Source organism: Dermochelys coriacea, chromosome 6 (assembly GCF_009764565.3).
Source record: "Dermochelys coriacea isolate rDerCor1 chromosome 6, rDerCor1.pri.v4, whole genome shotgun sequence".
Classification (NCBI taxonomy): Eukaryota; Metazoa; Chordata; order Testudines; family Dermochelyidae; genus Dermochelys; species Dermochelys coriacea.
The window spans coordinates 78434852-78864473 of NC_050073.1; the positions used below are offsets into that span (position 1 = coordinate 78434852).

Genomic DNA, 429622 nt, shown 5'->3' on the forward strand with positions numbered 1-429622 from the left:
TAGTGCAATCTCTCTTTTGTGAAAGTGCAATTTACAAATATAGATTTTTTTTCTGTTTCGTAACTGCACTCTAAAACAAAACAATGTAAAACTTTAGAACCTACAAGTCCACTCAGTCCTACTTCTTATTCAGCCAGTCGCTAACACAAACAAGTTTGTTTACATTTACAGGAGATAATGCTGCCCGCTTCAAATTTACAAAGTCACCTGAAAATGAAAACAGGCATTCGCGTGGCAATTTTGTAGCCAGACTTGCAAGGTATTTACCAGCCAGATGTGCTAAACATTCATATTTCCCTCATACTTCGGCCACCATTCCAGAGGACATGCTTCCATGCTGATGATGCTCATTAAAAGAAAATGTGTTGTTTAAATTTGTGACTGAACTCCTTGGGGAGAATTGTATGTCTCTGGCTCTGTTTTATCCACAGTCTGCTATTTATTTCGTGTTATAACAGTCTCGGATGATGACCCAGCATATGTTGTTCATTTTAAGAACACTTTCACTGCAGATTTGACAAAATGCAAAGAAGGTACCAATGTGAGATTTCTAAAGATAGCTACAGCACTCGACCCAAGATTTAAGAATCTGAAGTGCCTTCCAAAATCTGAGAAGGATGAGGCATGGAGCATGCTTTCAGAAATCTAGAAGGACCAACACTCCAATGTGGAAACTACAGAACCCGAACCACCAAAAATGAAAATCAACCTTCTGCTGGTGGCATCTGATTAAGATGATGAAAATTAACATGCATTGGTCCGCACTGCTTTGGATTGTTACCGAGCAAAACCCATCATCAGCATGGACGCATGTACTCTGGAATGGTGGTTGAAGCATGAAGGGACATATGAATCTTTAGCACATCTGGCACATAAATATCTTCTGACACCGCTACAACAGTCCCATGCAAACGCCTGTTCTCACTTTCAGGTGACATTGTAAACAAGAAGCGAGCAGCGTTATCTCCTGTAAATGTAAACAAATTTGTTTGAGCGATTGGCTGAACAAGAAGTAGGACTGAGTGGACTTGTAGGCTCTAAAGTTTTCCATCATTTTATTTTTAATGCAGTTACTTTTTGTACATAATTGATTTTGTACATAAGTTCGTACATTTTAAATTCAACTTTCCTGATAAAGATTGCACTACTGTACTTGTATTAGGTGAATTGAAAAATACTATTTCATTTGTGTTTTACAAAGCAAATATTTGTAATATAAAATGAGTACTGTACACTTTGTATTCTGCTGTAATTGAAATCAATGTATTTGAAAATGTAGAAAACACCCAAAAATATTTAAATAAATGGTATTCTGTTATTAACAGTGATTAATCAAGATTAATTTTTTTAATTGCTTGACAACCCTAGTAAAAAATGTTTCATTTTAGCATTTTTTAACAACACCCTTCAGTTTCACTGAATGTCCCCTTTTTCGTGTGTTATGAGAGAGGATGAATCGAAAATACCAATTTACTGTCTCTAGGCCATTCATTGTTTTGTATAATTTTAGGATGTCCCTTCTGGAAGGTAAGCAGTTCCACTCTTTTCAGTCTCTTGTCATATGGGCGCTTTCCCATGCTTCTAATCATTCTTATAAGATTCATGATCTCTTGGGTGCCTACTTACTTCCCATCTGCCATCTACAGAAGCCTTCATCATAGGCACAAGCTTATTTCATTTTTCCCACAAATATCCTCAGGGTTTATAGTGTGCCTTTGTTCCATCTTTTGCTTTGCCAGGTAGTCCTGTTTTTCCTTGTTTGTAAGTAGCCCCAGCTACAAGTCTCTGATGTGGTCCTTTGTGTCTGTGCACGGTCTTTGCTAATCAGTTTTTCAGAAGCCTTCATTGCAGTTCATTTGGCTGTTTAAGATTCTGAAAATGTTTACAGCTGTTAACCTGCCCATTCATCTGCCTGCCCAGTCAAAATTTCAGCATGAAACTGGCAGAATCCCTGGTCCTCTTAACTCACATTTATCTTTTTTGCATGATCATTAAATATGTAACTGTTTTTATTGGGCATTGTAGCAGAAACTGTTTCAAATGTAACTTCTTCATGAACACTAAAACAAAATCACATTACAGCTCTTACTGCTTTGCAAGTCTAAAATTGAAATACATTATAATTATAGCACTTTATGATGGATGCTGCTTCAGATGATTTTTTTTTAATGCAAATTTCTCAGGTGGACTTAACCATAGAGTACACAGGGGAGTTAATTAAAGCAGCCCTGTAATGGCTGGATTAATATTGCCACTTCCCCAAAATAGTATACCTCTACAGGAGGTGACTCTCAGCCTGCCCTATTTAGAGAAATGAATGCTCTCTGACCAAATCAGTACAGTTTGAGAGGAGGAAATTTCTTCAAATGAAATAATTACACAACATACCAAAAGGAAGGTTCTAACTTCCTGAAAAAGTGGAATTAAAGGAGGCAACTATCTCACGTGTGTGTTGTGTGTGCACACATATATTTAAATATTTTTATTTAAGAACTGTGAGATTCTGTGATTCATTGCTTTAATGATTGGAATATTTCAGGGTGCTTCTTCCCACAACCTTTGAATTTTTCAACTACCTTCTTTTGTAACATTAATTTTGTTCAAAGGGAAATCCTTTTCTGATACCAGTGAATTCTTAGAAATCCCCACACAAGTAATGCATTTCATCTACTCCTTAAAACATGAGTACAAAGTAATACAAGAAAACAAATGCATCATTTAGTGCCATTTTATCCATAGAAAATATTGGAAATAAAAATCAACATATGCACTCTTTCATTATCTCAACTCAGCAGTCTGTCTAGTACAGGGGCAGGCAAACTTTTTGGCCTGAGGGCCACATCGGGTTTTGGAAATCGTATGGAGGGCCGGTTAGGGGAGGCTGTGCCCCCACTCCCTATCTGCCCCCCCCTTACTTCTTGCCTCCTGACGGGCCCCCCCAGGACTCCTGCCCCATCCACACACACCCTGTCCCCTGATCACCCCCGGAACCCCTGCACCTGACTGCCCCCCATCGCCCCATCCAGCCCCCCCTCCTTCCTGACTGCCCCTCTGGGACACCTGCCCCCATTCAACCGCTCCCCACCCTCTGACTGCTCCAACTCCATCCACACCCCCAGCCCCTGACCACCACCCCAAACTCCCCTGCCCTCTAGCCAACCCCCCCTGCTCCCTGCCCCCTTACTGCACAGCACAGAGCACCAGTGGCTGGCAGTGCTACAGCCACCGGCCGCCCAGAGCAGTGTAGTGTAGTAAATTGCTCTCTGTAACTGCTACGCGTAGCACATTCCTACGCGGAGCAGTTTAATACACTACACTGGCAGCATGGCACACTGAGTCTGGGGGAGGAGGAACAACGGGGGAGAGCCCAGGGACTAGCCTCCTGGACCAGGAGCTCAGGGGCCGGGCAGGAGGGTTCCATGGGCCGGATGTGGCCCACGAGCTGTAGTTTGCCCACCTCTGGTCTAGTACCTGTAACTACTGGCACTCCCCATCTTAAAAAAAACTCTTGTTTCATTCCAATTCTTATACTAACTACCTAGTGAGGGATAGCTCAGTGGTTTGAGCACTGGCCTGCTAAACCCAGGGTTGTGAGCTCAATCCTTGAGGGGACCACTTAGGGATCTGGGGCAAAAATTGGGGATTGGTCCTGCTTTGAGCAGGGGGTTGGATTAGATGACCTCCTGAGGCCCTTCCAACCCTGATATTCTATGATTCTACTTAGGCATCTATAGTATATGAGAACCAGTAGTGCATAGAGCCACATGACTAACATCTGTTACGTATATCTCATCCTTGCTCTCATTCTCTATCCAGGGGGGAAATTGCATGTGCAGGTTTTGTTTGTTAGTTTGTTTTTAATAAATTATATCTATACTGTACTATGTGTTTATACTAGTGAAGATTAGTGAAAATGAGGCCAAAGTAGTACATCTGGCACTTGGAATGGAAGGGAGTGAGTTTGAGGTAGTTCTTAATTCCTGTGGGAGTTTGTTCCAAAATCTTGGGCCAGCCTTTAAGAAAGCTCCATTTCCTGCACGGGTGAGCTTTGCCCTTCTGATGGAATACTTTAGTGCTTGAGAAGCAATGTTGTTGACCACATATTTCATCCCAGCTCTTTTGGCAATTTCTTAGATATCCTGGGCCAAGTCATTGAGCACCTTGGGGAAAAAAGGACCAACATCTTGAATTGACACACTATAAGAAGACAGGTTTCAGAGTAGCAGCCGTGTTAGTCTGTATTCGCAAAAAGAAAAGGAGTACTTGTGGCACCTTAGAGACTAACAAATTTATTAGAGCATAAGCTTTCGTGAGCTACAGCTCACTTCATCGGATGCATTTGGTGGAAAAAACAGGAGAGATTTATATACACACACACAGAGAACATGAAACAATGGGTTTATCATACACACTGTAAGGAGAGTGATCACTTAAGATAAGCCATCACCCACAGCAGGGGGGGGAAAGGAGGAAAACCTTCCATGGTGACAAGCAGGTAGGCTAATTCCAGCAGTTAACAAGAATATCAGAGGAACGGTGGGGGGTGGGGTGGGGGGGAGAAATACCATGGGGAAATAGTTTTACTTTGTGTAATGACTCATCCATTCCCAGTCTCTATTCAAGCCTAAGTTAATTGTATCAAGTTTGCAAATTAATTCCAATTCAGCAGTCTCTCGTTGGAGTCTGTTTCTGAAGCTTTTTTGTTGAAGTATAGCCACTCTTAGGTCTGTGATCGAGTGACCGGAGAGATTGAAGTGTTCTCCAACTGGTTTTTGAATGTTATAATTCTTGATGTCTGATTTGTGTCCATTCATTCTTTTACGTAGAGACTGTCCAGTTTGGCCAATGTACATGGCAGAGGGGCATTGCTGGCACATGATGGCATATATCACATTGGTAGATGCGCAGGTGAACGAGCCTCTGATAGTGTGGCTGATGTGATTAGGCCCTATGATGGTATCCCCTGAATAGATATGTGGACAGAGTTGGCAACGGGCTTTGTTGCAAGGATAGGTTCCTGGGTTAGTGGTTCTGTTGTGTGGTGTGTGGTTGCTGGTGAGTATTTGCTTCAGATTGGGGGGCTGTCTGTAAGCAAGGACTGGTCTATCTCCCAAGATCTGAGAGAGCGATGGCTCGTCCTTCAGGATAGGTTGTAGATCCTTGATGATGCGTTGGGTACCCATCGCAGTGCCGCTGATTTGAAGGTACCCGCATGGCCCCACAGTATGCCAACATTTTTATGGCTGACTTAGAACAACGCTTCCTCAGCTCTCGTCCCCTAATGCCCCTACTCTACTTGCGCTACATTGATGACATCTTCATCATCTGGACCCATGGAAAAGAAGCTCTTGAGGAATTCCACCATGATTTCAACAATTTCCATCCCACCATCAACCTCAGCCTGGACTAGTCCACACAAGAGATCCACTTCCTGGACACTACGGTGCTAATAAGCGATGGTCACATAAACACCACCCTATATCGGAAACCTACTGACCGCTATTCCTACCTACATGCCTCTAGCTTTCATCCAGATCATACCACTCGATCCATTGTCTACAGCCAAGCGCTACGATATAACCGCATTTGCTCCAACCCCTCAGACAGAGACAAACACCTACAAGATCTCTATCATGCATTCCTACAACTACAATACCCACCTGCTGAAGTGAAGAAACAGATTGACAGAGCCAGAAGAGTACCCAGAAGTCACCTACTACAGGACAGGCCCAACAAAGAAAACAACAGAACGCCACTAGCCATCACCTTCAGCCCCCAACTAAAACCTCTCCAACGCATCATCAAGGATCTACAACCTATCCTGAAAGACGAGCCATCGCTCTCTCAGATCTTGGGAGATAGACCAGTCCTTGCTTACAGACAGCCCCCCAATCTGAAGCAAATACTCACCAGCAACCACACACCACACAACAGAACCACTAACCCAGGAACCTATCCTTGCAACAAAGCCCGTTGCCAACTCTGTCCACATATCTATTCAGAGGATACCATCATAGGGCCTAATCACATCAGCCACACTATCAGAGGCTCGTTCACCTGCGCATCTACCAATGTGATATATGCCATCATGTGCCAGCAATGCCCCTCTGCCATGTACATTGGCCAAACTGGACAGTCTCTACGTAAAAGAATGAATGGACACAAATCAGACATCAAGAATTATAACATTCAAAAACCAGTTGGAGAACACTTCAATCTCTCCGGTCACTCGATCACAGACCTAAGAGTGGCTATACTTCAACAAAAAAGCTTCAAAAACAGACTCCAACGAGAGACTGCTGAATTGGAATTAATTTGCAAACTGGATACAATTAACTTAGGCTTGAATAGAGACTGGGAATGGATGAGTCATTACACAAAGTAAAACTATTTCCCCATGGTATTTCTCCCGCCCACCCCACCCCCCACTGTTCCTCTGATATTCTTGTTAACTGCTGGAATTAGCCTACCTGCTTGTCACCATGGAAGGTTTTCCTCCTTTCCCCCCCCTGCTGTGGGTGATGGCTTATCTTAAGTGATCACTCTCCTTACAGTGTGTATGATAAACCCATTGTTTCATGTTCTCTGTGTGTGTGTATATAAATCTCTCCTGTTTTTTCCACCAAATGCATCCGATGAAGTGAGCTGTAGCTCACGAAAGCTTATGCTCTAATAAATTTGTTAGTCTCTAAGGTGCCACAAGTACTCCTTTTCTTTTTATAAGAAGACAGTGTAATGAACAGAGGATAACTCGGGCTCATTGTAGCCCAGATTGCTGAGGATATGTGCTTTTGCATCCAACAGTAATGGGATAGCTGAGGGCTTCATGCAGAAGTAGATGTGGTTGTGTTCAAGCCAGGACATGTATAATTGAGCCTGGGTGATGTGGTTGACAAAGAGCATTATCCGTGAATGCTGTTATGTGAGCACTTAGCATCAGCAAGGAATCCAGGAATACTCCTAAACTGTGGACTGAACTGACTAATAGTGGGTGTGTATCTTCAGAGGACACTGCACTGTGACTGCAAAATGCCTTCCATTGTCAAGCAGCACAAACTCTGCTGTTTGCTTGGGTTCAGCGTCAAATGTATGGTCTTCAATCTGGTTAGGACTGTTTTGAATTTTAATATGTGCCAGGTGGCTTTTCTTATTGATTTCAACGTTTGTTCAATATTTAAAGCACAGTTTAGGCAGTTTTAGTTCCATTTCACATGTTCTGGAGTTAAGTATTGCTCCATGTGTGATTCATATTGTCATTTTTTTTCTGGTTAACTTGGGTTAACCAAGCTTTCACAACCAAATTTACCATTCCTTATAATTACCACCCCTTTTTGCAGGCCAAATTGAGTCTGGTTACCCTCTGTTACACCTCTTCAAGTCCTTTTCACAGTACAGTGACTAGTACTATATAAAGCATTATAGTTGTGCTTCCACTTGTTACATCCACTGCTCTAATACCTTTTTATCTCTGTGCAACCTTATAAATTCTGATTTCTCTTTAGTTGCTCACTGGGATTAATAGAAATCAACCATATGGGATATCTTATTGTTGTGTCATTTGTTCTCTCTCCTTAACTTGTTTCTCTCACTCGTAAAAAAAAAATAATAATAATAATAATAATAATAATAATAATTAAAACAACATTTAAAAAGGGAGAATGTTTGTTTAAATCTTTAGACATGGGACACATTGTCAAAAATTCAGTAAAATTCATTTGCTATCTTCCAAGCATCTAGAGGCGCCTTAAAGCTTTGCTGTATCTACTTTGTCATTTGCTGCTTGAGGAGTGCATATATTTTATTATTAAATAAAGCTTTAATATATTTCTAAATGTATAGTTCCCCCACAACACACACAGTTTGATTTTCATGTTTGATACATTCCATACCTCATATTTTGTGTCAGCATCAAAACAAAGTACAGTAGAGTCTCAGAATTACAAACACGTCAGGAATGGAGGTCATTCATAACTCTGAAATGTTCATGACTGAACAAAATGTTATGGTTCTTTCAAAAGTTTACAACTGAACATTGACTTAATACAGCTTTCAATCTTTACTATGCAGAAGAAAAATGCAGCTTTTAACCATCTTAAATGAAACAAGCACAGAAACAGTTTCCTTACCTTGTCAAATCTTTTTTAAACTTTCCCTTTATATTTTTTTTAGTAGTTTAACACAGTGCTGTTCAGTATTTGCTTTTTGTTTGTTTGTTTTTGTGACTGTTGCTGCCTGATTGTGTACTTCCAGTTCCAAAGGACCGGTCAATTCGTAACACTGGTGTTCATGACACTGAGATTCTACTGTATTTCACTGGGGTATTTCTTTGTGAAAATTTCTACAGTATTCAATGGTCCTTTCTACCATCACTGGAATATTACATGTTCCTGTTAAGTGGCCCTTCTCCAAAAGAGATCAGTAGTAGAAAAGGAATGCAAGAGATCATGCAGGAAAACCTTTAGCAGGACTGTCTCCTCTGTCATTCTAGGGGCCATTGAGGTTAAGAGAAAGCACAAGCCCCTTGGCAAAGTCAGTCAGTTTTCATCCAGTGACCTTGTCCTTTACAGTCTCAAAGCCCTTTATGTAAAAGACAGATTTGGGCCATGTGTGGATCAGACTCTGAGACTTTAAACCAAGTATCCCAGCACTTCTGATGCTGCTAACTATACTGATACTGAGTGGCAGCTGAGGCTCAGTAGATGGTAGAGCACCGTCTTACCTCCTTGCTCAGCTTTCTTTTTTGCACTTCCCACATAGTTGCTGCTGTTATCTTACTAAAGAAGTAAGTATCCTATTCTTGCTAAAGAAGAGTCAAAGAAGATCTGTGAGACACTTGTTTAAAAGAAAGAGAGAGAAATAGTTGCATCTACTACTGTGTTTTCTGAATCAGAACTTTCCAGAAGGTGAGGGAGTGGTGCTGATGGATAGCTCCAGCTTATTGCATAGTAACAAGTCTGGTTTTGCTGTCTCAGAGGATTGGGAAACCATCATTGGGGTTTACTTGCTCACGCTAGGTAAGTGAAAAGTAAATTCAGGCTGTGTTTCAAATTTTATTTTCTGTTCTTTGCTCTGAAGAGAGATGTGCAGTCGGCTCATCATGAGTGTGGAAAATCGGAATACCTGTGCCTTCTCCAGGGTAAAGTTGAATCTTATGTATGTTTAGAAGTTGCAGTTACTTAAAAACAAAAGAAATGGACTTTACTTACCATAATGCATGTATATTTGTTATTCAAAGACTAATTCACAGTTTGACACTGATAGTTTATTTACTTTTTGTTGCTGCTGCTGCAGCTGTTGTACTTTGTTGAAGATATTTCGGGTTAATTTATCATTATAAAAATCCGGCTAAAAATAAATGAGAAGTTGGTAGCTTTCAGAAAGAGTCTAGATTTCAAACATGAATTGAATAATGTAAAATGGAAACTGGAATTGGGATAGGGTGAGAAATGAAAAGTGAAGACCAGTTCTCTACATACATGCTCTTCATAGCATAGTACTACACCATCCTAAGGAATTCACAACGATACAATCAACATTTCTTTCCTTCTCTTAGAATTAGAAGATGTCAACTCCAGGGATTGTTCCACATTATTTGTAACAATCTGAGTAGATTATCAAAAACATCTGCTCTTTTTTGTCCAAAATACAAACCGCAAACCTACAACGCTGTTAGTAGGAAAGATCTTTGTTTATTGTTATAGATATGAATCAAATATTTTTGATACTGAAAGCCCTACTACTAAAGCTGAATTAAGTAGTTTTTACATTCTGTTTCAATTATATATAATAAATTATAGCTATGTGCATGAATGGTTTCATAAAATAGCAAACACAAACCTACTTTAATTCATGAAGTGAGTGAAAATCACAGCAAATTTAACAGGATTTTGAGACTATGAATAATACACAGGACAACTCCCTGTCTCCTTCATGCATATACTGAATGAAGAAATCTATTCGTAGTCTTTAGACATACATTTTTTATCAAATTAGTTTACTTTTATTTTTTAACTTCACGTGGTCTATAATAGTGAACTGGAATTGTAGGATTATTTTCTAACTCGTGAAAAAAATATTTTCACATCTGGAATATGTGTGAAGCCATTTTTTCCATCATGCCTCCCCCGGGCCAAATATGACTGAGTTGGACTCAAAATAACCTTGAGAAGGCCTTTTAGAATCTTAATTAACTTTGACAAGCCCTGTTTTGATTCTGGAGACTCTCTACATATAATTTATGTTCCCTAGAGCTGCTTCTACCTAGTCTAGCCATGTTTACTTTAACTGTAGTCTGTTTTCATGACCAAGGTTTGTTGAGATATTAATATGGCTTCACTGTCTTCCTTAAACAGAGTCACACTGGGGACAACTCTAAAGAAGTTTATTAATTTTTGAAGTCCAAAACTGGAACAGTTTTGACAGACACTTGATCGGGTTTGGGAGAATCATACTTTGGCCATTATTCTTGCATACACTTTGCAAGCAACAGCAAACTGACAATTTCCAGTTTATGGAAGCCAGTATCTTCTGCAAAAATACATAATACATGCCTAAAGATTTGGATTTTAACTGCCAGCTGATAATGAGGCAAGACTAAAAATATACCTTTCCTAAAACCCCAACAGTTTCAGACACGGCTGGTATATGGGCCATCAGAAATCATGTGGGGTTACCCATTATTTCTGGACTGCAAAGAGCTGAGAAGCTGACCCCCTTTTCTCAGATAAACAACAACCTCTCAAAGTTGCAATATATTTTGAGATTCTCATGGAAGTGCATTCCAGGTGTTGAGCAGTAGCAATTCTGGGTGTGGGCAGAGTGTAAAAACCTGTTCTGTGTATTCAAAAGCCCAATTAATTTTGGTCAAACTTCTAGAAACCCTTTTTTCTTTGTATTTTGGGAGAGTGACTGTCCCTTCTAGATGTTTCAGCCTGATGGAAAGGCTTCTTGAGCTGTTTCTAGATTCCTCATAAATTGATTAAGGTGGCTTCGATTCTTTCATTAATGTTAGATATGTGGAAAGCTCATTCGGGATATTTTGCATTGCTGAGTCTCCAGGTAGTTCCAGGTTATGGAAAGCCCATTAAGTACTGGAAACTCCTCTCTGAGTATTTCATTGTTACAAAAGAGCTGTTTTAGTAGCAATGATTTCTCTGCCCCAAAACAGCAGAAATCAGAAATACAATGGCAGTTTTCTGATTTTTTTTCTGTTCCTTAATTCCAGGGCAAGGTCTGATCAACTGCTATTTTATTTGTGAACCTGAAAAACAGGCTATTTTGTGAAATGTCCAATGTAATATAAACTATTCAGATCTGTTCCAGCTTCATTCAAAAACATTCTTATGAAAATATGTTATGTACAATGATCACATGTATTACTGGTGAGATGTGTGCACTGGAAAATCCTGACAGGACAGCGATTTAGGGAGATTATCCCAGTCTCTCCATATTCAGTCAACTTGTCTTTTGAATTTTCATCACAAATTGTGAATTAATTAGGAGATTATTTGCAATTAAAGTTTAGTTTTACTAATGGCAACCACCTGAGGCTCTCCGTGCTCTTGTCGGACTTCTGAGAATTCCTCCCATTATTGCTCAATTTATTTGTCTAACCTCTTCTGTCATAGCCATCATCCTGTAGTTCAAAATTGATGGGGCTCCAAGACCGTGTCAGTCAATGCCACAACTTAAGGAATGTGGCGAGCCAATGGCATGACCCATTTTGTCCTGCAAAAGAGGAAGTGCAAAATACCAATTAATATTTTTCTTTCAAATTGTTCTCCAGTTGTCCTACAGCACTGACTTTTAATTGCATAGGTTGGCTTTCTTGGCTTGGCAACGGAGGGGTGATCTTCATCATGTACAATCAACGACATTCCCTGGACCCTCAGGACTATCTCACCTTCAATCTTGCTGTCTCAGATGCAGGCATTTCCCTCTTCGGCTATTCAAGGGGCATTCTAGAGCTGTTTAATGTTCTTAGAGATGATGGTTTTCTAATCACTTCAGTATGGACATGCAAGGTAACTGCATTATTTACAATTCCAGATTCTTAATCTTTTTCTGAATACTTAGACCCTAACTTAGTAACAGGAGAATGTACAGATGCCTGTGACATTGGGTTTGTTTTAGTCTTTCCCCTGCAAAAAAAAAAAAAAAAGTAATCAATTGCTGTCCTTAACTAAGTTGTTTCTGTGCATGCAAGATCAAACACAGCCTAGAATTGAAAGTGTGAATAAATATTAAAAAGAACTCTTTCAAAATACTTAGTAGAAACATATTCAATATTAATAAATGTCATGTTTTTTTGATGGTCTCTACCTTTGAGGTATGCCCTTTATACCAAGAGTTTGGATTTTTTTTCTCCTTCTCTCCACTCTTTCCTTGTCAGGTGGATGGATTTATAATATTCTTTTTTGGTCTAATCAGTATTAATACTCTGACAGCCATCAGTGTCATCAGATACATTAAAGGATGCCAGTTTCACCAAGGTATGTCTGCTTTCTTTGCCAAACATCAAATCACTACCTCAAAGGTATTTTATTAAATGTGTTGACCATATTATATACTTGAAATCTTTAAAATCAAGCCTAAGAATTAGATTGAAAAATATACAAACAGTTGTCTTTTTTACTTTACTAAAACTCATGTTTCCAGTATAATTAGGGAATTGTGAATACAATACTAAGCTTTGTTCTTCTATGAAAATCTAAATATTTTTCCCACTCCCAAAAAACACTTTTTATAGGACCTATGGTAGCAACTGATATATTAAGGTGGCCTAACACTTCCCATTAAAAAAAAATTTCAAACCACTTTTAAGAGCTCTTGTGCCTCTGTTTTGAAACAGGAATCCGAAATTTACCAGGGAGATAGTTCTGGTGTCAGAGACTTCTTGCTGTGTCTATGAAAATCTGTTCAAATTTGGCCAAGTTATAAGTTGTTAAAAATCTTCATTTACCTAAGATTAATACAATTTATTGTAGGCTTGCTGCTGAAATCACTGAACAGTCCCTACACTACACTCCCCCCCCCCCAGTGGTACTGAGCATGCTCCCCAGTGTCTCCCTGAATCATTCTGAAGCAGCTCCCCTGAGCTGAAACTCCAGATGGGGGACACACAATATTCCTCCAACCCTGAGCTGGGAGTCACCATCCCATGAGTTCTTGACTCACCTCTTCTACTGACCAGTTTTACTAATTCTGTGTCTGTCAGAATCCTTATTTATTTAGCAAGGTCTCCTACTCCAGTGCAAGGTTATACAAGCTGTCACTAAAAAGAATCCAGGTCTCTAATATATCCTATACAAGTCTTATCAAGTTTGCTGCATGTCTGCAGTATACTTGGTGTCTGTAAAATGGGGCTACTCATTCAGTCCATTGTGTGTTATGTTGTTCTCCTAGTGGCTTGTTTTCCTGAAAAAGCTCAGTCTTTTGCAGAGCTGGCTGGTTTAACAAGAAGTAGGGCCCAAACATCAGGAAAGCAACACAAGGTTCATAAAACCTCCAAAAAGTGGATCCAGAGTGCTTCTCCCTTCTCTATGCTATACAGAAAACAGCCCTTACTTTCTAATTACAGGAAAGGCAAAACTCTGTCTGTTGTAACATTCCTTTTTCACCTCAAGGAGGCTTCATTTGTTTGGTGGTGCCTATGGTGGTTTTCCATTGATAGTTTTGGGAGGGAGCAAAGCTGGTCAGTTGAGTCTTGCATTAGCTCGCTACCTAATTAGGGAGGAGTGACAACTCCCTCTTGCTTACATGGGCAATCCCCTAGGCCGGGGTGGGCAAACTTTTTGGCCCTAGGGCCACATCTGGGAATAGAAATTGTATGGCGAGCCATGAATGCTCACAAAATTCAGGTTGGAGAAGGGGGTGTAGGCTCTGGTTGGGGATGTGGTCTCTGGGCTGGGGCCAGAAATGAAGAGTTCAGGGTGCGGGAGAGGGCTCCAGGCGGGGGGGGGGAGGGGGAGCAGAGGTGAGGGTTCCGGCTAGGGGTGCAGCTGGAGATGAGGAGTTTGGGATGTAGGAGGGTGCTCCGGGTTGGGACTCGAGTTCAGAGGGCAGGGGCAGGGGGTTGGGGTGCAGGCTTCGGCTGGGACTGCGGGCGCTGGGGATGAGGGGTTTGGGCTGCAGGAGGAGGATCAGGGCTGGGATTGAGGGGGTCAGAGGGCAGGAGGAGGATCGGGGTGCAGGCTTCAGGCAGCGCTTACCTCCAGCAGCTTCTGGAAGCAGTAGCATGTCCCTTCTCTGGCTTCTATGCAGAAGCGCAGCCAAGTGGCTCAGCATACTGCCCCATCCGCAGACACCACCCCTGCAGTTCCCATTGGCTGCAGTTCCTGGCACTTGGGGCAGGAACAGAGTGCAGAGCGGAGTCCCCTGGCTGACCCTATGCATAAGATCTGAGCAGGAGTGGGGGGTGCATGCTGTTGCTTCCAGGAGTTGCCCCCAACCCTGCTCCCTTGCTGGAGCTGGGCCATGCCACTGCTTCTGGGAGCCATGTGGAGTGGCCCCCGACCCTGCTCTCCAGAAGGAGTTCGGAGTGCGGCAAGCCCCAGACCCCATTCCCCAGCAGGAGCTCGGGGTTGGATTAAAATGGCTGGCAGGCTGGATCCAGCCCGCAGGCTGTAGTTTACCTACCCCTACCCTAGGTACATCAACTCCTGGTCATGAATTTCTACTCCAAGTCCATAAAGCATACTTTCAAAGTAAACACATTATTCCTTCAATGTTAGCTATACACACATCTTGAAAAGATTTGAGTCTTGAGAAATAATGAGCTTTCTATAGACACCTCATATGATATCCCTTATGGATAAATACCCTGCAAGATATGTGTTTGTCAGTTCTGAGGTGAGACCTGTTCACAAAGAACAGAGGACCCATTGCCAAGGTGTGTCTATGTCACACAGGGTTACCAAGGAAAGCACACAAGAGAACAGATGGAGACATAAAACTAGGAGAAAGATGTAAAGTTTTTAGGAAAAGGTGTGAGGGAGGAACATTACATGATCATCCATTACCAAAGGAGGTAATGAAAAAGAGGACTCATTCTTTCAAATAGAATCAAGCAGTTTTCTGATACTTTTCTGCCAGGGTTAGAAGCCTGAGTTCCTCCTCATCACCACCACAAGAAGGTTCCTATTCAATATATGACAAAGACAGTATGTCCTTCATTTTCAAAAGAAAAGGGTCCCCAAGTGGTCAATGATACTGATAACACCTGGAAATGAAGCCAAATCACTCTTTTGTCAAGCAAGTTCCCAGAAAATTTCTCCTAAATGCTATGCTGGCATGAGTTAAAATTACCTGGTTGCTACCAGCCAACCTCACCACCTAACATGTATACCAGATTTAAATACATCAAAAGGTACTGTTGCCTAGTGGGCTAATTTGCCTTTGTCATATTCACTGCTACTGTAGCCAAGCTTGCCTTTATTATATTTACTGCTTTGCATTATATTTAGCAGTAATGCAAGAAACTTACAGGCCTGTATCCTGTAAGACATTAACTTCAGCAAGTTAACATAAGGCTTGAGGCCTATGAAATTTGAACAGATAAACGGCCCAACGAAAAACCCCAGATATTTGGGGAGCCAAAACCAGAGTTTAAGGGGAAATTCTGACCACAGGTACATGAGATACATCTAAGGGTAGCCTGCTTACTTCCCAATATATCTTTTCTTATACTTTCCTTATTTTCTTATGGGTTTGATTATTTGTTTTATTATAATAGATTTATAGGTTTACATTAGAGTATATTTTGGCTGTAACACAAGAGGCCTGCAAACCACATCCTGTATCCTCATATCCACATCCTGTAGAGCTAAGGCAAAGTTATCATACATATGTTTGGGATTTTTCACCTAGATACATGGTAATGAGCTAAAGCATAAGATCCATGTGTGGCTGCAACCTTGAACATAGAGGATGCGTTAAAGCAGGTTGGCATAGGGGCTTTCCTAAGTGCATACCCTTTTAAGCTTAACAGGTATACCACATCTTGGAACTTGGAAAGAATCGAAATAACCAATTAGGACAAAAATAACAAGTATGATACCTAATCACAAAAGGGCCATGGTGACAAACTGACATATATGATAATAAGTTGAGATCATTGATATACTAACCTATAGGAAAAAGACACTCCAACATTAGTAAGGTAAGGACATGGAAAAGGGAGAAAATCCCCTATTGACTATGCATCAAACATAGCAGCGTTAGTGTAACATATTAGAAAAGCGGCATCCCAGCCTAGGGGTGGTAGGAGAGAGAGAGATGTAGTCTTTGGGAGGTGCCAGAATGACAGGTATGGGTGGTGATGGGGAAGATGATGACTAACATTTCAGGTTGTGCTACAAGAGATGGTGGGAGTATATGGGTGTGCAGATGTATATTCTGTAGTGTATCTATCTACCTTACTGACTTGGGGTGTTTGTGCTAAATGTATTAATAAACTACATTTGTAAATATAAAAGAGTTCGTATAGTGTGTGTGTTGCAACTGTGCACATCAGGGTTCCCAACTATCTCGGGGGAAGAACCTGGTAATCCTCAAAGTGATAACTGGGGATTCTTAAGTAATCAATATAATTAATATGTATTCTACAGATCAGGCAATAGTATTTAGAAGTAAATCTTTGCAAGTTCTGTCAGAAAATTCCTTTTTACTTATTTATTTGTAAAGCAAAGGAAACACAAATATTTTTAAATATTTATTGTAAATTTACCCCCACATTAAGCCCTCTTTATACTGTCAAAGCAATGTAGAGGGGCTTCAGCGTCAATGGGAATATGGATCTAAGTTCCCTCTAAACTGAGCGGCCGTGTGGCCATGCAGCAGTCTATAAGAGCCACACAAGTGCACAGTGGGGAGAGGTGCCTCTCTCCTGACCCCAGCCCTTGCCAGAACTGCCATGGCTGGGGAGAGGCGCCTCTTCCCTGGCCCCGCCAGAACTGTCGCAGCCTCTCTCCCTGCTGCAGCCTTGGGGCAGCCTGCACCCCAAACCCCTCATCCCCATCCCCACCCCAGAGCCCACACTCCCACCCCTCTGCATCCCAAACTTCTTCCCTCCCGCCCTGAGCCCCCTCCCACACTCTAAACCCCTCGGCCCCACTCCTGCCACACGTCACCTCCATTATGGTGCACATAACAAAATTCATTCTGTAAATGGATGTAAAAAATTAGAGGGAACATTGATCTGAACTATTGTATTTACAAAAAAGGCGGTAACAGTATTTCATTAATGGAACTGCTCTTTTTCATATAATCTCTTAAGTGAAGAAATATTTCCTTCAGCTCTTAACATTTGTTAGATTGCACAATTTAATATACCTATTTTCTTACAACATTAATTTTTTTAAACATTTTCTCTTCTAAAATTCAGGTGTAGCTGCAAACAATCTTTCTTGTTAATCTATTTTGGAGATCAAATTTGTTATCTTTATCTTTTACTTACAGCTCACAAAATTGATAGAAAAAATATTACATTAACCATGATTGTGATATGGGCAACTGCTCTTTTCTGGGCCAGTGCACCACTTCTAGGGTGGGGTAGCTATACAGGTGAGTGTTCATTTCTATAGAATTACCTATATGGAGAAAAATCTTATCCAGCATATGTGTCCATTAAAAACAGTAGTAATCATTGTGCAATTCTTCAGAATATTACTGGACAATGTGAGAGTGAGTAACTTAGATAATACTGAAACCAATAGTTACTTTATTTACTGAATGCCACATTCCTTTGATAGTTGAGTAATGCGATTGATGAATGGCAAAACAAGGAATTAATATACATTTCTGTACAAAGTATTCTATACATAAAGTCAGAAGTGTCTGAAAGTCTGAATCTCATTTGCAATAAGTCCCCTCTAGAACACTCTGGTAGTTTAAACTTAATTTATACCCACTTTAAGGCCTTGTTACGCTGCTAGAGTGGAGTAAATACAGCCTTCATGTAAATGAGAATTTTGTTTACAAACAATTTGTCAATTGTAGAAAATAACATTTTCTGTACATCTTAAATGAGGAATCAATTTTGTTTTAAATAGGTGATAACTATAGAAGTGATGAGAAATGCAGATTTTTCTTGTATAAACCTCTCTAAAGACTTTGTAAAGTGCACATCAGTTAATACAATCCATAACTGCTTCAGATAAAGAGATTTGGTCATACTTAATCTGTTCAATTTTTCCAGACCACAAATATGGAACATGCGAAATAGACTGGATCAAGGCAACATTTTCTGTTGTATATAAGTCCTATGTGATTGGAGTCTTTATATTTGGCTTCTTTATTCCTGTCTCCATCATGGTTTTCTGTTACATGTCCATAATAAAGACTGTTAAATCAAGTCACAAGACCACAAGAGGTAAAAAAATTAGCCAAAGGCAGCGGCTCATGAAACGAAATATTACACAGGTAATGGACAATTCTTTGCCTACAATATAACGGGTTATATACATATATTTAATTTAATTCTTGGAACAAATGCTAGATTTGAGAGAAAAGATAACGAAAATCCCTTTAGTTATCCCTGAAACAGGCACACCACCGATATTGCAAAATTTCCCCCATGTTTCCTTACCAATGTACCCTAAGGATTTTAGAGATGAGAGGACAGTTTGGTCTCATTGCTCATTCCATCTTCAGCCATCCTCCTGAGCCTGTCAACAAGGATATTAATGAGCACCAGTTGTGATGTGGAGTCCTGTCTGTGACCTGAATTGAAACCCACCACTTCATTTCATCTAGACTATTGAAGCCCCCTGGTCCCCACTGACTCAGGTCAGTTTTGAACTGGTGACCTACAGGAAAGGTGGCTTATTACTAAACCCACTAACCAATCTGATCCCTTATATTTGTAATGTTTGTAAATGACACAAATGAAATCGGGTCTTCCTTATCTTGTATATTAAAAAATATATACACTTGGACTGAGTTTGAGATGGAAATAGAAGAAAGATTTGTTGAAAATCTCTGGGTAAGGATAAAAGGGGTAAAAACCGAGGGTGATGTCATGGTAGGGGTCTACTACAGTCCACTTCACCAGGAAGAAGAGGTGGATGATGCTTTTTTAAAACAACGAACAAAATCATCCCAAGCACAGGACTTGGCGGTGATGAGGGACTTCAACTACCCAGATGTCTGTTGGGGAAATAATACAGCAAGGCACAAATTATCCTATACGTACTTGGATTGTATTGGAGACCATTTTTTATTTCAGAAGGTGGAACTACTAGGGCAGAGGCTGTTTTAGATTTGATTTTAACAAATAGGGAGGAACTGATTGAGAATTTAAAAGTGCAAGGCAGCTTAGGTGAAATTGATCATGGAATGGTAGAGTTCATGATTCGAAGGAATGGCAGGAGAGAAAAGAGCACAATAAAGATAATGGATTTCAAGAAGGCAGACTTAAGCAAACTCAGTGAGTTGGTAGGTAAGATCCCATCGGAAACAAGTGAGTGGGGGGAAAAGTTCAAGAGCGCTGGCAGTTTTTCAAAGACATTATTAAGGGCACAAGAGCAGACTATGCCACTGCATAAAATATAAGAATTATAGCAAGAGACCACTCTGGCTTAATCAGGAAATCTTCAATTATCTGAAACTCAAAAAGTGTCCTACAAAAAGTGGAAACTAGGTCAAATTACAAAGGATGAATATAAACAAATAACAGAGGTATATAGGGTCAAAATTAGAAAGGCCGAAGCACAAAACGAGATTAAACTAGCTAGAGATACAAAGGGTAGCAAGAAAATATTCTACAAATACATTAGAAGCAAGAAGTCGACCAAGGACAGGTAGGCCCATTACTAAATGAAGGGGGGAAACCAATAACAGAAAATAGGGAAATGGCAGATGTGCTAAATGACTTTTTTGTATCAGTTTTTCACCAAAAATGTTAGTGGTAATTGGACATTTACCATAGGGAATGCCAGTGAAAATGAGGTAAGATCAGAGGCTAAAATAGGGAAAGAACAAGTTAAAAATTACTTAGACAAGATAGATGTCTTAAAGTCACTATGGCCTGATTAAATACATCCTAGAATACTCAAGGAGCTGATTGGGGAGATATCTGAGCCATTAGCAATTATCTTCGAAAAGTCATGGAAGATGGGAGAGATTCCAGAAGACTGGAAAAGGGCAAATATAGTGCCAATCTATAAAAAGGGAAATAAGGACAACTCGGAGAATTACAGACCAGTCAGCTTAACTTCAGTACCTGGAAAGATAATGGAGCAAATAATTAAGCAATCAATTTGCAAACACCTAGAAGGTAATAATATAAGTAACAGCATGGATTTGTCAAGAACAAATCATTCAGATTAACCTATTATCTTTCTTTGACAGTGTAATATGCCTTGTGGATAGGGGGAAAGCAGTAGATGTGGTATATTTTGACTTTACTAAGGCTTTTGATACTCTCTCGCATGACCGTCTGATAAATAAACTATGGAAATACAACCAAATGGAGCTACTATAAGGTGGCTGCATAACGATTGGGAAACCATTCCCAAGAGTAGTTATCAGTAGTTCCCAGTCAAGCTGGAAGGGCATATCTAGTGGGGTACGTCAGAGATCAGTCCTGAGTCCAGTTCTGTTCAATAACTTCATCAATGGTTTACGTAATAGCATAGAGAGGACACTTATAAAGTTTGCAGACAATACTAAGCCTGGAAGAGTTGCAAGTGCTTTGGAGGATAGGATTAAAATTCAAAATGATCTGGAGAAATGGTCTGAAATAAATAGGATGAAATTCAATAAGGACAAATGCAAAGTACTCCACTTAGGAAGGAACAATCAGTTGCACACATACAAAATGAGAAATGACTGCCTAGGAAGGAGTACTGCAGAAAGGATTCTAGGGGTCATAATAGATTACAAGCAAAAAAAGCAAACATCATTCTGGGCCATATTAGCAGGAGGGTTGTAAGCAAGGCATGAGAAGTAATTCTTTCACTCTACTTTGCACTGATTAGGTCTCAACTGGAGTATTGTGTCTAGTTTTGGGTGCCCATTTCAGGAAAGATGTGGACAAATTGGAGAAAGTCTGGAGAAGAGCAACAAAAATGATTAAAAATTTAGGAAACAAGACCTATGAGGGAAGATACAAAAAACTGAGTTTGTTTAGTCTGGAGAAGAGAAGACTGAGAGGAGACATGACAATAGTTTTCAAGTACATAAAAGGTGGTTACAAGTAGGAGGGAGAAAAATTGTTAACTTCTGAGGATAGGACAAGAAGCGATGGGCTTAAATTGCAGCAAAGGGGTTTAGATTGGACATTAGGAAAAACTTCCTAACTGTATTCAGCCTAACTTTTCCTTCACTGAAGTGTGATGCCATTATTCCTATTGTTTGGACCCTTCAACAACCCTATCCATAGTAAATCCCTTGAACCATGAGCTATCATGGTCTTAATGTTCTTCAAATACTTTCAAATGATTATATTCCTCTCCCTCCTCTATCCTGAATCATAATTTTACCCTTAATGTGCTTACTGTAGTTTGGTTATCGTAGCTAAGTTGGCTTTGATCGAGCTTGCTAAAATAATAGGAGCAGTGAAGCCATGGCAGCATGGATAACAACATGGGCTAGATGACTGAGTATCTCCCCAAAGTCCTGGGTGGGGTTATACAGCCTATGCTTCTGCAGTTTCACTGCTGCTATTTGAGCTAGCTAGATCAAAGCTAGCTTGGGTATAGCTACGTATGCTGCACTCACATCTCGGATGTCAGCATAGCCATACCCTGAAATGCAGGGAACAATCCTTTAACTGCATGAGGATAAACTGGATGGTTTAATATGTCTCTAATCTCTGATTCCCTATATGAAGGACAGCCATTATCTCTTCTTTTGATCTATTCTATGATTAAGGCTGCGAGTTTGTCACAGAAGTCACAGCTGGTGTGGCTGGCGCTGGGGCTCCCGGAGCAGTTCAGGCAGCCCCCTGGGCCAGTCGCACTGGGTCAGTCTCGGATCACTGCCCCTCTCCTGCAGCAGCAGGAGGAGTTTGGGTGGGGAGTTGGAGGGGGGTGTGTGGAAGGGGTAGCACTTACCTTGAGGGGGCTCCCCAGAAGCAACAACATGTCCTTCCCTCAGCTCCTAGCTCCACACGCTGCCTCTGCCCACAGGCACTGCCCCCCACAGCTCCCGTTAGCCGTTGTTCCTGGCCAATGGGAGTTGCAGGGCTGGCAGTGCGTGGCACGGAGCGAGGAGCTTAGGGAGGGACATGCCACTGCTTCCAAGAAGCCGGGTAGGGAGCCTACCCACCCCCCTCACCCCCATAGCACCGCCTGGGTCCCGGATGGCTCACACCTGCAGTGCCCCTGGGACCACCCCTTTGAACACTCACAGTGCCCCCCAGACTACCCCCACAATGCCTGCAACCACCACGCACCTTGGGCACCCCCCAAGCACTTGTGGCACCCCCCAGGCCATCTCCCAAGCATGCACAGTCATCCCCCCAACCCAGTCCCCGTGAGCACTACCAATTTAGTCAGGGGTAAAGTACAAGTTGTGGACAGGTCACATGAATTTTTGTTTACTGCCTGTGACCTGTCCATGACTTTTAGTAAAAATACCCATGACTAAAATGTAGCCTTAACTATGATCTATTCTTTTCTTAAGATACTACACAGAGTGTTTCCAACAGGAAATAGGAACCAGCCAGATAGTCCAGCGGGTAGGTGCAGCTACAGAAGCAGACAAAGCAGGGATAGTTGCACTGGTTGGAGGGATTAAAATGGTCTCCTTAGGGTCCTCCCTTCTCCCAGCACCACCTTGGACCCAGAACTGTTCAAGGGAGATCTCGCACACGCTTTGTGGGCACCAGGATCCAGCTGGTGCCTCCCTGACTCCGGATGACCTTGAGGAAAAAGTGCAGCGGAACCAGCCAGAGACTCCAATGGATAGGAGCAGAAGCAGCCAAAGCAGGGACTTCTGGTCATTCAGAGAACTGTCTATAGTTTTAACTAGACTTTTTCTGCCCTGTGCTGATTGGCTGTTTCGCCAACCATCCCCCTCCCTCCCAGTCTCTTCATGTCACCATCATTCCACAGCTGCCCCTTGCTACCTTCTTCTCCCCTGCCCTGTCCCACCTCCCTTCCCCTATCCCTTCACTTTTCTTTCTATTTAGCTTATTCCCTCCTAACTAAACCCACCTATCCTCACCATACCTTCCAAAATAATAATAATAATCATCAAACTAGATATCAGTGAAGACAAGGAGAAAGGGTAGGGAAAAAATTCTGGACCTCTGATACTGGTGTGACTATTAGAATAAGGAAAGCCTCCATCTGGGCCATGTTTTAGATACTATGATGCTGACCACACTAAAAATCTATAAATCAACCAGATGCCGTGTACATTTTAAATTAAATTTAGTTTCTTTGATGCAAAGTACTGTTTTTACGAATGGAAATTTCTAGCCTTCCCAACCAGTCCCTGAAAATCTGTGTATTTCTGGTTTAAATTGGACGTTTCAATGTTTTTTGTACTTGATTAAAGATTTGCTCTTCTCTTATAACCACCATATTGCATGTTCATGTATCTCCTGAAACATTCCTTAAATGACAGCACAATTTGCTGGCCGTACAACATTACTGGCAACAACAAAAGATCTCCACTGTAAAATTTTGTTCTACTATTTCCACTCCTGTAGAATAGATCATTTTGATTATGAAATATAGTACATATAAACGAAATATCTTGTACATTTGAGTATTCACATTGGCCTATTAAAATCAATGTACTTTATAAGAGTGTCAATGGTGTTCTATCTAACTGATGCATACAGTGCAAATTATTCTGATGGAAGCTTTTCTTTATTCACTGGCGTTAACACTTAAATTGTCCTCCTTTTCCAAACCCATTTTCCAGCAATCAGAATATGAATGAATGACCAAAATTATAGTCCCAGTGTGTTTGAAGGAGACCTAGACACTCTTCCATAGCTTCTTAATTGATTCTATTTATCTGCAAGAAAGTGAGGAAGAATTTTCCTTTAATTTTGGGAGATAAAGGCTAGAGCTTTGTGAAAATGACTTTTGGGTGAGTAGCTCTTTTAGTAGTTACAAAATGCAGATGCTCTTCCAAAAGCTAAAGTAGTTCTAGAATCACGTCATTAGAAATGTGGTGTTTACAATTTTGATGCTCTCATGTTATTTTTCCTTCTCAGGTGTCGTTTGTAATTTGTTTTGCCTTTTTCCTGGCATGGTCTCCTTATGCAGTAATCTCTATGTGGTCAGCATGTGGGTTTCAAGTGCCAGCGCTCACCAATGTCCTAGCCAGCCTTTTTGCCAAATCTGCCAGTTTTTACAACCCACTCATCTACATGGGAATGAGCTCTAAATTCCGTAAGGATGTCAGAAACCTTTTCCAGTGTCTCAACCGAGACAAGGATTCAGTCCTACAAATGCCAGTACAGATGTTCAATCAAAGAAATGAGGCAGCTGTCCTCCTGAAACCATGGAGAGAGTTTGTGTCCAGAGTTCCTGAGGGTGAAACGCCAGGTTTAGACATGGATTCAGTGCCCAGAGACAATCCTTTGGCACAGGAGAACCCTGCATTTTGTTCTCATGTTTCTAATCAACTTACCACTTTTGGAGTAAAAACAATTCAAAGGAAACAAAGTGGATCTGGCTGATTTTGATCTGGAGAAGGTGAAATAGGGACTATTTTTTTTTTATCTGAAGATTAGATTGCCACAGCAAACAACCTTTGTCTCTTGTCCTCATCAGTCTGCTAATATTTTACAGATGTTTACAAATGTTCTCATGTACAATTTCCCAATGACTATAAAAAGCATAGCAAAACTGAGAATTGGTTCATGGAGATTAGTTTTTGCCTATTTTCTCTTTTTAAATTAGCACATTACTAAAATGAAGGTATTTGTTTATTTCTGACAAATTGTGCATATCAATGTATGCATCCTGTATATGGACCCCCAACTCTATTTCTATTTTACTCTATTTTCCTATATGGCTTGATTACATACTGGTCCAAAATCCAGGCTCTTATTGTATACAGTCTAAGGCTTTGTTTACACTTACCAGGGGTTCAACGCGCAGCGATCAATGCATCAATGGTCGATTTAGCAGGTCTAGTGAAGACCCGCTAAATTTACCGCAGATCACTCTCCCGTCGACTCCTGTGCTCCACCTGAACGAGAGACAAAAGGGGAGTCTACGGGAGAGCGTTTCCAGTCGACATTGCGTAGTGAGGACCCCGTGGTAAGTAGATCTAAGTACGTCGACTGCAGCTACATTATTCACATAGCTGAAGTTGCATAACTTATATTGATCTCCCCCTATAGTGTAGCCAAGGCCTAAGACTAGTGCTAAAGAAGCCCAGCTATGCTAGTGACCAGTGACAGTTCCAGTATCGCCCAAACTGCCACGGCTCTACGCACGCTGGGTACCTCTCCACAAGAGGGAGATTTTCAGTGGAATAAAGCATATTTCACTAGCCTCACAGGTCAGGGACATTCCATCTTAGGTATTTTGTTACCTGGCGCACAACAAGAATTTTCCTAAGGAGGAGGCCCAGAGCTTTCCCTCCACAGCCCTGCATGCAACCCCATATACGCCTCCCTCCATCACCTCTGCACACAGACCTGTGCTCTCTGCCCTTCACCCAGCCCTGTGGTCTCCCCATCCTGCGCCCAGCCCTGAGCTCTTACCCAAAGAGGCAGACAGGCTGAAGAGCACCATCCCTACGATGGGCCAAGTAGTTTTGCAAGCCCCAGACCCTCACCTCTTCCTGCATTTCTACTTTTCCAGGAAGTACCAAAAGCCTGGATCCTATCCTCCCCCCCTCCTGGGGACTACAGTTCCCTGGTGCCCCTTCTTTGCTTCTCCCTAGAAATGGTGGTGTCTGGTGCCCATGGGTGACAGAAGGACTGCAAAGGAGGGGGCCAAACAGGAACACAGGGTTGTAATGCCACTTAGCGTCATGATGGAGGGGCAGCTGGGCCAAATTTCCAGCTCCAGTCAGGGGCCAAAAGGGGAGGTTGGACCCTCTGCGCCCCATCCTCGTTGCACCCCTACTTGCTATTTTAAATATGTCAAAGCTAATCTGAGTTTCCACTTTTGGACAAGTAAGCTTTTAGCCCTAACATTGCAAAGATAAAGTAATTTATATTGAAAGTGTAAACCAACTGCTTGGGTTGAAAGTTTGTCATTAAGTTTTCCTAAAAACTTCCACCTGTTGCAGGCATCCCTGCCTTGGCTTTTGGGATCCATGATACACACACAAGGGCCATGATCACTCTGATTATTATTTGGAGAAGAACATGAGAGCAATTTCACAGACTAATTAATTGAGCTACCTTCTCTGCTACTGTACAGCCAATTTGTGCCCCTCTGGTGGTGGTGGGTTGGGGAGCAGCACATTAGTATGAGAGGCAATTTGGCTTGGAATGCACCACTTATTTTATTACTTATTGAGAGAGATGGGCGAGGGTTGTGGGGAGACAATAGGCTACGGGGGAGCCAAAGGGAAGAGAGAGAAGCAGTAGTAGTGGAGGTGGGGAGGAAACAAGTGCGGATAGAGTGTACCATGGGGAACTGCAAGAGCATGGACAACAGCAAACAGGTTATAGAAAGAAAAGGAGATGCTTTTTTTTCCCGGGAGAAGAGACAATATTAGACACAGGCAGAAATGAAGGGGTGAGAACTGGGATAGAGATTATTAGAGTTTTCAGATGAAGGAAATAAAAATAATGGCTGATGAAATGCATTCCCATATTTGTTAGTTTGAATTTCTGTTGTAGTGAGGTTTTCATTTTGCATGCAGATAATCTTGTTGTGTAGCCACTGTAGAGTTTGCCATTGTTGGCACAAACAGCAGGTAAATGACTGATGTGTCACTAAAATTACAATATCCTTCATGGGAGAACCTTTCTCCTATGATATGAGAAAAAGACCCTCTTCTACTGGAATTAAGCACAGGCTATTTAACAAGCCTTTTAAAAAAGAAGAAAAAAAACCCATACCCTCATCCTAGAACAATGCGTCTACTATACGCTTGTTTTTCAGCAGATGTTTTGAGATGACATTGAACAGCTTAGTAGCTGGGTGTTCTGCTCTAAAGATCATGCTGTGAATTGTTTCAGAACAGAGCTATTTTGGCTACACTGGTTAAATTATCCTTTTTTAAATATACTTCAGAACTTAAAATATGTAGCTGAAGACTTTTTTGTTTAAGGAAAAACAAGGTAACCTCCGAAAGCAAAACATGCTTCATTTCTACAGACTGAACAAAGAGTGCTAGCCTTATCTGTTTTTCATACGTTGGTCTGCAGCCTTAGTGAACTAATGTATTTCACTTAAATTCAAAACCAACATTGCTAGGACACAGAATAAAAGCTTTTGCTTTACGAAAATATTTTTGCAACAATCAGGTGTCTGAATGAGCTTCCTGTAGGACTTGCTTTCATGAGATGAATGATGATGATGTGAACTGTAGGTGACCCCTCGATAGAATTCATTTTAAACAGGCCTGTGCTAACACAGTGGCATGTCCATAATGCGGAAATCTGCTTTATCTGTGTATATTGAAGAAGAATTCAGTTAATCCAATGGCTTCATTTGAGTGATTGCTCATGTGTATTCCACAATAGGAGTGCATGCTCGCCACGTGCACTGGTGCCAGAAGTTTTTCCTCTAGCGGTACCCGTAGGGGAGAAATGCCCCACGTGACCCCTGGAGTGGCGCCTGCCTGGCGTGGTATAAGGGGAGCTCCGCGCTCCCACCACCCTCAGTTCCTTCTTGCTGCCAGTGAAGGTGCATTGAAACTACTCTGCTCCACCTTTGCTGTCGTTCTTCCCCAGAACTGTTCGTTCAGTGTTAGTACCTGTAGTTAGTTAGCTGTTTAGTTAGTCAGTGAACCCAGGCCAGGGCATGCCCCGCATCCCGGGATTTAAGTTGCGTGGCTCTTGTAGGCGTTCTATGCCAAGAAGTGACCAGCACGCAGACTGTTTGCACTGTTCAGGAGAAACCCATATCAGTGAAAGGTGCAAGATTTGCAAGTCATTTAAGCCTCCGACCAAAAGAGAAAGGGACATTAGGCTCCAGGCCATCCTGATGGAGTTTGCACTGACCCTGACTCCAGCACGCCGCTCCGAACTGGTACCCAGCACTGCAGCATCAGTACGCGGCCACCCTTTGGTGCCATTGACCAATTGGCACCACTTCCTGTCCACAGGGCACACCAAGAGGGCCAGAAAGACTCCCTCTTCTCAGGTTTCAGAGTAGCAGCCGTGTTAGTCTGTATCCGCAAAAAGAAAAGGAGGACTTGTGGCACCTTAGAGACTAACAAATTTATTTGAGCATAAACTTTCGCAATGAAGTGAGCTGTAGCTCACGAAAGCTTATGCTCAAATAAATTTGTTAGTCTCTAAGGTGCCACAAGTACTCCTTTTCTTTTTCCCTCTCCTCAGCAGCAGTGAGGGAAGTCTGGGACAGAAGCTAGGCCCATGCTGGGCAGTCCTCAATCCCCACTGGGCCCCAGGCCTCCAACTCATTTTGAGCAGAGTAGCCTGGCCCCTTCGGAACAGGCCTCTCCAGATATCCAGGTGCCATCCACGCCTGAAGCCCTCCAGGCAGCCTGGGACGTTATGTCCATCCCGGTGCCCGGAGCGCCACCAATGTTGGCCCCACATTTCAGAGGCAAGCTGCCTCTGGGATCTCCGCAGTCGCCACTGGCCCGGTACCGGTCTCAGTCGAGGGAACATTCCTGACGCCATTCACCACCCAGTGACCATTGGAGGCAGAGTCCATGTGGATCACCCTCGACGCCAACCAGACTGGCCTCTCTCAGCACTGCTCGTCCTCAAAGAGCGAATATTGACGGGACCGTGGCAGGCGTAGCCAGCAGTCCTCGTCTCGGAGGGAGTACCGCAGTCAGTCACAGCACAGTCATCGACTCCATTCCCGCTCAAACTCCCACTCCAAGTCTCCGCCAAGACATCGCAGCCCCGGGCGTCGATCACCAGTGTCTCGCCATTGCGGGTCCACCCGTCGAGGCCGTTCACAAAGCAGCTGTTACTGTCAGTACCAGTCCTCCATGTCAAGATCACGGTCCCGTGGCCAACATAGATCCTGACAATGCCGCTCTTCCCGGTCCAGAGACAGCAGCAGATCTTACGCCAGCCCGGCCTCCATTCGAGCCATCCTTCAATGGGCCAGGCCAGCAACCCGAACAGCCGACCCCGCCAGTGCCACAGAAGGTGCAGTGGCACCGAGCATCATGGCCAGCCTAATGGTACCAGTGGGCACCGTGGCTTCCGGCACAGCCCCTGGTGGGAGCTTGCTTGGTGGCTAAAGCTTTGGAAGCACCGTCGGCCTCCCTCTCCAGACCCCTGAGAAAGGAGTCGGTGGGATATACGTCCTCAGCACTGTGCCCGGAGTCAAACCAGGTGGTGGATCCTCCGGTGCTGGCCGATACCCAGGGCACCACAGCAGCCTCCTCGCCCCGCCTGGAGGAGGTGATTGCGGCCCCGCCCCTCCCCACCCCGCAGTAGGACTTCAGGGCCCACCAAGAACTCTTAAAGAAGGTGATAGCAAGCTTCCAACTCCAGGCAGAGGAGATGGAGGAGCCCTCAGACTTCCTGTTTAACACGCTGTCCCCATCAGCACCGGGTAGGGTGGCCTTGCCCCTCCATGAAGGGGTGGTTAAGAGTTCAAATGCCCTGTGGCAAACACAGGCCTTGTTGGCCCCCATCTTTAAGCAGGTGGAATGCAAGTACTTTGTACCCACTAAAGGGCATAAGTACTTGTATATCCACCCAGCTCCCAACTCCCTAATGATCAAGTTGGTCAAGCACAGGGAACGGCAGGGTCAGCCTGCCCCGACCCCAAAGAACTAAGTCTCTCAGAGACTGGACACTTTTTCAGAAGGAAAATGTATTAGTCTTCGAGCTTCGTTACGAGTGGCAAACCATCAGGCTCTCCTGGGCTGGTATGAATTCAATCTGTGGGGCTCCCTGCCCAAGTTTGAGGACTCCCTCCAGGAGCACAATAGGAAGGAGTTCACGGCGCTAGTGAAGGAAGGGGCAGCAGCTGCTGGGGCAGCAGCTGCTAGGGCATCCCTGCAGGCAGCCTCGGATGCTGCGGACATGGCCACACAATCCATGGCCTCCATGGTGTCTATGAGACGGGTGTCATGGCTCCTGCTCTCTGGGCTGTCCAGCGAGGCTCAGTCTTTCATGCAGGATCTCCCGTTTGACAGGAAAGCTTTGTTTGTGGCAGAAACAGATACAAGGCTGCACGGCATGAAAGACTCCTGCATGACCCTACAGACTCTGGGCCTCTATGTCCTGGCCTCGATGGGCGCACCCGCGATGGTGAGATGCCAGCGAAAACCTAAGTTCAAGCCGCAGCATATTCCCGCCCAGGCCGCCCTCCTGAAGTATGAGACCACCCATAAGAAGCAGTGGGACTATAAGAGACGCCCGCAGAGGCAGTCTCTGCCTGCCCCCCAGCCTGGGTCCTCCAAGGGCAAGCAGGCACGGAAAGGGCGCTTTTGACAGGACGCTCAGGGGCACCCTGCTAGTCCTCCTCAGGGATCCACCCCCAATAAATCTCCCCTTCTCCAACTGGTTTCCACGTGTGCTTTCTTCCCAGAATGGTCGCGGCTAACCTCAATACCATCTCCCGCAGTTACACCCTCCAGTTTACTTCCTCCCCGCCCAACCACCCCCACCCCTCTTGGGGGACCCCTCGCACGAAGCTCTGCTTAAGCAGGAGGTGGGGCAGCTCCTAGGACTAGGAGCTATAGAGGCGGTGCCCGAGGAGTTCATAGGCAAGGGATATTACTCCCGTTATTTCCTTATCCCGAAGGCCAAAGTGGGGCTCAGGCCCATCCTGGACCTGCAAGGTCTGAACCAGTACATGGTGAAACTCACGTTCTGCATGGTTTCCGTGGCCTCCAGCATCCCCTCCCTGGATTCCGGGGACTGGTTCACTGCCCTTGATCTGTAGGATGTGTACTTCCACATCCACATATTCGAGGAGCACAGGCGCTTCCTCCGTTTCATGGTGAGACAGAATCATTACTAGTTCACGGTCCTCCCGTTTGGTCTGTCCACTGCCCCCACGGTGTTCACAAAATGCATGTTGGTGGTAGCAGCCTATCTCAGATGGCAAGGGGTCTAGATATTTCCCTATCTGGACAATTGGCTTGTCAAGGAAACATCCCGGTTGCAGGTGAGGGATCACGTGGCACTCCTCCTGTCCCCGTGCACCGCCTTGGGCCAGTTGGTAAACAACACCAAGTCCACTTAGTCCCGGCCCAACCTATAGAGTTTATTGGGGCACTCCTGGATGCAGCACTGGCCAGGGCCTCTCTCTCACCAGACAGATTAGAGACCCTGAAAGATCTCATTGACTCAGTCACAAGGTTCCCGGTGACAAAAGCAGGGTTTGCCTGCAGCTCTTGGGTCACATGTCGGCGTGCATGTACGTGGTCTGTCACGCCAGACTCAGGATGAGGCCCCTCCAGGTCTGGTTGGCTTCAAAGTTCTCCCAGGCCACAGACAGGATGGACAAGGTCCTCACCATGCGAGACTCTGTGATCACCTCCCTATGGTGGTGGTCCACCCCAAACAACATGCTTCAAATGGTCCCGTTCAGGGACAGGGCCCAATCGTTGGAGCTGGTGTCCGGTATGTCGGACCTGGTTGGGGGGCCCATGTGGGGAACTTTCAGACCCAAGGCCTCTGGTCAGCTCAAGATCTGATCCTCCACATAAACATCAAGGAGCTCAGGGCAGTGCAGCTGGCGTGTATGGCCTTCTGCTTGCACCTGGAGGGCAAGATAGTCAGGGTCCACACGGACAACACAGCCTTGATGTTCTCTATCAACAGGCAAAGTGGGGCCCAAGCCTCTGCCCTCTGCCATGAAGCCCTCAGGCTGTGGGACTTCTGTATAGACCACAACATCCATCTGCAGGCCTTCCACCTACCGGGCGCCTGGAACGAGAGGGCAGATTGCTTGAGCAGGGACTTTTTCCTCACAAGAGGAGTGGCCCCTCCACCCAGAAGTGGCCCACCGGCTCTTCTGAAGGTGGGAAACTCCTCAGGTGGACCTATTCGCGACTCAGCAGAACTGGCAATGCCCCCGGTTCTGCTCCAAGGGAGGCCTGGGGAGATGCGCTATCTCCGATGCCTTTCTCCTGTCCTGGTCAGGCCGGCTTCCCTACGCCTTTTCCCCGTTCCCTCTAATCAGCAGGGTCCTGGAGAAAATAAAGACGGACAAGGCCCGGGTCCTCCCGATTGCCCTAGGATGGCCCAGACAGCATTGCTACTGGGCTGTCATGGGCCTGGCTGTAGCTACGCCATGGCTGTTGCCACTCTGCCTGGACCTCCTCTCTCAGGACCAGGACCGCCTCCTCCATCCCAACCTAGCGGCTCTTCACCTCACAGCATGGCTGCTCAGTGGTTAGGTGGAGAGGAAAGGACATGCTCAGAACAGGTTCAGCACGTCGTCCTCAAAATAGATGGCCCTCCACTCGCGTGCTTATTTGGCGAAGTGGTCCCAGTTCTCTCGGTGGAAGGTGGACAGGAGTGTCTCCCCTGTGGCCACCCCAATCCAGCTTATTCTTGATTCCCTCCTCCACTTGAGGGCCCAGGGCCTGGCGTCCTCGTCAGTCAAGATACACCTGGCAACCATATCGGCCTTCCATCTGCTAGTGCAAGGGCGCACGGTATTTTCCCATGCTATGACTGGCCGGTTCTTTAAGCGTTTAAACAGTCTTTTTCCATATTCTAGACCACCGGTCCCACAGTGGGACCTAAATCTGGTGTTGGCTCATCTCACGGAGCCCCCGTTTGAACCACTGGCCACGTGCTCCTGGTCTCACCTCTCATGGAAGTCGGCCTTCCTGGTTGCAATCATGTCAGCCAGGCGAGTCTCGGAGCTCAGGGCCCTGACATCCGAGCCGCCATACACAGTCTTCTATAAGGACAAGGTCCAGCTCCACCCACACCCCGCGTTTCTCCAGAAGGTGATATCTGCCTACCACATGGGTCAGGACATTTTTCTACCAGTCCTCTGCCCCAATCCTCACACGTCCAGTGAGGAGTGCCATCTCCACACGCTCGATGTGCGGCGGGCTCTGGCTTTCTACCTCGAGCGGACCAAGCTGTTCAGAAAGTTCTCACAACTCTTCATCACCTCAGCTGAGCGCGCGAGGGGCCAGCCAATTTCCACTCAGCGGCTTTTCAATTGGATCACTTCGTGCATCTGCTCCTGTTATGAGCTGGCAGGTGTCCCTCTGCCACCCATTGTGAGGGCACACTTGACTTGGGTGCAGGCCTCATCAGCTGCCTTCGTGGCCCATGTTCCCATCCAGGACATTTGTAGGGCCACCACATGGTCTTTGGTTCACATGTTCACCTCGCACTATGCGATCGTCCCCCAAACCACAGATGACACTGGATTTGGCAGGGTTGTCCTCTGTCCTGGGAACTTGTGAACTCCTATCCACCTCCAACAGATATAGCTTGGAATCACCTACTGTGGAATACACATGAGCAATCACTCGAAGAAGAAAAGACAGTTACTTTTTTTCCGTAACTGGTGTTCTTCGAGATGTGTTGCTCATGTCTATTCCACGTCCCGCCCTACTTCCCCTCAGTCAGAGTTGTCTGACAAGAAGGAACTGAAGGTGGTGGTGGGGGGCACACAGCTCCCCTTATACCGCACCAGGCAGGTGCCACTCCAGGGGTTGCGGGGGGTGCTCCCCCCCATGGGTACTGCTAGGGGAAAAACTTCCAGCACCAGTGCACGTGACAAGCATGCATACCTATTGTGGAATAGACATGAGCAACACATCTTGAAGAACACCAGTTATGGAAAAGGTAACTCTCTTTTCCCGTGTGAAGCCTGAACAAATGGGCTTTGCCTGGGGGAAATACAGATGGGGTATGCTCAATCTGGCTCCAGGCCACAGGGCACTTGTGTGGCCATTACTACAATCCGTAGTCTGTAGAAGTATCTGCAGCTTTTTCCACCTCCCCCAACACCTTACAGGTGGGCAGTAACACCATGCAGTTCAGAGACCCCAGGCCATCCTAACTGCAGTGCTGCCAAGACCTCATGTGCGGTTTTTCCACAACCTGTCCTGCTCTCTATGCAGCAGAGCTGAAGTGTTTCTACTGATTGTGACTCATCACAGCTCAAAATGAAAGGAGAGGAAGAGGATTTTTACTCCCTAGTGCTTCTACACAACTAATGTTTTTGAAGGGTGAAACCAAACAACTTATTTGGAATCTCAACCCAGGCTAAGCAGCAGTTGGTTTATAAATATTCAAATGCATATTCTGTATAATATTTAAAATGCACGTATCTAGTTACTAAAAATTGGTTAAGACTAGAGATACAGGTTTGTTTGCATTTTTTTTGTCCCTGGTAAAAAAGAGACCTTTCAAGCTTATCCTGAATGCATCCAATGAAGTAAGCTGTAGGTCACGAAAGCTTATGCTCAAATAAATTTGTTAGTCTCTAAGGTGCCACAAGTCCTCCTTTTCTTTTTAACTCAAAGACTGACACCTACAGTGATGGCTTTACACATGGTTCTGCAGTCAAAGCAGGTTACATTTTTGGCCTACTAACCTTAATAATGTAACATCTTTAAAACTATGTAAATCTCATGTCTGTTTTGCATTTCTTTTCATCATCACTTAGTAATGCAGTTTCAGTGTTCTAAATGTTTGCAAGGAAAACTCAAAGCATTTGCAGATGGCTTGGTTGTTTTAATAAAAATGTGTATATCTATGCATACACTGGATATTATGGGTGGAATTTTCAAAAATGCTCACCATTGGCTCACCTCTGCTCCCATTGAAGTTAATGAAACATAGGAAATAGGAACTGCCATATTCAATCAGACCAGTGATTCATCTAGACCAGTAGATTGGCTCCAGTAGCCAGTCCATGATGCTTTGGAGGAAGGCACAAGAAATGTCACAGGATAACCTGCCCCTACAACAAAATTCCTGCTAACCCACAATAGTTAGAGGCGAGATTAATTCTTGAAGCATGAAGGTTTTATAACCCTCCCTACAACAATTTCTTTTTTTTTTAAGCATTTACTACTCTGGATGTCCTTGTTCTGTAGATGAATGTCCAATTATTTTTCAGATGCCAATTGTGGAGTTTTACAATTGATTTCAATGGGAGCAGAGTTAGGCCATAGTTATACAGTGAGTTACAATGCAGCAAACTGGGCTGTGAATCTATAGTCCGCCAGCTTGCCCAGCAGTAACATCCCATGTGGACACTGCTACAGCTCAGTGAAAGTCCCAGAGTGCATCTTCGTATGCTGTACACGAAAGCGTAGTATGTAAGCTGTACCCAGTAAGTCTCAGTGAGCTGTAGTAGTGTCCACACAGGATGTTAGTTCACACCGAGCTGGTGCGCTGTCGATCCACATCTTGGCTTGCTGTGCTGTAACTCTCTATGTAGTCGCTTATAAGCCAATACTAAGTACCTTTGAAAAATCCCACTTCATGTAATGTGGGTGCACAGGGTGAGATGTTGACCCTCACTCTGGCCCCTTTATGCTGAGTAAAAGAAATAGCACAGAATAAAGGGGCTCAAAATCCCATTATGCATCATCCAGCACACAGGCAAAGTATACCAATTTGAGTGTCCACAGTAAGGGTTTGCACTGATTTAACTACATCAGTTTAGAAATCAATTTCGTTAAACAGGGGCAACTTCTATACAAAGATAATGCCTTTGAGGCAAGATTTTTAAAGAAGCCTAAGGAAGTTGAAAGCCTAAATTTTTTAGGCTCCTTTGAAAATCCCAGCCCACAGTAACAGAGTGTCTGCTGTTGGCCTTCAGGTCGTACTGGACATGTGTAGAAGACCACAGTGGTGGAAAGGAAGCTAATTCAATCCCAGAGAGAATGTAATGTCTTTAAAATTAAAAAAACAAAACAAAATACTATGACCCCATGTATAAACTTATTACCTATTATCTGCTGCTGTAGCTTTTGCACCTAATTTGGTTACCTTTATTTTCTGACATCTAGGAAATTAAATTTAAAAAACAGGTTAAAACAAAGCCTCTGTTAGTACTGAGGGTGTCCACCCTTTGCTTATGAATTTGCTCTAGGCAGGCCACCCCACCACATTCTCATTTTCTGCCCTAATTCCTTCCCTCTCAGCTTGTTTTCTAGTTAACTTTTTTTTTTCCTCACAGATTTAATTTCTCACTTACAAATCTTTAGTCGGCACTCATCAAAAATGGATCCACCAGTTTAAAACAGGGAGGAAATCTTGTTTCCTTCAAATCACAGTACAAACGCAGAAGCAGAATAAAATAATAATCCTAAAAAATGAATGTAATGTCTATTTAAAAAATAATATACATTTGTTATCATATGAGTCACCGCTCTGCCCTAATCACAGGTATCCTTCTAGGAGGAGTTCTCCTGATTTCAGGGAGTAGAGTATGCTAGTATCAACAGCCATACCAGGGAATATTTTGACTTGATCCATCAGAAGAATCTTAAAAAAATTTATAACATGAAATTTACAAACAGAAACTATCAATTGTGGCAATAGCCTTTTAAAATAGGCTCTCGCCCTTTGAATACATGGTGTAAACATACATAAATAAGGGTTTTTATACTGATCTGAGACATTACGGGATCCCTTTTGTTTATCTGGGGTTTTTTAATGTTGTTTGGAAAAGAGATCATCTTATTTGTTTTGGAGCCAAGAGTTTCTGCTCCACATTAGAGGACTTGGCTGCACATTTCATTGGGTAAACTTATGCACTCTTGGTATTGTACATATAAATGGGCTCCACTGTAATTAGAACATGTGGGGCCACCACCTGAATCATACATTTCCAGGATGAAATGTGGTATTTGTGAGTGATAGGAGGCCAAACTGCTTTGTTACCAATATTGGGGGGGGGGGGGCGCTTAACCACAACTTTTGTAGGAAAATAAATACATTGATTCACAGCCAAAAAGGAAAAACCTGAATGAAGCTGGAGTTAAGGAGAGAATATCTGAGAGCTTTTCACTTTTCTCAAAACCGACAAATATTAGAATGCCATAAAATTAAAAGTTAAGGTTACACTTATATACCCAAACACTAGAACACAGGCAAGTGAACAGTTCAGATCACACAAGCTGCTTGCTCCCTTGCCGACCTTTCACATAATTGCCTCCTGGATCAGCCTTCTCCACATGTAGTTCTCTCCCTACACCACCTCCATACACAGTGTGGTTGTCTTTCTGACATTTCCTCCATTGTGGACTGCACAAGATTTAGAGTTCAGATGTTAAACTGTGTGACCTGTTAGTCCAGTTCCAAACTAAAAGGGTTACTGAAATTCCTGTTTGCAATAAGAATAGGAACATGTGACTGGAGATGACCAAATTTATCTTAAGTCTGAATTTATTCAACTTTTGCTGATGGATGAATGTTGAACAACTTGTTTCGTTGAGCTATTGTATTTCCTAGTAGCTATTGCTATAGGGATTTTATATCAAATGTTCCATAAATTGGTGACATAATGTCATCTTAAAACCTTTCAAGACCACGCCAATGTCCTCAAAGTTGTGTGAGGAATTTTGATATTATGGGGGGTTCACAGACCAATGAGCTCTGATATGCAAAACACAGACTATTATTTAAATTGCTGGCTTAAATGTGACTGGCTTTAATGATAATCTAATTCAAATATGATTGAACCAAGCTTCATTGCTCCAAATTAGCAGCACCTGATTTATCCTAAGACCTTGAAGGGAGGTGCTGCAAGGCAGAGCAAGAGAAATTCATAAACCGTAAGGCCAAGACGTATTACCTTTCTTGTCAACAAACCACCTGAGGGAAGACCAACATTCCAGAAGCTCCAAAATAGATCAACTTGGGGCCAGGAAGTCACAACATCAAAAACTGGGCCACCCCAGCCTTTGACCAGTCTCTCCCTGCACCTGAAGAAGGCCCATTGACAAGAAGCACAATGCCAGCAGAACATCACTTTGTGGTTCCTTGACTGCACTTCCAGTTTCTACATCACAGGCATCCAGAAGACTATGAGAGCTGAAGAGTTGCAAACCCTTTATTTTCTTAGGCTATGTATGCACCACAGCTTATGGCAGTTTAAGTTTGTTGCTCAGCGGTGTGAATAAGCCACCCCCAAGTGACATAAATTACACCGACCTAAGTGTCGTGGACATAGCTACCTGCCACTCATGGGGGCTGGAGTAATTAAGTTGATGGGAGATCTCTCTCCCACCGGCTTAAAGAGGCTGCACTAACAGCGCTACAGCAGCGCAGTTGCATCAGTTCAGTTGCACCACTGTAAGCGCTGCAGTGTAACCAAAGCTTTACTGTTCCTTTTCCCCTTCTCTTGTCTTAGGTTTTTTTATTAACTGGGAGATAACCCAGCCTTTTTACTGAGTACCAGAGTGTGGTGTGTCCATGTCATGTGGAAGGTGCCAGAAAGAAATGTTCCTGAGGTTTAAACAGCCTTAAGTATTGTTTCATAAAGATATTAATTAAGTGGGTTCTGTGTCTAAAAGTCCTGAGAGATTGTCATCTACAATTCCTGGTAAATAAGAGTTGTCAAACTTCAGCTTATCAAGAGTGTTCTACTAAAATCTGTATTGTAATATCTCTGTTGGGGGAAGACTGGAGAGAGCCATCACGTAAGAATTAAAATCTAAGAAGGAAGCTTTATACTTTGTTCTGAGATGGTGCTTCAGACATTAAATAATAATTTGGTTTCAGTATTAAGATACTTAACCATTCATATAATAGATTTGATTGATTAATAAAATTCTTTAGTTGGGATTTATAATCAGCCAGCCATCTTTTCAAATGGCTTAGAACATATAAAGGGAGATGCTCTAGGAACCATTTTGTTGTGTGGTGTTCATACTGTTCCCTGGCTACCATGCATTTACTAATGGCACTTCCTGATCATGTCACTCCCTCACTTTTATTCCCTGCAAAATTCAAACACATGGATCAATTGGATAATGATCTGATCCTGCTGCTCATTATTGCATGACTAATGTTTATGCAGTGGCGTAGGCTCTTGACAAGATGCTGGGTGGAATGTGTTCAGCATTTTCTGACACATCAGAAATGTTGGACTTCGCAAATCAATGAGAATTCATTCATGTCACAAATGTTGAATGCTGGTATTGACATGGTATGCCCTTTAGTTGCCTGTCACTTCTGTTGCAGGAGAACCAGCACAGTGTGGAGGGATCACATTGACTTGGAAACCTTGACCAACAGTGGGTTCATAACTTTGGGATGAGGAAACAGATCTTCATGAAGCTATGAGAAGCACTTGCTCCAACTCTCCAGTGGCAGGACACTTGATTCACAAAAGCCCTACTGATTCAGAAGCAGATTGCTATTGCCCTGTGGAAGCTGTAGGTGCAGGACAAACCACTTTAGGTCTGTGGCAGTGCAGGTGTTTGAGGCAATCAACACTGTGGTTTACTCATGGGTGGTTAGCAAATGAAATGTTCCAGAAATAATTGCTGTTTTTTAGAGATTGGGGTTTCTGTATTGTGCAAGAGTTGTTACTGGCACTCACGTCCCAATGGTTTGCCCACCAAAAGGGCCAAGTGAGTATGTGAAACAAAAAGATTACCATTCCATCATTCTGCAAGGCTTACTGAACCACAGAGGCAGATTCAGGTATACTAATGTGGGGAACACTGGAAAGGTTCATGATGCTGGTATATGGAGGAGAACAGAATGTACTTAAAGGAAGGGAAGAAGGAACTTATACCTCAGAAACAATGTTGCTTGGTATGATGTAGCTGTGACAATTGTTATTTTAGGGAATCCTGCATTCTCACTCCTGCGTTGGCTTACAAAACCATACCCCAACATCAATGGTCCTGGGAAAAGGGCATTCCATTTAAAACTAAATAGCTGCAGAATGGTTGTGGGATGCGAGTTTGATAGGTTGAAGGCTTGTTGGTGCTACATACACACCCATCTTGATGCTAAGGTGGCAAATGCAGTTCATATGATTGTCATCTGATGCGCATTGCACAACATTTGTGAGGGTGAAGGGGAAAAAAAGAAAAGAAACTATTTCCATCCCAAGTCGGCTGAGGACACATCTGGTTTGGAAATGCTGTTCAGCCAGCCAGATCCCACCCACATGAATACAAGTCCTAGCAGTCCAGGGAAATGAAGGATGTCATAAGTGCACACTTCATGCAAAAGGAGATCTGACCCATGACTCCCCCCCCTTACCTCCACCAGAAAATCCTGCCCCTGTGCCTGCCTGATGGTGAAATGGACAGGGAAGGAGAGCTACACCACAACTTTCTTAGGTGTCCTGAAAGTCCAGCTCAGCACAAGTCTTCACCTCAGACAACTGGAAGGGGACACAGCACTGCATTTTCTACAACTGGCACTGGACCCATTCCCCCCACCTCCCAACTTTAGCAGCATGTTTCTTTATGGGGATAGGCCAGAGAGCAGAGACAGCCACTAATTTTGGAAAGTTTCCAGGTACCAAGGAAAGCTCTAAACGCCTTTCCTAAACACAACTGGAAAGGGACATTGCACAGTTTTTTCCTTCTTCTCTCCCCATTCCCCCAACTTACTCCTCCTAGCTCTCTGCGGGGAGAAGGCAGAGACCAGGGACAGACACTGTTAGGCTATGTTTACACTACAGACTGTCGGCTAACTTATGTCACTCAGGGATGTGAATAAACCATACACCCCCGAGCAATATACGTTACACCCACATAAGCGCTTGTGTGCACAGCGCTAGGTTGGTGGGAGAACCTCTTCCCGCCCCCCTCACCCTTCCTAACATAGCTTCTGCCACTCAAGGAGGCAGTTTTATTGTATTTTACTGTTGGCATAGAACAATGCTGATGTATACCTCCCAGTCAGTGATAGGCACCCAGGTGTACACAGCAGGCTGAGCATCTGCTCTCAGCGCTGGATCCATTGTCACCTGTATTGATCTGTCAAGTGTGCCGCTGAAAGTTGTTCTGCTGTGCTCAGTGTAGCATGCTACTACCAGTGAAAACAGCAAGCAGGGAGACCCTTAGAGATTATGTAAGGGTCTGGAAGATAAGGGTTCAGGGCATTGAGGGACTGTGGGTAGAGGATTATTGAAACTTGAGACCTGGTACTCACCCCTTGCTGCACACTGGCATAGATACAGGGCTGTGCCACAGATGCCATATGTGCTTACCCACACAGGCATGCCAGCTTGCTTGCCCTCTATTCACCTTGAGACACATGCATCAGAGGGGTTCAGTATGCATAATGGGGAGGGGTGATGGCAAAAAAAAAATCACACATAGGCAAGTGTACAGTTGGTAGTGCAGCTGTACACCAAGTGTAACTAGAATAGGGCAAATATCACAAATAACTATTCACAAACGCTCAAATTAAAAACCATCAGCATCACTTCTGTGATATCTGTGAGCCCCTATTATTCAGTTTTGACAAATATTTAGACTCAGGACATGCTGTATCTGCAACTGCATTCCTGACAGAAGTGTTCAATGGCTATCTTGAAAGCTCTTTGTGGGTGTCATCCAATCAGGAAGCAGAAATAAGAGCACATGACATAGTTAGGAGATAAGAGGCACAATAAGTAGTCCATTGCAAATAGTGGAGGCACCAAGTCCACTGGAAGCAATAGTGGTAGAAAAGAGCAAAAAAAAATGGCAGAAGAATTTTGAATAAAAAAATTCATATAAATCAGTGTCTGGTTAATTCACAAATAGAATGAGTGACTACATTCACTGAATAAAATTGGTCACTGAAACTAGGTTGTCCAGTTCTAAGTGGAACTTTAACTTTGAATGGCCAGTCTCTCTAACAATTGCTGTTTTAAAGAAAACCACAGAGATAGCGCTCTTAAGATTTTTTTCCCCTTAAAAAGAAAAGGAGTACTTGTGGCACCTTAGAGACTAACAAATTTATTAGAGCATAAGCTTTCGTGAGCTACAGCTCACTTCACGAAAGCTTATGCTCTAATAAATTCGTTAGTCTCTGAGGTGCCACAAGTACTCCTTTTCTTTTTGCGAATACAGACTAATACGGCTGCTACTATGAAACTTTTCCCCTTAAGTAACTGTCTAAGGGCCTTTTGCCCCCACCCCAGGAATTTATTCAGTTTTAAAAAAATGTTTAGGTATAGTGCAGTGCCAGGAAACACTGTAGCCTGAAGGCTGCTGAAGGATACATTAAACTGCTCATCATATCTCTCCCCAGATAACAACCTCCTTCCTGATCCCCAAAGTGGACCCTCTGATCTTCACCTGGCTCCTTACCTCCCACTCTTCTCATCACAAGGAGAGTGCTATGTGGGATGGGTAATTGAAGTGCGTTTATTTGAGGAGCCATCACTATATGACCAATGGATATACTGACCTTGTTTGTGAGCTCTTAGAGCCCATAAGTACATGGAAACTGCTTTTAGCAACTCAATAATTCCACCAACAACTACTTAACTATTGCCCAGTCAAAATCACCAGTACTTGCCAAGACCAACAGAATAAATCAATGTATCAATTTGGAGCGTCTATGCAGGGCTGTTTTGGAATTATGGTGAGCCAAATTCTACTTCTCTCTCCTTTTTCTTATCATGTATGTTAACTTGCAGAATATGTTTGCAGTTATAATCACAATGTACCTTACTTATATTTATGTAACCCCTTTTGAAGTTTATCACCTCCTGGAATGCTGGACTGAGCCTCTAGGGGACCTACCCTAAGGCTCCAACAATAGAAGGATCCCTTCAACTCCATGTCAGGGTCATCCTCCCGCCTCATCATAGCCTGATAGGTACCAAAAATTTCCCTTGGAGGACCATTGGTACCAAGACTGGCATCTGTTGGGCAGTCAGGACACAGGCTCTTGGCCAAGTGCCTACAGGCCACCAGTGCCTTACCCGTGTGCCCGGTGGCTTCCTGGGAATCCTTGGTACACTCCTCAGTCTCTAAGTTCCTGCTCTTTCACCCACTCCAGGGCAAGATCATTGGTGCCAACGGTGGCTCCAGATCCCAGAGTACCTCAGCTGCAAGCAATCATTGAGCCTGTTTCCTCTGGACCTACAGGGTTATCCTGACCATACCCTGTAGTGCAATAACAGGACGCAGCATTGGCACAGCAAACCACCTCTTCATCCTCTCTGGATGACTCTACCATGCTGAAATCTTCCTCTCCCTCAATGCCCTAGGAGTTTAAGGCATATCAGGACCTCCTGAGGAATGTGGCCACTACCTTGGGCATCCAGGCAGAATTCCTGCAGGAAAAGATGCATAAACTGATGGATATTCTCCAATCAATTCCAAGGAGAGCATCCCCCTGGATAAATTAGGCTCTCTTGGAGCCTGCACGGGCCCCCTGGAAAACTCCAGCTTCAATGTTTCCCACTGCAAACCATTCAGAGAAATGGTACTTCATTCCCATATAGGGTTTTGAGGGTTTCTACTCTGCAGCAAATGGCAGGGAAGGTATAAATCCACACCTAAAGACAAAAAGTCCAAGAGATTGGACTTGATGGGGAGAAACATTTATACCTCCTCTTCCTGCAGATGTGCATTGTGAACCAGTAGGCAATACTCTCTAAGTATGACTGTTAATTGGGCAGCGATGTCCAAGTTTGTGGACAAGTTGCCAGAAGCCTCCAGGGAAGAGTTTGAGGTATTCATTGTAGAAGACTGTATGGTGGCCAAGGCCTCATTGCAGTCTGCTCTGTTTGTGGTGGATGCCACAGCCAGAATTATGCCATTAGCTGTGACCATGAGACTGCAGAATATGGACATTGCACCAGAGATACAGCAGATCAGTGAGGACTTACATTTTGATGGGGTTTGTTTTCAGAAAAAAATTCTGCACTCTTTTAAGACTCCCAAGCTACTTTCCGTTCTTTGTGAATATGCACTCCGGCCATGAAGAGACACCACTATTGTGGTCAGCAGCAATACTGCTTGCAGTGTTTCTTCAGATAGTCCCCCTTTTCTGTAAAGTAGCAGAACTGCTCCTGGGAGGACCACAGGAGAAGGTCCTCTGGTTCTGGTTTTAATCATCTGGCTCCCACACACACACGAATGCACACCCCTGCCTCTCTCTCCCCTGATATCCAGCAAGTGCCCATTTTGACTTGTGTCCAGAGAAATGATCTAGTGGTGACCTCTTCTACTCCATCCCTTTAGCGAGAGATTTTTTACACTGAACATTCTAGGATACCCGCAGCATCCTGACTGAAGTCTTCAGAAAAACCTTGGAATGGGTTTAACTATTGTAAAATTACAATTCTCTTAATTGGACATACAAAGAGTGTTGACAGCCTTGGGACACATTAGTTTGCATAAAATAGTAATTAGAACCTTAATCTTCAAACTAATTAAGTAGAAATTAATGTTAGTTTAAATTTAGAAAATCCGACAGCAACATGGCTGGCCAAAATGGAAGATATAGGGATGATGTAGTGGAAGATTCCATCCCTGAAAGATACTGAGTGGCATAGTGGAAAATGCCATTAACTGATAGGGAATAACTCAGCAGGATCTTCTAAAATCCAAGATGGCACTAGAGGTGGTGTTTTCCTACCTAAATATAGGCATGACATCATAAGGGTGAGGCTGTCCTACCTAAAATAGGTATGACAACATAGGGAAGGGGCTGGAAAGCTGGAAGCTGATTGGCTGAGCCTGAGCACACAACCAGTATATAAAGCTGACAGCTAGCAGGCTGAACTTGCCGTGGGCTTGGGAGCCTTAAGAAGAGTAAGACACGTGAGGAGAAGAACTGAATGTTCTGAAGAACAGCTACCTGCAAGAAGCAGCAGCAGCAGCAGCAGCAGCATTTTAAAGTCACCATGGCAATGGCTTCCTGAGCAGCCCAGCCAGCAGCAGCAGTAACTGGGCAGACCCCAGCCTCAACGACCACAGCCATCACCAACTCAGCATCATTAACAGAGCAAAAGGACCAATAGACGAATCAGAGGGAGTTTGATTGAGAGAGTGCAAGTCTGATTTTTTCTTCCTATTTATTGTTAAAGAGCATATGGGTTTTGCCTGTCAATAAAGCTGGATGCCTGTGTGTGAGTGAGATCTCCCCTACCCATTCTGTAACAGCCTGATCAGACCTCACAGGATTTTAATGTCAATATTAAAATAAATAGCTAATGTATTAAATGTTAAGTATCAATGTTAATAAGTAATTGTTTTAAATTGTGAATGTGCCTGTGCGCATGCATGCATATATATACACAGAGAGAGAGAGAGAGGCCAAGCATGTTACACTGTAAACAATTCAGGACAATGTGTGCCAGGAAGTTCTTTTCACTCAATCCCCAGTGAGCAGGACTATAGTCACTGATGGATTTGGGGAGCGCATCTGGGATCAATGAAAGCTCAAGGCCTGTGATCAGAACAGCAAGCTTTTCTGCATATCAATGTCTTGGCGCTTCCTGCCATCTACAATGCCTGTCAGACTTTTGAAGAGCACATCAGGGACTCAGCGGTTCTCATACTCACTGACAATACCATGGAGAGCACATTCCAACTTGCTGTGTCAGGAGCAATCAGGCTCTGGCAGTTTTGCATTGGGGAAAACATTATCCCTGTGGCCAATAACTTACCTGGGATCCACAATCACATGGTGGATCACCCCAGAAGAAACTTCTCCCTTAATCACAAGTGGTCTGTGAAACTCAGCATCCTATAGTCCATTTTTGCAGTTTGGGGCATCCTGATGATTGACCTGTTCACCATGAGAGATAACAAGAAATGCCAGCTGGGATCATAGACTGAGCTCATTGACAAATAATTTTCAACTGACCTCTATCATATCCCTCCTTAGTCATCTCTTTCCCAAGCTGAACAGACCCAACAAAGGAAGTATTGGACTGGGAGAGGGATCCTGACTGAAAGGAGTTCAGCCAGTAAGATTGCTGAAACATGTGGTAAGAAAGACTTTGCTTTGAATTTACTCAGGCAACATCTACACTTCAAAATTAAGTTGATTTAAGTTAGGTCAATCTACAGCCACCACAATAATTAAATCAGCTCTTTGTGTCAATACTTGGCTCTGTCAGCAGTGCACTCTCTCACCAGGAGCACTTGCACTAATTATTGTGGGGCACTGACAGCCAGAGCCCGCCACCCTGGGGATGACAGCCAGAACTGTCAGCCCTGGGGCAGTGGTGCTCCGGGTGTTAGCACTGAACTTGTTTGCTAGGACTGAAGTTAGGCTTACCTGCCAGGATTGCCTCTGGAGCCCCCCTCCCACCCCCCCTTTTTTTTTTAAATCGACATTATATTAGGTTTCCCCTAGTCATCTGGTACAGAGACTAATTTAAGTGATAGGTTACATGCCACAATTATTCATTCTGCAATTTCATATCTGAGATTCTTCAGAACTCTTGGCTGATTACTGTTTAATTTTATTGATTTGTTCCAAAACCTCCTCTATAGACCCTCAAGCGGAGACAGTTCCTCAGAATTGTCACCTAAAAAGAACGGCTCTGGTGAGAGAATCCCCCTCATGTCCTCTGTAGTAAAGACTGATGCAAAGAATTTAGCTTCAACACAATGGCTTGTCTTACTTGAGTGCTCCTTTAGTACCTCGATCATCCAGTAGCCCCACTGATTGCTTGGCAGACATCCTGCTTCTGATGCTCTTTAAAAAAAAAATGTTGCCCTTAGTTTTTTAGTCTTTTGCTAATTGCTCTTCAAATTCTTTTTTGGCCTGCCTAATTATACTTTTACACTTGATTTGCCCGTTTGTGTTCCTTTCTATTTTTCTTGGTAGAATTTGACATTGAATTTTAAATGATACCTTTTTGCCTCTAACCACCTCTTTTATTCTGTTTAGTCATGGTCACTTTTTGGGGGGGGTCCTCTTACTGTTTTTTTTTATTTGGGGTATACATTTAATTTGAGCTTCTGCTATGGTGTTTTTTAAAAGTGTCCATGCAGCTTGCAGGCATTTCATTCTTGTGACGGTTCCTTTTAATTTTCATTTAACTAGCTTCCTCATTTTTGTGTAGTTTCCCTTTTTGAAGTTAAATGCTATTGGGATGGGCTTCTTTGATTTTTCCCCTCCCCCAGCCTTGCACAAGGATGTTAAGTTTAATTACATTATTACAGAGAGGTTCAGCTATATTCACCTCTTGAACCAGATTCTGTGTGCCACTTAGGACTAAATCAAGAATTGCCTCTCCCCTTGTGGGTTCCCAGACTAGCCACTCCAACAAGCAGTCATTAATGATGTCAAAAAATTTTATCTCTGCATCCCATCCTGAGGTGACATGTACCAGTCAATATGGGAATAGCTGAAATCCACCATTATTGAGTTTTCTATTTTTGTAGCCTCTCTAATCTCCTTGAGCACAACCACCATCACCACCCTGGTCGGTAGTATATTCCTATTGTTATGCTCTTATTATTTGAGTATGGAATTTCTATCCAGAGAGATTCTATGGTAGTTTGATTCATTTAAGATTTTTACTGCATTGGACTCCATGCGGTCTTTCACAGCCAAGTGGAAGTGGTTCGCGATATGGTCATTAGCCTGGGGAGTCCAACCAAAACTAGCTTTCATTCAAGACATCTTGGAGTACCTGTTACACCTTCAGTCTTCTGGTCTTGCACTAGGTTCATTGAGAGTCCACTTGGCAGCGATTTTGATATTTCAACTGCCCATCCAGTGTTTTCAAACTCTGAAGCACTGAAGTTTTTGAAAGGAGTCGCTTTCAAGAAAGTTAGAGAGCCAATTCCTTTGTGGGGACCTTAATAGTGTCTTAGTGTCTCTTAGAGGGATAAGTTGTGGGCTTTAATGATACAATGATCCTTGCATGCAATTTTCTAAAGACAAAGTAACCTTGCCACCAAACTCTAGGTTTTTCTCCAAAGTGGTTTCCCAGTTTCTCTTGAACCAAACTATCTGCTGCATTCAACCCTAGAGGGTAAATCTCTTCACAAGTTGGATGTCAGGTGATGTTTAGCTTTATTCTGGATAGGACCAAACCTTTCCATTCCTCATCTTGTTTGTTTGTTTTCATATGCGGACCAAATGAAGGGTCAAGCAGTCTCTTCACAGACTGTCTCCAGATGGATAGCATCTGTATCATGACAGCATATAAAGTAGCCCTGGCTACACCTCCTCAAAGGGTGCAAGCTAATTCCATGAGAGCCCAGGTGATGATGGTATTTCTAAGTGACATTCCTATATTGGACATTTGCAGGACTGCCACTTGGTCCTCTGTACATACTTTTACAAACCACTGTGCCATTACTGCTGCATCCAGGTCAGATGCAAACTTTCGGAAGGCAATCCTGCAGTCTTTGTTTAAATGGACTCCAAACCACACGTCCTCTGAATAATGTCCGTGAGCCCTCAGTAGACTACACAGCTGAATCTACTTGAAGAAGAAAAAATGGTCACCTACCTCTAACTGTTGTTCTTTGAGATGTGATGCAGATGTGTATTCCGGATCCACCTTCCATCCCCTTTGCAGTGAGGTCTGTATTTCTGATTTTTGGTGGGAGGGGTTCAGAGTGGCGCTGCCCTTATATGGGCAGGGGAAGGGCTAGGCTGCAAGGTGTGAGTGCCACCCCACGGTACTGCTAGGTAAAGTTCTCTGGCTCCAGCACACTGCGTGCATGTACACCTAATACACTTCTACAATCACATCTCCAAGACCAACGGTTACAGCTAGGTAACCATTTTTCTGATCCAGCAAACACTTATCTGTATGCTTAACTTTGCCTGCTTGAGCAGCACTACTGAAGTCAATGGAACTACTTAACGCATAAATGTTTGTAGGCTCTTGGTCTGATAGTATAACTTTCTTTAAATCTCACCTAACTTTTTTCATTTCCTATTTGTGAGGTTGTTAATTTTAAGGGCCAAATTCTGTCCAGTGCAATTTCATTGCTTTCAAGGTGGCTTCATGGATATAAATGAGGGCAGAATATAATCCAGAATTTCCCCATTTTTTTTTCCAAATAGACTGTGCTACTACTATCTTCCAACATCACCAGTTAAAGTACTATCCTCTTCCCCCTGGTTCCTGGTAGCTGCTTCAGTCTGGCTTTTCCAGATTGATTTAACTTCATAAATAGACAACATTAATCAGAACAACAACAATAAGGGTGAAGAAAATGAATAAAAATATAATTTTTAAAAGTTATTTTAGATTAACCCTGTGCAGACATTGAAGCTGGAAAAAGAAGAATTAGCAGAGGGGCTGCCTGAAATATGTACATGCTGACTCTGAATAGGCTCAGCCCACCAGCAACTCTCTAAGGTGCCACAAGTACTCCTTTTCTTTTTCCTAAATCTTAATACATGTTGCATTCTTTATTGCTTTTCTTGGCAGATCATAAGAGTATACAGCAGCCTAGGATGTCACTCAGTAATATAGATGCACACCTTATTAGTATTTAGGTATCGGCAGTCCACTCAAGGGTTTTTCAAAAGAGAAAGCAGAGACCTTGGAACTACATAACAAACCCCAGAAAACTTCAGGTCAAACGTAGAGGGTTTCCAAGGAGCTGTATACTATACCATTATCACCTGTGCTTTCCAGTATTTTCCCCTGTTCCAAACCCCTTTATAAAAAACCAACCACCTCTAATATACTCTCCCACATATACTCACATCCTGCTAACCAAGTCAGTTTTAGCAACAAGCTGTACTTTATCACAAATTTAATACACTGAGTACAATAAAAGGTGGCTTGGGTGACCAGGTTCAGCTGTACAGACAGTGATGCTAGCAAAAAGAAAAGGAGTACCCGTGGCACCTTAGAGACTAACAAATTTATTAGAGCATAAGCTTTCGTGAGCTACAGCTCACTTCATCGGATGCATTTGGTGGAAAAAGCAGAGGAGAGATTTATATATACACACACACACACAGAGAACATGAAACAATGGGTTTATCATACACACTGTAAGGAGAGTGATCACTTAAGATAAGCCATCACCAGCAGCGGGGGGGGGCGGGGGGGGAGGAGGAAAACCTTTCATGGTGACAAGCAAGGTAGGCTAATTCCAGCAGTTAACAAGAATATCAGAGGAACAGTGGGGGGTGGGGTGGGAGGGAGAAATACCATGGGGAAATAGTTTTACTTTGTGTAATGACTCATCCATTCCCAGTCTCTATTCAAGCCTAAGTTAATTGTATCCAGTTTGCAAATTAATTCCAATCCAGCAGTCTCTCGTTGGAGTCTGGTTTTTGAAGCTTTTTTGTTGAAGTATAGCCACTCTTAGGTCTGTGATCAAGTGACCAGAGAGATTGAAGTGTTCTCCAACTGGTTTTTGAATGTTATAATTCTTGACGTCTGATTTGTGTCCATTCATTCCTTTACGTAGAGACTGTCCAGTTTGGCCAATGTACATGGCAGAGGGGCATTGCTGGCACATGATGGCATATATCACATCGGTAGATGCGCAGGTGAACGAGCCTCTGATAGTGTGGCTGATGTGATTAGGCCCTATGATGGTATCCCCTGAATAGATATGTGGACAGAGTTGGCAACGGGCTTTGTTGCAAGGATAGGTTCCTGGGTTAGTGGTTCTGTTGTGTGGTGTGTGGTTGCTGGTGAGTATTTGCTTCAGATTGGGGGGGCTGTCTGTAAGCAAGGACTGGTCTGTCTCCCAAGATCTGTGAGAGTGATGGGTCGTCCTTCAGGATAGGTTGTAGATCCTTGATGATGCGTTGGAGAGGTTTTAGTTGGGGCTGAAGGTGATGGCTAGTGGCGTTCTGTTGTTTTCTTTGTTGGGCCTGTCCTGTAGTAGGTGACTTCTGGGTACTCTTCTGGCTCTGTCAATCTGTTTCTTTATTTCAGCAGGTGGGTATTGTAGTTGTAGGAATGCATGATAGAGATCTTGTAGGTGTTTGTCTCTGTCTGAGGGGTTGGAGCAAATGCGGTTATATCGTAGCGCTTGGCTGTAGACAATGGATCGAGTGGTATGATCTGGATGAAAGCTAGAGGCATATAGGTAGGAATAGCGGTCAGTAGGTTTCCGATATAGGGTGGTGTTTATGTGACCATCGCTTATTAGCACCGTAGTGTCCAGGAAGTGGATCTCTTGTGTGGACTGGTCCAGGCTGAGGTTGATGGTGGGATGGAAATTGTTGAAATCATGGTGGAATTCCTCAAGAGCTTCTTTTCCATGGGTCCAGATGATGAAGATGTCATCAATGTAGCGCAAGTAGAGTAGGGGCATTAGGGGACGAGAGCTGAGGAAGCGTTGTTCTAAGTCAGCCATAAAAATGTTGGCATACTGTGGGGCCATGCGGGTACCCATCGCAGTGCCGCTGATTTGAAGGTATACATTGTCACCAAATGTGAAATAGTTATGGGTCAGGACAAAGTCACAAAGTTCAGCCACCAGGTTAGCCGTGACAGTATCGGGGATACTGTTCCTGACGACTTGTAGCCCATCTTTGTGTGGAATGTTGGTGTAGAGGGCTTCTACATCCATAGTGGCTAGGATGGTGTTTTTAGGAAGATCACCAATGGACTGTAGTTTCCTCAGGAAGTCAGTGGTGTCTCGAAGATAGCTGGGAGTGCTGGTAACGAAGGGCCTGAGGAGGGAGTCTACATAGCCAGACAATCCTGCTGTCAGGGTGCCAATGCCTGAGATGATGGGGCATCCAGGATTTCCATGTTTATGGATCTTGGGTAGCAGATAGAATACCACAGGTCGGGGCTCCAGGGGTGTGTCTGTGCGGATTTGTTCTTGTGCTTTTTCAGGGAGTTTCTTGAGCAAATGCTGTAGTTTCTTTTGGTAACTCTCAGTGGGATCAGAGGGTAATGGCTTGTAGAAAGTGGTGTTGGAGAGCTGCCTAGTAGCCTCTTGTTCATACTCCAACCTATTCATGATGACGACAGCACCTCCTTTGTCAGCCTTTTTGATTATGATGTCAGAGTTGTTTCTGAGGCTGTGGATGGCACTGTGTTCTGCATGGCTGAGGTTATGGGGTAAGCAATGCTGCTTTTCCACAATTTCAGCTCGTGCACGTCGGCGGAAGCAGTCTATGTAGAAATCCAGCCTGCTGTTTCGACCTTCAGGAGGAGTCCACCCAGAATCCTTCTTTTTGTAGTGTTGGCAGGAAGGTCTCTGTGGGTTAATATGTTGGTCAGAGGTGTGTTGGAAATATTCCTTGAGTCTGAGATGTCGAAAATAGGATTCTAGGTCACCACAGAACTGTATCATGTTCGTGGGGGTGGAGGGGCAAAAGGAGAGGCCCCGAGATAGGACAGATTCTTCTGCTGGGCTAAGAGTATAGTTGGATAGATTAACAATATTGCTGGGTGGGTTACGGGAACCATTGTTGTGGCCCCTTGTGGCATATAGTAGTTTAGACATGGAAATCCTGGATGCCCCATCATCTCAGGCATTGGCACCCTGACAGCAGGATTGTCTGGCTATGTAGACTCCCTCCTCAGGCCCTTCGTTACCAGCACTCCCAGCTATCTTCGAGACACCACTGACTTCCTGAGGAAACTACACTCCATTGGTGATCTTCCTAAAAACACCATCCTAGCCACTATGGATGTAGAAGCCCTCTACACCAACATTCCACACAAAGATGGGCTACAAGCCGTCAGGAACAGTATCCCCGATACTGTCACGGCTAACCTGGTGGCTGAACTTTGTGACTTTGTCCTGACCCATAACTATTTCACATTTGGTGACAATGTATACCTTCAAATCAGCGGCACTGCGATGGGTACCCGCATGGCCCCACAGTATGCCAACATTTTTATGGCTGACTTAGAACAACGCTTCCTCAGCTCTCGTCCCCTAATGCCCCTACTCTACTTGTGCTACATTGATGACATCTTCATCATCTGGACCCATGGAAAAGAAGCTCTTGAGGAATTCCACCATGATTTCAACAATTTCCATCCCACCATCAACCTCAGCCTGGACCAGTCCACACAAGAGATCCACTTCCTGGACACTACGGTGCTAATAAGCGATGGTCACATAAACACCACCCTATATCGGAAACCTACTGACCACTATTCCTACCTATATGCCTCTAGCTTTCATCCAGATCATACCACTCGATCCATTGTCTACAGCCAAGCGCTACGATATAACCGCATTTGCTCCAACCCCTCAGACAGAGACAAACACCTACAAGATCTCTATCATGCATTCCTACAACTACAATACCCACCTGCTGAAGTAAAGAAACAGATTGACAGAGCCAGAAGAGTACCCAGAAGTCACCTACTACAGGACAGGCCCAACAAAGAAAACAACAGAACGCCACTAGCCATCACCTTCAGCCCCAACTAAAACCTCTCCAACGCATCATCAAGGATCTACAACCTATCCTGAAGGACGACCCATCACTCTCACAGATCTTGGGAGACAGACCAGTCCTTGCTTACAGACAGCCCCCCCAATCTGAAGCAAATACTCACCAGCAACCACACACCACACAACAGAACCACTAACCCAGGAACCTATCCTTGCAACAAAGCCCGTTGCCAACTCTGTCCACATATCTATTCAGGGGATACCATCATAGGGCCTAATCACATCAGCCACACTATCAGAGGCTCGTTCACCTGCGCATCTACCGATGTGATATATGCCATCATGTGCCAGCAATGCCCCTCTGCCATGTACATTGGCCAAACTGGACAGTCTCTACGTAAAGGAATGAATGGACACAAATCAGACGTCAAGAATTATAACATTCAAAAACCAGTTGGAGAACACTTCAATCTCTCTGGTCACTCGATCACAGACCTAAGAGTGGCTATACTTCAACAAAAAAGCTTCAAAAACAGACTCCAACGAGAGACTGCTGAATTGGAATTAATTTGCAAACTGGATACAATTAACTTAGGCTTGAATAGAGACTGGGAATGGATGAGTCATTACACAAAGTAAAACTATTTCCCCATGGTATTTCTCCCTCCCACCCCACCCCCCACTGTTCCTCGGATATTCTTGTTAACTGCTGGAATTAGCCTACCTTGCTTGTCACCATGAAAGGTTTTCCTCCTTCCCCCCCCCCCCCCCGCTGCTGGTGATGGCTTATCTTAAGTGATCACTCTCCTTACAGTGTGTATGATAAACCCATTGTTTCATGTTCTCTGTGTGTGTGTGTGTGTATATAAATCTCTCCTCTGCTTTTTCCACCAAATGCATCCGATGAAGTGAGCTGTAGCTCACGAAAGCCTATGCTCTAATAAATTTGTTAGTCTCTAAGGTGCCACGGGTACTCCTTTTCTTTTTGCGAATACAGACTAACACGGCTGCTACTCTGAAACCTGTCATGATGCTAGCAGGCACTTTTCAAGTTATTAAATCCCTATCAGTTCCCGCCAGCAACAATAAATTCCCAATACTTCAAACCTCTCCTTGACACAATCCTCCTAATCACAAAATTCATCTGTAGGCTCTTGCCCTATCAGCAGTAATCTTACTTCTTGGTGTGTCTGGCTGGTTTTTGCAATGGTTGCAAATAGGCATCACATTAGTTAAGGCTGCAAATCAGCTTCCATTATCACCTTCTGTTTCAAACTACCAACTTTCTGAAAAGTTCACCAATGGGGCTGAAATTTCCTATACTTTATCTCTATTCAGAGGTTAATATTTTTGGAAAGGCTCAGTGAAATCTCTTCGGCTATTTTTTCATTGTGAAAAGATGTAAACTGAATTTATTCCATAGCAAATGAATTGTTCTTTTTATTTTTAAATGGCATGGGAGTAGGAATCATGCAAAATGACTAACCCTTGTCTATAACGAGTAGCATTTGCTCTGGGCAGTTTGAAAAAAATTTGGCTAGTTGTAGTATTAGTTGTATAACTAAGAAGGGCTAGATTGTTCCTCTTAATCCCAGCACCTATGTTGGGTGTAGTGCAGAGCTGTACTGCCATATCGGGAGGCATCATATTCCAGAGAGATAGAACACCCTCCACATTTCCCTGGAGCAGTGGGGGGGGGGGAGGGTAATCTATGACATCGCTTTAAAAGATGCAACACACTCAAAGTGCATGGAGGTGTAGCCATGGCTCTGCCTTCTCCCTGCTCCCTTTCTTGTGCGTAGTAGGTCTTGTGCTGACTTGAGTGCTGGTGCCACAATTCTGGATCACAAGTATATGAGCCACACAAGAAGGGTGGGATGCCCCTTGCTCCCTCCCTTTCTCCTGCCCCAGTTTAACTGCGCAGCTGGTTACAGGGGGCTATAATCTAGCCCTAATTTAATTTACTGTTGTCTTAAATTCCCCCCCTTGCTTCTCCTCAAACACACTTGAAATTCTCCACTAATTTTAGGTAAATTTTGCTGGCCTGGGAAACTTAACAAGGAACGCACAGATTGTGTGCTAGGTAGATTTTTCCAGAATTGTCCCAGTTAATAAAAGTCCTTTAATCTTCAGAATAACATAGGACTGTTTCTTGGATCCTTCCACAGCTCCTGTCCACAAGTGGAAGGAGCCCATTTTCAGTATCTCTCTCTTTCCAACAATGATCTGTATTCAGTTTCATTTCACCATTCCTTGGACTTCTTGCTGAGAAACCTGGGCTAAATTATACAGCCTTTTTTTCTTTCAGGGAGACTGATACAGTCCTCAGCTGCTGCTTCCAGCTAATGGTCACACAGAGCTCTAAACCACTGCTAGAAATTAAGTTTTGTGTAAATGAATATTCCATGCAAAAAGCTATATTAACCCTTTGTGCTGGGATTCACTACATTAACGAAAGGTTAAAATACTCTGCATGCCACTGAAGTCAATTTACAGTAGCTGAGGATCTGCCCTGTCCTTGCTAAGCAACCTAGAGAAGCTTCTGTGCAGACCTCCCACCAGCTGCAGCTCATCTCTTGTATAATTTCATAGCTGGAAACAGAACCCTGATATTCTGACCTCAGTTGTGTAGTTTAGCTTCCTCACTCCTCTGTATAAATATCAACATTTGCCCTGGTTGTGCTATGAATATAATGAAACCCGGACTTTTTCAATTCTGGCAAATCAATCATTTAAGCTCTTGGTTTGTATCTATCACCAAACTACCACATATGTGGCAGCTGATGTTGCATGATATGTTTTCCAAATTGTGTCCAATTTTTGTAGTAGAATATGTCTATACTGTGGTTGAACAGCCTCTTAGTAGCATACTACAAACTTTCAAGCATTATTTCTTTCCACGTCCCAGGCAACATGATGGGAGAATTTCACTTAAATGTAGCATTGCTCCGCCAAGTCTTTCCCCCTAGCTGTTGGGCGAAGCGCTGGCATTTTGGCAAACAAAGGTCAGATTAATAACGAGAGGGCAACTGTGTATGAATCTGTCTCCATTTATCAAGACTCAGAGGAGAAGTGCTCATGGATATTTTTTTTAACTGAAAATAGGTTGCAAAAATCTTCAAAGAAGTTGAGAAACTGAAGTAATTTTTTTTTATTTTAAGTTTTTAATTGGATTTTATATAAGCAAGCCAACGAAGTGCATATGTAGCTCTTCCAAAAAATGAACTGAAGGGGGAAAGAAAGGAAGATGCAAAGAAGAAAGGAGGGTGAGAGGATTTAGTGACAGAAGAGCACATAAGGTTAAAGTGTGATGCTGGGGTTTACAATATAATGAATCATTACCATCCATACTGAGGAATAAAGAAAATCTGCTTTCAAATAGAATCAGTTAAATATTTGATATGCACTCCTTTCCAAGGAAGCCAGATCATAAAATTCACACATCCAGTACACTATGGGTAGGGACATTGAAGTCTTCCATCTCTGTAGGCTCCAGGGAGGCATGGAGAAGCCAGTGTTCTTGATAGTCCTTGAGATGTAGAGGGTTGCCCACCATATCAATAACTGTGGAGTGAATGAGACACTTGGAAAATGAGGGAAATCCTAGAAAACATTTCCCAAAATCCTTTATGTATGCAGTATTTCCACAGCACATTCATCAGTGTGCCTCCTGGAATCTGACAGTAACACCTGGCACTGATGTCTTTAATGGTCTTACACATTCTTGTTGGAGGCCAATGGAGATGGTATTTTGTGTTGTATAAAGTCGGGGGGGGGGGGCTCACAGGAACGAAGATTTCCATGTGTTTTGAATGCATCTTTATAGTAGACTCCAACTGAGTGCAAAACGTGTCCCTGGTTTGACCATTCCTGGTCACAAGGTCTCCTTCTTGGGGTAGGTCTTATCACATTCTGGTGACATCTTAAGCAAGACATGGGTATTCATAGGTTTCAGAGTAGCAGCCGTGTTAGTCTGTATTCGCAAAAAGAAAAGGAGTACTTGTGGCACCTTAGAGACTAACAAATTTATTAGAGCATAAGCTTTCGTGAGCTACAGCTCACTTCATCGGATGCTGAGCTGTAGCTCACGAAAGCTTATGCTCTAATAAATTTGTTAGTCTCTAAGGTGCCACAAGTACTCCTTTTCTTTTTATGGGTATTCATGAGTCCCTTTTTCCTCTCTAAAATCAAAAGTACTATTTTACTTTTAATAGTAAAACCAAACATAGATCATAGAGTGTATGAGACTGTAAACTTTAGGTCTCTGCCCCATATTGTTTTGAAAGGCTGGTCTATGAGGAATTCATAAAGCTGCTTAAACAATTTAAAGTTGAGTTCTTGGGCACCCAATAACATTACTATAAAGTGTATTTAATGAATGCGACTAATGCTATATAAATCAATAAATTATATAATGGGATTAGGTAAGATCTCTTTAAAGAGAACAAGAACTCTTTCATCAGACAAAAAGTCTGTTTTAAAGACAAAATTGTTCCATTTACAGGCTGGGAGAAGAAGAGCTCAACCCAATTGTAAACACTTTCCAGCTGCTCTTCCTAGTTAATTATGCATTACCTTACTTAAACAAACAGGCAGAATCTTTTCAGAAGCCTCATATTAGCATTTAAAACAAACCACCAACTAATTCATATTTGAACTGCATTTCAACAAGTTTGTCTTGTGTGACCAGAAACCCTACTCCTCAGCTGAACTATTCCTACATTACAGTGTAGCTTTCTTCTAAGCTGCTCACAGGAACCAAGATTTCCATGTGTTTTGAATGCATCTTTATAGTAGACTCCAACTGAGTGCAAAACATGTCCCTGGCTTGTAACCATTCCTGGTCACAAGGTCTCCTTCTTGGGGTAGGTCTTATCACATTCTGGTGACATCTTAAGCAAGACATGGGTATTCATAAAAAGAAAAGGAGTACTTGTGGCACCTTAGAGACTAACAAATTTATTAGAGCATAAGCTTTCGTGAGCTACAGCTCACTTCATCGGATGCATTTGGTGGAAAAAACAGAGGGGAGATTTATATACACACACAGAGAACATGAAACAATGGGTTTATCATACACACTGTAAGGAGAGTGATCACTTAAGATAAGCCATCACCAGCAGCAGGGGGGGAAGGAGGAAAACCTTTCATGGTGACAAGCAAGGTCAGAGACTGGGAATGGATGAGTCATTACACAAAGTAAAACTATTTCCCCATGGTATTTCTCCCTCCCACCCCACCCCCCACTGTTCCTCAGATATTCTTGTTAACTGCTGGAATTAGCCTACCTTGCTTGTCACCATGAAAGGTTTTCCTCCTTTCCCCCCCCTGCTGCTGGTGATGGCTTATCTTAAGTGATCATTCTCCTTACAGTGTGTATGATAAACCCATTGTTTCATGTTCTCTGTGTGTGTATATAAATCTCCCCTTTGTTTTTTCCACCAAATGCATCCGATGAAGTGAGCTGTAGCTCACAAAAGCTTATGCTCTAATAAATTTGTTAGTCTCTAAGGTGCCACAAGTACTCCTTTTCTTTTTGCAAATACAGACTAACACAGCTGCTACTCTGAAACCTGTGGGTATTCATGAGTCCCTTTTTCCTCTCTAAAATCAACAGAATCTGTCCTTTACTCACTATCTTCACTGCTAAAGCTCTTGGTCATCTCTCACCTTTTCCTCTCCATCTTCCAGTGTACCCGAAACACTGACACTAACATCATTTTCTTCATTCTTTGCTCTTAAACCTCTTACTGGATTCCTATTTACTGCATGCAATTCAAGCTCCTCAACATTACCTCCAAGGCGCTAAATAATATTTCCCCTCACTTATCTCAGCTTTCTACCTCTCTCAGTCCCTTAATTTCTCCCAGTCCTTTTACCCCATCTCTCTCTTCCACTCTTGGCGTTGTACCTTCATGCTGCCCCTTACGTTTGAAACATTCTCCCTTTCCTTGTTTGCAAATGACCCCTCTCCTTCAAGTCCCTCACTCTACAGTCATGACTGACATAGCAAAAATGAGTGACTTGAATCTAATGACAGGTTTCAGAGTAGCAGCTGTGTTAGTCTGTATTCGCAAAAAGAAAAGGAGTACTTGTAGCACCTTAGAGACTAACAAATTTATTAGAGCATAAGCTTTCGTGAGCTACAGCTCACTTCATCGGATGCATTTGGTGGAAAAACCAAATGCATCCGATGAAGTGAGCTGTAGCTCACAAAAGCTTATGCTCTAATAAATTTGTTAGTCTCTAAGGTGCCACAAGTACTCCTTTTCTTTTTTTGAATCTAATGGTTACTGGAGTTAAATACTAACATGAGAAATGGAGATTCTAATGGTACTGGAGGCTTTGTTTTATGCTTATTCATAAAATACCAAGCAGCTGCACTGTAACTGTTGTGTCTTCAGGTGCCACCCATCTTATACTGTGTTTTGTGTACAATTATGGTAATAACAGTGAGCGGGCTAATGGATGAGTACAAAGGACACACTGATGAAGGAAAGGTATGACACCCTGTCATTTCAAGGAAGCTTCTACAGAAAGGAGTGCTGCTATTCAAAAGATTAATCTATGAAGTTTAGTTTTGTAGCCAATACAAAACAATGATAATATATGAATGTGCTATTCGTTCACATATTTATTCTGAAATCTTGAATACACATTTTCCTATTCACTGCCCAGACCCTTTCTGGGTTCAGGTTAGCAGAGGGTTGGTTTATATATAGAACCAGATTTTTTTATACCCTTACTCAGGATGAATAGTCCCTTACATCACTAGAAATCAATAGGGGTCACTTGTGAAGTTAAGGTACCACATCTCAAGCATAAGTGTATGGGAATCTGGCCCATAGCTATTTATGTGCATGCTTTCAAACATACTGTAGATTTTAGCCTGACTGTACTAACTATTTGTGGCATGGCTACATGCATGTGGATGTACCTTCAGTAACTGGAGTTAAAGTTGAAATTAAGCACCTGTAAAGTCAGCATAGTAGGAATAACTGCACGTGAATTTCTGTGGTCAGCAGTTAAGACACAATCCCACCCTGAAATATCTTGGTGTGACTTTACATCACATACCACCATCACCTCAAAAATACCCATGACAGAATAAAGATGCATGTAAATCTCATTCAGAAACTCAAAGGAATGACCTGGGGAGCTGCTGTAAAAACTCTACAGACTTCTTCACTGGCCCTTGTATACTCCAGGAGTGGTGGAAGCCCCCAAAAGTTTGGGGGAGCCACCAGGGCCTGAACACTGGCCCTGCCCCTTCTCCCCAAGGTCCCACCCTCACACCTCCCATTCCCCCCGAAGCCCTGCTCCCACACCGCATCTTTCCCCGAAGCCCCGCTCTCCCCTCTCCACCCCCTCCCCGTTGTCACTCGCCCTTACAGCAAGTAAAAAGTGATGGGCCTCCCCCATCTTTCCCCAAAGCCCCGCTCCCCCCTCTCCATCCCCTCCCCGTTGTCACTCGCCCTTACAGCAAGTAAAAAGTGATAGGTGTCCCCCATTCCAGTGGCCTCGGTATACTCTATTACAGAATACACCTCAGAATACTACAGGATCACCTGTCTGGACACATAGCTTCCATACAACACTTGTCATTTCTCAATAACAGTGTGCAGATCATTACAAGCATAGTAAAATCAACCCCACAACCATACTGGTGCACAGCCACCCAAACTCTCCAAAACATGCAAATCCCTTGGGAGTTCCATCGTATTCAAGGGAACAAGGATCTTCCAATACGTGAAGACCTAAATAACATACCAAGACTCAGACTCAAATCCTGGAAACCTTTCTGGCTTGCAGCACAAGTACTCAAAGACTTGGGATTTCCCCCATAATATCAATGACAAGCAAGGTGGAAGGATGCCAAAGTCCTGAATAAATAGCTCCTTAAAGACCCTGCTGAAGACCACAATGACTTTTCACTCCCATGGAAAATATGGTCCATTTTGAACCACATCTGCACCTTACATGGTAGATGCCCCTACTTCATAAATGGGGATTGAGACACAATCCTATGTGTGACTTCAGTAATGGACTTCTCATCAATCAATGTCCCAAATGATCATATACTGGAGGAATCTCTGCCATCCACTTCGCATCACCTGTAGCGGTCAAATGGACCATCAGCCTAGACCTGGACATATAACACTGCTGTTTTTAAGACACATGAAACGAGAAGTGCGGGGAACTTATAATCAACATGCTAAGCTAATGGGCCAGGCTGTCAGGCCCCTGCATAATAAACATTACATCAAACGCACACAGAAGGCTAGTTATGTGTCACTACATTAAGCCTCGTTCTTCACTTCACATTTCTTGCCTTTCCTCCGTGATTTAGCAAAATGCTTAAGCACGTGCTAACTTGAAGCCAGACCATAGTCCTATTGGAGTCAATGGGACTACTCCTGTGCTTAAAGTTAGGCATGTGCTTAAGCGCTTTGTAGAATCAGAGCCTTAACTACTCTTTCTGGATACATTTATAAATTGCAATGATGCCTTAACCAACATCTGATCTGGTCAGAAATGAAAAGGGGACCATTGATGGGTGATATTAACCAACTTAACGGAACAATTCCTTGATGTTTTTAACAGCATGAAACCCTCAAGATTCAGTAATGATCCCTAGAAAATTAGCGTGCCGGCATCAGAGTAGTGAGGATCCCATAACAGACACAAAACACTACTCTTAAGAAAACCTCCACACTGTCCTGGGTGATTCAAACCTGTGCCAGAGCTGAAATTGTTGTAAGAAGCTCTGGCAGCAGTCTTAACTGGGCAAGACCCTGGGAACAGAATACCTCAGGGTCAGGCCAATGTAATTTGCTGCATTATTAATAAAAGGCCTGATGGGATTGGGATCAAGACCTAAAGGTGTACTTTAAACTACAAAATTGTAATATAAATAGTTAATGAGAGGATGATGACTTTTCCAGTTTCTGGCTTTCTAAAAGGTTGGTATCACTGTATTTTGATCTATGAATACCCCACTCTCACCCCAGATTTGGCCCTGGAGGCCCTCCTTCAGTTTTGGCTCTCCTACTCAGTTGTTCCCCTTCTGCCCTCTGCAGATGGACCTTCTGGGAAAGTAGATCGGATCTTCGCATGGACTTTGGATTTACCTGATATGACATCCCAGCTATTGGGACACAACATTTCATCTAAACTGCTCTGCTTAGCTGTTTGCCGTCTCTGATAACAGGCAGTTTCCCAGTCCTTACCCCAAACCATAAGGTAATGATGAGAGTACAGAAATTAAAATTTCAGTCTAAATGGAAATACAAATTAAAATTTTGTAAAACTATTGAGCAGGGCATGTTATATGTTTATAGCCAATCCTATTGCGTCTTATAGCTAAACTTAATTCCATACTGCACATGCAAAACAGTGATATTTTAACTAAACAATAACTCTTAGTGGCAGGTTTTTTTTTTCCAAAGAGGCAAGAGATCCTCCCTCATTGAGAGCCAGCAGATATTTCCATCTTTTAAAGTTCATAGTTTAGGCTATCCATGTACAAATGGGGAGGGGTGCACCTTCAGCTGCTTTTAAAGCCATATTAATGTCATACCTTGATAACTTTAAAACACCCACATGAATTTCATTCATTCATTTAAAAAATTATCCTTCCAGATTTCCAGCATTCAAATATAGAAAGTTTCAAATCAAAAGAAGAATATTTTGAGATAGATATAAGTATATGTGAAGCCATGGGAAGGTACAGAAAGAAATCTACATGTAGCCTTAACAAAAGCAAATGCTACCGTGGAGACTTGTTCTTTCAACAGCAGACTAACTGCTGAGCCCAGATGCACTATCAACATTCCACTACAGAAGTCCTCGGAGGAGGGACAAGAAAAATGCAGTTCATATAACAAGCTCTCTTGTTAGAGAGAAATGATAGAAAAAAGTGTAGGGCAAAATATCCATTGACTTCTGTGAAGTTATGCTGTAGCATTATATAATTAAACTTCTAGATTAAATATATTGAAATGGGGAGAAGCAGGGTTGAACAGAAAAGCATATGTCTGAGAAAGGGGATGGAGGGAGTGGTCATCAGGTCCCCTGCAATGAGAACAGCATCAGTATACTGTATATGCTTAATTGTCATGGTATTAAGGGCCTTCTAGTATTCTGGGGGCCAGCTTTTAGGTGTTTAAAAAAAATCCAATATATTCTCTCTTTTTGAGTACTACAAGATGCCTATATCACAGCCCCTGGGATGTAACCATAACCTTTCAATCCCAGTGAACTGCAAACAAGAGAGATTTTGTTTATATGGTAGAAAAATGTTCTGTCAAAGGGGAACTCATATTACCCCTAAGAATAGTGCTTTTGTGCTCCCTCATAGATAGCTAGATATACTGCTTCTGCTGCCCATGTGTTTTTCTGATGTATAAAAAAAGAAAGATACTTTAATCTCATATTTTTTTTAAATCATAGTGTAAATAAAGCTAAATGAAGGCTCAAATTAAAATGTATCTATGACAAATTTAAAAAAAAAAAGAAAAACAGGATCTAATTAAGTGTAGCAAAAAAGCTATTCCCATACCACATAATAGGGATCCCTATTAATAAATGCTGTTACTAAACTTGCTCTTTATGGAAGAAGAAAAGGAGTACTTGTGGCACCTTAGAGACTAACAAATTTATTAGAGCATAAGCTTTCGTGAGCTACAGCTCACTTCATCGGATGCACGAAAGCTTATGCTCTAATAAATTTGTTAGTCTCTAAGGTGCCACAAGTACTCCTTTTCTTTTTGCGAATACAGACTAACACGGCTGCTACTCTGAAACCTGTCTTTATGGAAGGTTTTCTGAAGTTCAGAGTTTCTCCAAAGTAATTAGCAAGGTTGAAATCAGAATATTTTAGTTGGACTCAGTGTCTGGTGCTGGTTTGAACAGAAAAATACGCTGTTAAAGATATCTGTTTTTAAGCTGCAGTGTTTTATAACTGTGGTTGCTGGCTATTCATTTTTGTATATGTGTTGACAGATTATTTTTGCAGAGATAATTTGCATTGCAACTGTGTCATAACAATGGCAATATCATAGAACTATTTTTGATCAAGCTGATAATTCTCTTAACTCACCACTTTTCACTGGCTTTTTCTCTGTTCAAACATTATTTGAAACGTTTCTATTATTTTCTACCTAAAAGTCTGGGTAAAACAATTTGAATTCAGCAGTTAGCTTGCATTTGCCTTGAAAAAAATTAGAAAAATTCCCCAGCGTTGCTCTAGCAGCTGTAGCTGTGCTGTGGTGTATTGGAAATGGTATTTAAAATGACAAGCGATCATGTTAAGTGTGAAGGATTTTCTGGTTCTGCTTGCAAGTGGCAGGGAGCTCTGAGGAATTTGTGTGATCTGAGTCATCTGAGCCAGTCTAGAGAAAGGTAGGTGCATTGGACCTTTCTGTTTTTATGAAGCAGCCTGCTTTCTCTCTCTCTGCTTTGGGATTCTTATGTGTTATCATTGTGAATTCTAAGAAATAAAGTATTGTTACATTGCAATCTTCCAGCAAGAGTATTTATCTAACTTCTCTGTATGTATGCCATGAACATAACAGTTGTGCTATGGGAGACCTGTCAGCAGCGTTTTTACCACAGAATCAGCTATCACTGCTTAGAGCAGGTCTAAGTGACCTATAATAAAAATACCAGCAGATGATCTATGCTAGTAGTCACTCCATTGGTAGCACTTGTGGAGCTGCACGCGAGTGACTGTGGAAGGTTTTCATAAAATCAGCAGAGTAGACAAGGCTTCATAGCGCAGGTATATTATACAGCTATGGATGCATGACTATACAGTTACACACACACACACACACCCCAGCTATTCAGTTAGCTGCACTCTGGTTGTGGGTTGTGATTTGCATCAGCTTTCTATAGTTATTCTCAGTAACTGTACACAGTACATGACTCCCAGTATTTTGACTGGCCAATAAAAGTATTTGCATAACTGTTCAGTTGCTTCTTAATGACTATTTAGTGAACGCACAAGTGCCTGCATTCACTCTGGTTATTGTAATTTCTCTGCTCTGATTGGGTCCTCGACTCAGAATTATGACACTGCTTGACACAGTTGCCACCTCAGTTTCCCACTCTATTCAGCTGAATTTCAATACTAAAAATGTCAGTAAAATATAAATAACGTGAGGGTACGTCCTGTTGATTCAAAAATAACTATATTACATGGGATTAAAAGCATTCACCATCAGCCTTGGAATTTTCTTCCAATAGATACTGTAATAGTAGCCAAGTGGCAGGAATATAACCTTTTGTAATCCTTGTCATACGAGTGACCAGGAAATAAAAACCAGTCTTTTTACAAATCACGCTTTATTACAAGTATCTCATCCTCCAGTCTCCAAGTTTATTCAGCCCTGGATCTGGTTATTGCTTTGCACAGAGGAAGCATACTCAAGTTATGATTATAATATATTCTGTGAAATCCACATTTACAAGAGATAGAATCCAAATTCCACCCTCATTTACACTGGTGTAGTTCCATTGATTTCAACCCCATTGTGCATGGATGTCAGCAGAATAAAGCCCAAGCCATACAGAAAGGAATTTAAACACACAAGGCCAGATCTTCAGCTGGTGTAGATCAGCAGAATGCCATTGAAGTCAATGGAGCTACCCCAATTTACACAAGCTGAGGATTGGACACACAGAGTTAATTTGGGATACATAAAAATAAAATAAGAGCTTTAGTAAAAGTACTGGAAATGCTAGTCTTATTTACTTTTGATAACACTAAAAAATAATGGATCTGATTAATAACTGCTGAATTACAATGGAAACTCTGTTGAAGTGGTCTTGACACCCACATTAACCCCACATGCATTTTGCATGCTTAAGGTTTTCACAGTAAGGGCCACATTTGCAAAAACAGCCTTTCCTGTGTTGGGTTTTGTGTGCAACCATTTGCACGTGTAAACTGAGTAGTTAGACATATAGCTACTCCGTTAACTTGCACCATTCTCAGCTACATTCTAAGTACCCGCAACTCTGCTTGCAGTGGTGGGAGTTACACGAGCTCAGAAGGTGTAAATTCCCTCTGGAGTAGGCCAGCACTAGGACTATGCACCAAGTCTAATTTTTAATCCCTATTGTTAGTTATTACAGCTTTTCATTTATAACAGATGTTTGTAACAGATGTTTGCAATCAGTATTCTGTTTATGGTAATTTAGTCTGCCTGAATACTTCAGGTTAAATGAGTCAGTAGAGAAGGACACAGATTGCAATCTGGCTGTTTAATATGTGCATTTAAATAAGATGCTTATGCTTCTGTTTTGTGTTTTTGTCTAACAGTTTGTATTCGTACTTCAGTTTCTAAATCTCTCTGGCTGCACTTTTGTTCTGAGACAGCCAGGGTTGGGGGTGGGCATTGTTTTGTTATTTTGTGCATCCATAGTAAGCCAAGTGCATTAGGGTTTCATGTCCTCACATACCCTTGCAAGCTTTCTGTTCCCAAACTGCATATCTGTGACATATCATGAGAGAAAACATTGCAGTAGGATTTCCAATTCTAATACTATAAAAATGCTCTGTCTTGTGATACTTCAGTGAGATGAGACACACCAGAGATTTCTAACATAAGAGGAGAATTATTTCAAAGCACATTCAGTTTGGGTTTGTTAATTTAAAAACAAAAACAAATAAAACACTAGATCTAAGTGAACAGAGCTCTTAACAGAGAATTTCCCTTGTGCTAAGTTAATTTATTTTTTTCCCTGAATCGCAAAGTTATTGAACTATGTATATAGGTGTCTATCAATATAACAAGGAGTCTGGTGGCACCTTAAAGACTAACAGATTTATTTGAGCATAAGCTTTCATGGGTAAAAACCTCACTCCTTCAGATGCATGGAGTGAAAGTTACAGATGCAGACAAATATACTGACACATGAAGAGAAGGGAGTTACCTCACAAGTGGAGAACCAGTGCTGACAGTGCCAATTTTATCAGGGTGGATGTAGTCCACTCCCAACAACAGATGAGGAGGTGTCAATTCCAGGAGAGGCAAAGCTGCTTCTGTAATGAGCCAACCACTCCCAGTCCCTATTCAAGCCCAAATTAATGATGTTAATTTAGCAGAACTAAAATTCATTTGCATTCTCTTTGAAGTCCGTTTCTGAAGTTTTTTTGTTCAAGTATAGCTACTTTCAAATCGGTTATAGAATGTCCAGGAAGATTGAAGTGTTCTCCCACTGGCTTTTGTGTGTTACCATTCCTGATGTCCGATTTGTGTCCATTTATTCTTTTACGTAGGGACTGTCTGGTTTGGCCAATGTACATGTCAGAGGGGCATTGCTGGCACATGGTGGCATATATAACATTAGTAGACATGCAGATGAATGAGCCTCTGATGGTGTGGCTGATGCGGTTGAGTCCTCTGATGGTGTCGCTAGAGTAGATATGGGGACAGAGTAGGCAATGAGGTTTGCTACAGGGATTGGTTCCTGGATTAGTGTTTCTGTGGTGTGTAGTTGCTGGTGAGTATTTGCTTCAGGTTGGGGGGCGGTCTGTAAGCAAGGACTGGCCTGTCTCCCAAGGTCTGTGAAAGTGAGGGATCGTTTTCCAGGATAGGTTTCTTTATCTGGTGGTGATGGGCACTATCAGGACAGGATCATCTTCCTAACAGCCCAATACTACCTTATTTCAGTGTGGCTGGTTTGGGATGTGAGGATGTGACCATACACTTCCTAGTTTAAGGCTGCCTCTGCTATTTAGCCAAAGGCCTTAGCCTAAGAACAAGGCCTCAGACTATACTGATGAGAGAAGGCCCATATACAGGCGGACTGTGATTTTGATTCTTTGTTTTATACCTTTATAATTAGCTAAGTGATAAAAATACACTTAAGTTCTTAAAGTATAGGCCTTTACAGGCAGGCCTGAATATCTATATTCTAACACCCTCCCTTGTGTTAAAGTTTAATACAGTTAACTATTCTATTTAAGATCTATCAGACAGCAAGACTACAGCTCATTCTCCCATACCTATGTTATCTCTGCAGTACTAACATGACTAAAAAACAGTTTACACCATGTTTTTCTGACTGCAGTCAGCAGACTCTGAACACAAAGACAACTGGGTAGTGATGACATTCATTGGAGCAATTTCTTCCAATCTTCCAATGCCAGATAATGACACCAAATGTACTTGGTTCCAATGTCAATAATGTAGTGACTGCCAGTGCAAGTGCCCATGTGTCCAGGGATGGTATCACTCAACAGTAGAGTGTGAATTATAGAGAGGAAATGTTAGTACATTTGAGATAAAAGAAAACATATATACACACCCAAAAGAGCTTGCACTGAAGAGATGTGTTGAGTGACCATAATGCTGAAAGGCAAGAGATCTATTCTACATATTTTCTTTTCTTTTCAGCTGTTGGCCAAACACCCCATGCAGACAGCCTGTCCACTGAAAGAGCAAGGATTTTACTATGGGAGCTTCCACACACAGAAAAAGTATCAATGTTAGCTATTGGATTTTGCAACGCTTTATACTCTTCGAATGTGGCACGTTGGATTTAAATGTTGTTGACCATTACCTGTACCAGGATTTGGGATTATGCCCAGTCCTGACATTTTGCTATGATTCTATGATCAGTTAAGTAATGAGACCGAGGTTCTGTCTGCCCACCTCTGCTGGTAACTTCTGGCTGGACAGCACTGGATCCCATAACACTTTTGAGAAGAGGAAGGCAGGGGCCTCAAAGGATAAAATCTTATTTGGCATAAAAGACTTAGCAGCAGTCTTAAACCCAAACACTATCCCCTCATTCCATCCTCCTCTCTCTGCCATCTTTCTTGGCTCCTTCACACTGTGCCTCCTTCTTCCATCTATTCTTTTCTCCTTCTGTCCCTTCCTGATTGACCCCCAAGCCTCTCCTTTCTGGTGCTCCTAATTCCAACTAGCCCTTTCTCCCCACCAGGCATATACACATTCACTGCACTTCAATCTCTTACAGAGAAGCCTAAATTTTTCCTATCCTTCCCTAGGTCAGTGGTACCTAGATGTACCACGACCTCAGACTCCTCCCCAGCACTTACACAAGTCTATCTAGATGTCTCGAGAGATCCGCAACCTTTGTGCCAGGCAGGCAAGTCACCATGTAGTTCTCCCAGTCATTGCAAACCCAGCTATGTTTCTAATGATCAAACTGCCCATTACTAGTACCTGTCTCTTCCTAATAACTGGAGTTCCCTCCCCTGGAGAGGTATCCTCAGTGTAAGAGGATACCACACCATCATCTGGAAGGAGGGTCCCAACTATGAGATCATTTTCCTCTGCTCCAGCTGAATGTTCTTCTTCCTGAGACTTTCATCCTCCTCAACAGCACAGGGTTGGGAGACCATTCTACTGTGTCCCAGAAAGTCTCATTTGTGTGTCTCCCTTAGCTCCTCCAGTTCAGCTACTCTGGTCTCCAAAGCTCCTACAGGGTTTCTGAGGGCCAGGAGCTCCTTGCATTGAATGCACACATATGCCACCTGCCCATAGGGCAGGTAATCATACATGCTGCATTGGGGCCAATAAACTGGATAGCCCCCACTCTGTTGCTGGACTTCTCCCGGCATTCTCTTTTTACTCCTGCTGCTGATTCCTTTGTTGATGTTTTGTTTTTATCATGGGGTGGTTTTGGCTTTAAGTTTAAAGAACATTAAGTATATCTAGCCTCCCCCCGCCCCCCCCCCCCACTCTCTCTAAACTCCCTCGCAAAACTCCCGTTAGCTGTTCCTGTTCCCTAGCTCCTCTGGTCACTTAGGAGCAGACTTTTTAAAGCCCTGGTCTTCCTGAGGAGTCCCACCCCCGGTTAACACATGCATGCATATGCATTTGTTTGAGTGTCTCACAGTTTACCATAAAAAGAAAAGGAGTACTTGTGGCACCTTAGAGACTAACAAATTTATTAGAGCATAAGCTTTCATGAGCTACAGCTCACTTCATTGGATGCAGTTTACCATGTTTCCCTACCCAGCCATTGGATCACTGGGTGTTTACTTGTTGCTTCTGAAACTTTGGGATACCTATTATGTTAATGACTCTATGAAACCACACTGTATTCTGTTCTAAATATTGTGACACAGCCACTGTTACTTGTGTTTCCTAAAGAAAAAACACTATTCTTCATAGCTTTAACTTACACATGTCCCTAGCCACTCCTGCTCTGATTTGCTAAGTCCCATGTCATTCTTTGAACTCCAATGCCCTTGAATGATCAAGGTCAGAAAAGAGATCTACAGGGTCTGAAAGCTACATTGAGAAATGTTTTAAACTATAATAAATATTTTGATCCCTATGAAAAATTCTTCAACAATAAAGAAATAAAAGGTTAATACTTGAGAGGGAAAAGGGAACCCTGGACAAGAGACAGCTGTAGCACAGTATGTTTACTGTGACTGGGGGTTCTTTTGTTGTGTTTTTGGAGTTGCTTTTTTTGCTTCGTTTTTTTGCCCACTATCAGGCACTTTTTCCTCTGGAAAATGAAGGAAAAAACAAGAGAATTAGATATAGCTCTGTACATTCCAGCTGTGATGGAGCTCAATCCCCTCTTGGTCAAAGGGTTGCTTCACTTAGTGTTATTTTATTTCCAAGAACAAGTATTCACTGTCTCTAAGCTGTGCTGATTTATCAATAAGTGCTGGCATCAATAGGACATTTCTCTTTTGGAGGCAAGGATGCAATATGCATCCTAATTTAAAGCCAGATCCTGCAAGCGTTACTCACACTGAGTAACACTTGCTCACACAAGCGGTGAGATGACTCACATCATTACTGCTACTCAATGTGAGTAAGCAAAAGGGCCAGAGTTTGTAATCCTAATAGCCACTTCATTTATTAAAACTAATATTTGAGATCTAATGTGTGTTTCATATAATTGGAATACATTTCAAAACCCCTAATGCATTATTAAAACCTTATTCTGTAATACAATATTCACTGATAGCAGCTTAAATCTACTTGTATGTTTAGCCTAGCAAACTTTTTACAGCACATTTGGCTAAATGCTTCTTGGGGGAATATGCTCTCTATCTCGGTTGCATTTAAAGTGACACTCATGTTAAAAAGAAAAAACACATTTTTAAAAACCAAATCCCCTTGGCTATGTTACTAATATACTTTTGATTAGGAAATCTGGATTTAAAAAAAAAAGTTACTTGTTGGTTCTTATTAACTAGCACAATGCTGCAACATTTGTGTTACAAAGGAATGTGTGTTTGCGATCTATTTGTCGGTGGTCTTTTAAAAAGAGCTTCCCCTGGTATTTTAAAAGATATTTCATGGATGCCTTTAGTTCTACAAAAGCTTACCACCACCAGATCCCTGGTTTTGGTCAACATTGACCTTACAACAGATTTTACAGCCCTCACTTGAGTACAGCTCTCATTGTTTATAATGGGACTTCTGTCTATAAAAAAAAAATCTGTAGCACAGCTAGCCCAATAGTGGCCATTTAAGAAATTGCATTCAGTATGATCTTTTTAACAGGTTTATACTTTTGCATTAAAAAAAAAATTTAGCAGTTTTGATCTTTTAACACTGTGGTTTCCTGGAATACATTTTGTTATTGACCAGTGAACTTGTATCTTATCCACAATATTCCTATTTCTGGTCAAATTGGTGCAGAGCAAATGTTTTTAAACTTTTGTTAAAAAAATTGTTTCATTTATAAAGATCAGAAAAATGAGAATTTACAAAATATAACAAGTCTTCCTGGCAGGAGGTACCTGCAATCAATCAAGAGTGGGTCATACAGATTCTGCAGGAGTACTCTGTGACAAACAGCAAATTTGAACATGAAGTATTGTTCCTGGGAAGAAATTTGACAAAGCTGTAGCGGAGATCACATCATTACAATGAGATCAACTGTTAATAAAGGCTGATGCCCTTAGAAATCCAAATCCATGGGGAAAATGCAAGACTGCTGAGCCTGCCACTGGCTGCTGAAAAAGAGGAAAATTGGGCCCTACAGATGTTAAATGTAGATTAATCCATTTATATTAAACAGTCCTATTGCCTACTCAGAAAAGCCTTGGGACCCTTTACTCACTCAAAATTCTCATTGATGTCAGGACCGGGATCTCTTTGAGTAATGAAGAATTTTCAAGTAATTAATATGCAAGTCAAGAATGAAAATAGAATGAAATATTTATTTTATTTACAAAAAAAAAAAAAAACGAACAACGAGAACATTCTTTCCAGGACACTCAGCAAAAAAGTGTTTTGTTATTTTTAGGAGGATGCTACAGTAACTGCCAAAGTCAGGAGAATAGAAGCAGCGATTCTCTTTCACATAAAATACTCTAGCAAGAGACACAGCTCTAGGATGAGCAGATAGCCACAAAAATTACTGGTGAAAGCACAAAGCATGTCAAATGAATTAGTAACAAGCAGACTTGGAGATACAAAATCTAAAGGACTCGTGTATACCTTTGTCAAGGTTCCTTCCCCACTCTGAACTCTAGGGTACAGATGTGGGGACTCGCATGAAAGACCCTCTTTCTTATTAACCTAAGCTTATTCTTACCAGCTTAGGTTAAAAACTTCCAAGGTACAAACTTTGCCTTATCCTTGAACAGCATGCTGCCACCACCAAGTGTTTTAAACAAAGAAGAGGGAAAGAGGTCACTTGGAGACATCTTCCCCCAAAATATCCCCCCCAAGCCTTACATACACCATTTCCTGGAGAGGCTTGAGAATAATAGCCTAACCAATTTGTTACAAAGTCATCAAAGATCCAAAGCCCTGGATTTTGGAACAATGGAAAAAAAAATCAGGTTCTTAAAAGAAGGATTTTATTAAAAAAGGTAAAAAACTCTGTAAAATCAGGATGGAATATACTTGACAGAGTATTCAGATTCAAAAACACAGAGGATCCCCCTCTGGGCAAAACCTTAAAGTTACAGAAAACAGGAATAAACCTCTCTTAACACAGGGAAAATTCACATAAAACAAGAGGTAAACTAATCCTCCTTGCCTGGCTTACCTACACTGGTTGCAATATTGGAGACTTGGATTAGGATGGGTTGGAGAAGATGGATTTCTGTCTGGCCTCTCTCAGTCCCAAGAGAGAACAAACACGTAAACAAAGAGCACAAACAAAAGCCTTCTCTTCCCCCCGCCCCCAAAGATTTTAAGGTATCTTGTTCCGTTATTGGTCCTTTGGGTCAGGTGCCAGCCAGGTTCGCTGAGTTTCTTAACTCTTTACAGGTAACAGGATGTTGCCTCTGGCCAGGAGGGATTTTATAGTACTGTATACAGAATACAATGGTTACCCTTCCCTTTATATTTAGGACACCTTGAGTTAAAAGCAATTTGCTTTCATTAATTTTCTTTTAGTTGGTAATTTATAAAATCAGTTTTATTTTCCTGTCTACATAAGTGTATCATAATGGTGCTAGAAGCTAAAAATGCAGGATTTTTAGAAGTGTACTCTGACACTTCAGTCTTTGAGCAATATGAACAAGTGAAATACAGAATAGCTTTTCCTTAATAAATGGTTGATAGTCTGATGCTGAAAATGGAGTTAGTGACTATTGCAGGTGGACTTGCGTTATTTTTGTTGGGTGTGTATGGTTTGCCATTTATTTTCTCATAGTGCACTGATTTTATATTATGTAAACAAAGTATAATAGTATTAGATAACACACCAAATATTTTAAAAATCCCACTTCATTCTATTCTCTGTCCTAGTGGTATCACTCAGGAGCAATCACTTAACTGGAGTGAATGGAATTAATCCAGGTGTGAGTAGAATTTTGCTAGCTATCTTTGTAGTATAATGAAATCTTATCAGCAGGGGTCCAACTCTTTGGACGAGAACCTGTATTTGGTGCTTGTATTCTTACATCAGGCACTCCAGAACCCTCAGTATTTGGCCCTTTTCATTTGCTGCTTAACCTTTATGTACTTCAAACTTTATAAGTATCTTTTATACTTTTTAAACTACTGGCTACTTATGATTAAAACTGCGTTTCTGAAAATATTTTGTTGTTTCTCATTTTTAAATACTCTTCTAGAGGTTTTAAAATATAATTTCTCTGTTTTTGTCTATTTGACAAACATTATTTCACCCATGTGAAAAATGCAGCTCAAAATTAAATGAAGAAAATCAATATGGCTGTGTTTTCTTTACTTGTGCATCAGAATCACCTGTAATGGCAGCGTCGTTCTTATTCAGATAGGACTTCAGGATCAGCAGAGATTGCATAAAACCTCAAGCCAGTGTTCTTGTGTAGTTACTATTTTGAAAAAAAAAAAAAAAAAGCCAATACCATGAAACCTAGAAATAAAGGAGTAAGACAGGAATAGTGAACATTTTCCATATTTCAGAATAAAAATTTAGACTCCACATGCCACTTCCACTAATTATAAGAATTTTAAATAAGGCAAAAGTTGGCCTAAACTGTCTGGCAATGTTTCAGCAAGAATGACCCTGTTGCAGTTGTCCAAACTGAAAAACAGAAGCAACTTTCTCCTTCTTGATTTAGCGATCTGACATAAATTGGAGTGTCAGAAGAGGGATATAAAAAAAAAAAAATCAGTGAAATAGAGTTCTTAAGAACAGGAATGAGAATGAAAACAGACAATCTTACGGCCCAATCCTACAAACCCTTCCTCATATGGAGCCAGCTCCTACTCCCATGGAAATCAATGTTAGAACTCCCATCTACAAGTAGTTCTAACTCATGAATTGTCATAACTCATGTTTTTGTCAGCACATTTTTCCAATAGCTCAGCTCTTGAGTTAACCAGATAGTTCCTAATCTTGCAGAAAGCAATGATTCATCTTGGGTACATTTAATTAAAAACTTCTTTAATTTCTGGATATCTGTGGTAAAGAGCCATAACAGCATCTGCTCTTGCCAACCACCTGGTTGAAGAAAGGTAAGCACAATTTTTCCTTCCACCAAAAAACATTGTTTAACTTCAATAGTAGCAAGTGGATGCTGACAGAAAAAGGTGTCTGTCTTGATCAAAGTCAAACTACGTACATAAAACCCACAGTACAACATTGTTCAGTGCAAGCAGAGATGACCCATACCTGTCAACCGTTGCGGGGGCGGGGCAGAGTGATGGCAACGGCTTCAGCAGATGTTAATGAGCACACTCAGTCAGTGAGCATGCTCAGTACAAGCCAAGAAGCAATTCGGTGGAGGGCACATGACCCTGCATGCCCCCTGACACGTATTGCCTCTGTGTGCAGTGATTTGCCACATTTAGTAATCACTAGTCTGAAGCACTTAGGACCTAATCCAATGCCCATTGAACTCAGTGGAAGTCTTTCCATGGACTTCAGTGGATTTTGGATTGGACCTTTAGTCAGACACTTTATCATACTTCAGCCATACTTGGAGACAACAATATTTTCCACTCACTTTTGAAGCATTGCGAGCATGTTGACTAATGAATTTCTCTTTTATATTGATGCCCATATTTTCAAGTGTGTCCAAGTCTCCCATGTGTGGGCTGTTGTGTAAGAATCCAAGAAATCTCTTAATGGGCTGTCCATCAGATGACTAACACACTTTAACTGGTTTCAGAGTAGCAGCCGTGTTAGTCTGTATTCGCAAAAAGAAAAGCAGTACTTGTGGCACCTTAGAGACTAACAAATTTATTAGAGCATAAGCTTTCGTGAGCTACAGCTCACAATGTTAGAGAGGTCAAGTGTCACTATTGATAACTGGGGCTGAAAGGGTGGAAATATTCTATTTTAGACATGAAACAAACATTTTTATCTCATTTTTTAAAAGAATTGTTATTGAAGGCCTGGGCCTGGTGGATCTATGCATTAATCTTATATCACCCACCCAATTTTAAGTGATTAATTTTTTCACCCTGAACACCCAGCATTTTTATTTATTTATATATATATATATATATATATATATATATACACACACACACATAAAATGAATCATCCCCCTTTAGATAGCCAGCCACTGAAACTTGGGAATTGTTACTAACTTTTATTCCTCTTAGACACTCAGTTCCCATTTGTAGAAGCATCTGTGGGCTTCTTTCCCCACTACCCCTGCTCAGGAATTGGCATAATCTCTTCATTGTGGACCTAATTCTCAGTTAGACCTCTTTATGCTGCCAGAGCAGTCCTTACTGTAACTGAGAGTCATACCCAGTGATTTAATATGGAGTTCAGAAGTATAATACACTAATGCATCTACCCATCCAAGTTTTTAAGGTTGTTGATCATTGTGGCATCCAAGAGCCAAGATAGTCATTTATTATTAAATGGACTGCAGTAGCATCTAGGATCCCCAGACCTGTACCATGACATGTGCTAGGCATGGTACAAGTACAGAAGAAAGACAGTCCTTGCTCTGAAGAACTTACAAGGCAAGTATAAGACAAGATGCAACAAATGTTGGGGGAGCATAAGTGTTTCTTTGTGGAAGAACTCCCACCTCTACCCCCAGAATCCAAACAAGGAAGCAAAAGTTTCCAAACTTAGTAGTAACAAAAAAGTTTGCAGTTAATAGAGAAAAGATTAATTCTATTGATACTATTAATCAAAAACACAAATGGCAGAGTCAACAGCTGAGGGTGACTTTGAAATTAAGAAAAATGAATAAGGGGGCCACACTTACAGTTGTCTCTGACCCAGAGAAAACAAATGTTGTAGTGTAGATGGACCTAGCAATGGCTTTGTAAACGTGCGGCCCAAGACTCGAGCTGGTTATGGAGACACAGCAAGGACCCAGCTACACTGAAACCATGTTGTAACCAGTTTCCCTTAGTGGGTTGTAGGTATAGGGTAAAAAGGGGGCAGGGTTATTAATTCAGAGCCAAAACCTGCCCAAACATACAGGAATGGAGCTAGCAGTCTAAAACTTATATATATATAGCAGCCAATCCATTATCTCCCCTCTTTTGTAAGCCAAGAGATAGTATCCTTACACCACTCTACATAATATAATAATTCACACTGCAGGTGAGTAAGAAATAGAGAGCTAAGTTTGATAATGAGAAGCCTGAGGAAAGACAAAACAGCCTGTCAATATGCCACAAGAAAACCTGTTTCTTGGAAACAAAAAGGAACTCATGAAGGGCTGCCCTAGACAACCTTGAAAATATCTCCCTTTGTTTTTCCCAAAACTTAACAGTCTCTAAACATCTTACTACTCTAGGCAAACACCTGTTTGGCCTACAGAGCAGAATTATCCGATTCAATGGGGTGCACCTAACCATTTGGTCTGCATGACCATTCAATCCTTGGCCTCTGTGCAGTTTTGAGAAGACCTGTCAACTCACCTACAGGTTTGGCCTGTGATATCTGCGTGTTCTCTCAGCCATGGCTGACCTTCAGACATCCACAATTGACGCAGAGCTGACCAGTGACTCAGATTAAAGATAGATTTCTGAATCCTTCCACCTTCAGGGCACCCTTCGCTCTGCCTCCTGCTGGGAGTCCCGAATCTATATGCCTGTGGGGGAGCTAAAGTCTTGTTTTAGGCTGATTTAAGCAGAACTAAAGAAGCCCCATCAAGTGCTGTGCTCATATTCACTTATACATAGAGCCAGGAGCCCTGGGCCAAAGCAGAGGGCTTAGCAGAAGGTAGATCTCTCAAATGCTGCCCGCTTTCCACAGCTCCTCATCCTAATCCACCAAAAAAAGATGATTTATTTCCTTCAGAGGAGGGAAGGATCAAGCAATTTCCCTTAAATTACCCCATCCCGTGTATATATATTTGAAATGTAGATGCTGGATTTTTGCATTGTTTCCAGCACGGATGCCAGGTATTTGTGGATTTATTCAGTATGTCCTGCCCTTTCTTTTCTTTTCTTTTCTTCTTTTTTCTTAAAAGAAAAAAAAATGTGCTGGCAGATATGCCTTATGCTATAAAGTGTATTGGAATAATTGTTAATGTGGGAAATAGATGGGTTAAGAAATTAGTAACAAGGAAGAAAAATACACATTTTATGTGTAACATCTCCTCATTTTTGCTGAGGAGTGGTGGCAGCTTAAGAATAGAGAGGCTTAAGGCCTGATCCAAAGCCCAGTGAAGTCAATGGAAAGACTCCTATTGATTTCAGTCAGCTCTGGACTGAGCACCAAGTGATTTGCTCTTGAACTAACTTGGGGTACAAATCAAACTCAAGCATACAAATCAGTCACTCAGAAAACAAAATACAAGTCTTTTGGAAAATAGCTCCACAATAGCTAAGGTTATGCAGTGAGTAGTCAGTGACAGAGGCAGGGACAGAACCCATATTTTCTGACACAATCTTGTACTCTAACTGTTACAGTAAAGATGCTTGACCATTTCTCAGTGAGATTATAAACTCTTCTGTGCCAGGACAGTGTCCTTTTATAAGATTGTACAGCATCAAGCACAATGGGGCTCTGATCCTGACTGGAGTCTCTGAGTACTACCATAATCCAATAGTCAATAAGAATGTTATACAAACAAATTTTTAAAGCTTTTTCCTGCTTAAACTCTTTCAAAGATATTCTCTGTTGCAGTCCAAATTCTTTTCCTTTATTAGAACTAAAGAAATCATTTATCTAATATTTTATTCAAAATTTTCAGTTGATAAATTATTCATATAGTTTCCCCCCTAATCGGGCAGTTCTTTAGGTGATTAAAAAATATTCAGCAAATAAACTATTCTTGATATTCTCCCCCTTAACAAGGATTGGGGCCTGTCTTACAGCACCCTCTTCCAGCCAAACCCAGGCTTGCTCTTGCTAAGCCAGTGCCCACCCTGGGAGAATTCTGCCTGGAATCTTCTCACAGGTTCCAGGGAAGGTAGCTTCCAGCAGTTAGTTGTTATGGTTTCTTTTCTTTTTTTTCCCCAAGTCTCCTCAACACAACAAGATCAAAACTTTTCCAAGTCTACCCCTCAGACTTGTAAGTTCATCACCCCAAAAGGCCCTGGTGCTTACCTCAGAGCCTTTGTGATAATAGCATTTCCCATAGTCTCCCTTCTGTTCATTTGTTTCTTAGAGCAGCAGTTACTTCAGCCTCTGGGAGGTATTACAGCTCACTCTGCCACTTTCTGCTCCTCCTTTTATGAGCATCAGCCAGTTAAGCTGCAGGTCTTTACCCAGGTGCAGCAGTTGGGGCTAATCAGCCAGCCAGCTCTGACCTCAATGGGACGGTATCCCTTGTACCTTCACACCCCTCAATAATTAACTGTTCCCAAATAAGATTTCATTATTTTGTTATATTGACAATAAATAGTCTGTCCTAAATTTTCAAAAGTGACTAGTGATTTGGGCTGCCTCAATTTTTGGGTTGCTCAACTTCTAGATACCTGAAATGGGCCTGATTTTTTAGAAGTGCTGAGAACTTGCCCTCCAAAAATCTGGATCCTTCAAGATGTCTCAAGTTGAGCACCAAAAAATTGAGGCACCCAAAGTCAATAGTCATTTCTGAAAACATAAGCCTATAGTAATCCCAAACCTTTCTCCTTGCCTCAGATGGCCTGAGCAATGATTGTGTTAACTACCATGTACTTTACTGAAGTACCATTATGGATCTTAGCATGTCATCCATCTTTTCATCTTGTTTCTTAGCTATCTTCACTTGTTCTGGTTGCCCCATATTTCTCTTTTTCAGGAGTGAAGATAAAAGATAGCTATCCAAATTCTAAGCTAGTGCTTGCTATACGGGATTTCCTTTCCACAGTCCCACTCTATAACTAAAGGTTAAACTAAGTAAATATCCATCATTCTAGCTGTCCTTTTATAACTTTTGCCAGAATACGCATGAGTGGGTGGGTGGTCCACTGCATTATCCTCAGAATGTGCAGATGACCATTAGCAGAGGAAGTGGAAGGAACAACATGTTCACCAGTAGCAGAGCCAGAAATAGCAGACGCTGTATATTCAAGAACACCAATAGGACTGGAGGCAGGTTCTGCCAGGGCACTTTCTATTCAAAACAGCCTGCCGCAACATTTATAGGAGCAGGGAATATTGTATATTAATCACCTGAAGCTACACGCTTACCTAAGATTTTGCTAAGCCCTTAAAACAGGAGGCACTACCTAAAAATTGATTGTAGAGATAGACCTTCAGACTATCGGTGGCAGCTGCCGGAAAAGAATTTTAAATGGTTGGAAATCATGATTTATTTCACAAAGCACAACTGTGCTCCAAAATACTGGCCTCCCAGCACCAATGAATAAAAAATAACTTCCACAGATTGGCAGTTCACCCTTTCTTACAGCACGATTCCCATCCAAAATGAAACAGAGAAGCAAGTGTGCTGCAGCAGGAAGTGTGCTGGCCTTGTCTTTTCTAATTATTTACCAGTTCTCTACATTTGCATGAAAAATGCTTTCAAATAGTTGTAAAAACTACAGTGTTATTTTTGTTATAAAATCTATATATTTTCTAAAAAATCATAAACAATGACTAAGGTGGTCAAAAGTGACCTGTGATTTGGTGTGCCTCAGGTTTTTGGGGGATCACCTGAAAATGCCTTAAAAGGATTGATTTTCAAAAAGTGCAAGCACTAATTCTCTGTAAATCCGGCCCCTTCAAGGTGTTTCCAGTTGGGCGTCTAAAAAATGAGGCACTCAAAATAAATAGCCTTCTTCTGAAAAATCTTTATATTTTTCATTTTATCCTTGTAAAATCACTTACATAAATGAGATTAGTCTATTTTCTATGAATCTGTCCTTTCTCTGCTTGTTTGTCCTTGTTACTACAGCAAAATACATCAATTATATCTTAATACAATAATAATATTTAGCTCTTTTCATCTGTAGCTCTTAAAGGAAGACAAATATCATTATCTAGGGAAACTGAGACTCAGCGAGGTTAAATAACTTCCCAAAGCCACTGAGTCAGCAGAGGCAGGGATTGGAATAAAACCCAGCTTTCTTAATGCCCACATCACTGCCCTATTCACTCGGTCATAGTGAGTATGTCTACACTACAATTAAAAACCTATGGCTGGCCTGTGCTACCTGATTTGTGTTCACAGGGTTTGGGCTAAGAGGCTGTTTAATTACTTTGTAGACTTCAGGCTCAGGCTGGACAATGGGCTCTGGGAACCTGTGGGGGGGGGCATCGACATACCCAGTGTCTTCTATCATTCTCTTTAATAGAAGGATACATACATTGGTATTAGTATCATCCTGCTGCTGTTTTGCTAATTAATAGTTGATACTCAAATAGTTCTTTCAACATAGTACAAAATACTTTGTTATTGATATACAACCCAGAATGAACTGTAGGCATTTGATGGCCAGTTTTGGTTAAGAAAATTAAAATGCTGAAGAATACACAGAAGATTGGATCATATGACAATATGCAGTAATGTTTTTACAAACAGTTGTACTGTGCAAGATATTTTCTGAATCAATATTTTCATTTTTCTCTGAGTAGCCATGTTTATGTTTAGAATTATACTAACATGCCAAAATATTTCAAGCACAAAACAGCATGAATGCTTTGCAAACAAGACATTAAAGCACCCAGGACAACCATATGAATTAGCAAATTAGGCTGGCTGGTGACAAATTGTGTACATCTTATTCTAAATATTGTGAGAGAACACACAAGTGAATCAGTCTGTACAATCTTCATGCACTACCAATAGGCAGTCAGGAGCTTCCAAGTGCTGCTTAGGTAACACTTGACGAGTTTCTAAAGACAGGCTCACATTGGTGCCACAATTTCAAAAAGGACAGGAAGAGACATGATTTATGGGGAAGAAAGGCTGAGATTGTATTAAACACACAGACAAAGGTGCAGTCAGTCCTTGCTTTGCTAAATTCAGTGGCTTCTCGAACGAGGGCTCCAATGCAGGTTGCTAGTGCCCTCAGAGGACCCACCAAATGACTTATCCCTGCTGGGGCATCATGGGAGTCCGTATAGCCTCTCTTTAGGTGCCTCTCTTTGGGGATACAATCTGGGGTGATGGCACAGCTCTGTTCTTGCTGATTCTTAGTCATTTTGGCCCCATCCCACAGGTATGACCACAATCCGTGCAGCTGCTGGAGCCTTAACTGCTTCCCTCATGCTTCCAGCCTCCTGGCTCCGAAAGGTCTGGACTCCCCGAAAAAGATGTGTTAAAGCTAAAGACTAAAGATGACATTTAAAGGTCAGCATTGATCATTTCATTGCTGATCATTTTAGTGGATGGAATAGGTAGGGAATGAGTGGGACTGAAACTCCAAGAGGTAGGATTATTGCTGCAGGTAAAGAAATGCAGAGAGAAGAGGAGAGACACAAAGTCAGGAAAGAGGGAGAAAAATAGAGAAAAGAGAATGGGAAAGAAAAGCAGCAAAGTGCATGAATAGAGGTGGGAGACCTTATTTTCTGAGTGAAAGAAACTGAATGGAATAAAAATTAAAGTTTAGTTAATAAAGGCCTTATAGATAAAGCCCAGATAAAAAAGGATGCTTCTGCAGTTGGGTTTGCGCCCCACTCAGGTAAAACCCTAATGCAATAGAAACTGTTCAGTTAAACCAAAAATTGAGGACAGTAGGGGCAGATGGAGCTCAATTGCTTGCTGCGTATTGTCAAGCGTACAATAATCCAAATATATCCACCCACAAATACAGCAGGTGAGTGTGAATTGGATATATTCTATGAGCAGATGCTGTCAGCCCCAGGGTGGGATGAGGGGCTCCAGCTGACAGCCCCAGAGTGAGGGGGTGCTCCTGCTGTCAATGCCCACAATGCCCCAGACAGTTAAGTTGGTGGAAGCGCTCCTGGTGAGGATGCACATCCCCAACAGAAGGAGCATAGTGTGGACATGAAACATTGCTTTAATTACTGCAGTGGCTGTATAGTGACATACTTAATTTTGTAGTGTGGACATGAGTGTAACCAAGGGACAGGTGTCTGTGAATCTGCAGAAAGTCTGGAATAATTGCTCAGAGAGATACTCAGAGGTCAGTGATGACCACAGTGTAAATGTCAACATTGTTAAATATTTCATTTTTTATGTGGGAACAGATAGGGAGGATCACAGATCTGCACAATTTACTGAGCGGGCTTCTCAACGGGTAAATTTGGGAGATACCACCAATTCCCTCCTTCCATTAAGAAAAACACAAGCTGAAGGAGCCTAACGGAGCCCATGGACATAGTGAAGCCTCATCTAGGGAAGCCAAGATCAAGGATTCCAGTAGAGCTCAGAGTGAACACATGATCACATTTTGAACATTTACACAGCCTAGTCAGCAGTATCTGATTTTGGTGACTCACATAGGAGGAGCTTATTTTGTGGGTGGAACTTTGTAGAGTACCGCCTCTTCCTCCCACCCCCATCTGATTCCGGACTGCAATCTTGGAAACACAGAAATATGTTTATGGAGTGATCAGAGCAGATGGCAGAGATAGTCCCATGTTTTGACAGTCAATACACACAATTCCAATTTAACAACTGACAGCAGAGTTGAACAAATAATTAATGATGAATCATTTATCTGATAATATTTTCCTTTTTTTTTTCTATTTGCAAAATGTCAGTCAACAGATTGTCGTTTTTTCAGCTATATTTGTTATTCAGAATTATTTAATGTATTTCACAAAACTCAATTATTTTGCAAATTTGTTATTCAGAATCCAGAATTCGATAGGTGTTGATTAGATTTATCACAAAAGAACCATGCTGCCATTTCTGTTCACTGACTGGATAAGTGTTCGCAAAAAGAAAAGGAGTACTTGTGGCACCTTAGAGACTAACAAATTTATTAGAGCATAAGCTTTCGTGAGCTACAGCTCACTTCACTTACAATCAATTTGCTGCTACAAACGCTCGTGGAAAACCAATTACTATTTTAATTTCTGTGAGTACTCACATGTGCAATGTTAAATTTCACTTACCAGGAACAATTGCGCTAATAACAGTCAACCACATGGGTGTTTATAGACAGCAACCGCTAAAGGAGCAGGAACGTGTCTGAAGTGATTAAAAAAAAACCCTCGTACAAATATCCCTGAAAATATGCTTACAGACTAATATTCATTCCTCCATATATAAGTAATAGGATCATCCCAAAGAGCGATAGTATCTGTGGTGCCCAACCGTCCTGCATCACCCGCATTTCACAAAGAATACTCAGAGCAGAACAAATGCAAAACAGATTATAAGGAAAATTTACGGTTTTGTACATATTTTCAGTAGGGGTGGGGGGGAAACGACTATCCAGTCAACACGCATGGTTCATGTGTGCTTGGGTTCACCATAGCTGTTCATCGGTGGGGATGAAGTAACTAGCTGTATATCAATGATTTAAACCAAAATCGGATTCGATTTTCAACAAATCTAAACGCAAACAGCAATTTTAGGGACCACTTAGTCTAATTAGGTTCAAATTAATTCAGCGTATGTGGCGGTATGGTATACAGGATTTGTTGGCATGAGTAGACATCTGTGCCAGATTCTATTGTAAACGCAAATAAGCCACTTAGAACCGGGCGGGTGCCACGCCATTGCAGATCTGACGGGGCTTTTGCCTTGTGGATTTAAGGAGACCGGCTGCAGCAGTTCATTTTCCGCCAGGCTACACCCTCCACGCTGCTATTATACATATAGGTGCTGGACCTAGGGGTGCTGCTGCACCCCCTGGCTTGAAATGATTTCCATTATATACAGGGTTTGCAGTTTGGGTCAATGATCGTACAAAGAGCTAGGGAAAAAACGTACCATTTTCTTATGAAAAGACAAAGAGCCCCCGTCATTTCTTTATCCACCTAAAATACCTCCTATTCAGAACAAAATGTGACGAGGTAGCCGAAAGCCCAGCCGACTGACATTTGCTTAAAACGTTATGTTACCAAAGATTTACCTGGAACGTCCAAATAACCAGATAAAATGACGTGTAAGGGAAAGGAACAACAGCTCACCTAAACCTTTAAAAATCATACAGACAGAGGCTTGAGAGGCGGTTGCAGGGGGCAAAGGTATCTGTACAGTGTAACAAACTGAAAAGGGTCAGTAGACTCGTGTGTGTGTGTGTGTGTGATTCCAATTCACTCGCAGACTATTAAAGAATTTGACATCCGCAGAGCTCCGAACCTGGTCTGACTACAAGAATCAATTCAAACACTTTAAGCCTGTTCTGCCGCGATTTTGCCCTGGAAGAGAAGAGATCTGCAGAAAATGCCCAGCAGGCTGTGGGCTGCGTATTGCTAAGTGTCAGGCGTGAGTGGAACTCTGCTGATGGGAGAACGGTGTCTCCACGGAGCCAGAGTCACACCCAAGTGGGCACATGGCAACCCAAAAGCTACAGGACGGGAATCAGCTGAGTAACCCAGCGGCTTTGTCTTGGAGACTCCTGTGCCCAAAGGCAAATGTCCACCCCTTCCATCAACGGGAGAGAAGGGGAGGCGAGCTCCCTCTGCCCAGCAATGAGCTGTCTTTGCACAAGGTGCAGCTCACAGCGCTAGTCCACCAGCCGGTAAGGAGCTGTCTTAAATTAAATTAAATTAAATTAAATTAAATTAAATTAAACCTTTAAAAATCATACAGTCTACTGTATCAGACAATCATACTGTCTAGGAACTTGTACCCGATCCCCCAAGGTTTGGCCCGGATGGGCGGCAGGGCCATCGACCCTGTGGGTGCAGAGCAGAGCTCCCCGGGCCAAGTTCCGGTGAGTCTCACTTGGCCCGGTGTGACTCCGGAATCACTCCACAGCCGGCTAGGTTTACACGGGTGCCGGGGAATCCGTTCCGACCGGCTTGCCGGGCCAGGAGAAGGGGCCCTGGCGGCGCCCCGCGCATCTGCTTGCTGCTGCCCTCTGGCAGTTTAGCGGCGAGGCCGCCAGCCGGGCGCTCGCTCCCTCCCCGCAGGGTCGCCCGCCCAGGCCACCCAGGCAGCGCGGGGCTGCCCAGTGCTCATGCGCTCGTGGAAGGGTATAAAGCGCGCGCGGGGCTCGCGGCGCTGTCCCAGGCACCAGCCGCAGCGCCGCCAGTCAGTCCGGCCGGCCCCGCGCTGCAGCTCCCGAGGGGTGGGTTGTCTTCCCCCGGCTCCACCGCCCCCGGCTCTGCCTCGGGCCCCGCCGGGAGCTCCCGGGGCTGGTCCCCAGGGCTCCGTGCCTGGGCCGAGCCCCGCGCAGGTGCCGCCGCTCCACCGGCCGGCCCGGCGCCAGAGTCACCCCGGAGGCCTGGCCGCCGGCGCCCCTGACTCCTGCTGACCGCACACCGGGCCCCCCGGGGTGGGGGGCGCCTTGTTAACCCTGCCGCTGCCGAGCGTTGCGCTAAAGTTCTCCTCCCTCTCCCCAGGTGCCCCAGGGCGCGGCCGCCATGTCTCCTGTGCTGATGCTGCTAGGTGGGTAGCGCCTTCGCCTTCCCCCGGGCACCGCCCCCCGCCTCCCGCCCCCGCGCGGCGATCCGCTCCGAACCCCAGCGGCCAGGCGCGCCCTGCACCCGGTTACAGGGCTCGGCCCGGGGGCCGCTACTGAACCGCTCCGTGTCTCTGATTACAGGTGGCTTCCTGCTGGCCAGCCCGGTGCGGGCAAGCGACGGCTCGGGTGAGTTGATATTCTCCGTTATTTCTCAAAGACTCCGTTGTTTACATAGGACCCTTCATGAGCCTCCAACTGATGGTGCCTCTAAAGAGGGTCGCTGCAGGGCGGAGCCAGTTCGACGCATTAGCAATCGTCTCCCTACACAACCCCGGACGTACGTTTCCTGCGCAGGGCTTCACTTACGGGAGCTCCGCAATTGCTAAATATAAACGTGCGCTTGGTTTTTCCGAGTGAACAGGATTTTTTTTATTTAGATTTGTTTAAAGCGTCCAATAGTGGCGCGTTCAAGCATCTCTGTAACCGTTTTCATAGTCACACACCCAGTGCAAGTTAAACCAAGTACAAAAGAAGAATATCTTGTGAGTGTAGTATCCTTTTCTGTCTCCCCTGAAAATGCCTTACTGTAACTGTGATAGGGAAATAATTCTTTGTGTATGGGTTACAGGGAATTGGTTTATGCTGTGAGTCTAAGGTAAGAAATGACTGAACACACAGTAGCCTTTTCTCTTTTTTATATAAAGACTAGCACCAAAGTGTGGTTGCTTTTCACATAGGATTAGCAGATTCTGTTAAACACACAAATATTCAGACTAAAATCATATTGATGGGATCACATCTCAGAGCTCATAAGACTATTTGTTTGTTGAATCTAGATGCTAGCTGCCTCTCTTGGGTTACTGAGCCCCTGCTAGCTGCTCCCCAGTTAAGGCTGCAGCAGCATTTCTGTTCAAAACTGTATTTTCAAAGTGCTCTGAAATACACATGTATAAATTGAAGGAAGAAAACAATGCTGTTTCCAGATGGGATGGGATGGGATGCAGCACCAGCCTTTCCTTCCCTGCATACTCTCTCCGGTTGTGAAAAAGAATTTTGTGATGGGGTAACTGTTAACTAATACTTCCTTGTGAACTTATATTATCCTCCCGCCTTCTAGCCAAAAAATAAAATAAACAAAACAAATCTTGAAAATGGGATTATCCAGATACAGTGATGCACAAGAAAAATATTTATTTTATTTTCATTATTTTATTCTTTAGTACCTATAGTAGGTTACGTGTTTAACAGACAAGATACCTGGTCCAAAAAGCTAATAAACTAAACAGATCAAACATGGGAGATAGGATACATCAAAAAATAAAATGATTGAGCAGTGTTGTATAGAATGTTTGTTTGTTGGTTCCATATTATTTTGACATAATTCTTTGAGGGAAGAACATAGGTTTGTAGCTATATGACAAGACTTGTCTTTTAAAAGTGAGAAGCATAGAAGGAGATGGAGAGGGTTGGTATTTCCAGTTTTTTAAAAAAAAAATCACTACAGGATAGGTTCAAAAACTTTCAGGAGGCAAAGGTATCAAACTTCTCTATAGTGTAACAAATTGAACGGTAAATGTAGTAGTGTATGGATATGAGAGAGTGAGAAACACTCACAGAACTTAAAAAGAATTTGCTATCAGACAACCTCCAAACATGTTATGACTATAAGAATCAATGCAAGAACTTTAAGTCTGTTCTGCCATGATTTTACCCTGGAAGGGAAAAGACATACAGAAAGTGCCCAACACACTGTGGGCAGCATATTGACAAGTGTCACAGATGAGTGAAACTCCGCTGTTGGGAGAACGGTGACTCCATGAAGCCGGAGTCATACCCAAGTGGACACATGGCAGTAGAAAAACTAAAGAAGACAAATCAGTTGAGCAACTAAGGAGTGCAACCACTGTCTTGGGGACCATGTTGCCAAATGAAAGTCTCTCCGTTCCTTCCATCAATGGGAGAGAAGCGAGGGCAAAAGAAAGGAGCATGAATCCCTCCTGTCTAGCAATGAATTTCTGAAAGCAGAGCACCATCCTGACCGCAAATGGTGAGTGACTTCAAATTTGTATGTATAATATAAGAATTTCATTTGCTATTTTTGTTTGTTTGTTTGTTTTAACTTTTGGCAAACTCTTTAATGTTAATATGATGGCCTGATGTCCAATTGCTAGATACAAATCTTTACTGAGGACCTCCTAACTAGGCAGCAATGCAGAAACTAAATCAGGATCAATTTTGCCCTGCAAATTCTTTTGCAGGTACATTTAAAGAGAGGGAATAGCTTGCGACACTGGCAGGGAACAATAGAAGAACTCTTTAGGATCCTTCCTAAACGGGATAAAGTCCTGTAAATTAAAGGTATCTGTCAAAGTAACTAAAGAGGTATTAAAGGGACACTGGCAATTTAATTTATGCCCTTGCTTAGGTTTTCTTTAAATGGTTTTCCATAAGAAATTTGTATTCATTTAAAAAAATGAAAATAAGTTTAAAAAAATATTTCCCCACCCAGACTCACTCAACATGACATTAGCGCATCTGAGGTTTGGGGCAACATTTTCAAAAAACCACCTATATCCCATTTTCAAAAGTGACTTATGAACCTAAGTCTCACTGAAAGTCAAAAGGATTTAGGCTCCCAAATCACTTAGGTGCTTCCAAAATTTTTTACTCTTGATCCTACTTCCATTTAAATCCATAAGAATATTTCAGATTATTTCAGTAGGAGCTGGATTAGGCTCTAGATGCCACAAATGAAACTGACCGTATCTGCCCAATCCTGGAAACACCTGTGTGTGCTGATAATTTGTTAGCTGGTCTTAGTTAACCCTAGACTGTTCAAAAGGAAACAAAACAGTATAAATGAAATGTCAAAAAAAAAAAAAACCCAGCCAACATAGCCATGACCAGCTAACATATTTTTAAACCCAGTTATCCTTATCTATGCTCAGGGCAAAATTGTGTTTAACATTGTATTAATATATACCTGTTAGTTAACACATTTTCCAACATGATACATATTCCCAGTATAGACAAGACCGGTGGGACTATTTATCTGTGTAATTTAAACACACACTTGTTTGAAGGCTCACGGCAGAAGAGGAAAGTGAATACTTCAGTTTCACTGTCCAAGCAGTACAAAAATGTCAAAAGGAAAAAACCAGCATAAGCAGTGACATGACTCAAAGCTATTTTACTCTTTATAATCCCTGGCTTTATAATAGTTTACAATGAAACTATTCTTTAAATATATTGGGACAGATTCTGCTCTCTCCTATACCCAAGCAACACAGGGCAACATAACCCAACATTTGGTTGTGGCTTTTACCTTTATAAGACTCCCTTTTAAATGTTTAGTGACTCTTGCTTGAAAACTGTGAAAGTTATTCATTTTTTGCAGTAATAAGTTGCAGAACTGTATAGTGAAAAGATGGTAATTTAGGAAAGTAAAGTATTGGATAGACTTTAACGTCAGAAGGGACCATTATGATCATCTAGTCTGACCTCCTGCATAATGCAGGCCACAGAATCTTACCTGCCCACTCCTGCAATAAACCTCTCATCTATGTCTGAGCTATTGAAGTTCTCAAATCATGGTTTAAAGACTTCAAGGTGCAGAGAATCCTCCAGCAAGTGACCCGTGCCCCATGCAGCAGGGGAAGGCAAAAAACCCCAGGGCCTCTGCCAGTCTGCCCTGGAGGAAAATTCCTTCCTGACCCCAAATATGGCGATCAGCTGAACCCTGAGCATGTGGGCAAGTCTCATCAGCCAGATACCCAGGAAGGAATTCTCTGTGGTAACTCAGATCCCACCCCATCTAACATCCCATCACAGGCCATTGGGCCTACTGACCACTAATAGTCAAAGATCAATTAATTGCCAAAATCATGTTATCCCATCATACCATCTCCTCCATAAATTTATCAAGCTTAATCTGAAAGCCAGATAGGTCTATTGCCCCCACTGCTTCCCTTGGAAGGCTGTTCCAGAACTTCACTCCTCTAATGGTTAAAAACCTTCATCTAATTTCAAGTCTAAACTTCCGGATGGCCAGTTTATACCCATTTGTTCTTGTGTCCACATTGGTACTGAGCTTAAATAATTCCTCTCCCTCCCAAGTATTTATCCCTCTGATATATTTATAGAGAGCAATCATATCTCCCCTCAGCCTTCTTTTGGTTAGGCTAAACAAGCCAAGCTTTTTGAGTCTTCTTTCATAAGACAGGTTTTCCATTCCTCGGATCATCCTAGTAGCCCTTCTTTGTACCTGTTCCAGTTTGAATTCATCCTTCTTAAACATGGGAGACCAGAAACTGCACACAGTATTCCAGGTGAGGTCTCACCAGTGCCTTGTATAACGGTGCTAACACTCCTTATCTTTACTGGAAATACCTCGTCTGATGCATCCCACGACCACTTTAGCTTTTTTCACAACCATATCACATTGGCGGCTCATAATCATCCTGTGGTCATCCAATACTCCAAGGTCCTTCTCCTCCTCTGTTACTTCCAATTGATGTGTCCCCATTTTGTAACTAAAATTCTTGTTGTTAATCCCTAAATGCATGACTGTACACTTCTCACTATTAAATTTTATCCTATTACTCCAGTTTACAAGGTCATCCAGATCTTCCTGTATGATATTCCAGTCCTTCTCTGAATTAGCAATACCTCCCAGCTTTGTGTCATCCGCAAACTTTATTAGCACCACTTTTCTTGCTGAGGTCAGTAATAAAGAGTTTAAGATTGGTCACAAAACCGATCCCTGAGGAACTCCACTGGTAACCTCCCTCCAGCCTGACAGTTCACCTTTCAGTATGACCTGCTATAGTCTCCCCTTTAACCAGTTCCTTATCCGCCTTTCAATTTTCATATGGATCCCCATCTTTTCCAATTTAATAATTCCCCATGTGGGACCATATCAAACGCCTTACTAAAATCAAGGTAAATTAGATCCACTGCATTTCCTTTGTCTAAAAAATCTGTTCCTTTCTCAAAGAAGGAGGTCAGGTTGGTTTGGCATGATCTACCTTTTGTAAAACTGTGTTGTATTTTGTCCCAATTACCATTGACCTCAATGTCCTTAACTACTTTCTCCTTCAAATTTTTTTCCAAGACATTGCATACTACAGATATCAAACTAACAGGCCTGTAGTTACCCAGATCACTTTTTTTTTTTCCTTTCTTAAAAATAGGAACTATGTTAGCAATTCTCCAGTCATACGGTACAACCCCTGAGTTTACAGAATCATTAAAAATTCTTGCTAAGGGGCTTGCAATTTCATGTGCAAGAGCTATGGAATGTGTGAAGCGTCCTAGGGGTATCCAGGCATCTCACAACTGCCTGCCCTTAGCATGAAACAGCTATGTCTGTGCCTGCTGTGGGTCAGTTCTCTGACACCAGTGGCCTCTAGCAGCACAGGTACTGCCTTCCAGACCCCTGCAGGCCTTACTCCCTCTGTTCAGGCACAGACCCATGGCCGAATACTCAGTGTTCCCTGCAGCGTCCAGCCCCTTTTCCACTGAACACTCACAGGATTACCAGGTCTCCTGTTTCCAAAGGAACAGCGTACACCATCTTGTAACTCAGGACAGCACTTTGCTTAACACCACAGCACCTAGATATATTTATAGTGAAAACAGTAATATATTTATTATCAAAAATTAGAGATTCAAATAATAGTGAATAAGAATTTTGGAGACAAATGGTATAAAATATATATAAAAAACAAAATAACTCACTTTCTAAAGACTAAACTAGCAAGTTACTCTTTTATCTAAAGAAACTTAACTCACCCTAAATTCTACAGCATTTTCAACCAAGCCTGGCCTAAACCCCTCATTTATGAAACAATAGTGCTAACCTTTTTTCTTCCTCAGTGGAGGGTGTCTGTTCAGGCTCTGCCCCACCCAATATACTCAAGCAAACCTCCTATATGCACCTCAAGATAAAGTTCTCTATCTCCACTGTATTTCCCTTTCTGGCAGTTCTTTTTTACATCCTTCATTTATAGTCATTTCAGACTAGTGATAGGGGACCAGTTCTGAATGAAACAATACTCGGTCCACATGTAAACAGATAGATGGATAAACATCTCTTGTTTAAAAGATAATCTGTTTTTCACCTTTGCTGGTGACTAACACCTTGATGCAAACTTTAAGAACATATATTCTAAATATATGAGGACTGTCAATTAATCGCAGTTAACTCACAGAATTAACTCAAAAAAATTAATCACGATTAATCACAGTTTTAATCTCACTGTTAAAAAAGCAATGTCAATTAAAATTTATTGCATATTTTTGGATGTTTTTCTATATTTTCAAATATATTGATTTCAGTTACAACACAAAATACAAAGTGTACAGTGTACACTTTATATTTTTTTATTACAAATATTTGCACTGTAAAAATGATAAAGAAATAGTATTTTAGTTCACTTCATACACTACCTTAGTGCAATCTCTTTATTGTGAAAGTGCAGCTTACAAATGTAGATTTTTTTTGTTACATAACTGCACTAAAAAACAAAACAATGTAAAACTTTAGAGCCTACAAGTCCACACAGTCCTACTTCTTGTTCAGCTAATCACTAAGACAGACAAGTTTGTTTACATTTACAGGAGATAATTCTGCCCACTTCTTATTTACGTCTCCTGAAAGTGAGAACATTTGTTCTCATGGCACTTTTGTAGCCAGCATTGCAAGGTATTTACATGCCAGATATGCTAAACATTCGTATGCCCTCTCTTGCTTCGGCCACCATTCCAGAGGACATGCTTCCATGCTGATGACGCTCATTAAAAAAAATAATGCGTTAATTAAGTTTATGACCGAACTCCTTGGGGGAGAATTGTATATCTTCTGCTCTGTTTTACCCACATTCTGCCATATATTTCATATTATAGCAGTCTCAAGTGATGATCCAGCACACGTTGTTCGTTTTAAGAACACTTTCACTACAGATTTGACAAAACACAAAGAAGGTACCAATGTGAGATTTCTAAAGATAGCTACAGCATTCAACCCAAGGTTTAAGAATCTGAAGTGCCTTCCAAAATCTGAGAGGGATGAGGTGTGGAGCATGCTTTCAGAAGTCTTAAAAGAGCAACACTCTGATGTGGAAGCTACAGAACTCAAACCACCAAAAAAGAAAATCAACCTTTTGCTGGTGGCATCTGACTCAGATGATGAAAGTGAACATATGTTGGTCTGCACTGCTTTGAATAGTTATTGAGCAGAACCCCACATTAGCATGGACGCATGTCCTCTAGAATGGTGGTTGAAGCATGAAGGGACATATGAATCTTTAACGCATCTGGCACATAAATATCTTGTGACGCCGGCTACAACAGTGCCATGTGAACACCTGTTCTCACTTTCAGGTGACATTGTAAACAAGAAGTGGGCAGCATCATCTCCTGCAAATGTAAACAAACTTGCTTGTCTGAGTGAGTGACTGAACAAGAAGTAGGACTGAGTGGACTTGTAGGTTCTAAAGTTTTAGTGTTTTATTTTTGAATGCAGTTATTTTTTGTACATAATTCTACATTTGTAAGTTCAACTTTCATGATAAAGAGGAGATGTATCATCACTTGTCTGAGGTGAATTGAAAAATACTTCTGTTTTTTATAGCACAAATATTTGTAATCAAAAATAAAGTGAGTACTGTACACTTTGTGTTGTGTGTTGTAATTGAAATATATTTGAACATGTAGAAAATATGTAAAAATATTTAAATGGTATTCTGTTATTGTTTAACACTGCAATTAATTGTGATTAATCATGCAATTTTTGTAATCGCTTCACAGCCCTAATATATATACATAATTCTTTACATAGCATCTGTACAAACATTTCACAATGATGTTGATGTTGGGTGTGACACTTGCTTTCATTTGAGACCTCACATGGGATTCTTTGGTGAACCAGAATGCACATACCAGAATCAGGAGATTCCTCTAACCCTTCTGCATTCCCTTGCCAGTTGGCATTAAGAGGTCCTTGGGTCACAAAATGTTGAAACCTATGGCATGGTTATTTGATGGATGTCATAGGAGAGAAGACAGACTTCAACCCCTTTGTAATAGGTTCTCCCTTGTCTTTTGTAGGCCCAGCATTGAAGCAAGACATCCATCCTTATCTTTCTACATGGAACTTCCTCCATTAAATCATGTTTAAATCAGGAAGAAATACAATGCGTCTCTATACAATATTCTGAGGTGTTGTGTTTCTGTGAAGTATAGAGAGTGTGTGTAAGCCACTATAGAGTGGGAGTGTGATCATTTTCTTGGAGTTCTTAAAGCCCAATCCTTCATTCACTGTGCATGCCAAACACCACTGAGAGTCTATGGGCGTTTAGAAGGGGCAGAAATGGATCTGTAATGATAAATTGCAAGATAAGTTTTTCTCTTACAACATACTTAGATTTAGGGTCTAGGTTTTCAAATTCCCATCACAAAATATTTTCATGAAATTAAGGGAAAGTTCTATCAAGTTAATTCAGAAATAGAATGAGGATCAAGTGAAAAATATTTAGGGATGTAACTTATGGGTAACAAATGCTAATGAAAATAATTATCTACCACATCTGTTATTTGCAATTAAGCTAGGCACGGGTAAGTCAAACCACTGAATATTTAAAAGGACCTCTCTATGTTTCAGATGTTTTAATGCATTGAACAGGCTTTATCCTCAGTGTTGAATTTGGATGTGTACTTAAGAAGGTAAAAAGTTTAGCATCAGGCCAAAATTAAATTATTATTAATTATGCATATACCAAATTGCTGTACTGGAGAAGAACACTACAAACATAACAGTAATATTAATTGTAACATGGGGAGACTGGTGGAGGTCTACAAATGAACATTTAAAAGTAGAGGAAAACTTATTAGACCATACAAATATGGAGAGGGTGAGAGCATGAATCAAATCCAGCTCCCAGGTCTGTGGCTGCAGAGTTCTTCCTGGAAGCAGAACTGATGTAGGAACTGAACTAGGAAAGGAGTTGGGTTGTTTGGGGGAAGGCTATGCAAGAAATGCACACTATGTGCAGCTGAGAGAGAGATTGTGCAGCGGACCAGAGGCTCTTGACCCTTTGGCCCTTTTTCTGTTCCCAAAAACCACTACTGTGATGCATGTGTGGGGGTGTGGCATGTTATCTCAGCCACCAGAGCTGAGATACCCTGTGCAGTGGCTCTGTAGCTGCACAGCAGTCTGTGGAGAGGTGTCCCTTAGAGATACCCAGTGTACACCTCACTATTGGGGTTGAATACTAGGTTCCTGCATTTGTCCCTAAATTAGTCAGTGCACCAGGAGCCAGTTTAATTGCTTGCAAATATGAGTAATGTGAATTTCAGAAAGTCAATTAAAATCAGAGTACTGAATTTTCCATAGATTATGAAGGCACATGACAAATGAAAGAGGAACGCCAGGCAAGGGACTGTCAGGATACATCAGCATCGTGGCAACAGGCACCGTTACATAGCCATGAATTTATGAAGATTAAACCAATAAGATGTCACTAATTCCCTGAGATGAGTTTAAAATAACAAAATTTGAATCAAAAGGAAAATCTGTTTCTCTTACCAAAGGGACAGACTAGCTCTACAGCCTTGCACACAATGGGCTGGCACGAAGCAGAGAGTAGACTATATGGTACAGGCAGAGGAAAGGACCTTTAGGTTGCTATTTGTAGTGATGGGTACAGTGGCATCTTTACATAAGTGAGATCATTGGGGAAGGGAGACTGTGGGAACCCTATTTAATGATAATACAGGATTTTTATAAGCACTTTATGGGTTCAAAGTTACTTACAGACTCTAACTACTTAATCCCCACAACACTCCTTTGAGCCTGGTAAGTATTTGTCCTCATTTTATAGATGTAGAAACTGAGAATGAGAAGTTAATGGCCTGAATTTCAAAGGTACTTGATTTCAGTGGGAGTTGGGGATGTACTGCTCAGCACCTCTGACAAACAGGTAATCCCATGATTTATTATCCAGTCAGCAAGGGAAATGGGAATAGAGCTTTGGACTTCCAGACTTGTACTTAAACCATTATACCATGGCCCCTGCCTCATCTGCTCTTGGAAGTGTACACAGTTCCTATTGATATTAATGGGATTGGATAGGAGTATATTGTCGTGACTGTAACAAAAAAGGGGGAATATCTTAGCTTGAAGACGGTTCCTTACATAATTTATAGAAGAGGAGTTATACCCTCACTGCCAGTATGCTCTTGATTTTATTTTAGCCATTTGTTTTCCTGGAAATATTTAGTCAGATTTTTGGACCTGCTACTTCTTAATCTGAAAATCATATAAAACTATTTATAGAGATAAAATTGTTTCCTTTACATTAAAAAAAAAACACCCAGTCTGGATGAAACGTAACTTGTTTGTTCAAGTACAATTGCCTTACTTACTGGAAATATTTTGAGGTATGTGGCATGATGTTTCTGAATAATAATAACCTGTGGCTTAGGCTCTGACCCAATGTAAGTATTATATCTGAAAGCAAGTAGTACCCAGAATGTAGTTCAGAATTTAAGCGCTGTGGCTGTCACTTCCAGAGAATGAGTGCGCTAACAATATGCTTAGTTCTGTATAAGACACAAATTTTAAAAGTCCCTGTCCAACTATCCAAACAGAAAAGGTGTTTTGTTTTGTTTTTTAAACAATTTCACAAAGCTTAGAGGTCCTCATTTCACTCCTTCCTGCCCATTTTAAGTCTCATAATATGGGTTTAATTTTCAAAATATCAGATGCCAAGGCTCATCTGCAAAACCACATGCACAATTGTATGCCGATCTGGTACACACAATTACTGTGATTAAATGTGTAGTTTGATATTTGCACGCAGAAATATCCAGAAAGTTATCTCACAACTCCTGCATTTCTTTTCCTACCACTTCTTCTATTTTGAAAATAAGGCCCTTACTGGCAAATGCATTGATAAAAATCTAGAACACCACATTTATAAAACAATAAATGAGATAAAAATGTGACTTTTTGGCTGGTGTCACTGCCATACGGTATGTTCAATATGCTAATGAAAAACAGAATTGTTTGCTGTGATCCCAAGGTAAAGCACTTTTAGTGATAGTGTCACATGTGATCTTTGCTGCAAATATGAGTGATATGGGCAGGGTTGTTCCAGAGGGGGAGAAGGGGGAAGTTTGCCCCAGGACCTCCTATTTGAGAGGGCCCCAAAAGTGAGTAGTGTTGCAACCTGGTGCACCGGGTCACAGCAACACTCACTGAAATTTGGCCCAGCAGCCCCTCTGTCATGATGGCCAGGTCACAATGCTCAGAGTAGAGAGCCAGGCTCAGTCCCTCAGAACAGGAATCAAGCTGCTGCTGCTGCAGGGTGGACCCACGACTCTCAACCCAGGCCTCCTCTAAGGGTGAGGGGGCCTCAGTTACAGAGTTAGTCCCAGACCCCCCAAAACATCTGCAGCGCTAGGTATGTGAAGTTGGTGTAGAACTATTTTATATGCTCTAGGAAGTTACTGGGGAAGTTCAATGGCTTACAGGAGGTCAGACTACATGACTACAATAGCCCCTCTGGCCTTGAAATCTATTCAGATTCAATTAAGATGTTTTTGTCTTCATGGGGGTAGAATTTCTACATTTTAGGCCTAGAGGCTGAATAGCTGATGATACAGTAGTTAACAGAGAGGAAAAAAATCCGTTGCAAAGACATTAGGGGCAAGATTTGTTCTTAGAAGGTCACTAACGGTATTGAGTCAGGGGTCAGATTGTGAGGCAGAAGTGATGTTACCCTTGAAAAAAATCCCAAATTTGCCACACTCGCACAGTAGTTGGATGTGCTACATTGACTGGGGATAGAATAGTTAATGATGTTGCAAATTTAGTACCAAGTTCTCATGCAAAAATGTGTACACAGGAGTGACCCTACAGTTGTGTGCCGTTACCATGCGTATATTTGCCTATGATAAGTTATCTACAGTCATTGTATGACTAATTGCCAAATTCCCACATACAGTCACAGTAATTAACACAATGTACATGCAAGGTTTTCAGATTTTCAGTTTTAAAAACTTGCCCCTTATGTAACCATCATTATACTTCAGAATTAACATAATACAGCATATTGAGAGAAATGGAACAGTTCACACATTTTAGAAGTATCGGTTCTCTCTCTGAAGATGAATTATGACATAGGTTCATATTTGAAAAATGTCTTCACCAGTTCAAGAATTTACCAAGTAATATTTTTGGTTTTTAATAAAAAAATAAAATTTGCAGACATTGATGGAGATAAAAGAGAAGTGCTAATATGGCATACTGCCTCAACCAGACCCCCTACATCCAGTTAAGTCATTTGACTATCCATTTCTATTACGTCGAAATATCTTATAAAATAACTTGGCTTTCCTTTTGTATACTTACATAATGTAAAGTCTCTCTGGAAAATAGCTTTAGGTACTTGTGATATGCTCAGCTGTATTTGGGAATCTCAGAGTGAGAATATATTTGATGCAGGGAACTGTCTACAGTAACTGAAGTAATATATTGGATGTTGTGATTTCCTTTCAACTTTATTATTTAAATATTTAAGTAAAGTGTCTTGTAAATGCTCATCTTAATGATGGTTTATGGTGTATTTTAACTACTATACAAAATGTAATGTGCTGTCTGTTAAATAGTTATTGTTGCTAAAAAGAGAAAATAATATGCCGGAACTAACAATAGAAAAAGCAGAAGTAAGAGACAGCAATTTCCCATGGGACAAAGGCATGTGACTCACTGAGGTGCTTTTCAAAATCCCAGCCAAAGACAAACATGAAGTTTTTACTTTGCCAAGTTGCATTTTATCCATGTCTATGACCACGTGGTTGACTTGTTTTCACTGTGTCCTTTGTCATTAAGGATAATATTTTTTTAAGCGATTGACTAAAAGCAGCTTTATTTACTTGCACTAAGCTTTCTATACTGTCCATGAAGTCTAGGGTGACCAGATGTCCCGATTTTATAGGGACAGTCCCGATATTTGGAGCTTTTTCTTATATAGGTGCCAATTACCCCCCCCCCTCCCCCAGCCCTGTCCCAATTTTTCACACTTACTATCTGGTCACCCTAATGAAGACAAGCTCTGTGACCTTCCACCAACAGAAGTTGGTCCATTAAAATATATTACCTCACCCACCTTATCTCTCCTATACTCTCCATGGCAGTGGTTTACATGTCCTAGAAATAGGTAATATTGCAATAATAGATCTAATTCACTCTTGCTGGGGCAGACAGATGAATATCTAACCTCACTGCACTGGCCTCAATTTTTGTGATAGTCTTAATGGGATTGAAGTGAAGTGAAGTGAAGATGGTACCATTGTCACCTTCTCTTATGAATTCCATCTTGGATGGTGGCTTCAGCTTCTGCTGACAGCTTCTTAGGAGCTCTGTTGGTGGAGCTGTCCAGGGGATGGTCTGAGTCAACACATCCCAGACCCCCATTCCTTTCACGGACAGTGCTGGCCACTTTTAAGATTCACTGGCTCTTAGCAGTCTTCCTCGTGCCAATATGCCTCTTAGTAATAGAGAAAGCTGCTGCTGCTGCTGCTGCTTTGAACTGCTGTTGCCTTTCTCCTCCAATGCCCTCCAGCTTTCCACCATCATCTGTGTTGTCTACTGCTGAATGTAGTTCAGTGCTTGCAATCATTTCTTGTTGGTTCTTTTTCCAACAAGACTGTGAAACAAGTATGTGTAATCTTCCTTGTCATCGCCCATGATATATGCTGTGAGCAAATCCTGAAAGCCAGACTGCAGTACAAGACAATGCTGTAGCTTAATTTGAAATTAAAATGTGTGCTTTAAACTGAGATATGGTGGGTAGATTTAAAATGATCCTCCAGATTCATTTTAATAGGCTGTTCAAGCCTCAGAGCTCAAATTTTTCTTTTCCTCTTTAGCCCCCACTACCATCACATGCCTTACAAGGGGAGTTGATCTCAGAAAGGAGAGAGCAGATGTCCTCTGTCCAGCAGACTGCCCACTATGGCAGTTCTATGTCTTTGGGAATGTAGTTTATGCCTCCCTTTCCAGCATCTGTGGAGCTGCCATTCACAGGTAAGGTAGAAGACCACTAATCAAGATGACAAGGAAACATATTTTAGAAAGTAACTGTATTTTTCAGTTGTAACCTTTGGCTGCCATCCGAATTATAGATATTCCTGACAATTCTCAAAACACACCAACAGAATGTCATTAAAAGACTTCAGGTCAAATATAGCTTGGAGTAAGTGGCTGTAACTTTCATGAAATCTCTGGGACAAATTCAACAGTGATAAGGATAGAAAGGTGCTCTTAAAAGTAGAATAATTGCACTAGCCTGGCAACTGGTGCGCAATGAGTATAATTTATAGATATGGGAGGTAGAAGTGAAGAGACTAAAGCCTGAGAAGTTACTAGTTGGAATGTGTAAGATAAAGCAGGCTTCCTCTCTCTCCTACTTTCTTATGCCACACCATTCGAAACACTGCTCAATTCAAATTCAGCCCCTGTGTAAGATGACAGAACAATGATCAGGATGAATTTACTGCAGGCAGCGTACAAGCTCAGTGTTAATCGATATTACATTCATTTACCAATTACATTTGTTTTCATGACTTACAATTTATACTTGATGTGTAATTTACACCACCACTTATGTCACTGCAAAATTTTGCCCATGAATCTGGGTATTTGGATAGCAAGCAAGGGATTTTGAATATATTTTTAATTACTGTCACAATATGGGCCATCAGGTATTTAGTGCGGGTTAGAAACGTTTAAATATTTTAAATATAATTTTTAAAAGAAAATGTTTTCTTTTAAGGGTAATTAATTAGGGAATTAGGCAATGTGGCATGTTATGACCTTAAAACAAAATTACTCAAATTATGGTGTAGTTTTTGTTAACTGTGTAGCTCTTGGAGTTAAAACTTGGGGGATCATCTATGTTCTAAAGCTTTTAAGGAAGGATTTGTCCCACTGCATGTGATTAACAATGCTTGTAGCATAAATTTCAGTCAAAGATTCTGCAAGTACATAAAAAGTACTTATTTTGTTAAGTTTACAGGCAAACCAGCCTCCTACTCACTTCAGAAGAACAAGTAGTATTTGAATAGTAAAATTAATTACTTGTAGTCTAAGGGACCAGTCCTGCCCACAATTACCATTGAACAGAGTTTTACTGACTTCAGTGTGAGCACTCAAAGTAGTAACTACTACACTCAGAAGAAAGTTTGCTGGAACAGAGTTCTGAATTTTCCAGAGTCAAATTCTTGTTTTTTCGGATGATCCCAAATTATTGTGGTTATCCATACAGCAATATGTTCTTACCTGGAGTGAATAATGCTAATTAGAAATGTATTGGGCCTTGACTCCAATTATGCACTCACATACTGCAATGATTAGGCAAGTTAGAGTAACAGTAAAGTTCTTTTGCCTATTTCCAGTAATATGATTTTTGAAAGCAGCAGTTCTCAGAGGCCAAAAATATTGTGTGGATATAGGACTCTTTTCCCCCCCACAGCTTAATACACTTTATTTGTTTTTATCTGTATACTCTTTCTTCCCTAAGAATGAATTCTGAACATGTGGATCTTTGTCCCTCCTAGTAGCTGGTCTATAGAATATGTTAATATGTCTGCTACTTTTCCAGCTAAGCAATAAAGTCTTTAGCTCAGACTCATACTATTAGCCTTAGAGGTCTCAAGTTCAAACCCCACTGCTGGCAGCAGTAGTGTCAATTACATAAGCAGAAAACTTGATAAAAATTTGCGGCTGTCTCTATGCATCATAAAGGAGCAGATATAGGCACAAGCAAACTTGTTTATGCTTGGTTTTGCTGCACAGTGCCCTTCTTTAATGCTGCACATCTCAATCTATACATTCCATGTACCTAAAACTTTTTTTAAAAAAAAACCCTCCTCACTACATCTCATATTACATGCTAATGGCACTGGCATAGCTTCAGGAGAATCATCCAGCTTTAACCTTTGCTTTAAAAGGAAAAAAAAGAAAAAAACACCTAAACTAATTTTTTTTTTTAAGAAATTATTTCTCTGGTATTTTTGCTTACTCTTTTAGGGTAAAAACCGCTCCACCTATGTAAAGTATGAGCATGGGGAGGTTGTGCTGCAGAAATTCAAACTCCCACCACACTCCTAACCAGGGTTAGGCAATGGGCAATATACTACCCTCCACCCATGTACTGAACTCTTTTTGAAGTCTTAGTTTGTAGAGACATTTACTTGCTTGACAATAATATTGTGTATGTTTCTTGAAAGCTACCCAAATAGTTTGTATGCTTTTTAGTGAGTACAAATACAATACATACAGTACAGTACTTTAGATTTTAAAAATTTAATAGCACAAGGATGTGCTGGTAAAACTTTTAATGCAAGTTATTAAAGAACTGACTTCACAACCAAAAAAAAGAATTCTTCACAGTAAAACTGTATTTGAATAAAAAATAGGCCCACGTAACAGAGTTTAGATACAAATCTGGATTCAGGATTTGGAATTAACCCATCACTAATTCAGGGCTGGATTCTCCAATCCGTCCTCACATGAGTAGTCCCATTTACTTCAGTTGACTACTTGCTAGAGTAATACTATTTGTCTTGTTTAATGACTGTAGAATATGACCCCAAAGAATTCCCTATACTGTAACTGATGTGAGGTTTTGTGCCCATTTTGGTTATTGTATTAAATCCTTCCTTTCTTTTTAATATGCCTACTTACTGTTAAGATACAGAACATCACCAGCCTTTTCCTGACTAGACAATAAAAGGTATATCTCGGTCATGGTGAGTGGAAGGGAACCTACTGAGGATGATTATGCCTAGGCATGAGGAACTGAGTTAAAGCTACCCTTGGGACATTAATTGGATTAATAATCAGAAGGCAAAACTGAAGACCAGATCCTCAGCTGGGGTAATAGTGGCCTATGTGCCAAATTACACCAGCTGAGGATCTGGCCCAATATGTTAATTTTTAGATGGTATATGCTAAACACTTTAACTTTTAAAGCCTAGTCAGAGATGGGGCATGCCTCAAGTCTGACACTGGACTCCCATACTCCCATACTCCCAGTGTCACAAGAAATGTCACAATGTAACAAGTTAGCTATATTAGTCTTTAGGACACAGGCTAATCCCAAGGGGTATGAGAATTTCCTGAGTTGTGGTGTTCACTAGGAGAAAATTGGCAGAGAGTTTGTTTGGCCAGAGGAATGCACTTCTGAGCAGTTAGGTCTGTTCGAAAACTTTGGGCCACTGCCTGCTCCTGCTGGGTCTTTTTCCTAAGTCACGCCAGAAACAGAGTGCAGTGGAAGCAGGGACAACAGAACCTGTCGGGGTAGGGAGAAGCTGGCACTGAACCCAGAACAGCTATGGGTCAAAGATGGAGAATACAGGCAGGCCAGCAGCAACAAGCTGCAGTTGGAAAGGATGCCATTTCTTGTGGCCACAGGGGAGGAAGGAGATGGAAGAAGCTGCATTAGCAGCTAGAAGTCAGGGAGTAGAGAGAGAGAAAGATAGGAGCCAAGTTAATTCAGTTGTCACTGCTTGGGGTTCTGTTTTCATCCTTGGGTTCCATCAGAAATGACAGCTGTAATTAACTACTTACAAACACATTTTACTGTGTAGTCAGGGTGAAAAGTGCTTCTTATCATGGAAACTTTCAGGGCAAAATTCCCTTCTCAGAGATGTATCTTTATCCCCTCTCAGATCCTGACTTCTGTATTCTGCTCTGTCCCTGTATAGCACATGTAGATTTTCCATAAACCTCAACTGTAGAGCAAAATTATTAGCATCAAAATATGCTAGGAGAAGTTTGCCTTTAGATTTTTGGACTGAGTCAAATGAGTACACACGATTGTTAAGGGTGCGGCCTCAGCTCTGGGCTCCTTGATGTTTGTGTCTTTCCACTGAAATATTGACTCTGTAATTAAAAGGTAATATCGATTTGCTTTCATTTTGACATGTTTTTTCCTGTCCGTGCATCATTTCTATCCACTTGCATAGACTGTGTTTTGGCATCATCTTGTCCTTCCCTAGACAATTGCATCGATCTAAACATTACGTTTCTCTGACAATGCTAAGCCTAGTCAAGAGAACAGGCACTTAGCATCATCTCAAATAACTTTTTTTTTTTTTTTTTTTTTTTTAAAGTAAGTAGCTTATGCGCTGCTGAGGAGAGCTGTGTGGAGCTGCAGGGCTCCTCTTCACATGAAAAGCCTGGCAGGACCATCACGAATTCCAACGTGACTGAACATTTATCCAGAAGAAAACAATTTTTATGAGGCAAAAATCTGTGATTTCCCTTTTCTTTGAACTGTAGAACTGTTTTTGCTTACCACTGGCTGCTTCTGCAGGTGTTAATAGTTTGATTTGATTTATAAATGTATCTGAGAAAATGGCTTTTCTCAGATACATGTATAAAGGCCATCTCTACTATCTGGAGGAATAGTTTAGTAGTCTAATAATTTGGTTTGATATGCCAAGACCCTCTGGAAAGAGACATTCCAAAAATTTGAGAAGGTCAAGCTGGCTCTTCATCACCTTCCAAGATACGATAGGTAAATTGAATTCCATGCCTCTGAAGGGGAAGATGAGTCTTTAAAAACCTGGAGTCCTGTCTGCTTACCCAAGGCCTGGTCTAAAGTTAATTGAACTTATTGAGAGACTTCAGGGGGCTTTGGACTAGAGTTATACCTTCCATAATAGTGAAGTTTGTTTAGGTGTCCTGGACCAAAATCCCCCCTCCCACGCAATATTGCGCAGTGAGATATTGGATGGCCCCCTCTGTGTGTCTGCATGTCAATGATTTACCTGTAATTGTTTTGTTTGAGAGTGCTTTGGAATGAAAAACTGTCTAAATGTAAACCATGGTTATTACTAACAGTGCAGCTGGTCAAGAGAAAGGGCTGCCCACTTCTGTGGATTGTCACTGTCAGGCAATGATAGGACAACAGCAAAAAAAAATGTGGTGACCATTAGTTAACCAATAGTCAAAAATTACTTAGACAAGTTAGATGTCAAATCACCAGGGCCTGTTGAAATGCATCCTAGAATACTCAAGGAGCTGACTGAGGAGATATCTAAGCCATCAGCAATTATCTTTGAAAAGTCATGGAAGAGGGGAGACATTCTAGAAGACTGGAAAAAGGGCAAATATAGTGCCCATCTATAAAAAGGGAAATAAGGACAACGTGGGGAATTACAGACCAGTCAGCCTAACTTCTGTACCCGGAAAGATAAGGAGTAAATTAAGAAATCAATTTGCAAACACCTAGAAGATAATGAGGTGATAAGTAACAGTCAGCATAGATTTGCCAAGAACAAATCATGTCAAACCAACCTGATAGCTTTCTTTGACAGGGTAACAAGCCTTCTGGATGGGGGGAAGCGGTAGACATGGTATATCTTGACTTTAGTAAGGCTTTTGATACCATCTCGCATGACTTTCTCATAAACAAAGTAGGGAAATACAAGCTAGATGGAGCTACTAAAGGTGAGTGCATAAATGGTTGGGAAATTGTTCCCAGAGAGTAGTTATCAGTGGTTCACAGTCATGTTGGAAGGGCATATTCAGTGGGGTCCTGCAGGGATTGGTTCTGGATCTGGTTCTGTTCAATATCTTCATCAATGATTTAGATAATGGCATAAAAAGTACACTTATAAAGTTTACAGAAATACCAAGATGGGAGGGGTTGCAAGTGCTTTGGAGGATAGGATTAAAATTCAAAATGATCTGGACAAACTGGAGAAATGGTCTGAAATAAATAGGATGAAATTCAATAAGGACAAATGCAAAGCACTCCACTTAGGAGGGAACAATCAGTTGCACACATACAAAATTGGAAATGACTGCCTAGGAAGAGTACTGCGGAAAGGGATCTGGGGGTCATAGTGGATCACAAGCTAAATATGAGTCAACAGTGTAACACTGTTGCAAAAAAGGCAAACAGCATTCTGGGATGTATTTGCAGGAGTATTCTAAACAAGACATGAGAAGTAATTCTTTTGCTTTACTCCATGCTGATTAGGCCTCAACTGGAATATTGTGTCAAGTTCTGGGAACCACATTTCAGGAAAGATATGGAGATATTGGAGAAAGTCCAGAGAAGAGCAACAAAAATGAATACAGGTCTAGAAAACATGACCTATGAGGGAAAATAGAAAAAACTGAGTATTTAGTCTGGAGAAGAGAAAACAGAGGGGACATGATAACAGTTTTCAAGTACATAAAAGGTTGTTACAAGGAGAAGGGAGAAAAATTGTTGTTCTTAACTTCTGAGGATAGGACAAGAAGCAATGGGCTTAAATTGCAGCAAGGGGGTTTAGGTTGGACATTAGGAAAAACTTCCTAACTGTCAGAGTGGTTAAGCACTGGAATATATTGTTTAGGGAGGTTGTGGAATCTTCATCACTGGGGATTTTTAAGAGCAGGTTGGACAAACACCTGTCAGGGATGGTCTAGATAATACTTAGTCCCGCCCTGAGTGCAGGGGACTGGACTAGATGACCTCTCGAGGTCCCTTCCAGTTCTATGATTCTAATAGAATGAAAGGCATTCCTGGAAAATGTATAAAGTTCCAGTATAACCAAAACAGCCTTTGCATGCAAGGCATTGGTACCAGAGTAAAATACAGTGGTTCTGTAAAAATAAAAATCAGGTTTTGATAGCAAAAATTGTTTTTTTCATTTAGGCCCTTTTTCACTGATTAGCTCCCATATGGACCTTCTGTACAAGGTGAATTTCACCTTTAAAGGAAATCTTGAGCTATCATGAAAATGAACTTTCCAAATTCATTAACAAAGGAACAAAAATAGAGACGAGAAATATGGTTATTTCATTTCAGCTAATATCAAGTGTGCATTCTGCTTACACAACATCAACCTCAGCTTTGTCAATAATCTCAATGAGGTCCAAAATGGTGATCCCCAATAAAACATCCCAAACCAAAAGAAAAGAACTAATTTAACAAATTACAAATTAACTATTTACATATGCATGGTGTCTTCTGTCAGGACAATTTCGCATCCCCAACATAAAATAATTTTATTCCCACCTAAGTCTCTCCCTGGATTTTGTTTCAGTGTGCTCGAGACACGTTTGTTGTTTCTGTGGAACTTGCTGGCTGTGCAAAATTCCTGCCCATTCTGTTTGAGTGGGGGACTCATCACTCACAACTTTTCCAGCTTCAGCATCCAGTTACAGTCTCAGATGTGGGCAGTAGCCATGCTGAAATTCTATACCCCTTGATACTGCTTTAGGTGGTCCTTATGGATAACTTTGGGTTTAGTCCTGGGACCAAACTGCATCCTACACATCACTTTGTTTATTTGAGTTACTATTGTGAGGGTTCTGCCCAGCTGAGAGCTCCTACCCCTTTTTCTCCCAGGATTGTGGAACCAGACTGGCTTCCCCTCTTTTAAAAGTTTCCCCATCTGACCTCAGGTCACAGTCTTTTCATTTTATCAGCAGCTGTTCTCAAATTTTTTCCTAGCAAAGATGTGGACTTTTTCAGTTTTGGATTGTAGGGTTTCTGCATCATCCAAATGGTTGAAACCCTTTTGTTCCTCTTCAGAAGCTCCATACAAAATGTTTGCTGGGAGGGGGCCCAAACATGAGGGTGCTGTAATACACTTTGTACCCTCATTGACTGCTGTTCTATAAGCCATCAAAAGGAATGGGATATGCTAGTCCCAGTCCACTTGGTGCTGTTCTACAATGGTAGTTAGCTGAACCCCCAAAGTCCTGTTGAACCTTTTGACCATCTCATCAGACTGTGGATGTGCCGGGCTGGTGCAAGTTTTGTGAACCCCTAGAATCTTACAACCCTGTTGAAACTCTTTGGTTTCAAAGTTTCACCCTGATTTGTGTGCAGCTCACCCAGGATCCCAAATCTGGTGAAGAAATCATTCACAAGGACCTCTGCTACTGTCACAACCTTTTGATTTCTTATTGAGTAAGCCTCAGGCAATTTTGTATAGTAGTCCCATAGCTACCAGCAAATATCAATCGCCAGCCTCTATCACAGGACAAGGGCCCAAGAACATCAATGGCAATGCTCTACATTAATGCCCCCACAAGATATTGCTACAAGAGAGTACTCCTAGTTTTAGAGGAACCCTTCTTTGTAACACAAGGATCAGTTTTCCTGCACCAACTTACATCCTCCTTGTGTTCTCTAATAGAAATTCTCCCTTAGCTTAGCTAAAATTTTTGTAACCCCAAAATGTTCGGGAGTTTTGAGAGCATGACATAACCTCAGAACCACCTTTTCTAATGTATCTGGTACTACCAACTGGTATCTGGATCCATCACCCACTGGTTTCACCCCACTCCTATACAGTATTTAGTCCCTAAATTCCAAGCTTTCCCACTGTGACTAGAAAGCTTTGACTGTGGTGTTCACTACATTCCACAGTGGCGGCGTTTGCAAGGTGATTCTCCAGTCACACACTACTCTACTATCAGGATCCTCTGTTTAGGAAGTTTTGCACTGCTCTTGGTCTATTCCTGCAACCTCACCACATGCTTCAGTGGATGAATCAGAAACACGAGCACTTCTGTGAATTAGAAGAAGGGAGTCACACCCATTCCTTTGAGCAACTATTTCCTTGCTCTCCTTCTTAGGACAGGGTTTGCAGCAAGGCTGCATTAACAAGGCATCAGCATTAACATGCATATGGCCAGGGCTGTGTGCTATTGTGAAATCATAGCACTGCAGTTTCTCCAACCATCTGGCAAGCTGTCCCTCAGGATTTCTGAGCCTAAAGAGCCATTGCAGAAAAGCTTAGTCTATCCTGATCATAAACTTCCTCCCATACAAATAGTGATAAAAACGTTCTATAGATTTAACCACTGCCAGGAGTTCCTTTTCAGGTAGGGCAATAATTTCTCTCAGGAGAACGTAGACTTTTGCTACGATAAGCTCTCAAGTCCCTGGAGTTCTTGTGTCAATACTTCCGCCAAACCATAAGCACCAGCCTTTCTGTCCAATGAGTTTTGAAACACAAGTAGGCCAAGACAGGAGCAGTCAGTGGAGCCTTTTTCAACTCTGAAAACACACTCTGAAAAACACTCATCACACTCTGCTGACCACTGAAATTGTTTCCCTTTCTCACCCAACTTATCCCATCATTTTTGCAATACTGAACCTTTTCTAATAGCAGAGCTGTGCAAAACTGTGTACATCTATAAGTGTCTGGGAGTTGGCCAGCTCTGTACCACCTCAATTCTCTTTTGTCAGTGAAAATTCCCTCCCCACTAATTGTGTGCCCAAGCAGATTACCTTTATTGGAACATCTCACATTTCTTTGGCTTCAGTTTCAAACTGGCTGCCTTCAGCATCTCACAGACCTTTTGTAAATGGTTTGGTTCCTGTTCAAAGGTTTTACTATGCACCAGGATATCATGTAGGGATAACAGACAGGCTGTGAGGGACATGCCATGTACTACCCTCTCCATTAGCATTTCAAATATGTCTGGTGCACTGCACAAGACCAAAGCCATCACTTTATTTTGCCACAAGCCTTGTTCTCCTGTGAAAGCAATTCCCTCCCCCATCTTTTGGATCCATTTCTACTCACCAATACTCACTTTTAAGATCCAGTGTGGAAACCCAGGCTGAACCTGCTATAGCATGCATGGTACTATCTATTCATGGTAATGGATAAGAATCCTTTAAAGTGACTTCATTTAATTTTCTATAGTCCACCCAGAATCTGGTGCTGCCTTCCTTTTTCTTAACCAGAACTATGGGTGAACCCATAGCCAAAGGCTCAATAATGTCTTCCTGATACATTTCCTCAATGTCCTGTAGTGCCTCTTTCCTTTTTTTTTTTCTTTAAACTGGCAACCAGTGAAGTAGCTGTTTAATTGCTTGTATCAATCTAGTGCTAGATCAGTGCAGTACAACCTATACTTTTGTTGGACCGGGAGAACAACTCATGATTCCTAACCAGAAGTCTCTTAAACCATTCCACAGTTCCCTATTTAAGAATACAGCACTGTGCTGGAACAGGTTCAGTAGAAATTCTGGGAGCTCACCTTCACCCCATCCCCCTTATAGTTTTCTTCTTTACCTCTTTTGACCAGAGCCGTTGATTCTTCTTCAAGTTGTGTCCCTATGGGTGCTCCATGTCAGGTGTGCATGCGTTCCAGGCACCTTCGGTCTGAGATTATTAGGTAGCAATGTCCATCTGGCCTGCACATGTGCTTTACTCTGCCTTGTGCTTTGCACCATGGCTATATAGAGCTGCATGAGTGAAGCAGCCTCGGTTCCTTCTCAAACACCTCGGCCTGAGATGGAGTCTCAGCAGTGTCCATCCTTGCTTATCTCAGCTGTAAGGTTTTTTCCATAGCTTTACTTAGCTTAGTTGGTTATAATAGCGGTAGCTGGTAATAGTAAAATAATTTAAAAAAATTAAGGACCTTGTCCTTTCTGGGGTTTTTTTAATGCCTTTTAAAAAATGTTACTTTATACTTGTGAAGTATTTAATTGGCCTTGTGAAAAGACTGTCCTCTTTTATCCCAGAGGTGTGATCACCAATGCGGGAGGAATTGTAAGGGTACAGACCCTGCCAGGACAAGAGAACTACTCTGCCATATATGCCAATGGGATCCAGTCTCAGGTGCTCACTACATGGGCTTCATCTTTCTCAGTGGCTGGTAGGTGGATCCAGTATTTATTATTTAGTAACGTATATTTGCAATGTTAACAGAAATTTGTCCAGGCCTTTCAGTGGCCTGTGGCTATACAGCATGCTGTAGAAAAAATGACCGACTTTCTCTTTTTCTCGTTTTATCCTCCATTTTCTTATAATCGCCTTACCATGCTATTCCATTTGGACTATTCAGTCAATGATTGCTGCTGACTCTGATACATAAAGCAGACTTGAGTTACTTAAACCCAGATCCTCAAAGGTATGTAGGCACCTAACTCCCACTGTATTCAATTCCTATTGAGGATCTGGGCATCAGTACCCATTGACCAGTCTGTTACTGTTCTGAATGTGTACCAAATGCTACAGCCTTCATCCTAGGGATATGGCGCAAAAAGCAACCTAGCCAAAGGCATCCAGGAAAATTCCTATCCTCATTTTGTGAGAAACTGAATAAAGATAGGGGATTATGTAGGTCAGTAACACCACATTGTATGTTTTTTCATTTAGGGCCCTGTCTTGTCCAGTGCTCAACTCCCATAGGAGTTCTCTACCTCACAGGACCTTAGTTAGGTATAATGTGCTTAAGTGTCTCCTTTGAACCTCTACACTGCAGGTTCACATATCCTTAAAGAAAATTTTGTCTGTACGATCAGTTAACTGGCCTTTGGTGATCTACCTTAATCTTAAAGGATGGCCAGTCAAGTTTTTTCCTCCTTTACCATCCATCACACAGACAGATAAAACCTGGTCTTCTGTGAAACTTGTTCCTTGTCAGGATTTCAGTATATCCAGTAAATCTACCTGTAATGAGAGACTCAGCTATGTGTCTATTTTATCATGCCTGGTTAGGGCTTTCATTCTCTAAAGAGTATTGGAACGAGGAATTTTATAAAAGGGATTTTTGGCACGCAACAGAAGAAAGCTTCTGTAGTTTCTGGACTATTTTACAGGAGAATTAAATTTCTGTAGTGCTTCCAAACTGTTTACATAAATTCTACCTGCCAAGTCTATGAGACACTAGTAATTCCCATAAGGTGGCCACTACAAATTAAGGCCTTGATTCTGAGTGGTGCCGAGTGACATCAAATCCAGATGGCTTCAGTGGGAGCCATAGCTGTTTGAGTTTGTCTTTTACAAATTATAAAACATACCTGCCTTAGCTCACAGGCCATTATAAACTAGATGTGCTGTAATTTTTTACCAATTGTACATTTTTCAAATTTGATTACTTTTTAAACATCTGCAATGTAATTTGACTGCAGTGAGATGCAATTAATTCATCTTTTCAATATTATACAGGGACCAAGAGTGGAGCACTTGAAGCAGCTGGACGACCACTATCAACAGCACATCCCTCTAGAGGTTGGAAACATTTCTAATAGATCTTCCCAAGGGAAGCCTTCCACACTATATGAGAAACATACCCTCATGTGTGAATGACTGCCTGATAGGGAAAGACTCAGAATCAACTCATCTTTTGAATAAAGTTACATGTATCAGTACTTTTTACCCAATATATTTAACAGGCAATATCAGGTAGCATTTGTAATCTATGAGGCTGATTCCAATCTCAGTTATGCTGGTGTAAACTGGTAGAAACTTGAGTGAACACAGTGGCGTCATACAGATAATTCAAGAAGGAAACCTGTTGTGTGCTCAGAGGCTTTTTCATTTCCATCAAGTGATTGATATGAAAATGAAGAGAATGCATTCCTTTTTATAGAGGGAATTTGAGAGAGAGTTGTCTGTCTGATTCAGTATATTGGTGAAGTTTAAATCCTCAGACCATGGTGATGGGTGCACTGTCAAGGATAGACTGGAGAATTCTTGTCATTCATGCAGTTTTACTCAGTCTTGATCAGATCAGATATAGAAACACTGAAAAGGAAATAAATCAATACCAAGTCATCGTTATTACACATTGTATTCAAAGTCAAGATAATCCCATAATTGCTAGGTAGACAAAGCTATAGAAATGGTTTTCATTCTCCCAGGTTTGCCTGTGAGGAGGAACCACTGATGCTCACTACCACAGTTTTAAGATTGCCATAACTTTACCAGTATTTGAGCCTGTGTATTTCCAAAAAACAAAGATGAATATAAAAAAATTAAGTGCCTGCTTTACCCCCCCCCCCCAACAGATTTTACACTCAGCCGTGTGTTTGTAGTTCAGCTACTGCACTTCAAAGAACTAACAGCAGCATGATTTTGGTCAAAGTCAGGAAAATATGAAAAAATTCTGGCACAATATTGGAGTCGGAGTGGATACATTGGTAATGGACAGAGCCAGAAAAAAGATGGATGGTCTTGTGTGAATGCACTCTTGGGTGTAGCTAGAGGGTGTAATTCCTTGTCAGGATTTTCACTGGTCAAAGAATCAATCCTTGCTGTGAAGGCATCTAATCCCCAGTCCATCATGCCCCTCATGATAATTGTTAGAAGCATATATGCATAAAGGGTTTGATGAAAATCAATCTACAGATCAAAACAAAGTAAACTCTTTACCAAGCTGAGTTTCTAGCAACCACGAATCCCTCCTGGCTCCTAGAGCAACTCCTTTCTCTTCACTTCTTCCTTCATGGAAGCAGCAGTAACAATTTTCTGTTGTGCTGCAACTAAATATTGTTACTTCATGTTATCATAACTTGAGTCTTATATTCACAGACAAAGGACCTTGCTTTAAATTGTTTTTTGAAGAGATGAAGCAGTAACAATATTTTTCTCTGTCATTGTGAGTGACGAGTTAATAACATAGGGCCAGATTGTAGCTGGTCCTTCAGGACCATACAGGAGGGTGAGACAGTATAAGGTATACCTTACTCCAATGCACCAGCTACCCATGCTGTGGATGGAAGCACAAAGGGAGAAGCAGCTGCTGCAGGGGCACTACACCCCTCCTGCACCAGTTGGCAAGAAGGGATGGGGGAATGGACAGAGCCTTGGCTCCTCTTTCCTGCCCGCCCCCCCCCCCAGACATACTAACAAGTGTAATTGCACCAGCATCCTGGGGGAAGTGTGCTGCACCGCTATAGATCTGATGGAAGGTATATCTTTCCTGAAGGTAGGGAAAACTAGGAAGCACATGACTCCGAATCCTGTTTTGCTCCTAGGGCAGTATAGGTACACACTCTTCCATATAGGGGGCAAAGTTACAACTGGCCCCATATTAACATTTGGGTGATGGAATGCCACTATGGGCTACCAACCTGTCTAACATTCATGCCCTGCAAAGTTTTTCTTTTGAGAGCTTAACATTCTTTTTTAAACTATGTTCACAGTTGCCGCCTCTGGCGGAATCCGTCCTACATATTACTCTGTATTAAGACCTAACTCCTTCGGAGGTAGAGTGTCAAAGCATTTAGTTCTGCAAGAGAGACTATGAGTCTGGTTGTGGGGAGGAGAGCAGGTTATTCACTTGCTACTCTCCATTGGGAGTAGCCCTGATTCCTCTTCCCCCTGTCCACCTCAACCCCTAGCCAAGTAGCTGGTACATAAAGGGGAGTTGAGATACACCATGAAAAAAGGGGCAAAGAGTCCTGTGACACCTTATAGACTAACAGACGTATTGGAGCATAAGCTTTTGTGGGTGAATACCCACTTCGTTGGATGCATGTCATTCACGAAAGCTTATGCTCCAATACATCTGTTAGTCTATAAGGTGCCACAGGACACTCTGCCCCTTTTACAGATCCAGACTAACATGGCTACCTCTCTGATACATGAAAAAAGGATGGAGAAACTTCTCTCTCCCCCTGAGGGGAAATCGGGGCTGGAATCCCAAGGAGCATTCAGAAAATTATAAGGCTCATGTATGTGCCACCTCTTACACAGGACAGATGGCAAGGTTAGAACCTAGCTTTTAATGCCTTGACCTCTTCTAGCTTCAGTTTATGCTATTCAGCCTGTTGTTCCCTAAATAATCCTGCTGTTTCCTACATTCTAGATAAACGACTTAAGAAACTTCTTGAGAAAAAAGTTGGGAACAAAGGTAGGAATCCACATAGCTAACTCATGCAAAGAAAATTCCTGTTTATTTGACTTTCAATTAATCTAATTATCTTGGGTGTTCACAGACTGTAAAGCAGATATTGCTTTTCTGATTGATGGAAGCTACAATATTGGGCAGCGTAGATTTAATTTGCAGAAGAACTTTGTTGGGAAAGTAGCTGTGATGCTGGGAATTGGAACTGAAGGACCACATGTGGGAGTTGTGCAAGCCAGGTATCTACAACATTATAAGAAAACTCTAGAAACTGAGTTATTAAAATGAGAAAGCTGAAGCATATAAAAACATCCTATTCAGCAGACCTCTACTTGAGTAGTATAAGTTATAACATTCTGCTTAGGAACTGTTGTAGTTGAGACATCCAACTAAAATCAATTTATTTGGGGGGACTGGATGGTTTAGGACAGAGGTTTCTAAAGATTTTCCTAATGTGAACTACATTGTTAAGAGACAGCAAGTCTTACAGACATCTCCCTTTCTACAGATGATCCAGTAGTTTCCCCATGACAACAGGAGCAATATTAAGAAAGTATTACTTTTTTTTTTAATATGAGTTAGCAGTGGAAAACAAGTAGAGCCAGCACCATGGTACCAGGCAGGTCTATGCATACTACCAGCAAGTTCTCTCTGGACCACTCTTGGTCCACAGACCTCAGGTTGGATATACTTGGGCTAGGATAATGGTAGTGGGACACAGAGCCTTTCTTTTCCAAGTCCCTAGTTCATACCCAGCCCCAATAATGGTACATAGTGCATGACAGTTTGAACCACTTCTTGGTAGTTGTTTCATCTATATGAAGTACGTTGGTGATTTCAGTCCAGTTCTGATTGGACTGGTGTCCAGTACCATAAAAGCACAACTGGGACTAATTGACATCCACAATGAGAGATTGGGCATAGGGAGCAAACTATCCTCTCATCTCCAGCAATCATTCCTTTGTTAGTTTTGAGGTGAGTTGATGTGGAAGGATGAGAGAAGTTTGTCTTGCTGCGTGCCCTGTCCTTGATCTGAGGGGAGAGGACTTGGGCCTCCAGGGCTGCCAGCACCATTCACGGTCATGTAGCTCATCTTTTAAAAAAAAAAAAAAGATGATCTCAGCAAAGTGGGGATTCTAAAACTTGGCTATTTTTGATATTATGGTCAGTAATTTTTAATACCAAACAAAATAGAGTATCCTTGATCAGCTTATAGCAACTGATACTTCCAAACGTGTTAATGAAAATTGGGGAAAAAAAAAAAAAAAAAAAAAAAAAGAGAGACTTAACATTGGGTTGTATTTTGGCTTATAGCATAAAACTGTCAGGTGCCACAACGGCCAACCCAATAGCCTAATGCTTCCCCCCCCCCCCAAAAGCACCTCTCACAATTTTGTTTGCCCATTATCAGGATTTAAGTCCTGGGCAGCTGGTTATGTGAGGTGACTATTTTCCAAAGCCCAACCACTTTGGCAATTGCTTCTCGTCTAAAGGAAGTTTCTTCTAAACACGGAAATAGCTAGTGAATTAACAAGTGACATCTCTCCCACATCCTTCAACAAGAAGCCTGTATTAAATTATAGGTACCAATACAGTCAACAAGAAACAATAATAGGTATTGTGTGAATGTTGTGCAAAAAATATACTAAACATTATTAAAATAGACACTGAACAAAAGGATCCAAAAATTTCTGGGAGGGGATTGAATTTGATTTTCTCAAGATGATGATCAACTACCATGTCAGTTTTTCCAGTTCAGTTGAAAAGAAAATGTTGCAACATTACTTGCTGGCCACATTAGCAAAGACGACTTTGCTTCTTGGAGAATTATTATTGTTTGACTTCATCTATTTGTAATAATTTACCTTCCAAACCATGGGATTTGTCAGGAAATTTATAAATAGCCAAAACAACTGTTTGAACTGAAAGGCTTGGAGAAAGTCTTATGTAATGGGTGTATGGAATACTGAAGAGAGATTAAGACAGAGGGCCTGTGTCCTTCTCACTTAAAACAGGAACTCTCCTGGACTCAATGGAGTTACATCACTGCAAAATGGGATGAGAGGAGAATCAGTCCCAAAAAGTAGAGTAATTATCTAATGGGCAAACATGGCTATCTTGGGGCTACATCCCCCAGAGTGCTGAGCAACTGAAGTCAGCTGGAGTTGAGTACCTTGACGAATCAAGCCTTTTAATGAGAATGGATCATGGCAACTGCCCTCCAATGATCCTCGTATCTTTAAAAAAAAAAAAAAAAAAAAAAGGCAGCGTTAGGTCCTCATCCTGCACTGGGCTCCACTATGCAGATCCCACTCTGCATAGGCATAGGGGTCCATCTGATGCTGCATCAGGACCTTGACTTCATAACAATTGTCCTTTTCAACTGCAAATGAGAACAAATGTACTTCTTACAGTTCACATGACAACAAGTTTTTAATTTAGTGTTTTGTTTGCCCTAAATTAGGAGTCAGAGGATGAAATTCATTGCAATTAAAATTTTCCTTTTAAATAAAGAGTAATTAGCTAGCATACAAATTAAATTACTCTGAAACTATTTTCATTTAAAAGAAATTAAAATATATATATTTAGCAACTGTTTAAGATCCAAATTCAACAAGAAAAAAATTGGCCAAATTCATTTCTCACTTACTCCAATGTGACTCAAAAAGTAGTTCCATTTACAGAGGTATAATTGAGAGCAAAATTTGTCCCTATAACAGCATACAAAAATAGCTAATGAATACATTTTAAAATGAATGAAAATCATTCCCTTCTTACCTGCCAAGACCTCTGTTCTGAATTTGATTCCTTCTGCTGTCTTTGAGATAATCACAGATACTGCAAAGCATGAGGGTTCCTACTTGGTTTTAAGAATTAATATCATTAATTATTGCTGACAAAACTCAGAACCCGGGATTCTGCCCTTTAGCAGGTTAAAAGGCATTTCATTTCTATTTTAAGATTTGTCATGTATGTCTGTTTTTTAAACTGGTTACTTTATTTGTCACATAGTGAGCATCCAAAAACTGAATTTTATCTGAAAAACTTTACTGCGGCAAAAGATGTTTTGTTTGCCATAAAGGAAATTGGCTTCAGAGGAGGCAACTCCAATACGGGTAAGTACAAATCTGATCAGAGACCGGATAAGAACTAATTGTACGCAAGGAATGTTATTGTTGTCATTTTGTTTTGTATTAAAATGTTGGCCTGTCCTAAATTCAGTTTTTAGAAGATGAAGTTCCACATAACATTGCCCCACAATACAAATGTGATAGTAATTTCCACTGTTTAAACAGTCATGGATTTCTTCACAGGGAACAGCTTTGTTTCCTGAAACAAATATATATCATTTATAGTAGAATGACTTTCAGACTGCCTGGGGTAATCAGAGCATATCAAAAAAGTGTTTCTGGAGAGAAATGAAATACGATAAGAAGCAGAATATCTCAAATATATACACATTAAATCATGAAGCAAAGTGGAACAGTGCCCTCAGTTCAGTGGTGGTAGCAAGTCGGTACAGTCAGGTACACCATACCATTAAGACATTTATTGCCGGTACGCCATACCAGAAAGATATTTTCAAGAATGAATTGTAGAGCCCTGTGCAGATACAAATTTATAATCGTGGATGTGGATATCCACAGATACAAATTGGTATCCGCTGAATCGCAGGGCACTCCTGGGAACTGCAGCAGTGAAAAGAGCAGAACATGGGGCCGCCACTCCCAGGAGCCAGCAGCCTTCATTAGCAGCTCCTTTGGCACGGCTGTACTGCCTCCCAGCCTCACCCCCAGCCCTTCTACACAGCTGCATCTCCTGTCTGGGGTCTGCACAGCCCTGCCAGAGTACAGGTCTGGGGGCGGTACAGCCATGCTGGAGGAGCTGCCGGTGTTGGCTCTCAGGAGCATTGGCCCCATGTTCTGCTCCTTTCACCACTGCAGTTCCCGGGAGAGCCCTGTGGTTCAGCAGATACAATTTATAGCCACAGATATAAATTTATATCCACGCAGGGCTCTAGTCACAGAACATTTTTTGTGAGAGGGGGCGGGGTAGGAACCGTACCGGTAAGAGTTAAAATCTACTTCCACCACTGCCTGAGTTTCACCCTTCCACTTCAAGTGAGCTTCCTTGGAGTATCTATTTCCACAGGGCTGACTAGACCTACACGTAAAATTCCACTTACTTTTGGTCAGTTGGAAATTACTGTACTTTCTATTGATTTGTGAGTTACAGGCCACTCAAACTTCAGTGTTGCCTGGAATTCCCAGGAGAAAATTTTACTATTACACTGGGATAAATCCACAGTAACTTTATACATGGCAGTGGAGTAACTCCAGATTTACACCATACCAACAGAGAGGAATTTGTGCCTCAGTTTTCTAAGGTCCTTTTGAAAATTCTACGTTTTAGAAAGATCTAAGTCCTCCAACTAGGGTGGCCAGGTGTCCAGTTTACAACCAGAAAGTCCAGTCAAAAAGGGGACCTGATGGTGTCCAATCAGATCCGAACCACAAAGGGAGAGGGGAAAAGCAGTGAGTGACAGACGGAGGAGGAAACAGGAGCTAACAGGGGAGAAGGACCTCAGGGGGAAGGGGCAGGGCAGGAGCGGGGCCTCCAGGGAAGAGTTTGGGCCAGTGGTGAGGCCTATGGAGATGGGGGAGGGAGGGAGAAGAGAGCAGGGGCAGGTCCTCAGGGGGAATGGGAGATCCGGCACCCCTGCTGGCGTGTCCGTTTTTAAAAATATTACAAAGTTGGCAACCTTACCTCCAACCAGAGTAATGGAAATTATCTTGGAGCAAGAATAGGGATGTTTCTAGGTTGGTTTATTGTTTTGAAGGTCAGCGTACTCATGTTTCTGTGTTACTCTCCCAGTCAAGTTAGTGTGAAAAACAATTGAAAATGTTTTTAAAAATCCTTTAATTTATAATTCTGGCAATACAGCCAGGAAAGTTCTGCCTGATTAAACTTACAAATCCTAGAGATCTAATAAATCTTTCCACCAGATGTTTTTAAATTTCTCTGTAGAGAGGTGGCATGCCCAGTCTCTGGTGTTCCCCTCAGTTTGAACAGTCTTTACCCACTATAGAAAGGGTTAAATCCAGTACTACTCAACTGGTACATAAGACCATAAGAATGGCCATACTGGGTCAGACCAAAGGTCCATCCAGCCCAGTATCCTGTCTACCAACAGTGACCAATGCCAGGTGCCCCAGAGGCAGTGAACCTAACAGGTAATGATCAAGTGATCTCTCTCCTGCCATCCATCTCCACACTCTGACAAACAGAGGCTAGGGACACCGTTCCTTACCCATCCTGGCTAATAGCCATTAATGGACTTAACCGCCATGAATTTGTCCAGTTTTCTTTTAAACCCTGTTATAGTCCTAGCCTTCACAACCTCCTCAGGCAAGGAGTTCCACAGGTTGACTGTACGTTGAGTGAAGAACTCCCTTTTATTTGTTTTAAACCTGTTACCCATTAATTTCATTTGGTGGCCCCTTGTTCTTATATTATGAGAACAAGAAAATAACTTTTCCTTATTCACTTTCTCCACACAACTCATGATTTTATGTATCTCTATCATATCCCCCCTTAGTCTCCTCTTTTCCAAGCTGAAAAGTCCTAGCCTCTTTAATCTCTCCTCATATGGGACCCATTCCAAACCTCTAATCATTTTAGTTGCCTTCAGAACCTTTTCTAATGCCAGTATATCTTTTTTGAGATAAAGGGACCACATCTGTATGCAGTATTCAAGATGTGGGCATACCATGGTTTTATATAAGGGCAATAAGATATTCTCAGTCTTGTTCTCTATTCCTTTTTTAGTGATTCCTAACATCCCGTTTGCTTTTTTAACTGCCGCTGCACACTGCATGGACACCTTCAAAGAACTATCCACAATGACCCCAAGATCTTTCTCCTGATTAGTTGTAGCTAAATTAGTCCCCATCATATTGTATGTATAGTTGGGGTTATTTTTTCCAATGTGCATTACTTTACGTTTATCCACATTACATTTCATTTGCCATTTTGTTGCCCAATCACTTAGTTTTGTGAGATCTCTTTGAAGTTCTTCATAGTCTGCTTTAATCTTAACTATTTTGAGCAGTTTAGCATCATCTGCAAACTTTGCCATCTCACCGTTTACCCCTTTCTCCAGATCATTTATGAATCGGTTGAATAGGATTGGTCCTAGGACTGACCCTTAGGAACACCACTAGTTACCCTCTCCATTCTAAAAATTTACCATTTATTCCTACCCTTTGTTCCCTGTCTTTTAACCAATTCTTAATCCATGAAAGGATCTTCCCTCTTATCCCATGACAACTTAATTTACGTAAGAGCCTTTGGTGAGGGACCTTGTCAAAGGCTTTCTGGAAATCTAAAGTATACTATGTCCATTGGATCCCCTTGTCCATATATTTCTTGACCCCCTCAAAGAACTCTAATAATTAGTAATATATGATCTCCCTTTACAGAAACCATGCTGTCTTTTGTGCAACAATTTTGTTCTTCTATGTGTCTGACAATTTTATTCTTTACTATTGTTTCAACTAATTTGCCCGGTACTGACGTTAGACTTACTGGTCTGCCAGGATCCTCTCTAGAGCCCTTCTTAAATATTGGTGTTAATTAGCTATCTTCCAGTCACTGGGTACAGTAACTGATTTAAAGGAAAGGTTACAAACCATAGTTAATAGTTCCACAATTTCATATTTGAGTTCTTTCAGAACTCTTCGGTGAACGCCATCTGGTCCCTGTGACTTGTTACTGTTAAGTTTCTCAATTAATTCCAAAACTCCTCTAGCGACACTTCAATCTGTGACACTTCCTCAGATTTGTCATCTACAAAAGACAGCTCAGGTTTGGGAATCTCACTAACATCCTCAGCCGTGAAGACTGAAGCAAAGAATTCATTTAGTTTCTCCGCTATGACTATCGTCTTTATGTGCTCCTTTTGTATCTCGATCATCAAGGGGCCCCACTGGTTGTTTAGCTGGCTTCCTCCTTTTGATGTACTTAAAAAAAACATTTGTTTTGTTATTACCTTTTGAGTTCTTGGCTAGCTGTTCTTCAAACTCCTTTTTGGCTTTTCTTATTACATTTTTACATTTAATTTGGCAGTGTTTACGCTCCTTTCTATTTACCTCACTAGGATTTGACTTCCACCTGTTATAAGATGCCTTTTTATCTCTCTCTGCTTATTTTACACGGTTGTTAAGCCACAATGGCTCTTTTTTAGTTCTTTTACTGTGTTTTTTAATTTGAGGTATACATTTAAGTTGAGCCTCTATTATGGTTTTCACTCTAGTCACTATACTTTTTAATTTCTGTTTAACTAATCTCATTTTTGCATAGTTCTCCTTTCTGAAATTAAATGCCATAGTGTTGGGCTGTTGAAGTGTTCTTCCCACCACAGGAATGTTAAATGTTATTATATTATGACAGGTTTCAGAGTAGCAGCCATGTTAGTCTGTATTCGCAAAAAGAAAAGGAGTACTTGTGGCACCTTAGAGACTAACAAATTTATTTGAGCATAAGCTGAGCTCACGAAAACTTATGCTCAAATTTGTTAGTCTCTAAGGTGCCACAAGTACTCCTTTTATTACATTAAGGTCACTATTTCCAAGCAGTCCTGTTATAGTTACCTTTGGACCAGATCCTGCTCTCCACTCAAGACTAGATCGAGAGTTGCCTCTCCCCTTGTGGGTTTCTGTACCAGCTGCTCCAAGAAGGAGTCATTTAAAATATTAAGAAATTTTGTCTCTGGTACAGAAACCCAATTTCCCAATTGTGAAGTAGCTTCCTCAAATTCTCCTTTTCCTGTTCAAAACTAGGAAAAGCCTTGAAACACACAGCTCAGAGATTCTTCTCTCTGGAAAATGGAGTACGCAGAGGGATTCCTAAGATCGTCGTAGTTTTCATAGATGGCTGGCCCTCAGATGATATAGAAGAAGCTGGAATAGTGGCCAGAGAATTTGGCATTAATGTATTCATTGTGTCTGTAGCAAGACCCACAACTGAGGAACAGGGAATGGTTCAAGATGTTGGTTTTGTTGACAAGGTATGAGAGAATGTCCTCAATGTATTTGTAATTTACTCTTCACTCATGGGTATTACATATTTCAAATGATTAAGTTTCCTCCAGCCTGAACTCCAAATGAAAAAGTCATATATACGTAATAGAGTTTTAAAAGAGTTTGTCAGCCATCCTGTAGAATAAGTGAATTATATCCCCAGTATAGAATTCTAAAGTATGGTTTAGCACTCTGTGGGAAAAATGTCACTATTAAATTCTAAAGGTTTTTGCTATAATTTTTGTATAGCCCTCTTGGTTTTATACCATTAAATTATATGAGACTCCTCCATAAATGTTGAATAGGCCATTTAGAGCCAGGTTTTCTACTCATTTTTGTGGACATTGTTTTGCCTCCCATAATTTTATGCCCATCCTTGCTTGCTAACAAAAATAATAGTAACTAGATACTTACCTGATTTGTGATTTCATACAGACATCTGACTATATGTTTGTACCTACAATTAACAGTACATACAAAATTGTTTTTGCAAAATCAGAATCAATCACAGAAAATTAGGTAATTATACTTTGAAGCAAAATCTAGAACCCTCCATGCTTTACATACTTGTATGCCATTAAATTGTCTTTGTTCAACGTTTGAAATGTATAATTAGAACTTCCAACTTTTATCGTTCATCTTTTTAGGAATACTGCTAATTCTTAGAGAGGATCAGCACCTACAGCTCCCATTAATTTCAATTGGAGTTCCAGGTGGTCAGCATTTCAGGGAGGCTGGTGGGAGGAAATCAGACCCTAGTTTCCTATCAAACTATTAAATTAAATTATTTATATACACCTTTAATAGTACATTCAACAGAAATCTCTGTATGCATGTTTTGTTTTTAAACAGGCTGTCTGTCGAAATAATGGCTTCTTCTCTTACCATATACCCACCTGGTTTGGTACTACCAAATATGTAAAACCTCTTGTCCAAAAATTGTGTTCTCATGAGCAGATGCTGTGTAGCAAAACTTGCTACAACTCTGTCAATATAGCTTTTCTGATAGATGGCTCTAGCAGTGTTGGAGACAGCAACTTCCGCCTCATGCTTGAATTCATCAGTAATGTTGCCAAAGCCTTTGAGATCTCCGATATTGGTTCCAAAATTGCAGCTGTGCAGTTCACCTATGATCAGCGCATGGAGTTCAGCCTCACTGATTATGCCACAAAGGAGAAGGTTCTCTCTGCTGTGCGAGGCATTCGTTACATGAGTGGTGGTACCGCTACTGGTGATGCCATTTCTTTCACAACCAGAAACGTGTTTGGACCTGTGAAAGATGGACCCAACAAAAATTTCCTTGTTCTTTTGACTGATGGTCAGTCGTATGACGACATCAGAGGTCCTGCTGCAGCGGCACACAAAGCAGGTAAATGACAAACACAACAAAAGAAACTGGAGGTCAATATATCACACTCCTGTAGTGTTTTTCACTGGCCAGGGTGTGTGTGTGGGGGGGGTGGATGACAAAGAAGTTTGTAGACATTAATTCAATCTCATTTTACCCCCCGTGAGTTAGTGAAGTGTTGTTGCCCCTTTGGCCCAGTTAGCCACAATTCAGGACCTTGCAAAGGTTGGTTGCTAGGGTGAGAAATCAGTGATATGAGTTGGGTATATTCTTGTGCAATCTTGTTTATTTATAAAATAGGCACACAAAGGCTTGTTTCTCTAAACATAGTAGCAACACACAGCAGCAGGCAACTTCCTTACTCAGAAATCCGCAAGCTATCTGCATTAGCTCTGGCCAGCCACACAACCTATTGCCTTGGGCCATCACCTCCACTGTCTACAGCTGTTTTCAATACATGAAGGAGTTTGATTGCTCCTTCTGTACAACCCGAAAGAATACTGGCACACCTACTGACTGCCTTTGGATCCAAGAGCTCCCTGATGTCCCAGAGCTAGAAATAGAAACTAGATTTCCCCATTCCCTGTCCTCTGCTCTAAACACCAAACAACCCAACTCGTTTTAAATAATTTTATACGACACTAAGAAAATTATCTGAATCAGTTGACATTACAGTATATGAACCAAATAGCCTGTTTTCAGACTGGAAAATTTCTTGCACTCTACTCACCAAAACTACAGACGCAATGTATTGGTGCTTTTCTAGTCATTGCTCTTTAGCTATTTTTCTGTCTCATTATGTACGGTATAAATGTTGTAAATTTACATATGCAAGTAAAAGCAGGTTATTACAAATTCAAAATCTGAAAGAAAAAAAATACTGTCAGCTCAAACTCGAGGCCTGTATGGTATTAAACTAGACTACTACCATCATTTACTGGGGAGGAAAGTGGTTTGGCTAAAGAGCCTCCCTGAACTACTGTCACTTGAGAGAACCGACTGAGCACAGTAATGATTCAGTCTTATTGTTCAGAAAATTTTAATGATTAAATTGGTGTCTAGTACACAATAGATCAGACTTCCATTCCCTGTGTCCAATCAAAGTTTAACGATATCATTACTTCATTCATAGGCAGTATTATAAAATATCTAAAATGCTAGCCTTATAAGTTGCCCCATGATTCTTACTATAAACTTGTTTAAGTTTAAGCAAAAAACCTCTGGTTCCAAATATTTAGGATCCAGTGTTGCTCCTGCTGAAGTCTAGTGGAAAGAGTCCCATTGTCTCTGGCCAGCTGCATATACTGAAACACACTTTTGGGGGCGGAGGGATCAAAATTAATCCAGCAAATGTAAAGCTGGAGAGCTATTTTCCTTGTATCTATAAACTTCTTGGCCTTACATGTGGTCTCTTTTTATTATAACACTATAGGTATTACAGTCTTCTCTATTGGTATTGCTTGGGCACCATTGGATGATCTGAAAGACATGGCCTCTGAACCAAGAGAGTCTCACAATTTCTTCACAAGAGAGTTCACAGGATTGGAACAGATTGTTCCTGATGTTATTAGAGGCATTTGTAGAGATTTCTTGAACTCTCAACAGTAAAGGAAAGGCTGTTGGTCACTTTGTTGAAAGTGAATCAAAAAAGCTGGGAAGGTCTTTCTACAGTGCAAATATCCCATTCTTTCAATACACAGTCAAAGTCTTGGGATAAGATACAAAGAATCACACTCTGCTTTCTAAACTCAAATAAAAGCTTCCAGTGACATCATTTCAAGTTTTGCTTGATTAGGGACTGCAGAATTTTGCCAAAAGCAATTTTAAATGTATATTAACAGCCCTTGATTTATATTCTCTCCTCTGTTTTTTCCACCAAATGCATCCGATGAAGTGAGCTGTAGCTCACGAAAGCTTATGCTCTAATAAATTTGTTAGTCTCTAAGGTGCCACAAGTACTCCTTTTCTTTTTGCGAATACAGACTAACACGGCTGCTACTCTGAAACATTTAAAGGTTAAGCATATGTTACATTTAAGGTACCAGATATCAGCTGTATGTATATAGAGAAAATACAAGGCAACTTAGCTCTGACATTTGTAGGCTGTCATTTGCTGAATGTCTCCTCACACATGAAAATTAATATACTTTTAAATATCTAAAACCTTGTATACAATATATACAATTTAAGTTTCTTGAATTATTCCAAAAGGCGCTCTCACTATTGTGATGAAAAGACAAGATTGGGAACATGTAGTTTTCACAGAAATGTTTTCAGTGTTCCATTTGTGCAATAGCTACTTCAACTACTATTACAATGGGTGGTTTGTAAGAGGATTTGTGTCAGATTAAAGCAAAAGAGTCTTGTTCTATTGGATGAGAGCTTTCTACAGCAAATGACACTAATTTGGCAGGTAGATCTGGTTTCAAAAGAATACCTGGTCACTTTCACCAGCTCCCAAGGAGCAATCCTATCAGATGTTTAGGCCTAGATCTTCAAAGGTATTTAGACACCTAATTCCCATCAATTTCAAAATTCTCAGTAAATTCAATAGGCTTGATTTTCTCCACTGCCTTGCACATTGGGTAGTCATTTACATGTGGGAGTAAAATGCTACCATACTTTATTGAATAGTGTTTTACATTGACATTTTACACGTGCAAATGACGAGACAAAGTTCCAGGCAGGGCCATAGAAACTTCAGTTGGAACTGAGGGCATACAGACTGACATCCAAAATGAGCTCGGATCACTAACCTTAACTTGTCTATAGTAAGTTACTCAAACCATGTGGAGGGGAGGTAAGTAGGAAGAAAGACAGACAGAGGATATGATAGCCAGCAGGTGATAACTTTTAGAGCAATTCTTTATGAAGCCACTTGAAACAGATTTAAACCGTCATTGTTTTTAAAATATGAAAAATAGCTGTTGAAAATATCTTCCATTTGATTGTCTATATTTGCATCCATACATGTATGTGGTTAAAATTATTTAAAAATTAATTGTAAGGCATCTATCAAGCATCTGAAAAGTGAACAATACATTTTGACCCAAATATTTTTTTCTAACCTGGTTCCTAGGTAGTAAGCTTTTATTACCAAACCAGAGCACTTTCCTGTTCAACTATCAATCTGGGGTTTCTTTCATTTTTTTTTTATGCTCTTGGTTGTAAAATGCTAAACAGTTACAAATGATACAGAAGGGTTTTATCAGGCTTTTTGTAGTGTATATTTTTAGTAACTTATGACTGGCTATATATTACACTAAACATGAATGGCAAGGATGCCTTGTATTTTTCTATTAATTGTTATCCTTAATTTTGTATATGTTTATAGATGTACAGTATTCAGGTATTCCTGTATGAATCATCCAGGTATTCAAAGTAAAATATCAACATTGTGCAGACTATAAACATTTTAGCTCTCTTTTGATATGAAAATACACATACTGCAAGTAAACTTTTAGACTGAGATTGCAGCTAGATATTTTAATATTCAGCAATGCAAAAACCATTCTATGTTGAACCTCCATAATACATTTTGAATACATCAATAAAGCAAATTTAATAAAGAATCCAAATATCAGTATTGTTTTAAATTATTGAATTGCATTAAAAAACCCAAAAGTGAAAGGATACGAGTTACATCTGTCCATGATTGTTGAGTCTACTAATAGCAAAAGTTATAACAATGTTCCATGCTAAATATGATGGTAAATGTAAATAACCGAATACAAACACACTCACCAGTTAGTGAATTTACAAGTTCTGGGTGCACAATTTTTTTCTGTTTATTGCTGTTGAAGGGACAACCACAAAGCTTTTCACAGACACAGCCCTTGAACACAAAAACAGGTCAAGTTTGGATCTTTAAAACAATGAAATATTTAATTGTAAATGTCTAAAAAGGTACAAAACGTGGCCACAGTCACGCATATGACCACCTCCACCCTAGAAAAAATTTAGCCATTGTTCTAATGCTTGTGCAATTCCACAAGTGCTAGTAATTGTCTACACTAGTCCTCCTTCTGGGAGTGTGTTTATTGCTGTTGTCTATGCTTGTACTGAACAAGTCAAAACAAGAAGACATGATGTCAAAAATGCTTGTAGACTGGTGCTATCTAGCAGTGGGAGAGTTGCTAAACATTTAAGAATTGATGCAGCCAATGAGGACAGATTGCACTCCTGGTACAACCCCAATTACTGTTAGCTCAGGAACTAGTGTGCACAAAAATTCTTAACCCCAACTCACTAAAATGTACATGTAGGGCAAAAGTTGTGAGCAACTACTATATGCTGTAGGTGCAAAATGTGGGTAGAATTATTGCTTGACCAGGTGTGAGGTCAAAAGGGAAATGTCAGGGGGAAAGGGGGCTATTTCTGTGTATAAAATGCTCTGTCATAAGAGCATGTTGCAGCAATAGCAGAAACACAGTGAAGGCACCGTATTTTAACTGAACACTGGGGAGGTAGAATAGTATAGTGAATTAGCCAAGTATGTTGCTCTCACAGTTTTGGGGTCGTCTTCTGCTCTAAAAGCCTCTATCATAGTACATGTGCATGTAACTACTGTTAGATCTGTTCCTATGCAACTCCTTGTCATAGGACATACAAACTGTTCCCCCAGTGGAGACTATGCCCAGTTAGAAGTGACAATTTTTCAAGATCAGATGCTTCAATATCTACCTGAAGGACAGAAGGTAGACAACATATTCCAGGAGCTGCAGACAATGCAGTTGCCTGTGCTGACCAGGACTCTAAACATTAGGCACACAGGGTAAAATTTTCAAAAGCATCAAAGTGACTTAGGAGTCGAAGCCCTGTTTCCTGAAGTGTTGTAAACATTTAAGGCCAGCTTTTTAAAGATATTTAGGCACTAGTAGAATGTTCTAAATCAGCTAAGTGCCTAATTCCCATATGAGAATTAGGTGCCTAGGTCTCTGTAGCTTTAGGTGCCTCAATACCTTTAGAATACAGCCCATGGGAGCTTAACACTCATTCAAAGTCAATGGGACCAAGGTACATAAGTGACTTTGGAAAATGGGATGTGGGCTCCTAACTCACTTTGGCACATTTGAAATGTTTACACCCTATGCAGTCCCTTACAGCTCCTAAGAGTTGGACAAAATTAGGGACAATTAAGACTTCCCATTCCCCATGTTTTGCTCCCTATGAACAATCTGGTTCTCAGTCACATGAGTAGGAGACAGGACAGAAAAGTACTCAATTTCCCCCAGTTTTACAGCTGTAGATAGATGGTTATTGCTGCCAGATTTCCCTCTTCCCTTTCTGTTACATTTTGTTTCCTATGCTGCACACCTGTGCTAATTTCAAGGAAAAGAACAGTTGGGATGTACATATAGGCCAGATCCTGGGTTCCCCAGCCTCCCGAGAGAAGTCCCACCTGCACTGGGGCATCTTTGGATGGTGTGAAGTGGTTACAAGGAGGTCTGCTTCCCCCCTCCTTGCTGGTACAAGGGCAGGGTCTAGGAAAATGGCAAAGGCAGCCACCATAACGTACAGCAGTCTTCATAGTGATGCACTCAGGATCTGGGAACAACAAATGTAGCTCAAAACCAGCTTTTGTATCCCAACCACAACCTGAGTGTAATAAGTCCAGACCCCAGCATCATACCCATGTGTTATGGTTAGTGAAACTATTTCATACTGAACTGGCAAGGAGCAAAATAACCCTAAGTAATAGTCCTACTGTGACTAAGACACAAAAAGAGAAGGTTACTCACCCCAGGCAGTAACTGTAGTTCTTCAAGATGTGTCCCCCTATGGGCGTTCCACTTAGGTGCGTGAACGCCCCACACACCTTTGATCAGAGATTTTCATTAGTAGTATTCATTTGCCCATGTGGTGTGAGAAACTTTATCCTTCTAAAACATTGTGAAAGGAGGGTCTGCTATTAAGGCCCCAATCTCTCAGACTCTGTGGGTTGATGTAGTAGCCACTCTGACCAGGTGCCTGGATGGACCACACTGAGAATGTCACACTCTGCATAGATTGCGCAAGAAATAGGGCAGACAATCCCCAAAATTGGTAGTTTATATTCTATAAGAGAGCTACCAAACCAGTATCAAAAAAGCCTCTCTAGCACCCTAACAAGAAGCTAAACAGTCCCCTTTAGGCATTCCAACCCTTGGCTCCCTTCTAGACAACCAAGTTTAATATAGTGTGTCTAGTGAGAGGCAGAAAATGAAGGCAGGCATTTCTGACCACTCTGAGCTCCAACAGGTTGATATGAAGATTGGATTCTTGAGGTGGCCATCTGCCCTGCCCTGCCCATTGAGGTGCACCCCCCAACTAGCAGAGATGCATCTGTGGTTATGGTTACCATTGGCGTTGGTTGAAGGAAGGGTACCCTCTCCCCTATATTGTGATGAACCTTCTACAATTCTAGGGAGCACCTGACCTGTTGAGGAACTGACACCTGTTTTTCTAGGCTGTGATTGTTTGGCAAGTAAACTGATCTGAGGCACCTCTGGAAACAGTGAAGAAATAACCTTGCAAGATCTGTCACAGAAGTGCAAGCCACCATGTGACCTAGAATTTCAAGGACTCTGACAGGATTTGATAGTGTCATGAATCTGTCCATGGGGAGGAAGGTCCTGGATCTCAGAAACTGTATGTTCTGAATGGGAGTCAGTGTGGATGTTCTCACATTAAACTGAAGACCCAAGTCCAAGAACAGAGAAAGCACCTTCTGTGCGGCGGACAACACTTCTTGAGATGAGTGATTGTTCAGTGCCTGCCTTTCATGTTCAGTTGTCACTGAGGCACGGGAACACTATGATCACCTGACGATGCATGTATGCAGCCACCACCAATCGAACCTTTGAAAACATTCTTGGAGCCAAGGAGGAACCAAACAGGAGTACCTGATAATGAAAATGATCCCAGCCTATGATAAAATGCTGGAACATTCTGTGGGACAGGTATTGCTAATGGAAGTAGGAATCTTGAAGGTCAAGGATCAAAAAACAATCCCCTGAATCTAGAGAAGGAATTATAGCTGTCAATCAACATCTTGAACATTTGAGACCTCACAGATTTGTTTAGGAGTCTTCAATCTAAGATTGGTTTCCACCTCCTGCTTTTCTTCAGCATGAGGAAGTCTCTTCCCTGTGCTGAGCATTGACAAGCTCTATCGCTCCTAAAGGAAGAATTGAGTTTAGCTCCTGTCTTAGTAGGAACTTGTGAGAAGGGTCCCTGAAGAGGGATAGGAAGGGGAATGAGAAGAGAGGGAGGTCAAATGGATGGCATAGTCATTAAGCTATGCCATCCATTTGACCTCCCTCTCTACCATTTCCAGCACCCATTTATCCAAGGTGATATGCTCCCATACTTGCTGGAAATGGGAGAGCCAGTCCCCAGATTGGCGGGGGGGGGGGGGGGGGGCGGAAGAAGGGCAAACTGTTGTAGCTGAAAGGTTAAAGAGAGGGAGGAGGGTTCAAACCCTTGATCATACCATGAAAACTAGGAGATCTCTGGCAATTTCACAGAAAGAGGCTGAGACTCAGGCATGAGAATCCTACCCAGATAGTATTTTTAGAGACTGCTCCCTTAGGGAAGTACGCAACTCCCAGTGAAGCCAGAACTGGCTTCTAATATATATCAGTAATCTGAGTATTGAAAAATGTAAGTCAAGGGTAAGGTATTTTGTTCTGCAGTGGGTTGATAACCTGACTGATTTGCAATTTCTTCCAAAGATCACAAATGAAAAGACAACACAGGGTTGAGAAATTCAGTGAAGACTGTGGCAAAAGGTAGGAAAGAACTAAAATTTGACTAAGACAAAGAAACTTAATGTTAATCAGTTACTGCTCTAAACTCAGAGATTTCAAAGTGAACAAACTTTAGCAACAAAATGGTAGTTACACTAGCAACTCACAATTTGCTCAGAATGGAATACAAGGGGTTCCATTACCAACAACTAACCCAATTCACAAGTGAAGAACTTCAGGAATTCTCTGAGACCCTATCAAACAGGCAGACCATATCCTGAAAAAAACAAAAACAAAAACAAACCATAGCATAATAGAATGGCCAAGAGAAGTGATCAGATGGGAAAGCTAAATGTGACAATAAGGATATGCTGTAGTCCTGACAGATCTTAGAAATATATCAATAGTAGGACTGGCTTGTGCAGCACACATACTAGTGAGCACATGAACAAAAACTCCATTTCCAACAAGACTCCAGTTACCTCAAAACAAACATACATCACACTTACAAATACAACAATGAAATTTGACTATGACAGACATAAAACCACTGTTCAGACTTGAGAAAAGAAAGTTAATACCTTTATAGCAGATGCAGTCATATATTTTAGAAACAATTAAAGGTACAAGATAAATCTGAGATTTGAAATATCTTTGAGTTCCAGAGATATTGGTTTATACAGGAGAAATTAAAGGGGTGAAAGCTTAATTACACAAGGTACAGATGGAGGTAAAGGAGTAAAGGAGGTAAAGCAGAATCAGACCCAAAGTTGCCAAGTCCAAACACCCCTTACTGAAGCTAAAACCATCAAAACCTAGAGTGAGTTATGCTAGCAGTTGTGTCCTGAAAAACAAAAAAAAAGTAACACACAGACAGGACTGAATACATTATAATACTAATTAAGTGACATTTAGAAAGTATTTTAAATGCTTTAATCAATTACATATTACTTCAATTCTTCTGACACTTAACTTAGAAGTAGCCAAAACAAAGAAAGAAAAAGAAGGAAAGCCAGTAAGCTAGTTATAAAGATCAGTACAATGTATAGAAGTGTCTACATTGTTAGGTAATAATATAATTTCTAGACAATTTTGTATTTATGCTCAGTTGTATAACTTTAAACTGAATTTCCCAGAATAAAATTTGACAAGGTATTGTGATAAGGTATTGTGCAAAATAGCTAGGAGTTAAATTGTTTCAGCCTTTGTTCATATGGGCAGAATCTATCAGAAAATATATGTTCTGTTAAGGAATGTTATATACAAATTGTGTGTTAGTACAAAACAGTTCATGTCTCTACTACTTGTACTTTACTGTCTACTGACATGCAGAATGGTATTTTAATCAAACTAGGTAAGTATAGTAGGGTGATCCCAGAAAAGGTTAATGTAGCTCAGAAGGGCCTAAGTAACCTGATAGGTCACACTTGTAGAAAAGTTAGGCCTGATTGTCAAGCACAGATTGAAGATGGAGCACAGCTGAGCAGGAGCAGATGGGACTGGTATGAAGCCAGGAAGTGTGGACAGAATGAGGCAGCAGTATAGAAGGCTGCAGTCAACTTCTAGGATAAAAGAGGGAAAGAAGGAAAGATTGCGTGCGGCACTGGTAACACCAACACAAAAATATTTTCCACTTCGCCCGATACGTGGCCCTAGCGGAGGGCTTCCTGCTGCCTAGCAGGACCTGTCTTACTTGATCCGAGTACAGAAGCTCCAGGGAGGGTCAGCCACGAAGCTTCCAAGCTGCGAGGTGGACGAACTGTAGGTTGGGATGACAGAGGCGACTGTGGTCCTGAGTGAGTAGTTCAGGGAGAAGAGGCAATGTGATCGGTATGTCCACCGACAGCTCCAGCAGCGTGGTATACCAGTGCTGGCGAGGCCACGCTGGAGCTATCAGAATCACCTTTTCCCCCTCCCTGCAGACCTTGAGCAGGACTTTGTGCGTGAGAGGGAATGGAGGAAAAGTGTAGAGCAGGCAACCTCTCCAGGGTATCAGGAATAAGTTGGTGAGGGAGCCCAGGCTGCAATCCTGGAGGGAGCACAACAATGGGCACTTCTGCTGCATCAGGTGGTGAACAGGTCAACCTGGGGAAACCCTCACCTTTGGAAGATGGGGTGTATGACATGCAATTGGAGAGACCGCTCGTGAGTGTGGAAGGACCTGCTGAGGCGATCTGCCAATGTGTTCTGAATTCCTGGGAGAAAGAATGGAGTGGGCTCTGCAGAACTCCCACAGTCGAAGGGCCTCCTGGCATAGGGGGGAGGAACGGGCTCCCCCGGTTTGTGGATGTAAAACATGGCTGTGGTGTTGTCCATTAGAACAGCTATGCAGCGTCCTTGCTGTTGGGCCTGGAAGGCTTGGCAATCAAGGCGCACCGTCATTAGCTCCCCAATGTTGATATGGAGGGAGAGCTTGTTCCAAGACCATAGGCCCTGTGTCTGAAGGTTCCCCAGATGTGTCCCCCACCCCAGAGCCGGCACGTCCATAACCAGGGACAAGGAAGACCGGGGGCTGTGGAAGGAGACTCCTCCATACACTGCTTGGGGGTTGAGCCACCAGCAAAGGGAGGCAAGGACCTGTCCCAGCACTGCGACCACTGAATTCAAGTTGTTGTGCCATGGGCGGTAGACCAAGGCAAGCCATGCCTGCAATCGTCTGAGCCAGAGCCTGGCGTGCTGGATCATGTAAGTGCAAGACACCATGTGGCTGAGGAGACTTGTGCACCCTCTTACTGCTGAGGTTGGGAGTTACTGAAGGCTTTGAATGATGTCTGTGATAGCTTGGAATCAGGACTCCAGTAGGAGGGCCCGTGCCTTAATAAGTCTAACACTGCCCGAATGAATTCTATTCTCTGGGTTAGTTCCCAAGTCAACTTCCCCACCTTGAGGAGAAGACCCAGCCATTTGAACATACACCTGACCAGGCAGAGTTGGGACTGAACCTGTGCTCTGGTGCGGCCCCTGAGCAGCCAAATGTCAAGGAAGGGGTATACTTGCACTTGCCCTTGAAGGAGGAAGGCAGCCATGACCGACATATACTTGGTGAACACTCGGGGGGCTGCTGAGAGGCTGTATGGAAGGGCCGTGAACTGGTAATGTTGGTGGTTGACCACAAAGTGCAGGAAGCATCTGTGCATCAGATGAATCACTATATGGAAGTATGCGTCCTTCATGTCAAGGCAACATACCGGTCTCCTGGATCCAGGGAGAGGATAATGGCGCCTAGGGAGATCAAGCGGAACTTCAACTTTACCATGAATTTGTTGAGCCTACAAAGGTCCAGGATGGTCTGAGACCCTCTTTGGTCTTGGGGATTAGGAAGTATCGGGATTAGGAAGTATTGCCCCTTAGCTCCTGCTCTGGCTGCTTTTGTTGTCCTAGAGTTCAAAAGTAGCTAGAATGTAGTGTTGGATCTGGCCTTAACAGAGGGAGTCTTATCAATACTAAATTCAAGGTGCAATGCATATTCCCACAGTGGAGAGAGGGCACACTAATAATCAGGGTCTGGGACTGAAAAGGAGTTACAGGCCTGAAAGGTTATCACCACCAATGCAACTATACAATGTTTCTCTTCCAGGAATTATTTATCAATACAAAGGAAACTAGTTTAAAATAGTTACAGAAAAATAAGGAAATTTTAACTGGAGGCAAACCACACTACTACTGCTGTAAGAGTAAACATTAATAGTGAACACTTAACTTACTGCCTTTCAGCAGATTCTAAAGCACTGAAGTTAAGGTTAAGCACTGAGAGGGAGATTAAGTGACTTCTCCAAGGTATCAGATTAACTGTCAGTGTCAGGCACAGCCTCTTGCCCTGGCCATGACTAGACAATGCTGTTCCTCATATTTTTATATTAGCCAAACTTGTTACAATTACCTAATTCCCTAATCACCTTATCAAAACCAGAAATAAAATAATTGAGAGTGCAAATTGTATCTGGAGGGATTTGGGTGAAGCCCATCTTAGGGACTTTACAGAATCCTGGTAAACACAGGATGAACGGGTAAAGAGCTGTTACTGATTTAAAAATCAGCAATATGAACATCTGCTGATGACAATTATTTAGATGGGGCCAAATGCCTACTTTGGGCCACACTGTGGCCAGTGAAGCAAATACCAATGTGATCTATGTTTAAAAAAAATCTGAACTATTCATATACATTATCAGCATGTTCTGAGTTAGTTTCAGCTCAAGGAAGTGCACTCACTGTGCATCAATAGTAGAGGATACAAAATATGGAAAATATACCTCCATTCATCCTCATCTGGAAGCAGTGTTAATTGTAATCACCTTGTCTCAGCTCTTCCTTGGCTGTTTGTGCTATGAAGTTTGCTACATGGGTATATGATAGAGCATGATGTTGGATGAGAGTAAAAAACTCAATTTATTGTGGGGAAAAAAAAAAGAAAGACAATATGATAAGGTTCATATTTACATAGGCTGTATCAGACATTACTAGAGAAAGATTGTCCGATGAACTTTATCTCCAGTTCACTATCAAGTGGACAATCTCCTTTCCTAACTGGAAACACTTAACATCCCCATTAAACTGCATAGATTGTTTACATGGGAAGTATTTATTTTTAGCTGCCTTTTATGTGATACAACAGCTGGAAATAAGGAAGGCAGCCAAAATAATGTGACCAGACAGCTTTCCGTGGACCTCAGTTTAGGAACCAACTGCTGTTAGAAATGTACCTAAAACAAATGGATAGGCCAAGACAGCACTATGAATTTTGAAGTAAACAGATCTACTGTGAATAAAGGAGTACTTTCTACATAGCATATTGTTAGCCTATGGAATTGCATGTGCCACAAAGTATTACTGAGGAAAAATAAAAATATTTAAAAAGATAATAGCGATAAAGATAAGCTTCAAAAGATCCAAAACCAGATATTTTGTAAGACCACCACATGTTCATCAATGAAGATAAAATGACAAGAGTAGTCAATCCCCACACCTGACCGAGCATATGATTATCAGTAGCTTAAACAAGGAAGAAATTTCCCCCTATGATTTTACAAATGAAGGTGGCTGACTGCTTGATTGGGGTGTTTTTTTTGTTTTTTTTTTAAAAACACATTTCAAAGCATTTGATATTGGCCTCTCGGACACGATACTGGGCAATCTGGACCATTCATCTACTTAACACAGTTCCTATAATGAGCAGCAAGATGGGAAGTGATCTTGCAACACACAGGCATGCTGAGAGAATGGAAATAGATGTATTCTTTGAAACAGGAGCGGAAAGACATCTGATGCAGAAATGCCAGCAAGTCAGTCCTTTATGGTACACCCATTTCAAACCGGAGAGGATTTATTTTATTTTAGATTTTGTTTTTAATTAGTGTCTACTGCAACACACAGTGTCAACTTGTTCCATCGACAATGCCATAAACTGTTCTGTAATTTAAATAAACTGATAGCATTTTTAATATTAGGCACTGCAATCAATTAAACAACACAAAGTCTATACTAGAGGTAAGGTCATTATTCAGTAAATGGAGCCAAGATACATAATTTGATCCAACATAACGTTAAGACACTAAAAACACCATAACAACGAGATTCAACTTAAGAAAAACAGTTTTTTTTACCATTTCAATTTTAATACAATTAAAGAAAATGAGGTAAATGCTTATGCATGGCAATGTTTAATAAACAATCACATTTCATTTAAGCATTAAAATGCAGCAGTCTGGAAAAGCTGCCAGAAACAATGCTCAGCTTCAGAAAAGGTGATCATGAAATTATTTCCATTAAATTCAAATCACACTCTTGACTGTTCATTAGTTGAACATTTTAGACTGAAATGAACAAAAAAAAGTGCAAATTAGCTAATTTTTTTTTAAAAAGGAACTTAGTGTCCAAACAAGCAGTTACTGAAAGCCTCACCTTGATGATAATGGGCAAAGTTCTCCAATTTCTACACAATATAACTTACTGCACCATATTGCTCCTAAAAACAAAATTCATTTCAGAATGATTACTGTTTTGTGCCTTCCATGAGCACATCAGTTTTCCTTTTGTTTTTCATCCAATTTGCTTGACTTGAGATGGAGAGATCTACCTTCTTATTGCTAAATTGGATGGATCACATGGAACTACAGCTGTCACCACTTATAAGAACATTTTCCAAGGCCTCAAAGCATATTTATATCTGGGCAAGGCATAATTACAAAGAAAGTTACAGACCAAACGCAATGTTCATTTTGTATTTCCGTTCAGCTAATAAGTTTTCAGCAAACAGAGTTATCATGCAAATTGGCTCAATGTCAGCTTTAGTCTGCTTTTAACAGAAGCAGACTCTTCACTTTCAGTGCATCCTCCTTCACTGGAGGATGAACTTTATAAACATGAGTAGACCTCATTTTACAGAGTGAAACTGGGGCACAAAAATTTAGCTTATTCATCATGAGACAGTTGACAGAGTTGGGAATAAAACCTGGGTATCTATTTGACCCCAATCCCATGTTCATATCATTTCATCTCTTGAAATAACTGAAGAGCATGACGATTACAATTCCAAAAATGCTCTAAAAATGTACGAGAGTCATTTTCAAGTTATTCTCAGACAGAAAAACTATTAAAAATGCAGTACGAGTTTCACTCTTTGGAGACATGTTCTTATATGGGGTGTTGCTGCTGGTAAACTAAAAATTTGTTTATATCCCAACAAATATTACCAGTTTTCAAAAACAATGCAGTTTATTTAAACAGCATGAAAAGATGTAATTTCACTAAAATTTAGACATTTCTTAATTTAGTAATTTGCAGAATAAAGTGTCACCTTTAAACTGTGCAACACAAAATAACGTAGCCAACAGTAACATACAGGTACACCATTTAATATTTATTATATGCATTTTATATACATTATTTTTTCAACTGTTGTACTTTTGCTACGTGGTACAAACTTAAAAATTTTCTGATTCATAGTTTGTAAAACAGAAACCTTACAAAACTCATCAAAACCCGCAAACTGATCAGAAAAGTTTTGTGGAAGACTAGAAAAAATACTTTATTGTCTTAATCATGCATTACACAAACAAAATCTTTAGTTACACCATAAACTGAAGCACATTTGAAAAAAATAAAAGCAGGGAATAACTAGCCCAAACACTGCAGATTTATGAATCTTGATTCAACTACTTCTGTATTCTATTTGAAACGCAAATAAACATTTTTCACTCCAAAAGTTCTGAAACAAGATTGTTTTTCTGGAATCAACTTCACTCCAGATACTTAACCGGAAAAAAAAAATCTTGGATTGTAACTTTAAAAACTATGAAATGTCCCATTTTTAGTCTATTTTAGACTGTTCAAAGAGTGCCATAATAGATATACAGGGCCCTTTAACACATTACATAAAAGAATATAAAGACCAACAAAAAGTGAAATAAATAACAATAGGCCATGAGCAAGATGGGTAATCCTTGATAAATAATCTTGTAAATACAGTAAGATGTACAAAATATCACATAGTGATAGGATGCCAAGATTAATTTTTTTTAAGAGTTCACTGGGAGGGTATTACAACCCCTCTGTGTTTCGTTTAAACATACTTCTTTACAGTCTTTATATTTATGAAGACAGTTATGCGATGATGATGAATTAGCATCCTTAATGAAAGGACTTAGCTGAGCTGTATTAGGCAAAAGAAGGGAAGATTGTGGTTACACGGCAGCGGGTCAGTGAGATCTCTGTGTTTTAGGGTTCTATAATGCAGAAAAAATATCATCAATACAATCTTGAGCACTGTTGTGACAGGCTAAATATATAAAAAGACTTATAAAAACTAGAATTTTATCCAAACATTTTGTGCAACTAATGCTAAAATATTTTAAGTTAAATTTCCTTTTCTTTAAAGCAAAATAAAAGTTTAAAAGGGGATCTGTGGCATTCAACTGATAAACAGAAGATCACTAAGAGATGAAAAGAAAGCTACTCTTGGAGCTCACTTTCCCCCACAAGAGCACCACATTCCTAACCCTAAGGCAGCACACAGAGTCCAAAATAAAAGTCTTTTTTAAGATCAGACTCCACGTTTGCTTAAAGACACCTAAAGAAACAGACATATGCTCAGTTCATATTCAGTCCAGGCTACAAATACTGGTTTTCTTTTTTTAAAAAAAATACAGTAATTACAGTTAAATTAATAAGCCTGACATTATTCAAGATGCAGTGACTTTTCACCAACTTAAACCTGCCCCACAAACAGCCTTCGTCCAGGCAGATCAGATGTAGTGTCCTATTGGTAGCCGTTTCATTGATGGCAGTGATGCATTCCCTCTTTTCTTGTCCAAGCAGACCTGCTAGTGTGGTGCAGGTTTGTTTTGTTGTGTCACACAAATACTTTGGCAAGGGCATCAGCTCCTGCACTGGCTATATATGCTTTTGATGGATGAAAAGCTACGTCATAAATTGACTCATCCAACTTTTTCCTATGGGCTGTTATTTCTTGTACACAAGTCTTGCTGTCTAAATTCCATAATCTAATGGAACAGTCATGGCCTGTGTTAAAAAGAAAGATACAAAAAGTTAGGTTTTCATATCTTTAAATTTTATTAAAGCAAAATACGTAGGTAATACAGAAAGTTAAAACTTACTTCCAGACATCAAATAGATTCCATTGGGATCTACTGCTAGACTTGTGACAGCATCCAAGTGAGCAACCATAGAATGGATCATTTTACCTAAAAGAAAAATAAGAAGTATCAATTCCTGGGAATTGTCCTAATATTTTTTGACAGAATTATATTAAAGAATCAATTTAATATGAGGTACCAAACAACAATATAGATTTAAATAAAATATGTTAGAACCATACTGGAATTGACATTCATTTATATAGCTTTAAACTCTAACTACTTGTTATTAATATATTTTTTTTTAACAACTATGTGAAAGATGCTTCACAGCCTATATAGAGCATGGGGGTGGTCTTGGGTGACTTTCAGGCATATTCACAGTACAGACACCATATCTCTAAAATGTTTAGCACCTTCATTGGCAATCATAACAAGACCACCAAAGACTAAGTGGACATGGTGACAACTACACTGTTACACGTGTCCACAAGTCATCACTGAGGCCCATTGAAGAGCAGGATGAGGAAGATTGAGGAATTTCAGTTTCAATGTGATCACCATGACCTTTCATGACCACAACTTGTATACATGTATGTGTGCTAGAATTAAATGACTTTCGTTGTCACTGCAACTGCCGCAAAACAAAATATACAAGATGTAATTAGAGGTGGTTCAAATTTTTCACAAATGAGAACATTCTAGCAAAAACACAAGGAAAACATAGAGGGGCATTACGCTAGGTCTCCAGCTTCCAATTCAAGGCAGAGAGAATCAGCCCTGGGAATTTGGAAGGCATAAGGGGCTGGTTTTTTTTGGGAATGTTTTGATTTATGATTTTTTTTTTGGTAGTTATATACACACACACACACACACACACACACACACACACGTATGGGTAATGGGAACAAAAGGGAGGCAATGCACCACTCTGTTTTTAAAATAATGGCAAAGATATCAAAAGCTTGGTATAACCATTTGGAACATGTTTATTTAAACCCAAATACATACATCTTCACATATACATTAAGTTTTATAAATATGTGGTGGACAATGTGGAAGAGCAGACAGATGCTTTAAAGAACAGAAAGCTAGTACTCTAATAAACTCAAATTCATTAGACTAAGGCCAGAAGAGACTATCACGATCATCTGACCTCCTGCACATTGCAGGCCATAGAACTTCACCAACCCACTCCCGCAATAGGCCTGTAACCTCTGGCTGAGTTACCGAAGTTCTCAAATCTTGATTAGAAGATTTCAAGTTAGAGTATCCACCATTTATTCTAGTTCAAACAAGTAAGTGACCCAGGCCCCAAGCTGCAGAGAAAGGCAAAAAAAACCCCAAGTCTCTACCAATCTGACCCGGGGAACAACTCCTTCCTGACCCCAAATATGGCAAACAGTTAGACGCTGAGTACGTGGGGGAGACAGCGATTCTCAATCTTTTTGTTGCAGTATAGGAACATCTTGTGACATACCCTAGCACAGTTGCTGTCTCTACATTTTTCTATCCATTCTCTCATCTCATCTCCTTTTATAGAGTTTCCAGCTTGTAAAACAGATAAGTCATTAAGTCTAAAATGGGCCTCTAGCAGCCCCAATCACAACTCCTTGGCCACAATAAATTACTTCTTGTTCCAACAGGTCTGTAGGTAATGACCTTGATCTTTAACAGGAGAGAAACAGATGACAGGAGAGAAATAGATGACAGGTTTAATTTTTGGGGAGAGGCAGGGTATGGGAAAGAATAAGGCAAAGGGAATGGGGAGGCACTCTATAAAGTAGTACTTCAGAATGATGTAGAGGACAAATTACCCGTAGTAAATCAAAGCCCATGATGGCAAAGGGAAAATATTCTCTTACTACCTCAGATGTAGCTTCCTAATGCAATCCTGGGCTCTCCACTGCATTTCAACCATACTTGGAAAGAGTTTGGGTAGGTCTAGGCTGATATCTACTGGTTTATGAAAGGAGAAGTTACTTTATTGAAATGTGGATTTGTGATATTTAATAAGGGACATTTTTGGTCAAGAAAGACTGGCTTTTAGAAGCAGCTGCCAAGGTTCAGTGAAAAGTAGTAAAGCACTCCCTGAGAAGCTAGTACAGAAAGGGAATTCATCATATTCCCCAAAAACAACAAAGAAAAAACAGCCTTCCCCTGATGACTTAGTACTGGCACTCACTGGCTAAAGTGATAGGTCCCTTGTAAATAATTGAGAGAGCCTAACTACTCCTTCACACAGCCTCAGAATTGGTGACAAGCCCATGGGAATCTTGAATCATGTTGCTCAGGCCTATCTGCAAGGAGAGCTGTTTGGCTCTGCTGCAAGCTGAAGCACAGTTAGAAGCCCCAAGAGAGAAATGTAAGGGGACTGACTGGGACACAGGAGTGGCTAATCTGGAAGCTAACTGGCTTGCCTGTGAACCAAAAAGACCCCAGGTTGCCCTCCATCCCCGAGTTGCCGTGGTGCCCTGGGCCGTCCTCCACTCTGGAGCCTACCCCAACCTCCACCACCTGAGCAGCAGCAGTGCCCTGGGGCCCTTAGAGCACCTATTGTTTAGTCGGGGGTATTTATAGTATAAGTCATGGACAGGTCACGGGCCGTGAATTTTTGTTTATTGCCCATGACCTGTCCAGGACTTTTATTAAAAATACCCATGACTAAATCTTAGCCCTATGGAGGAGTATGCAAATATTTTGCTCATTTCCCCCCATCCCCACACACATTTCAGTTGAGAACTAATCCTTTAACAAGGCCTCAGATTTTCAGTCAGTTATGGATTTAACAAGATATGACTAAAATGCAAAATATGATGTTTCACTTATACCAAAGTAAGTATAGGCAGGATTATCTGATGAAGGTTATGAAGACAATATGGGAAAAGTGATATTTTCCTACTGTAAGGGGAATGTTCCTTTTATACTAACATGTAACAGTGGAACACAAAATTTATGCTATGATTCTGCAACAAGTAGTGTGTGGTAGGACCCTCCGATACCCACCCAGATTTATTTTAAACATTACTCAGCTTAATGCACTACGTTTTTAGTATCCTTACCCGTTTTATTGTCAAAAAACTTGATGTGTCTATCTTCATGAGCTGTAATTGTTACAGGAAGTGTAGGATGACTTACTACCCTGTTAATATGATTACTTGACTGCAAACCTGAAAAGATAGAAAGTTATAGCTAAAATATTTGATGGACAAATAATAAAAATACAGTCAGCAAATAATAATATTGCCCACGAGAACACCATATTTAAAAATAACCAGTGAACCAATAGCATATTAGATGGAACTTCAAGTGTCAGGAAAATTACTGAGACATTTTAGAACAAAATATGTAATGAAAGATAGAAATACATGCGATATGCTCTGGCTTTCCAGAGCAGGTACTAATCCACATGCACTCTAATCAGTGTATTATGTGATTGGGCTATATGTATGAAAGATACTTTAGAGAGGGTGAAGAGATTAGGTTTGCATTTCATGGTAGTAGTAATGGGGGTGGGGGAGAGGAGAGGGTCACGAAAAAGACAAGTTATGACTCCTAACCTACTAACTAGATTCTCTTTTCCTATGCACTACACAAATGTCTTATTTCTACTTAAATTACTTAATGGTACATACAATGTCTTTAAAATAGTCTATTCTATATATTGGTGTATCATTTGCCTTGTGAAAGGATACTTCTCTGAAGTTTTGGATTTCCTTTTTGATGTTTAGCTATTTAAATTTTTATCCTCAACCAAAGAGATATGTTCCTCCCTTTATATGGGCTTCTATCTTAGTATCAAGGCCAATATTACATAGACTATGGTTCTCTATAGTTTCTTTCATAATCTAGCTGTCTCAAAAAGTGCTTAATACTAGCCATTAAATACTGTCAGGGCAAAGACTAGACAAACTGAGCTGTTACATATGAAAAGCAGCACATTGCCCTCTCATGACACTAGATTTTCAACCTTATTTTACTGAGAAGGGGTTTAAATGCCGGCACCTACGACAGGGCATCACTGATGTTATACTGCACTCAGCACTGGATATGATCCTGGTGCTCAACCTCCTGGTCCAGAGGGCAGAGAGAGTGAGCAATTAAGACATACAGATTCTGTACACTACATTCAGAATTCTACACTCTCTCTTGTGTTAGAACCATATTGCCTGCACTTAACATATTCATGCATAATGCCTATGTAGTTATAACTCTGTTCCTTCATATTTAATTCAGGGAACTGGTTCTTGAAAGACTAGCTATATTTTTAGTTTTTTGGCAAGGTTCTGTCACTTTCAGCATCTCTGTAACCCTTTCTGAATTATCGCCATCCTTATCCTTCAGATCGTTCCAGATTCTCTCAAACCCTTTTTTACAAAGATGAAATTTTTTTCCTTTGCCAAGAAAGTTACTTTTCCTCATTTACTCCCCTATTTCTATGATTTGACATCTCCACATGACAATCAAAGAATAAGAAAAAGTCAGAATAGAATTAAAATGTGAAATTGTGCAATACAGAAAAAAAGAGGAACAAAGCTCTTGAAGCTTTTGAAAGAGCACACATCTAAACTGCATATATGAGACAAAACTAATTCATATTAGCTTACCAGAGTCTATCTGTGATGAGAGCATCACCAGTGATTGGGATGTTTCTAAATCATAAATGACTGTGCTGCCAGTGCTAAAAGATGTGACCATATGAGCAGGATCACAACCGATAAAGTCAACTGATGTAGGTATTCCATGCTCTAAGGAGGGGGAAAAAAAAAAAAAAAAAAAAAAGATTAGATAGGGAAATAAACCCTTCAGTTACCTTAAAGGCTTAAGAAGGTTTAAATGATCTTTCCTATTTTTCTTCTACAGTAATTACCAAAGAAACTTTTAGAGGTTTTTACAAAATGCTGCAAAAAGAAATAAAGCTACTTTAATTATCAGCAATAAAGACATTTTTAAAAGTAATATTGCCAAAACCAGCTAAGATTTGTGCAGAACTCATTCTACTTAAAGAGCTAGCATCTGAAGAGGAAGGATGGCAGGCTGTAGAAGGGAGTGAAGGCTTCACTTAAGAGGTTCATCACAGCTGCATTTCCTTGGAGTTCCAGGAGTTTTCCTTTAGTACTAGAAATACTGCAAATTGATATTTGGTTTGGGCAAACTGAGGAAACAAACTTATCCCCTTCCTATCACACAAATTTTTAAACAAAAATGCTTTAAAAAAAAACCCACCAAAAACGCAAACATCATACTCACCCTTTTCTCCATTGTAAGTGCAAATGCAGGGCAATTTTTCTGGTGGATTCCATAATCTAATAGTGCCATCTGCTGAGCAAGATAGTAAATGATTCTTTATACCACTATAAGCAAGACCCCAGACTGCATCTGTATGAGCAATTAATGTGCCAGCTAGAACGTTTGGCTCTGGAAAGGAAAAAAAAATTCAAAAGTTAAAGCTTTTTACTGAAGATGAGAAATACTAAACAACTCTGTTTTTACCTAGGTACAAAATAATTCCTATAGTAAACTCAAAAACCAGTTGGTATTTTCCAGTGACAGTGATTAATAGAATATAGATGATATAACCATGTAGCATCCTGTAGAAATCCGTAAGAGAAAATCTAACCAGTAACCAAAAAAAACCACCCACCCCAAAATAAAAGGGAGATTACAGAATTCTGAACTAAACTGCAATGAAAAACTAAAATTGGTCCAAAGCAGACACTTGTAATTTCATACATTGTCTCTGTTAATTTAGTTGTCAGTCAGCAGATGAGGTTGGAAACCTAATTTCAATCTCAGTCCTGTTCTATAAAATAAAATGGGCTAGTACAATGAATATTTTAGACAAATCAATGTAAATGTTTTCACGCATGTCCTTTATTGAAAGCATATTAATAATAATCATTTTCATAACATCTGTAATAATGATACGATTCACCTGGAACTCTGATGTACAAAAAGAATTACTATTTTAATAATAGTTCCATAGTTACAGAGCCAACCAAATGAAAAGTTAGGTAGCAGTAACTCATTGATCTGGATAGCAGGCACTTTCATCTTTAATCAATAGTATCATTAAAATTAATTTCCATGGCTGAAGGCACCTCAGCTGTTCACAATGACAAATGAGTAAAATGGAATTAAATGAATATAAGTTAGGACATTTTTCTTTTTTAAGATGACTGAAGAGGCTGGCCAGACACAGCCTGATGCTCTTCTCTGCTCCTGTGATGCTTCAAAGGGATGGCTAGTTATAGGGAGCAGAGAAGCTGAAATGGGCCTTGTTTGTAGCTGGGAGAGAGGGAGAAGAGAAGATCGGAGCTCTAGCAGCTGGTTTTCCCAAGCTCTCCCTTTTCACAAACCTGACAGCTCTAGGATTCCTGTGCCAGTCTCTTCATCAAAAAAAGACATGAAAGAACTCTTGGAGGCTTCCTTTCTGCTTTGGGGTGAGTGGCACCAAGAAAACATGTCCTTCCTTCCTCTTCCCCTCTCTCTCCAATATATTTTTATACTTCCTTCATATCAGGCTTTGGGCATGTCTGGCCCTGCGACGTTATTTATTTATTTATGAGGGAGCAGAAAAGGACAGGGAGGGAAGGAACAAAGTGAGGGGCAGGGATACAGTAATCTTTTAATGAAAAACATAATTCAGAAAGAAGCTAGAAAGATCTAACAAAACCTGCCTCTCCAGTTGGCACCCTTCTGACAAGCCTTTGGAAAAATTCACTCAGGGTTCCCAAAACAATGCTTCCATCCTAAATATAGGGCTGCTCACAGATGGACCCAGTTTTTTTCTGAGCTCCACACCAGTTAGGCTTGAGGAGTTTCATTAAGAGAGTGCCAGATCTTGCAGTCAGATGTTCAATAGATTATACCAATGATTCATGTATACACAGTATCAATAATGGAATGTCAGCATGAGCCTGTAGAGGTGATTCTGGATGATCAGATACCAATAAATCTGATGGTACCATGAATGAGGGAGCTGGAGAAATTAGTATTGATCTTGTAGCTGCATAACCTGGAGAAGGGATATTCACCTGCCCTGGGTGTAGGGCTGCTTGGGCCCCCCACCCAGGGAAGGTGAAAGGTCTGGCGCAGCTCCCCACAGCTGCCAGCACATCTCTCCCCAACCCAGTTCCAGCCAGAGAGGGAGGGCAGCTTGGACCCGCAGCCTTTCCACTGTAAGAGCTGGGCGGGCAGATGTGGCAGATATGCCACCTTCCCTGGGCAGGGGGCCAGAGCAGCCCCCGGGCAGCTCCACAGGTCTCCCCCAGCCCAGGCCAACAGAGCACAGTTGGGGAGCTGCGGTGGACCCTCCACCAGCCTGCGCTGCAGGGGGGAGAGGTTTGAGAGCAGTCCTGGCCATATCCCTGCCCCCAAGGCTCCCCACCTGGCTGAGGGCAGGTGGAGGGTCCGCACAGCTGCACGTGCGTCTCCCTGACCAGGGTCCAGCAGGGCGGATGCCTCGGAGCCTCAGCTCAGCCCCTAGTGTAGAGCCCTGCAAATCTGCGGATATCTGCATCCGCAGATAATTTTTGCAGATCGGATGCAGATACACATTTGTGTATCTGTGCAGGGCTCTAGTGATTTTCCCTTCTTTTCCTTTTAAGAATTCAGAAAATTAAAGTTATGTCCCTTTTCAGTTGAAAATCTTAGAACTGCAGCAGGATGACTACTCAGAGGGGGAACACTGGAAACAGACTGATCCGACAGACCAGGCTCTGTGTCAGGTGTCTGTGGTTTGAGCATTGGCCTTCTAAACCCAGGGTTGTGAGTTCAATCCTTGAGGGGACCATTTAGGGATCTGGGGCAAAAATTGGGGATTGGTCCTGCTTTGAGCAGGGGGTTGGACTAGATGACTTCCTGAAGTCCCTTCCAACCCTGATATTCTATTCTATATGATATTTAAAATATCCTATCACAAAGTCACTCAAGATAATTTTAAATGCTTGTTCATCAAAATGGTTTGTATTTTAATTTCCAACTTAATTTAATGCACCTTCTAGATTTTACACAAATCCTGTGTAAGATGACAAAAAGCACATCTGTAGCTTTTACCAACACCACCACCACCACAAAAGAAACAAAACCAAAACAAATTAAAGGCACATTTCCTGCTGTCTGGAAGGAAGGAAGAAAGAAAGAAAGGTAAATAGATCTTTAAGTACACTTGATAATTTTAATGACGGGTTTGGGAGAACTTAGTAAATAGTTTAAAAAGTTCTGTGCTTCGATACCACTTTCCATCCAAGGATCTGAAATCACTACACAAAAAGTGAGCAAGAATTACCCTGATTTTACAGGTGGAAAACAGACACATATTAAGCACTTGTCCAACTCAGAAAGCCTATCAATAGCTTTAGAACAAAAATAAGCTAAAATATGTACCGTACTCTGCTTTATCTGGGGACTAAAAATGATCAGAGAATGAGATAATATCTTTGTCATACTTATACATTTGACGTACAATATGCACACATCCCACCTTCAGAGTACACAACACAAATGATACATCTATATTGTAATCACTGAGTACGAGTGCAGCTCAAGTAGACATACCTGAGCTAGCTTTAATCTACTTACCTTGGATACCAGAACAGTGAAGCTACAGCAGTGCGTGCTTCAGCACAGGCTAGGCAAGCCTCAGAACCTCTTGTCCAGCTAGCCCACACTGAAGTGTGACCTATTACTACAGCTTCACTGATCCAGTACCTAAGATACCTGAGCCAGTTGTAATCTAGCTCTGTTTACTTGACCTGTTTACAGACATACCCAAAAGCACATTAATAAAGATTTGTTTGTAGTAATTCAGATAACCTGTGCCTTTTTTTTTTTAAATAAAAGCTCTTAATGAGCTTTCAGAACCACTTTAGAATCAAACAATAATAGTATTAGAAGTCTCTTCCACGTCTACATGCTGACAATCTTTCATTCTCAGAAGACACTTACCATATGTATCATAAGGATCCACATTAGGGCTAGGCATGTTCCACCACTGGATGGTTGCATCAATGCCACCACTAAAACACTGTTCTCCGTTAGAACTAATTGCCAATGACAATACAGGTCCACTGATGAAAAAAACAAAAAAACAACAAAAGTGGTTGAAGCTGGTGAAGAGAGCTAATAACTGATGACATCAAGAAAGCTGCAATGTTAATGTCTATTTTGTTTCAGTCTTCATTAAAAAGGTTAAGGGAGACCAGATACTCGGTTAACAACAACAAGGGGGAAGGAATGAAAGCCAAAAGAGGGAAACAGGTTAAAGAATATTTAGATGTATACAAGTCAACAGGGCCAGATGAAATTCATCCTATGGTACTTAAGGAACTAGGCTAAAGCAATCTTGGAACTGTTAGCAATTATCTTCAAGAACCTGTGGAGGCTGAGTGAGGTCCCAGAGGACTGCAGAAGGGCAAGCATAATACCAATCTTTTTAAAAAAAAAGGAACAAAGAGAGCCCAGGGAATTACTGACCAGTCAGCCTAACTTCAATACCAAATAAAATATTGGAACAAATTAAACAATTAATTTGCAAGCTCCCAAAGAATAACAGGTTTATAATAAATAGCCAGGATGGATGTGTCAAGAATAAACCATGCCAAACCAAACTAATTTCCTTCTTTGACAGGGTTACTGCCCTGGCAGATGGGGGAACAGTAGATGTGACAGATCTTAATTTAAGTGAAAAGAAAAGGAGTACTTGTGGCACCTTTGAGACTAACAAATTTATTTGAGCATAAGCTTTCGTGAGCTACAGCTCACGAAAGCTTATGCTCAAATAAATTTGTTAGTCTCAAAGGTGCCACAAGTACTCCTTTTCTTTTTGCGAATACAGACTAACACGGCTGCTACTCTAATTTAAGTGAGACATTTGACACTGTTCGAAATGACATTCTAATAAGCAAACTAAGGAAATGTTGTCTAGATGAAATTACTATAAGGTAGGTGGCACAACTGATTGAAATGCACAACTACAAAACAGGGAATAACTGGATACTTGGCAGTACTTCTGAAAATAATCTGGAGGTTATAGAGAATCACAAACTGAATACAAGTAAACAATGTGATGCAGTTGCAAAAAACTGCTAATATTATTTTGGGGTGCATTAACAGGTGGGTCATTAATGAGACACAGGAGATAACTGTTCCCGTCTACTCGGCAGTGGTGAGCCCTCGGCTGGCATACTGTGTCCAGTTTTGGGAACTACACTAAGAAAGATGTGGACAAATTGGAAAGAGTCGAAAGGAGAGTAACAGAAATGATAAAAGGTTAGAAAACCTGACCTATGAGAAAAGGTTAAAAAACCGGGACATGTTTAAGTTGTGAGAAAAGAAGACTGAGGAGGGACTTGATAACAGTCTTCAAATATATTAAAGACTGTTATAAAGATGGTTCATAGATTCATAGATACTAAGGTCAGAAGGGACCATTCTGATCATCTAGTCCGACCTCCTGCACAGCGCAGGCCACAGAATCTCACCCAACCACTCCTATGAAAAACCTCGCCTATGTCGGAGCTATTGAAGTCCTTAAATCATGGTTCAAAGACTTCAAGGAGCAGAGAAGTCTCCCTCAAGTCAACCATGCCCCATGCTACAGAGGAAGGCTGGACTTCTGCCCTGGAAGAAAATTCCTTCCTGACCTCAAATATGGCAATCAGCTAAACCCTGAGCATATGGGCGAGATTCACCAGCCAGATACTACAGAAAATTCTTTCCTGGGTAACTCAAATCCCATCCATCTAATATCCCATCTCAGGGGATTTGGCCTATTTACCCTGAATATTTAAAGATCAATTACTTACCAAAATCACATTATCCCATCATACCATCTCCTCCATAAACTTATTGAGTAGAATCTTAAAACCAGATAGATCTTTTGCCCCCACTGCTTCCCTTGGAAGGCTATTTCAAAACTTCACTCCTCCGATGGTTAAAACCTTCGTCTGATTTCAAGTCTAAACTTCCTGGTGGGCAGTTTATACCCATTTGTTCTTGTGTCCACATTGGTGCTGAGATTAAATAATTCCTCTCCCTCTCCTATATTTATCCCTCTGATATATTTATAGAGAGCAATCATATCTCCCCTCAACCTTCTTTTAGTTAGGCTAAACAAGCCAAGCTCCTTAAGTCTCCTTTCATAAGACAAGTTTTCCATTCCTCAGATCATCCTAGTAGCCCTTCTCTGTACCTGCTCCAGTTTGAATTCATCCTTTTTAAACATGGGAGACCAGAACTGCACACAGTATTCTAGGTGAGGTCTCACCAGTGCCTTATATAACGGTACTAAAACCTCCTTATCCCTACTGGAAATGCCTCTCCTGATGCATCCCAAAACCGCATTAGCTTTTTTCACAGCCATATCACATTGGCAGTTCATAGTCATCCTATGATCAACCAATACTCCAAGGTCCTTCTCCTCTTCTGTTACTTCTAATTGATGCGTCCCCAACTTATAACTAAAATTCTTGTTATTAATCCCTAAATGCATAACCTTACACTTCTCACTATTAAATTTCATCCTATTACTATTACTCCAGTTTACAAGGTCATCCAGATCCTCCTGTATAATATCCCGATCCTTCTCCGAATTGGCAATACCTCCCAGCTTTGTATCATCTGCAAACTTTATTAGCACACTCCCACTTTTTGTGCCAAGGTCAGTAATAAAAAGATTAAATAAGATTGGTCCCAAAACCGATCCCTGAGGAACTCCACTGGTAACCTCCCTCCAACCTGACAGTTCGCCTTTCAGTAGGACCCATTGCAGTCTCCCCTTTAACCAATTCCTTATCCACCTTTTGATGTTCATATTGATCCCCATCTTCTCCAATTTAACTAATAATTCCCCATGAGCCACGGTATCAAATGCCTTACTGAAATCTAGGTAAATTAGATCCACTGCATTTCCTTTATCTAAAAAAATCTGTTACTTTTTCAGAAAAGGAGATTAGGTTGGTTTGGCACGATCTACCTTTTGTAAAACCATGTTGTATTTTGTCCCATTTACCATTGACTTCAATGTCCTTAACTAATTTGTCCTTCAAAATTTTTTCCAGGACCTTGCATACTACAGATGTCAAACTAACTGGCCTGTAGTTACCCGGATCACTTTTTTTTCCTTTCTTAAAAATAGGAACTATACTAGCAATTCTCCAATCATTCGGTACTACTCCTGAGTTTACAGATACATTAAAAATTCTTGCTAATGGGCTTGCAATTTCAGGTGCCAATTCCTTTAATATTCTTGGATGAAGATTATCTGGGCCCCCCGATTTAGTCCCATTAAGCGGTTTCAGTTTTGTTTCTACCTCAGATATGGCAATATCTACCTCCATATCCTCATTCCCATTTATCATGCTACCATTATCCCCAAGATCCTCTTTAGCCTTATTAAAGACTGAGGCAAAGTATTTGTTTAGATATTGGGCCATGCCTAGATTATCTTTAACCTCCACTCCATCCTCAGTGTTAAGCGGCCCCACTTCTTCTTTCTTTGTTTTCTTCTTATGTATATGGCTATAGAACTTTTTACTTTTGGTTTTAATTCCCTTTGCAAGGTCCAACTCTACTCGACTTTTAGCCTGTCTCACTTTATCCCTACATGTTCTGACCTCAATTAGGTAGCTTTCCTTGCTGATCCCTCCCATCTTCCACTCCCTGTATGCTTTCTGCTTCTTCTTAATCACCTCTCTGAGATGTTTGCTCATCTTGGTCTACAACTCCTTCCTATGAATTTTTTCCCCTTTCTTGGGATACAGGCTTCCGATAGCTTCTGCAGTTTTGATTTAAAGTAATCCCAGGCCTCCTCTACCTTTAGATCCATAAATTCTTCAGTCCAATCCACTTCCCTAACTAATTTCCTTAATTTTTGAAAGTCAGCCCTTTTGAAATCAAAAACCCTAGTTGCAGATTTATTTTTGTTAATCCTTCCATTTAGTTTGAACTGAATTAGCTCATGATCACTTGAGCCAAGATTGTCCCCTACAACCATTTCTTCTATGAGGTCCTCGCTACTCACCAAAATTAAATCTAAAATGGCATCCCCTCTAGTCGGTTCAGCAACTACTTGATGAAGGAATCCATCAGCTGTCGCATCTAGGAAAATCTGAGCCCTATTATTACTAGCACTGGTCCTCCAGTCTGTATCTGGGAAGTTAAAGTCTCCCATGATCACGCAGTTTCCATTAGTATTTATTTTATTAAAGACATTAAAAAGGGCTCTATCCATATCCAAATTAGATCCCGGAGGTCTATAGCACACCCCAAGCACTATCGTAGGAGAGGCTTTACTAGTTTTCTTCCCCAATGTAATTTTTGCCCAGACGGACGCTGTCTTATCCATTGCATCGCTTCTTATTCTTTACATTCTACCTCATCATTGATATACAATGCTACTCCACCATCTTTACCTTTGTTTCTGTCTTTCCTAAACAGCACATACCCTTCAATACCTGTAGTCCAGTCATGACTACTATTCCACCATGTTTCTGTTATCCCTATAATATCTGGTTTCACTTCCTGCACCAGTAGCTCTAGTTCCTCCATTTTGTTACCTAGGCTCCTCGCATTCGTGTATAAACATCTCAATTTTTGCTGTTTGGCCTCGCTCACATTTTGTACCCTATTAGGCACAGTCATTCTACAGCCAGTATAACCTATTAGACTAGTATCCACACCGCCCTCACTCCTTATATACATTCTCCTACCCACAGCTATATCCTTTCTTACTTCGTCTTCTTCCCTCTCAATGTTAAAATCTGGCGTGGAGATTTCCTGGACATCTCCCATCCATCTCCCCCTAATTCCTAGTTTAAAGCTCTCTTTATCAGTTGTGCCAGCCTCGATCCTAGAAGTCTATTTCCTTCCCTACTCAGATGAAGTCCATCCCGAGAGAACTGTCCTCTGTCTGTGAATGCTTCCCAGTGGCCATACATCCCAAAGCCCTCCTTATAGCACCACTGCCTAAGCCATCTGTTGACAGTCAATCTTGTCACACCTTTGTTGCCCTTTGGTGATAAATTGTGTTCCATATCCATTGAAGGCAACTAGTAATGGATGTAATCTGCAGCAAGGGAGATTTAGGTTAGCTATTAGGAAAAACTTTCAAGTTATAAGGGTAGTTAAGTTCTGGAATAGGCTTCCAAGGGAGCTTGTGGAATCCCCATCTATGGAGGTTTTCAAGTATAGGTTGGACAAACACCTGTAACGATGCTCTAGGTTTACTTGGTGCTGCCTCAGTTCAAGGGGCTGAACTTGATGACTTCCAAAGGAGCCTTCCAGCCCTACATTTCTGTGATTCTCCGATCCTATATGGGAAAGTGTTGGCTGCCACCACCACACAGACCAGGGACACTGGGGTAGGAAGCTTCACTTCACTGCTTGGCAGAGTCCCCACCTGTCTCACCATTATGCTGGGAGGAAGAATCAACTTTATCTATTACAATCCTTCCAGGGCCAGGAAAGGGGGGGGGGCAGGGCCCTGCCTGCACACTGTGGCAAGAAATGAAGGCAGGAGCAGGGAGCTGGACCAACCCCATAAGACAGGAGCCACCACTGTGGGATGAGTGCAAGGTGAACTTGCTCTATAACACACCTCCTCCCCCTGGGGACAGAATGTGACCCTCCTACATGGGACCCCCAGTTTCAAAAAGTGCACCCATGATTTTACACATCTAAACCCATGATTTCTACTACATTTATCATGACTTTTCTGTGACTTTTGAGTCAAAAAATGCTATGACAAGTCTGAAGCCCTCTACAGAGTCTCTAGATTATTTCAGACACAGAAATGCTGCAGGACCCAAACACAAATGTAGTTTCAGTTTTAATTTTCGATTATCTTGTCCATCAGTTTAGGCCAGTGATCCCCAACCTTTCTGTGGGAATAGCACATTCCTATTCCCAGAAGACTGTGGCGGGCGACAGACACCCCGCCACTGAAATGCCACCGAGAAGTGGCAGCGGCAAGAAGTGTCACCGGCGAAATGCCGCCAAGAAACAGCAACGCTTCTCGGCAGCATTTTGGCAGGCGGTTCTTTGGTGGCAGCATTTCGGCAGCGCGGTGTCCTGCAGGCACACATAACTGCCCCGGTGGGAGCCATTGCTCTCGTGGGCACTGTGTTGGGGACCCCTGGTTTAGGCAATAACATTTATAATAGTGCAATAGGTTTATTGCATTTACTGTTCTGAGAAAGAAAAAAGTTCGCATCCATTATACCCACTTTTGAAGAGTAACTGACTGTCATAAAATAATAAAAATAAAATCCACAACCTATCTAGGAATCCCCCCAATTTTTTCTTCTTCTTCAAAAAGCCAAAACAAAAAACACAGAAGAGGGCATATACTGGAAACAATGACAACTATCCATAACAGTATGTCATCTACCTTTCTGTACAGATATTCAGGGGTTTTCAAACTTCACTGCACTGTGAGCTCCTTCTTGCAACAAAAATTACTACATGACCCCAGGAGGGGGGACTGAAGCCTGAGCCTCACTATCCAGTCCTGTCACTCACGGCTGAAGCCCTGGGGCTTCGGCTTTGGACCCCAGCAAGTCTAACGCCAGCCTGGCAACCCCATTAAAATGAGATTGTGACCTGCTCTAGAGTCCCGACCTACAGTTTGAGAACTGCTGAGATATATTATAGAGATTTGCAAGATCTCATCTGCTGAGTTCCTCAGAATGTTACTCCTGGGGCAATTCTGTGCGGGGGCAGAATTCATGTCATCTGCAGATTTCTCTGTTTCCCCACAGAAAAATGACTTGTTTGGGGAAGCAAAGGGAAGCTGAAAGTGCAATAACTTGCTTCTCCCTGGCAGCCTGAACAGTTGGCAGAGATGTCAATCATCACTGGAAGGCATGCGGGGGCTGAGCAGGCATAGAAGTGAGCAAACAAGAGACTCTGTTCCTCTGGCTTGCTATCGCGGCACACATGTCATGGAGGGTCAGGGCTTCAGGGTGTTTGGAAATAGACATGTCCCCTCAGGGAGAGCATAATGGAGCAGCGGGCCTGCTTAGTAGTTCTCTTTGTTGTTAGTGTACAGTTCCCATTCTTAGTGAATTCCCCCAGGAGCATAAAACAGGTGTAAAAGTTAAGGGTCCTTTATGCTGCCAGAGTTGTGTAAAGGAGCCTTATTATAAAGGAAAGAATGGCTTTATAAATGCTTATGATGCTTCAGTGATTAGAACTGGGATAAATTTTTGAACTGAAAAATTTTCCTATCGAAATGTGCTCCATGAACTGTTTACTACTGACCTTTCTGGAGATGATCAGTAGCCAATATAAATCGTGATTCTGATCCCCAACCCTCACTTACTCTTCAGTTGCCTGTGATGCAACACTGAGCATATGGCTGCATATATTTGTTGACTAATAACTAGAAATAAAGGGTCAAACCTAGCTACATTACTTTAGACAAAGGGGCTTTGGGGATTTTCTCCAATGCTCCCCAATTCCATTCTCCATCCACTGTATTGTAATTTAAATAAATTACCAAAATAATTGACGCTGGCATGAATATAATATGCAAAATACTGTGTGCAGAATTTTTTATTTTTTGACACAGAATTCCCCCAAGATTAAAATGTGCTTAAGCAATTATGACCCCTGCAATTCTCACAAGAACAATAGTACCTGTCAGACCTAACACAGGGCCAGGTCCTGGGGCTGCAGGCTTGCCTCCTTTGTGGGTTGGCATGGGATTAGGAGAGATTTATTTTACCACCCAAATTATTCTGTCAGAGGGAAGGAAAATCCATAAATATTTCTGGATGGGAAAGAAGGATATGCCACTGTGAGAAGCAGAAAAGTTTTCCACACCTTCCTCTCAGAACGTTACTTTGGACCTTGTAGTTGCTGGATGTAGGACCGGTTATTCTTGACTGCATGGACAGGATACAATCAACTGCCATACCCAAGAAAAAGGAATTTCACACCTCAGTGCATCAACACCATGCTAAGTTATTTTGTTCTGCCTTCCTCTAGTTTATTCTGTTGAGTCAGAAGCCAGGGTTAGTTGACTGAGTCCCAGTTAGCAGTGCAACAGTTCAGTGATCTGACAGTCATTTACCATCAGCATGGTTTTTATAAATGCTGGATCAGCTGCTTTAAGGAGCAGCTGACAGGTTGCACTAGCCTTATTTTGTTCAAGTGAGTTTATTGTCACAACTTGATGAACAAGAATCCCTTTTGGGGTAAACCAGTTTGCACTAGCCTCTCTTCCCAAAACTTGGATTGTGATATGCTGGGAAGTGGGAACAGGTCTCATGATGCACCTCAGATGAGACACCCATCCAAACACAAACATAGGTAAACTCAAGACCCATGGGAAAGTAGGTCTGGTTTGGCACTGCAGATCTTCTGGTTGAAGTCTTGATCAGGCTTTGATCTTAATCCATCTTGATTAATTCAACTCTCCGCCAACTGGAGTTCTTGGAATTTGCTTCACTCCCAACCTCTATCTTATTCAAAACTCTTGTGAAAACATTTGCCTTAACTAATACCTATGTCCAAACTAACCCAACCGAGATCCCTTTCATAAGCTCTTTGTTGCCTTTGGCACTGAATTTGTATCGGTCATTCTCACTTTCAAGGCCCTACGCAATTTAGATCCTTCCGATATCTATGCTTGGTCTCGTTTTGTTCTTCAACCAATCCACTCTCTGTACTTAACCCATGCCTGCCTTCGATATCCTTTTTCATGCAACTCCCTATATGTGAAGCTTCCTTCCTAAATCCATCTACTAAACCTCCACCCTCACCTCCTATGGTTCTTCTCAAAATCCACTTAAAGCAGACTTTACATATGTATAAAAAAACCTGGCAGTCTTCATTACAGCACAATTTCAGTGTCTTCTTCCACATCCTCTGTCCCTTCCCCTTAAGCCTTCTACATTTGTTACGCCCTGTTGTCGTCGTCATTCTTTTATCCTGACAGTGCGCTCCTCCAGACAGAGACAGTTTTTACTCACTTTATAAACAATTATGCACATCTTTGGCACCACGCATAAATAATGTTAATAAAACTGTGATCTTTAAGCCTAAACATTTTACTGAATCCATGGCAATGGCTGCTTCCGAAGTATTAACTGGCAAACACTCACATGTGGGCCCTAAACGTGTAGATAGGTTCTACATCTAAAGAGGCACTCCTGGAAAAAAAACAAAAAACAGAAAGGTGATTATATTAAACTATTAGTTAAATCATTACTATTAAATTGACTGTCATAAAAAAAGATTTGAGAGAGACAACAACATATACAACAAAACTTAAAAAAGAAAACCACCATATACTTGCTTTTTGGCAGGAACTGTTTTCTGTAAGTTCCAAAGTTTTAAAGTATGGTCCTCAGAGGCTGTAACCAGCACAGGCTCTACAGGATGAAAAGCTAATGTTCGCACTCCATCAAAATGGCTGCGTAGCGTATACTTAGGATTCCACGTCTTCCGAAAGGCATCTTTATTGGCTGGCAGCTAAAAACAAACAAACAAAAATTCTATGTAGTAACTTGACTAATCTTGTCTATAAAATTATATACTATATGTTATTGTTTGAAGACTGAAGTGTTTAGGACATGAATTTAAATAAGTACTATTTTGCCAGAGATACAAAAAATTCAAGCATCCATTGCTAGCTCTGAAGCACCAAACAAAATTTTGAGAGCTATATCAATAATACTGAGACAAAACCAAGGAGTCTGCAAAAATGGCACAGGAATTTAGTGAAGAAAGCCTATTTGCCAAATAGTTTCTAATTTCTGGCATGTTTTTAAAAGTTTACTAACAAGTGAGAAACAAAATATAAAATGCCACTGGACTAGTTTTCCAGTGAACCAGTATCCATCACAATTCATGTTTATAGGCCACAGAACTAAAGAGACAACCAATATTTGTGTACAAACCAACCAATGTAAAGATATTGGGATTTCATATAGTATCTGGAGGGAAATTATTTAATATCTCCTTTTTAGCTTTTATGATCCATCCTTCCAGAAAGGTATTCAGGATACCAAATCTCAGTACCATCTAAACCTGCAAGAGCAAGTATTTCTTCTGTTGCAAGTGTAGCTTTTTCCTCAGCTCTACATAGAAAAAGAACTCTATATAACCAATACAGGATCAATATTATTCCCAATCTTTCTAGGGCCACACAGACTAGAATACAACAATTATTACTGTTTAATATTGAGTTTAGTACTTTATGCATCAGTTTTGTATCTTGTAAAAAGCCATACCAGTTAAGAGACAAGAATACTTGTTGACTATGACAACAGTAGCAAGCAGTAAAAGCATCTTTTCTAAAAATCTTGAAAGGGACTCAATTAGATATTTTGAATTCCAACACAGTATTTTTGATGTCCTATGGGAAATGCACTTTTAAAATACAACTCAAATCTACTGTTATTAGAGCCTTCATTTTAAAATCTGAAAAATGACTTATTTTCTTAGTTTTCTCTTTTCCTCCTCAGTGAGATTTTCCTACCCCAAGAAAGTATCGCTGACATTTGCTGTATATAATTGTTGTCAGAGTGGATGATATATTGCCTATGTTATGCAGGCGATCAGATTAGATTATCAACCATCCCTTCTAATTTTAAGATCTATTCTATGAGAAAATTTAGCTGTAATTTCTGTCAGAGAATACTACAATGTCCAAGGTCACAAACAGGATTTTAATAAAAACCAAAACTACTTTTAGGGAAATAAATTTAAAAGGAAAAAAATTCAGAAGAACATGAGATTTTTCTGTTTTAAAACTTCAAATCCATTTTATACACTGCAGTTATCGCAATATAATGAATTATAATTTTGTTCAATTTTTTTAGATAATATGTTGGGGGGAAGGAATCGATCGAAGTTATGCAACTTCAGCTACGTGAATAACATAGCTGAAATCGACATACTTAGATCTACTCACCGCGGTATCTTCACTGCGATGAGTCGACTGCTGACGCTCCCCCGTCGACTCCGGCTGCGCCTCTTGCTCCAGTGGAGTACTGGAGTCGATGGGAGACCGCTCAGCGATCGATTTATCGCATCTAGACTAGACGCAATAAATCGACTCCCACTGGATCGATCATTGCCTGTTGTTCTTGCGGGTAATGTATACAAGCCCTTATTTATATAAAACACAATGCAACACTATTTAAGATATACCTCAACGTGTAAGGACTTGCCTGGATGGATGAACGCACACAAACTATCCCCTGTCCGCCCCCAAACCCAACATCAACATTACTAGCCAGTACAAATTTCATATTAAAAATGTTACCATGGACAGTAATTTTGTGCACAATGGAAAAAAATGTAGGACACTGCTGTATGATAAAATGAAGGAATATTCCACACATGTAAATCTAAAATTCACACTACAAAGATAAGCTACTATACACACACACACACACACACACACACACACACACTTTATACATAAAAATAGCAAACATCTAGAAATTTAAGTTATCAATGTATGGTTTTAGGTCCAACATTTTAGTGTTCCATTTCTGGGGCAATTCCCATTTTTGCTTAGAAGAATTCACCTAAACCTGTTTGAAAAACATGTTAAGTAAAAAACAAACAAAAAAGTTAAAATATGAATTACAAATTCATTAATTAAAAACTAATCATATTTAATTTTTATTTCACAAGCTGTTTTGCCAGTTTATGAGGTGTTTCTTTCTATAGGTTCTGAAAAATTGACCATCATTGATTATATTCAACTGTATAAGAAATTTTAAAATAAAATTTCACTTACATCATAACTATAGTCTGCATCATTTGTTACTGTCAAGTCTGCAAGGTCTCCAAGGCCCAGTACACTTAACAAAACATCATCAGAACCCATAATAAATGACTTGCCTCCTCCAGATGAAAACGTTATTGGCTCTGCTACAAAGAACAAAACAGTTTAAGTCTTGAGGAAAAACCTCAAATTTACAAGATGAAAAAACTGCATCAGTCATCACTTAAAGGCACAGCAGCGTATAAGAACTGAACTGTTATTAACTAGATATAAATCATGGTAAAATCTCCTCCTCCTAGTGGAAAAGAAAACATGAGCATATACATACATACATACGAAAATAATTCTTTAAGTCCTGGTCTACACTAGGGAGGGGGATCAATCTAAGTTACACAACTTCAGCTACATGCATAACGTAGCTGAAGTCAACGTACTTAGATCGACTTACCGTGGTGTTCCCCCGTAGACTCTGCCTGCGCCTCTCGTGGCAGTCGAGTACAGGAGTCTACGGGAGAGCACTCGGCGGTCGATTTATCGCATCTAGATTAGACACGATAAATTGATCCCTGGTGGATCGATCACTGCCCGCTGATCCAGCAGGTAGCGAAGACATACCCTAAATTTGAAGCTATTAAGGCAACAAACATTTACCTCCATGAGCAAGTATTTTTAGCACTCAGCCTATAATTCTCCACGAAGGACCTTCACTTCACAACATATATACAGACAGGGTTTTAAAACACAAGAACCTACAACATTTGCAATTACTAAGTTCTACATTTGATTGTATCCAAACATTGTTAATAAAGTTTAAAAATAGACAACTGATATTCATGTTAGCTAGCTGCATGTTCCTTAAAACATTTGAAGCTTTACACATTTTTCTTGTTGATTATCAATTAGTTCTAAACAATGCCGCTTTTGAACACGTGTTAATTTTCAATTCAGGCTTGAATCATCTTCTCCAGCATTCATTCACACTCTTTACCTCTTCAGCATTGGCTATGACTCCCCCCTGCATCTCCACAAAAAAAATTTGTTTGCAAGGTATTTGAATGAGGATTTACACACACAGCTTCTGGAAAAGAATTCTGCCTTACTGCAAGTTGGGTGGGTGGGGGTTGTTTTATTTTTTGATATTGCTTTCCAAAGAACATAATTAGGACACCTGATAAGGGAAAATATATTCCTGATTTAAACTTTCCAGGTAAAACTGCATGTATGCAAGAGAGCAAGCTATTTCTTCTGTTAATTTTGGGCCAAAACTACTTGACAATGTCCCTTAGTAGTTTTCATTTTTGCCAATATTTCATCCTGCATCCTAAAACAATCGGATTTATTTTCCCAAGGAAGTCATACTTCCAATAAGCAAAACGTCCTAAATTATTTTCAGGGTTTATGGATGTACAAGTTTACTTATTACAAGATGAAACATTCTTATTTTAGTCACCAACCCTAATTATACCAACTCTGAATTTCCCAATATTAATGTTCCAGCAGAAGTAGAGCAGTAAAGAACAGAAGGAAGTGATCCATTATGTTCTACATGAAACGTGCATTATGATGACATGACAAAAGGTCTACGGAGAAACACAACCTGCAAAATCTTCACTAAATGTAATAGGATTGTTCACTGAAGTCCATGTTTTGCCTGGCCCCTACAAACACACAAGGAATATAGGAGGGGAAAGGCAAAGGGCAAGTAAAAACCCTGAAGAGTCTTTCTCCCATTGCTGAGCCTGCACAAGAATTCAAAAATTCCAGTCCCCTAGTGTCCAGCGTCTGCTCCCTTACACTCCCCTTGGGGCAAAGTCGTGGCATCATGAATAGAACTGTTCAGTTACAACTCAAGTAGTAAGCTGCACCCCATAAGAGGTTGTAGTAAGAGGAACATATCCTCTCTGCACCTGGGAACTGTAGGCGATATCCTGCTTCCCAAATGTGTAATGCATCTCAGAGCAATCTTTGGGATAGTGTGCCTCTCACTATCAATTTCCCCACTGTATTTTCCACTGCATGCATCCAATGAAGTGAACTGTAGCTCATGAAAGCTTATGCTCAAATAAATTTGTTAGTCTCTAAGGTGCCACAAGTACTCCTTTTCTTTTCACTATCAAGAGAAATTCAGAACTCCCCACCTAAATCTACAGTAACTGTACTCAGACTCATCTGAAACTTCAAAAAGGTGAACAGAGTTTAGAAGTTGGAAGCTAATTTTCCAAAAGCAAAATTTTCGTTCTATCCTGAAATGCTGTTCCAAATTTCTCATTTTAAATTTGGGGCTTTTTTATTTAAGCAACATTCATGGTCAGAAGTTTTAATAAAAATAGATGGCAACCAAGTAATAAAAAACACACGAACATACAACTATCATCAAAACAGAGGTAAACAACTTTGAATAGCAAAAACATTTTTTTCATTGCAATGGACCTACCTGAAATATTCCAAGGAAAAAAAAAAAAAAAGGATAATTAACATTGATGAGCTACTGTTAAAGATTAAGGATTTTTAGGAATGAAGGTTACCAGAGTTATTTGCTCATGCAGTATAGAACTGTATGGTTATTATCCTCCTCCAATTTAAATACAAGTATGTTCTGGTGAAGTCACTTTCTATCGTATTCATACCAATGACAAGTTATGCTCTAGTATAATATTTCTTATGGCAGGGACTGAGTAAAAAGATGCACCAGCCATCCTAGCACTTAAACTTGTTAACATTGTGCATAAACAAATGAAATTCAGCCAATAGCCTACGGATTAAATATTGCACTATAAATACATAATCAGATGAGCTTAAAGCCCAATCACACAAACCTTCCCTCTTAGTCTATTCTTTAATCAAACATTTATCATCCAGAGGTTATTTATAATTATCACAACAGCAGCCAACATTACGTACTGTATATACAAATAAGCACTATCGGCCAATTAACACTATTATTTGCCTAAAAAAAGCAACCATTAAAAAAAAAAAAAAGTCTGCCCAGCTACTCATGTACCCAAAGAGAAGGCTTAGAAAGGCTTAGAATGCTCTGAGTAAGACCACAATGGAGGACAGCAGGACTGTACCAATGGACTAACCCTGTTTTCAGAAATTTAAGTGCACAATTATTAGAAGATGTAGCTGATTCAGAGTGGTTTTTAGTGGAAGACTGACAAATGTGTGTGCTACATTTTATGGTTTTTCCAAGCGTATAAGTCTATGACAAGTTTCAATTTGCATCAATGTAACTAGCTGTTTTGAGATAAAAACATTAAAATAGTCCAAATGCGATTGGAAATATTTTAAAACAGGATAATTGTTTATAATTTATCATCTTGTGAACCACGGGGAAAAAAACCCCACCTGTGCACAATCACACCCAAGCCTCTTTGTATCAGAGCTCACACACCAAAAGGTACCATGAAACCAATCTGAGCCTGAATAGCATTCTGGTTATTGGCATGCAAACTAAAGTGCCAAGCACTCCCTTTCTTTCAGAATTATGGTTTCCAATGTGACATTACAGTAAGTAGCCTCTTGTACTGCAGCAAAGGATTACACAGGCCATTTGTGTAACCAGAGACGTATTATGGCTTACTGCAACTCAACAGTTGAGCTAGTATGGCCTGGTAAGGAGGATTATAGTGAATGTCCTAAATCAAAACTGCTTGAAATAGTTAGATGAAATAAAATCACTGGGCAATATTACGCTGTTCAGATACAATTGTTATTTATGGCTCATTTCTTTTTTATTCATGATAATGAAATATGCTGTTCTCATTCAATTTATTAAAGCAGCAGAACATGGACAGAAGGAGCGCAATGAAGATTTTCATTTTGTTCTGGAGCTTCTACAAACGAGATGACTAACCTATCTACTACTATTGACTTCATACCATCTGGTGTAGACATAAATTATGAAATATTTGTTTAATATTGTCAAAGGACCACTAACAACAAGTTGAGAGAGAATTTAAGTTTTAAAACTCGTTTTTAAAAAGCCGCAGGATGGTAAGGAAAAAAATAAGACATGGGATTACTAGGATGTTCACACTACAGCTCTCACTGACAGAAGTATACGAAGAAAATCAAAACAAATTGATGGGCTGGAAAATATGCTCACATAACAAAATGGAAAACAGTGTGAAATGGCAAAGTTCTAGAGACACCTTTCAGAATGATTTGTGAACATACTGAGTGCAATTTTTAATCATCCAAAGCATTTGGTGGTATAACATTTCCCTGAGAAGACCCCTCACCCACCTCCACCCGTCCACCCAGATTCACGTGAACTAAGCAACAAAACATTTTAAAAAGGTGTGGAAGTATTGGTTTTTATGGTCCAACATTTTAACCAGATTACAGTCCTGTATTTTAGAATGAATCAATGTGTTCTAAAACACAAGAATAAAAATCCAAGCAAGAAACATGTCTTGCTTTATGATGGGTTCACAGTTGAGATTAGGCGTATGTAGTCCTCGCTCTAGAATACTGCGGAGTTTCTGGATAAAGATGCAATAGATGGCACCCCAAACAATGGAAACTATGGCCCCAAATGACTGAAAGAAATCTCTTTCCTCCAATTCTGATTTGCTCTCTTTCTTTCTTCCTAAACATTACTGAGTTTTGTAACTCATCTTGCTACAGCTATGAACTCCTCAATGTGACAGAATTACATCCTGTCCTAACAGCAGAGAGGAGTGCTGCATTCCTCTCTGCCTCATCTAGGTTTGGAGCAGGTAGTTTGACTACAGTGCAGGAAAGATGACCTATAGGCAGATCTGAGGGAATTGTAGGAGTTCAGAAATCCCAACAGGTATATATCCCGATACAACAAAAACCCTCTCATAAGGGAGTGAGGCTGTAAGCGATACAGACAGGGATTCACTGTCAGAGCACTCCATGCTTTTAGCAATACTGCATACTGCGATGTGGCCACAACTGTTGCAACAGGCACAGATACAAGTGGCACAGTATGACTGCAACCCACCAAAAAAGTTTTTACAGTGCACTATATGGGTAAGTCTTGCACTAGTGCAACATGAGTGTGTAGACAAGCCCTAAAAGACTATGTCCAAATTTTACTTTTAACAGATTACTGTGAAATAAAAGGACAACTTCTTACTTAAAGACAACTTCTTAAATAAAAGGACACTGGAAAAATATCTGGACACTGGAAACTGTGCTTGACTGACGCACAGTGACAGACTGATGTTTTTATATTGTTATAAATCTCACCACTTTTGGGGCAGTTATGACAACATTGGGGCTAGAAGCTACTCAAAGCCCTGAAGATTGGAATTTGCAATAAATACTTCAATACGTTTTGTGAGAAAGACAGATTATAATCTTAGTTTATAACACAACTGTGTGACCTTTGGCATGAGACTAACACTGAAGTAAGCAGCATTAGTACAAATGCTGTATTAATCTAAAAATAACTCAAGTTGTTAAAAAAAAATATAGATGCACAAAATCTTGTAACCAACCCCCTTCCAAGTGTTTAACTAGTTTAAGTCAATTTCCCAGTGCCTTTCTTGCAGGAGGTGGGATGAAAGTGATAGTTCAACAGCATCTGGAGCTAATGGTTGGTTAAGGAGAGGATAGATCAAAAGTAGCTAATTAATTTTAAAAAGTACTCTACCTTTATAAGTATTATTAATAATTTGAAGGTAGAGAGCCAAACTCATGCTTTGTCATTACTTCACTACTTTTAAATAATTATTTTTATCTCACCTTTTAATACAAATGGAGTATCAAACTTACAATCATCACTTTTTATACTAAGTTTTATAACGTAACATCCAGGTAAGATTACTTTAAAAAGGGATTCTGCAACAAGGGACTTAAGAGTTGGCAAAGTCAGAAACCAGGGAGTCGAACATAAAATTGAATAAAAGACAAAAAACACTTGACATGTAAAGTTCTAATTTTGATTTCTCTGAGACACAAAAGCTTTAAGTGGTAGTTGTGCAAAAAAATCAAACTTGTGTGAACAGACTTGTAAGCACTGTTGATGTCCTATTATTGACAACTGTAACAGCATTAAGTGTTTGAGGGGATAAGTGATAGCGTGTGTTTAAATTAAAACCTTCTAAAATATAATAAGTAGCTGAATTTTTTTGTACCTTCCTCTGCTCTTGAACCTTCATCAGTCATTCTAGAAGAGGGTGACCTAGATTGATTAATGATTCCTGAAGGGATGTGGGGTAGCTCATCATCGCCCAGATCTGCTATCATGTCTTGAAGTTTTGTCCTGTTGACCCCTGTAAATTAATGTCAGCAGCAAAGGTTCATTTGATTGCTACTGCTTGACTTGACAGCAGTCAATAAATCCAGTTTCCTAATTAAACAAGAAAGATTACTAATGGAACCTCCTTAAAGAATAAAGACATTGGTTATTATTTTTGGTTATGATGCTTTAACTGTTATATAGTGTTGTTTTGGAAATTTTGAAAACCAGTTAAACACAATCTGAAAACTATATTCAAGTGCTTTTGTCGACCTAGTCAAAAAATAGATTAGAACTGGCTTGTTCATGTGTAGTACAGCTTTATATTCTGCTGTGGAAAAGGAAGAACCCAGCACCTCAAGTCCCTATGAAAAACCAAATATGTTACAGTTATAGAGAGTAACCTTTAACAAAATACATCAGAACTAAATGTTTGCAGTATTAAACAATTTTAACTACACTACATGAATTAACACAGAAAAAATCTCAAGTACAAACAAAGTTACCTTACAAAGGAAAGAGGTAGAGATGACTTGTAACGGGGGTGCAACAAACAATTAACTTTCCCTGTTGGTTTTTAAAATAGTACTTAAAATTATTCTTTGAGCAAAATTTTTATTAAGCCCAATCATGATTAGTCAGGGCCACATTCAAAATAGACTAACATATGTCTACAATTAAGTTTCTAATTTTAAAAAGTCTGATTTGATATTGTCACTGGCATTTCTATCTGTAGAGAATATAGTGCTGATAAATATGTATGACCTTACATAGTACAGTTCTGCATTAAGGATGTGGGGTTGTTTTTTTTTTTTTAAACCTGCAACATTCATATCCAATATAAAGGTAAAGAAAAAAGCAAAAAATAATTTGCAAAAGAACAATTTTTCAAAGTTTCATCTTATGTTAGCCCATTTGAAAAGACATACAATGATATAAAGAAAAATGGACTTCTACCATAAAGTGTCAGACAAAAAGAAAACTAATAACTTTAAAGGTTCTACAAGCAGGACATTTCAGATAAAGTCATCTAGGATTAAAACTAGTCAACATATTCAGAAGCTTTTGTCTCTTATCAAAAGATGTTATTTATTTCTCCCTGCACAGATGTATATTCTCAACTGGATGTGCAGTCTGGCACTCACATGTCACTGTAACACAAGTTAGAAATACACTGATCTCTTCCCAGAACACCAAGCGATAGAGGGTGGCAAGCTGCACAGTGGGATAGTTAACCCCGGTGCACTGCTCTCTCTGTCGATGCAAGAGCATCAACCGTAGTGAATGCATTACACCATAAAAAAGGGCAGTGTGTGGATGTACAAAAAAGAGGTTTAATTACAGTGGTGGACAATCATTGACGTAACTTTGTAGCGTAGACATAGCCTTAGTTTTCAGTAGAACCAAAAATTATATCTTGGTGTGGTCACAGATGATAAACACTCTCCTGCTTTCAGTAGTATATGCAGGTAAAGATGCAATTTGCCCAAACCAGTGTTAAGTTGGGTTTAATTCTGCTGGAGACAAGTTTACCGATTTAACAACGAAATATAGTATTTTTATACAAGCTGAAAGACGTAGCTAAAGATAGCAAAAGGGGTAACAGGAAAGCTATGTTAGTTATAAGTAAATAGAGCTGCTTCAGTTAATCGCCCATACAATGCCAACTTTTTTTCTTTTTTTTTTTTGATCTAGTGTACAAACCTGGGAGCAATCCTTTCCTCAGCAGATTGTAGATGGGGCACAAGCATTGACAAATGTTTCAAAACTTAAGTATGGTACTGCTTGTACCCCCTTCAGTTTCAACTAATTCTGTTCAAGACGACAGACTAAAACAAAAACAGGAAAAGGGGAACTTTGTGCCACTGTTAAATGCATAACACAATACTACTCACAAACTAGCTTAAATTTTCTTCTTCCTTAACTCGTTTGCACAAATTCATGTTCTTATTGACATGCATGCAGTAACGCTGATGGTGATGGACAAGAAATTCTTAGTTAAGACGACAGAAAAACAGCCTTATCCGACCCAGTGCTCCATCTAGTCTTGGACAATAGAATGGTAAATCCCTTTAACTTTTTCCTCATTTGTAACTGAAAGTAACTGAGACAATGTGAGACAATGGAAGTGTGGAAACTTCAAAAGACTATTATAGCAAAACAAACCAGATGCCATAGGCATGGGGATTATTCACTAATGTTTGTTTGTATAAATGTTGTATGTATTTTTGCAAATTAGGGATTATATTCAGCTTCATGGGAAGGGTTACCAAAAACGTATTCCAGGAACTACAATGGGGGACAATTACTGCAAATCCCAGGACAGGTCAAAAACTCCAGACAACTACCCCCCTCCCCCTCCCCGGGGGGGAAGGGTAAGGGGGGGGAAGATTCAATATACTGGTTCAGACTAGGATCAACAGGCCCAGCAGACAAAGTAAGGGATTTTGGCATAAAGAGGCAGTGTGAATTAACTCAGACCCTCATTTTGATCTAAGAAAAAGACAGGATAGTGTTACAGAGGGCAAAGCCCTATTAGCAAATGTGAAGGACTGGACCCTGCTAGTGTCTCCATGTGGAAGACAGAACCTTGTAAGCTTAACAAGCATGCAGATTTTTTGTTTTAGGATTTTTTTTTTCCTGTTATACCTTTGTCCTAAAATAAGCATACTGTGCTTTGTGAAAGCTCACTGGTTACTGGTACGCACTGTCATTTTCCCTTGAGACAGAGAATTGCAGGAGCTGGACTAAGTCAGACCTACTGGAATAAACACTGTGAATTTCAGGGGCACTGCAAGCCTAAATCTCTGGTCACAGGTCCCCACTCCTAAGGATGATAGTTGGAGGCCTTATACCTAAAGGGGAATCCTTGATGAGACAATTGAGGGGGCAGAGGTGCAGTTAAACCCAGAACTGAGACAGTAGTATTTACCAACTCTGGGGGTGTTGGAACTCTAAATTCTTTATTTGCAAAGCACTTGAAGCTCCCCAGATGGAAGGTGGTAATAAAAGCTCACGAACATGTGTAGGTTATTCTAGATTGTACTACAACAAGCCTATGAAACCTGCCACACAAAAGGTGTTTAAGATGGAAGTGACTTGGTCAGGCTTCTCTGAATGTAAGCAAGCAGGCAAACATTGGTTGAATTCAGTCCAGTACTCTCATGCACAAGGTTCACATGCAAATGAGACTGGAAAAGTCTAGTCTCAAACTAATGAAGAGTCTGAAATAATTTGAGACATCTTCACTGGATAAAACTGCAAACTAAGAGTTTGCAAGTGTGATATCTAAATATGTCCAAGCTAAAAAAAAAAAAAAAAAAAAATACTGCTTCACCTTGAAAAAGGTGACAATGAAAAAAAATAAAACAGCTTATTAAGGCAATGAACGATTAATACGAAAATAAGATCACCTGAATTTTAGGAAAATGGTAAGAGGTAACCAAAGCCTACAACTCGTTAACTTGCTTTGTGAAAAGAATTGTTACTAGGAATTTAGTACCCTCCTTTAAATTTATGAAAAGCAGGGCTTCTGATTTGGTTGGTTTTAAGGGAATGAGCATCCACCAATTTACTTCAAACTAAACTAAGATCACATCACCCCCCGCCCCCCCCCCAAAAAAAAAGTAAATGAGAAAAAGACAAAAAGCCCAGATTCAGTGAGAAGAATATGGCCCTTTATCTGCTTTTCAGCTGAGATGTCAAAGTTATCATTTGTAAATATCTCAGGTCTAGGGCACAGGATAAGTCACAATTTAACCCCCACAGCTTTCATATAACTTGAAATCTGTCTCCACACTCTTATGAAGGTAATATCCTACAAGAAAAGGCTTTTTAGCTTAAGAAATAATGCTTTTTGCACTTTGTCTTTCCTATTCTTCCAATCAACAGGAAAACAGCGCATGGGAAAAAATGAGCCACAGGTGAGTATCCTGTCTCTGACAAACTTTGGGGGCATATAAACAGAAGGCAAAGAAAACACCCCAACATCCTGCATCTAAGTAGTAAACAGTGCGTTTACACTCATGAAAATGGGATCTCAGATAAGCTTGGCTGGAAATACTGAAAAGGACTCTACGTAAGTAACTTCTTTGGACAGGAGGTTAACCGTAGTCTCTAGAAGGCATGATTTTGTTTAATATATAAGCTTTTGTTTCCAGTATCCTTACTCTATCACTTAAAGCTTGATTTTTTAATAAACTAAACTTTGTTTTTCAGTATAAATATATTTAAGTGTTCTGATATTAAGCAAGGTGCTGATCCAGAGCTGAATCATATGAATCAGCTCAGGTGCTGATAGTGAACAGCGTTTGTTTAAATCTTCTTTTTTGAAATCCCATTATCTGCGGCTTTCATTCCTTCCTTTCCTTAGAATCATGAAATCTATCATTTCATGATCACGTTTACCAAAATTGCCTCCCACTTTCAGATTTGCTAAACAATTCCTCCCTGTTGATCAGAATCAAGTCTAAAATGGCCGTCCCCTTGGTTACTGTCTCCACTTTTCTAGAACAAAATGTTATCCCCAGTACATTCTTAGAATGTACTCGAAATTTTGTATTTTGCTGTTATTTTTCCAAGAGATGTCTGAATAGCTAAAAGAAAAAGAGGACTTGTAGCACCTTAGAGACGAACAAATTTATTTGAGCATAAGCTTTCGTGAGCTACAGCTCACTTCATTGGATGCATCCGATGAAGTGAGCTGTAGCTCACAAAAGCGTATGTTCAAATAAATTTGATAGTCTCTAAGGTGCCACAAGTCCTCCTTTTCTTTTCACAAATACACACTAACACAGCTACTACTCTGAAACCTGGATAGTTAAAGTTCACCATTACTACCAGATCTTGTGTTTTGGATATTTCCGCTATTTGTTCTAGAACTGCCTCATTCACTTCCTCGTCCTGATTTGGTGAACTAGAGTAGACCCCTACCATGTCATCATCCCCATGTTTTACCCCTTTTATCTTTACCCACAGACTCTCAGCTGGTCTTCCTCCCACCTCTTTCTGGACCTCAGAACAAGTGTACATTTTCTTGATGTATAAAGACAACTCCTCATCCCTTTTAACTCTGACTGTATTTTTTGAACAAGCAATTCCTCTCCCTCTAAACTAATATTCCAGTAATGAGACTTATCCCACCTAGTCTCTGTGATGCCAATTAAGTAATAATTTAGTTTATTTAGTAATTCTTCCCATTCTTCCTGTTTTATTCTCCAGACTCCTTGCATTTGTGTATAGACAGCTAAGATATTGAGCAGATTCCCCTCTTGTTGCTCCAAGAACCTTATTGTAATTTTCCATGTCGCACCCTAACAGTCCTCGCTTAAGTGACCTCGCGTAAGGTCATTGCTTTTTAAGACTTACCAGTGGGCTTTTGTCACCTTTCCCCTCTGAAACTAATTTAAAGTCCTCCTCACTACACTGCTCTTCCCCTTCTTGGTTAGGTGGACCCCGTGTCTTCCCAGCAGACATTCTTGGGGCTTAGAAAAGCTGCAGCCCCTTCCATGTTCCACAACAGTTAATATACCCCCACAGCAAAATGTATAATCCTCTGGTCTCTCTGTTTCTCTGAGTGACTCACTTCATGATCATGAGAAAGCACAATCTGATTGGGGTGGGGGTGGAGGGTGAGAGTGCACTTGTGCATTTAAAGCAAAACTTTAATCCAAGTACAAATTCAACAGCATTCAAAGCCTACCATTCAATCATTTTATACATAATCCAAATTTAAAAAAAGGTAACTACATCACATCAGTTCATTCTTTTCAGAAACCAAAAGATACCAGTGCGTTTATGAATGATATTGTCACTATGGGTTGTGCACAGCCTGAAAAAGAGTTCTGAAAGTTAAAAAGGGATCCAAATTACCAGGGACAAATTTTCAAAGGTAGACCTACTTTAGTACTCAAAAATAAATTTGAAAACCTATTTCCAAAATAGTTCATGGAAGCCTGGTAATTGCCCAACTGGTTGTTTACATGCTAAATGCAGGTGCACATTTCTGCATACCTGTTTACTTTTTAGTTTGGCCCCAGTTAGGTATACTTAACTATTTAAAAAAAAAAAAAGTTAAGTAACCTCTGACCCTGACAAAATTACACCTTATTACATGAACAAGTCCTTCAAAACTTTAAAAAACAAACATGCACAAACTAAATAATTAAGTGACATTAGAGCTCACACACAAAGCAGAATAGCATTACATATTTGAACAAGTAATTTAACATTTAAAGTAAATTAACATTTAAATAAAAAACCTTCCTTTATATTTAAAATCCATTAGCTCAAACTATTTAGCTTAACAAAGAGAAGGTGACTTGATTACAGTCTAAGTATCCACATGGGGAACAAATATTTAATAATGGGCTCTTCAAATTACCAGAAAAAGTTATAATACAATCCAATGGCTAGAAGCTGAAGCTAGATAAAAATAACACTGGAAATAAGGCATACATTTTTAATGGTGAGAGTAACCAGCCATTGGAACAATTTACCAGAGGTCATGGTGGATTCTCCATCACTGACATTTTTTAAGTCAAGATTGGATGTCTGTCTAAAAGATACGCTGTAGGAATTATTTTGGGGGAAGTTCTATGGGGGCAAGAGACATATCTGGCTTCAAGACTAAGCTTGATAAATTTATGGAGGGGATGGTATGATGGGATAGCCTAATTTTGGAAATTAACTGATCTTTGACTATTAGCAGTAAATATGCCCAATGGTCTGTGATGGGACATTAAATGGGGTGGAACCCGAGTTACTACAGAGAATTCTTTCCTGGGTGTCTGGCTGGTGAGTCTTACCCACATGCTTAGGGTTTAGCTGATCACCATATTTGAGGTCGGGAAGGAATTTTCCTCCAGGGCAGATTGGTAGAGGCTCTGGGTTTTTTTGCCTTCCTCTGCAGCGTGGGGCACTGGTCACTTGCTGGAGGATTCTCTGCACCTTGAAGTCTTTAAATCACGATTTGAGGACTTCAATAGTTCAGACATAGGTTAGGGGTTTGTTACAGGAGCGGGTGAGTGAAATTCTGTGGCCTGCGTTGTGCAAGAGATCAGACTAGACGATCATAACGGTCTCTTCTGATCTTAAAGTCTATGATTCTATACACAGTAGACCAGACATTGGTCCCTTCTGGCTTTGCAATCTATAAATCTATGAACATGTTAGAAAATAATGTAAAGTCTAATTTAAGTATATATTTATCACTTACACAGAACTTAAAAAGTGCTTCACAAAAATTTTTGAACTCGCATGTAAAATTACTTTGGACCAAATATACCTCTGAATTAAAATAGTGTAAAAACATTGCATTCAATGGAGTTACGCCCAAGTTAAACCAGTGCAACTCAAATACTAATGTAGCTCTTTGTCTATATAAGCTTTATATAACAAACTGAATTCTATACACTGTAGCATTATGTACCTCATTTTATAATTCATAATATTAAAATCTGGAATTCTAAAAACTTTACATATTTTTAAGTGGAAGCCTTATTCATCAGTCATTTCATCTGACAGAATTTACTCCTTTCTTCCTTCCTAACGGCAGTATTTTTCTTTAAAATGTCAGAGGATGTTAACTGAATGGAAGAATGAATGTCAACATCAAGGCACAAATGTATTGTGGAGTAAGCCACAAAAATGTTTGCTTTCCCTTACATTAAAGGCATCTTTTTCATTCTCGTGCTGTCTTCTAGCAGACAGACAAATATAGGCCCAACAATGTAACTGAATTGTGATTCAAAGCAATGTTCAAGAAAAAGCAATTCAAGAATCTTTTTCTTTTACAAATGGAGAAATTTAGCCTAATTTGTTAAAGTTCAGGAAAGGTGAGACAGCACTCCCAGAACCAATACTGTTCAAAATCTATCACTGTACTTAGATTTCAAGGTAGTTACCTCTCTTTTCCTATTTAACCTTAGATTATGTTTATAAGTGTTTTCACATTTCTATTCTTAGAAGTGGCACAAGGTATTTCTTGTATGATCAGATTTAGAAGGTAGAAAGTTAAAGTTGGTTGCCCCCATCATGGAAAACAAGACTTAATGCAAAAACAAAAACAGAATTTGCAGAAGAAAAAAAAACCCGTCCTCTAAATGGATAAAACGAATTGCATTTCAAGATTCAGAATCTGCACTTACTCTTTACCCCTTTCTTCCCCTTTCGTTCCTTCTTGTATTGTTCCTTCAGTTTACTTATTAGTCCCTGGTCTACATCCCAAACCTCAGCAGTTGGGGACAGGTCATCTTTGTCTACATGCAGCATATTATTAAAAGAAAAAGAATCAGCAGTTGGCAATGCAAGCTGTGGGTGATTGACTGTTATAGCTCAACATAATCATCAATAAAAAGTTCTTAGGTTATACTTGAAAATATTTTAAAGGTGCAGTCTCAGTTTTGTCAGTTACAGTTTACAAAGTATTAATCCCATTCTATACAGTTTTCACTAAACTATTTACTGTAATTATGTCTGAATATTATTTTATGCTAATTTTTGTTAGCAATGAGAAAATAATTTGAGTTTTTTCTTTAAATAGCTGTTCGTATTGAATAATTGACACTACTAAATACACAAAGGTATCTAATGTTACTTAAGATTACTGCATCTTTAGAAAGCCAGTATTAGGAATTATTCAGCAAGTTTTGAATAAGCAAATAAATATATTTCATGCTGTACAACTCATCAAAGTGCAAGCTGAGTATATCAGTGTCATTTTGTTCATTAAAAAAAACAAACATGCATCCTCTCACACTCTAATCCTACATGCACAAGATAGGGCTTTACCAATTAAAGGGCACGATGCATAAATGTTACCAGAAAGACACTCAATTTCACATACAACATTTTATATGTTTCAGAGTAGCAGCCATGTTAGTCTGTATTCGCAAAAAGAAAAGGAGTACTTGTGGCACCTTAGAGACTAACAAATTTATTAGAGCATAAGCTTTCGTGAGCTCCGACGAAGTGAGCTGTAGCTCACGAAAGCTTATGCTCTAATAAATTTGTTAGTCTCTAAGGTGCCACAAGTACTCCTTTTCTTTTTGCAAACATTTTATATGAAGGTTATTAAAGAACATTCACAAAAGGGAAGACAGTTTGACATCCTCATTCTGATCTTTAATTACAAAATAGTAGAAACCAAAGACTCCATTTTTTAAAGCTCATCATTTCTTTTTTGAAACAACACAGCAAATTTGTATCCGCTAAATAAAAGGAAACCCCTGCTATTGTTAAACATTCACAAATCCCTAGTTGGAAATCTGTGACTAGGGAAAGAAAAATTACTGCTAAGTTAATGTAATTTTGAAATAAGGACTTTTACATAAAGTAAAGCTGACAAAAAAATATGTAAAACAAAAAGCAAATGAACTTGGCCTGCGTTTTTCTTAAATCTTGTGTGTTCTCCTTGATTATTATTGAAGGTATTCTGGTTAAAACAATTTTCTCGCCCATAAAACCAAGCGGTTTGGAGGGGAGGAGCGCTAATTCTTGTAATTAATCATGTTTATGATAACAGTGTCTCCACAGAATGATTCTGATATCACAAATTCATCATCTCATTTCTGGGTTAGATCAATGTTCAAAAACAGCAGTACACAGTAGAGGTAGGGCAGAGTACTTGCTTAAAAGAAGTATCTTTAATAAATAATTTGTGTCACAAATTTTCAAACGTCTCCTCAACATTAAAGTATTCAAGTTACACATAAGACAGGGATAACATTTGGGGATTTGAAATTTAGGATTTTAAAAATATTTTTAAAAACCAAAGACCAGTAAATTGTTATTCGTTTTAAATACAACTAATTCCCTGTACTGTTTTTTGTAATCAAAATATTAAAGGCTAGCATTGAGATTGTGCAGAAAATCTTGACAGTTAAAGTAACTAGTTCATTAGTCAGTCCTGCTTTGACCAGAAAGGATAGTCTTTTGGTTAAGATACCAAATTTGGACTCATAAAATGTGGGTTCTGTTCGTGCCTCTGTCCAGATTTCCTTAGGTGGCAAGTTTAAACTCTGAGCCTCAGTTTATCTTATGTAAATAGAGAATAGTTCCTTATCTCACAGGGATGGGGTATATTCATGCATATACCTGTGGTATTTAGATATTATAGTGACATGCCCCTTAAGAATCTTATAAATACGTTTTGCACATTTACTTTCTCCATTTCTCTCTGATTGGACAAAACAAATGTTTGGTAGATTTTTATTATAATCTTATTTTCCTTATAGGAAATTAGCGGAAATATTTTAATCTGACACTCTCCATCCCTTTAAAGGCTGTGAAATTAATTTTTCTTCTTCTTTAATATTGTTTGAATTTTCTCATCTTTCATGGTTTTGAAAGTCAGCTGTTAGCAAAATTTGTTGAATGAAAGGGGGCTGCAAACTCCAGTATGCGATAACTAAAACTAAACACACAAATAAAGGAAACAATGTTTGCAAATATACAAGTATGTTCATGAAAAACTGCTACAGGGAGATTAAGCCAGTGGTTGGTTTTCAGAAGTCTCTTTGAGAAAGATATATCTTGAATAAAGCAGCCAATTTGTTGATCACATGTCAAAAGCTTATGGATCTCTGCAGTTAATCTATACTAAGAATTATAAAAATAATTTAAAAAGTTACTAAGAAAGTTAGTTAAAATGTCCACTCAAAACTGGAGTGACAGCAAAGCAAGACCTGATTGTAGGTCTGGAGACCTTCACACAGGAAACAAATTAGAAATCTGAGAAAGTAGTACAATAAAGAAATAAGTTTTATACATTAGAAATTAATTTACATCCATAGGGCATACAAACAACTGGATTTGTACATGTCCAACCAACAAAACAAAAAGAATAAAGGAAGGTATGAGGGTAACAAATTAAAGCAGCAAGGAGGACGGGGATAAAAGTGAAAATCAGCAAAAAAATTAAAGTTGCACAAAAACTAGGATGAGAGGGATAAAAGAGAAAAATGGAAATGAGCTTCCGTAAAAGTCAAGTTAAACTTCATAATTTGACCCATACGCAGAATATAACCTATAAATATAATGTATAATTAGCCTATTCTATATGCAAATGTAAGATGCTTAAAGGAAAAATAGGCAGAAGCATTTGTGCAAAGGAAAAGAATGATTTAAACAGGCAAAACTGAAATCTGCCTCAGATTGGTGCTGAAGCAGATTGTTTAGAAGAAATAGACAAGACAAAGGAAGAGATGGCATTGTTTTACATAATATTTGGGAGGGAAAAAAACATTGGAATCCCTAGGAGTCACTATGGACTCCCAACAGAATCACTGTGGATATTGGGGAGGCTTCAGGGACTATTATCTTAAAAAAAAAAAGGTCTAATAAGGTGTTGCAAGGTATTTATAAGACAAAAAAGGTAAATATGTTTGTGGTAGTTTATAGTCATAGACTGTACTAAAGTGGGACCCCATTTGGAATACTGTATCCAATTCTGATATGCCATGAGGAATTTAACCTTTATGACCTTTAACCTTTGTGCAAAATAAAACTAAGTACAAATCTCGAATATTTTAAACCACAAAAGAAAATGTATGTTTATTCAATCCCAAGAGCTCAGGATTTAAACAATCCTCAATGATTCCAGTTAAATAAAAAGGAAATGCATTTAATCCAAAAACAGCAGATACATGTTTTTGGATTAAAGGGAAGAGTAAAGTTATAATCCTTATATAACGTTATGGGCAAAAACACTACAAAAATGGAGTACCAAATTAGAGTATCTTTAAAATACAGCACCAGTTAACGACAGAAACAGTGCACCAGTCACAAGACTAATAAAATGTCTGAGATAAAAAAATCTGTAGTACGAAGGGGTAGCAAAGGTTCCATAATGTACAACATAATCCAATCATTTGGGACTAAGGTACATCATGTCAAAAAGTTAAAATGCTACATTCCAAGAAATTACACAGAATACCGACAATGTGCACTTGATGTTTGGTCTTTAGTTTTGTGCTGCAAAGGATCTGTTTTATCTTAGTATAAAATAATTCAAATGTACAACTACGTATTGATGTAAAACTTCAGACCATCAAGTTGGAATATCAGTTCAATACCTAGACAGACTACAGAAATTCAACAGTTTTAAGATTACTTCATATAAAGACATTTTATTTTCTCCTGCTTAAAATAATGAGGGGTTTAGATAGCTTGTCTCCTCAAGCAGCAACAATGCAGAATGCCCACCAAGAAGTAAAGCACTTAGACCAATAAGATGAAATAAAATTCTAAATCTACCACTAAGGAGGTTAAGGAAATAAATCTGGTAAGTTAATTGTTGTGTTTTGTTCTTTTAAAAATACAGTGAATTTTAGAGTTTATGAAAAGAGAAGAACACACTAAAAGAATGGCACATTAGACAAGTATTCTGTAAACTATCCCAAGCAGCCCCTATACTATTATGCCAAAATTCTGCAATCTCTACCTCGAACACTGTTACTTTAGTCCTGGGCCTTACCTCAGCAAAATGTCAATTGTGTTTAAGTATGAGGTGTTTTTACCAACTAAAAACTAGACAGCCCATTCAATTAGGCAATAACTGATGGATATTTGGAGCCCAGATTAACCCCACTCTTCCTTACTCTTTAAAAAAAAAAAACCACCACACAAGTTTCAAACATCATTAGAGAGACATTTAGTGCTTTTTATATCACATGGAACTGTTTAGCAATCTTACTTCATTATCTAAAGAAAATCTCAACTAGCAGTAAAAAGATTACCAATTTTCTGATTCTATTAATAAAGACTATATTAGCAGTCAACTTCTGAAAATTTGGACAAGAAATAATGTAATTATAGTTTTAATTTAAAAATTCTTCTAGTCCATATAACAGAAATTAATTTAACACAGGCCTCAACACAAATTAAAGCTCCAGACCAAAACCAAATCTAAATTTAGCAAAACATTGATCCCAAAATACAAAAGAAGGACTTTAGGGGTGGTCAGGAATATAGACCAGGAGCAGTAAAGAATATGGAAGATGGGAAAAAACCCTGTCCTGAACAGCGAAACAGACAAATTTGAAATAAATTAACCACAGTCTAATTGTTACCATTGCAGTGTGTGAAGATAAAATTTGTAATAGCCAACACCCTAGTTATCTCCTACTTTGCCAGCATCTAATCATCACAAGCATCCACACATCCATTCCGTCTTTAACAGCACGTATTATAGCTCATAAGTGTACTGTTATGAACAAGTGTTCCAACAGTGCTAAACATCAGTTAGTATTAGCTTCTTACCCCATTCTGTCCCATCCCCTGAACTTCTTGCTTCTCCAGCTCCTTCTCCATCTTCGGCTGTTACTAAAAAATCAAATTCTTTCAGAGCTTCTTCAGTATCAGGGTCATCTGTAAGGTCTGCAGCTAAACCTTCATTACCAATCTGCAAATGGATAACAAAATATATATTCTGTATTTTAAGAAGATTACATCTACCACACAGGCCGACAAGTTTTCTGCCAGTAAGAAGAAACTCATCTAAAATATCAGTTAGGAATGGGACAGGTAATGTAAAAAAGGACCTTTTTTTTTTTGGCAAGGGAAGAACATTTTGAAGTGCAAAGTGTGTACAACTAGTCAGTGTTATTTCAGCTCCTCCAGAATTTAAACAAAACCCAAGCTCCTGAGAAGGCAGGGTAGGAGGCTCCGTTTACCTCAAGTCAAAGCACTGATCTCCCAGCTATTAAAGAAAAAGCAAGACACAATGCAGCCAGAGGGCCATCATGATGAAGAGTGCTTCAGTGACCAAACAAACATCATCAAGCTCTCCACTATAATGACCATACACTCAACTAAACTAATCCAACACTAACTAAATGACAAGTGGAAGTTTCACGAAGAAACAGCAAGGTCCTATAGAGAAGGAGCAACTTCACAAGAACATTAAGGATGGGAGAAAAAACATCTCCATCTGCGAGGCTGGTATAAAACCTGCATCTCTGATGGAATCTTCTCCCCAGCCCACCTTAAAGCATTTAGTTTCTTCTCCTTGCAAATAATCCCTGCTTTTCCAGAACTTCTTCAGGAAACACCCTTTCTTACACATCACCCTCCATTATATAGACCCCACAAAACAAATAAATAACCACCAAACTGAGAAGCAGATGAGATTCTTGGGAGCTCATCACTGCAGCTCCATGATCAGAAGAGAGTTCTTGATAAATCAAGTAATCACCTCTATCAGGGCAGAGCATACTGCCTTTGTATTACTCCTAACTGGCTGAGCTAGTGAGACTGAGAATAGGAAATATACTTGGATCTACACAGAGAACACTGCCACAAGGTCACCAAGCCAGTTATTAACATACAATTTTAAAAATGGCAAAATGAGAGGAAGCTCTAAAAAGCTATGTCCGAGAGGAGGAATGAAATACAAAATTATTCCATTTCTAAGCATTGGCAGCAAACCAAAAACAGAGTAAGACTTTGGTAGCAATCTTATGTTATTGTACTCGCATCTACTCACAAGGATATTGTGAGCACCAATTACCTAATGTTTGTAAAACATTTTGAAGATGAAAAAACATTATAGGAGCTACACCAAAACGTGCTGATACCACAAGTTCACTTACATGTGATACAGATAAAGAAGGGTACCTATTTCAGTGTAATTTATTCATGTCTATTTGAAACATGGGCTTCCACCAGGCTATATTTTATAAGCACTGCTTTCAATATGTCAGATGTACATGACCAAAAGGCAACAGTAAAAGCTCTTTACTTTGTGTTTTTTTTTTATCCGATGCTTTTCTTTTCCTTCTGCAATATCTTCTATCATGTCATTCTCTTCTTCATCACTATCATCTGCATTTTCTAAGAAATTAAATGTTTCAAGAACATCACCAGAGTTCCTACAAAAAAAACAAAACAAAACAAAAAGCCTACAGTGGTCAAATTTACTAGCTGACTTACAGTGAAGGGATTTAGGGGATTAAGTCAAATATAAAACTCTACTATTCAACTTCTACAAGTTTTTAAAAGTCAATAAAAAAATTCCAGGAAAACTTTGTCCATCTAAATCTATGGGATGACTCAGAGAAAAGCACCACTCAACTTGTATGACAGAAGATAGAAACAATTCTTTATGTTAATAATACCAACTTAAATTATTAAAGCTGAAACAAAAATCTAATTTTCACATAATGCACTTATGCATTATGCATAATGCATTTATTTTCACAGTACAAGCTGATATATCTGAAAAATATGATTAGTGATTGTTACTAAGACTCCTTATATGTTACTTATAGACTCCTTATATGTTAATCAAGGATACTTTCAGGTTCTCGTGCACTCACATAGCTGCAGTATTTGGATGATATAACTGACTAACATGCCACTGACCAGAAAAAAAACATAGGCTCTGAAGCTTATACGAGCCTAACTGGTTTCTCACTACTTGCATAACATAGTTGTCTGAATCTAGTAAGTGAAATATCATATTAATAATATAAGTAGGGTATGTTAGCCGACAATCAAGCATATCACAATTTTACATCTCTTTGCTTACCTTTTGATTTCCTGTCCCTTTTGCTTAGATGAAGGAGATTCACCTCCATTAAGGATCTGTTCTAAGTTCTTCGTCTCCACTGAACCATTTGGTTCTGAACCAGAGAGGCCAAGTAAAGACCTTACCCGCTGGGATCGTACATCCAATATTGTGTCCGTGTAACCTACTTCCTGAAGATACCTAGATTGGTTGTGAAAAAAGAAAGAAGAGAAAAAGACATTTATGAGAAAGAGAAAGGAACTAGGGTTTGTTGCTGAAAAATAAAATAAAAAAATTCAATTGATAATACTAAAGGAGGAGATGGGAAGCTAAATGACTACCATATAATTTACTGAAAGGACCCCCTCCACCCAAAATCCATGTGTTCCACCTGTGGTTTGCTTCTCATTACATTTCCCAAGGTTTAAAGCAGTGACACACCCAAGGATTTTCTCTGCTGGTACGGCTTCAAAGAAAAATGCAGTCTACATAGTCTCGCATACTGAACCAATATTTGCCCATATTGACTACATGAATTTCCAAGGCAAAGTGGAAATATGTAAATAATTTCTAAAGAGCCAGAAAAAAAAAAACTGACTACAAATATAGATACTCAACTATATTACTTACTGTCTTAATAATTGCCTGCCTTGCTTCCAGGTCAGTTGACTATTCTGAGGTACTGTAGGAACCTCTGTGTCTTTGGTTTCTTCTGAAATGCAAGGAGATACACATTAGTGTTGCTCATTTTACTCTGCCAATTTTAAAGACCACAGACAGAAGTGATGATTTCACTGAAACATTTTTAGACCCCACACAATTTTTCTGAGAGACGAGTGGTATGGTCATCTGCTTAATGAGCCTAATGCTAGACTCAGATGGTATCCTTTACAAATCCACATTCCACAACCTCATTGATGATCAGCAGATCAACAGTAAACAGTTACAAATATTCTTGGAAGTGCTGAACTTGATTTTACCAATATCAAAAAGTCTCATATTGTTGCACATATTAGGACCTTTGTACATACCACTTAGTCTTTTTTCTGGTACAAAGTTGGCAAATTGCCATTATTCAGATAGCCTCCCTTAAAGGCTATTCAAAATAACGCCAACTATTTTATTTTATTTGTTTACATTACAGCAGCTGACCTGCTCTGGCTAATTAACTCCCTTTTTCTTCAGGGGATTCTAAATAGCTCTAACAAAGAGCACTTAAGAAAGATTCATTCTAATTCTCTATTAAACTATATTTAAATGTCCATTAATTTAGTATAACAAAACTGGTTAGTAGAAACTTGATTTTTCTTAAAGGAAGACAGTTGTAATTTTTTTTTTAAACTTTATCACTATTTTTTTTTTTTTTTTACTAATACTGTTTAAATAAGTTCCATTAACTTGTATGTGGGGAAAACTAAAGTAATCTGTCAAGAATACAATATTAAGGAATGCCATCACTTTTACTCTCCAACAGCAACTGATACCTTGAGCACATTCCACTTTAACAGTTGTTCTATTATATCAGCCTATAAATCGTGGAGTAAAGAACTAATACTGATTTAGAGAGAATTCAGAAGTCAGACCTGTATGTCTTTTAAAGAAATGTGAAAAAATGAACTCCAAGCACTAACACACTTCCAAGCAAGGGCAGAAATGCCTTAAGATGTGGCCATACTAAAGAAAAGGAGGGGAGAGAGAAACTGTCTAACCTGACACTTAGAGATTCATTGCCACAAGATGACTTGTGGGTCATAACTGCATTTCCAGTGAGTAACAAAGAGGAAGGCCAAACTTTATTTATAACTTAGAGTCCCAAAGAATTGAATTTCAAGGAGGGGCCAGCCATGCAATAAAGGTCATTCTTACTTATTGAACAGTCATATTTAATCCTTTAGTTTCAGATCTATAAGAGGCAGAATTTGTGGAAATGTTAGTTAAAATCAACATATTGCCTACATTGTGAAGTCTACTGCACTCCATGTGTCAATGTGGGCACACAGATTTGCATCAAGGCATTTCCTCTTGATCTGATACTACCCCCGTTCATTTTTAAAAATATGTAAAAAATTATGACTTTTCCAGGATAAAGCAAAAACTATCAGCTTGTTATATATTTTTATTGTACAACAGAACAACAACAATGTACAATTTTCTCCATATAAAATGTATATTCCATTGTTCAATTTTCTCCCTAGTTGTCTCAAAGAAGTTTATCCTGCCAAGTAAAAGAATGTAATATCCCAATAGACACTAAGATCCTTCAAGGGCTGATGGTAGAAATTACCTTAACCCTAACCCACTACCTCTTTATTCATCTACTAAAAACTCACTCAACATTTGGATCTTTCTGAAGGAGAGAAAGAAAACGGAAGCAATAAAGGCTCAAATAAACCTCTTGCCAAACACCAGGATATTCAGTAACAGCTCCCTGGAACCAAATATCTATTCTCAAAGAATTAAAAAACAGTTACCTAGCTTTCATAACTGTTGTTCTTCGAGATGTATTGCTCATGTCCATTCCATTCTAAGTGTGCGCACGCCCACGTGCACGGTTGATGCAGATTTTTGCCTTAGCGGTATCCGTAGGGACTGCAGTGGCATTCCCTTGAGTGCTGCACTTATGTGTCAGTATATCAGGTGCCACTGACCATACGCCCTCCCTCTCAGTTCCTTCTTGCCGGCGACTCCAACAGAGGCAGGTGGGCAGGTAATGGAATGGACATGAGCAACACATCTCAAAGAACAGTTACAAAAGGTAGATAACCGTTTTTTCTTCAAGTGCTTGCTCATGTAGATTCCATTCTTGGCAACTCACAAGCAGTGCCAATGGAGGTGGGCTCGGAGTTGACAGTTTTGCAGCTTGTAGCACTGCCCCACAGAAGCCAGCATCATCCTGGGCCTGCTGGGTCAGCGCAAAATGGAATGTAAACCTGTGGACAGATGACCAGGTAGCAGCTCTACAGATCTCTTGGATCAGCACCTGAGCCAAGAAGGCCACTGATGATGCCTGTGCTCTAGTTGAGTGCTCTTTGACTATCGTCGGTGGAGGCACACTCGTGAGGTCATTGCAGTATCAGATGCAGGCTGTGATCCAGGACATATGTTTTGAGCAAAAACCGGGCAACCTTTCATCCTGTCTGCCACAGCAATGAACTGTTGCGTTGACTTGCGGAAAGGCCATGTCCTGTTCACATAAAAGGCCAGTGCCCTCTGGACATTCAGAGCGTGCAACCTGTGCTCCTCTTCGTAACTACGTGGCTTTGGAAAGAAGATCGGTAAGAAAATGACCTGGCTGGTGTGAAACTGGGAAATTACCTTGGACAGGAATGCCGGGTGTGGCCGCAACTGGACCATGTCTTTGTAGAACACCGTATAGGGTGGTTCCAATACAAGAGTTCTGAGCTCAGACACTCTGCGAGTGGACGTAATTGCCACCAGGAATGCCACCTTCTAGGAGAGAAGAAGAGAGCAGAAAGCCAGAGGCTCAAACGGAGATTCCATGAGCCTCAACAGCACAAGGTTCAAATCCCAGTGAGCGATGGGATCCCAGGTAAAGATTCTCCAGACCTTTAAGGAATTGGGCTGTCATGTCATGAGCGAAGATTGACCTGCCTTGGAACAGAAGATGGAAAGTTGAAATTGCAGTCAGGTGGACCCTGACTGACAACAATGCCAAGCCTTGGAGCTTGAAGTGCAGGAGATAGATCATCTGCAGGGAGGCCTACTTGGCCTGGACATGCCAATCCAAGGCCTAGCACATAAACCTTTTCCATTTTGCCAGATAGGTTGCTCTGGTGAAGGGCTTTCTGCTACCCAGCAAGACCTGTTGCAATCGGGTCAAGCATTCCCACTCGTCTGTATTTAGCCATGCATCAGCCACACAGTCAAGTACAGTGCTCCAGGTTCAGGTGCAGAAGACTGCCGTGATTCTGAGACAGCAGGTCTGGCCAGAGAAGGAGTTGCAGCGGCTCGGCTACTGAAAAGTCCAGTGGCATGCCGAACCATTGCTGGTGAGGTCACAGGGGAGCTATCAGGATAACCCTCGCCCTGTCCTGCTTGATTTTCACTAGGACTCAAGATCAATAGCACTAGCGGGAAGGTGTACATCAAGGCCCCTGACCACAGAAATAGGAAAGCATCCAACAGGGGACTCCTGTCCATCCCCTGGAGCGAACACAACACATGGCATTTCGTGTTCTGGTGGGACACAAACAAGTACACCTGGGGAGACCCCCACTTCCAGAAAAGCATACCGGCCACCTCCGGGTGGAGCGACCGCTCATGGAGATAAGAGAAGATTCTGCTGAGGTGATCTGCTAGCACATTCTTGGTGCTGGGCAAGCGTACGGCTAGCAGATGAATGGCATGCAGCACACAGAAGTGCCAAAGGTTGAGAGCTTCTTGGTATAGGCCTGACGGCCTGGCTCCACCTTGTCTGTTGATGTAATGCATCATGGTAGTATTGCCCGTGTGTCCCTGCACCAACTTGCTCCTCAGGTGGGGCAAGAAGGCCTGGCAGGCCAGGAGAACTGCTCCGAGCTCCCTGATGTTGATGTGGAAGGCCAGATCGTCCTGCACCCATTGGCCCTGGGTTCTCAGCTCACCCCACCCAGGTGGGCTCCCCAGCCCACGTGTGAAGCATCAGAGACCAGGGTCAATGACAGGACAGGGTCGCAAAGGGGACTCCCTGAAATACTGACTCAGCCTTCAACCACCAATCCAGGGATTACAGAATGTGATCTGGCACCCTGACCACCCAGTCTAGATCACTCTGTTGGGGGTGTAGACCTATGCCAGCCACGCTTGCAGAAGCCAGAGGTGGAGCTGGGCATGACCGACCACATGGGACAGACTGCCATGTGGCCTAACAACTGCAGGCAGCTCCTCACATGGGATATCGGATCAGACATGGCCTGAAAATGCACCTCCGGGAGGAAGGCTCTGGCTTGCATGGACTCGAGAACTGCTCTAATGAACTCTATCCATTGGAGCAGCCTTAAGGTGGATTTTTTTCTCTTTTATCAACAGGCACAGGTCATGGCAGGTGGAACGCACCACTTCGAGGCTTCTCTGCACCTGGTTCCAGGATCTGTCCTCGATGAGCCAGTCGCTGAGGTATGGGAAGACCTAGACCCCTGAACGTCTGAGGTAGGCAGCCACTGGTGACAGATATTTGGTAAAAACCCTTGGGGCCGATGAGAGGCCAAAGGGGAGTGCAGTGAATTGGAAATGGCGATCGCTCACTATAAACCAGAGGAAATGCCTATGACTTTGGAATATGGAGACATGGAAATAGCAATCCTTCAAGTTGAGGGCGGCGTACCAGTCTCCTGGATCCAGGGAGACCATGCGAAATTTCAACTTTTTGAGAGACTTGTTGAGGCATCACAGCTCCAGAATGGGCCTGAGGCTCCCTTTTGCCTTTGGGATTGGGAAGTAGCGGGAGTGGAATCCCCTTCCCCTCATGTCCCAAGGGACCTCCTCCACTGCTCCCAGGCGCAGGTGGCTCTCGAGCTCCTGAATGAGGAGTTGCTTGTGCAAAGGGTCCCTGAAGGAGGACAGGTGGGAGGGAAGGGGTGGCCGAAAATTGTAGGGTGTAACCGTGAGACGCTATGTCCAGCACCCACGGTACAAGGTGACTTGGGACCAGATCGAACAGAAAGGACGCAGACAGTTGAGGAAATAGTGGGGTGGATCTTGGACAGGGGCTGTCACTCTCGACCGCACCCTCAAAATGAGCGCTTCTGTTTCCCCAAGGGTGTTTTGCCAGACTAGGCTACGCAGGTGAGTGGGAGGCAGAAGGGTGATGCAGCTGAAACTAGCATCTCCATCCCTTCTTCTTGCAGGCCCCTGGCGAGACTGCCAAGGCTTAGGCAGCGGAGGCAGCCAGAACTGCTTCCTTGTAGGTTGCAGCGTATGCATTCCCAGCGAGTGAAGGATGGCTTTGGTGTCCTTCAGACCATGCAGTCTCATATCAGTTTGCTCTGAAGAAGAACTGTTACTATCAAATGTGAGGTCTTGGATGGACGTCTGCATCTCCTGGAAGAGACCTGCAGTCTGAAGCCAAGAGCTGTGCCTCATCACCACCCCCAATGCGACTACCCTGGCTGCCGAGTCCGCTGCATCCCAAGCCATCTGGAGGGAGCACCTGGCAGCCGCAGTGCCCTCCTCCACCAAGATGACAAATTCTTGAGCCAACCCCTGTGGAAGGGACTCCTTGAACTTATGGATGGAGTCCCGTAAGTTAAAGCTGTAACGGCCCAAGAGGGCCTGATGGTTCACCACCTGGAACTGCAAACTGGCCATCGAACATATCTTTCTACCAAACAGATCCAACCATTTGGCTTCTATTTTTGGGAGTCAAGTTGGTATGCCCCTGTTTGTCTCTTTCATTGGCCGCAGAGACCACCAGCTAGCCTGGGGGAGGGTGGGTATAGAGGTACTCGAACCCCTTGGCTGGGGCGAAGTACTTGTTTTCAGCCCTCTCTGAGGTGGGAGGGATGAGGTCGGAGTTTGCCAGAGACCCTTAAGGGTACTGTCGTGCACCGGTAGTACGACACGGGTTGGTGGAGAGGCTGACAGATCGTTAAACAAGGTGTCCATCTGCTCAGCCATTTCCTCTACCTCCAGGCCCAAGTTCTCGGCCACCCGATACAGCAGGGCCTAATATTCCTGAAATTGTCCAGCGGGCTTGCCCTCAAGGGTCCGCAACCACCTCATCTGGGGACGAGGACAACAATTGCACCATCAGGGGAGGTTTCAGGCATCTTCCCCCGCGGGGGAGGGAGACTAAGGGGTGGATGCCCTTCTCTCTACTCCGATCATCTGGAACGCCTTGTGCACTGAGCCCAGTGTCGCTGGTGCCACCAGCTGCTGCTCTGAGGCAGCAGCCAATGAGAGGTGAGCAGGAGGCATTGCCACAACTGGCATTCCCCATGTACTCCAATAAGGCCACTGTGCCAGCCACGGGCTCAGCAACATCAACGCAGCCTCAGGTGCTCATTCACACTGGTGCATGCTCGATGAGGGGCTGAACTGGGCTTCTGTACTGGAGAAATCCTCTTCCGGTGACCACAGTGGGGCCATCAACGCCTGGGTCTGCTTGCTGGCCATTGCCATTAGGAACTGGTGCTGGAGGAAAGTGATCGATATTGAGGGGGCCAGAGACGCAACCAGGACCTGCGCCTAGAAAATGATCTGCAGGGGGGTGAGTGGCGTAGATAGTATGGCGACTAGCATCTTGCTCTAGGCGATCCGTATCAAGACTGTGGCAACTGGGAACGTGGCACTGGTGATTAAGGACGAGCCCCTGGGCCTCCAGGCTCCAGCGACCTGCAGCGCAGAAGTGGAGAGCACTGCTTCGCCTCAGGGAATTGGTGGGGCTCCACTGCCCCCTGAGGGGTCTTTGCATCTGACTTGCATGTGTGGGGAGCCTTTGCCGATTCCTATGGCACATGCTGTATCACATGCCGATTCCTATGGTAATGCTCTCTTGGCTCCGGAGGAGCCTGTGAAGGTCTCTGTGCTACCAGGGTTTTCGGTCCCATGCAGCTCCTGGGAATCGGCAGTGGACCTTTCACAAGACTAAGAGCCCCGGTTGGAGGGGTGCAAGCAAACAGCTCCAGAGTGGCCAGACGGCCCGAAGCAGGTCCTTTGCCCAATGGTCCTTTTTGCTTGGTGCTGGGGTTTTAGACTTTTTTGTGCACTGGCAACAGGGAATGGTGCCAGGCGCAGGCTGGTGGTAGGGGTGCGCTGAGGCCGAGGTACTTGTCGATTCCTGTTGGGGCTGCACGAGGCAGGACACAGGGGGGACTCCATGAGGAGAGCCTGAAGCCAAATATCCCACTTTTTCGCATGCGGGGCCGGAAGTTCTTACAAATTCAGCACTTGTCTCTAATGTGCGACTCCCCTAAGCACCTGAGGCAGCTGCTATGGGGGTCACTTACAGGCACAGGCCTATTGCAGTCCGCTCAGGGCTTAAACCCAGGAGACTGGGGCATGCCCTGCTTGGGGCGAAGTCTCCGCTGGGATCCTAACAGTTAACTATTATGAACAAAACTATTTACAAGGCCCTAAGTCTCCAAGACAATAGATGAAAACCGCTAACTCTTGCAACGGAAGGGAAGGCACTCCAAGTAACCACCACAGGTGGTAAGAAGGAACTGAGGCCCTAGGGTGTAGGGTCAGCGGCGCCTGATATACTGATGTATGAGTGACCCTATGGATACCACTAAGGCAAAAAATCTCCGACAACCGCGCATATGAGCGCTTGCACCGCTAGAATGGAATGGTCACGAGCAAGCATTTGAAGAACTTTTGTTATTAATGACTGTGCACAGTATGGAAACTATTAAGAGTTGCATAAATAGCAAATCTAAAAAAAGCAGATAGCAAAAGAATGAAAAACATGAAATTTACAAAGTTACCTGATTCAAAAGTTGGCATTTTCAAGTCACCTTGGTTCAGTTCTGTGCCATATTTTAATTTATGATATTTTGCCCTGAAAATTAAGCATAATCGGTGCATAAAAAAATAATTTCTTAACTCAAACACCTCTTAATATTACAATTTAATAAACATGTTTAGATATTGAATATATATTTCAATACTTTTGTTTGGATAATTACTGAAAAGTCCTTGAACCATCAAGTCAAACATTTTCAAAAGCATACTTTCATGTTTTCTCTCATAACCATATGTACCCAAAATTTTTATTAATAAAGAAATTGTATTTGAGAACTTATTTGTTATTTATGAAGGATTTTATTTTGTGTGTCAGGTAAAAAGCTTTTAAAGCTGTTCAATCTAGTCAGGATGGATAAAGTCAAGGATTTATTTAAAAAAATTGAAACTTTAAAAATTTAAATTTAAACACATTTTTCTTTTTTAAAAAATAACTTATTTAAAATTAGCCTAAAGAGGTCAAGGACTTGCATGGATAAATATATCTGGATTGACTGTTGTAATCAAATATGGTTTGGAGTTACTGAAGATCTACACAATAGGTTGGAGTATTTATTTATGTATTGTGACAAAGTTGCTCCTCTGCCTTGGGGTGGGTCCTGCACTTATTAGCAGATTTGCTTGCCTCAGAGGTTCATGGCAGCCCTCAGTTTGGCCACTTTCGTGGTTCAAATCTGCCATTCACTCCATTAGCCTCACCACTGGTCAGCATGGGAAAAAAGGAAGAAGAACAATCCCCACAGTCTCTGCTGATCTATCTAGTGGATCAGGGAACAGGCCAGAGACGTTCCCCTCTAGCGGAACCCACAGTCCAGGTCAACTCCTCCGGTATCAAGTAGGGAGTTGTGGAGATGGGGGGAACCCAGGCCCGCCCTCTACTCCAGGTTCCAGCCCAGGGCCCTGTGGATTGCTGCTGTCTACAGTGGCTCCTGTAACAGCTGCATGACAGCTACAACTCCCTGGGCTATTTCCCCATGGCCTCCTCCCAACACCTTCTTTATTCTCACCACAGGAGATTTCTCCTGACGTCTGATAATGCTTGTACTTCTCAGTCTTCCAGTAGTATGCCTTCTCACTCTCAGCTTCTTGCGCCTCTTGCTCCCAGCTCCTCACACGCCCACCACAAACTGAAGTGAGCTCCTTTTTAAACCCAGGTGCCCTGATTAGCCTGCCAGTCTTCATTGATTCTGGCAGCTTCTTGATTGGCTGCAGGTGTTCTAGTCAGCCTGTCAGCCTTAATTGTTTCCAGGAAGTTCCTGATTGTTCTGGAACCTTCCCTGTTACCTTACCCAGGGAAAAGGGACCTACTTAACCTGGGGCTAATATATCTGCCTTCTATCACTCTTCTGTAGCCACCTGACCTGACCCTGTCACAGTATTTATTTTTAAGTTGGGGGAAGGAGGGAGCATACTTCAATGCATACTTAAAGTAATACTGAGTGGAACTTCCCTACTTTGTAAGGCATGTAAACTGAGGACTAAATTTGACTCTACCATTAAAAATACTATCATATCACCAGCTAAATTCCTAAATATCTTTGAAACAAGTACTATATTTTGCATTCAACCAAAATATACAATAGAAAATTGTTTAGGTTTGAAAGGGCAGCAATAATGTACATTCACGAAACGCAAAACAATCTTAACGTGACATACTTAAGGTGTCCGTACTAGTTTAATAGGTGAGAAACAAGTTACGTTAAGTATTCTCTATGTAACCTTCATATCAAGTACTTGCCACATTTAGAAACACCTCAGAATGCAACATTAATGCTTAAAGAAGGCTGCTCTTCAAAATGTAAAATGCACATTTCATATTGTGAAACAAATATAGAATTTAAAAATATTTAAGAAAATACTACTTTTCTTTATGATTTGAGTCTCATCTGTATAATATGGAGCAAGAGAAGGACAGTAAATTTTTAGTTATTCTAGGTCTTTAGAAGTCTGAAAAACAGTGGTGGATTCCAGTTATGTTTTTTTTTCCTATTTGTCACAATTATTTTCTGAGTTATGAAAGGTGAATCAGACAATGTTCTTTGTGTTTAATATCTACTTACACAGGATATTATACCAACATTTCTTCATACATCATAATATTCAACTCTGAAAACTTTGTTATTTGACTGTTATTGTGGCAGCAGCAGAAGTACAAAATTCTATTTCTGTAGACCAGCGAAACAGCCAGTTTAAAAAAAAATGGTTTTCAGTTTTAGGCATTTTTTCAGTAGGATATTTAGGAATTGCAGACTATTTCTCAGATTAAATTTCAGTTTAGACCAAACTGATGGCAAAAAAAATGAAAAGTTTAATTTACTCAAGTTCTCTGAAGTGTTCCCAACGTCCCTTCCCCGTACCTTGGTTTAAGTGTTTAAATGTAAAGAAATTACCCTCTGTTTTGTAAAGTCTCTTTCAGCACAGATAAAAATTGAACTAACATGCATACATACCTTTCTTGTTTTAATGCATATTCTAACATTTTTATTCTTCTTACTAAATCTTTCTTCAAGTTTTCTTGACCTTTTCTTTCTCCTTGTAGAAAAGCTATTCGAGCCTGAAAACACAAAAAAGAGTAGATTTGTTTTGTTCCGTTCACCAGCAGTTCAGATAAACAATCTAGTTCACTGAACGACAAGAGTTCCTTTTGGTAATATTTAATTTTAATCCTTGTAGCTGAAAGCATTAGTGACAAATATTTGCTTCACTGAATGTTGTAATGCTACCCAACCAAAGGCATACAGGGGCAAGGCAGACCAAACACTTACAAGATTTCAACTGAGGAAGGACCTAAGGACTTCAAATAGAGGGGAAACAGCCCAAGTTGTTGAATACACAGAGAGCACATCTCAAAGAACAAGTAATCTCTTTTTCTTCATTTGAGTTGTTTATATGTGTGATGTTCCCCTCTGGTGTTATCTAGACCTGTGATAGGCCATTCCAATCCTTGACTCTGCAAGCCAGCCTTACCCTGCTCTGCTGTGAGAACCCCCACTCCTGGGCTGTTCATGCACAGGCTCTGGCATGTAAGCTGCTCCCAGCTACTTGCAAGCGAATGACATTAGCCAATTTCTCCAGTCCCAGACACAAGCCTAGGAACCTGTCTTGCAGTGTCCAATTATGCCCACTGGAGGCTGCAAGCTTATATAGGAGTTCGTCAATTTAACAAAGAAATTGATATGTACCAGGCTTGTTCTCCCAAGGGGAGTCTTGATACGCTTCAAACCAAACACACTGTGTCAGATAGAACAAACAGATTTATCAACTATGAAGATAGACGTTAAGTGATTATAAGTCAAAGCATAACAAGCCAGAGTGGTTACTGAAAGAAAAGAAAATATAAGCACGCAGTCTAAACTCTCAACCCTATTAGACTGGGCAGCAACTAGATTGAGCAGTTCTCACCCCACTGGATACTGCAGTCCTTAATATACAGGTTTGTTCCTTAAACCTGGGCCAATTTCCTGTGTTGGAGTCTTTTCTTCTCAGTGTCTTGGTTGCTTGCAGCATAGGTGGGGGCCCAGGAGAAGAGCCCAGCATGTGTCCACTCTGTTTTATACTCTCATTCCACGTAATTGGGGAGCACAAGCCCAGGCGTGTCTGGAGGGCATTGCTGAGTCTCTTCAAGCAAGGTTGAGCAATTGCCCTGGTGTGGCCTCATGCAGGTGAGTCATTGCATTGTAGGTCCCTTGCTGGACAATGATTGTTGATGGGTTGTTTGACACCCCACCCAGGTGTTGGTTACTTTCTTTGCTGTTGCCTCTGGGGAGCTAATATCCGGCTGATTCCCCAAATTACAGCATGCTTTAGTGACCACCATAAAACACAATTCTCATAGCTTCATATGCATTAATGATACACATATATGGATAGAGAAATGACTTTTGAGCAGATCATAACCTTTCCCCCCCCCGATACCTTACAAGGCATGCTTTATATGCAAGATCACGGTTATACGAAAATGAGGAATATGGGAGTTACAGTACACTCCCCCAGGTATAGAATGTCACAATGGGTCTTCGACTCTTGGAGACAGAAAACAGTTAACAGATGGAGGTGGGTATTAGATCTGTATTTATGTAAGGGTTCAAGTAGTGCTCTACCCAAGGCTGCATCTCCTACGATTACCTGGCCAACTGCATAATGTTTCCTTAAAGTATGAAAAGAATATCATGTGGCTGCCTTACAAATTTCAAAAGATGAGATATCATTAAAAGCAGCTATGGAAGCAGCTTGTGCTCTTGTACAATGTGCCTTAAGTACTAACAAAGGATCCCAACCACAGAAGTGACAGTACAATATAGTACATCACAAAATCCAGTTCAAAAGTGTTTAAGAAACTGGTTTAACCTTTAACTCTGTCAGCATGTGTCACAAAATGATTTGGAAGAAACCCTAAAAGATGTATTCCTCTTCAAACAGAAAGCGAAAGCTCTAACTACATATAAAGAGTATGGAGTCCTCTCTATTAGATTTTGAACAAGATATTGGTAAATGAATCAGCTCATCACCATAATTAGGATGAGTTTTTGCCAAGCAACAGTGAATATCTGGTCACAACATAATCTCTCTGGACAGAACCCAGCCTGTTCTTGTAATATTTCATTCACTGCTTTCTTCATTGTACTCAGCATAACAGCAGCCAATACTTGTCCTGAGACTGATAGCAGTACAATACCTTTCCAGTTTGTTCATTTAGATCACCCTCCCTCCCCCCGCTTTTTTTTTTGGCAATGCCATGAGGATTTCCAGTCTTGGGCCCTTATTCTTTCACTCATATTTTACTATAAAATTTTGTTAGCTGTTCATTCAGAACTTCACCATTCATACCAGTTTGAATTCTGTCAAATATCAGGAGCTGTCTCCTGTTTGAGACTTTTGATGGCTGCTTTAATTTCACTGGGTATTCTTGGTACCTCTTCTATGTCTAATTTAGCACTGGCATTTCTCTCAAACCTGTGAATGATCGTTGGCTCTGGACAATTTAATACGGAATGCAAATGTTCTTTCCATCATCTGACTGTTCGCCATGAATTTTCAACATCTGGCCATGGGTGTCCCTGATGGTCTGGTCCTTTCTGAGAAATCTTTCACTATTCTTTAGAGCTGCTTGATGTCTCCCCTCTGTGCTGCTTCTTCCGACTCTACAGCCTTCAATACTGTCTACTGAAAGACCCTGTGGAATATTGTTAGAAGCTATGGGGTGCCAGACAAGCTGATCAACATAGTAAGGAGTTTATGTGACAGAAGTAGATGTGCAGTAAGATAGGATACAGGACTGGGTGAGTGGCTCGAGCATGTGACTGGAGTTAGATTACGGTGTAAATCATCACCAATTCTCTTTGCATTAGCAATAGACTTGGCAATGAACCAGGAAACAAAAGGCATCATGAATGGTGTAAAATGGATTACCAGAGATGAGATACATGATCTTGACTTTGCTAATAACATTGCTTTACTAAGTATGACATCAAATAGCATGACTGCCATTACATTAGAGGTAGGAATGGGGAACTGTAAAAAATGGACTGGAAATAAATGCAGAGAAAACCAAGATTATGAAGATAGGAAACTGAACAACAGATGCAAAGAAGTACATGGATAGAAAAGAAATCGAACAGGTAGAAGAGGGTAGAGAGGGAGATGATATTTGAAGGTGGCTGTGAAAGATATTCATTCAAGATTAGGAAAAGCAAACACCACTGGAACTAGACTGCCTGATGTGTCAGCGGCACAGAAGGAATTGAAGTCTAAGGTAAGATTAACATGAAACTCAGACACAATTTACACAGGAAACTCAGATAAGACCTTAATGAAAGGTCATCTTATCTGCCATGAAAAATCTTATAGGGAGGACCTGGTATCAAAGCATTAATTGCACCCACTCCATGAGCAGAAATAATCACTACTCAAAACACTTTTCATGGATAGAAGACTTAACAGACAGGTAGCAAATGGCTCAAACAGGGTTTTCATTAAACTTGACAACACAATATTCAGATACCATAGAGCAAATGGATCCTTTACAGGGGAAATACTTGAAGTAGACAATCTTAAGAAATCTTTTTGAAATAGAATGAGAAAAATATTAAAATCATTAATCTTAGGATGACAGGCAGATACTGAAGCTAGATTCACTTTAATAGAACTAAGTGATAACCCAGAGGATTTTAAGGACAGAAGGTAATCTAAAATGAAAGGAAAAATCATCTTAGAAAAGGGAAATAATCCAATCAAAGCATCAAATCTTTTCCAATTAGAGCTGTAAGTAGTTCCCATGGAAAGTTTTCTACTATTTATTAAAATGTCCTGAACTTCTTGAGAACAGATTTTCTCAGCCACATTCAAGCAGCTAACATCCAGACTATCAGATACAGGGATGCTAAGTCCGGATGAACAATTGTCCAGTTCTGATATCAAGTCACTACAACCAGACACTTCGTCAAGTCACTTGGAGCCAAATATTATGTACTGATAATGGGCTGTTTCTACCACAAATCTTAGAAATTTTTTGGGAGCAGGATGGATGGAGATATGAAAATATGTACTAAGCAGATCCACAGTAGCAAACCAATACAGCAGAGTTTTCAAAAATATAGCAACAAGAGTCAACATTCTGAAAAGCGTTGAGTTGTCTCAAATCTAGAATGATCCAATTGTCTCCATTTTATTTATGGTAGAAGGAAAACATAATAGAAACCTTTTCTTTTTAATTAAAAGGAAACCTCTTCTATAGCTCCAAGTTCTAACAGGAATTGAAATTCTTCTCGTAGAAGCAGTTAGTGAAAGGGGTCCCTGAAAAAGGAGAGGGAAGAGAAATGGTAAGGGTGGATAGCCTGAAATTGTATGACAATCAAAATGAGTAATAACTAAAACTTAGCTGTCCATACAGATGTTTTCCCAGGTGGACTGAGGCTGTCCACCAGCGCGTTCCATGTGGGGAGAAATTGTACCCTGCAGAAATTGATAAGGTTCTAGATTCACCAGTTCCATAAGCTGACCACCTATATGCACAGTGGGAAGAATTTTGCCCCTCCTGTTTGTTTAGATAGGAGACAGTCATCATGTTGTCTGGCATTATGTGGCCAATACGGGATCACGTGAGTGGGAAGAATGCATTGTAGACCTGTCTGAGGACTCTTAATTCCAGGAGACTAATAAGTGTCCTGACTTCCCAAGGTGTCCACATATCTTGTGCCATGTGGATGTCCATGTAGGCTCCCAAGCCTATAATAGATGCATCTGTAATTATCATCATGTCAGGTGTGGGAGTTAGAAAAACGGACTTAAAACACAGACAAGTTCCGGGTTTATCCACTAGGTGAGTGAAGCCCTGACACTGTTGAAGACTGTCACTATGCTGTTCATACTGTATCTCTCTGGCATACATACTGACTTGACCCAGGGTTGCAGACAATGGAGATGCAGCTTGGTGCATGTTACTTAAGTACAGAAAGCCATGTGGCCTAATAAAGAAACAAAGATCTGGACTGTTTGGGGTTAGTGAGTGACTTGCTTTATCAGACTGCTCATGGCATGGAATCTGCCTGTTAGTATATGGGCCTGTTAGTCTGAGATAGAATTTTGGGTTTGATTTTTTTAATACTTATACTCTCACTAATATGTATGGATAAAGAACAAAGACATTGTGTGTTACATCTGCTCACAAGCAGATGAGGTGAAAAGAGACGAGATAGACAAAGTGTTGCTCAATAGAGTGGGAGTTTAATATATGACCGTACTCTTGAAGGACAGTCCTGCCCCAACTCCTCTTCCAAGAGAAGGTCAAGCAACCAGTTGGGAGGGACGAAGGGGATGGGGGAGCAACACTAAAAGCCAAAGAAATGCCTGTCCCTGACTGGAGCACAACCTTACTCCTTACCGCTCCCATGGATACAAAAGAGGTGGTAGTAAAACGCCCAGACCCAAGACCCTCCAAAACAGAACATGACCATAAAATGTAAGGAGTGGGACCAAAGGCGTGCACTCCAGGTATAATTATGCCTGCTAAGGAAGGAGTGGGGGACACTGGGAAAAAGGCTCTACCGACGTGCAGAGCTATGGATATGCTTGCTTGATTAATCCCAATAAACACTGTGTTGCTTGCCCTTTGGACTTCTGGTCTTGTGCTTTCTGTCTTCATGACAAGAGCCAGGGGAAGGGCGAAGGGAAAGCCCTTAACACTGTCCTTAAGGAGATGGGCATTTGCTGTGCTCAAGTCCATGGCTGCCCCTATAAAGTCTATGAGTTGTGTGGGAGTCAATAAACCCTTCCATGTTCACACAGATTCCCAAAGACGACAGGAGACAGGAAAAGGACAAGGTAGCAGACAACTTCCAGACAAGATCTGCCTGTTAGAAGTCCGTTGTCCAAATATGGGAAGACTGTCGCTGTTTTGTTTCATCTGTGCTGCCACCACTCAATACTTTTATGAAAACCCTAGGTTCTGTTGACAGACCAAACAGAACTCGTAGTGTTCCTGTCCTATCAGAAACCTAAGGAATAGTCTGGGGGATGAGTGGATGTCCACATGAAAGTAAATACATTGTGTCAAGAGCCGTGAACCACGTGTCTTTTTTCAAGAAATGAATTACTAACGAGAAATTTTAATTTGTGAATAAAAATATTTAGCTGATGTAGGTTGAAAATTGGCCTCTATCCTCCCTTTTTCTTGGGAACTATGAAATAGCTGAGTAGAACCTTTTCCCTTGATGCTGAGGCAACACTTGCTCTATAGTACCTTGAGAGAGGGGGAGAGCCCACCTCCATCCCTTCAGAGGATCTTCTTGTGAGAGTTGTCCGTGAAGAGGGTCTGGAAAGGGATTTTTGTAGGTGAAGAAAAACTTGACAATGCAGTCAAAGTGAATGATATCTAGTACCTGCTTGTTCATTGCTATAGCCATCCGGTTGTGGGCAAACTACAATAACTGGCCATGAAAGTGGACTTCAGAAACGAGTGGGGATGGCGCCATTGGTAGGTCACAACTCAAGCATCCCATCAAATGTAACCTTTAGCTGATGATGAGACTGGGTGGCTCTCATCAAGATAGATGGAGATGCATATGTTGGTCTTTGTACCCTTTGACACTTGTGTGGCAGTTCATATGGTCACTAGTGGTAGAAAGGCTGTGGAAAAGGCTTTGGTTTATAGACCTGTTTATAATTCTTCCTTTTCAGGGCTGGGGTATACATGCCCAGAAAATGGAGAAGTCCACAATGGGTTCTGAACTTCCCTGGGGAACCCCGAAAAGCGAAGCCATGACTGTCGCTGTATTACTACTGTGGTCAACATACATCTTGATGCAGTATCAGCTGTGTCTACTGCAGCTTGCAGCGAGATTTTAGCCCCAAGTCTACCTTCCTCAACGAGGGCTTGGAATTGAGCCCTGTCATCCTGTGCGACTTTATTTCTGACCTCCTGGAACTTTGATTAGTTCAGAAAAATCATATTTTACCACCAGGGCCTGGTAGTTAGAAATTCTGAACTGGAGGCTGGTGGATGAAAATACAGTACCTTCCTCCCAAGAAGGTCCAGGTGTGTAGCTCTTTATCCACAGGGTAGTCTTAGAGTACTGCTGCCTGGATCTTTCCATGGTTGTCTGTAATATTAGGGATTTGGGAGCTGTGTCTGTGAACAAGAATTCTGCCCATCGCAGCCCTTTTAGAAGCTGGGGTACACATTGCTGGTGTATGTCATACTACTCTAGACAGTCTCATTCACTGGGAGAACTGCCTGAATGGGCTACAGGATATCCAAAATCTTGTGCTCCCTATTTTGAACTTCTAATGAGATCTGAAGCAATGCTACCACCCTCTGCAATAGTTCTTGATATTGCCTATGGTCATCAGGTAAGAATGGTGAAGATGGGACAATTGCCTCATCGGGTGAGGAAGATGATACACTGTTGTTATCACCTATACTGACAAATCGAGCTCATTCTCGTCTTTCTCCATGTACTCCTGCACAGCCAGCTGCTGATGTCTAGGAGGAGAGGAATGACGACTCTCTGACAGAATGTACAGATCCAAGACATCATGGACCCAAATAGGGCTAGTATGAAGGGTCAAAGACCTGGTTGAAGTGGTAGGCAAGGCACTGGAGGGTAACCATGCTCAAAGCCCGGTTTTGGCTAATCTCCCTGCATTGGGGAGGAGATGGATCATCCAGGACACTGGATTCAACCAATGAGAAGGACAGATCTGTCTCCATCAGCAGTACTGGTGGGAGGAAGCTCTGGCTCATGGATGAACTAGGCAGCTAACTCTTTCTACTTGAGGCAGCAACTTCTTCTGGGGTGAAAGTGTCCTCAAATGTTCTGGAGGAACAGAAACTAGAGGAGATTGTGGGTCCAAGAGAGTGAAGATATGTCTCAGCCTGTCCTGGAATAAAAGGATTCCCAGTTGACAGTTTTGCTGGATTTGGTGTCATGACTGAATTGTGGTTGTGGGTCCTTATGGGGCTAAGCCAAGCCAGGCCAGGCATCAGTACCAAGGCTAGTACCATTGGACCTCTGCTCCTGCACACTTTCCCTTCATGGTCAGGAGGCTTAGGAGACCTAAGGCCTTGGGACCCAAGCACAAAGGCTCACCAGACTTGAAAGGAGTCAGGGAGGGATCCCTTCTCTGGAAGCAGGCTTAAAAAAGGATCTGTTTTTGTGTCTGTGAAAGTGCCACTTACTCTAAGGACACCAAGTCTTTAGATTTATCTGATCCGGCCTCTATTCTAGAGTTTGTGCTTCGAGACGTGCTGCTCGAGGACTGATGCTGATGTAGAGGGGAGAATCTCTAGTCTGGATCTGACTGGAGTCTCATGGCTTTCTCCATGAGGTGCTTCCTCAGTCTGAGATCTTCTTATTCTCAGGTCCAGGGTGGGAAGGAGCGACAGATACTACACTTGGCAGACAGATGAGCCATCCCAAGAGAACTAAGGTTGCACTAGTGGTTATTGCTTACCAAAAAGGAGGGCAGAATACTAGGCATAGTCCTACTCCCGAAAGGGAAGGGGAAAAGGAGATGGTCCTTGAAGTGGAGAAAAACTAAGCTGCACTAACTATATGAAGTACTATAAAACACGATAAAAATCTACTAACAACTAAATACAAAAATATTTACAGAGATGAAGGTGGATGTGAGGATAGCTCCAGATATAGAGGATTCCAAGTCAGGCCATGCGATACTAAGAAGGAACTAGAGAGGTGGTTGATCTGACGCACCTCCCCTTACACTCTTGGTGTTCTAGAGTGCAGACCAAAGGGACACTATTTGCAAGATTTTCCAGTCTCAGGCGCATGGTGTGCAGGCATATCCACATGTGGAATACACACAGGAACCAGCACTTGAAGATACAACAAGTCTTAAGTTAGTCTTTCCTACAAAAATGAGAACATTTATTTGAGGACTGTTTGCAATTCTCAGGATAAAGTCTCAATTTCTTGTTAGATTTGGTTAAGAACGTCCTGCCCAAGCCATTCGTAGTTTGGAATGAGAACAAAAAAAATGTTTGTGGTTTGAGAGAACCTGGCTTCTTGCAGTAAACCTGCTCTAGGTTTTTTTCCCCCATTTGGCTGATTTTGCTCCCTCCTTGAAGATTCTCATACATGGTAGGTCTGTTGAATTCTGTAGGAGAATTCTGCAGCACTTTCAACAGCTCATATAATGAGCCTCTATCGTGGACCAAGGAAACGTAGCACCTAGATGGCAGCTTAAAGACACTAACCTCCCTTGGGGTTATAACGGAGAGAATGTCTACAGCAGATTTGCTACTGAGAAAGCTGTCTACAAGTTTCCAAAGGAACAAAATGTGTAAAAGTCCTTGGTCTCCTCTGGGGTATTAAGATCATACCAAAATTAGATAACAATGGAGGAAGATGAAGATAGGCACCTGGCATCTACTCTAAGCTGCAGCAGAACCAGGAAGAGTTTACATCTTTTCATCTCTATCTACTGGATCCTATAGTTAAACCATAATGATGAATTTGAATTTAGATTAATTTATACTGTGGAATTAAGCAAAAGAAGTTCTGCTAAATTTTTCTAATATTGCTCTGGTACAGATATATTCCTTGGTACACTGGTATAACCATAAAACAGACCTGCTCAGCCCTTAGCGAGGCTCAAGGAAGCCCCCCTCAAACTCAAAAGGTTTAAGAACAAATATCTGAACAAAAAAAGGAATAATTATTTAATGTTTGCATAATGACAGGTTTCAGAGTAGCAGCCATGTTAGTCTGTATCTGCAAAAAGAAAAGGAGTACTTGTGGCACCTTAGAGACTAACATATTTATTTGAGCATAAGCTTTCGTGAGCATAGTATTTTAAACAGATGTGTTATCTAAACAACTGCTGTCTTTAAAATACAGTGTATGAGAAATACAAAATTATGAACTGAAAAAAGGTCAGGCTTGACAAAGCTCTGGCTGGCGTGATTTAGTTGGGGATTGGTCCTGCTTTGAGCAGGGGGTTGGACTAGATGACCTCCTGAGGTCCCTTCCATATCTGATATTTTAGGATTCTGTTCTATGAATACAGTACCAGAATTGCAAACTCTTGCAGATCTACCATGAGTCTCACAATATTTGGTGTTTTTCTTAAAACCACAGTTGCCAGAATCAGCTTACCACCTGAGAATCTAAGCTTTTTTTTTTTTTTTTTTTTTTTTAAATAAAAGATACCTAGCTCTCAAGGCCAAGGAAAAGAACTTGAACACATGAACCTTAAGAAGTACAATATAAGAAGGCAAATAAAAAAACCTACCACTCAATTTTGCATGGAAGCACTCATACCACAGTGATGGGTGGCAGTATACAGTCTTAAAACAGAAAGAATTTTTTTTAATATATAAATCTGAGGGTTTTAAGCCAATCTCATCATTTTTTGGAACCTATCATGATTTTTAGACACTTTGCATTGGCAATACTGCTGTAGCTCTTGGATTTTGAGAACTTCCACACTATGACGCCAAGCAAGGAAACCAAAAGCAGGGAGATTGTCTCTCCTGTGCTCTTAATGTTCCTTCATCCGCTCAGGTGGAGGACAAAGGAGGATGCAGACTAACAAGAATTCAGCCAGGCCAGAGGTGTGAGAACAGAGGGACAATAGTAGCAGGTCAGGAGAGGAAGTTGTAGGAGACATGAGGGTTGGGGGAAGCAGAGAGGGATGAACAGATGCGAAGGGGCTGCAGCCAAGGGATTTTGGAAGGGTATATAGGAGCACAGAAAAAGGGGAGCTGGGGGTTGAAGCAAAGATGGAGGGTGTCCAGAACCACGTCCAGGATAGGCAAAGAAGGGGACAGGAACAGACTGGGGGCACAAGAATAGAAGAGTAGAACAACAAGAGCACATTCCTCTCTAGATTGAAACTGAACCCATGTCTTAAGTCTCTACATTTCTCTGCTATAAATAGTGAAATCCACTTTGTAAACCGTTTCAGAGTAGCAGCCGTGTTAGTCTGTATTCGCAAAAAGAAAAGGAGTACTTGTGGCACCTTAGAGACTAACAAATTTATTTGAACATAAGCTTTCGTGAGCTACAGCTCAGTTGATTGGATGAAAGCTTATGCTCAAATAAATTTGTTAGTCTCTAAGGTGCCACAAGTACTCCTTTTCTTTTTGTAAAGTGTGGTTCTCATCACTTTCTAGGATGGACAGTGCTCTGTGGAAGAATCAAGGTTGTGCAGCAAGTAAGGCTGCTGTTTGTCAGACCCTTGCCTTATTTGCTGCACAGTTTGGAAGGTGTGTAATGAATGAGGCAGGGAACTGCAAAAAGAGAAAGTATGGTCTTTTATGATTAAGGTAGTTTGAATGCCACACTAGAGAATCTGATTCTATCCCTGACTATGCCTCACAGTTTCTGTAAGACACTGGGCAAGTCACTTAAACCAAACATTTCAAAGTCAGCCGCTAATTGTCCAGTCCTCATTTTCTTGGTGCCCAGTGAGACACATCAAGCCAGATTTGCAGCAGTGCCAGCAACTGAAGTCAACTGGAGATATGTGTTGAACTTGTGAGATACTATAAAAATGGTAAGTACTCCGAAAAGTCAGGCCCCAAAATTAGTGGACACTTGACAATTTTGGTCTTAATCTCTCTTCCTCAGATCCCTCTCTGTAAAATGGGAATACCACCATTATATAATTTTACAAGTGGATTTGTGAAGATAAATTCATTAATATTTGTGAACCAGACACTGTGGTGATAAAACTACAGAAATGCTCGTAAGGAAATTAATAATTTTGTATTCAGTGCAGGGTATGGATACTGTGCATTAAGTAAGGTCTGATATCATACACTGAATATGGAGGATAAAGAGGTAATATGAATAACTATTCATTCGCTGAAAGAGACAGGGATCCTCTGGAAAAAATAGTAAGTGATCATGAAATTAGTGACTATCTAAAGCATACACACAAGGGATCAAGTTAAGGTTGCATGGGCTACCTTAATTCTGGCATTTCCTTATTTCAAGTGCTGGATTTTGCAACCTTAATGTTTTAACACAGGTGAAGAGTGTGGGTTGGTTTTTTGTTTTTTTAGAATAGATTTTAAGGTTAGAAAGGGCTATTTATGATAATCTAGTCTGAACTTCTGCATAAGCGGCCATAGAATTTCACCCAGTAATTGAATTATTTGCCTTTGAGGATTATTTTACAAAGCTGAATTGAAGTCACCCACCTACTCACACACCCATACAGTATTACTCAGCACAAGAGCTAATTTGCCAACTATTCTAGTCAACAAGCTTTCTATTTCTGTCCCTTGCTTTCACCTGTTTTCCTAATATATCAGATGGTGTATAGAGACTTGATTAACATACCCAAAACAACACAGTCCAACAATGAATCATGACATTCATTGGTGCAATGACATACTAGAATTGTTAACCGATAATCAAAGCATTTTGAGCGCTTATAATTGAGCTACTTCATATCATGTCACAGCTTACATGAACAAACATAATACTTGGCTGTTTACCATTTTTTTTTTTAGTATGGACCAATTAATTCAGTTAGCAAGCACTGAAACCAAATATATAGTTAATGCCCAAATATTTTTGAATAGCTTATAATCCACAGATACTTTGGACCTGCAAGTAACTATAAACAAATCACTACGTTTTAAGAGATGTTATGAGTGGCATTTGTTACATGATTTTCAAGATCCAGAATCTAAATCATGTGGCTTTCGTTAAACTGTAGAGATCTGTCATTGCAATTAAATAGACAGAATTTAAAGTTCCCCCTACACAGTTCTTTTGTTACACTTTCATCATAGCAGTTACTGTAGGAATTTAGCAGCATTACATGGACATAAAATTTACAAAAGAACTTCTGCCCAAGCTTAGAATATCCACAAAGATTCCAAATTTTATGTACAGGAATATAACTCAATCAGAAAAGTTTTCCGGGAAAAGAATGAGACATTTTGGTTGCTTAAGCAACAATAGTAGCAAATGTTCAAGTCTTTTGAGAAGTATTGGTTTATGTTTCATAGAGCACCATGCACAATGAAAACTTCAAATATTAGAACTGAATTGTTGCAACTAGTCCTAGTAAGATTCACTTTAAAAAAACCTGACCTTGAGAAGCAAATTTTGAAGGGGGGGGGGGGGAAGAGTTAAAAGCAAGAGTGTTAGCCGCACTTATTATTATTGCCTGACACTTCTTATTGCAAGACCCTTTTTTCAGCTGCTTATCACTTTCAGTCCAAACAGTTTAAGTTTGGTAAATTTTACGACAGGTATTTGCCCTCGGGCTGATTTTTTTTTTTTAAGTTCATCCATTTCTGAGAACGAGGCTACAGAAAAATCCATTGTTTTGCAAGGTTATATATATATATATATAAAAAAATCTGATCACTTTCCTTTGCTAAGTTCCATTGCCCACAGGCTTTGGAACAAGGACTTGAAATTTGGGAGAGGGTTGTCTTTGTGTCAGAGACATGCCTTTTCTGTGAAAATCTACCCAAATTTGGTTAAATTACAAGGCTTTGAAAAATCTTCGTTCACACATACTCAAAGACTTTTGCAGCTAAAACCTCCAAAATTTCAGTCCACATTGAGGGGCGGGAACATACTCTCAGCTCCTAGCACTGATGAGTTTGTGCATGTGCCATCCCCACACAGCACCTGTATTTGATAAGATTGTGCATGTGCCATCCCCACACAGCAACTGAGCATGCTCCAGAGGAGGACTAGTCTACAGGAGCTCACTAGGAGTTCCCCTGTAATTACTGCTACCTGCTGCTCTGGGCCAGGCAATCAAATGAGCACAGGGAGCCTGTCTCTCCTGTGCTTCCAATGACTCTCCCCCCTCCCACCCTCCCCACCCAATAGAAGACAAGAACTGAATTGGAGTGGGAAGGAGCAGATTGGAACAAGGAGCCTAGTGACATTGGGACTGGAGAGAAATTGATTGGGCATTGGGGAGCGGTGGTAAGGGAGAAATGCGGACAAGTATGAGACTGGTTGTGCAAGGAGACTGGGACTGAAACCCTGTGGGGAAATTGGAACTGGCTGGGCAAAGAAATTGAAATGAGAAGCCTCAGGAGCAGCAAATAGGACTGGGACAAGGAGCCACAGATGGGGAAGAGACAGGACTGGGACTGGAGGTTTGAAGGCATGGGGCAAAAGCAGTCAAAGCTTTTTTTTTTTTTCTCCCCTGGGGTGTGGGACAGGAAGAAGAGTCTGATGACCACTGGACCATACTACCCTTCAGAACCTGGAATGGAACCCAAGATTCCCGGGTTTCACCATTCCTCTACCGTCAGCAAATATCTGTGAAACTGACTGACAACTGAACAGAGGATGACAATCTACCACAGCTATTTGCTACTCCAGTTCAAGGGACAGAAGTTTGTATGGTGTATCTAAACATTTCAACTCTGCTGATGAACCATGTAGGTATCAATAGGATGCCACATGATAGAAAAAAAACAAATTCTATTTCCTTTTTTAAAACCCTTAAAATTACATGTATATTAAAAGAACATTATTAAGATTATAAATGTCAAGTACTCAAAAGTTAGGAAATGGCAAAATTGAGTTTGTTTGTATATGGACTTTTCTATGGTACCCATCACTATAGTATGAGTAAATCAGAAACAATTTACTGTATATACTCAATCATAAGCCGGTTCGTTTATAAGCTGACCCCGCCAAGATAGAGAAGTAAAAATGGAAAATTTTTATGACCCATTCATAAGCTGACCCTATAATTCAGGGGTCAGCAAACTTTGGCTCCCATGCCATCAGGATAAGCTGCTGGTGGCCCGAGATGGTTTGTTTACCACGAGCGTCCGCAGGCACGGAGGTAAACCTAAGTAAACAAAGTGTCCTGGTGTGCCAGCTACTTACCCTGATGGGCCGGGACAGCAACTGGTGGGGAAATTTTTTGGGGAGAAGCTGCGAGTCAGGGGAGTAGCCCCTGTGACCACCCCCCACATGACCCCACCCCTAGCTCGAGACCCCCATCTCTGCCCATCCCATCCCTTCCCACGTTCTCTGGGGAGGGCCAGGGGAGGATGTCTCTGGCCTGGCTGGAGCTGCTCTGGCAGGCTGGGCAGCACAGCCGCAGCCTGCTCCAGCGGGCCAGACCGGGAGGCATGGCCGCAGCATGTTCCATCGGGCTGAGCCAGGCAGCACGGCTGCAGCGCGCTCCAGCAGGCCAGACAGTGCAGCTGCAGCCTGCCAACCCCAGAGCTGCAGCTGCTTCGGAGGCTGGGGGGAGAGCAGCGTGGCCAGAAGGAGAGGCGCTGGCTCTGCTGGCTGTGTTGCCTCTCCTCGCTCCCTCTGTTGTGTCCCACCTCTCCCTCTCTATACCTATCCATAAGCCGACCCCCTTCTCTGATGCTTCCCTTTTTTACTAAAAAAATTTGGCTTATGAACGACTATATATGGTATTTATCTTCACAATGCCCCTGTGAGATATGGGGATACTAGAACCCCACTTTTACAGATGGGGAACTAAGACAGAGATTAAGGTCAAAAGTATCCACCTGTTATGCATACTCAGATTGACACACCTAACACCTCATTTTTCAGAGTAATTAGCATTATACAATACTTAATATGTTTTAAGCACCGCTCCCATTGACTTCAGCTGAAGAATAGAGTGCTCAGCATCTTTGCAAATTGGGCACCCAAATAATAAAGGAACACACAAGGCAGTGACTACTTGTGAAAAATTTGGTTATCTAGCCTCACACAGGAACACTGTGGAACAGTGAGGGACAGAATCCAGTTCCTCAGAAGAGCATTTAACTGCCTTAGCCATGAGACTGTCCTTTCTCTTCCTCTAATCACATGTCTCATTCACCACACACCTTCCACCTTATACAACAAATGAATCAAGAGTCCTACAAACAAGCCTCCTTCGCTACATAACCTTGATTCAACACCAGAGCAAGCCCAATCTGTGCACTGAAAGAGACAGGGATCCTGTGCAGAAATATACACTTACTGAGTGATCGTGTAAAGATCATCATAATACATATGCACGAGGACCAAGTTAAAGTTGCATCGGCAACTTTAATTCAGGCGTTTCCTAAATTTTGAGTCTTGACAGTGAAACCTTAACAATGGTCTTTTAATGTAATTTGTGCATAATGTTTGAATTAGTTTGCCAAAAATCCCAAGTCCAGCTAGAAATATTAAGGAAAAGTTTAGTGTGAAAACTAAATTAAGCAGTGAAACTTGGAAGACAGATGATGGCAAACTAATTCTTTGACAACAATTCATTTCATGATCTTGGAGTACCAACAGTTTCCTGTACACCTCCAAAAGTGATCTGCTTCATTAGAGTCTACTGGATTGTAACAAAAATAAAAATAACCAACATGATTAATTGAATTTTTTAAACGCTTAAAAGTGAATACAACTGAAACAATTAAAACTCAAATGCCAGTTACATGTTCCAGAAATCCAAACACACCTATACTTGACCAGGATACAAGCAGCACATTGGTGTGGGTGGGGTTTGTTGTGTGTTTCGTTTTTAAATCTACTCTGAACTTTTGGGGGGAGAGAAGGCTTATAATGGTTTTGGGAAGAGATGGAATGTAGTCAAGCAGCTGTATTACAAAAGCTCCATCTTAAAGAGCATACATGAATGTGCGTCTCCTTACCCTAAAATGGAACTTGTAGCATGCCCTCAGACTGCAAAACGGTGGTAAATATTGATTGTTTATCCACAACATTGTATTGCAACATTAGCAGCACAATCTGCTCTAGAACGTGTCTTATATTCAGGATTAAAATACATCTGTGATGGCTGAACATGAAGCAAAAAACTGCTTTTTAATATTATTATTATTAAATATTTAACCTCCCTCCCTCCCTTTCACTGCAGTATAACACAAGAGTTATTTATTGCAAGTGTACTTTACCATTGTGAAAATATTATTATTCTACTTCCTACTCCCAAAGAAAGGATAGAGGAATTTAAAAACCATTACAGAAGAGCTTGGTGACTGAAGCCTCAGCCTCAACCTTCTACAGCTACAGTTGACATACATGTCTAATTTAGAACATAAGCTTCTTGCGGCAGAAAGTGTCTGCACATGCAGCATCAAGCACAATATTGGGCCACAAATGTTTGCAGGATTGATTAAACCCTTCACCTTCTAAGGTAAATAAATTGAATTCCATGCAGTTTACTGTGGGGAAATTTTCAGATGCGAATTCAGAAACAGGATTTTGACTACTCTGGGTGGATATTAAAGATTCAAGGACACATTTTGCAAACTAGGTCTTGCCCAACTTTCTTGTCCAAAATTTCACAAAATATCACTCTCTCCACTGTTGTATAGTGCAATAGTTGGCTATCACCATTCACTTCATGGCTGTCCTTTTTCAGTATTACTGTATTATTTATAAATAAGGCTATGTTTTAGTCACTGGTGTTTTTAGTAAAAGTCATGGACAAGTCATAGGCTGTAAACAAAAATTCAGGGACCTGTGACCTGTCCATGACTTTTACTAAAAATAAAATTTGGGCTGTGAGTGCTCTTGGGGGGTGGGGTGGGGGGGGAGTGGCAGTCCAGGGGTGCCGTGGGAGGTGGCCCAGGACCCCTGCTGGTACTGGGGGAGAGAAGGGTCGGACCGCGGCACACAGCCGGGACCCCTGCTGGTGCTGGGATGGGGCTTTCTACCTGATTTAGCATCCCTGTAGTTCCGAGGCAGCGGAGGCAGGGGTCCACTGCTCCCGCGACAAGCGCCATCTGCCACAGCTCCCATTGACCAGGAACCTCAGCCAATGGGAGCTGCAGGGGTGGGGCCTGCGGGCACAGGCAGCGTGGAGACCCACCTGCCCCCTAGGAGCTGCAGGGTGGCCATGCCAATGGGAGCCAGGAAGCCCCTCACCCCAAGGTAAGCGCTCCCCATCCCCCTGCCACTAGCCCTTGGCCCCCTCCCACACTCCCAAACTACTGCTGCTGGCCCAGGGTCGGCCCAGCTCAGGCAGTCCCTGAGCCAGGACCAGCTGCTGCAGAAGTCACGGAGGTCACAGAAAGTCATGGAATCCGTTACTTACATGACAAACTTGCATCCTTATTTATAAAATGCTTTCAGAGCCTATGGAATGAAACGCATGAAAAAGCGTAAACTATTTTTTCGCTTTAAGATTCTCAAATGCTGCTTGTACTTTTTAACCAAATGGCTTTATTTTGAGAAGTAAAAGTTGAAGTATTCAAATATTATTAAACTGATGACAGTGACACAGGCAGCTAATTTTAAAATATACCTACAGAGATGCCAGTAGCATACAAGAAAAACTCTCTCTGGGGAGTAAATAAAGGAAGCATTACAACTAAACTGCTAAGTAGCAGGTCATTTTAACTACTGCCTCCCAAGCAGCAGTGCTCCATGTTTCCTGATGGGTTCAGTCTGATCATTTCTTGACCTTTTACACCCAAGTCAATGAATCATCTTTCTCTCCACCAGACCTCTTCATTCCCAAGCCCCAACAGTTCAGTCAATGATGTGACTGTCTTTTGGATATAATCTTGAGGTCCCCTAACCAGCTCAACCTCAATATTGCTCCTCCTTTCTCTTCACCCCCTTCACTGTTGCGGACATCACCACCATCCTTCCTATCATACAAGCTCAAAAACCATGCTGCCACTCATGCCTGGGTGAAGCTGCCTGTAAACAGGTGTAAAATTAACTCATCTTCCCTCAAAACTCCCCTTAAAATTCGCTTTTGCTGAGGTCTACAAAATACATGTCAACGGCTAGAGTGCTGGTGTGCTGAGACCACTGCCCATCACACTGACCAATGTTGTCTTATCGTTTCATTGTACTCCCCCCACTAGTCTGTATCCATCTATTGACTCATCTTATATTTAGATTGTAAACTCTTTGGGACAGAGATGTCTATTTGTTCTGTGTATGTACAGCACCCAGGAAAAAGGGGTCCTGGTACATGACTGGGGCACCTACATGCTGCTATAATATATAACATTTCTCCTTCCTCCTGTTGACTAAACTAAGCCAAGCCCCATAGTGCTCTGCAGCCAGGCCAAAGGCAAAAACAGAAAAATCCAGCTTGCCAAGTTTTAGTTACGTACATTGCTAAATGCTGTAGGGACAGGCATCAGTTAAGGAAGGGACTTTATCAAGATTTGTGGAAAAAAATGAATATACTGAGAAAACAGCTCTCACAAATGCAATTATTAACCAGGAAGGGAAATTGCCTTATTACTATCTAGCAAAAAATAGATGCATTTAACTCACATAGAAAATGCATTAATCAAATCATGGGATTTGTTTCTGTAGCTATCTGTATTATTAAAACGTTATGTAACCAGAACAACAAAGTAGTTAGTAGTGAATAAGTAGAGTACTTTATATTTAGAATTTTTTTTTTTTTTACACTTATATTAAGCTGTCTAACCAAGCAGAAATGTGAAGAGCTAGGTAAAGAGACATTCCAAAGGGACAAGACAAACATTTTATTAATGCTTAGGTAAAGTCCTTTGTAACAAGCTATAGCTGGATAGGTCTAAAGTTTTGCTGACTTTTGGAATACTATGGCCAACCCAAGTTAAGAAACGGGTAACAATCTCGGTCCATTTTGCAAGGAAGCCTTGCAAAAACTTATTCGAAAACACGTCAAAGAAGAAAAAGAATAATAATATAATATGTTAGGTTTAAACTAACAAATAAATGGTGAATATCTCATCTATTGTCAACAACCCTAGTATATACAGAAGTAAAGCTCAGATTTTAAGACAGTCTGACTGCTGCCTTCCACATGGGTTGGTAAGGTATGTACTCTTCCTTACTCTATCAAATGTTGAACTAATAATATTTGATTAATAAAGTTAAGCCTAGCTATTTGACATTTTATCACTGAATTAAATTAAACCCATAACAATCCACACATCCAAATTATTGCTAAATCTTGTCAATTTTTCCCCACCACTTTTCAAAAATCCAACACTTCATTTCTATCCTCATGGATAAAATTCTTCTCCAGATGTTGTTTATCTCACACTTTAACTACTGAACCTCTTCTATGACCTCCCCACTTCCCATCTCACTCTGCTATTCAATCCACAGTAGTAAAACTCATTTTCCCCATCTACCACTCAGACCATAACACTCCCCTCCCCTCTTCAAATCCCTCTGCTAGCTTCTGCTCCCTTCTCCAAAAAGGTCAAGCTACTCTTCCCACACCTTCTAGGGCAGCTCTGCACAACACTACCCTGAGAGTAATGACATACATTTCTTACTCCCTTTCCACTCCATAAGAGAGTCCTGCCTCACCATTCTCTTGGGAGTTTTCCTCTAACCATCTTTGACTTTTTATGCGCTTCCCTATTCCTAGAACTCCCTATCCCTCCTGCTGTGCATGTATATATTTTAAGTTTCAGAGTAGCAGCCGTGTTAGTCTGTATTCGCAAAAAGAAAAGGAGTACTTGTGGCACCTTAGAGACTAACAAATTTATTAGAGCATAAGCTTTCGTGAGCTACAGCTCGCGATGAAGTGAGCTGTAGCTCACGAAAGCTTATGCTCTAATAAATTTGTTAGTCTCTAAGGTGCCACAAGTACTCCTTTTCTTTTTATATATTTTAAGATAGAGACATCCTCTGAGGTCATACAGTGCATTTTATCTCTATTTTTATTGTTAACCCTCAGAATCAGGACTGTCATCTATATGGAATATATTGTGGAAAAGTCAGTTGCAGCTCCAAAGTTCAGGTTGAGTTGAGTTTGTACACTTAAAGCAAAGATTTACTTTTGTTACTTATGAAAAATAGAGGGTATCCTCCCCAAATTTACAGCACTTAAACTTCTAATTTAGAATGAATTTTTGGAGAATTCACAAGTAAATCCCATTAATTTAGGAGTTAAGATTAAAATAGGTCCTTCAGGAAATTAAGTACTAACATACTTCCCCCCATCCCTTTCACAGATTTCAATAATGGAACAAACAAAAACTTTTCAAACTTCATATTTTAGTTAAAAATCTTGTTCATAGGCTACATTTAAACAATCCTTTTTATGGTTTAATGTTTTTTTTTTTGCATTTACTGTTCATAATTAAAATTTTGTCCTTCCAAAGACTGAAGAAAAGTTTCTATTTAAAAGAATTTCACAAAAGAAGTCCTCCTGCAACCTTTGGGAGTTATTTTCAAGAAAATTTTATGCACAAACCTCTGATGACATTTACTTTTGTACATTTTACATTTACTTATGTAAATAATGGCCAAAAATGACCATTAATCCTTAATATTTCCTTTCAAAAACTACTCATTGCACCACAGTTTCTCAGAGAGGGGAGAAGGAAAGCGGAAAGGATGTGAGGTGTGTATGTGCAGGGAAATGTACGGGGCTCAGGAAAGAGTAACAACTGGAGTGTACTCCAGTTGCTTTATACAAATCTCATGAAACAAAGCTGCTGTAAAATCAGATTAATTGGCCAGTACATTCTGGCTGATTTGAACCACTCCAGAGTAGCCAGGGGTTATAAGAGAAGCTGGCCATAAAATCAAATTTAAAAAAAAAAAAAAAAGTTAATACTTTACATCTTAAAGTGATTAGGAATGCCATATGGCAACATTCTCTAATTTTCTTGTTTAAACCAAGGAAATTCTCAAATGAGCCACACTGAAACCAAATATCAGGGGATAGCCGTGTTAGTCTGTATCCACAAACACAACAGAGTCTGGTGGTACCTTAAAGACTAACAGATTTATTTGGGCACAAGCTTTTGTGCGCTAGAACCCATTTCATCGGATGCATGGAGTGAAAATTACAGATGCAGGCATTATTATACTGACACATGAAGAGAAGGGAGTTACCTCACAAGTGGAGAACCAGTGTTGACAGGGCCAATTTGATCTTATCGACTCCTTATTGAAACTAAAGCAACTCCAGAAACTTCAGAGTTTAGATTAAATTTAACAGAAAAACATGGTAACAAATGGAAATTCAGATTAAAACACCCAAGCTCTGCCCTGAGGCAACATGAGGAGAAAAAAAATCTGTCTCTTAAAAAAAAAAAAAAAAAAAAAACAACCCATCAGTTTAATTTATGACTACAAACATTCATCTCATGCCTATCATTTCTTATCTATCAGATGTCTGGATTTTTTACATTTAGCTTCAACTTTGAATTTCTTGGGTTTATAATCCTCCATTTTTGGAAAATTACAACATCCTCAATGTATTTTACCTTAAATTCTGAAAAATACTCTCTAGCTTACCTCCATTTTAATGCAGCTTTTGTCTTGGGATAAATATTTCAGGTTTCAATTAGTTGCTCAGAAGGCAGCAGCAAAGACAGAGAGAGACTTCATGTTCAACGACTGGGGCATAGGAAGAGACTCATCTACCTGACCCTCTCCACAATCCAGTTGTGAAGGATTAAATCTCCCAGACTTTCACAGTAGCTCCTAACCAGTCATTCATTGTCAGAGTTGTGCTGAAATGAAACTGACCAGATCATTCTTTTCAAGCAACCAGGCTGTTTGGAGGAAAGGAGGGGAAAGGGAGAAGAGAATGAATGCAGAAGGAGACAAGAAGATCATAACTTATAGCACCCAAAGTGTAGTTTGGGTGAGTGGAGGTAAAGGTAAGGGAAGAAAGGACGCTATGAAGGATGCAGAGTCCACAAACTGCACTTTGATAGGAATTTCCCAGTGCACTCTCACCCCATCCATTCCCTAACTAGCCAGGGAGCAGGCACACTGGATCTTTCACAGAGGTGCTGCTCTTGGACCCTACTCACGCAGGTATCTCCTCCCATCTTTTACATCAATCTTTCACTCAAATGCGTCAGGTAAGTTTTTTCTGGTTATGGTTCAAGTTAAAGAGAGCCAGGAGGACCACCAACATCTTTCTAAAGAAATACAATTAAGTTATGCTAGAGGGCTGAACACTTTGTTACTTTGATAGATCAAGCTCCTTCCACATACCAGGTTTCCTTGCATTCCTTCATTGCCCAACATAAGCACCCTCCCATCCCTCTCTATTTTAAGGACTCCCTGCAGTGCCCCCCATCCCTCCTTCCTCGTAACAATGGCTCTGTGGGCCCCATTCTTGCCCCCATGCATGATGCTCTGTATCCATTCCCTATTTCCTCCTCTGCCACATGCCAGGGGCTCTCTCTCTCCCCCATAGTCCCTTCCACTGTCATTTCCCCCCAATCACCATAGCAGGTTTCCACATGCCCAACATTCCCCCCTCCACATGCCCTCATTCTCAAGACCCCCATCCTCCTTATTTCTTTTATATCTGTCTGGGAAAATAAGTCATTCGGGGTGTCAACATTTTAAACAACAGTAAATAAAAGTCAATGACTTTACTTAAAATTAAAAAAACGTTTTATTTAAATTCTTTTATTTAAATTAAATATTTTTAAATCATGTATTTAAAATTAAATTTAAAGTTGATAGCCTATGTTAAGGCCTAAATTTATTATAATTAATTATTAAAATAATTTACATTAAATATAAACAATAAGCAGTTACAGGAACGCCTCACTTAAAATCATCCCAGTTAATGCTGTTTCATTGTTATGTTCTTGATTCATTAGGGAACATGCTCATTTAAAGTTGAGCAATGCTCCACTCTTAGATTGTTTGGCTGCCTCCCTTCTCCACAGCAGACAGCTTCCCTACGGTCCCCCCCTCCTCCGGCATTTAGGAGGCAGGAGGGAGGGCACAGGCTCCCCTTCCCTCCTCTGCCTCCTGCCCAGGCAATCAGCTGGCTTGAGCATTCAGAAAGGAGGGGAGAGAGGAGCAAGGAAGAAGCCTGTGAAGTAAAGGGGGATTAAGTGGGGGGGTGGGGGGTGGGGGAGAGAAGGAGAGAAAAGGTGGGTCAAGGGGGGGGTTAGGGAAGGGGTGGAGTGGGAGGGCTGAGGGTTGAGCCCCCCCCATCCCTAGTGCTTGCATGGTAGGGAGAAGATGCTGCTGCGCAACGTGCTTCTCCTAGCCTACAGCACCTTCAGCCTCCTTGCCTGCCTCATTGTCTCCAGTGACTTAAGACGATTTAAAGATGTAGTCCCTGCTATGAAGAAAGATATCCTTGGCTTGGCCAAGAAAGCAGGTTTTGATGAGGTGGAAGAAGCCAACAGTACACAACTTCTGCAATCACATGAAGAGCTAACCAATGAAGATCTGATGCAACTAGAGGTGACGAGAGCAATGGAAGAAGAGGGCCAAGAAGAAGAACCACCAACCCATAGAAATTTGACTGCCAAACGTCTTTTTGCAGCTTTTCAAATGATTGAAGCTGGCTTGCAAATCCTGAGTGATGACGATCCTGACAGGGAACGCAGCTCAAAAGTGATTAGGGGAGTTGGTCATCTAATGACTTGCTATAAAGAAATTTACCAAGTGGGGGGGGGGGGAAAGGAAAGCAAAACAACGATCTCTAGATGTGTTTTTTTGAGTTCAGAAAGTTCAGCAAGAGGAGCAGCCGGACAATCCATCCTCTTCCACTCTCTGACTCCAGCACCTCAACCAAGCTTCATGCTCAGCAATGATTGTAGTATTAAATTGCTTGTTTAAAATGTGTATAATGCCTTTTGTCTGGCAAAAAAAATTTCCCCGGAACCTAAACCCCCTATTTACATTAATTCTTATGGAGAAATTGGATTAGCTTAACATCGTCTCACTTAGTCACATTCTTCAGGAGCACAACTACAACGTTAAGTGAGGAGTTCCTATATATGTTTACTGCTCACATTTTAAAGAAAAGTTAAACCTATGAACTGGTGAATCTGTTATTAAAAACTAGATGTGAGAGGATGAGATCTACTAGTTCTTAAATCTTAAGGACAAAAAGGTACTAGAAACAATCAACTGCTTAAATAAATGTGTATAGTGTACACTCTTGTAAGCAAAAAGTACCAAATTTAGCCTAAAGGTTATATTTAGTTGCTAATCAATGCGTTTTAAAGGTTACCAACCAATGAGAAACAACCTTTTTTTTTTAAGGAAAAAACCTAAAAAGGACAAATGTAAAACAATTAAAATTTGAATTTAGGTTTCCTTCTTGCTGATTTAAATCATGATTAAAACCAGTGATTTGAACTGCTTTGATTTAAAAATCAATCCATTCTGTTTTAAATTGTATTTGGAAGATGGGCAGATCTGAGAGGGGTGTGCTTGTATGATAATACGGCTGCCATTAACCAGTTCTGTGATCTACAGACAATTACAGTGGTGGATGAAGCTGCTGGGTCTGCTAACCAACCAAGGAACTGCATGTGTTATTTCCATCTTGTGAATTTTCACTATGCTAAGAGTGAGGTTTGTTTGGTTTTTTTTTTTTTTTTTTTTTTGGTAACTTTGAAGCTGAGCCTAGAGGGGAATCCTCTGTGTTTTAAATCTTTTTATTAGCCTGTAAAAAGTACCTTCCATCCTGACTTTTGCAGGTGTGATTCTTCTACTTTTTTTTTTTTTTAAATAAAATTCTTCTTTTAAGAACCTAAATGATTTTCAGTGTCCTAAAAACCAAGGGGTTTGGTCTGTGCTCACATTGTAACCAACTGGTTAGGATATTATTCTCAAGCCTCTCCAGGAAAGGGTGTGAAGGGCTTGAGGGAATATTTTGGGGAAATAGGGACTCCAAGTGGCCCTTTTCCTGAATTTTTGTTTAAATCACTTGGTGGTGGCAGCAATACCGTCCAATGACAAGATAAGGATGTGTGCCTTGGGGAAGTTTTTAACCTAAGCTGGTAGAAATAAGGTAAGGGGGTCTTTCATGCGGGTCCCCACATCTGTACCCCAGAGTTCAGAGTGGGGGGAGGGAATCCTGACAGGGATTGGTCCTGCTTTGAGCAAGGTTTTGGACTAGATGACCTCCTGAGGTCTCTTCCAACCCTAATCTTCTATGATCTTGATATTACAGTTCTGCCATGAATATAGGCCTCTGACAGGCACTACAATGTAGCCAAACCTTGCTTCCGTAAAACTTATTATAGATATACAAATGTTCTGTTAACAAGTGCATATTGTCTGTACAGGCTCAGTTCTCTTTAAATACAAGATGTGTTTCAAAGCCAAGCATCCTTCCTCAAAAAAGGCCATAGCTCCCTCAGACTAGGGCATGGGATTGGAGTTAGGAGACCTAGATTCTATTCCCAGCTCTGACACGGACCTGCTGTGTGACTTAAATAATTGACCTCTCTGTCTCCATCTGTAAAATGAAGACACTATTCCTTCACACTCTTTTGTAAAGTATCTTGAGATCTACAGATAAAAAGCACTCTAGGAGCTAAATAATCATAGTTGAGAAACTGATGTATTTATATGGAACAGGGGCTATTGAGGGGGTATGGGGAAACAGGCAGAATTAATATTGTTACATAACTACATGTCAACTCCTTTTAATGTCAAAATCTGAAGTAACACCTTAAAATGTTTTAGAATCACAAGAATAAAATCAGGATCTCTATGCAAAAGAATTCAACTATTCCATTAACAATAAAATGACCACCACATCTTTAGGACACTGAACAGTTTGTATGCTCATGCCAATGGTTCTACAGCAGAAATTCAGCAGATCTCCAAAGAGCAGTGAAATTGATTATGTTTATCCATTTAAATAAAAGCAAGCTGTTTCAATTTTTCTGACTTTAACTTCCAGCCATTGGTTCCTGTTATGCCATTCTCCACTAAAGAGCCCTCTAGTAACTGTTATTCTTTCTGTGAAGGTACAGATATGCTATTCAAGTCACTTCTCCATCTTTTAGATAAGCTAAACAGACTGAGCTCTAAGACACTCACTGAAAGACATTTTTCAATCCGTTGAGTAATTTTTTGTGGCCTCTCTCTTCAGCCCCCCCAAATTGTCAACATCCTTTTTAAAATATGGACACCACAACTGGCTGCAGTATTCCAGTATTGACTCACCAATGCCATATACAGAGATAAAAATCACCTCCTTATTCCCACTCACTACTGCCCTTTCGTAGATCCAAAGGATTACGATAGTCCTTTTTTGCCACAGCACTGCACTGGGAGCTCATGTTGACTTACTTATCCACTATAACTTCTAAATCCTTTTCAGAGTCAATGTTTTCCAGAACACAGTTCTCCATTCTGTGGCTTGCAGTACTTTTTGTTCCTAGATATACGACCATACACTTTGCTGTATTTGAAGAAAATAGCTTTGTCTAGTTTTTAAAACTGGTCATGTCTATTTTTATTTATATTAGAAAAGGTAATACCAAAATCATACCAAATTTTAACTGAAAATTTCTACAACTGGCTACTCAAATCTTCCAAACTTTTATAAAACAGAGCTAATTTGATACATAAAAAGTTATAACAGCTTCCCCAAATCTCCCAAGCACGTATCATAAGGTTAATTACATAATGACCTAGTACCAGAAACAACTGCTTTTGATGAGATTACAAATATTTACACTGCCAGTGGCACTACAATACCTTCAGAACAAGGTACACTACAATTAAAAGTTCAAGATAGATAGGTTATAACTTCAATAAATATTTTCTACAAGTAAAATATGATAGGACACATTTGACTTTTAAGTAATTCTGACAATAACTAGCTATCATTTTATTATTTGTTTTACAGTAGTACTGAGAGGTTACAACTGAGATCAAAACCACAGTGTGGGAAATACTATACAAAACACATAATAAAAGAGACAATCCCTGACATAAAAAGGATACAGTTTAAAGACACAAAAGACAGATGAAGAATGAAAGGGGAAACAGAAGCTCAGAGAGGTGAAGTGACTTGTCCAAAGTTGTAAATCCAGTCAGTACAAAAGCTGGGAATTCATTATATTACACATGACTTTGCCATTATATGTTATACATATACATTACTGGAATATTGGTATAGAAGGGCACAGCTTGCTCAGAAACGGCAGGAAGGGAAAAAAGGGAAGAGATGTTGCCTTGTTTATCAAAGATGTATAGGAGATAGACTTGTTGAAAGTAAGTCCATCTTACTTAAGAATAAAAAGGGTAAAAAAGAAGGGTGATGTCATGGTAAGTATCTACTATAGGCTATGCAACCAGGAAGAAGAGGTGGATGAGGCTTGTTTTAAACCAACAAAATCATCCAAAGCATAGGACTTGGTAGTGACGGGGTACTTCAACTACCCAGACATCTGTTGGGAAAATAATATGGCAGGACACAGATTACCCAACAAGTTCTTGGAATGCATTGGAATTCATTTTTTTATTTCAGAAGGTGAAGAAAGCTACTAGGGCAGAGGCTGTTCTAGCTTTGATTTTGACAAATAGGGAGGAACTGGTTGAGCATCTGAAAGTGAAAGGCAGCTTGGGTGAAACTGACCATGATATGGTAGAGTTCATGATAGTAAGGAATAATAGGAGGGAACACAGCAGAATAAAGACAACGGATTTCAAGAAGGCAGACTTTAGCAAACTCAGGTAGTTTGTAGGTAAGATCCATTGGGAAGCAAGTTTAAGGGGAAAAACAGTTCAAGAGAACTGGCAGTATTTTAGAAAGACATTATTAAAGGCACAAGAGCAATGATCTGAAACTCAAACTGTCCTACAAAAAGTGGAAACTAAGTCAACTTAAAAAGGATGAATATAAACAAACACAAGCATGTAGGGACAAAATTAGAAAGGCCAAGGTACAAAACAAGATTAAACTAGCTAGAGACATAAAGAGTAATAATAAAACATTCTACAAATATATTAGAAGCAAGAGGAAGACCAAGGACAGCATAGGCCTGTTACTCAATGAGGGGGAAAAACAACAGAAAATGTGGAAATGGCAGAAGTGCTACATTGACTTTTTTGTTTCAGTTTTCACCAAAAAGGTTAGTAGAGATTGGATGTCTAATATAGTGACCCGTGAACATGAAGTAGGATATAAGGAAAAAAAGTTAAAAATTACTTAGACAAATGAGATATCTTCAAATCACCAGGGCTTAATGAAATAGCTCCTTGAGTATTTAGGGTGTAACTGAGGAGCTACCTGAACCATTAGCAATTATCTTTGCAAACTCCGGGAAGACTGGAGAGATTCCACAGGATTTGAAGAGGGAAAATATAGTGCTGATCTAAAAAAAGGGGAATAAGGACAAAGCAGGGAATTACAACCAGTCATCTTAACTTCAGTATGCAGAAAGGTAATGGAGCAAATAGATTCATAGATACTAAGGTCAGAAGGGACCATTCTGATCATCTAGTCCGACCTCCTGCAATAATCAAGCAATCAATTTGCAAGCACCTAGAACAGGGGTTCTCAAACTTCATTGCACTGCAACCCCCTCCTGACAACAAAAATTACTACATGGCTCCAGAAGGGGGGACCGAAGCTTGAGCCTGCCCAAGCCCCGCCGTCCCGGGAGGGGTGGGGAGAAGAAGCGCAGCAAAGCCGAAGTCCAGGGCTTCAGCCCTGCGTGGGCTGAGCCCTGCCACCCAGGGCTGACACCGAAGCCTAAGCTCTGCCACCCAGGGCTGAAGCCCTCAGGTTTCAGCTTTAGCCCCAGGCCGCAGCAAGTCTAACGCCAGCCCTGGCGACCCCATTACAATAGGGTTGCAACCCACTTTGGGGTTCCAACCCACAGTTTGAAAACTGCTGACCTAGAAGATAATAAGGTGATAAGTAACAGTCAGCATGGATTTGTCAAGAACAAATCATGACAAACCAACCCAATAGCTTTTTTTGACAGGGTAACAAGCCTTGTAGATGTGGGGGAAGCGGTAGATGTGGTATAACTTGACTTTGGTAAGGTTTTTGATATGACCTCACATAACCTTCTCTAAACAAACTAGAGAAATACCATCTAGATGGAGCTACAACAAGGTGGGTGCATAACTGGTTGGAAAACCATTCCCAGAGAATAGTTATCAGTGGTTCACAGTCAAGCTGGAAGGGCATACTGAGTGGAGTCCTGCAGGTATTGGTCCTGGGTCCGGTTCTATTCAATATCTTCATCAATGATTTAGATAATGGCATAGAGAATATACTTATAAAGTTTCTGGACAGTACCAAGCTGGGAGGGTTACCTTTGGAGGACAAGATTAAAATTCAAAATGATCTGGACAAACTGTAGAAATGGTCTGAAGTAAACACGATGAAATTCAATAAGGACAAATGCAAAGTACTCCACTCAGGAAGTGCATGTACAAAAAAGGAAATGGCTGCCTAGGAAGGTGTATTACAGAAAGGGATCTGAGATGTATTACAGAAAGGTGGATCACAAGCTAAATATGAGTTAATGGTGTATCACTTTTTTTTTTTTTTTTGGAAACAATCTGGGATGTATTAGCAGGAGTGTTATAAGCAAGACATGAGAAGTAATTCTTCCACTCTACTCCGTGCTGATTAGGCCTCAGCTGGAGTATTCTGTCCAGTTCTGGGCACCACATTTCAGGAAAGGTGTGGACAAATTGGAGAAATTTCAGAGGAGAGCAACAAAAATGATTAAACGTCTAGAAAACATTACCTATGAGGAAAGATTGAAAAATTGTGTTTATTTAGTCTGGAGAAGAGAAGACTGAGGGGGGACATGATAACCGTTTTCAAGTACATAAAAGGTTGTCAGAAGAGGAGGGGAGAAAAAATTGTTCTCGATAACTTTGGAGGATAGGACAAGAAGAAGTGGGCTTGAAATGCAGCAAGGAAGGTTTAGGGTGGACATCAGAAAAACTTCCTAACCTGTCACGGCGGTTAAGCACTGGAACAAATTGCCCAAAGAGGGTGTTACTGGAGGTTTTTAATAGGTTAGACCAGCAGTTCTCAAACTTCAATGTACCACAACCCCTTCTGACAACAAAAATCACTACATGACCCTGGGCAGGGGGCAGAACAAAGGCATGGGGAGGCTGGAGTCCAATCCTGAGACTGTGCCCCGTCACCCTGGGCTGAAGCCCTCAGGTTTCGACTTCAGCTCCAAGTTGCAGGGCTCAGGTTTCAGCCCCAGACTCCAGCAAGTCTAACTCTAGCCCTGACTTTGGGGTTCTGCCCACAGTTTGAGAACCACTGGGTTAGACAAACACCTGTCAGGAATGGTCTAGTTATTACGTAGTGCCTGAGTGCAGAGGACTGGACTAAATGACCTCGAGGTCCCTTCCAGTCCTACGCTTCTATGATTATATTACCATAGCACATAGAAGCCCTAGTTATTGACCAGAACCCTACTGTGCTAGGCACTGTACAAATACAGAACAAAAAGACAGCTCTTGCCCCAAAGAGCTTATGAGAGCATGAAGGAGCTTGTTTAAAAGTTTAACAAGAGAATGACAGAAGTTGGCATCAGGACTCTAGACCATGTTCACAGAAAGCAGTTCAATATATATATACATACACATACACATACACACACTACTCCCAAGGAATTGATGTTACAAGGAAATAATACCAACCTGAATGTGAAGTAAAGCTAAACATATGTATACATATGCTAAAATAAGAATACATATTTAATGTATAGCTTTAAGATCCCATTCAAGTCAATGGTAACACTGCCAATCAGTAATGGCAGTAAAATCAAGTCCTTTATGGAAATAAAGCTAATTACAAAACGGCCAGCCAGTTAAAGAGAGGCTATACTGTACACAATGTTTTAACAAAGAAGTTCATAGGGCAAATAGGGGTGGAAAGGGGTCTTTGCAGTTCCCAATCTTGGCCCATTCCCCTGGCATAAGAGAATAAGCTCAATGTTTCTCATTTCAGTTATCAGAGGTAGTCAGAGATTATTAGGGTGCAAGAAAACTAACCAAGCCCTACTTCTGCCAGCCCAACCCCACCCATATGGAAGTTGGGAAGAAGACAACACAGATGGTGATAAATGTACCCCTCAACATAAGATATTCTCCCTATATGCTTCAAGGCAACAGCAGCATTTTCTCTTCCCCGGGCCTCATGACTTGCTAAGGGTTGGCACTTTTCACTGCTCTACTGTAGTCTACTAGAATCCACACTGGCAACATTTGGACTAATCCTGAAAATAGATTAACAACTTTCAAGATGAGGCCTTAATAGTAATAATAATAATAATAATAAACTAATAATAATAATGTCTGGTACACGTTTTTCATAGCATCAATAGAGGTGCATGGATGAAGGCAGGTGGGAACATTATGTAGGGCATGAGTCAGCAAGACGTTTGGAACGAAAGCTCTTGAGCAGTTTAAGCCCCTGCCTGCACAATAGGACAAGCAGCCGAAGACACCAAGACAATGCTCTTCCAGTACAGGTACTGCTTTCGTCCTGTGCATTTATTACTTCCTAATACTGTGGAAGGACTCACAAAGAGAAAAAATGATGGTGTTGGCCTGAGTGCTGCATATTTGAAGCCTGCAGAATTTCCTTGGCCTCTCTCTTCATTGGTTAGGGAAAGAACAACAGAGTATAACCCATCTCCCACAGCCTGCTGATACACAAAAGATGAAAAACAACCCACTCGCACAGGGAAGATGCAATTTTTTTTTTATGTCCACCATAGTCTATGAGGAGAGGGTGAAAGAATTCTCTCAAGATGCCCAGTGAGAGGAATCTGAAGGCTAAGCAGGACTCACAGAGTATGTCTACACTGCAATGTAGCAGCAGCTCAGGTCAAGGTTAACCCATTCTCTTCTGATCTGCTTCCTGGTAATATGAAGGGTGAGCAGTAAAGTTTTCCCATAGTGCAACACAGTCTAGAGCAGAGGTCTCAAATTCAAATGACCACCAGGGCCACAGGAGGTATAGTGCATTGGCCCGAGGGCCACATCACTGACAGCCTGCCTCGCTGCCCCCAGCCCACCCCTTCATGAGGCCCGGCCCCTGCCCTGCCCCCATTCCAACCCTTTCCCCACCCCCATTCCAACCCTTTCCCCGAAGTCCCCATCCCAACTCCGCCCCCTCCCTGTCCCCAGGGGGTGCAGGGTGTGGCAGGTGGCTAAGGGCTGGGAGTTGGGATGCAAGGTGCAAGAAGGAGAGCGGGGTGTGGCAGAAGGTTGGAGTGCAGGTAGGGGGCTCAGGACAGGGGGCTAGGGTGCAGGAGAGGTGTGGGTTGCGGGCTCTGGCCCAGCACCGCTTACCTAGAGCGGCTCCAGGGTGGCAGCAGCGTGCACCAGGGCCAGAGCAGGCTCCCTGCCTGCCTACCCTGGCCCTGCGCCGCTTGGGAAGCGGCCGGAACCATGTCCCTGATGCCCGGGAGAGGCGGTGCGGGGGGGAAGGCACAGGGCTCCATGTGCTGCCTTGCCTCTCCTCCAGGTACCTCCCCCGAAGCTCCCATTAGCCACAGTTCCCCGTTCCCGGCCAATGGGAGCTGCAAGGGTGGTGCCTGGAAGCCAGGGCAACACACAGAGCCCTCTGCCCCCGCAGGCCACAGGGACATTGTGCTGGCTGCTTCAGGGAGTGGAGCGGGGCTCGTAGACCGGGGGGGGAGGAAAGGCTACTTGGCGGAGTGCAGGAAATAGCCCCACGGGCCGCATGTGGCCCACATGTTTGAGACCCCTGTCCTAGAACTAGAGCAGCCACATTTCGGGGGAATGCACTAGGAACTCTGGGATATGGTTATTTTGATTTGGGTCTGTGCACTATAGCGTGGATGCCAGAGCCCTAGGTTTGAGCACAGGTTAGAAAAGTCTTAACAGAGTTAAGAACGTAGACCATCAAGCCAAGGGTTCCCTAACATGGGTCAGCTGATTTGAGTCCCACCAACCCTGGGCTTACATTGCAGTATAGACATACCCTCAAATACATGACTCAGAGCATGTTTGTGAAGTGACTGAGTACTCATATAATGAGACTGAGGAACAGGTGGATACATGGTGAAAGCAAAGGGTGACAGAGAGGTATGTATTACTGCTGCACATGATTTTCTTAGCAACCAGAGAAATTTACAAGTTACGGGACACCCAAACCTTCACCTACCATGCACATTCTTTCTTAGGCCCTTCTTTATACAGGGGAATTGACTGGCACAGCTATTCTGATATAACTGTTCCAGTATAAAAGTGATTTTATTCCAGAATAATTACTCCACTCTAACTTTATTCTGGAACAATATTAACAAGGGAGCTACACTAGAATAGCTATGCCTGTCAATTTCCTTGTGCAGACAAGCTCTTAGTTATCCAATTACCATTAAAGGAGTCCATACCTCAGACTATACAAGTAAGAAATTCATTTTTTTTAAAGTGAACATTGTTAAAGAACTACTAAAAACAATTCAAAAACTAAATAAGCTGGTAAAGCAAGCAAGAAAGAAGGTTAAGGGAGCCGATGAAAACAGGAACAGCAGGGCCCCACAACGTCAAAACCTTATTGTCATCCTAAAAAATCTATACTTAGGAACGAAAGAATCAAACATAGAATATTAATAGTACATCTGTGTAAGCTGCAGGACCACCACCATGTAAAGCCTGCTTATTCTAATGATCTTCAAATGTCTCAAGTTTCACACTTCACATTTTTGTACTTGTCTCTAATGACAAATTCCTGTGAAAGAGCTACAATTAATGACTCCTCACTGACAGCTAAATACTTCCCTACACAGGTTACCACTACATGAAGCGGTGGAAACTCCATGAATTTCACCTGAGTGTCCTGATAATGCTGCCATTAGGGAGACAGGATTTGCCCAGAGACACATAGGAAGTCAGGCATTCTAGTCCTTATCAAGCAGGTTCCCAGGGAGGGTTGGCAATTACCCTGACAAAACTAGATTAGGACAGGGTGTGGGTAAATACTGGCTTAAAAACAGTTCAAACAGGAAACGGGGGAAAATAACTGCATCAGTGTCCAGCAAGTTCAACAAGCATAGAATGAATCTTTTCAAACTTTGGATACATCCATTCAAAATTGAGATATAGGTTCAGTCTATCCACTACATCAAAGCTGGTCTTCTGCCAGAATGCTGCATGGCTAAGCGGACCTGGCCTGGTAGCCTAAAATTCTGCATTACTATCATTTTCATATAATTGAATGGGTTTTTGTGTTTTTTTTTTTTTTTTTTTACTTTTGTTATACAATATTAAAAACTGAAATGAGTCATATGTATCACTTCCTTGAGAAAATGCTGAACCAAAATAGACATTCCCATGTTCAGTATTATTACATATTAGTATGATGCCCACCACAGATTTAAGTTTTTATTTGTACAACCCTAAATTATTCTATGAATCTACTGCCTTATGTAACCACAACTTGAATATGTAACTAAAACTAAGCGCAATATGGTATGCATTAATGAAACAGTTTTTAAAGCAGAAAATGCTGTCAAAGGGGATTAACTAGTTTTTCCATAATTTTACCTGGTAAAAACCACCTCTGGTAAATACTATGCCATCACTGTTCCCAAAGGTCTTTCTAACAGAGGCCATTAGCCTCTGGCTTTGCTGATAACAGAACTTCTGCAAAATCCATGATGACAGGCACTTCACTCGACTAAAAGAAAAGGAGTACCGGTGGCACCTTAGAGACTAACAAATTTATTAGAGCATAAGCTTTCGTGAGCTACAGCTCACTTCATCGGATGCATTTGGTGGAAAAAACAGAGGAGAGATTTATATACACACACACAGAGAACATGAAACAATGGGTTTATCATACACACTGTAAGCTTACAGTGTGTATGATAAACCCATTGTTTCATGTTCTCTGTGTGTGTGTGTGTGTGTGTGTGTGTGTGTGTGTGTGTGTGTGTGTGTGTGTGTGTGTGTGTGTGTGTGTGTGTGTGTGTGTGTGTGTGTGTATATAAATCTCTCCTCTGTTTTTTCCACCAAATGCATCCGATGAAGTGAGCTGTAGCTCACGAAAGCTTATGCTCTAATAAATTTGTTAGTCTCTAAGGTGCCACCGGTACTCCTTTTCTTTTTGCGAATACAGACTAACACGGCTGCTACTCTGAAACCTGTGATTTCACTGACTAAGACTATCCACAAACAAAACCTCTCAATTGGGTATTCCAAACTGTGCATGTCCGCATAACTTGCGGTGGTCTCCCCCATAGATTTGGGGGAAAGTAATACTAATATTAAATAAAAATTGTATTTTCCTGTAACTCTCTTATACCAAAAACATAGTAGTGGCTACGTGTGGTACTATTTATATAAAAATAATAATGGTTCCTTAAGGAGACTTCTATTTAAGAACAATGCATTTTTACCTGGAATTTCAAATTTGGTAAAACATTACTACATATGGGTTGTGCTTTGGCATTTCAACTATAATATAACATGTAATGGTTAGTGTGGAAAAGTTAAGCATTGAGGATGACTGCATTACTCTCAAATGCCGGTGAACACAGGTATTTTCAAACGATGACATGAAAATAAATGATTTTTATGCAACTTGCTTCAGCCTAGGATTGCCACTGTTTAAATTTCTCTCTCTCTCTCTTTCTAAATACAGCATTAAAAGTTATTATAATCTTACGTTCCAGATTTTAGAAGAGACATTAACGCTTAGCTAGACAACCAAGTAAAGTAGTTAGCAACATAAGCAATGTCAGCTATATACCATCTCAAACAGCAATCTTATAAAATACATCAAATATATAAAGCTTAGCTTTAATATACTGTGTGCATCTCATAATTGTGTTACTACTTACAACTATCACAAGTACTGTGTGAGAATTCACCCCATAAAAGAAGTTAAAATAAATCCCACAGTACACAAACCAGACAGTTTAGTTCTGCTGTATAAACAGAAATAGTAGCTAAAGAGCATCTCAATTATATTTCAAAAGCTTAAAGCATTTAAGTGCTATTTTATTGGTCAGTGATACTGCACCTTCTACATTCCTCACTACTTCCTGTATCTCCTATGTTGCCTCAAAAGAATGAAGTTATTCACTTGCCAAAAGGTATTAAAACAAATATTAAACACAGTAAGTGAAGATGTCTTCCCTACAAGATTTTTCTCTGACCATAAAAGGTACCAGCTTTCCTGATATCATCTCCTTGTTCAACTTTGTAACAGACCAGAGACAGGTGTGTGCAACAAATATTACAGCAAGTAATTATTGCCACACTTTGCAAATGTTGAAACATGCTGTTGCAATACTGGGTATCTGCACTCTGAAACTAAAAGTCATCCAACTCATCATATAAAATTTTACACACATACCCAGAATAGATTACCCAGAGTTTTTGGTTTTTTATTTATTTATTTTATATATACTTTATATATATATATATATTTATTTTACACACACACACACACACACACACACACACACACACACACACACACATTAGCAATTATTTAAAATGTTCATCTCTTAACTTGGTTAGAGTCCTGTCACAGTTTAAAAAAAAATATACATCTCATTGTTAGCGCATTAAAATTTCACAATGCAATCTTTATTAAGTTCCCAGCATTCATAATTTTATATCCCTTTCAGTAATGAATGCTTTTTTTTTGTTAAAAAGGTGCATCTATAACTGATTATATGCAAGCAAAATCCAATTTTCCTTTTAACCAACTTAGCAACCAAAATTGCATGCTACACAGCTGAAAAAATTAAAAAGATTATATTTCTGGGAACATTTGGTTATCATGTATCTGGATTTGTAAATGGATATTTTGCAACTAATGTATGAACTGAACTCAGTACTGCAAAAGTCATGTCAGAAAAGTAAGAAACACATTAACCAGAGCAATGGTTATCATTCTGGAGCACTGAACTGTACGCATTCTGATAAATAAGAGCATTTAGTGTATAAAATATTTCTCATTCATTCCTTATGCTTTATAAAACTATCAGAGGTACAGGCTATAATTAGTTGTATTTTTTTCTTATAAGATCTTAACTAAATTTGAAAATTAAAAGCCCAAGAGGAATTTAACTTAATATTTACAGTTGTATTGCTTTTTTTCCTTTCTAAAGTCAAATTGACTAACAATTAGACCCCAATTCTACATAAGCAGATCAGTGGGGCTCCACATGAATACAAGATTTGCAAGCTGATTTCAACAGGTGCCCATGTGGATCAGATTGCCTGACTACAGCCTTGGATTGTACATGTTTTTTTCATCCCTCTTCCCTATGACACAGCTTTGTCTCTCTTCACTCCCTGACCCTCATCTCCTTCAGATTATCTTTTCCCTCTCCAATATCTCCAACACTTAAATAAATACATAAAATAAAATAAAAATAAAAACCACTGGTTCTTAAGTGAAGGAGGGGACATATTCCCAGAGGCACAGATTTCTCATCTCAGACTTCTTCCATCCTCTGGTCAAGGGTTGGATATAACTCCATCTGCAGTCCATCAACACTAGTTAGCCAAAGGGGACTGAGTATAGTGCAAGAGATTGAACTTTGTCCCAACCTAATACCCATTTATATCAAATTCATTCTCTGGAAAGGGCAGAATTATATTTTTAATTACGGTCTATGGTTACAGCTGAAATTATATACTCCCCTCAACCCACAGCAGATGTCCAGTTAATAACACTGGGACATTTGCACACTGAAGACAGAATATGGTCCTTATATAGCAACTACTAACATAGTTAATGAAGCTACTGAGGTATTCAGGATACTTTTAGGATGAACTCCATTTCTCCCATTTACTTTGACATTTATACATGCAAGCACCCAACTTACATGTACAACTGCAGTTCCTCCATGCACAAATTAGATGTATAAATGCACACCTAAATTATCTGAAATTATAGCATTTAGACATTATTTATCAGTAAGCTTCAGAGTTAACTCTTCATTTAAATTAATCAGGTGGCTCAGTCCCCTCAGTGCTGTTTAATACTGAAGCCTGATCTACATTACAGAGTTAGGTGGACACAAGGCAGCTTACATTGACTTAACTATTGAAGGGTCTACATTAAAATTTCCTTCCCACCAACATAACTGCCCTGCTACACCGACTTAACTCCACCTCCACAAGAGGCGCAGTCAATGTTGATGTAGTTAGATCAATGCAGTCTCAGTGTAGACATTGTATTGCTTATAATCAACTGTTTCAGGCTTTCAAAAGCCATTCCATGATGCCCCACACTGACAGTATAACGAGTACAAGCGCTCCTGGTCAGATCGCACACTGCCAACACAAGGAGCAAAGCGCACACACTCACAAACAATGTAATTACTGCGGCAGCTGTATGCCGACGTAAGTTAGTTTGACTTAATTTTGTAGTATAGGCATGGCCTAAGAAAGTACAACAACGCTTCACCTCCAAAGAGTTGTGACCAAATACCAGAGAGTTATTGTATGAAATATAAGGACTGAAAACAATTTTTTAAAGTGAAAACTTTTATTCTAGAGAGCACTTATCCAGTAGTCATGCAGACCAAGTGGGCCAGAAGTTTTACATCTTCATATTAGATTAACAAAAAAGAGCGGGGTAGCACTGTTACTCTCTGTTTGCACATCCCCATTATCTGTCACTTGCAGAGCACCCTCAGCAGATGGGGAAGATCATCCCTTTGCCTCTATTTATACAACAAAACATGAAACAAAGAGCATACTAATTTCATTTTGTTGGTGAGAAAGTTCCTGGATTCCACAGAAAGACAAAGAATTACAGTAAATTCAACCAGCTACACAGGTAGTATGTTCCAATCTTATGGCGTCATTTGGTTTTAATTTATTTTTATAAAGTGCCATTTGCAAAGGATCACTAATATTAAGTTAATTGAAGTGGGAAGGAACCACTGAACTGAAAAACACTAAAAAAAAGTTAACAAAATGTACTATTGTGTGTGATTTCTTCTTCTTTACAACATTAGAGTGACTTGCATCTAAGAAATCCAATTCTTATGCTATATAGTTTCATATTACAATTATATACATGTATTTCATATTATTAAAATAACTGTTTCAACATCGACATATCAGACCTCAGTTCTCTAAAGAGTTCCTGAGTTTTATGTATGCGGAGTACTGTCATTGGCTTCTATGGGACTACTAACATGCGTAAGTATTTGCAGCGTTAGGGTTACTACGTGAGGGCTGTTTTCACTGCTTATGGCTTGACTTGAGTTATGACATTAGAATTACTATCCTCAGGTTCAGGCTATCTAAAATACTAAGCCACAGGATATATGCTCCCATATATATGATATCCAAAGATTCCTGTAGTGCTCATCAACATGACATCTAGAGATCAAACAAGTCAACAACAATACTGTATTTTCAGTCTGATATAGCTTTAAAAAATTTAGACCAGTTTTATATTTACTGTATGGTGTGATGTCAAGCTATAGTAACACAACATAGCTTTATAGAAGTAAAATGTTTTGAGACAATTTTAGTTGCTGAAATGCTGCAAACAACTATTTTATTAAAATATAAATATGAGCAGTGATGAAACACCAGAGGAAACCAGATGCATAGACAAGTGCCTTCTACTGAAAATGCCATGCAACTGACCCTAGATATTCTTACCTCAGGAAATGTAAGTCAGTGCCTCCAAACTGATTTTAGAAGCAACTAGATCACAAAAGCTGAATACAGTAAGATGACAGTAAGTGATATAAATAGTGGAACATTTTCAATTGGACAGTAATACAACCAAACCAAAACAGTACTAAATATATGATGTTCTCTTTACTGAGAAGACTGATGATATGACAAACTGCCCAAGCTTGGATACCCTGGTCTCTTTTGACGATTAAACGCTTTATATAATCACAAGTAGGAAATTTCTGTTGTGATTTATAGTATTGTGAGTTTATGTAATACTTTATGACACAGTGTTCCAAAACAGTGAATGCACTCAATCACTGTTGTTTACAGGATATAATTAGATGTGCATGATATATTTTTGTGGGCATATAAAAGTTTGCCACACCATTCTCTGAATTGTAATAAGAACATAAGAATGGCTCTACTGCATCAGACCAAAGGTCCATCTAGCCCAATATCCTGTCTTCCAACAGTGACCAGTGCCAGGTGCCCAAGGGGGAATTAACAGTACAGCTAATCAAGTGATCCATCCCCGTCACTCATTCCCAGCTTCTGACAAACAGAGGCTAGGGATATCATTCCTACCTATCCTGGCTAATAGCCATTGATGGACCTATCCTCCATGAATTTATCTTTATTTTTTTAACCCTGTTATGGTCTTGGTCTTCACAATATCGTCTGGCAAGGAGTTCCACAGGTTGACTGTGTGTTGTGTGAAGAAATACTTCCTTTTATTTGTTTTAAACCTGCTGCCTTTTAATTTCATTTGATGACTCCTAGTTCTTGTGTTACGAGGAGGAGTAAATAACACTTTCTTATTTATGTTCTCTACACCAGTCATGTTCTTACAGACCTCAATCATCTCCCCTTAGCAGTCTCTTTTCCAAGCTGAAAAGTTCCAGTCTTATTAATCTCTCCTCATATGGAACCCGTTCCATATCCCTAATCATTTTTTGTTGCCCTTTTCTGAACCTTTTCCAATTCCAATATTTTTTGAGATGGGGCAACCAGATCTGCACACAGTATTCAAGACGTGGGCGTACCATGGATTTATATAGAGGCAACATGATATTTTCTGTTCTATTGTCTATCCCTTTCTTAATTATTCCCAGCATTCTGTTTGCTTTTTTGACGGCTGCTGCACATTGAGTGGATGTTTTCAGAAAACTATCCACAATGACTCCAAGATCTCTTTCTTGAGTGGTAACGGCTAATTTAGACCGCATCATTCTATATGTATAGTTGGGATTATGCTTTCCAATGTGCATTACTTTGCATTTAACAACTTTCAATTTCATCTGCCATTTTGTTGCCTAGTCACCCAGTTCTGAGAGCTCCTTTTGTAGGTCTTTGCAATCTGCCTGAGTCTTCACTATCTTTAGTAATTTTGTATCATCTGCAAATTTTGCCACCTCACCGTTTACCCCTTTTTCCAGATGATTTATGAGTATGTTGAATAGGACTGGTCCCAGAACAGATCCATGGGGACACCACCATTTACCTCTCTCCATTCAGAGAGCTGATCATTTATACCTACCCTTTGTTTCCTATCTTTTAACCAGTTACCAATCCATGAGAGCACCTTCCCTCTTATCCTGTGGCAGCTTACCTTGCGTAAGAGCCTTTGATGAGGGACCTTGTCAAAGGCTTTCTGAAAAATAAGTACACTATATCTACTGGATCCCGTTGGTCAGCATGCTTGTTGACCCCCTCAACATTTTATCCTATATAAAATGATTGATTATTCAACTATACATGTATTCATTTATATACAAGTGTCCCAATTATAGCACACAACCTAGTTCTGAATATTTTTTTAACATAGGTACTTAGTTACATCTGTATGTAGGAATAAAACTGTACCTATTACTTAAGTTACTCAAAGCAGGAAAGATTTACCACAAACTCTATTGGAATGAGAATCAAACACCATACCAGCACCCACTTTGAAAGATTTGTTCAGTTTCTTATCTTTTACTCATGATAAACACACACCTACAACTACACCTTTTAAGGCGGTGCTAGTCCCGACTGACCTCAGCTGTTTGGTGGATAGCGTCTCCAAGGGTTGGGAAGACCAGACTTATCCCATGCCTCAGCCACTGGGAAGCTCCCTTACTTAGGCCCTGGCCCGAGTCTCCCCCTTTCCGGGGAGATAGGATTCCCAGCACCTTACTGCCAGGGGTTTGGGGGAGGGTTGAGCTCTCGCAGGCTTGGGGGCTCTTGCTCCCAATGACCCGCAGCCAGAGCTGGAGAGACAGCCGGCCCCGAGGGGCAGGCCCTGGCAGCCCCCGGCAGCCTGCGTTCGGGAAGGTTATTGCAGCTGTCAGAGCGCGTCCTCCTCTCCCCGGGAACGCCAGTGCCCCTGCGGGGAGGCAGCGCCCGGTCGCCACCGGGACCGGCGAGCTGAGTGTGGGGGGAGGCCTGCAGAGCGCGGTTGGCTCCGGAACCAAGAGCCCAGGCGGGCGCCATACTAGAAACTAAAATGGCTGCCCCGGGGAAAGGAGCTCAGCTCGGGCCGTGAGGGGCTGCGCCTCCACCCGCCTCACCGACGAGGGACGTCGCCTCGCCCGGCACACCTCGGACAGGTACCGTCCCGCGCAGGCGGCCTCGGGGCCTGGCAAGCTCCATTGACCAGGGCCCCGCAACCTCTCCCACACCTAGAGCTCGGCCCATTCGTTCCCCGCCCCTGGAGCCCAGCCCCCCGCGTCGCTGGAGCCGGTCCCACCGCGGAGCCTACCTGGAGCTCGGCCCGCTCCACCTCCCAGTGCGCCCTCTCCATCTCGAAGCGGGCCCACTCATGCTGGATGTAGTGCAGGATCCCCGGGATGGTGTAGTGCTGGGGCCGGGACAGCTCCGCGCGGTCCCCCGCGTCCTGACCCGCCGCGGCCGCCGGGACCTGAGGCTGCTGCCCGCCTCCGGCCCCCACGCAGCCCGCGCCAGGCTGCACATTCATATTCCCCCCTGGCTGCGGCGGCGGCGGCTGCTGCGGTCTCGGAGCGGCCGCCATCCCGCCTCCGACTCCGGGGTGCTCGTCCATTGTCTGCGGGGAGCCCTCCTCCTCCTCCTCGTCGTCGTCCCGCTTGGGGCAGGGGCGTGGGGCAGCGGCGCTGGCTGGGGAGAGGAGGAGGGGGCGGGACGGGCCCGGGGAGGAGGGGGAGGCTGCGCCGAGCAGTATCCGGGTGTCAGAGCAGCGCCGAGCCGCCGCCGGCCGCCATTACAGTCTCCGATCCATCTCACACCCACCCACGGCGGGGGGGAGAAGCAGGGAGCCGCGCGGGGCGTGCCGGGAAACAAGCTCCCTCCCGGCCGAGCCCGCTGACGTGCGCATGCGCACCGGAGCGGGGGGTAGCCGGGGACCCGGGCTGGGAGGTGCTGCAGCTGGGGGTGTCTGTCGGTCTGTCTGTCTCGCCCCGGCCCCGCCCAGAGAGTAGGGGGCCAGGGGCAGCGCCGCTCCTAGTACTGGGTAAGTGACATCATAATAACAGGGGCTGCTGGTGCACAGTCGCTAGGCCGGTAGTTGGTGGTGCTGCTTCGTCCGGCCTGATTCAGCGTCAGGGGGTCCCCTGCTCCCATCCGCTCGGGGGCTGCGATCCGCTCTGTCCAGGCGTGGCCGGGGCGGGGCTTGTTTAAAAGACGTGCCAGCAGCCTCTTGTGGGGCGGGGGCAGGGGCTCTGCCTGCCCCCCAACCCACCCACGTGGGCACGGGGCGCCCCTGCGGTTTGTCGGGTTAAAACGGTCTCTCGGCTCACAGGCTCCGCCAGCCGCAAATTCCGCACATTGCTGCCGCATTCTTCCCATGTTTACAGCCAGTGTTGGGGCCTCCGAGCAGGCCCGTTTCCCTCCGGGGGGGGGGGGGGGCGGCGGCGGCTCTGGCTTTGCCGTTCCTCCTCACCTTTCTGTATCGTCACCCAGAGGGGGCGAAGGAACACGTGTATTCAGGCTCGTGTCCCCTTGAAACGGAGAGCAAAAGAAAGAAACTAGGCAGGTAAAATGTAGTGCGAGTGCAGGGAAGAAGTTTGTGACAGGACCGGAATCCCCCTGTAGCCAAGGGAAACTGTGGGAACTCCTCACTTGGACTGGTTAAAACTGGACGGTTAGAGAGGCAAAGTAGGTGAGGTAATATCTTTTATTGGACCCACTTCTGTTAGTGAGAGAGACACGTTTTCCAGCTTACACAGAGCTCTTCTTCAGGTCTGGGACACTTAGTAGCATAGCTAGTTTCAGAGTAGCAGCCGTGTTAGTCTGTATTCGCAAAAAGAAAAGGAGGACTTGCGGGACCTTAGAGACTAACAAATTTATTAGAGCATAAGCTTTCGTGAGCTACAGCTCACTTCATCGGATGCATTTGGTGGAAAAAACAGAGGAGAGATTTATATACACACACAGAGAGAACATGAAACAATGGGTTTATCATACACACTGTAAGGAGAGTGATCACTTAAGATAAGCCATCACCAGCAGCAGGGGGGGGGGGAAAGGAGGAAAACCTTTCATGGTGACAAGCAAGGTAGGCTAATTCCAGCAGTTAACAAGAATATCAGAGGAACAGTGGGGGGGTGGGGTGGGAGGGAGAAATACCATGGGGAAATAGTTTTACTTTGTGTAATGACTCATCCATTCCCAGTCTCTATTCAAGCCTAAATTAATTGTATCCAGTTTGCAAATTAATTCCAATTCAGCAGTCTCTCGTTGGAGTCTGTTTTTGAAGCTTTTTTGTTGAAGTATAGCCACTCTTAGGTCTGTGATCGAGTGACCAGAGAGATTGAAGTGTTCTCCAACTGGTTTTTGAATGTTATAATTCTTGACGTCTGATTTGTGTCCATTCATTCTAGCATAGCTAGGATGACCAGATGGCCTGAATTTATAGGGACAGTCTTAATATTCAGAACTTTGTGTTCTATAGGCACCAATAACCCTTCACCACCATCCTGATTTTTCACACTTGCTTTCTGATCACCCTTGTCATGGGTAAATACAAGATGAAACCTACTGTTTAGCATAAGTAGTTAATACATATTTCAAGGGACCATTCAAGCTTATCTTTTTCACCAACAGAAGTTGGTCCAATAAAAGATATTTGTCTCTCTAATATCCTAGGACCACCCTGGCTTACAACAACACTACCTAAAACTGGACCAGACCTAACTGTAGCAAAGAGCAGCTACATAGTCTTATTAGCCCTCTTTCTTATAAGGAATAATACAAAGCAAACATGGCCCAAAATATAGGCTCTTTGGAAATAAACTTTTACAAAACAAAAGGGCACTAGAAATGTGATTTTTAATAGCAATGGAAACAGGGGTGAGGTGTTTTTTTGTGCCGGGGGGGGTAAGTAAAAACATGCCCTGCTAAATATGAAACTCAAACATTGCAGTATTCTGCTAGTACATGAGAACTCAAATTGAAGTTACTTGAAACTGACTAGTGACAGAAGTGAAAATTTCAGAGTAGCAGCCGTGTTAGTCTGTATTCGTAAAAAGAAAAGGAGTACTTGTGGCACCTTAGAGACTAACAAATTTATTTGAGCATAAGCTTTCATGAGCATTCAGTGGAAAATACAGTGGGGAGATTTATATACATAAATCTATACCGGAAACCTACTGACCGCTATTCCTACCTATATGCCTCCAGCTTTCATCCAGACCACACCACACGATCCATTGTCTACAGCCAAGCTCTACGATACAACCGCATTTGCTCCAACCCCTCAGACAGAGACAAAACACCTACAAGATCTCTATCAAGATTCTTACAACTACAATACCCACCTGCTGAAGTGAAGAAACAGATTGACAGAGCCAGAAGAGTACCCAGAAGTCACCTACGACGGGACAGGCCCAACAAAGAAAATAACAGAACGCCACTAGCCATCAGCTTCAGCCCCCAACTAAAATCTCTCCAACGCATCATCAAGGATCTGCAACCTATCCTGAAGGACGACCCATCACTCTCACAGATCTTGGGAAACAAGCCAGTCCTTGCTTACAGACAGCCCCCCAACCTGAAGCAAATACTCACCAGCAACCACACACCACACAACAGAACCACTAACCCAGGAACCTATCCTTGCAACAAAGCCTGTTGCAAACTCTGTCCACATATCTATTCAGGGGACACCATCATAGGGCCTAATCACATCAGCCACAATATCAGAGGCTTGTTCACCTGCACATCTACCAATGTGATATATGCCATCATGTGCCAGCAATGCCCCTCTGCCATGTACATTGGTCAAACTGGACAGTCTCTATGTAAAAGAATAAATGTACACAAATCAGATGTCAAGAAATATAACATTCAAAAACCTGTTGGAGAACACTTCAATCTCTCTGGTCACTTGATTACAGACCTAAAAGTGTCAATACTTCAGCAAAAAAAACTTCAGAAACAGACTCCAACGAGAGACTGCTGAATTGGAATTAATTTGCAAACTGGATAGAATAGAGACTGCAAGCTTGAATAGAGAGTGGGAGTGGATTAGTCATTACATAAAGTAAAACTATTTCCCCATGTTTATCCTCACCCCCCACTGTTCCTCAGACATTCTTGTCAACTGCTGGAAATGGCCCACCTTGATTATCACTACAAAAGGTTCCCCCACACTCTCCTGCTGGTAATAGCTCACCTTAAGTGATCATTCTGGTTACAGTGTGTATGGTAACACCCATTGTTTCATGTTCTCTATGTATATAAATCTCCCCATTGTATTTTCCACTGAATGCATCCGATGAAGTGAGCTGTAGCTCACGAAAGCTTATGCTCAGATAAATTTGTTAGTCTCTAAGGTGCCACAAGTACTCCTTTTCTTTTTGCAGAAGTGAAAGTGTGTATTGTATTTCATTCTTAGCTGAAATAAAAAAAACTGATTTACTTTTCAATAATTTTGCAGTTATTTCTCTTAACAATATAAGCTGCTATTTGTCTTGTAAATAAGGAGATTATTTCTTTTGAATATGCTTTTTAAACAGACAGTGAAACCTCTATGAAATTTTACATACCTGCCACATATCATTCATGAAGGGACAAACTGATTATGAATTAGTTTTAAGGCAACTTTTTAAAATATCTTAATGATTAAGGATTTCTGCAATGTGATTAAATGAGGCAGTTATTTGTTATTTATCATCTAGTTCATTCAGAACTCCGATGAAGTGAGCTGTAGCTCACGAAAGCTTATGCTCAAATAAATTTGTTAGCCTCTAAGGTGCCACAAGTACTCCTTTTATTTCTTCACACTAAGGAAATCTTGAAAAAATTACCTACTTGCTACAACTAGTTTAGTTTCACCAGTGGTAGTAACATTCAGAGCTTTACTGTAAATAAGGCCAAATTGTCACAGCCTCACTGCTCTGAAATTCAGCAATTATGTTGATTAAAATCCCTTTAGGTTTATGTAACTATCCTGTCCTACTTGACAACTCATTGTATGTCACCCATAATTAAGCAAGGTCAGGTGTTCCTTCCACCCTCCCTACATAAACAATACTTTCTTTAACATTTTCCATCAGTAGATGATTTGGAATTGGATCTGTGGCTCAAACTGGACAATTTTTTATTTATTTTTTTATTGTATTCATCTGCTTCCCGGCCTGCCTCCTCTGATCCTCCAGTATTGACCTCCTCTCTCTCACCCTTGATGACTCTTCCTAGTTGGATGTTCAAATTTCGGTTGTTTTGCTAATTCCTTTCTGGAATGCCTTCCTCAGCCATTGAGTCACTTTCTCTTAAAGCTTCACCTTAAAACCTTCATGGTTACTTTAACCTGTATTAAACCCAGCTTTCCATATTAGTAGATTTTTCAATTCTTCCCTGACTGTAGTTATTAATCTGCAAGAACACATATTTAGCCAAGTCAGCCTTTTTCTCTTATTCAGCTCCATCTTTATGTGATGTTTTCCCCTTGCACGTCCCTGGATCAGACTGTGTTATCTGATATCTTTCTGTATGTCATCATAAAGCATTTTGTGGTACTACATGTGAAGGGCCTACTATAAAAAAAAAGTATTAACAAGATCATTTTAAAGAATTAATCTCCATGTTTAATAACTGAAACGAGTGGAAGACAGTAAGAGTTCAAACAAATTTCACTAGTTATCAATATCCAGTGACGAGTGGGAAAGATAGTTGCTCTTAAAAATATGATTGACTCTTTGGCAACGTCAGTACATAATTTTGAGATCCTGTGGTTTCACTGTTGTTTCAATAGACATGCAGTGCTCCTTGGCAGTTAAGAAGCTGGGATAAACTTTTTGTTCCTTGTTCCTTCCCTGATTTCCCTATATTAGTAGGGACTTTTGGAGTTTGGGATTTTCTTGCAAGTACTTGGTCCTCAAGTTGAAGGCCATGTCTTCTCCACCTAAGGCTACATAGAACTTACTCCAGCACCACAGCTTTTGTATTTCACATAAGAGTAGATGAGGATGGTGACTATGTCAAAAATTACTATTATTGATAAATATTAATAATGGTGCATGATGCTTTACAGAGACTTGATAACAAAGTCCTACTCCCGGGTCAGATTCAAGACTTGCAGAAAAAGGGGAGATTTATGTGAGCTCTCCTTCCTCACTGTACACTTTTCTTTATTTTGGTAATAAGATCATAGCCACATGGTCTGATTTCCAAAGAGTTCTCAATATAAAGTCATTTGTACATCAAACTTATTTGCTCTCACCATTTAATTTGCTTATATCTTCCAGATTCTCACCTTGGCTCAAGCCATTTTTGACCTTTTTTCTTCATCTGTTCCCCCCCACCACCCCCATCCTTACCTCTTATTCATCTAGACACTCCTTTATTTCACTTCACACCAGTTCCATTTCCAACTTTCCTCTTGCTGATTTGGTCCCCAAATTATCATGCATGAGTGTATATGCTCACAAAGTACATAATGAAAACACAGCCCTCACTCCAAAACACCATATAACTATGTATTTTAAAAAATGGGAGCTGGGCAAACCAACAAGACGTGTATTTTGTGACTTGTGTTCCTAAATGAGTTAGGCACTTTGGCAAATCTCATCCTTAGGCAACTAAATATGGATTTAAGAGCCAAACTTTAGATTTCTATTTTTGAAAAATGTTGGTCTTTTTTAGTTATATACATAATGGGTTAATAGGATTTTTAACGTACCCGTCATAAACCATGGCAACAATCTCCCATACGGATATTCAGTATACGCCTATATAATGGAAATCAAGCGATATGCAAATAGTAAAACACAAGAAGATCTTGGAGAAGAACTAGCAGAGATTCAGAATGTAAATTTGAGGACCATATAGTGCAAGTACAATGGAAAAAGAAATTCTAAAGTGTTGCCCACTTCTCATTACTGTAATTGCCCACAGCAAAGAGAATTACAGCATATTATAGAGGTCTAGGAGTACGCCAAGTCATTTGAATAACTTACTGTAACCCCCAAACCACATACAAATAAAGGAGGATGAAAACACAGCCCTGGGCAAATTGAGAATTATTTAAAAGCCTCAAAATCTATGCTTATTCCAGGATTTTCTTTTGTTAGATAACGTGAGGCAGTGACTGAGTGTGACCTATTGCTAGATTGATAGTTAGACACAGAACAGCCAAATTTGAGTGTAATTCATTGATAAAAGTACTTACCATGCCAGAATCCCAAATGGACAAGGGATGGAAAAGGAGGTTCAAAAATAAGCAATACTGGAGCAAAACACACTAATTAGAAAATGTGTCTAAAAGTGGAAATTTCCATTAGGTTTTCAAATTGGCATTTTACATATATGTTGTGCCCCTTTAAGGTGATTAATCGGTCCATGAAAGCAGCAACAGGTAAAAAAAAAATTAATTGTGGAGAGCCTATCAGGTAAATTGTCACATCAGCAGTAATATATTATACAGGAGCCTGCAGTGATGTATCAATGCATCTTGTATCAGCCAGTGGTATCCCCCAATGCTGTTTTGGGGGAAGAGAGAGGAAATATTGTATTTCATAAATACAGTTCTTCACCTGAATAGAATCTCAATAATTTATTGCTTTTGTTTTAAGGTATGTTAACTTATGCTTCAAAGTAAGAACCTTTACCAAAAATTTTAATATTAGCATAACTTTGAGTAGTGTAAAACTAAAAACTAAAGACCATGAGTCTATGTATTAAAGCTAAAGCATGTTTAGTTGAACAAGTAAGGGATAGACTTACAATTCTAACATTTATTTTTAATTTTTTGCGAAGTAGTCTGATAATGAAGCATTCATGGAGTCTCTTATTTCATAGATTAGTATTTTCTTACTCACATTTTAAGTGTAAGCCCTAAAGTATTGCAAAAAAACCCCTTTGTTTTAGAATGTGAAATAACTAAAGTGATCCCGGGCATGAGGGCAGCCAAACAGGCCACCAGCTTCAGGTTACATACAGACATCTGATTTGAATAAAAATGACATTAACACATAGAGACTTCCCTGAGGCAGCCTCAGGCTGTGTTCAGTTTTTGCATTTTATTTATTAGAAGTACCAAAGGATATTGGTGAGATATTTGACAAAATAAATTGTAGACAAGTTTTTGCTTCTAGTGAATAACGGGTGTTTGAAGATAATGTACATGTGTTAAAATACATACTTTAGTGCATGGGAAAGGTACTGGGGTTGGTAGCTCTGGTGATTTAAGTCCTTCTGTGGATACACAGAACAGATACAATTCATGAAACCATAGTGCTGGCTTTGCCCTTCCAATATGTCTCAACTATTATCTAGAGAGACCATCTTTAGTTTTCTGTGTTAACCACGGACCTGGACTGAGTTGAGGCCAAGGTTTTGCAGTGCTCCATGGGTTCCATGCCCTACTGGTCTTGCACTTGGAGTCACTTGTAATACCTCTTAGATAATATATCCAAGAGATGCTCTACAAGGCTGTACTCTTAAACAGAGTGTAACACAGAGTACTTAGATTACTGCATTTACAGTAATTTATTTACTGTATACATCCCACTGTGTTATATCAAAAGGCATACTGCAGAGGAAATACAGAAGGGAATTAAGGTATCCTCCTTATTAAATCATTGATGAAGATAATTTATTTTAAGGGAAAGGTTACAGATATCATTTCTCACCTGTCAGATTTTTTATTTTTAAAGTCACTGTTCTGTTTCTTACAAGTTGTCTTGCATTCTCTGTGGTCATCAGGTTTTGCTTCTCATGAAATAGAAATCAACACAAAGAAAACACCTGTCTTTATTCCCTTTCTGCTGATCATGTTACCTTGATATTTCCCATATTTGTAAGAAATTATCTAAGTCCTTTGAGAGGAAGATGGAATATACAGTAACGATTTGATCATAGTGGGTGTATCCTATTTACTTAGGTTTCTGAGTTTCCAAAGCACTCCAGGTACTGCTATCAGAAACCATTAAAGCTGTTTAACAGTCCCCTACTTATGTATGTGATTGTGTTTTGTACAATGTGATTCTTTCTGGATTAGAGAGAGATCTTGTTCATAAAATAGGCCCATTTTTTAAGAAGGCCAGTTCTGTTATGAGAGGCATTTTTATGAATTAAAGTACCAGTTGCAATGATGGTTTTTGTGATGTAAACAGTTGTCCAGTGGAAACTGAACTGAGACTGCGTGGGCCATCAAACAGATCTCAGGTGGTTATGTCATCTTTATGACTGAAACGAGCTAGATTTGAACTAGTGATATAGAAATGGAAGGCTCTGCATATCATTACTCATCTCTTGAGGTATCTAATTCCCCATATATAAAATTATCTTATTACTGAGTCACAGAATTAACTTAAGCCAAGCCAAAAACATTATTATTCATAATAAAAATGCATACAAAGAACATATATATGAGTAGTAAGGATCACATTGTAAGAAATGCAATCACCTACGTAAGTAGCTTGGAGATGGGAGAGAGAATTAGGAATTTTGCCCCAACAATATAGAGATGGAATTTTTTTTTTTTTACATACACCATTTCACAGATCACTGTAACATCCTACATTTGTAGCTAAGAAAGAAAGATTCTTTTTCTAACTTTTGTTTTATAGAAGCAAAACAGTGAATTAAAATCTGATTTTTCCAGAAATGTTGCATGCACGTGGTTTTCACTTTTCATGAGTGAACTTGTCAGTTTTGTTTAAAGAAGCATTTTTAAATTAAACTACTTGGTATTGATACTCAACTTTGGCATCATTTTCAAAACCAGATTCCTAAAGTATGCTTGTATGTTCTCAACAAAGCTCTGCATTTGTACATATAAATCAGGTAGAGTGTTATCTCCAGTTTGTGTGTGCAGAAGTATCTGTATGTGCACATTATCTGCATATGCAAAACTTGTGGGCGTCATTTTGGATACCAGCTTCAAGGCTGGTAGAAAAAATGAGTTCTTTGGTAACCAAAATAATACTTGTACATTCCTACAGATGTTAATCAAATACTATGTAGTGAAGTGGATAATCTGCTTCAGATTTTAAAAGAATAGGTTCAAATTCCTCTAAAGGTTGAACTTTTACTAAAGCTATGATTAACTTTTATTCTATCAGTATGATTCTACATTAGAAAATTGATAAGGATTAAAAAATATATATAAATATATGATCCAAAATATTCACATGTAAAATAGTCCAAGACATTAAAAAAAAATATTTTAGCCATGTAAAGATACAGTATCTTTAAGATCTGCTTCTTGACACAAGTATTATCTATATAAGAGGTCAGATTAATGAAGGCACTGTTAGGACTAAGGCCTGCCTGCAATAGGATCCACACGTGCAGTAACATTATACATCTATAGCTGCACGTGCATGTTTTATATTGCTTTGTTGGTAACTCAGAAAACAAAAAACTTCAACCTTAACTTCTTTCCTTGGCTTGGATGTCCCTAGAGTATCCATCTAGGCCTTCCTCTGTCCTAATTCCTTTTGCCCAAAGAGATCGTTCCTACAAGGCCAAATGGAGTTGAGAAGCTGCATCTGTCACAGTCATTTAGCACTGAACTTCAGCTGCTTTATTTAGGATTCTAACATGGTGGATAAACAAAAGAGGCCTGTCACCCCAACATAAACAGGCTCTGCCGTGTTTAGAAGGGATGGAAAGATTGGCAGGTTTTCACCAGTTTGTCATCACCACCAATGAAATCCTGCAGTAATTTACACTGCTTCCTCTACACTATTGACTTCTTTTTCATTCAGGGTACTCCACAAGTCACTACCAATTAGGGGAGAGCTTTACAGCATAGCTACTGTAAGAGCCATGCTGTCCAGGGGAAATGTGGGAGGCAGTGCAAGGCAGGAGGACACCACATGAATCCCTTGAAATTTGCAATATCTGAGGGACATCCACAAATTTAAGTGGTGGAACTCACAGCCTTGTCAATTGGGGTGGAGTGAAATGACATGCTCTTGCATATTCCCCTTCTCCCCCATACTCCAGTGTAAAGTTATCTTGTTTGGGAAGCTATGGCTGTGTATTGCTCAGAGCATACTAAAGGTAGTGAGATTGTGAAGCCTGTGGTCTCTGGTTTTATTTCTCAATTAAGGTGATATTTCTATCCAAGGACAATATTTATACAGCTCTTGCTCAAGAATTCAGTCATTAAACATTTGTTGTTGTCTTTTCTTTTTTGAAGTGATGTAACTATGCCCTGGATACTTTTCTGAAATAAGTCATGTGTGCTGTGTTGGCAAGTTGATTTGTTGAATTTATATTGCATTTATGCATGTGCACAAGTCTAATTTCCTGACTTCTATGGTTTTTGTTACATGATTTTTCCAGTACCTATTTAAAAACTATTTAGGTCACATGATGCTATTTTAAAGATTAGAAATGTACCTAGTGCATCTTATAATAATTAAAATGTTTGTCTGATGATCAACAACATTGAAAATAATATTTTTAAATCCTTTCAACTCCTTCAACTATTTATTTCGGTACTTTGTATATCAACCTTGTGAATGGCAAATGCATACTTCTGAGGTTATAAATATTGCATATATATTTACTTAGCTGTAAATAGGTCATTAATCTTCACTTCTAGGGGATGATTTCTTGCTCCAGATTTTATGACGTCATCCCCCAAACACTAACTAGTGAAGATAAATTTCATATCGAAACCTAAACTGCAATGTCTAAGGAATTACTCAGGCTACATTGAGGATAATGAAATTACCTTCCTGAGATATGGGTGACCTTAATACTTGTAAGTGGCTTTGCTGTCAAGAAATAATTTAGGTTACATATATCATCATAGGTAAAGTCTATATCCTCAGAGTTATTGCATATGTGGTGTAAACTGTGCCACATGTTTATTACCCTTTGCTTTAAATTTATTTGATATGTTTAGCTATTATTGTGACTAATCTCTTTGTATGCTAAGCTGTGCTGAACGGGCTAGCTAGAGACTTCCTTTCCTAACAGTGAGTGAGAAGACCAAGGACATAAAGATACACCCATCCATCAGTGCCAAAACCACCCATTCCTTCACTGAGAACAACTTAATCATCATAAAAAAATTCTAATCTCCCTTTTCTGCCTGTCATTATTTCACATACATACTATTGCTTGCATTATATGTAAATGTTCACATACAGCCTTGTGGTCAAGGCAGTGGGCTGGGAAGCGGGCTTCAATTCCAAACTTTACCACAGAGTTCTGTGATTTTTTGGGCAAATTACTTAATCTGTCCGGATTCAGCTCCCAGTCTATAAAAAGGAGTTAATACTTTACATAGGGATGTGGTGAATTAATTAATGTTTGAGGGGTAGCTAGATACTATGATGATGGGAACCACATAAAGTACTATACATACTGATAGATTCACAGTACCAGTAACATTGTGCTTTTCTGTGGACTATAGTCATTTTCCATTTTTATTTTGGATTAACAAGGATAAGGATAGTGATTGTCACATGGTCTCAGTCAATATCGAAGTACTGAAATCATGATCCAGTTTTGCAATCTTTACTCACAATGAGTAGCACTATGCATGTAGTCATAGATTTAAATGGGATTATTCACAAGTGAGCACTACTCAGAGTGAGTAATGGTTGCATAACCGGTACCTAAATTTGTAATCAGTATTGTCTCTAAGATTGACAGAGGTTCCTGCTGAGGCCTCATCAGAATAACTGATGTATCTATGGGCAACTTCAAATACTGTATTCCAGGGAATTTCTGGTGTAATCTGAAAAAAATAACAAACACACAGCAGCAGTGTTATAGGCGTGGCTTAATCAGCATTTCAGTTATACACTGTGGAAGGTATTGTCTGGCTACAGAGCCTGCCTCTGCAATGCAAACAGGACCTGTAAAAGCCCCTTAGCCATCTAGGGTAGAGTTTCTCCCTCCTGCTATAGGCAACATGGAGGTCAGATGTAAGTGGCCTGTAGTGGATTAGTGACGGTCCCTCCTCCTCCAGCTCAGTGGTATGCCACTCTGCCTCATTACCTTCTGGAGCCACCACCATCAGGATTAGGCTTTTAGGCAGGGCAGGCCCAACCAAGAGTTTTAAGGCTCAGGCCCTCAGGGAGAGCAGCCAACTGACACAGGCTTCTTGGCCTAAGTGGGGAGGCTGCCACCCCAACGGTGGGGTTAGCAGCATGGGGGGTAGAGGACCCAGGCCCACCCTACTCCACCAGTCCCAGCCCAGGGCCCTAACAGTGGCAGAGTGTTCCACCAGTGGGTCAGCAGGTAGCCAACAAAAACATGCTGACACAGATTCGGGCAACAACCCAATAAGACTAAAAAGTCTAGTTCCCCTGGGTTACTTCCTGTGATCCCCTTGCTGAGTACCTGCACTCTACAGACATCCTCCATCTCGTCAGGATAGGTGGCAAGTGGTAGACTTGGCAGCTCTTCACTTGGGTCAGTCTCCAAGGGCAGGGCGTGGTGCTGCACGGGTTCAGCTCCGGGGAGCTGCAGCAGCCTGGAGACATCTGTTCCTGTCCCTGGCTCAGACTGAATTGGGTTAGAGGTTAGAGACTCTGCCTTTTATACCTCCTGTCCCACCCATTGGCTTCTGGCGGGAGGGGCAAGCCTGGCCTAGCTTCACCCACAGAAATCACAGAGTGACTCCTCCCAGCTCAATGGGAGGCCACTCTGCCTAACTATATGGCCCTTTGTAGACCCCCTTGCAATTCCTGACATCAGGAGTGGGAGGCACAGAACAGAATCTCAGCTTATGTCTTTCAGAGGCCAGGACCCTGTATGTGTTAATATTCCCCTCTTGGCTCAAATTTGGCAAGCAAATGTTTAATCAAGAAGCCCATTTTTTAAATATGTGATCAAAAAGCTGGTGGTAACCATCAGCTTAATTTAATTTGATCTACTGTGTGTATAATTAGTTCTATTAGACTGTGGAATAGTGTTCAAATGAAAGTAATGCTGTGAGTACTGGCACTTGAAACTTAAAACAGGACTGGACAAAAAGAAAAACTGTATACTATTGGGAACAATCTTGCATTGGTAGCAGCATGAACAAGATTATTATTATTTCTAGCGCAGCACCTAAAGAACCCAATCAAGGCCCCATTGTCCAAGCAACATAGATGGCCTTTGCTCTAGAGCAGAGGTGGCCAACCTGAACCTGAGAAGAAGCCAGAATTTAACAATGTACATTGCCAAAGAGCCACAGTAATACGTCAGCAGCCTCCCATCAGCTCCCCCACCTTGCTCCCAGCGCCTACCATCCACCAACAGCCTCAGGCACATTGGAAAGTTGGCACCTGTAGCTCCAGCCCTGGAGTTGGTGCCAATGCAAGGAGCCCCGTATTAAGTTCTGAAGAGCCGCATGTGGCTCCAGAGCCACAGGTTGGCCACCGCTGCTCTAGAGAACTCAATCTAAGAACCTACTTCCATGTTTAATTTCTATGGGCTGTATGCTCCCCTCTGTAGTAAAAAGGCTCAGAAAGGACTGAGATCCACAAAAATGTACTACAAAAATAGCTATGGGTTAATACATAAAACGCTACTTAGTCATGAAGAAAAAAAATGTTTATTGCCGGAAACACCTACTGAAGAGATGCAAAAAATGGGGATGAAATATTTGAGAAGATGGAGAGCCCTGCACTATTACACATATGGCAGCATCTGCGGGAGTAGCTATAATGAATGGAAGTGTTCAGCTAATTGTTTCCAAGTTCTTTGCTGTCTGAGATAGCACCTGCTCATCTTCAGCATTTGCAAATGGTCAAAGTATGCTGAAATATCTATTGAAATGGTTGTATTGTGTGGATGTTTGTTGACGGCATGTTAATGCTGCTTAGAGTTGTTCTGATTTATTCTGTTTTCTGAATTGCTTCCCTTTCAACTTTCTGTATTAATGTACGTTGTTTTTCCAGGGTAGCATGTGTTGTATTGGGGTTTTCCCCCGACTTCTCTCTGACTTTTCCTTAGGCCACATCTCCTTGCTGGAATTTGCCGATCTTATGGAACCATTTTTTGATGTTACAGCTTAGTAAAGCACCAGGTAGGCAGCATGATTGTGGGTTAGAATTTCGAGACAGCTTTTGCAGCAAGTTGCTGCACTTTTAACACACGAACCACAGGAGCATACAGGCCAGTAAGTCCAAACTGCTAGAGAAAGACAGATGGAAAACATTACTGCGGCTGGTTTCTGGTATTTTTTAAAAAAAAAAAAGTTCTAACTTAAACCCTTTCATTTTTAAAAATTATATTTTGCAGGCTACTAGTCTGCAACTTGGAAAAACTTTTTGTATTTTATTTGAAATATATATGATGGAAGTTCTTTAAGTTTAAAAGGCAGCTTTTGCATATATAGTCAACCTCTTTCAATAGAATTTTTCATTAGGTATTGTGTGTAGAATATATACTATACTCCAAACTGCATTTCAGTGGCATTTAGTGTTAACATTTATTTAACCCAAGTTTGTTAAACCAAACGTTGACCATCTACGATCCACAGACATATCATCAGGAGCCTAACGGTATATCTATACTTCCAGCCCATGTAGACAGACTCATGCTAGCTCCACTCAAGCTAGCATGCTAAAAATAGTATGGATGTTGCTGAAAAAGCGATGGCTCGGGCTGATCACTCGAGCTCAGACCCAGGGGGTCAGACAGGCTTGGACTCTGGTGGCTAGTCCAAGCGATCACCTGTGCCACAACAACCACACTGCTATTTTTAGCATGCTAGCTCAAGAGGAGCTGTCTGTGTATCTAGGGTGGAAGGCATGCTCCCAGCTCCAGTGTAAACATACCCTAGGAGCCACACTTAGTATACTGACTGGAAAATACAGGATATAGACTGGAAAATACAGGTCTCAGTAGGTCCTAATACTCAGATCAATATGGAGAATTGTGTACTAGGACCCCTAGTCCCAGGAGGCTGACAAGTTATTAAAGAACGGACAGTCATATATCACATTTTCATATTCTGTGGTTTGGTCACCCTTCATTGACAATGGTTCCACTGAAACTGCTAGATATTAAGTCACCAAGTTAAGAGAGAATGAGCAGGCCTACTTTGTGTCTCTGAGCCAGCATATTCTGCATTAATCTTATATATTGGTAGGATACTGACTGTGCGAATTGCTGATTCAAAGTATCCATATTAGTTAGGATGCTCGCTGAAAAATGTGCAAGTAGCCTTGTTTTCAAGGGGAAATTGTCCACTGCCATCCACAGAACTCTTAATGGGAAATCAACTATTTATTATTGCTAAAATGGGTCTCTGTTGTATATTTTGCACTCACATTTGCATGGAAAAATGGAAGTTGTGCTAGGGGAATGAGAGCAGAATATGCTTTAGACATTTGCACTGTGTATATGGGGCCAATTTCTAGCACTAAACTTCCACTTAAGCAGATATATATTGAAACTAAAAAAGTAAGGTAAATATGTGAATATGCTCTGGCCAACTGCGCAAACATCCCTGGAGATTAATCCACAAGAGTAATCTTCATGTGTGCACGTTTTAAAAGATACTATTTGAGAACCATTATGGTAGTGTGGGTCCCAACCCAGCAGTGGGTAACAGGAAGTTTCTAGATGGACTGCAATGGCTAGGACCAGATTAATCCATATCTGGGCCCCAGCCTTTGCAAACATACTTGTCCCGGCCCAGTGCAGAGTTGAGGCCCTTGCAGAGGAGGGCAAAGAGGAAGGAGTAGGGTTGTTAGAGCAAGGTTACCCTACAGTGGCGGCTGCTGTCCCACAGGTCTGAGCCCAGCTCCCCATTCCGGCATTGCGAACTGGCGCACATGTTGCTCAGCGCAAAGCCATTCACTTAGGTTTGGTTCAGCTGCCCCTCTGTCATGATGGAGGGGCGGCTGGACCTGACCTGAACGGGACTTCAACCCCATGTACCAGGATACAATGCTTAGAGCAGGGCCCAGCCATGCAGGACAGGAGCCCGCACTGTGGGGTGAGTACAGGGCAGACTCACTCTCCAACCACCCCCACCAGGGCCAAGCCAGGATTAGGATTGTGATAGTCGGGGGAGACTGGTGCATATACGTAATGGCAAATCATAAAAACAGACAAAATGCAGTTGGTAGGTTGTCTTAGTAAAATGTTTGGGAAGCACTGCACTACCAGACCACTGGGCCAATGAGGTGAAAGGTAGCTACACCCCTGTCACGTAGGCTCTCCCTTCTCAATATCTACAATCTTTTTTTATAGGTTTAGAGAAGTCCAGGATCAGGAGAACAATCTGTTCTGTGCTTTCCTGTGACCCAAGGTTGTTCCTGCAAACACATAGACATAATTACTAGCCAGAATTCGACCCCTGAAACGCATTGTGCATACTGGAGAGGAAAATACTGCCCTACATTTACAGTTTCTAATGGAATTAAAATCATTTAACGTTCATATGCTGATTTCTGCCAGTGTGGAATAGCACCTATGTATATGGTTAATGCTTTTAAGAGAGAATATCCTGAAGTAAGTAGTGTTTACTAAGCGTTTACAAGGAAATTTGGTTGGAGAGAAGGCACAGCATATCAGCTAACTGCACAAATACTAAACTCAGACTAATTCTACACCATGCTCAACAAGTTTAACACCGATATTAACATACTAATTCTCACACTAAGTTATGTTATCCCATTTGAAGTCTCTTCCTTACTAGTAAAACGATACTTGCTCTTACATCAAGAATCTGAAAATATCTAGGTTGCTATCTTTGGTGTTATTGCACAGAAGAAGATTCTTGGTCGGGCTTCTGCTTGGTCTGCACTTTCATACAATTGTGAGTTCAAATTAAAAACACCAACAGTATTAGGAAAGACAGTGGGCTTGATTTTCTTCTTGCTTACATCAGTTGTACACTGACATCAGACCCAGTGAATACAAAATTCAATACCAACTACATGCTTCTTCAAAGTGTTTTATAACTCCCATGTATTTTTTGTTGTTCTTTTCTTCAGAAATACAGTTCCTGCTTAGCTACCTCCTGTATTCCTGAGCCAAACAGAAAAATGATAAAGTTTTTTCTCATGGTGAACAAACAAGGTCAAACAAGACTCTCCAGGTATTATGAACATGTGGAAATTCATAAGCGGACAATGCTGGAAGCTGAAGTAATCAAAAATTGCCTTTCCCGTTCAAAAGAGCAAGTATGTTTTTTGTTTTTTTTTCTTTTGATGTAGCCATTTTATTTCAAATGGAACCAAGAAAAGAATATTACACAGTGAACTACACTCAAGAAATATTATAATATTTTGTGTTAGATTTTGCTGCCAAGGTATTTCTTGACATGAAAGTTCATATATAAATCTATTTTCTTTTTCACTACGATTGGTCTATTATAAATGTAGTGCAGATTCTCTCAAGAAAACCCATTTTTCCCCCAAACATGCTATAGAAATTGACATATGTATGCTATTGCTAACAAAACTTGTGCTTCTCTTTAATGCTAACACTGCTCTGTATTCCTGAAATTGCCAATATTTTGTCCATGCAGCCTTCCTCAAGGTCAGATAATGTGCCATATTCTAGATGAATTACTAAGGAATTCTGTCCTGATTTGGTATATGGTTTCCAAGTTATCCAACTCCAGAGTTGATGAGTGAAAACACAATTGTTTTTTCTTATAGAACTTGAATTACTTTGAGGGATTTTTTTTTTAATATCTTCTATTTTACCTGATACAAAAGTCCCTCTTTTTACACAGATTTTAGAGAATTCTAGACATGCTCTACAAGGATATGATACTTGAAATGAAGTTTAGAGGGCTCATCAACTCATGTATGAGCCAATATTCCTAACCATGTATCAATACATGATAGTGACACAGGTACCTGTACCTTTGTTAGCTCTGATTGGTTTATTCCTATACATTTTATATTCTGCTGCATGTGAAGAACATTCAAAGGCTTCAACTAGTGTAGAATCTGTCTGCCCGCTCACCTCAGTGGTGCTTCTCTCAGGGAGATCCTTGCACGTGTTCTCTGCATCCTGCACTAGCTCTCTATTGTTTTTTTGGGTACAAGTCAAGGTGTTAGTTCTGATGTGTAAAGCACTAAATAGTCTGGATGGAATCCTGGCCCTATTGAAGCAATGGGAGTTTTGCCATTGACTTCAGTAGAGTTCAGATTTCACTCATATAGCCCTGGTTACCTCACAGTCCATGTCTCTCATCATATGATATTGCAGTAACTGAGATCAGCTGAAGTGCTTTAACCTACTAGTACCCCTAGTTAAACTGGAAATGGGCTAGACCCAGTGCCTTGCCAGAGACTGGTGTTCACCTCTGGAATTCACTTCCCTATTTGGTCAAGTGCATTGTCTTTAGGGTATTCTTCTCTTCGCCCAACTTTTAAGGGAAGGTGAATTGAAGGAGCAAAGTTATTACGCCTGATGGTCAGGGAGAATGTTATTGTTGATTTTAGTGGGACTAATTGCATAAAACAGTACTATTCAATGTGCGTAAGATAACAGACTATGGCTGTTTGGGATTTATGAATTTTCCTTTCCCACGGATGTTCTATTGCCTCAGAAGCAACATTTCACGTGTTTTGGGGTATAATATACAAGGTTGAAAATAAGTGCCAACCAGCTGGTGGCAAAGTGAACAGGATAGCATGTATTAGTTTTAAGACACTAATAGAGAGTTATTTATTTCTCCTGTGTTAGAAGTTGTCTAACTTCTTTTCTGACAAAAAAAAGTTAAGTGTAAATTATTAACAGAAGATCCGTACATATCCATTGTATGTCCTTATTCTATTTGTATCTGTGCTGAGATTAAAAGTAATTGGTTACTGTATACTGCATAGGCAAGTGTTTTTCAGATTGGAAACCTGATTTTCTTACAGAGGATTCCACCTCTTCCTAGGGAGGCTGGAAATTCCAGGGCAAAGGAGAAGAGGAATATATTTTTCTCCTTTTCCTAGTTATTTTTACTGGACCTTGCACATTGACCTTTATATAATAGATATAAACTATCACAGCTCTGCCAAGCAGTAATGGATGCAGTCACGCCAGCCCTAAGGATTCAAAAATCATGAGTCAGACCCTTAAAATCATAAGATAGTTTTTTAAAATCTCATGATTTTGAAGACAAACTTTTGGTCTTATTTCCCTTCTGGTTTTTGAGCATTTGAGTTTCATGTTTTCAGACTTGCATCTGCAGCCACAAAGATTATAAACATATCTTTTAATTTTTTTAATGAAAACTGGGATACTCATCTAATTACATGGCTCCAGGAGTTGGATCTTTAAGAAAAACACCAAATATTTCAATACTCAATAAAATTGCAAGATTTGACAATACTGCACAGATGTCAGGTCCTTGCAGGTCAGTTTCCCACTGGGGGAGAAATCAATTACATGGAATGTGGGTATATTTTTACTACAGCTTGTTTATTTTACACTCTGTACACTAGTCCTAGGACAGAAGTGGCCAGACAGAACACAGGAAATCCCTTCTTTCCAGAATCTCAGCAAAGACACCATTTCCCAGTTCCCAGGAAGTAATTTTGCCTCAATAATAAACTCTAATTAGAGAGATTAAGGTTGAGAGCAAACTCTGCTGCTGTTTGCAACAGCTCCCCTAAAATAATCCGAAAACTAACAACAATACAGCCTTTTTTTTTTTTTTTTTAAAGCTTTAACAGTGCTCACATTTGGAGAAAAAGGATCTTGTGACACTATGTCTAACAGCATCATCTGGTGACTCATGCCATAACAACATAGATTATGAAATAGATGTTTGTTTTCTGGTTTTTCCCCCCACAAGTCTAAGGATAGATAGCAAGAAATGGAAATCCATTGCCATCAGATCATCTATAATATAGGTATAATTTTCTACCTGACAATGATTTTCTCCCTGTCATCTTCTAAAATGTTTTTGTTTGGAGAGGTTAAAAGGGAAGACAAGAGGGATGCCCAACTGATCTGCTGTGTAATTTTGAGCAAATCATTTTACCTCTGTGTGCCTCAGGTTTTTCATCTGTGAAGTGTGAATAAAACTCTCCTTGATGTAAAGTGCTCTGAGATCCACAGATGAAAAGCCCTATCTACTAACTTAATATTTTATTAATTTCCTTTACCTCCGGAGGGAGATTGTGGGGTGAAGACTGAGAAACTCTTTGTACTTTGTGGACCTGATTCTTCTCTCCTTTACACCAGTGTAAGTCAGGAGTAACTTTGTTAAAAGTTAACAAGTTACACTCATGAAACTTCTGTATATGAGAGATGGGGCCCTATGTGTGTAAACTACAGTATATATAATAAGCATGTTGTGTATAGTAACAAATTATGTCTAATGTGGCAGTTAATGTTTAACCATTTGCATTTTTATCTAGTGCTCTTTCATTGAATATAAGGATTTTAAGCTGGTGTACCGACAATATGCAGCCCTTTTTATAGTGGTTGGAATCAATGAAACAGAGGTAAGAGATTACATTTTTTCACAGACTAAATGTAAAGAGAAATGTGGTTTTAAATTAATCTTTTGAACATGCCTCTGTACGCAGTCGTGGCTGTCCCTCCACATCTGCCTATGAGGGAGGCCATGGCTCCTTGCAGTCCAGTCTGCTAGGAGGAATTACTTACTGGGCCCCGGCCTTCCAACAGGGAGGGCCCACAAACAGTCTGGGCTCTAGCCAGCGGTCAGGACAGAGCGGTACTAAGTTATAAGCCCAGCCCTCAAGCAGGGCAGGGCAGAAAACAATCAGGGCTCTGGCCCGGAGTCAGGCAGAGCTGTAGTATTCATATGCTCAGCCTTCAAGCAGGGCAGGACAGTGAACAGTCAGGGCTCTGGCCTGCAGTCAGGCAGAGCTGGAGCCCCAAGCACCATCTAAGGGGCTCCCACAAGGGTGTCCCAGGAGCACAGGCCTCCTGGCCTAAGAAAGTGGGGTGGCAGAGGGGACACAGACCTACCCAATTCCACCACATCCCAGCCCAGGGCTCTAACAGTGGCGGAGTGGTCTGCCGCTGAGCCAGCAGGGATCCACCTACAACACAATGACCTTATATCAGGCCACATCTTAACCAAACTGTTGTCTAGTTTCCCTGGACTGCTTCCTACTCTCCCCCTCAGGTGTACATGCATACAGGGGTCATCCTCAGACTCCCTGCCATATACCACCACAGGTAAGGGTAGCAGCTCCTCAGTGTCAGGGGTGGCAGGGGTCTCAGGGAAGCCGTGGTTCTCCTCAGCATCCTGCTCTAGCAGCAAGGAAAACACAACTATTTCCTTCAGCAACTCCGCCCCCCAAAATTGAGCTGCTGGGATGGCCTTTTATACTTCCTCTTCCTGTCCTGCCCCCCTCCGCTTCCAACATGCGGGGCATGGTCCTCCTGGCTCCACCCACCAGGCTGCTAGTGACATTCCCTCCGCCACTGAGGGAGGCCACACCTCCTCACTACAGGCTCCTATTCCATCTTCTTTCCCCAATGCAGTTTCACAATTTCTATTACACAATTTCAAGGTGTTAGTCTGAAAGCACCCTTTATTCTATCAGATAAAAAGGGGTGTGGAGGAAAAGAAAGAAGTAGTCTCTTTGGACTTCATACTATTTCAGCAGTCTGAACTGTTGTCACGTGCAGTTTCCCGATGAGTCTGCTACTAATAGTATCTTGCAAACTGATACTTGGTGGATGGAGTTGGGGTTTTTCAACAGATATCAGCATCTTTACAGCCAAGCCAAATGCCTGGTCTAAGGTGCTGTCCCAACTGCTCATTGTGCTAGATGTCACTGGCCAGGCCAACTGGGTCCAGAAAAGCAAGCAGCTGCCATTCTGACAGGCTAGGCCGACGTAGTGTTCTTGGTGAGCAAAAGAAGTGCTGTGATTGATATTTACTATTATTTTAGGTTCTGATTCAGGAAAACAATTAAAGCATGTGCTTAAGTCCATTTCTGATGAGCGCAACACTTAAGCACATGCTTACCTTTAATATTTGTGGGAATTAAGCACATGTTTAAGTGCTGGCCTGAATAACTTTGATTGCCCAAACTGGAGACACAGTCAATAAAACCAAGTAGGATACTTCAAAATCTGTCCCTAACTCTTGTAACTTGGTATTTTTCTTTCAAGTCATCTTAAACAAAAATCACCCAGTTATAAGATTATGGCCAGATTTGAAAGTACCTGCTCGATTTTGTACTGAATTCTTACACAAGGCAAAAAACTCTCAGCAAAATTTCAGGATTTGGCCCCTTGAGTAAAAACTCCATTGGCTCACAATAGAGTTTTTTGATGTGTGTGTGGGGAGGGAGGGGTTGGGGGTTTTTTTGGTTTGTTTTTTGGAGACGAGGTGATTTGCCACTTGTGAGCCATTTTGGCCAATTCAAGACCTGGAATCTGGTCTCAGGGAAGTTCTGGTAGCCAGGCCTATGAACTCTCTAAATGAGTGTGTCTGCACAAGGATTATTTTGCTAACATTTTCCCCCAAGTATAGACAGAGCTCCAGGTGATATGTTACCTAACCTGGCTCAGTGCAGGCCAATAGGTCATGGCGCTTAAAACACCCGCAGCTGATGGTTCTTTTTGTAAACCGGCCCTCCCACTGGTTGAGCTGAATCGGCGTGAACAACAATCATAAATTTTAGCAAGTTTCCCAGTTCAGAGAAGACCAACGTGATTGTGAACAGTGGAAGTAATGGAAATACTTGTACTTTACTGTTGAATGGGATAGCGAGGAGAAAGATGGCTTAGATCTTTTGCTGGCTATAGGGAAGTCTTGTCTACATTGCTAAGTTTAGTTCCCATTTTCCAGTTCCACCAGTGTTAGCAATGGTGTCATTGCTAATGTACACCAGATTTGAGCATTTAGCACTGTTTTGTATGTAATAGTCTACCCTTTGGTATTTCATGGTCCTGACAATGCCTGGGCCCACTCTACATTACTGTTCATACTGTTTCAGCAGCACTAGGTTTGTAAAATGAATACAAAAGCTTGTAATATAGTCATGGCCACGTGCCAAGGAGGATAGTGGCTGCTCATTGCTGTAATGACTTCTTCTAGGTCAGCCGTAGAGTTGTATTGGCGTACACCTTAAGCAGGTTGTTCGGCTTTGATATAGTACGTAATAATGATCTATGTACGTATCTACAGGTACTAAGAGAGGCTAAGCTTGCATACTTATTTGTGCTACTCACTAATTATTTTCTGCTTGATTTCAAAGTATGCATCTCACGTTAAAATAAAATGTGAATGAGTAGCATATCTTCTATCCATTAATTTAATGTTTCAGTTGCTTTCAATTTATATTTCAGAATGAGATGGCTGTATATGAACTAATTCATAATTTTGTGGAGGTTTTGGACAGATATTTCAGCAGAGTGGTGAGTGAGACATGGAATCCATTGTAAAACATTTCTTTTCTTTGAAAGTCTTTGTGAACAGATTGTTCAGAGACAACAAATGAAAGAGGGGGGTGGGAATCTTTGTTTATAAAAATGTAAAATGTGGAGAATTTTGGTGTGACGGTGTCAACTGTAACAAGGCAGCATCAGGAAGTTTTTCAAAGTTCTTTATTTTGTAACATACAATAATATAAGTATAAATGGCTTATCAACTATTAGACATTGAATGCAAAAATATTTGTGTTAGGAAACAGTCTTTTTGTATGTTTATCCACCAAATGGTACTTCAGGAACCTACATGCTTCCCACTCTGAATGGCCCTATCTACACTAGCCTTTAAACTGGTCTTTTCTATATTAGATTTATTTTTCTTAAAATTTCCCACCATTGCCACCCACAAATAAGTTCCAGTGGTGCTAGAAGTGGAGAAAGCACTAATGTGCCCACCCACTCAGAGCAGGGTTGGACAAAGCACTGATTGGCAGTTGGTGTTTCACTCTATACTGGCACTCCCACTATTGCTACCATGGGTAGCAATGCAGAAGTGGGAATTTTTGAGAGAAAAGGTATTGCATAGATACATTCGGAGTCTGGCAATCAAGTTCTGATGTGGTTGCTGTTTGGCCACCCAGTGTAATTATAGACTAAAACACATGTTGTTTTACATGGTTCTGACAATGTTTGGTCCTGTTCATACAGGATGGACAAATCATGTTAGAAACAAATTTAGATAAAGATGTATTTTAACAGTTTCAGCATGGTTTTTTAGTTGGGTTGGATATCCTACCCTTTCCCCAGCATGAGTGGGTCAAAGGCTCTGTGTAAGGGTGGTGTCTACATTGCAAAAAAGTGTTAATAGAGTCATAGAATATTAGGGTTGGAAGAGAGCTCAGGAGGTCATCTAGTCCAACCCCCTGCTCAAAGTGTTAACATGGATTAGCTAAGAGTAGTAAAGACATGGCAACTCATCTTTGAAGCTCAAGTTCAGCCTCAGGCTGTCATATAGATTTGAACTTGAGCTGCTAAATAGAGTTAAAAGCTGAGTTGCCATGACTTTACTGCTATTTTAACCTCTTAGCTAACAGTTAGCTCCCCCCCCCCCCTTTTTTTTTTTTTTTTTTTTGCATTGTAGACATACCCTAAAAGTTATCCTTCCTCTGGCAAAAGAGGGCTGGGTGCAATTCCTTCATGAGTCCATCGATTCCATGGTGTGCCATCGATAACTGTACATACTAGATCAGTGTACCCTCCCAGGTTTATAACTTTGATTTCCCAATAATAATGCAAACATTTTCTACAGCAGACCTAGGCCAGCAGAGCTGATCTTAAAATTACTCCATGTGTGAATTTGTTGACGCAGAAGATAATCTTGCCTGAATTATCGCCTTTACAGTATGGGTCAAATGGGGTTAGGAGTAAAATTCCCAACTAACCATGCTCAGGCTAATATTGGCAAAATTGGCAACTACAGTGTGCCCCAGTTCTCTAATACATGGAGGTTGGAAATTCATTGCTATAATTACAGTCACAACCTTAACACTCATACCAGGAATGGAATTTGATTTCTCATGGGTAGCAGAATTTACTAGCATTTTCTTTGTCTAATTGATCTAAGTCTGCTGCCAGCCTTTTCCTAAGTTTTAATGTTTTCAGCTGTGAATGAAAATAGAGGCAGTATTAACATAGCAAAAGTCTGTCTGCCTTAGCACAAATATACTCTAGTACCTTGTGAATCTACCACATTTAATGGATGTTGCACATCCATTTTTTGTATGTGTATATAGGCTAAAAGCTGACAATTATTAGCAATTTACTGATTGCATCATGCTACAGAACCTGGCATTACTCAAAGCAGTTGGGCTTTAAAATTTGGAGAAGTAAAAAGAGGGGTGGGTTGGAGAAATCACATACCATAATTCTATTTTTAATAGCATATAACACATATAATAAATAGCAGGCCCCTGAATAATAGGCCTATAATTCTAGCTAGAGGCTCTGGTGGAACCCCAGAACCAAGGGAATAAACCTGTACTGTACTAAATTAATGCCGAGATTTTAGTATCTGAGGGGTAGCCATGTTAGTCTGTATCCACAAAAACAACAAGGAGTCTGGTGGCACTTTAAAAACTAACAGATTTATTTGAGCATAAGCTTTCGTGGTTAAAAAAACCCCCACTTCTAGTCTTTAAGATGCCACCAGACTTAGGGTGACCAGATGTCCCGATTTTATAGGGACAGTCCTGATTTTGGGGACTTTCTTATATAGGCACCTATTGCCCCCCCCACCCCCCTCCACATCCCGAATTTTTATCTGGTCACCCTAACCAGACTCTTCATTGTTTACATAATTCTCACAGAACTCTAAGTTGTGATGATAACACAAAGAGAAAAACAAAGCAAAAAAAGCAGTGGGAAAGAAAATAACAATCTGTCTTGCTCTAGAGGGACATTTTGTCATCTTTATATTTTTAGATTTGCAAGTTTTAAACATTCTTGCATGTGCTATTTTTTATCTCATGGAATTTCCATTCTTAAATTTAGATATCAGACCTTATGCTGCTGTACCAGAGAAAACATTCACAGAATCAGAAGCAGGTTTTCAAAGCTACCTATGGGATTTGACTCTGGGACTCCCCTTGATTTTGATGGTAGCTACACAAATATAACCAGGCGCACTGTTTGGAATATGTGCCTCTTGATGCCCAGTGACATTTAAAAAAAAAATCTTAAGTATAAATTGAATTGATCAGTCACCTGAAGTTTGATTATTGTGATATACAAAAACTTTTTAAATGGGGATGTTGAACTCGTTCAGTGGAGAGGGCTGAATTATGGTTTTCTTTAGGGTCCATAAACCAAAGTTACGAGTTTCTGCCATATGATATCTGCAATCCACAGCAACCCTTTCGCTATGTCAGTGGACTTTTGCATAAAAATCAAAGGTAGAATATTGGACCCTGAAACAAGGATAAGGAAGCACAGTGCAACTTCATCTCCCTTCCAGGAAGTTCCACCTGTGTCTGGCAGAATTTTAATCCCTGAGAAACAAGGAGGGAACAGATGACACCGTAGAGCTCCACTGCTTGGAATAGAGCATTTTGCTGGGACTCAGGAGCACAGCTGCATCCACATCCCTAAGCTCATTTATTGTCTCAGGCTGTCTTTCTTAAGACTCAGTAAAACAGCACTGCATCGCGTCAGATGTTCAGAAAGTTTTATTGCTTGGCAAACCTAATTCTTCTGAAGAATCTTAACTTGTCACAAAGGCTAGGATAATAAATCACAAGCACTTAGATCCCACATTAATGAGCATGATGTCACTGAGCATGAACCTGCACAAACCACCACAGAAAATCAAGCTGACCTGGAATTTTATATCTGTGCTCTGACAGGCCTTTCCTTTTTCATCCAAAGGAGAAGTGGTGTGTAATGCGTAATGACCATGAGGTAAATGTGAATTCACCTTATCTGACTAAAACTGATACCCACCTATCTTTTTTCTTCCAGAGTGAATTAGATGTATCCTTTCCAGTATCACCACCAATCCATTTGTCATTTTCTGTATGCCTGTTCTTACTGCCTTGTAGTACTACTTGGCAGACATTCAAGATAAAGCAGAACCATGTTATGATTTAACAAATGAATATTGCAGTTAGAGTAAGTAGCACAGTCCTGGGGTCCGGCAGCAGTGGTGGCAGTTGCCAGTGAGAAACCTTCTATATAAAAATCTCAGTTGCACTATAAAGGCAATACTGGTGTGGAGCAATTTTTTTCTGAAGATAACTTGTTAAATGAGATGCAGGGCTTAGTTACAAAGAACAACTGTATAATCATGTTTGGATACAGAGAAGTGAGATGGGTTATTTTTTGGTTTGCTTTTTTGTTTCACTGTTTTTCATAAATTTAAATACCTTGCCAATAACAAAGAAAGTTAACATCACAGTAGTGCCTTTGGCCACATTAGAAAAAGATTACCACTATTACAGGATTAAACATGGACTATGATCCTGCTTCTGTAGAAGTCAGTGGGAGTTTTGCTATTGCCATCGATGGGAACAAGAGTATGCCCTTGATGGGGAATCTTGAGTATCGGTCATGACAGCAGCAATATTTGGAATGGCATTGTCTTTGTACACACTTAACCACCCTACACTCAACTACTCAGAATAATGTTACTTAGATGCCTTATTCAAGGAGTAATATATAGCTAAAATATAGAAACATATTTGTTATTTTTCATGTTTGTTCTTACACTTCTTTACTGAAGCAGCAAAAGGCATCATATATAGTTTTTTCCTATAACTTCTTAAAAGCATGTACATCTACACATAAGCTAGGGAACCGACCTCACTGGAATTCTCTGGTCCATCTAGTAGCATTTAAAAAAAAATAGTACACTGTCTGTGTTGCAGTCATGGAACATAAATTAACACCAGGAAAGTTCCCCCAAATTGAAACCAAAGACTGGTGGACGAAATATCTGCCTTATGGAATCCTGTTTTCATAAGGGGAGTCTTGAGGTCCATGGACAATTGTGCACTTAAATTTTTGTATGTACTTAAACGTACTTATTTAAGGACTTAATTATGTGCATAAGTGCTTTGAGTTGGAGACTAAGCCTACAATTTGGGTAATTATATGTACAAATGGCTACTTGTGCCCCAATATGGCTATATTTTGTAAATGTATTTATCCAAATTTGAACATGAAATCATTTAGGGCGGTGCCATCCCTGTGAATACTAACTGCCTTTTGTCAGAATTTTCACACTATGAAGAATTTTCTAATTAAGGCATGGATAAGATTAATCAGATTTTTACACATACACTCACACTCTCTCTCTTTCTCTCTCTCTCTCTCACACACACACACACACACTCTCTCTCTCTGTTGGCACAGTTAGTAGCTGAGAGATGGATACCTGACAACCTGTTGCATGCATTACTTAACAAGGTATGTAATTACACAATTTAGGGGAACTCTGGTGTAAACTGAAGATGATTTTCAGTACTGTTTTAGTGTGCTGAGATCCTGTGCTAGCCCTTAGACCCATTTCACCTTTGTCAGAGAGACCCCATGAGAAAATCATTTTCAGCAATGGGTCAAATCTCCAATTGTAAACCAGCCTAATAGACTTGCATGTAAATTTGAAGAGGGGTTTATGGAATTTAGGGAGCATATAAATTATCTTATTTGATAATATTAAGAAAAGGTTCTCAAATCTTGCTAGTACAACTATATTAGGCCAAATTCATGACTGGTGTATCTCCACTGATGTATTAGGCCTCTTATCTTTAATTTTGTAGTACACCAGTACACTCTTTTTGGAGGGGAGCAGTTTTATTTTAAAACATTTTCCCAAAATTCCTGTCTCATTTAGAGAATGGAAGAACCTTTGTGGGCTATAGGGTATAGAAAATAGAAAAAAAAGCCAATTCCTCAGTATGCTGAGTGAAGTGTGAACATGTGCCTATATAAGTGGTGGTGATGGTGATGTGAACCATTCGGATTTGCATTTATTTTTATAGCAATTTGAATAGCAGATAAATAGAGAACATTGTAACATTTGGACTACAAGTGCCTTAGTTGTTATTGCAGCGCAAACTATTCCATCAGAATGCCATTTGTAGCATGTAAAATAACAGTCACGGCCAAGGAACAAATCATTTCCGTTGCCAAATAGCCTGAGCTGACTCCAGTTTAATTCAAAATACCTGATGAAGAAATACAATGTGAATGTCTGTAGTAGCAAACTCATATGCAAGATATATCATGTGTTAATGGACTGGGCATCTGGCTAAAGCTTGTGATGATTTCCTGTCTCTGTGGTAATACTGATGTATACAAATCCACATGAATTTGGTTTTAAAAGTGATCATGTCTACTTAATGTTGAAAACAAGATGATAATAAAGAACTGATGATAACATGATCCAACAAACATTTTAAAATTGCAAAGAAAAATAATCAGAATGGTGATTACCACATATTCCAAATATATAATTCACTAAGAGCTCTCCCTTCCGTGAGGTGCTAAGTACCCACACCCTTCCATTGAAGACATTGTTTAATTGAATCCCTAACTCCAAGCAATCTATATATTGGTATAATAGCTACATATGAAAGATAAGGGCAGCACCAATCTGCAGTGCAGAACTCTATAGCTGAGACACATACATTACCTTATATTGCAAAAGCACATTATTAGTAAATGCTGGGAAGTCCTGCTAAATGATCATATTAAAATGTAAAGCATACATTAAAGGTACATTAAGGTTACACATTTAAAATCAAATTGAAAAAAAAAATAAAGAAAAACAAAGTGAAGTTTCCATCTGCAGCGTTAATGCTGTCACACTGCCCGTTTTATATAACAATGGGAACAATAGCACACTTTATTTACATCTTACATCTCTTGCTGCAGTTTTAACAATTTAAATTTGGGGCAAAGAATTAAGTAATCCAATTTAGTACTTGTAATTATTCTTAAATATTGCAAAAGCCCCACAACCTACAAAAGACTCTACCCCAGTCTGAAAAAAGGCAAATTGAAGTTCCTTAGATGTCACCTTCATCCAGGGAAATCAGCCTTGATGGAAGCATGTATCTTGTATCGCAGCCAGATTCTACAATCTGTCTATACCCATTTATCCTGCTGTTCTTTAGCCCCAACTGCTCTCAAATCCACTCTACATATTTGAAAAAAATGGTCAAGGACCAAGAAAACCCAAACTAAGTGCAAAAAAAATTCCCAATAAATTAGCAAACCCACAATTAAATATTAATACTATTTAGAGCACCCAACTAAGATGTTACAGCAATCCCAGCTAAAAGAAGATATGCAACAATCCATAGGAAATCACTATCCTCCAATCTGAACACAAGCAATAACTCCAAGTATTTCCAAGTCTCTGTAGAGATTATATATTGCAAGAGAAAACTTAATTCCTGGTCCCAACTAAAAGCTCGTATGTGTCACACAAATCTGCCCTCCAGCTTCTTAACCAATTAACTACTGAAAGGGAATGGATGTAAAAATCCTGCTGTTTCTGCTACAAAGAACAATATATATTTTACTCTAGGCCAAAAAAACTATGTGAAAGAAAAAGAACCTTCCAAGTTAATGCTAAGGTTTAAGTTGTTTACTGCCCCAAAAGTGTTATCATTTTTAATAATGTAAACTTAACAGGAAAAGTCAGTGTAACTTTCATGAAAAGCAAAGGGCTGGATCCAAGCTTTTCCTACCAAATTTAAAATAAGACAAGTTAAGAGGCAGGCTGTATGAACATATATGTAGTCATATTTTTACCAGTATTTTCCATCAAATTAATGTTTTAATATATTCTCCAAGGCCACATTCCTGAAAACATTTGTGTGTGTGCCTGCTTAACTTTAAGCATAAGTAACCCAATTGCTGATGTCCATGGGATTACTCATGTGCCTAAAGATTTGTGTAAGTAAGTGGTTGCAGGATCACAGCTTTAAACATATTGCACATAGCAACAATGAAAACTATTGGCACTAGTCAATTACAGGGTGATATTTTAGACGACCATGTTATTTTATTAAGTTCTGAGTAGCCATTTGTTTTGAGAGCAACTTTTATATGTAAAGAGGCTAGATAATGGTTGAGACAAGTTTCCACTTTTAGTCTGGGGATTAGTCATTCTGCACATAATTAAGAATCCACATGAAGCAAAGATCATGATATTTCCAGAACTATATTTTAAATATCTTTTTAAAACAACTGCTACCAGATGTGCTGATGGACCATTTAAATGGACAACAGCGTTAATACCTTTGATAATGAAATGTTTCTGTTTAGTGTGTTAATATCTCTGATTTTTTTATATACAGAACCAGAGCTTAAATGGGTTGAATTTTATTAAGCTCTTAAACAGCTGCAGTTCAGATGGCATAGAAGCCACTTTCTGGCTGTGATGAGTCTCTACAAGGATTAAGAAAGTGACAATTGAAAGTGTTATCACAGCAGTTTCTTGTAGACTAGATGCTGTTACGGGTAGGAGTTGTTAAAATTAAGAAAAGTTGTTTTTCTACAGTTTAAATTGACAGAACAAGCTTTATTCTGAACCAGATATTAGCCTCTGAAAAAACAGGTGTTTATGTTCAGGTTTCTGTCTGGATCCCCAGAGAACCAAGAGTCTGGAGATCAATTTCCTGAGTTAAGAAAATAATTGAGTCCCATTGTGATTAGCCTACTGTTTATTTCTGGGACAACTGAAAAACATTGATATAGGGAATTTCCCAACTGAATCCATCAGACACTTTAATGTCCACCAAAGTAGCAGTTTCAAACTTTAAGTTTGGGCAATTTTAAGTAAGCAGGAGGAAAATTATAATATTTACAGTGTTGGTTCAATGAATAGTTTAGGCTCAATGTTTATAAGTATATACTTCAATTTACACTGTAAAAGAATTGGATAAAATGGAAACCTAGTAGTATTAATTTCAAATAATTATCACAATAAGAGAGAAGTCCTCTCCAGGATCATGATGTATTGAAGCAGCTAAAGGCTCTCCCAGCAGACTTTCATCTTGACTGTGATCAGTCAGTTTTCAACCCTCCATCCATAATGTATAATCAGAGGAGGAGCCAACCGTTAGTGCTCTAACATCAGGATCAGACAAATGTTCTGGAATTTACAAGTACAGTCAGTCTCCTACTTAATAGCAGAGATGTAATGATTTTAATATAGCCTCCTGAGGCAAAGATGTTCAGGAAGCATAAATTGCTTTCAGTGACTGAAATTTCCAGGCCAGTAGATAGTCCAGAAGTTACTTAGTAAGAGTGATCATTAGTAATGAAAGTCAATTAATGAGATGTTAGAGGATTATAGGGGTGAGACTCACAAGGGGTCTTGAGCACTTCAATGCCTACCATTTAGGTGCCTTGGCGCCTAGTAGAATTTGCAATCTTGAGTTGGGTGACCAGACTCCCTGCACAACGCCTGGGGAGTTAGGCACCTAAGAATGGGATCCACAAAAGCCAACACATTGAGCAGGGAGGTTCCTACACTAGCCAGTAGGAAATGCGGTGGAGTGGGGCCACTCAATAGGAATTAGAGGCCAGATTCACAAAGGTGTTTAGGCACCTAACTTCCTTTGAAATCAGTGTAAGTTAGGAGCCTGTGGATCAGGGCCTAGATACGCAAGTATGGGCTGAAGGAGGCACCTCCCTCCACTTGGGATTCAGAACCAAACCCTCCTCCTGGAGTTAGATGCTTAAGTCAAGTCAGCCATTTGTCAAGAAAAACTGAGGAGCAGAAGTCTCCCTCCCCATCACCAACCACCTTTAGCCCAATGGTTTAGGGTGCTCACCCAGAATGTGGAGACCAGGAATCAAATTCCCACTCTGCCTGATATAGTGCAGGGACTTGAATTTGGGGTTTTGAGATTGGCAGCCTAAATGACAGATATAAGTACCTAAAGTAGCAATTAGGTGCTTCAGTCCCCCTTGTGAATCCTTCCCTACCTGCAAAAATAGTGAATCTAACCTGTGGTTGAAAATGAATGGCCATGAAGGAAATCTATGTTGTACATCTGTTAGTTAGAGGCAAATTGTCTATCACCTAAGTACTCAAGCTGTGGTCTGCAGATCACTTGCTAGTGTTCCTGGGAAAGCTGGCTGCTCATAAGGTACTGGCTTCTCCTCATTGCCAATTTAGACCACATGCACCCATTCCCCTATCTTCAAATCAAAGAAAACCCTCAGATACTTTAAATGGTGCCACCTTGTGAAGGAGAAAATATTCTCTTTGATAAGTACATTTGCATCCACATCTTGATGCACCAGAATTCAAAGCCAGATGGTGAGCATATCTGCTTATTTCACTGTTGCTGCATGGTAAAGTGATGGGGGGAAGAGGGAAAGCACGATAATTTATTGTACTTACTTCATTTTAGTATGTGTGCCATAAATACTCATGAGACTCCCCCCAGCCCTCTCCCTGCCAGCAGCAGCGAGCTCTGGGGGAGCCCTCCCCAGCACGACACACACCCAAGCCCCCCCCAAGCTGCTGCTCAGGAGGTCCAGCCAAGATAAGCCCCCCACCCTCGGAGTCACGGGGGTGGCTGCCATGCACCTCCTTCCCCGCAGGTGCAGCAGCTGCCTCAGCCTGCTCCCTTGTTGCAAGCAGCAGCCGGTGAGGGAGCACAGCGTGGAGCTGTGGGGGACAGCCATCCGCTTCTCAGGGTAGGCAGGGACACTCCAGGGTGGCAGGTGGGCCCTCAGGGCCCATACAATTCACCTCCCCTACAGGCTAGGATACATGGAGCTCAGCATATATACCGACCTATAATTTATTATGAGCGCTTCAGATCAGCACATTATGGCCCAGATCCCCAAAGGTATTTAGGCTCCTAACTTCCATTGAAATCAGAGAACTTTATATTTTAAAATTAACAAAATTCCCCTTCCCCCCCAGGTTTTTTAAGTCTTTGAATGCATAGCTGAAGTCTTACTAATACAAGGCTTTTACACAGACCTTCATGCGCCATAGAGCAGGAACGTCACTGGAAGTGGCCCTTTAGTAAAGGCTAAGCTGGATTTAGATGTCAAAGGACACACCTTGGCCAGTCTTTCCCCACACTAGTTGATCGGGTAGATTTACTTTCTACTCTTGATGCAGGATTCATCCACAGGTTGGATGATTTACACCCCGTTGTGTAGGTCTCTTGCCATGCAGGAGGGGTGCTGCTGGTGTAGAAGAGCGAGGAGGATGATAGACAGATGTCCCCACAGTGGCCTGGGTATAGTCAGGATGAAATGTCTAAGTGTGTGTATAGAAGGATGTAACTGCAGAGGACCAGCATCATGAGACTTGTAGGAAAGGAAAAATGAGCCAAGATTGCTCATTGTCTAAAGCTGAACGTTTGCCAGGATCAGTATGGGAAAATAAGGTGGGAATAGAATTGCAGAGGAAGCTTGGAGACTTGCCAGAATCAAGGTGTGCAATCTCTTGAATGGTAGCTGCTAGCCAAATTCAGGCTACAGGTGAGACAGCTGCTGGTGGAATGAGGGCTGAGTAGCTGTGGAATGTTGCCTCGCAGGGAGGGGCTAGTACGATACAGGTGGAAAGATGTGACAACACTTCACTCCCTGTAACAAAAATATGCCTCTAGCCGTTAAAGAAAAGGAGTACTTGTGGCACCTTAGAGACTAACAAATTTATTTGAGCGTAAGCTTTCGTGAGCTACAGCTAGCTCACAAAAGCTTACGCTCAAATAAATTTGTTAGTCTCTAAAGGTGCCACAAGTACTCCTTTTCTTTTTTGCGAATACAGACTAACACGGCTGCTACTCTGAAATCTAGCCATTAAGTATGTTTTAGCTTTTTTAAAATGCTAACTTAAAAGGGAAAGTCAATGCCATTAATTTTGAAACAAGCTGAAATTTCTTCTCTAATGCTATCTGGGAGCAAACCTGCTACAAGGCACCGCAGGTTTGGAAAAGGGGGGGGGGTAATATTTCTCAGGTGACATACAAACACTTTTAGAAATTAATCACTGATCTCACTCTGATGTGTGTGTTTTTTTCAGGGAGTGTAATCCAGAGAAACTGGTCTAGAGAGTGCGAGTTGTTTTTCCTGTACCTGGTTTCACTTGGGATATTTTCCCTGTTAAATTTTAGGATCTAGGAGCTGTGTGTGGGTCTTGCTATTTTAAAGATTGGATGAGTTTTTCCCATGACAGTTCTGTCAGACAGTTAAATGACTTGGCTTTGGTACAAAGCTAAAATTTAAAAAGGTTGTAGTGACATTTTAGGACTATTCATGGAAGCTCTGTAGCTTAATATCTGAATTTAACAGGCCCTCCTTCCTACACATACAGCATTGCATCACAGTAGTGATGCTGAATGGGAACTTAAGAATGGCTAATTCTGTTTTCCATAAATTTTCATATTATTGTACTCATGCTGTAACTGTTTCCATACTAAAATATTCCTTGCAAGATAGTGACATTTGTTTGAAAAGTATAATATGGAAAGCCAACTACAACAACTCCTGTAGACTGCAAGCTGCATAGGCTAAATTAAATGCAGAGGTCTAGATTTTAAAGGTATGTAGGTGTTGCTCCACTCGCCTGCAAGACCTAAGTGACTTAGGGCTAGTCTACATTTCTTAGAGTATGCACAATGTGCCTCAAGTGGCACATGACCAGAATTCATCACCGATTTTTGTCTGCTTGGATTATTAGCTTCCCTGGCCTCGGACTGGTAGTGATGGGGAGTGTGATATGAATGCTGCTCTACGCCCTCCTGGTCCACACTGAAAACTTGCATAAGCATAGCTACATCGCTGTGGGGGTGTGAAAAATCCACACCCCAGAGAGACATCACTTTGCCAACGTAATCCCCAGTGTAGGTAGTGCCAGGTAGACAGAAGAATTCTTCCATCGCCCTAGGTACTGCCTCTAGGGGAGGTGAACTAACTACAGCAGCAGAATTTCTCCAATCACTGTAGAGTGTCTACACTGAAGCTGTGCTGCTGTAGCATTTTTAATATAGACATACCCTAAGTAGCTTTGAAAACTTGGGCCAGAACAAGTACACAGACAGTGGAGTTGCACTAGTGTGAATGCAGAGTAATAGAACTAAATCTGACCACCTGTCTTTCTGAGCTCATGCCATACCATCAAACAACATTCGTGGCAAGCAAGTTCCAGGAGGCAATAGTGAAGGTACAAAAAAACCACCATCCCCAAACTGTTGAAAGATGTGTTTGCAAATTGGAATGTGAAGTTTCTTTCTGGCTCCACTGCAATAAACAGAATCCCCAACATACAACCAAGAACTACAAGGAGTGAAGCTGAAACTGTGATTGATCTGTTGAGCAGAGGGAAAAACTGAAGAGCAGCAACAGGTGGGGACAAGGCAGAAGAGAGGTTTAACTTCTTCCCCTGTAGATTGTGCTGAATCATGGAGACAGCCATGATACCAAGTAGTTTTTAATGACAATTTCTATTTAACAGAATAGAGATAAATAGGAAAAGCAGGACATGTTTTACTTAACCCCCACTTTTCCCACATCACATTTGTTCAATGAATACTGGTGTGTATAGAACACTTCTTTGCTGGTATAAAACTTATTTATTTGCCAAGGCCAAAGCACTTAAGATATGTTAATGGAGGAGTTCCATATGGCGCAAAAGGACACACATTTGTATAGCCTCAGATTTTTGCCTTTCAGCTGCCTCATTTCACTAGGCAAATCTTGAAGGTGCTAAGTACATTGTAAAATCATTTTAAAAATGAAACCTTTATTAAATTCTATTCCTTAACAAAGGAGTGTAAATTAATGAAATCACTCTAAGCTATCCTCTGTGTAAATTACAATAGACTAATAGCATATCAGCTTATAAAACTAGACAAGTTTCAAACTTGATTTTTCCATTAGGCCAAATAAGTGGTGTTACGGTGAGGGGGAAAAAGTACAAAATGGTCAGCCTTCAAAATGCTGGTATCAGTCAGAAGTGAAGAGTCTTAAGAATTATCTTCTTTAATGAAAATGCAGAGTACATAGATGTGTTTTTAGGGTATGTCTACACTGCAGCTGAGAGCATGCCTCTCAGCCCGGGCAGCCCTCCCCGCTAGTTCTAACACCACACTAAAACAACTAGCAACATGATTGTTATGTATTGAGATGGCTAGCCTGTGCCACCACCCATACTGCAACATCCACACTGCAACCTCGATGCTAACTCAAGAACAGTTAGTGTGTCTGTCTACACTAGCTAGGAGGGACTCTCCCAGGTGCAATGTAGACATACCCTTAGCATTATTCAGTCACAGTCAAGTTTGTGGTATCTTACTGATTGCATTTGGTATCTGTGGTAAGCAGAAACTATTCTTTCCATAAAATCTGGCAGTGAACTCAGACAAGCCTATCCAAAATATTTGTCCAGATATTAATTGTTCAAATTATGTTACGCTTTCAGTGCCTCATCTTCTCTAATAGAGACAACTGCAGTTATCTGTTCCCACTAACACTTCAACATGTGACTAACACAATAAAAAGGTGAAAAACAATGTGTCTGACATGGGTATTTGTGCTACTAAAATAAATTTAACCTAATCTCAAAGTGTAAATTTACAAATACCCACACTTGTAAGTTTTAATCAGAGAAGAGGGTTGAGAACATTAAATGCTTAAGACAAAGGCATGTAAGATTTTCTTCTGATACTTGTAATACTTGTAAGTAAAAATTACTTAACTTGAAATGTTTCTAGATAATGTTCAACTTGGATAGAGTGCATATAATTTTGGATGAAATGGTGTTAAATGGCTGCATTGTGGAAACCAACAAGAATAGAATTCTTGCACCTCTATTTGTTCTTGACAAAATGGCAGAAAGCTAGAAAGAAACAAGCTTACTGAGAAATGTATTTTACAAAGCATTCTGAAAACTTCACAAACATCCCTACAGCTATTTTCTGAGACTTCCTAAGGTGAAATCTTGCAGTATTTTCAACTGGCTGGAACATACTGAAGCAAAGAAATCCAACGTATATTCCCTCTTCCGTTCTCCTCCAACCCTAGAACAAAGTATGCCATGCCAACGTAAAGGTAAAAATTGGGACTGAGGAGGGACCAACAGGAACTTCTTTTTCAAAGAGGCAAATGTCAGTTGACACAGCACTTGTCTTTCTAAAAAGTAACCATTTTGTTTTAGTATTTGTAATTCTGTTCGGGGAAAAATATTCATGAAGCCTTGTAGGTCTGTGGCTATGCATCTCACGGTATGTTTACATTACAAGCGCTACAGCAGCACAGCTGTAGATACGCTGTTGTACTGTAGACATTTACTACAGCAATGGAAAGGGTTTTTCAGCTGCAGTAGAAAATCCACCTACTTGAGAGGCGGGACCTAGTTGTGTCTACAGTGGAGTTTAGACTTAACAATATTGCACAGCCCTGAGTTATGTAGCTAGGTCAACTTAAGTTTTAGGTATGGACCAGGCTTCACCTCCTTCATTCCAGAAATAAGGGATGGAGAAGATGAGTTAGAAAATATTAGTATAATTCCAAATTTGTTTCAGTTCTTGCTTTAATACTTTATACCATATTATTATTCAAATTTGTTTTCGTAAGTATGCATTGGAACTTCTGTACCGATATGACCAATCTTCTTCTAGGTTCAGTCTTCATAAGGACAGGTTTATCCTATATGCTTTTGTATAGAACCAAGTGTCAAGTTTGTGTTCACTCAAATACTATAGTGATGGCTGTAATAAAGGTTCCTGAATACTATGGCAGTTGTAGCTAAACTATTTGGAAACTTAATTCTATTATGTTAATAAAAGAATCAGAATGGTAAAACAAAGGTTAATTGTTCTTTATCATACCCAAAAGGAAGTTGCTCCTTTAGTAGTTTAATTTTCTTAGTGTAATGTTTTAGTATTTTGCTTATAAACTTGAAAATAAAGGTTCTCCTTTTCACTATGGTATTTTTTCCACTTACACGTCAGTTTCTTGTTGGTAATATCAGTATTCTTTCACATCTGCAGCATCAGTGTAAAGAACTGCCAGCTGGGGAAGCACACAAAATTGTTAGTAATGGGATCACAATCATCACAGCTTTTCTTCCCCCAACCCTCAGTCTACCATTAGATGTTTTTCGTATTATATTCATTACTAGTCCAAGTCTAGAGTAAAATCTACAGAAGAGGTGCCTCAGATTTGTAAGTTTCCTGGTACTGACCAAATGTACCAAAACTAATCTATAAATCTTTAGGAGCAGTAAAAGAGAGCTCAGTGACTGGTCTTTAAGTAAATACTGTGACATGGACAACTGTCCGTCATCTTTCATAAGAGTCCCTAAAGAACTGTCAATTCGTAATTACTTTCATTTTCTAATCACCTAGTACTGTAAACTAGGTTCAGACTGGTATTGAGGTGAAAACCTCGATATTTAAACTATCCATCTTCATTCCCTTTTAGACTATCATATTGAAGGTAGGTCCCATTGGTTCTTACACCAGACATCCATTTGGTAATAGTAAAAGTACAATCAGCTGCATAGAATTTTCATTCTAGCACCCTCCCTGTCAGGCAATTTGACCCTCACTCCTTCCTTACTCCTGTCTCCATGCCACTGATTTTTGTCCTGGACTTGGTGAAAGGAGTTTCCAGGAGGCCTGCTGAACTGTCTCAGTACACCAGTGGCCTGCTCAACCATCTCTGCATGGAAGTTGCCCACACACCAGCTGTGAGCTGGGTTCCTGTGGTCTGCTGTGTGTCTGCCATTTCTTAGAAGAGAGGTGGAGGAGGAGGAAGGGTTGTTCTTAAAAAACTGTCCTTCTGGACCTGAGTGTAGCAGTTTTGAGGAAGAAGCCCGCTAAACCACTGAGGAAACAGTTAAAAAAAACAAAAACAAAAAACACTTCAAAAAAATCCTGTGAAAGCTCTTCTCCAAAAGGGAGCCCTAGAGTCTGCACGTGTGCTAGTTGGAGGCCTAGAATTCTGGGGAGCGCTCTTTGAGAGGCAAGCCCAGGCTCAGAGCACAGATCTGGTCTGTCTGCAGTTGATCTGGAAATGGGAAACACCCCATGCTGAAGACTACTCAATGAAGGGGACTGAGAAATATGCATTTTTCTTACAAGCTTTTGATGGTTTCAAGACACTTCTGTTAAAAGTGTAGTAACATCTTATTTACTTCACCTTTATAAGTAGTCACTGACCACCATAACAAAATTACAATACATGGTTCAATCAAGACAGCCACTGCACCCTCAAAAAACTTTAATCAACTGCATCTTGTGGGGTACAGTCAGTCATTCACCCTGATGCAATATGCAAACTTAGTATCATTCATATCATGTCTGAAAAATACTGAAGCAGCACTGTGCTAGTTCTCAGAAAGTTACACTGCAAAACTCTGAACGCCCTGGCTTAGCCAACAGACACACTAATGAACAGGTCACTTATTTGCCCTTATACCCCAATTTCTATTTTCTTAAACTTAGAAAAATAAGCCACATTTCTTCAAAAGTAATGTTTTCAGAACCCTTATATTTGACCAAATTGAAATAAGATATCTAGTCTATGTACTCATATTTGAGGAGTATGAGAGAAATATTCAGAGGAGACACTTTTGTACGCTGCAAACATTTTAATGATTATTGTTGAGCATACACATTGGAAATTTTTTTATATTTCAAACTGCAACAAGTTAAATAAATGTTTATAATATACAAGGAAAGTACAACCAAAAGTAAAACTTGCTTTAAGTGTGCCTTGCACCAGGAACCAGTGTTTTGTTTTGTTTTTAATAGCTTTATTGTTGAGCTGCACAAACACACTTAAGGATTTGATCTTTATAGCAGGGTATTTAAGAAGTCAAAATATATTCCCAGTTGAAAGGCAAAAAAAAGAAGTTGTGCATGATTATATGCAAAAACAAAAAACAAACACCCCTCCCCCCCCCAAAGAAAAAACAACACTAGAATACTCCAATAGTGCAGGCACCATTTTGAAAAAAAAAGCTTGTGATGCCCATTAACTCTAAGATTTAAGGAAGCAAGTTTTTGACCAGTTATTTTAAAGCCAGCAAAACAGGGATCAGTGATGACAACTGTAGTGTACAAGGTATTAAATGACAAACTTTACACAAATACACTTAGAAATTTATATCAGTGAACACTGAAAATCTGCAGATCTGCTCTTTGGAACAGTCAAAGAGAACCACCTTAATTTCCAGTTGTGCAAGCCCTTGAAGCATCACACGGTGTTCTGTGCCATTTACTTGCTGGCTGTGTAGTTACAGGGATTTGTTTTGTCATTAGCAGCTAACAAACTTTTTTCCATGTGTTCCTAAAGCCTCACAGGTGGAAAAAAGGTAAGGCTTATCAGAGCACAGCGTGGAGATCATATTTTCTGCACACAAACACAAGAGGCTTCACTAATATCAAACAGTTTCTCATGTCCCATGTTGCACAGAGCAATTCAATTGAGATGAAAGCCTTTTTCCATAGTAGCAGCTAGCAGGCGCTCCCTCATAATCTCCTCAGAGGAATACTCAGGCAACTTAAGGTAATGCACACAGGTATTCACAGATGGATAACTTGCATCTGTAGCATCAACCTGAGAATAGGGAAGGATGAATATTATTTATGTACTGCTACAGTTTATTGTATTATACGTACATGATAAAAATACATAGATCCTTTCTCCTCTGTCAAATTTACAATCCACTTCACGCTAGAGTTGGTTGGGAATTTTTTCCACAGATTTTGTTGTTGTTGTGAAATTCCAAATTGCCACAACAACTGAAACTTTTTGCAGGAATGTATCAGTTTCAGTGTAACTGTCTTTGGAAAGGTTTCCCAGGTCCAGGAATTTGTAGTCAAAGAGGGAGGGAGAGAGAGAGAGAGAGAGAGGAACCCACCCCAGAATACCAAATAGCCCAGTGATTACTGTACACATCTGGGATGTGGGAAATCGAGGTTCAAGTTTACTCTAAATCAGGCAAGAGCAAGGACTTGAACCTGAATGTCCCACATATCAGGTGATTTCCTCTCCCACTGGGCTACTGGATACTCTGGAATGGTGCGTTCTCTCTCTCTCTTAATTCTGATGAAAAATTTCAAAAGGTTTCAGTTTTGCCCCAATGTGAAAAGGGAAATTTTTTGAAATCTCTGAAAATTTTCACAAGACGGGAAATCTGTTTCCCACCCAGCTCTACTTCATACGTAAAAACAATGAGATACTAAAGGATGGGGGTATCAACCAAATAAAGGCTAGGAGAGACTGAAGTGTACTTAGTTTACATACACATTTTCTTAGTTCCTTTTTATGAGAATATATAAGAGAGTACAAAGTTGGTGAAGAGTTGAAGTGGAGTTTAGCATTGAAAGGTTAACAGAAAATAGTGAAAAGAAAAGGAGTACTTGTGGCACCTTAGAGACTAACAAATTTATTAGAGCATAAGCTTTCGTGAGCTACAGCTCACTTCATCGGATGCATTTGGTGGAAAAAAAACCCAGACTACAGACTAACACGGCTGCTACTCTGAAACCAGAAAATAGTGAGTGTTGATGAGGAACTATAAGATTAACAGTGTGTTTTATTTAAGTGGCAGATGTAGTTTTTTTGTAAGCAAAAGGCTTAAAGTTCAGAGGTACCCTGAAGAGCCTATACCTTGCGCACAACAGTGAGCCGGGGGTGTAGGTTAGCCAGTCCTCCTGGTGGGAGTGTTGAACAGCCAGTAGTGAACTGGAGAAATGCTTTTCTTTCATCCGAAGACATACCACACAAAACTCTCACAAATCGAAGGAATCCAGGACTAAAAAAAAAAAAATAAAAAAATTAAAAATATATTTCTAAAAGTTTGTGAGGAAGGAAAAAGAATTTTGTAACTTGAGACATTAAAACCAATGTCTTTACACAAACTTAAAGGGAAACTGTTGGTTTAAAATATTCATGCCAATTCATTACTGAATTAAGCAGAAAGCATTTATAAGAAAGAAGAAGATGAAAATGATATTTATTAAAAATTTCTTTGCCAGATGTTACATGGCAAAACCTACAGGAGGACATATCAATTCTCCATGTTACTACTGGAGATGGAAGTAACAGATCTCCATTTATTCCTTATGTATGAATTGGTAGTTAGCTAGAGTTCCAAGCCTGCTCTTAACAGAACCCACACATACTGGGCCTCGTCTCAGTTACACTAAGGACTCTTTAAAATCATTTCACATCACCAGAGTGGTGCAAAGGGGCATTTGTGTAACTGAGAATTCAACCTTCAGTGTTCAAACATACCTACTTCTGTGTTTTCACTTTTTTGGTAACTCAAACAACAACTAAAACATAAGCCTCAGCCTAAAATTTCTCCCCCATGATATCACTGTTTTAAACCCTGGTTCCCTACAAAGAGACACTCCCACCTCCTTTATATCAATGACAGAGTTAATAAACTGCACCCTGACAATGAACTAGCAGTGCATCAGCCAGCATATGCTAGTAAGGTCCTCATACTTGTTCAGAGAATGGGTATACAGATGACCCCTGTTACACAGCATCTTCAGTACTATAACACCAATACACCTAAGAAAAATTAATTTGTATTCTACTCCTGCAAAACCAGCTGTGGGAGCTCACACAACTGCATGGGTTCTTCCTAGCAGCCTTCCTTAATAGAAATAAAAATTGATTCCAGGACAATCCACAAATGAGTTACAATTTAGACACCATATAGGTAAAAATAAAACCAAATTAATGTTATCTCTAAAGGTTTCTGTGGCAAGAAGCCAACATCGGGGTTCTATTAACCTACTCTTCTGAATGTCAATCTCATTTTTCTGTTTTGTCACCACCACCTCAAACTCCTCATCCAGAATTAAGACTATCTATTGGAAAAATACAAAGATTACATCTACTGCCATATGTTTGTTCCACATGGTCTTCACGCTGATCAGCAGTCCCTCCAATTTAGAATCTTCATGTAAGGAATATATGGATGTTATCATTATATGTATTTCTTTAGTGATGCTAAAAACAAGGTTAGACTAATAGGCACCTATCTCGAGTGTAGCCAAGTTTAGGTTCTGTGTAGTTGATGATATCCTCAGCTGCCCAAGATGGTGACTGATTTCCACAAAGAATCATCTGAACTTCCTCATGGCTGAAGGAACTCAGCTTCTCCATTGGGAAGACTCGATTGAAACCATCTTAATTTATAAAGATACAAGTAAAAAAATATAGTCACAAGAATGTATCCAAAATAATTTCAGTTTTTAAACATTTTAATCATTGAACCAGAAGTAATATTTTTAAACTATGGTTCTTTAGCTAAGTCAAATGAAGAAATAGGATTACTACACTTAAAGCAAAAGTTAATAATGGCAGCAGCTTTATTTGTCAACACTACAGTCAGCCTGTCTGCATGAACTGTTTGCTATGCCATAACTCTCATTTTTATTTTTTGTAAAGAGTTAGGTTAGGTTAAATTGAATAAATCATCTATTCTTTTAAACCAGTTGGTGCTTAGTTTAGAATTGGGATGTGTGTGTATATAACTATTTGCTAGCAATAGCATGCACCACAATAGTAAATGACAGAGAGTTTAAAATGTGTTAGTATTTCCGTTTACTATACATATTAACGCTAGTAGTGGTTAGGAATCATAATAATTATTTTTTTACCATATGCAGTTTGTTTTTAAAACAGTGGTTTTGAGTGACATTCTATACCACTACATTAAATCAGGAAATCCTGAATGCCAATATGTCCAGCTAAATGTGCACATAATCTGCTATGGTTAAGTTACCTCTAAATGCATCCATCTGTTTCTGTATGCCTGTCTGCATGCAGAAGTCAAACATTAGCTCCACATACTCCTCTGCATTATCCATAGTTACCATCTATAAAGAAAATATACACATGATATAAAAAAGAGTCAATGATTGCTGAGATGGCATACTGTTAAAATCCTGTAAGGGGGTTTGTTTCCTAACCTCGTCTTCACCATTTGGCTTGAGATCTACAGCTGTAAACCCATATACTCTGGATGATGGGCAGAACTGGAAATTCAGACTGCAAAATAAGAACAGGTTTTAATAGATTATTTAAATCCGTGACTGCTTTTGCAGCAAATATTAGATTTGTTATTATCTAAAAAAGGACAACATCTCATCTTACTACCATGAAAACAGCTTGTGGATCATTTTATATAAGAATGTGACCACTGACACCATATTAGAAAGCAATGCAATAGACATGATTAAAATAGATTTTTTTCAATGGATTTGTGCATTTACACATATAGTCCACTTTTTCCAGTCTGCTTTGACAAGTGTCTAAAGTTTCAAACAGTTAAACATAAAATATCTTTATAATTAAATTTTGAAACCTTTTTTAGTAGGCCATCTTTTAGTTTAAAATCATACAAACAGGAACAAACATTCTCAATATTTCCAGGGATAATATTAGCAGTAGCATGAAGCAACTGAAGTTACTAAACATTTAGGCCCTGATCCTGCAACAGGCTCAGCCTGGATGGACCCCTACGTACTCGTGCAACCTCTCTGAAGTCAGTGGGAATATGTGAGAGTGCAGGGATCTGCCTGTGCTGCACTTGTGGCAGGACTGGAACCTTCATGGACTGAGAATACAGACAAATCCTGCAGCTCTCCAGATTCTTGTTTGTCACTGTTGTGGACTCTGCTTTCACATACACAGCTGTCACTGTAATTTGTAATCATAGAGAACCAGTGTAAACCCAGTGGAGTCTGGGTTCCAAAAGAAAAAAATAAATATAAACAGCATATACTGGGTTTAAAGTTTTTAAATAATAGTAACAACAACAACGGTATTACCAGTTAATGCCATTTAAAGGATGTTTCTAAAATACATCATATATATGCTTGATGTAATAGAATATTTCTATTTTCTTAGTAAAGGGCTTCACAAATTGTATCCAAAGTTATTATTTCATCCACCAATGAAATGCAGCCTATTCTGAGGGTCCACATGGCAAACAATGCATGGTGCACAGCAATCATTTAATATGGTAATCAAAAAACATTTTAAAGCTGCCATTATGCAAGAATTTTAAGGATACAGAATGTAATTAACCAAGCTGAGTTTTGCCAGAAAACCTGTGATAGCACCACTACTTTTAAATAAATATATCACTGTAATCTTCCGAAATGAAACTGAATTTTTTATTTTATGAATGTACATACAGATATTAGTAATTCCACTAAGCAGAACTGTGTGTATAAATGTATGTATAAATATAAAAATGACATCTCTTACCCTAAATCCTCTATGCTAAGCGGAGGCCCGGAACCTGCTGGGTTCTTCAGCATTAATTCCTGTAGTTTTGTGTTCTTTTCATCTTCTGAAAGACCTTTGTTACTTAAAATTTGACGTCTTTTAACTGCAAGGTCTTTAATATCTTTTAAAAATCTGGCTCTATGTGGGTTTACTAATTCAAAGTCCTCCCATGTTAAAATTCCATTAAACCAAGCAGGGGGTTTAGGTTTCGGTGGATCAAGGATAAATTCTGACTTGGAGTCTTCTTCAAAACTTCCTACTGACAGTGAATCATGTCCCTCTTCTGTAGAAGCCTCCGATTGACTTTCAGTACAGTGCAAGTCTCTATCACCCCGTGACTCGTAGATCAATTTACTCATGTTACTTTTAATGTCACCCATACACATGAGTTTAAAGAAAGGTTTAGAAATGGGCAAATCCACCAGTCTGTTATCCTGAATGCATTTAGCCAAGAAAATTCCAAGGAAATGAAAGAGTTTGGTTATTCTTTCAAGTTCATCACTATCTTGTGGGAATGGTGCTGTGAAAAGTCCACATGATCTCTGTACATAGTATCCAGGGGGTTTTAATCCACCTCCAATATCAACCTGGATTTAAGGAAAAAGGGGGAAAATGGTAGCTTTGTGCTAGATGAGTTTAAATATATACACTGTGTTTATATTATTCTATTATTTACCTTCTCAGAAGAAAAACATTTAACAAACAACCCTCAGATGTTTCATTTCAGTTCAAATGTAGATATAACACTCAATATTGTTGTGTGATATTTATTAATACGTAGCAATCCAAATATAGTAAAAGTAAAAGAGCAACCTGAATCTTATGTTGTCTCAGCTTAGATCATCAATGTAACTATACACCCACCCACCCCTACATTAAAAGATAAAGTACGGAAGTCAAGCACTCAATAGTTAGAAAATGCCAGAATGGGGCATGCTAGAGCTCATCAACAACGCTGAGAATTTCTTAACATGGACAAAACAAATGTATTTTTCCTAATTTTGTTCTCTGAAACAGCGGAGCCATTTTAGCTGAAATCTTCCAAAAAAATTCAATCTAAGGTAGACCCCTGGCATAGAAAATTTCAACCTATATGGTTAAAGTTTGGCATAGTTATTAGCAACAACAAAAAAAAAAAAAACCAAAAAACCCAACAGAGTACTGTCATCATGGGAAGTGTCAGGAAACCTTGATAATAAGCAGTACTACCAGGCTTGCCTATAATACTTGGATTCAAGACTTTCAACAGCTGGTGAGAGTACCAGAGAGCTACTTTTATTACCACATAATATTTGTTTTTCTCCGAACAACCACAAGTAAAAATGATCCATACCTGACGTGATTCATCATCTGGAAAATCATCATCACAAAGCCAAGTTCCCAGTTCTGTCCTCTGGAATTCTGCTGCCACCAGTGCATAGAACTCCAATGTAGGTCCCAGGCCTGTTCCTTCTTCTCCTAAAAACTCCACCTGAAATACACAATGAAAGTTAATACTGAAAAGAAATAGCAGAAAAAGAAAAGACTCAATGTTGGTCAGCTAACTATATAATTCATAGCTGCCTTCCATAAAAGTGTTTTAAAACTACTCTGCTAGGGAGACATGTTTTACCTCTAGAACAGACTTTCGGTCTGCATGAATCTGCATGATATTTTCAGCCCATTCCATCAGGGATTCACCTCGTGGAACTTTCACTCTTTCATGTTTGAGGCGTCCAACTCTGAATTCTCCTGGATCATCCCGTCGCACTGTACTTGTGGTCCTTGTCCGTTCAACAGTGGCCTCACGTCTGTTCTGTAGCCATACGATTGCTCTGGTAACAGAAAAAAAATATAAATATTTCTTAAAATTATAAGTTATTGACATATTTCATTCATGGGAATTCTGAGATAAGCAGATGTTCAAGTCATGCTATTAAACCATAAACAACTATGTGATGTATTGATTTGTTGCATTTCTAAACATTTTCAGAGGCAGCTAGAATATTTAGATACACACCTCCTGTTTTATAAAATTCAAATAAGTAATAATTCATTTTGCATTAATATAATGCATCACCCTCAACTTCTGGTGTTAAATGAATAATATAGCAAAACACAACACTGATATATTATACTTGACCTGAGTGCATAACTCCTACTAACTGCAATGGGAGTGAATAAAAGGAAATAATGCTTTGCACTTGCATACATTTGCTGTATATCTGAAGTTCTCAAAGCAGACACTTATTAAATTAAAACTCACATTATGTCCGTGAAATAGAAATATATTATACTGGTCATAAAGACGAGTATTTTAGGTTATATAACCCAATTCTGTAACACATAGACAAGCCAGAAAATGCACAAATAAGGTTGAAACACTGTCATTCACACATGTAGTTAAAAGAAGAAAAAGTAACAACATAGCAGTGTAAAGGACAGAAAAAAATCAAGTAATTTTAGCCATAATTTCCTTAAATTGTTAAAATTTCAGAGGGAAGGTCTCCCTGTTAAGTTTTTTAAGCCCTTACCAATTAAACAAGAACACCTGCAATTACTATTAACACCACCTATACAAAGGCATTGTTTTTAATTCTCTCATACTCTCTGTTATCATCATCAACAACAAACTACTCCCTAATCTACCCACTTGGCTGCTTTTCAATTTTTTCAGGCAAGTCACTGAATATATTTTTTATATAAATATATATATTCCACAGAGCTACTGAGAGGTTTATTTTTTTTTAAGTGCTTTGAGAGCCTCTGTAAGTTGAAAGATATACAAAGTACTAAAAATAAATTGCAGGAATATGCTCTGGAGGATGCCTTTTATATGTAAAGAACATTATAAAACATTTATCTTGTATTATAAACACATGCACATACATGCGGAGATAACAGCCATGTGATATGTTTCACATGCTTGTATAGTTTAAATTTCTCAAACCAGTGCAATTTATCAAAAACCTTATCCATCTAACAAGGATGTATTTCAATATTCCAAATCCCTGAGTAAATTCAAACAGCCACCACATTCATTAGCTGAAGAGAGAACTGTTTCCTCCTTCTCCCTTCAAATTATACCTACCCAAGGCCTAGGATGTTCCTGATTCAGCTTTTCTATATAGCACTGATACAGACCTCAGTGACTCAGGAGCCAAATTAGTGATCATCATTACCCAAAAGAGCCACAATAGTGTGAATTCATTGTTTCATTTTCTATTTTTCTATCTTAATAGATAAATGTAGGCATTATTCTCACAGCAAAATGACTGACCATATATTATTAGTTTTATCAACTACAACTGGTTAATAATATAGTAAAAGCATCCTGACTGGTTAATAATTAAATCAGTGTTTTAGTATCATGTGCTGCAAAGAGCTGGAGGAGACGTTTTAAAAAGCCACTTGCGGCTTGCAAGCCTCAATCTGAGTATCACTGCTATATACTATTCTATAAAAATACCAAGATTTTAAAACTCTGAGATATCATGGCAATGCAGAGCTAGAAAAAAAAAAAGGAACTTTTTTCATTAGGCAGAGAAAATGTCAAGCCTCATTGTTTCACACTACTTCTCTGAAGGATTAACGTCAGCATGTTAAAGAATAAAAATATTGTGTGTATATATATAAACTGAAATTGATATAAGGGACCAAAAGTCTCCTTTTCCTCTTTCTTGTGCTCAGTACAGGAAATGCTAGGGGGAGAAGAGGGTAATATACTGGCATGGTATATGGGTATCAATTTTTATTGATGCAACTTTGACAGAGTTATGCAGATCATTCCAAACTAATGTCAATAAAACCTTTATATCATGCTGCACCATCACGTAGTTTGTAGGTGTCACATAATGTAACAAAGTTTTAGGAATGTTCTAGACTATTAAAAATGAGTCTCTGCTAGCACGGTTCAATGACACTTTGTTCTCCTTTTCATTACATAAAACTAAACTCACAAATGTGTCTTAATGGTCTATGCTCTCTTACAACTATGCTTACCAAGGTCTGTGCTGAAATTAAAACAAGTAATAAACTATTAGATTTGAGACCCAAACAAAACCGTCAGCTGTTATAGCATTACCTGCCTGCTACAGCACACATGCAAACTAAATTGACATTCTGAGGATCTACATGAAGTTTCCGATGGAACATCAAACCATAGGAAGGCTATCCACCCTAGAACCCCTTTGCACAGTGCATAAACAAAACAGCTGTAAGTTATCAAAAAAACTTATTAAAAACATTCACAGATTTTCCCCTTTTCTTAGAAATTAAGTTTATTTTAAAAGCTCCTTAAATACGCAAAGAAAAACACTCCTACGATTTTTCATGCTAGGGGAAGTCAAAGAAATTAGGTTTTGCAGTGAACTGCAAAACCTAATTAAACACTCAAAGACATCTCAGAATCCATTCATTCCGATATGATCATGTCTCTTACCTCGATGCTCCAAACGCTGTGCAAGTGAAATACAGCTGTCTAGTTTCAAATGGTATTAAGAATGGACACTTGCTAGTTAACTGTTCACACCAATCTGGCAAAGCGCCACTTGCTAGTGCCAATGGTTCCTGTAATTTAACACGGAAATAACTGTTTAAAATATCGGATCAGGTTGCCAAACAACATGATAGACAGATGCACAGAGAACAAGGTTTACTCTGAACCGACTTTTTACGCCTGCTGGGGTAAAAATCATTTTATCAATTCAATTTAAATTTTTTTAAATCAGTGAATGAAAAGGTTGATGAAGTTTCAAGAACTCTGTCTGAGTGGGATGTAAGGTGCCTGAGGGAAAGCCAGCCACTGAGAAACATAATGAACCACGGGAACAAGGGATGGGAGAGAAGTACCAAGGACCAACATTTCCCCCCCCCAGCCCCCTCGAGAATACAGTTTCTCCTGATCTGCTCAGTAATATTGCAGGAATGATTAAGCAGAGCAAAGATAATGTAAGCACCTGGATGCCCTACATAGGACCATGAAAAACTTAAAAGAAAAATCTGAAGACTTCAGGCAACTCATTTACAGAACCTGAGGCCATTATCTAGATATCTGGGAGAAAAAAAACTGAAGACATTTTGATTGACCTTAAAGCACACACACAAAAAATGAGTGGAGGAACTGAAGAATTTTTAAGAATCAGGAATGTCAGAATTATTAGATATAAAATGTGCTTCCACTCTTTAAAATTAGCATATCTTCAAGTTTCATTTTTATTGTGCATCAACAACTTCATATCAAGTTTGATCAGTTTACATATAAAAAGAAGGATTTTCTACGTGCCAGTCTTGCAAGCTCAGTCTGATCTAAATATCAAGTTCTTTTTAGTTCTCAATATCATCAGTAATACAGATACTGAAGACCAGATTCTTCCCTCAGTTACACCAATGCAATGCTATTGTCTTCAAAGGAGTTATACCTATGCAATGGCATGCTATCAAAATGTTACACAAATATAAGCAAAGGAAGAAAGTGGTCCTGGAACAGGAGTTAAGTTAATAATGCATAAACCTGAACAAAATTCTGCAGGGAGCTTTTTATCTACAGTCAGATCCTTGTCAAACTCCAAATTAGGCCTAAATTACTCCACTGACTGGATCTAGCGGAGCCACAACCTAGTTATTATATTTCACTGTTGCATATCATTGGCCTCAACACCACCACCTCTTAGATAACAAGGGTCTGTAGCGAACAATGTCGGGGGTCAGATTATATGGCTTCATACTAAGCGTCTAAAAGCTCTAGAGGGTAATTACTAATCTAATACCGCCAGGTTAATCATGGACAAACACATGGCCACTGCCAGTGTGTGGCCAGGTAATCTCATCTCCTGACCTCAAGTCTGATCTACAGGGCTTGATATATGGAGACTTCATCTCTGAGACAGGCTATAAGACTGGAAAATGTTAACTAGTAGTAACCAATGAGGACTTCAATCCTTTTTACGGCCAGTTCTCAATAATACATCCCTATTACAGATATAATCAAACCATGTTATGCACAGCAGTTGCCACTAGCAATGTACAGTGAAAGCTGATTTATCCAGCACTTCACCAACCGGAATGCTCTATAAACCGGCATTTCTGATCTTCATTGGAAGTCCAGTTTACAGTCCGGTTGGCGCGGGAATGGCAAGGGGCAAGTGGGAGGGTATGTGGAGCGCGGGCTCTGACAGGGAGTTTGGGTTTGGAAGGGGCTTGGGGCACAGGACAGGGTGCTGGATCTGGGGCTGCTCACCTCAGGCATCTTCCCGCAAGCGGCTACCTGTCCCAGCTGCTCCTAGGTGGAGGCATAGCAAGCTGCCCTGTGCGCTGCCTCCACCCGCAGGTGCCGCCCCTGCAGCTCCCACTGGCCACTGTTCTTGGCTAACGGGAGTTGCAGAGGCAGCACGCAGAGCCACCTGCCACACCTCCGCCTAGGAGCAGCCAAGACAGGTCACTGCTTGCGGGGAGCCATCCGAGATGAGCACCCTCCGGATCCAGTACTCGAAACCTCCTCCCGTGCCCCGCACCCAAACTCCTTCCCAGAGTCCATGCCCTGCACCCTCTCCCGAACCCCCATCCCCACCCAAACTCCCTCCCTCTTAGTTAACCCACATTTTTCACTTACCGGCACCCCCCATTCCTCCCCAACATGCTAGATAAAACAGCTTTTACTGTATATGAAATGTTTCCAGTCTCCTGCTGTCTTATTTAAGCAATGTCCATGTTTCACATCCGTATAAGAAGATTAAATGCACACAGGTTTGATAAATCCATACTTCGGTATATAATTTCACCTTCTTCTGGCTCCAGACCCTATGCAGGTCCTTCATGACAGAGGCTGCTAAACCAATTCTCCTTAGAAGGTCTGGCTAGCTGTGCCCATTTAATAACAATTTACTGTCTAGACAGATGAAATCATCCACTACTTTCACAGTTTGTCCAGCAGCACAGATGTATTGTATCATAACTTTTGTGCTGACACTGGATTTTTGTTTGTGCCCAAGAAACCCTTAGATCAAGGGCAGCTTCCATATGCTGGAAGCTGGTCATCTGCATCCTGGCCAAAGAAAACAACATCATCCGCATAATCCAGGTCAGTAAAAGGAGTTGAACTAACAGTTTTACCAGTACTGGCGAAGATATGTTCAAGGACCCAATCCATTGCATTGCAGAATTGGGCAGAGGCCAGGGCACATCCCTGCTTCAACCCAGATCTAGTGCAAAACCTGTCAAACCTATGCGTCCCCCATTGCACCTGTGCCTGAATCATTACTCCGATCTTGAATTAACCTCAAGAGGATGTCAGGAATGCCTCATAGGTCCTTCCACAAGCAGCTCTTCGGACAAAACTGAAGGCTGCCTTTAGATCCGCATACGTTGCTGTCAAAGGATGATGAATTTGTCATGGATCTCAGATAAAAGACAAAGAGCAAGTATAGCATCCACTGTAGATCACCCAACAGTGGAGGCCAATTGCTCTGGACGACAGCGTTTCACAGCTGGAGCTGGGCAACCAAGACATGTATAAAAACCTTTCCAGGAACAGAAAAAACAGTTACTAACCTTCCTTGTTGTTCTTTGTGATGTGTTACACATGTCCATTCCACTCTTGGTGTGTACACTCCCTGAACACAGTTGCTGAAAATTTTTCCCTCAGTGGTACACGCTGGGTCGCCGATAGCACCCTCTGGTGCCGTACACTCATAGCACCGGTATAAAGTGCCCAGCTGACCCCGTGCCCCCTCCATTTCTTCTTTCTGGCCAACTCCAATGTAGAGTGGGAGGAGAGAGGGTCATGGAATGGACACATGCAACAACTCTCAAAGAAAAACACTTACAGAAGGTTACCATTTTTCTTTTTCGAGTGATTGATTGCACATGTGCATTCCATCGTAAGTGACTCTCAAGCAGTTGCATAGGTGGTGGGATAGACAGGCCAATTGCAAAACAGCTCAACCAAATTTGACATTGTCCTTGGACTGTTGAGTGATGGCGTAATGGGAAGAGAACACGTGCATCAATGAACAAGTCACTGCTCTACAAATGTCCTGAATAGCATCTGCACTAGGAATGCCGCCACCGAAACTTGTGACCTCATGAAACGCAGAATCAGGTTAGCTAGTGGCAGAACACACGCATGATCATAACATGTGCAAATGCATGATGTGATCCAGGATGAAATTCTCCGACTAGAGACGGGGAGACCCTTCATCCTGTCAGCTACCACTGTAACAGTTGGGTGGATTTACAGAATAGTTTCTATGTACAAACCTAGGGCTTGTCCGACACGTAATGTAGCGCTTCCCTATTTGCATATGGCTTCAGGTAGAAAAACAAGAAGGAAGACTGTCTAATTGCTATGAAACTGAGAAACCACCACCTTCGGGAGGAAACTAGGGTCAGGACGTAACTGCACCTTATCCTTCCAATGTGAGGGCACAGATCTCCGAGACCCTTCTAGCTGAAGTGAGGGCCACTAAGAAAGCCACCTTCCAAGAGAGATATAATAAGGAGCACGTTGCCAACACTTCAAATGGGGGTCCTATAAGCTTTGATAACACCAGGTACAGGTCCCACGGAGGAACTGGCTCACACACTTGGGGCTATAAACTTTCTGGGCCTTTCAGGAACTAGATAGACATCTCATGAAAAAATGGACTGCTTATCCACCCAAGCCTGGAAAGCCAATATTGCTGAGAGGTGAAGCTGGACTGAGGAGATAGCTAACCCTTGCCACTCTAAGTGTAACAAATACTCGAGTATATCCTGTGCTGATGAACGTGTAGGCAAGACTCTACATCGGGACACTCAGACGAAAACCACTTCCACTTTGAGAGGTAAGTAACTCTGGTGGAGGGCTTCCTACAACCTAATAGGACCTGATAAACCTGCTCTGAGCAAGCCTGCTCTCCAGGATTTAGCCATGGAGTTTCCAGGCCATCAGGTGAAGGGATCTGAGGTTTCAGTGGAGCATTCGACCATGGTCCTGAGAGATCAGGTCCAGGTGTAAAGGAAGCAAGATTGGAGTTGCCACAGAGAGGCCCAGCATAGTGGTCAACCAATGTTGGTGAGGCAATGCTGGGGTTATCAGAATGATATGGGCCTGGTCTCGCTTGATCATTAGTAGAACCTTATGCATGAGCGGGATTACATGGGGGGAAGTGTAGAAAAGGTGACCTGACTACAGTAGCAGAAAGGCATCCATGAGAGATCCCAGACTGTGGCCTCACAGGGAGGCAGAACTGGTGATACTTGTTGTACCCGGTTGAAAACAAGTCTATCAGGGGAATCCCCCACCGCTGGAAAACGTCTGAAAGAAGGGACCACTTGGGTGATGACTGGAGAAAGGCCTGAGGAGGCCATCTGCCAGCCTGTTCTGTGCTCCCAGAAGGTGAAAGGCCTGAACGTGGATTGAGTGGCCCATGCAAAACTCCCATAGCTGAATTGCTTCCAGACACAGGGGAGAAGAGTGAGCCGCTCCCTGCCTGTTGAGATAAAACATGTCTGTAGTGTTGTCCATAAGAACCAACAAGTCTCTGCAAATCTGGCAGCAGTCCCCCAACATGAACCTTTCCCAAGCACTTCACGGAAGAGCTAAAGTACAGGTTGCCCAGGGCCATAACCTTGTTGCAGGAGGAGAAGGTCTTGAAGCCTGGCAACCCAGGCGTTCCTCAGCACTGGGTAATGGACAAAAATGCTCTAATTCTCCGAATTAAACAAACTACACTAAAACCAGCAAAAAAACCCCAACTATTTACAACTAACCAAACTATATACAATTATAAGAAAAAGAAGACCACTGAGAGAGCTTGCCGAAGCAAGGAAAACTGTTCCAGCGAATGTTACAGGTGGTAAGAAGGTACTGAGGGGACATGGGGTGGGCTGATTGCTTTCTACCAGCACTCTGAGCATACAGCACCACAGGGTGCTTGAGTCACCCTGATGGGTACCACTGAGGGAAAAATTTCCGGCAACCGTGCTTGGGGTGTGTGTATAGTGGAATGCACATTTGGATTGTGGAGCACTTATAGGGACATGCATCTCGAAGAACCATCGTTACTGCACTACGTGAGTCACTTGCTCTTCTTTGAGCAGTGTCCCCATGGGTGTTCTTCTGTAAGTGATTCTCAAGCAGCATCCCAGCTGGGAAGTTTGGGCTTTAGAGTCTGGTATGGATGATAATACTGCGTAGTCGAAGCTAGCGTTGGAAGCAGAGTCCCCAGTAATTGCACATTGTCCTGCAAAGGTATGCACAGACGCCCACTTATGGGCTCTATGGTGTACCTGAGAAGTATGCCATCGGGTCCAGCATCAAGCCCACTTTGCAGTTTCTTTATCGCAGAACAAACCTCTTCCAACGTAGGTACATCTATACAGATTTCAGAGTCAGGGATTCCATCTACAACTAACACATCGAGATCTGAGCATGGAGTTGTTTCAGGATAGTTAAGTATCTCTCACTGGCCTTTCACAGTGTATCTGGATAAATTGCTAGGACAGCAAAACTTTTGATTTACCGAAATGTAAGTGACAAATAAGACCTTGGTCCTGCAAATACTTATGTATGTGCTTGATTTTAAGTATCTGAGCAGACCCAATAATTTCAATGGGATTACTCACGTGCTTAAAATATTAAGTATTTGCAGGATCAAGACCCAAATTTGAAAAATTAACTACAAACGTCTGTGCCAGCTAGAAGATTTTTCCATTTTAGTAGGGTCAGCTGATTTATTTTTCATGGGCTGGAGGACACAATATTTGTGCAATCTTTAATTTTATTAGATTCTTCTTTTTCCATCATATTTTATATCTGGATTAGTTAGACTGTATTGATTTTAAAAAAAAAGTTAACGATTTTAAAAATAGGGAAATAAATTTACCTATGTGACAAATAAGGGCAAAAGAATCCAGAAGTCTAAATAACCAAATCAGCTATTAAATTTCATACAACCAAAGCAATCAAGAATATAAACAGTCTTAAAACTATAGCATTTATATTACGTTTACCTCAATCTGTTGCAGAATTTTTGTAGTGATTTTTTTGCTTGTGAATTCATCTGGTGGAAAATTAAACTGAAGCTGCTCTTCTTCTGAAAATATGAACAGAACTTGTTTATTTTGTTTTTGGTAAAGTGCTGAATAAACCATGTTAGGCTACTTACAAACCTTCTTGAGAAGTTCGTGCTGAGTAAGGATCACTTGCAACTATATACAGAATACGGAGTAACTGCAAAACATCTTCCACACCACAGGAATTCTGCCCACTACCAGCTTTGGCCTGAGGTTGTTCTCTTGCCAAACTAAGAATGTCAGAGTTCTGAAGAGTGGAAATGGCTCCCTGGCTCAATCCAGATTTCGATCCATGCTCACAAAAATCCTGTAAAAAGGGTTATTAGAATGAAAATATAGAGACTAGTATTTTTACAACTGTGCATCAAAGTAAATTAATCACTTTACGAACAAGAATGGGTTACTGTGTTTAGCCTTTTAGAGAATTAAAACTTTTAAAAGTACAAACAGTACTATGGTCCAGACTATGATCTGAGTGCTTTTTAATATTAATTCTCCTGACAAAAAGACATGTAAAAGAAATGGAGCCAGCAAAGACTAAACTTGATATTGGCTCATGAACCATACAGCAATTTTGTAGTCACACCTCACACCCCTCCTCCTCAAGAACTTCAAAGCTGCAAAACGAAGCACACCGCCATTCCCAACCAAAAAAAAAATATATGTTTGGATGCGGACATATACCTTGTAGGCAGCTATGAGCTGAGAACAATTTCTGTTTTTCCTAATACTTTTATTAGTGCCGGTTAATTTCCAGTGGCGCAGGAAAGCTGAGTCTGCATTCTTCTGCAGGTAGGTTATCAAGTCATTCTTTGGTAATTCATCAGTGCCAAGGTACTGTTCCACATGCTCTATTGACCAGCAACCCTACAACAGGAACCACCAAACGTTGGTCTTTCCTGATTGTAAAGTCCTAAAGATTTCACATGCATTATACACAATTTCTTTAGGAACGTGCATTGACAAAAATTTTCACTCATATCTTCTAAATATTCAAGAACTATGTTAGTGATTTTTTAAAAAAATGTTGCATTTCACCAACTGCAATGATTTGTTTTATTATAGTTTAAACAGCCACACAATGTAGGGATTAGCAAAAGTACCAAAATCAGTCTTACCATTTTTCCACTCTCTTTCTCTTTATCAGAATCCTTCATTTCTCTGTACATGATTCTAAAACATGAAAAGATTAGTGTTAATGTTTTTCAATAGCTTTTCAGAATAGCCGAAGATATTTAAATAATGCTATACTGATTCATTCAGACTCCTTAGTACAGCCTCTATATTCTGCAGTTCTACTTTATTGTTTTGTTGGAAGTTGCTTGAATATTAGGTAACTTGTGAAAGAGCAGTAGCAGCATTTCTTCCTGGTAGCACGTGTGAGATGCCCCAACTCAGCAGAAACTTACATTCATGCTCAGAAACATGTGTTTAAGGCCATTCCTTTCTGGCAAAGCACTTAAGCTTCATTTGCTTAAATGGGGCCTGGAGTGATCCTACAAATGCTGGTCTCTAGAACGGTGCTAACAGAATTTATCTAGAGGTAGGGAAAGGATGTGGTTACATTAGGATGCCTTCAGTCATGTTTCAGGATATGTCTACACTACATCGGGAGGTGTGACTGAAACGTATGTAGACATATCCGAGTTACCTTTGATGTAGCTAGATCAAAGTGAGCTCAAGAAGCAACAGCAGTGAAGCCCTGGCTGCTGCTTACATCTGTACTAGAGTCCTGTTGGGGGATGGAGCTAGAATGTGCAGCCTCTTGTGTTGCCACAGTTTCACTGCTATTGTTACTTGAGCTAGCTTTGATCTAGCTATATCAAAAGGTAGTTTGGATAGGTCTACCTATTTTACAATCACACTTCCTGAATTCAGTGTAAATATACCCTGAAGCACATGACTGAAGGCTTTTAAAGTAGATCAGGCTAACTAGATCAAAGGTAGCTCAAGTATGTCTACACCTGCTACAAACATACCTCCTAATTGCAGCACAGACATACCCTCAGGGAACAATACTGAAAATGGCTTAGAGAAAAACCTGTTAGCTCCTTGGATACAAGGTCAGGATGAGAGAACATACACTACTACTGAAAAGGTAACTGAGATAAGGACTCACAAGAAAACCAAAATACATTAATAGTGTATCATGCTTCACAGTTCATGGAATGGAAAACCTCCCCACTGTACTGAACACTAATTTCATTAATGAGATCAGAGATACAAAATCAGCCATGCCAAACTCTACAAAGCATAACAAAAACCACAATGAATCTGCAATAAAAAAAATGTAGATAAAAATTATAATACAAGCAACAGAATGTAAGAAAGATTTAGATCTTTTGCATAAAGTCTATATAGAAGGGTATGACCAGGGACTAAGTCACATCCCTAGTAGGCCATCATAGACGCATTTTATTAAGGACGCTGATTACTTCCCAGCACCTCCTTCAACACTGCATTTTTAGAAGAGCAGCAGGCAGAAGCAACCCTCTTCAGAACCACTCTACATTGCTACAAAATCCCTCTTCTCTCCCTCAAGTTATTAGTTGCAGATGGTATCACTTTCTTTGCATCTTGTGAGAAAAAGGCAGTCACAAATCTTAACATGCATTTTTACAGCAATTTCTTAGCCAGTCATCCTCAAATAAAACCACTGTAGATGCATTCATATATTTATAATCTCTTACGTGTATGTTGGCTCCCAAATACGTCTAAGTTTATCAGATTTCACATTGCCATTACAGGAAAGCTGCAGTAATTTCTGTACATAGTAAAAGATGGTAGATCGGAAATTTGTTAGGGGTAACTCTACTTCCCGAGTTGTACCAAGACCTGTAACTTTCAAGGTAAGAGCTAAACGAGGTGATGGCATACACTCAACTTCTTCCAGGAGTTCTGAGTGGGGTGTACCTGTATTTGTAAAATCATTTAAGAAACAATTAACAAGAAATTCATGAAACGTAAGTACTCCCCACACATACTACTTAACATTAATAATAATAATATGCCCTTATTTAATATTAAATATCTATATCCGAAAGGAACAGTGTCAGGATAAAATTTTATTAAAAACAGCATCATCTATCTATGTTGCCAACAGCTAAACGAATTTCTGAAATCTAGATTTACTTATTTGTTTACTTTTTGCATGTATCAGTTTTGACAATGAAAGCAGAATAGTTAACTTTATTTCTTTCATTCAATTTCACTATCAGGTTCTCCCATAGTAGCAGAGGATTGCAAGGGACCTGACAACATCCTTCCCTTTAAATTACCAGATGCACTTAAATTTCTCCTTCAAGCCTTAACATCTTCCCCTTATACAGGGTCCTTTCAATGCGTTTGTACTAAGGATGGATATTTATCGTACAAGCCTTGCAGGCTGAAGCCACAACTCTCTTACAGTTATTGGGCACTACAGATAGAAAGACCTACAGTCACTGTTCCCTCTAAACTGTGTGCATGCACAAAGATCTTAAACACGCGCATATGGCGAAACACCGCGCGCACTCCGGCCTTTTTTTTTTTTTTTTTTGCGCGTTTCGGCAGCAGACAGAAGAAATTTTTTGCACACACGGCCTGTTAAAAATTAGAGGGAACATTGCCTACGGTACCTTGCTTTTACAGTGTGAACAAGCACTCTCAGGGCAAATTAGATGCCAGCTGATGGAGACTCATGGGACTTGGACTGTGGGACGTCTTAACTGCAGAGTAGACTTCAGGCTCAGGCTGCAACCCAGGCTCTGGGATCCTGCGAGGTGGATAGCTGCCAGAGCTCAGAAGTCTTCACTACAATTAAACAGCCTTGCAGCCTGAGCCAGCTGGCATGGGCCAGCCGTGGGTGTCTAACTGCAGTGTAGACATAGCCTCAATGTTCTTCCAACATACCTGGTGGAGGGATTTCTAGATCAGTTGTCTGTTGGACATTAGTACGGCCAGGTCTTGGGTCAAAAGCAGGAACCAAAGCAGAAAACTGACGTTTCAATACATAGTCATCATCCCACGTTCTTCTGCGTCCACCTTTAGTTTCATACTCCTCTTCTTCCTGTTGAAGCAAGATTCCACACAGAAACCATTTGATCAACAGTTAAACAAAAAAGAGTAGTTACAAAATAAGGCAAAGAGTTATATAAAAAGGTAAAACTAAAAGCGAACTAAAAAGGAGTACTGGGGTTCTATTCCCAAAAATCTAACTTCTTAAGTTACCTTCAGCAAGGTCAAAACCTCAGTTTTTTTCAAGTGAAAAACTGGAGTTAACTATCCTTACCCATTTTTGCAAAGTGCTCTGAGATCTACATTTTGAAAAAATACTACTATTAAATACACATTGGGAATACTATTCACAAATTGACGCTGTTTGTAGCTACAAATGCACTCCCTGCCATTCCAAAACAACATTATTCATCAATACAAGACAACAGGGAAAATAATTAAGGCTGAGAGTCGTCACAGAGGTCACGCAAGTCACAGATACCGTGACTTTCTAGGACCTCCATGACTTCCACATCTGCAGCGGCCCCAGGGCCAGCCATACCCCAGTGCGTGGCCCCAGAGCAGCGGCAACGTCCTGGGGCCCAAGAAGCAGTTATGATTAAGTCAGGGGCATTTACAGTAAAACTCATTGACACGTCTCAGGCCGTGAATTTTTGTTTATTGCCCAGGACTTTTACTAAAAATACTCATGACTAATTTTTAGCCTTCAAAATAATTAATTGGAAAGCATTTAGTGATCTATATTTAAAAATAGTTTCAAAGTTTCACTGAAAGCACAACCTTACCTGGATCTTTTATCCACTAACAAAAATTAGGATTTAAAAATACTTCAATTTGCACGTTAAATTAGCCACAAGAGGTTGTTCACAAATTCCCATGGAAATAACTGAAACATTTAAGGAAACCTTCAAAGATAAAATACTAAGGCCAAAGCTGTCAAACTTTGATTCCCATAAATTAGGTTTCTAAATCTATGTTTAGGCACCTAAGTAGCCGGATTTACACAAGTGTGAGCACACATGAATCCCAATGAAGTCAAGAAGAAAAGGAGTACTTGTGGCACCTTAGAAACTAACAAATCAATTTGTTAGTCTCTAAGGTGCCACAAGTACTCCTTTTCTTTTTGCGAATATGACTAACATGGCTGCTACTCTGAAATGAAGTCAAGGTGATTTGTAGAACTTCAATACATCTGAAAAGATGTGAAGAATTACTCCATAGGCAAACTAAGAGGAAATTCAGAACCATTACCACCAGAAGTCTTATGTTTCTCATTTTAGCTCCTGCAAGTCCATTCTCGCCACCTCCTTTTCTGAGGTCCCAGCACATACATACTGTGACATCACAGCTATCAAGGAACCAAACCAGAGCATGGAATCAACCACAATGCGTCAGGCAAGACCTGTGAGTGTGTGGGGTTTTTTTTTTTGTTTTGTTTTTTTAAGGATTTTTAAATACAGAGCACTTTTTTTTCTTCCAAAGCTACCGAAATTCAATCTGAAGTCTGAAGTGATGCTGGTCAACCTTGCCAGACTACTGTACCCCTTTCGGGAGTCCGATTTGTCTTGGGTACCCCCAAGTTTCACCTCTCTTAAAAACTATTTGCTTACAAAATCAGACAAAAATACACAAGTGTCACAAGATACTATTACTGAAAAATTGCTTACTTTATCATTTTTACCATACAATTATAAATCCATTGGAATATAAATATTGTAGTTACATTTCAGTGTATAGTATATAGAGCAGTATAAACAAGTCATTGCCCGCTGAAATTTTAGTTTGTACCGACTTCGCTAGTGCTTTTTTGTAAAACCCGGCAAATATCTAGTTGAGTTGATGTACCCTGTGGAAGACCTCTGCATATCTCCAGCAGTACGCGTATCTCTGATTAAGAATCACTGAACTAGGGGAAGTAGAAGATTTGCCCAGAATAAAATTGGCTCGTGTTACTGAATTTGTGTTCCCATCATTTGTGGATCAGGTTCTCACTTCAGGAGTCCGATTAGATTCCCAGCTGATAACAGGAGAGAAGGTAGCAGCTGTGGCAGGTCAGCTTTTTTCACTTTCACACAGCCAGAAGGTTGTACCCACTGCTTTTGATATTGACAGTGAACCGTAAACTTTGAATGCAACTATCATCCTTTTTCTTTGTCACCTGGAGATTACATTACTGCAATGCTCTCTGCATGGGGCTGTGTCTTAAATCCACTCAGAAACTGCAGCAGATACTCAGAATTTGGCAGACTATTTGTTAAGTTGTGTGTCATTTTATGAGCACATTAAACTGGTGGTCTATGATCTGAACTGGCTGTTCATTGGTTTCTGGTTTCATTGATTCTAAGATGCTGGTTTTGGCCTATAAAGGTCTGAAAAGGTTGTGACCTGCCAGTGTTAGAAATTTCTTTTTCTCCTTATAAGATATTGCCATGGAAGCACATGAGCTATGGCTCCTTTGGTACAAAAAAGAAGGAGCTGGTGGAATGGCACTCACTATCACAGCCCTGCACCTTTTAAATTTCATTCCCTGATCACAGTCTGTAACAGTCCAAGCTTATTAGCATTCAGGGCACACTGCAAGCCGTATTTTTAATTGCTGGCCAACAAACCGAGAGTCAGATTGGGGAGGTAGAACAGTGGTTTAATTGGTGAAATTTATTAATTTGGTATATTTATGTTACTGCTGGCATAGAGCTACTAACAAGTAACTGTCAACATCTATTTATGCTGAATTGTTTTAAGAATTTATCAAGTTGACTCAGAGCATGGAGCAGGTACTCTTATGTATTTATTATAACTCTAAATAAGCTCTAAAGGACAGAAAAGCCAGTTCTAGGTCCCCACATTGCTAGCATATCTATGGGTGTTTTGCATAGCCTTCAATATGCATACTTTATTTAAATGGCAAAAAAATTTTGTATGGTAAGTATATACTATACCATAACTTCCTCATATTCCTGATCTTCTTGATTGTCATCTTCATTTTCATCATCTTCCTCATCTGGCTCAGGCAGATCCTCATCATCCTCTAACTCTGCTAATAGAGTACTTGCCCGGCAGCTATCAAGAAAATCTATACATAAAATAAAAGACACACAAACCCATTTTAAAAAAAAAAAATAATTTTGAAAACTAAAAGCAGAGGAGAAAGAATAAAAACAGATTTCATTTAAACAAAATAACTATTAAGGAAGACAGGGCTAAAACCTAGTTCAAGATACTCTGGCAATGTGGAAAAGAAAAAAAGGTAAAGCACCTAAGATAGCACACTTGGCAAAGAAACAGGAGTCTGTTCAAAGGATACAGTAGAAATATTTAGCAGCGTATGTGTCTAACTATTTGTTAGAAGTAACACCTACAATCACAGAACTGGTAAAGATGGGGGAAAAAATCTTTACTCTTCAGTTTATATTATGCAGTTCATAGCATTTTATATACAGTCACACAGTCAGTTTCCCCATTTATTGTGGGTCTTTCATATTTGTGTAAATATGTGGACTGTAAAACTATAAAGATTAGTAGTGGTACTCGGGGGTGGTTACGACCTTCCAATACCTTTAACTCATTTTTAGAACTAATTTCAAATTAATGGTGTCCTTTTTACTAACATTAAGAGTGTTTTCCAAACCATGACACATGACTAAGGCTACGATTTAATCATGGGTATTTTTAGACAAAGTCACAACAAATCACGGGTAATAAACAAAAATTCACAGCCCGTGACCTGTCCATGACTTGAACTATAAATACCTCTGGCTAAATCTTAGCTGGGGGGACATTGCAGAAGTCATGGAATCTGTGACTTCTGCGACCTCCATGACAGACACGGAGCCTTACAAATGACATAATGTAATAGACTCTTTTGATAATATATTTGTTAACACCATTTTTAAAGATAAAATGTATAATCACCTGTACTCGCCTAGTATCTACTAAAGAGGGTTTTTTTTAGTGTGTGTGTGTGTGTGTGTGTGGGGGGGGTATCTGCACCTCTGCAATGGAGGCTCTACCAGAGCACAACAAATAAATTCATCTATCCAAGCAACCTCTGCGTCATTCCCAGGACTCCAGCAGGAATTCTAAGATGACTACCACAACAGTCTTTCCTGAGTACAGTGTGCTTTAAGTCCAGCCACTGAGCCAGAACAAAAGTTTTTGTCAACATGTAGATATTTGAGTGACACTGGTTCCGTTTAGTATCACAGAATCAAAGAAATTAGAAATGGAAAAGGCATATTCAGACATCTTGACCAATCCCCTCTAACGGGCCTAATCCGTTGAAGTGAATGGGCATTAGATGAGGGCCCAAGACAGAACTTTTCTCTACATTCTTTAAGTGCTTTGTTCATTTTAGTTTTAAATGACTCATGTAATGGAGTTCTCATGACCTCCCTTAGGAGGCTATTCCCCAGTTTAATAAGCCTCTATGCTACAAAGTATTTCCTGATATCCAGCCTAAATTTTCCTTGGCTCAATTTCATCCCTTTCACTCCATATATTACTCACCTTAGACTACCCTAAATTCCGCCTTTTCCATTTTAGTATTTACACCCTTTAACTGCTTATCCTATCCCATAGTTATCATTTAGCCAAGCTAATCTGTATTGTGCGTTTAAGTTCTTTTGTGTCTTTCCTCATAAATAAGATCATTCCATCCTCTTAATCATTCCATTTTTTTAAATTCCCTTCAATTTGTTGACATTCCTCTGGTATTGGGATTCCTGGAACCACCCACACATACACCCACACACACACCCACACCCAAAACTTGATTCATAAAATAAAATGTGTTATCGCTGAGATAAAAGGCAATGGCCGGGATTTTTAAAAGATATTTGGGCATTGTAACAGGTTTAGGATACTAAATCTCATCTTCAAAATGGATTCAGACCCTGAAAATGATATTTAGGCTCCTGAATCAGTTAGGAACTGTAATGCTAAGCACAGCAACACCTAAATACCTTTAAAAATCTGGACCAATATACCTATACAACACACAAAGAAGAATGTTTGATTTTAAAATACACCTATTTACTGAATGTTTTAGACATTAAACTCATTGGTCCAATTTTTACAAAAAAATCAAATATAATATTTAAATGCCTATATAAAAAATCAGTAAGAGTGCAGGAGAGAGATTTAGACTATAAAAAAACCAAAATGTACAGAAACACTGCCATTACATCAAATTTCCATTGAATGAGCACAGCCTTGCATAACTAATGACAGGTGAACAGCTCAACTCTCAAACACTGTTCAGGAAATAAAATACTAAACAAAAAACCATCAAAAAGATAAAGAAGAAAAGGAAAATCATTAATGGGAGGTCTGCTTATGTTCATTTAAAAATGAAACTTACCATATAAAGAATATTCTGCCTCCTGACCTGTATCGCTCTCACTAGATGTTGATGTTAGGCTAGTAGTTAGAGTGTTACTAAGTGACTGACCAACAGATAAAACTGTAGTTGCTGTAGCTACATTGCTGCTGCTAGTAACACTGGATGTAGACATGGTCACTGTTGATGTGGTACCAGTTGTAGTCAGATTAGGAAAACTTTGGGCACCCATAAGAGGAGAAGCTATAAAGATATGGTAAGATAAAATAAATGATTCGAAGAGCACAATTTACATGCATGAGTCCTGTGTTGGGGGGGGGGGGGGGAAATGTGGGGTTTTTTTGGCTTGAAAGTCACCATAGGTAACCTGTCTATGAGAAGAGGGGTCCTAAACACAGAGGTGTACAGCAACTATTTGGTGGGTGTAAAATAGACCGCAGGTCCAGTTTGGAATAACCTCCATGTAAACTAAGCAAAATTTTATTAAATACAACCCACAGTATAACAATTCCCTAGAAATCTGCAATATCTTCTTTAAAATCCAGTTTAATCTGATTAGATCTCTTCTCTAACTAATGTCAATACAATTTAATAGATATACAGAGAAAATATTCTAACTGAAAAAGACAGTTAGAAACATTAGAACAGATATAATTTTGTAAGCTTCTGATTTTTTGTGCATTTTACAAATCCTACAGAAATCCTAACCTGACATTCTCTCACATATGTACTATTTTGTTTAATTCTATGTACTGTGTTTATTCATTAATATGGGCAATGTACTTCAGTCACAGGTGCTATGAAAAATGAAACTTAATTTCCATACTTGTGTTAAAAATCTCAGCCATGATTTTATCTTAAAATCGTTTTCTGAATTTACCTTTTTAAAAAACATTAAAGACTAAAAACAAGAAAAAAAACTGTGACTGCATGCTCATAAAATACACTAACTGCGTTTTATTTTAAATGTATAATAATTAAGGCCCTACTTGAATCACTGGATGATCTTCAAATAATTGCAGCTGTGGTGCAGACAAGACATGGAAAATCGCAGAAAAGTAATAATGGACCTTTATTAATAGCGGTAATTTGGAAAAGCCAGAGAAGACCTATTTGTTTAAAAAAAAATTGCTGGAAGGATATAAACACTCTAGTATTATGTTATGCTTGCTATTTTTTTGTGTTTTTTTTTTATAATGAGATATGCTGCAACAATAGTACATTCATTACAAAAGAAAAGGTGACCGGTACAATATAAACTTCAGAAGATTATAAAAGTCTTAATACAATTACTGTAGAAATCAAGTCCAGTCACTTTAGCCTTTTATATTTTACTGTTAGTGCAGTACTAAATGCATAATCAAAATGTATGCAAAATTGTGGACTGTGCAAAGCAAGCTAATTCAAATAAAAACTGTAGGGGTACCCCAATATTGCAGGATCCACAATATCACAAATGAAGTAGGGCCTTAATGATAACTGACATATGTGCAGCTTTGTTTACTGTAATTCAATGGGCAGAATTCTGGGTATTTACATGGTGACCATGATTATATATGCAGTGTCGTACAGTATATCTATAAGAAATCAAACACATAAGCCTCAATCCTGCAAATATTTCTGCACATGCTTAACTTTAAGCATGTGAATTGTCCCATTGACTTCAATGGGATTTCTCACATGCCTGAAGTAAAGATTGTGTACGTTTGCAGGCTCAGGCCATAATAAAAATACAGCTTGCTGCATATTATGGGATTTTCAAACATTATTTCTATAAAACGTAAAATACAGAGTTTGAAGTTTTAAAAATAAGCTTTTTAAATTATTAAAAAAAGCAATTTTGGAAATTGCTTCCAAAAGGGACACAAGCAATTTAATCACATTAGAAAGAGTTTAGAAAAAAATTCAGTTTGTTTATTCAGTGCATTTGATAGGTCTGTGTATAATAAATGTTACTGCTTCTGTTTCATTCTGTAGTCAGTCATTTCCCCTTTGCTGATATGAGTCTTACACAATAGGCTAAAAATTAAAACTAGGAACATCACAAAAATTGGCAAGGGTGTCCCAGGCAGATGTAGTACCTGAAAATAATTTCACAAACTAGATTTAAATTTCGAGGTTTCCTTTAAGTAGCTAACTTCACCTCCTAAAGAGACCTCTCACTGCCCCCATACCTCTTTAAATAAACAACCCACAAACTTTTTGGAGTAAAGACAAGCACAAGAAATTTCAGGCCCAAGGTTTTGTTTGTTTGTGGGTTTTTTTTTTTTTTTTTTTTTTAAAGTTTTAAGAGCCTGAAAAGGGGGATTATAATAGCGTGGATATCTTCTCATACATAACCACAGTAGCAACAGCAAGTTGTTACTAGAATAAGGAGGAGGTACAGTAAAGTCAAAGTCAGCACATGCCAGCAGTTATTACTATACAAGCGCAGAGAAACTGGTTAGCTCAGATACCACTGCATAGTAACTACTGGTAAAGGCTGATATTTTTAAATTGCAACCATAAAAGCTAGATCCCCAGATCCAATCTGTAATTTCAGACAGACAGTTTCTGGACAAGCCTATATGCAGAATGTATCTGAATTCTAGGCCTTCCACTTAGCTATGTGTAACCCCAGCGCGTCCCAAGCTTCAGAAACTTCCCAATTAAATATCCCAGACGAACCCCCACTTGTAAAAGCGACAGCAGGCGGGATTGAACCTGGGACCTCTGGAGCTTAGTGCATGAGCCTTTACTACAAGCTAAAATGGCTCTTCGCGAAGGCTGTAGAGCAGACTCATTAACCTCTCTTTAAGTGGTCTTGGTGCCTCTAGATGGGACAGAACACCACACCCAGGAGGTGTGTGGGTTACATATGCATCATACTAAATATGGGTCCCTTATTGAATTTAGTCCTTGGTGCCACATCTCTACTGGATGTCATTTGCTCCTTTTATAAAATTCAAAATAATTCCTAAAAAGGAGATAATTTTTTTTTGGAAAGATTTAATTTTGAAATAAGCAATTGGTAAGTTAAGGACTGGGTTTATTTGCACTTTGCATCACTACTGTTTCACAATATATGTCTTAACATGCTGCCAAATTCTAGGAAGCTAATTAAGTGTGCTTTAAAACACATACTATTGTTTTCAATCAAAGCCTTCCCTCTCCTCCCCCCAACACAAATTAACTTCAGCATTACTGGCACTGTTCTCCTGCTCTATGAAACAAAAAGCCAGTAATCTCTTTCTTCCTCTACTCCTCCCTCTATTCCCCCTTACCTTTATGCCTGCCCCAAAGTGTTAAATTATTTTTCCTGATCTCACTTTATGAACATAAGAATGGATAGCAAAAACAAACTGAAAAGTTTTCTATACATCATCATTCAAAGAAAAAAAGATTAACACACATGCGTGCACACACAAAAGGAAAAAGGAGCAATCCCTTTTACTGTAGCTGGTAATTCACCTATTTGGAGAAAAAGAATAAAAGGGAAAGGAACACAAAAGGTATGGCAATTCTAATATGAAACTGAACTGTTGCTTTCTGGTTAGGATGGCTTCATTTCTCTGAACTTTGTCAATTTGATAAAAGGCTGCTTATCAATGCCTTCCCCTAATTTAAACAACATAATTGGCCAAATTTACAGAACAAACATCTACAAGTTATATGATACACCAAGTGAGAGACAGGGCCATTGTAAAACTCAGAAGAGTGAACTAACTCATAATAAACAGCAGGATTTTATATACTTCCCTTATTATACCTTAAATCCACCAAAGGACTGTAGCACATACCTTTCCTCAAAACTCATACAGTACCATTGAAAACAATGGAACTACACACATGCTTAAAGTTAGGCATATGCCTAAGATTTGTTGGATCAAAGCCATAATTATAAACAAACTATATACATCGTAATGAATTCAGTAAAGTGGATTGCAAGTTGGCCTTAATATTAAGTGGGAAATTATATCCATGGAAATTTTAAAATATCTTTCTACTGTACACGATTTTTTCCTTTACTGTGTTCTTTAGTTTTAAGTCTACAGAATCAATTCACAATGCGCAGGAAAATCCCCTAGTAATACTGGTAATTACAGATATACTTTTCCCCCTCAGGGCAGATCAGACCTCTGCATGTGTGTAAATGTATGCAATATGGAACAGATTGAAGAGGCAGCCTCATAAATCAGCTGCTATTACTTTTCCAGCATCTCTAATTTTGTTGAAGTAGCACATTGTCAAAAATATGTTACAGGAATAAACTTATTTTCTTGTTTGGAGAATGCTACAGAGGGAGCAAGGACAGTTGACACCAATATAGTTACAAATTAGTGAAGAAACAGCAATACGCCATTTCCCAAATACAATGAACTCTTCATGAGTTATACAAAAACACAGGAAATGGGGGCTGATGTAAATTCCACATCAAGCTTTCAGAATGGACCACATTTAAAGTCTAAAGGGAAGCCAAAGACAGACACATCCTTCCATATCCTTCTCACACGAAGCATTTGATCTCATTTTCTGACAAAAATATATCTTACTTACTTGCAGTGCTCATGACATTCCTTCCCAAAGTATTAGTGTTGTTATCACTGCTACTTCGGCTTAAATTCATATTGTTAGTGGCATTGGTACGTGCTATGTTTGCCACTCTTCGTACAAAAGACTCCAAGCTAGAAGTTTCACGTGAAGATAAATTAGGAACACTTGCACTGGAGCTCATTGGAGCACTAGCAGCCAACAAAGAACTCACTGAAAGTCTGTTACTTGCTGAAGAGCTAAGGGGTCGTTGGGAAGCTGCTTCTTTATTGGTCAATTCAGATACTGAACTAACATCAGGAGAGCTCACACTAACAATTCCCATGGATATGGCACTAGACTCCCCAGGAGTACGTATGGAATTGTCAGGACCTAACTTCCTTTCTGCATTTTCATTTCCCATGTCCGCTGTTAAGGTGCTGGTGCTTGCACTGGATGATGACCCTACTTCAGCTTGAGGCATATTATCAGCAGAAGACAGAACAACAATTGGCTCATGGACGTCAGTGCCTGAAACTATATTCTGTTCCATTACACTCTCTGATCTCCGCTCCATTTTGGTCGAACCCAAGCTGATGTCGCTGCTACTGGCCACGCTACACACAGAACTGCTGCTTCCTTTTCTACTTGAGGAGCCTGCAGCAGCAGTCGTCTTGTCTGGACAGTTGTTTTTCACCAAGCTGCTCCATGACTGCGTTGTGCCTGAAACAGTGGATGAAACAGGTTTGGGTGATGCCGCTGAATCAGGGTCGTACCCTGGTGCAAGCTTGAGGTCAAACTTTCCTTCTGCGCCCATACGGTAAGAGTTAGAGCCACCAGCATCCCAAGTGACATCAATCCAGCCTGGAAAGGGACAGGAGTTTGTGAGACCCAGCAGAAAGCAGACAGGAGCGTGTCAGACAGTAGCTCCACAATATGGGATCAGCTTTGCATCAGGGCTGTATCTCTGAGTTACTAAAATTAGTAAATAGCCTTCAGTGCCAATTAAAATGAAAAAAGTTTTTGAATTTAAATAATTTGATGCTTTTACTAAGTTAAGTTGGCATTCACATGCCTTAACTAATCTCTATTTTCAGGGTCTGAGAATCCAGCCAAAAAAAGTTTGCTCCAGGCTGGAATTTGGCATACGAGGTGCCTGTTGAACAGGCATTTCTTCTTGTTTTTTTAAAAAAAAAAAAAAAAAAATTAAAATAAAGATGATTATTATTATTAAAAGATGGTTATGAGTTTCATATAAGTGGGCTTGAAGTATTTGTAAGATAAAATGTTTACTATAACAAAGGATGCTAATACGGTTTCCCCTAAATTTACGAATTTCATTCCTTAAAAATTAAGTTAAGTCAGCAAAAATCATAATTATGTATTAAAATATGTATTAAATTTATGTATTAAAATTTCTCATGTTTCTGCGAAACTGTAATAATTACAACACTGTTATATATGTTGCTTAATTGAAGCTTAGTGTGATAGCATCTTTAAGTTATAGAATGCTATAGAATAGAAAGTTATAGAATAGAATTCATTTAAAAAATGAAATTGATTAAACTGGGATTTTTTTCTTTCTTGTATTCTAATTCAAAATACAAAGAATTTTACTGAAACTCAGTTTTTTAGTTCAGTAATTAATGTTGGCCCAATCCTGCATTCCTTACTCACATGAATAGCCTCACTGATTTCCACTGGACTATACAGGCAAGGACTACTTGCTTGAGTTAGGGTGGCAGGTTTGGACTCTACAATTGCAAAAGAATAATAAATTTAAGAGAATGTTTGACTAGATGATTACTTGAGATGAAAATAGCTCTAACTGGATGCAACTTCTCTATTCTTTTATTAGAAGATGTCTCTAACACCACTGTAATAATAGACTAACGTAAACAAGTTCAAAAGGTAAAGTTAATATCTAAGCCCTTAATTCAGACTATTGTTACTACTGCTCACATCATGTATAAAGGGTAAAATGTTACTCATGTTTTAATTTCTTGCTTGTCTAAATGTTTATCACAATCCTAATGTTTCATAAAAGGTTTTTTTTTTTAAATTTAAGCTTTACTATATGTTGTTATAATGAAACTTGGTAGCACTGTTTCAACTGATCAGAACTTTCCATTAAACTCATAAAAGCGTGGGGTTTTTTTTTTAGTCATTTTGTATCACATCAGGAAGAAATGAGACCTAGAAACTGTCAGGCCAGATGCACGTTTTATTTTCTCAAATAAAGACAGATATGAGCTATTTTTAAGTTAAACATTAAAATGTACTTCTGGCATCATCAAATGCTTTTTTTGTGTGTGCAAAGTTCTACCCAAAAGGCTTAATTTTTTAGAAGAAAATACAACTTCAATTCTCAGACTAGGCCAACACGCTCTTGCATTTTGGAGAAAAAGAGTGTTTTTAAATGGCCACAATCTTCACATGTCAAAAATAGGTATCCACATTAGCAGTGTCACAGTTTATGAAGTATTTTTGTTTTTATTATGCACTGATAAACATTTAAGAGATTTTATATGAACTATTTCAAGCCATCTCAAACTGAAACTTGCCATGCAAAAGGTGACACACAAAATTTGAATTTTTCCTTTTCTCCATTAAAAACTCAGGATTTCAAATGCTTTTCTTGCCAAACTCTACACACAAGATACAGAGGTAAGTCCCTTATCATGGTAAACAAATATGAATTTCCTTATGGGGTTTAGGAGAGAATTTTTGGAAAAGCATAACCAAATATACTATTCCTAGTTAGTAGCATCTTTCCTATTATTTTTAGATTATCTGATTTTAAAAGCTCATATGAAATTTTTTCATATATATAATGAAGTCACTTTCTACGCATTAGGAATCTTGCTCCTGCAAGGTGCTGGGTACTCTTGCCCCAGTTCAACAAAGCATTTCAATATCTCCTTAAAATTCAGAAATGAGTAGTCCCACTAAAGTCACTGGGATGTTTCTTGCAATATTCCAACAATGCATAGGAAGACTATAGTACGGATAAAGAATTTGCTGATATCTTTTATGTAATCTGATTTAACTACATGAGAAGGCTGAGCAACAATTTCACTTATTTTAAATAATAAAGTTTTAGCAAAGGGAGATAAACTATTGATTTACTAGGAGATTTGCATGATAAAAATATTACTGACCACCCATACTTAGAAAAGTATTGCAAATAAGAATATGGCTGTGGGTGTGGCTGCATCTGTTAAGAGCAGTGTACTGATCATGGAAGAGTTTCCTACACGCTACACTGAAGTTTAAAAAAAATATCCAAACAACATTATGTCTTTAAATAATATTAAAGGGCTAACAACCGTACACAGAAAAAAAATACAGAGCTAAGGAAGGAGTGATCCTATATTCAGGAGGCATCAGAAATGGGGTTGATATTGCATCCTTGAAAGGGAAAATAATAAAGAAGGAGATAGTATAATCATCAATGTTAGGGAGCCTCTCTGATAGCACTCTATATCCTCCTGAGCTCTGACTTCCATGGCTTTTGTAGACCATTAAGTTAATTGTTTTTATATTAAGCAAATAGTGACCTGATCCCAGTGAAGCTAGCAAGATAGGAAAGGTATAGAATACATATTTTTAAAAAAAAAAAAAAAAAAAGTCCAAGAAAAACATTGCAAATGCTAAGCTAGAAGAGATGCAGAAAGGTATCTTGAGATAATGCAGATGATATGAAGCATAGTTCATCATGTTGTACTAATCAACAATTTTACATGCTGTAAACTGTTTATCATGTCACAAACAGATTCTGCAATAACAATTTGGTGTATTTAATGAAGTAAAATGGTAAAGATATATTCATTTCATATTCACCATTTCCAAACCAACTCAATTTCTACTGTACTTGTTATATGTACTGGAACAGACTATTTTCATGCATTAAAAAGAAAAATGTAGAATTTCACAACTGAACTGCAACAGTGAAAAGAAAATCATAACATTTAATCTACCTCCTTTAAAATATTAATCACCTGTGCCCTACAAACATCATAACATTTTCTCATAGACACTCAGACTTTAAGGCCAGAAAGGACCATTGTGATCATTTAGTCTAACCTCCTGCACATAGCAGGCCTCAGAACCTTACCCACCCACCCTCCTGTAATAGATCTGTAACCTCTGGCTGAGTTACTAAAGTCCTCAATCATTGTTTAAAGACCTCACGTTACAGAGAATCCACCATTTACTCTAGCTTAAATCAGCAAGTGACCTATGCCCCATGGTGTAAAGGAAAGCAAAAAGCTCCTAAGGGTCTGCCAATGAAACCCGGGAGAAAATTCCTTCCCAACCCAAATTATGGTGATCAGTTAGATCCTGGGTATGTTGGTGAGACCCACCAGCCAGATACTTGGAGAAAGAACTCACTGTAGTAACTCAGAAGCCTCCCCCATCTAGTGTTCCATCTGCAGGCACTGGAGATATATTTGCTACGAGCAATCCCAGATGGGCCACATGTCATTGTAGGCAATATCATACCATCCCCTCCAAACTTATCAAGCTCAGTCCTGAAACCAGTTAGGATTTTTGCCCCGACTGCTCCCCTCGGGAGGCTGTTGCTGAACTTTACTTCACTGATGGTTAAAAACCTTTGTCTAATTTCAAGCCTAAACTTGTTGATGGTCATTTATATCCATTTGTTGTGTCAACACTGGCCCTTAACTTAAATAACTCCTCTCCCTCCCTGGTATTTATCCCACTGATGTATTAAAAGAGAGCAATCTTAGCTTCCCATAGCCTTCCTTTGGTTAGGCTAAACAAACCAAGCCCCTTAAGTCTCCTCAAGTAAGATAGGTTCTCCATTCCTCTGACCATCTTAGTAGCCCTTCTCTATACCTGTTCCAGTTGGAATTCACTTTTCTTAAAATGGGAGACCAGCATGGCACAGTATTTCAGATGAGATCTCACCAGTGCCTTGTACAATGGTAAAACACTTCCCTATCTCTACTCAAAATACCTTGCCTGATGCATTCTAGGTTTGCATTAGCCTTTCAAAGTGAAGCAAAGAAAACAAAATGATGATTTCATAATCACAATTCAATGGAACATGAAACTATTAATCTAAAACTCTTTGTAAATTCAATAAGCACTTCCTCACCATTATGCAATTCTCCTGTAACAGTGCCTTCGCCCTGTGGACTGCCATCCTGATCTCGCCACTTCCAGTCAATTCCCCTGATTACACGAGCACCAGGAACCATGTACTTCAAAACTTGAGAACGAACTAGCCGCCTCTGCCTCCGCAGATTAGCTTCTGCCTCCTTAGCTGCTTTTCCTACACACAGTAATTGAAATGTAGATTAAAGAAAAATCTAGACAAGATTGTAAAAGTATGTTTAAAAAGGTAAAGCTAAATTGCATGCAAACTTATTTTGAGCTTAGGTTTTTTTTTTTAAAAAAGGTCAATGACAAAGTTCAATTTATCACTTTCCTCATATTCACTTATCTTCGTGCCATGCATTCACTATCACTTTGTGGGAAAGCAAATTGGATAGATGTATTCTTTTCCTTACCTAACTGATCTTCACACACTCCATTCACAGTACCATAAAGTTCAAAACCAGACAGGGAGAGGTAGTGTGTTTGCCCACTGGCATTCTTTCCCATCTGTTTTATTCTTACATGTCTCCATCCCTGCTTCTCATCCTTTGGTGGATCTATAGGCCAAGTTGCTGTAGATCTTCATGTTAATTGGGAGAAAAAGAAGAGAGGGATCCTTTTATTAATGCTAATTTACTAATGCATGAAAACTGACAAGAACATAAAAAATATGAAAATAAGAAGCTTTACGGGTTAAAAAATTTGGATGAGCACTGTTATGATTTCACAAGTGTTACCTGCTTTCTCCAAAAAAAAACAAAAACAAAAAACAAAAAAACAAAAACAAAAACCAAAGCCATCTTCTAAATCTGGAGTTCAATTTTTCCATTATGTGAACCACATATTAAGAGTCTCCTGGAACACTTCTCCTCCCCACTCTTGACTGCACAGAGCACTTAAGGCTCCCAGTCACAATTACATAATATTCCTATAGCTACCATAGCAATTGGTTACAGGAAAAAATAATACTAAGTAAATTAATAGCTTGTTTTAGCTGCATTTACCATAATGTAAGGCAAGTCAGAAACAAAGAGGAAAGCCAGCATCAAATGACCAGCCAACCTGCTACGTACCAGCAGCAAGTACTCAGTGGATTATTGACCCCAGTTTGGGGAAAACTACTCTAAACCATGTTATGTTGCTACCATGCAAGTTAAGCTTATATGGCATCAGTTTATTCAGAGGAATAAGAGGAATGCTGTGTTATACTTCAAATGGAAGAGTAAACAAAATTTGCTCTAACATATTTCCACTGCCTATGACAAACATTATAAATTAGGCAACAATCTGAACTTACTACTATATTGAGATCAGACATTTGTTACATTCTACATTTCATAATGTAGAGTGATAATGGTCAGACACTTTTTAACAACAGTGCATCTCTCCATTATCCGTATGCATTAACAAGATCATAGCAAAGAAGCAACTCTGTGGAAAATGCAACAGTATAGATTTTCAATATTTATGAACATTTAAGTCCATAATGCATCAGTGAAAATAAAAATGCGAAACTAAGTTTGTGGACTAGAAATGCTCTTAAAAGAGCCAAAGAAGGGTTTAAAATTAGAGATGCAAGAGCCTACATCTAAGAGCTAGGATATAGTAAAGCATGTTTTTAATTGACAGTTCAACTTTGTAAAGGCAGCTAGAATATTTTCAACATACCCTGGTTCATTGAGACTACAGTCATCAACATGGGTATACAAAGTAGTCCAGTTCTGTCCATCCTTGGATACCTGGAAAACCCAATTTCTGAGTGCAGATCTTCCATAACCACGAGCATGGCGTAACGTATATGCCGATGGTATTACCCAAAGACCAAGATCTATGGCAAACCAAGCATTCTTATCATCATTAGTATGACAATTCAGGGCTGAACTCTCTCGATTTAAGATGTCTTCCAAACGTCCATAAGGCAAATTTCTTCCTTCTGAAGATGTAACCACTACTAACCCATAGGCTGCTGGATTTACCCACTCATATGCAGTTCTACGTTGAAAAGAGAATTGTATATTATTCATCATCTACTTTAAAAGAACAGGTCAGTAAAGTTCGACAGACTGCTGAGAATAATTTTTAATTAAGATTAAATTATAAAATAGTCAGACCCCCTGAGATATTAAATAACTGAGAGAATCCAAAACTTTCATATTACTATGAGTTCAAAGAGAAAATGATTTGTCTTAGATAAAGACAGAAACTGAAATTCCCAAGACAACTTCAAAGATTCATAACGTTCTTTTATCCTTCAGGTACAATACACTCAAATTTAATTCTATCCAGGAATACTAAAAAAGAGATATTGTTCTTTTTGAAATGATAGTATATTCCATTTTACTACAATACTTCCTTGAGTTTTGCTCCTGATAATTATGGCATATTATATTTAACTAAATTAACTCTGAAGAATCTTACTTTGCATTCGTCCCAATCCAGTAAATAATTCCATTTTCATCAAAGTCATGTTGGTGTCTGAATACAAATGTTTGGCCTTCACGTAGTTTTCGTACAAAAACAAATGAAGCTCGATCAAAGTCATACCACTGCTTTGCTACCTAAAGAATGAAAAAACAATTGAAATCATATCAAGAAAGAATGCCTCTACTCTTTGCAAATTCATCTGTGTGGGATGTTGCTCACCATTTTCAGGAGATATTGCTCTAAGGATTCCACTGTTGCCAAAGGCTCCATTTTCAACATTCTGCCAGTTCGATCTATCAAAGAAGTCTCCCCAGAAGCACGTTCCAAACGAAACCTCAATCTTCTTGTTAAGATCTAAACTCAAGTGTACCAAAACATTAATAAAGGCCTCTTCTGATCATACGCGTGTCAATTTTATGAAAGTTGACACATATCACCATAATAAAAAGTTGTACTGATTCAAGCAAAATATTTTTCCACTTTTATGTTTTTATATACCTGTTAATAAAAAAACAAGAGCACAAAATGGAAACAAATACATATATCTTATTAAAAAACCTTTCAACTTTGCATCGTTACAGCTAACCAGACAGATATTCCTTACCATACTACTGGAGAACATGTTAAGTAAATTTTCTTCTGACTTTTCATCTTATGCCACAAAATTATTTACAGTAATGTCTATTAATCAGGAATACAAAACTTGAAAATACTTTAAAACATATCCAATTTATAAAGTAGTGTTTTCGTAAGTTCCCCTAGCTAATTTTTGGTAATTAACAATAGCAATAATACTTTGCATTTCATTGTGCCTTCCATGATCTTAATAACTACTTTCAAGTCTGAATGAGTTAAGACTCAAAACCTGTTGGGCAGAAATGGGTAAACAGATGGGGAAACTGCAGCACCCAGATGTTATAACAGGAAGTCTGTAGCAAAGGCAGAAATGGAAGTCACATCCCACTGGTCTCCCTGATCAGGGTTTAGCCACAAGACCATCTTTCCCCTCACATAGTTTTCTTCAATCCCACAGCTACACAATATTAGAAAAGGAGCCAAAGTTAACAACTTTCACATTCTACCAGCTCTTTAGTTGAAGACTGGATCCGTTTTTCGTATATATATATGTAGTGGACATTAGTTCCATCTGAATCGGTCAAGATGTGCATAACTGATTCTATGTATCTTAAGACATTGCAGTCTGCAAGCTCTCTCAGGCAAGTCATCATTGTACTTGAGAATTTTTTCATAGTTTTTTTCTCTGGTTACAAATGCTAAGTTTGTGACATTCTAAATATTCTCATAGGAAGAGTTTGGATTCATAATCACAGGAAGATGACTTAACCACAAAATTAAGCTGACGAGAACCTAGGTTTAGAGAATATTTTTAATAAACAAAAGATGGCAAGAACAGAAATGGCAATTCAGAAAAATTATTGGTAAAGCTGAAAAGCAGTACTGCAGGACTAAATACTTACTTTTCAAAAGTTATTGCAAGCCAGAGACCCCCTTTTATTCCTAAAAATTCTTGCATTCTTATATTAATACCAGGAATTAATTTACCATATTGAAGTCAGCATCAAATATATGGGAAGTAGAATGGAAAGTCAGACAAGAAATCTAACAATTGCTGTTTAGCATGCTGGCCTTAGAAAGTTTATCCATCAAACATTACCTTACTAAGGAGAAATAAAGTTGGAATTTTTCCCCCTTTTTACAGATGCTCTAAATAAGCCAGACTTGAACAATGTTAGTTACTTTTAATTTATGAACAAGCAATGGCAAAGCTTCTCCACATTGGTCTGATGAGATAATAAACTAGGTTTACGAGAAATAAAACAATTTTAAAAGTATTATATATAAGAAAAAAACAAACTTAAAAGCCACCTTTGTTGCCACTTGCCTCTCCAACTACCAACCCATCCCTTTCATCTCTAAACTAACTGAATGTGCAGTCTACAATTTCTCTCCTGTCGTCCAATTCCATTCTAAACTCTCTCCAAGCTGGCTTCTGCCACTTGCACTCCACTGAAACCACTCTCACCAAAGTCTCTAATGACCTCCTTCCAAGTTAAAGTTCAGCCTTGTTCAACACAGTCCATCATACCCTTCTTGAAATCTTGTCCTCCTTTGGCTTTCATTACTGTCCTCTCCTGGTTCTCCTCCTACTTCTCTAATAGCACCTTCAAGCAAGTTATTGTAGGATTCTCCTCATATCCCCTCCAACTTTCTGTGGGGGTTACACTCTGGGCTTCTACTCCAGACCCGTCTCCTTCTGTCCAAACTAAAATCTCAACCAATCTCTCTGACATCTCACAGATGCCTAACCATCAGTTCTAGCTCAACATAGCTATAACAGAGCTCTTAATCTTGCCCTCAGCTCTCCCTTCTACCTCGATCATTGTGAACAATAACTATTTTGCCTGTCACTCAGTCCCATCACCTGGGCATCATCTTCAACTCTGATCTGTCTCCAAGTTCTCACATCCAGACTATATCTATATCTTGAAATTTCTTTCTGAATAATGTGTCTAAAATACAGTCTCTGCAATTCATCCACACAGCTAAAAGACTCATTGGAGGTTATAATCTCATATCTTAATTACTGCAACATCCTTTTCTCTGCCCACATGCAATCTTGCCCTGATTATATTCATTCAGAATGCTGCTGCAAGGATCATTTTGATAACCTATCACTTTAAGTCAACCTTCTCTTTGAATCTCTCCACTGGCTCCCCTTTCTCTATCACATTAACCCACTTGTTCTCACTTTCAAGGCCCTTCACAGCCTATGCCTGGCCTATCCATCGTCTCTTATTCAGCCAAATTTTCATTTTCCATCTGGTAGATTTTTGTACTGACAAAATTGACTGCATTACAGAAAATGCTGGGGAAATGCTAGCGGTTTTGAGGACAGGAGGGAAGTTTGGACTTTTGGCACCCCCAAGGGGTTGTGGAATGTGGTTTTAATTTTGATTCTCATGCCCAGCTGAAACTTTTGGTACTGGAGAAGGGATGCATCTTCTCTTTCTACCCCCATTTTTTGGGGGGAAAAGAGATGCTTTCCATTTTGGAGCAGGAGTTTAATTTGAGTTAATTTACATTCCTTGTTCCCACTACAGCAACCCTGCACAGTAGCTGTCTCTGATCAACCAATAAAGCCAGGCTTCATCACCCACTTGTTAAATTTTTAAACAAGCTCCTTGGTACTTTCTCCCATGCTGCCCCTCTTGAAAAGGGCACCCTTTAATCATCTACAAAACAACCCCATTATCCTCTTTCAAACTCTTTGTACGACGCCTACAATAAACTTGACAACAATTAGGCAATCAGTATGTTGATACTCTGCCTACCATGCTGATCAATACTGTCTCACTGTTTCCTCATACTCCCCCATGTGTGTTCTTCTGTTGTTTCTTGTCTTACATTATAAACTCTTTGGGACAGGTACTATCTTGTTGCTCTGTGTTTACACAGCACCCAGCACTATTACAAATAACAAAAATATTACAAATTATCTTATTGTATATTATTGCACAGTTTGGTTGTTTCAGTGCAAGCAAAGTAAGACAGCTCCAGCTCTGAAGATTTTACATTGTAAATAACTATGGTACAGCTGACCAACAGAACAGCTGAAGTAGTAGTCCTTTATTACAGAGTCCCCCAGCACCAAGAACTAGTAATAATGAAAAAAATCACAGTAGATATATTAGGATGTTTCCCTATGCTGTTCTCTTCCTAGGGCTTGTCTACATACAAAAGTATGTACAGTACAACCTGCTAGAGTGGATGCAGTTATATCAAGGTAAAGTGGTCGTACTGGTACAGCTTATTCCCACATAGGATGGGGAATATCACTGGACACAAGGAGCAGTTGACAAATCCCTTCTTTTTTCAGTCAGAATTTACCTGTACTCTCACTTTCTATAAGAAAAGTAAATGAAACTGCTAAAAAACCTGAGCAGTACAGGAAGTAGCAGAACATTAAAGAATAATGAGGTCAGATCTCTTTAAGGTTAAAAAAATTCTCTAATTCTTTGCAACTTGACAGGAATATGCCTCATGTAGATTGACTGAGATTTTTTTCCTAAAATTAATATGAAACTCAACATTATACATTACTATAGCAATACACAGTTACCTGCAGATTATATGTAGAGCCTGGTGTATCATACAAGTAGAGAGGTAGACGTTCAATAGATTCTAACACTGCTATCAATTTCCGAATTAATGCAACTGCTGGACGACTGTGAAAGGAAGCAGATAGACATTACAAAAATTACCTCACATTGAAAACTCAAGAAAATGTTTTTGACTAAATCTCAGGGGATAGCAATTGTTTTGTTTTAAAGTTTGGAAGAAAGGTGAAATTAGACTGTTTAAGAAGATAACTTGAGAAACCTAGGGCACTCCCGTATTTATCAAAATGTTTAATTATTTCAATTAAAAGTATCTTTAACATTTAAAGATACAGGTCCAATGATCTTTCTTCCTTTCTTAGGTATCCTATCTTCTATAGCTGAAGGGACGTTTGGTGACCCTTTAACAGTGGAAGTTGCTTTCAGCCTACAACTCAACATTCTTGCTATGTCTTCCAACTCCTTGTTTTTCTCTGGCCCCCTACTTCCTCCTTTCTTCAGCTATTCAAAACCGTTAGGCCTTCTTAATTCCCTTGGGCTCGCATGGCTGTTTCATTGCTGTGTAGACTTCCAAGCTCAAGCAGGAGCCCTGTAGAATGGGAGAGATCCAGAGCTCAGGCTCCAGCCCAAGCCCAGAAGTCTACACAGCAAGGAAACAGCCCCACAGTCCGAGCCCGAGTCAGCTAGCATGGACCAGCCATGAGTTTTTCTTTGCTCTGTAGACATACCCTTAAGTTAAAGGTTGTTTCAATACAAACTTCCTGATGACACCCTGCACCAGGGGACTTAGATACTGATGCAGAACAAGCATCACAGAAAAAATGAAAAAGCAATTTTTCTGCGTTATGGGTTTCTCACTTTTGCTGTGGAACCATATCAGAATCAAATATGCACTGATGGCTGCAGGCAAGATACGTTATCAACTGCATCATGTCAGGTACTCTTTATGCATTTTGGTAATTAACGTCCAACCAGACTAAGCACCAGGTGGAAGGGTACTAAGATAATGAAGTACTGGAACTAAAAAGGAAAGGCCATGGGGAAAAAAGAGGAATATAGGAAAGAGTGGGACAGGAGAATAGTGAAGCTCTGGGCTATAAAACAGATCTGATATATAACAGTGGGGAGGAACCAGATACCATCAAACTGTACCACAAAGCCACAAAAAATGACAAATCAAGAAAATAAATCTGAGAAATTAAGAATGTATATATTTTTAAATAACTATGTATTAAAGGCACCCCACAGTAATTACGGCATATTTATTTTGTGAATACCCTCTGGAAATTAATTTCTCTAATGGCTATTTAAGTAAAACAACACTCCAACATGTTTATGTCAGTTTATAGTCACCCATTCCACAGTGTTAAACAGTCTACTATGCCACCATAGAATGAAAATGCCCACATATGACTGATTAATGTGAAGCTACTTTATGCCTTTATGAATTAGCATAAATAGAGCATATTCCAAGTAGCAAACTGGTCAGTCAATTAGTAGTTTAATGGCAGATGCTGTCACTTAAGACTAGTAAAATGAAAAACCCCAGGGCAAATGTAGTCTTATTTTGTGTTACTGCTTCACAAAGGAACACAAATTATTTTTTGTTTTTACCTTTCATCATCTTCATTTTCACTGAATGCTGTTTTGAACACATTTATTCTCTCTACTAGTTGGCTACAATCTTGTTTCACATCTAAATCCACATTCTAACAAAAAAGAAAAAGAAAATTATTATTAAAATATGTAAAATGGTGCAAAGTAATAAATATATTGCTTCTTTAGACTGAAAATGCACTTGTTCATACTTACTGACTGCTACCAGTACAAAAAGAAAGAAAGAAATTGAGCAAATTTGAAAAACTTGATTTTATCTTTTGATTACACATGAACTTCTGCTTATATGTTGTATATATTCTTCAGCTGTTTTAAGTCTGCATAGCTCCATTTAAGTCAATGAGAAGCTACACTTATTTATACCAGGGGAGCATCTATTTATTGTAAATTGTTCATTTTTCAAGTAAATTGTACTCTTTTCTGAACACCTCCAACTTTTCAGTAAACTTACATTATTTAAAACAGTAAGAAGTGCCTGCACTAAGCCACTACTGCACATTTCATACGGTGAGATAGTGTTTTCATCCTTCAACAGCACAATTAAGTTTTCTAAAGCAGTCTTCATTAAATCTCTCCAAGTATTTTCTCCCTCAATGCACTGGAGACAAAGAGAAGCATAAGATGAGACCAGTTAATATAAATTTAACTATTATTCCAAGTACTACTACATATACCAGGGGCGGGCAAACTTTTTGGCTTGAGGGCCTCATCGGGGTTGAGAAACTGTATGGGGGGCCTGGTAGGGAAGACTGTGCTTCCCCGAACAGCCTGGCCCCTGCCCCCGATCCACCCCCTCCCCCTAACTGCCCCCCTTAGAAACCTCAACTCATCCAACCCACCCTGCTCCTTGACCGGCCCCTCCCGAACCCCCCCCCGCCCCTCAGGATCCCACCCCCACATCCACCCCCCCCACCCCCTGACAGGCCTCCCAGGGCTATCCAACTCCCCTCCCCCCCATTTCCCATCCCCTGACCACCCCTGCCCCTCCGTCCCATCCAACCTCCCCCTGCCCCCTGACTCCCCCCGGGGCCCTCTGCCCCTTATCCAACCTCCCCCACCCCCTTTACCACGCCGCTCAGAGCAGCATGCCCAGCAGGAGCGGCATGCCAGAATGCAGGCGATGCGGTGAACTTAGGCTGCGGGGGTGGGGGGACAGCAGGGGAGGGGCCAGGGGCTAACTTCCCTGGCCAGAAGCTCAAGGGCTGGGCAGGATGGTCCTGTGGGCCGGATGTGGCCCACGGGCCGTAGTTTGCACACCTCTGACATATACAGTTTTTGACAAGATATGTGAAAATTGTGAACATGAACATTTCATGTCTAAATTTATTGCAACTTTCCCTTGTTTCATGACAGATACATTAAGATATGAAAGCCTGTACTTACCTGTCTGTTTGTATGAAGTTCCCAAGAAGATTCTAACTGGGTTGCTATGTTCCTCAATGTTACAACTACTCCTCGAGGCATGCTTTCAACAGCTTTAAAATGATCATCATATAAATCTCTTGCCATAGTTCGTACCTGCCAAAAATTATTCTAAGAATCAGGATTAAAATATTTTTTTTTATATTTTAGTATGCACAATTCGTCATTTTGAATCATCTGAGAAGAAAGCCTCCTGAGGAATATGGATGTCTCCTAAGTAACAGCATATGAAACTGAAATAGGACGGCAATTTTGGTCTTGCCTAAACTTCCTTTCTAAAAATTGAAACTGGACTGCTACTGCTCGTTTCCAGTTTAAATAGCTCTTCCCCTTAACTGTTGCTCAGCAATTCATACCTAGCACAATCTCCCCCTTTCTATAGCCCATTTTCTCTCCACAGTCAAAGCTTCCATACTCTCCAATACAAATGAGATTCCTAGAGATATTTTGGCACAACAATCCAATAAAATACACCACCACAACAGACGTCACTGCCAGAATGACCATCTTTGTAGAAAGTGAATTTATAATGCCAAAAGGAGAGGGGTAAGAGCCCCTACTCTCCCCATAAGATACCTTGATGGTAGAGGGGAGAACAGTGGCAGGCTAGACAAAAAAATCCCTTCTACACATGGCACCATAGCCTGTTCCACAGATGCTCCTCCTGCAAGATGCTGTTGTCACCACTGAGGTGCTTCACTTCAGTCAGGAGAAGCTCCATGACGAGAGGAAGACAGAAAAAGGAGTGATGGATAGTGGAACATACAGAATAGCTACAAAGCAGGTGGCAAGCTCTGCAAGGCATTAGTGATTTTTCTGAGTTTGGCAAACAAATTATAATGGTTCAACATCCATAATAGAATATATTATCTTGATGTTTACAGAGGGTACAAATATAAAAACAACTGTAGTTTAATATTTTAGTATCATCTTTATTCAGAACAGGAGGAGGAGGAGGAGAGAACAGGTTTGGGAGCAACTGTGACAACTGTACTATAAATTTGCTTTAGCAAAATACCAGAATATACATGTGAGATTACTAGTGTTTCTTCAAGATTCTAGCATCTGGGTTTTCTTTGCTAAAGATGTCCATGACAACAGTATTTAGATGAGTGGGAAGGAATATAAACTGATCACACAACCAGAAAACTAAGTAAGGGTAATCACACTGCCTTGGCAAATTTGCATATTTGTACATTGAAAACCTTAGTGCATGTTGCTAAATTTCAAGCACACATGCCATGCTTATGAACAAGTTAATTTGTAACTGTGAACACCACAGACAAAGGTTACAGAACCTATATGAATTGTTTATCTGTGCCTATTTCTAAACTCATATCCTAGATGTGTTAATCTCTTCATAGTGAAGGTTAAAACTAACTTTCTATTATAAACCCACTTTTTCCTAACACTCCATCCCACTTCACCAATACTAAACCAACTCCCCCAAAAATTTTCCTATGTGATCTTATATGAAGCTTTTCTACAAAGCCTGAGGCCAATAGGAGAAGGCATTCATTAAGTGAACGTTCAGGAAATTAGGTATTTTGCTTTTTGGAATTTTTCTAATATTTTTTGCCTCATAATAATGACTTGTGTTCTATGCAGCAATTACTTGATACAGCTCTGGATTTCTGCAACACTACCTCCCTTCCTACTCGCAGACCTCTTCCTTTCACTGCTCCTCATCCAACCAGTACAATAGAACAGTATTTATGTTTATTTTTATATTGAATTCAATTTTACATTTCCTCCACATTCAAATTTTTGATGTGGTACGTATTTTTGTATTTACAGTGTGTAATTGCATTACAAAAATTGTTGCGGAAAAGCTGGAGGTTTTGAGGGTCAAAAGGAAGATTGAACTTTTGGTACCCAGAATGTGGTTTCAGTTTTGGTTTTCATGCCCGGCTGAAGTTTTTGGTACTTGGGAAGGAATGCATCTCTTCTTTCTCCCCTCATTTTAAGGGGGGAAAGAAGTAACTTTTCATTTTGGAGCAGCAATTTTAATTGAGTTAATTTATATTTCTTGTTCTCCCCACTGCCACCCTTCCCAGTAACTGTCCTAGGGCACCCCATCCCAATATCTGTCACTTGACCTGAGTTTCCACCAAAGTGAGGTGTAGGTAGGCAGAAGACACTTTTCCTCAGGGCTATTGTTGCATGCTATCTGCAGACTCAGGCAGATAACACTGCAACACCATAAGTACCAAGCATATTTGGTTCATGTTCTGCAAGTTTCAGTCACAACCATATGAGTTAGAGGCGTGGTTTTAAGAAGGAGTTTAGTTTAGTTTCTGGAGCACAATTAAGAATAAAACGTAAATATGCAGCTCCATAACTGTATAATATCTGTAAAACAAAGTGCCAAAAATTCAGGTTTGTTTCATTTGCTGACCTTGCCTAAAACTGGCATTTTTGGCATTTTTCAGAGAAGTCTGAGATGGGAAATATAAGTTCTTCTCTGACTGAACTTGTTCCCAATCAAATCAATGACAATAGTTCCATTTATTTAAATGGGAGCAGGAACAGGCAGGTTTGAAAAGTAATTTTTATAGGAAACATGCACAGGTCTTATAACTTTCTCTGTTTGTATCACTTTGCATAGGTGTGAATAGGGAGAGGTGACATCTTCGTCTACGGCAATTAATGAATGTACACAAAGCAGGGAGTAATATTTTAAAGGATGAGATTTATCTCAATGAGAAGATCAGGCTTGTTAGAAACAGTGGATGAGAGCCATAAAATTACTGTAGATTGACAGAAATTACATGTTTTTTAAACCAACATGGCTCATTTTCTCTCAAATCTTAAAAAAAAATTGCTCATAGTTCAATTAATACTAAATTGGTTGTTAAAAACCTCAGTAATAGGAATGCATCTCTTCATAACCTAAGAAAAATTAAGAATATAGCAAACCACAAATTTGATTAGAAGTACAAAAACCACACACTCACAAACCTTTTGCTTTGTTTTCTCTAACTTGGATTTCAGTTTTCTACCTCTTTTGCCAGTCCAGCCAGTCACAAACTCTGATCCTGCAAACCAATTTTAAATTTTTTTTTAAATTTCACAATACTTAAAACAAACACACACACCCCTGCCCATACCTGTTTATTACACATATCTACATACTTACCCAAAGAGGTTTCAGCGGTAAATGAATGTTTAGTTCCTCTATTGGACTCAAAAACAAAGCCTGGGAGATCTTCTTTTAATATTGTAGCTTGCTGACCATCTGAATTGTGGATAGCAATTTCTCCTTCCTTCAAACAGGTGAGTGACCAGTTTCCCACAGTAAGTTTAGTGGGCCCAGGTGCTGATAAAATTGGCTGACTTGTGGTAGATGGCTTTACTTGGCTTCGAGCTCTTTGTAATTTCTCTAAGAATTCACTTCTACTTTCTATTAAAAAAAACAAACAATTTTCTAGTGCTTGACTTTAAACATAATATATTTCAAGCACAAGTTGTTTTTTTCATGAACAAAGTTTGACTTTAAGTATACTCAGTGCAAAATGTAATTTTAGATTAAGGCTTTTTAAAACATTTTGAACTCCAGCTCTCTGTATTTATGCATTATAATAGGATTTAATTACATGATTACACAAGAACTCATAATATAACTTTTCTTGGGCAAGAGAGAAGACATATAATGTTTGTTAGGAAGTGTAACACAAAGTAAGTTAAGCAAATCCATGTTAAACTTGAATTGAATCTTGTAAAAATCTAATAAGTAATTTACCTCACTACTGTTAATATGAAGTTCTCTAGGAGTCCAAACAAGAGTAATAGGAGCCCAAATCAACCCTCCAACAAAAAAGCACAGTAAAATGGAAACAGCATTTGCAACTTTTGAAGTTAAAAAGGGGGCTGGGAAGGAGACTGCAGCAAGAAGCCACAGTTACTCAGTATTAACACGAGGGGGCTTCTGCAGATTCAGGAGACCATGCCAAGGAGATGCCTCTACTCTCATTCTGCTGACTCTACTTTTCAGGTCCCTTGCTCCACATAGAGGGGAACATCTTACTCAGTCAGTTTAATTATATTATAATATTTTTCTCAACATATGGAAACTAAATGGACAACTATAGATACGTTTTTCATTTTCTAAATGAGAATTTGATTTTGACCAATATAAACAGTTTAAACGATCCTTGAATGATGCCATAAGACTGCTTTCAGTGCGACTGACAAAATCAATTATTTATATATGAGATAATATTTTAACAAAGGAGGAACAGAACAGTATCCAGTATATCTGAGGAGAATTTAGGGTAGTCTCAACCTAGGCTGCCTAACTGTTATCTCATATAGCTGTTGTTATATGTTGTTTTCTATAAAGGTGTGAAGTTAAGCCATATTAAACCCCTGTGTGAATGCTCTCACTCAGAAGTAGAAAGGCCTTAGTTCACACTTAAAGAATTGTCTACATGAACATTTAGTTTGCAGGCAACCTGGATATAAACATACTTCACACTAACCTGCTGCACACAAGTGTTTGTGTGGACCCTGCTGATCACACTAACAGTTCCTTCATGTGCTTGAATCTACATCCCTGAGATAGATCAAAGCACATGAAGGAACTGTTAGTGCGCACCAACAGGATCCACGTGGACATTTAATGCGTGGCAGGGTACGTAGGGTAGATTTACACACAAACCAGAAACTAAACTTTCATGTAGATATGTCCTTAGATTAAGGAAAAGAGAACCAAGGCCACTTTACTTCTGAATCAGAGCATTTATACAAGGGTTTAATATGCTTTAACTTCACATCTTTAGATAATCTGGCTTAATTTTCCTGGGTGTTCCTGTGTAGAATAAGCCATAACTTGGTTCTGTGAGGTTGATCTAGTAAGATACCTCTCCAAAGTCATTAAGAGTGGAAGAATAGCATCCTTGGTTTCTATTGTCTATCCAGAATTGCAATTAACAATGTGCAGTTCTAATTCAGTGTTGATTAACCCCAGGATGCACCTTATGTAATTTATTGTTTTTATTATATTATTTTGTGAGTTGGTGAAAAGCTCTTCAATTACAAAGGATTGCTGATGAGCAACAGAACTGAGTAGTGTGAACAACACAAAAATACAAACTCTGTATAGAGTGTATAAGAATACAATAGACATTTTCTTTACCCCCCTTCACGTTTGTTTAATATTGGTTGGTTTGAATTTTTAGAAGACAAACTAAAACTTTAGTGCAAAAATTACAATAATTTAAATTTGAATTTTGAAATTTAAAGTGAGTTAGGGCAATCTTAAATATGCCTACTTGCATATTATCACAATACTTGTCAATATGGTGTACTATATAGTAAATGGTAATTATGGTTTAACTAGATAAATTTAGAAGAAATGTTTCACTAATTAATTTACTTAATGCAAGTAAAATGACAAAAAAGATTCCAATAATGCCAGGCAGTAAAGATAAATTTTTTTTTACACCTCTAAAGACTGCATGCTTAAATCATTTTATGCATATACTTTTTTTGTACTATACAACAGTAAAATGGCAATTTTTAAATGTTTCTTCATAGATAAGGTTGAAATTAACTTTGTATTACAAGCCTGATTTTGATCTGCCCTTACCCTGACTTCACCAAAATAAATATAATCTCACTGAAGTTTCACAGATTTGATCTTAAACCAGGAAATTTCCCTAATATCATATCTCTGGGTCCCCATATAGAGAAGTCCTAAATTTGCACTACAGCAGCCCAGCTACAATGCTGTAGTTATGCTAATCCCTCCTTTTTTTCTCTCACATTTGAAACAAATCAGACCTGGAATCTGGGAGCTGTAAGGATTTCAGAAAAATTAATTATCTTCTGGGGCATTTTCATAAACTTTTGTTTTGGTTCAACATAAATTAACAGTTGAGCTAAGAAGTTAAAAATGTCTTTTAATCTTTTCATCTTGGCAAGGATAGGTGGATTTTACTATAATATTTTATAGATGGGTTTAACAAAAATAGTTATTAAAAGTGGTTTCCATATAAGTTATAACCTAGAAACAGGTTTATTAAACTCCATATGACCCTAGTCACATTGATATAATGGGCTGCAGGAGGAAGAAAGCACACTGAAGGATGGAAAGTGCATCTAGCAACCTAGAAAGCACTCCCCAAAGAAATCTACTTCACATGTCTCTCCCTTTGCTCCCACATCAGTATAGTTTTCTCTTCATAAAGGGAAATGAGAAGGCATGGGAAACGTGGTCTAAAGTTACATGATTATAGTGTCTGATTCCATTATCAAAACCATCTTTATTAGATGTCCTTCATCAACATGCAAGTCTCATGAAAGGTGCAGTGTCGACCATGTTTTGGAGAGGAGAAAGCAGAGCTAAATTTGCTTGAGTGATTGAGTTTTCTATACTTTTTTTTTTCAAATATAATCTTAACTTTGACATTCCAGACTAACATATGAAGAAATGACAAAGTTTAAGGGTTTCTCCCTCTCCCCAGTAGATACTAACTCAAGTTCAGATTTTTTTTCTTGGAATTTCCATTAGCTTTCAACAGTGGAATTCCAACCTCCTCTTCTTTCAAGTATTAGCCACTAGGCTAATAAAGCCATTACACCCTTTTTCAATCCTGAACCACAACACCTCGTTACTAAATTTCATGAATTATTGAGTGGTGTAACACCACAATGCAGCTGATGATTTACAAATGTATGAACTGTTGCACTAGTGAAAAGATGAAACAAAGAGGATTGCTTAATTAAAATAAGTTGCACATTCTGTACAGAGTATAGAAAATATGTTGCAGAATACTTATAGCTCCACATCTGTCACTTATTCCCCTCACCCACCACTAGTTAAAACACTGTGACATCTTTCCCAACCTTGATGAGAAACTTTCCTTTGTTTGTCTTCCAACACAGGCAATTTCATTCAGCTAGCTAAAAGCAAACAATAAATTGACATTTCAACCTGTTTTCCTGGGATGGCCACTACAAAGAGCCTTTCATGATTGGGATGATAAAATTAAGTTTGCATGAAGAATCAAAACAAAATGAAGTTAATACACTTTTACTGGAGAGATGATTTCTGAACATAATCACCAAGAAAGTCACATGCTATTTGACAGAAGCATCACAATTAACTGACCAACTTCTATCTGTTGAAATGCTTTACTATTTAGTAAGCCAATTTCTGTAAAACAGAATAGATCGAATTAAACAATATAAATAAACCGAGATTTATTATGAAGTTGAGAAGAAATTATACCTGAACTATCTGATCCTCCTTCTGGACTCCCACTTGAATACATTGTTGCCAGTTTTCCATCCAAGATAAATCTGAACCATCCATTGCTACCATTAGACAGTTCCAGGGCTGCTGCATCACTCCAGATATATAAGCAGTCCCTTCCCCTAATGATGGACCACTCTCTCCAGTGATATGGTTTACCCTGCTGCAGTTCTTTAGCATCCTCTTGGGGTTCATCCTCCTGTAAAGTTAGATAAAATAATGTAATTTAAATAAACATGCTGTAAAAATACAAAAAGCTAGACATAAACATTCAAAAATATAACCGTAAACCATAAAATATTGATTTTAAAAGTTTTCTTTAAGGAATGTTTAATGAGATAATCTGCATAAGCAACACTTCTCTCCATTAATTACCCATTAGAATTATAAATGTTATTAAAAACCTACCTGTTGGGGCAGCCATCTTAGTACAACAGTGGTATTGTGTGGGGGCACTGACAAGGAGGAAACTTAACGTAACAGACTACAAAACAATTTCCATCCTGCTTTAACAAAAAAATACTTTATTGTCTACTATTTCCATGTATTTAATTTTTGAATTTTTAGGTTTAAGTGCTCCAGAGCTGTTGTTCATTTCCTTCAGAGGTCTGTAAGTACAGATCTACTATTGTGCTTTTTCTACCCCTGCTCTTCCCGCTCCCCCACCCCCCCCCAAAAAAGCGCTTTCAGTTTAGGCAGTTTAGGCAAAACAGTGGAGTCAACTTAACAGAACGTATAAATCAAGAACTCTTATTATTGGTTTTATTTATGTATTTTTTCACATTTTCATGAAGTTGCAAATATGTAGAGACAGAAGATGGCTTTGTAGAACAGACAAAGCTAGATAATGCTGTGCTTACTTTCTCAGGTTTGGACTCCTCTTCATTCTCATCATCAGAAGATGGGCCTGCCAAAGTTGACACTTTACTAATTACACCAAGCCTAGCAAGCTGATCTAGAAAAAGGTCACCACCTTTATCTACCAAATCCCTTATGATTTGCAAGGCTAGCAAGTGGCCATCATCATCATCCTGCAAGAAATTGGTGTAGGAGGGAAAAAAGAAAGGTGAGAGGTGTTAACTGCAAGCCATTTCAAATTTTAGGCATTGTTAGTCCACCACTTAAACTGTTCACATCATGGCCTGTTTTATCAAAATTAAAAAAACATCTGATCAAAGACAAGGTGATAAGCTATGGCTTAATATCAAGTAATCACAAAACACTGATCTTTATTTCACAGACAGATTCAATACATTATAAAAGCAGCACAAAAAGTTAAGGGGAAAAATTTTGTTTCTCAAATACAGTGTTATATTATAAATAATAAAAAGAATAAGGTTACCTCTTGATCAAGAACAGTAGCAGTGATCTCAACCAATACTGTGGGAAGGTTGTGACCAGCATCAGAATCACAAACCTCTTTTAACAATGCTTCAGAACAAAAATGAATCATTTTTCTAATGAGGGCAAGGCTTGCTTTCCTTTAAAAATTAAAATAAAAAATTATTCCTTGCAAAGCTAAACAATCATATAACAAGTGATAAAAACTGTCTCAAAAAACGAGCTCCAAAGGTTTTTGTAGTCTATTATTATATTATCTTTAAAAATTATATCTGATAACTGGGACTGAAATATTGGAATGTCAGTTCACATTTTAATTCTTTTAACCTATATGTAAATAGAATCAAGAAGTGCAGAAATCTGAAGTCCTCCTCTTCCTCCCTTATCTCCATGCAACCTTACTCAACCACTACCTCTCTGGAGATGTCTAACATCTCTCTCCATTCCTGGCTAACCCACACTGGATTTGCTTCTCCGTCTCCTTCCTGGATATCCAAATCCCAACCACCTCAATACATCATAAACTCAGCTCCTCTTTCCTCATCCATTTACTATTAGAAAGACAAAGGCTTATGGCAAGAAGGGACCATTAGATCATCTAGTCTGATTTTCTGTATATATAATAAGCCATTAAATTGCACCTGGTTACCCCTGTATGGAGCCCAATAACTGTGTTTAACTAAAGCATGATGTGTGTTTGACTAATGTGTATCTTCCAGAAAGCCATCCAGGCTTGATTTGATTTGAAGTCATCAAAACAGAATCTGCCACATCCGTCGGTAATTTGTTTCAATGGGTTAATCACTCTCAGTGTTAAATTGTCTTTGTATGTTAATTTGAATTTGTCTGGCTTCAACTTCCACTCACTGGTTCTTGTCATGTCTTTCTCCACTATATTAAAGAGCCCTTTAGTACCCGAAACTGGATGTCTACACTGCAATTTTATAGCCCTGTGAGCCCAAGTCAGCTGACAGTGTTTTATTGCAGTATAGACATACCTTAAGTCTCTCACTGTATGGCATTTTCTCCAGCCCTCTGATAATTTTTGTCGCTCTTGTCTGCATCCTCTTCAATTTTTTTAACATCCCTTTTTAAAAGGATCGCACGCAGTATTCTAGTTTATACAACCAAGGATTACATTAGTCCTTTTTGCCAGAGCATTACACTTGAAGTTCAGATAGAGATGCTTGCCTACCATGACTCCTCCATCCTTAATCCCACTGTCCTTCCCATTCCAAAGAGCTGCAACCTTGCCATCCCCTTCAACTCCTCTCTTCCATTATCTTTATCAACAGCATCAGTCATGACAGTTCTTCTGGAATATGCCCTTTTCTCTTCATGCCCAATGAGTAAAACTTTGTCCTGATTATTTCCTGCCTTGGCTATTATAAACTCTTCTCAGGCTTTCCAGACTCTCACTGCACCCTTTTCAGTCTGTCCAAAATACTGCTCCTGAAATTTTATCTGCCATTCCAACTACAGCCCTGTTCCTTCTTCAGTACCCTTCACTGGTTACCACTTACTTTCTGCTTCAAATTAAGCTGTTTCTCCTGGCCTTCAAAGCTCTCTAAACTAGCTCTTCCCTAGCCCCTTTGCTCTTGTATATTTTTAATTTGCCCAATCCATCTGACTAGACATCACTTCTGGTCCTTCTCCCAGTCTACTATGATTTCTGTATTACTGTAGCAGCAAGGGATACTGACTGAGATCAGGAGCCTATTGTGCTAGGCATTGTGCAAACATAATACTCTTTGTGACTTTCCATGCAGCAACCCGAAGCCAGAGCATTCTCCCTTAGCCTATCACATCTCACCCTGCTTTCTCCTCCAAGCCCCTTGCTAAAATACACTTCTTCCAAAACACCTGTAAATCCTACCTCTCTCTACAGAGGGGGGAAAAAAAAAAAAAAAAAAAAAAAAGATATTTAAAAGCCCCAAGCAAAAACATGGAACAAAAAGGCTTAATTTCTGTTCAATCAGATTGCTTTTCATTACATTTCACATCAAACTATTACCGTTATATGTGCTTTACCCTTAGAATAGTAAGTACCAGGATGAGTGCAGCAGCACTTTTCTCTGCCCCAAGTCTCCACATTTTAAAAAAGGATCATTAGACACTTGCAAATATCAAATTTTCAGATGATTTAGCTCATTATTGAAGAAATAGTGTCCTATTGACATTTTCTATTGAGTTATATCACAAATGTTTGTATAACTAATAGACACACTACAGATGTATGAATACCGATTGGTATGAATAATTGTTACCTTATGGAAGGTAGCATAGTTTGTTGAAATGTTTGTGCAAATACAGGTAATAGTCTTTTCAAATATATAGGTGCCATTTCTGGATCTCCTTTGGGTTCATTACATTCTTCTTCATCTTTGTTTGCATCTTTCTTTTTCTTTTCATCTCCTTTGTTAACTGGACACATCCAATCACCTGCAAAATGTAATTTTTTTAGGACAGACATTTACTGACCCAATCTTTTTCCAACAAATAAAACTAAAATATCCATCTCCAATCATGGCTGGGAACCTGACCACATATACACATATTTCTAGAAAATAAAGATTATTTTTGCAACACAGTATGTGGCAAATTAAGGGCCACATACTGAAAGCACAACTAAACTTCAATGGGACAAGTCTCAGAAAGAGTTCTATATTAGATGCTTATGCCCAAACGTTACTATTTTATTCCACTATGCCTCTACCAGGAGAAAATAAAGGGAAGAAAAATGCAAGCAATACCACTAGAAGAGAAGAGTCAGGAAATAAAAATTCATACTAACCTGGAGACTGAAGAATAGCCACCACTTCACTGTGCCCCCTTTCACGAGCTTTGTCTAAAGGAGTTTTCCCATCTTCATCTCTCAAATCAGGGTTCGCACCATGTCGCAGGAGAGTCTAGAGGCAAACAAATTTTGAGAGAGAAAACTAATAAAATTCCTTTTCCAAATAACTAACCCTATTATCAAACTGCTCATTCCTGGGCTACCTACAACAGCAGAACACTGCGGGTATGTGATACTTACAGTTATCTGTGAAACAAGTGCAAGTGGACTTACACTTGTTTCACTGACCTAGCAGCACCAGAAGCTAGCTTTCCAATACAGTAGAACCTCAGAGTTACGAACACCTCAGGAATGGAGGTTGTTCTTAACTCTGAAATGTTTATAACTCTGAACAAAACGTTATGCTTGTTCTTTCAAAAGTTTACAACTGAACATTGACTTAAGATAGTAAAGTTTCAAAGGTATGCAAAAGAAAAATGCTGCTTTCCTTTTTTTCCCTAGTAGTTTAACATTTCACACAGTACTGTGCTGGGTTTTTTTTGTGTGTGGGGAGTTGGAGGGGAGAGGGTCTGTACTGCTGCCTGATTGCGTATTTCTGGTTCCAAATGAGGTGTGTGATTGACTGGTCAGTTCATAACTCTGGTGCTCCTAACTTGGAGGTCCTACTGTACAAACAGTGGAGATAGAACATGCTGAATTTAACTATTTGAGAACACATTTATGTTAGATATCACAGAACTTCTCTTATTTTGTAGGAAACTTTTTAAAGTAAATGCAAAACAAATGATTTCTGCTTCAAAAAACAGTACAGAAGTTTGAATTCACACCTTTGCCACTTGAGGCCTTCCAAAACATGCTGCATAATGTAATGAAGACGACCTCTGACCTCTGTTAACATCAGCACCCCTTTCACAGAGAAATTCCACCTATAAAATATAAAGAAACGGAAGCTAGTTTCCTTATTTATACATCTCTCTGCACAGAGAATTAAATAACTTGTATTACTTAATTTCAGTTAATACATTTAGCTTACCATTTCCTGAGTTCCAAAAGCTGATGCCCAGTTTAAAAGAGTTTGTCCTACATCATCCATAAAATTTACTTCAAAAGCTGAAAGTATTAGGTACAAGATAACTAATTAAAGGCACAGTACAATACATTCAACACCATTAATTTCCAATAAATAAAGTAACAATGTACTATTCTTTGGTCTTTAAATAAACTTTAAACATTCTCAACAGACTTCTAAAAATATTCTGAAAGTCTTGGTTGTGAATCAAAGATTAAGAACAAGTGGCTCGATTCTCAGCATCGCCACACTTTTAGGAGTCTAGAAAAGCACTAGGATTCACAAAGACCGAGTTCTGCATCTACTCTCCCTATACAATGAATGGGGAGAAATAAGCACTTCACAAAAGCTAGCACACTAGGTGGCTCCTCACCTCAGCAAGCCAATGGAAGGAGCCAAGCCCCAGAGTACATGCTAAGCTCCACCACCTCAGAGACAGGAACCGAAGTCTGGGCTCCAGGGAGGTGCTTCCCTTTGCTTGGATTTCTCAGCTGCAAACCCGTCTTGGTGCTAGGCGCCTATGCCATTTTTGCAAAAAGCTGTTCCTCTGTCCCTCCATTTTGTGTAAGCTCATCTCTAGGGGCCCAATTGGATAGGAAAGTTCTGACTATGCTTACTGGATCAGGTCCCGCCAGTGAGGTAGGTGGAAGAATGCCTATCTTTACCTAGTTTGTGAATTACTCTGTGGTTTACACATCAAACCCCTGGCATGGGCTGCTATGTGCATGCTCAGAGGCAGCAACATAAGCGCTTGGGAACTTTTACTGCAAATATTCAATACTGAACAAGTTTAGGCACCCACAGCGTTCAGGGACAGCTTCGTGATTCCCAGTGGGGTCTGGTTCTGAGATTTAAGCACCAAAGGCAGCAGTTAGGCACCTAAGTCCTTTTGTGAATCTAGCCGAAAGCAAGGATTGTTAACAGCAAGAACTAGCCTGTATTAAGCAACATAAAAGTTAGACTTTGCATATTTCATTCATCTCATTTTCTTTTTCAGTCTTCAAAATATTTTTTCCTACCTCCTGTGTCAATAGCATCTATTAGTGCATCAGTATCTTTACTGCGGATGCAGTCTATCAGCTGCCGATGAGAACGTTCCCCAGAACTATCCAGTCTACGCAATCCTGGGATTCTGCCTGTAGATCCAGCATTAGACTTTGGCAGGGCCTTTCGCCCTTCAAACAGTAGCACCAAAAGAAGATCTACTAAACGCATGGTATCCAGTACACATCTTTCATCACCCTGTAATGCACTTTCTATAGAATCTGGAAGTTCAGATCTTAGGAGATCCTGGAAATAATTAAAAGTCTGAACAATAAAAAAATATATAGGACTTTAGAAAATAATGGTTTATTTCCATATGAAATGTTTCTTTTTTCCTTTACAAAAAAAAAACACAACATTTTTATCACAAATAGAGGTTTTTAAAGTACATCAAGAAATAACTTAAAATTTAACAAAAAATATTGAAAAAGGTGAAGAACTGTAACATTTAAATGGTTCTTACATGCGTTACTACTGGAGAGCCTCTACAGAGGGTTGACAACAGACTCACAATAGTTGACACCTGATTACTCAATTTAGAGTCTGCAGCTGTAGATGGTGCTCCGGTGCTGCTCCGACCTGGTTTGCAAGCTGAAGATGGTCCTGATGCTATACCACCAGCTGCTGCCATGCGTGATAACAACTCCTCAGTTAGTCCATGTTTGGCTAATGGGGCTGGATCAACTCCACGACGTGTAAATCTGTCAGCTAATGAAGCAAAACATCTGAGCGCTCCATCTGAAACCTGTGGAAGATGTATACAAGATACTCACCATTAATTTACAATAAATAAAGATTTGTCACTTAAGGAGAATAGAGGCTCATGGTATAAACATAAAGCAACAGTGCTTTAAAACAGAGGTTCTCAAACTGTGGGTCGGGATCTCAAAGTGCGTCGAGACCCCGTTTTAATGGGGTCACCAGGGTTGGCATTAGACTTGCTGGGGGCTGAAGCTGAAGCCCGAGCCCCACTGCCTGGGGACGAAGCCGAAGCCTATGGGCTTCAGCCCAGGGCAGCAGGACTCAGGTTACATGCCCCCTACCCAGTGCTGAAGCCCTTGGCTTTGGCCACCTTTAGGCTTTGGGCCCCCCCAACCCGGGGTGGCAAGCTCAGGCTTCGGTCCCCACTCCTGGGGTCGTATTGTAATTTTTGTTGTCAGAAGGGGGTCTCAGTGCAATGAAGTTTGAGAACCTCTGCTTTAAAGAAAAGCATCAGCATTATAACTATAAAAATAAATTTTAGAGCAGTTTTCATAGTACCTATAATTGTTTTAACATCTCCATAACAGAGATATTGAAACAATGAAAGCTGTGATTTTACCTATACCTCCTACTAGAAAGTGCAGTTTGACAAAGCTGCTGAAAAACAAAAACACGATTCATCATTTACGTATATGAAAAAGAGAAAAACTTTTGAAGTAGATGTACGAGTACAGCACTAGTAAAAAAAAAAATTGGTAGTTTATCAAAGAAACTATAAGTTTCTCCTTAAATGTTGATGGTTTCCCACCTTTTACACATTTGAATACTGAAATGCAATTTGTTCCTTCTGAGGGACCATGGTTATCCACAGCAAGTCACTGCTCTGAGAGTAACTGCTTTCAGAATACTACATATTTGTTCTGCATTGTGGCCATCCCCTTGGCTGGCATAGTCTATTTCACATATTAGGTTCATGCTATGGGCATGTGCTGCTGTTCTGAATATTTCCAGGAATATATCTAATCATCTCTCCCATACACTAGTCACTCATTCCTCTAGCCTTCTTAGAGTGATCCAGACTGCTTGTGTGGAAGAGAATATGGTTTGGGGCAAGAATGGTTTGGTTTTTGCAGAAACATGCAAAAAAAGTGACAGACTGCAAGTGGGATTCTAGCACAACATGATCTGAGTCACTGTTGAAAGTGTAAGGAGTATGGTAGTGGGATCAGTTTATGCTCCCTGTTCATGACTTGAAACTGAAACACGGATGATCAGACCTCATCATCACCACAGAGCCGGTGATTTAAGAGAACAGATTTAGAATGAACTGTTCCCAAGGCCAAATTATTCTGGTCTTAACTCCTGCCTTGACATGTCTGGGAGAACAATTGTTCCCATGCCGTAAGTGACCTGAACCAGAAGTGCATCAACAAGGATAAGGATATAAATTTCCCTAACAAAGTTCTATGTAAATATATATAGGGTTTATATATAAACCTTACAAAGTCCTTACATAGGGAAATTTATGATACACAACAGATATTTTTTGGATTCCTCCGGTCTCTTTCAAACAGAGTAAGCAATTCTCAAGGATATTGACACATTTTAATTATGGACTTGTAGCTGGGAATGAAACTATTCTGTGTGCCATTAGGGTATGAGATGCTTCTAACAGGTAATTCTTACAAAAGGATTTAAAAAAAATGAGCTATACAATTTAGACCACAGGTGCATGGGGTTCACAGCTTCCCAGTCTTCATGTGCTTGAAACTCAACAGTTTGGGGATGATAAAGGCTTGAACAAAGGAGGGCTCAAACTCTATAGAAGGTTAGCTGCTGTAAGTGATTAAGTATTTGCTAGGTGACCACCCAATCTGATGCAAAGCAAGGGGTCCTTTCATCTACTGTTAGAAGATGATAGGTTCCCATTTCCTAGGGTTAGCTTACAAGGACAACTCATACTTTCGCATTAGCTGTTAATAAAACTCCAATTTAAGCAATTCCGCTACTGCTGACCCCCCCCCCCCCCCCCCCCACACACACACACACACACTGCATTCAGCAAGTTCATTTCTTTCTCACTGGGCAGCAACAATTTAGATTACATAAACTGACAGAATGAATATTTAATATAATTTTCCACTATTTATGATGGATTTTTTTCCTTTCAGGTTAGACAAGAAAATGTCACATACAATGTTACGACTGAGTTGAAAAAATTTCAGAGTCATTGTTATTTAAGAAAATTCTCTGAAGAGAGTCATGCAAGTTTTCTGAGATCTTGTAAGGGTTTGTTTCCATAAAAGCTATGGGCTAGATATAGCCAGACAACATCAAGCAATATTTTTGTTCTCTTGCTTGCAACTGAAAAAAATTAGAACTATCACAATGATTCAGAGTTTCAAGTTTTTCCTTCCTTATGGAAACTGTACAAAAAATTCCAACTGATGATTTGTTAAGCACAATTAAGTTGTTGATTTGTAACAAATTCAACCTACCAACAACAATAGCGTATGTCTACAAGTCATCCATTCACTAATCTATAGTGGCAGCTGAAGTAGGATACTGCAAAATATAATTAGCATCTAACCTGTACTTTACTGAGTACATTACATTAATAGCAAACTAAAAATATAATGATGTAACTCTTATGCTACATAAACAATCATTAAAAATTGCTTACCTGATGGTCTTCATGTTTTAATAAGCTAGACAGGGATTCCACACAGATTTCTAATGAAGAATCCTGAGGTTCCATTTTGCCACAAAGTCTGGATACTACAGCCATAGCAGAATGTAAAGTATCTTTATGAACCAGGTGCCCACTATCACGAATAAATGTCAGCACACAGTTCAACCCACCGGCCTCAAACACAGCTCCTGATTCACGGGTACAGATTAGTTCTAACACCTGTAATATAATGAAATTGAATTGTAATGAAGTACATACTACTAGTTAGCCAACTGTTCCCTTCGCATCTCCTCAGCTGACTGAGTGTTCCTCCATCAACAGCATTCAAAGTTTCCATTAGTTCCAGTGCTCCCTCTCTAAGCAAGGGAGTGAATACAGCAGAATCCATATGGGCACTCCATGTGGACCAGCCAGGAGAAGAGTTGCCTCACATCAGGAAAAGACTCTAGATGAACTATGGGACAGCTGCAGGCCTAAGCAGACCCAACTGACACAGATGTGTTGATGAGAAACTGCTGAGAGTTAACAGATGTTAGGTGATGAATGGTGACTAAGTGGTTGGGGAGATGAACAAGTGACAACTTGGGGCAGTTCAAGAGTGAGCGATTGGTGAAGTGGTTTGACAACAACTGGAGAAATCACTGTTTGCAGTGTTGTAGCCATGTTGGTCCCAGGATATTAGAGAGACAAGGTGCATGAATAAAAGCAGCAAAGAGTCCTGTGGCACCTTATAGACTAACAGATGTATTGGAGCATAAGCTTTCGAGGGTGAATACCCACTTTGTCGGATGCATGTCAAAGTGGATGAGGTGATCTCTTTTATTAGACCAACTTCTGCTGGTGAAAAAGACAAGCTTTTGAACTACACAGAGCCCTTTTTCAGGTCATGAAAAAGATAGTCTACTGTAGGGGAGAAGTGGGGCCTTGAGTGCACATGTGAGTTTGCAACTTCAAGAGAAGGATGTGTATAGTTGGGGTGTGTAGGGTCTTCATGTGCAGTTATACTGGCAGTAGTTATATGATAAGAGTAGCCTAATATATTTGTTTGGGCTGGTCAAATTTCTTGACCATTTTGCAAGGCTGCTTTAAGATCATAGCTAGAGTAACTGGACAAGCAGCAGAAGTCCACAAATAAATTATGTACAAAATATAAAACCAAAAGGTTTCAAATGGAAGCTTAATTTTCTTGTCTTATTCTGGTCAGAGGCAACTCCCCCCAACCCCCCCTTTTTTTTTTTGGAATTTTGAAAATGCTCTACAGTTCTATTAAATTAAAAATCAACTTTCTATTTATATTATATATATACACATACACACACACATACACACACACACACACACAAATTCCTCAAGTTTCTCCTGCATTCACATTTTATATTCTTTGAGATTTTTCTGAACAATAATTTCAGAAATGTTAGCATAACAAATCGACAGCAAAGCCAATAAATGTACAAGCAAGCAATTTTATCAGACTGAATAAAATGAATTATTCCTGTTTTTAAATTCGTATTATAAACAGATTTTTCAAAAATATTTAAATATCCTGCTTTCTATGAAAGCAGAAATCTATTAAGAACACTTACCTTTACACACTGCTCAGCCAAGTCTCTGCTGGTTCTGTTGTTAAGTTCAACAACAACTAAACGATTACAAAGTGCTTTGATAGCTCCATCTACTCCCACAATCCTACGGGTGCATTCTGCTGATACATCCAGGTAATAAGTTATGGCACGAGCTGTTACCTCTAACACATTGTCTGGTGCACTTTCATCAAGGAAAATCTTGCAGAGTGCTGGTAAGAAAGTACGAGGAGGGCAACTGTAGAAAGAGGTAATTATCTATCAATTACTGTACAAATTCCTCAATGTTACAATATTTCATACAGTTTCAAGTTAAGAGGTTCATATTTTCACACACAGCTACAGCTTCCATATAAGTTTTGCAACAATTCACTTGTCCAATTAAGCTTATTGCAGTGGCATCTACTAATAATATACCTGGAGTACATGGCTCCAACAGGAACTCTTCCATTACCTGAAAATCAAAAAGGAATCCTACAAAACATGGAAACATGGACAAATTGCCAAGGAAAAGTATAGAAGAACAGCATAAGCATGCAGGGACAAAAATCAGAAAGGCTAAGGCACAAAACGAGTTACACATCTAGCAAGAGACATAAAAGGCAATAAAAAGAGGTTCTATAAGCACATTAGGAGCAAGACAAGAGAAAGATGAAGAAAAAGTTAAGTTCTCTATTTAGTAGGGAAGGAGAGCTAATAATAGATGACATCAAGGCAGCTGAGGTTTTTTTAATGCCTATTTTGCTTCATCTTCACTAAAAAGAGAAATTGTGACCAGACACTTAACATAATTTATACTAACTACAAAAGGTAAGGAACACAAACCACAACAGGAAAAGAACAGGTTAAAGAATATTTAGGTAGGTTAGAGCTATTAAACTCAGCAGGGCCTGGTGAAATTCACCCTACAGGACATAAGGAACTAGCTAAAGCAATCTTGGAACCATCAACAATTATCTTTGACAATTCCTGGAGCACCAGTGAAGTCCCAGAGGACTGGAGAAAGGCAAACAAATGACCTATCTTTCAAAGAGGGAACAAAGAGAATCCAGGAAACCATACACCAGCCAGCCTAACTTCAATAGCTGGAAAGATACTGGAACAAATTATTAAACAATCAATTTGTAAACACCTAGAAAATAACAGGGTTACAAGTAATAGCAAACATGGAATTATCAACAACAAAGCATGCCAAGCCAATCTGATTTCTTTTTTTGACAGGCTTACTGGCCTAGTGGATGGGGGGAGACTGTAGACATGATGTATCTTGATTTTAGTAAGGCTTTTGACACAGTCCTACATGACGTTCTCATAAGCAAACCAGGGACAACAACCAGTTGAGTAACTGTACTCAGAGAGTAGTTATCAATGGTTTGCTATCAAACTGAGAGGACGTATTGAGTGGAGTACCAAAAGGGGTCTGTAATGGGTCCAGCATTATTCAATATTTTCATTAATGACCTGGATAATGGAGTGGAAGGTGGTTGGAAGGAGTTGCAAGCATTTTCATAGAATCATAGAACTGGAAGGGACCTTGAGAGGTCATCTAGTCCAGTCCTCTGCACTCAAGACAAGACTAAGGGCATGGCTACACTTGTAGTTGTAGAGCGCTGGGAATTAAACCAGCCTTCAGAGACCGCAGCAGGGAAAACGCTGCCAAGTATTTACACTCGGCTGGAAGCACACCGGCATGGCTACATTAGCAGCTCTTGCAACACCATAAAGAGCAGTGCATTGTGATAGCTATCCCAGCATGCAAGTGGCTCCAACATGCTTTTCAAATGCGGGGGGTGGGGAACGTGTTGTGTGTATGTGGAAGGAGAGAGAATGGGTTGGGACTGAGAGCGTGTCAGCATGCTGTCTTAAGTTCAGACAGCAGCAGACCTCCCTTCCTCCTCCCTCCACCCCCTGCCTCTCTCCCTCTCTCACTCACTCAAAGCAAGCAGCATTCCTCAGTAATGGTTCCTTTGTCCCGGAGCAGATAAGCAGCCAGCTGTCAGAAACCGAGCTTTGAAAGGGCATATCTGCATTCCTACAGCGAGTTCAAAACAATGACAAGAATGGCCACGTGACTTAAGGGGATTATGGGACGTTTCTGAAGGTCAATCAGAGCACAGTAATGCAACACCTCATTCACACTGGTGCTGCGACACTCCAGCAGGGGCGCAGCAAACGTTATTCCACTCACCGAGGTGGAGTACCAGCAGCGTTGTAGCTGCGGAGTCAGAGTGCTATTCGTGCCTTGCCAATGTGGACGGTTAGTGAGCTAGTGCGCCCGGGGCTCCTTTTTTGCGCTGTAACTTGCGAGAGTAGCCAAGCAATTAGTATTATCTAGACCACCCCTGACAGGTGTTTGTCCAACCTGCTCTTAAAAATCCCCAATGACGGAGATTCCACAACCTCCAAAAGCAGTTTATTCCAGTGCTTAACCACTGACAGTTAGGAAGTTTTTCCTAATATCCAGTCTAAACCTCCCTTGCTGCAATTTAAGCCCATTGCTTCTTGTCCTATCCTTCGAGGTTAAGGACAACAATTTTTCTCCCTCCTCCTTGTAACAATCGTCTATGTACTTGAAAACTGTTACCATATCCCCTCTGTCTTCTCTTCTCCAGACTAAACAAAACCAATTTTTTCAATCTTCCCTCATAGGTCATGTTTTCTAGACCTGTATTCATTTTTCTTGCTTTTCTCTGGATTTCCTCCAATTTGTCCACATCTTTCCTGAAATGTGGCGCTCAGAACTGGACACGATACTCCAGTTGAGGCCTAATCAGCACGGAGCAGAGCGGAAGAATTACTTCTTGTGGCTTGCTTACAATACTCCTGCTAATACATCCCAGGATGATGTTTGCTTTTTTTTTGCAACAGCATTACACTGTTTACTCATATTTAACTTATGATCCACTATGACCCTCAGATCCCTTTCCGCTATATTCCTTCCTAGGCAGTCATTTCCCATTTTGTATGTGTGCAACTGACTGTTCCTTCTTAAGTGGAGCACTTTGCATTTGACCTTATTGAATTTCATCCTATGTACTTCAGACCATTTCTCCAGTTTGTCCAGATCATTTTGAATTTTAATCCTATCCTCCAAAGCACTTGCAACCCCTCCCAGCTTGGTATCATCCTCAAACATTATAAGAGTATTCTATATGCCATTATCTAAATCACTGATGAAGATACTGAACAGAACCAGACCCAGAAACGATCCCTGGGGGACCCCCACTTGTTATGCCTTCCAGCATGACTGTGAACCACTGATAACTACTCTCCGGGAATGATTTTCTAACCAGTTATGCACCCACCTAAAGTAGCACCATCTAGATTGTATTTTCCTAGTTTGTTTATGAAAAAGTCAAGTGAGATAGCAACAAAAGTCTTATTAATGTCAAGATATACCACATCTACTGCTTCCCCCCATCCACAAGGCTTGTTGCCCTGTCAAAGAAAACTATCAGGTTGGTTTGACACAATTTGTTCTTGACAAATCCAAGCTGACTGTTATTTATCACATTATCTTCTGGGTGTTTGCAAATTGATTAATTAATTATTTGCTCCATAATCTTTCCAGGTATAGAAATTAAGCTGACTGGTCTGTAATTCCCCAAGTTGTCCTTATGTCCCTTTTTATAGATGGGCACGATATTTGCCCTTTTCCAGTCTTCTGGAATGTCTCCCATCTTCCATGACTTTTCAAAGATTATTACTAATGGCTCAGATATCTCCTCAGTCAGCTCCTTGAGTATTCAAGGTTGTATTTCATCAGGCCCTGGTGATTTGAAGACATCTAACTTGTCTAAGTAATTTTTGACTTATTCCTTCCTTATTTTAGACTCTGATCCTACCTCATTTTCACTTTGAAGGGCAGGATTAGAATTCAAAATGACCCTGACAAATTAGAGAAATGGTCTGACTCTGAAATCAACAAAAATGAAATTCAACAAAGACAAGTGCTACACTTGTCCTACTACACTTAGGAAGGAAAAATCAAATGTATAGTTACAAAATGGGGAATAACTGGCTAGGCAGTAGTACCCCTCCAAAGGGCCTGGGGGTTACAGAGGATCACTAATGAGAGTCAACAATGTGATGCAGTTGCAAAAAAGGTGAACATCATTCTGGGGAGTATTAATAGGAGTGTTATATTAAGACACAGGAAGTAAATGACCCATTCTACTCAGCTGAAGTACTGTGCCTAGTTCTTGGTGCCACACTTTAGGAATGATGTGGATAAACTGGAGAGAGTCCAGAGGAGAGCCACAAAAATAACAAAACATTTAGAAAGCCTGATCTATGAGGCAATATTTAAAAAACTGGGCATGTTTAGTCTTAGAAAAGAAGACTGAGGAGGGATCTGATAACAGTTTTCAAATATATTAATGGCTGTCATAAAGAGGAGTATGATCAATTGTTCTCTATGGCCACCGAAGGTAGGACCAGAAATAATGCTCTTAATCAGCAGCAAAGGATATTTAGGTTAGATATTCGGAAAAACTTTCTAACTATAAGGGTAGTTAAGGACTGGAATAGGCTTTTAAGGGATGGTGTGGAATCATCATCACTGGAGTTTTTTTTAAGAACAGACTGGACAAGCACTTGTCGAGGATGTGCTAGGCATCCTCATCACTGGCGATTTTTAAGAACAGGTGAGCCAAACACCTGTTAAAGGACAATCTAGGTATACCTGGTACTGACTGAGCACAGTGGGTTGCGCTAGATGTCTGCTTGGAGGTCCCTTTCAGGCTACATTTCTATGATTCTATAATTACAAACATAGTTTTTAGTTTACAAAATTAGCCATAATTACCTCTTTATTTATTTTAATGTTTTATCATTCCCTTTTTAAAGCAGAATGAAGAAGGTCTAAGTGTTGAAATTCTGATGAAATTACGTGATGAAATTCTGCAGTGGACTCTGCAGGTGTGAGGGCCAGGAAGAAGAGGAGAGCTGCTAGACGTATAAGAAGAGACGAGTCAATGGAGATAGCCAGAGTCCGGAGCCCTACGAGGATACAGGAGGAGCTCAGAAGATTGCAATTGCGAGAAAAAAAGACAAAAGGCTTGCAGCCAGAAAGAACAGAAGGGGGAAGTCTGGAGAATGACACCAACACCAGGAAGATGCAGGTCTACATGACTGGGTACTCCCTACTAAGAAGGGCAGACAGGCCTGTCACCAGAGCTGATCCAGAGAATAGAATGGTGTTCTGTCTGCTGGGAGCTAAGACATGGATGTGGACATGAGGCTGAAGAGGATTCTAATGGGAGCTGGAAAGAATCCACTGATTGTCCTTCACATGGGAACAAGTGATACAGCTAGATTCTTACTGGAATGCACTAAGGGAGACTATGCCAGGCTTGGGAAGATGCTTAAAGAAATGGAGACTCAAGTGATCTTCGGTGAGATTCTACCTGTCCCTAGAGGAGGAGAGCGAAGGCGAGACAGGATTATGATGATCAACAGATGGCTCAGGCAGTGGTGCCATAAGGAGGGCTTTGGAATGTTGGACCATTGGGAGACATTCACGGACATAGGACTGTGCTCACGGGATGGACTCCATCTGAGTAGAGAGGAAAATAGACATCCGGGATGAAGGTTAGCATAACTGATTAAAAGAGCTTTAAACTAGAAATTCAGAGATGGTTGGGAGATGCTCACGTAATCTCCGTGCCCGACTCTAACACTGAACAGGAGGAAAATCAAGTAAGAGAGAATACAGCAATGGAGAAAGGAGCAACAGAGGGTAGGAGAATGGACATCAAAAGGAAAGACAATGCCAATACCAATGAAGCAGTAAGGTATGCAATACTAGCAGTAGAATGACTATACTCAAGGGTGTGAGGCATCTGGGTGAAGCCAAGCAGAAACAACTAACATGTCTGTACACCAATGCAAAGTGCCTGGGTAACAAAATGGAGGAACTATAACTACTGGTGCAGGAAGTGAAACTAGATATTATAATGGTAACAGAAACATGGTGGAATAGTAGTCATGATTAGAGTACAAGTATTGAAGGATATGTGCTGTTCAGGAAAGACAGAAATAAAGGGAAAGTTGGCGGTGAAGCACTGTATATTAATGATGAGGTAGACTGTAAAGAAATTAGAAGTGATGGAATGGATAAAACAATCTCTTTGGGTCAAAATCTCTTTGGAGAAGAAAGCTACCAGAGGCTCCCTTGGGACAGTGGTTGGGTTCTGTTCCAATACTCAGTTTGGAAATAGCTAGAGACCTCTCTAATATTTTTAATGAAATAAATACTAGGGCTGTCAATTAATCACAGTAAATTCAAGCGATTAACTCAAAACAAATTAAATCTTAAAAAAAAGAATTGTGATTAATCGTAGTTTTAATCACACTGTTAAATAACCATAGAATCTCAATTTAAATGTTTTCTAAATATTTTTGGATGTTTTTCTACATTTTCAAATATACTGATTTAAATTAGAACACAGAATAGAAAGTGTACAGTGCTCACTTGATACTATTTTTAATTACAACTACTTGCACTGTAAAAAAAGAAAAAAGAAATAGCATTTTTCAATTCACCTCATACAATTACTGTAGCACAATCTCTATCATGAAAGTGCAACTTCCAAAAATGTAAAAAATGTTGTTACATAACTGCTCTCAAAAACAAAACAATGTAAAACTTTAGAACCTACAAGTCCACCAGTCCTACTTTTTGTTCAGCCAATCACTAAGACAAAAAGTGTGTTTACATTTACAGGAGATTTACGTCATCTGAAAGTGAGAACATGCGTTCACATGGCACTTTTGTAGCCAGCATTGCAAGGTATTTATGTGCCTGATATGCGAACCATTCGTATGCTTCATGCTTTGGCCACCATTCTAGGGGACATGCTTCCATCCCAATGACGCTCATTAAAAAAATAATGCATTAACTAAATTTGTGACTGAACTACTTGGGGGAGAATTGTATGTCTCCTGCTCTATGGTTTTACCCGCATTCTGCCACATATTTTGTGTTATGGAGTCTCGGATGGAAACCCAGCGTAGGCTGTTCTACTTAAGAACACTTTCATTGCAGATTTGACAAAACGCAAAGAAAGTACACTATGAGATTTCTAAAGATAGCTACAGCATTCAACCCACAGTTAAAGAATCTGAAGTGTCTTCCAAAATCTGAGAGGGACAAGGTTTAGAACATGCCGTCAGAAGTCTTAAAAGAGCAACATTCCAATTCAGAAACTACAGAACCCGAACCATCAAAAAAGAAAATCAACCTTTAGTTAGTGGCATCTGACTCAGATGACGAAAATGAAGGTGCGTCAGTCCACACTGCTTTGGATCATTATTGAGCACAACCTATCATCAGCATGGATGCACAGCCTCTGGAATGGTGGCCGAAATATGAAAGGGCATATGAATGTTTAGCATATCTGGCACAAATACCTTGGTGGCTTTATTTCATAAAAATATTAGAATCGTATTTTTGTGATTTTAATTGAATTTGAAATTCAATCCAAATAGAGCTTGACACAAATCGCAAGTAAAAAATAATCTAGTAAATAAGAAATGCATCACATTCACCATATTCTAACAATCAAAAAATGTAAAAATTTAAAACTGAATAAATGTAAGTTAAGCTATAGAATTGCTTAAATAAATGTGTATAGATTTAATGTAATCTTTTTGCTAACCTGGATGATACACTGTCTTTAGTGTAAAGGCTATTGGTAATGGTTACCAACTGATGAAAATTAACCTCTCTTTTAGAAAATAAATAAAAAGTACAAATGAAAAACATGATTACAAACAATTTTTAAATCACTTAGATTTAAATCACTCTACCCTATTTGAAAGTCCTCCAATGCCCTGTCCACAACTTTCTCCACCTGCCTCAATTTTTTAGTTCTCTCTGCTTTCTCTTCCTTGCCTGTGTTTAACACTCCATAGTTATGTCTTTTTTAGTTTGGTGAAACAATACTGGCAATCAGACAGTTGGCGAGAGCACTACACTGCACAAACATGCCAGAACAGCTGAAAGACTTCAAACTATTAAAAAGAGGGCAGTACAAACTGATGAGCAAAACTAAGAAAGAGGAGTTAAAACATAATGCATTTAGTAGAACTCAAAGAGCTTCAGGAATCGCGCCTCTCCCCACCCCACCCATGCAGCATAAAGCAGCACTGTAAATGAAATGTATAGCATAGATTGCAAAACTCCACAAAATGTGTTTATTCTTGTAGCATGAAATGTACTGAATAAATCTATTCATTCCCTGGTCTAGTACATTTCAATTTGTAAATTGATTATCCACTCAGACATATTTGCTCTATTCTACAAATATCTAGTCCGCTCATATTTGAGCATCAGCATTTGTTATGTTTCAGAGTAGCAGCCGTGTTAGTCTGTATTCGCAAAAAGAAAAAGGAGTACTTGTGGCACCTTAGAGACTAACTAATTTATTAGAGCATAAGCTTTCGTGAAGTGAGCTGTAGCTCACGAAAGCTTATGCTCTAATAAATTTGTTAGTCTCTAAGGTGCCACAAGTACTCCTTTTCTTTTAGGATTTGTTATATATTTTAATGCAGTACCCATTTAGTAATTTTAGAAGTTAATTTTTCCATTATCTTTTAAAGAGAGATCATCAAACTTCAGTCTACAATTTTTATATAAACATATATAGACTATATATAGAGAGAACACACACTCACTAAATTCTGTTAAGAGATAGGGTCCAAACTTTAATTGATCAAAATCAGACAGAGAAAGACAAAATCTTAAGAATACATCATTTAAAAAAAAAAAAAAAGTATGGAGGCAAAAAAGCCCAATGAAATTTTTCACTGCTTGCACAGAGTCATGTCATGAAGCAGATAAGATATACATGCTACACGCAAAAGAACAACTCTGAAGAAAGTTGTCTCTCTCACCAACAACTTCAACAGCAGTTGGTCCAAAATAAAAGATATTACCTCACCTTCCTTGTCACACACACATACTACATTCAGGTGTGATGCACCCCCGGACAAAGGTAGTACAAGACCAATTCATAATTAAAGTGGTTCAAAGATCCCCCCTAAAGTTCTAAATCACTAAGTTTGAGTTGATATAAGTAGATTAAAAAGTTTTCAATTAGCTGAATGTGAACTTTTAACTTGAAAGCTAACGAATAAGTTTTCTTCAAACTTAGCATATTTTGTAGATAAGACAGAGACAGACTGCTAAGCTTCCATTCAGTCTCTTAGAAGCATGCTATTTTGTTTTATTTGTAACTTTTTCTGTTTCTATTACGTTTGCTTATTATCACTTAAATCTCTGATTATAATAAACTTAGTCTTGGTTTCACTGTAAGTTCTTCTAGTGCAATATGTTAGAGCATGAATCCTCAGCTGAGCCAACAAGCTGCTGTGTATACTTTCTCTTTGGAGACAACGGATTTGGTAATTTCTGTGAGGGTCCAATGACAGGGGCTAAATACTGGAGAAGAACACTATTCCAGGGTTGGCCCCTCCTTCTGACCCCTTCGCTGCAACTAGAAGCTCAGAGCTAGTTTAAAGAAAAGCTTTGCCCGCAGAATTTGTGATAGGTATGACAAGGTTCTGTAATATCCTGGATAAACCTTACTGAATTAAGTTAAACCTTATTAAGTGTATATACTTTAGGATTTCTTTGTATTAAGACTGCAAATGTTTATGTATTATTATGGAATAGTATGTAATTTGAAGGAGGAGATATGGCTAATATAAACCCTGGGATTTTTATGAGCATCAAAGGACTCTTTGAAACAGCATGCTGGCCAAACAAAGTTAAGTGTAAGTAGAATACACTTGGAAGGAGGGGAATGTAAATTCCCTTCCTTTAGATCCATTCTTTCAAAGCTGCACCTTGATGAGAAGCCCATAGCCTGGCTCATTACCTATTCGATCTCTTCAAATCCTAAACTGGATAAAGGAGAGACTCTCATTCATGAGTGTGCTTGTTCTGAGCTAACAGCTGTTATGAACATGTTACTACAGAAAAACTCCTTGGTGGGGTTTAAAGGACTGTTCACTGACCAGAGTCCTTCCTGGAGTCAAGGTAATCTCTGGTAAGCTTATTAGCATACTTGTAGGTTCTTTTATTGTTTTAATAGGTTTTATCTGTAATGCTTTTACCTTAAGAATAAATGTGCTTGCTTTGAAAGAACTGTGTGATAACTTAACTGTGGCAATTACACTGTTTAACATCTCAGAAGAGACAAGTTAAGCAGGCCTGCTTAGAGAGTCTGACTATCCGGGGGAATTCACTGTGTAGGCAGGGTTCTGGGCAGTCTGAAAATACCCTGGTCAAGACGGACAGACACACAAACCTCCACCCAAGAGAGGTGAATGGCTGAGAAGCCAGGAGCCTAGAGAGGGTGTCCTTGTTGGACAAAAAGGGGAAATACAGATGCAGTTGCCTTGAATTGTAACAAAGCTATACTGGCAAAGCCCCCTAGTGAACATGAAGCTTTTACAGGCCAGAGGAGTTTCCCCTTTAAAGTGACCCAATAACTTCACTTCAGGCTTTCTGGTCTCAGTACTACCCATCCTTCTGACTGTTTTATTACCACAACATAGTCCAAATAGTCTGTAACAGAAGTCCCAAACAGTCCATTTCTCACCCCAGTCCAGTGCAGTCATTAAAACTCAAGACATCTCAACGATTGTTGCACCACATACCACACACAATGCCTTTGACCACACCCGGACTCTATCAATCCTTTCCTGTCGTTGTACTAGGACAGCCACCCCAGCTCTTCCAAATGGAATGCAACTCAACTCCAACCAGTCGAACCCCACAGCCTCTCTGCTGAGAGCATCTTTGCCAAGGGAGCATCCCTCACAGGTCCTCTGCATCCTTCTTTCTTGCTCTGGAAACATCAGCAGGTAAAGTTCCTCCACTGTTCCCTTGCCTCCAGCCCTTGGCTTCAGTTTAGAGATAGCAGGCAATTCCCTCTGCTGCTCCTTCTGTCTTCAAGCGCTCTCCAGTCCTGGCTCACGGATGCCAGGAAGCAAACCCCTCTTGATGCTCTCCTGCCTTCAGCCTTCTCCCAGGAACCACATTCTGTTTCCTTTCAGGACTCCTCCAATCCCCTGGTCTGTAGTAGCTCTCATTTGCCCTTCCTGACTGAATCAGAGTGCTCTGACTCACTAGAACTCCACCTCACCAGGTTGCTCCCTGATCCTTTATATCCCCAAATGCTGCCCAATTCTCTTAATTGGCCAAATGGGAGTACCTGCTCTGGCACAGGGGAGAAGGACCTACTTCACAACAGGGCCAGACATCTTGTGACAAATGGCCACCAGAAAAGCAGTTTTCATTGACAAGTGGTAAAGAGAACAGGTTCCTAAGGATTCTCAAAGCAGGGGTACACAACCCTGCTATTAAGATTCTAAAAAGGAGGTGGACTCTCAAATTAGGGGGAAAGAATGCATGAGACCCTTCAGGAATGTTAATACTGTGGGTTGTGAAAATACAGCATGGTTCTGAACAACAGTGATTTGCAGATATTGCTGCAGATGGACTCTAACCAAGTTGATGGAAAGACTGCTCTAGCAAATAATCCAGTACTGATAATACTGATGCTATCAGAAGAGAAAGTTGATACTAAAGGTGCTCAAATAGAAAACTTCTTCCATTTAGCTCTGTAAATCAATATGGTTGAAGATTTTAATCATCTACAGTAGAATATTCTCAATCCCAGCTGAACAGCTTCTTTCAGTGGATATCATCTTGCCAGCATCCAGGCTATCAGATGTAAAAACTGCTGGGTTCAGGTGTAGGATATGATTGATATTCGGGGAGAAAATGTCAGGCAGAATGGGTAAAGTAATCAGCAGCTATGTTATTAAGTTCAACAGACCCCACCAAACACCTTAACTGCCTAAGGCCTATGCTGGGGCTACCATGATCATTTGCCCTATACCTTGTCTCAGTTTCCTCAGGAACCTCAGAATCTTAGGGATCAGCAGAAACACATACATCAATCTCACTGTCCAAGAGATGAGGAAAGCATCTGTCAAAAGTCTGGGCTTGTGCCCCCCCTCCCTCCCCACCTGCAGCACAAAGTTTGGCATTTCTTGTTCTGGCTGGTTGCAAACAGGTCTACTTTTGAGAATCCCCATTTGGAAAAGATGCTCTGTGTGAATATCTTTAAGAGACCCCTCAAGATTTTCAAAGAACTGGAAAGGTATAGAATATACCACTCTAAAAGACACATGGCCTGACAGAGTGAAGATGATCTTGCGCCCCCATCTGTTGATATAGTGCTATCTAAAACAGACATTCTGAGGATTCAGAGTGGTATTGTTGATCAACACATGAATTGCTGATCCCCATAAAAGAGGCAGGATAATCTTGCATGCCGAGTTCCAAAACATTTATGAGCAAGCAGATTTCCTGAGAGGCCACAGTCCCTGGGTTTTCAGTTGCTCCAAATGACCCCCAATTCCTGAGTGGGTATCTGTGTTACCAACTTCTTTGTAGATAGGAGCATGGAGAAGAAAACTCTGTTGCATACCTAAAGTTGTTCTGTCCACCAGTTTAATGACTTCTTGTGTTGCTGTGGCCATCATGTTCATTCAGTGCCTGCTGGGCAGATACAATAATCTCAACTGCTCTTGCATGAATGGAAGGTGAAGTCTGTCATGCTTCAGTGACATGACATCAGTGCACACAGCTAGGTATCCATGAAGTCTGAGAGATGTCCTCAGTAGTATTCTTGGATGGGCATGAAGTTGATAGATGAGGTCTAATATAGTCTGAAATCTCTGCTGTGGTAGGTAGGCCTTCACTGATGGAGAGTCTAAAAGTGCTCTATGAACTATGCTCTGAGTGGAGTCAGTGTGTATTTCTCTGTTTACTTTGATACCTACGGTGGAAGAGAGTTTCAGGATTGTCTGTAAAAAGCTGATCACCTGTTGTGGTGATCTTCCTTTCGTTACCCAGTTGTCTAGGTATGGATATACCTGGATTCCTCATCTCCTTAGATGAGCTGCCACTACAACAGACAACTGGTGAAAAGTCTTGGACCTGCAGAAAGGCCAAAGGGTAGGATTCTGTGCGGGCAGTGAAATTTTCCTACCAGGAAGCCATTTGCCATTTGAGGTACGAAGATACAAAAATAGGTGTTTTGCAGGCCAAGAGCCACAAACCAGACCATGGGATCTAATGAAGGTATTATAGAAGCTAGGGTCACTATTCTGTATCTGAAACAGCAGATGAAGGTGTTGAGAAGTTAAAAATAGAGTATGTGTCTCCAAACCCCTTTCTTCTTTGGGACTAAGTAGTGGGAATAAAAACATCTGCCTCTGAACTCCAAGGACGACACCTCCATTGCTCCTAATTGCAACAGGGAATCTATCTCCTACTTTAATAGTCTCTCAGAAGAAAGGTCCCTGAAAAGGGACAAAGGAAAGGACAGAGGGGATTGGAATTGAATGGAATACCACTTGATCTTGATCCCCAGATAATCCCACCCCAAGAATCTTGAAAACAGAACAGACTGTTGCCAAAGGATGGAGGAAAGAGTAAAACGAGAGACCCTGTGGGGGTCCAAGCAGGAACCCGACACTGGCATCAAACTGGCTCACTATTTAAGCCCCAAATTGTGAGGCTGTCAAGGAAGAAGCTGAGGGTTGCCGTTGGTGAAATCTCTGCTTCTTCCATACTGGCATACAAGATATTGGTGATTGACCATAGTACTGTGTCAAGGCTGCTTCCTTTTAGGAGTTGCGACAGAACCCGAAGGAGTCAAGGGTTGCCCTAGTATATTTTGAAGTATGGAGGGCTGTGTCAGTCTCACTGCTGAAGAGGTCATTACTCTCAAAAGGGAGATCATTGATTGTTGCCTGGACCTCCCTAGAGATGTCAGACGACTGGAATCATCATGACCTCTGATGTGATAACTGGGCACACAAATTTACCTTAAATTGTGAGCTCAACTGTAAAAAGTAATGTGAACATTCCTAAGGTGTCACAATAACCTACAACAACAAATGTTGTTGAGAAAAGGTATAAAAAGGAGACAAAGACTGAATTAGTCTAAACAAAAGGGCCTACCAATATGCTTCAAGAACCATATTAAAATCATCCTTGGTAAAAAACAGAGGGTGTGAAATTGGAAATGAATGAATCAAAACTGGTGTTTCGAACACTAAACCTAAATGGTGGAGAAAATAATGAGGGAATGGGTATTACACTTGTTACTCCCCTTTTGGGTCATTAAAAAGAGATTTTGGTGGGAAAACAGAGAAAAAACAGATGGAGGATATTGGAGCAAACTTCACCACCATGGCTGCCATCCCCACCATCTTCTTGGACTCCAGTTCTTCTTCTAATCCTGAGGGATGTCTTGGGCAGACTAGGGCAGAAAGAGGGTTCCATATGACACTGCTACTCCCATCAGCTCCAGCTGAATCCCAAACACTACTCCTCTGACCCTACGTCTCTCCAGCATAGATAACCCTGATACCAGTTCAACTGAGAGATTGTTCAGCACCATATATTGTTTCAGTGCTGAGGTGGTTGATAACCATGCATGCATCAGCTACCACACAGGCAAGCTAAACTAGAAGGATACCACTATGGATGAGAACGTAGTCCGTGTGGAAGCACCAAATTCCAAGAGGCTGGCACCATGGGCAGGGAAGTCCTGAGGTTTAGAGAGTACTGCACACACTGTCATTGACACTGAACTGGGGTAGCAGAATGGGTATTTTTCAGTCTTATGACCCTTCACTGACAGAACCCAGGGTGAGTCATGAAAACTCCTCTGCCTTTTGCTAGGTGCCAGAGAAAGTAATCTGCATCTTGCCTCACCTTTGGAGCAGTGCTCCTCTCTGCCACTGAAGGCTTGTTTTCACTATGGGGACAAGTTGACCTAAGTTACGCTACTCCAGCTACATGAATAACGTAGCTAGAATCGACATCGCTTAGGTCAACTTACCCCAGAGTCTTCACTGCACTGCGTCGATGGGAAACACTCTCCGGTCGACTTCCCTTACTCTTCTCAGAGAGTTGGAGTACTGGGGTTGACTGGAGAGTGCTCTGCCATCGATTTAGCAGATCTTCACTAAACCCACTAAAATGATCCCTGATGCATCAACTGCAGTAGTGTCGATCTCCCTGTATTGAAGACCAGCCCTGACAGATGTCAACGCAGAGACTGACAAACTAGGCCCTTGAGAGGAAGCAGCCTGGGAGCTCCGAGGGAAGTCATGGAACATCAGGGTAGAGTCCTGCGCAGATACAAAAATGTGGATCCGCATACGCAAGGATCAACCCATGATCCAACCCGCTAGACATTTTTTTACCTGTATCTGCATCTGCACATGAGCAGCAAGCCATCTCACAAGGACTAGCACGGGGGGGGATAGACCAAGTGGGGTGGATGCAGGGGGCAGAGTCTTGCAGAGAAGAGGCAGCATGAGGCTGGGGACTGGGGTGAGGGGCAGTGCGGGGGCAGGGTTTAGAGGAGAAAGGGCGGCGCAGAGGGGGGAAGGGGCAACGCATCGCATGCTGCTCCTGGAGGCTTGTGAATAACTGCACATGGCAGCAGCAGTGAGTGCTGCATCACAGTGCGGCGTTGGGGACCTGCTCGCTCCAATCCCTGTGGCCAGGGGTGGGCCCTGGTGCCCAGGAGCCAGCAGACCGGGCCAGGCCCGGGACTAGGAGCATGGCCAGTGCTGCCAGGCCGAGCCATGATAGCACTGGCAGTGCCCGAGGGGCCCGAGCTGCTGGACAGGAAGCAGCATGGCGAGCAAGTGCTGAACAGCCCACACTCCGGCCTGCTGCCCAGTCCCAGCTACTGGCTGCCAGCAACGAGTGCGCTGCCCAAGACGGATGCCATGAGTAGAACTCTGTGCGGTTGGTATCTGCATCCGATCCTCTCTCTCGTCAATGCTTAGCCAGACAGTCGGCCATAGTGACTGTTCGCCATTTGGTCTGTTCATGCACAACTGCAAAGGCTTGACAGCCTGAAGTTCGACAGTGGAACAGACTTAGTGAACCCATGTAATAGGGGATCTTCCTCTGGGCTGCCTCCACCCCTTAGTTGATGGAGTTTTATCCCAAATGTTACAAGCCACCAGGAGAATGACATTCACTGGAACGTCTTGTGGCATCTTCATGATATTTCCAAAAAGCATAAGGCACTGCCTGCAAACAATGGTCCCAGTCGTCTGTAGACCCAAGTGACCATAAACATCTGCATTACAGATGAAGTCATTCCAGTTTATGCCCAATACAAGACAGACATTTTGTGTGGAAAGCCTCCCGCTTTGTCCAGTCTGAGCATCTTAGTGTCCATGTTTCGCAGCCGTACAACAGTATGGGAAGGATACAGCTTGAATAAATCCTGAAATTGGTTGTCATACTAGAGATTATGTTGATTCCATATCCACTGTAAACAGCCCATGGCAGATGCTGCAATGCCAATTCGACAGAGAACCTCCATGTGAGATTTGGAGGAGCTGGTAAGTATAGAACCAGATAGCAAAAGCTGGAAACTGATTCAGCAGTTTCATTGTTCAAAGAGATTGGAGTTGTGGGTGGACCTGGTCCTAGATTTTGCAGTTTTGTCTTTGACCATGAAACATGAAGACCGGTCTTAGCTGACTCCTCCTCCATATGCTGGAGTGCCTCATGAAACCTGTCAGGGCTCTGTATTAAAAGATCCGATTCACAATTCTCAAAAATGGTCCACAGATATGAAGTGGATATCTGTGGATTTGCAGGGCTCTAAACCGGGGTGCCGACAAAAATGGGCTGAGGCTTCTCCAAACATCTTCTTGAGTTTGAGGAGGCCTGCATCAACTTCTCAAGCAGGAAAAGTTTCAGCCTCCTCCCTTGCTCTCTCGGTGTGCTTACAGAAAGACATATTCTGCATGATTCGCAAACAGATCAGATACCATGAGAGCCCATCACTAATGGGTATGACAGCACCACATGAAAAACAAGTCTTAAATCCTGGTAATAGCCTCTTCCATCATCCTAGTACCCCTGTATCGGGGTTGTGGGGAAGTTGTTTCCAGTGGGCAAAAGGAAACTTAACTACTCTACACTAATTACTAATAGTAACAACACTAAATAGCTAAGCTAAATCATACAGTGTGCAAAAGAAGTAGCCATGGATGCCATCTTGCAACTACGGAGGGTAAGGAGGAACAGAGGGGCAGTATGGCCTGCTCCACCATCCATGCCCTCATGTGGGGGGGTGGAAGACCACCGAGGGTGTGGGCACAGTGAAAGCACACAGCACTAGCCAAAAAGAACCTAATCTTGCCCGCACAAGGGAACTGATGCTCCAAAAGTAGAATCTGTGTAGACAAAACACTTGAAGAACAATAATGTATTCATTTTATTTTCAGCTCTCTGCTGAAAGAATAGTAAACATGACAGTCTCATGCTGCATATATACTTCCCTCTACTACTACAATGGCTTACTTCATTTGAAAGACAAAAACCTTGCATCACCACAGGGCTAGCCAATATCAAGAAAAAGCAAACTACATTCTTTCTAGTTTATGACAAACAATAATCATTCCAGCATCAGAGCTGGTTTTACCCCGATATTTTCGTTTGTGAGAAATGTTTATTGAAAGGAATCAGGAATTTCAGAGAGAAGAACATTGATTGCAGAACAAGTACATGTTTTGTTACAATATACTATGCTTCAAGTTGAGAGAGGACTCAAAGCTGGAACCCAGAAAGAGACACTGCAGAATTTCAGATGAAAGGAACAATGAAACTGAAATAGCACAATAAGTTTCTGTTTCAGTATAGTAGCTTTTCTATTTTAATTTTCCTTAAAGTTCAGGTAAACACAATTCAAACAATGATTTACACTTCAAAATGATTTTTTAAAACACCAAGAAAATATTTTTTTTAAAAAGTAAAGTATTGCCTTCTGGATTTTAGTTTTTAATACTTGAAAATATTTATTATAATAACTTAATAATTTAAATACACAGGTCAGGCAATTCTTAAAACTGTCTTGAGAGGGTCCTTAAAAAAATAAAAACACACCCCGAAGAGACAACTTTCGGGTGTTGAGTAGACAACAGGTTAGTGCTGCAGTTATTATATTTACACATCTCTCATTCTGGGTGTCCATACATGACTCTCTGTTTCTGTAGTGGGATCAGCACTTTTGCTGCAAACTGTCTTGGGATTCTTCTGTCATCACATTCCAAAGACCTTATTGGAGCACTGATTTATGATTAATACATTATAAGAGTCTCTGAGATCAAATTTATTCTAAATCAACATTTGTCCTTACTGCCTACTCCAATCTGTAATTGGTATTAATAGGGAAATCTTGTCTCCTTATTTAGTAGGATAGTCTCTGTACCCTATATTAGATAAATTGATTTTAAATCTGTCTATAATTACAATATCTATAATGTATACTAATACTGCCATTATTTATGTCTGAGACTACCTCAGATGCCCTCATTAATAATATGGATTTATTAGAAAATAAAGATCACTGCCCACAAACTCCATACAATATCAGTTCTCTCTGTGGAAAGTTAAAGCAACCTGAAAAACATGTTCTGAACATTAAAAACATGTTGGTAAGATGCCAACAAAAGAAAGAACTGCAACACTATAACGTATAGTTAGCAACATGAATTAGCAATCTGAACATTTGAGACAAATATTACTCCTTTGAGGGACCTAAGCTGCCAACATCCTGATGTATTTGTCAGAATATGTTATGTCACATCAGGGAGAACAACTTCTAACAACTTATCTAAACAGGGAAATTTGCCAATATAACTATAATACTATAGTTACCCCAGTATAACTCCATATGTGAATACTTATTCTGGAATAAGAGTGCTTTTTCCCAGAATATCAGAGAGTATCCACAGTAAATTACACCAATGCAACTACAGCAGTGTAATCAAACTGATACATTTCTATGGATGTAGAAGCCCTCTACACCAACATTCCACACAAAGATGGACTACGAGCCGTCAGGAACAGTATCCCCGATACTGTCACGGCTAACCTGGTGGCTGAACTTTGTGACTTTGTCCTGACCCATAACTATTTCACATTTGGTGACAATGTATACCTTCAAATCAGCGGCACTGCGATGGGTACCCGCATGGCCCCACAGTATGCCAACATTTTTATGGCTGACTTAGAACAAGGCTTCCTCAGCTCTCGTCCCCTAATGCCCCTACTCTACTTGCGCTACATTGATGACATCTTCATCATCTGGACCCATGGAAAAGAAGCTCTTGAGGAATTCCACCATGATTTCAACAATTTCCATCCCACCATCAACCTCAGCCTGGACCAGGCCACACAAGAGATCCACTTCCTGGACACTACGGTGCTAATAAGCGATGGTCACAAAAACACCACCCTATATCGGAAACCTACTGACCGCTATTCCTACCTACATGCCTCTAGCTTTCATCCAGATCATACCACTCGATCCATTGTCTACAGCCAAGCGCTACGATATAACCGCATTTGCTCCAACCCCTCAGATAGAGACAAACACCTACAAGATCTCTATCATGCATTCCTACAACTACAATACCCACCTGCTGAAGTGAAGAAACAGATTGACAGAGCCAGAAGAGTACCCAGAAGTCACCTACTACAGGACAGGCCCAACAAAGAAAACAACAGAACGCCACTAGCCATCACCTTCAGCCCCCAACTAAAACCTCTCCAACGCATCATCAAGGATCTACAACCTATCCTGAAGGACGACCCATCACTCTCACAGATCTTGGGAGACAGACCAGTCCTTGCTTACAGACAGCCCCCCAATCTGAAGCAAATACTCACCAGCAACCACACACCACACAACAGAACCACTAACCCAGGAACCTATCCTTGCAACAAAGCCCGTTGCCAACTCTGTCCACATATCTATTCAGGGGATACCATCATAGGGCCTAATCACATCAGCCACACTATCAGAGGCTCGTTCACCTGCGCATCTACCAATGTGATATATGCCATCATGTGCCAGCAATGCCCCTCTGCCATGTACATTGGCCAAACTGGACAGTCTCTACGTAAAAGAATGAATGGACACAAATCAGACGTCAAGAATTATAACATTCAAAAACCAGTTGGAGAACACTTCAATCTCTCTGGTCACTCGATCACAGACCTAAGAGTGGCTATACTTCAACAAAAAAGCTTCAGAAACAGACTCCAACGAGAGACTGCTGAATTGGAATTAATTTGCAAACTGGATACAATTAACTTAGGCTTGAATAGAGACTGGGAATGGATGAGTCATTACACAAAGTAAAACTATTTCCCCATGGTATTTCTCCCCCCCACCGTACCCCCCACTGTTCCTCTGATATTCTTGTTAACTGCTGGAATTAGCCTACCTTCCTTGTTACCATGAAAGGTTTTCCTCCTCCCCCCCCCCCCCCCCCTGCTGGTGATGGCTTATCTTAAGTGATCACTCTCCTTACAGTGTGTATGATAAACCCATTGTTTCATGTTCTCTGTGTGTGTGTATATAAATCTCTCCTCTGTTTTTTCCACCAAATGCATCCGATGAAGTGAGCTGTAGCTCACGAATGCTTATGCTCTAATAAATTTGTTAGTCTCTAAGGTGCCACCGGTACTCCTTTTCTTTTTGCGAATACAGACTAACACGGCTGCTACTCTGAAACATTTCCCCATGTAGACAAGCCCTTAGTTCCAAATGAAATCAGCTCAATAACTTCTGAGTAATGCAAGTACAAAAAGATACTAAAGTAACAAAAATATTCACTGGTAATTATTTTCATTATTATTTACAATCTAGTAGCATCCTCTGGGACCCCACTGCGCTAAATGCTGTTAAAAAAAAAAAAAAAGTGTTTTCCTAAAATGGCTTACAGCAATTACTTCTGTGAAGTAACCACTGGATTCAGTACATATAGACACTTGTCACGTAACAGGAATATTTGGCTTCAGAGCCTTGGCCCAGGGCATATGACAAGTGGAAATAAAGTTCAGTTTTTTGCCAGTAATCATATTGCATACTTAAAACACTCAACTGCAAAGGATAGCTGGAAGCGTGATATATGCATTCAGCCTCTTTTGTAAGAAAAGTTCTATGGTATTTCTGCTCTACTTTAAAATAGGTTATCGAATAAAGTTTAAAGTAACACAAGATTTTCAAAACATTCCAGATACTTAACACCAACCATATGATTTGTTTAATAATGTTTATATTAAAAAAAAGTTAAAGTGACTTAAAAAGAATGAATTAGAAGACAATTTGGTAAACTACAGCCACCCATAGTACTAAAGTTAAAATTTGGTGTCACTGTCTTTCAAACCAGTACTTGTTAATAGGAGAGTGTGCTGGAAATAGATTTTTAATGTACGGTTGTACTGCTCTAAACTGATTTCAGAATGCAAATGTTTCTGTTTTTAAAAACGGTATAATACAATTTAAGATGCTTGTCCAGTTTCAATGATGCAACTGAAATCCCTTTAAACTAAACACCTTATTAAAATGGAGAATTATTTCAACTATTTTTATTTAATTTATAACTGTTTAATATTAATGAATTGAGTAAATAGGATAACGCAACATTCTTGTGGCTTATCATTCACTCTACAGTTCTTTTCCCCCCATAAGGAATGGGCTCTCATACAAAACAGCGTGCCTCCACTGGACTGACCTATAACAAAACTGGTGATGGGAGAAGAGAATTATTCCTCCACGCCTTTGTTAAGGTTGAATATTGAGATGGATATATCTGTGGACAGAACTTTGGCTACATTTATGTTGTAATTTTTAATTTATGGAATAAGTGCCCACAGCACAGGATAGTCACCTATCAATGCATTTTTTTTAAATGTTACAAAATGAATCAATATTTCTAATACATTTTAAAAGTTAAACCTCTGTTAATGTCCTCCTTCTTCAACAAGCCCTAATCTATAAAACAGGAGGGTGCAAACTTTTCTTTCACAACAGCCACCAGCACATCAATTCTTTGATGCCTCCTTGCCTATTGCCTGTATGTGCAGGTCACTGACATGTTAACTTTTGGCTGTGCCCTGGCTTAGGACTCAAATGATAAAGCTTCAGTAAATTGCTAGAACTTGTTAGTACTTCGACATTTAATACATGCTCCTTAGTCAGTCTCCTTTTACTGTTACCATGATAAAGTACTCTTTCAGGAATACCAAAAAACAGTTACCTGTATCACACAGTATTTGTTATATCCAAAACAAGTCACATGAGCAATTTATTATAGTAAAGAGGCTGAATAATTGTATAAATATAGTAAATACTATATTAGAAACTGTATTAAAATAGCAAATACTTAACATTCAAGGGGCTTCCATTTTACTACAGAATAAGTTTTTTTGATAAATAAAGCCCCTTAATGAGCTGGGATATGATCCAAACAATAATTAAAAAAAAACAGTTCTTGCAGCATTAAATGCACAGTGTTTAAAAGTAAATAACCAAGCAAAAAAACTAAAAGACTATTTTTCAAAAACAGGAGTCAACTGACTACTGCTAAAAGTTTAAGATGATTTGCCCTAACAAACAATAAAGGTAAACTTACAAAAGTACTGTACCTCCAAAAACCTCCTGCATTTGTGTGTGCCTGATTATATCTTTGTTCCATGTGATCTTAAACACCGGATAGTTACATAACTTCCTCCAACAATTTTTCTGTTGAGCTCTTCTATGCTTCCAAACATAAGCAGCAGGAGTCCAATCCTATACTCCTCATGGATCCAGAAACACAAGATCATCCACAGAGAATGCCTGTGCCTTCTCCCCATGAACATGATTACAGTGGAGGGGATTTTTTGCCTTTTAAAATTGTTACTAAATTCTGAAAATAAGTATTCAGTACCAAATAAAGCAGTATTTGGAATATACTGTGACAATACACTGCACAAGACTGTAAATTTTTATTTCTATTTCAGGGGTCTTCATATCACTTAATACTTACTCCATAATTACATGTTCTTTATTGCAAATTGACAATATTTTAGTGCTGTAGGAAGACATTTTTCTATAATAGTAACATTTAATATAAACTCATCTATTTAGATGCTTTATGTCCCACATATCTGACCACCTCCCAAAATTATGATGTGTAAACAAATCCATTATATATTTCAGTAAAAACAACAAGGAGTCCTTGTGGCATCTTAGAGACTAACAAATTTTTTGGGCATAAGCTTTCGTGGGATATAACCCACTTCATCAGATACATGGAGTGTAAAATACACTAAGCAGGTATAAATATACAGCACATGAAAAGATGGAAACTGCCTTACCAAGTGGGGGGAAAGTGCTAACACGGCCAATTCAATTAGGATGGAACGGGCCCATTCCCAACAGTTGACAAGAACAGGTGAATATCTACAGAGGGAAAATGACTTTTTGTAGTGTTAACGAGGCCAATTCAATCCAAGTGGATGTGGCCCATTCCCAGCAGTTGACAAGATGATGTATCGGAGGGAAAATTATTTTTTTGTAGTGACCCAGCCACTCCCAGTCTTTTTTCAGGCCTAATTTACAGCCAAGCCCTCAGATACAACTGCATTTGCTCCAATCCCTCAGACAGGGACAAAAACCTACAGGATCTCTGTCAGGCGTTCTTAAAACTACAATATTCACCTGGGGAAGTGAAGAAACTGATTGACAGAGCCAGAAGGGTACCCAACAAAGAAAGTAACAGAATGCCACTAGCCATCACCTACAGCCCCCAACTAAAATCCCTCCAGCGCATCATCAAGGATCTACAACCTATCCTGAAGGATGATCCCTCACTCTCACAGACCTTGGGATACAGGCCAGTCCTTGCTTACAGACAGTCCCCCAACCTGAAGCAAATACTCACCAGCAACTACACACCACACAACAAAAACACCAACCCAGGAACCAATCCCTGCAACAAACCCTGTTGCCAACTCTGTCCACATATCTATTTAAGGGACATCATCACAGGACCTAATCACATCAGCCACACTATCAGAGGCTCGTTCACCTGCGCATCTACCAATGTGATATATGCCATCATGTGCCAGCAATGCCCCTCTGCCATGTACATTGGCCAAACCGGACAGTCTCTACGCAAAAGAATAAATGCACACAAATCAGACATCAATAATTGTAAAAAGAAAAGGAGCACTTGTGGCACCTTAGAGACTAACAAATTTATTAGAGCATAAGCTTTCGTGAGCTACAGCTCACTTCATCGGATGCATTTGGTGGAAAAATGCACCAAATGCATCCGATGAAGTGAGCTGTAGCTCACGAAAGCTTATGCTCTAATAAATTTGTTAGTCTCTAAGGTGCCACAAGTACTCCTTTTCTTTTTGCGAATACAGACTAACACGGCTGCTTCTCTGAAACCTATCAAAAATTGTAACATTCAAAAACCAGTAGGAGGGCACTTCAATCTCCCTGGACACTCAATAACAGACTTCAAAGTCGCCACTCTTCAACCAAAAAAACTTCAAAAACAGACTTCAACGAGCAACTGCAGAACTGGAATTAATTTGCCAACTTGACACCATCAAATTAGGCCTGAATAAAGATTGAGAGTGGCTGGGTCACTACAAAAAATAATGTTCCCTCTGTTGATACTCACATCATCTTGTCATTCTTGCTGAGAATGGACACATCCACTTTGATTGAATTGGCCTCGTTAGCATTGACCCCCAACTCGGTAAGGCAACTCATCTTTTCATGTGCTCTATATTTATACCTGCTTATTGTATTTTCCACTCCATGCATCTGATGAAGTGGGTTATATCCCACGAAATCTTATGCCCAAATAAATTTGTTAGTCTCCAAGGTTGCCACAAAGACTTCTCGTTGTTTTTCCATTATATATTATCATCCCTCTCAACAGCAAACTCTTTATATATTTAGTTTTTCTTTTAGATGTGATGTAATTGCAAAGGGTTTATCAAAGTGGGGTTTGCATTTTGCTCTGAAGACATTATGGCGCAGGGAGTCATCCTGATCTCTGAGGAGCTTAGACCCCAGGAATGAAAATCCTGCACAGATGGCACCTTTAGAGAGTTTGAAATATAAATCCTGGGAAACAACAACATTTAACATGAACAGCTCATTAAGATGATAAAATATCACTGAAATAAAGAATTCAGATATTCTGTATGTTATAAGAAGTGTGAAACTGTCCAATATACCATTTATATTGTTGATAATCTCATTCTGTGACAGCTTTCTTTGCTGTTTTGACATATAAGGACAATCAAATTAATTTTATCTAAATCTGTGATGACAACTGACTCTATGTATCCAGATACATGCTACTTTTAACTAGGAATGATGAAACAACTTTCTTGTTTAGAGAGTCCCGAATACAGTCAGCCCTGTAATCATTATCTACATATTCTGCATAAGTGTTCTATAATTCTGGCATGTTGTTTTTGTTTTTTTTAAATCAAATAACACTCCAAAGAAAACATAGTAGTATACATTTGTGGTAGTCCAAAGAAGGGGATAGGAGTCACAATACCTAACAAAACAACAAAGGAACATCAGGCTAATTGTGGGTGTACACATTGTATCTCAACATAAACCAACAAAAATCAGTCTTTTCAGATATTCTGGACAAGGAACAAACTGAAAAGTCACTTTATCAATCAACATCTTCAAATTCTAAGATTAAATGATTAATCTGTAACAGATTACTGTATTTCAGGGTTTAAAATTCATTGCATTGTCATGGAGCAGAAACTTTAAACCTGCCCTCACAAATCCTGTTCCACCCCAGGTAGGAGGATCCCACAGTGTAGCTAACAGCTGGAATCATAGTGCAATTATCAGCCATATAGGAAACAACATACTCTGCAGCTATTCCAGCAGGTGCCTCCATGTAAACGGGAGTGGAATGAAAGGGAAGCTGAACATAGTGAAGGTAAGGAGAATGGTTTCAAACCTTCCCTCCAACTAATTAAACTAAAACTGTCTCAGGGCTTGTCTTCACTTCAGTTAACTCAAAGTATAACTCAGGTGGTACTCAGAGTTCAGGTCCCGTCCACACACAAAACCCCTTGTGGGGAGTGGTGCTTTTTACTTGATTTGGCCGGACTGAGAGTGAGTGAGTATAAGGGCTAGTCTACACTGGCAACGCTAAAGCGCTGCTGCAGCAGCACTTTAACATGGCTTGTGTGGTTGCGGCGCAGCGCTGGGAGAGAGCTTTCCCAGCGCTCTAAAAAAACCACCTCCACTAGGGGCATAGCTCCCAGCACTTGTGCACTGTCTACACTGGCGCGTTACAGAGTTGAAACTTGCTGCACTTAGGGGTGTGTTTTTTCACACCCTGAGCAAGAAAGTTACAGTGCTGTAAATTGGCACTGTAGACAAGACCTAAAACTAAAGTGAACACAATGCATCAGCTGCTAACGCAATCACTCATTAGCATGGAAACAGTTTAGCATCACCTGATTAAATTCATGTTTGCAATGTTGTTTTCACAACCATAACAGCCCAAACAAGTCACTTAAATTCTCTGTTCAATTCCCCATCTATAACATGGGGATATTATTTCTCATCTTCTTCAGTATTATGCACATTAATTAGCTTTGCATAGTGCTCTGAAAATTGTAATATTCATAGATTAGTAGAGTTTAAGGCCAGAAGGGACCACTTAATTATCAAATCTGACATCCTGTACATCACAGACCATCACATTTTACTCAGTTATTCCTGTATTGAGCCCGATCATGTGTGTTTAACCAAGCATAAAGAAAAGGAGTACTTGTGGCACCTTAGAGACTAACAAATTTATTTGAGCATAAGCTTTTGTGAGCTACAGCTCACTTCATCGGATGCACCAAGCATGTCTTCCATAAAGATATCCAATTATTGATCTGAAGACATCAGGAGATAGAGACTCCACCATTTCCATGGATAATTAGTCCCAGTGATTAATCATCCTCACTGTTAAACATCTATGCCTAATTTCTACTTTGAATCCGTTGGTTTTATCTTCCAACCATAGGTATGCCTTTTAATACCAGACATTTTCTCCCCACGAAGGTGCACATGCATTGTAATCAAGTAGCCTCTCAATCTTCTTTTTGATACTGAATGAACTCTCTAAGCCTCTCACGGTAAGGCATTCTCTCCAACCATCACATCATTCTGTAGCTCTTTTCCACACACTCTCCAATTTTTCAAAATCCTTTTTTTTAAACTGGACACCATACCTGGATGCAGAATTCCAATACCTATCTTACCAATGCCATACACAGAGGCTAAAATTACCTCCTTACTCCTATTCTCCTGCTCATACATCCCAACAATCACAGTAGTCTATTATACCACAGCATCATACTGGGAGTTCACGTTCAGTTGCTTGTCCACTGGGAACCCTAAATCAATAGTGGGCCACAAGTGGGTAATCTGATTGCAGGCCACGAGACATTTTGCTGACGTTGACCGACCTCCCGTGAAGCACAGGTTGCCCACGACTGCCCAAAATGGTTTTCAAAATCACTGCTTTGCAAAGTACAATCTTTCCATCCTTTAAGTATGGCCTGCATTTCTTGCTCCTGGGTGTGTAACTTCGCATTTGGCTGTAGTAAAAAGTATTTTGTTTGAATGGCTTTGCATGACGTACATCAGTATTTACCACTATACCAATCTTTGTGTTATCCACAATTTAATTAGCAGTGTTCTCTAAATGTTTCTTATAGTAAAGTTTAAGGGCTTCTCCAATTGACATATTTACCAATTCTCTGAGAGGTGGAGTACTTACACCCAACCAGAGAAGCTCTCCTGTCAATGTAGGTAGGGTCTTCACCAAGCACCTGCAGTGGCACTGTAAGCGTAGACAAGCCCTTTAGTAGTTGAAACACAGAAAAGGTTTGCTTTGTGACAGTTAAGGTCACACAATACACATCCAACTCAAAACTTTAAAAGCAGGAAAATGGAAGTCCTGCATTTGTTGCCATTCTCACATTATCTACAACACTGCTGATAACCAAATTCAGCAATCCATAAGGATTTAACTTACATCTTACAACAGATATAAAAAAAGCAATACCTATGCCTATCCCTACTTAATCAAATATGCATGCCTTAACAGTGACCTGAGACTATCAACAGAACAGTATATTTGGCTGTCCAATCTATATGTTCGGAAAGATATTTTACCTTAACACTGCTGAAGTTACTGTAAACGATGGTATAAAGCACCAAAAAATTATACTAGTTCTTCAGTACAAATCTGTTATGGTATATAGTCTCATTGTGTGAATTAAAAAGTTTTAAAAAGCAAATTTACAAAAAAAAAAAAAAAGTGTCACAAGCAACTACAACAGTCCTGCTCATGAGTCAACAGGAGGTTCCCAGCTCAGAGCTCTACCTCTGGAGCTACAGGAGTAACTGCTAGCCTATGTTTAGTTCAGCCAACAGAGAAGAACTAGACACACTTTCCTGGGTGGTTACACAATATTTTGCTAGACAACAGCAGCACATTGGACATTAAGAATCTCCAGTTATATCCCTGATTCTGGGGCCTCGTCTTTCCTGGGGGAAAAAGGTTTGTTCTTACTTCATATGTTAGCTAACCAACATGAGGTAAAATCCTAGTTAAAACTACCAACTCTTGTTTTGATAAGTCAGGGTAAACCCGAGGCTCCCACACAGTCTTCACTTCAACCTGTGTAACTTGCATCAAGACTACAAACTGTCTTGTCTGCACTCGGTTTTTACTATATTACCATGTGTCAGCTAACATGAGGTAAGAACACTTTTCCCTCCAGTGAAAATGCATCCAGGGAAGAAGTGTGTGGTTCTGTGGTTACAGATAGGATAACCAAAGCATATTTACGCTTGGAAGGATTAGATTTTTATCAAAAAATTTTGATTATACATACACACACAAACTGACAAAAAATACTTGTCATAATAATCTAAATTTACAGATACACAAAGAAAGAAAAATGCTGCTTGAAAATTTATTAGAGTATGATTTAAGGATACACCTCTACCCCGATATAACGTGACCCGATATAACACAAATTCAGATATAATGAGGTAAAGCAGAGCTCCGAGGGGGGCGGGGCTGCGCGCGCCAGTGGATCAAAGCAAGTTCAATATAACGCCGTTTCACCTATAACACGGTAAGATTTTTTGGCTCCTGAGGACAGTGTTATATGGGGGTAGAGGTGTATTTACTTTGTATATTTTGACATGTGATGTTGACCGACCATAATTTCCTGTAACTGTAAAAATGTAGATTGATAAAAATAAATAAAGCTTTAAAATAAATATCGCTAACTGTTGAAATTATTTTAAAAAAAGTAAAAATCACATTTTCCCATGCCTAAACATAATTAATCTGAAAGGCAATGTAGCTGATTATATCTGACTGGAGCTGCCATGTTAGAAATTTAGCTTCTATTCCTACAGTGACTTTGTGTAAACTCTCTTTTAAAAAAAACAAACAAAAACAAACAAAACCATTAATTTGTAAAATGGAATGGCAACCTATACTTAACTACCTTATAGGATTGGGATTTGAGGTCTTTGTCAATAAAAAGGATGGTGTGATGCATAGATATATAAACCACAATCATAAGAGGTTAAATTTCAACTCTTGGTCTTCTCTTTCCCAGCTTAGGGAACGTTCCCTTAGGCTACAGAGGTATTTGACTAGCTTTAACAATTATATTCCTCAAATTCAGCTGTCTGAAACTGAACTATTTTTCTACTCACTCAATCATATCACACCAAGTTTTAGCAACTTGAGCTACTAGTGTTTTTTTTCCCGGTTGAAATTCTAGCCATTCTAACTGTTGAGTGACTAACAATCAGTCATTCTCTGAATCACTGTCACTAGAAGATGAACGAAACAGTGACTCATTAACATTAGCATTACTAACCATTGAAGAAAATTTCATCAATCTGTAAAATGCCAATATCTTGGGTTACAGCCATTAAAACTTTAACTACTTGGCACCATAATTTGTCATTAGCCTTCCACCTTGGAATCTGCTCCAATGAAGCTCAGATTCCACCTATACCATGATACTGAGCAAGCATTTTTGTATGCTTGTTCCCCATCTTTCTGACTTGGTCATAACCTTCTCTAAATTCAGAGACTGGTTTCACCGTCATCTTCAAAGGCATGCTGAGCATCAGCAATTCACACTGTTAATCTCCCACTAATTTTAGTACACACTTTGTATCTCAAAAATATACAAGATGCAAACTCATTCAACTCTCAATTTAGTGACGGAAGAATTTTTCAACACAATCCTTTTCAATAAAAGCCACTCTTTACTGGTTCCTGAAATAAACTATCACATTTCTTCGCAGATCAAAGGTCTTAAAACATAACATCTGCTTTGGCATCTCACGGATTTGCTATACTACAAACAACCATGCTTTTAAGTTTGCAGAGACATTTTTCTGGAGGTCAGAGAGATGTCTACTTTACAAATTGGGCCATGCCCTGAAACTATTTTCAAGATTAATTACTGAAAAATATGTTTTGTAACATACGTGCCACACAGTGATCCCCTATTTAGACAAGGCATCATTTCTTTTAAAATATTATTGAAAAGCAATTCAAGAAATATTTTCAAGAACTATTAGTTATGCTGTCAACATGTGGACATGCTGGCCAGCACTGACGTATAAATTGAAACCAATTTTAAGACACAAGCTACTTTGTAAACACAGGCTCATAAAGGAACAAAATCAACTTGAAATCTAGTCTGTTAAAAAAATTGAAGTAGTTTAATGGACACTTCAGTCTCTCTCTCTTCTGAAACTCAAGTATATCATTTTAGAAACCATAAATCATAATGGTTTAAAAAACCCACAACATTATATCAGATATGCTTTTACAAAGAGAAACACAAAAAATAAAGGAACCAAAAACTTTGAACAAGAAACTGATTTAATTAAAGACCAAAATCTTCTATAAATAAAACAAACCCCCCACACACTTTACATTTCATAAGTTTATATTTCACACCTATTTTCAAACAAACATAGAAATGAAGATATTTGTATAAAAGCTTGTGATTACATTTCAACTTTTGTTCAGTGCAGTATGAATTTTACTGGACAACCCATCTAAAATATACACTAGAACAGTTATTTTTCAATGTGTGCTCAAACCTATGTCAATGAAGCCAAGTTAAGAAGCCAGTAAATTAGTGTTTCTCAGCCTGAGGTGGCAGGTCCCATACCCAAGTAGAGATTGACAGTCAGAGGAAAGGAGCAGTAAATGCACGCCCCGGTGACAAATATCCATTCTTAATTATATCTATAGATTAAAAATTACTCTGTGGGCTGAAGAGTTTACAATCACTAAAGTATTCTGTAAAAACACAGTAATGAATACATTTTTATATCAATTTCTGATTTTCAAGTCACCATGGAATATAGGTTCCTTAAAAGCCATCCAACCCTCCATGACTGCTCCTATTACAGGAGGTGCTCACACATATACGGCTTCAAAATCCAGAAGGTCCCTGCCACACTTATAAAAATGCTTCCACAGCACACAGTTCAGACACAACTGCATATATAATTCTATCCAAGAGATTCACTAGGGCAGGGTTCTCAACCTTTTTCTTTCCGAGACCCTCCAATATGCCATAAAAACTCCACAGCCCAGTTGTGCCACAACAACTGGTTTTCTGCTTAGAAAAGCCAGGGCTGGCATTAGGGGGTAGCAAGCAGGGCAATTGCTGGGGCCCCATGCCACAAGGGCCCCTGCAAAGCTAAGTTCCTCAGGCTCTGGCTTTAGCCCCGGGTGGCAGGGCCCAGGGCCCCAGGCTTTAGCCCCATGAAGTGGGGCTTCAGCTGTCTGCCCTGAGCCCAGCAAGTCTAACGCTGGCCCTGCTTGGAGGACCCCCTGAAACCTGCTCGCAGCCCCCAGGTGGCCCTGGATCTCTGGTTGAGAACCACTGCACTAAGGAACCCTCTAGCAACTCCAAGGTCATCTTCTAGTGATTAGATGGAAAAGAGGAGGAAGAAAATGGGGTAGAGGGGAGAAGCAGAGGTGGAGGAGCAGAAAAGAAAATAAGAAACTGTACTAATACATGACACAGAGAGACAAGGAAACCTGAGGAGTAATGACAGACAAGAGGACGGACTATCCACCAAAACACTGCAAAAGAGGGCTCCAACAAAAAGGAGAATGGAAACCACTGCATTAAGTACTAATAATTTTTAAAGGATCAAATTTTGTTCATGCCTTTGTATCGAAATCCATCCTTTCTAGACCCACTATTTAGCAATTATAGAAACTAATATATTTGATGTACATTACTATGGATCATCAACGCTCAAACATTAAGTGCCAGCATTAGTTATGTTAATGATTTTTTTTAGCTTGCAGAGCTCAAAATAAGAGCTACTGTATATTACATGAGGAAAACTTAAAAATCTCTGACTAGGCATTTTAAAATAATACAGTATAATTAGAATTTTAGTGTAAAAAGGCTATTTTCTATTATTTTAAAAAACATAGATAATGTAACGCTCTCTAATAGGGGTAAACAAGAATCTGGTTTTTCAACACCAAACAAGCTTTAAAAAAAAAAACAAAAAAAAACAACTGTGCACAAATTAATATTTCCCGTCAACTGCACAGTTGCCATACTTTTCATTCATTGCAAAATGAGCGGGTACTCAAAATACTCTGAAAGTGAGCATTGCCTGGGCACAGAATAGAAATTTTTTTCTGCAATAACATTTTCAAGACTGCGGAATTTTCTAGCTCTGCATGTCAAACTTTACATATACCTACTTAGTACAGAAAAGTTGTTAAATAAAACTGCCACAGCCTGAAAATGGAGGACAGAAAGCCCCTGCAAATGAAGAACAGAAATGTACTTACGTTTCAAAACAACGATCCACATTGTCTGACATCAAAAGCAGCATGCATAACTGTTCCAAAGCTATTAGTTGCATATCCCTTTCATCCCCCTGCCCCATCTGTAGCCATTCAAGCAACGTGTCTGGGTCCACATCTGCCATGGTTTTAAAAAGCCGCCTTGGCTTAAATTAAAAAGTACCAAAAAATCCTTGAAGTATTCAAGCCAGGATAGTCTGAGTACAGTGAAAGTTTCCCTCCAGTCAGACTTAGATTTTTGCAGTCTTCACCTGGAAAGAAGAAACAACTCATCAGGATCTGTCTTATTAACCTTTTCTATTGGTTCCTCCTGTAATATGTTTTCTGCCATCTATTGGATCTTTCACTTCATCATTTAAGATCTCACACCAGATGATGACAAGGTGTTGTTTCTTTTTTAAACCTACATGAGTGTAACCTAATTAGGTTGCTCTACTTAACTTAAAACAAGAGCCTTCTTTCTCAGACAGTCAAGCAAGCTTTAGATGCTACTACTATTTTTAGTGAAAACTTGCAGCTAAAATCTTGAGGGGAACAATTTTTCATATCTTAACTTACATTTTCTTATAAACTTATTTTTCAGATACATATTTTCTGAAGAATGACTCAGCTGATGTTATCTTTCAAAACACAGGTCCAACTTCCCCAATGCTAAAAGCATCTCTTTGCTCAAATATTTTTTATAAGAAATTTCAAGAGATTTTACAGGTACATACCCATTCAGACGGGCATGAAATGAAACTTACTGAGACAGATCTGCAACTTAAGACTCAGAAGGAAACCTATATATAGTTTTTATGAATAAGACGACAGCCAGGGATAAGAGCACATGGAAAATATGAGGATAATGTATGAAAGCCTGAGGGAGAGAATTTAAGAAAGATGAACATCAGGAAGAGACAGGTCTATGCAACTGGGGACTCCATATAAAGAAAAACTCATAGGCCAGATCCAGAGAACAGAAGAGTGTGCTGTCTGCCTGGATACAAAAACTGTTTGCCATTTGCATCCCAAGTACTGGGAAAAAACTTGTACAGAAAGGTTCCAGAACCAAATGAATGAATAATCACCTCAAGAAGATTATTAGGAGTAAGCAGAAAGCCTATAGGGAATGGAAAAATGACTGATCAACAAAGAAAGCTACATCTTGGAGGTTAGAAAAGGTAGGAATAACACAAGAACTGCTAAAAGTCAAGCTGAATTTGCTCTTGCCAAGGAAATTTTAGAAGTATTTTTAGTTATATATATAAAAAGAGCATAAGGAAGGATGAGGTTGGGCCACTATACAGCATGGATGGGGAAAAAGATTAATGATAATCTAGGAATGGCCCAAAAACTAAATTAATTCTTTGCCTCGGTTTTCAATAAGGATGATAATATGGAACACGAAGGCAGGATGGCTGACTGAGATGGAAATCGCCACAACTGAGGTGGAAGAAAAACTTCAAGAACTTAATAGGCTCAGATCAGGGGGATAGATAACATCTATCGCAAAATACTGAAAGAATTAGCACGAGATTACTAGTCCAGTATCAACAATTTTTAATAAAAAAAAACTATCTAGTCTTTGTGGTACCGTACGACTGGAGAATAGCTAACAACTGACCTATATTTAAGAAAGAAAAAAAAAAAAAAAACCAATGATCAGGGTAACTATAAACCCATTAGTCTGACCTCAGTAGAATGCAAGGCTTTAGAACATACTGTGAAGAAAAGAATAATTAAATTCAGGAAAGTAAACAGAAAAGAGGATGTAATGCAATGTGACCTGATTTCCTTCTTTGAGGAGATAACTTATTTTGTAGATAAGGAAAACGCAGCAGATCTTATAAAATTGGACTTCAGTAAAGCATTTAATACAGTACCTCATGGGAAATTATTATTGAAATTAAGGAAGATAGGGATTAGTACAAGAATTATAAAGTGGTTAAGGAACTGGCTAAAGGGGAGAAGGCAAGAGGTTGTGCTAAAAGGTGAACTATCAGACCAGAGGGAGGTTGCTAGTGGAGTTCCTCAAGGATTGATCTTTGGACCAATATTATTTAATATTTTTTATTAATGACCTTGGTACAAAAAGTGTGTGCGTGCTACTAAAATTTGCTGATGATACAAAGTTGGGAGTGGAGGACTGGAATATTATATGAAGATCTAGATGACCTTGAAGACTGGACTAACAGAACTGGGATGAAATTCAATAGTACAATGTGCAAGATCATGCACTTAGGGTCTAAAAAGAATTTCTGCTATAAGATGGGGGATTCATCAGTTGGAAGTGACAAAGAAGAGAGACGACAATGCTGGCTGATCACAGGATAACTGTGAGCCACCAATGTGATGCAACTACAAAAAAGGCAAATGTGATCATAGGATGCATCAGGAAAGGCATTTCCAGTACAGACAGAGAAGTATTAATGCCACTGTACAAGGCAGTGATAAGACCACATTTGAAATACCTTGTACAATTTTGGTCTAACATGTTCAAGAAAGAGTAATTTAAACTGAAACAGGTGTAGAGAAGAGCTGTTAGGAAGATGAGGGGAAATGGAGGGCCTATTTTAAGATAAGGCTGGAAGAGCATGGCTTGTTTGGCCTAGCAAAATGAAGGCTGATAGGAAATATGATTGCTCTCTATAAATACTTTGGACGATTACTACAGAGAGTGGAGAGCTATTTATGCCAAAGGACAATGATGACACAAGAACAAATGAGTATAAACTAGCTTTGAAAAAATTCAGGCTGGTGATTAGAAGGTTTCTAAACATCAGAGGAGTGAGGTTTTGGAACAGCCTCCCAAACAGGATTTCTGGGGGAAAATAACTTAATTGGTTTTGAGAGAGAGCTGGACAAATTCATGAGTGCAATTGTGCAGCGGGATTACTTGTGATAGAGTGGGGGCCTAGGTCAACAGTCCTGGGGGTCCCTTCCATTTTATGCCTTATGTTCCTGTAATCTCATGCTACAGGGATCAAGAAGGGATTCCCCACCCGACAGCATATTCTGGGCTTTTTTTGTTTGGTTTTCTCCTTTCTCTGAAGCATCAGAGATGGCCACAGATGGAGATGGGACACTGGACAGGGTGGGCTGGTGCTATGAGGTAGCACCAAACAGTCTCTCAGGTGTTTAGCAGGTTGGTTATTGCTCACATGCTCAGGGTCTAACTCATCACTATATGTGGGGGTCAGAAAGGAACTCTCCCCCGGGTCTGACTGGTAGCAACCTTGTGGAGGTTTTGCCTTCCCTTGCAGTGTGGGGTTTACATCATTTGCTAGGGATCATCTAGAAATATCTCACTTAATGGCAGGGACCTCAGGCATTGGTGCACCTAAGTTCCTCCTATTCTCCGCCTGTGGCACGTAATAGTCTAGTCCAGGGGTTCTCAAACTTCACTGCACCATGACCCCCTTTTGACAACAAAAATTACTACATGACCCCAGAAGGGGTGACCAAAGCCTGAGCCCCACTGCCCCAGGCAGAGGGCCCAAAGCCCAAGGGCTTAGCCCCAGACAGGGAGCCTGTAACAGACCACTGCCTCCCAGGGTTGAAGCCTTGGCCTTCGGCCCCAGGTGGCGGGGCTCAGGCTTCGACTCCGGGCCCCAGTAACTCTAAGCCAGCCCTGGCGACCCCATTAAAATGGAGTCACGACCCACTTTGGGGTCGCAACGCACAGTTGGAGAACCACTGGTCTAGTCACTCATGGACTGTAATATTTTGGTCTTATTTCAGTTATTGGGTTTAGTGTGCGAGTGTTGGATGGTGTTGGTGACCTCTGATATACTGGAGGTCAGACTAAATCAGTTACTCTCAACCTTTCCAAACTACTGTATCCCTTTCAGGAGGCTGATTTGTCTTGCATAATCACAAGTTTCACCTCACTGATAAACTACTTGCTTACCAAATCAGACATACCACAAGTGGCACAGCATACTATTATTGAAAATATGCTTACTTTTTCATTTTTAGTATATAATTATAAAATAAATCAATTTGTATACAAATATTGTACTTACATTTCAGTGTATAGTATACAGAGCAGTAGAAACAAGTCGTCTGCATGTAATTTTAGTTTGTACTGACTTTGCTAGTGCTTTTTATGTAGCCTGTTGTAAAACTAGACAAATATCTAGATGAGCTGATGGTACCCCTTAGATGACCTCTGCCTACCCCCTAGGGTACGCGTACTCCTGGTTGAGAATCACTGGACTAGATGATCTAGCGATCCCTTCAAGCATTAAGCTTTATTTGATTATAGAGAATTAAAATTTCTAAAATAATGGATAAGAAGTGGAATACTATTGTAAATATTAAAGAGAATGGGGAGAAAAGAAAATAGTATTTCTAAAACATTTGCATTTTAAATGTTTTGGAGTTTTTAAGGCGAATAATTCAACCATTACAAATGTACATTAAAAAATTCAGCGTTTCAGGTATACATACATGGTAAATGGCATTATTTGTTGGTCTAGTAAGACACAGAACATGCAAGCTCAAGATCAAGAAGGTCCCTTTATCAGTATCTTAAGAGATGTTTTTGATCTACAGTACTTGCTTATGTACCACCTTGCACTAGATCAACAAGAGGTCACATCTACCTTATACACTTTGTCCTTGAAGATCAACACAACTATAAATATCATTTGCATACCTGAGCTGCAACAAAGGCTTTGAATCAACCTACCCATATGAAACTTGCCAAAAAAACTAAAATATAGCTATTAAAATCCCTATTTTGCAAAAAGGAAATTAAATTATGAAACTTGGTTGCAAAGGTGAAATGCTGAAAAAGTATTCCACCATACATTCTCTAGAATCGGGGCACGGGGGGGGGAGGGTGCCGTGCACAAATAAGGGTTTAAACTTCCACAGGACAAGGTCTGATTTCTTGGTATACTCATGATCAGTTAGTGGTTAAACAATAACTTCACCAAGGGCATGGAAGAGGGAACTCACAAAAGGAACTCAAAAAGCTGTCTCTGAACAGACTGTCTCCCAGCACAGAGACACATGTACACTGAATCATCAGGTTTCAGAGTAGCAACTGGGTTAGTCTGTATTTGCAAAAAAAAAAAAAAAAAAGGAGTAGTTGTGGCACCTTAGAAACTAACACATTTATTTGAGCATAAGCTTTCGTGAGCTACAGCTCACTTCATTGGATGCATTCAGTGGACTGCAGCTCACGAAAGCTTATGCTCAAATAAATGCGTTAGTCTCTAAGGTGCCACAAGTACTCCTTTTCTTTTCACTGAATCAGCAATTCTACTTCCTGCAGGCTTAAAACCCAAAGATGTAACAAAGGCTTGAGACAAAAATAGTCTTTTTGTAATTTAGGATTCCGATGAAAGAATAAATGTTAAATTATCAAAATGACTGCTAATGAAGTGTGTTTTACTTTTATTACCTCAGTCTCTTTAGACTGGATGCTTCTGTAACGAGTCATTAAAATATTACTAAAAGTAAATAAAAAAGATTTAACAATATTTGTGATCCCCCCCCCCCCAAGGATCATACATTTGGCATTCTCTGTTCCAAGACTAAATAAAACTAATGCCACAGTACAAGCAGGGTCACATTGCTGACACTATTGGTGCAAGACACCAAAATAATTAACTCCAACTGGAAAAGAAAAGAAAAAAAAAAAAGGCAAGAGAACCAGCGGACATTAGGGAGCTGATCCCTGACCGGAGGATCCTGTAAAAACCAGTGTCACAGTCGGCATCATTGCGACGTGCCCAATAGAGGCACCTGCTGCTCTTTGGCCACAGACAGCTTTAAACACCCCAAAATAAACAGACAAACATACAGCAGAGACACACAGGCTCCCCCAGCACAGACGCAGAACAGGGAAGGGGCCAGGCCACAGCTAAACTCATGTCCCAACCGCCTAGCGGTCTCTGGGGCCCTGCCGCCCCTCACACGTTCTCGGGGGAAGGGAAATCTCGACTCCGATGGCCTCCCATCCCCCAACCACCACCACGATCCCGGCGGCGATGGGCTCTTTGGGGCCTGCCGCCCCCGCCTCCCCAGCCACGGGACGGTCTGTCTGGGACTTGCCGCCCCCCCCCGCACTCTCCGGGGGCCCCTGACGCACCGCATCGCCTCCCCGCAGGCTGCTGTCCCAGCCGCCCCGAAGCTCCTTGCTGGGTTGCCCGGGCCCTGGCGGCGCCGGCGCCGACCCCGCCAGGCCAGACAGCGGCACTCGAGTTCCCGGGAAGCCGGAGGCCTCGCAGGGTGACCCGGCCTGGCGGCTCAGGAAAGGCCCCTCGGAGCTCCGTCTCCTCGGGGCTGGCAGAGGAAGTGCGCCGCTCCCCGGCTCAGACACTTACCCCAGCGCCCCGGACGCTCCTCGCCGGAGCCGGAGCCGGAGCCGCCCCCTCCCTCTTTAGTCCCGCGGGAAGGCAGCGAGGCGGTGGCGACCCGAGCCCGGGAGCAGGAGGCAGCGAGCGGCCTCCATCGTGATCCGCACAGCACGGGACTGAGGGGGAGGGGAAACCACTAGCGCCACAGACACAGGAGGAGGAGCCCGAGCCAGTCAGCCTCGGAGTCACGCTCAGCCCCGGGCCAGGGCAGGCCGCGCACATGGGGGGCGCTGCGGCAGCAAAGGCCAGAGAGGCCCCTCGCTGTCTCGCCGGGCCGAGCTGTCCCGTCTGGTCCGCACCGCAGCAATACAGCTCCCTTCCTGGTCTGCGGGCGTGCTCCGACGGCCACCAGATTCCTCTGGTTTCTCTTCAGATCGTATAAATCTTTCGCCTTTTACTAAAGATTTCCGTGGAGAGGAACATCTATGAGTTTCTACCAGATTCCTCTTCTCCGCCTCACAGTTCCCCTAATCCCCTCCCTCCTCTCCCTCTTAAGAGCAGCCGATGTGCCCTCTAGCCCGGTATCCTGACTGCCAACAGTTGCTGGTGCCAGATGCTTCAGAGGGAATGAACAAAACAGGGCAATTATCAAGTGATCCATCTTTATGGGTCACTCAAAACTTCTGGCAGTCAGAGGCTTAGGGACACCCAGAGCATGGGGTTTCATCTTTGACCATCTTGGCTAATGGCCATTGTTGGACCTATCTTCCATGAACTTATCTAATTCTGTGTTGAACTCTTCCTGGGCTCCCGTCATGCTCCTCCCAACCCTTCAAAATTCATGAGATTGACTTAAAAAGCATGAGATATTTTTAAAGTAATGCCATTTGGGCTTTCTTCATTCACCTGCTGGTTACAGAGCCTTTAGTTTACTCTGGCTTCAGCTTTTCAAGCTTTTCTCCACAGCCCTGAAAGCTAAAAACTCATTTTTCTTTTAATGAAAGCTGAGATTCTCAGTCACCTGACTCCAGGAGCTGGGACTTTAAAGAAAACACCCCTACCCCAGTTACACTCTTCTATTGTATAATTTTAAATAGTACAGATATACTTCTTATTGGGACTCTCATTTGTCATATCTAGTGATGCTTATCTCACTATTGCAGGTTCAAAAAGATGGAAGTCCTATGTCCCTCCCTCTCCTATCAGTAGGCGTCCCCATACAGAAGCAAGAGAGACAAGAGTTGCACAGAGTTTAATTATATCCTCTCTATAACAGGCTTTTAGGTAGGGTTGTCACGTGTCCAGTTTTTCCCAGGATTGTCCTTTTTTTGAGCGAGCTGTTCCAGAAAATCTGTAAGAGTTCTCAGTACACATTGCCAGCTAGTCTAGTTTTATGGGTTCAGGATCATCCCAGACAGTGTTGTTTTTTGTTTCGTTTTTCTTTTGTCCCTCAGAAGTGGGAAGAGGAAGAAGAACTGTATGCTCTTTGGGGACAGTGACTGTCATTTATTATTAGGGTTGGTCAAAACATTTTGAGCAAAACATTTTCTATAACTAAAAGCAAAATGTTCAAAGGAAAAAATTGATTTTGGCATTATATTCCATTGCGAAAAATCAACACAAAAACGTTTAGGGGTCAACCGAAATTAAAATGTTTCCTGTCAGTTGGTTGACATGAAACATCATTTACGTTAATACTAATCTTTGCATCTACCTGAGCTACTACTGTCCTTCACAGGAGTTGTAGTTCCAGGTTCCTGCTGCCCCCATTCTCCCTTATGGACCATGTGTCTTGGTGAGACTCCGTCTCCCATGATGCACCATGGCAACTCACTCACAGAGAAAGACAAAACATGAAGACACGTTGAATTGAAAGGTTTTGTTTTAGTTTGGCAATCCAGACCAAAACATTTCATTTTGACATTAATTGCTGAATCAAAGGTTCCAAATACCCCATTCCTCCATTCTCTGCTATGGCTATGCTCCCTGTCTGGATCACATCATTTCCATAAATCATAATGGTTTAAAAAAAAACACAACATAATTTTCCATGGGTTGGAAATTATTAAAGGACTGGAAAACGCTTCACAGTGAAAGACAACTATTTAGCTTCTCAGAGAGAAGGTTGAGGGTGACTTGATCGCAATCTGAAAGTACCTATATGGTGAACAGAAATCTAACTAATAGAGGGCTCTTCAATCTAGCAAAGGCAGAACAAGATCCAATGGCTAGAAGTTGAAGCTAGACATATTCAAATTAAAAAGAAGGTGCAAAATTTTAAAAGTGAGGATAATTAACCACTAGAGCATCTTGCTAATCATCATCATCACTGAAAATGTTTAAATCAAGACTGGATGTTTTTTCTAAAGAATATGTCATAGTTCAAACAGGAACTATTTAATGAAAGTCCAATGGCCTGTGTTATGTAGAAGGTCAGATTAGATGATCACAATGGTCTCCTCTGGTTTTTTAATCTAGGAATCTACACCCAGTTCATGCTAACTTGGTTTAAACAGTATTTATCTAGCCAGCATGATCAGGGCATAACCATTTGAAAATGACAACAATGGGTTGGTTTTTTTAAGTACTCTAGCCTAAATATAGGGTAGATCATGGTATCTTAACTCAATTTAATAAAATAATAATGTTTAGTGCTCTATAGCTGGGATAAATGAAGGGGGTGGGGGGATAGCTCCCTTTTATGGACACCCAGCCAGCCAGTTAGCTATAAAATTCCTCTTAGTAGCTGTTTTTTATTTACTTGCTTTACCTGTAAAGGGTTAACAAGCCCATAAATTAAAGGAAAGGAGTGAGCACCTGACCAAAAGAGCCAATAGGAGGGCTAGAACTTTTTAAAATTGGGAAAAAAGCTTCCTTTTGTGTGTGTGTGTGTGTTGTTATTCTCTTGGAAAGAGGGGAACAGAGAGCAATTATACTGTAAGAAGCTGAAGGCAAGAATGAAAATCATCAGATCATATCTAAAACTACTTATTAACAACCCAGATACGTAAGTAGACCAGAAATGTTTGGAAAGATGTGATTTGGTTTATTTCTTATTGGCTTGTGGATGTCTCTGTGCTAACCCCAAATACTTTTGTTTTGCTTGTAACCTTTAAGCTGGACCTCAAGAAGGTTATGCTTGATTAGTGGTTCTCAAACTTTTGTACTGGTGACCCCTTTCACATAGCAAGCCTCTGAGTGTGACCCCCTTTATAAATTAAAACCACTTTTTAATATATTTAACACCATTATAAATGCTGGAGGCAAAGTGGGGTTTGGGGTGGAGGCTGACAGCTCATGACCCTCCAGGTAATAACCTTGCGACCCCCTGAGGGGTCTTGACCCCCAGTTTGAGAAGCCTTGTTCTTGGTGTTAAAATTTTGTAAGTGTTTTTTTAAAATCTAGCAAAAGCCTAAGTTCCAGATGTATTTTCTCTCTCTCTCTCTCTTATTAAGAACAGGATTGGATTTTTGGTGTCCTAAGAGGTTTGTGCATATGTTGTTTAATTAGCTGAGGGCAACAGCTAATTTCCTTTATTTTCTTTCTCAGCTCTTCCCGGGGCGGGGGGGGGTAGTTGTGGAGAGGGCTTGAGGGTACCCCACAGTAAGGAATTCCCAAGTGAGCCTTCCTGAGTCCCCAGGGGTTTCTTGGGTGGTGGCAGCATTTACCCGTCCAAGGTCAGAGCGAAACTGTGACCTTGGGAGTTTAATACCAGCCTGGAGTGGCCAGTATTAATTTTTAGAATCCTTGCGGGCCCCCACCTTCTGCACTCGAAGTGCCAGAGTGGGGAATCAGCCTTGACAATAGCCCTTTTCTTGTTTGCATAGCATTTTGAAAAAAATTAACTAAATAACCTTCACAACACCACTCTGAGGAATTATTCTTTATATAGTGTACAACAGTGGTCCCTAACCTTTTTGTTGCAATAGCATATTAATGTTCCCAGAAGAGTGTGGCAGGCACCAGATGACCGGCTGCCGAGAAACGACATCATCAAGAACCGTCGCTGCCTAAATGCCTCCAAGAAGCAACAGCATTTTGGCAGCAATGCTTCTTGGTGTTGCCGCTTCTGGGTGGCATTTCGGCGGCTGGTTGTCCAGCAGCTGCGCTCCTTGGCAGTGGCTTGTCCGGCAGAAGCGCTCCCTTGTCGGTAGGCCGGTGCACATAAATACCCCGGTGGGTGCCATGGTGCCCATGGGCACCATATTGGGGACCACTGGGGTACAATAACATGCTAGGTAAAAAGACGCAATGCTGCCCCAAAACCTTCCACTCTGATTCTACAACCCCTTACTCAGGTATGTACCATTCATCACTAATAGTTCCATTTAAGAGGTAGCAGAATCAGGCACTACGTGGCTGATAAACAGACAAATATGGGAGAAGGGAAAGAATGCAAAACAGGATTTCGCTCCCCATCCTGGTTCATTTTCCTTTTCTTTGTATGAGAGTGTCTTGATTTGTTTTGTTTTAGTTCTTGCCCATTTTGTCCACTTTTGGCTTGTTAAACTTAAGGCAAGCATACAGTGGCTAACTCATGTGCATTTGACTTTTTTTTTTTTTTTTTTTTTTTTTTTATATTTAATCAGTTGGAGACCAGTCCTGCAAATCATTAAACCATGATCAGCATTGGCTAACTTGATTCTTCACAACTGTGTTCAGACACAGTAACATTTTGTAATGTAGACAAGCCCTTCGTGACAGAAGTAACTTCACACTGTACAATCATTAATTCACTCACAAAGTATAAACTTTGCATTTTTTGGTTATGAAAATTACCATAGGAGGGTAATGTCCCTTTATAAACTCTTTAGTTCACACTGTAAATAGTTATTCAATTATCCTATTTAATTCTAAAAACAAAGGAAGCAAAATGCTATACATTTAGAGTTAAAGACCAAAAATTTCTATATTCTGGCACAATTAGCCTTCACAATAGTTTTCTTCTTTGTGGGATCACATGGAGGTTTGGTAAGGAAATTAGTCACATAAGGCTCAATAATATAAATATTGTACAATAAGATTATAGCAGGTTTGAGAATCACGGCTGCCTATATTAAAGACATTTCCTGTAATTAGAAGAATGGGTGTATAGAGAGGGCATAAAGGCAATGGCAGTCACACCATGTTACACAATTAGAACCTGTCACATGCCGATGTCTCTGTCACTCATTAAGAAACACCATCTGTAGAATGATTCCTGTTTATCCAGACTGTCTTGCTGAAAGCATTTTGTAAGAGAAAAAGAAAAACAGGTTTCTGTCTTTTTGTTTTTGGATAGTAAAGATCATTGAGCATGTGCATCATATTGGTAGCCTACTGCTTTATCTTAATCTCTTCTGTCACTGGACCCTTTCCTACACACATTTATGCACGTGCTTAACTTTAAGAATGAGTGTATCACATTGAGGTCAGTGGGACTACTCATACACTTAAATATGTGTGTAAGCCTTTACAGGATTGGGGACAGAGGCCCAGATCCTCAGAGATTATTATTTACCAAATTCCCACTGAAGCTAATGGGAGTTAGGCACCAAAATATCTGTGAAGATCTGGGTCTTAGTCTTTTAAAATGAAAGAACCTAAATCTCCTTTCATTTACACTGATACTGAAGTGTCATGAGTGAGAGAAGAATTAGGCCCAACGTGAGGAGAACTGCAGCAGGAAAGCGACCTCATTGAGATCTAATGGTGCTAGAACAATTTCCTTTCGCTTTATATTTAAGCTTGAAAGGTTTAGACTTCCATAAATGTGGATAGTTGTGAATTTCTCCTGAAAATCAAAGAACAATGGGGGGGGGGAAGTCAAACATATGCTCTACTTGTAGACAACTAGTCCATTTTTTTGCTGACAGACGTATATGATCATCAGTAAGAAAGCTGAAGATTGTCAAATTATGATTTTTGTCTCTCATTCTCTTTATAAATCTCAATTTGTAAAACATGTTAGAATAACAAATAGCGTATCTTAAAAACTATTTACTATAAACACAAAATATGCTTTAAAAGATTGGAAGTAAACTTCAGTGTTGTACATCTGTGGGCTCGATCCACAAAAGGATTTAGACACCCAACAACCATGTTAGGTTCCCAAATCTAATATTTTGATCTTCAAAATCCTGTTCAGTTGCTGCCAAACCCTGTTGACTTCTACAGCCCCTATAGTCAGCGGTTCTCAAACTGTGGGTTGGGACCCCAAAGTGGATCACAACCCCATTTTAATGGAGTCACCAGGGCTGGCTTAGCCTTGCTGGGATCCTGGGCCAAAGCCCGAACCCCAAGGCCTGGGGTTGAAGCTCTAGCCCCATCATTCAGGGCCAAGGACTTCAGCCCTGGGCGGGGGGCTCCACTTACAGACCCCCTGTGGGCTTCGGCTTTGGCCCCCACCCCCACCCAGGGTGGTGGGGCTCGGGCAGGCTAAGGCTTCAGTCCCCTCTCCTGGGATCATGTAGTAATTTTTGTTGTTAGAAGGGGGTCACGGTGCAATTAAGTTTGAGAACCCCTGAAAGTTTCCACTCATAAAGTCCCCATGGCACCTATGTTTCTTCTGGGCATGTGTAAAACCATTAAGTCCTGACACCACCAAGCTGCTCAACCCCCACAGTCTGGTAGGATTCTCAGACAAGGTGTACCCCCACCTATTATGTCCACAGAGCCCAAACCAGTAGATTGAAGGACTGGGACCTGGGTCTCTCAGGAAAGTGCACTAACCACTAGGCTATAGAGTAATTTTCATTCTCTCTCTCTAGCCCAGTGAATATTTAAGCATTTCATATAGTCCCAAATTAAAGAATGTTTGGGCACTGTGCACTATGGAAATGGGGAGATTGGGGGGAGGAACCTTCCTTAAACTACACAGAGCATGTGATACACAAGACAATCACCAGCCTAGGTAAAACTTCAGTATGCTGCCCGACTCCTACTCCATAGAACCAGAGGGGCACCCTGAAATTTGGGGTGTGTATGAAGCTTTTTGATGGTTTGGTGGCTCTAGTAGAAGTGGAGGTGAAGCGCAAGGTTGCAGTACCACTCACTCAAGTTTGGAGCAGTCACTTCTCCAGCATAGTGGTGTCAAAGTTGGGGCAAATTTGTGTGAGTGGTGTTGCAACCTGGTGCAGAGGGTTGCAGCACCACTGGGTGGTGTTTTTTTTCCAGTGGTCAGGAGCTTCCCTAAGATGGGGGCCCAATGTAAATGCAAGTTGGTTAACCTGGGCCTGAGTAAAGTAGAACAGCTTCAACAGGAGAGATTGAGAAGGACCCACTCCATAATACCCTTTAGCCCTGTGGTTAGGGCACTTAGCTGGGAGGTGGGAGACGCACATTTCTGCTATGCATCAGGCAAAGAGGGCATTTGAACCAGGGTCTCCTGTACCCCAGTTGAGTGTTCTAACCACGGGGCTATTCAGTGTAGGGGCAGCAATGGCACCACCACAATTTTTCACAAGAAAGGGCTGACCAGTCTTAGGTATCTGACTCCTGGAGAGGGTTCATGGTTGTGAATCCCAAGCAACGATAGGTGCCTCCCTCTGGTCTGGAGTTAGGAGCCTAAGACTCTTTGATGGGCGGGACTTAGACTCCACCACTCTCCTCTGCATTTCCTATTGTCTAGTTTAGGCAGCTCCCCACTCAGGTTGCTGACTTGTGTGAGTCCCTCTCTTAGGTGCCTAACTCTCACCATGCTTTGTATAGGTGCCCAAATCTAGGTGAGGATTCCAGTGGACAGCAGGGCACCAAAAGTTTGACATTGCAATGATGAGCCTCAATCCACTTTGTGGATCTAGCCCTGTACTCCTAAAATGCTGAAAACAAAGCCATACGCTCCTAATTCTGTTCATTATCTCATCTGATGTATCTCATGTTGACTTGCTTTTATTTATCTTTACTGTAATAAAGTATAGTGCCAAGAGACTAAGTACTACTTCAGACACCAACCAAAGTTTTGCCTTCTCCAGGCTTCAATAACATAACATTTCAGAGAATATTCTTTTTTCATATTTTGTGTCTCTGAACATGTGACTCTCATTCCTCAGAATGGAACTGGAAAAATAAGGAGTGGTACTTATGCATGCTTCACCCACTTGAAACCCCCATAGTCTATCCCTCGTTGAAAATATTGGGCATATCTTCATGATAAAATTGTCACTCTTTTTTTCATGTGTGCCTTGGTCAGCAATGGACAATTAAAATAGTCTCATTAGTCTTCAGAGTAAACACCCAATTGAAATGAAATGTGGCAGTTGACATCACGCTCAGCTATTGTTTGACTGTCTCCAGACATCACCAAAACATTAAATATTAGTCCTCTTCAAAACTGATTGCTTTTTAAATATATAAAGTGAGAGAAAATTGGCTAGAGGGTAGAACTAGTGCTAGGTGATTAATAAAAATAGTTTATTTGCTTCAACCATATTTGCATACTTATTTATTTTAAGTGAACTTTTGTGTGCATATAATTCCGTTCATATGAATATTCATTCAGTAAATTTCAAGTCCTTTATAATTCTGCCTGTAACTACTTTAGTTTTAATGATGAAATAAAGTTTTGTTTATCCAGTCAGGGATTAGAAATAATATAATGCGACTGGGGTGACAAGTCACATAGCTTGAATCTCAAAATGCTTGTGGGAACAATCACAGTGAACAGTGTGTGAATGTTTGAATCCACAGGCTGAAATTTGCTTGCACAAAATAGTCAAACAATTATGAAACTTGGGCAAGCTTGTAGAAGTCCCATCTTGTTCATGAACAGAACATAAAGGGGTACATTCACTGAATAAATGTTCATTGCCAATTGTTCACCCAGCTCTAGTTAGAAAAAGGTCTGGGAACTAGACCTAAATTCTAATTCTAGCTCTGATACATACTTCCTTTGTGACCCTGGGCAAGTGACTTAACCCTTGTGTGCCTCGGTTTCCTCATCTATGAAATAATAATGGGATAGTAATAACCACCTCAGGTGGCTGCTAGGAGGCTAACTGTTTGTGAAACACCGTGCATTGCACAAATGGAAGGAGCTCCATAAATGCTAAATATTTCTATTTGCAAATAAACCATGTTTAGCTAGAACTGGGCAAAAACCATGGAAACAAATATTTTTCCTTGTAGAACTGAAAGACAATTTCACAAATTTATTTTTGCTTTTGTATTATCAGACCCATTTTCTATACAAAGTTTCAGCTTGATGACATTTTAAACTGAAGACAGAATTCCTTTATCGTAGGAAGTTACCCTGTCAAAAGTGTGTGTGTGTGTGTGTGTATACACACACACACACACACACACACATAGAGAGAGAGAGCCACAAGGATGACAAAATTTAGATAGAAATTATTAGCATTCTGTGACATGACATTAAGATAAATTTAGTCATTAGCCCTTTTAGGAAAAAAAAACCCCTCCTGTTTATATTTTAAATTGACCTAGAAACATAAAAAAAAAAGTGTGTTTTCATTAGCCTCATTGCCCAGCTCTGTACACTGGCAAGGTGATGTTTCTAAAAATATCAAGCTATTTTGCATTAAATAGATCACAGCAAGAAAAGGAGCTGTCAAGGTCAGCTGATAGAATTTTGTTGTAAAAATACTGGTTATTTAGTCTTCTTGCCTTTCAAGCATTTTTTTTAAAACATATTTTCATCCAGAAAGAAATGTTTTCTTTTTTTCCATAAATAAAACCCTGTCTGGTGGAAGCTCTGTATTTAGATCCTTCCCACCCACTTCTCTGTTTCACAACAGTAGGGAACACGCCCGCAATGTGAACTTCTTTGCTTTCCAGAAGTAAGTGTCAATGTTTGCAACCTTGGTTTCTGGTAATCACAGAGCAACTATACGTCAGATATAAAGCACTGTGTGTTTACCATATGCTGTCTTGTGCAATCTGTTGTAACAAGCACTGTGTGAAAGGTTGCATGTTATGTGGCTCAAATACTGCGATTACTCATGTTGACATGATGTGTGTATGAGTGATACACTATAGCTGATGTTATGAAAGTGCACAGCTGTTTTTGTTTTCTGAAGTAGGACTCTTCTTCCAGGAGGGATCATTTCAGAAAAATCTGGGGAGGGTGGGGACCAGGGGGAGTTATCAGCATGTAGAACATCATATGCAAAGTAGGGGCAGCTGGGGAGTAGGGTAGGGGGAGTGTAAAACATAGTGGAGCATATAGACGTATAAAAAATCTGTGGGGGAGAGGCAAACGAAGGTTGGAGGGGGCAACTGCACCCCTTAACCCATAGCAAATGATGCCCCTGTGTTCCTCAGAAAACTGATTATACTGAGTGGAAGACTCCTATCCCCAGAATTGTGTGGTGGACGTATTGGTGCAAAAAACTTGGAGAATGATGTAACCTCCAGAAAACTTCAAGTAGTCCCAGCTAAACTTTTCTTGTTAAGTGAGATGCATTTAGACAATTTTAAAATAAGTCAACTCCTGGAAACTATACAATATTTTCTTCCCAGCTGGAAGTTTAATAAAGGCAATATCATTTTGTTTTGTATAGCTTCTTTTTAAAAAAGTGTAGCATAGAATCCTTTAAAAGGCAGCTAACTAATACTTATACACTCTTTAAAATGTTTACTATTATTATTGTAGATTTTTTTTGTCAAGACTAAATACATTTCTTCCTACTTCCACCTTGGAACATGGCTAATAATGGGTTTTGTGACAGGGTCGAGCCAGATGACTATAGGAGAGTAATAGAAGGCAGATACATTAGCCCAGGCTAAGTAGGTCCCTTTTCCCTGGGTAAGGGAACAGGGAAGGTTCCAGAACAATCAGGAACCTTCTGGAGACAATTAAGACAGGCTGATTAGAACACCAGCAGCCAATCAAGAAGCTGCTAGAATCAATTAAGGCAGGCTAATCAGGGCACCTGGGTTTTAAAAAGGAGCTCATTGCAGTTTGTGGTGTATGTGTGTGAGGAGCTGGGAGCAAGAGGCACTAGGAGCTGAGAATGAGAATGCGGACTGTTGGAGGACTGAGATGTATAAGCATTATCAGACACCAGGAGGAAGGTCCTACGGTGAGGATAAAGAAGGTGTTGGGAGGAGTTCATGGGGAGGTAGCCCAGGAAGTTGTAGCTGCATCTCAGCTGTTCCAGGAGGCACTCTAGACAGCTGCATTCCACAGAGCCCTGGACTGGAACCCAGAGTAGAGGGTGGGCCTGGGTTCCCCCCAAATCCTTCCAACTCCTGGTCAGACACAGGAGGAGTCTGTGAATTTTCTGTGAATTCAGGAAAAACAGCCAAGCTGAGGGCTGCCATGAAGCTCCAAGGCGAGCAAATCTGCCAATAAACGCAAGACCCATCAAGGTAGAGCAGGAACTTTGTCACAGTTTGTAATTTCAATTTACTTAGCTAGGCACCCGCAATAAACTAAACAATCATTCATAGAATATTATAGTCCTGAACAAAAAGGGGTGGGGAAGGAATGGAGAATTGTAAAGAGCATCACGGAACAGAGAGTTCTTTACTAGATTATAAAGGATTTTTTTTTAACCTTTTTGATTCCATTTACTGTGTTCGTAGCATTAGTTCTAACTGAGCAGTTTCCCATGATAGCGAAAGTGTGGTTCAGTCCCAAAACATAAATTGCAGAAAATCATGTTTTTACCATGTTTTCAAAATCTCCTACAGTCTGATGTTTTACAGGGCAATATCTTGCTTCCTGAATACAGTTAAAGCATGACTAAGTTCTGTCTGTGTTACAAGACCAAGCTGTGTTCTAATTGTGTCAGGAGACTGTTAGGACAACTTTGACACTGTAGACAGAACCTTTGTTTTCTTTGTTAAAAATCTTCTAGGGTTCTTTGTTTATATTAAAACATATTTAACTCAAACTTTTGACAAACATGTTGGAGAGAAGTTCTTCTGTGAAAGTCTCTTGCTCTTTGACAATAGTGGCTGACTCTCCCAGCAGACACAAGGCATAGTTTGCATAGCCAGATGTGGGTGCCACCCAGGCCATGGGCCCAACCATTTTTTCAGGGGTGTTGTGTTGCCAGAGTATCACTCTGACAACTGAAATTTAGGATGGAGTGATGCTCTGGGACCTCAAAATTTCCACAGCCCCTCTCCCATTGACTCCCTCTGAGGTTTGCACTCCTCCCCATAGCCTCTGTTTCTTGGTTGCCCTGGGAGATGCTGTGTGTGGTCCAAGGGGCATATATGGCGGGTAACTAGGGCCAGAGGGGACTCAGCCTTCCCAACTCTGAGCCACTCTGTTGCCTACGCAAGGTGTAATTTCCGTTACTTTTGGGGGGAAGATACAAAAGTCTAAAATGGACTTGGGAAAACTACTAATGTTTCTGAGGTCATGAAATGTGTTAGAATATTTATTAAAAACTTTTAATCATGAGAAAAAGAAAATGAAAATTGGTCAGAGTGTAACAACATTCCAGTATATTTCTAGCTGTTTTTTTGGTTTAAGGAACCAACTTAATGAAATTATTTTAGGGCTGGTTTGGTGGCCTAGTAGTAAGATAAAATGACATGCAAAGATTCATAATTGAAATCCCTGTTTTGTGGGGTTGGGTTTGGGGGATTTTTGTGTGGAGTTGTTTGTGTTTGGCTCTTAAGCTACCAGAGAGTGGAACCATCTGAGAGATCACATAATACCTCAAAGTTGAAAATAAGAGCTTCATGTGTCTATTTTGGCACTCTCTATTGGTAAATTTTGTTGAGAAGCAGTGTTCTGAAGATTGTGTCTTCGGCCTTCAACTAAAGGATGCTGCATGTGGTAGGTCCTGATGCAGGAAAGGGATGGTGATGCTGAGTATTATGTCCTATCATCCAGGAGAGTTCCTTTATGGGAGAAGATAAAGGTCTAAAAAGGGAGAAAAAATCAGGTATGTCAGTGTCTGTCAGTCTCTCTCTCCCCCCTTCAACCTTCCTCTCTTCCCTTTATTGCCAAGTAACTCCCTTGGAATTTGATTCTTTGGAGAGTGTTGGATTGCACTGTGGAGGAGCAAACAAGCTAACTAATTTGTTGGAGCAGAGCGCTAACATCACTGAAGGTCCCACTGTAATACAAGAGTTAAATTTATAAGAGGGTTTGCACTGATATATCAAACGTATCAACTATTCCAGTACGTATCCTGCCCCAGTTGATAGTGAACAACAGTTGTTAACATCTGGAGGGGGTTTGAAGTTGGTAATTGGGGTTTTGTTTTTATTGGACAGATGTTCACAAAAATTGCATCACAATTGGCCAGTGTATTGGTATTCTCAGCAGACACACCTATGGGCAAAATAGCACTGTCATTGCCCCTGTCAGCTTCATATACCGCAAACCTAGTGCCTTTATGAACATTATGCTCACTTAAGAAAATCTATTAAATTATTCTTTAAAGTGCACTGGAATGGATGCTGCAAGAGCTGTGAGAAATGAATGGGAAGGACTGATTCACTGCTGTCTCTATAACTCCACCTACACTTCTCATTTTGATACATCCTTAGAGTTATTTTACAACCATGATTAATAGTCATATTTTTATTATGCCATAACAAACACAGACAAAAGTCTATTTGTAGGTCTCTTACCCTATTACGTTCAAAATCTATTATGTTAAAATAACAATATTAAGAACTTGATCCTGCTAAGAGCTCTGCTCGGACAGATCCCTGCACCTGTACAGAAACCCATTGAAATTAGAGGAGCTCTGCATAGGTTTAGGAGTCAGCCTATACAAATCAGCTTGAGGATCAGGGCCTAACCCCTAAAGTATAAAATCAAGCACTCAAAAGTTAGGAAAGGCCAGAATTAAGATTATGCATGCAATCTTATTTCTGTGCCGTTTCTAATACAGTCTCTACCCATTTGATCACATTTTTTTCCACAGGATCCCTGCCCTATTCAGTGCACAGAATGTACATGTATAATAATCAGGCAAGACCAATATAGATGGGGTAGGGTGATCAGCTGTCCTGGTTTTAAAGGGACCGTCCCATATTTAAGCCTTCCTACAGGTATTCTGACCTTTTTCTTAAAAATGGGCAAATTGTCCCACGCTTTCTGTCTCCCTCCCCCACACCCCATCAGTGCTAGTGGATCCTGCTGCTGGCTGGATCCCTGCTCATCAGCTACCTGCCCACCAGTGGTGAGTGGGAGGGTCCAGTGGCTGATGATAAGGCTGGGTGTGCAAGGCTGATGGTGGGGCAAAGCCGCAGTGCGCAGGGCTGGCCACACCCCCTGCTGGTCCATCAGTGCAGCCCTCGCTACGTGCTGGCTCTCAGCCAGCAAGGGCCGCCCCCATCCCATTTCCGGCCAGGTAGGCAGAGGCTGGTTACGTGTCACCTCTACTGCCCACCCATCGGCCCTTTCTGTGCTCCCCTCTCACTGTCCTCTCCCTACTTTTCCCCTTCACCACCCCACAGCCCTGCTGCTCCTCCATATCCCCTCCCCCAGCAGGTGCATCCTGCTCCCAGCACTGTGTGGAGAACCAACCCCTGGTTGGAGTGCTCCGGTTACCCAGCAACCTTGCCGACAGGCTCCTTCCTTCCCCCACTGCCTCTGGCTGGGTCAATGCCCTGGGAAAGCCCAAGACCCTCCAGCCTGGGGCATTGGCCAGGAGGAGCCAAGCCCTGTGTGTGCTGAAGCCCCACACAGTGCTGGCACAGGATAGCATCTCCACCCCTCAGCTAAGCTCTAGAGTGGTGGTGGGAGGAAGCGATTTCCAGCCGATTTGCACCCTGACCTTGCAGGCTCTACAGCATCCCCCCTGGGTAGGGGCTTAGTACCATCTTCACCTGCCCTGGGTCCTGCCCCCAGGGAGCATGCAGGGGCAGCAGGTTTGTAGAAATTTTGATGGTGCCCAGAACCCTGCCCCTGCCCCCGCAAACTCACCCCACACACCTGCCTAAGGCTCTGGGAGGGACTTCGGGTGAAGGAGGAGGTCTGGGGTTCAGGCAATTGGGGTCCACGAGGGGGTGGGGATGCAGGCTCTGAGAAGGAGTTTGGGTGCAGAAGGGGTGAGAGGTCAGGCTCTGCGAGGGAGTTTGGGTGCAGGGGGTGTGAAGGGTCAGGCTCTGGAAGGGAGTTTGGTGGGGATGGGGTCTGGGGTGCAGGTTCTGAGATGAAGTTTGGGTGCAGGCTCTGGGCTGGGGCAGGGAATTGGGGTGCAGGGTGCAGGCTCTGGAAGAGAATTTTGGTGCAGAAGGGGTGAGAGGTTGGGCTCTGGGAGGGAATTTGGGTGGAGGAGGGGATCTGGATCACAGGCCTGGGAACAAGTTTGGGTGCAGGCTCTGGGCAGGTGGCAGGGGGTGCAGCCTCTGGGAGGGAGTTTACGGACAAAAGGAGGTGCAGGGGAGGGGTCGGAGTGCAAGAGGGAGTAGAGGGGGTGTGGGGTGCAGGCTGTGGGAGAGTTAGGGGGCAAGAGGAGGGGTGGGGGTGCAGGAGGAAATTTGGAGGCCGAACAGTGTATTTGCGGAGGGGGTGTGGGTGCAGGCTCTGGAAGTGGATGGGGGGTTCAATGCTTACCTGGGGCAACCGGCCAGCAGCAGCTCCTAGGTGGGGCAGGCCGGGGGGGTCTCCTCACACTGCTGTCTCCAGGTATCGCCCCTGCAGCTTCCCATGGGCCGCAGGGGCGTTTGGGGCGGGGGCAGCGCACAGCAGCATAACCCCCTCACACAGGTTGCAAGGACCTGCCAACAGCCACGTGGAACGAGCATGCAGGAAGCCGCTCAGCCCTGCTGCGCTGCTGGGCGGCGGCAGGAGCCCCTGGGCTGTTTTAAATTGTCCAGAGGCAGCAGGTGGGGCTGGGGGAAGTCAAAAGGGATCCTGGCGGCTCCGGTCAGCATCGCTGACCAGACCATTGACTGGTTGGCGGCTCCACGCAGCGGGGCTGATAGGCTCCCTGCTAGCCTCCGTGCCTCACAGCTCCTGGGAGCAGTGACATGCCGCCCTCTGGCTCCTATGCGTAGGGGCAGCCAGGATGCTTTGCATGCTACCTGTACCCCAATCACCAACCCCGCAGCTCCCATTGGCCAGGAACCACAGCCAAAGGGAGTTGCGGGGGCAGCACCTGCAGATGGGGCGATGCACAGAGCCTCTTGCTGACATCTCTGCATAGGAGCCAGAGGGAGCTCCTTCTTGTGGCAGCTGTTTGAGTTAAGCGCTGCCCGGAGCCTAAACCCCTACCCCCATTCTAGGCCCCAATGCCCTCCCCCAGCCCTGATCTCCCTCCTGCCCTCCAAACCCGCAAGTCCCAGCGCAGGCACCCTCCTACACCCCAAACCCCTTATCTCCAGCTCCATCCCCGAGTCTGCTTCCCAACCCCCTATTTCAGCCCAGAACCCCCTCCAATACTCGGAATCCCTCAGCTCCACCTCCCAGCCCAGAGCCCCCTCCTGCACCACAAATCCCTCATGCCTGGCTCCACCCCAAAGCCCTCACACCCTCTGGCACCCCAGCCCCCTTGGCCAGCCCAGCGAGTGAGTGAGGGTGGGGTGAGCGAGTGACAGAGGGAGGGGAGATGGAGTGAGCGTGGGGCAGGGCCATGGAGAAGGGGTGGGACATTGGCAGGGCCCCAGAGGAGGAGTGGGGCAAGGGTATTTGATTTTGTGCAAGTAGGAAGTTGGCAACCCTAGCTGCTGGCCATGTTCTGGTGTAAAGCCTGGCAGAAATTGGAGGGCTGGGGGTATGTGACCCTATATGCCCCCCACACATGTTGCCTTGGGAAGACGCGGCGCCAGGTACCAGGAGAGGGGTAGGGGCTCAGCCAGGTATGGAGAGCAGAGAGCACTGGGCAGGGAGGGTTGGGTTGGTTGGTCAGATTCGGCCCTCTCATCTCTGTAAACACCCAGGGATTTTCATGAAGGCTCAAAAGGAAAAGAGAGGCAGAATTTAGCAGCTTAGCAAGTTACCTGCCTCAAATTGTTAACTACCATCCTACCCCACAGGTAATGCAAGTGGTGGTTGAATTCCCTCAAGCACAGGGATTGCTAATACTCCTCCTTGGTTTTAGAATATAGGAAGAGATCTACATCCCAAACCTTAGTATTTCTAATCCATTTTTCAATTATGCACATTGGGTAAAAAGCAATATGAATCCTAAAGTTATTCAAGATATGGGGATTTTTGGTCTCTGTTTTACTCTTTTCACTCATGAATGGAATCCAGTGGGGTGCAAATATTAGAGAACAGTGGTTCCCAATTATATGCCTAAATACAAGCAATGAATAAATCTTGGGGGTGACAAAGGTTTACTGTACTGAGAAAGAAAGACACCTCCCATCAGTTCATAGTTATTTCATTTTTATAGGGTTAAAAAACCCAACCTATCCTGTCTATTATTGGAGATGCTGCTTCTATTGCATCAAAAGCTGCTAACTCCACATGCTTTTCCAATGATGCAACTATGTGCTCTTCACCACAGTGTTGAAGGTCTTGATGTGCAAAAATAAGAATAAACTATTTCAAACCCCTAAAGTTTGAATGACTGGTGTAGTCATTAAACACTAGGGGCTAAATTCTGCTAATATTCATATTTGTGAGAAGTCAATGGAATGGTACAACTGTAACAGAGCCAAATTATACTGTGATACTAGAGGGGGGAAAAACAAATGGAAAACTAGTTTCAAACCTCGGTCCTGTTCATAGGACAGGGGAAATTTGCATACCATACTTATCGCTGGTGGGAAAACCTGAGAAACTGATATAGTTCAAGAACAGTTAATTCTTGTATAAAGAATATCCATGCACTGGTGCTAAACTCCTTCTCTCCACAGTTTAGATTTATGTACTTTTCCCTACTTATCTTGAGTAGAACTGGTAGAAAAATGGAAGAACATTTTTTCAAAAAAAATCAAAATGTCAAACTTGTTCACATTTTACAAGGTAAAAAGCTATTTTTAATTTTTCTCTTTCCTTTTTGCCACAGAGTAATAAAATGAATGTCTAGTGTTTCCCTCTCCTCATGGTGTTGGGTGTGTGTGTGTGTGTGTATATATATAACTCTAACTTTTCAGAACATCTTAACATATCTCTAGATACTCATTCAACTACATTCAGTGGCAAAAAGAAAAACAGGAAAGGGGGAAAACAAAACAATGAACATTTAAAAAATTGAAATTTCAAAATTTTTGGTTTCAATTAAAAACTAGAACATTTTGGAAAAAAGGAAATAAAAATGTTCAGTTTTGGAAAAAAAAGGTCATTTGCCATTGAAAAACGGGTTTAGAATAAAAAAATTCCACTGGTTCTAATCTCAGTATGCTCCCCTCAGTGTGGACTGGTTGTAAAGAAGATCTACCTCGGTGGGGATGCAATGGGAAAGGAGCAAAGCAACCAATGTACGTACACAATAGATTTCAAATTACAAGGTATAGCACTGCAAGGAAATATTTGTGAGTTTTTAAAACCCTATATACAAATTCATTCATAAGTGGTCACATTATAAAAATATTTATGCCCTGTCCACACTGGGGTCAGTCTATTTGCCAAAGAGATTTTAAATTATGTTTAGAAAGCAATTCAGTCTAATATAATGAAAACATGTTTAAGATGGCTAGTGTGATCTATAACCCTGGCTAACACATAGTAGGGCATGTTTATTAACATATTTTTGACCAAACAGTTTCAGCAAATATATTTTGACTCCCAAAGGCCAGTTTCAGACCCAAATGCCAATTGTGTGGCACAAAATGTGGGTGGCACTATTGTGCTTGTAACACCCTAGATCATGCTTTTTCTGGAAGTAACTGATTAGTGCCTACAAACATGGGGTTTTGTGGATACAGTGGGTGTGTCACCCGCTGCATAGCTGGTCCCTTGCAAATTTGACAATTTGAATTTCAGTTCTTCTAAGGTAAGGACCAATGCAAAACATCTTAAATATAATCAACAAATGACAAAAATGAGGTTGCCTTCAGAGAAGTTACAAATAAAACCTAGCTCCCAACCCAAATTGCCACTGGGATATAGCCCTTAAAGGATCATATGCTATGGAGAAATGTCAGAGAATTACTTTTGTGAATTATTTATATTACAGTAGCATCAAAAGACCCAATTGAGATCAGCTCTCCATTGCACTAGTCACTGTACAAAGCCAGCATGAGACAGTCTTTGCCCCAAAGAGTTGACAATCTAAATAGACCAGCAAGACAAAGGGTGGGAGAGGATAAACAAAGGCACCCAGAGGAGAGCTCCATTTCCCCCTTCAATAGTCCTTCTGTTAGTTCTCAGATAGTAACTTATATCCAGAATCCAGCCCAATATTCTAAATGTTTTTATATATATAAATAAATGGAGGCTACTAACACCACCTATTATTAATGTTGCCCAACATTGCCCATTATTATTACTTCCTGTGGCCTGCAAAGCTCCTGAGAAAGTTAGTCATGAGAGGGCTTCTAGAGCTAAATTGTTCTCTGTTATACCAGTGTAATCCCATTGACCTGTGCAATTCCAGTAAATTAAATCAGCAGCGTTCCAGTTTGTGTGTATCTGTTGGCCCATATAGAGAATTAGAAGGTTTTAGACGTCCTCCCAAGGCACCAGAAAGATGAAACTTCTGTGTACAGGGTCAACCACTTTATGTATACTTTAACAAGAACTATGCAGTAGGAGTTGGATATCCTGTCTTAAATAATAAAGACAATGAGAAACAAAGACTGTAGCTCTATCTGCTTTTCCTCTTTATCTTGATTAACAGAGTAGGAAATAGGATCCTGGGACTTATACCCTGATGTATCCCAAAACTGTTTAAAGATGTGACTGTCAATACATTAACTGTAAAGTCATACTTGGCTAGCCTCTAAGCCCTGGTCTACACTAGGAGTTGAGGTCGAATGTAGCAGCATTAAATCAATCTAACCCTGCACCCATTCACATGACGAAGCCCTTTTTTCAACTTAAAGGGCTCTTAAAATCTGTTTCCTTACTCCACACCAGACAAGGGGATTAGCGCTGAAATTGGTCTTGCCGGGTCAAATTTGTGATACTGTGGACAGAATTGCCCAGTATTGGTCTCTGGGAGCTATCCCAGAATGCTCCATTGCAACCGCTCTGGACAGCACTCTCAACTCAGATGCGCTGGCCAGGTAGACAGGAAAAGGCCTGCGAACTTTTGAATTTCAATTTCCTGTTTGGCCAGCGTGGCAAGCAGCAGGTTACCATGCAGAGCTCATCAGCAGAGGTGACCATGATGAGTCCCAGAATCACAAAAGAGCTCCAGCATGGACCAAACGGGAGGTACGGGATCTGATCGCTGTATGGGGACAGGAATCTGTGCTATCAGAACTATGTTCCAGTTTTCGAAATGCGAAAACATTTGTCAAAATCTCCCAGGGCATGAAGGACAGAGGCCATAACAGGGACCCGAAGCAGTGCCGCATGAAACTTAAGGAGCTGAGGGAAGCCTACCAGAGAGGCGAACGGTCGCTCCGGGTCAGAGCCCAAAACATGCCGCTTCTATGATGAACTGCATGCCATTTTAGGGGGTTCAGCCACCATTACCCCAGCCGTGTTTGACTCCTTCAATGGAGATGGAGGCAACATGGAAGCAGGTTTTGGGGACAAGGAAGATAGCTTACAGCAAGCAAGCAGAGAAACCAGTTTTCCTGACAGCCAGGAACTGTTTCTCACCCTGGACCTGGAGCCAGTACTCACCAAAACCATCTAAGGCTGCTTCCTGGACCCACCAGATGGAGAAGGGACTTCTGGTGAGTGTACCTTTTTTAAAATACTCTACATGGTTTAAAAGCAAGCACGTTTAATGATTGATTTGCTCTGGCATTCACAACTCTCCTGGATGTACTCCCAAAGCCTTTGCAAAAGGTTTCTGGGGAGGGCAGCCTTATTCCATCCACCATGGTAGGACACTTTACCACTGCAGGCCAGTAGCATGTACTCTGGAATCATTGTAGAACAAAGCATTGCAGTGTATGTTTGCTGGCATTCAAACAACATCCATTCTTTATCTCTCTCTATTATCCTCAGGAGAGTGATATCATTCATGGTCACCTGGTTGAAATAGGGTGCTTTTCTTAAGGGGACATTCAGAGGTGCCCATGTCTGCTGGGCTGTTTGCCTGTGGCTGAACAGAAATGTTCCCCACAGTTAGCCATGGGGAGGAGAGAGCAGCTAGCCACACACTGGGGGGAGGCAAAATACGACTTTGGAACAAAAGCACATGTGCTACGTATGTAATGTTAACAGCAAGCTTTACCATGAAAGAGTGTACCCATTGTTCTATAAAATGTCTTTTTAAATACCACTCTCCCTTTTTTCCCCTCTAGCAGCTGTATATATGGTTTCTCCTTCCCAGAGGCTAGTGAAGATTAGAAGGCGAAATAAACACACTCACGATTAAATGCTCTCTGACCTCATACTGTCCTCCCACACTGACAGAGCACAGATGAATGCATGAAGGCAGACAATGTCAGAGTGCAGGAAAGCACAATGACAGGGAGGAGAGGTGGCGGGCTGAAGAGAGGGCTGAAGCTGAAAGGTGGTGGCAGTGTGATGAGAGGAGGCAGGATTCAATGCTGGGCTGCTGGAGGATCAAACTAATATGCTCCAGCGTATGGTTGAGCTGCACGAAAGGCAGCAGGAGCACAGACCGCTGCTACAGCCCCTGTGTAACCAACCGCCCTCCTTCCCAAGTTCCATAGCCTCCTCACCTAGACGCCCAAGAACGTGGTGACGGGGCCTCCAGCCACTCCACCCCAGAAGATTGCCCAAGCAATAGAAGGCTGGCATTCAATAAGTTTTTTTTTTTTTTTTTTAAACTTTTAAAATGCTGTGTGGCCTTGTCCTTCCCTCCTCCACCACCCCTCCTGGACTACCTTGGTAGTTATTCCCCTGTTTGTGTGATGAATTAATAAAAAAGAATGCATGAATGTGAAGCAACAATGACTTTATTGCCTCTGCAAGTGGTGATGGAAGGGAGGAAGAGAGGGTGGTTCGCTTACAGGAAAGTAGAGTGAACCAAGGGGTGGGGGTTTTCATCAAGGAGAAACAAACTGAACTTTCACACTGTAGCCTGACCAGTAATGAAACTGGTTTTCAAAGCTTCTCTGATACGCACCATGCCCTCCTGTGTTCTTTTAACTGCCCTGGTGTCCGGCTGTGCGTAACCAGCACCCAGGTGATTTCCCTCAACCTCCCACCCCGCCATAAACGTCTCCCCATACTCTCACAGATACGGTGGAGCTCACAGCAAGCAGTAATAACAGTGGGAATATTGGTTTCGCTGAGGTCTAACCAAGTCAGTAAACTGCACCAGTGCGCTTTTAAACACCCAAATGCACATTCTACTACCATTCTGCACTTACTCAGCCTGTAGTTGAACAGCTCCTGCCTAATGTCCAGGCTGCCTGTGTGTGGCTTCATCAGCCATGGCATTAAGGGGTAGGCTGGGTCTCCAAGGATAACGATAGGCATTTCAACATCCCCAATGGTTATTTTCTGGTCCGGAAAGGAAGTCCCTTCCTGCAGCTTTTGAAACAGACCAGAGTTCCTGAAAATGCGAGTGTCATGTACCTTTCCCGGCCATCCCACGTTGATGTTGGTGAAACGCCCCTTGTGATCCACCAGTGCTTGTAGCACTATTGAAAATTACCCCTGGCGGTTTATGTACTCGCTGGCGTGGTGTTCCAGTGCCAAGATAGGGATATGGGTTCCGTGTATGGCTCCACCACAGTTAGGGAATCCCATTGCAGCAAAGCCATCTACTATGTCCTGCACGTTTCCCAGGGTCACTACCCTTGATATCTGCAGATCTTTGATTGCGTTGGCTACTTGCATCACAGCAGCCCCCACAGTAGATTTGCCCACTCCAAATTGATTCCCGACTGACCGGTAGCTGTCTGGCGTTGCAAGCTTCCACAGGGTTATTGCCACTCGCTTCTCAACTGTGAGGGCTGCTCTCATCTTGGTATTCTTGTGCTTCAGAGCAGGGGAAAGCAAGTCACAAAGTTCCATGAAAGTGCCCTTACGCATGCGAAAGTTTCGCAGTCACTGGGAATCATTCCAGACCTGCAACACTATGTGGTCCCACCAGTCTGTGCTTGTTTCCCGAGCCCAGAATCAGTGTTTCACCGCATGAACCTCCTCCATTAGCACCATGATGCCCACGTTGCCAGGACCCGTGCTTTGAGAGAAGTCTGTGTCCATGTCCTCATCACTCTTGTCACCACGCTGACATCACCTACTCACCTGGTTTCGCTTTGCCAGGTTCTGGTGCCACATATACTGCTGGATAATGCGTGTGGTGTTTAATGTGCTCCTAATTGCCAAAGTGATCAGAGCGGGCTCCATGCTTTCCGTCGTATGGCGTCTGCACAGAAAAAAGGCATGGAATGATTGTCTGCCGTTGCCCTGATGGAGGGAGGGGCGACTGACAACATGGCTTACAGGAAATTAAAATCAACAAAGGGGATGGCTTGGCGAGAAACTGAATGGCCGCCTCAAGGATAGAACTCAAAAGTGGGTTTAGCAGGCTGTTGATTTCACAGAGGCAGGAGAAAATGAATACAATTTTATAATGGTCTATTTCTTGTTTTGATCCTCTTCATCTATCTTGATATATCTGGCGGGCAGCAGACTGTGCAGTATGACCGCTAGCCATCATCATCTCCTGGGTGCTCGGCAGAAGATGGTGCAATATGACTGCTGGCTGCTGATTAAAAGACAGTACACTGCCAGTAGGACTCAATCGCCATGAGATGAAACTTAAAAAGGAAATGACCTGGCTGAGTTATTCCCATGTTTGCCCAGGTGCCCCTGACCTCATCGAGGTCAGTTAAAAGGGCACCCAGGACTACATTGACAACAGCTACCAGTCATACTGCACTGTCTGCTGCCAAAAGGCAATAAACTGTTGCTGTGTAGCAATGCAGTACCACGTCTGCCAGCACCCAGGAGACATACGGTGACGGTAGCTGAGCAGGCCCCATGCTTGCCTTGGTATGGCGTCTGCACAGGTAACTCAAGAAAAAAGGCGCAAAACTATTGTCTGCCCTTGCTTTTATGGAAGGAGGGAGGAAAGAGGGGCCTGACTATATGTACCCAGAACCACCCGTGACAATGTTTTAGCTCCATCAGGCACTGGGATTTCTACCCAGAATTCAAATGGGCGGCAGAGACTGCTGGAACAGTGGGATAGCTACCCACAGTGCAACGCTCCGGAAATTGACAGTTTCCTCGGTACTGTGGACACACTCTGCCAACTACGTGCACTTAGAGCATTTGTGTGGGGACACACACACTCGACTGTATAGAAACACTTTCTACAAAACCGACTTCTATAATTTCTACCTAATTTCGTAGTGTAAACATACCCTAAGCAAGGAGTCTGATTCATTACTCTTTCCAAAATCTTAACGTGTAGTCATCTGTCAAATGAACTACAGTACCACTAGTGGTTTTGACACCCTATCTTGCTGCTTCAATTATGCAACAAAAATTGGGAAGGTGAAAAGCTTACTTTTACTTTTAAAGACATGGAGTCATACTCCAATGTCTCAGAACAAGAGAATTTGAAAATGGCTGCAAACATGTACCACTGTGCCACATTTACTATTTTGCATGCTCCTTGCTCTTGATTAGAAATATATAATATGATGTCCACAGCTCACTTATCTTAATAAAATTAGATATTTTCAAGATGATATACACTTCTGTATATTGGGCATGTGACTGAATCCAATATACAGCAGTGTTGGACCCCAAAGGTAATTTTTTTTCTTTCTGTACAAATTTAAGCAGCTTTCTGTAGATAGCAGCAGCGAGCACAGTGGCTCAATGTACTAATACTTCCTGCTTTAGTTTAGTGATGCTTTACTTTCTATTGCAGTGAGCTTGAATCACAGATGGGGATTAAAAATAAATAGAGATTTGTATTAAATGCAGTCCTGTTGGCATGAGCTATCATTTATAATCACAAAAGATAGCAGATAGTTTAATGGGTGCAAAATTGCAGACAGATAAATATACATTATATGTTGAATAAGTGCCTTTGAAGGGTGCAGCTGACTCAGAGAAAGGTCCTGAGAGTCACTGAATACATGGAGAACAATTAGTCACACTTCTCTTTATCACAGCCCTTATCATATTTGAAGACTGTTATCAGGTCCACCCTCAGACTTCTTTTCTCAAGCCCTGTTTATATAATCTTTCCTCACTGGTCATGTTTTCTAAACCTTTTAGCATTTTTGTGTTTGCCTCTGGTCTGTCTCCAGTTCATCCACATCTTTCCTAAAGTGTGGTGCCCACAGTTGGACAATACTCTAGCAGAGGCCTCATCAGTGCCAAGTACAGTGGGAAAATTACCTCCCATGATTTACATATACCACTGCTGTTAACACACCCAGGAATATTATCCCTTTTCACAACTGCGTCACATTGTTGACTCATATTCAATTTGTGATCCACTATAACCTTCCCCTAGATTCTTTTCTGCAGTACTATTGCCTAGCCAGTTACTCCCCATTTTGTAGTTGTGCATTTGATTTTTCCTTCCTGAATGAAGTACTTTGCACTTGTCTTTATTGAATTTTATCTTGTTGATTTCACAACTAGTCTCTATTTAAGGTCATTTTAAATTCTAATTTTGTTAGTCAAAGTGCTTGCTATGCCTTCCACCTTGGTGTCATACACAAATTTTGTAAGCATACCCTCCACTCCATTATCCAAGTCATTAATTGACACATTGAATAGTATTGGACCCAAAACAGACTCCTGCTGGTCCCCACTAAATACATCCTCTCAGTTTGATAGTGAACATTGATAAATATTCTTTGAATATAGTCTTTCAACCACTGGTACACGTAATTTTGTCAAAACCACATTTCCATAGTTTGCTTATGAAAATATCACATAGGACTGTGTCAAAAGCCTTATTAAAATAAAGATCTATGACGTATGCTGCTTCCCCCACTATCCTCTAGGCCTCAGTTACCTTGTCAAAGGAGGAAATTAAGTTTGTTTGGCATGATTTGTTCTTGACAAATCCACATTGACTGTTACTTATTCCTTATTACCTGTAGGTGCTTACAAATTGATTGTTTAATCCTTTGTTCTAGTACTTTTCCAGGTATCAAAGTTAGTTTGACTGGTCTATGATTCCCTGGGTCCTCTTTGTTCCCCTTTTTAGAGTACTATGTTTGCCCTTCTCCAGCGTCCGGGAACCTCACCCATCTTCTATGAGTTCATCAAAGATAATCTCTAATGGTTTCATGCTTCCTAGATTGCTTCAGCTAGTTCCTTAAATACCCCAGGGTGAATTTCTTCAGGCCCGGCCAACTTTAATACATCTAACTTATCTAAATATTCTTTAATCTCTTCTTTCCCTATTCTGTCTTGTGTTCCTTTCCCTTTGCTGTTAATATTAGGACTTGTCTACACTGGCACTTTACAGCACTGCAACTTTCTTACTCAGGGGTGTGAAAAAACACCCCCCTGAGTGCTGCAAGTTTCAGTGCTGTAACGTTCCAGTATAGACAGTGCAACAGTACCGGGAGCAAGCTACACCCCTCGTGGAGGTGGGGTTTTTTTTAGAGCGCTGGGAGAAAGCTGTAGACAAGCCCTCAGTTGCGTTGCATATCTGGTCACTATTAACGTTTTTTAGTGAAGACTGAATAAAAGAGGCATTTAACACATTAGCCTTCTTGATGTTATTAGTTTTCCTTCCCTGCTGAGTGGAGAACCTACACTTTCCTTCATCTTTCTCCTGCTCCTAATGTATTTATAAACCCTCTTATTGCCTATTATGTCCTTGCTAGGTGTAACTCATTCTGTGCCTTAGCCTTTCTGATTTTGTCCCTGCATACTTGTGCTATTCATCCTTAGCAATATGTCCATGTTTCCACTTTTTGTAGGATTCCTTTTTTGTTTTTCAGGTCATAAAGAGCTCCTAATGGAGAAATATTGGCCTCTTCCTAGATTTCCTTCACATGGGGATAGTTTGCTGTTGTGCCCCTCTTTAAGAAACTGCCAGCTCTCCTGAACTCCCTTTTCCCTTAGATTTTCTTCCCCAGGGACTTGACCTACCTATTCCCTGAGTTTGTTGATGTTTGCTTTTTGAAGTCCATTGTCCTTATTCTGCTGCTCTCACTCCTTCCTTTCCTTAGAATCAAGAAATCTGTCATTTCATGATCACTTTCACCCAGACTCCCTTCCCCCCCCCCGTCTGCCCTTCCTGAACAAACTATACTCTCTATACCAATATTGCAATCATTTATCCCAACAACTCTTAGTGATGCCAATTAAGTCATAATTTAGCTTGGGTGCTAAACTTCCAGTTCTTCCTGTTTATTCATCATACTTCTCATATTTGTGAATAGACATCTAAGATGTTGAACAGATTACTTCACTATTTTCCCTCTTGGTTCTTCTATGGCCCTATTGTAATTTTCCATTTCCCCTTCAACTTCTAGTCCTCTGTTAAGGTCATCTTTTTTATACTTACCTGTGGGCTTTCATTGCCTGCCCTCTTTGAACCCAGTTTGAAGCCCTCCTCACTAAGTTGGCAAGTCTGTGTCTGAAGATGCTCTTCCCCTTCTTCGTCAGGTGGACCTCATCTCTTCCCAGCAGTTTTCCTTTCTGTAACTGCATCCCACTGTCAAGGAAGCCAAAGGCTTCCTGTTGACATCATCTGCACAACCATGCATTCATCTCCAGGATGCATGCATCCCTGCCTGCGCTTTTATCCTCCATCAGTAGGATGAACCCCCAACTACACCTCCAACTCCTAACTATATATCAAATATTAAACTAAATTGATTTGTCAAAAAATTCCAACAACCCATTTGGTGGTACATTAGCCTTGCTTGTTTTGTATTGTTCACTTACTCGTAATTTGGTGATGAACAATTGGTGCCCATCCTTAGTGTGAATTAAATGGGCACACAGTACTTCATGCCATCCACTACTATGATGAGACAAGTTAATGGCATTACTATAGAGAGATAATGCAATGTCATTAGCCTATCACACCATGAGTCTACCTCTGTTGACAGAAGATTCTAAGTGGTTAATTTTTAAGTTGATCACATTGTGTCTGGCCTTTATGGGGAGCTAAAGAATGGTCATCACAATGAAGGAAATTCAAGAAGTAAGTAGTCCCTGCGAATCAGAAGAGGAAAACAGAGCCAAAGGTATGAATAGATAGAGGAGACCAAGTTAAAATTCTTTAAGTATTCCCATTTGTTGTGCCAGGCACCTAATTTGTTTTTCTAGGCTTCCTATGTGATAGAAGCAGAGAACAGGCACCCTGGTGAGTAGCTGCTCCAAGAATATGAAGAGAAGCCAGATAGGTAGTTTAAAAGTAGTTGCTGTCCATTTTGCTCCCTAGCTTTAGCCCTCTTCAGCTAGGGAGCACTTCTGTAATGCAGATGTGAATGACAATTTTTCTATTCCCCCTACTCCTCTCTTCCTATGGGTATGTCTACACTACAAAATTAGGTCGAATTTATAGAAGTCGGTTTTGTAGAAAGCGTTTTTATACAGTCGAGTGTGTGTGTTCCCACACATATGCTCTAAGTGCATGTAGTCGGCGGACTGTGTCCACAGTACCGAGGCAACAGTGGACTTCCGGAGCTTTGCACTGTGGGTAGCTATCCCACAGTTCCCGCAGTCTCCACCGCCCATTTGAATTCTGGGTAGAAATCCCAGTGCCTGATGGGGCTAAAACATTGTCGTGGGTGGTTCTGGGTACATAGAGTCAGGCCCCCCTTTCCTCCCTCCTTCCATAAAAGCAAGGGCAGACAATAGTTATGCGCCTTTTTTCTTGAGTTACCTGTGCAGACGCCATACCACGGCAAGCATGGAGCCTGCTCAGCTAACCATCACCGTATGTCTCCTGGGTGCTGGCAGACGCGGTACTGCATTGCTACACAGCAGCAGTTTATTGCTTTTTGGCAGCAGACAGTGCAGTATGACTGGTAGCCATCGTCAACGTAGTCCTGGGTGCTCTTTTAACCGGGCGCCTGGGCAAACATGGGAGTGACTCAGCCAGGTCATTTCCCTTGTTTCGTCTCATGGCGATTGAGTCCTACCAGCAGTGCACTGTCTTTTAAACTGCAGCTAGCAGAAGACGATGGCCAGTAGTCATACTGCACCGTCTTCGGCCGAACACCCAGGAGGTGACGATGGCTAGCGGTCGTACTGCACAGTCTGCTGCTAGCATGATGTATAAAGATAGATGAAGTGGCTCAAAACAAGAAATAGACCAGATATGTTTCGTATTCATTTTCTCCTCCCTCCCTTTGTGAAATCGACGGCATGGTAAACCCAGGTTTGAGTTCTATCCTTGAGGTTTTGAGTTCTATTCTTGAGGCGGCCATTCAGTTTCTCGCAAAGCCATCCCCTTTGTTGATTTTAATTCCCTGTAAGCCATGTTGTCAGTCGCCCCCCCTCTGTCAGAGCAACAGCAGACAATCGTTCCATGCCTTTTTTCTGTGCAGATGCCATACGACGTAAAGCATGGAGCCCGCTCTGATCACTTTGGCAATTAGGAGCACATTAAACACCACATGCATGATCCAGCAGTATATGTGGCACCAGAACCTGGCAAAGCGAAACCGGGCGAGTAGGTGATGTCAGCGTGGTGACAAAAGTGATGAGGACATGGACACAGACTTCTCTCAAAGAACGGGCCCTGGCAACGTGGGCATCATGGTGCTAATGGGGCAGGTTCATGCGGTGAAACACTGATTCTGGGCTCGGGAAACAAGCACAGACTGGTGGGACCACATAGTTTTGCAGGTCTGGAATGATTCCCAGTGACTGCGAAACTTTCGCATGCATAAGGGCACTTTCATGGAACTTTGTAACTTGCTTTCCCCTGCCCTGAAGCGCAAGAATACCAAGATGAGAGCAGCCCTCACAGTTGAGAAGCGAGTGGCAATAGCCCTGTGGAAGCTTGCAATGCCAGACAGCTACCGGTCAGTCGGGAATCAATTTGGAGTGGGTAAATCTACTGTGGGAGCTGCTGTGATGCAAGTAGCCAACGCAATCAAAGATCTGCTGATATCAAGGGTAGTGACCCTGGGAAAGGTGCAGGTCATAGTAGATGGCTTTGCTGCAATGGGATTCCCTAACTGTGGTGGGGCCATACACGGAACCCATATCCCTATCTTGGCACCAGAGCACCAAGCCAGTGAGTACAGAAACTGCAAGGGGTAATTTTCAATAGTGCTGCAAGCACTGGTGGACCACAAGGGATGTTTCACCAACATCAACGTGGGATGGCCAGGAAAGGTACATGACACTCGCATTTTCAGGAGCTCTGATATGTTTCAAAAGCTGTAGGAAGGGACTTTCTTCCAAGACCAGAAAATAACTGTTGGGGATTTTGAAATGTCTATAGTTATCCTTGGGGACCCAGCTACCCCTTAATGCCATGGCTCATGAAGCCATACATAGGCAGCTTGGAGAGTAGTCAGGAGCTGTTCAACTACAGGCTGAGCAAGTGCACAATGGTGGTAGAATGTGCATTTGGATGTTTAAAAGCGTGCTGGTGCAGTTTACTGACTCGGTTAGACCTCAGCGAAACCAATATTCCCACTGTTATTACTGCTTGCTGTGCACTCCACAATATCTGTGAGAGTATGGAGGAGACGTTTATGGCGGGGTGGGACGTTGAGGCAAATTGTCTGGCTGCTGGTTACACACAGCCAGACACCAGGGCGGTTAGAAGAGCACAGGAGAGTGCGGTTTGCATCAGAGAAGCTTTGAAAACCAGTTTCATGACTGGCCAGGCTACGGGGTGAAAGATCTGTTTGTTTCTCCTTGATGAAATCGCCCGCCCTTGGTTCACTCTACTTCCCTGTAAGCTAACCACCCTTCCCACCTCCCTTTGATCAACGCTTGCAGAGGCAACAAAGTCATTGTTGCTTCACATTCATGCATTCTTCATTAATTCATCACACAAATAGGGGGATAATTACCAAGGTAGCCCAGGAGGGATGGTGGAGGAGGGAAGGACAAGGCCACACAGCACTTCAAATGTTTAAAACTTATTGCATGCCAGCCTTCTGTTACTTGGGCAATCTTCTGAGGTGGAGTGGCTGGGTGGCCAGAGGGCCCCCCCACCGTGTTCTTGGGTGTCTGGGTGAGGAGGCTATGGAACTTAGGGAGGAGGGCGGTTGGTTACACAGGGGCTGGAGCGGCGATCTGTGCTCCTGCTGCCTTTCGTGCAGCTCAACCATACGCTGGAGCATATTAGTTTGATCCTCCAGCAGCCTCAGCATTGCATCCTGCCTCCTCTCATCACATTGCCACCACCTTTCAGCTTCAGCCCGCCACCTCTCCTCCCTGTCATTTTGTGCTTTCCTGCACTCTGACATTGTCTGCCTCCATGCATTCATCTGTGCTCTGTCAGTGTGGGAGGACAGTATGAGCTCAGATAACATTTCATCGCGAGTGTGTTTTTTTTCGCCTTCTAATCTTCACTAGCCTCTGGGAAGGAGAAGATCCTGTGATCCTTGAAACACATGCAGCTGTTGGAGAAAAAAAAAAGGGGTATTTGAAAAGACACATTTTATAGAACAATGGGTACACTCTTTCACGGTAAACCTTGCTGTTAACATTACATACATAGCACATGTGCTTTCGTTACAAGGTCGCATTTTGCCTCCCCCCCACCGCGTGGCTAACAGCGGGGAACATTTCTGTTCAGCCATAGGCAAACAGCCCGGCAGGAACAGGCACCTCTGAATGTCCCCTTAAGAAAAGCACCCTATTTCAACCAGGTGACCATGAATGATATCACTCTCCTGAGTATAATACAGAGAGATAAAGAACTGATGTTGTTTGAAAGCCAGCAAACATACACTGCAATGCTTTGTTGTACAAGGATACCCGAGTACGTGCTACTGGCCTGGAGTGGTAAAGTGTCCTACCATGGTGGATGGAATAAGGCTGCCCTCCCCAGAAACCTTTTGCAAAGGCTTTGGGAGTATATCCAGGAGAGCCACGAATGCCAGGGCAAATTAATCATTAAACATGCTGGCTTTTAAACCTTGTATAGTATTTTAAAAGGTATACTCACCAGAGGTCCCTTCTCTGCGTGGTGGGTCCAGGAGGTAGCCTTGGGTGGGTTCGGGGGGTACTGGCTCCAGGTATAGGGTGAGAAACACTTCCTGGCTGTCGGGAAAACCGGTTTCTCCGCTTGTTTGCTGTGAGCTACCTACAGCCTCTTCATTATCATCTTCCATGTTGCCTCCATCTCCACTGAAGGAGTCAAACAGCACGACTGGGGTAGTGGTGGCTGAACCCCCCTAAAATGGCATGCAGCTTACCATAGAAGCGGCATGTTTGGGGCTCTGACCCGGAGCGGCCATTCGCCTCTCTGGTAGGCTTCCCTCAGCTCCTTAAGTTTCACGCGGCACTGCTTTGGGTCCCTGTTATGGCCTCTGTCCTTCATGCCCTGGGAGATTTTGACAAATGTTTTCGCATTTCGACAACTGGAACGTAGATAGCATGGATTCCTCTCCCCATACAGCGATCAGATCCCGTACCTCCCGTTCGGTCCATGCTGGAACTCTTTTGCGATTCTGGGACTCCATGATGGTCACCTCTCTGATGAGCTCTGCATGGTCACCTGCAGCTTGCCATACTGCTTCAATAAAACAAATAAAGCGCTTCGTCATGTGGACTGGTGCAGGGTTATATCGATTTAACACTGCTAAATTCGACCTCTATGCCTAGTGTAGACCAGGGCTATGTCTGTTGGGTTAGTGATACACCATTCCTTCCTGGTGTCATGGGGGGAAATCAAGATAGAAGGCAAGGAGCCCTTGGGCTCAGAGCCTCACTTTGTTTTTCATCATCTGTGTTAGGCTGGCTGGCTGGCACCAGAGAACATGGTGGCATTTCTGAGCAACTCTTCAAATGAGGCTGCAAACCATTGCCTTAGGAACAGCAAAATACTCCTAGATTGGCTGGCTTCAGAATAGGAGTGAATGGGAAATGTGACAGGAAGAAAGCTCTCTTTCCTGCCTCCCCTTGACCATACTAATACAGTTGGACTCCCCTGCAAACTGAACAACATTTCATGTAAACTTACTACCACAGCAAGTCACACCCAGGTCTCCCTCATAGCAATACAGACCACAGCTAAGCTAGTAAATCTGCTCCAAAATCCTTCATTTTGTGTTGCCAGAGTAAGTGAACATACATACCATACGATACCATTGTTCAATCAACAGGGTTTCAGATAGAATGATTTGAAAAATTTGGACAAAAGCAGAAAAATGTTACTTATGGTTTGGGCAATGTGACCATTTCAATCACAGCTGCTCACTTGCTAAAGCTATATGGTAAAATAGTGAAACATGAATGAGTTTTCCTGCACACAGTTGTACAGTATCTGACTCAAACAGAAATTTTAGATAAACTTGGTGGCAGTATTTGTATTGTTTATCCCTTAAATCCTCATTTAGTCAAGATTTACAGAAAATATGGATGTGTCAGTGACTATCTTGTTCTCCTGATGTTTTATCATATATTTCATGTGGGATGGAATGAGAGCTAAAAGCTGTACAGAGGTTGTATTTTCAAATTATAAAGCATTCACATTTTTAGTTGTAAATCAGGATAAGTGTTTCAGGATCCAGAATCTTTGGGGTATACTTCCAACAGAAATGCTTCAAATCCTCTTGGACAACTTTCTATTGTTCTTTTTCAGAACTAAGAGCCTGAATGTAGAAAATACACTGAACGGTCCTATAATCAAACACTTCCTCAGATGTCATAATATATAGTAACAATATTCTGTACTGGTATCAGCTGAGACCCTCAAAAAGCAAATTATCCCTATCCAAAGCACATTGCAATGTCAGTGATATGATTAATGAGCTCTGTGTAAGGTCCAAAGTTTTTCTCTCTCACCAACACAAGTTGGTCCAATGAAATATATTACTTTACCCACCTTGTCTCTCTCATATCCTGCTATCAACATGGCTACAACAACACTGCATATAAGAAGTGGAAGAGATTTAGTTTTAGTTTGAAAACTGATTTAAAAATCCTACTAATCTTTTATAGGTAGATACAGTGATTGAGGATATAATATGTAGTACCTAAAAATCAAGATAGATTAAATCATTTTTTACCTCACTGATGATGATAGATTCAGCGTCTTACCAACAAAATCCTTCAGACACAGATTCCCTTCATCTGCAAATTCCCCAACATTTATAAATAGATACAATAGGCTTTTCTGTGTATTATCAAGACACTTTGGCACATGTAAGTAATTTGCATGTTGTGATAGTGCTTTGCTGTGTCTGGCACTCATCATGTCAATCTGTTTTCTTTCCTCAGTGCTGGCATTAAGAGAATCTGTGTCTGAAGGATTTTGTTTTTAAGGTACTACATATTATATCCTCAATCACAGTATCTACCTATAAAAGATTAGTAGGATTTTTAAATCAGTTTTCAAACTGAGACTAAATCTCTTCCACTTCTTATATGCAGTGCTGTTGTAGCCATGTTGATACCAGGATATGAGAGAGAACACAGGGATGTAAGACTAAATTCCACATTCTAGAATATAGGACTTTGTCCTGTGGGGTGCCACAACTCCCCTTGAGTTCATGAGACTTGAAAGTTTTCAACACTTCATGTGACTGGGACTATGAGGCTTTACTACTGATTTCAATGGGAGCGAAGTTGTATGTGGGTCAGGCTGTCATAGCGTTAACTAGGCATGTTACTCTTTTTGGAAAAAGTTATCTTTTTACCATAACTGGTGTTCTTTGAGATGTGTTGCTCATGTCTATTCCATAATAGGTGTGTGTGCTCGCTCTGTGCACCGGTGCCGGAAGTTCTTCCCCTAGCAGTTCACATGGGGGGAGCGCCCCCCACGACCTGCCTGGCGCGGTATAAAGGGAGCTGCGCACTACCCTTACCCTCAGTTCCTTCTTGCCGGACAACAACAGAGGGGAAGGAGAGCAGGATGTGGAATAGACACGAGCAACACATCTCAAAGAACACCAGTTACAGAAAAGGTAACTGTCTTTTCTTCTTTGAGTGATTGCTCATGTGTATTCCACAATAGGTGAATCCACACTATATCTGTTGGAGGTGGGTAGGAGTTCACAATTTCCAGGATGGAGGACAGCCCTGCCGAATCTGGCATCATCCCTGGTTTGGGGATGATTGCATAGTGCAAAGTGAACGTGTGAACCAAAGACCACATGGCAGCCCTACAAATTTCCTGGATGGGGACGTGGGCCACGAAGGCAGCCGATAAGGCCTGCGCCCGAGTTGAGTGTGCCCTCACAATGGGTGGTGGGGGGACACCCACCAGCTCATAACAGGAGCAGATGCACAGTGATCCGATTGGAAAGCCGCTGAGTGGAAATCGGCTGGCCCCTCCTCAAGCATTCAGCTGAGGTGACAAACAGTTGCGAGGACTCTCTGAATGGCTTGGTCTGCTTGAGGTAGAAAGCCTGAGGTCGCCACACATCGAGCGTGTGGAGATGGCGCTCCTCACTGGATGTGTGAGGCTTGTGGCAGAAGACCGGTAGAAAAATGCCGACCCATGTGGTAGGCAGAGACCGCCTTTGGGAGGAACGCGGGGTGTGGGCGGAGCTGGACTTTGTCCTTACAGAAGACCGTGTACGGTGGCTCAGAGGTCAGGGCTCTGAGCTCCAAGACTCACCTGGCTGACGTCACTGTAACCAGGAAGGCCACCTTCCATGAGAGGTGAGACCAGGAGCACGTGGCCAGTGGCTCAAACAGTGGCCCTGTGAGATGAGCCAACACCAGGTTTAGATCCCACTGTGGGACCGGGGGTCTAGAATACAGAAGAAGACGGTCCAAACCCTTAAGGAACCAGCCCATCATAGCATAGGAAAATATAGCGTGCCCTTGCACCAGCGGATGGAAGGCCGATATGGCTGCCAGGTGCACCTTGACTGACGAGGGCCCTGGGCCCTCAGGTGGAGGAGGTAATCAAGGATAAGCTGGATCGGGCAGCCACAGGGGAGATACCATGGTTCGTCGCCCACCTAGAAAACTGAGACCACTTCCCCAAATAAGTGCGGCGAGTGGAGGGCCGTCTACTTTCAAGGAGGACACACCGAACCTGTTCTGAACACATCCTTTCCTCTCCACCTAACCACTGAGCAGCCATGCCGTGAGGTGAAGAGCCGCTACGTTGGGATGGAGGAGGCGGTCCTGGTCCTGGTCCTGAGAGACCAGGTCCGGGCGGAACAGCAATGACCACAGCGGAGCTACCGCCAGGACAGTGAGGATCCTGTACCAATGCTGCCTGGACCATGCCGGGGCAATCAGGAGGACCCGGGCCTTGTCCATCTTTATCTTCTCCAGGACCCTGCTGATTAGAGGGAATGGGGGAAAGGCATAGAGAAGCTGACCTGACCAGGACAGGAGAACGGTATCGGAGACAGCACTGCTCCCCAGGCCCCCCCTGGAGCAGAACCGGAGGCATGGTTGGTTCTGCTGAGTTGCGAATAGGTCCACCTGGGGAGTTCCCCACCTTCGGAAGAGTCGGTGTGCCATTTCCGGGTGGAGGGACCACTCGTGTTGCAAGGAAAAATCCCTGCTCAAGTGATCCGCCCTCTTGTTCTGAGCACCCGGTAGGTGGAAGGCCTGCAGATGGATGTCTTGGCCTATACAGAAGCCCCACAGCCTGAGGGCTTCATGGCAGAGGGTAGAAGATGGGGCCCCGCCCTGCCTGTTGATATAGAACATCGTGTTGTCTGTGAGGACCCTTACTACCTTGTCCTCCAGGTGTGAGCAGAAGGCCATACATGCCAGCCGCACCACTCTGAGCTCCTTGATATTTATATGTAGGGTCAGGTCTTGAGTCTGAAAGTTCCCCACATGGGCCCCCCAACCCAGATCCGACGCATCGGACACCAGCTCCAACGATGGGGCTCTGTCCCTGAATGGGACCCCTTGGAGCATGTTGTTTGGGGCAGACTACCACCTGGGGAGGCGAGGCGATGAGAGTCTGGCACAGTGAGGATCTTGTCCATCCTGTCCGTGGCCTGGGAGAATTTTGAGGCCAACCAGAGCTGGAGGGGCCTCATCCTGAGTCTGGCGTGATGGACCAAATATGTACACGCCGACAATTGACCCAAGAGCTGCAGGCAAACCCTGGCTGTTGTCACCGGGAACCTTGTGACTGAATCAATGAGACTTTTCAGGGTCTTGAATCCGTCTCGGGAGAGAGAGGCCCTGGCCGATGCTGCGTCCAGGAGTGCCCCAATAAACTCTATAGGTTGGGCCGGGACTAAGTGGACTTGGTGTTGTTTACCAACAGGCCCAAGGCGGTGCACGGGGACAGGAGGAGTGCCACGTGATCCCTCACCTGCAACCGGGAGGTTCCCTTGACAAGCCAATTGTCCAGATAGGGAAATATCTTGACCCCTTGCCATCTGAGATAGGCAGCTACCACTGACATGCATTTTGTGAACTCCGTGGGGGCAGTGGACAGACCAAACGGAAGGACTGTGAATTGGTAATGGTTCTGTCCCACCATGAAATGGAGGAACTGCCTGTGCCCCTGAAAAATGTGGATGTGGAAGTATGCGTCCTGCAGATTAAGGGCAGCCTATCAGTTCCCGGGATCCAGGGAGAGGATGATGGAGGCCAGGGAAACCATGCAGAACTTGAGTTTCACCATGTACTGGTTCAGACCTTGCAGGTCCAGGATGGGTCTGAGCCCCACTTTGGCCTACGGGATAAGGAAATAATGGGAGTAATACCCTTTGCCCATGAACTCCTTGGACACCACCTCTATAGTTCCTATTCCTAGGAGCTGCCCCACCTCCTGCTTGAGCAGAGCTTTGTGCGAGGGGTCCCCCAAGGGGGATGGGGGCGGGGGTGGTTGGGTAGGGAGGAAGGAAACTGGTGGGTGTAACCGCAGAAGATTGTGTTGAGGACCCATCGGCCCGAGGTTAGCTGCGACCATTCCAGGAGGAAAGCACACAACCAGTTGGAGAAGGGGAGTGTTATTGGGGGTGGATCCCTAATGAGGACTGGCGGGGTGCCTTCAAGCATCCCATCAAAAGCACCTTTTCCCCGCCTGCTTGCCCTTGGAGGACCCAGGCTGGGGGGCAGGCAGAGACTGCCTCTGCGGGTGTCTCTTATAGTCCCGCTGCTTCTTATGGGCAGCCTCATACTTCAGAAGGGCGGCCTTGGCAGGACTTAAACTTTGGTTTTGCTGGAGCTGGGACATAGAGGCCCAGAGTCTGTAGGGTCATGCAGGAGTCTTTCATGCTGTGCAGCCTTGTATCTGTTTCCGCCACAAACAAAGCTTTCCTGTCAAACGGGAGATCCTGCATGGAAGACTGCGCCTCACGGACAGCCCAGAGAGCAGGAGCCATGACACCCATCTCATGGGCACCGCGGAGGCCATGGATTGTCCGGCCTTGTCCGCAGCATCCAAGGCTGCCTGCAGGGATGCCCTAGCAGCTGCTGCCTCTTCCTCCACTAACGCCGTGAACTCCTTCCTTTCACACTCCTGGAAGGAGTCCTCAAACGTGGACAGGAGCCCCACAGATTGAATTTGTACCGGCCCAGGAGAGCTTGATAGTTTGCCACTTGTAACTGTAAGCTCGAACACAAATACATTTTCCTTCTGAAAGAGTCCAGTCTCCGAGACTTTGTTTTTTGGGGTCAGGGCTGGCTGACCCTGCCGTTCCCTGTGCTTGACTGACTTGAGCACCAGGAGTTGGGCCCCGGGTGGGTGTACAAGTACTCATGCTCCTTAGTGGGTACAAAGTACTTGCGTTCTGCCTTCTTAGAGATGGGGGCCAACAAGGCTGGTGTTTGCCACAGGGCATTTGAACTCTTAACTACCCCTTCATGGAGGGGCAACGTCACCCTACCCGGTGTCGACGGGGACAGCACATAAAATAGGGAGTCTGAGGGCTCCTCCATCTCCTCTGCCTGGAGGTGGAGGCTTGCTGCCACCCTCTTTAAGAGTTCTTGATGGGCCCTCAAGTCCTACTGCAGGGTGGAGAGGGGCAGGGCCACAATCGCTTCCTCCAGGCTGTGGTGCTCTGGGTATCAGCCAGCACCGGAGGGTCCACCACCTGGTCGGACTCCGGGCACGGTGCCGAGGACGTACGTCCCACTGATCCTTTCTCGGGGGTCTGGAAAGGGAGGCTGATAGTGCTTCCGAAGCTCCAGCCATGGAGCCAGCTCCCACTCGGTGCTGCGCCAGAGGCCACAGTGACCACTGGTACCTTTGGGCTGGACACGATGCTCGGTGCCACTGCACCTGCTGTGGCACCAGCAGGGCCGCCTGTTCGGGTTGGCTGGCCTGACGCATCGAAGGATGGCTACGTATGGAGGCCAGGCTGGAATAAGATCTGCTGCTATCTCTGGACCGGGAGGAGTGGCGGTGCCAGGATCTACGTCGGCAACGGGACCGCGATCTTGATGTGGAGGACCGGTACTCACGGTAACAGCTGCTCCGCAAACGGCTTTGACAGGTGGACCCACGACGGTGAGACACTGGTGATCGATGCCTGGAGCTGCGATGTCTTGGCGGAGACTTGGAATGGGATTCCAAGCGGGAATGGCGTCGATGAGCGTGCTATGACTGACTGTGGTACCCCCTCTGAGATGAGGACCGTTGGCGACGCCTGCTGCGGTCCCATCGATATTCACTCCTTGAGGATGAGCGGTGCCGAGAGTCCCAGCTGGCCAGAACGCAGCCAGACAGTCTGGTCAGCATTGAGGGCAATCCACATGGACTCTGCCCCAAACGGTCGCTGGGAGGTGATCGGTGTCGGGAACATTCCCTCAACCGAGAACGATACTGGGCCAGAGGCGACTGTGGAGATCCCAGCGGCAGCTTGCCTCTGGAGTGTGGGGCCAACATCAGCAGTGCTCCGGGCACCGGCATGGACATAACATCCCTGCCCACCTGGAGGACTTCAGGTGTGGACAACATCCAGACATCCGGAGAGGCCTGTTCCGAAGGGGCCGGGATACTCCACTCAATGCGAGTTGGAGGCCTGGGGCCCAGTGGGGATCGAGGACTGCCCGACATGGGCCTAGCCTCTGTCCCAGACTTCCCCCGGTGCAGCTGTGAAGAGGGAGTCTTTCTGGCACTCTTGGCATCTCCAGTGGATGGAGAGCGGTGCTGACTGGTCGATGACACTGGAGGGTCGCCGTGCACCGTGGTGCTGGGTACCGGTTTGGAGCGGTGTGCTGGAGTCAGGGTCAGTGTCGACTCCATCAGGATGGCCCAGAGCCTAATGTCCCTTTCTCTTTTGGTCCAAGGCTTAAACGACTTGCAAATCTTGCACCTTTCGCTGATATGGGTTTCTCCTGAACAGCACAAACAGTCTGCGGGCAGGCCACTTCTTGGCATAGAATGCCTACAAGAGCCATGCAACTTAAATCCTGGGGCGCAGGGCATGCCCCGGCCCAAACTCACTGACTAACTAAACAGTTAACTAACTACAGATACTAACACTGAATGAACAAACAGTTTTGGGGACGAGCGACAGTCAGACAGAAAGCTGGAGCAGAGTAGTTTCGACGCACCTTTACTGGCGGCAAGGAGGAGCCGAGGGTGGGGGGAGCGAGCAGCTCCCCTTATTCTGCACCAGGCAGGCGCTACTCCAGGGGTCGTGTGGGGCACTTTCCCCCCCCGAAGGGTACTGCTAGGGGAAAAACTTTCGGCACCGGTGCACATGCACTCCTATTGTGGAATACACATGAGCAATCAATCGAAGTACTACTGGCTTTTGGTTTCATCTGCTTAGAAGACACATGAAACCTACTTTTAGATACCATTTTCCCATTTGCTTTTATATGTAATAGGTCACCCTGACCCCCTAGAATCTGATGCAGAATATTGAAGTAGAAAATACTAACCAACTGTACATCAAACAGAGGGAGAAAAATCTATATAACATTGTGCAAAGCATCTAGGCCTAACATTGGCATCCTTACAGTCTTTGGGATTTGCAAACTAGAAGATAAATTAAATACAGTAAAGTCTTAGAGTCAGGAACACCAGAGTTATGAACTGACCGGTCTACCACGCACCTCATTTGGAACAGGAAATACAAAATCAGGCAGCAAAGAAAGGGAAAAACAGCAAATACTGTACAGTACTTCATTAAATGTAAACTGCTAAAACTATAAAGGGAAAGTTTAAAAAAAGATTTGACAAAGTAAGGAAACAGTTTCTGGGCTTGTTCCATTTAAATTAAGATGGTTAAAAGCAGCATTTTTCTTCTGCATAGTAAAGTTTCAAAGCTATATTAAGTCAATGTTCATCGTAAACTTTCAAAAGAACAACCATAATGCTTTGTTCAGATGAAGTGAGCTGTAGCTCACGAAAGCTTATGCTCAAATAAATTTGTTAGTCTCTAAGGTGCCACAAGTCCTCCTTTTCTTTTTTGCGAATACAGACTAACATGGCTGCTACTCTGAAACATTTCAGAGTTATGAACAACCTCCATCCCCGAGGTGTTTGTAACTCTGAGGTTCTATTGTACATCAAATCTTTCTTTACTCTCTATTACTTAACGATATAGTTGAATTTTGAAGTTACATGCATATGTTTTACCTGGTCTCTTGCATATTTATCATAGAATATCAGGGTTGGAAGGGACCTCAGGAGGTCATCTAGTCCAACCCCCTGCTCAAAGCAGGACCAATCCCCAATTTATGCCTCAGATCCCTAAATGGCCCCCTCAAGGATTGAACTCACAAGCCTGGCCAATGTTCAAACCACTGAGCTATCCCTCCCACTATTTATCAGACATCATGGCAAATGCCTTTTCCACTTTTATAAATGTACCTGTAACTATATCCCATTATTAAATAGCTTGGGTTGAACCTGTAAATAGGAATTACATGTTATAATTAAGGCTCAGATATTGTCAATGATATTTTTAGTAAAAATCACGGACAGATCACGTGCAATAAACAAAAATTCACAGAAGCCCGTGACCTGTTTGTGATTTTTTTTTACTAAAAATATCCCTGATAAAATGGGGAGGGAGGAGGCTCCAGCACCCACAGTGGGGTCCCTGCTTCCTGCGGTGGCTGGGAGCTCCGGGGTCCCCCCTCCACCCGCAGGGGCTGGGACTCTTCAATCCGCAAAGTCTGGGAGCTCTGGGGACCCCCACCGCCCGGTGGCTAGGGAAAAAAATGGTAGAAAATGCCATGGAGATAAGCCTTAGTTATAATTAGTCTCCAGATAATTGAACTGCAATCCTGTGTTTTAGTAAATTTCTATGGCAATAGATTAGGTTACCAAGGAGAGCGGAATAGATGCATTAAAAGTTAGATTTTAAGCACATGGTTGTATAAAATACAGAGCAAGGGGAGTTTAAATTTGATTTTACTGGGTATATTTTTTAAGGATTCCCTGCCAATTGTAACTCAACAACTGTTTTCTTAATTTCTTGAGTTTTAAGAAGAGTTTCACTTGCCAAATGAAATAATCAAGCCTTCATGGAACTACTTGTGCTCAAAGTTAAGGATATAAAGTAACCGTTTTCAGGATTGGGGCCTCATTGAACAGCAGCCCAGTAGCACTAAATTCAAGATACAAGACAGCAAATCTGCCTTTTTATGATACTCTGTGTCCAAGGTGATACCGGAGATCGAGTGACTCCATTTTGTTTCCTTGTCTCCATTTTGAGTTAGGCAAGCACATCACTAAGGTACCATCCCACGGTTAGCTGGAGGCTGACTGGTCACTGCTCTGAAACTGGTGGGGGCAGAAACTGGCAGGGAAATGCAGTGGTGAGGTAATTGTTGATCATGAAATTGGGTCCATTAGAAACAATGTTGTGATATGCTATGGGTGGAGTGCTGACAGAAAGATGTAAGCAAAACAACTGTCAGTGAAGCCTAGAGTGTCAGACACACAGAAGCAGGTGGAAGAGGAGAAGGAGGAGGAGAAGTCTGTCACTCACGAAAGGGAGAAGACCAAGAAAAGACAGAGACCCGAACGAGATGAGACTTGACCCAAGTCTAAGAATTATTACCAGAATTATTTACTAAATTATTATTTACTAAAACACCATCCTAGACACTACGGATGTAGAAGCCCTCTACACCAACATTCCACACAAAGATGGGCTACAAGCCGTCAGGAACAGTATCCCCGATAATGTCACGGCTAACCTGGTGGCTGAACTTTGTGACTTTGTCCTCACCCATAACTATTTCACATTTGGGGACAATGTATACCTTCAAGTCAGCGGCACTGCGATGGGTACCCGCACGGCCCCACAGTATGCCAACATTTTTATGGCTGACTTAGAACAACGCTTCCTCAGCTCTCGTCTCCTAATGCCCCTACTCTACTTGCGCTACATTGATGACATCTTCATCATCTGGACCCATGGAAAAGAAGCCCTTGAGGAATTTCACCATGATTTCAACAATTTCCATCCCACCATAACCTCAGCCTGGACCAGTCCACACAAGAGATCCACTTCCTGGACACTACGGTGCTAATAAGCGATTGTCACATAAACACCACCCTATATCGGAAACCTACTGACCGCTATTCCTACCTACATGCCTCTAGCTTTCATCCAGATCATACCACACAATCCATTGTCTACAAGCTCTACGATATAACTGCATTTGCTCCAACCCCTCAAACACCTACAAGATCTCTATCATGCATTCATACAACTACATTACCCACCTGCTGAAGTGAAGAAACAGATTGACAGAGCCAGAAGAGTACCCAGAAGTCACCTACTACAGGACAGGCCCAACAAAGAAAATAACAGAACGCCACTAGCCATCACCTTCAGCCCCCAACTAAAACCTCTCCAGCGCATCATCAAGGATCTACAACCTATCCTGAAGGACGACCCATCACTCTCACAGATCTTGGGAGACAGACCAGTCCTTGCTTACAGACAGCCCCCCAGTCTGAAGCAAATACTCACCAGCAACCACACACCACACAACAGAACCACCAATCCAGGAACCTATCCTTGCAACAAAGCCCGTTGCCAACTCTGTCCACATATCTATTCAGGGGACACCATCATAGGGCCTAATCACATCAGCCACACTATCAGAGGCTCGTTCACCTGCGCATCTACCAATGTGATATATGCCATCATGTGCCAGCAATGACCCTCTGCCATGTACATTGGTCAAACTGGACAGTCTCTACGTAAAAGAATGAATGGACACAAATCAGATGTCAAGAATTATAACATTCAAAAATCAGTTGGAGAACACTTCAATCTTTCTGGTCACTCGATTACAGACCTAAGGGTGGCTATCCTTCAACAAAAAAGCTTCAAAAACAGACTCCAATGAGAGACTGCTGAATTGGAATTAATTTGCAAACTGGATACAATTAATTTAGGCTTGAATAGAGACTGGGAATGGATGAGTCATTACACAAAGTAAAACTATTTCCCCATGTTATTTCTCCCCCCCACCCCACCCCCCACTGTTCCTCAGATATTCTTGTTAACTGCTGGAAATAGCCTACCTTGCTTGTCACCATGAAAGGTTTTCCTCCTCCCCCCCCCCCCCCGCTGCTGGTGATGGCTTATCTTAAGTGATCACTCTCCTTACAGTGTGTATGATAAACCCATTGTTTCATGTTCTCTGTGTGTGTATATCAATCTCCCCTCTGTTTTTTCCACCAAATGCATCCAATGAAGTGAGCTGTAGCTCACGAAAGCTTATGCTCAAATAAATTTGTTAGTCTCTAAGGTGCCACAAGTCTTCCTTTTCTTTTTTGTGAATACAGACTAACACAGCTGCTACTCTGAAACCTACCAGAAGTTGTTAGCAACCTTTGGAAGACTGATCATCTGAAGTAGGGAGTAGCCACTTAGGATCTTCTTAACTTTATGCTGTTACATTTTGGGTGCTTTTAGCTTGTGTGTAGGGATTTGTGTTTGCACCAATAAAGGATACTTTGTTTTGGAAAAGATATTACTTGTGTCAATCACTTATTGGAGGGCTGATCTGTATCCTCTAAGATATTCCTTACCCCTCTTGCAGACCCATTCCTGAGGAGAACAGATTCGTGTGAACAGGTGGGCTGTTTTGAGGGAAAACCCTTGGGGGATATTTGAATTCTGTTTTTGGGATATCAAATGAAAGGATAATAAGGATAATATACATCAAGGTAATATTTCTTTTCTCTTAAGTTTCTCTTAGTTTTCTTAAAAAACTTTTCTCCAGAGGAAAACTTCAGACTCTTTGTTAGAACAGTTTAAAACTGTTTAAGTGCATTAACTGGCTTAAATTCAGCTGGCTCTAAACCAGCAACTCACACTGCACATTTGTTGTATAAAAGCCTTTTATTAGAAAGCCTATAATGTGATTTGCTAGAAGACTAAAGCTACATCTCAGGAAGCTGAAGACATCATTGCAAAATAAATTTTGCCTCGCATTCTAAATTAGAGTACACGGACTGGCTTAGTGAGCTTTCTACTACTGCATTAAGTGAAAAATGACTGTCTAAATAGAAAGGTTTGGAAAAATATTAGGTTGTCTGGTCACACATGAAACTATTGCATACTTTTGTAGTTTAGTATATATTAGCCCTGGTACTCATAGGTTATGTTCTCATTTATTTATCCATTTAGTCACTTTAATACGCGATACTCTGCATAACCTCTACAGGTTCAGGTTTGTTTTTGCTTTTTGTTTAATAATGAATGATGAATTTTTTATGCTAATTCCATTTTATGCATGCATTTATATATGTTTTGTTTCATTATGTGTTTTTATTTTATATACAAACAATTAAAATCAATTTTTAAAAAAATATATTAGGAATAGAGTTTTAAATGGGACTGCAGACAGTTTAAGCCAGTTGTTCATGTATCTCTAAAAGGAATCACTGCCACAACCCTCAGACTCTGCTGAATATCTGCCTGATCACTGGTGACTACTGTCATGGATTATTACTACGACTACAAAATAGTTGACAAGGTGACTCCGATTCTATAGTTCATTCAGTTCTTCCTATTCCCAGTGTCCCACATCAGCCCTCCTGTGGCCCTGTTTGGGAAGAGATCCCCACAAAAATTCCAATAATTAGCAAACTCTTGCAATAGGACTGCTATACCTTCTCTACATGAAATCATCTTATTTTGTGAGGGATATTGCATCAGTCTAAATGAGTCTGAGCTTTATTGACCTTTACAGCTTAAAATATTTCTGGCATCTCACTTTGTAGCCAAGTGCATGCTGAAGCATACAAAATTAGTCAGATTATGAATTACTCTAGACATGCAAATAGTGTAGACTACTTGGACAACTACAGAGTTCTGCACGCTTTGCTTAAATTTAATGACAACTTCTCAAAAAATTGCAGGATACTCCTAAATGACTGTGGCAAATGTGACTTTAAACAAAACTGCAGCGTGTCGATATTATGGCAAATTATTGCGTCTTTGGCATACTATTTAAAATATCATATTCCAAGCTCTCCTTTCTATATCTATACTTCCAATGTTACATTAAAATGCATTAATAAAATATTGTATTTTTTTAAATACAAAAAAGGGATACATTTTGATTTTCTTACTTGAAAAGGTTGGCATCAGGGTGAAATGAATAGGAGTGCAAAAAACACATTGCCAAAAATAGGTGACTAAAAGGAGTGGACACAATATGGCAATTGTGAATGCTGCCACTTGGTTTAAAACTGATGTAACAAACATGCTCAAGAACCTGGCACTGAATCAACCAAAATTTCAGACACCTTCAGTTTCTCAGAGATTAGGTCTAACTCAGTGAGGAAAGATCAGTCCAAGGATAGGGTAATTCATACAAAGGGAAATCAGTGAGCTTACTTATGTAATATGTTTCAATTTAAGGTATGAAAAGTAAAAGTGCAAGGCACACAGACTTAGGACATGAACTTTTCTAATATTTACAATGAATAAAATATTTGTCAGACTGTTTTTGTTCCAACTCTGGATATCAAAAGTTAGTGATGTTTCTCTCTTTTCTCCATCTTTTTCTTACTTCCAGGTTTAGGTTATATAGGTGAGATAATGGAAGGGGGTTTTCAAAATTGTAAATGAGCATCAAGGTGAATCCAGAGAGCAATGAACAAACTTTTTTCCTTGATCCATTCAGATTTAAGTGGTAGAAAACCAGGTGTAAATGTAATTCCATTTTGATTTAATAACCTGTTTCAAAAGGACAGATTCTAAACTCACTGCAATCTATGTTTAAGACAGCTGTTGTGGCAAACCCAGTCCAAAAATAACAAATCATCTGCTCCATCTGGGCTTTCAAGACAGTGACCACCATATGCCAAACCACATTGCTCCAGTCTCTCTCCTCCATACAGACAATTAAAATGTTAACTATTCCATTCAAATTCTCTGAAAGACAACGGGCAATCTTTTTATGCTTTTATTTCTTACTTGACTTTTAGCAGGTTTGCTTGCTGCTAATGCAATATGTGAAACTGTTTTTAAGAAAATTATGTCAGTGATGAAAATTTCATAACTTCATTACTATTCAAATGTTAATGATAATTAGCACAGGCAGAAGTTTTTTTAAAAAAATGTAGATGCAATCCTTTATATATTAAATGAGGGGGGAAAAGTATTAATATAGATCCCAAATGCAGTAGCCTGCCTTCTCAGCAACACTTCTGCCCAAGAGTTCATCACCCTCGTGCTCTGCTCATTACACTGTAAAATACCATGTCAGATTCAAAGTCTGGACGACTCTTTATGACCCTCCAAGAAATTGGCCCAAGGTATTTTGAGAACACCCTCTCTACCCACCTCCTCTGTCCAAAATAATAATCTTCGTAGGCAACTACTTTCCTCAGGAAATATAAAACGGTCAACTCCAAAGATGAAATGTATGAGATCAGGAGATGGGCAGTACTGAGAAAGCTCTAAGTCTAGAGAACTCCCCTCTGACATAGGTGAGGATGACAAAAGATCTTACCTTTTTCCAAGGAAAAAGAATTCTTCAAAAAACAATACATGGAAAGATGTCCTAGAGGTAGAGACAGTTCCAATCCACAGTACTCATGGAACTCCTGTTGTAGGATCAGATTTTCAAAGGTATTTAGGAGCCTAAAGATGCAGAGAGGTTGCTAAGGAAGTTAGGCACCTAGATGCTTTTGAAAATCCCA

General features: G+C 40.8%; 5 protein-coding genes, 1 long non-coding RNA gene and 1 pseudogene across 30 annotated transcripts; 4 read left to right on the plus strand and 3 right to left on the minus strand.

Annotated features, from left to right (window-relative positions):
• Positions 1 to 9377: 9377 nt before the first annotated feature.
• Positions 9378 to 25679, plus strand: LOC119856972 (opsin-5-like). Its single transcript, XM_038405111.2, has 5 exons — positions 9378 to 12023; positions 12392 to 12491; positions 17458 to 17562; positions 18197 to 18420; positions 24176 to 25679. The coding sequence occupies exons 1-5, from the start codon at positions 11859 to 11861 to the stop codon at positions 24641 to 24643; spliced, it is 1062 nt and encodes a 353-aa protein (XP_038261039.1). The 5' UTR covers positions 9378 to 11858; the 3' UTR covers positions 24644 to 25679.
• Positions 25680 to 74178: 48499 nt separating this feature from the next.
• Positions 74179 to 79435, minus strand: LOC119856644. The gene is made up of 3 exons (XR_005293391.2): positions 79201 to 79435; positions 75674 to 75856; positions 74179 to 74536 (listed from the first exon to the last, which is right to left on the minus strand). It is a non-coding gene; the product is annotated as an uncharacterized LOC119856644 (long non-coding RNA).
• A 5927-nt stretch (positions 79436 to 85362) lies between these two features.
• COCH (cochlin) lies at positions 85363 to 126509 on the plus strand. 3 transcript variants are annotated; one of them, XM_038408015.2, is made up of 12 exons: positions 85363 to 85682; positions 86509 to 86554; positions 86712 to 86756; positions 100506 to 100662; positions 111131 to 111264; positions 112560 to 112622; positions 115204 to 115248; positions 115334 to 115481; positions 118255 to 118358; positions 123084 to 123310; positions 124176 to 124692; positions 126104 to 126509. In XM_038408015.2, the coding sequence occupies exons 1-12, from the start codon at positions 85494 to 85496 to the stop codon at positions 126277 to 126279; spliced, it is 1851 nt and encodes a 616-aa protein (XP_038263943.2). In that variant the 5' UTR covers positions 85363 to 85493; the 3' UTR covers positions 126280 to 126509. The 3 variants fall into 3 exon arrangements, with proteins under 3 accessions (XP_038263943.2, XP_038263942.1, XP_038263941.2); XM_038408014.2 differs by lacking the exon at positions 85363 to 85682 and adding an exon at positions 85983 to 86139; XM_038408013.2 differs by lacking the exon at positions 85363 to 85682 and adding an exon at positions 86109 to 86234.
• Positions 126510 to 139239: 12730 nt separating this feature from the next.
• STRN3 (striatin 3) lies at positions 139240 to 238036 on the minus strand. 7 transcript variants are annotated; one of them, XM_038404562.2, is made up of 18 exons: positions 237500 to 238036; positions 194383 to 194486; positions 191896 to 191969; positions 184100 to 184181; positions 183491 to 183670; positions 182702 to 182831; positions 181222 to 181363; positions 176109 to 176219; positions 167858 to 167995; positions 161757 to 161887; positions 159300 to 159475; positions 159106 to 159153; positions 149945 to 150066; positions 146246 to 146413; positions 145603 to 145743; positions 144058 to 144165; positions 141017 to 141103; positions 139240 to 140921 (listed from the first exon to the last, which is right to left on the minus strand). In XM_038404562.2, the coding sequence occupies exons 1-18, from the start codon at positions 237797 to 237799 to the stop codon at positions 140752 to 140754; spliced, it is 2412 nt and encodes an 803-aa protein (XP_038260490.1). In that variant the 5' UTR covers positions 237800 to 238036; the 3' UTR covers positions 139240 to 140751. The 7 variants fall into 7 exon arrangements, with proteins under 7 accessions (XP_038260490.1, XP_038260489.1, XP_038260491.1 ...); XM_038404561.2 differs by having other exon boundaries at positions 161757 to 161890; XM_038404563.2 differs by lacking the exon at positions 176109 to 176219 and having other exon boundaries at positions 161757 to 161890.
• AP4S1 (adaptor related protein complex 4 subunit sigma 1) lies at positions 237158 to 278890 on the plus strand. Of its 7 annotated transcripts, none has more exons than XM_043516536.1 (7): positions 237161 to 237347; positions 252130 to 252202; positions 255126 to 255314; positions 258504 to 258590; positions 261421 to 261489; positions 264925 to 265029; positions 275757 to 278890. In XM_043516536.1, exons 3-7 carry the CDS (start codon positions 255177 to 255179, stop codon positions 275883 to 275885), a joined length of 528 nt encoding a protein of 175 aa, XP_043372471.1. In that variant the 5' UTR covers positions 237161 to 237347; positions 252130 to 252202; positions 255126 to 255176; the 3' UTR covers positions 275886 to 278890. The 7 variants fall into 7 exon arrangements, with proteins under 7 accessions (XP_043372473.1, XP_043372471.1, XP_038260496.1 ...); XM_043516535.1 differs by lacking the exon at positions 237161 to 237347 and adding an exon at positions 238092 to 238225; XM_043516539.1 differs by lacking the exon at positions 237161 to 237347 and adding an exon at positions 238092 to 238225 and having other exon boundaries at positions 265018 to 265029.
• HECTD1 (HECT domain E3 ubiquitin protein ligase 1) lies at positions 278624 to 382106 on the minus strand. 11 transcript variants are annotated; one of them, XM_038404552.1, is made up of 42 exons: positions 381588 to 382106; positions 375253 to 375518; positions 342403 to 342637; positions 340811 to 341038; positions 337889 to 338170; positions 337401 to 337671; positions 336346 to 336422; positions 336140 to 336238; positions 335310 to 335424; positions 334783 to 334957; positions 332517 to 332655; positions 332035 to 332205; positions 331151 to 331373; positions 327056 to 327319; positions 326878 to 326954; positions 323878 to 324012; positions 322946 to 323092; positions 322492 to 322586; positions 320880 to 320985; positions 316958 to 317092; positions 316733 to 316872; positions 315983 to 316306; positions 314728 to 314894; positions 314313 to 314489; positions 309215 to 310051; positions 304700 to 304921; positions 302280 to 302413; positions 299236 to 299392; positions 298035 to 298257; positions 296463 to 296517; positions 296029 to 296211; positions 295441 to 295651; positions 295282 to 295364; positions 288731 to 288858; positions 285923 to 286124; positions 285644 to 285781; positions 284290 to 284897; positions 282987 to 283065; positions 282800 to 282893; positions 282050 to 282200; positions 280666 to 280810; positions 278624 to 279609 (listed from the first exon to the last, which is right to left on the minus strand). In XM_038404552.1, the coding sequence occupies exons 2-42, from the start codon at positions 375390 to 375392 to the stop codon at positions 279472 to 279474; spliced, it is 7710 nt and encodes a 2569-aa protein (XP_038260480.1). In that variant the 5' UTR covers positions 375393 to 375518; positions 381588 to 382106; the 3' UTR covers positions 278624 to 279471. The 11 variants fall into 11 exon arrangements, 10 of the variants coding, with proteins under 10 accessions (XP_038260480.1, XP_038260482.1, XP_038260481.1 ...); XM_038404554.2 differs by having other exon boundaries at positions 309215 to 309910; positions 381588 to 381975; XM_038404553.1 differs by having other exon boundaries at positions 309215 to 309910; positions 337401 to 337689; positions 381588 to 381790.
• On the plus strand, positions 381974 to 382066 carry LOC119858128 (annotated as a pseudogene).
• Positions 382107 to 429622: the final 47516 nt, after the last annotated feature.

Coding starts and splice junctions, on each gene's coding strand:
- COCH (XM_038408015.2), top strand. CDS start 85,494: ATGGCAACCCAAAAGCTACAGGACGGGAATCAGCTGAGTAACCCAGCG. Junction 118,359..123,083: donor AGGAGGCAACTCCAATACGG/GTAAGTACAAAT, acceptor GTTCAAAACTAG/GAAAAGCCTTGAAACACACA. Junction 124,693..126,103: donor TGCAGCGGCACACAAAGCAG/GTAAATGACAAA, acceptor ATAACACTATAG/GTATTACAGTCTTCTCTATT.
- AP4S1 (XM_043516538.1), top strand. CDS start 255,177: ATGATAAAGTTTTTTCTCATGGTGAACAAACAAGGTCAAACAAGACTC. Junction 261,490..264,924: donor ACAGATATTTCAGCAGAGTG/GTGAGTGAGACA, acceptor TTTCATCCAAAG/GAGAAGTGGTGTGTAATGCG. Junction 265,030..275,756: donor TCTTCCAGAGTGAATTAGAT/GTATCCTTTCCA, acceptor AAATGTTTCTAG/ATAATGTTCAACTTGGATAG.
- HECTD1 (XM_038404550.2), bottom strand. CDS start 375,392: ATGGCAGATGTGGACCCAGACACGTTGCTTGAATGGCTACAGATGGGG. Junction 337,690..337,888: donor GCTCTCCAGTAGTAACGCAT/GTAAGAACCATT, acceptor TTTATTGTTCAG/ACTTTTAATTATTTCCAGGA. Junction 332,656..334,782: donor ACTATGCTACCTTCCATAAG/GTAACAATTATT, acceptor TAATTTTTAAAG/GAAAGCAAGCCTTGCCCTCA.
- STRN3 (XM_038404561.2), bottom strand. CDS start 237,799: ATGGACGAGCACCCCGGAGTCGGAGGCGGGATGGCGGCCGCTCCGAGA. Junction 146,414..149,944: donor GGATCCTTATGATACATATG/GTAAGTGTCTTC, acceptor TTTCCTTTCCAG/AGCCAAACGTTCTAGCTGGC. Junction 141,104..144,057: donor GTTTTTTGACAATAAAACGG/GTAAGGATACTA, acceptor TTTTTCTTTTAG/GTAAAATGATCCATTCTATG.
- LOC119856972 (XM_038405111.2), top strand. CDS start 11,859: ATGTACAATCAACGACATTCCCTGGACCCTCAGGACTATCTCACCTTC. Junction 12,492..17,457: donor AGGATGCCAGTTTCACCAAG/GTATGTCTGCTT, acceptor TTTTACTTACAG/CTCACAAAATTGATAGAAAA. Junction 17,563..18,196: donor AGGGTGGGGTAGCTATACAG/GTGAGTGTTCAT, acceptor CAATTTTTCCAG/ACCACAAATATGGAACATGC.